The sequence below is a fragment of the Trichosurus vulpecula genome, chromosome 5 (genome assembly GCF_011100635.1).
Source record: "Trichosurus vulpecula isolate mTriVul1 chromosome 5, mTriVul1.pri, whole genome shotgun sequence".
NCBI lineage: Eukaryota > Metazoa > Chordata > Mammalia > Diprotodontia > Phalangeridae > Trichosurus > Trichosurus vulpecula.
Genome location: NC_050577.1, coordinates 183,954,453 through 184,531,168, shown reverse-complemented (window position 1 = coordinate 184,531,168; position 576,716 = coordinate 183,954,453). Strand labels below are relative to the sequence as shown.

Genomic DNA, 576,716 nt, shown 5'->3' with positions numbered 1-576,716 from the left:
ATTTTGCTGAAGATTTCTAAAACAAAAGAGAAAGGATACGTTCAAAAAAAATTCTAATATTAATTTGATATTACATTCAAAATGAAAATAATGTAACAAATCTAACTTTGTAGAATTTGTTAGCTTTAAAGAACCACAGAATTGTGTTATTAGGAGGGGTATAAGTAATCATAGAAGTTTAGGATTACAGATTTAGAGCTACAAGGGTCCTGGTAAGAAAATTGAAGAACATTTCCAAAGCCCAGCACACCTCCCCATGCTACCCCCACTTTCTAGTGCTTGTAGTTCCTCACCCCAAGAGGGCTCTGCTAAAGAACTATGGAAGTAGTTGGTGCAAAATGTTCCCTAGGCTCCCTAAATAAGTGAGAGGAAAAGCAGAAAGATATTTAGTGAAGTCCTTCATGCATGAAATATGTGATGGTTTCTTTATAGTTTTACTCTTTTTAATAAATCATTGTTTGTTGTTGCTTTGTCATTTGTCATTTCTTTTCATGTCCTCATTTAGGATTTTTGGCAAAGATAATGGAGTGGTTTACCATTTTCTTCTCCCACTTATTTCACAGATGAGGAAACTGAGGCAAACAAAGTCAAGTGACTTGCCCAGTGATTTGACAGCTAGTGTCTGAGGCTGGATTCAAACTCAGGTCCTTCTGATTCCAGTTCCAGCATTCTATCCACTGTGTCACCTAGCTGACCCTGATAATCCATTAAGCCACAGAAGTTCATTAGCTGTGAATCATCAATATAATAGGTAAGAAGAGAGCAAGAAATTTCTATAGTCACAGACATTTCTATATTTCAGGAATCCTGAAATTCTCTTTTATGTCCTCAATATCCACTCAGAACACCATTTAAAAGGGCTTCTTTTTTACCCAATTCTTTGAAGTCATATGATTGGCAGGGCTGGGCTGTTCTCTTTGAGGAGTTCTTTTATGCAAGTGATTAGTTTAACAGGGCCAGTAGCTTGGTGTCTGAAGTAATGATCACCTGGTGGACAAGATAATGAACTATACTCCTTTCCTGGTTAATGATAAAGGGACACCTAGCCTTTCTTTAATCTTTTAGAAGACTACATATGAGATGATAGGGACTACTTCGACTACGTCCATGCCTCGATGTTTCTTGGGACATGTACTAACTAAGTCTATTCAGGACATGCACCACTGTCACAATGTATTGATTATGGTATAAAACAATATTGTTCGTAGTCAATGTCATGTGATGCCTCTGTATTTTACATGATACTAAGGCATTTGAAAAACTATTTAAACACCATTAAAATTTGAGGAGGGGTTTACATGTTTTGGTTCACTTAATAAAATATTTGAGAGCTCCTACTCATTAACACCCATGAAGCCGACTAATACCTAGAGTTCTCTGTCTAAAGGTGGCTTAATTTAGTGATAGTGACAAATTAGCATAATTTGCTCTCTTCATACTCACATGCACATATACATGCATATATACTTACTGGACTTAACTGTATTGTAAAAGTACTTCCCAAGATGATGCAAATGGGCAAACATCATTAATAAATATCGCTTAAAAATATACAGCTCTTTGCTTGGGAAAAATGATGCCATGATTCCAAGTGTGAAAAGTGCAAGGTAAGTTATTATAATCCAACTAAGGTATTACGGAACTGGTGAATGTATTTTCCTCAATGAGAAATCAACAGTATTAGTTGTTTGAATGAGAAAATCTAAGCAGTAGAATTTTAAGTATTCTTTATGTGAAATAAAGCATGAAGAGTTTGAAAACTTATTACACTGGAGAATACGTGCATGTGTCTATGTATACACACATTCACATATGGCCTTTACAACAAAAAGAGGTAGATGGAAAGATTCTATGAAAAATGAACTCTTTTGGAATAAGATTTTTATATCTTAATGAATTTCAGGTGATATTAGTTCTTTGTTAAGTATGACTAATGTTGACCAGGATAAACCAATCAATCGGCAAATATTTATTTAGTACCTACTATGTGCTAGGGATTCTGCTAGGCACAGGGGATAAAAATAAAAACAAAATAATTCTGGTCTCAGGAAGCTTACATTCTATCAAGGGAAACCACTATACACATAAATACAAAACATGTTGTATACAACATAGGTACAAGGTAATTTAGGTATGAGGGACGCAATGACAGTTGGGGGTTATAGTGTTAGCAAATGTCTCATGTATGCAGTATCATATAAGTTGGCCTTTGAAAGAGTCAGTAGACTCTAAGAGGCAGAGTTCAGGAGAGGGTGTATATCCAGCATGACAGCCAACCAGAGTGAAGGCATGGAGAGGGAAGATGCAATGTGGTTTGTGAGGAGCATGAAAGATAGTTTGCTAAGACTGGCAAGTACATGAAGGAAAACATTGCATGACACACATGGAAAGGTAGGTTGGAAAATGTTTGTGAAAAACTTGAAATGCCAAATAGAGGAATGTGTAGAGTATAAATACATTCTGGAGCAAATGAATGAAATGGCTGCCTGTGTTTTTGGAATATCACTTTGGCAGCTGTATGGAACATGGATTGGAGAGGGAAAAGATTGAGGCAGGATCATCAATTAGGAGATTATTGTCATAGTCTAGAAATTTCATGCATAGACTTCTTAATTAGACCCTGATTTCATGACTCATGCTACTTTTATTAATGAGTCAAACTCTTCCCAGGGAGTGTTCTTAACTTCAAGACCTGTTATTTGTGCTGCCAGCCAACCCTCTTGAGACTGGCTTATTTAGCATTTGCCGGTACTTACTATGCTAAGTCCTCTGACTACTTCTGACCTAATCAAAGACAAGACATTAGCTAGTCTAACTTTCTTGCTCTCAGACCATCTGCTTCCATTTTCCCATAAGGCAGGACCTGAAAGCAAGACAAAAAAACAGTGAAATTATAAAAAACTTAATGATGAGGTTCTTTCCCATCCAGAGGCAACTTTCTATTTTCACAGAATCTCAGAATTGGAAAGAACCTGAACAACCCATTCCTGAACAATCACCTTGACAATATACCTGACAAGTAGTCATTCAGCCTCATCTAGTAAACCCTTGATGAGTAGGAGCCTCCTGATGCAGCCTACTCTATTTTAGGACAGCTCTAGTGGTTAGGAAGGTTTTTATCCCCTTGATAGCATGCCTGAATATGCTTCTTTGAAACCAAAGTAAGGAAGATCTTAGAGGAATTCTGGGAATATGGCAGAGAGAATGGTATATTAGGGGCAATTTTTCTCACCACACCAAAAAAATGCAAGTTTAGGGGCAGTTAGGTGCCACAGTGAGTAGAGCACTGGCCCTGGAGTCAGGAGGACCTGAGTTCGAATCCTGCCTCAGACACTTGACACATGTACTAGCTGTGTGACCTTGGGCAAGTCACTTAACCCCAATTGCCCTGCCAAAAAAAATGCAAGTTTAGTGTCCACACATGCAAGAAAATTCAGCAATGACAGGAATAGGAAAAGTGAGAGTTGGCCATAAAAGAAGTCTCTTAGAAAACACAACTAATGGCCAACTCACCAATGTGGTTCTCCTGGCAGAAAATTACGGCAAAATTTGGTTGCTTGGAGAAGTTCGTTGATATTGAATATCAACTTCATGATGGTAAGCTTGCCCAAGTTCTGGATAATGGGCAATGCTCTCATGCTTTCCCAGTCACCTGCGGAGTGAAACAAGCTGTGTGCTTGCTCCCATATTTTTAGCATGATGTTTTTAGCAATGTTGTCAGGCTCCTTCAATGAGCATGAAAATGGTAGCAAAGTCAGCTGCAATGCTGACGGCAAATTATTTAACTTGAAAAGACTACAAGCCATGGCTAAAGTGGAGGGAAAGGTAGTGCTTGATTCTTTGTTTGCAGATGATTGGATATTTATCTGAGGCTGAGATGCAATAAAGTGAGGATTGATTCTCTGCTGCTTGAGCTAATTTTGGCCCAACAATGAATACAAAGAAAACACAAGTTCTGTACCAGAGAACACTGCACCAACCACATGGGGAACCATTAGTTATAGCAAATGGTGAAATATTGAATGCTATGGATAAGTTCACCTACCTTGGCAGTATACTTTCCAAAGATGTACACATAGATGATGAGGTTGATGCACACACTTCCAGAGCTAGCTCAGTGTTTGGGAGGCTCCAAAGGAAAGTGTGTGGGATAAGAGGTATTAGACTGCTTATCAAACTGAAGGTCTCCAGAGCCATTGTACTGGCCTCATTGTTGGATGTTGGTGAAACCTGGACAGTATACTGGTGCCATTCTAGGAATCTGAACTGATTCTATTTTAATTATCTTAGGAAGATTCTGAAGATCATCTGGCAAGATAAGGCACCAGACACTGAGGTCCTTTATTGAGCTAAACTGCTAAGCATTGAAATTCTACTGCAGAGAGCACAACGCTAATGGGCTGGCCACATTGTTCAAATGCCAAATGTATGTTTGCCCAGAAGACTATTTTATAGAGGACTCACACATGGCAAGCACTCATATGGAGGTGAGAAGCGATATAAGGGCACTATCAAGGTCTCTCTAAAGAACTTTGGAATTGATTGTGTGACATGAAAAACACTGTACAGCACGATGTGCCCACATCAAAGAATGCTCTGTGCTCTATGAGCAAAGCAGAATTGCAGTAGCTCAAAAGGAATGTGAGATGCACATTTAGGGACATCTCCACTCTAAATGTTTGTGTGTGCTTGACCTCTGGTAGGGCTTTCCAAGCTCATATTGGTCCAATCATCCACATACATTGTACCTTGACTCCAACATAGTGATGTAATTTTGGTCCTCTTCAAGAATGAAGGACAACAAACCACTTATATGTGTGTTTCTGTGGACACACACATGTACACACATACAAAGTAGGCTCCCAAGGCAATCTGCAGGAAGGACTACCATGTATAGAAGGAAGGATCTTCCACACCAAATAAACATGGCTTCAACAGATTCATTGCATTTCCTTATTTACTGTTAATGAATTTGATCTTGTTTTTGTCGGCAGATCTATGATGATATTCACATATGACCTCTTGCTCACTAAAGGTCAAAGGACAGGATTAGGATATTAACAAAACAGAGAACAAATTTTCTAATTCCATTTCCCAATATTGTGAAGTATAAGACTAAATAAGCAACAGATATTTTGTCCTAAAAACTTATTCTGGTAAACAAATCTAGAAATGGAAAAAAATTTCAGACTTTCATCTTTTTAATATATGTAGCATTTCTGACATCTCTAGGTGTTAGAGAGAGAAAATATATTTGTGGTTTCAGAATCATCAGAAGAAGCAAACAAAAGCATCTAGCAGAAGAGACATCAATTTAATGTAGTTATTATATTTTCTTTGTCTAATATTTGATTTTAAAAGTCCCAAAACATTTCACAGCCATTAAATTTTGATTTATTTTACTATTGCCTAAGATTATAGTATACTTAAAAATTACCTTATTAAGATAGATGAAATTTAAAGTTCTAATGGAAGTGCAAAGTGGGAGCCTCAGAATTTTAACTAATTAACTAACTGTATGTGTGTGTACATACATATACACACACACCTGCGTATGTGTGTGTAACAGCAGAAGAAAGCATTTTGGTCATCTATAGAAGTATTCTATTTTACTTGACTTCTCATGAGGTTTTTTTGACTACTTATTTTTAAATGGTTATGATCAAAGCCCTGGAATTGAAGCTGTTATAAAAGTACATTTTCAAACACTTAAGCATAATGGCCCATGTTCTTAGTAACACACACACACACATACACACACACACACACACACACACACACACACACACACACACACACATATATATATACACACATATATGTGTATATATATATATACACACATATATGTGTGTATATATATATATATACACATACATATATATATATATATATATATATATATATATATATATATTTAAACTTTTCACTTGGAAGCATTGCTATAAAGCCAAAAGTGTTTGCTATACATCTCTTCACACAAAGACACTTTACAGTAATCCCATTAAATAAAACAGAAAGTAATTACTGAATAGTCTCCTTTTCTATTTGAACTGTAAAAGATATATACATATATATCTTGCATCTTAAACCTTTTATAAACTTTACCTCTGGAGTGAAAATGGCTTAAAAAGTAAAATAATGTGATTTCATTTTCACTTATTGCATATTTTACATTTGTAAACAAAAGTAGGCAATAGATAATTTCATTTTCTCTGAAGCACCCATATTTGTCTTATTGACTTGAAAATAGGGAATCTCTATGTATAAGAATTAATGCAAACTGTACTGAATGGAACTTGGAATTAGGAGGACCTAGGTTTAAATCTTTAATTGACACTACATGCGTGACTATGGGCAAGTCAGCTAACTTCAGATCCTCACTTACTTCATCTGTAAAGCGGGGTTAGTATCTATGGTAGCTACCACACAGGGTTATCATATGAAATGATTATATATATATATACATATATATGTCCGTATATGTATATATACACACATATACATATGTATATATTATATATAGGTATGCAGGCATAAACACATTCACATATATGTGTGTGTGTATATATGTATATATATAATTTTACATTTGAAGCACTGTATAAATGCCAAATGTTATGTAGTTTACTAGTAAAATAACATTAAACTTAAATGTTTTCCTTTGTTCATTCCTTTTCCCCTTTCTCTCTCCCTCCTTCCCTCCCTCATTTCCTCCTCTTCCCTTCCCATTTCTTTCCCCACTCTCATTTCTAGATATGAGGACATATTCTTAATATGTTGTAGGAGCAGGACTTGCTGAAACTCCCACTAAGACAAAAATGCTTTACATAGATCTATAATGAGGAAGTACCTCAGGGATCCTAGATAACATAAGAATTTAACTCAGTAGGAACAGGACAAAGACTGAAGGGAAGAAAAATCTAGTAAAACAAGATTAAAAGAAAGAAGTATATGTGTGTGTGTGTTTGTGAATATTAAAATAGGATTTTAAAAAGGAAGCATCTGGGAATATGCAACCTCAACTAATATAGACCTTTTCCTGGCAATTGCCTGAACAATCTCTTAGCTAACGAATGCTACACCAAATGTTTGGGGCTAAAACAATTGAAGAGAAAGAGACCCTTCCTTTTCTCAGACAAGGTGAGTTTTCATGCACTCTATATGGGGTAGCATTTTGTGCGTTTCTTTATGTAGAGAAGAAAGACGAGGGGTCATAGCATAGCAGGAACAGAGCCAGAACTAGAAACAGGATTATCAACATGTATTATTGCCCTGTGTTTCACAAATACATCCTTATAAACTATGTAAACCTTTTATACCCCTTCCTTGTCGTCTATACCATTCTAATACCAGGGTCTAGGATGACTGCTAACAACCTTTCTAAGATGGATGCACTAAATAAGACTTTAATGAAATTGACCTTGAGTCATAGAAGATGAGATAATATCACATAATATTGACTATCTAAGTTTATTTTCTAAACATCACTGTTTTTGTTGAGGAAAACACCATCTTTCTAATCATAAAGTTTTATATTCTCATCGTCATCACTGACTCTTCCCTCTCCCTCAATTCCCACATCAAAATTTTCATAAGTTTTCTCTTTTCTATTTTCATAATATCACTTCATATCTACCCCCTTCTCTCCATGATATCTACTACCCTGCTTCAGGCCCCTATCACTACCTGTGTGGATAGATACATGACTTTCAATCATTCTGCATATTTTCATTCTCTCTACTCTTCAATAATTCCTTTATATTATCCCAAAGTCATCATTGTCATAGTCTTCTTCTTCTTCTTCTTCTTCTTCTTCTTCTTCTTCTTCTTCTTCTTCTTCTTCTTCTTCTTCTTCTTCTTCTTCTTTTTTCTTCTTCTTCCCCATGGATGTAGAGCTAGTAAGTGTCTGAGGCTGGATTTGAACTCAGGTCCTCCAGGGCTGGTGCTCCATCCACTGTGATACCAAGCTGTTCTTCCAAAATAATCTTCCTAAGGCAGAAGTAATATCCCTATCTAACAACAATTTAAAAACAACAAAATGTATGCCTGCCAAAAAACTATTTTATGAAGAACTTACATGGGGCAAGCATTCATATGGTAGTCAGAAGAAGAGATATGAGGACACTCTCAAGGTCTCTCTCAAGAACTTTGGAATTGACTGTGTGACATGGGAGATGTTGGCACAGGATCGCTCAGCATGGCATTCCCTCATCAGAGAAGGTGCTGTGCTCTGCGAGCAAAGCAGAATTGAAACAGTTCAAAGGAAATGAAGGATGCAAAATTTGTAGTATCCACCCCAAATGTTCACACGGACTATTTGTGTCTGACCTGTGGTAGAGCATTCCGAGCTTGTATTGGCCTGATCAGCCATGGTTGGACACGGTGAATCTTGACTCAAGCACAGTGATGCCATTTTGGTCCTCTTCAAGAATGAAGGACAACAACCACCACCACTACCATTTAAAAAGAATAACATCAACAAACCTTCATTGGCTCTCTATTATCTCCAAGATAAAATATAAGCTCCATTGTCTGTATCCTGCCTCAAATCACCCTCTACAGAGTGTATCTTGCTTTATAAAAGAGCCACCATGTGCCTGGACAATGCTTCATCCAGGCAATGGCTAGCTGCCCTTTAATTCCATTAAACTCAACTGAAGAACTTCCTCACACATTATAAAGGGGTACACACTTGAAGATACTTCTCTGCATTTAGTTCAGACCTTAACATCCTATTGTCTCTGTTACTTGCCTATTACAAACTTTAAATTCAACTGAGTTGGGAGAAAATCAATTGACCAATAGGTCACCTGACCAATAGCCAATAGTACACATGTATAGACTGGTTTTCCAAGAAGAGGGAAAAGAGACAAAGGAATGACTCTAAACATTCCTTTTTATTAGAAATAATGCAGTATTCATTGCCCAAAAATAGAAATGGGGCTTCAATGAGAAAAATAAAAAAGGATCTAATTTGGAGAAGAGAAAGGTAGATCCTTTTCAGGAGGTTAGAGAGTAAAAGAACATCACAGAGAGGAAGGGAAAGAAAATAAGTTTTATGCTTGAAGTTAAATACAGCAACAACAACAACAAATTTGAAGCTACTTGTAGGGGACCGAGTGGATGTTCTGTGGAGGAGGAAGCTATGTCTCCTTCAAGTAATGATCAATTAGATCCACAGAAATGATTATTAGGAAATAATTCAGTAAGGGTCTATGGAAAAAGAGACACTGGTGGTGGTTTGTGACTTTCAGCCCTGAGGAAGGGGCAAGGCAGCTATTTGATAATAAAGTAACATTAGAAAAGTCTGTCATTTTCCCAAGACATACACCTGAAATATAATAGGGAGCCCCCAAAGATTTGTTTAAAAGGATTGTTTTAGTAGATTCATGTGGGCACAGATGCTAACATAAGAAGGAACCTAGAAAGTATTATCAAAGATTACAAAGTCGTGGTAAGACACTAAAGCTCATGGATCCACGGGTTATATTTTCATCATTTCTGCCAATTGAAGGCAAGGGGTGCAAAAGAGAGAAGATAGTATATGAAAATGGGTTTGATTTTCTGGACCATAGGAAAACAGGTTCCTGTTCTGGAATAGTGTACCCAACAAAGGCAGATAAGGATGTATTTACCTAGTGACTAACAAATATAGTTAAAAGGGTTTTAAAATAAAAGTGATAGTGAAGGGAGAAAACTGTCTATCTAATAAGATAGATACTATATGTAGCAGCTACAATGAAAGAAGAATAGCATTTGAGACACCCAGAAGTCCAAAAGAGACAAAATCCAAGAAAGGAGTCAGCATTAAAACCCATGGGTTCAGATGTCTACATACAAATGCAGAAAGTTTAGGCTGCATGCAAGAGAAGGTAAGGATACAGGTTTGACATCACAGTCCTCACTGAGGCTTGGCAGGATGGTTTCTCCAAATGGAACAGAATTATATAAATGAGGAGTGCAGTACCATTGCATAGTCTTTAAAAGCATACTCATGAGAGGAAATCCAGGAACTAGAGCAGGGAAGCATGTTGGAGACATTGAGATAAAGTTTTATGGAGGGAGAAACAGAACCTCTTTTGTCATTGGAATGTACTACAGACCACCTGGACAGAAAGCAAAAAGAGCAAAGGAGTTTGGGAAATATCCTATGTCTGCCATACAAGGATACTACAAAAGTGATGGGTGATTTTAACTCTATACATCTGCTAGAACTCTCAGCCAAAAGGAGTATCTAATCACATCTTGATTTGCCTTAAAGAAAATTTTATCCTTCAAAAAATGAGGGGAACTAAAAAAGGAAATTATTCTCTGAATCTAAGAATAAAAAACCAAACAAACAGGCAGCTGGGGTAGAAATCATAGTGACCTTAGAAGGATGTTTGCTCTCTCCTCCAATTTGTGTTAAACAAACTGGGTCTGATACACACCCTAAATTTGGGGAAAATTGCTTCTCATGGGAGAAACTTTCCAATAAGGAGAAAATAGAAATAGTCTGAAGTGGATAGGGTACTCTCCAAACTAATTAGATTATAAAAAGACCTATGAAGAAGATGGAAACAGGGATAGATAATAGAATAGAGAACAAATACATGAACATGGCATGATTCAGTGAAGGAAAAGTGTCAGGAAGACTCAAGCTCAGAATGAACTGAATTAAGCTAGTGAGAAAAGCTAAGTACAGCCAAAAATGTTTTTATTTGTTTTCGTTTTAAAACTATACTGAGGGAAAGAGAATGACTAAGGAAAGGATAAGGCCACTATTGGGAGTGAAGGGATGATGATAACTGACAACAAAGAGAAGGTAGAGCTGCATAATTTTTATTGCTTGTTTTCTCTGAAAAACATAGCTATTGGAGAATTAATAACCAAGATAAATAAGCACTCACCTGCCCTTCATTAATCTAAATCATCTAGCCCAGATGAATTCCATTGCTGAGTACTGAAAGAATTGGCAAATGTGATTACTGAATCATTGCTACTGATATTTAAAAGATTAAATATAATGAGATTAGCCTGGAAAAAATATTGTCCCAATTAAAAAAAACTAAAAAGAATAGTCTGAAAGCTATAGAGTAGTGTTTTATTTTGATTCCCAGGAAAGCTCTAGAATGGATCTTTAAAGGGATAGTAAATCTTTAGAAAAGGCAGTTATGATAAAAAATGAGTCCTGACATATTCATCAATAGATCATATCATATTAATCTTTTTTTCATTTTGATTGGGTTCGTCAACTAATAGTTGAGGCTAATAATTATGTAGATATAGTTTATGTAGATTTAATCAAAGCATTTTTCTCATATAATTTACATAGAAAAGATAGAGACATATGTATTGAGTATCCAAGTACAAGAAGCAAGATAGCCCCTTTCCTCAAGAAGCTTATATTCCAACAGTTCTAAAACAACAAATATGGGATTCATACTCAAGGATGTTTTAATCAGTGAAGTCATAAGGACAGTGAGTTGAATCATAGAGTAGTCCAATGGCCAAAAGCAGTAATATTATTTATTTCATTAGGGCAGATAATAATATGACCCAGGTGGAAAGCTAAACATATGGCTGAGATGTGTAGCATGATCTGGACACTGTGTAGATATGGTAGGCTAAGTAATTTCACACTAAACTAATCCACTAACAAGAAGGCTCCCTGCTCTGGCAGAGATCCCAAAAACTGGATTAACTTCCTCAGAGACTGGGACATAGGTTCTGTAGGTTCAGCCCAAAAGTAGCTGATCCAAGTAGGGAGAATCAGGGCAGCTACAGAATGGAAGATGGCAAGATGTCTCAGATGGATGGCTGAATGGCTAAGTAGACTAGATTCAGAAGGTTTGAATTGTTTTAGGCAGAGCATCCAGGAATAAGAGAATGATAATCCTCTTCTCTCTTCATCAGGCTTCATTTAGGGTAACATGGGCAGCTCAGAGCTCTGCTGTTTTCGAAGGACATTGATACTAAGGTGAAGCATCTAGAGGAGGGTGGCCAGGATGCTTAAGGATTTTTAAATCAAAATAATGTGATGATCACTTGAGTGAAATAGAGATATTTAGCCTATACAAATAGAAGACTCAGGGAGGAGAGGATAACTGCATTCAAGCACTGGATTATTATATTATGGAAGAAGAACTAAACACGTTCTATTCAGTTCCAAGGTAGAAACCAGAAGCATTTGGTGGAAGTTGCGAGGAATGCTATTTAGGCTTAATGTCAAGAAAAATTTCCTAATAACTAGAGTCATCCAAAAGTAAAATGAGCCACTTTGGGACTTAATTCCATTCATTCAAGATCTTCAAGCAAAGGCCAGGTGGTGTGTCATGGTGAGAAATGCTTTTCAAGTGTAGGTTTTGTTAAATGATTGCTGAGGTCAATCAGTCAATAAGCATTTATTAAGCAACTACTATGTGCCAGGAACCATGCACTGGGGATACAAAAGAGGCAAAAGGCAGTCCCTGTCCTCAAGGAGACAATGGCAGAGATGATGTTGAGATTTTTGTTGGGATTTAAAGATTAAAGCCAGGAAGTCTAGTTGTTGGAGTGGAGAAGACTGTTTCAAACTTGGCCAGTCAGGAGATGAAGCATGTTTTATATGGAACAGCCTGGAGGCCAGTGTCATTGGATTGAAGAGTACATGTCAAGGAGTAAGGTGTAAAAGGACTGGAAAGGTTGGAGGGGGTTATGTTATGAAGCACCCACTATGTTCCAGACACTATGGTAGCCACTGGGGATATAAGGAAAGATAAAACTTAATTCTTGCTCTCAAGGAGTTCACGGTGAGGTCTCTTTGATTCTCAAATTCTGTAATTCTTTTTTATTGTTGTATCTCCAGTACCTAGTCTAGTTCATTGTTAAAGTTAAATTGTTAAATTAAATTGACTTTGTGCATATTTAACTATAGTATCAATTTATTGTCCTCATATGGCTATGATAGTGTTTGGTAAAGTACAGAATGTGGATGGTACATCAATGAAGTCAAAGGTATATATATTCACAGAAAACAATGATGAACTATCTGCCATTTTTGAAGTGCACCATGGGCTTTGAGATATACTATTTTCACTGATATCATGTAACTGGAATGCTAGATATTTAGTTTTAAATATTATGGAATAAAAAACTCCAGTGTTTACAGCTCTGGAAACTTCTTGGGATAAAATTAGTTTAAGAGAAAAAAACCCCTCCATATTTCTGTAAGAACTATGCATTAACTCCCAGACTAGAGAGAGGATTTTCAAATAGAAGAAAGGGAATATTAAATACATATTACAAACATTAGTTTCCTGTCTTAAGTCTGCTGTCTACAAATCTGGACATAACACGTTTATTTGTGTTCGCTTCCCCTGGCCACTTACTTACCTTAGCATTTGGATGTGTGTGTGTGTGTGTGTGTGTGTGTGTGTGTGTGTGTGTGTGCGTGTGTGTGTGTGTGTGCGTGTGTGTGTGTGTGTGTGTGTGCGTGTATCTGGCATATATGAATAATTATTGGTCTTAAACTATAACACACACACACATGATATAACTATCAATACCACAGACAGGATTTTATGTAGTATTTTCTGATTTCTTTACACAAAACTAAAAAATAAAGGTCGTCTTCATCATGCTTCAGTAAGTGTAATGATTTTCTTGGCTCCCAGCCCCTACATCCCTCCAGCCCTGCAGCTGGGTCTACTTAGCCTTAAACTTAAGAGCCAATCCTTGCAGTAGCTCTGGGTCAGCTTCACGGAATCAAATCAACCTGCAGTCTTGGTTTCATTCTGATGGTGAATTGAAGTTCCTGTAAATAATATAAATAGGCTTCTGCTTTTTTTATCCCTATGACAAGCCCCAGACATATACCTCATTTGAAAATATGTCCCTGTCATTTCAAACTGTGCCCTACTCTTTCCTAGTCTGTCCAGAGCTCTAATTTTTCCATAAACTACTCAGTCTGGCCAATCCCACAATTGATTTGGCTCCAGATATGACAATGAGGTTTAATGAAATGTTTTGCTTAAGTAGGGATGTGCTGGAGCCAGCTCTAATGGCTTTGAGAACCTATTGTTAAATTTTCAGTGTGATTGTTTACACCTCAGATTTTGGCAATCACTACAAATCAGGGCTAGATTTATTGTTCTGTCTAATGTCTAGCCTTAAGAAATTATAATGAAGCTGATTAAACTTTAGAATGTGTATGCATACATTTGTTCTTTCTTTCTGGCAAACATATTGTTAACTATTTACCGGCACACCCCTATTTTGCTCTATAAACATTTCTAGAGCAGTAGAAGGATCAGGGTATGAAATCATCACCAGACTGGGGGCTCGGCAACTGGAGGCTCATCATCATCATCGTCAGCATCGTCACTGGCACTTGCATAGTGTTTTAAGGTTTGGAAAGTGCTTTACATTCATTCATTACTCATTTGAGCCTCACAACACCCCTAACATGTCATTACACCTTTCTTCCTCACTTAACAAACTGTGGATGCTGATATAGAGGTGAAGCAGGTCACAATCTCTTTGCTCAGGAAGCTCCCAATGTAATACAAGAGATATGGCATATACAAACAACTGTAATAAAAATTAGAAAGTGGTCATTGAATAGGAGACATACTAGATGGTCATCTAAGAAGGACAGATCACTTCTAGTTGGGGGTACTAAAATAAGAATAATGTCTCATCATTATATAGTGCTTTCTTTGTAAATTGATTAATACAAGTACTATTATTCCATTTTAAAGATGAGGAAACTGAGGCCTATTATTGTTTGGTGACTGGTATACAATTGCTAAGTTAGTGTTTGATGTAAAACAAGATTTTATGATGCCAAGTCTGGTGTTCTTTACCCAACACCATGCATATGAAGAAGGCAAACAAAAACTATTAGCTCAGCCTAAAAAGAAATGAAGAACTTCAAGAGGTAGAGATTGAGGGATATAGGTGGGTTAGAGAGAGAGAAGGAGAGGTCTTTGAAGAACAAATCACTAAAGATGTGATTAGGAAATACCTTTAAAAGGTGAGAACAAAGAGTAAACACACCTTCAGGGAGAACAGGTGATGCCTGGTTATGTTTACTTTTTTTTTTCTTGATAGATTAGCTAAATAAGTAGAGGAGAACAATGCTCTTTCCCTAAATTTTAGTAATACTTTAAACAAAATATTTCACACTATTCTTTTATGTCCTTTGCAAGCAAGAAGTTTCATTTTTGTATTTGCAACCAATCACAGGGATTCATATTCCAATCATAGCGTCTTTTACATAGTACATACTTAAAAAGTTGTTGATTGATTTCTGAACTTTAAGGTCCAGCCAAACTGTATTTCTTGATGTTCTGGAATCATCTCCTGCTTTTCACAGGTTGTTCCCTACTCCTGTAATATGTTCTGTCCTTACATGCACCTCTTAGAATATCTATTTTCCTTCCAATATCAGCTCAAACACTAATTCTACATGAGGCCTTTCCTGATCCCCTAGCTACTTGTGCCCCCCCAATACCTTATATTTATTTTGACTATACATTTACATGTATACATGTCTCTCCCACAGAATGTAAACTCCTTGAGGAAGGGATTGATATGTTTTTGTCTTTGTATCCCTAGCACATAGCATAGTGCCTGACATATATTAGGCACTTGATAAATGTTTGGTGACTGATCAATGGGAAAGAATCAAAAAGTCAAGGTAGCATGCCTCTAATTTCTAAAAATCCATCTCTCTCTCTCTCTCTCTCTCTCTCTCTCTCTGTCTCTCTCTCTCTGTCTCTTTGTCTCTTTGTCTCTCTCTTTCTCCCTTTCCCTCCTCCCTTCTTTCCTCCCTCCCCTCTCTTCTTCCTCCTTCCTTCCCTCTCTCTCTTCTCTCTTCCCTTTCTCTCCCTTCCTCCCTCTTCCCTCTCTTTCTCTCAACAGGGACATTTGTTCTTCAATCATGCAATACTCAGACTATCTCCAAGATTTTTCAAAATCACTGTCACAGACTCCAAGATTCTTCCAAACATATTTGCTAGTTTTTTCAGGTTTTATAATTAAGCTGGACTTGGTGATTTGAACTTTTCAAGGGCAGCTAAGTGTCTTCTTACTATGTCCTAATCTGTCTTGGGTGTTATCTGCCATTTTTTGGTCTGTCATTTACTGAATTAAGTATTCTCTTTGGCAGAGAAAACAAGCAAAATAAGAGTTTAGCAGCTTTGCTGCTATGGTCCATTACTGTCGACTCATACACCCCAAGAAGCATTCTTATATACTTTGACCCTTCTCTTTTCCCTAATATTTTTAAAATTAATGATCCCTTTGATTTTTACCTCATAATTTCTAAACATTTCTCTCCCTCTCACTTATCTAGCAGAGCCACCATTTATAACAATGATCAGAAAAGGAGAAAAAAGTTAATCCAAACCAACCAACATATCACCCATTCGACAGTATATGTAATATTCCATAGGCATAGTTTCCTAGCCCTGCTAAGAGGAGAGACAAATTTAGTTACTACATTGATACAGTGTTCAGTTTCTGTTTTCATTGACATTATTGTAATCAATGTATATGTTGTTTCTTGCTTCTGCTTAGTTCATTATTCATTGTCTTATGTAGCTTTTCTTATGCTTCTCTGAATTCTTTATATTCAGCATTTCTTATGGCATGGTAATATTTTATTGCATTCTTGTACAATAATCCCTTTAGGCATTGCATAATTGATGGATTTCAAATTTTTTTCTGATATAAAAGATGCTGCTACAAATATTTTTGTGTATATTAAACTTGTCTTATTAACTTTGGTCTTTTTGGAGTTTGTGCTTAAGACAGGGATTTCTGGGTTGAGGAGTATGGATATTTTGGTCACTTCAAGCATAATTTCAAATTGATTTCTGGAATGATTGGACTGATATCCCCCTACCATTGATTGTTTTCATCTTTAATTATCTACCTTTGCCAGCTTTCTGGATGTGAAGTGAAACCTCAGAGGTCTTTTGGTTTGCATTATTATTAGTGATGGATCAGTCATTCCTATGATTGCTAAGGATTTCTAATTCTTTCTTAAAGAAAACTGTTCATAACACCATATACCAGAATAAAGTCAAAATGGGTTCATGATTTAGGAGTAAAAGCTGATACTATAAGTAATTTGGGAGAGCAAGGAATAGTTTACATATCAGATTTATGGAAAAGAAAAGAATTCATCACCCAACAAGAGATAGAGAGCATTACAAAATGCAAAATGGATAATTTTGATTATGTTAAATTGAAATGTTTTTGTACAAAAAAAGCCAATGCAACAAAAATTAGGAGGGAAGCAGAAAATTGGGAGAAAATCTTTGCAACTAGTATCTCTGATAAAGGCCTAATTTCTAAAATATACAGGGAACTGAGCCAAATATATAGGAATACAAGCCATTCCCCAATTGAGAAATGGTCAAAGGATATGAACAGGCAGTTTTCAGAGGAAGAAATTAAAGCTATCCATAGGCATATGAAAAAATGCTCTGGATCACTACTGATTAGAGAAATGCAAATCAAAACAACTCTTAGATACCATATCTCTCTTGTAAGATTGGCTAAAATAACAAAGCAGGAGGATGATAAATGCTGGAGAGGTTGTGGGAAAATTGGAACATTGTTACATTGCTGGTGGAGTTGTGAGATGATCCAGCCATTTTGGAGAGTAATTTGGAACTACGCCCAAAGGGCCATAGGAATGTTCATACCCTTTGACCCAGCAATACCACTTCTAGCGTTGTATCCCAAAGAAATCACACAAGAGGGGAAGGGACCCATATGTACAAAGATATTTATAGCAGCTCTTTTTGTGGTAGCCCAGAATTGGAAATCAAAGGGATGCCCATCAATTGGGGAATGGCTGAACAAGTTGTGGTATATGAAGGTAATGGAATACTATTGTGCCATAAGAAATGGGGATGATAAGGACTTCGTAACAACCTGGAAAAACCTACACGACATAATGCTGAGTGAGCAGAGCAGAGCCAGGATAACATTGTACACAACCACAGATATATGGATTCCGTGAGGACCAACCCTGACAGACTTCGCCCTTCTCAGCAACACAAGGTGCAAGGACAACTCCAAGGGACTCACAATGGAGAATGCTATCTACACCCAGAGAAAGAACTGTGAAGTTTGAATGCAGATTGAGGCACACCACATACCTGCCTTTTTTCTTCTCTTGTTTTTGTTTTTGGGTTTTTTTTTTGGTTCTGTTTCTTCTTTCTCATGATTCATTACATTGGTCATAATTCTTCTCCACAACTTGACTAGTGTATAAATTAATTCAATGTGAAGTTATACATGGTAGTTATATGAGATTCCATGCCATCATGGGGAAGGAGGGGGGATGGAGGGGAGAAAATCTGGAACTCAAAATTATGTAGAACTGTATGTTGTATTCTAAAAATAAAAAAATAAAATAAAAAAATAAAACTAATGGAAGTAAATGTTGAAAAAAAACTGTTCATATTCCTTGATCATTTTTCCATTTCTCCAGTACAATTTCAAAAATTCCTTTGCTTTTCTTGCTAATTAAAACTCATTCTGAGCTTTAGTACTTACTAATCAGCATTTTTATTTTAACTTGTCATATTTTTGTACTCCTCCATTATCTTCTCTTCTGTCTTTTGTACTTGTCATTTTGAAATCTAAGCATTTGGATAATTTCCTCTGCATCCATATTAGTCTTCTCAGATGATTCCCAGCATCCTTACCACTGGAAATATTTCTCAAGGTGGCCTGAGAATTTAATTCTGGAGAACACTCTTTTTTGGGCTGACTTCTTTCATAGAATTTTAGATTATGGGTACAGAATTTTACTTATTCTTCCTCTCAAACACTTTGAAATATGTTCTCCCCAAGCCTAGGATTCATGTCAGATCACTCCTGGATTTCCCCTCTTTCCTTATTCTAAATTTTACAATGCTCCACTCATTTCCCACTAAAGTTACCATCTGATATATCATTTAATCCCTGCTGTTAAAATCAGATCCAGAAGAGAAATTTTCCTTCTTGCCTCCTGCTCATTTTGAAAGATAGTAGAGAAAAAGAGAACACTAACAAATGACAAGATAATTGAATTCCTCCCCCAACTTCTATATCATCCCTCTAAGCCAGGTTTGTAATCTATTTCCTTGATTCTTCAACTATTACTTCCTTCTGTCCAGGTGGTCTATAGTATCATCTGAAGATAATATCACTTCTGTATCTGTCTCCATTGTTCTTCACCCAAATTATTTTCCAACATGCTTTCAGTCAATATTTTCTATACTTACTCACTTAAGTCTCTCCAAAACTACCTAATTTTCTTTTACTTATTCTTTTTCTTTTCAATAAACTATACCCATCCGCAGATGTATTCCAGTCTTAGCTTTCATCCCATTGAATCCAAGTGGTACCTGTGAATTCAAATTTACCACTTTATGTTAGGAATTCTAGTTCATTTTGCTTGTTGCCTGTAATTTGTGTGTGTATGTTTAAACAAACGATTAAGGTCATAGGATTTAATATTGGCTACTTTCTCAAGTATTGTCTCCTGGGAACTTTGGGGTATTGAACTACAGTTCTTGAATCTGTATTAAAGCTAATCTCTGCAGTATCTAGTGTTTATATATATGCATATATAGAAATATATGTATATGTACATACTTAAAATGATACTTTTGAAGTCTATTTTAATTTTTTTAAAAAGGGCAATGTGGTTTTACCATAATACTTAGGTAATATTTGTGTAAAATTTTATTTTAGAAATCTTAGGATATAATTTTATCTGTTAAAATGACTTTGTAGAGTGTGAAAAGTTATTAAGAAAATTTGGGAATCAGAATTATGTAAGAGAACTCAGAGGCAATATAGTTCAACACTTAGCCCCAAAGGTTTCGTCTACTCTGAAAACATCTACTATGATTTGAAACCTCCCATGAGATGAAATTCAATACATATAGAGGCAGACCATTCTACCTTTTAAAAACTTTAATTATTAAGAAAGCTTCCTTAACATCAAGCTTCATTTATCTCTTTGCAATTTGTATTCACTGTCCCTGATTCTGTAATCTAAGGCCAAGCAGAATAAGTACAATTATTATTCTATATGGCAATTCTCCAAATACTTAAATGTAGCTATAATGTCCTTCCTAAGTTTTTCATTCAGCAAGCTTTGTTGTTGGTCAGTCATTTTCTGTCATGTCCAACTCTCCATGACCCCATTTGGAGTTTTCTTGGCAAAGATACTGGAATGGTTTACCATTTCCTTCTCCAGCTCATTTGACAGATGAGGAAACTGAGGTAAACAGGGTTAAGTGACTTGCCCAAGGTCATGCAGCTTATAAGTGTCTGAAGCTGGATTTGGACTGAGGAAGAAGAATTTTCCCAACTCCAGGGCCAGCACTCTATCTACTGTGCCCCTAGCTGCTAAATAGCCTAGTTCTTCAGTTTACTCTCATATGGCATCATTTCAAGGTCCATCATGATCATCATTTTTCTACCATGAACAATCTTTAAATAATAATTATCCTTTCTAAAATCTAAATCCTAGAACCAAATAGAATACTTCAGAAATAGTTTGACCAGGCGATAGTAGAGTAAAACTCTCACCTCCTTAAAGTGAAACTTTTTTAATTCAGCCTAACATCCCATTATCTTGTTTGACTATTACACACACTGTTTGACTATTATATCACAATGCTAATTTACATTGAGCTTGCAGTCCCCTAAATCCTCAGCATGTTATCAGACAAACTACTATGTAGGCACATGTGTCCCATCTTGTACAGTACTTATGGATCTTATTTTTAAACCTGGTTGTAAAACTTCATATTTATCCTTATTAAATTTTATATTATTATATTTAGCCCAATGTTCTAGCCTATAGAGATCTTTTAAAAATCTTGATTCTGTCATTTAGTGTATTTAGTTTTCTCCCCCAGCTTAGTGTCTTATGAATATTTGATAATGATGATAGCTAGGCCTTTTTAAAGTCATTGATAAAAATAATCATTAATATGCAACTAAGAATTAATCCATCAATTATTTTATTTGATGTTGAAGGCTAAATGGTCAGAAACTTTTATCTTATTTCTATAGAATAGAGAATAGCTAGGAGTCTAAAACTGAATGACAGAGCCTTTCACTGTCCTGTTAGACTGTTTTCATTTTCTTATTTTCCAGCTTACTGTTGCACATCTTTAACTGGATGCTATTATGCATCTCAAACTCAACATGCAACTCATTTTTCTTCTTCCCTAAATTTATCCCTCCTCCAAAGTTCTGTTCCAATTGAGGGTACTATCATCATTACATCCATATGAGTTCACAATTTGAAGTCATTTTAAAACTAACTAACTGTCTCTGTCTCTGTCTCATTTAATTAGATTGATTTATAATGAATTGTATTGGTGCCTAATAGCCTCTAGGTCTGTGTGGGATCTGCTTTACACTCTCTCAGCAAAGTTTGGATGGTTATGAGTTGAGAACATTTTTGTTATTGTCACCTGGAGTAATAATCCATGCCTACAAGAAATTTCTTTGTGGAGAACCCTGTGATATTTTCTTTCTGAGCCAAAATGTCTGCATGTTACAGTTAACTACAACAAAAAAGACATTAAAGAGGAAAATGTTTCATCTTGTAAATGGCACATGTAAAAAGACCACAAAATCCCCAAATTTTAGTGACTTTTTCATCTTAATGGAATATCTTTGACAAATGTGATGATTGATTACATAGAGCCAAAGAGAAACCTTCAAGATACAAGATTGAATACATGATTGGAGGTTCTAATATAGACATTTTTGTTTTTTTCTCTCTACTAGAAATTAAATTACCTTAGCAGTTAATACTTTCAAAATAAATCATTAGAGGATATAAAGACATTTTTCTCAGATACAACTGAAAAAATAAAAGTGGAAGAAATACCATTTTAAATCTGCTTCATTAAAAAACCCCACACACTCAAAACTTGTTAAATGGCACTACTCCAAATACTCTTTGAGCAACAAGAGACATCAGGTTGTGGGAGCTGGAGAATCTGGGTTCAAATCCAAGTTTTGCCATTTACTATGTAAATGACCATAAGCAATCTTTGGTCTTAGCAGGACTCAGTTTTTTTCATCTGTCAAATGAAAGAGTTGGATTGGATGATTTCTAAGGTCCCTTATAACTTGAAATTTATAAACTCAGGAGCTTTTTAGAAAAACAAGAGGGAAAAAACCATATTTTGCTTTGTGGTCAAATAACCACAAAATCAAACTCAAAGATTCAGCCTCAAATTGTCTTCATCCCCAATGTTTATTTGCCATTAAACTAAGAACTATAAAAGAAAAACCAACTCCCAAAACCCCAAATGACTAGCAATATGAAATTTCAAATCCCTTTATGAAAATCACTAAAGAATAAAGAATAAGTAAAACTATATCAATCTCTCAAGAAAGTTATTTTAAAAGAAATAATATCTTTATTCCCCAAGAAAATAACATATATGCCAAGATGGTCCTATTTTTACAACTACTACATTTTTCTCTTCCAGTATTGAAACTAGGTAAAGAGGATAATGGGAGTTTCATAGCATAAGAGGGAGAAAGGAGGGATGCTTTTTACAGTTTACTCTCTATATCTTCAGAAATTTCTCCAGGAAACATGTTTCTTGGTGGGTTGGAAAGAACCACGTTTGAGTATGTTAAATTACAAAGTGAATCAGTGAACCAATAAACAAATACTCATTGAACACCTACTACATACAAAGGTATAAATGGTTGTATTAAATGAATGAATGAGTTTTAAAAATCAGATTCAGTTTTTCTAATTTCAATCTATTTTATCATTTTAAATTGATTATTCATTTTATTTTCTTTGTGGACACTTAATGGTTCTCATATAGTTGACTAACACTATGTTTTTCTTTCCATCACTGTTGAGAGGAGACTTGAGTCTAAAGGAAATTATTTTCATCACAATTGTAAAATTTATTGGAAACATTTATCTTTCCTGGAGAAATTTTGATTTGGGACCTAAAATATCTGAAGGTGTTCTTGAAAATACTAACAGTCAAGGCTTCATTCTCAACTGAAACCCACAGGTCTTCTGTTTGTGTAGAATTTCATGAAATCATTAGGATTTTCCAAGTATTTAGAATTAATACTTAATTAGAAATATGAATCTGGCCAAAGTGGTTAAACAGCAGATTATGGATTCTTTTGAAAGTGTTTCACACAAATATCATTACTCTTGGAAAGAAGAGATTTAAAAAAAACCTAGGTTACTCTGAATGAAGCAGAAAGCCTCTAAACTTTTCCTGAGTATTTTGAATAACATGGTCTATGTAAACTAATTTTATTTACTCTAGATTGGGGTTCTCAAATTTTTTGAAGGGGAAGGAATTTGTAATACTATCTCTTTGGCAGTCTCATGAAGCCTATGAACCCATTCTCAGAATAATGTCTTAAAGTCATAAAATAGAATACATAGGATTACAAAGAAAACCAATGTATTGAAATACAGCTATAATTTTTTGAAATTGAGTTTATAGATTCAGATGAATAACTCTTGCTTTTAAAAGCAATGAATAATCTTAGTCTGGCAGGAACTTATGTCAGTTGATAATCAAGAATATAAGATATTTACAGTCAACCAAAATTTTTTGTAACTAATATAGAAAAGAAGCATGATGGGGACACTACTACTAAAAAAACTCCCAAGTTCTCCATGTAAATTCATAAAAATTAGCTTGAACATTTTGTGGATTTTAGGAACTGTGCTGTAGCTTGAGTAATATTTGTTGAAGTATTCAGAGAATGCTACAGGAAAGGCATATTAATATGTAGCACTTACTGTGAGCTCCCCTTTCCCTTTGGAAAAAAATGAACCATTTGCTAGCAGCTTATTACTTAGCCAAGCTAAAGAATTTTCCTCCCCTTACTCCCACCCTCACCCAGTTTTAAATTATGTCTAGCTGGAGGCAGGATCCCTGGAATTCTGGTGAATACATATGGTATAACAACAAGGAGCAAGCAGAGTTCAGATTCTTATTTAATTAAATAACCATATGCATGCAAAATATAGTCTGGATTTAAACTTTTTTGACATCAAACTTTTTTGTATTAATTGGATAAAAGTGATGGAGAAATATGTTTTTTTTCCATACTTAAGAAAACAAACACTTCTATGGAAACTCCAACACTAAGCATGTCAATTAAATGAAATGTCACACATGCACATAAATGAGTTTTCTAGATTACACACACTCTAGTGTACACACACACACACACACACATACACACACACACCACATGCACAGATAGGTGGTTCAGTGGTTAGAGTGTTGGGACTTGAGCCTGGAAGATTCATCTTCTCGAGTTTAGATTTGGCCTCAGACACTTATTAGCTGTGTGACTCTGAGCAAGTTTCTTAACTGTGTTTGCTTTAGTTCCTCATCTGCAAAATGCAAGAAGAAAATGGCAAACCACTCAAGTGTCATTGCCAAGAAAACTCAAATGGGTCACAAAAAGTTGGACATGATTGAGAAATGACTGAACAATAACAACTGTATCTATATATCTATACACACATATATACATATATGTATATACAGAAAGACATACATATATGAGAGATGGGGAGAAAGGGCAGAGAGAGAGGGAGAGGGAGAGAGAAAACCTTTCACATATTTATGAGCTTTCACAACTTTGGTTTTCTCATCTACAAAATAAGGAGGTAGGACTCAATGACCTCTAATATCCAGCTCTAACTCTATAATGCTGTGGTTCTATGATTCTATGGAGGGGAAAGATTTTATAACATTGAAAGTAAACTCAACTTAAAGCTTAAAATCAGGCATGAGAAATAAGAAGAAATGAATTATGGTATAATCTTCAGAATTTTAAATAAAACATTCGTAAGACAATACATTTCAATTTGAAAGGGATCTTAAAGGTCATCTAGTCCAGATGAGGAACTGAGGCCCAGAGATTTTAAGTGACTTGCCCATGATCATAAAGGTAGTAAGGTATGCTAGCCCAGACTCAAACCCCAGTCCCCTGACCCCAAGATCAGTGTTCTTTCTATTGTTTTTAAATACCTCTTCTATCTGATTTTAGCATGTTATTAAAAGGGCATTAATTGGCTTAATTATGTTGGTGTTTTCCCTCCATGCTATGATAGTGGTGGCCCATTAGAGGAATCAAATGAATTTCACCTACTTTTGGCCTTGCCATTAGGTTTAAAATGTATGCCTTTTTTGGCTCAACTAGTCACCTTTTCTCCCAAAGTGGTTGAACAAGTGGATTTTATCTCTTTGGCTTTTAAACAGGACATGTTATTAGTTTTCTGTTGATTTATTCTTGCCTTTGAAGTAGACATAATTTTCTCCTCTTAATTTATTTGCTTTTTTTCTTTTGCTTTATTGTACTAGTATTCTAGAAGAATGATTTGTCCCCAAACCTTCAGATGATAAAACTCATAGGCATATATCCAACACTGTACATTTGGAATTTCCTATGGCTCCTACTTAATTGTAATTATAGGAACAATACCTAAAGTATCTTTCTCATAATTTCTGGCAACATTAAACATTTTTCTTCATGATGAGAAATAATTGGATTTAATAGGGATACAGTAGCAAATGGGACAGAAAAGGAAAGGCTGATGGTGAAAAGATGGTAATATGGAAGTTTGTTGTCATTATTATTATTTATCCTTCCTTTTTGAAGAGGACCAATAGCATCATAGGATGATGTCTTGACTCTCATGTGAACTGACTTTAAGTAAGGCAGAGTTGCACAAAGTTGTCACCCTCATTTCTCTTCCAGAGCCACTAAAGTATAGTAGCAAGAAAAAAATCAAAATGATTGGCAGTGGCCTGGGATGCAGTGGACTGCCCTGGTTTCTTTGATATCTGACCAAGCTCTAAGTGCTCCACAGTGCCCACCTCAGCTGTCCTCATGGTTATTTGAATGAATTGTTCTCATCCACCCATCCTTCTGGGGGAAGTCTTCACATGCTTGGGGTAGACATCCTCCTACCTCGATGAGTTTGGGGCCTTTCAGTTACCTGATTTAGGCTGATTTAGTCTGATTTAGCCCATCTAACAAGATGCTTTACTGTGGTGTGGCTGTTGTGCATGCTACAGTTTCTTGAAGCCACAGGCTAAAGTTGAGGGCCAGGTCACCAAAGATGAATGAACAGCCATGAAAAAGTCTCAGCAAGCCTTCACACCAGAGGTACTCATCCTACAGCCAAGCCTAGTTTTCCTAAGGTATTCTCCAGTAAAGATTTTAGAAGGCTTCAGTTGAAGTAAAACCAAAGGAACATACCAGTAAGACCCTCTATCTACTACAGACCTTCCCAAGAACATGACCCTGAAAGTGTTCTGGTAAGAGAATCCTTCACACAAGCTTGAAATTAGTTTGATCTTTAATAAATAGGGGCTGAAAAATCTGGAATAAGGCTCTTTTTATCAGAACCAGAAGAAACAAAGGTAATTACTGATATACAAGTTTAAATAAAAAATTTTAACAAAGGATTGTGCAAAAGTACATGGATGACTCTGCTCTGGGCAAAGCCTACATGCTTTGGAGTCATACAAGAAGTCTAAAGGAAGCCCAACTGCTGATAAGGGATTCTCCAGTGGAACATGGAGGCATAGTGCCTGGAATCTATCTCTGGGTGATGTCCAGAGTCCTAAAACTATATGATCTCCAATGTTCAGTGGCTGTACCAAATGATCAAGGAAACAGAAGCAGATAGAGATTCTTCTTGAATCCTCTATGAGGACTGAAGTCATCATAATTTCCACTATTTGGTAGGATCAGTTAAGGTCGCAGCAGAAACAATATAAACTATTGGTTGGTGGCTATTACAAGGAAGAGAAAGAAGTAGGGTAGTAACCATGTCCTAAGAGTTTTTAAGTGGGAACTGAAAGAAGAAGCCAGGAATTGAGTCAGAGGGAAAAGGCTGATCACAGGTCCAACCCCAACTCCTTGTCAATGGACAGTGCTATAGAAGAAAGAAGGAAATATAAAACAACAGAAGAAAATTCTAAATCCAATGAAAAGATATATACTATGGGTTAAGATAATCACCAGAGATAAACCCAGAAGAGAGTAGCTCCATAGTAAGTTCAAATGCGTATCAAGGGAGAAAATAATGGCTTGGCTACAAGGACTACATTGGTGGAAGGGGAAATGGAAAAAAATTAAAGATTAAATTAGAGCTGTTGAGGAAAAACTTGAATAAAGATGAAATAGTCTAGAAAACAAAGTAGAACATAGGAATTAATTAAAAGACTTCATGAAAAAGAGAATGGAACTCCTAGAAATAAATGATTCTATAACACAATAACACAGTAAAAAATGGCATTTGAAGAAAGGATTCAAACTTAAATGGAGATTAAATAATTAAATACTGAACAACATATGGGTTAAAGAACAACAAATAGAAGCAATAGATAAGTTCATCCAGAAAATGAGACAGCACACCCAAAACTTTTGGGATATGGCCAAAGAACTCATTAAAGGAAAATTTATTTTCTAAATATTTTAACCAACAAAAGAAAAAAAATAATGAATTAGGCATTAAAAACTAAAAAAAAAAAAACATCCAAAAAAGCAACAAATACATTCACCTGAAATTAAAACAAATTACAAATTTTGAAAATTAAGAAATAAAAAATTGAATTGGTAAATAAAAGCAAGAACTGTTTATTTATCTAACAAAATAGATAAACCAACTAGCTGATTTGATAAAATAAAGGAATGACAAATTAACATACTCAAAAATGAAAAACAATAAATCATAAAAGATGAGGAAATTATTAGAAATAATTTTGTCCAACTATATGCCAACAAAACTGACAGAAATTGATAAAAAGATTTTAAAATATAAAATATCTAAGTTGACAGAACAAGAAACAGAATTTAAAAGCAGTATGATAGAAATGGCAATTGAACAATCTGGAGATGGACCACCCCCCCCACTCCCCCCCACAAAGGGAAAAATCAACTCTTAAGTCAAATGTATTTATAATTGAATTCTCACACACATTCAAGAACAATTCTTTCTAAGAATCCATAAATTATCTGCAAAAATAGAGAAAGATAACATTTTATTAAACTTCTTCTATGAGACAGATAGGGTCCTGATATCTAAACCAGAAAGAGATAAAGCAGGTAAAGAAAACATTGATTTACAAAAAAAAAATGAAACAAAACAAAACCAAAAAAAAAAAAAAACAAATAAAATAACATAACCATAGGGTTCAAGAGTTGGAAGGGACCCCATTGGCCATCTAGTCTACCTCATAAATGAAGAGAATATTCACAATAACTTTCCCCCAAATTGGTTGTACTGTTTTTGCTTACCCACCTCCTCTCCAGGCAGTTCATTCCACTTTTAGACAACATTATATGTTAGAGAGTCTTATTTCCTGGCACTGAACTAAAATTTCCCTCTGTAATTTCTATCCACAGCTTTTAGTTTTTCCTTTCAGGGTCAAATAGAACAAATCTAGTCCTTCTTCCACATGAAAAGCTTTAAACATTTAAAAACTTCTGTTGAACCCCACGAGTCTCTCTTTCTCCAGTCTAACCTTGCCCAATTCCTTCACATGATCCTTATTTGTCCTTCTTAAGCTGTTATGCTCAGACCTGAATATTGTGCTCCAGATGTGATCTGCAGAGGGCAAAGAGACAACAGCAATATATTAAACAGATTATACACTATGACTAGGTTGTATTTATTTTTACCAAGATTACAGAGCTGGCTCAATATTAGGAAGACTATGAATATAACAGACAAAATTAATAACAAAAATAATAGAAATGATGATTTTATCAGTAGATTCATTAAAATCTTTTTGCAAAATGCAACTTTTTAAAAGTTAAAAAGCACAGTAATAAATGGACCTTCCTTTATTTGTGATGAAATAAATTTATTGAAAATTCAGTGGGGAGGCTAGGTGGTGCAGCAGATAGGGCAATTGAACCTGAAGTCAGAAAGACTTGAGTTCAAACCCAGCCACAGTTACTTACTAGCTATGTGGCCCTGGGCAAGTCACTTAACTCCAATTACTTCCAAAAAAAGAAAGAAAAAAGTCACAGGCAGTCATCTGTAGTGGAGAAATGCTACAAGCCTTTCCGTTAAGATCAATGGTAAATCAAATATGTCTATTGTCATCATGTTATTGGATATAGTTCTAGAAAAGCTAGCTATCACAATAAGGAAAGATAATACTGATAGACTAAGCACAGGCAAAGATTAGACAAAATTATTACTTTTTGCAGATGTGATTTTTTTTCCCTTAGAAAATCCAAGATAACTCCCAGGTACAGAAATTCCCTCTATCAAAGTAGGTCAGTACATTCTCTTCAATTTATAGCCTTCAAGAGTTGCATAGAACAATGAGAGATTAAGTTACTTGTCTAGGGAAGATGGCCGCATCTTACAGGAGCTGTCATGCAAATTCTGTCAGATACCTCTAAAAAAAAGTGAATCTGAGCAGATTTGAGAGTTAGAAACCAATAGTAGACTGAGTATGGCAAATTTCCAAGCCAGGAGAGTTCTCAGGGTCAACAGGATGGATCTGTAGGCTGAGAGAGCTCCAAGTGCACTGAGCTGCACCAGATCAAATCAAAGCTGAAGCAGTTGTGGAAATCAGCCAGTGATCCAGGCTGGGAGAATGCTGAGTGAGTGAAACTGGTGGTGATCCCCAGGAGGAAGCAGCACAGTGCCTGAGGAGAGTTCTCAGGGTCAACAGGATGGATCTGTAGGCTGAGAGAGCTCCAAGTGCACTGAGCTGCACCAGATCAAATCAAAGCTGAAGCAGCTATGGAAATCAGCCAGCGATCCAGGCTGGGAGAATGCTGAGTGAGTGAAACTGGTGGTGATCCCCAGGAGGAAGCAGCACAGTGCCTGAGGCCTGGGGAACAACTACTCCAGAGGCTTACAACCAGCAGTCTAACGGTTTGAAATGCACCTTCTTGAACTTCTGGAGCCATAATAGCAAGCTAAAATGGCTCTCATCCCTCCCTCCCTCCCTAACCCAGATAACACATACTCCTTTGGGAGAAAATTTGAAATAGAAGAACCAGAAGTGGGGCATCAGTAGCCTTTTAGCTTGAGAAGGTGGGGAGACGGCCCTTATCATGGTGGTGAAAGGAGACTAGTGCGGGAAGAGAGGTGTCCCAGCAGGACCCACCCTGGGAGTTCCTGAGCCTCAGGAGGGCGGAGCCAGCAATCATCAACACAAGGCCCCCAAGATGTGCCCTTGCACAGCCAGGGGAAGTGGCAAACATCAGACATCAGTGCAGAAAATGTCTGTACCACAGCACTAAGGGAAGAGGACATTTCCAGCAGCCAAACCACCCCTCCCCCACACCTCACAAAACTAGAGGCCATAACACACAAAGCCAATAACTACACCCACAATTCCAAGAACAAGAAGCCTAGGACAGAGCTTCCTGAACCCTAGAAGCAGAAATCCACTTTAAAACCGAGAAAAAGTTAACCAACATGAAGAAGAACTCTAGGAAACCAAGGACTATTGATTCTTTTTATGGAGACAAGGAAGATCAAAATACCAATTCAGAAGAGGACAGCATGGACACTGTACCCACATCTGAAACCTCGAAAGGGAATGTGAACTGGTTTCAAGCCCAAAAAGCATTCCTGGAAGAGCTCAAGGAGGATTCTAAAAATCAGATTAGAGAGGTAAAAAAAGTGAAAAAAAATTCACCGATAAAAACAAAACTTTAAAGAGTAAAAATGATGAAATGGCTAAGGAGATTCATAATCGAGTTAGAAAAAATGGCACCCTGAAAAGTAAAATAAACCAGATGGAAAAGGAGGACCAGAAGGAAAATGAAAACAACAATTCATTAAAAATTAGAATTGAGCAAGTGGAAGCTAATGTCTCCATGAGCCCTCAAGAAGTAGTCAAACAAAATATAAAGAATGAAAAAAATAGAAGAAAACATGAAGTATCTAATTGGAAAAACAACTGGCCTGGAAAATAGATCCAGGAGAGACAATCTAAGAATTATTGGTCTACAGGAATGCCATGATGAAAAAAAAGAGCCTGGACAGTATCTTCTAAGAAATCATTAACGACAATTGCCCTGAAGTCCTGGAACCAGAGGGCAAAATAGTCATCAAATGAATCCATTGTTCACTCCCTGAAAGAGATCCCAAATTGAAAACTCCAAGAATTATTATAGCCAAATTCCATAATTATCAGGTCAAGGAGAAAATACTGCAGGCAGCTAAAAAGAAACCATTCAAATTTCGTGGAACTACAGTCAGGATCATGCAGGATCTTTTAGCTTCTACTTTAAATGACAGGAGAAATTGGAATATGATATTCAGAAAGGCAAAGGAGCTTGGACTACAACCAAGGATCAACTACCCAGCTAAATTGAGCATAATTTTTCAGGCAAGGAGATGGACATTCAATGAAATAAGAGAATTCCAGATATTCCTGATGAAAAGACCAGAGAACAATGCAAAATTTGATCTTCAAATACAAAACTCAAGAGAGACGTAAAAAGGTAAATAGGGGAAAAATCTTGTTAATCAATAAGGGCAAACTGTTTATAGCCATATATAATATTATATTGTTTTATATATGTTATATATAATGTCAATCTTGAGAATAGTACAGTTATTATGACAATTGAAAGGGATATATGTAGACTGTGCATGTCAGTATAAAATAACTGATATAATGATAAAAAACATGATTAAGCTATGTAAAGGGATGGATTGGGGAGAAGAGGTAAGGAGGTAGTAGAAAAGGGTAAATTATATCACATAAGGAGTAGTGAAAAAGATTGTATAGTAGAGGGAAAGAAGGGAGGGTGAAGAGCTTTACTCTCATCAGATATAGTTCAAGAAAGGTATAACATACTGTGAGATGCACAGAAATCAAGCTTGTCCTACAGACAGTAGCAGGGGTATACATCATGAAGGCAGAATTCATGATTTCAAAGAAAATCATATATATGCCTGAATGGTTCAGAACCTCAGGATATAAGGAATTCTCTAAGTAGAAGGCAGAAGAATTCAAGCATTTATTGAAGCTCCAAAGTAGCAGACCCACAAACCAGTGTCCCCAATTTGATATCCTGGCCAAAAGCTTCCAGGCCCAATAAGTCCACCTCACAAGAGTATCCAGGAGGTTACAGAAAAACATGATGACATTAAACCAAATCATATTCATGCTTCCCCGCTCTGTTAAGAAGATTACCCAGTGGCCTCAAGCCCTTGCTCAGAGCTCTCTGGTCTTTATGAGGGTCAGCCCTGCTACCAGCAGCACCTGCTGCTTCAGCTCTTCCTGCTTCAGGTTCGGCTGCTGCTGTTGTTGTTGCTGTTCCTGCTGCTGCTGCTTTTCCTGCCTTCCACACATCTCAATCTCCAAGCTGTGTTCTCTCTTTTTATATAGTTTCAGAAGTTATCAAACATTTTCTGAGAGACAAGAATTTAAGCTCCTATGATTGGCTCTGGTCTTAGCACCTCCCCGTAGGACTCTGGGAGCTTCACACTCACATGGGCTTAGCACCTACTAATTAGGGGTTTGGGGCAAACTTAGGAGCAAAGATCTAATCAGACCTCCCTTAGTTGGCCCCACCTGGGGCCCCAACTTAAGCCTATTAAAATGGGCAGGAAAGACCTTCTCATTTACTGATTGCCTTAACAGGTAAGGGAAAAGAAGGGGGGTGGTCAGAAGGGAGGGAAGAAGTAGCAAGGGGAAAAGGGTAAGATAAGGGAGGGAAATGAATAGAAAGGGTAAACTGAGGAAGGCAGTGGTAAAAAGCAAAACTCTTGTGAGGAGTGGAAGGGAGGGGGAGAAATAAAAGCACAAATGGGGGGGAAATAAGATGGAGAAAAAGACACAAATAGTAATCATAACTGTGAATGTGAATGGGATGAACTCTCCCATAAAATGGGGTGGATAGCTGAATGGATTAAAAACCATAATCCTACAATATGTTATTTACAAGAAACACATTGAAACAGGGGGATACACATAGGTAATAGACTGGAGTAGAATATATTTGCTTCAGCTGAAGTAAAAAAAAATGTAGGGGTTGCAATCCTAATCTCAGACAAAGCAAAAGCAAGGATAGATCTAATTAAAAGAGATAAGGAAGGACACTATATCCTGCTAAAAAGCACCACAGACAATGAAGCAATATCATTACTTAATATATATGCACCAAGTGGTATAGCATGCAAATTTGTGGAGGAGAAGTTAAGGGAATTACAGGAAGAAATAGACAGCAAAACAATACTTGTGGGGGATTTCAACCTCCCCCTCTCTGAACTTGATAAAGCTAACCTCAAAATAAATAAGAAAGAAGTTAAGGAGGAGAATAGAATTTTAGAAAAGGCTGATATGATAGACCTCTGGAGAAAACTAAATGGGGATAAAAAGAATATACTTTTTCCTCAGTGGTACATGGCACATACTCAAAAACTGACCACGTATTAGAGCATAAAAACCTTACAATCCAGTGCAGAAAGGCAGAAATAGTCAATGAATCCTTTTCAGATCATAATGCAAGAAAAATTATTTGTAATAAAGGACCATGGAAAGATAAACTAAAAATTAATTGGAGACTAAATAATCTAATCCCAAAGAATGAGTAGGCCAGAGAACAAATCATAGAAACAATTAATGACTTCATTCAAGAGAATGACAATAATGAGAAAACATACCAAAATTTATGGGATGCAGCAAAAGCTGTTCTTAGGAGAAGTTTTATATCTTTAATTTCTTACACGAATAAAATAGATAAAAAGGAGAGGAATAAAATCGATAAAAAGGAGATAAATGAATTGGGCACACAACTGAAAAAACTGGAAAAAGAACAAATTGAAAATCCCCAATTAAATACCAAATTAGAAATACTGAAAACCAAATTAAAATCAAGAAAACTATTGAACTAATATATAAAACTAAGAGCTGGTTTTATGAAAAAACCAATAAAATTGATAAACTTTTGGTCAATTTGATTAAAAAAAGAAGAAAATCAAATTACCAGTATCAAAAATGAAAAGGGTGAATTAACCTCCAATGAAGAGGAACAATATTAAAGCAATAATTAGGAATTATTTTGCCCAATTGTATATCCATAAATTTGACAACCTTAGAGAAATGGATAAATATTTACAAAAATATAAATTGCCCAGGTTAACAGAAGAGGAAGTTTACTTGTATACCTAAATAGCCCCATCTCAGAAAAAGAAATTGAGCAAGCCATCAATGAACACCCTAGGAAAAAAATCTCCAGGGTTACATGGTTTTACATGTGAATTCTATCAAACATTTAAACAACAATTAATTCCCATACTTTATAGACTATTTGGTAAAATAGGTGAAGGTATCCTATCAAATTCTTTTTATGATGCAAATATGGTACTAATTCTCAAACCAGGAAGAGTCAAAACAGAGAAAGAAAACTATAGATCAATTGCTCTAATTAATATTATTGCAAAAATTTTAAATAAAGTATTAATAAAAAGACTGTAGCAACTTGTCATGAGAATAATACACTATGACCAGTCAGGGTTTATTCCAGGAATGCAAGGCTGGTTGAATATTAGCAAAACTATCAGCATAATTAATCATATCAACAACAAAACCAGCAGAAACCATATGATTATCTCAATAGATGCAGAAAAAGCTTTTGACAAAATACAACACCCATTCCTATTAAAAACATTAGAAAGCATAGGAATAAGCAGTATCTACCTAAAACCATCAGCAAGCATTATATGTAATGGGGATAAGCTAGATTCATTCCCAATAAGATCAGGGGTGAAACAAGCATGCCCATTATCACCCCTATTATTCAATTTGGTACTAGAAATGTTAGCTCTAGTAATAAGAAGAGAAAAAGAAATTGAAGGAATTAGAATAGGCAAAGATGAAACTAAGTTATCACTCTTTGCAGATGATATGATGATTTCCTTAAAGAATCCTAGAGAGTCAAATAAAAAACTACTTGATATAATAAAAAGAACTTTAAGAAAGTTGCAGGATATAATATAAACTCACATAAATCCTCGGCATTCCTATATATTACTAACAAAGTCCAACAGCAAGAAATAGACAGGGAAATTCCATTTAAAATTACTGTAGATACTATGAAATATTTGGGAGTCTACCTGCCAAGACAAACCCAGGGCCTATATGAACACAATTATGAAACACTTTTCACACAAATAAAGTCAGATCTAAACAAATGGAAAAACATCAGTCGCTCGTGTTTAGGCCCAGTTAATATAATAAAAATGACAAATTTACCTAAGCTAATTTACTTATTCAGTGGCATACCAATTGAGTTACCAAAAAAAATTATTTTACGGAGCTGGATAAAATAATAACAAAATTCATCTGGAAGAACAAAAGGTCCAGAATATCAAGGGAATTAATGAAAAGAAATGCTAGGGAAGGTGGCCTAGCCGTACCAGATATTAAACTGTACTATAAAGCAGCAGTCATCAAAACAATTTGGTACTGGCTAAGAAACAGAGTGATGGATCAGTGGAATAGGTACACATGTACCAGTAGTCAACGACTATAGCAATATAATCTTTGATAAACCCAGAGAATCCAGCTTCTGGGCTAAGAACTCAGTATTTCACAAAAACTGCTTGGAAAATTAGAAACTGGTAGGGCAGAAACTGGGCATAGACCAATATCTTACAGTGTATACCAAAATAAAGTCAAAATGGGTTCATGATTTAGGAATAAAGACTGATACTATGAGCAATTTGGGAGAGCAAGGAATAGTTTACCTGTCAGATTTATGGGAAAGGGAAGAATTCATGACCCATTAAGAGACAGAGAGCATTACAAAATGCAAAGTGGATAATTTTGATTATGTTAAATTGAAAAGGTTTTGTATAAACAATGCCAATGCAACAAAAATTAGGAGGGAAGCAGAACATTGGAAGAAAATCTTTATAACCAATGTCTCTGATAAAGGCCTCATATCTAAAATATACAGGGAACTGAGCCAAATTTATAGGAATACAAGGCATCCCCCAATGAACAGGTAGTCTTCAGAGGAAGAAATTAAAGACATCTATAGGCTTATGAAAAAAAAATGCTCTAAGTCACTATTGATCAGAGAAATGCAAATCAAAACAACTCTTAGGTACCACATCTCTCCTGTCAGATTGGGTATCATGACAAAACAGGAAAATGATAAATGCTGGAGAGGATGTGGGAAAATTGGAACATTGTTACATTGCTGGTGGAGTTGTGAACAGATCCAGCCATTCTGGAGAGCAATTTGGAACTATGCCCAAAGGACTATTAAAATGTGCATAGCATTTGAGGCAGCAATACAAATTCTAGGGCTGTATCCTAAACAGATCATGCAAAGGGGAAAACGACCCATATGTACAAAAGTATTTATAGCAGCTCTTTTTGTGACAGGAAAGAATTGGAAACCAACGGGATGCCCGTCAATTGGGGAATGGATAAACAAGTTGTGGTATATGAATGTAATGGAATATTATTGTTCTATAAGAAATGGGGAAGATACAGAATTCATAATAACCTGGAAAGAACTACATGATATGATGCTGAGTGAGAGGAGCAGAACCAGGAGAACATTGTACACAACCACAAACATATTGATTCTGTGATGATTAACTTTGATAGACTTGGCTCTTTTCAGCAACACAAGGTTCAAAGACATATCCAAATGTGTCACAATGGAAAGAGTTATCTACATCCAGATAAAGAACTATGGAGTATGAATGTGGATTGAAGGAAACTATCTGTTCTCTCTCTTTTTTTCTCTCTATTTTTTTGGTTTTATTTCTTTTTTCTCATGATTTACTCCTTTGATCATGGTTCTTCTTTATGACTTGACTATTGTGCAAATATGTTTAATGTGAAGGTATATGTATAACATATATAAGATTCCATGCTGTATTGAGGGGAGGAGATAAGGGGGAGGGAAGAAAGTTTGGAACTCAAAAACCTGTGGAACTTAGCGTTCTAAACTAAAAAAAAAAATTAAATATAAAAAAGTTACTTCTCTAGGGTCACAGAGCTAGTATGGGTCAAAACCATGACTTGCACTCAGACTGTAATGCCGTCTCCCTATACTCTGTACCACTGGTATTCTGGTACTAGAAATACAGAAGGCCAGACTCTTTAATGACCTCTTGGAATGACAATTGGATTGGACACAAATACTCCAAGCACTACTCAATCAATATATAAAATTTTATTAAGTCTTTATTATGTTTCATGTACCATGTTAGCTACTGAGAATACAAATACAAAATGAAATCATCCTTATTCTCCTGGAATTTACACACTATTAAGTGAAACCATATGAATAAACATACATAGACTAAATGAAAGGTAATTGGGGTAGTACAGGAGCAATTAGAGGGATCAGAAAAGCTTTTGTGTGGAAGAGACGTTGAGCTGAGCTTTGAAGGAAATTATGGTTTGGAAAAGGTGGAATTAAGCAAAAAGTTCAGTCCAGGTATGGGGGGCAACCTACTCAAATGTATGGAGGTAGAAGATAGAATCATGTGATGATAACAGGAAGAAGTATAGTTTGGCTAGACTGAAGAACGTCCAAAGAGGAATATTTTACAATAAACCTAGAAATGCAGGTGGAAGTCATGTTGTGAAGGCCAACAAGGGAAGTTTGTATTTTATTTTGAAAATAATAGGGAACCACCGGAATTTACAGAACAAAAGAATGGCATGGTCAGACCTGTGCTATAGGAATATTACTTTGGCATCTGTGTGGAGGAAGCATAGGAGAGGGGAAAGACCTGAGACAGGAAGACAAATTACAAGGTTATTTCAATAGTGTAGGCCAAAGGTGTTTAGTTCCTGCACCAAAATGGTAACCCTGTAAATGGAGAAATGGGAAAAGATGCGAGATGTGGATATAGAATTACAAGATTCTTATAGGATACATACAGGAACACAAAGAATCAAGGATGAATCTGATTCCAAATGTACATGACTGAAAGAATGGTGATGTCTTCTCCAATAAAGTTGGGAAATTAGGAAAAGAATATAAAGAAATATTTGTGTACTATATTGCAACATTTTTAAGGCACTTAGAGATTAAAGAAGTAAGACAGAATTCACAGTTGAATCCCAAACAGTTTTTCCTGAGATTTTTTTTCACTTGTTAATTGTCCCATACCCAGAAGTATTTTGATATCCCTTTTGAAGGGATATGCTTGAGCCAGTTCTATCAGCTTATGAGAACTGATTATTAAATTTTAAGTAAGAGCATTTATGCATTTAAAATAGGCAAAAATATAATTCAGGGGTTAATTTACTGTTTTCCTTATTTTCTAGGCTTATGAAAGTAATGGAGAAAACATTAATAATTAAAATAAAGTTTAAATAATATCCAAATTTCAGTGATCCAGATGTTAAGCATTAGGAGAAAATATTAGTAATTCAAATTAAACTTCAAGTAATGTTGTCCATACATTTTTCAGAGATCCAGTTGTTAAGCATTTATCAGCATACTCCTCCTCCCTTTCTTTATCATTTCTATCTGTCTTTGCTTCAGCTTTCCTAATCTAGCTTTAGACAAACAAGAAAGCAACAAGCTTTTTAAAAGCACTCACTATTTTCCAGGCACTTTGCTAGGTGTTGGACATACAAGAATGCAAAAAATGGTCCTTACGCTCAAGGAGCTCACAGTCTAAGTGGGAAGAAAACATGCAAATAACTGTACACAAACAAAATAGAGTATAAATGGAAGGTAAACTCAGAGGGAAAGAAATAGTATTAAGTCAAAAGATTTTTATTTCCCTTAGTTCATTCAAGACAAAGGTTAGTATTTCAAAAAGAATTTTTTTATCAATTAAGAGAGAAATATAAAAAAGTTAAAAATGTAAAGTATTTTTTCCCAAATTTATAGAGCTGAGATATCTAATAACTAAGAGATTCCACTGATATTTAGCATAGTTTCAAATTATTAACCGGTATAGTACAGTGGAGAGCATACTTGAGTTGGAATCAAAGGCCCTAGAATCTAATCCCATCTTTATCACTTAGTAACTGAGTGGTCTTTTGCAAATCTAAGCTTCAGACTCCTCAGGTATAAAACTGGGATAATAAAACAACATACTTCACCGGGTTGTTTTGGAGCAAGTATGCAGCAAAATTTGAAGTTCTATATAAATGTCAGCTATTTTTCTATATGAATATGAAAAAAATCACAACTTTAGCAATGCCTCAGTACTTTAAAAGCTGAGCAGTAACGGCACTCATGGTAAGTAGATCACCATTTCAGCACAGTTTTCGTTAAAGTAGTTGTAATTGCTTGTCTCCACAGCCTTGCCTTACCTAATTCACAGGGAGTGTTTCGGGTTACCATCTGTTATCCATTCTACCACTTAACTCACCTTTGTAGATTGACTATTACTTCCCAGTGTTCCAATGTCTAATCAATCAAATCAGCAAGTGTTTATTATGGACCTGGGACTGTGCTGGTAATTTATACTTTCTTAGTTCCAGGAGGTAACAAAAGGGGTATAATACACAACACTCAAGAAGCTTATGGTCTGAATGGTGAGTAAAGAATAAACAAAGTAAAAGAATTAAAGAATAATTAAAGGCTAAATTATTAGAATGAACTGTATTCCAATAGGAATTCAGAGAAGGGAGAAATCAGTATATTATATTATTAAAATCAGAGAAATTTTCATGGAGAAAGCAGGACTTGGGCTTGGCTTGGAAGGATTTGTAAGATTTGGAGAGGTGGAGGAAGACAGGCAGGCATTCTTGTAAGGAACAGCATCAAAAAAGAAAGGCTTGAAAGTGGGATTGAATATGTATAGTGTAAAGGACTGTGAGAAGATTGGCCTTAATGGAGGAGTGTTTATTAAGTACTAGTGAGAAATTTAGTTGGGTGGTAAAGTGAGATTATGGAGAATTTTGGAACCTATGAAGAGGAATATAGACAATGCAACTGATTATAATTGATGATAACAATAATTTTATTTTCAAAATAAAGATTTGCAAAATGCAAATTACAAAATACATTATCTCGCTTGATCATCATAACAACCCTGTGAGATAAGTACTGAGGTATTATTATTAATTTTACAGATGAAGGAAATAGTATGACTTATACATGATCACAAAATGAATAAATGTCAGAAATACTAAACGTATCTAGATTGCTCTTGACTATAAGTATTCAAATACATCACACTGTATTCTTGATCAGGGTAGTGATGTGTTTAAAGTAGGGTTTTAGGAACATTAGTTTGGTCATATTATTCAGGATGGACTAGAAGGAGAGAAAGTGGAAGTCAGTTAATGAGGCTTCTGTAGTGATATAGTTAAGCAGTTTGATTATGTACATTAGTGGGAATCAAGAAAAAAGTAAGAATTCAAGAGTCATCTTGAAGAGGGAAATGAAAAGGAATTAACAAAATGGTTAGAGGCAACTAACTGCTTGCCTTGATCCTACATTATTTTCTCCAGTGTCTCTCTGTGCCTTTTGTCTCTTGCTGATTATCTCCTGATAGCCATACCACCTCAATATGCCATTCAATTATTGCAGTTCCTACCCCTCTTTTACTCACTCCTACAAATGATGCTGGAAGCAGACTTGGAGATTTGCAGCATTACATCGTCCCTCCATCCCAGTCTATAGCTGTCCTGAGACTTTACTTGGCTGTAAAGACTAAGCTGTAATGATTTCATTTGGATAAACAAATTTTGCGCGTAGGCTCCCTCCTTTCCCCTTTTCAAACATGAGTGATAATTTATGAAGAACAATAATAACAAAAATTCATTTAACAAGTCATTTGCTGTAAAATGTAGAAATTAAAATTGATGGGATACTCTGATTATTTCTCCTTCATTATGAGCAAAAAAATCTAAATTATAGAAAATTAATACTAATATAGATTAGAATACATTGAGCTCTGGGCCTAGGGTCAAGAAGACCTAAGTTCAAATCCGATTTTAGGCATTACTAGTTATGTGACCTTAGGCAAACCACTTAACCTTCATCTACCTCAGTTTCCTCAACTATAAAATAGGGATTATAATATCACTTACCTCCCAGGGTTGTCATGAGGATTAAATGAGATAACATTTGTAAAGCACTCAGCCCTGTGACTAGCACATAGTACTTCATAAATGTTTTCCTTCCTTCGTTCGTTCGTTCGTTCGTTCCTTCCTTCGTTCCTTCCTTCCTTCCTTTCTTCCTTCCACACTTGCCTTCTTTCCATTTAGATCAAAATGTAGCTTGATATATAATAATAATAGTACTCCGAGACTTACATAAATTTTACAGCATTATTTCCATTGGAAAATTTATTCCAATTTTCATTATTCTGACTAAAAATTTCCCTCTGTGTCAGGATGGTGGAAGGAGGTGGAAGGTTGGGAGATTTTCTAGTACTATTGCTCATGAACCCTGCAGTGGTATGTTTCCCCCTTAACAAATGCCACTTAATATCTCCCCAGTATATTTGAACAAATAAGTGTGTATTTATTGGCTTTTGAAAAGGGACATTTAAACTGAGAAGTTACAGCTTTGACTGAAGTGCAAAACTTCCCCCCTAACTAGGGTGCATTCTTCTGTCTGCATACCTCAGCTCCTGTGGAGAGTGGACTTGAGCTCAAAGAAGCTGCTACAAAATATTCCTACACATCCAAACTAGGAGAGAGAGAGAGAGTTCATTTGTTTAAGTGTTTTGTATGCATATTCACTTTTGGCTTAAGAGCCAACTGAAAGGCTTTTCATCCACATGCAGCAGCTAAAAGGAAAAAGAGGATATTTGTGCTTGCTCTGCAGTGTGTGTGTGGGGAGGGGAGGGGCATGCCCACTCCATAACACATGACCAATAACAGGCTCACCAATCCTCCCCATGTGTTGGTACCATGCAGAGCACATTGAATATTCTCTAAGCACTAGGACAGACACCCTACATCATAAGTATTCAAAACAGCTATCCCATATGAGACTAAACTATTTTCCTCTATCTGATTAACTAGTCTACATTTTACTAACTAGTATACAAGTCAAAAGGGTAACACTGACTTTATAATTACAGATCAACCAGATAAAAAGTGATAAATTCAATCCCAAAATTTTGGGGGAGGCATATAACATAATACACCTGGATACATTAAAACATCTGAATGATTGAATTCTTATATAGATGGTTAGCATCTTTTAGACATGGAGAAGAGGGATGGGGGAAAATGTAGAAAAAGGAAAGACTATAGGGGACAAATAGGGAGAATCTACAAATCACAGTTCTGAGTTCTCCTCTGCCTTATGGTAAGATAAGTTTCATAATTTTATTTTACCCCTTTATTTGTTTCATTTTTTTCCAATTTTAAAACATCTTTATTTAAAATTTTGAGTTCCAAATTATATCCCTCCTTTCTTTTCTCCCTGCCTTTGCCCCTCCCTGAGATGGTAAGCAATCATCCATAGGTTATACATGTGCAACTATGCAAAACATTTCCACATTAGTCATTTTGTACAAGAAGACATGAATAAAAGGGAAAAAAGAAAGAAACAGAAAAATAGCATTCTTCAATCTGTATTCAAGCAATATCAGTTCTTTCTCTGGAGGTAGATAATATGCTTCATCATTAGTCCTTTGGGATTGTCTTGGACCATCGTATTGCTGAGACTTGCCAAGTCATTCACAGTTCTTCATCAAACAATATTGCTGTAATTATTATATACAACATTTTTCTGGTTCTGTTCACTTACTTGTGCATTAGTTCATGTAAATATTTCCAGGTTTTTCTGAAATCATCCTACTTGTCATTTTTGTCCATTTTATTTTATTTAATTTATTTAATATATTTTGTTTTCAGCATTGATTTTCACAAGAGTTTGAATTAGGAATTTTCTCCCCATTTCTACCCTCCCGCCCACTCCAAGATGGCGTATATTCTGGTTGCTCCATTCCCCAGTCAGCCCTCCCTTCTGTCACCCCACTCCCCTCCCAGCCCCCTTTTCCTTTTTCTCTTGTAGGGCAAGATAAATTTCTATGCCCTATTGCCTGTGTATCTTATTTCCTAGTTGCATGAAAAAACTTTTTTTTTGTTTTTGAACATCTGTTTTTAAAACTTTGAGTTTGAAATTCTCCCTCCTCTTCCCTCCCGCCCACCCTCCCTAGGAAGGCAAGCAATTCAACATAGGCCACATGCATATTATTATATAAAACCCTTCCACAATACTCATGTTGTGAAAGATTGACTATGTTTTGCTCCTTCCCAACCTATCCCCCTTTATTGAATTTTCTCCCTTGACCCTGTCCCCTTTCGAAAGTGTTTGTTTTTGATTACCTCCTCCCCCTATCTGCCCTCCCTTCTATCATCCCTCCTTTTTTATCTTCTTCCTCCTTCTTTCCTGTGGGGTAAGATACCAAATTCAGTGTGTATGGTATTCCCTCCTCAGGTCAAATTCAATGAGAGCAAGATTTACTCATTCCTCCTCACCTGCCCCCTCTTCCATTCCTACAGAAACACTTTTTCTTGCCACTTTTATGTGAGATAATTTACCCCATTCTATCTCTCCCTTTCTCCCTCTCTCAATCTATTCCTCTCTTATCCCTTGATTTGATTTTTTTTTTAGATATCATCCCTTCATATTCAACTCACCCTGTGCCCTCTGTCTACATACATTATATATATGTGTGTGTGTATATATATATATGTATATGTATATGTATATGTATATATGTATATGTGTGTGTGTGTGTGTGTGTGTGTGTGTATAAAAGAGCCTATGTATAGGCTCTTTTTTTGATCATGGCTTTCAGGTAGTCCAATAATTTTTAAATTATCTCTCCTGGATCTATTCTCCAGGTCAGTGGTTTTTCCATTGAGATATTTCACATTGTCTTTGATTTTTTCATTCCTTCCATTCTGTTTTATAATGTCTTGATTTCTCATCAAGTCACTAGCTTCCACTTGCTCCAGTCTAATTTTTAAGGTAGCATTTTCTTCAGTGGTCTTTTGGACCTCCTTTTCCATTTGGCTAATTCTGCCTTTCAAGGCATTCTTCTCCTCATTGGCTTTTTGGAGCTCTTTTGCCATTTGAGTTAGTCTATTTTTTAAGGTGTTATTTTCTTCAGTATTTTTTTGGGTCTCCTTTAGCAACTCATTGACTTGTTTTTCATGGTTTTCTCACATCATTCTCATTTCTCTTCCCAATTTTTCCTCTACTTCTTTTACTTGCTTTTCCAAATCCTTTTTGAGCTTTTCCATGGCCTGAGACCAATTCATATTTTTCTCAGAGGCTTTTGATGTAGGCTCTTTGACTTTGTTGACTTCTTCTGGCGTATGTTTTGATGTTCTTTGTCACCAGAAAAGGAATCTAGAGTTTGAGTTTGAGGCTGAGTTCATTTTCATTACCTGTCCATATTCCCAGCCAACTACTTGACCCTTGAGCTTTTTGTCAGTGTGTGACTGCTTGTAGAGTAGAGAATACTTTGTCCTAAGCTTTGGGGGCCAAGTGCTGCTGTTTTCAGAGCTACTTCTACACAGCAAACTCTGCTACACCAGCACTCCTCCTCACTCAAGAACCAGTAACCTGGATCATGACCCAGATCAAAGCAGGCTCTGCACTCCCGCTGGGATCCGCCACTTAATTCCTCCCACCAGGTGGGCCTAGGCCCAGAAGCAACCACAGCTGGTGCTCTGGAAGCAGCCCCAGAGCTGCATCACTTCTGCACCTCTGGTGCTAGGGCTGACAGTGCACTCTTTTCACTACTTTCCAGTAGTCTTTCCACTAACCTGCTCTGTTGTCTTTGGCATTTCTGAGTTGAGAAGTCTGGTAACTGCCACAGCTCACTGACTCAGGGCACTATGCCCTGTTCCGCCCGGCTCCCAGTCTGGTTTGTCCTGGCACAGCCCGCGCTAGACTCTGCTCTGCTCTGCTCCGCTCCCAGCTCCATGCAATTGATCCTTCCCAGCAACCACCCAGGCTTTCCTGGGCTGCAGCCCTGCTTCCTTCTGCTATTTCATGGGTTCTGCAGCTATAGAATTTGTTCAGAGCCATTTTTTACAGGTGTTTGGAGGGATTTGGTGGAGAGCTTATGCCTGTCCCTGCTTTCCAGGTGCCATCTTGGCTCCGCCCCTTTATGGGGTCTGTTTTAAACACTATACATGTAAAGTTCTATCAGGGGAGGGGAACTGTAACAGCAAGCACCCTAGCATACCCAGGATGGCCTGTTAGCACAGGTTCTTAGATCTGCTTTTAAAGGAAAGCAACTTTAAAGGGGTCAACAATCTTACTTTTAATTACATTCACTAGTTCAGGGAAAAGATCAGCACCCTGAACTTCAGAGTAAACTCAAGCAGAGAAAATACAAGCAGAGAAATTTTCATAAATACCAACAGACAGGGCTCTGATGGCCTGAATCAAAACAATATTTCTATGCACTTTATATACACCACTGGATCAAGATAGTCTTTACATCTGAGCAGTTGTGGTCATCTGAACATACGGTTATGCAGAGTCTCAGCCAGGAAATGAAAAAGTCCTTTTCGTAAGAGAGCCTCCAAACCAAAATACCAACTCAGAGTATATATACACTTCTCAGAGCCAGAAGGCATCACAACCCTTGTGACTCGGTACTTAATCAACTTAGCATCCAAAAGTATGAAAGCCTTCCTATAAGCAAGCCTCTCCTCAGCAAGCTTCCCTTATTGGGCTCCACCTGAGGCCTATTAATGGGCGTGGAAGATCTGCAAATCCCATTAATGTTATAGGAGCCTGCATCCTCAAGGTCACATGTGGCCTTCTAGGTCCTTGTGTGCAGTTTTTTGACTAAGTCAAAGTTTCACAGAACAAATCCTATTATTAAGGGGATTTGTTTTGTGAAGTTTGGATTCAGTCAAAGGACCACACTTGAGGACCTAGAGAGCCACATGTGGCCTTGAGGCAGCAGGATCTGCACCCCTGTGTGAGTCTAACTTACTTCTACTCTTTAAATAAAATTTCTATTATACAATCAGGAACCACTAAGTGTGAATAAGTAGCTTTTAATGATAGCTATAGCTTTTTTCTTTACTGTCAATCATGATTATGAGAGCAATGGATAGATTATCCCCTATATTAAAAATGTACCACTTAAAGAAAAGCATTCCAAGTTCATCATACAACTGCTAATTCTTTTGCCTACCTTCACATATGCATTGAGATCATTGACAAGGGTATTAGAAGGGAACATGCAGACTTTCAGAAGTGATATTTCTCAATAGACTGCATCATTACTATCACACAACTGGCTGAAATATATAGAGAACAAAACATATCCCTCTGCTGCTTCGTGACTATAAAGAAACAAAACCCGAAACATTTTATTTGATAAAGCAAATCCACTCTTTCAATAAGATTTCACTTGTAAGAGCATATAGCAGTAAAGCTTTTGAGATGTTGTAAAAATTAAGAATTTATATTTAAGTAATGTCTTTGGTCTGGTATTCTTCATCTCTCTTGACTCTATTGACTCAAAGACCATATCAAGAGAGAGAGTATACTCAATTTTCAAAAAAGTGTGAACTATCCCATGGATCACTAGATAAAATATCTTTTTACTATTAAAATTGAAGGAATATTTGTCCCTTAGTTAACCAAGGATCAGATCAAGAGAAATGTCTTTTTTAATTTCCATAGACCCAACCAGATGTGGAAACTTGTAGTTTTCAGGAACATAGATATTGTCCAATGACATGTAATGACATTAATATTGATCTTTTTTAAAGTAACCTTAAAAACCCTAAATAAAACCATATACTGTACTTAATCATTGCTGTGGGATTTCTTCATCTTTTACCTTTCAATTAGTATATTAATTGGAGCTGCTTGAGGAGAGAGGGCTTTTCTAATTTAGCAGAAGAAATTATGTTGGTCAGAATTCTACTTTGTCAAGTGGACTGCCATGCATTAATAGAAATGTGACAGATTTGGCTATTGGCTTTTTTTCCTTCCACAAACCTGTGCATGTGTCAAAACTATAGGAGATTCCCTGAAAGATATAACAATAGAAACAATCCTATTCAACAAATCTCTCATTAATAACAAGTAACGCGTCACACCATAAATTGTATGCTTACCAAAGGTGTTCACAAAGATCAAAACAGAATTCCAGGACAGATTCCATGTCAAAGAGCTCTATACATCAGATGTTCTTAATCTGGGGTCTGTGAACATGTGTATAAGTACACACATACACACTTATGTATGTATATACACATATATGTGTGGATATATGTGTATGTATATAACTGTTTTTCAAAATAATTGTTTCCTTTGTAATCTTATTTAGTTTTATGCCTTCAAAAACACATTTTTGAAAGGGGAACATAGGCTTCATTAGACTGCCAAAGGGAACCATGACACAAAAAAGGTTGAGAATTCCTGGTATAGATGACAAAACCTTTCGGATATTTGGGGCTGACAATATGTTCTTTGCATAAAGTACCAGAACATTTAACGGCCTCAAAAATAAGATGTGTAATAAACAAAATAATTTGACATAACTGTCTATATAAAAAATTAAATGGATAAAGAATGCCTACTCTCTAGTCTATGATATGTGGTTGGATGGACAAACTATAGGATTCATCCATTCTTATATATGTTTACATATCCATATGCACACATATGTACATGTGTGAATATATTTAAATATAAAACATATAATGTGCATATACATGCATGCATGTATCATTTATAGAAACCACAAATGAACAGTAAGCTAGGCCCAAAGATTAACAGGAGGAGGAAAGTGGGTTGGATTATTTTTTTGGAATCTGTGAAATCATTTTAATGATTTCAAGATTATGTAACAAAGGCCCTTTTTTTTTAATATCAATGTCTTTTCATCAACACTGCATGACTACAGGTCATAAACACTACAATTTCTAAGGAATCAAGTTGAAGATCACCCTAAAGGCAACAGAGAGGTATGTGAAGGGTACCATTCAGCAACACATTGAAAAAAAGAATTATGTAGGTGAATTGATATAAAGGATAACATCAAACAATTGTATAATCAAAAATAGGTTGATCCCAGACACAGCTAACACAAAGAGATATCCAATGGTGCTCCATCGTTATTATCACCATATCAAGGAAGGCCCCTAGTATGTTGGGTGGTAACCCCATGGTGAACTTATGGGAGGGCATGAACGGCAGAAGCATAGAATGGGGAAGGAATGATTGGATTGTGAGTCATATTGCCAGAGAGAGGAACTGAATTAATGAGACTACAGATCCAGTAGAATATTGGTGTTTTTGAAGTTTAGCTTTCAGATTCAGTGTACAACTCTTTATCCTGATCATAAAGCCAAGAACGTGATCATTTTCAGACCTTAAATGTAAATCAGAACACAATATTTTTATTTCTAGTTTCCTAATTTTAAAATCAACCTTTCTTCAAAGAATCTAAGATGTCCTCCATGTGAGTATTCTTTCCATAAGTAGAGACTGCAATGCATCCATGTTTCTTGTTCCATGAAATTTTTGTCCACAGTCTTCTGTAGATCCTTGGTAGAAAATTTACACAATGAGCTGGGTGCAAGAAATGTGTTTTTACATTTCAAAGGTAGTATCAGTGTACCACTATTAACCATCATTCATGTCACACCACTGGCCAATCTCACTGCCATATCATACATTTCCGTAATGATATCCTTGCAATATTTCTTGAACATAGTTATTCATTATACATATAGTCCAGGTCACTTGTGCTCACTATGTGCTTTGGGTTACCTGCAATTTTAATTCTTTGCATATTATAGGGTCCTAAGATCCACCACCATAGACTATTACTTGGAGAACATTTGCATTGCAGATATTTCTCCCTCTAATCCCCACTGGACAGCACTTGGAGAATATAAAAAACACTGCATGGTTTCCCAAATAAAATCTACCTTGCTCTCTTCTATTCAATTCTGTGCCCAAATCACTGTTAGACAATAAACTTGAAAATTCACAATGGAAAAATCACAATTAGAACCATTTCTTTGAATACTCTGCCCATGCAGGACCCACAGTACACTGAATAGTGAAATTATATATGCTGGACTACTCTGTGTCCTCTAGAAGAATTTGCTAAATCTCAGATTAAAGTATAATCAAAATAGAACATTTACTAAAACAAATATTTTTTTCTGATTCTGTTGTTAATGACAAGTTTAGATATCAAGGATGTTAATGTCATTATTAATTTTAAAATTACTAAAATAAATTACAACTTATGTGCTGCTGGTATGTTAACACATGATGAAAAACTCATTGGGCTCTTATGTATAGTCAAGTCTAATGGGAATCTAGAGACTGACCACATTCACTTACAGGTTACTATATTAGGAAGGCAGAATTTATGATTTCAAAGAGAATCTCATATGTGCCTAAAAGGTCCGGAACTGCAAGATATAAGGAATTCTCTAGGCAGAAGGCAGGAGAACTAAAGCATGTATTTACACTCCACAATAACAAGCCCACAAACCAGCATCCCCATTTTGATATTTTGATCAAAAGCTTCCAGGCCCAATAAGTCTGCCTCGCAAGGGTAACCAGGAGGCCACAGAGAAGTGAGATAGTATAAGGCAAAATCGTATACATGCTTCCCCTCTATGGTAAGAAGATTACCCACTAGCCTCCAGTCAGCTCTGCTACCGGCAGCTCAGCTACCGGCATCTCTGGCTCCAACCGGAAAAGGAAGAGAGGATCTTCAAGCTGTCCTCTCCCCTCTTATAGAGTTTTTGACATCATCAAGCGCCACCTGAACGACCAGGGCCGATTGGTTCTTGACTTGGCCCCTCCCCCTAGCGTAGACCAGGTTAACACACCTCCCCTCAGCCAGCCCCATGACTCATCACACAGGAAGTTCTCTGATTACTGGCATGGTCATTGGGCTTCCTGCCCCGGAATAGCAAGCCCCAGTGTCCAGGGAAGCTCAATGAGGTAAGCTGAGTCATTCAAAGAAAACAAAGTCCATTCTGGTTACAGTTACCTAACCTCAGCTTGTCACTTGACTCACGGCTATATATTTAATTTTTTCCTTCTGAGCTCTATAGTGATGTAGGTTTATGCTGTGATAATTTATTTCTCAGTATTAAAATTTCAATCTTTACTTGAAGTTCTTGTTAATTAATAATTAGTTCAAGCTCCTACTCCAGTTCATCAGATATTATTTAATCAGGTATTATTTAGTGAACTACTTTTCCCAATAATAATCATATTTTTAAATAATTAGATAAATGTTAGCATTGGTAATATATATGTACATGCACATATACATATATAATTTTAATATATAGAAATAAAAATAATTATATGTATATTTATAATATTTTAGTTGTGACCAGTGTCACAGCCCAAGTCATCTCACACATTCAATATATCAGTGACAGATTTCAATTCAAAATATTTGGTATTCTAGAAACTCCCTCACAGATCATTTAATTCACCTCAGATAATAATGAAATTCTCTTAATCAACTTCTTAATACTTTTCCTCCAAGTTATATTAGTCCTTTTGCTCTTTTACCCCTCTTCAATGATTGCAAAAAAGCTTTTCAGCTTCTCTCAAGCTTTTCAGAGAATTCTATCTATACATTTTTCTTCATAGGATTTACTCATAAAACAACTGCGGGTAGTTCTCATAAGAGAGCAACCCGTCCTCACCTTCTTTATCTCCATCCTCTGCCTATTTTTTTCATAAACCTTCATGGATCGCAGATAAAACAGACACCCCCCCTAACTTAACAGGGAGAGGCACTTAATGATAAATCATTTACTCAACTGACTTTTCATTTATCTTCAGGAATCACAGACAACGTATATACCTTCTCCCTGACTCCATAGGGAGAGGCTTTTCTCCTCAAACCATTTCATAACTGACTTTTTCCAATTACCAACACAAAGCTAAGATCATCAGTATCCACATACAAATTTAAAAAATCCCAAACATTCTAGTAGTGTGACCTTGTTGAGCCACATTTTTTAAGGACCATATGAAATCAAAGCAAGTGCTTCTGAGGCTCTCCATTAGTCTCATCTCTCTACATTGACTCTGACACCTGTGCATTACTTCTATGCCATTCCATAACTAGGAATCAAAGGGTTCCTCTTTTGGTAGGTGGGCACACTTCCCCAACATCCCAAGAATGATTATAATTTTAGCCATTGATCCCCTTGATTATATTGACAGGTTGACAGCCTGATCTTATGAAATTAACCGTGGAAAGTGTTGTCAATGGGTAATATCTGAGAATAATGTTGACACTTAGCACTGTCGTGTACTCTCCCTCCATAAATCTTCTATATTATTAATGGGTCATCCTGATCAAATCTGAAAATGTTAAACACAATTCACCAACTCATAGTCAGCATCTGTGGACTCTGCAGCCAACGTCCAACTATCTTACTTGACAATTATTGTTTGGGGATCCAGGAATGCTTCACAGTGTACTAAACTTCACACAATACAGCAACTTTATTATCTTCCCACATCCTTTATGCAGAGACACCTATACTCCTTCCCAAAACAGATTTCTAGTGTTACATAAAATCTCCTCAACATATCATCCTAGTCAGTAGGGCAACCCCCCTCCTCACCCTCAACCAGCAATCCAAGATGAGCATCAAGGCCATCCAATGAGCAACAGCTCTCCCAAGAGTTGAGTAACCATGATGGCTTATTCACTTAAAGATGAAAATATATAAGACATACCAATTCAACAATGCCACAATACTTTAATGCCTGCCATGATGCTTCAATGACATATGCAATGTCAATATAACATTCACTGGCTTCTTGAATGGGTTTACTTGGATTGTATGTAATACCTGCCCTGGAGAAAAGAAAAAAAAACCTTGCTGCCAAAATAGAGTTGTTCTTTACAAAAAGAGAAAATAATTCTCAGTGGCTTCCAAAATGCTAGTGCAAATAGCCTTAGCTTAAATAACATGGATAAGAATCATGCCTGATGTTATACAGATGGGTTACAATCTATACTAGTGGAAAGAATATACATATTAATTATTCACACCTTTGAAATACTATTGGTAGTGAAAAGAACAATGGATCTGAGTTCAAATCCTTACTCGATTATTTTCTAGCTTCGTGACCATGGATAAGTCACATAACACTTCTAGGTCTCAGTTTCCTCATTTGAAAAATTAAAGTCAAGGGCACAGCATGGTATAATGGATAGATAATTGGATTTGAGATGGGAAAAACCTTGGTCTGAATTCTTCTTCAGTCACATAATGACTGTGTCTCTGTTCAAGTCATCTCAGTATCTCAAGCAACTCTCTAAGATGTTAGGTTGCAAAGCAGAAGCACAATTGCGTTGGTAGAGGGAGTTTCTTCACCTAGAGTTCCAATGAAATCACAGTCCAGTAAAAAAAATAGTGATCAAAACTATATAATTTTTAAGGAATTTTCCAACTCAAAATCTACAATCTTATGATTATGGATTCATTATTATTTTGGTTCACTAGAAAGATGATTTATTGTTGATTTTTTTCTGCCTGATAAAATCTGCAGAGAAGTGGAAATTACCCTTTGGGTTAATAGGTACCACTAAGATTATTTCTATATGATTCTGCAATATTTAGATGAAAATAAATAGATTTTAATTTCTTAAGCTTTTGTCCAAATGATACACAACACATTTGACCTCTCAAAAATAAAACATTTAATTTGAAATAGTGTTTAGTTTCTTAATTTTAAAGTTAATATCATTAGTCTTTTTTGTTGTTGTTGATCCTGGTCTTTCCTTTTATGTGCCCTACCCCTAACCCCCAACTTCTCTCTCCATTGACGTATAAACTACGGAATCATTTCCAACTATCTGTCTTTTCCCTTCTACATATCTCATACTTCTCCCCCAAATTCCTTTTCCAAAATCACTCCACCTCTTCTGGCATTGAGAAATGCCTTATCCAGAAGAGAAGAGTTTTCCCAACATGCCAGTTTAACTCAAGGGAAGAGAGATAGCCTGGCATCAAGCCCAGTGAATATTTTATCCAAGTCACATGAAACTCTAAGTATACAGAACTATTACAGTGCTGAAAGCTGTTAATCATAGTGTACAGATTGAGAAACATAAAAAAGTTGTAACTGTGAAGAAGTAAAATGATTAATACTAATTTACATTGATTTTTTGGGTAAAAAACAATTCATTTCTGTTAAATGCAGATGGCAATCTGTGGGACATCCAAGGATGGCAAATCTCTTTTTCAGAAATGTTTGCATGATTTCATAAAAGGGCATCAAAGTTTAAGGCTTCTAAGAACTAGGTAAAACTTAAGAGATATCGAACTTGAGAATATAATAGCACAACCAATTCTCAAACTGAGTGGTAAATGAAAAGAGAAGATAAGATCATCAGTTTTCAAGTAAACAATCCCAATTAAGTAATAACAACTTTTATGAAGGCACTTTGACTTATTGTATCAGTAAGGCGATAATAACAATGTAGGTGATAATTGTCAAAATGCCTTTGTAGTTCTGTATTGCAAAGTATACAAGACTCTCCACAAAGAAGGTAGAAAAAGTAAACCACTTATTCAGATACCACAGAACCATATCCCACAAGCCATTTACCCAATCAATCAGAGCAGTAAAACATTCAATACATAATATCACAACATGGAGCCTCACCATCCCAAAACTTCTCTGACCGCCTGCTGGGGTCTTCCCAAAAGCAAATTCACAATACAGCTAAGTCAGTCCATTCAGCTCTAACTATAGCAGCCATTAGCAGCCATAACATATCTTTCTCTTTCAGCATTTCCTGTGACATAACTTCCTTTTCCTGTCAGGAAGCTCCTCCCACCACATGTGACTTAGGCTTCCTGTGATGTAAACAGGTCATATGGCCTATTAATGGGTGGGAAAGATCTTCAAATCTAAATTGCTACTACACTTATTTTTATGTGTATAATAAGGGTTTTCTTCTTAAAACACATGGTACTTGATTCTCTCAGATGTGGCAAGCATAGAAAAGTTTTGACAGATAACACTTTAAATCTGTACCATATTTTCTACTTCCCCTTGTGTGTTCTCATTATTTATATATTTAAGCACAACCCATTGGGCACAATTTTCAATATAGAGTCCAAGGAGGGGAGAACATAGTCTACCTGTTAAAACTTCCTACAAAGGCTAATACCGAAAGAGGATATAACTGGCTCTTTTCAGCCTGGTCATTCTGCAGGGTAGAATATAGCTACTGATGTTAAATTCTATCATGAAATCCACAATATTTTGGACACTAGCTGAAGTCAGAAGAGCACCAGTGGTAGGTTTTTCCTCCTTTTCATACCTTTTATTGATATGTGAAGAGAATAAAGCCAATGTATGGTAAAATTAATTTCAGATGTAGTGCTTAATCTGAGTCTCCATTTTTATCACTCTAAGGAAATGTTTGGTAATCCCAGGTGTAACAGATGAGAGAAGAGATTATGGTGTTTGCTTTTCTTTATATACTCAGTGCCTTGCATCCTTGCACAAAGCAAGTGATTAACTGACTGACTAGAAGATGATCTGTAATCAAGGTGGGTGAAGTTACAGGAGGAAATGAAAATTTCACTGGGATAAACTACTACCTGAAATTCCAGCAGGTCTTTGAAGAGGGAGCTCATGAGCTTCAAAAGACCATAAGATATAATGGCAATATCCCATATCTAGTAATCAAGTACGCCATTTCCACTCTGGAATACCATTTCCTATTCATCACCTTTTGGTACTCAGGTCAGATTCTATGACTCACTTAGGTCATAGCCGTCACTGTTGGATGATCAGTGATGGCTATCACTTTCAGTCATTTAATCCAATAGTCAGGTAAAAAGGGAAAGGACAATGGCTTCAGAGGATTGTGAACATACCTGGTCATCATGAAATTGCAGAGGGAGAGATTTAGGCTTGATAAAAATATTTTTTTTTCCTAGAAACTAGAGCTGTTTAAAATTGGAATGGATTGCCTCAGGATGTAGCAGGTTCCCTATCAAAGGGGATTTGGATGACCCATAGTCAGAGATGATATAGAAGGGATTCCTAATTGGGTATAGGTTTAACTTGGTGGCATCTAAGGGCCCTTCTAAAATTCTATTTCTGTCTTTCTTTGATAAAGCAACAAATCACTGTTTTTTCTTATATACTGTAGTGCTAATCTCCAGTGTGGGCTGGAATCCTTTTCAACTGTTCTCCTCTGGAAATTCTTATAGAGTAATAGTTTCAGACCTCATTAAAAAGTTTTGCCAAAAACTGGTGCTCCAAGGAGAAGTCAATTGACATAGGTTTTATGCCTTGATTTCATTAAATGTGCCCCCAAATTTATAGTACTAGGAAGGGAATCCTGGTCTGGGATTCAGAAGAGGTTCATAGTCAGACATGGCATATACCTGTTCCTGAAATTATTCTGGTAGTAGAGAGAGTAGAGAGTAGTCCAAGGTAGCATCCAGATTTTACAAGGATTATTTCTCCAAGTGTGATTAACAGATCCCTGGATATCCCTGATATCCTTTCAGAGCATTCAAAAAGTCAAAATTATTTTCTTGTTACTCAGATGTTCTAATTTCTAATACGGTGAACATCATTAGAAATAACCCATAAAAACCAAAGCTCTTTGTGATGCTTAATAATTTTTAAAGTACAAAGCAGTCTTGAGATGAAAAAGTTCGAAAATAATTGTTTCAAAATATAAACTAAAATTGGAAAGAAAAGGGACCAGTAGGTATGCAGGTTGAGATTTCAGTACGTCTCTCACCTAGGCCCATATTTTTAGTTTCAAGAATCCTGATAGAAGGGGATGCCTTAGAAGTCTGGAGTTGCAGATACTTCTTCTAAGCAAGAGAAACCCAACAATAAAATTCCCAGAAGCCATTAAGGCTAGAATCTAAAATGTCACTGGTTCAGAAGAAATTCAAGTGTTTAAAATATACATATAAATATATGCATACTAATGGAGGATTGATTAGATTTGATAAGTGTGGGGACAGGATCACATAAAAAATTCTCTGTTTGGTATTTAAATACCTTCTTAAACTGTCCCCTTCCTGTGTTTCAGGTGTTAAGCTTCACTCCCTTCTACGTACTCTACAATTTTGGCCCACTTCCTGTTTCACCCACATGACTTTCCATCTCTTCATCTTACACATTTGTACTGCTTGTCCCCTATGCCTCAGATATTCTCTCTCCTTGCCTCTGTCCCTGGCTTCCGTAACTATCTTAAAGACACAGTTCAACTCCAACCTTTTACAAGAGGCCTTTCCCAACCCACTTCCCAACCGCTAGCATGCCCTATGATGACCTTCCATTTATACTGTATATACTATGTACATAGTTATTTGCATATCGTCTTCCCCACTAGCGAGTGAAGTTCATGAGAACAGAAGCTTTGCTTTTGGCTTTCTTTTTATCCCCAGTGCTTAGAATAGTGCCTGGCACATAGTAAGAGCTTAATAAATGTTTCTTGACTAGCTGACTGACAATTCCTTCAACTAATTTGTCTACGGCAGAGCTTTCAATTTCTTTAGCATCATGGTTTCCATCATCCAGACACATTCCACTTTGTCAACATCCTTCCTAAAATGTGGCATCTAAAAGTGGAGATGATCATCCTTTGCCTGATTAGTGTAAAGTTCACCTCTCTTTCTGTGGACATTACTGCAAACTGTGTTCAAAATAGGAATGGTAGTGTGGTGTAACATGTGAAGAGGCTGCATGGTGTTCAGGAAGACCTAACTTCAAATCTCATATCTGACACAACAAATCCCAGTGTAGCCCATCCTACGTAACTTACCCCTTCACTACTCCAAATAAGTCTCTAAGACTGTAAATTGTTGAACAGTTGCTAATCTGCATAGCTATAGAGCCTTTCCTCATGGGAAGTTCCCAACATAAATTAAATCACAAGCCTAAACAAGAAAAATGCACATTAGCTTCATTTTTTAGTGTTTTGCTCACCATAGCACATTGTTAATTCATTTTGAGCTTGTCCCATTCTTTTTCACATAATTTTTGGGCATCTCATATATTCATCATCATTCAAATGATTCTTCAACCTAAGCAAAGAACTTTTCAATTATCTTTATTAAATTTCATCTTATTTGATCTATCCCACTGTTACAACCTGTTGAGATTTTTGATGCATCATTTCTGTTATCTGGATCAGTTCTGTCTATCTTCCCTAACTTCATGTCATTTTCAAATTTGGTAAGCATGCTATCTTTTCTTTTGTTTTTATCTTTTATTGACTTTTATGTACATTGTCACTTCACAATAACCTCATGTACTGCTTCCACAGGCTCATCTCTTCTAACAAAGAAAATCAATGAAGCAAAACCATCACTGTGACTGCATTGGAGAGGAAATGTAACATTAATCACTGGTGACCTGACCTCTGAGGAAAGGAATGTTTGTTTTGCTCTCTGTTCTGTAGAACTGAGATTTTTTTCATAACAATTTATCAGAATTAAGTTGACTTTCAGTATTCCTTTCCTTTATAAAATTGAAATTATTATGCACATCATTCTCTTGGTTGTGCTTTGTTATTCTCTATAAATTCATAAGTGCTTCTCCATGTTTCTCTAAGTTACTAATTTCTATAATTTCTTATGATGCAATATTATTTCATTACATTCACATATTATAATTTGTTCTGTCATTACCCTAATCAATAGTACCTACTTTATTTCCTTTTCTTTGGTATCACAAGAGTGTTGTTATGGAGATTTTGGTGTATATGAGATCTTTCAGCCATTGGTCAACATGGGATATACACCCAATATTTGAAGCAGTAGATAAAAACTTTTATGACTCTTCTCACATAATTGCAAATTGTTTTCTAGAGCATTTAGACTACTTAAAAACTCTACCAGTGGTGTAGTGGTATGCCTCTATTATCACAATTTCAAGCATTTTTCAATAGTTGAATTAGTAAATAAAGGAATGAAAGAACTCTTATTAAGCATCTACTGTGTGCCAGACATATATTAGGTTTTAAGAATATGAATAAAAAAGTGAAACAATTCCTATCCTCAAGGCGTTTATGTTCTAAAAGGGAGAGACAAAACACATAAAATGGCAACTAGGAGCTTGAGTTTTGCTGTGGAGAGTTGCAGGGATCAAGAATGGAGGCCTGGAGCAACTGATTGTCACACCTTTTCCAGAAGCAATGCTAGCATTGTTTTAGTTTTTCCAGAGCAAGAAGGGGGAGGAGGTTTTGTGTGTGTGTGTGTGTGTGTGTGTGTGTGTGTGTGTGTGTGTGTGTGTGTGTGTCTGTGTGTGTGTGTGCATCATTTTCTCAATAAACAAGAAAAAGCCCCAGATCACAATAAGAATTAACAACCCTGGAGGTAGAAGTTTGTTCTCCATGTAGGGAGAAGGGAACAATAGCAAGTGAGATTGCAGATCACCAACAAGTGTCTAATGGGATGATTGTTTATAGTTGTAATTTCTTATTTTAAAACATCATATGTTTGTATTACTGTCTTTTGGAGAAAAGTTATTGGTGTTACATATTTTTTTTAAAAAAATTCTGTATATCTTTTATATCTAAGACACAATGAAAAGGGTTGTGTGTGTGTGTGTGTGTGTGTAATTGAAATGAAATAATTTGAATTTCTAACTTGAATGGAATAATGCTCTGTGAATTAGTTTTATTCCACAGTATCTTTTTATATTACTATAACTTATCCATGAAAAATGATCTTTTAATCATGTTATATCTATTTCTTTAAAGGATATTTTTAGTGGTACTTATGTGTCCAGAATGTATTTGTTTAGGTTAGAATACTTTGTATTTTGTAGAAATTGTGAGTGCAATCTCTTTTTACCCTCTTCGATTTTATTGGTAGTCTGCATAAAGGCTAGTGATTTCTGTTGAATTATACTTTGTTGAGGCTATTACTTTCTTTCATTTTTAAAAATTGGGTGTATGCTAAGTAAATCATGTTATTATCTAAAAATGGAGAACGTATTATCTCTTCTTTGCCTATGCTTATGCCTTTTCTTGTCATAGCTAGCATTGCTACTACTAAATCAAGCAATAGTAGAAATATCTAAGAAACATCTAAGCTTTACCATTGGTTTTATCAAGACAGTTTCTAACTCTTGGATTTTAGTAGTCATTTTTGCCTGTAGTAAAGAACATCTTCTCTCTAAGAAATTCGGTATTTTTAAACATAAATGATTACAATGTCTTATTGAGGGCATTTTCCAACTGTTGAGATAATCATGCTTTATTCTTTTTCTACAATTAACTAATTAAACTACAAACTTGATAAGTCACTTGACTTCTCAAAGGCCCCCAGGTAACCTTCAAAGGCAGTCAATTGTGAAGCATTTGTTGGTCTGCATTGCTGAGGAGAATTTACTCATTGGGAGTTTTCCACAGCAATAAAATCTGAGGTCTGGTATAAAAATTGTTATTTTTAATAATTTTTTATTTTCTTTTTTTAAAGCATATTTCCACATTAGTCATGTTGCAAAGAAAAATTAGAACCAAAGAGGAAAACCACAAGAAAGCAGAAACTAAAAAAAGGGAGAGAAAATAGTATGCTTCGATCTGCATTTAGACTAGATAGTTGTTTCTCTCGATGTGGATGGCATTCTTCAGCATGAGTCTTTTGGAATTGTTGTAAATCCTTGTATTGCTGAGAAGAGTTAAATCTGTCAAAGTTGGTCACTGCACAGTGTTGTTGTTACTGTGTAAGTGTTCTCCTGGTTCTGCCCACTTCACTCAGCATCAGTTCATTTAAGTCTTTCCAGGTTTTTCTGAAGTCCACCTGCCCATCATTTCTTATGGAACAATAGTATTTCATTACTTTCACATACCACAACTTGTTCAGGCTTTCCCCAATTTATGGGCATCTCCTCAATTTATAATTCTTTCCCACCACAAAAGGAGTTGCTATAAATGTTTTTGTACATGTGGGTCCTTTCCCTATTTTTTATGATCCCTTTGGAATAGAGACCTAGAAGTGGTATTGTTCGGTCAAAAGGTATGCATAGTTTTATAGCTCTTTGGGTATAGTTCCAAATTCCTCTCCAGAATGGCTGGATCAGTTCACAACTCCACTAACAATATATTAGCATTCCAATTTTCCTTATCTTCTCCAACATTTATCATTTTCCTGTTTTGTCATGTTAGCCAATCTGATAGGGGTGATGTGGTACCTCAGTGTTGTTTTGATTTGTATTTGAAATTTGAAATCCATAGCGATTTCAAGCATTTTTTAATATGACTACATATAGCTTTAATTTCTCCATCTGCAAACTGCTTGTTCACATCCTTTGAACATTTATCAGTTGGGGAATGACTTGTCTTCTTATAAATTTGGCTTAGTTCTCTATATATTTTAGAAATGAGGTCTTTATCAGAGACACTGGTTTAAAAATTGTTTCTAAGTTTTCTGCTTGCCTTCTAATCTTGGCTGCATTAGCTTTGTCTGTGTAAAAACTTTAAATTTAATGTAATCATTATCTATTTTGTATTTCATAATGTTATATCTCTTGTTTGATCATAAATTCTTCCATTCTCTATAGATCTGACATGTAAACTATTCCTTGCTCTCCTAATTTGCTTATAGTCTCACCCTTTATGTCTAAATCATGTATCCATTTTGACCTTATCTTGGTATATAGGGTGTGAGATGTTGGTCTATGCCTAGTTTCTGCCATACTGTTTTCCAGTTTTCCAAACAGTTTTTATTAAATAATGAGTTCTTATCCCAGAAGCTGGAATCTTTGGGTTTATCAGACAGTAGATTACTATAGTCATTGACTGCTGTGTCTTGTCTACCTAACTTATTCCACTGATCCACCACTATTTTTCTTAGCCAGTAGTTTTGATGATTGCTGCTTTGTAATTCAGTTTTAGATCTGGTATGGCGAGGTGACTTTCCCTTGTATTTTCCTTTTTTCCCTTGATATTCTGAACCTTTTGTTCTTCCAGATGAATTTTGTTACTTTTTCTAGCTTTATAAAATAGTTTTTGGTAGTTTTATTGGGAGGGGACTAAATAAGTAAATTAGTTTAGGTAGAATCGTCATTTCTATCATATTAGGTCTACCTGCCCATGAGCAGCTGATGTTTTTCCAATTATTTAGAGCTGACTTTATTTGTGTGAAAAGTGTTTTGTAGTTGCTGGGTTTGCCTTGGCAAGTAGACTCTCAAATATTTTATGTTGTCTACAGTTATTTTAAATAGAATTTCTCTTTCAATCTCTTGCTGATGCTTTATGTGGATTTATTTCATGTCTTACAACTTTACTAAAGTTGTTAATTATTTCAACTAGTTTTTTACTTGATTCTTTAGGATTCTCTAAGTATACCATTATATCATCTGCAAAGAGTGATAGCTTTGTTTTTTCATTGCCTATTCTAATTCCTTCAATTTCTTTTTCTTCTCTTATTGCTTTAGTTAACATTTCTAGTACAATTTTGAGTAACAGTGGTGATAATGTACATCCTTGTTTCACCCTTGATCTTATTGGAAATGCTTCTAGCTTATCCCCATTACATATAATGCTTGCTGACGGTTTTAGATAAAGGCTACTTATCATTTTAAGGAAAACTCCATTTATGCCTATGCTGTCTTATGTTGGGTACTGTATTTTGTCAAAAGCCTTTTCTGTATCTATTGAGTTAATCATATGATTTCTGTTAATTTTGTTATTGATATGGTCAATTATGCTGATAGTTTTCCTAATACTGAACAATCAATACATTTCTGATATAAATCCTGCCTGCTTATAGTGTATTATCCTTGTGATAAGTTGCTATAATCCCTTTGTTAATATTTTATTTAAAATTTTTGCATCTCTATTCATTAGGGGAATTGGTCTACAGTTTTCTTTCAGTGTTTTGGCTCTTCCCAGTTTAGGTATCAGCGCCATATTTGTATTATAGAAAGAATTTGGTAGGACTCATTCTTTGCCTATTTTTCCAAATAGTTTATATAGTATTAGAATCAATTGTTCTTTAAATGTTTGGCAATGTTCACTTGTGATTCCATCTGGCCCTGGAGATATTTTCTTAGGGAGTTCATTGATAGTTTGTTCAATTTCTTTTTCTGAAATGGGGTTATTTAAGTATTTTCTGTTAATCTGGGCAATTTATATTTTTATAAGTATTCATCCATTTCACTAAGATTGTCAGATTTATTGGCATACTGTTGGGGAAAATAACACCTAATTATTGTTTGAATTTTCTCCTCATTGGTGGTGAATTCATCCTTTTCATTTTTGATACTGGTAATTTGATTTTCTTTTTATAAAAAATCAAGTTAACCAGAGGTTTATTTATTTTATTGGTTTTTCATAACCAGATTTTAGTTTTATTTATCAGTTCAATAGTTTTCTTAATGGCAAGTTTTGAAATCTCTCCTTTGATTTTCAAAATTTCTAATTTGTTATTTCATTAGGGATTTTTAATTTGCTCATTTTCTAGCTCTTTTAGTTGCATGCCTAATTCATGGTATCTTTTTTCTCTGTTTTATTCATGTGAGCATTTAGAGATATAAAATTTGCCCTAAGAACTGCTTTGGCTGTATCCCATAAGTTTTGCATGTTGTCTCATTATTATCCTTCTCTTGGATGAAATTATTGATTGTTTCTGTGATTTGTTGTTTGACCCACTGTTATTTAGTTTCCAATTGATCTTTAGTCTATCTTGCTATTGCCCTTTATTAAATGTAATTTTTGTTTCATCATGATCTCCAAAGGGTGCATTTAATATTTCTGCCTTTCTGCATTGGATTGTGAGGTTTTTGTGCTCTAGTACATGGCTAATTTTTGTGTAGGTGCCATATATTGCTGAGAAAAAAGGTATATTTCTTTCTCTCCCCATTCAATTTTCTCCAGAGGTCTACCATATCTAATTTTTCTAAAATTCTATTCACCTCCTTAATTTCTTCCTTGTTTATTTCATGGTTAGATTTATGTAGTGCTGAGAAGGGGAACTTGAAGTCTTCCACTAGTGTAATTTTTCTGTCTTTTTCTTCCTGTCTATGTATACCCCTTCTACATATAATATATAGTTCTCAAAAGTTACAAATATCATCTCAGGTAGGGATGTATATAGTTTATACTTATTAAATAACCTTTTTATGCCTCTCTTGATTCTTGTATTTGAAGATCAAATTTTCTGTTGAGCTCTGGTCTTTTTGACTCTCTATTTATTTTTAGGACACCATCTTTTCAGTCACCCAGATTTTCTATTTCAAGGGGACACTTAATCCTTCCTTCTCCTTCACCTTATACTTTCAATCTGTTGCTATAACTTTTTAACCCTACCTTTCAAGTGAATCCCCTTCTCTCTACTCACATGATTACTACCCATCATTTTGTATTCCCTGAAAATGGCCTCCTAAATTGTCTTCCTGCTTCTAGCCTCTGAGATCTTTGATCTACTCTTTACACAGCTGCTGACTTGATATTTCTAAAGCTAGATCAGCCATACTTAGGAAGTTCTAGCATCTCCCTCTTACCTTTAGCTTAAAATAAAAGGTCCTCTATTTGGCATGTAAATCCATCTGACTCTGACCTTTTTCTCCAAACATTTTTTTTAACATTTCTTTCCTTCATACGTGGCAGTGAGGTGGTGCAGCAACTAGAACATTGAACTGAGTTCAAATCTGGGGACAGGCACCTACTAGCTGTTCGATCCTGGGTAGGTCACTTAACTTCTGTTTGCCTCAATTACCTGATCTATGAAATGGGAATAATAATATCACCTACCTCTCAGGGTTGTTGTGAGGACTAAATAAACCATTAATTGTATATTGCTTATCATAGTACCTAGCACATAGTAAGTGCTATATAGATGTTAGCTGTTATTATTATTATTATTTTATATACTCTGTATTCCATTCGATCTTGTCTGCTTCCTGTTCTCCATAAATGACATTCCTTCTCCTATCTTCATGCTTTGTATAGGGTCTTATTTCCTATTCTTAGAATGCACTTTGTCTTTACCTCTGGTTCATAGAATCTCCAGCCTCTTTCAAAGCTTATCGCAGTTATTCCTTTTATGAGACAAATATGATCTGGAAACCCAAAAAAAAGAGGGATAGAGAAGAGAAGAAGACATACAGACCCTTTTCATAAATCAATATGGACACAAAGACTCAAAATAAAATCTAAACAAAGAAACTACATTATATATGTATATGTGTGTGTGTGTGTATATATATATACATTTAACACATAATGTATATTTAATGTTAACTATGACAAATTTAAATTTGTATGAGGATGCAAAGATGATTCAGCATTAATAAAATAATTAACAATCACGTGGACAGCAAAAAGCACATAATTTTATAAGTAGGTGCAGAACAAAACCTTCAAATAAATTCATTTGTATTTTAAAACTTAAAAAAGGCATGAAAAGGCCCTACTTTAATCAATCAAAAATACCTATCTAAAATTAAACGCTGGGATTATTTTGGTAGAGAAGTACTGCTCTATTTATGATATATAGACACAACTTTTTTGTATAGTCTGTAGGTTTGTGGCATCTCTAGTTCCTATTCTTATTCCATATTTTCCAAAATATCTCCTGCTTCCCTTTTTTCTATCTTTTATTTGAAATCATCAATTTTTAAAAGGTATATATCAGCTTAATTTGTCAGATTTCATCACATTTCTACAGAATTTCTCTATCTTCTCATCCTTTGCAATAAATGTTGTATAAGCACCAATTATGTTCATGGTGGTCTTTTTTTGAAAATTCCTATCATAAGCACTACAAGGTCAAATGTCCCATGAAATTATTTTTCTTGTCTTTGGATGTCTGAGAAAAACCAACTATGCCAAGTTCTTTATTTATCTTCCCAAGGAGAATGTGTGAGTCACTCTACTATTTAGCTGTAACTTCCTTTTGTCTTCTGATTTCAGTTATAGTGAGAATGTCAACAAGGACATGATTCAGCTCCTTTACTAGCAAGCCCAATTTGTGGCCAATTGACATAGATCTCACATTTAGAATACAAATACAAGTACATGTTTAGAGATGGTCTAAACTCTGTAATCACACCTTCTTTTCCCCAGTCTGATAACATAACTGAAAAAGTAGAATGGACTACACTGGACCTATGTCCATTTTGTTTAATTACTTCTTTCATTATTTGCTATGGCAAAGGATGTGAAGTGTCCATGTACTTAGCCCAGTTTCTCCTCAGAAAAAGACATGGACTATTGATGAGATTGTATGCTAGGCTTCTCCAGCATGGTAAAACCCAGTGTGTGCTCTTATGGTACAAGCTTTGAAAACAAAGAATTCTTTCTTCCATTTTCACATGACAATGAACTGTCAGTTTAGAAGGTCTAGAATGACTAGAACAATGAAAATAATCAATAAAACTGGGGCAAATAATTATTCAGTCATCTTGCAAATTGCTTTATCATCTGATCAGGTGTAAATATTATACTCCCCCAAATTGTAACAAAAGTTCTAAGGTTATTAAAGCCTGTTTTTAAGTTTGTCTTGGTCAAAAGCATTTGTGTTACTGTTCTATATTTATCATCCTTTTTGTTTTTAGGAATAAATTACATGTCCTATGCTTGATTCATATTATTAATTGACTCTTTTTTTGCCCCACCCCATTTTTTAGAGAAAACATAGATTTGAGCCATAATCTGATTTACTGTAATCAAAATCAACCCATGAGTGCTTGGATAGGGGATTGAATGAGCTGAAGATTACAAGAACAGGAAGCCTAGACCTTCATCAAGGATGACTTTGATGCTGACCATTCCCCAAAAGATTTTACAAATATGGAAAAGAATGCACAGGGGTGGGTAGTTACTAATATTCCTTAAATCATATCTTTTGGTAATAAGAATTTTCTTTTTCAGAGACAGAATTCCATCCTTTAAACATCAATGTTCTCCTGGTGATGTTGTATGGCTAAGGATCATAGAATATGATGGGGTCCACAATAGAATTTAAGTTATGAGTCACCAAAAGAGCAGTAGGGAGGCACATGGTTAGTGTGAGGAGGCTGTGACACATAACTAACAAAGAATTGCACTGGAGAAACAATGACATTAAGGAAACATATTGGTGGGGGTAGGATAGGGCAAAGCCAAGATGGCAGGTTAGAAGCAACAACCCACCCAAACTTTCCCAACATTTTTCTCCAAACAACTTTAAAACAACATTTCAAATCAAATTATGGAGTGGCAGAGCCAACAAAAGGCCAGGGTGAGACCTTTCTTTCAGCCTAAAACAATTTGGAAGGTTGGTAGGAGAAGTCTGTCATATCAGGGTAGGGGCTGGCTCAGAGCTGATGTGAGAGTAGCACTATCAGTGGGCCTTGGAGGGGGCTGCAATAACAGCAGCAGTAGCTTTGGGAGCTTATAGCCCAGAGATGGTAAGAAAGTCTGACAGCTTCTCAGAAAGAGGACCTTTTTCTAGCACTGGGTGCAGCTGGCACTGAACGACAACTCTATTGCTTATACACAACTCTGGGTGACAGTTCCAAAGTAGAGAGGAGTGTTTGTGATCCATCACAAGGAAACAGGGGCCTTAGTCTCAGTTCCAAGGTAGAGAGGAATGCCAGAACTTGTAGCCACAGAAGTGCAAGAAACCTGGTCATAGTTCCAGGGTAAAGATGAGTGCTAATGCTTGTGACTATAGGGGAGCAGGGCTCCTTCCTGGGTAAACATCAGAGCACAGACCAGGAGAACAGTGACCATACCTCTCCCTGGATCACACAACTTTGGAGGCACCAAAAACAAGCACGCTCTCAGAATTTGCTCTGAAAACAAGTACAAAAAACCCTAAAGCTTGGGACAGTGCCTCCTCATCCCCCAGGAGAGCAAAGCCAAACTTTAACATAAAGTTCAAAGTCAAGAAATAAGTGGGAAAAATTAGCAACCAAAAAAAATAATTTGACAATAAAATGCTACTATGGTGTCAGAGAAGACCAAGATATAAACTTGGAAGATGACAATAATGGGAAAACATCTACAAGCAAAGCCTAAAAAAAGGCCAATTGGACCCAAACCCAATAAGAATTCCTGGAAGAGTTAAAAAAGAAATGAATAGTAAAGGGAAATTGGGGAAAGGAAATGAGAGGGATGCAAGAAAATTATGAAAGTAGAATTAACAGCTTGGTAAAAGAAACACAAAAACAACTACTTAAAAAACAGAACTGGCCTAATAATAAAAGAGGCACAGAAATTCATTGAAGAAAAGAAATTTTTTTATGAAGGGGGGCTTAAGGCACTGATGCTTTATTGTCCTCAAGGGCAATTTTTAAAAAATTTAATTTAATTAATTTATTTTTCATTTTTAACATTCATTTTTATAAAATTTTGAGTTCCACATTTTCTCCCCATCTCTCCCCTCCTCCCAGCCCAAGACAACTTATAAATTGATATAGGCTCAACATATACATTCATATGAACCTATTTTCATATTAGTCATAAGAATTAGAACCCATAGAAACCACTAGAAAACAAAAAAAAAGTAGAAAAAAGAGAGCAAATAATATGCTTTGATCTGCATTCAGATTCCATAGTTTTTTTTTTGGGGGGGGGGATGTGAACAGTCATGAGTCTTTTGGAATTGTCTTAGATCACTGCATTGCTAAAAAGAGATGTCTATCAAAGTTGGTCATCATAATGTGGCTGTTGCCGTATGTAATGTTCTCCTGGTTCTGCTCACTTCACTTTGCATCAGTTCCTGTAAGTCTTTCCAGGTTTTCATGAAGTCCACCTGTCCATCATTTCTTATAGCACAATATTATTCCATTACATTCATGTACCACCTGCTCAGCCATTCTCCAATTGATAAGCATCCCCTCAATTTCCAATTCTTTGCCACCACAAAAAGAGCTGCTATAAATATTTTTGTGCGTGTGGGTCCTTTTCTATTTCGTATGATCTCTTTGGGGTATAGCACTAGAAGTGGTATAGCTGGGTCAAAGGTTATGCACATTTTTATAGCCTTTTGGGCATAGTTCCAAATTGCTCTCCAGAATGGCTGGATCAGTTCACAACTCCACCAACAATGCATTACTGTTCCAATTTTCCTACATCTTCTCCAACATTTATCATTTTCCTTTTATGTCATATTATCCATTCTGATAAGTATGAGGTGATACCTCAGAGTTGTTTTAATTTGCCTTTCTGTAATCAATAGTGATTTAGAGCATTTTTTCATATGACTATAGATAGCTTTAATTTCTTCATCTGAAAACTGCTTGTTCATATCCTTTGACCACTTATCAATCGGGGAATGACTTGTAAGAAAAGAACTCCTTAAAATCGGAATTGGCCAAATAGCAAAAGAAGTACAGGAGCTAACTGAAACAATAATTTCTTAAAAGTTAGAATTGGGTAAGTAGAAATAAATGACCCCATGAGACATAAAGAAACAATAAAAGAAAGTTAAAAGAATGAACAAAAAGGAAATATCAAATATCTCATCAGAAAAACAACTGACCTGGAAATGGTTCAAAGAGAGATCATTTAAGAATTACTGAACTGCTTGAAAATTATAATAAAAATAGAGCCCTGACATCGTACTTCAAGAAATTTATTTTTACTTAATAAGACAGTTTTACTTACTGTCTTGATATCTTAGATCCAGAGGGTAAGAAAGAAATTAAAAGAATCTTCAATCACTTCCTGTAAGAGATCCCAAAAATGAAAACTCTTAGGAATATGATAGCCAAATTCCAGAGTTCCCAGGTGAAGGAAAAATATCACAAGCAGCCAGAAAGAAATAATCTAATTATCATGAATCCCCAGCCAGGATCACACAAGATTTAGCAGCTTCCATGTTAAGAGAGCAGAGGGCTTAGAATATGATGTTTTGGAAGGCGAAGGAGCTAGGATTACAACCAAGAACAACTTACCTAGCAAAACTGGTATAATCCTTCAGGAAAAAAGAATATTTAATAAAATGGAGAACTTTCAAGCATTCCTGATGAAAAGATTAGAGCTGAATAAAAATTTTGACTTTCAAACAGAAGACTCAAGAGAATCATAAAAAGGTAAACGTGAAAGAGAAATCATGAGACTCAATAAAGTTAAACTGTTTACTTTCCTATGTGGAAAGATAAAACATGTCATTCCTAACAACTTTATCATTATTAGGGAAGTTAGAAGCAGTCTACAGAAACAGAGAGGATGTTTCTGAGTTGATTATGTTGGAATAATCTAAAAAAAGGTGAGAAGGAAGGATGCACTGGGAGAAGGGGGAGGGGAAAGATGGAATGGGGAAAATTATCTCACATAAAACATGAGCACAAGAAAAATTTTACACTCGAGAGAAAAAAATGGGGGTGGGGCGGGCAATGCTTGAACCTCACTTTGATTGTAATTGGTTCAAAGATGGAAGAATATACATAAACATATACACATGGATATCTGTGTATCTGTGTGTTGTATGCTCAGAGTTGGGTAAAGAAATCTGTTACCCAAAAGGGAAATAGAAGGGGAAGGAGATAAGAGAAAGGGGAAGATTACAAAAAGAAGGACAGATTAAGGGAGGCAGTGGTCAGAAGTAAAACAGAGTTGATTAAAAGGGACAGGATAAAAAGAGAGAAGGATAAACAGAAGAAAATAGGATGGTGGGAAACACACAGTAATTTTAACTATGAATGTGAATAGGAGGAGCTTATCCATAAAATGGAAGTACATAGCAGAATAGGTTAGAAACCAGAATTCAAAAATGTTTATAAGGGACAGCTTGAAATAGAAACACCCCCACAAACATAAGGATTAAAACAAAGATACGGAGCAGAATCTATTATACTTCTGCTAATGTAAAAAAAAGGCAGGGGTAACAATCGCAATATGAGACAAAGCAAAAGCAAAAATAGACCTAATTAAAAGAGATAATCAGGAAAACTATGTTTACATGAAAGGTACCATAGACAAGGAAGAAATACAAAAAAATTTACAGCAAGTTTCTCTTGAAAAAGGTCTCAGTTTTCAAACAGAGAGAACCAAGTAAAATTCATGAAAATAAGATCAATTCCCCAACTGATAAATGGTCAAAGGATATGAACAGGCGGTTTTCAAAAGAAGAAATCAAAACTGTATATAGTAACATGAAAAAATGCTTTAAATCACTTTTATCTTTTTTGTATTTTATTTTTATCTTTCCCCAGTTACATGTAAAAACAAATTTTAACATTCATCTTCAAAACTCTGAGCTCTAAATTCTCTCCCTTCCTCGTTTATTGCCCCATACCCCCATTGAGAAGGCAAGCAACTCAATATAGGTTATACATGTGTAGTCATGCAAAACACGTCCATAATACTCATGCTGTGGAAGAAAAATAGAAAAAAATCTTCAAGATAAATAAAGGAAGCAAAAAACGTATGCTTCAATGTGCATTCAGACACCATCAGTTCTTTCTCTGTGGGTGGATAGCATTTTTCGTCATAAGTCCTTCACAGTCGTCTTGGGTCATTGTATTGCTGAGAATAGTTAAGTCATTCATAGCTGATCATCTTACAATGTTGGTGTTGCTTTGTACATAGTACACTTCACTTTGTACCAGCTCATGCAAGTCTTTCCAGGTTTTTCCGAGAGCATACTGCTTGTCATTTCTTATAGTATTTGCTGTGCTAATGTGATCAAAGATCTTCCCTGTCCATTCAATAGGCCTCAGGTCGAGCTAGTTAAGGGAAGCTTGATTAGGCGAGACTTATTTGTAGGCAGGCCCATAACCTTCTGCTACTAGATACTAAGCTCCAGGGCCCCAAACAAGGTATATATACGCTGTGGTTAGCCATTAAGCTCAGAGTAGAGAAAGCTACAAAGAAGACAAAACTGTGAGAAGAAGAGAGAACTGCAAGAGACAGAGAACTGAAAGAGATGGAGAGACAGAGAGAGAACTGCAAGGGCTCTGAGAACTGCAAGAGCTTTCAGAACTGCAGGAGGAGAGGATGCAGTCAAGCAGACAGTTAGGATTCATGTTTATGGGAAGGCCCTAGCAGAAGGAAAGGTTGCAGGATGGCTTGGCTCTTTGCTGTGACACTGTGTTTTAGTCTCCTTGCTGTTACATTGAGGTGGATTTACTGGTTTTGGGACACAATTACTGCCATATTGAATTGGGGTTATTGCTTTTGGCATCTGATCCTCTGGCGTCTGAATAAATGTTTTGCTTCTTCTGCCCTCTGTACAGAGTGTCTCTTACACTTTGCAATTCCGAACTATACAGGCATAGTCATAGTCACCACTGATATCATAAATCTTGCCTTACTGATACATTTTTTGTAACAACGATGCTACTAGCAGCTGCTGTGCAGGTGTAAGACCAAAAATACCAGCACACAGGAGGGCTGCTAGTACAGGTGCTTTGATATGCTTTTCTAAGGAAAGCAACTTTAAGGGGTTAACAATCTCATTTTAATTAAACATATATGTCTCATTCACTTAGTTCAGGGGAAAAATTCAGCATCCTGAACTTCAGATAAAACACAAACAGAAATTACAAGAAGAAATTATATAAATAGCAAATAACACAAATCAGCAGAGAGGGCTTCTAACTGTCTGTCCATAGCAATACATACATATTTACCAGAGAGAGAAGCACCAACATCTGGGTTTTCAAAATCAGAGGGCTCCCTAATGGCTACCTAGAGTCTCCTCTGGCCAAATCACAAGAACACTCTTCCAATGAGTGAGCCCACAAGCAAAATGCTAACCACTGAGTATATATACAGTTCTTCCGGGTCAGAGGGCATCACAACCATGTGACTCAGATTCATGTGACTTAGGCTTTCTTGTGACTTAAGCAGGTCATCAAACAAAAGACTCTTGATTCAAACAAAGGCAAGATTCAATCAAAGGCACTTGATTGTGTTTGTGTTGAGAAGCACTCCAAAAGAAAAAAAAAACAGCTAAAATCCCATTTTTCTTGCCATTACAGTATTCCATCATAATTACATACCACAATTTGTTTAGTCCTTCCCCAATTGAAGAGCATCCTTCAATCTTCCAATAAGTGAGACCCAAAGCAAAATGTTAACCTCAGAGTGTATATACTGTTTCCAACCAAGGACTCTTGATTCAATCAAAGACTCGATTCAAACAAAGCCAAGACTCAATCAAAGGCACTTGATTGCCTTAGTGCTAGCACTCCAAAAGAAAAAATAGTGAAAAGTCCCACTTTGCTTGCCATTATAGTATGTTATTCCATCTTTGAGCTAAATCTGATGAGAGCAAGGTTCACTCACTCTCCTTCACCTCCCCCCTCTTCTCTTCCACTGTAAAAGCTTTTTCTTCCCTCTTTTATGTGAGATAATTTATCCCATTCTACTTCTCTCTTTCTCTTTCTTCCAGTACATTCCTTTAATTTTATTTTTTAGATATCATCATTTCATATTCAACTCACCCTGTACTCTCTGTCTATATATACTCCTTCTAACTACCCTAATAATGAGAAAGGTCTTATGAGTGGTAAATACCATCTTCCCATGTAGGAATGTAAACAGTTTAATCTTTTTAAGTCACTTATGGTTTCCCTTCCCTGTTTTCCTTTTCATGCTTCTTTTGAGTCCTGTATTTAAAAGTCATATTTTCTATTCAGTTATGACCTTTTCATCAAAAAATGTTTGAAAGTCCTTTATCTCATTGAATATCCACTTTCCCCTAAAGGATTACATTCAGTTTTGCTGGGTAGGTGATTCTTGTTTGTAATTCTAGCCCTCTGCCCTCAAGAATGTCATATTCCAAGCCTTGTGATTCTTTAACGTAGAAGCTGCTAAATCTTGTGTTGTCCTGACTATGGCTGCTTGCAATATTTTCTCTTTGACCTGGAAACTTTGGAATTTGGCTATAATATTCCTGGCAGTTTTCATTTTGGGATCTCTTTCAGGAGGTGATCAATTAATTCTCACAATTTCTATTTTATCTGTGGTTCTAGAATATTGGAGCAGTTTTCCTTGATAATTTCTTGAAAGATGATGTCCAGGCTCTTTTTTTAATTATGACTTTCAGGTAGTCCAATATTTTTTAAATGATCTCTCCTGGATCTATTTTTCAGGTCAATTCTTTTTCCAATGAGATATTTCACATTGTCTTTTTTTTTTTCAATTTTCTGGTTTGGTTTTATATTTTTTTTGATTTCTCATAAAGTCAGTAGCATCCATTTGCACCATCCTAATTTTTAAAGAATTATTTTCTTCAGTGAGCATTTGGACATCCTTTTCTATTTGGCCAATTCTGCTTTTTAAGGCATTCTTCTCATTGCCTTTTGTGCCTCTTTTATCATTTGGTCCAGTCCGTTTTTGAAGGTGTTATTTTCTTCAGTATTTTTTGGGCTTCCTTTACCAAACTTTTGACTCTTTTTCATGATTTTCTTGCACCAATCTCATTTCTCTTCCCAATTTTCCTCTACCTGTCTTAATTGGTCCTCAAATATCTTTTTGAGCTCTTCCATGGCCTGAGACCAATTCATATTTTTCTTGGAGGCTTTGGATGTAGGAGCTTTGACTTTGTTCTCTTCTTCTGGGTGTGAGTTTTGATCTTCCTTGTCACCATAGCAACTTTCTATAGTCTGAGTTTTTCCCCTATCATTTGCTCATTTTCCAAGGCCATTAGTTGACTTTCAACTTTTCATCAAAGTAGGGTTCTGCTTCCAGGGTGGAAGGCATACTGTTCCAAGCTTCAGGGGTTTTGTGCAGCTGTTTTCAGAGATACTTGTAGGGACCTGTAAGTTTTCAGTTCTTCCAAGGTGGTATGTTCACAAGCACTCTTTTTTGACCTGGACCTGTGAGGAGGTTCTCCCCTCCACTGTGGCACAAGCTCTGCTGTGCTGGTGCTCCTTCTCACCCTGGGACTGCAACTTGGATCTGAGCATGGGCAAAGCAACAGAGTCCTGCCTTAATGCTAGGAAAAATACCCCTGTAATCTCCTGCTGACCAGTTCTTCAACCTCCTTATCATCTGTGGGCTGAGAGCTCTGAAAGCAGCCACTCCCACTGCTTCCAGAACTGATGAATTCTGAGCACAAATTCAAATAATGTTTTCTTTTTAATTTTTTTTGTTTTTTGACAGTATGGCTAATATTGTAATATATTTTGCATGATTGCCCATGTACAATTGACATCATATTGCTTGCCATTTCAGTGGGTGGGTGAGGGGTAAGGAGAGTTTGGAACTCAAAATTTAAAATATGTTAAAAAATAAATAAATATTTTTAAAAGGAAACATAACTGGAAAGGAAGATGGGTTGGTCATATAACAAAATTTTATTCCTAGCTGCTCATGGTATTTTTCTCCTTAACTTGGAAGCTCTGAAATTTGGTTTCACATTCTTAGGTGTTTTCCACTTGGCTGGGTCCTCTACTTGCCTACAATTGTCCGCTTTCTCTGTCAATATGATTAGAGAAGTTCAATCTTTCCTCTCAGAAAGAGATAGATGTAAAGATCAGACTGGGTAATTTCTGAGAGTAAACTTGGAAAAGCAAAGACAGAAGTCTTTGATGCTGAAGTTACAAAAGGTAAGCCTGGTAAAATGGTTACCTGGAGAGGGCCCACCCAGAATGTCTTAGGGTAATAGGTTGATAATACAGCCTTCAGTCATTTTTTTCCATTAAGAATTACATTATAGGGAAGTGTTTACTTACTTTTCTTCTTTTTACACTCTTCTCTACCTTATATGGCACATTTTTTTTGTCTTGAGGTAGAAGGGTAAAAGTTAGATTGAGTTGAAGCTTTTTTGTCCAAGTGACCCCTGATTTTATTTTATTTGTTCTTTTTTTGCCTCTTACAGGCTACCTATTATGAAAAATATAAATAAAAATATTCCAGAGAGGTTGGTGAGAGTGAGAAGGGAAAAGAAACCATTACCATGGCTGTGGGGAACCTCAGTTTGATATATTTTTGGCAAACCATTCATGAAACTATTTCAGGTGACTGGATAAAATCCTTAATTTTAACCAACACCACCAAGACTTCATATTATTTAGTCTCAGAATAAAAATACTTACATAGCACCCCCCCACATACACACACAAAACAGTCAGCAGTCAATAAACATTTATTAAGCACATGCTTAATATGTGCCAGTGCTGTGGGTACAAAGGAAATAAAGAAGCAAAAGACAGTTGCTGCCCTCAAGGAGCTCAGAATCTATCAGAGGAGACAAAACCTAAACAAATATGTACAAACAAGCTATATAGAAGATAAAATAGGAAATAATTAAAAGAGAGAAGACAAGAAGTAAGAAGTAAGAAGAGTTGGGAAAAGATGTCCTGTAAACAATGAGATTTTAGTTGGGGCTTAAAAGAAGGAAGAGAAGTCAGTAGGCAGGAGCAAAGAGGGAGAGCATCTAGACATAGGAGAAGCTAGGAAAAATGCCCTGAATAGAGAGATGGAGTGTCTCATTCAAGGAACAGCCAGGAGGCAATGTCACTGGATAGAAGACTATGTGGGGAGGGGGAAGGGGCAAGAAGACCAGAAACGTAGGAAGGTAAAGCTTATGAAGGACTTTGAATGACAGAGGATTTTGTGTTTGATCCTGGAGATAATAACGAGCCACTAGAATTTATTGAGTGAGTGTGTGTATGTGTGTGTGTGTGTGAGACATGATCAGAAATCATTTTGGTGGCTGAATGAAGGATTGATTGGAGAGAGGAGAGAGTCACCAGTCAGCCATCGCAATAGTCTAGGCATGAGGTGATGAGGGCCTGAACCAGAATAGGGGGTAATGTCAGAGGAAGAAAAGGGGACTTATTCAAGAGATGTTGCAAAAGTGAAATCTTCTCCCTCTCTCTCTGTTTCTCTGTCTCTCTGTCTCTCTGTATCTCTCTCCCTCTCTCTCTTTCTCTCTCCTCTCTCTTTCTCTCATACACACACATTTTCTTTACAATTTTTTTTAAAATGACTTCTGTCCTTGCTTGTCCAGAGTCTATGTTGCTGGGTTCCCTTCCATTAGTATGCTAATTATAATTATTTTCCACATACTGAAATATAATTTAAATATAATTATACTTGTAAACTACCTTTGGCCATGTACACAGGGAACAAAGAAACTTGGGGGAAGGGACTGACCTGTTTAGTAGTTGCTGATGAGTTTGAAATGAAAGTGGGTTACTTAGTGGGTTGTTTCTTCTGTCTACTAACTAGGTTTTGTTCAAAGTCCTAATTTCCTGCTGGATCACAGGATAGTTACTGTTCCCCTTTCTGGCCAGGAAGCCAGGAAGGGGGGAGAGACAGAGAGACAGAGAGACAGAGAGAGAGAGAGAGAGAGAGAGAGAGAGAGAGACAGAGAGACAGAGAGACAGAGAGAGAGAGAGGAAGACACAGAGACAGAAAGACACAGAGAGAGGAAGACAGAGAGACAGAGAGAGAGAGAAGTAGTCTATAGAGTTAATATCCCCAAAATATGTGTTAGGAGCTAGATTTCTCCTTTTATTCTTCAATAAGGATTAACTTTCATGCAAAAGAAAACAAAGCAGTCCCTGGGGCCTGATTCGCCTCCATTTCCGTGACACAACCTGCTGTCATCTAAAAGTATAAAAAGTCTGTAACTAGGAAGAGAAACTATGGATGCCACATGTGCATTGTTGTTATTGTACCAACATTATTATTATACCTGGAGCTCTCCATCACACAAGTACTCCTTTTACATGTGTGTGCATATTATAGGTGTAACTCAGCCTAAGCATTTTTACAGATGAAATTCCTCTAACCTATGTGTATAGGTTGCACATCTACCTTACCCATGGGAGTAGTATCAAGAAACCATATTATATACCAACAACTCAATTTGTTCAAATAAAGTCTATCTGAATTATTTAGTCATGTTTCTTTCATCAGTGCAGTGTAGAGTTCCATTGGAGCTAAGAGCTTTATTTCAAGATACATGGTAAAATATATGGTTACATGGAACATGTCTCTTCATTGCATTATTATTCAATTACTCTCAAATATGTATACATTATAATTTATAGTATATATCAAATTTCTGATATTTTCTCATTGTACAAAGTATAAATTCCAAGCAAAGTCCTACTCTGATACTTTATCAAGGTACAAAGGTGATGCTGAGTTCTTGAAGACACTCAGTTAAGCCCTAAACTTGGTAGGTTCAACAAAACTTCAAAAGTTTCATCTGTGAGACTAACAACTAGACAGATAAAGATATGGCATATAAAGTTTAGCTTGAATTTAGAAAGGCTCATCGTCAGAGGGCTGGATGTAAGGTGATGGTCACAACAGCTATTAAAATATGGAAAGGTTTTGATTGGTGGAAGGAATAATCATACAGATTAGATCAGGGATCCTGGAACTCTTGAAGAAGTATACAACCTGAACATGTGTTAAATAGAGAAACAAAATTGTTTATTTTTTTCCTTCTCCTATATAAGATTTTTCTACTTAAACCTAGGTCTGCCTCTCCTGGACACTGTCAAGCAGACTCAGATGAAAAGAATTCGCGTGAGTTTCTTAGGAAGTTGTTGTGACCCTAAAATTCAATTTCTGTCTCAGAAAAATCATCTGTGTGACTGTGAGCAAGTTGCTTAATTTCTCTATGCCTCATTTTCCTCATCTGTTTTATGGCAATAATAATAGCACCTACCTCAAAGATCTGTTGTGAGAATCCTATGAAGAAATATATATAAAGCGCTAAGTATTATTCTTTTTAATTTAGCTATGAGAGAAAGAAATGAAGTAAAGAGGCAAAATTGGAGAAAAAAGACATGAATATATATTTTTTGAGAGTTTTTATTTTTAGTTCACAACACTCAGTTCTACATAATTTTGAGTTCCAGGTTTTCTTCCCCGCCTCCACACCTCCCTCCCCAAAATGGCATGGAATCCGATATATCTTCTATGTATGACACACTGGTCAAGTTGTGAAGAAGAATTATGACCAATGGAATGAATTGTGAGAAAGAGGAAACAGAACAAAAAAAACCCCAAAAACAAAAGAGAAAAAAAAAGGGGAAAAAAGGTGAGCATGAAGTGTGTCTCGATCTGCATTCAGACTCTATGGAGTTCTTTCTCTGGATGTAGACAGCATTCTCCATCATGAGTCCTTTGGAGTTGTGCCTGCACCTTGTGTTGCTGAGAAGAGCAAAGTCTGTCAGGGTTAGTCCTCACAGAATCCATATATCTGTGGTTCTGTATAATGTTCTCTGGCTCTGCTCTGCTCACTCAGCATTATATCGTGTAGGTTTTTCCAGGTTGTTATGAAGTCCGTATCATCCCCATTTCTTATAGCACAATAGTATTCCATTACCTTCATATACCACAACTTGTTCAGCCATTCCCCAATTGATGGGCATCCCCTTGATTTCCAATTCTTTGCTACAACAAAAAGAGCCGCTATGAATATTTTTGTACACGTGTCCTTTTCCCACTTGTGTGATCTCTTTGGGATATAAACCTAGAAGTGGTATTGCTGGGTCAAAGAGTATAAACATTTTTATAGCCCTTTGGGCATAGTTCCAAATTGCTCTCCAGAATGACTGGATCAGTTCACAACTCTACCAGCAATGTAGCAATGTTCCAATTTTCCCACATCCTCTCCAGCATTTATCATTTTCCTGTGTTGTTATTTTAGCCAATCTGACAGGCGAGATGTGGTACCTAAGAGATGTTTTGATTTGCATTTCTCTAATCAGTAGTGATTTTGAGCACTTTTTCGTATGCCTATAGGTATCTTTAATTTCTTCCTCTGAAAACTGCCTGTTCATATCCTTTGACCTTTTCTCAGTTGGGGAATGACTTGTATTCCTATAAATTTGGCTCAGTTCCCTGTATGTTTTAGAGATGAGGCCTTTATCAGAGATACTGGTTGTAAAGATTTTCTCTCAATTTTCTGCTTACCTCTTAATCTCTGTTGCTTTGGCTTTTTTATACAAAAACATTTCAATTTAACAATCAAAATTATCCATTTTGCATTTTGTAATGCTCTCTGTCTCTTTATGTCATGAATTCTTTTCTTTTCCATAAATCTAATAGGTAAACTATTCCTTGCTCTCCCAAATTGCTTATAGTATCAGCCTTTATTCTTAAATCATGAACCCATTTTGACTTTATTTCAGTATATGGTGTAAGATATTGGTCTATACCCAGTTTCTACCCTACCATTTTCCAATTTTCCTAGCAGTTTTTGTGAAATAGTGAATTCTTAGCCCAGAAGCTGGCTTCTTTGGGTTTATCAAAGAGTAGACCGCTATAGTCGTTGACTTCTCCATCTTCTGTACCTGTTTTAATAACCCAGCTAGCAGCTTCTGTGGGGGTATAAGATCCCCCCCACAGCGAGCACCCAGGGGGCTGCTGGCACCCAGGAGGCTGCCGGGACACTGGGAAAGCACAGGTTCTTTTTATCTGCTTAAACAAGGAAAGCACGGTGAAGGGGTTGACCAGCTTTCTTTAATCCAACATTCAGTTAGCATACAGACAACATTCATTTAGTTCAGGGGAAAAAGGCCAGCATTCAGTTAGCATTCAGTTAGTTCAGGGGAGCATACACACAAGCATCAAGAGACAGACCAAATACAATTTCATTCGCTTGCTTCAGGGGAAAAAACCAGCAACCTGAGGTTCAGAACCTTCATTTAGTTCGGGGGAAAAGAACCAGCATTCCAAACCTCAAAACCAAAATACGATCAAATTACAAATATCAACAGACAGACCCAATACAATTCATAGTTACCAACATCTGGGCTCAGTCTGAGAGCAAGGGCTGGCCCAGAGTCATGCTCCCCACTGCTGCCACGCCAACCAGAAAAGGAAAAAGAGCTCTTCAAGCTGTCCTCTCCCCTCTTATAGAGTTTTTGACATCATCAAGCACCTCCTGAATGACCAGGGCTGATTGGTTCTTGAGTTGGCCCCTTCCCCTAGCGTAGACTAGGTTAACACCCAATAGGGCGTGGCTCTGGAGTCAACACCTCCCCTCAGCCAGCCCCATGACTCATCACACAGGAAGTTCTCTGCTTCCAGGCATGGGTTTCTGGGCTTCCTGCCCCAGAAGAGGTCACACAGGAAGTTCTCTGCTCCCAGGCATGGCCCAGCAATGCTCAATGAGATAAACTGAGTCACTCAAAGAAAACAAAGGCCACTCTGGCTATAGTACCTAACCTACTCCACTGATCCATGACTGTTTCTTAGCCAGTGCCAGGTAGTTTTGATGACTGCTGCTTTATAGTACAGTTTAATATCTGGTATGGCTAGGTCACCTTCCCTAGCATTTCTTTTCATTAATACCCTAGATATTCTAGGCCTCTTGTTCTTCCAGATGAATTTTGTTATTACTTTATCCAGCTCTGTAAAATAATTTTTGGTAGTTCAGTTGGTATGGCACTGAATAGATAGATTAATTTAGGTAAAATTATCATTTTTATTATATTAGCTTGGCCTAACCATGAGCAACTGATGTTATTCCATTTAATTAGATCTGACTTTACTCATGTGAAAAGTGTTTTGTAATTATGTTCATATAGGCCCTGGGTTTGTCTTGGCAGATAGACTCCCAAATATTTTATAGTGTCTTCAGTAATTTGAATGGAATTTATCTTTCTATCTCTTGCTGTTGGGCTTTGTTAGTAATGTATAGGAATGCCAAGGATTTATGTGGGTTTATTTTATATCCTGCAACTTTGCTAAAGTTGTTTATTATTTCAAGTAGTTTTTTACTTGATTCTCTAGGATATCATATGCAAAAAGTGATAATTTAGTTTCTTCTTTGCCTATTCTAATTCCTTCAATTTCTTTTTCTTCTCTTATTGCTACAGCTAATGTTTTTAGTACCAAATTGAATAGTAGGGGTGATAATGGACATCCTTGTTTCACCCCATGTCTTATTGGGAATGCATCTAGCTTATCCCCATTACAGATAATGCTTGTTGATGGTTTTAGGTCGATGCTATTCATAATTTTAAGGAAGGCTCCATTTATTCTTATGCTTTCTAGTGTTTTTAATAGGAATGGATGTTGAATTTTGTCAAAGGCTTTTTCTGCATCTATTGAAATGATCATATGATTTCTGCTAGTTTTGTTGTTGACATGATTAATTATACTGATAGTTTTCCTAATATTGAACCAGCCTTGTATTCCTGGAATAAATCCTACCTGGTCATAGTGTTTTGTTCTCATAATAAGTTGCTGCAATCTTTTTGCTAATATTTTATTTAAAATTTTTGCATCAATATTCATTAGGGAAATTGGTCTATAATTTTCTTTCTCTGTTTTGACTCTACCTGGTTTGGGTATTAGTATCATATTTGTGTCATAAAAAGAATTTGGTAGGACTCCTTCCCCTATTTTCCCAAATAGTCTATAAAGTATAGGAATTAATTGCTCTTTAAATGTTTGATAAAATGAAATGTAAAACATGTAAAACCATCTGGCCCTGATGACTTGCTCAATTTCTTTTTCTGAAATGGGGTTATTTAGAAATTTTACTTCCTCTTGTGTTAACCTGGGCAATTTATGTTTTTGTAGATATTCATCCATATCTCCAAGGTTGTCAAATTTATGGGCATACAGTTGGGCAAAATAATTCCTAATTGTTGTTTTGATTTCCTCTTCATTAGAGGTGACCTCACCCTTTTCATTTTTCATACTGGTAATTTGATTTTCTTCTTTTTTTTAATCAAATTTGCCAAAGGTTTATCAATTTTATTGGTTTTTTCATAAAACCAGCTCTTTGTTTTATTTATTAATTCAATAGTTTTCTTGGTTTCAATTTTGTTAATCTCTCCTTTCATTTTCAGTATTTCTTATTTGGTATTTTATTGGGGATTTTCAATTTGTTTTTTTTCTAACTTTTTCAGTTGTATGCCCAATTCATTGATCTCTTTTTTCTGTATTTTTTTCATGTAAGCATTTAGAGATATAAAACTTCCCCTAAGAACTGCTTTTGCTGCATCCCATAAGTTTTGATATGTTGTTTCATTATTGTCATTCTCTTGAATGAAGTTATTAATTGTTTCTCTGATTAGTTCTTTGGCCCTGTCATTCTTTAGAATTAGATTATTTAGTTTCCAATTAATTTTTAGATTATTTTTACATGGTTCTTTATTGCAAATAATTTTTATTTCATCATGATCTGAAAAGTATGCTTTGACTACTTCTGGCTTTCTACTCTAGATTGTGAGGTTTTTATGCCCTAGGACATGGTCAGTTTTTGAGTATGTGCCATGTACTGCTGAGAACAAAGTATATTCCTTTTTATCCCCATTTGGTTTTCTCCAGAGTTCTATCATATCTGCCTTTTCTAAAATTCTGTTCACCTCCTTAACTTCTTTCTTATTTATTTTGAGGTTAGATTTATCAAGTTCAGAGAGGGGGAGGTTGAAGTCTCCCATTATTATGGTTTTGCTGTCTATTTCTTCTTGTAACTCCCTTAACTTCTCTAAGAATTTGCGTGTCATACCACTTGATGCATATATGTTAAACAACAATATTGCTTCATTGTTTATGGTGCCTTTTAGCAGGATATAGTGTCCTTCCTTATCTCTTTTAATTAAATCTATCTTTACTTTTGCTTTATCTGAGATTAGGATGGCCACACCTGCTTTTTTTTACTTTAGCTGAAGCGCAATATATTTTACTCCAGCCTTTTACCTTTACCCTGTGTGTATTCCCTGTTTCAAATGTGTTTCTTGTAGAAAGCATATTGTAGGATTATGGCTTTTAATCCATTCTGCTATCTGCTTCCGTTTTATGGGAGAGTTCATCCCATTCACATTCACAGTTATGATTTCTATCTGTGTCTTTTTCTCCATCCTATTTTCCCCCTGTTTATGCTTTTATTTCTCCCTTTTCCCTTCCACTCCTCAACAGAATTTTGCTTTTGACTGACACCTTCTTCAGTTTACCCTCCCTCTTGATTCCCTCCCTTTATCTTTACCATTTTCCACTTGCTACTTCTTCCCTCCCTTCTGACCATCCCCCTCCCATTTTTCCCCCTTTCCCCTCCTACTGCATGTAGGAGAAGTTAGATTTCTATACTTATCAGGGTATGTTATTTTCTTCTTGAACCAGATCTGATGACAGTAAAGTTCAAATACTGCTCTTCTCCCTCCCTTCTTTCCATCTACTGTAATGTGTTTTTGTGCCTCCTCATTTGATGTAATTTACCCTTTTCTACTACCTCCTTACTTCATCTCCCATAACCCTCCCTTTACATCTCTTAATTATGTTTTTTATCCTTATATTAGTTATTTTAAACAGACACCCACATTCTATGTGTATTCCTTTCAATTGTCATGATAGCTGTACTATTCTCAAGATTGACATATATATGTATATATATGTATATATATATATATATATATATATAACATACACAAGATGATATAATCCTATATAAAGATGTAAATAATTTGCCCTTATTGATTAATAAGATTTGTGCAGTTTTTCCCCCATTAACCTTTTTATGTCTCTCTTGAGTTTTGTGTCTGAAGATCAAATTTTCCATTGAGTTCTAGCCATTTCATCAGGAAGGTATGGAATTCCCTTATTTCATTGAATGTCCATCTCCTTGCCTGAAAAAGTATGCTTAATTTTGCTGGGTAGTTGATCCTTGGTTGTAGTCCCAGCCCCTTTGCCCTTCAGAATATCATATTCCAATTTCCCTTGTCATTTAATGTAGAAGCTGAAAGATCCTGCATGATCCTTACTATAGTTCCACGATATTTGAATTGTTTCTTTCTGGCTGCATGCAGTATTTTCTCCTTGACTTTATAATTCTGAAATTTGGCTATACTATTTCTTGGTGTTTCAATTTGGGATCTCTTTCAGGGGGTGATCAGTAGATTCTTTCAATGGCTATTTTACTCTCTGATTCTAGGACCTCTGGGCAGTTATCTTTGGTAATTTCTTTGAAGATACTGTCAAGGCTCTTTTCTTCATTGTGGATTTCTGGTAGACCAATAATTCTTAAATTGTCTCCCCTGGATCTATTTTTTGGGTTAGTTGTTTTTCCAATCAGATATTTCACATTTTTTTTTCTATTTTTTCATTCTTTACATTTTGTTTTACTACTTCTTGATGCCTCATAGAGTCACTAGCTTCCACTTGCTCAATTCTGATTTTTAATGAGTTGCTGTCTTCATTTTCCTTTTGAGTCTCCTTTTCCAATGGGTTGATTTTACCTTTCAGGGTGTCATTTTCTTTATTTAGATTCTGAATCTCTGTAGCCATTTCACCAATCTTATTCTTTATGGACTTGATTTTGTCAGTGGATTTATTTTCCATTTTTTCCATTTTGGGCTTGAGACCAGTTCTCATTCTCTTTTGAAGTGTCACATGTGGGTGTAGTGTCATTGCTATCCTCTTCCAAATTGGTATTTTGATCATGCCTGTCTCCATAAAAAGAATCAATGGTCCTCAGTTTTTGTGTGTGTGTTTTTCTTCATGTTGGTTAGCTTTTTCCTGGCTTTACAGAGAATTTCTGCTTTGGGGGCTCAGGGCTCTCTGTCCCAGGTTTCTTCTTCTGGGGATTGTGGTCTAGTTACTGGCTTTGTGTATTATAGCCTTCAGTTTCCTGAGGTGTGGGGGAGGGGTCTTGCTTCCTGAAGTCTCCTCTTCCCCTGCTCTCCAGCACTGTTGTTCTTCAGCAATGGTCTCAGCTGTTTGCTGTTTGTGCTGTTGTCTGCCACTTCCCCTGGGGGTGCAAGCGTATGTCTGGGCTCCTGGTGTTGACCTCTGCTGACTCTGCCCCTCTGGGACTCAGGAACTCCCACTACTCGGCCGCTGAAGTCCCACTCCTGTCTCCTCTATTCCAGCATTTTTTCCCGAGGAATTCTCTGGGTGGGCTTTGGGGGGTTGGAGGGATTAGAGCTGTTTACCTGGACATTATGTCTCCTGGAAGTTCAAGAAGACACATTTCATACCTTTGGGCTGCAAGCCTCAGGAGTTGATGTCTCACAGCAGGTGGTGCTGAGCTGCTGCCTCTCATCCCTTCCACAGACTCACATAGGGAGGCCTGGGGATCTCTGCTGGTTTCATGTGCCCAGTTTTCTCCCAGTCTGCCTTGCTGGTTGGTTTCAGCAGCTTCTTCTGATTTGGTGCTGTCTGGAGTGGCTCTGCACACTGAGCACTCTCTCAGCCTACAGATTCATCCTGTTGGCCTTTTGGACTCTCCTGGCTTGGAAATTTGCCCCACCCAGACTGCTTGCAGTTTCTAATGCTCTCAAATCTGCTCAGATTCACTTTTTTATATGTATCTGGCAGAGCTTGTGAGAGAGCTCAGGTAAGATGCTGTTTTCACGTGGCCATCTCGGCTCTGCCCCCATATTTTTTTTAAATGGATAATATTGCTGCTATTTGATGCTTAATATGTCTTTATATATGTTGGCTGCTATTCCATTTGAATAAATAGTTCAAGTAAAGAGAAAACCCTCACTTATTTATTTTCTAGTGCTTAGCTCATTAGATACCATGTTCATGTTCAAAGTGATGGTTACTCCTTGGGAAGTATAAAGCACTGGCTTCATAGGATGCTTAATTTCAGAATAAAAAGAACAAATGCTCCTTAAAATAATTACAATGATATACCCTACTTGATGAAACATTATATCAATGCTTATGACATATGTATACTTTCAAAGAGTTTTAAAGTAAATTATATCTAGATGTCATGATTATTTTAATAAAAATGTAATTATTTCTAAGAAATTATGAATTAGTATGAGATTATATTGCTTTACCTATGTGTGACAGGTATGGGAATAATAAAATGGCCAAACACATTTAAACTTTTAAAAATGATTCTAACAAAGGTCAAGTGGATTTTCACCAACTAAGGAACAGGAAGAATTGCATTTTTCACTACATCAAGACCCATTCCTTTGGTGTATATATAAACAACAGAAACTGAAACCAGTGTCCTGTCGGTTAGATATATGTGTAAAAAATTGTCTCAAGAGGAGGCTGAATCTCAGTGAGGCTGAAACTCATACCACATTTTCCAAAAAGCTTGACATCACTTCTTGTTTGACATGTAGCTTTGGTGATTTGTACCAGATGGCTCACAAACAGGAGTATTGTAGGGCAGGTAAGAGTCAATTCATCACAATTGGAAAATCAAAGTACATGCCCTTGTGATGATTTAGTATCATTTCTGGTTACAAAGAACAAGATAATAAATAAAATTACAGGATTATAGGCATCAAGCACCAGAATTATACCTAAGATGTGTTCATATTTACACATACATATGTACTGTTTAAAAATTTGAATAAACTAATGCATACCATATATATAGATGCAGTATGTATATACTATATATAATACATATATAGCATGTACTGATATTATATTCAGATTGCAAGCTGTACCAGTGGCAGAAAATTTGTTGTTATGTATGTATATACATCATCATGAAAATTTTTAAGAAAAATGGATCACTATTTTATTTTTAATCCATTTTATTGTACTTACAGTGGTCCTAGCATTGGGGTTACATATATACTGAACCCAGTGGTAAACTTAGCAATCTCTGGTCCCCAAGTGAAAATTTCACAAAGAAGCTACTTTTTAAAATTGCAAACAAAATGCTGTCTAAGCTACCTGCCATGCAGAGGCTATTTTGGTGGGATTTATGGATATGGAAAGAAAAAAGGAAAGAACTTCCGGGGGCTTTCTCCAAGTCTGGATTCTTGTTCCTTCACCATTGCTCCTTTCAACTTGCATTTTTAGCAAGAAGAAAACTCTTGATAAATTCAAGTGATTGAGAGGAAGCAAAAGTTTATGGAGCCTTAGAGGTGTATGTGATAACACTCTGTTTCATTAAAGCAATAGATAAGAGCCTACTGTGACTTTTGAGCTCATTTCTTGTGGGTCTTTTAGCCTTTGGGCCCATATGTCATACTAGTGCTTATCTTCTAGCAAAGATTACAAACAAGTAAATGAACTGCTGGTCCTTTACAGCCTGCTAGCTGACGTTAGGAAAAAAATTCAACCAGATCATTGACATGGATTAGTGTGAGAAATATTTCTACATTGCCACATATTTACTTTAAAAATATGGTTTAGCTGTTTGCCTCAGTACACCACACTGACCAACGTTATGTGATCTTGAAATGAAAATCCTTGTCCTGTCTTAGGGCTCTGCCTTCCCCAAAATATTCATGGCCTTCTTAACTTAACCAGTCCTGGAAATCTGAAAAAATTGTCCTTAGAGTAAGCTGGCTTGCATTCAGTGACCTGCCACAGAAAAGCAGCACTCTTAATTCCTTTTTTAGTGAAAGAGTTCAACACGTCTACCCCAATCAATCAGCACACATAGATTTTGAAAATATATGAACATGATTGTCTTCACCTTGTGATCCCTTTATCAAGTATGAACTCTTCTTTAATTTGGTCAAGAAAGGAACAGTGTGATTGGTTAACCAAACAAATTAACCACGCCACAGAGTGCTTTAAATAGTGGAGGAACTTTAGAAGTCAGCAGTCAAGTGATTGACCATGGCAGTGATGGAGGATTTGATTGTGGAAGATTCCAGGTGGGCAAATGAGAAAGAACTACCTTTGGTGTGGATGTAGGAAGGAGTTTCTCTCTCCTCAACTGCTCATGTCATCAGTAAAACTGGATTAGTAGTAGACAAAGCATTCACTTAGGAGAAACATAGACACATGGTAGATACAGAAAGTTAACCACCTAAGGAAGGAAGCAATTTCAAGAAATATGATTCTTGTCACTAGAGAAAAATCCTGGCTATTAGCTTAAGAAATGACTTCCAGTAATCAAGAATTATGAGTTTACCTTTTTGGTCTCCTATGTTCATTACACATGTACGTCATCACCATCATAGTCCAGATTTAAGCCCAGTGTTCTCTTGGAATCTGTGTGCATAAATAGGAGAGTGTGCTTCAGAAATTTTTTGGGGGGGGCGAGGGGGAAGAGGGCCTATTTTGTACTATCATACTAACCATCCTAGTAAAAAGCTTTTTTTTTTAACTACTTGAAGTATGGCTGACTGATGTCAATGGGAATCAACTAATGGAGGGTTCATGAACAAGGAAACTAAAAACCCAGCCCATAAGTAATCAGCCAGCCACCAGGGACTCCAATATATGAGGGCAAATGTTATTTAGGGAAATAGTCTCAGATGGGGTGCTATACTTATCAAAACAAGTTTAGGCAATAAATGCTCAGGTGAATATGTCTATCATGTGGATATACACATATCTGTACATGTCAGTGCAGGAAAAAGTTCCTACTGGAATTTGAAATTGGATAAGATTAAAAAAAAACTCTTTTTCTACTATCACTCCTACCAGGACTTGAACTCTGCTCTTGGGAAGTCAGACTCTGATAAATCCTCCTCTCCCTCTGTTTAGTTCCCTCTTTTATGTGTTGTTTTTCTCCATTTGAATATAAATTACTTGAGAGTAGAGACTATCTTGTTTGCTTATGTTTGAATCCCTAGCACTTAATACAGTGCCTAACACAGCATTTAGCAAATGGTTTTTCATTCTTTCCTTCAACAACATCTGAAGGTACCAGTTGGCTCAAAGTACTATACTTTGGCCTTATACAAATATACATTCTTAGATAGCTTCAAATCATTAGCAGGACAGTTATAGCTACTTTTATTTGGTGACCTACTAGTCTTGATTTGATTTTTCCAGAAATAGATGTTCCAGTTACTTAGCCACCAGAAACTAAATGAGACGATAAATGTAGCCAGCTATATACACATATATGTTAGGACGAAAATAAGTATGTATATACAAGATATATAGAGTGTATATTGAAGGTAATCTTAGAGGGAAGTATTGGGGACAAGAAGGGTATCCTGCTCAAAATGGAAACTTGAGTTGAATCTTGAAGGAAGCTGTGAAGGGGAGAATGGAGAAGGGAGTTGAGAAGGGAGAGCATTTAAAGCACTGGAGACAGCCAATGGAATGCATGGAGTCAGGAGAAGAAATGTCTTGTGTGAAGAATAGTTAGTTATGCTAATGGCATTGGAATGAAGAATTAATGGAGGAAAGTAAAGCATAAGAAGACTGAAAAGTAGGTAAAGGCAGATTGGCTTTAAAAGATGGAGGATTTTATATTTGATCCTGGAGGTAAGAGGGAGCTACTAGGATCTATTGAGTATGGGAGGAGGAATGTTACATCATCACATGTGCTTTAAGAACATCATTTGAGGGTAGGAATTAGAAGGCTATTGCAACAGTCCAGGAGAGAGGTGATGAGATCCCACATAAGGGAGGTTCTTATGTGAGAAAAGAGTAGAGGATGAATATGTGATGTTCTGAAGGTATAAGCACAAAATTTGGCAAGAGATTGGAGTTATGGGGTGAAAGAGATTAAAGAGTCAAGGATGATGTTAGAGTTGTGAGCCTGGGTGACTGGCAGAACAATGGACTGAATTTAATAGAATGATATTTACTTGGGATAAATGTAAAGTTTTACACTTAAATCTATATCACAAGTATAAGAAAGAAGCTAGATCAAAAAAGATCTGGGGGTCATGGTAGATTGCAAACTCATTTTGAGACAAGAGAGTAATAAGTGAGCCAAAGATAACAAGAGCTTAGGCTTCATTAAAAAAGACACAGCAACCAGGAAAAACAATATGATCATCCTTCTCTATTTTGCCCTGTTCAGGTCTTCTCTGGAATATTCTGGCAATTCTAGAAGGAACTTGATAAGCCAGAGAATGTCTCAAGAAGTGCAATCAAGATGGTAAAAAACCTCAAATTCATGTCATATGAAGATTGGTTCAAGAAAGTAGTTGTTTAGTCTGGAGGAGAAAAGATTTTACAGGGGATATGATAACTGTTTTCAAGAACTTAAAGGGCTTCGGAAAGAGAGAAAGATATTATTCTCATTTTTCTTGGCATCAGAGCAAAGAGCAATGGGTGAAAGTTTCAAAAAGGCCAATTTAGAGTAATCCAAAAGTTAATTGGGCTCTCCAAGGAGGTTGCATGTTCCCCTGCACTGTAGGTCTGGTAACAAAATCTATATTGCATATGAGATAATTTTTTTCAGATATTTTCCAGAAATAGATGTTCAAGTTACTTAGCCACCAGAAACTGAAATGAAATGATAAAGGTAGCCAGATGCATGTGTGTACATATATGTATATATATATATATATATATACACACACATACATATATATATACATATATATGTAGATATCTATATCTCTCTCTATATATATGCATGTATGTATGTATGTATGCATATATGGATGGATGGATGAAAATAACTATGTATATACAAGGTTTATACAACGTGAATCGGAGGTAATCTTAGAGAGAAGGGCATAGCAGCATGGGTGATGATAAGGGCAACCTGCTGAAAGTGCAGGACAGCTAGTTGGTATAGTAGTTAGTGCCAGGGCTGGAGTGAGAAAGACCTGAGTCCAAATATGGCCTCAGACACTTACTAGCTGTGTGACCTTGGGAAAGTCATTTAACTTTGTTTGCCTCAGTTTCCTCATCTGTAAAATAGTCTGGAGAAGGAAATGGTAAACCACTCCAGTATATTTGCCAAGAAAACCCTAAATGTGGACATGAAGAGTCACATGTGACTGAAACAAATGAACAACAACAACAGCTGAAAGTCCAGCCTACAAAGATAACCGTCCAGTTTTATGATTATGATTTAACATTCTGTATGTGTATAACTTTGTTCTATTTAGGGTATTTACTGGCTATATTTAAGGAAGACATCTCTGTTTCTAATAATAATGGAAACATCTTAAATTCATTTGACTTTTTATCCCTACACCATGCCATAATTCAATGATTATCTTGATATCTCCACCATCACAACTTTGAATTATACCCCTGAGTCCCTAAGTTCTAATAGATAAGATTTCACTTTAATTTTCAGATTGCTAGGTCTCCATGCCATTTCCAGAATATCTCAACCCCATGCCAACATATGCATGCCATTGCTTTCTAGCTGCCCTTGAAGTTCTGTTCCTCTATTAGAATGTAAACTCCTTGAGGGCAGGAACTGATTTATTTGTTTGTATTTGTATCCTAACAACTTAAAAGAATGACTGAAATATGATATATACTTAAAAGCTTTACCTCTATCTTTAAATAAAAGGATTATAGAGTTATAACTGGAAAGAAAGTTATAGGTCATTTAGCAAATTTTAAAATCTTACTTTGGGTTCTTTTTCTTCTTGCTAGTTAAAGTGAATGATGTAATGTAAGTTGCATGACATTAAGATCTGAGATTTACTCCCATTTCTGCTACTAACAACTTGTATGACTGTTGGCAAATCACTTAGCCTCCCATTGAAAGATAGGTAGTGGAATATATTCTTTTTAGAGTCCTTCAGATCTCTAAAATTCTTTGATGATTGCCTAGTGAACTAGGTTTTATGTCTTTATATACTAAAATATCTGAATTTTTGGTAGGAGAGTAGAGATATGAGAAAACATAGCCCCAGGTAAATAGGCAGGGCCTGCAGCCACTCACACAAGAAGGCTGAGACAGAATCCCTTCTACCCTGGGAGCAGAGATGAAATTTAAAAGAAAGGAAAAAGGCCAAAAAAGAAGAGCAAACAACAACAACAAAAGAATCTGACCATAGAAAGTTATTATGGTGACAGGGCAGACCAAGACACAAATCTAGAAGGGTACAACAATGTCAAAACATCTATGGTCAAAACCCCAAAGAAAAAGGGGAAGTGGTCTCAGGCCCAGAAAGAACTCATGGAAGAGCTCAAAAAAGACCTTAAAAATCATATGAGTGAGGTAGAAGAAAAATTGGGAAAAGAAATGAGAGTGATGCAAGAAAATTACAGAAAAAAGAGTCAACAGCTTGGAAAACTGCTTAAAAAGTACAATTGGCTAAAAGGAAAAGGAGATACAAAAATCCACTGAAGAAAGTAACTCCTTAAAGAGTACAATTGGCCAAATGGAAAAGAAAGTACAAAAGCTAATTGAGGAAAACAACACTTTGAAAGTTAGAATTGGGCAAGTGGAAGCTAATGACTCTATGAGACATTAAGAATCAATCAAACAAATTCAGATGAATGAAAAAAATGTAAATTACTTCTTAGGAAAAACAGCTGACCTGGAAAATAGATCCAGGAGAGACTATATCATATTCATTGGACTACCAGAAAGTCATAATCAAAAGAGGAACCTAGACAGCATCTTTCAAGAAATTATCAAGGAACAGTGCCCTGATGTCATGGAACTAAAGAGCCAAATAGGCACTGAAAGAATCCACCAATCACCTCAAAAAAGAGATCCCAAAATAAAAACTCCAAGGAACACTATAGCCAAATTTCAGAACTGTCAGGTCAAGGAAAAAATACTACGAGAGGCCAGAAAGAAACAATTCAAATATTGGGGAGTCACAATCAAGATTACACAAGACTTAGCAGCTGCAACATTAAAGGACCAGAAGTTATAGGACATGATGCTCCAGAAGGCAAAGGAGCTAGAACTAAAACCAAGAATCACGTACCCAGAAAAATTAAGCATAATACATCAAGAGGTAAAATGGTCATTCAATGAAATAGAGGGATTTGAAACTTTCATAATAAAACCAGAACTAACCCAAAAATTTGACCGCCAATATCAAGACCCAAGGGAAGTATAAACAAATAAATAGGGAAAAGAAAATGTAAGGGATTCCATAGAGCTATACTATTTATGTCTCTACACAGGAAGATGACACTTGTAATTTTTGACAATTATATCACTAATAGTATAGCTAGAAAGAATATACATAGAGGGTATGATTACAAGGTAAGTTTGAGGGAATGACACAAAAAAATTTGAAGGATGAGAAAGAGGAGTAAAATGAATGTAGATGGAAGGGAAAGGTAGAATGGGATAAATTATTTCACATAAAGAGATGCTAAAGACCTATTACAGTGGAGGGGAATATGGGAGAGTGGGTGATGGGCATCACTTGAACCTTACTCTCATCAGTATTGGCTGACAGAGGAAATAATATATAAAATCAGTTGAATACAGAGATCTATGTTAAGCAATGGGGAAGTACCAGGGGAAGAGGGCAAGTAAGGGGGAGTGGGGATTGACCGAAGGGAGGGCAGATCAGGGGAGATGGTAGACAGAAGCCAAACACTGGGGAGGAGGGAAAGAGTGAAAAGAGAAAGAGGATACACAAGAAGAAGAATAAAATGGAGGGATATATGCAGTAATAATAATTGTGAGTGTGAATGAAATGAACTCTCCCATAAAATGGAAGCAGATAGCAGAGTAGATCAAAAACCAGAATCCTACAATATGTTGTTTACAAGAAACAAACTTAAAGCAGAGAAACACAAAGAGTAAAGGTAAGGGGCTGGAACAGAATCTTTTTTGCTTCAGGTAAAGTAAAATAGAACAGGGGTAGCAATCCTGATTTTAGATAAAATAAAAGCAAAAATATACCTAACTAAAAGAGATAAGGAAGAAAACTATCTTGTGCTAAAAGGTACCATAGACAATGGAGCAATATCAATACTAAACATATATGAACCAAGTGGTACAGTATTTAAATTCTTAAAAGAGAAGTTAAATGAGTTAAAGGGAGAAATAGACAGCAAAACTATGCTAACAGGGGACCTTGTGTACCTGTTCAGAACTCAATAAATCCAACCGAAAAATAAATAAGAAAGAAAGTAAGGTGGTAATTAGAAAAGTTAGATATGATAGACCTCAGGAGAAAACTGAATGAGAACAGAAAGGAATATATCTTTTTTTTCCACAGCACATGGCACCTATACAAAAACTGACCATTTAATAGGGCATAAAAACCTCAAAATTAAATGTAAAAAGGCAGAAACAGTGAATGTATTCTTTTTGGATTATAAAACAATAAAAATTACATTTAACAAAGGGCAATGGAAATATAGAATAAAAGTTAATTGGAAACCAAATAATCTAATCCCAAAGAATAAGAACAAATCATAGAAATAATAATTTCATTAAAGAGAAAGGCAACAATGAAACAACATACCAAAATTTATGGGATGCAGCCAAAGCAGTACTTTTTTTTCAAAGCAGTACTTAAGGGAAAATTTATTTCTCTAAATTCTTACACCAACAAAATTGAAGAAAAAAATGGATCAATAAATTTGGCATGCAACTGAAAAAAACTAGAAAAAGAACAAATTAAAAATCCCCAGTTGAGCACCAAATTGGAAATTCTGAAAATCAAAGGTGAGATTAATAAGATGGAATTTTTTTAAAAAAGCTATTGAGCTAATAAATAAGCCTAGGAGCTAACTTTATGAAAAAAAATACAATAGTTAGACAAGCCATTGATTAATTTGATTAGAAAGAAAGAAAACCAAATATAGAGTATCAAAAATAAAAAAGGATAAAATCACCACCAATGAAGAAGATATTAAAGCAATCATTAAGAAATATTTTGAACAATTACATGCTAATAAATATGACAATCTGAGCAAAATGGATGAATATTTACAAAAATATAAATTACTAGATTAACAGATCAGGAAATAGAATGCCTAAATACTACCATCTTAGAAAAAGAAATTGAAAAAGCCATTAATGAACTCCCTACAAAAAAATCCCCAGGGCCAGATGCAATCATGAGTGAATTCTACTGAACATTTAAAGAACATTTAATTCCAATACTACATAAACTATGTGATAAAATAGGTGAAGAAGGAGTCCTACCAAACTCCTTTTATGGCACAAAAATGGTGTTAATACCTAAACCAGGAAGAGCTAAAACAGAGACAGAAAATTGTAGACCAATTTCCCTAATGGATATTAATGAGAAATTTTAAATAAAATATTAAGAGACTACAACAATTTATCATCAGGATAATATACTATGACCAAATGGGATTTGTAGCAGGAATGTAAGGCTGGTTTAATATTAGGAAAACAATCAGCATAATAGACCATATCAATAAAAAAACCAACAGAAATCATAGGATTATCACAATAGATGCTTAAAAAGCCTTTGATAAGATATAACATCCATTCCTAGAGAGAGAAAAAAAACACAAGAGAGTATAGGAAAAAGGGAGGATTCCTTAAAATGATAAGCAATACCTATCTACCATCAGCAAGCATTATCTGTAATGGGGAGAAGCTAGAAGCCTTCCCAATAATATCAGGGGTGAAAGCGAGGATGCCCATTATAATCACTATTATTTGATACAGTACTAGAGATGTTAACTGCAGCAATGATAGAAGAAAAAGAAATTGAAGGAATTAGAATGGGCAATGAGGAAACAAAAGCATCACTCTTTGAAGATGATATTATGGTATACTTGGAGAACCCTAGATCATCAACTAAAAATTACTTGAAATAATTAATAACTTTAGCAAAGTTGAAAGATACAACATAAACCCACATAAATCATCAGCATTTCTTCATGTCACCAATAAAGCCCAGCAACAAGAGATGAAAAGAGAAATTCTTAGTTTACCTGTCAAGACAAACCTAGGAGGGGGGCGGAGCCAAGATGGCCACATGAAGGCAGCGTCTTACCGGAGCTCTCTCACAAGGTCTGTCAGATTCCCATAAAAAAGTGAATTTGAACAGATTTGAGAGAGTCAGAAACCGAGAGCAGTCTGCATGGGGCCAATTTCCGAGCCGGGAGAGTCTGAAAGGCTGAAGACACGAACCTGGAGGCTCGGAGAGTGCTCAGCGGCGGAGCTGCTCCAGACCAAAGCAGAAGCGGCCGGCCGGGAAATCCGTGTGGGAGACAGGCTGGGAGAAAGCTGGGTGCCCGAAACCGGCGGAGATCCCCAGGACTCCCAACACAGGATGGCAGTCTGTGGGAGCGATGAGAGGCAGCTCAACACCACCGGCCGGGAAAATACCAATTCCTGACGCTTGCAGCCCAGGAACTCGGATTCTTGAACTTCCGGAAGACTCAATGGCCAGGTAAACGGCTCTAATCCCTCCCCCCCTCACCCAGAGAATTCCTCGGGAAAAAAAAGAGAACTGAAACAGAGGAGAAAGTAGTGGGGCCTCGCAGGACAAACAGTAGAAGCTCATTAGTCCCAGAGGCGCAGAGTCGACAGAGGTCAACACCAGGAGCCCAGATGTAATCTTGCTCCCCCAGGGGAAGTGCCAGTCATCAGCTCAAACAACAAACAGCTGAGACCATTGCTGAAAAGCAAGTGCTGGAGAGCACCCATAGGGAGTGAGAGGCCAGGGAGCCAGACCCTTCCCCCACACCTCAGGAAACTGAAGGCTATAATTCTAGACTCACAACCCCCAGAATAAGAAAGCTGGGACAGAGAGCCCTGAGGCCCAAAGATAGAAATTCGTTGTGACTCCAGGAAAAGGCAAAACAACAAACATGAAGAAGAATACAAAAAACCCAGGGACAATAGATTCTTTTTATGGAGACAGGCAGGATCAAAATATCAATATGGAAGAGGACGGCAATGACACTATAGATGTGTCTGATACCTCAAAAGCTAATATGAACTGGTCTCCAGTCCAAAAAGCACGGCTGGAAGAGCTAAAGGAGGATTTTAAAAACCAAATTAGGGAGCTAAAAGAAGACGAAATCAAGTCCCTAAAGAATAAGATTGGTGAAATGGCTATGGAGATACAGAATCTAAAGAGAGAAAATGACACCCTGAGAGGTAAAATCAACCAATTGGAAAAGGAGACTCAAAAGCAAAATGAAAACACTAACTCATTAAAAATTAGAGTTGAGCAAGTGGAAGCTAATGAATCTAAAAGGCACCAGGAAGTAGTAAAGCAAAATGTTAAGAATGAAAAAATAGAAAAAAATGTGAAATACCTGATTGGGAAAACAACTGACCTGGAAAATAGATCCAGGAGAGACAATTTAAGAGTTATTGGTCTACCGAAAATCAACGAAGAAAAAAGAAGCCTTGACAGTATCTTTGAAGAAATTATCAAAGACAACTGCCCAGAGGTCCTAGAACCAGAGGGCAAAATAGTCATTGAAAGAATTCACCGATCACCCCCTGAAAGAGATCCCAAACTGAAAACACCAAGAAATATTATAGCCAAATTTCAGAGCTATAAACTCAAGGAGAAAATACTGCAAGCAGCCAAAAAGAAGCAATTCAAATATCGTGGAACTACAGCCAGGATCATGCAGGATCTCTCAGCTTCTACATTAAAAGACAGGAGAAATTGGAATATGATATTCCGAAGGGCAAAGGAGCTGGGACTACAACCAAGGATCAACTACCCAGCAAAACTAAGCATAATTTTTCAGGCAAGGTGATGGACGTTCAATGAAATAAGGGAATTCCAGACCTTCCTGATGAAAAGGCCAGAACTCAATGGAAAATTTGATTTCCAAATACAAAACTCAAGTGAGACATAAAAAGGTAACCTGGGGGAAAAACCCCGCAAACCTTATTAACCAATAAGGGCAGGTTGTTTACATCTTTATGTGGGATTATATCATCTTATGTATGTTTTATATATATATATATATATATATATATATATATATATATATATGTATACACATATATACAGATATGTATATATATATATGTATACACATATATACAGATATGTATATATATACATATATACATATATGTCAGTCTTGAGAATGGTACAGCTATTATGACAATTGAAAGTGATATACATAGGTTGTGAATGCCTGTATAAATTAACTGATGTAAGGATATAAAATATAAGTAAGAGATATAAAGGGAGGGCTATGAGAGGAGCAGTAAGGAGGTAGTAGAAAAGGGTAAATTACACCAAATGAAGTGGCACAAAAACATATTATAGTAGAGGGAAAGAAGGGAGGGAGAAGAGCAGTATTTGTGCTTTACTGTCATCTGATCTAGTTCAAGAAGGGAATAACATACCCTGATAACTTTAGAAATCTAACTTGTCCTACAGGAAGTAGGAGGGGAAGGAGGGAAAAAGGGAGGAGGGTGGTCAGAAGGGAGAGGAGAAGTAGCAAGTGGGAAGTGGTAAGATAAGGGAGGGGAATAAATAGGGAGGGTAAACTGAGGAAGGCAGCAGTCAAAAGCAAAACTTTGTTGAGGAGGAGAAGGGGAAAGGGAGAAATAAAAGCATAAACAGGGGGAAATAGGATGGAGAAAAAGACACAGATAGAAATCATAACTCTGAATGTGCAGGGGATGAACATTCTCATAAAACAGAAGCAGATAGAAGAATGGATTAAAAACCATAATCCTACAATATGCTGTTTACAAGAAACGCATCTGAAACAGGGGGATACACATAGGGTTAAGGTAAAAGGCTGGAGTAAAATATATTGTGCCTCAGCTAAAGTAAAAAAAGCAGGTGTAGCAATCCTAATCTCAGACAAAGCAAAAGTAAAGATAGATCTAATTAAAAGAGATAAGGAAGGACATTATATCCTGCTAAAGTTGATACTCTAAGTAATTTGGGAAAGCAAGGAACAGTTTACTTATCAGATTTGTGGAAAAGTAAAGAATTCATGACCCAACAAGAGATAGAGAGCATTACAAAATGCAAAATGGATAATTTTGATTATGTCAAATTGAAATGTTTTTGTACAAAAAAAGCCAATGCAACAAGAATTAGGAGGGAAGCAGAAAATTGGGAGAAAATCTTTGCAACTAGTATCTCTGATAAAGGCCTCATCTCTAAAATATACAGGGAGCTAAGCCAAATATATAGGAATACAAGCCATTCCCCAATTGAGAAATGGTCAAAGGATATGAACAGGCAATTTTCAGAGGAAGAAATTAAAGCTATCTACAGGCATATGGAAAAATGCTCTGGATCGCTGCTGATTAGAGAAATGCAAATCAAAACAACTCTTAGATACCACATCTCTCCTGTCAGATTGGCTAAAATAACAAATCAGGAGAATGATAAATGCTGGAAAGGATGTGGGGAAATTGGAACATTGTTGCATTGCTGGTGGAGTTGTGAGCTGATCCAGCCATTTTGGAGGGCGGTGTGGAACTATGCCCAAAGGGCTATAGAAATGTTCATACCCTTTGACCCAGTAATACCACTTCTAGGGTTGTATCCCAAAGAAATCACGCAAGCGGGAAAAGGACCCATATGTACAAGAATATTTATAGCAGCTCTCTTTGTGGTAGCCAAGAATTGGAAAGCAAAGGGATGCCCATCAATTGGGGAATGGCTGAACAAGCTGTGGTATATGAAGGTGATGGAATACTATTGTGCCATAAGAAATGGGGATGATGCAGACTACATAACAACCTGGAAAAACCTACACGACATAATGCTGAGTGAGCGGAGCAGAGCCAGGAGAACGTTGTGCACAGCCACAGATATGTGGATTCCGTGAGGACCAACCCTGACATACTGCGCTTTTCTCAGCAGCCTAAAGGGCAAGGACAACTCCAGGGGACTCACGATGGAGAATGCTATCTTCACTCAGAGAAAGAACTGCGAAGTTTGAATACAGACTGAGGCACACTACATGCTCGCCTTTTCTGCTTCTCTTTTGTTTTTGTTTTTGGGTTTTTTTTTTTTTGGTTCTGTTTCTTCTTTCTCATGATTCATTCCATTGGTCAAAATTCTTCTCCACGACCTGACTAGAGCATAAATTAATTCAATGCGAAGTTATACATGACAGTTATATGGGACTTCATGCCGTCTTGGGGAGGGAGGGGGGAGGGAGGGGAGAAAAACTGGAACTCAAAACTATGTAGAACCATGTGTGGTAAACTAAAAATAAATAAAGAAATTTATTTTAAAAAAAAAAAACCATAATCCTACAATATGCTGTTTACAAGAAACGCATTTGAAACGGGGGGGATACGCATAGGGTAAAGGTAAAAGGCTGGAGTAAAATATATTGTGCCTCAGCTAAAGTAAAAAAAGCAGGTGTAGCAATCCTAACCTCAGACAGAGCAAAAGTAAAGATAGATTTAATTAAAAGAGATAAGGAAGGATACTACATCCTGCTAAAAGGCACCATAAACAATGAAGCAATATCATTGCTTAACATATATGCACCAAGAGGTAAAGCATACAAATTCTTAGAGGAGAGGTTAAGGGAGTTACAGGAAGAAATAGACAGCAAAACTATAATATTGGGAGACCTCAACCTCCCCCTTTCTGAACTTGATAAATCTAACCTCAAAATAAATAAGAAAAAAGTTAAGGAGGTGAACAGAATTTTAGAAAAGGCAGATATGATAGAACTCTGGAGAAAACCAAATGGGGATAAAAAGGAATATACTTTCTTCTCAAAAGTACATGGCACATACTCGAAAATTGACCATGTACTAGGGCATAAAAACCTCACAATCCAGTGCAGAAAAGCAGAAGTAGTCGAAGCATCCTTTTCAGATCATGATGCAATCAGAATAATTTTTAATAAAGAACCATGGAAAAATAAGCTAAAAACTAATTGAAAATAAATAATTTAATTCTAAAGAATGAGTGGGCCAAAGAACAAATCAGAGAAACAATTAATAACTTCATTCAAGAGAATGACAATAATGAAACAACATACCAAAACTTATGGGATGCAGCAAAAGCAGTTCTTAGGGGAAGTTTTATATCCCTAAATGCCTACATGAATAAAATAGGGAAAAAGAAGATCAATGATCTGGGCATACAGCTGAAAAAGCTAGAAAAAGAGCAAATTGAAAACCCCCAATTAAATACCAAATTAGAAATACTGAAAATCAAAGGAGAGATTAATAAAATTGAAACCAAGAAAACTATTGAATTAATAAATAAAACAAAGAGCTGGTTTTATGAAAAAACCAATAAAATTGATAAACCTTTGGCAAATTTGATTAAAAAAAAAGAAAGAAGAAAATCAAATTACCAGTATCAAAAATGAAAAGGGTGAGGTCACCTCTAATGAAGAGGAAATCAAAACAACAATTAGGAATTATTTTGCCCAACTGTATGCCCATAAATTTGACAACCTTGGAGATATGGATGAATATCTACAAAAACATAAACTGCCCAGGTTAACAGAAAAGGAAGTAAAATTTCTTAATAACCCCATCTCAGAAAAAGAAATTGAGCATGCCATCAATGAACTCCCTAGGAAAAAATCTCCAGGGCCAGATGGTTTTACATGTGAATTCTATCAAACATTTAAAGAACAACTAATTCCTATACTTTGTAGACTATTTGGGAAAATAGGTGAAGAACGAATCCTACCAAATTCTTTTTATGACACAAATATGGTACTAATACCCAAACCAGGTAGAGTCAAAACAGAGAAAGAAAATTATAGACCAATTTCTCTAATGAATATTGATGCAAAAATTTTAAATAAAATATTAGCAAAAAGATTGCAGCAACTCATCACGAGAATAAGACACTATGGCCAGGTAGGATTTATTCCAGGAATGCAAAGCTGGTTCAATATTAGGAAAACTATTAGCATAATTGACCATATCAACAACAAAACTAGCAGAAACCATATGATCATCTCAATAGATGCAGAAAAAGCCTTTGAGAAAGTACAACACCCATTCCTATTAAAAACACTAGAAAGCATAGGAATAAGTGGAACCTTCCTTAAAATTATAAATAGCATCTACCTAATACCATCGACAAGCATTATCTTTAATGGGGATAAGCTAGATTCATTCCCAATAAGATCAGGGGTGAAACAAGGATGTCCATTATCACCCCTATTATTCAATTTGGTACTAGAAACTTTAGCTGTAGCAATAAGAGGAGAAAAAGAAATTGAAGGAATTAGAATAGGAAAAGAAGAAACTAAATTATCACTTTTTGCAGATGATATGATGATTTATTTAGAGAATCCTAGAGAATCAAGTAAAAAACTACTTGAAATAATAAACAACTTTAGCAAAGTTGCAGGATATAAAATAAACCCACATAAATCCTCAGCATTCCTATACATTACTGACAAAGCCCAACAGCAAGAGATAGAAAGAGAAATTCCATTCAAAGTTACTATAGACACTATAAAATATTTGGGAGTCTATCTGCCAAGACAAACTCAGGGCCTATATAAACATAATTATGATACACTTTTCACGCGAATAAAATCAGATCTAAATAAATGGAAAAATATCAGTTGCTCATGGTTAGGCCGAGCTAATATAATAAAAATGACAATTTTACCTAAATTAATCTATCTATTCAGTGGCATACCAATCGAACTACCAAAAATTATTTTACTGAGCTGGACAAAATAATAACAAAATTCATTTGGAAAAACAAGAGGTCTAGAATATCTAGGGAATTAATGAAAAGAAATGCTAGAGAAGGTGGCCTAGCCATACCAGATATTAAACTGTTCTACAGAGCAGCAGTCATCAAAACTGCCTGGTACTGGTTAAGAAATAGGGGTGTGGATCAGTGGAATAGGATAGGTACACAAGTAGGAGAAATCAACAAGTTTAGCAATCTACTCTTTGATAAATCCAAAGAAGCCAGCTTCTGGGCTAATAATTCACTATTTCACAAAAACTGTTGGGAAAATTGGAAAATGGTAGGGCCGAAACTGGGCATAGACCAATATCTCACACCATATACCAAAATAAAGTCAAAATGGGTTCATGATTTAGGAGTAAAATCTGATATTATAAGTAATTTGGGAAAGGAAGGAATAGTTTACTTATCAGATTTATGGAAAAGTAAAGAATTCATGACCCAACAAGAGATAGAGAGCATTACAAAATGCAAAATGGATAATTTTGATTATGTTAAATTGAAAGGTTTTTATATTAAAAAAGCCAATGCAACAAGAATTAGGAGGGAAGCAGAAAATTGGGAGAAAATCTTTGCAACTAGTTTCTCTGATAAAGGCCTCATTTCTAAAATATACAGGGAACTGAGCCAAATATATAGGAATACAAGCCATTCCCCAATTGAGAAATGGTCAAAGGATATGAACAGGCAGTTTTCAGAGGAAGAAATTAAAGCTATCTATAGGCATACGAAAAAATGCTCTGGATCACTACTGATTAGAGAAATGCAAATCAAAACAACTCTCAGATACCACATCTCTCCTGTCAGATTGGCTAAAATAACAAAACAGGAGGATGACAAATGCTGGAGAGGATGTGGGAAAATTGGAACATTGTTACATTGCTGGTGGAGTTGTGAGCTGATCCAGCCATTTTGGAGAGCAATTTGTAACTATGCCCAAAGGGCTATAAAAATGTTCATACCCTTTGACCTAGCAATACCACTTCTAGGGTTGTATCCCATAGAAATCACACAAGCGGGAAAAGGACCCATATGTACAAGGATATTTATAGTGGCTCTTTTTGTGGTAGCCAGGAAATGGAAATCAAAGGGATGCCCATTAATTGGGGAATGGCTGAACAAGTTGTGGTATATGAAGGTAATGGAATACTATTGTGCCATAAGAAATGGGGAAGATACGGACTTCGTAACAATCTGGAAAAACCTACACGATATAATGCTGAGTGAGCAGAGCAGAGCCAGGAGAACATTGTACACAACCACAGATATGTGGATTCTGTGAGGAACAACCCTGACATACTTCGCTCTTCTCAGCAATGTAAGGTGCAAGGACAACTCCAGGGGACTCACGATGGAGAATACTATCTTTATCCAGAGAAAGAACTGTGAAGTTTGAGTGCAGATTGTGGCGCACTTCATGCTCGCCTTTTTTCTTCTCTTTTGTTTTTGTTTTTGAGTTTTTTTTTGGTTCTGTCTCTTCTTTCTCATGATTCACTCCATTGGTCATAATTCTTCTCCACAACTTGACTAGTGTATAAATTAATTCAATGTGAAGTTAGACATGGTAGTTATATGAGATTCCATGCCATCTTGGGGAGGGAGGGGGAGGGAGAGGAGAAAATCTGGATCTCAAAATTATGTAGAACCGTGTGTTATAAACTAAAAATAAAAAAAAAATTAAAAACAAAACAAAAAAAAAAGACAAACCTAGGAACTATATGAACACAATTACAGAGCACTTTTCATGCAAATAAAGTCAGATGTAAACAAGTGGAAAAAATATTACTTGCTCATGGGTAGGCTGAGCCAATATAATAAAAAATGAAAATTCTGCCTAAACTATTTTACCTATTTAGTGCAATACCAATCAAACTACCAAAAATTATTTTGTGGAGCTAGAAAAAATAATATCAAAATTCATCTAGAAGAACAAAAGGTCAAGAATATCAAGGGAATTAATTTAAAAAAATACAAAGAGAGGTTGACTAGCAATACCAGATCTCAAACTATATTATAAAGCAAAATTCATCAAACCTAACTGAGAATGGCTAAGAAATAGAGTGATGGATAAGTGGAATAGATTAGATACACAAGACACAATAGTCAAGGACCACACTAATGTAGTGTTGATAAACCCAAAGACCCCAATTTTTTGGGATAAGAATTCACTATTTGACAAAGCCTGCTGGGAAAACTGGAAAACAATAGAGCACAAACTAGGTGTAGACCAACATCTCATACCATATACCAAGACAAGGTCAAAATTATTTTTATACATTTTATATTTATTATACATAAAACTGGGAAATAATCTTTACAGCAAGTATCTTGGATAAAGGCCTTATTTTAGAATTATATAGTGAACGGAGTCAAATTTATTAGAATACAAGCCATTCTCCAATGGATAAATGGCCAAAGGGTATGAACGGGCAGTTTTCAGTTGAAAAAATTATAATCATATGAAAAATGCTCTAAATTACTTTTGATCAGAGAAATGCAAATTAAAACAACTCTGAGATAGCACCTCGCATCTATCATATTGGCTAACATGACAAAAAAGGAAATGAAAAATGTTGGAGATAATGTGGGAAAATTGGGACACTGATTCACTGTTAGTAGAGCTCTGAACTGATCCAACTATTCTGGAGAGCAATTTGGAACTATGCCCAAAGGACAATCAAACTGTGTATACCCTTTGATCCAGGAATACCACTACAAGTCTCTATCCTAAAGAGATCATAAAAAAGGGGAAAGGACCTATATGTGCAAAAATATTTATAGCGGCCCTTTCATGAGGGGCAAAATATTGGAAGTTGAGGGGAGGCTCATCAATTGGGGAATGGATGAGCAAGGTGTGGTATACGAATGTAATGGAATACTATTGTGCAGTAAGAAATGATGAATAATCAGATTTCAGAAAATCCTGGAAAGACTTGTGCAAACTGATGCAAAGTGAAATGAACAGAAGCAGGAAAACATTGTACGCAGTATCAGCAACACTGTGTGATGATCAATTTTGAATTACTCAGCTCTTCTCAACAACAAAATGATCCAAGAAAACTACAAAGGACTCTTGAAGGAAAATGCTATTCACATCCAGATAATGAACTGATAGACTTTAACTGTGACTAATATGGAAATATTTTCTACATGATAGCACATGTACAAAATATATGAAACTGTCTACCATTTTCAGAAGAGGGAAAGGGAGGGAGGGAGAAAAAATTGCAATTCAAATCTTGGAAAAATGAATGCTAAAAATTTTCTTACCATGTATTTGGGGAAAAATACTATAAAAAATATAAATATCTATAGATTACCTATAATACAATAGAGTATATCTTCTCTTCAGTTAGATACATAATATTTTTCTATCATCATTGACCATTGTACCTCAAAGAATCCTAGAACTTGAAGAAAAAAAGACATTAAAAAGTCACTTGGGGAGGGGTGGAGCCAAGATGGTGGAGTAAAAGCAGGGACTTGCTTCAGCTCTTGCCCAAATCCCTCCAAACATCTGTAAAAAACAACTCTAAACAAACTCTAGAGCTGCAGAGCACATGAAATGACAGAGTGAAACAAGTCTCCAGCCAAAAGTGGCCTGAATAGTCACTGGAAAGGCTCTCTCACAGTGTTCTGGGAGTAGAGTGCAGCCTAGTGTGGGCTGAGCTGACATAGACCAGGCCAGAGCACACCAGTAGGAGCAGGCCTCAGGGCACTGAATCCCTGAGCTATGGTGGTTTCCAGATTTCTCAGCCCACAAGTGCCAAAGAGAGCAGAGCAGGTAAGTAGGAAAACTCTGTTGAACCTGGGTTAGAAAAGAGTGCAATCTGGCCCCAGCCCTGGGACAGTGAAGGTGGTTATAGTGGTGGTGGCAGCAGCAGTAGCAGCAGCAGCTTTTTCTGGAACTCCAGGCCCATAGACTGTAGGGGGAATCAAGCAGCTGATCAGAGAGGGAGTAGAGGGATCTCCTTGCTGGTGCTGAGGCAGAATTCTCTTGCTTTGCCCTACTTGGATCTGGGCCACAGTTCCGGTTGGCAGTTCTAGGGTGAAGAGGAGTGATGGTGAGGCAAAGCTTCTGGTGCCTGTGGAGAGAGAGTCCTTCTAACAGTTCCAAGGCAGAAAAGAGTGCTTAAGGTCACTCACAGAGCAGAGTACAGGCCAGGAAAGGAGTAAACACCTCTCCTTGGATGATACCACCTCAGAAGAACTAAACATTTACAGGTGCTTACAAGTAGCTCTGAAAATAGCAGCACAAAACCCCTGAAGCTTGGGACACAGCACCCTCCATTCTGGAAGCAGAGTCATACCTTGATAACGACCTCAAAAGTCAAGTACTTGGCTGGGAAAATGAGCAGACAATGAAAAAAAAAAACCTCAGACTATAGATCTTACTTTGGTGATGAAGAAGATCAAAATATACAGCTAGACGAAGACAACAAAGTTAAAAATCCTACATCAAAAGCGTCCAAGAAAAAAATGAAATGGTCACAGGCCATGGAAGAGCTCAAAAAGGATTTTGAAAATCAAATAAGAGATGTAGAGGAAAAATTGGGGGAAAAATGAAATGCAAGAAAATCATGAAAAACGAGTCAACAGCTTGCTCAAGGAGACCCCCCCCCAAGACAGAAGAAAATAGCACCTTAAAATATTGAATAACCCAAATGGCAAAAGAGGTCTAAAATGCCAATGAGGAGAAGAATACCTTATAAAACAGAACTGGCCAAATGAAAAACGAGGTCCAAAAGCTCACTGAAGAAAATCATTCCTTAAAAATTAGAATGGAGCAAATGAAAGCTAATGACTTTATGGGAAATCAAGAAATTATAAAACAGAACCAAAAGAATGAAAAAAAATAGAAGGCAATGTGAAATATCTCATTGGAAAAACCACTGACCTGGAAAATAGATCCAGGAGAGATAATTTAAAAATTATTGGACTACCTGAAAGTCATGATCAAAAAAATAGCCTAGAATCATCTTTCAAGAAATTATCAAGGAAAACCACCCTGATATTCTAGAACCAGAAGGTAAAATAGAAACTGAAAGAATCCACTGATTAGCTCTTGAAAAAGATCCCAAAAGGAAAACTCCTAGGAATATTGTAGCCAAATTCCAGAGTTCCCAGGTCAAGGTGAAAATTTTGCAAGCAATTAAAAAGTCACTTTGTTATCTACTTTATTCAAGCCAAGACTACATCTGGAAGAAGTCCATGACTGATGTGGATAATTCAAATGTTATTGGAAAGAAAAAGAGAGAGAAAGAGAGACTGAGACAGAGAGACAAAGAGAGAAATAGAGAGAGAGACACAGAGATTATTAGTATGTTGGTTAAAATTTACAAGATCTTTTTAATACATGAAAGGATGATGCTTTATATGTGAACCAGAGGACATAATCATGACTAATTACCAGTTAGAATTATATAATTTAAAATTCCATTTTGCTTTCCCCCCAAATGTAGCTAGAAACAAATAGTAAACAATAATTTTCCCTCTAATATGCAGACCAGTATTCTAGCCCAGGATGTGATGCGGAGTTATGAAGGAAAATAGATATCATTCATCAATCAACAGGAATTATTAAGTGTGGAATATATTCCAGGCACTGTGGCACACTCAGGGAGTTTATTGTATATAATAGAATAAGATGGGACAAATTGATAAAAATACAAGAATTAGAATAAAAAGAATAACTGTAATCTAGGGTTATCTCACAGTAAAGTAGAACCCTTTGGGATGGAGTCTTTGTCTTCTAGCTGTCTTACTGAACCATAAGAACAGTACATCCAGACACTGGGCCCTCAGTAATATGTAATCTAACCTCTATATTAGAGTATTACTGTATGCTATATACATATATGTAATACACACACACACACACATACACTCAAATAATACATTACCTTCAGTGAGGTATATAGTTTGCTAGTTTCTCTCTAGGAGGGAGTCAGAGTAGAGGAAGATGGTGGACAGTGATTCAGAGGATCTGGCACTCCAGCTCCCTCTCTGAGGTGCTTCTGATTGATGAGCTTTCACCACATTTAGCCCTTACTCAGACTTACCATGCTGGTCTCTTACACTCCTGAATTGAGCAGAGTATATTTTAGTTGGTCATTTTTCAGTCATGTATGATCCTTCATGAGCCCATTAGGGGTTTTCTTGGCATAGATACTTGAGTGGTTTGTCATTTCCTTCTACAGCTCATAATACAGATGAAGAAACTGAGGAAACAGTGTTAAGGAACTTTCCCAGGGCCACACAGCTAAATGTGTGAGGCCAGATTTGAACTCAGTTTCCTCACTTCAGGCCCAGATTCTATCCACTGTACCAACTAATTGTCCTGGGGTATAATATAGTCCACCTCAATCTCTACCGTCTCTGTCATAGCTCAGCTGTTGACTTTGTGCCATCAATTCTTTCTAGTTGAATTTCTTAAGTCCTGCATGAAACTGGGAACACTGTTGCCCTCACATCTGCTTCTGCTACTCAGCTTAAGGAGAGAGATTAAGTAACTTGCTGGCCAATCTTACAGGTAGTAAGTGGTAGAGCTGGGATTTGAACCCATCTGGCTATAATTCTAATAAAACATGATGCCTTTGGACATGAACTCAAGGCCTTTTAACATCCTGGTCGATCTCCTTGGGGTACTCTCAAGTTTATTAATGCCATTCTTTAAATCATGACCCCACAAATAAACAGAATACTGTAGATTCTGAGTAGATCAGAGTACAGCAGGATTATAATCTTATTTCTGGATGCTTTTTTTTTTGATTAATGAAGCCTAACTTTTCATTATCTTCTGTATCACATATTTGACTCATATTGAGTCAGCCCCAAGATCATTTTTACCTGAACTGCTACTTCACATTTTCTTGATCTTTCGCTGATGAAGCTAATGCTTTGAACCCAAGTGTATAACTTTACATTTACCCTCATTAAATGCCATCCTATTAGATCTGGCCTAATGTCTATACAAGGTGTTGGCCCATGGATCAAATGTAGCCCATGACCTGCTTTTGTACAGACCACAATCTAGAAATAATTTAACATTTTGAAATAATTTTGTGTCTAAAATTATTTTAAATTAAGTATTTATTGTACTGCATTTTTGCTATAGTTTGCTGACCCCTGTTCTAGCCTGATATCTTTTTGATTCTTGACTTTTTTATCTACTATGTCAGCTAAAGCTTCAGGTTTTTTGTCTTCCAAAAATCTGAGAAACACATTATTGGTTTTACCCAAGTCATTGACCCAGTGTGGATCCATGGGGGACTCCATTACACAGCTTTTGTCAAGTTAACAATGAAGAATTCTTTGAATCTGAATATTCAACTAGTTCCAAATACAACTTCTTATACTATCATCTAGCTCACAGCATTCATTATTTCTCCACAAAAATAGCCATATAAATTTTTGTCAAAAGCTTCACTAAAATCTAGGTAGGGTATATCTATATTGTTCCCTTTATCTAATAGCTTAACAACCATATCAAAAAGGAAAAAATATTTTTCTTCAATGACTTGCTTCTGATGAAGCTATAATGGTGCTTTTTAAGCACCACTAAATGTTCACCAGCTATTCCTCTAAAAATATCTTTTGGATATTTCCAGGATTTGAAGTGAATCTTATTAGCCTATTACTTGTAGAATGCTTTCTTTCCTTTTTGGAAAATCTAAACAATATTTGCCTTTCTGCAATATTTCAATTCCAATCTTAGCTCCACAATTTTTCAATATTTCATACATTGGCTTGGTCTTCATCTCTGCCAGTTCATTGATTACCATGGTATGTAACTTATCAAGGGCAGCCACTTGCTGTCTTACTGACTCCTTACTTATCTGAGATATTAAGTCCCTAATAGTCATTTCCCCCTATTTCTTACAATCCAAACATCATTCTTCTTAGGGGACAAGGGCTTGCTCAGCTTCTCTTTCTGAGATTAGGCATTTGTGCCATATTTCCTTCTTTATATTGTTAATTTTAATTGAATATAATTGGTTAGAATAGTTTCTGAAATTTTCTTCATTCTTCAATATTCTTTGTGAATTTGCATAAGTTTTAAATTTGTCAACTTTGCTTTCAAATTTTCTTTTTCAAAAACTAAATTAGTTGATGGTTTTTGATTGTGTTTGTCTTGGGAGAATAGTTCTTTGTTTTCTTCATCAATTCACTAAGCTTTATTTGTCTCCTTTTTTCTTTAAATTTCAGAAATTCTAATTATGTTCTTGATGGAAATAATAATTTGTTACTTTTTGCTTGTTTTAATTCAATATTCCATTCAGCATCTCTTTTTATTAATGTTTTCAGTGATGTAAATTTTCCTCTAAAAACTGATTTACCTGTTTTCAATAATATTCACATTATATCACTCTAATCATTCTTTTTAAATTTTTCCCCATTTTAAAAGTACTTCTGAATCACTCATTATTTAGCACATCACTATTTGGTATCCTCCTAGGTCCATATTCTTTGTTAATGTTTCTTTTATTGAATATTTGTGTTATGATCTATAAAAGATATGCCAGATATTTCTGCACTTCTACATTTGTGAGTTTATTGCATAGAACATTATCAAAATTTGCAAAGGTACCATGAGATGGAGCCTATCTTAAAGTACCCACTTTGATAATTTTTTTTTCCTCTGCAATTCATTTCAACAAAAATTACTGTGATGTCATTCAATTTGAACTCCTAAGCGAAAACCAAAATGCTTCTCAAAGAATATCCTGATTCAGGACCTCTGAAATTTAAAAGCCAGGATGCTGTAGATAAGGAAAGGACCACTGTCCCAACAAGCACAATATACTCATTTTCTGCAATCAAGGTGCAACTGAAATAGGACTGTTTAGAACCCCCTTGTTCCCACTAGTGGGAGGCCACATTGGCCCAACCACATTGGAACAGCTATTACTATTTTCATTCAGAAGCATCAGAGGAAATATATCCTCAAGCTTTCGTCCCTTATGATCTCTGGCAAAAACATGTCCTTTCATTCACTAATTATTAGGGAAGGGTATTTTTGTGAGGATAAGAAGTTATGGGAATTTCTTGAAAATGCATTTCTAAATCCATCATTGGAGTATTATGAGGATTACTGTCTATGTGGCAAAAAAAATCTTTAGACAGACTTGAACTTCCCATTGGAAAGGGTGCTATAGAAATTCAAGTCACAAAAATTTAATAACAATTCTGATTTTGACATGGAATATAAAAATAAAAAGACAAATTTAAAATGTGAAAGGAAATACTATAAAGCTGTGATCCCTTCAGAATTTTTGAATTTAACAGGGGTGGGCCTAGTTAGCTCTTGGATGAAAGGTGCTGCAGGATGTGGTGTTGGTGATTCAGCGGGTGGCACTCTTCCATCCCAAGATGGTAATAAGCCAATTGCCAGCAGTGGATTATGGAAGCTCTGTACAGCAGGAGAGGCCATCTTTTGGATGAAATGTAAAACTGAGGTTCTGACCACTTCTGCTCATTAAAAATTCCAGGGCACTTTTTACAAGGTTAAAGATGTACCCTAGCATTCTAGAAGCTAGCTCCAATTGGTTAACTACATTGGCCTTGTAAGTAAGGACCAGATGAAGTGAGGATATAGAGATACATGGAAAATTTATAATGATGATTATTGTTTGAAATGTTTTAACATTTCTTTACTATAAATACGAAGAAATCAATTTAAATTTTTCTCCACAGCTGTGTTTTGCTCTATTCTAACCCAGTCTCTAAGCAATTTTTGTAGTCAAATAAGGAGTATATACTTGGGATTGAAGTAACTGCTTGCCTTCTTTACACCTCTTTTAAAAATGAATTCAATAAATATTAACTTACAGAGCTTCTCTAGACTCATGTTTTATTCTAATTTGATGAATATGATTTATGCTTTCAAGATATCTGTTTATTTCCTTCATTTTCTTAAATTATATTGGGACTATTCATAGAAATAGAATGAACTACAGCCTCTTGTCTCTTCCCTTTTCTCCTAGTCCATCATCATCACCTAAAATTACCTGGGATCTATTCCCTGTAGTATCAACTTTGTGTATAAGATGTTATGAAAATAATAAAGTTCTTAATATTATACAATTAACTTGTGGTTTCAGCAGAAATAAATACAAATATATTATCTCAGGTAAACAGATCAATGTGCAAGATAAGGTAAAGGAGTGGTGAATGGTGGGCAAAGAAAATTATTTTAATTTTAAACATTTTAACAACTAAAACAATTAAATTATTTTACAATTTTTACAAAATTACAATTTTACAATTTACAAAACAATTAAATTGAATTAAAACAATTAAACAATTAAAGTTAATTTTGAAATTTAAACATTTTAACATTGAAAACATTTTAATTTGCTTCTTCTCTGGACTGAAGAGATGGGGTAAGGAAACACAAAAATGTTGACACAGGCTACCTGCTGCCTTTCTCCGTATAATAATAGCTTTTTGAGAAGGAAGGACAAACAACAACTGTGCTAGGCACTGTGCTAAGTGTTTTACAATTATTATTTCATTTGATCCTCACAATAACTCTGAAAGATAAATGCTTTCATTAGCCCCATTTTGCAGATGAGGAAATTAAGGCAAACAGAGGTTAAGTGACTTGCCTGGATAATACAGCTAGTAAATATCTGAGGCCAGATTTGAACTCAAGTCTTCCTGACTCCAGGCCCAATATTCTATCCACTGAACCACTTAACTGCCCTTACTACTTTTCCTACCAAGTTCAAATTGGCATAATCTAGGGTTTGTGTAGAATGATCATTTACTCTTTTTGTGTTATGTTTAAAAATATAATAGCCCAGGGATTGTATAATGGGTGTACAGTATTCCAGAGCTGACACTATCCCAAAATTATTTAGCATATTTTCTGCCTGGTCCTTATATATGGAGAATTTACTGCATCTATAAATATAAACCTATTTACTGAAATATATACCTGCCTTCTGAACTACCCAGTACTGGTAGAAAAGAAGCAGGTTTGAACTTTTTGCTCTCTATCTTTGAGCCTAGCTCTGTTAATAATGGATTACCAGGGGGGCAAAGACAAGATAGTGGAGAGAAGCCAGGAAGTTGGCTGAGCTTACCCCAGTTTCCCTCAGAAATGATCTTAAATCAAGCCTCTAAAAGAATTCTGGAGTGACACAATTTACAAAAAGATGGAGTGAAACAATTTTCCAGCCCAAGATAACTTAGAAGAACTTCAGGAAAGGTCTGTCTCACTTGAATAAAAGAGGAGCACAGCCCAGCACAGTTGTTGCCCAGGCAAGCCATCAGGAGGCTCTTAGCCACAGAACAGATAATCAACCACGGCCCCACAGTCTTGGCTCAGGAGCCCAATGACAGAGCAGGCCAGATGCAAGGCTTCCAGCCTCAGTGCAGCAGGCAAACTGCCAACCCTGACTCCCAGGGCACAATAGGCAGGACTAGAATGGGCCACCCTAGTGCAGTGGGTAAGACATCAACCCCAGAGGACCTCACACAGAAAGCCAATGACCAGACCATTGGCCTGTAGTGCAAGAAGCTATACCACAGGAGCAGAGCACAACTTTAAAAAATAACAAAAGCCAAAAAAAGAACCCTGACCATAGAAAGCTACTATGCAATAGGGAAGGTCAAAACACAAACTCAGAAGGGGAAAACAATGTCTAACTGCCTACATGTGAAGCCTCAAAGGGGGGTGTAAATTGGTTGTAAGCCAAAATAATCCTTTTAGAAGAGCTCAAAAAGGATTTTAAAAATCAACCAAGAGAGGTAGAAGAAAAATGGGAAAGGAAATGAGAGTTATGTGAGAAAATTTTGAAAAAAATAGTCAACAGCTTGGAAAAAGGAAGCAAAAAAATTGACTGAAGAAAACAACTCCTTAAAAATCAGAATTAGCAAAATGGAAAAAAATCCACTGGAGAAAACAACTCCTTTAAAAGTAGAATTGACTAAATGGAAAAGAAGGTACAAAAGCTAAATGAAGAAAATAATTCCTTAACAATTAGGATTGGGCAAGTGGAAACTAATGACCATATGAGACATAAAGAATCAGTCAAATAAAATAAAAAAATTGAAAAACTAGAAGAAAATGTAAAATACTTCATTGGAAAAACATCTGACCTGGAAAATAGATCTAGGAGATATAGTTTAAGAATTACTGCCCTAGGAGAAAGCCATGATCAAAAAAAGATCCTAAAGAGCATCTTTCAATAAACTATCAGGGAAAACTGCCCTGATAGCCTAGAAACAAAGAGTAAAATAGTCATTGAAAGAATCCACTGACTGCCTCCTGAAAGAGATCTAAAAATGAAAACTCCAAGGAACATTGTAGACAAATTCTAGAACTATCAGGTTAAGGAGAAAATATTGTAAGCATCCAGAAAGAAACAATAAAAATATCAAGGAGCCACAATCAGGATTACATAGGACTTAGCAGCTTTGACATTAAAAGAAAGGATCACTAGGAATATGATGTTCTGGAAGGCAAAGGAGCTTGGATTATAAACAAGAGTCAACTACCTAGAAAACATGAGTACAAGCTTTAAGGGAAAAAGATGGATGTTTAATGAACTAGGGTACTTTCAAAATTTCCTGATGAAAATACCTGAGGTGAACAGAAAATTTGATCTTCAAATGCAAGAATCAAGAGAAACATAAAATGGTAAACAGGAAAGAAAAAAAAAACATGTTATTTAATATGGTTAAACTGTTTACATCCCTACGTGGGAAGATAATACTTGTAACTCTTGAGAACCGTATCTCTATTAGGATAGTTAGAAGGAGTATATTTAGACAGAGGGTACAGGTATAAGTTAACTTTGATGTGATGATAAAAAATTACTTAAGGGATGAAAACATTGTACAGGGAGAAGAGGAAAGGAGGAGGAAGAATGGGGCAAATTATATCACATGGAAAGGCATAAAAGACCTATTACATTAGAGGGAAAGATGGGAGGGGATGAGAATTGTTTGAACCTTACTCTTACTGGATTTGGCTCAAAGAGGGAATAACATACACATTCAGTTGGGCAAAGAAATCTATCGTACCCTGTAGGGAAGTAGGAAGGGAAGGTAAAGAGAAAAGATTGGGGGGAGGGCTGACATAAAAAAGAGCAGATTGAGGGAGGCAGTGGTCAAAAATGAAACACTGGTGAGGAGGGAGGTGGTGAAAGGAGAGAGAGAAAGAGAGAGAGAGAGAGAGAGAGAGAGAGAGAGAGAGAGAGAGAGAGAGAGAGAGAGAGAGAGAGAGAGAGAGAGAGAGAGGGAGGAGAGGAGGGAGGAGAGAGAGAGAGGAGAGAGAGAGAGAGAGAGAGAGAGAGAGAGAAGCATAAACAGGGGAAAATAAGATGGAGGGAAATACATAGTAATCATAACTGTGAATGCAAATGGGAAGAAATGTCCCATAAAATGGAAGTGGATGGCAGAGTGGATTAAAAACCAGAATCTTAAAATGTGTTGTTTACAAGAAACACATTTGAAGAAAAGAGACACACACAGAGTAAAGGTAAGGGGCAGGAGCAGAATACATTATACTTCAACTGAAGTATAAAAAGCAGCTCAGACAAAGCAAAAACAAAAATATAACTAAAAGAGACAAGGAAGGAAACTACATCTTGCTAAAAGGCACCATAGACAGTGCAGTAATATCAACACTATATATATATATGTGTGTGTGTGTGTGTGTGTGTGTGTGTGTGTGTATGCAACAAATGGTATAGCATCCAAATTCATGAAGAAATTAAGTGAGTTATAGGAAGAAATACATAGTAAAACTATACTAGTGGGGGACCTCAAGTTCCCCTCTCAGAACTTGATAAATATAATCACAAAATAAACAAGAAAGAACTAAAGAAGGTGAATAGCATGTTAGAAAAGTTAGATAAAGCAACCTCTGAAGGAAATTGAATGGGAATGGAAAGAAATATCCCTTTATCTCAGTGGTACATGGCACCTACACAAAAATTGGCCATATTTTAGCACATAAAACTTCATAATCAAATGCAGAAAGGCAAAAATATTAAATGATGATGATACAATAAAAATTATATGTAATAAAGGGCCATAGAAAGAGATAAAAAAATTAAATGGAAACTAAATAACTGAATCCTTAAGAATGAGTAGGCCAAACAAATCATAAAAATTAATAACTTCATCAAAGAGAATGAAATTTAAGGGATGTAGCCAAAGGAGTACTCAGGGAAAATTTTATATCTCTAAATGCTTACATGAATAAAATGGGGAAAGAGCAGATCAGGATTGGGTATGCAATTAAAAAAGCTAGAAAAAGAAAAATTAAAAATCCCCAGTTAAAAATCAAACTAGAAATCCTGAAATGCAAAGGAGAGATGAATACACTAGAAAGTAAGAAAACTATTGAACTTATGAATAAAACTAAGAGCTGATTTTATTTTTAAAAAACAATGAAACAGATTAACCTTCAGTTAACTTGATTAAAAAAAGAAGAAAACCAAATTACCAGTATCAAAAATGAAAAGGGTGGATTCACCACCAATGAAAAAGAAATTAAAGTAAAAATTAGAAGCTATTTAGCGCAATTTTTGCCAATGACTCTGACAATCTAAGTAAAATAGATGAGTATTTACAAAAATATAAATTGCCAGAGCAGCTAGGTGGTGAAGTGAGTAGAGCACTGGCCCTGGAGTCAGGCGGACCTGAACTCAAATCTGGCCTCAGACACTTGACCTTGGGCAAGTCACTCAACCCCAATTGCCCTGCCTTCCTCCCTTCAAAAACAAAAACTATATTTATTGCCTAGATTAACAGAAGAGAAAAGAAAATATTTAAATAACCCCATTTTAGAAAAAAGAAATTGAACAAGCCATCAGTGAAGTTCCTATGAAAAAATCTCCAGGGCCAGGTGGATTTACAAGTGAATTCTAACAAACATTTAAAGAACAATTAATTCTAATATTATATAAACTTTTTGGAAAAATAGGCAAAGGAGTCCTGTCATATTCCTTTTATGACACAAATATGATGCTGATACCTAAACCAGGAAGAGCCAAAACAGAGAAAGAAATTTATAGAACAATTTCCCTACAGAATATTGATGCAAAATTAAAAAAAATATTAGCAAAGAGACTGCATCAATTTATTACCAGGATAATATACTATGACCAGGTGAAATTTATGGTAGGAATGCAGGACTGGTTCAATATTAAGAAAACTATCAGCATAATTGGCCATATCAATAAAAAACCAACAGAAATCATATGCTTATCTCAATAGATGCTGAAAAAGCTTTTGATAAAATACAGCAACCATTCCTATTAAAAACACTAGAGCATTGGAATAAATGGAACTTTTCTTAAAATGATAAGAAGTATCTATCTATCACCGTCAGCAAGTATTATCTGTAATGGGGATAGGCTAGAAGCCTTCCCAATAAGATCAGGGTGTAAAAGGATGCCCATTGTCACTACTATTATTCAATACTGTACTAGAAAATTTAGCTTTAGCAATAAGAGGAGAAAAAGAAATTGAAGGAATTAGAATAGACAATGAGGAGACAAAACTATCACACTTTGCAAATGCTATGATGTTATACTTACAGAATGCTAGAGCATCAATTAAAAAACTTCTTGAAATAATTAACAACTTTAGCAAAGTTGTGGGATATAACATAAATCCACATCAATTATCAGCATTTCTTTATATTACCAACAAAGCCCAGCAGCAAGAGATAGAAAGAGAAATTCCAGTTAAAATAATTGTAGATAATATAAAATATTTAGGAATCTACATGCCCAGACAAACCCAGGAACTATATGAACACAATTATAAAACACTTCTCACACAAATAAAGTTAGATCTAAACAATTGGAAAAATATCAATTGCTCATGGATTGGCCAAGCTAATATGATAAAATGACAATATTACCTAAATTAATTTAATTATTCAGTGCAATTCCAATCAAATTACCACAAGTTATTTTATAGAGTTAGAAAAGATAATAACAAAATTCATTTGGAAGAAAAAAAGGTCAAGAATATCAAGGGAATTAGTGAAAAAATGCAAAGGAAGGTGGCCTATTCATAGCAGATATAAAACTATACTATGAAACGGCAATCATCAAAACTATCTGGTACTGGCAAAGAAAGAGAGTGGTGGATCAGTGGAATAGATTAGATATACATGACACAGTTGTCAATGACCATAGTAATCTACTGTTTGATAAATGTAAAGACTCCAACTTCTAAGATAAGATCTCATTAGTTGACAAAAGCTGCTGGGAAAATTGGAAAACAGTATGTTGGAAACTAGGCATAGACCAACATCTCACACCCTATACCAAAATTAGTTTAAAAAGGGTACATGATTGAGACATTACCAAATACCATAAGCAAATTAGGAGAGCAAGGAATAGTTTACCTGTCAGATCTATGGAGAAGGGAAGAATTTATAACCAAATAAGAGATAGACAACATTATGAAATCCAAAATGGATAATTTTGAAAACATTAAATTAAGAAGTTTTTGCATAAACAAAGTCAATGCAACCAAGATTAGAAACGAAACAGAGAGCCGAGAAACAATTTTATGGAAAGTGTTTCTGATAATGGCCTCATTTCTCGAATATATAGAGAACTGAGTCAAATTTGTAAAAATATATGTCATCCCTCCAATTGATAAATGGTCAAAGGATATGAACAGTTTTCAGATGAAGAAATTAAAGCTATCTATAGTCATATAAAAATGCTCTAAATCACTATTGATTAGAAAAAATGCAAATTAAAACAACTCTGACTTATTACCTTATACCTATCAGATTGCCTAATATGACCAAAAAGGAAAATGATAAACATTGGAGAAGATGTGGGAAAATTGGGACACTGATGTGCTGTTGGTGAAGTTGTGAACTGATCCAGACATCCTGGAGATGAATTTGTAACTGTACACAAAGGACAATCAAACTGTGCATACCCTTTGATCCAGCCACATCACTAGTACATCTGTATCCCAAAAAGATCATAAAAAAGGGAAAAGGACTTATGTGCTGTAGTAGCTATTTAGATTTGAAGATGCATAAAAATAGTTATAACAGCTCTTCTTATGGTGTCAAAAATTGGAAATTTAGGGAAGGCTCATCAACTGGGGAATTGCTGAATAAGCTGTGGTATATGAACATGATGGAATACTCCTGTGCTTTCTGAAATAATGAGCAGGCAGATTTCAGAAAAACCTGGAAATACTTGATTGATTGATGCTGAGTAAAGTGAACAGAACTAGAACATTGTATATAGTAACAGTAGGGCTATGTAATAATCGATTGTGATTGACTTAGCTCTTCTCACCAATACAATTATCCAAGACAATTCCAATAGCCTCATGATGGAAAATGCCATCCTCATTCAGAGAAAGAACTGTGGAGTTCAGATGAAAGCATATTATTTTCACTTGTTTTTGTGGCTTTTCCCTTTTGTTCTGTTTCTTCTTTCACAACATGACTAATATGGAAATGTGTTTTCAAGATTTCACATGTATAACCTATATCAGATTGCTTGCTGTCTTGGGGAAGGGGGAAGGAAGGGATGAAGGCAAATTTGGAACTCAAAATCTTATAAAAATTAAGGCTAAAAATTATCTCTACATGTAATTGGGAAAAATAAAATACTATTTAGCAAAAAAAATAACATATTACCAATGGATATTACTGAGGTCCTTCCCCATGTTTTTTAAGGTAATTATTAAAGAACTCCTAGATTTCTTGTTGAAGGGTTGTACAGGGCTTTCACATTTATACTGATGTGCCAATTAGGCATAAAAATCATAAGAAATAGAATAACACTTTTGAGCAACGTAATTGAGCAAGACCATAGGTTTAAGAAGCAGGAATGCCAGCAGAAGTAGATTCTAAAAACTCCAGGGTACATCTAAAAGGAAAGGAAGCATGTGCAACTATTGGATGAGGAAAACATAGGTTTCCATTGATCTTTTTGTACACTCTCCTACATGGATAAAAGGGGGCTAAAGGAAGAAATTCTCATCTCTGGAAGTCCTAGCTACACAAATTTCTATCTATCTATCTGTCTATCTATCTATCTATCTATCTATCTATCTATCTATCTATCTATCTATCTATCTAACTATTATTCCTTAACTTCTACAAAGTAAGGCATAGTTACAGCAAAAGAAAAAAAGTCAACCTTAACTGAAGAGAATTTTCAAAGATTTCTGATGAAAGGACCAGAACTGAGTAGCACAACAACAATGTTGCTTGCAGCTGTGGTGGAGGTGCAACACCAGCACATGGGAGGGCTGCTAGCACAGATTCTCTGATCTGCTTTTCTAAGGAAAGCAACTTTAAGGGGTTTACAATCTCACTTTAATTAAACATACATATATCGTACACTTTGTTCAGAGGAAAAATTCAGCACCCCGAACTTCAGAGAAAACACAAACATAAATTGCAGGCAGAAATTATATAAACAGCAGATAACAGAAATCAGCAGACAGGGCTTCTAACTGTCTGTTCATAGCAATACATACATAGTTACCAGAGAGAGAAGCACCAACATCTGGGTTTTCAAAGTCAGGGGGCTCCTTAGTGGCTACCCAGAGTCTCGACTGGACAAATCACAGGAACACTCTTCCAATGAGTGAGCCTCCAAGCAAAATGCTAAACTCCAAGTATTTATACACTTCTTCAGGGCCAGAGGGCATCACAACCATGTGACTCAAACTCATGTGACTTAGGCTTTCTTGTGACTTAAGCAGGTCATCAAAGACTCTTGATTCAATCAAAGACTCCTGATTCAAACAAAGGCAAAATCCAATCAAAGGCACTTGATTACCTTAGTGCTGAGAAGCACTCCAAAAGAAAAAAAAACATGTCAAAAAGTTCCACTTTGCTGGCCATTACAAGTAGGAAATTTGAAATGCAAACAGGAGTGAAAAGAAACTTAGAAAGTCAAGTTTATTGGAGCAACTGGAAAGTGTTAATGTTACTAGTTACTAGTATTTTAATAGAGAGAGCAGCTTTATTTTACTTAATTATATTTATTTGTTCCAAGGCTTTTTCCCTTTGTTTTATTTGAAAGATTGAGAATGGGGGCAGAGAGCATGGGTTAGCAATAGTGATGCCAAAAAATAAGTACCACTGAAACATTTTAAAGATGCAACAAAAGGGAACATAAAGACTTTCAGAGGAAGCACAGAGAAATGGTACAATTTTAAAAGTGATGTACGAAATTTTATATATATATATATAAATGTGGCATGGAATGGAGATCTATGGTTTTAAATGCAATCTTCTCTCTGTCTCTCTTTGGGGGGTATTCTGCTGTGTATATTGAAATACTTTTTTATTTTGCCTTGAATAAGAGGTATAAAAAAGAATATTAGCTTTAGATAAAGAGATCTCACTGCTGGGTAAATATAATATGAGGAAGTCAAAGACGAGAAGGGGGTCTCATAAATACTTTTTAATAAAAACTGTGTCACTTTAGCATTTTTCTGCCATGCCATACTTTCGCTTATACACCCAGATATTTTTTATATTTCTTGCTGTCTAACGATGTCTCCTCCAACATATACTTGTGAAGCTGATTTTTTTGAAACCAAGTGTAAGACTGCATATTTACTCCTGTTAATGTATCTTGCCAGATCTAGCCCAATGTTCTAGCCTTTTAAGGTCTTTTGGGAACTTGACATACATTGTGTTAGCTGTATCTACTAGATTTTGGTCATCAGCAATTTAATACATATTCCGTATATGCTTGATCTATGGTATTGATAAAAATATTAAATAGCACAGAGCCAAGACTTGATCTTTTGGGCACTCTGCCAGAGACACTAAAATATTGACAACTACACTCAGAATTTGAACAATTAACTGGTGCTAAATCCATCTAATTGCATATATATCCAGTCCACATTTCTCCATCTTTTCTATGTGAATAATTAGAGTTCATCAAATCCTTTCCCAGTATATATGTATATATATGTATATATACATACATACATATATATACATATATACAAACCATATTTACAGTATTTCTCTGACCTAGCAATTTAGTAACCCCATCAAAAAGTGGGGAAAAGTATTTTTGATGAAGCTATGCTGGCTCTTTGTAATCTCCATTTCCTTCTACAGATGTTCACTAACTCTTTTTTTTAATTAGATTTTTTATTTTACAACTCTTAGTTTTACATGTTCTTGATTTTCAAATTTTCTTCCCTTCCCTCCCCTCCCCCTTCTCCTCCAAGATGGAATGCAGTCCAATATAGATTCTACATAAACCTTCGCATTAAATTTATTTACATAATAGTCAAGTTGCAAAGAAGAATTATGACCAATGGAATGAATCATGAGAGAGAAGAAACAAAACCAAAGAAAAAGAGGAAAAAACAAAAAGAAATGAGAACAAATAGTTTGCCTCAATCTGCATTCAGACTCCACAGTTCTTTCTCTGGATGTGGACAGCTTTTTCCATCATGGTTCCTTTGGAGCTGTCTTTGAGCCTTGTATTGCTGAGGAGAGCCAAGTCTGTTTTTCTACATACAGGTCCCTTTCCCACTTGTGTGATCTCTTTGGGATATAGCTCTAGGAGTGGTATTGCTGGGTCAAAGGGTATGCACATTTTGATAACCCTTTGGGCATAGTTCCAAATTGCTCTGCAAAATGGCTGGATCTGTTTACAACTCCACCAACAATGTAGTAATGTTCCAATTTTCCACATCCTTTCCTGCATTATCATTTTCCTGTTTCGTCATGTTAGTCAATCTGACAGGAGAGATGTGGTACCTAAGAGTTGTTTTGATTTGCATTTCTCTAGTCAATAGTGATTTGGAGCAATTTTTCTTATGCCTATAGATATCTTTAATTTCTTCCTCTGAAAACTGCCTGTTCATATCCTTTGGCCATTTCTCAATTGGGGAATGACTTTTATTCCTATAAATTTGGCTCAGTTCCATTTATATTTTAGATATGAGGCCTTTATTAGAGACATTGGTTGTAAAGATTTTCTCCCAAATTTCTGCTTCCCTCCTAATCTTTGTTGTATTGGCTTTGTTTATACAAAAACTTTTCAGTTTAGCATAATCAAAATTATCCATTTTGCATTTTATATTGCTCTCTATCTCTTGTTGGGTCATGAATTCTTCCCTTTCCCATAAATCTGACAGGTAAACTATTCCTTGCTCTCCCAAATTGCTTATGGTATCAGCCTTTATTCCTAAATCATGTACCCACTTTGACTTTATTTTGGTATATGGTGTAAGATATGGGTCTATGTCCAGTTTCTGCCATACTATTTTCCAGTTTTCCCAGAAGTTTTGTGAAATAATGAATTCTTAACCCAGAAGCTGGATTCTTTGGGTTTATCAAAGAGTAGATGGCTATAGTTGGTGACTTCTGCATCTTGTGTACCTATCCTGGTCCACTGATCTACCACTCTGTTTCTTAGCCAGTACCAGGTAGTTTTGAGGACTGCTGCTTCATAGTGCAGTTTAACATCTGATATGGCTAGCATTTCTTTTCATTGATACCCTAGATATTCTAGAAATCTTCTTCTTCCAGATGAATTTTGGTATTATTTTATCCAGCTCTGTAAAATAATTTTTTGGTAGTTCAATTCGTATGGCACTGAATAGATAGATTAATTTAGGTAAAATTGTCATTTTTATTATATTAGCTTGGCCTAACCATGAGCAACTGATGTTATTCCATTTAATTAGATCTGACTTTATTTATGTAACAAGCATTTCAAAATTGTGTTCATATAGGCCCTGGGTTTGTCTTGGCAGATAGACTTTCAAATATTTTATAGTGTTTACAGTTACTTTAAATGGAATTTCTCTTTCTACCTTTTGCTGTTGGGCTTTGTTAGTAATATATAGGAATGCTGAGGATTTATGTGGGTTTATTTTATATTCTGAAACTTTGCTAAAGTTGTTTATTATTTCAAGTAGTTTTTTACTTGATTCTCTAGGATTCTCTAAATAAATCATTATATAATCTGCAAAGAGTGATAATTTAGCTTCTTCTTTCCCTATTCTAATTCCTTCAACTTCTTTTTCTTTCCTTAATGATAAATCTAACACTCCTAGTGCCAAATTGAATAATAGGGATGATGATGGACATCCTTGTTTCACCCCGTGTCTTATTGGGAATGCATCTAGCTTATCCTCATTACATATAATGCTTGCTGATGGTTTTAGGTAAATGCTATTTATAATTTTAAGGAAGACTCAGTTTATTCCTATGCTTTCTAGTGTTTTTAATAGGAATGGATGTTGTATTTTGTCAAAAGCTTTTTCTGCATCTATTGAAATAATCATATGATTTCTGCTAGTTTTGTTATTGATATGATCAATTATGCTGATAGTTTTCCTAATATTGAACAAGCCTTGCATTACTGGAGTAAATTCTACCTCGTAATCCTCCTAATAAGTTCCTGCAATATTTTTGCTAATATTTTTATTTAAATTTTTTGCATCAATATTCATTAGGGTAATTGGTCTATAATTTTCTTTTTCTGCTTTGACTCCTCCTGGTTTGAGTATTAGTACCATATCTGCATCATAAAAAGAATTTGGTAGGACGTCTTCTTCACCTATTTTCCCAAATAGTCTATAAAGTATGGGAATTAATTGTTCTTTAAATATTTGATAGAATTCCCATGTAAAACCATCTGGCCCTGGAGATTTTTTTCCTAGGGAGTTCATTGATGGCTTGCTCAATGTCTTTTTCTTAGATGGGGTTATTTAGGCAATTTACTTCCTCTTCTATTAATCTGGGCAATTTGTATTTTTGTAAATATTTATCCATTTCTCTGAGGTTACCAAATTTATGGGCATACAATTGGATAAAATCATTCCTAATTATTGTTTTAATTTCTCTTCATTGGAGGTGAATTCACCCTTTTTGTTTTTGATACTGGTAATTTTTTTTCTTCTTTCTTTTTTAAATCAAATTGACCAAGGGTTTTTCATTTTATTGGTTTTTTCATAAAACCAGCTGTTAGTTTTATTTATTAATTCAATAATTTTCTTGATTTCAATTTTATTAATTTCTCCTTTGATTTTCAGTATTTCTAATTTGGTATCTAATTGGGGATTTTCAATTTGTTCTTTTTCTAGTTTTTTTTTCAGTTGTATGCCCAATTCATTGATCTTCTTTTTCTGTATTTTATTCAGGTAAGCATTTAGAAATATAAAGCTTCCCCTAAGAACTGCTTTTACTGCATTCCATAAGTTTTGATATGTTGTCTCATTATTGTCATTCTCTTGAATGAAGTTATTCTTCGTTTCTTTGATTTGTTCTTTGGCCCACTCATTCTTAGGATTAGATTATTTGGTTTCCAATTAATATTTAGTTTACCTTTCCATGGTCATTCATTACAAATAATTTTTATTGCATCTTGATCTGAGAAGGATGCCTTTCTGCACTGGATTGTGAAGTTTTTATGCCCTGGTACATGGTCAGTTTTTGAGTATGTGCCATGTACTGCTGACAAAAAATATATTATTTTTATTTCCATTCCGTTTTCTCCAGACATCTGTCATACCTGCCTTTTCTAAAATTCTATTCACCTCCTTAACTTCTTTCTTGCTTATTTTGAGGTTAGATTTATCAAGTTCACAGAGGGGGGAGGTTGAAATCCCCCAATTGTATGGATTTGTTGTCTATTTCTTCCTGTAACTCCCTTAACTTCTCCTCTAAGAATTTGCCTGCTATACCACTTCGTGCATATATGTTAAATAATGATATTGTTTCATTGTCTATGGTGCCTTTTAGCAGGATATAGTGTCCTTCCTTATCTCTTTTAATTAGATCTACCTTTGCTTTTGCTTTGTCAGAGATTAGGATTGTTACTCCTGCTTTTTTTACTTTAGCTGAAGCACAATATATTCTACTCTGTCCTTTTCTTTTACCCTGTTTGTATTCCCCCCTTTTCAAATGTGTTTCTTGTAAACAACATTTTGTAAGATTATGGTTTTTAATCCATTCTGCTATCAGGCTCTATTTTATGGGAGAGTTCACCCCATTCACATTCACAGTTATGATTACAAGCTGTGTCCTTTTCTTCATCCTGTTTCCCTGCCCTATTTATGCTTTTATTTCTCCCTCCCCCCTTCCCCTCCTCAACAAAGTTTTTCTTTTGACCACCGCCTTCCTCAATTTACCGAGCCTCTTGATTTCCCTTCCTTATCTTACCCTTTTACCCTTGCTACCTCTTCCTTCCCTTCTGCTTCCCCTTTTCTTTCCCCTTCTCCTCCTACTGCCTGCAGGACAAGATTGATTTCTATACTTTTCAGAGTATATTATGCTCTTCTCGAACCTAATCCGATGAGAGTAAACCTCATATATTACTTTTCTCCCTCCTGTCTTTCTCTCTAGTATAATGTGTTTTTCTGCCTTTTCATTTGATGTAATTTACCCTTTTCTACTACCTCCTTACCTCTTCTCCCAGAACCCTCCTTTTACATCTCCTAATTATGCTTTTTATCATTATATCAGTTATTTTATACTGACACCACAGTTTATGTGTATCCCTTTCAACTGTCATAACTGTACTATTCTCAAGATTGACACATGTATATGTACATATATGTGTATATATGTATATCTATATCTATATATATATATATATATATATCTATATATATATATATATATATATATAATCTCCTATATAAGGATATAAACAACTTACTCTTATTGATTAACAAGGTTTGTGGGCATTTTTTTCCCTGTTTACCTTCTTATGTCTCTCTTGAGCTTTGTAATTGAAGATCACATTTTCCATTGAGTCCTGGCCTTTTCATCAGGAAGGTCTGGAATTCCCTTATTTTGTTGAATGTCCATCTCCTTGCCTGAAAAATTATGCTCAGTTTAGCTGGGTAGTTGATCCTTGGTTGTGGTCCAAGCTCCTTTGCCCTTCAGAATATCATATTCCAATTTCTTCTGTCATTTAATGTAGAAACTGAGAGATCCTGCATGATCCTGACTGTACTTCCATGATATTTGAATTGTTTCTTTTTGGCTGCTTGCAGTATTTTCTCCTTGATTTTGAAATTCTGAAATTTGGCTATAATATTTCTTGGAGTTTTCAGTTTGGGATCTCTTTCAGAGGGTGATCAGTGGATTCTTTCAATGACTATTTTCCCCTCTGGTTCTAGGACCTCTGGGCAGTTATCTTTGATAATTTCTTCAAAGATATTGTTCAGGCTTTTTTTTCATTGTGGCTTTCTGGTAAACCAGTAATTCTTAAATTGTCTCTCCTGGATCTACTTTCCAGGTCAGTTGTTTTTCCAATCAGATATTTCATGTTTTGTTCTATTTTTTTATCCTTTACATTTTGTTTGATTACTTCTTGATGCCTCATAGAGTTGTTAGCTTCCACTTGCTCAATTCTAATTTTTAATGAGTTGCTGTCTTTATTTTGCTTTTGAGTCTCCTTTTCCAGTTGGTTGATTTTACCTTTCAGGGTGTCATTTTCTCTATTTAGATTCTGAGTCTCCTTAACCATTTTGCCAATTTTACATTTTGAAGATTTGATCTCGTCCATGGTTTTTTTCCCCATTTTTTCTTTTACCTCCCTAATTTGGTTTTTTAAATCTTCGTTTAGCTCTTCCAGGAATGCTTTTTGGGCTTGAGACCAGTTCACGTTCCCTTTTGAGGTATCAAATATGGGTACAATGCCGATGCTGTCCTCTTCCAAATTGGTATTTTGATCTTCTCTATCTCCATAAAAAGAATCAATGTTCCTCAGTATTTTCATATTCTTCTTCGTGTTGGTTAGCTTTTTCCTGGCTTTACAATGAATTTCTGCTTTATGGGCTCAGGGATCTCTGTCTCAGGTTTCTTGTTATGGGAACTGTGAGCCTAGTTACTGGCTTTGTGTATTATGGCCTTCGGTTTCCTGAGGTGTGGGGGAGGGGTCATCTGGCTGCCAGAAGTCTCCTCTTCCTCTGGGGGTGCTCTCCAGCACCAGTGGTCTCACCTGTTGTCTGTGCTTGTGTCTGCCACTTCCCCTGGCTGTGCAAAGGTATGTCTAGGTTCCTGGTGTTGACCCTTGCTGGCTCCGCCCTTCTGGGACTCAGGAACTCCCACTGTTTGGCTACTGAAGCCCCATTTCTGTCTCCTGTATTCCAGCGTTTTTCCTGAGGAATTCTCTGGGTCAGTGAGTGAGGGAGGGATGAGAGCTATTTACCTGGCCATTATGTCTTCCAGAAGTTCAAGACGGCATGTTTCAAACCTTTGTACTGCAAGCCTCAGGAGTGGATGTCTCTCAGCAACAGGCACTGCGCTGCTGCCTCTCATTACTTCAACAGACTCTCGTCCTGTGTTAGGAGGCCTGGGTATCTCTCCTGGTTTTGGGTGCCCAGCTTTCTACAAGCCTGGATCACTGGCTGGTTTCTGCAGCTGCTTCCGCTTTGGTGCTGTCTGGTGCAGCTCCACATGCCAGGCAGTCTCCCAGCCTAAAGATCCTTCCTATCAACCTTTTGGACTCTCCTGGCTTGGAAATTTGCCCCACTCAGTCTACTAGTGTTTTCTAACTCTCTCAAATCTGCTCAGATTCCCTTTTTAGAGGTATCTGGCAGAACTTGTGAGAGAGTTCCAATAACACACTGTTTTCAAGTGGCCATCTTGACTCTGCCCTCACACTAACTCTCTTTTTAATGACCTATTCTAGAATATTTCTATGAATCAAAGCAAAACTCATTGGCCTAGAGTTTTTAGCCTCTATTCATTTCCCTTTTTTGAAAATTAGAACAAGATTTACCTGACTCTGGTCCTATAGTACCTCTCCCATTTCCCATATCTTTCACATATCAGTTACAGAGGTTTGCAATCATATTGACCAGTTCTTTCAATATCCAATGATTAACTTAATTTGGGTCACATGGTTTGAATTCATTAAGGGAAGCTTGGTGCTTTCTAATTAAATATATCCTTATTTATATTGGCATAAATTCCCTTTTAGGCATTTTTGTTCTATCCCTTGTCTTCCAAAGTTCATGCTCCTTGGCATAGAAGAGACAAAAGCAAAGTATGAATTGAGCATCTCTGCCTTCTCTTAGTTAATTATCATTGTCACATCTGCCTTGAGCAACAGATCTTACTTTAACTTTTTTAATCTTCCTCTTTTCCCCAATATGTGGCTAAACAGCATGTTTTCTCTTTAGTTCTCATTGCCAACCTCTGCTGATTCTGAGCTTAGCACTCATGATTCCATTTTTACATGGTCCCAAACTTGAGGGGCTGTGCTGTTGTTTTTAGAGCTATTTCTTCACAGCAAGCTCTGCCATACCAGTGCTCCTCCTCCCCCAAGAACCACCCACCCAGAAGAGACTCAGGTCTAAGCAGGCTCTGCACTCCTGCTGGGATACGCCACTTAATTCCTCACACAGGTGGGCCTGGAACAGGAAGCAACTGCAGCTGTAGTTCTGTTGCTACACCTCCTCCGCTGCCCCTGGGCTGGTGGCTGAACCATGAACTCCTTTCACTCTGTCCCTCGCAGTTTTTCCCATTAACCTTCTCTGTTGTCTTTGGTGTCTATGGTCTGAGAAGTCTGGTAACTGCCACAGTTCACTGATTCAGGGCACTAGGGCCTGTTCCACCTGGTTCCTGGTCTGGTTGGTCTGAGTGCAGCCCACTGGGCTCTGCTTCCCTCCACTCCCCGCTCCCTACAATAGACCCTACCCAGTGACCATCCAGGCTGTCCTGGGCTGCAGCCCTGCTTCCCTCCACTTTTATTGATTGGTTGACTGATTGACTGTGTTTGGAGTGAAATGGAGAAAAACAAAATTCATTCTATAATAAGAATGTAATCTTTATGATTATAGATCATTTGCTCTGAAAGTGGTCTAGGAAGTGGTCTACGACAGAGAGAGAGAGAGAGAGAGAGAGAGAGAGAGAGAGAGAGAGAGAGAGAGTGAGAGAGAGAGAGAGAGAGAATGAGAGAATTGAAGTATGCCAACAATAAACTATTTATCTTGCTTCATTTTTGTCCAGGTGGTACATAACAATGGTTCTCAAAATGTTCAGTATCAAGGCCCATTTACATACTTATTAATGCATTGAGTATGCTCCAAAGAGCTTTTTTTCCTATGGATTATATCTGTCAATATTTACCATATTAGAAATGTCTGGGCAAATATGATTATTAAAAGTTTCATCTCAAAAGGACCTCCCCCCACCCAGAGGTCATACTGGAGGGCCTACAGGAAGATAGCACAATCATTGGAGGTATGAATTGGTTCAGCCTTCTGTTAAACTTCTTGGAATATAACAAATGGAAATGACTACACTGTCCATACCTTCTGACCTGAAATCCTGTTGTGAGACAGATACTCCCTGAAGGTAAAAATCAAAGAGAAAAGTCTTTCTCTCTCTCTCTCTCTCTCTCTCACAAATCTCACAGTAAAACTTTCTGAGGTATCAAAGAACTAGAAATAAATATAGTCCTCATTGACTGAGAAAGGGTTAAACAACTTGTCATATATGAATATAATGGTACATTACCATGTTGTAAGAAATGACAGATATGAGGAATTTAAAAAAAAGACGTGTAATATAAGGCAATGTAGATTAAACATAACAAAGAAAGTAATATATAGACTAGCCAGTAAATAAAATAGGTGATATAATGAATCTCAATTATCATGACCAATTTTGGTCCTAGTGAAGAAATATAGGAAAGGACACTCTCCTTTTACTGAAGAGGTAGAAGACCATGGCTTTGGACTGTAGCCCATGCTTTCAGATTTGGTCAGTATATCAATTGCTTTTGCTTATCATTTATTTTCTTCATAATTATAAGGAAAGGCTTATGGTTAGGTGTAGGGGAGCTGAGGAGATTGGTGAGCTATATTTAAAACATATGTAAAAACAAAAGGGATTAATAAACTTTAAAAAAAATATAACAAAGTAAACAAGAGACCACTAGCAAGATGTTTCTGGAATCAGGTAGGAGAAACTGAGTTTATGGCAAGCAAATCATGTGAAAAATTTGAGGATTTCAGTTTAGTTAAATTCAGTCCTCCCTAAAATGTTACTGTGATGCCTCATCATGCTCTGGAGGTCATCTTTATTAAGTACTATCATTCTGGAAAAGCTTAGCTATAAGCCTGGTGATAGACTATATGCCTATACTCCAAAGACCAGAGCCTGTAGATATTCAGAGAGGTCTGTCACCAGTATAGATGCACAGTGATTAATGTTTTGGACATTGAAATTCATAAAAGACCGTCTGCTAAGTTATAGAGAAGTTGTAATCTGCATCAGTAACATTGGTGATCTATGAATCTTTAAGTTTTGTGGTACAATAAGAACTCAGACCAATTATGACTCTAGAGGTCTTAAAGTAGAACATTGTCCATGCCTCTCTGCAAAGAGATGATGGACTGACTTTACGTACTGAAAGAGTGTTTGCACACAGCCAATGTGTTGACTTGTTTTGTTTGCTTATCCTTATTTCTTACAAGACAGGGTTCTATTAGGTGGGGGAGGGGTTTATTGGGAAATAGCAGTGACATGAAGAAGAAAAGAGTACTGACAAAACATTGTAAAAGAGTAGTCAAGTCTGAGCAAACAGTGTGATATGCCTTAAAAATAATTCAACACCAACTTAGATTACAATGACAGAATAGTGTCCTGATCAAGGAAATTTATTTGAACTTTGTATTGGTTAGAACTTATTTTGAACATTGGGTTCACCTTGAGGACCATATTTTAATACTATCTAAAACAAATTTAGCATTAGAATGGCTAGAAGTCTAGAAACTATGCAATATGAAGACCAGAAAAGAGAAATGGGAAATGGGGATGTTGAACTGAACCATAGTGCCTAGAGGGCACTCCCTCAACTCACAGTGTGAGACCTGAAGACAAGGAATCACAAGTTTGAGCTTCTTTTATGGGTCCTCATCCGTTTAAAGTCATAGCTCATGAGCTTTCATCTATGTGTTTCTCTCTGCAGGTCAGTGAGATGGGACAAATAGTCTGAAGTAAGGAAATCTTATGAAATAGCATGGTACCAAAGGCAAAGACAAATTATATCCCCTTAAACTTGGAATACATTTTCCCAATAATACATACAACATTAATGGGAAGAGTAGACATACATGGAAGATATGTGGTCTGGGCACACATGGAAAGTTAACTTGTACCACATGTCTTTTGGAGTTGTCATCATGCTGTACCCTGTAGAGGAAAAATTCAAAAGCCACATACTGCGAGTTTAGGGGAACCATTTTCTCTTTTCTTTCCAACATTCAAAAGTAACCTCAGAGGTCAAACAAATATAGTCTGAAAGGTTCTGTAAATAAAGACAGACTCTCAGTCTGATTCCACCACACCTCAAGACGCATACAGACATTTTGATGAAAATAACTGGAGACCTCCCTGCCCTACCAAAATGGTCTGATGAGATTAACTACAGGGAAAAATTATTCAAAAACAGACCTGGGTTTGAGCAGACACCAAGTTCACCCCAATGTTAAGACATTTCCCTCCCCCCAAGGCACCTGACATCCTGTTCTTTTTACTCAATCTCTCAAAAAGGTGGCTAAGCAGCTTCACCTGATGGGCTCCTTTTACCTTTTTACAAAGCCTAAAGCTGCTTAATACTATAAATGGGTGTATCTCTCTCTGCTCTGGAATTGCTAGCTACCTGACAACTGTCTATCAACTGATGCTAATTAAACTTTTTATCTTAACTCGATGTATTGATCCATAGTCAAAGGTATATAGATGGGAAGAATTATTCTCCTAGAGGATCTTAGAATTTCTAGGTTGAAAAATTCCACAACAACCTACCACAGGACCTGTTCCTTGTTGGTCTCATATGACAGTCTCCGCTGGATATACATTGTCTGCTAGGCTTTGCTTCCTGCTAATCTCAAGGAGCTTGGCCTTATTTTGTTCATTCTATGCTTGAGTATGGTCATCTTCATGTATCACATAATTCTATCTCTGCTTCCAACTTCTGGCTTCAGTCAGAGTCTTTAATTGGGATGCTATTTCTTCCTCATAGGAATAGTGGACTCTGCCATGATCTTTCAGGTTAAAGTCTAAGTGTTTTTGTTTGTTTGTTTTTCCAATGCAGCTGTTTTATAGAGGCCCTTACTCTATTCAGCCATTGAATAGGAAATATCTGAGGTTAAAAAAAACACAAATAAAAAAATAAAAAACCCCACAAATGTCCTTGGCTTTTTTCCTTAAGAAATGGTCTGCCTGTTCTTTTCAGAGCCTTGGCTAGAATAAAGCTTCCATTTCCAGTAGAATATTATTTGTTTCCCACACCAAGCTCTTTATAACACAGAGCAGAGTCACTCCTGCCTAGCTAGTGTTCTCAGGCTCCCTTCTCTTTTTTGAAATATATTTCCTGTTCACTAGAACTTGTCTCTTACTTAGAGAACTCACTATATGAGAGAAATTGCTCAATTTATTAGGAACTATTTAATTTTTCATACCTAGACCTACTCAACATCTGCTCTAGAATCTACTCTCCTAACAAGGACTAATGCCCTCCCCTTAGCCAACTACTAATGACTCAGAGTCTGAAATTTCTCAGTTTCTCAATCTCAGTGCCCTTCAGTTCTCACAGTGCAGAGGAATGGTTAGGGAAGAGAAAGAATAGAAACAAGAGGCAAGTCCTTAGTTCTCTTTTGATAAAATAATATTTTTAGCCTTTCATATGTATATGCACCAAAAAAGCCTCCTTTTCATCAAATAATTAGCTATAGGAACCAGTTATGGAATATCTGTGCATATTACAAAGCATTTTCATTATAGTTATTACGACTGTCCCAGAAGCAGACTCCTCCGTCTTCAAGTGGAGAGATGTCATTAGAAGTACTTTCTACATGTACTAGTTCCCATTACAATTGATATAGATTTAGGCAAACTCAATTTAATTTTACAAGACTTTATCAACCACCTACCATGTGGCAAGCAATGCTGTGAGTGCTGGAGATACAAAGACAAAAGCAAAGCCGTCCCTGCCTTTAAGAAGCTTACATTTGGTAAGGGGTTAGGGGTGGGGAGGAACAACATATGCATAGAATATTAAGTATAATCATATACACAGTCATTTTTAGGGAAAGGGATAGATTTCCTGGAGAAGGTAGTACATGAGCTGAAATTTAAGGAAGCTGGAGGTATATCAAGTTGAAAACATAAGAGTAAGCAAGGGAGACATCCTATGCTAAGGTAGAAGGTAGGATAGTAAGTATTCTAGTTGGGCTGGGATCTAGAGAGAATTAAGTAGAATGTTGCATAAACCTGGAAAGGCAGGCTAGAGCCAGATTGTGAAGGATTTCCAAAACCAAATGGAAGTGTTTGTATTGTATCTAGAGGCAAGAGGGAGCCATTGGAGTTTCTTGAGCAAGGTAGTGACATGGTCACATCTGTGCTTTAGGAATATCAATTTGCCAGCTGTGGATTGGATGGACTGAATTGATGGATTGGACAGAGGAATCAGGAACTAGTGCAATATTCAGGGTGAGAGCATAGATATACTTGCATATTTCCTGGATGAATAGTCTAATGAAATATGCTATGCTAAGCAGTGGGTGTGGTGCGCTAACTGTAGTGGTCATGGAAATGGAGGAAAGGAAACAGGTGAAATTTATAATGTAGATATGGAATTGCCAAAATTTGATTTGATTAGATGTGAGAGGTGATGGAAAGAGAAGAGTTGAAAATGTCTGAGGTAGAAACCCTGGGTGATTGAAAGGACTCTATGCCTTCTGTAGAGATAGAGAAATTAGGAAGTACTAATAACAGTGTTTGAAAGCTATAGGAAAAGGAAACAAATTTCTACTCAACATGAGGGAAAGCTTTTTAATTCAAGATATATAGTAATGGAAAGGGTTGTCTCAAAAATCAATTTGTTCTTAATTACGGAACATTTAGAGTTGGAAGAAACCTCAGTGATCATCTCATTAACATGCTTATTTTGCAGATAAGTAAATGGGGTCCCAAGAAGTTTGGTGACTTACCCAAAATACCATAGGTTGTAAGTTCAAGCTTGGATTTGAATATAGGTCTTCTAATTACAGATCCAATTCTTTTTGCATGGCTGGATGTATTCAAACAAAAGCTGTATGAATAGTCAGGCAACTCTGTTAGGAATACCCTAGAAAGAAGTATTTAATTGAGGATAGTTTAGAATACATAAATTCTAAAGACTCTTGAAACTTGTAACATTCTATGAAACTATGATCATGCATAAAATTTTTCTTCTCTCAGACTTTGCATAGTATTTGTATATGCTTATGTTATATTTACTTTTATGAAATAGACATTTGTATATATCTCAAATCTCACCTACTGGATTGTAAGCTCTATGAAGGCTAAAAAATGTGGTTTTTTTTATCTTAGGTCCCTGTCAGAGTCTAGAATTAAGACCTTGCTGAATAAATATCTGTGGTACTGAATTTATGGTAATTAGCTAATTTTTCTATGGAAGTAGAGCTAATTCTTGATTATTTAGGGACTGTTTATCCAATGTGTAGAAAATTCAGATTCAATGCTTCTTTTCCTCTTCCTTTCAACTGCCCTATTTATAATCTGTACTACGTACTGAGGACAACAGTAAAGAGAGGAGATAAAGCCTCAATCTAATTAGTTAACTTTTGCTTATAGCAGTGTATTAGCAAGGAAATAAACAGCCTGGATGGTCACTGGATAATGTCTATTGCATGGAGCTGGGAGCAGAGCAGAGCCTAGCATGGGCTGCACCTGCACCAACCAGATCAGGAGCCAGGTGGAACAGGCTCTAGACCCCTGAATCAGTGAGCTGTGGCAGCTACCAGACTCCTCAACCCACAAACACCAAAGACAACAGAGAAGGTTAGTAAGACAAAACTGTGGGGACAGAGTGAAAGGAGTTCACAGTTCAGCCACCACCCTGGGGGGCAGCATAGGAATTGCAGCTACAGAACTACAGCTGCAGTTGCTCCAGGCCCCTGGCCCACCTAGTGGGAGGAATTAAGTAGCAGATCCCAGCGGGAGTGCAGAGCCTGCTTAGATCTGAGTCGTGGTGCAGGTTGGCAGTTCTTGGCGGAGGAGGAGCACTGGGGTGGCAGAGTTTTCTGTGCAGAAATAGCTCTAAAAACAACAGCACAGCCCCTCAAGCTTGGGACAAAGTACTCTGTACTCTACAAGCAGTCATACTCCGATGAAAAACTCAAGGGTCAAGTAGTTGACTGGGAACATGGCCAGGCAGCGAAAATGGTCTTGATTCAGTCTTAGGCTTTGGAATCTTTCTTTGGTGACAAGAAGACCAAAACATACAACCAGAAGAGTCAACAAAGTCAAAGAGCCTACATCAAAAGCCTCCAAGGAAAACATGATCTGGTCTCAGGCCATGGAAGAGCTCATAAAGGATTTGGAAAAGCAAGTTAGAGAAGTAGAGGAAAAATTGGGAAAGAGAAATTGAGAGTGATGTGAGAAAAACCATGAAAACCAAGTCAATGAGTTGCTAAAGGAGACACAAAAATAATACTGAAGAAAATAACACCTTAAAAATAGACTAACTCAAATGGCAAAAGAGCTCCAAAAAGCCAATGAGGAGAAGAATGCCTTGAAAGACAGAATTAGCCAAATGGAAAAGGAGGTCCAAAAGACCACTGAAGAAAATACTACCTTTAAAAATTAGATTGGAGCAAGTGGAAGCTAGTGACTTTATGAGAAATCAAGATATTATAAAACAGAAACCAAAGGAATGAAAAACTGGAAGACAATGTGAAATATCTCATTGGAAAAACCACTGACCTCGAAAATAGAACCAGAGAGATAATTTAAAAAATATTGGACTACCTGAAAGCCAGGATCAAAAAAAGAGTCTAGATATCATCTTTCAAGAAATTGGTCAAGGAGAACGGTATTCTGGAGCCAGAGGGTAAAATAGAAATTGAAAGAATCCACCGATCACCTCCTGAAAAAGATCCCAAAAAGAAAACTTCTAGGAATGTTGTTGCCAAATTCTAGAGTTCCCACATCAAGGAGAAAATACTGCAAGCAGCCAGAAAGAAACAATTTGAGCATTGTGGAAAAATAATCAGGATAATACAAGATCTAGCAGCTTCTACATTAAGGGATCAAAAGGCTTGGAATATGATATTCTGGAGGTCAACGGAGCTAGGATTAAAACCAAGAAATCACCTAACCAGCAAACTGAGTATCATGCTCCAAGGCAAAATATGGATTTTCAATAAAATAGAGGATTTTCAAGCTTTCTCAGTGAAAAGACCAGAGCTGAATAGAAAATTTGACTTTCAAACATGAGAATCAAGAGAAACATGAAAAGGTAAACAAGAAAGAGAAATCATAAGGGACTTACTAAAGTTGAACTGTTTCATTTATATTCTACACGGAAAGATGATGGTATAATTCATGAGACCTCAGTATTAGGGTAGCTGAAGGCAATACACACGCACACGCACACACACACACACACACATACACACACACATAGAGACAGAAGGCACAGGGTGAGTTGAATGTGAAGGGATGATATCTAAAAAAATAAAATCAAGTTAAGGGATGAGAGAAGAATATATTGAGAGAGGGGAGAAAGGGAGAGATGGATGTAACGGGGGTAAATTATCTCGCATAAAAGTGGCAAGAAAAAGCAGTTCCGTAGGAAGGGAAGAGGGGTCAAGTGATGGGGGAACGAGGGAATCTTGCTCTCATCGGATTTGACCTGAAGAGGGAATAACATACACACTCAATTAGGTATCTTACCCCACAGGAAAGAAGGAGGAAGGAGATAAAAAGGGGGCACGATAGAAGGGAGGGCAGTTAGGGGGAGGAGGTAATCAAAAGCAAACACTTTTAAAAAGGGACAAGGTCAAGGGAGAAAATTCAAATAAAGGGGGATAGGATACGAAGGAGCAAAATATACTTAGTCTTTCACAACATGAGTATTGTGGAAGGGTTTTACATAATGATGCACATGTGACGTATGTTGAATTGCTTGCCTTCTTAGGGAGGGTGGGTGGTGAGGGAGAGGGGAGAGAATTTGGAACTCAAAGTTTTGAAAGCAGATGTTCAAAAAAAAGTTTTGCATGCAACTAGGAAATAAGTTTTACAGTCAATGGGGCATAGAAATCTATCTTGCCTACAAGAAAGTAAGTGAAAAGAGGATGAGGGGGAGTGGGGTGACAGAAGGGAGGGTTAACTGGGGAATGGGGCAATCAAAATACATGCCATCTTGGAGTGGAGGGGGTGGTGTAGAAATGGGGAGAAAATTTGTAATTCAAGTCTTGTGAAAATCAATGCTGAAAACTAAAAATATAAATAAAAAAACCCAAAAGCTAAAAAGAGTCCCATTCAAGAGGTCAGTTCTTTAGCAAGCTGGCATCCAGAACTTAGTCAATAACAGGTCCAGGGATGACACATCACACATGTCAGGTCCAGGTGTAACACATCACAGTCATGGACAAGTTCAGGGGTGACATGAGGGATGACATCTGGCTTAAGTGATCAGGCATCTGCAGGTAGATGGTGCTAAGCCTGCAGGAAACAAATCTCACAAACAAATTAAACAGACAAAAACCAAAAGGAAACAACAGAAAAATCATAGACTCATTCACCATAGAATACATGAGTCAAGGATGCAATTTGATAATCAATTCTCCTGGATAAGCAACAGTTACAGTATTATCTTTTCCATGTCCTATAATTTCTGCAGCCTTTGGAACATTGTCCAGCTTCTGTTTTACCCATGCTTAGCTCCCATTTTATTCTATGAGTAGAACCAAACCCTTTATTTCCTGTGATAGTTATTTCAGAAGGAGGGTCAGTTTTCACAAGGGGTATGGTTTCAGAAGGCATAATAATCACTGGAACTATTCTATCATTTTTACAAAATATATATGTTCTTTATGCAAATTTTGAAATGTCACAATAATTTCTCCTTGATAATTAGAATCTATCACTCTAGCCAATACATGTATTCCTTGAGCTGCTAATCCTGACTTAGGTAATATCTGTCCAATTTTCATCATTAGTTTGACTTCTCTGGCTGATACTTCAGCCCCTCCTAGTCCTGTGATGGTAATAGGAGTTCCATGCCTGAACATGTCAGGATTTCCATAAATCAAGGTGGCCTCTGCCCTGGTGTCGATCAATACCCTAGTTATAGTATTTGATTCATTTTTCCAATATATAGTCAGGTTAATTTGAGGTCTGTAATCCTGTCTGTGTGTTTCTTTAATCTGAGCTGGGGCACAGGGTATTTCCTAGTCTCTCTAAAGGTATGACTCACTTGGATACAAGGGTTCACGATCTGTAGGATTTGTAGGTGCAATTCTTACTTCTCTGTTCCGTCTGCCATTAAGCCCCTTATCTCGGTACATTTTGTATAGCTCATTAGTTGGAATACCATTTGTTCTTTCAAAATCTACCCCTGCTCTCAATAGAGCAGTAATGTTTCTTTTCTTGCCACTCTCTTATGATATTGAATCCACTGGGTAGTCACTGTTCTGTATCAAGGAAATTTTATTTTCCTTAGTTTCTTAAGTCACTTAACTGTTAAATCTTATCTAGCACCTCTGAAATAGGGTGCCCTACTTCCTCAATTACCAGAGTCAGAATTAGGTTTTTATAAACAGGGGGAGCTGTCTTAACTATTAAATTTCTATGAGAGACTCCCAAGTGATTATCATAGTATGCACCTGTATTTCCCATCATAATAGCAGTCTTCATTACCTCCTCTTTTAACTTCCTCATAGAGTGCCTAAGTGAATACCAGGGCTTATCTGCACTGGGCCACATAGAGTCAGTGGGATACTCTCTGTTACATCCCATTTCTGCTAAAGCTAACAAACTAATTGTCCTGTTACCTCCTTGCAGATGATAATCCCTAAAAACTTGCTGTACAAAAAGATTCCAATGTTTATGAATTTCATACAGTTCACACTATCCACAGATACTTCTATGGCCCCATCCATCACTGATTCTCACAATCCAAGATTTACCTATTCTCCCTTTCCTTGGGTAAACATATTCAATGTATTGTGATTTCCTGCTGTGTAAATCCTTCAACACTTCTCTGAACATTGTAGTATTTTCTTGGGTTTCTTGCCTCCTTCACTGTATGGGGAACACTTCTGTCTGAGGAGCCTGGTTTGATATTGTATCATTCTCTGGCTCAGGAGCATCATGCCACAAAGAGTCATTTCATGCCTCAGCTCCTAACATTGTATCATTCTCTCCTGACTCTCTTCCCCTGTCACCATGGTAACCAGATTGGCAGCTAGACTTGACCTGGGCTGAACTCAAATGCACTTTTGACCTCCTTGGCTTTCTCTTTCTTCTTGTCAAATTAACAGCAAAATCAGTTGATTCCTGAACAATAATCTGTTCTTCTGCCACCTGAGATTCCCCATCTTGCTTTGGTATAGAAATATTCTCATTTGAGCTAGCCATCTGAGTTTTCTCTCTTAACAATCTGTCCGTGCTTTAATATATAATGCAATACACTGTGAGTAAAATCCAGACTCCTTGAGAGAGTGCTGTCAGCAACTCTCCTCCTGGCTTAACTTTAATTTCTTGCAAACATCTTTCCAAATCTCTAGGTTCTCTCCTCTGTAGCTTCTATTCTCAGTTTTCACACAGCCCTGTTCCTTTAGCCTATTCCCCTTGCTAGAGAGGAATAAGGTATCTCATCCTATCCTGAGATAACCATTTCTTCCTCTAAAGCCCTTCTACCTCCAAATAGAGATCTTATACCTTGCAATTCATCCTCTTAGTCACCAAATATATTACCAAGGCAATAAACATAGTATCGATGATAATTGTGAATATGCCTATGTAGTTCTGTATTGAAAAATATGAGAGACTCTCCATAAAGAAGGTAGAAGAAGTAAAACATTTACTCAGACACAGATGACCAAATTCCACAATCCATAAGTCCAACCCATCCAAGCAGCAACCAGCTCCCAAAAACAGTAAGCCCACTTTACCATAAGAGCAAGGAACTTAAAACACAATATCACATAATGGAGCCTTGCCATCCCATTAGCTTTCCACCCCCCGCTGGGGCCTTCCTACAAACACACTCACAGCACAGCTAGCATGCCTGCATCTGCTGTCACCCTAAGTTCTAACTGCTCTCCCTGCATTTCCTGTGACACATTTTCTTTTTCCTCTCAGCAGGCTCCTCCCACCACATGTACCTTAGGCTTCCTGTGATGTAAATAGGTCACGTGGCCTATTAATGGATGGGAAAGATCTTCATATTTAAATTACTATTAAGTAGCTGTCATAAGAACTTTGTACAAGAGGAAGTAATGATCACTGGTTAAAATAAGCTTTCAATATCCATAAAATAATATGGGTTACATGCATTGAATTTTTCTGTAGTTTCCCACCCAATATGTATTACCAAAGACAATTAAGAGTTGACTGTATTGTAATTTCCAAGGGAAACCTTAAAATCAAGGTGAGTTTGTGTAGAGAAAGAGTGATCATATTTATTTTTCATTTTTTATCTAGGAATACTGAAGTATTTCTAGTACTTCTTACTAAATTCCTCTAATAAAAGGAAGATCTCCTTTTGAAGCACTAAGACTGACTTCACTGGTATCCACAGGAATCTAATCATAGAAATTTTAGGATAGGGCATCTTTCAGATTATCTGGACCAACTTCCTCAATTTATAGATGAGGAAGTCAAATGGCTTTCTCCACATCACACTGTGACCAAGTCTACACAATGCTCCATTAAGTATACAACACTGTGTCTATGAAGTCACTTGAATATATTCAGTTGCCAAGTCACATTGCTCCCATCTCAGTATATAATATCACATGCATAAGCTACTTTCTCTTTGTTCACAGAGCTTCAATCATAATTCAAGACCTCATCACCTTCGTGGTGATGTGGGGGAGGAGGCTGGCCCAGAGTCAATGTGAATAAAATGCCAGTGGTGGGACTAGGTGGTGGAGACAGAAACAGTAGCAGCTTCAGGAACTCCTAAACCAGTGACAATCACACTATGTTGGAAGCACTGAAAACTTCCAGTCCCCTAGAACTATCTCTGAAAAACAGGAGTGCAAAAAGGCCTGAAGCCTGAGACAGAGCTTCCTACTCCCTGTTGAGAACAGAGCCCAACATTAACATAAAGTTCCAAATTAAGACATAGGGTGGAAAGCTGAGCAAACAACAACAAAAGAACCTGTCCATAAAGAGCTATGATGGTGACAAGGAAGATCAAGACCCAAAGTCAGAAGAAGACAGTGAAGTCAAAACAGAAAACAAGCGAAGTCTCGAAGGGGCAAAAAAGTGAATTAGACACTAGCCCAATAAGAGTTCCTGGAAAGAGCTAAAAAATGATTTTCAAAATCATAGTGGTAGAGGAAAAGTTAGGCAAAGAAATGAAAGAAAAGGAAGAAAATTATGAAAAGACAATTAACAGCTTGGTAAAAGACACTGAAATAATATAAAATATTCCACAATATAAAATAGTAATATAATAATATAAAAATAAAAATAATGCAAAATAAAAAAATGAAAAAAATCACACCTTAAAAGCAGAATTGACAAAATGGAAAAAGAGGCACAAAAATTACAACCAAGAGCAACCTATCCAGCAAAACTAAGTATATTCTTCAAGAGAAAAATGGATACTTGGTGAAATAGAGCACTTTCAGGCATTCCTGATAAAAAGGCCAGAGTTGAATGGAAAATTTGACTTTCAAACACAAGACTCAAGGGAAGCATAAAAAGGTAAAGATAAAAGTACAATCAGGGACTCAATAAGGTTAAACTGCCTACCTTTCTAAATAAGAAGAGGATATATGTATTTTCTAAAACCTTTATCATTATTATGGCAGTTAAAAGGATTCTACTTTGAAAAAGGTTGTGGAAGTGAGTCAATTTTGCTTGGGATTATATAAAAAACTTGGATAGGAGAGAAAGAATGACGTCCTGGAAGAACGGAGAAGAGAAAAAAAGAATGGGGAAAAATATTTCACATAAAAGAAGAACTCCAAGAAGAGATAGGGTGGGGGGACAGGCAATGTTGGAACCTCACTCACATCTAAATTGGTTCCAAAAGGGAAAATCAATCTCTGTCTCTCTGGCTCTGGCTCTATCTCTCTGTCTCTCTCTGTCTCTCTCTGTCTCTCTGTCTCTGTCTCTGTCTCTCTCTCTCTCTCTCTCTCTCTCTCTCTCTATCTCTATCTCTCTCTCTCTCTCCCTGTCTCTCTCTCCATCTCTCTCTCTTGCTCTCTCTCTCTCCTCATATGGTAATAGAAATGGAGGGAAGAAGGAAAAGAAGATGATAAGAAAAAGAGGAGGAGATAAAATAGAGGGCAGATAAAAGAAGGCAGTGGTCAAAAGCAAAACAGACTTTAGAGGATAAAAAAGAGGGAGAAAAGGATAAAAAGAAGAAAATGGATAGAGGGAAATGCAGTTAGTAATTATAACTGTGAATGTGAGTGGGATGAACTCACTAAAAGTGGAAGTGGATAGCAGAATGAATTAAAAACCGGAATTCAATAATATGTTGTCTACGAGAAACACACTTGCAACAGAGAGAGACACATAGAGCTAAAATAAGGGGCTGGAACAAAACCACTTATACTTTATCTGAATTAAAAAAAGGCAAGGGTAGCAATCATGATTTCAGACAAAGCAAAAGTAAAAATAGACCTAATTAAAAGGGATAAGCAAGAAAACTACATCTTGCTGAAAGGAACCATAGACAATGAAGTATTATCAATGCTAAACATATATGCATCAAACGGCATAGCATCCACATTCTTAAAGGAGAAGTTAAATGAACCATGGAGGAAATCATAAAACTATACTAGTGGGGGACTTCAACTTTCCTCTCTCCCAACTAAATAAGTCTAACCATAAAATAAATAAAAAATAAGTCAAGGAGATGAATAGAATCTTAGAAAAGTTAGATATATATTCTATACCTCTGGAAGAAACTGAATGGGAATAAAAAGGAATATACATTTCTCTTAGCTGTATATTTAACCTTCACAAAAAATTTACCATGTAATAGGGCATAAAAACTTCAAAACCAAATGAAGAAAAACTAAAATATTAAACGCACCCTTTTCACAACATAAAGCAACAAATACTACATTTAATGAAGAGCCATGGGAGCATAGATTAAAAGCTGATAAGAAATTAAATTATGTAATCCCAAAGAATTAGTGGGTCAAAGTACGAATCCTAGGAACACCCAATTATTTTATTAAAGAGAAATATAACAATAAGACAATATTACAAAATTTGTGGGATGTAGCCAGAGTTGTACTTAGGGGAAAATTGATATCTCTAAATAAAAACATGAAGAGAGAAATAGCAGATCAATGATTGGGCATACTGCTAAAAAAAAAATTAAAAAAGACAACTTAAAAATCTCCAATTAAATACCAAAATGGAAATCCTGGATATCAAAGGAGAACTTAATAAAATTCAAAGTAAAAACAACAACAATAACAACAACAACAACAAAAAATCCATCACCACCAACATTGAACTCATAAATAAAACTAAGACTAGCTTTTTGAAAAGAAAAATCAATAACATAGGCATACCATTGGTTAATTTGATTAAAAAATTAAAAAAAACCAAATCACTAATATCTAAAATTAAAAGGGTGAATGTACCACCAATGAAGATGAAATCAAAGCTATTATTAGACATTATTTTGCCCAAATATTTGACAGTAAAACTGATGATCTAAGTGGAATGGATCAACATTTACAAAAAATAAATTGTCTAGATTAACAGAGGAGAAATAGAATACTTAAATAATCCTATCTTAGAAAAGGAACTTGAACAAACCACAATTCCTAAGAAAAAATCCCCAGGACCAGATGGATTTACCAATTAATTCTAACAAGAATTTGAGGAATAATTAATCTGAATACCATATAAAGTATTTCGGGAAAAAAGGCAAAGAAGAATTTAAATTTGAAAACAAAAGATAAAGAATAATTTAAATTTGAAAAAAAGGTAAAGAAGAATTTAAATTTGAAATAAACAAGGTAAAGAAGAATTTAAGGAATAATTAATCCCAGTACTATATAAACTACTTGGAAAAAAAGGTAAAGAAGAAATCCTACCAAATCCCTTTTATGATACAAGTATGGTTTTGATATCTAAACTAGGGAGAGCAAAAGCAGAGAAAGAAAACTATAAACAATTTCCTTAGTGAATATTGATGCAAAAAATATTAAATGAAATACTAGGAAGGAGATTATGACAAGAATTCACAAACACCACACACTACAACCATATGGGACTTATGCCAAGAATGCAGGGCTGGTTCAATATTGAGAAAACTATCAGCATAATTCACCATATAAGTACCAATAGTAACAAAAATCATATATGATTATATCAGTAATTTCAGAAAAAAGGTTTTGACAAAATACATCTATTCCTATTAAAAACAATAGAAGGCATAGGAATTTATGGAGCTTTACTTAAAATGATAATAGTATCTATCTAAAACCATGAGCAAGAATTATGTGTAATGGGCATAACCTTAAAGTCTTTCCATAGAGATCAAGAGTGAAGCAAGGATGTGCATTATAGCCACTATTATTCAAAATTGTTTTAGAAATGCTAGCTATAGCAATAAAAGAATAAGGAATTGAAGGGAAAAATTGGCAATGAGGAAATACAACTATTACTCTTTGCAGATAACGTGATGGCACAGAGAACCTATAGACTCAATTAAAAAAACCAAATTGAAACAATAAACAACTTTAGCAAAGTTGTGGGATAGAAAATAAACTTACATAAATGATCAGCATTGCTATATATTACCAACCAAAGGAAGAGATAGAAAAATCTCATTTAAAATAATTGCAGATAGTATAAAATACTTGGGAATCTATCTGTCAAGACAAACTCAAGAGCTAGATGAACATAAATTACTAAACACCTTTCACACAGAGACAGATCTAAATAATTGAAGAAATATTAATTGCTCATGGGCATTCAGTGCCATACCAATCAAACTACCAAAGATTGATTTTATAGAGCTAGAAAAAATAGTAATGAAATTCATCTGGAAGAATGAAAGGTCAAAAATGTACAGGGAATCAATGAAAAAGAAGATGAAGGAAGGCAGTCTAGCAGTTCCAGATTTGAAGCTATATTACAAAGTGATAATCATCAAAACAATTCAGCACTGGCTAAGAATTAGAGTGGCTGATCAGTTGAACAGATTAGATTGTTGTTCATCCTTCATTTTTGAAGAGGACCAATGACATCACAGGGTGATGCCTTGATGTGTGCTTGAACTGGATTTAAGTGAGGCAGAGTTGCACAAAGTCTTCACCCTCTTTATTGCAGAGTCACTGAAGTCCAGTGGCAAGACAAAAGACAGGACATCTGGTGTTGGCCAGGGATGCAGTGGTTGACCTTGGAGCTCTAAGTGCTTCACTGTGCCTGCTTCAGTCACTGGAACAAATTGTTTTCATTTACCCATTCCACTCAAGGAGGCCTTCACAAACTTCACAAGCCTCTCAGCCCATCTGCTGAGATGCATGCTACAGCTTCTTGGAGCCATAGGTGAGAATTGGGTCAATCTGACGGACAGCAAAGGTGGATGAGCAACCCTGAAAAGGGCTCAGTAAGCCCTCACACCAAAGCAGTCTTCCCTATACACTCCGTTTGTTCTGATATATCAGGTACACAATACACAGCAATAAATGACCATAGTAATCTAAAGTTTATTAAACCCAAATATTCAACATTTTGAGGCCAAGAACTCACCATTTGACAAAAATTTCTGGGAAAACTGGAAAGCAGTTTGGCAGAAAGTAGGCATAGACCAATACCTCACATCGTATTCCAAGATAAGGTCAAAATGGGTAAATTCTTTAGATATAACTGGTGATGTCATAAGTATATTATGAGAACATGGAAAAATGTACCTGTCAGATCTATGGATAAGGGAAGAGTTTATGACAAAGTAAGAAATAGAGATTACAGAAAGCAAAATGGGTAATTTTGATTACATGAAATTAAAAGAACCCCTTTTTCCCACAAACAAAACTAATGCGGTCAAAATTAGAAAGAAAACAGAAAACTGAGAAAAAAATTTGAAACAAGTTTTTCTGATAAAGGTCTCATTTTTCAAATATATAGGAAACTGAGCAAAATTTATGAAAAAAGTCAATCCTTAGTTGATAAATAGTAAAAGGATATGAAGAGACAGTGGTATGGCATTGTGATGGAATACTAGTGTGCTTCCCAGAAAAACTGGGGAAGATGTATATGAATTTATGAAAAGTGAAGTGAACAGAACAAGGAGAACATTTTCTTTAGTAAACAGCAGTATTGTAAAGATGATCAACTGTGAAAGACTTAGCTACTCTGATCAAGACAATGACCCAAGACAATTCCAAAGGATCCATGATGAAAAATGGTATCCACCTCCATAAAGAGAATTGATGAACTCTGAATGCAGATTGAAGCATTTTAAAACTTTCTTTATTTTTATTATTTTATTTTGTTTGTGTTTTCTTTTGCAATGTGGCTAATAAAGAAATACTTTCCACAACCTCTCATGTATAATTGAAATCAAAGTGCTTACCTTCTCAAGGAAGGGGAAGAGGCAGAAGGGAGGAAGAGAATTTGGAACTTACAATTAAAAAAAACTTAAAAATTTTACATATAATTGGGAAATACTTAATGAAATAAGTAAAAATAATTTTAAAAAAAATTGGAAACTACTAACAACCATATTTTCAAAAAACTTCTAAATCACCATTAATAAAAAAAATGGAAATTAAAACAACTCATGCCCATCAATGACGGGGAGGGAATAAGCATTTACTAGTCACCTACAATGTGCCAGGTATTGTACTAAGTGCTATATAGATATTATGGCAGTTGATTCTTACAACAACCATGAGAGGTGGGTGCCATTATGATCTTCATTTTATAGTTGAAGAAACTGGAGCAAACCAAAGTTAAATGACTTGCCTAGGGTCACACATATAGTAAGTATCTGAGACTGGATTTGAACATAGGTCTTCCTGTAAATTGGCAAATTTAACATTCACCTTCTCAAATGCATTTTTAAAATCACTGTTGGTATTCCCTATAGTGATGCAGATTGTAACGTATCTTTGCCTGTCCTTCTTGTATGACTCTTTTTTATTTTGGAAAACATGATAAATACAGAAATAAGTAATTTTAAGGTTGGGGGTGCCATGAGAAAAGAGTAATGTTAATATATTAATGGTGAAGCTGTCTATTGGTCCAATCATTCCAGGGTGGGAAAACAGCTGAGGCATGGTGGCAAAGTCTGTGAAGTTGGAAGTAGAGTCAGAAAAAGAATGAAGGATCTTGGGCCTGGAAGTTATTCTTAAAATAATGGTTTTTAGGAGGAACTCACCAATGGGAGAAAGAGTAAAGGGATGTTCTTAGGTGAGAAAGATACAAGTACTGAAAGGAGTTCAATGGTGAAAAGGCAGTTGAGTTTGGAGTGGAAAAGTGAGATTCAGAAGCAGAGCTGGGAGAAGAATGAAGGATAGTAGAAAACCTCATCCAAGAACTGAATACTCTGAAAATTAAAATGGCCCAGATATATAACAGTGTCTTGATAAGAGAACAAAAAATATCAATATTAAAACATAATAAAAAGATTTTTAAAAAAGAAAGCATAAGAAAAAGAAGAAAATGTAAGAAGTATTATATTAAAAACAACTGGACTGGCAAACAGGTCAAGGAGAGATCATCTAAGAATTATTGGACTATGTAAAAACCATGATAAAAACTCTGGATATTAGATTTTTGGAAATTATAAATGAAAATGTCTTGAAATTATTAGAACCAGAGAGCAAAGTGAAAATAGAAAGAATGTACCAGTCACCTCCAGAAAGAAACTCGAAAATTCCCAGGAATGCCACAACCAAAATCCAGAGCATCTAGGTCAAATAAAAATATTACAAAGAGCTCAAGAGTTCAAAAACATAAGAAGCACAATAAGGATCACAGAGGACTTAGCTGCTGCTAAATAAATGAGGAGAACTTGAAATACGTGGTTCCAAATGGCAAGAATTAAAGGCTTAAAACCAAATATAATGCATCAATCAAAACTGTCTAAACAGAGGAGTGGAGGAAGGATTAGGAAGGGATATAACTTTAATGGAATAGAGATTTCCAAACATTCCTGATGAAAAGGACAATGATGAGTAGATATTTTGAAATGAAAATTCAGGCATCAAGAGAAATATAGGAAGGTACACATATGTGTTTAATTGAAAGAGAATACATCAGGATGAGTTACTATTATGTTAATGGAGTATAAGAAACAAATGTCTTCTCAGAACCCTAATCTCATGGAAGAAAGTAAAAATGATGGAATGTTTGTGAGTGGTCTTGTTCTTTTTTAATAGTCTTAGACAGAAATGGAAGGACAGATGATTATCCTTTGGAAGAAAAGAGGAAAAAGGGGAAGGAAATCCCTATATCATAACTGAACTACATAAGATAAAGTTTATATAGTCATAGAAAAAGGGGTGGGAGTAACAAGCTTACCATGAACCTCACTTTTATTTGAGCTGGTTAAAGAAGATTTAACAATTACAATTACACTCACAGGTTTTGATGCAAAAATAGACTCAAAATGGAAAAAGAAACAGGAAGGAAGGTACAGAAGAATCTAAAACATGACAGGATAAGTAAAAGTAGTCATAAGTAAAACAAATTTGAATGTTAGAGGGAGGAATGGTAAGGGGAGATTAAGAGGAAAGGAAGAAAGTAAAAATCTGGAAGAGATTTACAACAGAGAGTAAACAGGCTGTTTTACTTATCATATAGGAAAACTCCCTGAAAAAGTATGAGGACAGGATGGAGGGAAATTAACAACCAAAATTGTGAATATGAATAAGATGAACCTACCCACAAAAGGGAAGAGAATAACAGCATGGATTAGAAAACAGAAACTGACAATATGGGAATAAGCACAGTAGAGCAGCATATCAGCCCACACCATCTGTGGCCTTGTAATATCAAAGCCATAAGGTGTTCTATGTATCTGAGTTGGCCAAATATGTCCTCCTATATGTCCTCTCACCTCCCACCTATGTGTGTATATTCTTCCCACTGATGTGTGGGAAGTTTATAGGGAGAATATCCTGTTACTACTTTTTAAAAAGTTAGCCTGTTTCATTAAAAACCTTCACTTTTTTCTACTTGCAAGGAATTTATATTTGAATGGGAAAGATAACATGCAAACAAATAGGTACATACAAGGTACATTCAGAGTACATAGAAGGCAGCCTTAGAGAGAAAAGCTCCAGCAGTGGGGAGGACCAGGCGAGTTGTTCTTGCAGAATTTATGTTTGAGCTGAGTCTTGAAGGAAGCCAGTGATTTTTAGGGGCAGAGAGAAGGAAGGAGAGAATCCCAGGCACTGTGGACAGGAAGTGTGAAAAGAGAAATGGAGGCAGTGTTATGTGCAAGGAAGAGCAAGGAAGCCTGAATAGATGGATCAGAGAATATGTGGAGGGAAGTCAAATATAAGACTAGAAAGGTAGGAAGGGGCCAGGCTGGGAAAAGCTTTACATGTCAAAATATTTCTATTTCATCTTGGAGAAATAAGGAGCTAGTAGGGTTTATTGAATAAAGTCTTGACATGGTCAGCACAGTACTTATTAGGGAGAGACTTGAGGCAGAGAGACCAATTAGGAAAGCTATAATAGTAGTGCAGGTGAGAAGTGATGAGAAAGTGAAATGGGACGGTGGCCTTATGAAAAGGAATATAGGAGAAATATTGTAAAGGTGGAAAAGACAATCCAGCAAAAGGCAGATTTGGCAATGGATTGTATATGTGGGATGAATACTAGTGAAGAGTCAAGGATGACATCGAGTTTGCAAACCTGTGTGACTGGAAGGACGGTAGTGCCATCAACAGTAATACGGAAGTTCAGAAGTAAGGAGGATTTAGGAAAAAATGAATGTTTTGGACATGAGAAGTTGTGGAGCAAGAGTACCTGGGTAATATTTCTGAGGCATACATGCTTCCAGGTGAGAGGAAATGCCTCAGGTGCTACACATTTCCTGTCTTAGATCAGGAAGTTTATTCTCTATCCCTGAAAAATTCAGTTAGGTCACTAATAATGCATTTCCTTTCAAAGTTAGTATGGCAAACCTTAAAGTATAAGTCTTAAAATTTATATTCTATGGTCCATGACTACTTTTTTATGCTTTTGTCACCAACCTCAAAACTTTCCCACAACTAGGAATGCTCTTAAAATTTAAACGTCCCCATTGGGGGGTGGTGCCAAAATGCCTATTATTTGATTTTTTTCCTTACTAAATATCAGGTGGGTAGCATCTGAATCAAGTATATACAATGGAAGCCTACAAGTATGTGTGTTCATGATGGGGGGCTCATTTGTCTTGGCAAGGACATTATCTCTCCTGTTACCTTAATTATTAAACAGATGGTACCTCCCTTCATTGACTAGCTGCCCTGGTTGTTCTCCATATGACATATGAGTTCTGCATTTCTGGCTGAGACCAGTTGCAATGGTACTGATTCTAACATATATGTATGTCGTATCATTTAAAGCTCTAATAGCAAAAAGGAGTATAAAGAGTATAAGGGAACCATTCATTCAATAAATTCATATCTTAAAGATCTAATTTCACTTTTGTTTGTAAAACTATACCTCTATATCAGAGTAAATGTGACATATTGAAGGAATTAGCCAGATCCTGCAGACTAAAAATACATTCACCTGAAATATGAATTTAATTAGGCAAAGGTGGTTTATTAATTATCACCATCATTATTTTTTGTGGGGTTGAGTTCAATCAAAGAATATGAGAGTGTTTTAGATTTGCAAATAAGTGCCCTTGCTTAGTCTATCAATGAAAGCCCCAGCAGCAGAAGACACTACTGAGGGTTTGGCACATACCCGTGAAGCAGTGTATTTGTGTCGTTGTCGTAATTGTTGATCATCATCTTTGATGATGTCAGTACTTGATTATATTTAGAAACTGCCATTAGTTTCTAAAATACCTTGTTATTTTTGTGTCACATCATTGCCACCAATTTAAGTCACAGATGTGAATACATTACTAATTGATTTTTCACAAGTTTTTTTTTTGTCAATATAAAAACATCATTTTACAGTCATAGGAATCTGGCTGACATGCTCCAGTCTACCCTTTGGAGGAACTGACGTTTGTTTACAACTACTCTAGACACCTTAACCTTTTAAAGCTCCGAGAGTCTAACCTCAAAACCTAGTTTTGCTTTCAATAGTCAATAGTCAAGGGATACTCCTGACTTAGAATTCTTTTGTTTTGTTACTAAATTTTTTTTTTTAAAAAAGGAAATAACACAACCAGGAAAACAATCCTTCATCTTGATAGCAATGATGATAAAGTGCTCCTTGTAACTCGTGAAATTGTCCATCATTTACACCAACAAGAACCACAAAAGTTTCCTGTTTAAAAATTATTTTTCCAAGCAGGTTCATTCAGAAGTGCCTCTTGAATTTGGTTTGCTACTTAAACTGATTTGTGAATGAATGTATAGTACTTCTTCAAAAGAGTGAAATTGTGGTTGGTTTCTTAATTTTTAAATGACAGAAGGGAGTGAGTTGGCTACCCAGCGCCCTCCCTCCTTTTAGGGAGCCAAACAGATTCCCTTCCTCCGAACACATCTGAAAAGTTAACGCCAACGGGAAAGCAAGTCATTTGATCCCATGTTTCTGAACTAAAATATTTCTTGGTTGTGAACAGAGTTCAGCGTAGCAGCTTCTCCTGCGTGTTCATTGCGTAGGTCCCAGTCAAGGGATGAGGAGCAATACAGAAGTAGAGCCAGGAGCAGCGCCTCCTCGGGGGTAGTGGCCAACACAGGGAGGAAGTCTGTTTTTCAAAATTGCCTTTGAAAAAAAAAAAAAGAAAAGAAAGAGAAAGAAGGAGGAAAAAAGGCGAATAAGAGACCGCCAATTTCTGGCTTTTTTGTTTTAGGATTACTTTGCTCACGGATTGCCTAGATCAAAGTGTGACTTTCCTCAGGAGCTTGCATCAGCTTAGTTTACAAAACTGTAAATCCCCGGGACCAACACTACACCAAAAAGCAAAAAAGCACATCCCATTTTCCTTCTTACCCTCCCTTCCTTTTTTCATTTTTCCCTTCCTCCTCTCTTGCTGTTTTTTTCTCTCGAAGAGTCTGTCTCTCCTACTGGGTTTAGCAACTTCTTAATTATTTTCGCATCCATTCATCCCCCTTCCCTTTCTTCTTCCTCTCCCCTCCTCTCTCCACTTTTCGATTTCTTTTTTTTTTTTTGAACAGACCTGGACTGGCGCCCCCCGCCCGCATCCCACAGCCCAGCTTTTCTCCTTAGCCCGGGGGAATGGCGATTCTGGTCTAGCGGCGGTGCTGGAAGGGACTGTAGCAGGAGAGGGAAGAGTGATAAAGGGCAGGGAGAAGAAAGAGAGGGGGTGGGGGGGGGGGGAACTCCATCTGCTTCTGGAGCTCAGCTAACGGCTGGGGCCAACACTAGAGTGAACTGCAAGGAGATGGCCTAGAGATTATCTAGCGCTTTTGACTTGTCCGTCTGCTGCTGCTGCTGAGATTGCTGCTGCTTTGACTCCAGCCCTCGCTACCACGCGAAGGATGCATTTCACAGTTGTAAAAGACCTCAAGTAAGAATCCACCCGGGAGGATGTGTATGGGTGAGGGAAGAGACTTTGGGGGGTGGCTGTTTAGAAGCTCAAGAAAAGTCGGGTCGTTTTCACCTATGCCAGCTTTGAAGTTTCAAGAGCCCCTTTGGTAGCATCGTCCTACTCCTCCCCCGTCCTCGTTCTTCCCCTCCCTCTACTTTTAGTAGCAATTAATTATTTATTGTTGAGCTGCAACTTGAGGTGATTTGGGGAGGGGGGTGTAAAACAGAAAGAAATTAAGGCAGTAGGAGCTGGTACCCCATTTGGTGCTTCAGTGAGTAAAGGCTAAACCATGGCCCCGACCGGAGAGGTTGCTGATGTCAGGGATGAACCCAGCAGTGGCAGAGAGGCTGAGTGTCAGATTCCAGGGTCCGACTGCAACGGTTACTCTTGTAGCGCCAAGCATTTGCCCCTGAACCCTGCCAGTCCCATCAGACGGCCCCAGGACCCAGGCTGCCAGGTCCGCTGGGGAGACGTGGTCTTGAACAAGCTTCAGAGCTCCCGGAAACTTTCCTCAGCGCTTTGCGCTGGCTCTCTTTCCTTTCTGCTGGCGGTGGTGGTGAGGCTGGTCCGAGGCGAGATCAGCTGTGACCTGGAGGAGAGTCAGGAGGAGGCGGAGGCTGCGGCGGCGGCGGCGGCGGCCGCAGCGGCGGAGGAGGAAGCAGCAGCAGCAGCAGCAGCAGCTGAAGGGGGCGTCTTAAATCTGCCTCGGGGAGGTCCTCTGAGCGAAGGCTGGCAGCTCAGCGCTGGGCTGCAGCCCGCGGCGCTGCTCTTCGGTTTTCTGTGCGCCTTCTTTTGGATGGGCTTGTACTTACTCCGCTCCGGGGTCCGACTTCCTCTCGCGCTCGTGCTGTTGGCTGCCTGCTGCGGGGGGGAAGCAATTGTGCACATCGGGTTGGGAGTCCGCGAGGATCACTTGCTCTCTCTCCCCGCCACCGGGGTGGTGCTCAGCTGCTTGGCCGCCGCGACATGGCTGGTGCTGAAGCTGAGACAGGGTGTCCTCATGATCTTCTTGATTAGTGCGGTTAGGACCGCGTCCCTGATTTCCTTAGAAAGGGTCAAGGTCGCCTGGAGGCCGTACCTGGCTTACTCAGCCGGGCTGGTGGGGCTGCTTCTAGCCAGGTACCCGGAAAAAATTTTGCCCCAATTGAGAGAAGCGGCCGGGAGAGAAGATTTTGGCACCCAGCTGGTTGCAGGGACTAAAGAAGAGGTCTCGGTGTTTAAGAGGAGGAGGCGGTCCAGCTCCATGATCTCCGCCGAGATGTCCGGCTGCGGCAGCAAGTCTCATCGCAGGACCTCCCTTCCCTGCATACCTAGGGAACAGGTAAGGACTCACTCCTCTCGCGTCAGAAACACAGCGGGGGAGAAGAAACAGGGGCAGGGTGGAGAGAATTGGAGTGCTGTGAGCCACAGTAATAAATGGTCGTTGCGGCAGGAAGGGACAGAGACTAGGAAAAGAGACACATCTGGAGACTTGCAGATGGACATCAGTTTCTCTGACCCTGAGCACCTTGTCACTTAAACAGCCCACCAACATGGGTTCAGGGCAAAAGAGAAGATCTCTAGATGGTTACTGACAGCTGTTGCAACTTTTAAAATTTCCTACACCTGACTTGGTCACCCACTCTCAAACTCTTTAAAATACGTTGACTTTCTTCCCTCTCTTATTTTGAAGTAATGTTTTGAATTAATGAAGTTTAGTTTTATGTGGTGGATGATCTTTTCAAAACGTGGCCTTTGTTGTATTTCTTCCATTTTTCTTATACAGTGGTACATTGGTGGAATAAAGATGAGCAGTTCTACAGCAAGGCTTGTTTGAATTAGTGCTATCAATATAAAATTATGGAACTGTTTGCAGTTTGTTTTATTGTGAAAAGAGAATATCTGAGGTTGTCCAATAGGTTATAAATATGTTGGAAGTTTATTTTCTTGGGACAGGAGTGATTATTGTAATATAAACTGACACTAATAAACACTCATTTTGGTAATCATGCATTTATGAATTGTAGAATTTTGGAAACGGATAAATTGTTAATATGATTTTACAGGACAATTTGATAATGTATCCAAAGATTGAATTTAAAACATTTTTGTACATATATGCAAACTATGTATATATATTAGAGGAAATATTTGTACAGGATTGTAGTTTATAGAATACATAAATTCCTTTTAATTTTAAAAATTGCATAGCCATTAGCTTCCGTAGATCAGTGACCCAGCAATCATCCTTGGAGTTCTTGAAAACTGAACTGCATACCCTTATTTAGAAAAAAAAAACTTTTAAAAATAATTAAGTAGGAAATGATTGTGCATGCTTTTGTGTAAATGTCATTCTGACAACCCCTGAAGTTATGAGTAGTTGAGGACAAAATGAAAATCATTAGATGCTTCTGGGGGTCTTTTCATGGCAGTTCTAAAGAAAGCAGCAAACATTTCCTGTAACTTGAAAAGAAACAAATTTAATTTTAAATAGTAAGTTTAAATTTAAATGGTGATTTAAATAGTAGTAGGGATCATTTCAAATATTCAATATTGTGTTTTAAACAGGTTTGATGTGGTGTCAAAGAGGGAATAAAAGATAAAATTGGGATTTATATTTTTCAACTTTTAAGACTAAATGATAATTAATGTTTGGATGGCTACTGATTGAGAGATAATTCTAAAATGTGGGAAAAATACACTTTTCCCCCAGGTTCCTGTCTGGCTGTGCAAGCAGTTGAGCATTTCTGAGTAGTAGAAAGTCACCATATGGTGTGGGTAGCTAGTGTTCATTTTGGAAATGAGTTGATATGTACATATATTTGTGGTTGTTTATATCGTTATTTGGAAGAGTAGGTAATTATTATATACTTTGTGTTTGTTTTAAATTAAAGCATATTTATTTAACATATTGTCTAGATAAAATAAATAATACTTTGTGTAAATAAATTCCAAAAGTATGGTACATACCCCCAAAATGACTCTATCGTTCTTAATAGGGATGACAGCAATCCAAAGAGAATATTAAGAAAGTTAGGTAACAGGAAGATCAGCATTAATTTCTCTTTTCAGGTACATGGAAATATATCTTCCTACCTCTGGCATAACTGTCTAGTAAAATTGATTACTTATCAGATATTTGGAGGTGAACGGCATATAAACAAGCCATACATTTTTAAAGGAAAGGTTACGTTTCTTTGATTTCATCATACACAATTCCTTTCCAATGCATTTCTTTCAGATATCTAAATTTAAATTCAAGTGCTTTCATGTTTCCTTTCAGAGATCAAGGTTCTATTTTTCTCTGCATTAGATATTGAGTGGATTTAAGACAAGTAAAGTGTCTGAATAAATTGTGGCAGATTTTTCATTACCTTTGTTTTCTTCTTGTTTTTCTTTTTATGTTGATAGGTGAAAAATTTGACTCTCATTTAAAGAAAATGGCTGATCTTTAAGGCTTTAAAAATTTGTTGATATTTGGAAAGAGTATTATGCCATTCTTGTCATATAAATGGAGTAATTAAATTATTACAAGTCATTAACATTATTTGGTTACTATTTTTAACTGTATTATGTGTGAAAAATACTATTCAGTATGCAATTTTATCAATGATGGTTCGTGACAAAACAAGGATTGCATCTCTATGGAATTCAGGTCCTTGAAAAATTTAAGAAACCGTGGGAAAGTGTTCCTTTTTTAGAATAGTTTTTCTTTTCAAAGAAAATATAAGATGCTTAAAGTAGAACTATGTATATGTACAATTAATATAGTACAGTGTTTCATAAGCAGTGATAGCATATTCTATCAGCATAGGATTTGACCTCTACAAATGAAATTTTGGGTCAAAACATTCACCCAACCTCAGAAAATTACCCGAAGATGTAGAGTTGATGAGGAAACACAATAAATGACACACACACAGAAAGAAAACATATGATTTATGTTGCAAAGTGTATTACTATAACTGACCCTTCCAAATATGCCTCTGTTTGTTAACTATTAATGATTCCATTCTTGAAAAAATTTCTACTCTTCAAACTTGAAGAAGATCACAGAACACCGTATGGTAATAAATTGGACTTAGCCAGGAACTTTCAATGATAGTACGTAGGAAAGCAGAGTCCTATGATAAATTTGATAGCTTATTTGGACCTTGACCATCATAAGTTGTAAGAGTTAGAGAGGGTGAGTTACAGCATACTGTTCTCCATATACCTTAAAGTGAACTTTCAGTTCCTTGTAAAATCTCTCTTCACTCCTTCCTTCCTTCCCCCAACTGCTCTAAGCCCTTAAAGGACAGGATGACTAAGGCAAAAGTCATAGCCATCAATTTAAAGGGTTAAGGAATTTCGGGAGGTATGGTGCAATGGAAAGTGTGCTGGATTTGGATTCAGAGGATCTGGTCACAGATCCTATCTCTAATGCTTATTAACTTTCTGGGCCTCAGTTGCCTCAGTTGTTAAATGAGAGGGTTGGACTAACTGATGTCTGAGTGTCCTCCAGCCCTAATTCTGTGATCCTATGATGACATTCTAGGATGACTCCTTGATTTTTACAGATGATGGAATTTGGGGGCCTAGACAAGATTAAGTGGCTTGTCCAAGGTCACAGGGGTAATAAGTATCAGGGCCAGGCCACTAGCCCAGGTTCTTAGATACCAAAACTGGATTACCTTTGACTGTACCATGCTGCTACCTTTGTCTTACAGCAGAAACCATCAGGAGACTATATGGTATGCAGAATAGTGCCTTGGCATGTAGTTTTTAAGACAGTCCATAAAATAGTATGTTTATCTATATGGCATATAGCATAGTTGCATTTAAAAGGAAGTTTCCTTGATTCACTGAAGAACCAAAAACACACAGATTATTAAGTATATATGTGTATGTGTGTATACACACACGTATGTACTTGTACATATATACATATATCTCACAGGTTATAAAGCTATAAAAATGTTTTGCTAAACCAAATATTCAATTTGTCATGCATGACCTATAAACATATAGTATATGTTATACTTCAATTATAAATCTTTTGTCAATGCATCCTTTTAACATTTGGATTTTATGTTTGAACTTTTGTCTTTACACATCAAGGAAATGATTTATTAGTAGAGCACTGATTACGGTGAACACTTCATATTTCATTTAAAAATTCCATACCAATACTACTGATTTTCCTGAAATTGTGATTTTTGACAGAAATATATATTGTAAATTAGAAGCATCTGCCCCTTTCTAGTTTGTGTATGTACATTTTGTTTTAATATATTTGTGGCATTTATAGGCAAAGGAGGCTGAATTTGTTGTTGGGCTTGGATTAAAAATATATGATGGTAGACATCTAGGCTAAAAAAACCCAGCCTTTAAAAGTTCAAATTGTTTGTTCTACATTAACTTGTAACTTTTTATTTTAAAAATCCTTAAGAAAGGGTGAGGGTAACTGAGGTAAATGAAAACCTTATCAAAACTTAGAAACATTTGAAGCATGGATGTACATTATAGAAGCAGAAATAGCTGGAAATTTTTCCAGTGGGGAGAGGAGGCATACATGATTGGCTGAACAGATGAGATTCTTTTGCAATAAATGTTTTTGAAAATAACCTAAGTTGTGGTCCTAACTTTCATTTCTCAAATAAAAGAAAAGTAATAGTAATGTTCCCTGTTTATATTCATATGCATGATTTTATTTCAATCATTATTTAGGAGATATTTTAGTAGAGCTTGGCTGTTTGTAGTGTTATAGACGGTAGTATTGATGAGCTTATTTTACCTTGGTGACAAAATGAAATATAAATGTCAGTATCATTAATACCAACTCTTGAAAACAAAAAGGCAGAAATCCATTTTTTTTTCCTAGTAGGGGTAAAGAAGAAATTTTTTTCTCTCCTATTTTTTGGTCATATATTTTATAATTTCACTTTTTGATGTTTAAAGTGTCATTACTGACAAGTCAGTGAATCTATATGAACTTACAGAGTATGGAAGGAATCAAAACAAGAACTTTGTTCTTTCTGTACTGAAACTAAAGTGTAAAAAAGTGAAAAGCTATGGAACTGAAAGAAATTCTGTGTATGCCGGGCTGTCATGTTTAATTAAATAAACAGGCCAGAACAGTGACTCTGTGTATGAAATACATTTTGAAAAGCCTAGGGGGCTTTGAAAAGCTAGGGAAGCAAGAGGGAGCAATATTAGCATGAAAAAATATTCCTTGTATTTGTAATGAGTGACGTTTGTATGAATTTGTCAATATCAGTGATTAAATTATGTGGAAAGAATCAAGTTGATCACACACTTTATAAAATTAGAATTTCTTTTCTGGTTCTAAAGGTAAAACACTAAACTTAGGTTCATGAAGACCTTTAAATCTTGCCTCAAACACTCACAAACTTTTTCTCCCTGAGAAAGTCTCTTAAACTTTGAGCCTCAGTTTCCTTATCTGTAAAATGGGGATATTAATAGCACTTATTTGAGATTAAGTGAGATAATGTTCAAAAAGTCTTTACCAACTTTAATCTACAATGTGATCCATGATTATCATGTTGATAGAGGAAATATTGTAGAGCAGTACCTTTGTATTAACTTTCTGAGGAGTTTGGACTAAAATTCCTTCTAGTTCTAAATAATTTGATCTTATGTCATTTCAATGTATACCATAACAGGAATAGAAATTATTTCTTTGAATCCCCTCATTTTACAGCTGAGGAAAATGAGGCCCAGAAAGTGTGTCTTATCCAGGTAATACAGGTAGTAACAGGTCTGGGATTTGAACTCAGATCCTATGATGCCTAGTTCAAAGTTTTTTCCATTACATTATATAACATCCTTTTTAGTTCTCACTGAAAACACATATTGCATGTACTTGAAATTTGTTCTGCATTTGTTTATTAAGCAACAATTACTTGCTTGTTGGACTCTGTTAGATTTTGAGAAAATGGAGAGCATGTTAGGGAAACCAAAATGAAAACAATATGGCATTTTATTTTGTGTAAGTTACCCAAATGTTGTTTAATAGAACTAGGTAATAACAGAATTTGAAGGAAAATAATTTTAAAATTGTAATAAAGGGAACTTAGAATCTGCTTGAGAATGGTTAAAAAATAGAAATGGACCTGTCTCTCATTTGTCACACTCAAGTATTTGCAGTTTTCCAGTTGTGCTATCTGGAAAATGTGTGTGTGTGTGTGTGTATGTATGTGTGTGTGTGTGTGTGTTTCACAACCCTTTTCTGCTTTCTGATCAACAATATATTTTTTGAGGATTCATATGAGGTCTTTTTTCATAGTTCTTTTTTAACCCAACTATTTGGAAAAGGAAGTGAAAAAGTCAGTGCTGTAATTGTAGCATGTCACTTTTTATAGAGCAAGAGTATTTTTTCTCTAACATTTGTGTGTAATGATACTCTAAAAAGTGGAATATTCACCAAATGCTTGAAACAGTAGTGTCTGTCTGTGTCTTCTCAAGAAGCAATTTAATTTCTAGGCTAACTTTAAAAATAATCATTTCCCAAGTTTTTGTAGATGCTTTTTAAATTACACCATGATCACTTATAAATGCCATCCCTTTCATCCCTGCCTTCGAACAACAAAAATGAAAAAGTAGTCCAGTAAAACCTATTGACACACCTAAAATGTCCTAACAATATCCAATATTCCACATGGTCTCCCATTTTTCTACTAAGAAAGTGTCAAGAATCATGATTCACTCTCCATTATCAAGATTGATCATTACAACCAATGTGAGTTCACCTGACTTTTCGTGGTTTTTTTAAAATTTAGATTACTGTAGCATATTATTATTTTTGTTCTTTCCCATGTTTTTCTAAATTCCTCATATTTGCTATTGCTTATCATGCAGTAATATTCCATTACACTCATGTACCAAATTTTGTTCAGAGATCCTCCAATTGATAGGTACCGTCTTTGTTTCCATGGTTTACTGCCACAAAAGTGCTGCTATGAATATTTTGGTATATATGGGATGTTTCTTTCTGCTTTTTGATGTCTTTGGGCTGTGTGCCCAGTAGTGGAATTGCAGGGTAAAAGGGTAGGAACAGTTTAGTGACTTTTCTCACATAGTTCCAAATAGTTGTCCAGAACAGTTGGACTGGTTCCCAGTTTCATCAACAGTAGATTAGTGTGACTGTCTTCCCACCCTTCCCCAACATTACCTACTTCTGTCTTTTATCATACTTACCAGTTTGAATATGAGGTGAAATTTCAGAGTTATTTTAATTTCTACTTCCTATATTAATGATTTGGAACACTTTTTCATATGGCTATTGATAGTTTGTATTTCTTCTCTTAAAAACTGTACATATTCTTTAACCATTTATATATTGGGGAATGCTCTTTGGTCTTTCATTTTTATCAATTCTCTCTAGTCTTGGATACCAGACATTTATCAGAGAGATCTAAGATAAAGATTTTATTCTCATTTGAGAGTTTCTTTTCTTAGCCTAACTGTAAAGACTTTTTATAGCAAAAGCATTTTAATATAATGTAAATTAAATTGCCTATTTTATCATTCATGATCAACCCTATCCTGGATTTGGTTAAAAGTTCATTCTCTATGACTAGAATTATTTAAAGTGCCTACTTCTGTCTTTCATCTTGCTCCCTTCAACCTGTCTAATATTAAAAATAGCTACCATGTCCCAGGGCCTGGATGATTATGCCTGGTGCCCCAGGGAAGATATGTATACAGCATAGACTGTGGCTTATATTTAGGGTCTTTGAAAATGTAAAGTGAAAAGGTACTCCATGTTCTATATGTATTATGTGTGGGACAAGTATTTATTTCCTACAGACAAAAGAAATATCAAAAGACACAAAACTTCACAATGCACATTGACAGAGTGACTTAAAACAGGATCCAGTAACATAAATCTGTTGCAATCTCTCAGGAAGTGGATTGTTTTTTAAATAGATTTTTATTGATAGGTTTTGTTTTTATATCAAGTAGATTTTTGCCTGTATCCTTTCTCTTTCCCCTTCCCTGAGAGCCATCCTTTGGAACAAGGAATATCCTTTTTACAAAAATAGGAAGAGAAAACAATTCAACAAAATCAATGAATACAATGAAGAAATATGACATATGCAAAGTTTGACTCGTAGGGTAACCTTCCCTTCTCCCCAACAGCTGCAAAGGAGTGGAGGGAGTTGTCTTCTCGTATCTCTTTGAGACCGAGGTTGTTCATTATAATTTTGCCACATTAATTTTTGATATTTTGTGGATTGTTCTTTCCATTTAAATTATTGTCAATGTACATATTATTTGCTGTCTCTTCCTTATATTGCATCAATTCATGTAATCTTCCCATGCTTCTCTACAATTCATCATATCCAATGTTTCTTACATTGTTCATATTCTGGGACATTCATATACCACAACTTTTTTTAGCCATTACTCATTAATAGCCATCTACTTTATTGATGGGTATATACTTTGTATTTAGTTTTTACTGTCACAAAAATGCTGCTGTTATCATTTTGAGGATATATGAATCTTTTCTATTTGTCGATGACCTCTTAGGGATATAAAGATCCTGATTCTTAAGCCTCATCTGAACATTTAATAATTTGTCATCCTACCAAATAAATCTAAACTCCGCACTGTCCAAACAACTTCTAGTTCACTGAGGGGCAGATGTGGTAGAGGGTAGGGATTGGGTGGAGAAGTGTGTCTCCCATCTGTGCCTCTCCTGACAGGAAACCTAGTAGCAGAGAAGGCTTCTTTTTGTGTGGGAAAGTGGATGGATTAGAGAGCTTGAAGCTATTTCCTTTTTAACAGATGTAGCACCCTCCCTCCCCTCTCTCATCTCCCAGTGCTCCTCTTATAGGATGAAGGGGAGGAAAAAAGGACCACCTAAGGTTTTCAATGCCACATCAAAGTTCCAAGTCCTCCCAGAGTAGAGTATCACATGTACATAACTGGAAGAAACATCATCCCCAAAGTGGCAATCCCCCTTACCGCTGAGTCACATACATGTGATAGGCTGGGGGCAAGGAGGTCAGTCTTATACATTTTCAGTGTAACTCTGTTACATTGGAATCACTTATTTTTTGTAGCTTATTGTGCTTTATGGTATAAGATATTGTACTTAGATAATTTCGCTAAACTGCTTTCCAGTTTTCCATGTAGTTACTGTTGAATAGGGAGTAATCTTGCATTCTCAAGATTATCAAACATTGGGATACCATATTTGTGTGTTTCTGGGTCTTGAATATCTAATATTCTCAACTATTCCACTTTTTAAAACCACTGTCAAATGTTTTGGATAAATATTATTTTAGAATATACTTCAAGATTTGGTACTGTTAGTTTCCCCTTCATTCCTAGTTTTGCTTTAGTTTCTATGCAATTCTAGATTATTTGTTTTCCCAAATGAATTTTGTTGTTTAGGTCTATAAAGTAATCTTTTGGTAGTTTGCCTTGTGCAGTACTAGATATATAAATTTAAGTATTATCATTATTATATTGGCACAGACCAAAATAAAATAAAAGATATTTTTCCAATTCTTTGAGTCTCTATTTTGGTAAAGTGTTTTATAGTTGTATTTATTTAAGTCCTAAAGGTATCTTGGTAAGTTAATGGCTCAAATATTTTATGCAGTTTGAAGGTTGCTTTAAGTGAATTTTTCTAACATTCCCTCTTTTATTTCTTTCTTTTTTCTTTTTTTGTTTTATTTATTTAATATTTTTAGTTTTCAGCATTGATTTTCACAAGACTTTGAATTACAAATTTTCTCCCCATTTCTACCTTCCCCCGCTACTCCAAGATGGCATATATTCTGATTGTCCCGTTCCTGAGTCAGCCCTCCGTTCTGTCACCCCACTCTCTCCATCACCTTACTTTCTTGTAGGACAAGATAGATTTCTATGCCCCATTGCCTGTATATCTTATTTCCTAGTTGCATGCAAAAACTTTTTTTTGAACATCTGCTTTTAAAACTTTGAGTTCCAAATTCTCTCCCCTCTTCCCTCCCCACACTCCCTCCCTAAGAAGGCAAGCAATTCAACATAGGCCACATGTGTATCATTATGTAAAACCCTTCCACAATACTCATGTTGTGAAAGACTAACTATATTTTGCTCCTTCCTATCCTATCCCTCTTTGTTCAGTTTTCTCCCTTGACTCTGTCCCTTTTTGAAAGTGGTTGCTTTTGATTACCTCTTCCCCACATCTGCCCTCCCTTCTGTCATCCCCCCTTTTTTATCTCCTTCCTCCTTCTTTCCTGTGGGGTAAGATACCCAATTGAGTGTGTATGTTATTCCCTCTTCAGGTCAAACCCGACGAGAGCAAGATTCACTCATTCCCCCCTCACCTGGTCCCTCTTCCCTTCCTACAAAACTGCTTTTTCTTGCCATTTATAATGCGAGATAATTTACCCTGTTCTATCTCTCCCTTTCTCCCTCTCTCAATATATTCCTCTCTAATCCCTTAATTTTATCTTTTTAGATATCATTCCTTCATATTCAATTCACCCTGTGCCCTCTGTCTATATACATATATATATACACACACATATATGTATATGTACTTGTGTGTGTGTATATATATATATATATATATATATATATATATATATACATATATATATATATATATATATGTATGTATGTATGTTCCCTTCAGCTACCCTAATCCTGAGGTTTCATGAATTATACACATCATCTTTCCATGTAGGAATGTAAACAAAACAGTTCAACTTTAGTAAGTCCCTTATGATTTCTCTTGCTTGTTTATCTTTTCATGCTTCTCTTGATTCTTGTGCTTGAAAGTCAAATTTTCTATTCAGCTATGGTCTTTTCACTGAGAAAACTTGGAAGTCATCTATTTTATTGAAAATCTGTATTTTGCCTTGGAGCATTATACTCAGTTTTGCTGGGTAGGTGATTCTTGGTTTTAATCCTAGCTCCATTGACCTCCAGAATATCATATTCCAAGCCCTTTGATCCCTTAATGTAGAGAAGCTGCTAGATCTTGTGTTATCCCAATTGAGCTTCCACATTACTCGAACTGTTTCTTTCTGGCTGCTTGCAGTATTTTCTCCTTGATCTGGGAGTTCTAGAATTTGGCAACAATGTTCCTAGGAGTCCTCTTTTTGGGATCTTTTTCAGGAGGCAATGTTTCCATTTCTATTTTACCCTCTGGCTCTAGAATATCAGTGCAGTTCTCCTCAATAATTTCTTGAAAGATGTTATCTAGGATCTTTTTTTGATCATGGCTTTCAGGTAGTCCAATAATTTTTAAATTATCTCTCCTGGATCTATTTTCCAGGTCAGTGGTTTTTGCAATGAGATATTTCACGCTGTCTTCCAGTTTTTTCATTCCTTTGGTTCTGTTTTAGAATATCTTGATTTCTCATAAAGTCAGTAGCTTCCACTTGCTCCAATCTAATTTTTGACATAGTATTTTCTTCAGTGATCTTTTGGACCTCCCTTTCCATTTGGCTAATTCTGCCTTTCAAGGCATTCTTCTCCTCCTTGGCTTTTTGGAGCTCTTTTGCCATTTGAGTTAGTCTATTTTTAAGGTGTTATTTTCTTCAGTATTTTTTGGGTCTCCTTTAGCAAGTCATTGACTTGTTTTTCATGGTTTTCTCACATCACTCTCATTTCTCTTCCCAATTTTTCCTCTACTTCTCTAACTTGCTTTTTCAAATCCTTTCTGAGCTCTTCCATGGCCCGAGACCAGTTTGTGTTTTTCTTGGAGGCTTTTGATGTAGGCTCTTTGACTTTGTTGACTGCTCCTGGCTGTATGTTTTGGTCTTCTTTGTCACCAAAGAAAGATTCCAAAGTGTGAGTCTGAATCTGAGTCCGTTTTTGCTGCCTGGCCATGTTCCCAGCCAACTACTTGACCCTTGAGTTTTTCATTGGGGTGTGACTGCTTGTAGAGTATGGAGTACTTTGTTCCAAGCTTGAGGGGCTGGGCTGTTGTTTTCAGAGCTTTTTCTATGCAGCAAGCTCTGCTACCCCAGTGCTCTTCCTCCCCCAAAGACCACCAAGCTGAACTGTGACTCAGATCTGAGCAGTTTCTGCACTCCCAGCTGGGATCCCTCACTTAATTCCTCCCACCAGGTGGGCCTAGGGCCTGAAGCAACTGCAGCTGTAATTCTGTAGCTGCACCACCTCTGCTGCCCCTGGGGTGGTGGCTGAACCACGAACTCCTTTCCCTCTGTCCCTGCAGTTTTTTTTCCTACTAACCTTCTCTGTTGTCTTTGGTGTTTGTGGGTTGAGAAGTCTGGTAGCTGCCACAGCTCACTGATTCAGGGGTCTAGGGCCTGTTCTGCCCGGCTCCCAGTCTGGTTGGTCCATGTGCACTCCACACTGGGCTTTGCTCTGCTCTGCTCCCAGTTCTGTGCGACAGACCTTACCCAGTGACCATCCAGGCTGTCCTGGGCTGGAGCCCTGCTTCCTCCTGCTATTTTGTCGGTTCTGCAGTTCTAGAATTTGTTCAGAGCCATTTTTTAGGTGTTTGGAGGGTCCTGGGGGACAACTTTAGGTTCTATTTCTTTCTTTTTATATTAAATTTTATTTTTTTTATCAGCAAAATTTTTTTCTTCTCTCTTTCCTGTCTCCTCATGTCTCAATGGAGAAATAAAGAAAAATTAAGCCACTGTTACAGACATACATATTCCAGCATAACAAATTCTCTTATTGGCTATTTACAAAAAACATATGTCTAATTTCTAGCCCAGATCTTTCATCTCTCAATCAGGATGTGGGAAACATTTCTCATCTTGAGTCCTCTGGCATTGTGGTTGGTCATTATGTCGATCAGAGTTTCTAAGTCTTACAAAGTTGTTTGTGTTTATGATATTTTTGTATAAACTATTCTGCTGGTTCTTCTCACTTGACTCTGTGTCACTTCATACAAGTCTCCCCAGGTTCCTCTTTCATACTTTCTTACTTCACCTTTATAACTATAACTTGTCTAGCTGTTTCCTAACTGATGAATATCTCCTCATTTTCCAATTATTTGCAATATTTTTATGCATCCTTAGAGTTTGTTTTGCTTAGGATTAATCCATCCCTTAATTTATCCTCCCTCTTATTCCCTTCCTCTCTTTTCTCCCCCTTTCCTCATGTTTTCTTGTTTAGTACAGTGTATTTTGTTTTTACCCAACTGTATGCATCTGTATTCTTACCTCTTTTGACAAGTTCAGTTGAAAGTGAGATTCAAGTGTCATCCACTCTCCTCATTCTTTCCTCCTTCTTTGTATAAAATTCTACTTAATGCACCCTGATTATGTGAGATAATTTCCCTCATACTTACCCTTCCTCTTCCCGCTGTTATTTTAAGAGCATCAAGATACAATACAACTAGTCATGTCTTTCTGCCTAGTTAGACTCCTTCTATGACTCCTGATGATGATAGGGTTCTGAAGTGACACAGGTATCATCTTCCAGTATTAGAATGTAAATAGTTTATCCTTATTTATTCCCTTGTGATCGCTCACATTTATCTTTTTATGTTTCTCTTGACTCTTGTGCTTGCCCATCAAAGTTTCTATGAACCTCTGGTTATTTCATCAAGAATTCTTGGAAGTCCTCTATTTCATTAAAGATCCATGTTTTTTTTCCCTTCTGCAGGATCATACTTAATTACGCTGAATATGATATTGTCTAGGTAAGTTATTCTTAATTCTAAGCTTCTAATCTGTTACCTTCTGGAACAGGATAGTATAGGCTTTCCCATCCTATTTAGTGGTGTATGCTACATTGTATTTACTTAGTCCTTGAATTCTTTCTGGTTATTTGTAATATTTTTTTTAAAAAAATTTATCTGGACACTGGATTTTGGCAATGATATTCCTGTGATTTTTAATTTAAAATTTTTTTTTCTTCAGGAGGAGACTGGTGGAGTCTTTTTATTTCTATTTTCATTCTAAGAACTCTGAGCAGTTTTCTCTTCAAGATTTCTTGAAACATGATATCTAGGATCTTTTATTCATTGACATGACTTTCAGATAGTCATGCAATTCTTAAATTACCTCTTTGATCTCTTTTCCATGTAAGTTGCCTCTGCTATGAGATATATTACATCTTATATTAATTTTTAGTCTTTTGATTTCCTTTTACTATTTCTCACTGTCTCATGGAATCATTAGTGAGTTTGTTTATGGGGCAGTTTTTTACCTTTTGTTTCAAGTTGCTCATTTTCTCATTCCTTTTTCAATTTTTTCCTCTACCGTTCTTACTTCATTTATATAAAAAATTTTTAACTCTTTGCCAAAAAAAACCCTTGCTTCATCTGTTCCAGAAATTTGAGTAGAACTTTTTCCCAAAATATGTTTTTCTTTGAGGCGTTATCATTATTTTCTATCCAGTCTCCTCTTCTGGGTTTGTGTCTTGAGTGTCCCTGTCATCGTCATAGCCTTAAATTTTTTCCCTTAAGTTTTTATTGATATTTCCTGTTTCTAGGAGAGGATTCTAGGAAGATGGCAGAGTAGATCAGAAAACTTTTGGCTCTCCACATTTCCTCTACAAAAAAAGAGAGAACATTGCTTCAGAGAGAATGTAGAGCAGCAGAAACAAAAAACGTCGTGGTAAAGCAGTTGTCCTCCTAAGACAATTTGAGAAGACACTAGTTTAGATCCAACCTCCAGGGGCAGAGGTTTGGCCTGAGTGAAGTCCAGACACCTCCAGGCAAACTCAGCAGAATTAAGGCCTGGGGGCAACTGGGTTAAGAGACAGCCTCAGTCTTAGAAACTTTCATCTCACAGACAGTGTGGGGGTCTGACGGCTGAGTAGGAGAAGATTGAAGGACCTTCTACTCTCAAGGAACATCAACCATAGCTGTGCTGACCAGACACATTCTTGGCTGTGGCTGCAGGGAGAAGGAGCTAGCATGCACCTGGTGAATGCAGTAGCAGAGGGGTGGGGACTATGCTGGTTGTGGGTACTTGCAGGAGACCAGAGTCACTGGTTTTAGTTCCAGGACAAGGGACAGTTTGTAGCCACCAGAAAGAACACAGGAGGCAAGATCATTTGCAGGGCAGTGTGGCTGGGGGCCCTAGCTGTGCCTTAGGAGTGGAGTGGAGAGCCTAATTTTGGATACTGGGACAGACCTCAGAAAATAACAGTAAGAAGGATCAGAGGCTTGGGGTATCATTTCCCATACCTCAGGAGTAGAACTTGATTACACTAACAGCTGCTAAAAACAAAATAAAGTGATAAAGCAATAAGTAAATAAATAAAATGAGTAAACAAAGGAGAAAGGACCCAACCATAGATAGTTTCTATGGGGATAGAGAAGATCTGGGTTCATATTCAGAGGAAGATAGTGGAGCTAAAAAGGCCACTTCTTTTTCAAGGAGAAAAGTCAAATGGTCCTGAGCACAAAAAAAAAGTTCCTGGAAGAACTTAAAAAGTATTTTAAAAATCAAATAGAGATCAAGGAAAAATTAGAAAAAATAAGAGGAATCCAAGAAAATCAAGAAAATTATGAAAAGAAAGCCAACCAACTTGAAAAAAGAATCAAAAACTTAGGGAAGAAAAAAATTACTTGAAAACTAGAACTGGGCAAGGGGAAGCTATTGACATTATATGATACTAAGAAATAATGACAACAAAATCAAAAGAATGGAAAAACAGAAGATAAAATGAGACCTCATCAGAAAAACAGCTGATCTGGAGAACAGATTGAGGAGAAATAACATAAGAATAGTTGGACTACCTAAAAATTACAATAAAAAAGGATCTTGATACAATATTACAACAAATTGTCAAAGAAAATTGCCCTGAAGTTCTAGAAAAGAAAGCAAAACAGAAATTGAAAAAAATCCACTAGTTACCATCTAAAAGAGATCATAGGTGGAAAACTTATGTGAATATCATAGCCAAGTTTTGGAGCTCCCAGGTTAAGGAGAAAACATTGCAACCAACAACAACAAATCAATTTAAATATCATGGAACTACAATATGGATTACACAAGATCTAGCAGCTGCTACATTGAAGGACGGTAGGTCTTGGGATACTATATTTCATAGAGAAAAAGAACTGGGGTTGTGACTAAGAGTAACTTACCTAGCTAAGTTAAGTATAATCCTGAATGGAAAAAAGGACATTTAAAGAACTAAATGAATTTCAGGTTTTTGTGACAAAAACCTCAACTTAAGGAGATATTTGACATATCATCCAGGAGATATATAAGGTAAACATCAAAGACCAATCATAAGGAACTTGATAAGGTCAAATTGTTTACTTCTTAAATGTGAAAATATTAGCAATATTCTTATGACTGTCATTATTTCGATAATTAGAAAGAAAGGTTTGGAGTGAGCTGAGGGGGTGATTCTAAAAGAACAAAATTGTGTAGGGAGAGATGAAAAAGAGCAATTATCTCACACAAATGAGGCATAAAAGGAAAATTGATAGAGAAAAAGCTAATGGGGGAGATGGTAGATAGTGCTGGAACATTACTCTTAATGAGAATGGGTTAATACACACACACATGCGCGCGCACACACACATATATACATATATACACATATATTTAGAAGGGCATAAAAATCTTCTGAATTCATTAAGAAATAAGAGGGAAAGGGGATAGGGTGGGAGGAGAGGATAAGGGAGAGACTTTTGGAGGGGTGGGTATGTTAAGGAATAGGAGGGCAAGATCATGGGTAGAAGTAAAGCAGAGGAGTGGAGGGATATTGGTAAATAGGGTGAGAAAGAAAAGTGGGGAAAAAGAAGGAGGAAAATATAAAAGTAATTGTAATTTTGAATGTGAATGGAATGAATTCACACACAAAACAGTAACAGATATCAGATTAAAAATTTGAATTCAACAATATGTTGCTTTCAGGAAAGACTATAACAATGAGAGATACACACAAAGATAAAATGAAGGACAAAAGTAGAACTTACTAGGTAAAAAAAAAAGCAGGGTTAGTAATCATCATCTCAGACAAAGTTAAAGTTTAAATAGATTTAATCAAAAGAAAAAAAGAGAAACTACACTATATGTTAGCAATATTATTAAATATTATTTTAGACCATTTCAAAGAACTAGTCAGTATAAAATACCTGAGCATATACTTGCCCAAAGAGACATAGGAACTATATAAACATAAAACATTTTTATACAAATTAAGTCAGATCTAAGTAATTGAAGCAATATTTATGTTCATGGGTAGGTAAAGTCAATATATTTTTTTTAAAAATGACAATTTTACCTAACTTATTTATTCAATGCATCCCAATTAATTTACTAAAAGTTATCTTACTGAGTTAGAAAAAAATAACAACAAAGTTCATTTGGAAGAACAAAAGGTCAGAAATTTCAAAGAAACCAGGGGAAAAAAAAGATGTAAAGGAAGTAGATTCAGCAATATCAGACCTTAAACTATATTATAAGGTGAGAGAACTGTAAGTGTAAAATGGATAATTTCAGTTATTCTAAATTAAAGTTTTCTTGTGTAATAAAACCTATATAGCCAAGAATAGAAGGAATGCAGAAAGTTGAGGAAAAATATTCATAGACAATCTCTCAGACAGGATATGATTGGGTGGGAATATTGTTGTAGTGTAGGAAATGATGAGTTGGTTGGTTTAGAAAAATGTGAAAAGGCTTGGACTTAGAAAGAAAGATGCTATTCTCCTCCAGAGAAACAGATGACAAGTGGAAGCAAGCATAACATGGTCCTACCTATCTGTGTCTGAGTGCATATGTGTATATGTTTATAGATATTCATGTATATGTGTATACACATGCTTAATTGCAGCCTTCTTTGTGGTGGCAGGGAGGGGGAAAAAGCAAACTAAAAAGCACAGAGCAGAGAATGAAAGAAAACCTACAAGGAAGCAAAGAAAAGCTGGCTAGCACTGAAAATAATGTGCAGTATTTATTGTAATGATTTTCTTGAAATAGATATTTATTGTTTTCTATTGAATCCTCTCTTATGTTCCGCAGTGTACATGGCAAAGTTTTTTTTGTTTGTTTTTTCATTTTGTATTTGTTTAAAGTAAATAATTTCCAAAAACACATAAACAAAATATATATTTTCTCTTTGTTACATCACCGTAGTACCCTGCCTCCCAGGGAGCCATTCCATATGACAAATAATATTTTTAAGGGAGGAAAAAAGTCAGCACAAGTAACACATATATTGAAAAAGTCTAAAACATGCAACGTGTAACACCTGTAAACCTCCCACTTGCATAGTTGGGTAGGTTGGGGGTCTTGTTCTCAAATCTTTATTCAAGTCCTCTTTGACCTTTATCATTTTGTTACATTTACTTTTGATTTTTTTTGGCAGTGGTGTTCTTTCCACTTCCATTGCTGTAGTTGCTGTGTATATTGTTTTCTTGATTCTTCTTTCTTTACTATGCACCAGTTCACTTTGATCTTTTCATTCTTCTTTGTTTCCATCATACGCATCACATCTTACTGAATTGTAATATTCTATTACATTCATGTGCCACAATTTGTTTAGCCATCCCCCAATTGATGGACTTCTATATTGTTTCTAGTTCTTAGTTAAATAATAGTCTTTTGAGGTGGGATTTTTTTTTTTAGTTTCTTGACTGTTTACTCCTTTCAGGCCTTTTCCTGACTTAAGAATGTATTCTGTGACCAGGCTTTATGCATTTTTGGAGGAAATGTCTAGGTTGGTCCTGCTGCTGCTTTCTAAGTAATCACCTTTTTCTGCCCACTCCCATTCTCCAGGGTCCATTTTGTCTCCCTGTGACAACCTGGGCTGGAAAACTGATTCATTGTAATTTTTTTAAAAAGTCAATTTCTGGATCAGGATTTAATCTTGTGCAAGTTTTTAGACCTACTTGAGGGAATTGTGATTATATTCTAGTTTTTTTTAAAAGATAATTTTCTACCTGGGTTACTGATTCTTTTCAAATTTTGTTTATATTTTTGCTTTGCTACAACTCTCAGATTTTAGCATATTGTCTTTCTGTTGTCATTTTTTTAAACACATACAGTAGTTTGCTTTTTTGACCCATCTGTTCTTTGTTCATAAAGCACTTAGTTTTCACTTGGTTCCATATCTTTTATATTTTCTATATTGCTATCTTTACTGTTTTGTGATATTTAAAGGGCATAATTTAGTATTTTTGCCTTTAAAATATATCAGTTTTTTGTGTTTAGGTCATTCATGATCTGTTATTTTTATTTTAATATATATCTTGAGATGCTGTAGTCTTGAATTTTCTAACATAGATACTAGCTTTCAAATTCAACCCTTCTAGAAGTCCATTTATTTCTTTATTTTCTCTTTAACATTTTTTCTGTATTGGCTGATTATATTAGTTACCTATAATTATCATTAATATGCTTTGAGGTAATTCATTTACATTTCCCTTTATGAGTTTAGACAGTAACATAGTAGGCAGACTCATATCTGATAGGTTTTCATTACTTATGTTGATTTTGACCTTTGATTTTTGTTGTTGCCATATCTGAAATCATGGTTGTCAATTTTACTTTTTTATCCATTTCCTGCAGCCTAAAAAAATTTGTTTTCAGAATTTTTGTGATGGGTTTATTTCCTTGGGACTAGACTTTTATCCGATGTGTCTCTTTTGGCTTTCTAACCTTTTCTCCTTTCTTTTTGTCTTCCAGATGGTTTTCATATAAGGTCTTATCTCTGCCTTTCACCCCTTATTGTTTGGTGTCTTCTGGTGACTTGCAGTTGTATAGATAGTCACCTGGGCTAAACCTTGAAGCACAGACCTTTTTGGGTCTCAATGGCCTTGGGCATTTAAAAGAATGAATTCTTCATATAGACCACTGCTGTTATTTAATAAGGTTTTAATTACTTTGTGAAGAAGGTTTTCCTCTTTTTGCCCTCTTCCCAAGTGTAATTACTATATTTTGCCCATTTCTTGTGACGTTTTGAAGTGATGGGGGTAGTAGTTATGATGTGAGCTCCTCCTTCTTCTGGCTCACCAGAACTATTGCTCCATAGAGATTGACAACTTTATTTCTTCACCATTTGTTTCAGTTTCTATATTCTCATATTTCTACCATGTAAACTGATATTAATGTTTTCCTTTCTTATTTCTTAGTTTCACACTTTTTGCATTTGGAATAATGAGTTTGTATGATATCCATTATTTTCTTTTGAACTAAACTATGCCAATTGGAATATAAGTTATTTACTTCATTGTTTCATTTAGAGAAAATATGGACCACAACAAAATGATGTAAAAATTGTTTGAGTTGCCAGATAATATATGTCAGTTGTTTAGGCGGTGGTATTCTGTCATATGGACAAGCAATAAATTATGCCTTCAGTATCTTAAACAATACTACAAATAGGTCCATATCTGAACATAAGAGAGTGTGCTGAGGTAGAGCCAAGACAGTGGAGCAAAAGCAGGGACTCACTTGTGCTCTCTCCCAAATCCCTCCAAATACCTGTAAAAAATGACTCTAAACAAATTCAAGAGCAGCAGAATTCACAAAATTACAGAGCAAAACAAATTTCCAGCCCAAGACAACCTAGAAGGTCAACAGGAAGGGTCTGTTGCACCTGTCTTAGAGAGGGGGCAAGTGCAGGCCAGCACAGATTGTATCCCCCCCAGCAAACCTAGAGCAGGCCTCAAGGGACTGAATCACTGGCAGCTGTGTCTGTTTCTAGACTTCACAACCAACAAACACCCAAGAAAACAGAGAAGGTCAGTAGGAAAGGTCCATTGGACCTTAGTGAGAGAGGAGTGTGGTCTGGCCCCAGCCCTGGGCAGCAACTATGGCTGCTTTTGGAGCTCTTGGCCTACAGAAGGTTGGGAGATCCAACAGCTGATCGGAGGTGGATTGCAGGGATCTCTTTAGTGGTTCTGAGGCAGGATTTTCTTGCTTTGCCCATGCTTGGATATGAGTTGCAGTTTTGGGTGGCAGTCGTGGGGTGAGGAGGACTCTGGCATGGCAGAGCTTCTGGCTGCAGTGGAGAGGGAATCTTCACAGTTCCAAGGCAGAACAGAGTGCGTGTGGTCACACACAGATCAGAGCACAGGCCAGAAGAGGAGTTAACACCTCTCCTTTGATCATACAACTTTGGAAGAACTGAAAACTTACAGGTCTCTAGAAGTATCTCTGAAAATAGCTTCACAAAATGACTGAAACTTGAGACAGTGCACCCTCCACACTAGAAGCAGAGCCCTACCTTAACAAAGAGTTAAAAAGTTAAGTAATTAGCTGAGAAAATGAACAAACAGTGCAAAAAAAAACCCCTCAGACTATAGAATTTTACTTTGGTGACAAAGAAGATCAAAACATACAACCTGAAGAAGAAAATAAATTCAAAACTTCTACATCCAAAGCCTCAAAGAAAAATATGAACTGGTCTCAGGCCATGGAAGAGCTCAAAAAGGATTTGGAAAATCAAGTAAGAGAAGTAGAGGAAAAAATGGGAAGAGAAATGAGAGCGATGCAAGAAAATCATGAAAAATGAGTCAACAGCTTGCTAAAGGAGACACAAAAATGCTGAAGAAAATAACACCTTTAAAAATAGATTAACCAAAATGGCAAAAGAGTTCCAAAAAGCCAATAAAGAGAAGAATGCCTTAAAAAGCAGAATTGGCCAAATTGAAAAGGAGGTCCAAAAGCTCACTGAAGAAAATAATTCCTTAAAAACTAGAATGGAGCAAATGGAAGCTGAAGATTGTATAAGAAATCAAGAACTGATAAAACAAACCAAAAGAATGAAAAAATAAAATACAGTGTGAAACATCTCACTGGAAAAACCACTAACCTGGAAAATAGATTCAGGAGAGATAATTTAAAAATTACTTCACTACCTGAAAGTCATGATCCAAAAAAGAGCCTGACATTGTCTTTCAAGAGATTATCAAGGAAAACTGCCCTGATATTTTAGAACCAGAGGGTAAAATGGAAATTGAAAGAGTCTGCCTCTTGAAAAAGATCCCCAAAGGAAACTCCTAGGGATGTTGTAGCCAAATTCCAGAGTTCCCAGGTCAAGAAGAAAATATTGCAAACAACCAGAAAGGAACAATTCAAGTATTGTGGAAACACAATCAGGACAACACAAGATTTGGCAGCTTCTCCATTAAGGGATCACAGGTCTTGGAATATGATATTCTGGAGGTCAAAGGAGCTGGGATTAAAACCAAGAATCATCTACCCAGCAAAACTGAGTATAATCCTTTAGGGGGGAAATGGATATTTAATGAAATAGAGGACTTTCAAGCTTTCTTGATGAAAAGACCAGAGCTGAATAGAAAATTTGACTTTCATATACAAGACTCAAGAGAAGCATGGAAACATAAACAGGAAAGAGAAATCATATTTTTGAAACTTAATGAGTATGGATTAGAGAGGAAAGAAGCTGGATGATATTGTGATAGCACAGAAGAAAAGGACTTAACTAGGGTAATGGTTGTGTTTCTGGAAAGGACAGAAAGGTTATATGCAGAAATAGAATTGACAAGAGTTAAAATTGTTTACATTCTTACATGGAAAGATGGTATTTGTAACTCATGAGACCCTTTTTAGTATAAGGGTATTTGGAAGGAACACATACACACGTGTATATATATATATATATATGTGTGTGTGTGTGTGTGTGTGTGTGTATATACATATATATATATATATGTAGTGTGTGTGTTTGTATATCTAATGCCTGTATGTATATATGTGTATATACACACACAGACATAGAGGGCAGAGGGTGAGTTGAATATGAAAGGATGATATCTAAAAAATATAAGGGGTGAGAGAACAATGTACTGGGACAAGGAGAAAGTGAGTGGTAGAATAGGGTAAATAGGGTAAATTATCTCACATAAAAGAGGCAAGAAAAAGCTTTTACAGTGGAGGGGAAGCGGGGGAGGTGAGAGGGAATGAGTGAACGTTACTCTCTTCAGTTTTGGCTTAAGGAGAGAATAAAATATATACTTAATTGGATATGGAAATCTATCTTACCCTATAGGAAAGTAGAGGGGAAGGGGGTAAGAGAGGGGGGAAATGATAGAAGGGAGGGCAGATTGGAGAAGGGGGGTAATCAGAAGCAAACAGTTTGAGGAGGGACAGGGTAAAAGAAGAGAATATAAGAAATGGAGGGCAGGATGGGATTGAGGTAATAGAGTCACTCTTTCACAACATGACTACTATGGAGGTGTTTTGCATGACTGCATATGTGTAACCTGTATCAAATTGCTTGCCTTCTAGGTGAGGGAGGTGAGGATGAGGGAAAGGAGAGAATTTGAAACTCAAAGTTTTAAAAACAATGTTGGAAATTGTTTTTGCATGCAGCAGGGAAATAAGATATATACTCATTGGGGTATAGTAAATCTATCTTGCCCTATGGGAAAACAAAAGGGGAAGGAGATAAGAGAAGGGGAGGTTGATAGAAGGGAGGGCAGATTGGGGGTAAGGGTAATCAGAATGTGCATCATCTTGGGGTGGGGGGAAGGGAGAAATGAGGAAAAAATTTGGAACTCAAAATCTTGTGGAAGTGAATGTTGAAAACTAAAAATAAATTAATAAAAAAGTGTGCTGAAGTTTCACCTTTGGGAAATTGTGCTGGGCTTTTAATGGCTCTAAGTTTCTCCCTGAAACAAAGTCCCTGATTGATATTTTCTAGACATTTTCTATAGCAGGGCTGTCCAACCTTAGGTTATCTTAGGGCCACATTAAAATAAAATAATTATTTGAGGGCTGCACCCAGAATAAAAAATACAGTACATGCATAGAAAGTGGGGGAACGTGCATCATCAACACAGCAGGTGAGGGTGTGAAGTGCGAAAGCAAAAACAAAACAGCAAAGCAGCAACACAGTATAAAGGTAGGTGCATACTGACTAGTATGCATTGTACACATGGAATGCATCCCACAGATCAATTGAAAATTCTACGCGATGTGTTCTGTCCATAATATTGCTTAAAAACATCAAAGTAAATTAACATCAAAGAGATTATTTATTAGTGATGGAATTAAAAATCTAATATGCATTCCATGCAAATTCTTATTTTTTTTGCTCATGAAAATTAAAACCCACAGGTAGGCCACATAAAATTGCACTGTGGGCCAATGCAGCCTGTGGGCCGTATTTTGGACAGCCCTGCTCTATAGGACCTGATCCAAACCTTCCCTTTTCTCTTCAAGCCACCTACGCTATACATTCTTCCTTTTCAACTTCTCTTTCAACAGAGGACCTCACCTGCTATTTTCCTGAGAAAAGTGAGGCCATCTTTCATGAATTTCCAATTCAGCATCAACTTATTTTTTCCCTGCTTTCTCCAGTCTTTGAGAGCAAAGGTGCCATTCTTACCAGAACTTACTACCTGTATCAGGTTTTTCCCATCTTCCCTGCCTTTATCTACTGGATCCTCTCTTGTTGCTTACATGCCCAAGTTTCTCCCACCTTCTAACCTTCAATTGATCCTACTGTTCCCTCAATGTTTCTCTACTTGTTGCCTTTACTTATTCACTCTCAAATTATCAGTCCTTTGCAATCTGACTTCAGATCCCATCATTTGACAAAATGTGTTCCCTCCAAGGTTACCAAGGGTCTCTTAATTGCAAAATCCAAAGGCCTTTTCTCCTTTTTCATCATTCTTGACTTCTCTGCAGCATGTGACACTGTTGGCTACCCCTCTGAGCTTCACTTCACTAATAAAAAGTTTCATCCTTCATAAAATTTTCTTTCTGTTTGCCATTGTCTTTGTAGCCTGTCAATTTTCTAGGACTTTTTCTTTTTATATGCTCACATTTGGGAATTTCAGCATGAATATTTTTTCACCTGCCTCAGTGCCTTTGTATAGGCTGTCTGTATGCTTGGGAATGCATACTTCTTCACCTTTATTTCTTGTGATCTTTAGCCTCATTCAAGTTTCATTTCAAGTGCCCTCTCTTACGAGCACTTTTCTTAAAAATTTCCCCTTCTTCCCAGTTGTTTGTTCTTCCTCTCTCAAAATTACTTTGTCTTTAATTTATTTGTGGTCTATATTACATTGTAATGTTACCCCTCTAGCTCTCCCTTGGTATATAAACTTGACAGTAGAGGTGTTAATTTTGTTTTTGTATCTCTAGACTCTATAATGTAGAAGATATTTAATAAATGTTTTAATCAAATTACATTTTTAACAGTGGACTTTTCCTAGTAATGCTATATAACTGTAAGTCAAGGACAATCATGGTCTAGGAAGAATTGAGATTTATGGTCATCTGAAGGGTAATGGGGTGTATCAGAGCATGGTGTTTATCAGATAGAAACACATCACCACTAAGCATTGTTTACAAGAAGTGATACAGAGGCCCTGTCGGAGAAATGAGAGTTATTTGATGTCAAGTGACCTAAAGAATCTGAGATCATAGGGTGGACTCTTTGTGTCAGATTCACTGGAGGACATGGATGGACAAAACAATAATAGTATTAGTATCAAGCATTTTTACATAATGCTTTAAGATTTGCAAAATGCTTTAAAAATATGCCATTTTTGATCTAAACAACAACCTTGTGAAGCAGATACTATTATTATCTCCATTTTACAGATGAGGAAAGCGATGCAGAGGTTAAGTGACTTGCCCAGGGTCACACAGCTAGTAAGTTTCTGAGGATTCAAACTTGGGTCTTCCTGACCACAAGTCCAGTGCTCTATTGCACCACTGAAAGTTATCCACTGTACAAAAGGGTATGAGTGGACTGTGATCTATATCCTGAAAGGGACATACCCATATTTAAGATCAGAGCTCTTTTGATACATTTGTTCCTAGTGTAAAGTATTAGGCACATTATACAGCTTAGCATGATTGCTTAAAAAAGCCTAGTGGCTTGTATTTAAACAAAACTAAAAGGATTCTAAGTAACACTAACCTTGGAAAACTGAGAATATACTTTTTATGAGTCAGTCAACACATTAAGGAAAAGAGTTCCGTAATTGTTATTATTACAGAGACAGAAGAATGGAAAGTCATAGTTGAGTGATAGGGAGGTATTCTTTGTATTAGTTGTAAAAGCTTTTCAAAGACTACATATTTTGTATACTCTTCTGAAGAGGATTTTGCAATTCTGACTCCCCATAAGTTCGTTTGGAAGACCATCTCTCCTGATGACTTTCATAGGAAAAACTTGGATGGTTGCTTACCTTTCCACACCCCCACCCCCACCTTGTTGAATCCCTTTACACATGAAACTTTTAAAAATTTCATTTAAAGAAAAGTACCTTAAGTGTGCAGATATTGTTGTATGGACTTGGCAAGACATACTTTCTCTTAAATTTTTTAAAAATGTATTGCACATGTTGACTATAAATACTTGGATTAGATCCCTGCTGTTCAGCAATATAAGGAGAGGGGTTCTATGAGAGAATTTTGATTACAGTATAACAATATTTTCCTATGCTTCCAACATCCTATGTTATAAAACTGGCTCAAAAAAGGCTTATTTTTTCTTCTTTTATTTTAAATTCCTGCAGTTATTTTATGCCCCTGGCACTACTTCCTTTTTTTTTCTCATGGGTTCTGCAGAAGATAGGTAAAGTCTTGCTTAAAATTGGTTTGTGAAGCATAATCTTGAGGCATTGGATTTTGAGCTGTCACTATACCAACAATCAAATTAACAAATATATGACCAATAACTATCATGTACCACAATACTATTGCAGATACAAACAAATGGAAGATATGATTCCTATCACTTCAAGTAGAGATTGGTTCATTTTTTTGTGTTTCAATGCCCAGTGTTTGGCACATAGTAGGCTCTCAATAAATGTTTGTTAATTGACTGATTCCTGCCCTCAAGCAGTAGGGAGATGAGATATAACAATTGCTAATAAAATATATGATTTAGAAAGCAATACATAATTCTTTATAGCTAATAGGTGGACAGATATTTTAGTTATCAAAACTAGAGATAATGGCAAACCCACACTTATCTGATAATGAATATAATGAACCATGAATATACTTTTAATGTTTGGTCTTGCTATGTTCATGTAATATTTTTGAGACAGTTTAAAGCCAGATGTAGAATCCTTTTAAGCATTTAATTAAATCATCTGATTAAAGTGGAAAACTAGTATTCATCCTGACATATTTTTCCTTCCTTGAGGAAAGAAATTGAGGGACAACCAAACTTTTATGGTAGTGTGATAGCTTACATTTATGGATAACACCCAACTAATTTGATCTTCACAGGCTGGTGAAGGTGAACAGCATAAATGCTTTCATCTATTTAAATGCAGACAAAGCAGGAGGCTTATATGGGTTAAATTAGAATCCCAGAGATAGTAAGTGGTAATTTATGATTTTGAACTAGCAGTGACTTTCAATATAATATAATTCAAAGTTTATCATTTTAAGATGAAGAAACTGAACTCCAAAGAAGTTAAATAACTTGCTCAAGGTTTCAGAGATAATAAATAGTAAAACTACACCTTGAACCCACATCTTCTGACACATCTGGCACTAATTCTGTTACAGAATTTGGCCTACTTCCAATTCTCTTCCTGGACTTTGAGATGTTGCTGGAATAAAGTGAGATACGAAGAAATTCAGGCTAGTGTTGATAAGGTGCTAAGTCTGAATCCTCAATTGGGGTAAAGGACAAAAGACCATGCTAATTTGATGGATGCATGTTGTAAGGTTGCCTTAAAAGAACAACCTCCAATAGTATATCTTCCTCTCATCTGATTGCACCTCGGTAGCCTCTGGAATGTAGAATTTTTTGAACTTTAGTTCTTTACATAAAATAAATGTTAATTGCATTCCAAAGTCTAGCTTTGTGCTGATCAGATAAACACTAAGCAGAATATTTAATCCCTGTCTAAAGAATGATAATCATTTCATTTTAGCCTTTTACAACAAATTAAGCTTGTGTCAAGTATCAAAACAATTGAGGGAGAAAAATTTTTCCTCTTCAAAATTACTTTTCAGACACAAGTACGAAAATAGCCGTGGGTGTATTTGTTCATCTAAGTCATTTTGTTGACTATGAATGCATTATTGAATGAATTATGAGCATATGGTACAATATTAATATAGTTTCTAATAAACCTTCCCACTTAGAATTTTGAAAACTTATCTTTGAGAAATTACAAACTAACAATAGTTTTGAGGTGTGTATGCTTTTTCAGGTGCCTATGCTAAAATTGATTATCGATGTGGATGTTTCCTGCAACAGTGCAGATTGTGACAATCTATGCCTGTCCCATCTCTGTGACTTTTGTCCATTATTTTGCCATAAATTCACCCTAAGGCATCCACTAAATGTGCAAGGGACCTTCTACACTTCTTCATGACACTGATGAAAACAGTGGGACCCATGGGATGTCCAAAGTTATCCTTTACTCCTCCTTCATGACTAACCTATCTTTGTTTTCTCAGACATTAATTTGACGCCTTTTTATATGGTTATTCTTTAAAGTTCCTTATTTATTTGATGAGAGTTGTGGCAACACATAATATATGCTTCTCCATTGACCTCTGATTGATGATACCCCTTTTCTATTTTTTGCTTTTTGGCAGGGCAATTGGGGTTAAGTGACTTGCCCAAGGTCACACAGCTAGTACAAGTGTCAAGTGTCTGAGGCTGGATTTGAACTCAGGTCCTCCTGACTCCACTGTGCCACCTAGCTGTCCCGATGATACCCCTTTTTAACTCTACAGTATATTGTCACAGCACTTATTGCCATACTACATCACTAGTGCAATAAAAATGTTTACCTTCATTTTGGGAAAAAAAAAGTTTGAGATCATTTAGGGAGCTCTGTAGTTTCCTGAAGGAAGCCGATCAGTCAGCTCTCCTATTCATATTTAATTCTTGGCTTGATTTGCCCATTTCCATTGTTTATTCAAGGGATATGAACTGGCGAGCATGTTCTATAAGTTTTTCATCTAACTATAAGTCACAGTCTGGAAAATCGACATTCTTTATTTATTTGGTTTTTCCTGCATGAATGGTTGAACCAAACTCTTCATGGTTCTGGATCTCTTCCAGGTGGCTCAGAAGCATTATGTGATTTGATGCAAACACAACAATGTCATCCACAAACAGGAACATCTGGGAGGATCTAATAATCTATAGGGAAGTTTTCTTCAACTTGGACTGTGTTCTGTTTCCTCCACAGGAGTAATGAATAATTTTCACAAGCCTATAGTCTCCCTGTTTTATGCCTTGCCTGACATTAATGATCAGAGAGTTATTGAACAAAATTCTGTCTCTTATCTTTAAAGAAATATAACATGATTTTGAGAGACTTTAGACAGGTATTTGCTTTAATATTTATTATTTTAATAATATTTAATAAACAAAATAAATAACAATTTAATCAATAATGAATAAATTAACAATCACAATAGTGTTTAATAATCCTATAAATTGTAGTCTGTTGTGGAATATCATTGCAGAATCCTATCCATTCTATAATAATACCCTCATCAGAGGTGTCATTGATAAATACACAATATGTTTCCATAAAAATTTTATATAAATGAAAAAATAAGCATCTAAATTAAATAGTAGTAGTCTTGTAGCTTTTCCTTTCATCCCCCCTTTTTTAAAGTAAAAAATTCACCTCTCCCCATGCATTTCAGATCTCACAATTGTGTCACATTCTTACAGTTATGTTGCTTTACCTCAAAGTTCTGCTGTATGTGTATTTGGTCAGCTTCAGTGTTAATTATTTTCCATCTTTGTTCTCCTTAATGTCATTTCTAGCTCTTCATTTACCACATCCAGGACTATGATGGCAGATTAGTTCCATTTCCTTTTAGAGTGAAAAGAGTTGTTTATGAAGATATTTTCAGCTGTTTCCCATTTTTCTTCTCTTCATCTGCCTCCTTCCAGCTTTTTACCTTCAAGTTCCCTCAAAATGGCATTCCTTAAGTTGAATCTCTCATCAAGATTTCTTTAAAATTGGTTTTGCTTTCCACTGCTTCTTTCCCTCCACTGCTTCTCTCTGTCTTATGATGTAATATTTCTCATAGTCTTCTCCCATCAGTCTCTGTCTTCTAGATTTGTACTAATTTTAATCTTTTCTCTAGAAAGTCTGGCTGAACACAGACAGCTGATTAAGAAAGGGCTACTTCAGTAATGAATTGTTTCCTGTCCATTATAATTCATTTCATCTTTGTCATCTCTCCATGCATATGGATTCAGTTTCTTTTCTAAAAAAAAACATTATTTATGATATACAGTCATGAGACTTTGGTGCAGTATATTAATTTTTGGTCACTTTCATTTCTTATTCCTGATCCATATCTTCCAGCATTCCCACCCCATCCTCATGCATTTATTCTGCTCTTTGCTTTGAAGACATGGAATATCACGTTGGTTTAATTTGGACAGACTTTCTATACCTTGTCATTTTCTTCAACAGATGATGGTTAATAAGTCACACTTATTTTTACTTTAGCTTTCTGCAAATATTTATTATTAGTATTATAATATAAAAGTACCACATGTCCCATGAAGTGACATTGCTTTTAGATGCATAATAAAACCAATAGCTCAAGTCCATCATTTGACTTTTTAAAGGGAACCTATGAGCTGTTCTTCCATTTAGCTGTCACTTCTTTTTATCTCCTGATTTTGTACAGTGAGGATGTCAAGATTTCTATGATTCATCTCCTACAATAGTGTGTTCATTTATTTGGTCACCAGAGATGTACATGCCACCTTCCAAGTATTGGTAGCTAAATTAAAATTAATGTTTTTTGTGAAAACTTCTTGATTCTTAAGACCTTATGCCCTCTTTTCTATCACCCTGAGTTGAAGGAAGTTGCATGGAATTAAAGAAACTTATGCACTTTCCTTTCTGTGAACAAAGAAATCAGGCTACATGGCCAACCTGCTGGTGATGAGCCTTTCTATACTTAGCTAGGTTTGTTCTTGGAAAGCAGACCCAAGCTACTGCCAGGAATATACTTGAAGCCTTTCCAGCATGGTAAAACTGGCCAAACCTTTTACATAGTTTTGGAGAGCCCAGAGTCACCTCCATGTTATGGTGAAACTTGACACAAGGAGTTTCTTGAGGTAAACTAACTTTCTATGAATTTTAAAAATTATGGCTTGAAAATATGACAAGTTTTGTGCCTACTACATATATCTCCAGTTTCTATGGAGGCACATATTTTTTCCCTTTTATTGTTTACAGTACCATAAACATACATATTCCTTTCATGTAAAACTGTAATTGGTGTGATAGACTAGGGAATGGTGTCATTATTTCTAAAAAATTTTAATGATGGCTAGGAAATTACTTTTTGTAATTTTGGACAATTACAATAGCACCCATGGGCTACTTCATGATGAAATCAACACTGGAACATTATTTACATAAGAGATTTGAGAGAATATGCAATTCTTTTGAATTTTTCAGTTTTAAGGGAAATTAATTTTAGATCTTTATCAAAAGCTTGCTTGTATAAGGTGCGATGCTGAGAGATATATAAAGTAATCATCTAAAACATATTTTTTACTCTTAAGGACAGACTGATAGAGTTTTTTTTTAACTGTTTAGCACTGAATTTAAGAGTCGAAGTTGATTTTAGTAGATAATATCTATAAATTTCAGAGTTTCCCTCAAATTCTTGTTGGAACCTAGAGAATGTATTTTACCAGGGTCTCTAACCCACAAGCACGCTAGAAGATCAGGTTCTTAGAGTGAAGAAGCCTATATATCCCCTTTAGAATTCTAGGGTACTCCTGAAGGGTTGGGAATGTATATCTCCCTTTGGATCAAACCCCTATTCCCCTGTGCTTTCACCATTGTTAAGTGAGAGTGATTGGCAGTCCAATATCATTTAACCAATAAACATCAATTTCCTTTTTTAAATATATTTTTATTTATTCCACTAAATATTATGCAATTACATGTAAAATTTTTAACATTTATTTTAAAAAACGTTGAGTTCCAAATTCTCTCCCTTCCTCCCATTCCACTCCCCATCCTTGGGAAGGTAAGCAATTTGTTATCCATCATACATATGAAGTCATGCCAAACATATTTCCATATTAGGTATGATGCAAAAGAAAACACAAACAAAAATCCCCAAGAAATATAAAGTTAAAAAAAACTGTGCTTCAGTCTGCATTCAGAGTTCATCAGTTCTTTCTCTTGGGGTTGATAGCATTTTTTTTATCTTGGGTCCTTTGGAATTGTCTTGGATCATTGTCTTGATTAGGGTAGCTAAGTCTTTCACAGTTGATCATCCTTACAATATTGTTTCTATGAACAGTGTTCTCCTGATTCTGCTCGCTTCGTTTTGCATGACTTCATATAAATCTTCTCAGGTTTTTCTGAAACTATCCTGTTCATCATTTCTTAAAGCACAATAATATTCCATCACAATCATATACATCAATTTGCTTTTATAAAGGGCTGCATATGGCAAATATATATAGCAAGAATATAAGTTAAAATAAATACCTGGGCTCACACTCTTTCACTATACTACTTTGGTCCCTAAGGATAGTGAGCTCAAACTTAAAGCAGTTCCTACATATCATTTACCCTATCAAATTCACTTCTAAATTTGGCATTGCCAGTGGATGAGTCCTTGTAAATCCTTCTTAGCTTCAATACATCAATGCAGGGTCAAACAAATTACTAAGGACTTCACTTTTTTTAAATGTATTGGTTATCTGCAGAGTCTGGCATAGACTTTGGTTACTGGATTGCTGGTGACTTGATGTTATGATCTTCCAAAGTTCACAAAATCTTGGTTGTCTCTAATACACATTCTAAGAGCAAGAAAGAATAAACATAAAGGCAAAGAGCAGAATTGCATATTAATGGGATTACATGTTGGTCCCAAGTGGGTAGTGGACCTGAGGTCCCCTCTTATGCAGAGGTTTACAGTGTCTCTCTCTAACTTTGTAAGAAACCAGTCAAGCAGAAAGGAGGAAAGGGCTCACTTTGGGTGGTAAGTGCCTTTTGCATGCACCTTGGTTCCAGGTTAGCAGCCAATCAAAAATCTGTCTCTCTTTTGGTTAACAGAGCAACTAGTAATAAAATGTCTGCCCATGCTCCAAAAATCATGTGGGAAATTGCATCAATCAAGCACACTGCACATGCTAATGAAGACAGAGATACTAGTCCTTCCCCACTCCTATTGCATACTTAATAAAACATTCTCTCAAAATATCATGTGATTCTTTTTTTAAAATCTATTATTTAATTTAATTTAATCTTCATGTAATTTGTGGTAGAATTATTTTGTTTGGTTACTATTTAAAAGTTTCCTTAAAGAAACATGGTGGGGGGTGGGGCAGAGCTAAGATGGCAGAGTAGAAGCAGGGACCTGATTGAGCTCTCTCCTTAAACCCCTCAAAATATCTGTAAAAAATGACTCTAAACAAACTTTATAGCAGCAGAAGCCACAAAATGACAGAGTGAAGCAGGTTTCCAGCCCAAGAAAATCTGGAAGGCTGACAGGAAGAGTCTATCACACTGTGCTTGAAGCAGAGTGCAACCTAGCCTGGGCTACCCCAGATGGGACAGGAGCAGGCTTCAGGGCACTGAATTGCTGGCAGCTGCAGTGGCGGTTTCCAGACTTCTCAACCCCTAAACGCCAAAGACAGCTTCAAAAGTCATTGGGAAAGCTCTCCCACCTGGGTGAGAGAGGAGCATGGTCTGGCCACAGCCCCAGCCCCAGGGCAGCAGTAGCTACTGCCACAGAGATGGCTGCTTCTGGAGCTCTCAGCCTATAGACAATGGGAGAACCAAGTAGCTGATCTGGGTTGCAGTCCTAGGTGACAGTCCTGGGGTGAGGAGAAGCACTGGAATGGTGGAGCTGGGGGAGGCTGTGGAGAGGGAACCCTCTTGGCAGTTCCAGGTCAGAAAAGAGTGTTTGTGGTTGCTCATGGACCAAAGCTCAGGCCAGGAGAGGAGTAAATGCCTCTCTTTTGATCACATAACTATGAAGGAACTGAGAATTTATAGGACCCTAGAGATATTTCTGAAAACATCTGCACAAAACCCCTGCAACCTGGAGCAGTACACCCTCCACTTAACAAAGAGCTCAAAAGTCAAATAATTGGCTGAGAAAATGAGCACACAGGGGAAAAAGAATAAGACTATTGAAGGTTACATTCTTGGTGAAAAGACATTTTCTTACACACTTAATGATGAGGAAGATGAAGACATGCAGCTAGAGGAAGACAACAAGGTCAAGGCTCCTACATCCAAAGCCTCCAAGAAAAATATGAAATGGTCTCAGGCCATGGAAGAGCTCAAAAAGGATTTGGAAAATCAAGTAAGAGAAGTGGAGGGAAAATTGGGAAGAGAAATGAGAATGATGCAAGAAAATCAAGAAAAACAAGTCAACAGCTTGCTAAAGGAGACCCCTCAAAAATGCTGAAGAAAATAACACCTTTAAAAATAGTTAAAAATACATTAACCCAAATGGCAAAAGAGGTCCAAAAAACCAATGAGAAGATTTCTTTGAAAAGCAGAATTGGCCAAATGGAAAAGGAGATCTAAAAACTCACTAAAGAAAATGATTCCTTAAAAATTAGAATGGAACAAATGAAAGCTAATGACTTATGAAAAATCAAGAAATTATAAAACAAAACCAAAAGAATGAAAAAATAGAAGACAATGTGAAATCTCTCATTGGAAAAACAACTAACCTGGAAAATAGATCCAGGAGAGATAATTTAAAAAATTATTGGACTACCTGAAAACCATGCTCAAAAAAAGGTGTAGACATCACCTTTCAAGAAAATATCAAGGAACACTGCCCTGATATAGAAATGGAAAGAATCCACCCACCACCTCCAGAAAGAGATCCCTAAAGGAAAACTCCTAGGAATATTCTAGAGTTCCCAGGTCAATGACAAAATATTACAAGTGGCAAGAAAGAAACAATTAAAGTATTGTGGAAACATAATCAGGATAGCACAAGATTTAGCAGCTCCTACATGAGGGATTGAAGGGCTTGGTATCTGGGCTGATATTCCAGAGGTCAAAGGAGATAGGATTATAACCAAGAATCACCTACCCAGCAAAACTGAGTATAATATTTAAAGGGAAAAAATGGAATTTCAATGAAATAGAGGACTTCCAAACATTCTTGCTGAATAGAAAATTTGACTTTCAAATACAAGAATCAAGAGAAAAATGAAAAGGTAAACAGGGAAGAGAAGGCATCTGTGGTAGGCCACCACCCTGGGGGTGGCAGAGGTGATGCAGCTCTGAGGCTGCTTCCAGAGCTACAACTGCAGTTGCTTCCAGCCCCAGGCCCACCTGGTGGGAAGAATTAAGTGGCTGAATAGAGCAGGAGTGCAAAGCCTTCTTTGCCCTGACTGAATCTGGGCCACAATCCTGGTTGGCAATTCTCAGGGGAAAAGGAACACTGGTATGGCAGAGATTGCTGTGTAGAAGTAGCTCTGAAAATAGCAACACAGGCCCCCAAGCTTGGGATGAAGTACTCTCTACAAGCAGTCATACCCCAACAAAAAGCTCAAGGGTCAAGTAGTCTGGGAACATGAATACATAGCAAAAACGGTCTCAGATTCAGACTCAGACTTTGGAATCTTTTTTTGGTGACAAAGAAGACCAAAACATACAGCCAGAAGAAGTCAACAAAGTCAAAGAGCCTACATCAAAAGCCTCCAAGAAAAATATGAATTGGTCTCAGGCCATGGGGGAGCTCAAAAAGGATGTGGAAAAGCAAGTAAGAGAAGTAGAGTAAAAATTGGGAAAAGAAATGGGAGTGATGCAAGAAAACCATGAAAAACAAGTCAATGACTTGCTAAAGGAGACATAACACCTTAAAAATAGACTAACTTAAATGTCAAAAGAGCTCCAAAAAGCCAATAAAGAGAATGCCTTGAAAAGTCAAATTGAAAAGGAGGTTCATGAGACCTCAGTATTAGGGTAGCTGAAGGGAATATACATACATGTATATATACACATTTATATGAGAGAGAGGGAGAGGGAGAGGGAGAGGGAGAGAGAGAGATGGCACAGGACAAGTTGAATATCAAGGGATGATATCTAAAAAAATTAAATTAGTGTATCTTGCTGTCATCAGATTTGGCCTGAGGAGGGAATAACATACACACTCAATTGGGTATCTTACCCCACAGGAAAGAAGGAGGAAGGAGATAAAAAAGGGGGGATGACAGAAGGGAGGGCAGATGTGGGGAAGAGGTAATCAAAAACAAACACTTTCGAAAGGGGACAGGGTCAAGGGAGAAAATTCAATAAAGGGGGATGGGTTGGGAAGGAGCAAAATATAGTTAGTCTTTCACAACATGAGTATTGAAGAAGGGTTATACATAATGATACACATGTGGCCTATGTTGAATTGCTTGACTTCTTAGGGAGGGTGGGTGGGAAGGGAAGAGGGGAGAGAATTTGGAACTCAAAGTTTTAAAAACAGATGTTCAAAATCAAAAAAAAAATGTTTTTGCATGCAACTAGAAAATAAGATACACAGGCAGTGGGGCGTAGAAAATTTATCTTGCCCTACAAGAAAGAAAGGGAAAAGGGGATGGGAGGGGAGTGGGGTGACAGAAGGGAGGACTGACTGGGGAACAGGGCAACCAGAATATACACAATCTTGGAGTGGGGGGGGAAGGGTAGAAATGGGGAGAATATTTATAATTCAAACTCTTGTGAAAATCAGTGCTGAAAACTAAATATATTAAATAAATTTAAAAAATTAAATTAAGGGATGAGAGAAGAATATATTGAGAGAGGGAGAAAGGGAGAGATGGAATGGGGTAAATTATCTCACATAAAACTGGCAAGAAAAAGCAGTTTTGTTGGAAGGGAAGAGGGGGGCAGGTGAGGGGGGAATGAGTGAATCTTGCTCTCATCAGATTTGACTTGAGGAGGGAATAACATACATACTCAATTGGGCATCTTACCCCACAGGAAAGAAGGAGGTAGGGGCTAAAAAGGGGGGGATGATAGAAGGGAGGGTAGATGGGGGAGGATGTAATCAAAAGCAAACACTTTCTAAAAGGGATAGGATCAAGGGAGAAAATTGAATAAAGGGGGACTGGATAGGAGGGACCAAAATATTGTTAGTCTTTCACAACATGAGTATTGTGGAAGGGTTTTACATAATGATACACGTGTGACCTATGTTGAATTGCTTGCCTTCTTAGGGAGGGAGTGTGGGGAGGGAAGAGGGGAGAGAATTTGGAACTCAAAGTTTTAAAAGCAGATGTTCAAAAAAAAAATCCAACCTCAAGACACTTACTGGCTGTGTGACCCTGGGCTAGTTACTTAACCCTGTTTGTGTCAGTTTCCTCATATGTAAAATGAGCTGGAGAAGGAAATGACAAACCCCTCCTTTATTTTGCCAAGAAAACCCCAAATGGAGTCACAAGGGGTTGGACACCACTGAAATGACACAACAACAACAGCAACAACAGATAGACATTAATAGTACAGCTGTTAATATTGTACTATTGCTTGTTTGTATTTTATTTTGTGCACAAGATAGTTCCATTTTCGAGCCGGGACACCGTGGGGTGTTTTTTCTAATGTAGAATTTGCTAAAGAAGAGTTGAGCAAAAGTTCTTTAAAGTGGAGCTATGTAATTGCAATCTGAAACACCAGCTACTGGTTTCTCCAGAGAAAATCATGTAAAACTAAGCTTTCTTTTTTCCTCCCATTCTTACCTCATTCCTGGGACTCCTTTTTCAAAGTCCATCAGTCTTAAACATATTTCTTGTTTTGTATTTGAATGTTAATGGAAATAGGCTTTGATATTTTAAATTTTGTTTTAGATTCAGCTTTCCCAGAATGACTTTATTTCATATCTGTAAGATATATGTGTGTAAAAGTCTGTGGTGACCTAGTGCCCTCATTTTTGTGTCTTGTAAATCTTATTTTTTCATTATTCAAAATGTTTATCTTTGCATTCCACAGTGAAAACTGTGAGATGCCCAGATTTTTTTTTGTTTCATTTAGGGGAAAAAGTACAAGAGTTAAAGACCTCAGAATTCAAAAAATAAACTAAGATAAAGCCAAACTGAGCCAAAGTTATTGAGTAATGAAACTATCTTAATTAACATTTTGAAGTCTAAATAACTAAAATAATAGGATGCAATTAAAACACACACTAAACTTGGAAAGTATCTCTTTTAATCATTGCTATAAAAATATGAATTTTGTTGACTAGATATAGCCATTTTTCTTGGATATATTTTTTGAAACATTAACGTAGAGAAAGTATTTATCTTGCTCTTACCTTTTTCTTCTTTTACTCTACATTTTAAATATATTCCTTCAGGCACCTCCCCTACTTTACAGCTCCAAATTGAACTCAGCTTTGAATACATTCAAGGAGTTTGTGGCTCTAACTTAATAGAGTTTTCATTCTAAGGAGAACTTCATCCCCCAAAACCTCTATGGAGTGAAGCAAGTGATGCTCTTTGGTTAGGGGATGGACAATAGCAGTAAATCTAATAAGAATTTGGATGGCACTCTCCTGAGAAACGAAAGGTGGGACATTTGAACCTGGAGTTATGCCCTGAGTTCCACCATTCTGAGAGGATTTTGGTGATGATTACTGTTGTAAGAAGCAGCTCTCTAAAGATCTGCTTGGAATTTCAGTTATTTTTGGTTGCTACTGCACCCAGAAACCTGTCTCCCTAGGTTATACCTTTGCTCTGTAGCTGAAACTTCCAAGATTATTGCTGGTGTGTTGATAGGTAGGGAGGTAACTAAGCAGAGAGGCTGTTCCTCACATCGATTTTTTCATGCTGCTCCTGTTGGGTGGTAGTAGAAGTCGTTTGGGGGGTGGGGATGGGATTGGTGAAGTGGTTTTTTTCTTATTTTAATTTTGTTATTTACCTTGAGCTCTATGTTTAAGGACATGTCTATTTTGATTTATAATGATTTCACATAAATTATTCTGTCTGATAGGGTATGATTGTGTGGGAGTAGAGGTTCATAAAAAAATAAAACCCAACATTTAATGATGTGTGAGCAAGCAGTTGAATAGATATTGAACTCAAACATGTCATAAGAGCAAGAATTTGCCTTGGGATGCTGCATAATGGAAAGACCTCTATCTTCTGGAATTGAACTTTTCAGATTGTGACTGAGTAAACATTTCTTCCTGTGCTCGTATAACTGATTTAAGGAAATACATCACATGGTAGTTTGAACTTATGAAAAGAACATATTTAAGGAAATTATTCTTTTAAATTATGGATTCTCATGTCGGTGTGTTTATATACTCTCAAGACTTCTTGAACTAAATAGTGGGAGTTTCAGATACCAAAGTTAATAAGTGTTGTAAACTCCCTTAAGAAGCAGCATTCTTTATGTTACCCTGAAGAGTTACCTAGGAGGTTGTGAAATTTCAGGACCTTTGCCTTCCCAAGGCCCCTTTTTACAATTTTCAACTTAGCATATGTGTCAATTTAATAAGCATTTTTAAAAAGGCGTACTATGTATTTATATACAAGGCCTAGCAAAGAAGAAAAATGTTGTAATTCCTATCCCCAAGGCATATATAAGCATAAGTTTGTGTTCAATGAAAAAAATTGAAATGTAGTTAGTAGAAGTCAGAGAAGGATGAAACATGAAGGAGGGATCCCTTTTAACTAAAAAGAGTTTGAGATCAGGGAGGCAGCAAAGAAGGCTTCATGGAGAAGAAGGTACCGATGGAGCCTGGACATAAAGAAAGAGAAGGATTTCAATATGTGGGGACATGTATGGAGTTTGTTCTGAGTATGGGGCAGTATATGAACATATATAGATTTGGGAGAGAAAAGAATAGGCTGGAGACAGAAGCCCAGGTTAAGACAATCTATGTTTGTTTTGATTTTTAATTTGTAAAATCCTGTAGGGAAGAGAGCCATTGGTTTCTTTGGTTCTATATCCTATTAGGAAAGGTCCCGCTAGTATGCCTGTGTTTCTCCTGGAGGGTTTGAATTGTAGCTTTGTAGTCTATGACAAAATTCACTTACAGATTGAAACTCCTCCATAGAGCAATTGAACTTCGACCTTTCCCTGCTTCAGGTGAGATTATTTCTCTTTAAGCTGGCAGGGTTGATTAAAAAAAAAATCTGTTAACATATTGGAGCCAAAGGGGCCTTAGATGTCATCTAGTCCAACTCAGAAGTGAAATAACTTTCCCAAGGTCACAACAGGACTGAGTTGTATAGTTGGGTTGTGAATCTATGTCTACCAATACAAACTCTATTGTTTATTCTATTAATACTGCCTCTGAGAATTTTATTTCCCTTCTAATCTGGTTGTTGTGTTTGTCCTTTGTTCTCGAAGAGGACTACAACATCAGGGAAGATGATGACATGACTTGCAGTTGACGTTGATTTGAGTGAGGGAGGGCTGTGCAAGGTCACCAACCTCACTTTCTCCTCCAGAGTCATCTGGGTCCAGTGACCAGATACTCATCAGGAAGACTGGAGATGACCCAGGATGTGATGGGAGACCCTGGTATAAATAACAATAAAGATAGGTGACATTTACATAGCACTTTCCATATATTATCTCACTTGATCTTCACAACACTCTGAAATAGGTGCTATCATTTTTCTCTGCTTGCAAAAGAGGAGTAGTTAAGTGACTTATCCATGATGGTACAGCTAAGTAAATGTCTGTCTGAAATAAGATTTGAGCTCAAGATTTTGTGACTCCCAAGTCCAGTGTTCTATTATATCTCCAATGTGATACCCACAGCAGCTGCTATGAAGATGCAGGCAAACTCCAAGGTTTGAATTGCAAGATATAACAGACTCTCTTCAATGAAGACAAAACCAAAACATTTATTCAAACGCCAGAAAGCCAAGTCCCAACACCAGAAAGCCAAATCCATCATAGCAACAAAGAAGTCTATACACAGTATCAATGCAGGGGGCACCAACATCCCTAAGCCCCTTCTCTCCCGTAGGGCCTTCTCACAAACCCACAAAACAAGCTCCCTTAGGCAAAAATGCCCCTCTCTCACCCATGCTGCTGCTCTGCTCTCTCTCTCTCTCTCTCTCTCTCTCTCTCTCTCTCTCTCTCTCTCTCTCTTTGTCTCTCCAAAACTCCAACTCAATCTGTCACTCTCCCAGCTCTGACTCACTTCAACTTCCTGCTCCACCCCTTTGGCAGGCTCCTCCCACCACAGGCTCATGTGACTCAAGCAGGTTAGGTAAGCCTATTAATGGATGGGAAAGATCTTCCCATTTCCATTAACAGTACATCTATCTAGTCATCACACTACATAACTATTTAAATAAGATGAAAAGGAAAGAAAAATAATTTTCTGACATCAGTTAAATATGAAATGGAACTTTTATTTTTAGCCCATCTTTTCCTTATCTGGTGATTTAAAAAATCTGAAAATGTCCTTGAAGTTAAACCTGCAGAATATTCAGTCACTTTCTCAATTAAGATCTGATATTTTAGAGAAAGTAGCATTTGTCTCTCCCTGTTGATTTTATTTACATAGTCCTCCTCAGATGTGTTTGCACTTTGGTCTCTGTTTTCCTCATTCAGAATCACTTCATGCTTCATGTAAGTTTTCCCATAGTTCTCTGAATTTTTCGTATTTTATCATTCCTTAAGGACCAGTAACAGATATATTCACATGCCATAATGGGAGTGGTTATTCCCCCAATCATTGGGAGCATATTTTGTTTCTAGTTTTTTTGTTTGTGTGTTACAAATAATGCTGCTATCAACATTTTTTGTATATTTGCATCTTTTCTAGTTTACTGAGCATATAACTCCAGTAGTGGAATGAATTTTGAATGGGACAAATATAAAGTTTTAATTCATAAATATTAAAATTGTGCTTGGTAGCTTATGATACCATGGTTGTCTTGGTGATTTTCTATAGAGCTTCTATACTTGAAAGTAGCCAGATTTTCTCATCTCAGATTTGTTTGTCTAATTTATTTTCATTTTTAGAAAGGATAGATGTATTGCATTGATCTTGTCCATACCAAATTTCAGTATAGACAGTTTCAATACTCCCTCACTCCCATGAATTAATTTAGGTATGACATAATATTGTGAATCTAGAACTAAAAGAGACCTCAACCATTGGTCCAACTCCTTTCTATAATTGAGGAAATTGAGACCCTGGAAAACTAAGTGACTTGGTTAGGATGACATTAGGGAAGAGGCTTTAGAGGCAGGATCTGAATCCTGGTCCAATGCATACAGAGCTGTTCAATGCTTGCTATTGCTTAGGTGCCTGTTGTGTGTTCCACAAGCTTATTAAAAATGACAATAACAAAATATAAAATTTTAATATAATTGTCTGAAATAACATTTTTGACATTAATTTAACAAGTAGTATAGTACTGTATGTTTTAAACAGATAGCTGAACTTTTGAAAATGCTAGTAGCTTGTCTTTGAGCATTCTGTAGGGCTTTGCTAGTTTTTTAGTCTGCTCTGTTAATAAAAAAGAGGCATGATAGATCCAGTATAAAAGAGACATGCAGAGTGTGGTAAAAATCCTCATTCATTGCAAGTTCTGTTTCTGTTGTGGGTTTCTAATTTTTCCAGTTTGAAACCCATTGGTTCTTATTAACATTTTCCCTTCATTCTAATTCTCATATTGTTAGCAATCTTCATTTTATAACTTGCCAGCACTCTTAAATCCCAACTGTCACTGATCTTGAATGGCCACTCAATTTATATTTCTAATCCTTGTTTTCTTGTTCTGTCTCCTATTTTGCTTCTTTGCACTGATAACTGGAAACTTCTTGCCTCCTCCTCCTCTTCTAAGAAGCATATGTAAGAAATTTCTCCATTTTTTCATGTATTTTAAAAATAAATCAAGTGCCATTCCAAGTAAAAATTTTAAGTTTCTCTCATTTTGGAGTAAAGTGTATATTGGCTTTACTTAATGAGAAATAAGAAAATGGTAAACTTAGAAGTATCTGTGTGTGTTTCTGTGTGTGTGTCTGTGTGCACATGGGGGAGGGGAGGTTATCTTGTGTTTTTATTCCGTTACTTGAATACTTCATTTTCCAGATAAGAACAATTTCATTTCAGTCTACTATTGACGTCAGTTAAATGGGAAAATTCAAATAAAACTTGATTAGATTTTTTTCTGATGTTAATTAACAATGAACTTTTTGCAGATGTCTTTTTCTGAACAGGGCTGCCATATATTAATATTATGGTAATTAAAATTAGACTGGCATTTTAGTTTTTAAGGTGGGTTTTTTCCCTTTGTTTTAAATTAAGAAAATAAACAAATACATCATTCATCTTAGCCTCTTGGGGGGGTTAAGCCAGATGGTTTTTGATGCATAAACTATGGCATGCTTCTGTTTTGTGAGACGTAAAAGTACACCTAGGTACAGATTCCTGGGAAGAGGTCGTAGTACTCCTATAACCTGTCTATATTTCCTTATGGAAAAATGTTGTTGGTCTATAGCCACGTAGGGGTCTTCACAAAATCATAAGGTCGGAAAGCATTTGTGTAATCCTTTTGTCCCTCTGTGGGCCTTCAGAAGGGCTACAAAAACATAAGATACATGTGCTGAAAGATACTCATGTATCTCTTAATTCTGAAACTCAGCCTTCTGAGCTCTTCTCACACAATTACTAACTTAGGTACTGTTGTTTTATCTCAGGTATAAATACAGGGTGTCCTACATTTGTTTTCTCCATAACTAGTGAAGTCCAAACAGTACATTTGTGAGAGTTAGCTTTCTGTTTGCTGAAAGTTAAAATGTTAGACGTGGCTCTCTTCTGCTTTTAAGCTTTTCAAATAGTTAATTAACTATAGATTACCTTTTAGCATTTTAACTAGTCATTTGTCTACTTAGTTGTTTAGAGTTAAAAAACATTTCTGTTAATTAATATTAATTTCTGTGTCTAGCTTAGTAATCCTGACTCTGGATTATGGCACCAGCCTTTATGATCTGTAAATGACCACTCAATTTATGTTTCTAAGCCTTGTTTTCTTGTTCTGTCTCCTATTTTGCTTCTTTGCACTGTTAACTGGAGCCTTCTTGCCCTTTCCCCTTCCTCTAACTAGCAAACATGAAGAATTTTGGAGGTAGTGGATAAAGCACTGAGTTTAGAGTCAGGAAGACCTGAGTTCAAATCTGACCTCAGACACTCAGTAGCTGTGTGACCTTGAGAAAGTCACTTAACCTCTGTTTGCTTTAATTGACTGGAGAAGGAAATGGCAAACCATTCTAGTATCTTTATCAAGAAAACCTCAAACAGGGTCATGAAGAGTTGGACATCACTGAATAACAACTAGCCCTTATCTTATTTTCATAGACAGTACTGTCACAGAAAACGGAACTAGTCAGGAATCCCATCTTCATTCTTCAGCTCTCCATTGCTACTAGTTATCTTAAAATAATTAAAAATAATAAGTTAAGTGACTAACCCCATAATCCCTATAACCTGTAGAGGTGAGCAGGAATGCAAAAAATCAATTATATATGGAGCAGAATAGGAAACCTCAAAATAAAACACTTTTGCTTAAGCAGGTGGTGGGCTGGATTTGGCCCACAGGCATAGTTTGACAACTCCTACTTTAGATCTAAGATGTGATCTGCTATAGAATGTTATGTGTGAAAACCTTAAATTTTAATCAAGGTTATCTCTCATTAGATTGTAGATTTCTTGAGGATAGAGACTGTTTTTTTTAACTTTTTGTATCCCTAGCCCTTAGTACAGTGTCTGGAATATAGTAGGTACTTAATAAATGCTTATTAAATTGAATTGTCTTCAGCACATGTGTAGCATATGATAATAAAGATTTTAAAAACATGAGAAAATAAGCGAATTATTTGGTAGTTATTGGTATTCTCTGCAATGCCTTTTTTTGGATAATAAAAGGTTAAGATTTTCCCCCAGGGCCTTGAAATCCTCCTTTTTTACATTTTGATTCATCTTTAATACACTCTAAGTTGAGTCATCTCTAACATAGACCTCTTCTTTGTACTCTCAGTCTATGCTTTTCCAATCTTTGGGTTTTTTAAGTGTCTACCTACTTACGTTTCTACTTTCAAACTTTCCCTAAGTCTGCTTTTTACTCCATGGATTATTGTTTTATGAGGTGATAGTACTTTCTAGGCTTCCACCACTCCCTCCCTAAAAAGATGTGGCAGGCCATAGTGGATCAAGTGCTGAACTTGGAGTTAGGAATACATGGGTTTATGCTTAGCTATTAGACATCTACTAAATGTGTGACCCTGGGCAACCCACTTTACACTTCTCAGCCTGTTACCCCTTATGTAAAATGGAAATGATAATAGCACCCACCATCATGGGACTCTTGTCATGAGTAAATGAGATAATATCTGCAAGATACTTTGCAAGCATTAACTTACTATGTAAATGTCAGCTAGTTTGCAAAGTTGTGTTTTGATCCTGTGTTGCACTTGCCTGACATATCTTTGTGAATAGAAAGGAGATCATGTGTTTGTTTACTGGAGGAGCTTTTTAGGTTTCTGTGTTGTGGAAATGGATCTGTATTAGTTAAATTTGCTTAGGAAGCAGTGATTGTGTTTGTCTATTCTTTTATTCTTGACCCATTTATCAGTAATAGACATACCTTGTTTAAATAGGTCAATTTGGAGTTTCCTAAATGCTTACCATATGTTCTCATTTTTATTCTTCTAGTGTGGTAGCAATTTTGATCTTTGCTTTAACAAGTCAGTGGTCTAATTATGTACACAGGGAGTTGATTTGGAAATACTCCAAGGCAACATGATACACCAGAAACAGTACTGCATTGGGAGTCAGAGGACCTGAGTTCTTATTCTATTTTTCTTACCACCTGTGGTGACTTTAGCAAGTCACTTAATCTCTGTGGGCTTTAATTTACTAGATAGATGGTTTCTGAGGTCTCTTGCGGTTTTAAATCTATGATTATATGGTTCCCAGATTGATACGAAATAATTCCATTCAATACATACAGTGTGAGTAGCAGACATAGTTCTGTACTTAGAATCAAGGAGACTTTAGTTCAACTACCACTTTTAGATATTTAGTAACTGTGACTTTAGAGAAATTACTTAGGCTTTCTAAACCTAAGCCTCTATTTCCTTGCCTGTAAATGAGGATAATATTAACACCTACCTCATAGCACTGTTATGAGGATCAAATGAAATGAGATAAATACATACATATGTATATATATATATATATATATATATATATATATATATATATACACATACATGCCCACACACCCCTCAGAAATGTGAATTGTTATAATTTCCTCTCAACCTTCCTTGTATTATGTTTTTTTTTCTGATGCTACTTGGTGCTCACTGTACCTCATGATTCTCTTCGTGGAAAAAAAGAATTTATGATATTAGATGTGAGGCTTCTATATCATCTATCAATCTTTCAATCTGTCTTATTTCTTACCTGTGAATCATGTTTTCCAAATCTTCTCTTCCCCGATGTATTCCCTAAGCAAAGGCATTGATGTCACTAAGTATTAAAGCATGTTTTGATTTAATTTGAAGGGTTTATCCAGCTCTTAATTTTTCTACCTCCTTATCCTCTGCAACAGATGTTTGAACATAAACCCTCTTTATTTTCATGGTGGTTTTGCAAATGTTAATCACTGAAAACTACAATAGGATATGACCAAGTGCTCCAGGAAATGATTTCTTGCTGCCTTTTGACACACCATAAAATTGCCTCCAATTCCCTTATTTGCCTCTCCAAGAAGAACCTCTGAGCCAATTTTTTTTCTACTTTGGTTTCATCTTCTTTTTTACACCTTGTCTCATATATAGTGAAAATATCAAGGTTGTTGTGATTTGCTTCCTGTAGTAGCATGAGTACTTGTTTGTCACTGGGAAAAAAGAAGTCATATTTAGAATACTAACAGTGGAACTAGTGTTTATAGATTGTCTAAAAATTGTATGATTCATAGAATTCTTCACTTTCAAAGGTGCCTGTGAGTGGCCACTGTACTTGTGGCATGGGCAAATTAGAGAAGTCAGTCTTTTAAAAAAAAGCAAACACATCAGACAATAGACCCTTCATAGCCTGGTTGGGCCTGCTAGAGTGCATGATCTGCTTGAATAACTTTCAGGAACCCAGGATCACCCTCATGACATAGGAGGGCATTGGAGTAGGATGTTGGGAATATGTTATGTCTAAATTTAAGGCATTTAAATGTATTTTTATTTTTTGGCCTCAGACCTTCTTTGGTGGTAAATGTTTATTTAATTGTTATTCATGGCTCTGTATAAAATAATATCTAAGAATAGAAGACATGGTTCTTGACTTTAGGTATCTTATAGTTTATACATATCTACACATTGGGGATTCACTTCTACTTTTATCTACTAGATTATGAAAAGTACACATACTTAAAACAGTAATGTCTTTTGTTTGAATATTAATCATTTGCAGATATAACATCCCCTATCATCTTCCATCATAACAAAGAAAAAATAGTTAAATAAAGGCAACTTACACGTGATTCAGGATAAAGGATACCATTGGGAGCAAGATAAAATCAGATTACAACCATGATTAGGTGACATTTAATAATGCATTAAAGTACTATAAGAAAGTTTGGGGGCATATATTTTTGTTTTGTCTTATGAGATGTATTTCATAAGAATTTTAATGACAATATTTTACAATTTCTAAGTTCTCATAGCAATTTATTTTTATCTCTAATATTTTACATTCTACCTTATGTCATACTGGCTATGATAACTTTATGGATACAGCATTTTATAGTTATAAAAATGTTTTCTCCCTTGTTTCCTATACATAACCTGTCTTTACACTAAACAATTCCTTTCAGAGGTGGGATGGTGATTTATTCATTGTCAATAAATAGTTGAGTACTGTAAGAATATAATGAATGAACAAACAAAATAATGAAAAGGCAAGATAGGAAAGCTATAAATAAGCTATACGTACATAGATCTTGATTACATTATCTTTAACAAATTCATTCTGGCAACAATTATACCCAATTCTATGCTACTCACCTGTTTTCTTCAAAATGGTTGAATGCATACCCAGATGATCTTCTATAAATCACATAGACATTTTTTGGGCAAGTGTTTCTTCATCTGGAAAATGACTAGCTTTTAACTATTTAGCCCAAATTCTACTCATATAGCTCCATTAAAAATCACATTTAAAAATTTTCAATGAATGAAAAACTATTATCTCTCCCTCCTTCCTTTCCTCTCATTGAAAACAAAAACAAAAAAAACCAAACCCTTGTAACAAATATGCATAGTGAGATAAAACAAATTCTCACAGTCGTGTGTGTGTGTGTGTGTGTGTGTGTGTGTGTGTGTTCAAGAGGTGGGTTGCATGCTTTATCATAAGTCCCCTGATATTGGGTCTCATTATTGTACTGATGACAGTTCTCAAATCTTTCAAAGCTGCTTGTCATTAGTATGTTGTTATTGTATAAATTGTTGTCTTGATTTTACTCACTTTACTACATATCACTTCATAGAATTCTTCCCATGTTTCTGTTAAACAGACTCCATCTTCTTATAGAAAAATAGTATTCCATTACGTTTATATATTGTAATTTGTCAAACCATTGTCTAGTTGATAGGCATCCCCTCAATTTAGAAGCCATCACAAAAAGAACTGCTACTAATAGTTTTGATCTATATTGTATTCTTAGATAAGTCATATGCATATATTTGGGGCAGTTAGGTGGCTTAGTGGATAGTGTGCTGGGCCTGGAGTCAAGAAGACTTTTCTTCCTAAGTTTGAGTCTAGCCTCAGACACTTACTAGCTATGAAACCCTGGGCAAATCCTTTAATCCTATTTGCCTCGGTTTCCTCATCTGTAAAATGAACTGCAGAAGGAAATGGCAATCCACTCCAGTATCTTTGCCAAGAAAATCCCAAATGGGGTCATAAAGAGTTATACATGACTAGAAATGACTCAATCAAATACATATGTTTGGACATGTACATGTGACTATTTAATACTAGCTTATCCTGACGCCAATTCAGATTCTTTTCATTTAAAAGAAGTTTGTACAAAATGATCATGCTACTGTTGATTCTTTTTCATCTCATTCCTTGTTCTCCATCATAGCAATATTCTCTCAAAGAATAAAATCAGTAACATGATAATCTGTAGCTTCTGATGTGTTCTTTCTGAAAGTTTTGTGAAAGCAAAGGTCCAAATTAATTAATATTTAAGTGTATTTGTACATGAGTTTTTTCTTCCTCTTTTCCATTTTGTCTGAGTTGGTAGGTGTACCATATTATTGCAGTGAAAAACATAGTTTTTCTGGAAAGTTGAATTTATTCAGTTAAACGCTTTTCACTTTATAACAGCCTCATTCAAGAGGAATGTGAGCAAGGAATGTGACCCCTGACAGTTTATGATCAATCAATTTTGTATTTTTTCTCCTAGTGTTTTAGAACAATTTATGTTTTAATTATCTTTAGTCTAATCCCCCACAGCCAGCTTGTGATGGAATTTAATTATTCTAAAAAACCCAGAAAATAAAAGATTTCTAAAAATGTGAAGTGACCAAAATTATAGGATTAATCTGAGGATAACAGGAGTAAACATGGAATCTCCTATCAGACAATTCAAACTGGATATCCTATATTTCATGCACAAAACACAACTCCTCTGTCTCCCCCACCCCTACTCTATCCACCTCCCTCTTCCAAATCTACCTGTTACTGTTGAGGGCACCATTGTCCTTCCAGCCACCCAGATTTGCAATTTCAGTATTGTCTTTGATTCCCCACTTTCACTTACCTATAATGAAGATTATTTCATAGAATCATAGGATTTTTAGTTGGGAGGGACCTCAGAAATTATATAATATATTCTAACCTGCAACATTCTTTTCAAATGATCATCATTTTGCTACTTGAAGACTTTAGTGATGGTGGACTCGCTGCTTGCCAAGGAAGTCTATTCCAATATTTGATAGTCTTAGTTCTTAGGAGGTTTATTCTTTTCTAGAATTAAAATCTGCCTCTGCAGACTCCACCCATTGTTCCCCCTTCTGAGGCCAAGTTAAACTCAGGTCTGATTCTTCTTCTATACGGCAACCCTTCATCTATTTAAAGATATAAATTATGGTTTCTCTACATTTTCTTATTTCTAGGCTAAATATTCAATTTAAACCAAATGCCATTTATTGAGTATACCACATTGCTAGGGGATGGGAATACAAAAATGAAAAATGACATTGACATGATCTTGTTTATGAGGGTAGATATGAAGTTGTTTCAGACAGAACAAGGAATAAGAAGTTGTATACTTTAATGAAAGTTAAAATCCTGAAGGATCATGCATTGAAATATAAACTTTAAATTATACTTAAAATAACAGCCAAAGAATATGTAAAGTAAACTTCATGATGTCCTAAAAGAATTATTCTTTCTTGTGAAGTTCCTGAAGGGCAATTTAAACTTGTCCACTTATAAGTAGTGATAAATTATCATTCCATTTGGGATTTTATATGGAGTCAAGCAAGTATTCATCATTGAATAGTAGTGGGAAAGAACTGGAAACAAAGGTATGTGTGATTGTGGAATGGCTCAATAAATTGTGGTATGTGAACTAATATTTTTGACAGTAAGAAATGATGACTATGAAAAATTCATATAAACAAAGGAAGACTTATGTGAACTGATTCAGAGTGAAGAACTGGGAAAACAATATACACAGTGAACAGAATAACAAAATGAAATTGACCCTGTGTAATTATCTTGACCAAGTTTTGACTTTTAGAACAGAAAAGATACCCCTTTCCCTTCTTTTTGGAAGTAAGATTGTATGCTTATAGACTTGGTCGATGTATTGGTTTTACTGAACTTTTTCTTTAACTTTGCAATTATAGAACCTTGCTAGCTAGGGCAGGGAATGGAGGGACATATTCAGGAATGGATGTAAAGAAAAAACAAAATATATTAGTGACTTTTTAAAAAAGCAAATGAGATAATAAAAATTTTAAAGGATTGAAATCCTATTCTAGTAGGAGATTTTTCAACTTGACATAGCTTCACATATTGTAAAAGTAGCAGTTTGGCTTCCTACTCTTGAATAACTTTGCCACTTCTAACTTTACTTCCAAGTTAATTCTTCTGCTTACTTGGCACCTTTCCTATCCTTTCAACTAGCCCACTGGCTACTTTCCAGAAAATTCTAGATATCAGTATTTATACAGTTTTATTATGGTATCCATGAACAGGAAGAAGTAACAGGAAAAGCTTGAGAATGAAATGGCTAATTTGTGCACTGAACTATCCAGCAAACTGACTTGTGTCTGGCAATGATTTACTCCCCCACTTAAGAATAATAATAGCTCACATTTCTATGATGCTTTAAGACTTATTAAGCTCTTCTGCATAGCAATCCTGTAAGGTAGGCACTGCAAATATGTTATCCCTGTTTCATAGGTGAGGAAATAAGATTCTCAAAGGTTAAGGCATGGTCATACAGTTAGTAAGTTTCAACCCACACCACAGGACTGAATCTATAGCATAGCCCCATCTACAGTAGCTTTACTGTACATAGTCTACCACATTCACTCCAAACTGCTTTGCTATACCTCTAAGACCTCTGTGACCTGCCTTTTATCCTGTCTCTCCAATCTCATTTTCCAATATAGAAGACCTTGAATTATTTCATTTTTTTAAGTTTTATTTCTTCTTTTAGAAATATCTTTGTTTTACCCAACACTGTGCAGAACAGACTCACTTGAAGATGAGGAAGAGAGGATTGATTTGTCTTTTCAAAGCTAATAAGCAATGCTGATTCTACACTGTTTCCAAATCTCTGCATTCTTGTCTATCAATGCCCAGCTTGGGTATAAATGTTTCAATGAAGCCTTTTACCATATTTCCCTTAACCAGAAGTATTTTCCCTCTTTGTCTTTTTCTCCCTCCCTCCTTTCTTCCTCTCCTCTCCCCTTTTCCTTTCCTCTATTCTTTTCCTCCCCTCCTTTCCTTTCCTCTTTTCCTTTATTCTTTCCCTCCTTCCCTCCCTCCCTCCCTTCCTTCTTTCTTTCCTCCTTTCCTTCCTTCCTTTCTTCCTTCCTTCCTTCCTTTCTTCCTTCCCTTATGTGATTACTCTTTCAACACTTAGTATAATTATTTGTATTTATGTATATGTCTTTTCTCTATTAACAACAATCTGTTTAAAGATGTGGGCCCTATCTAATTAACATTTTAATATCCTGACCTTAGCCTAATGCCTTTTACTAGTAGACCTTGATAAATGTTTATTGGTTTAAATTGAGTTGGTAGACTTATGAGGTGTGGGAGAGCTGGGAGACCAGATATCCACGGTGGAAAAAAAATAATTCATCTTTCATAAGCTGTCAGAATAATCTTTCTAATGTATAGGTCTGACCATGTCACAGTATTGTTCAAAAACCTTCTAACAAGCATTTATTAAATGCCTTCTATGTTGAAAAAGATAAGCTGCCTTGAAAGAGATTACATTCTACACAGTGGTGGTAATGGTGGCATAGATTCTTTTGGTGGTAGAGATACGATCTGAATCCAAGTAAGTAAATACTGATTTTTGTGTGTGTTATATTTATAAAGGAAAAGGTAGTATTACCACCTGATGTGTGTTGGGGGGTGAAGTATAGGTCACATATGGAAAAGGTTGTATGACCTGAGCCTTGCTGGAAGGTGGAGATTCCATGATGTAGAGGTGGGGAAGGGGGTACAGACAAGACTTTGGGGACAACCTATGCAAAGGCATCGGCACTGGAGACGGAATGTTGTTTATAAAAACAGTGAGACAGCCAGCTTACCTGGAGAGTAGATTGTTAAAATATCTGGAAAGATGCCTTGGAACTAGTTTATGAAGGACTATACATGAGTAACAACAAAGTTAGCATTTTCCCCCTAGAGGCATTGAAGATTCAGTAGGATTCTGTGTCAGGCCTATGCTTTAGCAGTATCTCTGTAGAAGTCATACAAAGGATGGGGCAAAGTTGTACAAAGGACAGGGAAGAGATGATAAGGGCTTGAATTAGGATGGTGTCCAGGTGGGTAAAGAGGAAGAGATAAATGTGAGGGTTGCTAAGGAGACAGAGTCAGCAAGATTTGCCAACCAATTGGTCTCAGTGAAGAAAGAGTTAAGAATGATGTTGAGTTTATAAACCTAGGTGATTGGAAGAATAATGGTTGACTGGAACTTGACTGGAAGTTTGGAGAGAATTAATTACCAGGTTGTTGGGTAGCTTACGTCAAATGATCTCTATTTCAGTCCATTTATCTTTATTGCACAGATAACCTCTGATTTATGAGTAGAAAATGGATCATGGAATTTGCTTAAAAATTACCCATTTTTATATGTTTAAACTTCCTCTAATTTTGACATTGCAGTATCTTCATGCCTTATCTATAACAAATCATTGGTGTAGTAGTTACTTCTGTTCAAGTTCCAAAATAATCATTTGTTGGTAATGGGAAGAATCAGTGGTGGTAAAAATAATGATAGCTCTTGTTCACATACTGCTTTAGAGCATCCAATGGGCTTTCTTCACAATAGCCCTGAGGGAAGTCAATGCTTATTTCTGCTTTTAAGAAACAGAAAGAAGAAATGACTTGTCCACTGGCTTCACATAGTACCAAAGCAGAGACTTGAAATTTGGGTGCATTGTGCTAGCACTTTACCAAATATTGGAGGAATAGGACTGGAGGGAAAGAGAGGCTCATATTCTTTTATCTCTTTAGGAAAACTTAAAGGACATTCTCGAGCCCATTGGAGTAAATTGTGCTTAGATTGTTATGTAAACTGATATAGGTAATACCCATATTAATAAGACTGCCATTGAAGTTTTGAAAAGAGACTATAAATGTAGAGCTAAGAAGGAACTTTAGAGATCAGCCAGTACAACTCCTTTGTTTTATAGAAGAAACTGAGTCCCAAAGAAGTTCAGGGTCTTGTTTAAGGTTTTGTTGCTAGGAAGTAGAACAGCTGGGATTCAAATCTCAGTCTTTTGAGTCTAAGTCTAATGCTTTTCCCACTATACCATTCTGCTTCCTCTAAACCAGGTGTGGGAAACCTATGGCCTTGAGGTCACACATGGCCCTCTAAGTCTTCAAGTGTGTCTCTTTGACTGAACCCAAAATTTACAGAACAAATCCCCTTAATAAAAGGATTTGTTCTGTTAAAATTGAACTCAGTCAAAAGGCCACACCCAAGGACCTAGAAGGCCACATATGGCCTCAAGGCCACAGGTTCCCCACCCCTGCTCTAAACTGTTGTGCATACCTGTTTTCTAGAATCATAGGACTAGAAAGAACTGAAGAGATCATCCAATTTGTCCCATTTTCTCCCTTTCCCCCTCCATTATATAGATGAAAAAAACAAAGTTTATCATACAGTTGAGGAAAATGAAGCAAACAGGTGATTTGCCCTAGATCAAATAGGTTAACAAGCCAGGAGTAAAACTCAGGTTTCCCAACTCCCAATCCATATGTTCTTTTTTTTAAAATTTATTTTTTATTTTTAGCTAACAACACTCTGTTCCACAAGTTTTTGAGTTCCAAATTTTCTCCTCCTCCCTCTCCTCCCCCGCTTCCCCTGAAGACAGAATGTAATCCAATATAGGCTCTACATATACCTTCACATTAAACTTATTTTCACAATAGTCAAGTTGTAATGAAGATTTATAACCAATAGAATGAGCCATGCAAAAGAATAAACAAAACCAAAAAAGAAAAAAAAAAGAGAGAGCAAATAGTTTGCTTCAGTCTGCATCCAGACTCCATAGTTCTTTCTCTGGATGTGGATAGCTTTTTCCATCACAAGACTTTTGGAGCTGTCTTAGAACCTTGCATTGCTGAGAAGAGCCAAGTCTATCCAAGTTAGTCATCACAGATACTGTGTGTCTGTAATCGTGTATAATGTTCTTCTGGTTCTGCTCCCCTCACTCAGCATCAGATCATGTAAGTCTTTCCAGGTTATTATGAAGTCCATCTGCTCCTCATTTCTTTTAGCACAATAGTATTCCATTACATTTATATACTACAATTTATTTAGCCTTTCCAATTGATGGGCATCCCCTTGATTTCCAATTCTTTGTATGTGTTCTTTCTATTGTACCACATTGTTTCTTTTTTGCTCTCTTGTCTATATTGGGTTGTAAATCCTCAAGGAATAAGAATTTGGTCTTTTTATACTATGTATACCTTTAAGCAAATGAAATAAACTGTTAAACCTTCATTATTAATTGGATTAAATTAAAGTATATTTCTTTTCCTTAACTTAAAAATAATTTTTGTAAAATGGCAATTATTTCTCTCTCCTTAATTTTTTTTAAATTAAAAATTAATTTTAAGGAGTAAGTCTCTTCATTTCATGCTCTTCATTTCAAGAGGGGTTCCTTATGGGCCTGATCCCACTACCAGTCAGCAGGGAAACTTTGACCTGCTCTGTTTTCTAATTTAGGTCAGTTCACCCCTCTTTAGGCAAACTGGTGAGCCCTCTTATTTGGGCTCACAATATTGATACCAAACTTAGTGAGGATACTTGATCAGTATAAGCTACCTTAATTTTCAAATTAGAAATCAAATTAGAAATATGCTAGCCTTAGGCTTCCTGGCAACTGGGGTTTGCCTGGGCCATCCTTTTCTCTTTTGAATTTTTTTCAACAATTTCCCTCCCCCCACAGCATATAGGGATATCCTTTCTTTGCCTCTCCCTTCTTCACAAAAGTTTAGAATTAGGAAATATGTGAAACTTTAGGGTGACTTTTTTTTAAAAGAGTATCAGAAGAAGTGAAAATGATGACAAAAATCTTGATGGTACTAGAACTACCTGAACAATAGTCCAATAGGTCTTAAGACCTAAGTGAACTTTTATTCTAAATTTCTGATAAGAATTTGAAGAAATATATACAGAGCTGATATGCTACTGTCCCTGTGATGACCTTTCTTTCTGTTGAAGTAATATCTTTTTATCTAAACCTTAGAATTTACAGATAATTCTGTACTGTTTGCTGCCTTGTAGACATTTCCCTCTGACCCTAACCCACATGCTTTTCTCACACTGTGTGTGTGTGTGTGTGTGTGTGTCTTTCTTTGGCATCATTCCTAAGTGTGACAGAACATAAGAATGATTTGTTATTATTTGTTATTATTGTTATTATTGCTAGGCCATGATTCATCAGAATTCTTCCCCTATGATTCCAAATGCAAGTGTTTGCTGTGAATTAAATGTGCCTTACAATTTAAATAAGTCACCAGACTCCTTTATGTACTTCTTTTTGGTATGTGCCTGGTAGCGTGATGAAAGCACCAGTAGCATATCAAAGATAACAAAACAGTGAAAGAATATTTCTTTTCCCTAAATCACAAAGCACCGATCAGCACTAGGTAGTGCTAGACATCAAATGAGGGTGGGACAGCTTCAAATCTTGCCTCTGATATGTGTTACCAGGGGCCAACCTGAGTGTCAGGCAACTCTATAAGACTACAAGGTGTGGACAAGTTCTGTTTGCCTCACTAAGGGGAATTCCTGTCAATAAAACCACTAGATCATAGATTTAGAGCTGGAAGGAACCTTGGAGGTAATGACAAGTCTAACCTCTTCATTTTACAGTTAAGACAACTGAGGCCCATGTCCTTGATCTATTTATGTAAACCTTGAGGATTCGCCATTTGGCTCAATAGGGCCCATATTCAATAAGGACCGTAAGATGCCCAATGCTAATATTTACAAGAAAGGTCAAGGGAAGAAAATCGAAGGGATGGGTGGAGAAAGAATGATGAGTGGAAGTTAATAAAGGCTAATAAACCACTAACTCTCAATGTATAGTAGATTGCATTGTAAGTGATAAAAGCTCAAACATGGGTTTACTTCACCATATCACAGTAATAGTTGACATTTATATAATGATTTACAGTTTAAAAAATACTTTACTTAACATTATCTAATTCAGTCCTGCCGATTACCCTGTTAGTTAGGTATTATTATTCCTGTTTTCCAAATGAGGCGACGTAGTTCCAATTGGTCAAATGACTTGGAAAGAGTCACAGAAATAAACCACACAGCCAGAACTGAACTCAGGTCTGGTGTTGTTTTCTCTCTGACTTTCTTTTTTTCTCTGTCTTTGCCATTCTCTCTCTCTCTCTCTCTCTCCCTCTCCCTCTTCCACTCCCTCCCTCCCTCCCTCTCCCCATGACTGACATAAATTCAAGCTCTTTCCCACTTGGAGTAAGATGTCTGAGATATGAAAGGAGGATATCAGATATTAACCACCAAGCTTTTGAGAACCTAAAACTCAGCAGGTTTTAGTTTTGTAAATTCCCAACCTCTCTTTCCTGAAAAATTGTTAGACTTCTGGGAAGAGGAGGATCCAGTATATGAATGCTATACTGAAATAATCAATTCTGAATAAGATCAGAATTACATTTCACAATCTTTAGCCATAAACAGATAAAAGCCCAGGATGACAAAAAAGAAAACAAAAGTGCTTTTGACAAAGACTACATACAGAATGATCAATTTTTTTTCTGTCATTCAACTATCAAATAAATATTCATTAAGCATAAAACATTGTGGTAAGCACTAGGAGAAATAAAAATTGTGGACAAAAGAGAGTTCCTTTCCTAATTATGTCTTATCCCCCTCATGTCCTGTCAACTCAAACACATGACCATAAAACAATATCATATCACACAGTAAGTGTACTGCTATTGAAAAGCAAAACATTAAAGTGAGAGGCTGTTAACAATCTAGGGGAGGGAAGAAAAGAGTCAGGGAAAACTATCATCTAACTAATGCCTACACTATTGCCATAGTCTTCTGGTTAGTCTCCCTGCCTCAAGTCTCTCCCCACTCCAATTTGTCCTCTATTCAGCTGCCAAAATGATTTTCCTAAAGTTCTGCTCTTACTATATCACCATCCTGTTCAATGAACTCCAGTGACAGGTAATAAGTTACCTCCAGGATCAAATACATAGAAACTCCTCTGTTTGGCATTTAACACTCTTCATAACCTGACATCTTACATTTATGCTCTGATTAAACTTTACTCCTCTTCATACACTCTTGGATTGTCTGGGTAACACCGGCTTATTTGCAACTCCTTGAACATTTCACCTTAGCTCCCATCTTCCTGCTTTTGCACTGGCTGTGCCTCATACCTGGAATGCTCTGCCCCTGTTCCTTTATCTCTTGATTTCTCTTCCTTCATCCTTTAAGACTCAGCTCAACTCCCACTATCTGCAAGATGCTGTTTCCTATCCATCCCCAGATGCTAGAGGCTTCCTCTCTGAGATGAACTTCCATCTACTCTATATATAGTTTGTACCTAATTATTTACATGTTGTCTCTTCCCATTAGAATATGTTCCTTGAGGGAGGGGACTGTTTTGCCTTTCTTTGCATCCCTAGAACTTAGGATAGTGCTTGACACATGGTAAGCCTTTAGTAAATGATTATTGACTGACTGACTGGTAGGGGTTGATTTGCCAAGAAAAATGATCCTTGGTCTATAAAGACCAGAAGAGAAATAGCTAACATAGAGCTCTTTTCCCCCAAAAGAAGATGCTCTGAGAGCACCTAATTACCCTTAATGAGTTCAAGTAAGTTGGCCGAGATGAATTCAATGCTAAGCTAATGAAAGAGTTGGCAGATGTGAGAAAAGAATTGTAGAAAGGTAAACATTGGCCTAGTTTTCAAAAAGGGTAAGAGAACAGTCTGCAAACTTATTTTTTATTCCTAACAATTCTAGAATGTGATTTTTTTTTAAAAAAAGCCAAAGTCTGCCACACACAATTTATTAATATATAAATATTACTGCCTGAAAAGAGGTCCAAATGGGCAAAATTTCTCCTGCTAACTGGAATTCTGTCACCCAAGCAAGTGATTTAAAAAAACACATTTTTTTGAACCTGACAAATAACAATAAACATGGGCATTTCTATATACAAAGAGCCAAAGAAATGTATGAAACCATGAACCTCTATTACATATAGCTTGTAATTTTAAAAATATATAACAACAACTTTTTTCAAAGATATATTGCTTGTCTCTAACTCCTAAGATTCTGTTATCCTTTGTGCATTAAAAACCCTTCTCTTTCTTTTTTGGCATCTTTATTATTAGCATTGTCTTCCATCTCTTCTGCAAAAAACAGAAACAACAACAACAAAAAAGCCAATAACATAAAGGATCTTTTATAACAAATATAGTCAAGTAAAACAAATCCATTTGTTAGTCATGTCTGAAAATGTAGTTCTCATTCTGTACCACCAGTTCATGGTTATCAGTATGTGGGTAGTATGCTTTATCACTGGTTGTATGGAGCTGTAATTTTTTATTGTTACTGACTAATTATTGTCTTTCAAAGTTGTTTTCTTTACATATTGTAGTCAATGTATAATTGTTTTCTGGTTTTGTTCCCTTTATTCAGTTTTAGTTTTACTCAGCAGCAGTTAGCATATTTTTCCTAAATTTTTCTGAATCTATCCCATTCATCATTGTAAGAAATAATATTCTATTATTTTCATATATGTAATTAGTTCAGCCATTCACCAACCAAATGGGTACTGTTACCTTTAGTTTCTAGTTATTTACCACATTAAAAAAGTGCTTTTATGATTTTTTAACATAGAGGTCCTTTATTTTTCTTTGATGTTTTTGAGGTACATACCTAGTAGTGGTCACACTGGGTCAAAGGGTACTCATGGTTTGGTGATGACCTATAGTTTCAAAATGTTTCTGTAATAGCTGCGCCAATTCACTGCTTCACCAATGCTATATTAATGTGCCTGTCCTCTTGTACCTCTTTCAACAATTGCTATCTTCGCTAACCTGAGTATGAAGGAAGTACTCAGAGTTGTTTTAATTTATATTTTCTAATTATTTATTTGGAGCATTTAAAAATGATGATAGCTCCAATTTCTTCCCTTGAAAACTGCCTCTTCATAACCACTTCTAAGGTACTTAGATGCTAAGAAATGATTATTTTATTTTTAAAATTATTTTTATTTATTTTGATAAATATTTCCTAATTACATTTGAAATTTTTTAAACATTTTATTAAACTTCTGAGTTCCAAATTCTTTCTCCTTTCTATTCCTCACCACTCCTTGAAAAGACAACACTTTGATTTCTCTTTTAGATGTGAGATCATGCAAAACATATTTCTATATTAGCCGTATTATAAGGAAATTATAAGGAAAATGCAAAAAAACAAAGAAAAAACTATGCTTCAATCTTCAGTGCCTTCAGAATCAATCATTTCTCTCTCTGCCTTCCAGTTTTACTAGCAATTTTTGTCATTTTTGTGTTCTAGCCCCCAAAGCTTTCATCTTTGGGTTAATGAAATATTACATTACTGTGGTTATTTACTATTGTGTATTGTGTACCCAAGCTATTCCACTGATCCACCACTCTATTTTTTTTCACCAATACTAGATGGTTTTGAAGATTTCCACTTTGTAATGTAGTTTGAAATCTGGAACTGCTAGGCTACCTTCCTTCACATTTTTTTTTCGTGGATTCCCTTGACAATTATTGACCTTTTGTTCTTCCAGATGAATTTTGTTACTATTTTTTCCAGCTCTGTAAAATCAGTCTTTGGTAGTTTGATTGGTATGGCATTGAATAAGAAAATTAACTTAGGTAGAATTGTCATTTTTATTATATCGCCTTGGTTTACCCATGAGAAATTAGTATTTCTCCAGATGTTTAGATCTGTCTATATTTGTATGAAAAGTGTTTTGTAATTGTGTTCATATAATCCTGGAGTTTATCTTGGCAGATAGACTCCCAAGTATTTTATGTCATCTGCAGTTATTTTAAAGGGAATTTCTCTGTCTCTTCTGGATGAGTTTTTTTGGTAGTATATAGAAATGCTGATCATTGATATGGGTTTATTTTATTTCCTGCAACTTTACTGAAGCTGTTAATTGTTTCAACTAGTTTTTTAAGTTGATTCTTTAGGGTTCTCTAAGTATACCATCATATTATCTGCTAACAGTGATAGTTTTGTTTCCTCATTGCCTATTTTCACTATAGATAGCATTTCTAGTACAGTATTGAATAATAATGGTGATAATGGACATCCTTGCTTCACTCTTGGTCTTACTGAAGAGGCTTCAAATTTATCCCTGTTACAGATCATGATTCTCTTCATTTTAGATAGATCTCCTACTTACTATTTTAAGAAAGTCTTCATTGATCCCTGTGCTTCTAGTATTTTTAGTAGTAATAGGTGTTGTGTTTTATCAAAGGCTTTTTCTGCATCTATTCATTTAATCATATATTTTTGTTATTGTTATTGATATGTTCAATTGTGCTAATAGTTTTTCTAATAGTCCCAATATAAATCCTATGTGGTAAAGTGTAAGATCTTTGTGAAATATTGCATAATCTCCTTGCTAGTATTTTATTTCAATTCTTTGCATTGATATTCATTAAAGAAATTGGTCTATAGCTCTCTTTCTCTGTTTTTGTTCTCCCTAGTTTAGGTATCAAAACTATATTTGTTTCATAAAAAAGAATTTTGTAAGACTCCTTTATTTTTTCAATTTGTTTATATAGTATTGGGATTAATTGTTTCTTGAAAGTTCAGTAAAATTCATTTGTGAATTCATCTGGTCCTGTGGATTTTTTCTTAGGGAGCTCATTTATGACTTGCTCAATTTCTCTTTTCTGTGATAGGGTTATTTAAGCATTGTATTTCCTTTTCTGTTAATCTAGGCAGTTTGAATTTTTGTAAATATTTAGTTATTCCATTTAGGTTGCCAATTTTACTAGCATATAGTTGTACAAAATAACTTAATAATTGCTTCAATTTCATCTTCATTGTTGGTATATTCAACCTTTTCATTTTTGATATTGGTAATTTGGTTTTCTTTTTTAAAATCAATCAATGGTTTGTCAGTTTTATTGTTTTCCCCCCATAAAATCAGTTTCTAGTTTCATTTACTAGTTTAATTATTTTACTTTCTATTTTATTAATCTCTCCTTTGACTTTCAGAATTTCAATTATGGTGTTTAATTGGGGATTGTTAATTTGTTCTTCTGGTTTTTTTATTTGCAAACCCGATTCATTGACCTCTTTTATTGATTTACATATTTAGAGATACAAGTATTCCTCTAATTGCTGCTTTGGCTATATCCCACAAATTTTGGAATGTTGTCTTGTTGTGTCATTCTCTTTAATGAAATAATTGATTGTTTTAATGATTTGTTCTTTGACTCACTCATTCTTTTGGATAAGATTATATAACTTCCAATTATTTCTTAATATTTACTTCCACAGTCCTTCATTAAAAGCAATTTTATTGCATTATGATCTAAAAGGGGTGTATTTAATATTTTTTTTCTTTTCTGCATTTGGTTGTGAAGTTTTAATACCTTAACATAGTCAGTTTTTGTGAAGGGACCATGTACAGGTGACAAAAAGATATACTTTCTATTCCCATTAAGTTTTCTTCAGAAGTCTGTCATATTTAAGTTTTCTAATATTCTATTCATCTCTTGATATCTTTCTTATTTATTTTATGGTTAGATTTATCAAGCTCTGAGAGGAGAAAGTTGAAGTCCCCAACTTACATAGTTTTACTCTCTATTTCCTCCTGTAATTAAAAAATTTAGATGCTATGCTATTTGGTGCATATATATTTAACGTTGATTCATTGTCTCTGGTTCCCTCTAGCAAGATGTAGTTTCCCTACTTGTCCCTTTTAGTTAGGTCTATTTTTGCTTTTGTTTTGTCTGTGATTCATGACTGCTACCCCTGCCCTTTTTACTTCAGCTGAAGCATAATAGATCCTGCTCCAGTTTCTTATTTTAACTCTTCATTTCAAATGAGCTTCTTGTAAACAACATATTGCTGATTTCTGGTTTCTAATGCATCCTCCTATTCACTTCTGTTTCATGAGTATATTCGTCCCATTAGCATTCATAATTATAATTGCTAACTGTGTATTCCCTCTATCTCATTTTCTTCTATTTAACCTTCTCTCTTTTTATCCTGTCCCTCCTCTAGAGTGTGTTTTGCTTCTGACCACTGCCTTCTGTTATCTACCCTCCCTTTTATTACTTCTTCTTTCTCATATCCCCTTTGCCTCCTACTTTCTTTTTGGTTAAGATAGATTTCTCTTACCAATTGTGTGTGTATATATGCGTATTCTCTTTTTGAACCAATTTAGGGATGAGTGAGGTTTACACACTGCCCATCTCTCCCTACCATTTCCCCTTCCACTCTAAAAACTTGTCCATTTGCACTTCTGGAATATCATTTTCCAAGCCCTCTACTCCTTTAACATGGTTGCTGTTAAATCTTGTGTGATGTTGACTGTGCCTCTGTGGTTTGGTATTTGTATGGTTTTTTTTTTTTTTTATTGCTGTTTGAAGTATTTTCTCTTTAACTTGGGAACTCTGGAATTTGGCTATAATATTTCTGGGAGTTTTTCTTTTGGATATCCTTCAGGTGGTAATTGGTAGCTTCTTTTAATTTCTAGTTTACCTTCTGGTTGTGGGATATTGGGGAAGTTTTACTTGATAATTTCTTGAAATATGATATATAGGTTCTTTCTCTACTTGTAGCTTTTAGATAATTCAATAATTCTTAAATTATCTATCTTTGAGCTACTTTCCAGTTAAATTGTTTTTTCTGTTAGGATATTTCACATTTTCTTTAATTTTTCATTCTTTTGACTTTGTTTCTTAATATTTCGTGGAATCATTAGTTTACACTTGCTCAATTTTAATTTTTAACGCTTATTTTCTTCAGTGAGCTTTTGTACCTCTTTTTCCATTTGGCCAATTCTGCTTTATAAGAAGTTATTTTCATTAGTGAAGTTTTTGTAATTCTTTTACCATTTCACCAGTTCTGGTTTTTAAGGTGTCATTTTCTTTGGTATTTGGTTGTGCCTCTTTGACCAAACTATTAATTTTCTTATGTTTTCATAATTTTCTCCTTTTGTTTCCACTTCCTTGCCTAATTTTTCCTCTACTACTCATATTTGATTTTGAAAATAATGTTTAGCTCTTTCAAAAATCCTTTTTGGACTTGTGTTCAATTCGTATTTTTAAAAAATAGTATTTTCTCCCAATTAGACATAAAACAGTTTTTAACATTCTTTTTTAAAATTTGAATTCCAAATTCTCTCCATGTTCCCTGACTCCCTGAGATAATAAACAATCTGATAGAGATTATACATCACAAATTTTTTCTTCAAGGCTTTGCTTGTGCTCTTTGAGATCATTGTCTTCTTCTGAGTTTTTCTTGATCTTCCCTGTCATCAGAGTACCTTTAAGGATCAAATTCTTTTTTTGTTGTTGTTGTTTGCTCATTTTTTCTACCTTATTTCTTGATTTAAAACTTTATGTTAATGTTGGGCTCTGTTTCTAGACTTGATGGTGGATGGACTCTGTCTCAAGCTTGACTTTTTCACAATGCTTTTTTTTCAGAACTAGTTCTAAGGATTTTGATGATTTGTGGCTTCCAAGGTGGTATAAATTGGGATGAGTATGGCCATAGGTCTTTTTGTCTTTATTCTGATCTTTTTTTCATGAAGGACACCTGATTATTTGGAATTGTAACTGATACTGCTCCTCATGACCCCTCTTCCCTTGGGACTGGAAATGTTTCTATTCCACAGTGTTCTTGATCCCTTAAGGCTAAAAATGATGCTGCCCCTCAGGGCTTTCACTCCTTCTTGACCAACTGTGCTCTACTCTGTCCTTGAACTGTGATCCAAAGTGTGTTAGGCAATGGTTTTGCCAAACAATTGTCCCTCAGAGCTCCCACTCCCTCTTGACTGAAAGTGGTCCTCTCTGCACTTGAATTATGATCCAGAAGTGGGTATAGTCAATGGAGTTGCCAAACAGAATTTGTATCTAGCACTTGCATGGTGGTACTTTGTAATCTCTTTCTGATCAGTTGCCAGGTCCCCTTATCATTTCTGACTTGGCAGCTCTTGAAGCTGCTGTTGCTTCTATCTCTACCATCTAGTTCCACAACTGGTGTTTCATCTATGTGAACTCTGGGCCAGCCTCCTCCCCCCATGCCATAGATTTCTCTTTCCAACTTCCTGTGTTGTCTTTGGCTGGAAGAATGTCTCATTCTGACCTTTTTTTTTCGCTCTGCCAGTCCATGCTTTAATTTGCAGTGTTATTTTAAAATTGCTTGGAAGGGAATGTTGGGAGAGTTTGGCTGAGTGCTTCTCTACTGCACCATCTTGGCTCCACCTCCTGAAATCCTTTTCTTTATATTTTTGAACTTATTACCATTATATTTTGGGTATGAGACATTTATCAGAAAAGACTTACTGCCATGATTTTCTTCCATTAACTATTTCCCATCTAATTTTACGCCATTGCTTTTGTTGTGTTGAAGATCTTTATGTAATCAAAATTATCCTTTCATTCTTTTGACCCTTTTCCAACAAGAGCTCTTTCCCCATCCACTTTTTTTCAAAAGGTATTTCTTTCCCCTCTTCAATTTGCTTGTGATATATGATCTTTTCTATGTAAGTCTTGTATTCATTTGGCATTGATCATATTAGATGATGTGAGAAAATTGTTCTAACTTTAATTTCTGCTAGATTGGTTTCCAGTTTTCCTTGCAGTTTCTGTCAAAATCTTTGCTCAGAAGTTGCTGTCTTTTGTGTCTTCTCTACCTAATTTGTTTCAATGATCAACTATTCTGGTTTTTAACCAGTACCAAAGAGTTTCTGTGTTGGAGTATAGTTTGAATTCTAATCATGCTGGGTCTTCTTGCTTCCCACTTTTGCTCTTGAGATTCTTGATCTTTCATTCCTTTGGGTAAATTTCATTTTTTCTGTAGTTTAACATAGTAGTTCTTTAATAAATTAATCTATATGTCAATGAGTAAGTAAACTAATTTATGAAATATGATTATTTTCATTATATTGACACTTCCTATGAGCCATATGAACTCCTTTCCATTTATGTTAATCTATTTTATGTAATAAAGATTATTTTTTAGAAAAATGAAGGAGAATATGATTTCACGGATTTGAAATTCATTACATGACTGGACTGTAAGAGTAGCCATTAATGTTTCAATCAGTTTGGAATGAGGAAACTTTGAATGGGACAAATGGATAATAATATGTTATGTTAGAAACAAGGGTATACTGAGGATAGTCCTGCAGGAGACTTGTGTGTTTTGGGGTTGAAGTTTTGCCTGCTACATGCTTTCTTAAAATGTGATGTTTTTACAACAATACTGTGCTTTTAGTATGGTTCTGGTACATAATACTGTACCTCTAAATGTATAATCTCTCTCCAGTGAGGTGATAGGTAGTAGAAGGTAATGCCTGGTGATTCAGAAAGAACTATGCAATTAATTTACACTTAGGTATTAATGTGTACTATTTTCACATCTATGTTTGTAGTTACTTGTGAGGAAAATAAACATATCAATTTCTCTCAGCGGATGGGTATGTCCTAAAATAGATCTTCCTGGTCTTTTTGTTAGGTTTTGATTAAGAATAGAAATACTATATATAGACCTAAAGGGCAAAGAAAAACAGAGGTTTTGAGGAGTAATTAGATTTACTCTATATATAGAGCTTTCATGAGGGCCTAGGTTGAATCCTGGCTCTACTGCTTTATATGATTAAGGATCTAGAACTGGGAAGGGAGCTCAGAGGTCATCTAGTCCAGTTCTCTCTTTTCATAGATGAGTCATGTGAGGCCTAAGAAGGTTAAATAACTCAACCAAGGTCACTTGGATGATGTTAGGAGCAGGGTTTGAATCTTTTGATTCCAAAGCCAGTGCTCTTTCAATTATATCATACTCCTCTCCTGTCCCCAATATATACATTCAACAGCTTTGTAATCTTGGGTAAATAATTTTCCTTTTCTCTGGTTCAGTTTCTTTATATAAGGGAGCTGAAAATATCTATGTTCCTTTTCAGATCTAACTCTTACCATTGGATAAAGTGAAAGTTTTAGCAATGAGTGAGATGAATGAAAGTCTCCCATTTAGGGAAAAGAGGATACTTAATAATTTAGGTTCCATAATGCCTGAACTATATCTTTAAGTTTAAGAATTAAACTCCCCCTTTTCCCTCCCACTTAAACTTGCACATACACCACATATATCCACATCCTGCATACTCATAGGGTGAATACCACCTGTAGCTGCTGTCTGTTAGTTTGAGGTTAAGGTGTTAGATTAAGAATCTTTCTTTGTTTCAAGAATGTGAATGGATGGGGATGGAGGTCCAGAGTGGTGGGCTTTGGGGCTTCTTAGAATTGTTATGTAAGGGGGCTTTGGGGGGGGACCTTTAAGAGGTATATAAACTGACTGCCTATCCTCTGAAACTTGCCTCCCCACCCCAGGTTTCTCTGGAGTGGGCGATGCCCAATTCTAGTGTGAGACTTGCAAATAAAGCCTCTGTCTTTACCTTGAGAAATCTTTGATTGTTATTTCATTTGGGGGGGTTATTATCTCACACAACAATATAAAATTAAGGGAATACATATTATGTTCATCTTTTAAGCAAAATGTAAAAATACAGAAAATATGAAGCTATGTCTCATGTTGCTGCGGATAATCAGACCTTCAAGTTAGTGCATAGACTATAGTGACAAGTTAGATTTTTAAATTGCAATAAAAGAAACAATTTTTGCAAGGATAGGTTATCAAAAATGCCTATCAGTGGAATCTCTGGGTCAAAGAAAGATGACTCAAAAAAGAATGTTATTGCCACCCAAATCTTTAGCAATGTCAAATTGTTTAATATCAGAAACTCATATCATTTTATTAGTGGAAATGATGTTAAAGAATATGTATTAACATTACCCTACTATTGTGCACTGAAGATGATGGTACTTTTCCATCTGACTTGTACCTTCTGTATACACTCTCTCCCCTGTTAGAATGTGAACTCCTTGAGGGCAGGAATTTTCTTACTTTTGTATCCCTACCACTTGGCCTAGTTCTTTGCACATGTTAAGTTCTTAAATTCTTCACTCTGTGGGTACAGAGATCTTTTTCAATTTTTTATCATATTTCCAACTTAACTTTCAGAATAGTTGTACCAATTCATAGTTCCACCAACAATACATTAGTGTGTTGATTTTTCCACAAAACCTCCAACTCTGGCTACTCTGAGAGAACAAAACTGAGAAAAATACTAAACAATTATGAAAATAAATAATGACTATTATTATGAGTACAAAGGGTAGTCATGATGATATTTACAACTGCCAATATATTTATGTCTTTTCTTTTTATAAAACTATGAGAATAATTTACCACAAATATACAGTATCCTAAAAACTTTAGTATAGTTTTTAACATTAATAGCTTGATAACTTTAATAATTTGAGACAATTCTAAGACTTTTGGGAATTGGGTGTTGAAGATATCCTTCATAAAAATATAAGAAGGGTAGAGACTGGCTTTTTGGATATGGAACTCTAAAGAAAATCACATCTGTATAGTCAGGCAATTCATTGAAAAAATACAAAGAACACAAGATCCTGCTGAGCTTGTTTGTTACCCATACAAAAGCATTTGACTTGTTAGAATAAAATGTAACTGAAAGGCCACCTTTCAACAATGTCTCCTATCATTCTATTAAAGTCATATAAGGAAAAAAAGAGTCAAAAAAATCCCAGCACTTCAAAAATGGAAGCTATCTTAAAGAGAATTTTGTTCAGACTGTTGCTGAACAAGACGCTCTTCTAAATTATACTTCTCATGTATCTGGATTTTGCTTTAAAGCCTCCACTCAGAGGAATTCATTATTTGGCAAGGCTCATTCCACGTTAGAAAGTTTGTTCCCTCTTTCTTTAAGCCTCTATTTGCTTCTTTTGGGTTTCTCATTAAGGAGGACTGTGGCAAGAATCTTGACAGCAATGACTAAGAGATGGACCCCCCCGCTCCGTGATTGTCACAGGACAGTCTATTTCCTTTACCTTTACAGAAATGTACCATGGAGGCATCTTTAAACTCCTAGGGGATAACCTCCTCTTGCCATATGACCTGGAAAATTTCAGTCAGCTTTTGTATGAGCAATGGACCCCTACCTTGTAAATCTCGGCTGGAATAGAATCAGTACCAGGTGCTTTGCCACAGGAAAGGAGCCTACAGCAAATGGAGAAGTTTTAAATGCTGTGGATAAGTTCACTTACTTTGGCAGTGTGCTTTCCAAGATGTACACATTGATAATAAGGTTGACACATACATTTCCAGAGCTAGCTCAGTGTTTGGGATGCTCTGAAGGAAAGTGTAGAAGAGAAGAGGTATTTGACTGACTACCAAATTGAAGATCTATAGGCCATTGTACTGACCTCCTTGTATGCCTGTGACACCTGGACAGTCTACAAGTGCCATGGCATGAAGCTGAATCTCTTCCATTTGCATTGTCTTAGGAAGATTCTGAATATGGTGGTCAGAAAAAGTGATACAAGGACACTCTCAAGGCCTCTCTTAAGAACTTTGGAATTAATTGTGTGATGTGGGAGACTGGCACAGGGCCACTCAGCATGTTGTGCCCACATAAGAGAAGGTGCTGTACTCTATGAGCAAAGCAGAACTGAAGTAGCTCAAAAGGGATGGGAGATGCACAAATTTAGAAAATCTGCCTCAAATGTTCACATGGATTATTTGTGCCTGACCTGCTGTAGAGCATTCTGAGCTCATATTGGTTTGATCAGCTATAGTTGGACACAATGTAACTTGACTAGCATAGTGATATCATTTTGGTCCTCCTGGAGAACAAAGGACAACAACCAACCAAGGCTTCTCACACCAATTGTTCTTAGCTCTGTCCTCTGGGGCCAACCAGAAATTACTGAATCATTCCAGGTGCCAACCCTTCAGGTACTTGAAGATAAATAACACATCCACTTTAAATTTTCTCTTTTTTCCATGTTAAACACTTTTATTTACTTCAATGTTCTCCAGATCATCAATGTAAATTATTAATAATGAGAACTAGGAGTGAAGTAAATAACCAAGATATAATCTTACTAGGGCAGAATATAGCAGGACTGTCACCTCTGTTGACCTGGATACTGTGACTTTCTAGTGAAGCTTAAGACATATAACTTTGTGTTTTTTAAATTTGGTTATTTACTTTTAAATTTCATTGTTTAAGTTGAGTCGAAAATTCTTTCTCCTCAAGCCCCTCTCCCACTCATTAAGAAGGCAAATATACATGTGAAATCATATAAAACATATTTCCATGGTAGTCATGTTGCAAAAACAAGAAAGCAAGTAAAAAAAATTAGATTTCAGTTTGCACTCAGAATTCATCAGTTCTTTCCCTGAAGGTGGATAGCAGTATATTTTTTAAATGTCAGTTCTTTGGAATTATCTTGGATCATTGTACTGAGCACAGCAGCTTTCACAGTTGTTCATTATTATAATGTTGCCGTTACTTTGTACAATATTATTCTGATTCTGCTCACTTCACTTTGCATCAGTTCACATAAGTATTCCCAAACTTTTTTCCCCTAACCATCCTTTTTCCCGTTTCTTATAGCACAAAAATATTCTATCACAATCACATACAAGAACTTGTTCAGCCATTCCTCAGTTGATGAGCATTCATTCCCATGATTTCCAATTCTTTGCTACCACAAAAGAGCTGCTATAAATATTTTTTAACATACAGTTTCTCTTCTTTTTTCTTTGATCTCTTTGGAATATGGACCTAGGAGTGGTATTACTGGGTCAAAGGGTATGCACAGTTTTATAGTCCTTTGGGTGTAGTTCCAAATTGCTTTTCAGAATGGTAGTACCAGTTCACAACTCTAACAGGGCTTGTGAACCTATTTTTTTTTCCATAACCCCTCTAACATTTGTCATTTTTCTTTTTTATCATGCTAGCCAATCTGATAGGTATGAGATGTTACCTCAGAGGTGTTTCAATTTATATTTCTCTAATCAATAGTGATCTAGAGCATTTTTTTCCTATAATTACAGATAGCTTTAGTTTTTTTCTGAAAACTGCTTGTTTATTTCCTTTTAGTATTTATCATTGAGTAATGGCCTTTATTTTTATAAATTTGACTCAGTACCCTATATATTTTGAGAAATGAGGCCTTTATCAGTCTTGATGTAAATTTCCTTCCCATTTTCCTACTTTCCTTCTAATTTTGGCTACATTGGTTTTGTTTGTGCAAAACCTTTCATGTAATTAAATCCATTTTACTTCATGTCATCCTCTCAGTCTTATGTGTGGACATAAACTCTTCCCTTATCCGTAGGTCTTAGAAGTAAAATTTTCCATGCCACCCTAATTTGCTTATGTTACCCTTTTTGTCATGTAACCATTTTGACTTTATCTCAATATACTGTATGAGATGCTGGTCTATACCTAGTTTCTGCCAAACTACTTTTTAACACATAATGTTGTTGACTCAGTTGAACTTGTTGTTAAACAATACTCTCAGGCTTTTTTCCTTCATATGAACTGTTTAGTTACTTTCACCTACCCTTATTCCATTGCACTTGCAAATGACTGTCACATAGTTATTTATATCAGAGTTGGGACTTGAACTGAGATGTTCTTCAATCTGAGGCCAGTCTTCTTTATCATGCTATCTCTTATATATTTCTGTCTATGAATTTATCTAAGCATTGGTTAAAATTGTGAAATACTACAGAAGCAAGCATCAGGCCAATATACAATTATTAATCAGTCAACAGACACTATTGCATATGTATTGGGACTCAAATACAAAGAATAGAAGCCTTAAGTCAAATCAACAAGCATTTGCCTTCTGTTTGCCAGACATTTTACCAGACATGATTAATACAAAGAAAAGCAGTCCTTCCACTCAAGAAAATTACATTCTAATTATTTAGTCTAGCCACTAATCCCATTTTGGATTTACTAGCTGTACTAGTCTTAATAAATTGCTGTATCTTCCCCCCAAAAAATGTTATTACTTTTTGTATAGTCTTTTAGTTAACAACCCTTCTCCAAGACAGTACTATAATGACACATCTATAAATCTATTGTCAGCCATGTACTTGAAACCTGCATAGCTTAGCATGATTGCTATAGAACTTGCTTTAAAGTTACTGAGAAACTAGATTTTCTCTGTCAAGAGAGATAAGAGTAGTAATGAAAGTCAAGGTCTTCAGAGTGCTACTCTATGAAATTCAATTCCCTTTGGGAATAGTGGTGGTGACCATATTAGGTGCAAAGCTATTGAAGAGGAAAAGAATATGGAAATAATATAATTAGGCAATGGAAGTGACTGGTTCTTCCTTTTTGTCAGATGATTTTGTAATATTAGCAGCTGGCAGTGGCTTTGGATCTTACTCCTGGATTCAGTTTTATTCTTTGTTTTATCTTCCTACCTCTAGTTTTCATCCAGGTGCTGGTTGAGTTTGCCCAAGTTTGACCATGTTTACCCCTTTCTACCCATATCTTCCCTTTGGTGAACATTTTAAATGCTCTTTAAATTGGCTTATGTATTTTTTAAAATTTCAGAATTTTAAGTGCATTTAAAATGTCATGTTATTTATTTTTGCAATCACAATTTTCTGTTTAAGTAGAATCTTAGGAAATGTTTTGACCAATCACATTTTTCTCTTTTATTTTCTGTGTATGTTTAAGTGTGTGTGTATGTGTGTGTGTGTGTGTGTGTGTTTGTGTGTGTGTGTGTGTGTGTGATCCTCTTAGCGCTGTCTTGATCATCAAGAGAGTCAATTGTCTTTTCTTTTGTGAATATCATTCCTGAACTAAAATCTATGTTCATACCATGTAATACAAGGAAGAGGTATAAGTGCTGAATGTAGTATGAAGTTTATTGTTTTAATTGCAACTGGGATGATTTGTAGTATTTAACAATTCTAGTGCCATTTATCTTGCAAGTTTATAACTCTGGGGTTGTATAAGCAAATAGGTTATAACTCTATACCTGAATGTAATCCTCCACAGTTTTATTGGTAATAAAAAGGTGTGCTGACTCTTTTGAGAACTGATTCTGTTTTTACCTTCACTATTGCTGTGGGAGAGATGAAAAGAGGCTTGTTTTCATGCCTCTGTAGCTCCTACTCAGTGATCCTTTGGGTGGCATATTCAGTTTTCTTTTCTTTCTAGACTCTTGCTTCTTTGAATGGCTACCTCTCGAGAATCAAATAATCTAAAAGTTGGCAGCAATTCAATGAGTGTGTGCAGTTGACAAATGGAGATAACTCCGTGGGAAATATTCAAGTCACTACTTTCGCCATGTCACCTGAGATGAGCCTAGAAGGAAGCTAGGGATTCTAAGAGGTGAGGTTGAAGAGAGAGAGAGAGAGTGATTTTCTAGCATGGGGAAACAGCTTGTGTCAGACTAAAGAGTTTGCCTGTAAATCAAGAGCCAAGCAAGACCTTTGAGCATAGGAGTGATGTGTCTAATGAACAGGCATTTATTTACCACTTTCTATTTGCCTGGTACTGGGTATATACAAAGACAAAAATGAAATCATTTCTGCCCTAAATGAGCTTATTTTCTTTCAGGGTGGTGAAAATTTACACCTGTAAGTATATGCAAAATATCTCTTTTAGGAGAGAGAGACAGAGAGCATTAGAAACAAGGAAAATCTGGAAAAGCCTCACATAGGTGGCATTTGAGCTGAACCCTAAGGGAAACCAGGGATTCCAGGAGATTGAAATGAAAGCAAAATGCTTTCTAGTTATGGGAGAATAGTTTATCAAAGGAAGGCTCTGTGTGTGAAGCATTACCAAGGCTAATAATTAAAGAGTTCAGGGAGGGAAGTAATGCATATTAAGGTTGGAAAGGTAGGTTGGAGCTAAAGGGATCTAAATGCCAAATAGTGGAGTTCATGTTTACTCTTAAAGGTGATAGGGAGCCACTGCAATTTTATTGAACAGGGTAGTGACGTGTTATACTTGTCCTTTAGGAATATCACTTTGCTATTTGTGTGGGAAGTTATTTCAATAGTACAAACAAAATGTGTTGAGACAGAAAGTTGATACATGTCAGAGAAGCAGTACAGCTGGGGATGATTACAAGGTTGTAAACCTACGTGACTGGAAGGATTAAAGTCTGCTCAGGAGAAACATGGAAGTTTGATGGAAAGGTCAATTTGGGAGGAACTAAATTTTGGACACATTGGGTTTTAGATGCCGCCTATGAGAAATCCAAATGGAGTTGTCTAGTCGTAAGCGTTTGGCTGAGCTGGCCTGTGCTGGAGTGCAGTGCTGGAAATAGAGAACTGGTAGTGATTTGGAAAGAGGGGATAATTGAAGCTAGAGGAACTGCTGAAGTTACCCAGAAAGAATAAATAGGAGAAAAGAGTATCCTAGACGTGGCTTTGGGGATACTGGATGCTAGGGAATGGGGAAATCAATGAAGATTCAGTAAAAGACATTAAGACATGGTAATCAGGTACTCAGGAAAGGCAAGAAAGGTCAGGATCACAGAAGCCATGAGAAGGACAGCTAGTGGTGCAGTGAATTGAGCACTGGGTCTAGAGTTAGGAAGACCTGAGTTCAAATCTGCCCTCAGACACTTACCAGCTGTGTGACTCTGGGCAAATTCCTTATCCTCTGTTTGCCTTAGTTTCTTCACATGTAAAATGTGTCTGGCACAAAGTAGATGCTGTAGAAATAGTAGATGATAATTATTATTATGTGAGATAGTAATTGTAAAGTACAGCCCATAGTAAGTGCTATATAAATGTTAGCTTATTGTTCTTATTGTTATTATTAGGAGAGGATGTCTAGGAGGAGGGGTAATTAGGCCCCTTAGACACCATAGAGTGCCAGACACTATAGAGAGGTCAAGTTGAGTGAGCACTGAGAAAGGTCATGGAAGTTAGCATTGAACGGTCATTGATGACCTTGTAGAAAGCAGTTTCAGTGGAGTGGGGTTGGCAGCCAGATTGCAAGCGTACCTTGTTCCATTCCAGAGAGCCATTTCTTACTGCTTTAAGTGAGATGTTCCTTACCTTTCAAAAAGTCAATTAACATAACTAACAAGATACTCTATGTCCTGATTGGGGGAAAAGCTCTGAATTATAGAATCAATTAATTAAAGGTATTAACTACAAACACATTGAATGAAAGCAGATGACCACCACATAGAAATGTCTTATGTTTAGTTGAAGGGAATCAGTCACTCCCTATGGAACCTGGCTAAAGCTTTAAGCCAGCTTGATACTTGTACTCCAATAGCAGGCCAACTACTGAGAAGGAATTGCTTGGAGGCAAAGGTGGAGTGGTGGCAATGGGGAGGAAGGCATGACTGGATCTTATTCTCCTCCTAAATACCCAGAGGATGACCTTTTGGTGATTTGGGCTTCCCATTGGTGTTGTAGTACTAGTTTACAGAACTGTTTGCATTGGGAAGTGAGGACAAACTAATCACACCAATCTTGATCATTATAATTGCATAACAGTTGCTCTTCATTTGTTCTTTCCATTTACATTGCTGTAGTCTTTGTGTATATTGTTTTCCTGGCCCTGCTTACTTTATATATCTATATATCTATATCTATATCTATCTATCTATCTATCTATCTATCTATCTATCTATATATCTTTGATGGTTTTTAAAGTTAAATTAGGAATAGTGCAAGGAAAAAAAAGCACACTTCAGAAAACTTCTGATACCTTATTAGGTCCATATCTCTGACATTTCCTTAGTTGATCTTTTGAACTAAAAGTAATACCTTTTCCCTAAACACCTTTTATAAGCCATAAAGGTTACTAAAAATGACATTAGTTAAAGATCTCTGGATTTTCTAGCTTCGATGATATTTAAATACTTTAACAAAGTAATAACTTTTTCTCTCATTCTTTTTATCTAGAAAAGATTGATACAACATGAATAAAGTGACATAAAATTTCAATAAATATTTAATCCTTAGGATTGTATAGTTCATTTACTGTACTCAGAAAAGCAGGGAAATATTTCCAGATGGCATCTAGAAGGAATGATGTTGACTGAAACATAGTGGAATATTAAGTTAATAGGAGAACATAGAAGAGTGTTTTATTTCATTGCAAATGTGACTATTCTGTGTTAAAATTGTTAAAATGATACTGGTAAAATTATTAAGAATACTAGAAGTACAGTACAATAATTTTAAAATTTTCTGCCTTAAAAACCACATTTTTATAGTTGTGATTAGCAGAACATAAAAACAAAGAATCCTAGCATTGAAAGTGACTTGAGAGGTAATGAAGACCAGTATTTCCACAAGTATTTTTAAAGTGTGATTTCTATGGAAACTTCCAGTTGTATAACTAATTATTTGTTATAGCCATAACATTTATAGTTCTCCAATTCTTAAGGAGTGATATTTGATTTGAAATTTAAGTAGTCATTGAACTCTCCCAACCTAAAATATAGATGAAATCTGTGTTGATGATCTGAGTTTATATAGCATGAAAGTCTCTTATTAATATCTCTGTATGGATTTATTAAATGCACAGAGGCTTAAAATAGAGATTTGTCAATTTCAGTTTGGGTCTCTATGGATATCAAAGGAAATTTATAGTATTAAAACTGTAAATTTTAGTAACACTAACCTGTATATTTCAGTAAAACTGTATATTTCTACTCAATAACTAATAGATTTTCATCAGACGATTTTGAGATATGTTTTTGGTAGACTTCTTGCACAAAATGTTAACCTACAGTACATTTCAAAATTATTTCAAATGAAGTTTGATCATGGAGAGTTGTATTTTTTTAAATCCATATTCAGTTAGTGCTTTGGAAGCTGTTTTTCCTGAAACAGAAGCAAATGGCCTTGGGTAAACCAAGGGTGTTTGTTGAAAAACATTCTTTTAGAAACAATGTTGACTGAGAATTCAGTTGGCCCTTTCACATGAAGTCTTATACAAGCTTACCTGTATCTAATTTTTTCCATTTCTGTGCTGATGAGGCAGTACACCACTGTGAACAGCCTTCTTTGACACTACAGTTACTGTGTGACCCGTGTCATGCCAATTAAACTCTGAATGCCTCAAACAATTCTTTGGAATTTATTCACTAAATCATATATGGTGATCACTTAATAGAGTGAGTTACTCATCCTGTGGAAATCAATATCTTTCCAGGTTTCTTGAGTTTAAACTACACTGCCCTTTACAGTAAGCTAGTAAGCATTTATAAAGTGCCTACAGTGTGCCAGACAGGGCAAAAGATGGCTCTGACTCTCAAAGAGCTCATAGTTTCATGGGAGAGACAACATGAAAATAACTATATAAAACAAGCTAGGTACAGGATAAATTGGAGATAATCAAGAAAGGAAAGACACCAGAACTAAAGGAGATCAGGAATGGCTTCCCCTAAAAGGTTGGATTTTAACTGGTACCTAAAGGAAGCCAGGAGGGCATGGGAGAAAGCCAGTGAAAATGCTCAGAGTTGGGAGATGGAGTTCCTTGAATTGAAGAGTATGCTTGGGGAGAGTGGAGTGGAGCTGGGTGGGGTGTGGGGGTGGGGTTAAATGTAAGAAGACTGGAGAGGTAGGAGGGAGATAGGTTGTGAGAGACTTTGAATGCCAGATAAAGGATTTTTATTTGATCCTTGAAATGATAGGAAGGTACTGGAGTTTATTGAGTTGGGGGGAAGAGAAAGGAGTGGTATGAGGTTGGATCTGAGCTTTAGGAAGAATAATTTGACAGCCAAATGAAGGATGGACCGGAGTGGGGGGGCGGAGATGAAGTAGGTTCTCATTGAGACTGTTCCTAGAGAAAATGGATCACAGTCTCTCAGACAGCAATTGTATAATATAAATATGACATCAATTTCATATTTAGTAAGAGGAAAAAATATGAATTCTTGAAATTGGCTTCAGAAAGCCAAGTGATAAGGACAAAGTGGAAGAAGGTTATATTCAGACCACACTTAGAGTAGTAAGACCAGTTCTGGGCACCGTGTTTTAGAAAAGTCATTGACAAATTAGAATGTATCCAGTGGGAGGATGACAAAGATGGTGAATGTACCAAAGACCCTGTGAATATTTTTTAAAATTTCTGAACTTAAATACCAAATAAAATAAACATTTCCATATATGAAGCAGAACAGATAAAGAGTATGGTACTGGAAACTGGAGATTTTATGTAACATGTTTTCCCTTTCATGTATACATGTATACTGAATCCATTTTCCATTCAAATGGCCAGTACCCTGGCTTTGGCCCTCATCACCTCTTCCTAACTGGTATTCTTCCCTTAAGCATATCCTCCCTCCAGTCAGGCTATAAACATTTATGAATGACTATGTGTCAGGCACTGTGGATACAAAAAGAGGAAAAAAGTCCTTGCCCTCCCAGTTCCATTCTGAGCAGTTTCCAAGGTGATATCCCTATAGCACAGGACAGATCATCACTCCCTTGCTCTATGAGCACCAGTGGCTTACCATTATCATTGTGAGATCTAGAGTTGAAAGAAATCTTAAAATTCACCTGTCCCAACTTCCTTATTTTATAGCTGTGCAAACTATTGTAAATTCCTCTGTTGCCTTCTAAACCCCTTCGCAGCTTGGCTCCAGCTGCTGCTTCTCTTTCCAAACTTTATGGTTCAGTCAAACTGGCCTTTTTGCTGTTCCTCATGGGACATTCCATGTACTGTCTCTGTCCCTTTTAATAGCTTATCCCTTTGCCTGAAATGCACTCCTTTCTAAACTTCATCTCTTAAAATCCTTAAATTCATTCAAAACTCAGCTCAGATATTATCTATTAATGAGTCCTTTCCTATCTCCCCTGCTCCTCTTGTCCTGTCATGTCAAATTACCCTGCATTTATTTTATATATACTTTTATGAGTATGTGTTACATTCCCCAATAGAATGTGGTGCTCCTCCAAAGCAGAGACCTTTTTTATCTCCCTATCCCTAGTGCTTAGCAAACACATACAGCCTTGCATGTTGCAGGTACTTAATAAATATTTGTTGATTGAATAGTATAAATTAAAATGTCCTAGATTCAGGGTTTTTCAGTGATGGGGTATAAATTTTAACATTTGGATAACTATATTTCAATATAATTGATTTCTTTACAATTCTATGTATTTTATTTAATCTTATGTATTTAGGGGCACTCTTCTAAGAGAGGTCCCTGACACAGAAAAAATTAAGACTGCTTGGCTTAGGAACATAGGCCTTTGAGGACATACTCTGGAAATGTGTGTATGTGCTATTGAAGCGGTATCCACTATCTAAAAATTGTACTACATTTTGATAGAACATTTTAAATTACTGGGAGCACCTGTTTTGTTTGTCATTACCACTGTTATCACATAGGATCATGGGGTCAGAGGTGGAAGGGACCTCAGAAGACATCAAACCCCAAATCTTTCATTTGGTAGAGCAGGAAATCCAGGCCCAGAGAAATTAGGTGATTTGATAGGGGCAGGATTGAAAAAGCCATGTCTTCTATTTCCAAATCCAGTGTTTTTTCCACTGTAGTATTGTTGTTTTGTTTTCCTTTTTTAAAAAAAGTGTTCTGGGTGGGTGGGAAGGGAAGAGGGAAGAGAATTTGGAACTCAAAGTTTTAAAATCAGATGTTCAAAACCAAAAAACGTTTTTGTATGCAACTAAAAAATAAGATACACAGGCAATGGGGCGTAGAAATTTATCTTGCCCTACAAGAAAGGAAGTGAAAAGGGGATGAGAGGGGAGGGGGGTGATAGAAGGGAGGGCTGACTGGGGAACAGGGCAACCAGAATATAAGCCATCTTGGAGTGGGGGGGGAGGGTAGAAATGGGGAGAAAATTTGTAATTCAAAATGTTGTGAAAATCAATGCTGAAAACCAAATATGTTAAATAAATAAATTGCATTTAAAAAAAAAGTGTTCTAGGGTGGACTGTATTTATACATTTGATTATAGATGATAATCAGTATTGCACTATTAATATTTTTTCATATAAAATTTAATAGCCTAATAAATCCATATACTTATGACAGAATGGAGGAATATAAAAATCTTGTTGTTCAGTTGTGTCTGACTCTTGTAACCCCATTTGGGGTTTTCTTGGCAGAACTACTGGAGCGGTTTGCCATTTCCTTTCTAGCTTATTTACAGATGAGGAAACTGAGGCAAACAGGGTTAAGTGACTTGCCTGGGTCACACAGCTAGTAAGTGTCTGAGGCCAGATTTGAACTCAGGAAGATGAGTCTTCTCAACTCCAGGCCCACCACTCTATCCACTGTGCCAAATAGCTGATAAAGTATGAAGATGAGTGATCAAAATTCACAGTAATTGAAAGCATATGTCCAGTTCATGTTATCTGGCTGTGGTGTGCTCTATGAAGAAATCCTAATGTAGCTAAAGCTTTTGCACCACCAAACTATTCAAGCATATGATTTTTTTTCTCTTTCCTGGAATAGAGAAATGGATGTATTCTCAGGGGTCCTTCTTTCAGTCCCATTTACATTGTATTTCTTGGCTAGGATGCACCTGCTGTGATTCTAAAGTCTGAATTCTTGGAGTTTGATTCAGCACCATGTCCTCTGGATTTTTGCTTCCTCTTTCTATGTTATAGTAAGAATCAGTAAAGAAATGTCACAGAATTAATCTTCAGTATGTATTGATGGTACATTATTTGGTGTTTCCCAGGTCAGTCATATAATAAAGTAATGAAATTTAAAGTGTCAGAGTAAGCAGAGAAGTGAGATAGAATTTCTCTATATTTTTATGTATAGCAACATACAGATTTATTTTTCAGTTCACTCAGTAATACTAATAGAACAACAATACTGGGTGTGTGTAACCTCAGTGAAATTAAACTGGAAGCCAGAACTGAATCATATTTAATGGCTCTGATTATGACTTTTTTGGGAACTTCCATTAATAGTATTCTTTGAGTGTTCCTCAGTATATAAGGTAGGTTGGTCTTGGACTCAAAAAAAAAGCAGTTTAATTACTCACTCATCAAAAAGATGCTTCTCTTGAATTAGTCTTTCCAATAAGGCTGAAAGAATCCAGAGATCATATGGGAACACAGGAAACTTGTAAATTGTGACTATAAAGAAATAAAGGTCATATTTTTCTTTTAAAGCATGGCTTTCGGGAGTAGTCTTTTTCCTGCATAGTCACGTTTCATTTGAATTTCTGAGAGGTGATACCATTTATCTTCTCAAATAATGGCATATGAATATTGTAGTACATATTTCTGTTTCCCAAGCTTCTGACATATTATGGACCTAGATTAGCAATGACAACAACAAAAGTTTCTATGGACTGGAGGAAGACACCAGTCTGCTGAATTTCTTCCCAACTTTTCTTATTATTTGATCTTTAGCTTTATAATATTTAAATTTGGTACATTCCTTTATATCAATATGTGTCAGTTTTTCGAGGAGGTTAATATTTTGGCATAAGGCTTGATGCTTCAGCCTCCTCATGTGGGTAATATTTTGAAAGTGCAACACTGCTGTTTGGCGGATGTTTGCACTTATCATTTTAAAAAATACATTGGAGAGCAGATGTGATTGGGGGAGGGACACTTGAGGGCATTATTACCAGCCAAAAGCAATTCTAATTCAGCTGAGTGAACAGTCATAAGGAATTTTGTCTGTTCAGTCTGGAGACAAATTTCAATTAACAATTTTTTTGAAGATTGTTATGTGTAAGACACTGCAGAATACAATGGGATAGCATATAGAGTATAGACATTTGGAAAATTAGTAGAGAGAGTAGCCTGTGTGAAGGGCTTGATTTCCTTTTCATTTTTCCTTCTATTCCAATACAGAAATCTGAACTGGATGTTGTATACATGCTAGGCTGCCTCTTTTATGTCCTTCTGGCAGTCATCCAGCACCCAAGCACCAACATCTGCTGTATTCAGCCTCCTAGTTGTAAAGGGCTTGCACTCTGAAATGCCCCCAAATGTTTCTAAAATTTATTTGTGTAGATTTTCAAAATAACCTCGCTTTGAGTTTTCAGTTTTATGTGAACTGTAGTTAAACTCCTTTTTTTTCCATGACTTGCAGCATATGGTATTTAACTATTTGTTAGTATCATTTTTCTGAATAAACACACTTGTACAAAGGCATTTCAAGCTATTAACAGGAACTTTACCAAGGTGCTTTTGTTTAAACCCCAAGTTTCACATATTGCTTGCATTTTTAACTAAAATTTTATATACTTTGGGTTTTTCCTTCTTTTTGGGCTCATTATTGGATTTGCATTGGAGAAAGTCTGGCATATTTTAAGTTTCAAAGCAAAATAATACTTACACCATGCATCCTATAAACTCTACCAATGACAAAGGAAGAATCCAAGTTAAAAGTGACCCCAGAGACCATTTGGTCCAACCTATACACTAAGAATAATTCCTTTCTGATACATATGTGACAGGTGGTGAGGCAGCCCATTACACTTATGGATATATCTAATATCTAATTGATGTAGAGTATTTCCTTAAATCAAGCTGAAATGTGCCTCTTTGTAACATCTACCTATTGCTCTTAGTTTTGCCCATCTGGGGCCAAGTGGAAAAAAAAAACAGAATTCCTTTTCTGAAAGATAGCCCTTCAAATGTTTGAAAGCATCTATTATGTCCCCACTGAGTCCAGGCTAAATTATGTACAGCTCCTTGAACTGATCCTCATCTAGAATATACTTGAGGCTTTTCACCATTCTAATTGCCTTACTCAGGACTCCAAGTAAAATGACTAAACATTTTGGGTCTCTGAGACAGAATTTTGTAACTCTTTAAGCTAAACTTGGGCGGCTAGTGGTGTATTGGATAGAGTGCTAGTTCTGAAGTTAGGAAGGCCTGTGTTCAAATCCAGCCTCAGACATTTACTAGCTGTGTGGTCCTGGGCAAGTCACTTAACCCTGTTTGACTCAGTTTCTTCTTCTGTAAAATGAGCTGGAGAAGGAAATGGTAAACCACTTTAGTATCTTTGCCAAGAAGACCCCAAATGGGATCACCAAGGGTCGGACATGACTGAAAAATGACTCAATCACAACAATAAAGCTAAGCTTATGGTTGTGTTGGATGTTTACAAGAAACTAAGATAATGGAATGTGAGAAGAGGGCTTCCAGAATAAGTGCTGTACTCTGTTCCCACCACTAATTACTGAGTGACTAACTTGCTCACCTGTTTGGATCCCTGGCACCTTAAGTATAAAATGAGGTTAGGTTGGAGGATCTTTAAAATCCTTTTCTTAAAGTTCTAAGCCTGTCTTTAGCAAGGTTTAGAAGTGGTTTGAAATGATATCGTTTATATCACATTCAATAAAGTCAGGAATAATGAAAATTTTTCATCACATCTGTCAGAAACTGGTTGTATTGAAGGGAGCTCTTAGGTGCAGTGAAGGTTAACTTTTCTGATTTCATGATATGGAAAGGAAAAAATATACAATTGTCAAGAAATACAGAAGTCAGAAGGTTACCGAGTTTGTCATAAAAGACTGAGGCTGTATGCTATAATGGAGTGTAGGACTTAAAGGTGTAAGACCATTAAACCAAAGCTGGAAAAGACCTCAGAAGCCAGCCTGTGCACTACCCTCATTTTCAGGAGTGAACTAGGTTCTCATTCTGCCCCAGATATTCACTAGTTGTGTCTACAAAATGGGGATATCTCTAACATTAAATAAAGCTTTTGTGAACATCCAGTGAGATAATGAGTGTAAATTGCTTTACAAACCTTAAACTATTATAGAAAGTCAACTGCTATTATTGTTGTTAGGTATTATGCCCAGAGGGAAAGTCCAATGATAAATCATATAGTTTATTCAACTGGTTGGTTGTTGTCTTTCATTTCCTATGTTGGGGTCAAGGTACAATGTGTCCATCTGCAGCTGATCAGACCAATACAAGCTTGGAAAGGGTCTACCATAGGTTGCGCACAAATGATCCACAGGAACATTTGGAGTGGAGATGTCTCTAAATTTGCACACAATTATTCATCTAGTGAAGCAGCAAACTACCTCCTAATTGTATATCATTTGTACCTTCCAAAGGATGTCCCAAGAGTATTGGGCAGTTTTAAGCTTTAATCTCTTAAATACCGTGCCTAAGTAGGCCTCTTCCACTTGTCTCCTATTAGGAGTTGTGAATCATACTGGTTATTTTACGAGATGAAATAATAACTACTTTTGGACAGAAATAGTAATGGGGACAATTAATTGGTTAACTGCAGAGTCACTTGACTGCCATTCACCTCCCCCAGCCCCTACTAATTAGAATAATGAATTTTGGGGAAGAAAAGGATTTGGAGGAGGGAAACATTTTCCTAGTACACAGACCCTCTCATCAGTGGTCAGTGAATAGCTGAAGCAGGGCAGCAAATTGTTGGTCTTCATATTGACCTTCCCACTTGCTCTCTAGCCCCTATACTTCCTAAACCCTCTTCTCCCTTGCTCAGTCTCTAAATTCACTCTTTCTGGGCTTTTGTTTTCCTTGATACTGATAATCAGTAGGAATGGTTAGAATTTGGCCTCTCTTTGTGATACTATGTTGAGAATGGAGTTTGAGTGTATGGAGGGAGGAAGAGTTTAGGGTTTGCTTTGAATTTGAACAGAACAATTAACTGACCTGACTGTGTGGTAGATGTGAGAGTATCAGTGGGGCCGTGAGCCATTGTTTTGGCTGCGTGCATGGAAATCTGGATAATTTTCAGGTGCGTTTCAGCCTCCCAGGCAGCTTCTCAGTGCAGTTGGGGAATGTGAAGAAAGGGCAGCATGATGGCGATGGGGAAAACTGGGTTTCTCTGCTGGTACATTTTAGGATCTCATAGATAGAGAGACCTTAGGAGTTATTTAATCTAGTCTTGAGAGTGAATGCACATGGGAGTTTAGGGATGGGCATGGGTGGGAAGAGAACAAGTATATATTAATTGCCTACTATGTGCTGGGTACTGTGCTAAGTACATTACAAATGTTATCTCATTTTATCCTCAAACAACCCTACAAGGTAGGTGCTGTTATTTCCCCTGTTTTACAGTTAGGGAAACTGAAGCAGAAAGTAGCTAAGTGACTTTCCTAAGGTCACAAAGCTAATAAAAATCTTAGGCTGGATTTGAACTAAGTTCTTCCTGATTCAAGACTCAGCATTGTATTGTACTGTACCAGCAAGCTTCCTAGAGTCTTGCTAGCAGTAAGAGACAAATGATGAAATGAGTCCATGTGTCAAAGAGGTGATTTTCTCCCATTCAGGCGAGTAGGGGTACTTCAAGGGACTCCACTTGAGCTTGGTGAATCTGTCCATCTGCCCTTGGCCGACATATGTAAATCTCTGGGCACAATTTTGAACCTTCGTCAGTTGCCCTTGGGAAAACAGTCCTCAGGGTTGTACAAATGGATGGGGAAAAGGCATTTGTGTGAGTGAGGTAGCCGGAGCTTCCTAACTAGGAATTCCTTCTACAATTCATTCCTACCTCCCAAAAAAACGGGACAGAGGAGGTATCACACAAGCTCATTGGGACAGCTTGTACTTCAGGGTACCCCTAGTATAGTGCCCCGTGTCACATTATTATTAATTAGGACCAGATTCTTCTGATATTATAAAATCAGTATTATAAAATTGATAATAATTAATACAGAGAATAACTAATTCCTTTTCTATGTAACCATTTTGCATTTTTCAAGTATTTTCATGTATATGTATATATAATTGAGTCTGGATCATAATATAATGAATGTGATTAATTATGATACTATTAATATCATAATTTCATTGCAGTCTAATCCACATTTTTTCCTTATGGTTTCATATGGTTTGCCCCAAATCTGTTTGTTTCTCTACCTAACTCTGCAGAAATGTAAACTGAGTAGTAGCAGCAACAACAACAGCAACCACCACCCACTATTTCCACCACCTACTACCACCAGCAGCAAGGTAAGGGTGGAGTCAACCTCCCCCCAGCCCCGTTATAGCTGTGGTACCTTAACTGGGTGAGTGAGAACGTGTCTTAATCAATCACTCGTTGGTGGTGGAATAAGTGCTAAAAGTCCTTTGGAATGTTCAGGTAGGCTGAGAAAACTTGGCTGAGCTCCAGGGAATTATTGATAAATTCTCAATGCAGTTGAGATTCCAGAAACTGAAACATGTAGCTTATCAGCTCACAACTTAGGAAGAAACACATTAAGGGGTGGGGAGGAGAAGTGTTGACTTCAGCCTTCATTTTGGCTGGAGGACTTTCACTTCCCATCTTTCCATTGAAGTCCTAGTGATATCCATGGATCAGATGAAGGCAGTGTATGCGTTGGAAATGAGGACTGACAGACACAGATTCACTATACTTAAGTGAAAGTTCTTGAACCTTCCATAAATGGGAAAAAATGAGTTCTAGCTCTGAGTTACCCCTTTGACACATGCACTCCTTAAGCTCGAGTTTACTTTTCCCTGGACATATGTTCTTGTGGGAGAGTATATTATAGAATTTTAGGGAATATTTTATACCCAGTGTATTATGCCATTTTATTTAATATCCCTTTCTAAAAGTTACCCAAGGCTGGCCTGACAAATAGATTCTCACCTGATAAACTTGAGGGGAAACACACAAATGGAGTTTCGAGCCAATGGCATTAGAGCAAGCTACTTCAATACCTCCCAGTAGTACCTCTTGAACCCCAATGAGAAGGCCATCTAGCATTGGAAACTCAAAGCATTATTTTGAGTGGATACTGAGAGAAGGATCCTTGGAGTTTTCATGGGATATATTAGCTGAGATTTATATAGCACTTAAAAGTTTATAAAGTCAGTCCACAAATGTTAAGCACTTACTGCATGTCAGGCATTGTGCTAATTTCTGGAGACAAAAATAAAGACAAATTCTTGGTCTAGGACCTCCTATAACTCACATTCCAATGGTAGAGACAACATGGAAACAAATATGTGGCTGTAAAATATATAACCTATAAATTGGCAGTAGGGCAGCTAGGTGGCATAATGGATACAGTGACAGGCCTAGAGTCGAGAAGACTTATCTTCAAGAGTTCAGATCTGGTCTTAGAAATTTACTAGATGTGTGACCTGGTAAAGTCACTTAACCCTGTTTGCCTCAGTTTCCTTATCTGTGAAATGATCTTGAGAAGGAAATGGCAGACTACTCCAGTATCTTTGCCAAGAAAATCCCAAAGACAGTCACAAAGAGTTGGACAGGACTGAAAACAAATGAAAAGCAACAAAATGGACAGTAATCTCAGACAGGACACACTAGCAATGAAGCAGATGGTACAAGTCTCTTGCAAAAATAGGATTTGGAAAAGAATGAAATAAGCCAGGGAATCCAGGAAGCAAATGTGAGGAGGAAGAGTATTCTAGGCATGGGGAAATGACATGAGTTGGAAGACAGAATGTCCTGTTTGAATAACAGCAAGGTCAGTGTTGCTGGATCTTAGATTATGCAGAGTGAAGTAAAGTGTAAGAAGACTGGAAAGGTAGTGAAGAGTCAGGTTGTGAAGGATTTAAAAGCTAAATGGAGGATTTTATTTTGATTTTGAAGGTAATAGTGAGTCACTGATTTTTATAGGGGGAAGAGTAGAACAGTGCGTGTGCCTGTGTGTGTGTATGTGTGTGTGTGTGTGAGAGAGAGAGAGAGAGAGAGAGAGAGAGAGAGAGAGAGAGAGGGAGAGAGAGACAGACAGACAGACAGATACATGGTCACACTTGTGCCTTAGGAAGATCACTTTGGTAGCTGAGTGAAAGATAGACTGGAGTGAAGAGAGAATTGAGGCAGGGGGGGCCAAACCAAAACTATTACAATAGTTCAGATGGAAGGTGGTAAAGGCCTTCCTCAGCATGGTGGCTATGCAAGCCTCTATTCTTGGCTCCATTGGTTTTATTTATACAAGAAAATTTTAATTTAAAATAATGGAAACTATCCATTTTATACTTCAACAATGAAAGAGAGAAGAGAACCTTAAAGACAGATGTTATGAAGGTAGAAGTAACAATGCTTGGCAGCATATTGGATGAGTGGAGCGAATGCAAGTGAAGAGTCAAGGATGCCACCAGCTTGTGAGCCTGGGTGACTAGGGGGATGGTGGCACCCTTAACAGTAAGAGGGAATTTCAGAAGAAGGGAGGGTTTGGGAGAAAGATAATAACTTCTTTTTTGGACATGTTGATTTTGAGATGTCTATGGGATATGCAGTTTGAAATGTGATGCAAGCTTGGAGGTCAGAAAAGAGGTTAGGACAAGATAAATATATCTGAGAATCATCTGCATTTAGATGACAGTAGAACCCATGGGAGCTGATGAGATCACCAAGTGAGATGGTACAGAAGGAGGGCCAAGGGCTGACCCAAAGTTCTTTCATACATTATAGTTCGTCATTTGATCCTCATAATGACCCTGTGAGGTAGTTATTTTTTATTATTTCCATTTTGCAGATGAGGAAACTGAGTTTGAGTCAGTTTTAAGTAACTTGATCAGTGTCATAAACTGGTAAATGTCCAAGGTAGGATTTGAATTCAGATGTTCCTGGCTCTAAGCCCAATCGTTACACAAGTGTCTCCAGCTTCCCTTTCCAGGCTTTTTATATAATATCCTCCTATGTGTATTTCAGCAGTCTGGCCAAAGTAGCTTCATGGTGTTTCTCAGAAATAGTATTGCATCCTTTGTCTCTCTACCTCTGTAGAGGCTAACTTCAAGTACTACTTTCTTTCACTTCTGTTGTCCTTCAAATGGCAGTTCATTGCCTCAGTGGATAGAGCGCCAGCCCTGGGGTAAGGAAGATCTGATTTTAAATCCCACCTCAGACACTTATTAGCTGTGTGACCCTGGGCAAGTCAATTAACTCTGTTTGCCTTAGTTCCTCATCTATAGAATAAGCTGGAGAAGGAAATGGCAATCCACCCCAGTATCTCTGCCAAGAAAACCCTGAATGGCATCATGAAGAGTCAGTCAGGACTGAACCAACTCAACACCAACAATTTTCCTTCAAAGCTTCCCGGTCCTCGTTACTAGTATCTCTCACCCTTCCAAAAAATTACTTTGTATTTATTTTACATATATGTATACATATATCATATCATACCACACCACATATCAATCACATATCACATATCCTATCTATCCTATGTCTATCTGATGAGGTTTGGGTTGTGGGAGCCCCCTTGAACTCCCCTTGAATCTTCCCACTGGATGAGGCATTTGCCTGAGGCCATAAGCCTTTCATTATTGCTAGACCCTAATCTCTAGGCTAGGTTACTCTGGCTAGTTTCCACCCTTGATCTTGTCAAAGTGTCTATGCCCAAATCTGTTACCCTTAAATTAGCCTAGCCCTACATTGTCTGTTATCTCCAGGTAGCCTTCAGCTACTTTCCACCCTTAACCCATTCTCTTGGTTCCTAGAGTCTGACCTCATTCCAGTCATTAAGCTCTTCCTTAGACTCTTCCACAAGACCCTCCCTAAACTCCTCCTCCCATCACCCCAGGATGACCCTACATCCCTCCCATAATCTTTGTGTATATAAGTTTCATCTTGCCTTCATGAAGGTGCTCAGATTACATCTACCTCAGATGGAATCTGTCCCGCTTGTGAAAATGAGCATCAGAAGGGGTGAGATTTTTTTAAGACAACCCGTTATGGTGAATCTGTAATAAACTTTGACTCTCTTTGGCTGTGAGAAGACTTGAGTCCAATTCTTTTGAGCAGGACCTGGCATGCTAGTATTTTGGGGTCTTGACCACCCCTAAAAACATATGGTTCCCTGACCTCTTCATATGGGAAGTTCAAGAGGCTCCCACAATCCTAAACCTCACCATATACTCTGTCTATCCTATGTCATCTATCCTGTCAATCCTATCCTGTCTATTCTATCCTATCCATCTTATTAATTATATTATATTAACACTTTATGTATATTAAATTATATATTGTATTATGTATGACACGTTGTGTTATACATGTATATATTGTGCCTGGAATATAGTAAGCTCTTAATAAATGATTATTGATTGATTTCCTATATTTACTTAAATTGTAAAATTGGCCCCCAATTATGCAAATTATACAGCCATAAAACATGTCTCAGATGGAGATGCCCTTTATATTTCAACATTGCCTTTTGGTTGTAAAATAAGGCATACATGTTTTTCTTAAGGAAACATTCAAAATATTTGGGGGCAAAAACTATGTGAAGGACCCATTTGACTTCCAGACAATACTAGTCATACTCTTCAGAGATAATTTGCAGTTATGGAATGTACCAGCACCATCATGGGAAGGTGAGTGGCTTTTTGCTGTAGTGGACCAACAATGTGTCAGGTTTATTTTCCACTGAAAATCCCTTGAGGCCACCAATATCCAAAAACATGTTACCCTAAGATTTATGTGGTGCTGAAGTCAGATTCTCTAACTTTATCACAACAACAAGAGACCAAAATAAGAACTACTATTATCTGGTATTATAGGTCACTGGGGATTGGGGTGGAGGAGGGAGGGAGGATTTAGTCAGAAGACCTAAGAATTTATCAAGGCATTCATTATTTCATAATGAGTTGCCAGTTGGACTTTTTGAAGAGTTCAAGATGCTTTGATAAAAATATTTTAATCCTATTCTGATCTAAAGGATAAATGGATAGGGGAAATTGAGACAGAGGAGTTTAAAGACTTAAAGCTAACACAGTTATTGAGTCTTATAATTTGAAAATGGGATTTTCAATCCTTAATCAGGTTGAAGGAATTAAACCTTAGACTGTGTATAACAGTAAACAGACCCCAGAGAAAAAATACTATTGGAACTGGAACTAATTAACCTCCTTTTCCAGTTTTACTAGATAGGCTGAGGACTCACAGAACCAGGAAAATTGTACAAACAAAAGGAAACAGGATTCTTTTGAATAATGAATCATTATGATGAGTCTATACTACAACTCTGGATTTTATGTTTATTATAGTGACAAACTTTAAGTTTTCAGTCTTGTATACCCTTTGCTTAGATGCTAAACTAAGGGTTTGGTATATCAATTTTAGCTATATTAGACTAAACTCCTGGAGACTGGATAGTGACAGGGTAATAGTGTACCTGACAGAATCTTCGTATGTTGTGACAGGTGTGTTTTCCCCTTCATGAGACTATGGCAAGAGTTGTTACTGGTGTTTTGGCTTCTGCTTTCTGATCCATACCTGTCTGATCATAGAAAAAGATAAAAAAAAGGCCAGTAGACAGAGCTGCCACTTTTTATTTCAAGACTTCAAGATAAATGTTTGTTGAGATATCATCAAAATATTATGGGAGGGGGCAGCTAGGTGGCACAGTGAATAGAGCGCTGACCCTGAAGTCAGGAGGACCTGAGTTAAAATCTGGCCTCAGACACTTGACACATTCACTAGCTGTGTGACCTTGGGCAAGTCACTTAACCCCAATTGCCCTGCCTTCCCCCCTCCAAAAATTAAAAAAAAAAAAGAAGACAAAAATATTATAGGAGACTCTGTGGCCTTGCAGCTCAAAAACCTGAAATATACTGAATTCAATTCAATACACCCTTATTAATTACCAAGTGGTATGGCAGTAGAGGGCCAGGACTCGAGTCAGGAAGACTCTGACTCAAGTCAGAGTTTAAAATCAGACCTCAGACCCTAAATGTGTGACCCTGGGCAAATCACTTAACTTTTCTTGCCTCAGTTTCCTCTTCTGTAAAATGAGCTGGAGAATGAAATGAGAAACCACTCCATTATCTTTGCCAAGAAAAGCCCAAAAGGGGTCATGAAGAATTGGACACAACTGAAAAATGACTAAAAAATGACAGGTACTAGATTCTGGAAATACAGATGAAAAACAATATGCTTTTTGCTACTTACGGATTTTTGGTTAATCATTCAGTAGATCATAATTCAGCGTTAGTTAGTAATACGCTTCTCATGTTATGGCTTCCCCCCCCAACTAATTCAATATATTCTAATTAAATTAATATTTTAATGAGCTGAACAAACAAAATTACTTCTTTATAAACATAGCTTATTCCCTGCCCCCAACCTGGGACTTTGCAAAGCATTAACCAGCTTTTAAAAAAGAAAAACTTTTAGTTTTAGAGAACGTAGAGGTCTCCTTGTCTTTCTCTGGTTAGTCTGGTTCCTCTTGAGAGGAAAGCCTTTATATTTAGGAAAAGAATAGAGTGAAACATGTCTTTTTTTTTTTTTAAACAGCATCATGGTTAATGTTGAGTTGCAAAGATACTTAGGACAGCCATATGAAATGTCAAGATAGTGCTACAGATTAACCTGAAAGTAAAGCAAAGGCCCCACTTTCTTCCATTAATCTCATACATAGATATTATTATCTATCCTACTGAATCCTAGTAAAATAAATAACTCAATTGTATTTGGCTTCTTTAACATCCCTTTGAGCTTAACAGTATAAGAATTGTCATTGCCACTTTACAGGTAAAGGGAGGCTGATCAGGAGAGTTCATCAAATGACTAGATGAGCTTTCAGGACATTCAGCCTTTGTCCAGGACTTTTTTAAAAGCACATTCTCTACTGAGTGTCTACATGTCCATGGGGACAGAAGTGACTGGGGCTGTCCCAAAATTAATTTGTTGTTTTGGTCTTACCCTTTGTTGTATCCTAGAGGATGGATTTCAGGAATGGAGGTTGCCCCTGGGTGAATTGGCTATTTCAGAATCTTGGAATGGCATACGATTTTGGGAGAAGCCACCTCTTTTTGTTGATATATAAAAACAAACTGACTGACTTTATATGCTCCTCTTCCCTACCTTTTTTTTGGGCCTCAACCCATTTTCCCATTTTACCTTGTCAGAGAATTCCAGGAAATTATGAAGTTAGAACAGACCTGGGTTCTACTGGGAGGTGGGAGGAAGGGGGGAGCTTGTGCTTTTTCACAGTCTTCACTTCCCCCTACCCTTTATTGTTATTGACTTCCTTGGGACAGAAGCATGTGGAAGATGTCTGTGCTCATCTACGAAGTCCTAGAGGACGACTTTCAAGAGTACACTTCCCCAGTGAAGAGATGGTAGCAGCCAAGGCAGAGGATCCTGGAGAAGCAAAGTGCTTGCCTCTGTGGCCGAGTTAAAATCACAATGCTCTTGAATCCCTGGTATGGTAGAGATGAGGGAGGAATTTTGAATTTCATAGGTGAAATGATTCCAGAATCTAACCTAAGCAGGAAAGGGAGATTTCTTGAATACTACTAGCTTTGAGGGTTGTTCGGAGAATAATCATGTGTTCAAGAATTCAGAGATGTGATCCTTCAGAGAAAGAATGGGAGCTCCTGAGTAATACATCTCTTAGAGAAAAAAACCTTATGTTCCCTGTGGTCTTTGTAGCTAGGAGGGCACTAAGGGACTAAAGCTGTCTGAGAGTGGTAATCTTGCACTGTTCCTTGCCTTCTTCCTTCCCCTCCCCACAATTAATGTGAGCTACTTAGTCATGCTGGTCTGATAAGAAGTCTTTGGCGAAATTAGCATTTAACATGTTTGAAATATGGAGAAATGTTTTTTTTTATTATTACCCATGAAATATTTGTTATACTTTATGGAATAAAATTATACTTTATATATACATATAGATAGGCATATACATACATATATACGTATATGTATATACATATATACACACACATATTTTATATATATATATGTGTGTGTGTGTGTGTACACACACACACACACACACACACACACATATCCTTCAGTCCCAAAGTAAGCACCTAGGTTTGAATTGCAGCTCTTTTCCTTGTTACATGTGTGAACTTGGGAAAGTCCCTTAACTTCCTTATTTATAAAATGAAGATCTTTTAGAGGATCTCTAATGGCCCTTCCTGTTCTAGATATTATGAACATTAGCGAAATGTGTTTCCTTAATTTAAATCTATTTAACCAAAAAACAAAGAGAGCAAATGGTACCACAGATAGGCTACATGCTTTTATGTGCAAACATCTACACTACTTTTGAGAAATTTAAAGCACTAGTCATTGGATTGTTGTAATAAACTTTCTTTCATACTACTGAGCTCTTTAAGGACAGAGATGTGTCATTAATCTTTATATCCCACACAATGTATCTTATGGATTGTAGTTATTTAAACATTTTAAAAATGTTAAATGAATGATTTACAACATAGGAAATTGAGGTAAGGTCCAACCCAGCAAAATTATGGTCATTGTCAACTGAGTGTTTCTGTAATGACTGAATCTGCATTAAAGTCTATATATTGCTTGACCCTTTAGATGTTAGTATGCTGTCTCAAAGTGTAAGAAATTATGGAAATATGTCATGGTGGAAAATAGAATTCTGCTGTAATAAAATGCTACAAAGCAATGATGAACCCTAATCCATGAAATCATAACCCTTGTGCCTCTCTGAGATGGAGAGATTGGAAGCTGGATAATGAAGTTCTGCAGGTCAGAATGGAATTCTACTTGTTCCAGAGGGCAGAAATCTCATGAACTGCAAGAACTGTGCACAGCAGCACGGGCAGTTCAGTTTTCATTTTAGGTTTATGAGGAACTGGAGAGATGTGGGGGTAGTGCTGGGGTGGGAAGCATTTGCTATTGCTTTCACAATTAGGGAGCTAATTCATGCAGATGACATCTAGGCCCAAAGAGAAGAGAGACTGTGATTGCTTGAGTCTGCTGAGGGCTATGGTGATGTTTTCCTCTATCCCTGTCTCTCTGCATACCCTCCCAGGGAAAGAATGAGTTTGTGTTCCAAAGACTGATTTCCTGCCCTTGAAAGTTCCTTTACGCTTTCTGTTTTAATTAGCACGGGTGTTGGCTTATACTAGATAAAGATTTGACCAAGAATAACTGTTCTTGTTTGCATGCTTCATTGTTTTTGAATGAGGAATTTCAAAAAAGGTAGGATCAGTGACTGACATCTTTTGCATATCTAGAGAGTGGATTTTCTGTGAATTACTTGAGTGGAAGGATTTTCCTGCCTCTTTCCTCTCTTCCTCTTATCTCAACATTCCACTGGCTGAGCTGTATGTGAGAATCCTATGTGTATGTAGAGTATGTGTGTGTAAACATGCACACACACACACACACACACACATATATATACACATATAGTCACACACATTTCTATAAATACTGAAGCGGTTTAAGAGCTGAATCTGGGGTTTCCTCAAATGCAAATTTCAAACTGAAAGCAGATTGGCTGCCTTGAGGGGTGGGGAGAGGCTGGGCTGGCGACTCTTGGTGCCTTTCTCATCTCTTGCCCATCACAAATGATCAGAGGATCCCCTATTTAGGGGTGGAGCCCTGGTGAGCAACAAATAGGTCTTGATAGCTTGAGAGGAAGGGGAGTGGTTAAAAAAGACTGCTGATTCCCACATTTTAAAGGATGGTGGTCAGAGGAATAGGAGGGAATACCTCTCCTTAACTGTAGTAGGGGAGCAAGTGAATTATTTCTGCCTTTAACCCCAGACCCAACGATTTTGAATTCAAACTTGAGGGATTTAGGAAAACTTGTTTTGAAGGTTTAGGATTAGCAGAAGTATCAAAAGAAACATGTTGACAAGTTAAAGAATCAGACCTTAAGCTCTTTTAGGAAATCAAGTTTCTTTGCCATTATTACCTTTATAGATGTTAATAGTTGCCTAAGCCCCAAATTCCTTATTTTCTTTGTAAATAAAATTGTGGAAATTAGCATTTGACGTGTTTGAAATATGGATAAAAGGTTTTTTTCATTATGACCCATGAAATGCACTTTATGGAAGAAAATTATACTTTATGAAAGAAAACCAAGTGTTTTTTCTTCTAAACAAGTATAGTATAATTTAAATTTTTTTTCTTTTTGGTTTATAATTTATGGTATTTGAAAAAAATGACTGGACCACTGTTTTGAATCTTTACTGACTACTTATCTTTGAAAAGCAGACTATTTAGATTTTACAGTACTGTAAATGCCGTGGGAAGAGGTGACTTTTCTCTATTTTTTACTACCAAATGTGTATTTCTGTCTTCATCATGTAACTTTGAGATACATACTTCAAAACTATTTTCAGAGTGCAGGAAGTTTATTATATTTTTATAACTATCTGTTTCAAATTATATGTTTAAGAAGAAAATGGGACAAACTCTCCCCTTTACCCTAGAGACAAATTTTCCATGACAGAATACATTTGAACATCAGGATATTGCATAAGTCAGTCTGGGAAAAATAGGAACAGACATCTAGAGCTACCTAATACAATTTTGCCTTGGAGATTTTTTTTATTTAGAATCATACATGAAGTAGATATAATTTTCCTGTATGTTTAGAAAGAAAATTGTTAAATGATTGTTTTTGTTTTGATTTTAAAGCTTTTCACTCGTTCTAAAAATGTAGGTAGTTGGATAGAACTAAGATAGATAATGCTAATTAGACACAATTAGAGAAAGCCTTAGGGAGACTAAAATAAAACCTAGGTTTTTTGAGAAAATTCTTGGAGTAGTGGATAAAGAACTGATTGTCTTTAAAGTTGAAAAGACCTAGGTTCAAGGCCTGCCCCAGGCATATGCTAGCTTAATTTTTTCAGTGCTCTAAGCCAGTGTCAAACTCAAACAGAAACGGGGGCCTTTACACCTTACATAAAGATGTCTGCAGGTCACATATTGACTTAGAATTAAAATGTAATATATCATATTTTATTTATATTATAAAATATAAATATTTCTTAATTGCATTTTAATCTGATTTAGACTGTACTCATCACTGTTGTGGGTGACATGAAGCCAGGTGGCCGAGTGTTGGCATCTCTCTCTAGGCAACTCTCTAAGAGTACAAGTTATAGAGAAAGTACCAGACTGCATTGATAAGAGGGAGTTCCCTCTATCAATTAAATTGCACTCATCAATTGGCTGTCCTGAATCCCTAAAGAAAGCATTGAATGGGCTAAGATGAAACCTGTTAATGACTAGATTGGGAGCTCTTAAAATGTGAGATATTAAAGGTTGAATTTTTTTTTTTTTTTTTTTTTTTACCAAATACACTAGTTGGCATTTGTCAGGTGGGATGGTAGGGTGGGCCAGGTATTTAGAGGGAGTGTTCTGGGAAGGGGTAGGGTGGAAAGTTTGTGTAGGAAAGATAAAGATCAGGACCTGGCCTCCTGAAACAGCTGAATTGGGAGTGTAATGGTAAGGAGGCAATACTCTGGCTATAACTTCTTTCTATCATATTTATTTTCCTTGTCTTAGCAGAAAAGGCCTGAACAGAAGAGGTACACAACCCATATTTGTGTGTGTGTGTGTGTGTGTGTGTGTGTGTGTGTGTGTGTGTGTCTCACAGTTTTACAGAGATTATACTGTAGAGCTAAGTTGATTTTGAAGTACAGATCTGCTTCTTAGTAAACCAATTCCCTTAGACAACTCATACTGTAACTGCTTATTTACTGAGCTGCAGACAATGGCCATCAGGAAACACTTGGTTTACCAGGGGGTCAGAGTTGGGGAGAAAACAGGGTTTTTCTGCAGACAGTTGTTTATTTGGAGTTTTATCTGCCTTGTGACGTCTTTATAGTGGTTGTAGTGAAGAATGTTATCTGACAAATTGTGGGAGATTAGATTTCTTCCTTTTTTCCCCCTGGTCAGGAATGAGAGTAAATGTGAGCCTTGTGTTAGGGATTGTTAAACTTGGCTTCAGGCTGTGTCACTGATTTATTGTGCTATTATGGACAAATCACTAGGCTTATCTGAATCTGTTATTTCTTATCTGTAAAACCTGGGAAGAGAACCCCTAATTTACTATACCCAGCAGTTGTGAAGAGTGGGGGTGGGACTAAAATCCTGTCTCCTAGTGCTGGATTTCTTTTACATTTTAAGGTATTTTGGGGTGATTTTAACTGAGCATAAAAGAAATAAAAAACTTTCTGAACTTAAACATTGCTTTAACATGTAATTAGGAGAAATATTTTGTTAAAAATTTTAAAAAGAATTTAGTTTCATCATGTCTAAAAAATATAGGTAATAGGCTTTTGTCTAGGAAGTATGTGTGTGTGTGTGTGTGTGTGTGTCTCTGTGTGTGTATAGTGTTGTGTTCCAGCTATTAAGTAATACTTTCTAGTTATCAACTCTATTCTAATGAGGTTATCTTGGAGAACATTTCTTTGTAGAGCAGTTGATATAACTACATAGTCTGTTCAGTGGGGGTTCTTGTGTTAATGATAAATTCACAGTCTTTGCAGTTGCTTTAGTTGACAGATTTAAATACTATTCTTTTGGGAACAGAAGTCAATATTTGGCAATAGTACCTAGCATTCTCTTTTTCTTTTCTTTTCTGTTCTTTTTTTAGTGTAAATTTTGGCTCCAGATATTCTGTTGCATTTTTCTTTAAAATTCTTTTTTATTTAAAGGCTTAGTGTGAAACCTATTCTTCCCTCTTTTCTGTTTGGTTTATACTTAGAAAATGGAATTTTACTGATATAAGATATATCATACAATTTTAAACTTCATTTTTGTTTGAAAGAATAGAAATTCATTCATTTGAAATGTGATAGGTAAAGAAATAAATTGTAGGCTGAAGAATCTCATTTAAGCAAACTAATACATTATTATTAATGTTATATTTTTATTTACAACTATTGTTACATTAATGCAATTTATTATTTTTATTAATGCATAAACTATGGGTAGGTCAACAATTTTGGGAAATAAAAGAAAAGCTATTTTTGACTTTTAGTGATATTTGAACAAGCATACCCATTTACGACATAACTAGAACTCTAGTAAGTCCCAAAGGAATACTATTTCTGTTCTCTTTTCTAGAGATTTGTATTATTGAAATGAACAAGGCTATGGCGTTTTGAATTTTTATTTTCAGAGTCCCATTTTTAACACATGATCACTGTGAGTGAACTGGTGTTTTATATTTTCCTTTTCAAATGAATGTATTAGAAAAATGCACAGGATGGTGCCATGTATTTTGGTTTGTAAGATAAAGAAGACAAAACATGAACTCCACAATACAGCTTTTAGGGTTTCATATTCTTGCATTCTTTAAAAAAAATGGGGTGGAAAAATTTTTTTGAAGTTGGTTGTAAAATTTCTATGCAGCTAGAGTTTAAAAGCTGGGTTAAGATATGAGATGAGTTTTGCAGCATTCATTTGTCTTACCCTTGTGAGGGGGTTGAACCAGATCCTTTGGAAAGGTGCTCTTCCTGATTCCAGCTTACCATTGCATGTTTAGCAATTGGGCCCATTGAGAAAGAAAAGAGCCTGCTGCTTCTTAACATGAGTAAATTAGGACTTGGGCTTTGAGATGACAAAACATCTTTTTTTTTTTGGCCACTGATTAGAAAAGCTGATGTCCCTGTGGAGCTTTAGAAAGGCAGTGAGTGAATCTGCCCCATGAGGTAGTAGTACACTTTGACTAGACTTCTCATGAGAGGGTAAGAGAGTTCATTTTCCCCAGCCAGGGCTATGTGTTGACTACTTCCAAAAGACAACTAGAGGAAGTGGATTCAACAAGGAAAGCTTGAGCTTGCTTTCCTTGTTGCCTGTTATGCTTGGTGTTTCTTTTCTTGAGTAGGTTTAACATCAGTCCTGAGTCAGACAGATGTAGGTGTGGATGTAACCCTGTGAACTTCTTGGGTCCATTGGATGGAATTGACTGATAGCTGGAGAAGTTTTTGCATCAGAAAAGATTTCCCCTGACAACAGGAAGAGCCCAAGTCTTGACCTGGCTGTCTAGTAGGCATGAACTTTGAGAGAAAAGCACATAGTCAAGGAGAAATATAACAATACCTATTCAAGAGGCCAGAAAAATTGTTTTATGATCTGAGGAGGTTTAAGTATCAACCTTTAGGACTGTATAACTCTAGTTATAAGTTAATCCTTTAAAAAAAAACTTTCTGTTAATGAGTGCTCAAGAATCTTTTGTGTTACGCATTTCTTTATTTTTCTGAGAAATAAATACCTGTCCCATATCTCATTCATATTAAACAATGAATACCTTTCTGCACTCTCCTTTAGGTAGACTCTAGACACAAACCAAAATCTAAGATGTAAGTGATTTTCCCCTGGGGCAATGAAGTGGGAAATGCAACAAGCCAAAGCATGTGAGAAAAGGGAGTCTAAACTTTTATAGGAGGCTAGGTCTCCCCTGGACTGAATTCAGCCTGGACTGCATGACTGGGACCCAGAGAAGAGTTTCAGTAGAGGAGATGGAGAGGGTGTACTGCTCCAGCCTTTTGGGTCTAGCAGTAGTTATAATTGTTAGACCACATACTTGAATATATTCAAACCAAACCTGCCTACACAGAAGAAAGCAACTTGCTTCCCAGGTCTATGTCTGAGTTAAGAAATTTAGCAAATTAGGAAAATAGGATGACCTCCATTATAAAATATCCTATGTACAAGCCAGTCTGGCCCACTGCAAATATAATACAATCTTTCTTAATTGAAGAGTTCAGGTTAAGGTTAGAATTATACCTAATTAATTTACCTGACATTTTGAAAGACATTTTAAGGCTTTCTACCTCGGTGTTCATTCACCTATTTAACTTTTGCAAAACTTAATTACATCCATATTCAATCTATATTCATACTCAAAGCTAGTAAAAGAAAGTCAATTTCAACTTTTTTATCTATGTGCTAGTGTTTATGGTTTTATTTATTTACTTATTTATTTGTTTGCTTGCTTGCGTATTTATCTATATATATACATGTATATATATGTATATATATATGTATGTATATATGTACATGTGTGTGTGTGTGAGTCATGTTACCTGAACTACTCTTCCCCCTTGACTCCTTCCTTGTAAAAAGAAGAATATTTAAGCAAAACCAATTAACACACCTACTGGGTTTGCCAATGTATACATGATTAAGATAAATGTGTTTCTTGATTTAGTTCTTCAGGATTGTTCATTATTAGTTCATTAGATTTTGGCTGCTTATTAATTCTGCTTATAATATTGTCAATGTTTATATTCTCTTGGTTCTGCTTTGTTTAATCACTTCATACTCATTTTCTTGTTTCTGAATTCTTTTTTCCCAAGGATTATGAATATTTCCTTTTATTTACATGTAACAATTTACTCACTCATTCTATAATGACAGATTATTAATTTATAAAATACTGTGAGATTTGGCAATGCTGTGATGCTCTCTTGATTTTCAGGAACCATCTTATTTTTTATTTTAAGTTTCTTCTGCTTAGCTAAATTTATCACAGATCACTAATTCAAGGTTTCTTTCACAGAAAGATGCATCAGCAGATGGGTGTATGCCTGAGAGGGTTTTAAGATTCAGGTCTCTTTCTTGTGCAGGAAAATTCTTACCTGGAGCAGTTTCACTACAAATATGGGTTAACACCTATTTATTCAGACTACATCAGATTAAATGAGAAAGCCTTGTATTATGGAACTATTCACTACTTATAGTTGACATAAGATCATATTTATTAAGAGTCATTTTTTTTACCACCTACTCTGCCATCTTATGATACTTTGGTAATTTGGTAGTGAAACATGATTTAAAAAAAAACCTTCACAAAAAAAGGGGTTTATAGACATTATGGATGCCATTAAAATGGGAGAATTTGCTACTAAGTTATTTACAATCTCCTTCCTTTCTAAAAATATTGATTATCTAGCAGTGCAATGAAGTAAACAGAAATAATTTAATATGGGCAATTTCTAAATTAAAAAATATTTATGTGACAATTGAGACCAGCATATAATGTTAGATGTATATACTTGGGGTAGTACAGAAGTATAATTATCCTCAAGTAGCTCATATACTACTTTCCTTAAGCTCTAATAGAAAGGCAATGTGTCACATGAGTCTCTACTCCTCACATTCATGGGACAAGGGCATCTAACATACTGTGACCACATAGTTTATTGAATATTACAAAAATGAGCTTTGGTTGGAGCCTTTGCTTCCAACCATCTTTTGAAACAATCCCCTGTGTCCACGGGTCACACAGAAAAAAAAGTAAGGGAACTTATCTAGAACCCCTGCAAATGGTTCTGGATGATAGTAAAAGAAACATGGTAGGGGAGAGTTGTCTGACTTTCCATCTGACTAGTTGATGGGATTTTCAATGGAACACAGTCCTAACAGCCCCTGTCACTCCAGTTTCTCCTTTATTCCAATAATCTCTTAGGTATGGATGTCCTGATACAGGTTATAGTCTTGCTTCCTCTTCACCTGATCACAACAGCCAGCAGAAATAGCCTTGATTTGTGGCAGTTTCTGGTGGTTACCACAATTTGGTAGTCTCCTATCCCAAGGTGAAATATGACTTATTTTAGTTCCCTCCATGCCTAATAGAATCTATGAATCTCAGGGGCTTTGTGTGCCTGATTGTGATAACTTTCTGCTTCCTTTGCCATGCAGGGCATCCAGAAAATTTCTCTCAAAGCCAATAAAAAGAAAAGGGGAATTCTCCCACCTCTATACCTTTATGTGGGTCTCTTACAATTTTATTTCCTCCTGGGAAGGACTTTTAGGGCTGCTTATCTCTCTATTAAGTCAAACTACAGAAACATTCACTGAAATAGCAATCAATTGGGAAGCTGTTTATGTTTAATTAATTGGCTTAAAATATGGCACTCCCCATCTCCAATGATGGCTGATGCCCTAAAATGAGATTTTTTGAAAGGAACATTAATTATAGTTTTCCTTTGTTGTTATTGTTCAGTTGTTTCACTTGTGTCTGGCTTTTTGTAGTCCCATTTGGAGTTTTCTTGGCAAAGACACTTGAAGTGATACTCCAGCTCATTTTACAGATGAGGAACTGAGGCACCCAAGGTTAAGTGACTTGCCAGGGTCACAAAGTTAGTAAGTATCTGAGGCTGGATTAGAATTTACAAAGATGAGTCTTCCTGACTCCAGGTCTGGCACTGTATCTATATTGTACCACCTAGTTGCCCATTTTTAGGAACTAAGGTTTGGGGAGAAAATGGTATGCCTATATTCACAAAAATACATTACTGGAAGGTAAAAATAAAACAGCATCCTTCATTTCTTAGACATGGATTAAACAGGTTTTGAGCAGGCTCCTAAGCAGTCCTTTGTGGTTATTTGTAAGAGATGAAACAGGATGAGCTGAAAAGTAAATGCATAAAATATATTACTACTTTTCCAGTAAAGTAGTAATAGATAATTTTTCTATTGTATAATTTTTCATTTAAGTGCTTGTAGCAACTATCCGGCTAGCAGCTACGGTAGGATTGTAAAACCAACAACAACCAGCTCACAGAATGCTGCAAGCCCAAGTTCTTTTGATCTGCTTTGCTAAGGAAAGCAACATTGAGGGGTTAACAATCTCAATTTAATCCAGCATGCAAATGTCATTCACTTAATTCAAGGGAGAAAGCCCTGAACTTCAAAGCAAATACCAACAAATTACAAACATCAACAGACCAAATACAATTCATAGTTACCAATAAAAACAAGTCTGAACATCTGGGCAAGCTGGAGGGCTCTTAACTACAGCTGCCCGGAGTCTTCACATGGAGAAGTATAAAAAGCAGCATGAAATCAGACGAGTTGGCCTCTTCCACTCATCAACATTGCAGTTTTTGTTTTTTTATTTCATAGAGTTTTTGTGTGATCATCAAACACAATTATAGAATCAGAGCTAGGACTTACCTTCTACAACATCAAGTCTAGTTCCTCATTTCACAGATGAAGATTGAAATGTAGAGAGGTTGTGTCTTACCCAAAATCACCTGTGTAATAAGATCAGAGCCAGAATTTGGACCCAACTCCTCTCATTACAAATCCAGTATTTTTCCATCATAAAGGTCTTTGTAATCTCTAAAGCAATTCTATAAGAAAAAACTTTCTTTGACAAAGTCAGGTAAAGAAAAAAAATAAGGGAAAAACCCAATAATACTAATTCTGGACAGAGAAGTGGAAGGGCCCAATTTGCTTTTGCAATTTTTAAAATAAATTTTCATTAATATATTTTTACGTCACCTACATTTCTCCCTATGTCTCTTCCCTTCTGCCTCCCAGAGAGATATCCCATATATAAAGGTTTTTTAAAAGAAAGATAGGAAGAAGAGAAAAGACAACAAAACAGATTAATACTGACAAGATTTGCAGTACCTGTAGGCTTCGCTCGTCTCCTGCTTTTCACAGGAGTTGGGGGAAGTGTCTTCTTATATCTCTTCCTTGAGACTTCTCTGTTTTCATCATAGTGCTCATTTTTTTCTTTATTTTTTGGAATGGGAAAGCAAAGCAGTTGGGGTTAAATGACTTGCCCAATGTCACGTAGCTAGTATGTGTCAAGTGTCTGAGGTCAGATTTGAACTCAGGTCCTCCTGACTCCAGGGCTGGTGCTCTATTCACTGAGCCACCTAGCTGCCCCATAGTGCTCATTTCTTGCAGCACAATATCCCGTTATATTTGTTTAGCCAAACTATGTTGATGGGCATAGACTTGCTCTCCAATTCTTTGTTGTTACAAAAAGTGCCACTATACATATTTTGGTTTACATGAGGCCTTTGTTTTTATCACTGACTTGCTTGTGGTACATACCTAGAACTGGAATATCAGGGTCAAAGGGTATGGACATATTGGTCACTTTACATAATTCCAAATTGTTTTCCACCAACAGTGAACTAGTATTATTAAGTGAACAAGCACTTATTAAGCATCTACTATGTTCTAGGCACCGTGATAAGTACTGAGGATAGAGAGAAAGGGAAAAAAAAATCTTTGCTTTCAAGGATCTGACAGTCTAATGGGGGAGAAAACATACCAACAAGTATTTACAAACAAGACATATGTAGGATAAATGAGAGACAATTAAGGGAGGAAAGTTACTAGCATTAAGGGAGATAAGAAAAGGCTTCCTGTAGAAGATACAATTTTAGTTGGGAATTGAAGGAATTCAGGGAAGCCAGGAGGCAGAGATGAGGAGGGAAAGTATTCTAAGGATGGGGGGTGATCAGTGAAAATACCTGGTCTATAAATAGTGTCTTGTTACAAGGACCAGAAAGAGTATCACTGGATTGTAGAGTATGTGAGATGGAGTAAAGTGTAAGAAGAATGAAAAGGTAAGAGGTCAGGTTGTGAAGAGCTTTGAATGCCAAATAGAAGATTTTAAATTTGATCTTGGAGGTGATAGGGAAGCCCTGGAATTTATTGAAAAAGAGGGTGACATGTTAAGATTTGACCTTTGGGAAAATTTATTTGACAAATGAGTAGAGGATTGACTAGAGTGTAGAGAGATTTGTGGCAAGGAGACCAACCAGATGGCTGTTGGAAATCCAGACATAGCCATTTTATATAATTCCACATTGCTTTGGAGGATGAGGGCCTTCACCAGGGTAGTAGCATTGTCAGAGCTGATAAAGGGAGGTATATGAGAGATGTTATGAAAGTTAAATTGGACATGGGAGGTGAGAGAGTGAGGAGCCTGCAATTAATGCTTAGGTTGTGAGCCTGAGGCATTTGGAGGATGGTGGTACCCTTGGCAATAATAGGGAAGTTTGGAAGCAGGGAGGCTTTTGGGGGAAGGACAATGACTTCAGTTTTGGACATGCTGAGTTTATATGTACAATGGGCAGTTGGATATGTGAAAGTGCAGTTCAGGAGAGAGGTTAGGGCTGGACAAATAAATCTGAGAATCATCAGTGTGAAGGTGATAGTTGAAACCACGGGAGCTGATGAGACTATGAAGTGAAATAATACAGATGGAGAAGAGGTCCCAGAATAGAGCCTTGGAGATATTCACAATTAACGAGTGCTGCCAGGATGAAAATCCAGCAAAGAGACTGAGAAAGAATGGTCAAACAGGTAGGAGGGGAAACAGGAGAGAGCAATGGGACAACAACATACAGAGAAGGGAGCATCAAAGAGAAGAGTGTGATTGATAGAATTAAAGTCCGAAGAGAGATCATGAAGGATGGGGATTGAGAACAGGCCATTAGATTTGGCAATTAAATATGGGAAGCCAGACATTAGAGAGTTAAAAAGAGAGTGAGAGGAAAGGAAGTGGAAGCAGTGATGATAGACGGCTTTTAAGGACATTAGCCACAAAAGAGAGAAGAGATATGGTACAATAGCTAGTGGGGATCAATATATATAAGGTTTTTTTTTGTTTTGTTTTGTCTTTTGAGGAGGGAGGAGATGTGAACATGTAGGTAACAGAGAAGCAGCCAGCAGACAAAGAGAAACTGAAGATAAGTAAGAGGGGGTAGGATGATGAAAAAGACAATTTGCTGGAGAATATGGCATGGAATGAGATAATTTTTACATGTAGAAGAGTCTGCCTTGGTTAAAGAGAAGTGCCACCTTTTCATGTGATTTGGGTGTAAAGGAGGAGATAGTGGCAGAAAGCGTCTAGGTGATGCAGAATGAGAAGGAAGGGAGAAAGAGGAGCTGTTGGTAAATAGTATCAATCTTTTTTCTTTTTTTTTCCTTTTTATTAGTAAGATATAAGCAAATTTTTCAGCAGAGAAGGTTGGGAGAGCCAGAGTTATGGGAGGTTTGAGGAAGGATGAAAAGGTCTGGAAGAGGTCCTCTGTTGAATGGGATTGAAAATTACGATTATTACTGTATTTGTTGTTGCTCAGTAGTTTCATTCATGTCTGACTCTTCATGGCCCCATTTATATTTTCTTGGCAAGGATGTTGGAGTGGTTTACCATTTGCTTCTCCAGCTCATTTTACAGCTGAGGAACTGAGTTAAAAAAGGTTGAGGGTCTTGCCCAGGGTCACACAGCTAGTATGTGTCTGAAGTCAGATTTGAACTCAGGTCTTCCTGAATCCAGGCCCAGCACTCTATCTACTGTCTCACCTAGCTGCCCTGGTAAATTATCTAGGGAGGTATAAAAGGATTGCCTTGTTATAGTGAGGGCCCATTTGAGGTTATGTGACAAAATTGTTGTCCATAGGGGTTTGACCAAAAGCACAGTCCTCTCAGGGCCGTAGGCAGTTCAGGTAAGGGGACAGGTGCTGGGAGCTGAAGGAGTGATGGTATTCCCTTTCCTGAAAGGTTGGAGATCAGAATGGAGACTTGAAGGAATGACTTTTTTTCCTTTTCCCAGGAAGGGAGGAATCTGGTAATTGATGAAATGGCAGCAGGAAGTAGATTTACTGAATATCCTTTTCTTCCTTTATCCACTATCTCACCAATATAACTCTTCCTAACCTAAGTGCTATGTCTTTCACAGAGCCTCTTCTGTTCCACATAAAACACCATTTATGTTGCTCCTAAGCAATTATTTATTATTATGGTCATGCTTAACCCTAGCGGAGTTCTCTTTACATACTACCTCCTGCCTAGAACTGAGCTTGTTAAAATGTTTCTCAAAAGTGCAATTTTGAGGTCAAATAGCTACAGATCAAAGCCAAATGTGAGTATGCTATATAAATCTAGAGAGAAAATGTGGATGACAGTGCCTTTGACTTCAAACCAAAATGTTTTATATCAAAGATATGAATAAATAAATGTAAAATTCTTTAAAAGTTACATTTCTGGAAATGATCAAGAAAAATCTGATCTGATCTCTTTGATTTGCCCTCTTCTATTTTTAAGCCTATAAATTATTTCTTTCCTTTATTGTTTGTTGTTTCAACGTGATATTTGAATATGCAGTCCATGGAGAATATATTCCCCCCACCCCATGTAGATAGAAATAGAGTGATGACGCCTTATGTTCCCTGCAGTCATGCATCATTCATACCTTACTCCTTTCTAGGTCATACAGCTTTTCACAAAATCAGCAGCATAGCATCATGTGAAAAGATGAATGTGACCTCCTTGCTTTCACCTCAAATCAGGGCCTTTGATCACAGGCAGTGATGGATAAAAATACCAAATTTGCATGGTTTATAAGTATTGTTAGAAAATGGCTGTTCTACACAAATAACTTTAATGACAGTTGAAGGCTATTTCCTTTACCATCTCTTTTCTGCATGTCTGATGCAGGACAGAAGTATAGCTAGAAATATCTGTGTCCATCCTACACACTTCTCTGATTAGTAGACTCAAATCATTGGGGACAGATGCTCTTTATCTCTACTTCTTACCTTTCCACAAAAAAAATTTTTAAGAAGAACCAAATTTCTAATCAGTTAACTTTGAACATCCATTCCTCCTCGCTCCCTCCGTCCCTTCTTTCCTCATGAGATTAATTACTATCAAAGTATGAGGGCACAATCGCAGCATAAAAGTATCCCGAACGAGTATAGTATACAAAATAGAGTATAAAGAAATATTCATTTTCTCACCCACAGTACCTTGAAGCTCTTTGCATGAGGATGTTTTTGGCTTGACTACAAGGGACAGCAAACTCTCCTTTTTATGAAGTAGATACTATGGTGTTATTGGATATTGAAGCAAAAGTATACAACCATGTGAGGCAAAAAATACTTCTTAAAGTACTGTTTAGCATTGAAATAGTTATAAGACATTTGTTTTTTCCTGAATAAATGTAGCTTTAGGCTAAATATCAGTTCTTATTTTCTAAAAACATTGAATAACACTCTTAGTTGTAAGCTACTCAGATTCACAAAGGTGTGTTTTAATTATTTACAGAAATAATATAAGTCATGAAATTAAATAGATGCAACTAAGTTCCCAGTCTTTATCTTCCAAATATTCTGTTTATCTCTGTGTGGCTTTTTCACATTTGCCTCTTACTTTTCAGATTTTGAAATAAACCATCGTAATATATCATCTTCCAACTTTAGGTTATTCCATTAGTACAAAAATAAAACATGACATTTGAAAGTTATTCATGGGGTCAAGTATGTGTGGAAGAAAAAAGTTTTTGAATTAAATAAAGCAGAGTAGCTAAGTCAATCTAACATTTTGTTGGTTATGGAATAATGAGAACATCTAGCTTTTGATTAATTGCTATGTATGCCAGGTTGACTAATTATGCTGGCATTCTGGGAAGGTTCCAGTTCATCATTTTCTGGCACATGTCATTTATTATACAGAAGTTTAAATTCTATGCCAAATCCAAGGCCCCAGAGTAAATAATTTAGCTCTTAGGAGCTCAGTAATGCCTCAGTGTTTTAAAAATGTATCTAGATTATATAAGCACTAAATCAGTACTACTGAAATACACATCTCACAATTTCTGATAGAGATAACTTGTTTCAAACAAACTGAAAGGAAGAAATACTTATTAAAAAGTTTTCAACTATCTTGAATTTTTATGGAAGAAAATCTAACTTATTTTTTGGCATCATTCTGCTTCAAGTTTGCAATAAAGATCCTTTCATTTAGGAAACTGGATTTTATAATACCAGGATCCTTCATTGTATATTCACACACTACATTTAGGTTTCCTTCTAACTGGCAAACCAGCCTAGAAGAAGCAGCAAGGTACCCTGAGGGAGAGACAGCAGGCAGCATTTTCCAGGCAAGTCAAATCACTGCTGCCACCTTGATCACCATCACACCTCTAACTCTGCTGGAGACAGGCCAGGACCCTGAACCCAAGGGCCTTTGGAATACCAACTCCTTCAATCCAGTCATCCTGGGAGGCAACCCCTGTGGAGATGTAGTTTTCCTATTATGTATTCTGATTATCTATTTCCTAGCCTGGCAACTGCTTCTACAGATGTTACAGCCACATCTATTGAAGACCCAGAAAAGAAAGTTCTCGACTCCTTGGCACTGCAAAATGATTCTGTACCATAAAATGATATGATTTTGTCAGCAGATATTTCTTTGAAGAGGCATCACCATCTTTTTTGCCTCTTTTCCCTGAGGACCATTAAACCTTTCCATTTGACTTGCAACTGAAATCTTCCATATGAGTTGTCTCACCCACTAAAATGTGAGTTGTTTGAGAAGAGGGACTGTCTTACTTTTCTGTTTCCCTTTCCAGTGCTTTGCATGTAGCAAGCACTTAATGAATACTTGGTTCATTCTCGAATGTTATGATTCTTTAAGTTTGCATTTTACCCTAAAGGAATCACCCTAAAGGAACTACTTGACAAGCTGTGTTTCTCCTTGATGTGCCAAGTCAATGTAGTGATGCAGGATTCATTGGTTATATAAATTTTTTTTTGAGTAGGGAGTGATCAGGAATATCAATCTGGCGCTCGTGCATATTGTTACTTTCAAGGCACCTTATTTTAAGAACAACATTCAAAAACTATAGTACTTAGAAATGGATAACCAGAACCTCATCACTATCCTCTGATAGAACTAGGCATGTTGACTCTGGAAAAAAGAAGAATTAGAGGAAAGATTATGTTCCATTGTGACCTGAGGTTGTGATGAATGTTATTTTTAGCCACCAGGGATGCTGCTGGTCATTAGCCTGAGTCAATTCAACATTAATAAATTAGACACTGAACACTTCCACAGCTGTCCCATGTAGTTACGTACTCTGCCCAATTCTCCAGACAATGTTTGGAAATCCCTAGCTTCCTGTGGTTTCTGTCTCCTAGCTCTGTTCCTTTTTTGGGTAGCAGTGTTTATCTTATTAGTGTAGGGGTGCAAATGATATGGATCTATCCAATTACATTTTAGTTCATGCCTCTACCCACCTGGTGATATTCTACCTTCCTGTATTCCCTATTTTGTTTACATTCAATATAGATCCCTATCAGCTAATAATTGTATGATGGAGATAACCATGACTTGACTTCATATGGTTTCATTACTCACGACCAAAGAAGTAGAAGAAAACGAATAAGATCAAATAAATATTAGAATAACTAGTCTTCATGCTCATCCAGGACCCAGGCAGCCCTTAACTAGTCTGTAAATGGATGCAAAAAAGGTATTTCAGCTGTACCCAGCCAGTGCCTTCCAGTAGTGAAGCTAGTGTGCATTCTGTGTCCCCTTTACCTCCAGCTCTGCATCCTTTTCTCTTAGCATCTCCCCTTCACCAGGCGCCCTGATGCTACTTTGAGGCTGTCATAAATTGCCTTCTTCCATGTCCCATTTAGATCTGTTCTCCCCCAAATGTGCCCTATTCCAAAGTTACTTACACCTTTCTCCTTTCCTTTGGGTTTAAGATGAAAGCAGTCCATATTTGTTGTTTGCAAAAGGGTGGACCTGGTCTTTTTCATCTCGGTCTTACCTCATTATGTATGGCCCTGGACTTGAATTCAGTTAGAAATAATAATTGTTCCTGATTACCTCAGAAGAATTTAATGAGCGTGGATAATGAGTGAAAGTGCTTTGTATATGAGATATTATTTACACCCAAGACATCATGTTCCATGGAAGATTTATAATATCATTATGGCTACTCCTGCTATCACAACCCACCCAAATCTCATCCTTCATAACTCTTGTGTGTATCCTCCCATAAATCTACCACAGAGTGGATCCACTCTGTGCTCTGGGTGTGAGCTGGACATCACGTGGATAGTTATGCCATATGTTTACTACTTGACAAGCTATACTTCTCCTTGATGTGCCAAGTCAATGTAATGAGGCAGGATTCATATTTATTGGCTATATAAATTTGGTCTTAAAATAGCGTGGGTTGGTTTTATTAGCCAAATATATTTTGATTGTTCTTAGTATGCATATCATCTGGTGATATGACAGATACCCTAGAGTATTGCTTCCTGAATTGATATCAAAGGATATCATATCTCCAGTTAGTGATGTACAATTACTGTGTGTAGAACTACTCCTACCCCCAGCCTATATGAAAGATGATTTTATATTGATGCTTATTCTCCACATTTGTTTTCACTTCTTTGCCAGAATCACATAGCTGTCTTTTTTTCCTTACATAAATTTTTATTGATGCACAACCACACAACTATTTTAGTATAGCAGTGTGTCTGAACAGTACATGTTCTGGAGAATCAAAAGTGAATATATTATGCCAAAGAGAAGTATATGGTAGGTACGAAAAAACTGCTGCACGTTATAAACAAAGAATTAAGAAGGAGAAGCAGGATAAAAGATTCTATTAAAAAGTGTATATAAGGGTGCAGAAAAGAGACTGATCACATAGTGAGTGTGAGGGATAGTATGAATAGACTATATGCTCCAGTATTATTTTCATAATGTCAAGAGAAAATAATACCTCTAGTCTATTGGGTAGATCCCCTATAATGAATTTATATAGCTTTTGAGATCCTTTCTAGGTCTTTGATCATAGGATTATATTAAATGGTATATGCATAGTTTGAAATCATTTACATGCACCAAAAATTCATTATGTATTCAGAGAACTGCTTATTTATTAACTGACCGAGCATGTGACAGGTGAAGTAATAAATGTGTGATACTTTCATTTCTTGGCATCAAGTGTATTTACTTGTAGCAACTGGAATACCCCTAACTCTTCTAACTCTCATGGGTGTCCCCCGCAGTTGCACAAGCTCAAGGAACTTTGTATATATGTAACTTCAAAACCATAGTTTTTGAGCCTCTACCTACAAATTTATTTTTATAAAATCAATCAAAGGGCATGGTTATTTAAAAAGAAAAACATTTGATGAAATAGCTGGATAATGAAAGTAGCAATAGGATATTTTTCCTGTAAACTTGAGGTGCAAAGAGGGGAACATGGAGGGAAGGATGCTCACATGGCTGGTGATGTCTTCTTGTTACTCCTGTTGGTCTTGCATGGTGTGAGGTTTCTGTTAGCCATGTACTCAGTCAGCTGATGCTGGTCTTTCAGAATCACTGTTCTGTTAGTTCCATGGTCTCAACTAATCATTGCTAGGTGTGGCTTCAACACTTTTTCACTTCCATAAATAGTATTTTAACAGTTCTCAGAACCATGATTGTGATAAGCACTTCCTTTTGAAAAGAATACTTGTCCATCCAGGAGCTTTTCGGAACATATAATAGATGGGTAAGTAGCATCTGCAGGTTTCAAGTCTCCTCTTAACCTCCTCTTCAGAAAAGACTGTGTCTCTGGGTTAATGATAGAAAGTCGTTGTAAACTCCCTACGTAATGTCCATTTGTCAAACCATACCTATACAACAGCATTTTAAGGCCATGCTCCCAGTCAACTACCAAAAGACTCTGGGTCCAGCCCTCTAATTTCCCTAACTCTAGGATTCTTTTTGGTCTCCCTTGAAAATGAATTGAGTGGAAGGGGAAAAGGCAAAGCAAAAGTCAGATGAGTCTCTAGGTAGAGCTTCTTCTCCTTCTCTTTAATACTTTGTTTCAAATTCTTACCTTTATCATGTATACACATGGCCAGTCTCAAATTTTGCCATATTTCAAATAAATCACACCTCATACTATTTTTTTCTGGTTACTTGGAGCAGATATACACTGATTTTTATCAAGCACCTTAACAATAAAATATGTGCATGTAAGTTTTTATTGTCACCATTATAATTTCCCATTCTTGTCAAGGTTATAGTGATAAGAGTTAGTGGTGATCTGAAGAAGATGATCAATTTACAAAGGTGATTTTAAATAGCTATAACATTAAATTACTTGCTGACTGGAAGCAGGATTACTTTTAGAACCTACCTAATTTCTTTATTTCCAAATTTATGTTATTTTCCATAAGTAGGTATGTGTGTGTAAGGCCAATCAGTAAGTGAAAGATCTTTCTCCACCCATTGAATAGGCCTCAGGTGGAGCCAACAATGAAAGGCCTGATTAGAGTCAGGCCCACACCCTTTCACTAACTAGGTATGAAGCCTCAGGCCCACACCCTTTTCCTAGTTAAGTCAATGAGGGCATGAAGCCCTCAGGGCCCTAAGGGGAGTTGCTAAGGCCAGAGCCAATGGTATGTGTACTGAGTTCTAGTCAATCAGATGGCAGCTAGGACTGTATTAAAAAAAAAAAAAGCCCAGAACTGAGAGCAGCAGAATTCAAGAAGACATTGAGGCAGTGGACATTGAAGGAGAGCCAGAGTCTGGAGAGATTAGAGAATGGAGAGTGCAGAACAAGAGAATTGCAGAGATCAAAGAGCAGAATCTGCAGAGAGCTACAGGAGTTGTAACTCAGCCCAAGGAGAAGGAGCAGAAACTTGGAATCTACAGAGCCGCAGAAGAGAATGCTGATTGGAGGATTCCTGAGTGATTGTTTACAGGAAGGCCCTAACAGGGGGGAAGGTTACAGGATGACTTGACTCCTTGCTATATTGTTGTTATAGTTTCCTTGTTGCTACATTGAGGTGGGCTTACTGGCTTTGGAATATTATTGCTACTATATGGAATTGGAATTACTGGTCCTGGGATTGGATTCTCTCCTGTCTAAATAAATGTTATGCTTCCTCTGCCTTCTACCTAGAGAATTTCTTATACTTCACCATTCTGAACCATTCAGGCATGTTCATGGTCATCCTCAAGGTCATGAATCTTGCCTTACTGCTGTAGTGTGGGATGAAAGTTTTCTTTTCACTTTAAAACCCAGAAGTACAAACAAATATTCTGGCAAAGAATTACCTGGTACATATGGGCATAGACATTTAACTTTGTAAAGTATGATTAGGTCTGACCTAGTTGACTTTTCATGGATTATAAGCACCTTTGGGGGAGAGATGGTTTCACTCTTATTTCTTAATCCTTACTGCTTAGCACAATTCTTAGAACATAGTAGGGCTTAATAAATACTATTATCAACCGGTTGATTTTTAAAGCAGTATGTTCTGCTATGCTAAAGGAAGATTTTTCAGGCAAATATTTCTTGTCTCTATTCTATCAGCTATACCCAACTGTTTCCACCCTGTCAGGCTTTATGTTGATTGGCTAGTCAACAAGTATTTATTAAGTGCTTACTATGTGCCATACAAAGAAATGAAAAAAAAACCCTCCCCTAAAGGAGTTTACATTATGATGGGGGAGGGGGGATATATGTGTATGTATGTATACATACATACACATATAAATGCACACAATCCCATATGTTATATATCATACATTATATGTGTGCATGCATTCATGTGCACATGTACACATATATACATATGCATACACATATACACACATATATACATGTGTACACATATATGAAAATGTGCCTAGTTACCCAGTTACTTAATGTTTTCTCCCCTATTATAATGTAAGTTCCTTTAGGATAGAGGCTGGTTTTTTTCTTTAATTTCTTTGTATGACACATAATAAGCACTTTAGAAGTGATTATTGACTGAACACAATAAAAATATGTACATATATCTATATCTGTATATATACACATGCATGCATACAGTAGGTTGAAGGTAATGAGTTAGAGGGGAAGGCATTAGTGACTGCATCTTGAAGGAATCCAGGGAAACTAACAGGTAGAGGTAGAGAATGAAAGTATTCTAGATTTGGCAGATAGGTTATGCCAAGACAGAGACTAAAGGTGGAGTGTAATTTGTGAATAACCACAATAAGGCCAGTGTAGTTGAATCATAGAGTGTGTAGAAAGTAACAAAAGGTAAGAAAATTGAAATGATGAGAATAGGATAGGTTGTGAAGAATTTGAAATCAAAACAGGCAGATGACTTTATGTATGGTTTTGGAGGTAATAGGAAGCCCCTAGAGTTTATTAGCATGGGGGGATGACATACTTAGACTTATGCATTAAGAAAATGACTTTGGCAGCTGAGTAGGTGGATAGACTTGAAGACAGGAGATTAGTTCTAAAGCTATTTCAGTAGTCTGGGTGAGAGATCATAAGGCCTTGAACTAGGTGGTGGTGATATGAGTAGAGAGAAGGGGTCTTATTTGGGAGATGGGAAGGTAGATATTATGATGCCAAATCATAATATTTGGCAACAGATTAAATATATATATGGAGAGAGTGAGGAGTTGAAGATGACACAGTTTCTTACAACTGAGTAGGAGAATTGTGGTACACTCAACAGTAGTAGAGAAACTTAGAGGGGAAAGTTTTTTTTGAAAAGACAATGACATTTGTCTAGAAAGGGGAAACAAAACAGCTTAGGAAGAACATTAAAAAGGTAGCTCCATATAACGAAAAGATCCAAAGAGGCAACCTGTGATAAGAAAAGCATCCTGGTATAGTTGACTATATTAAATGCAGGTTTTTTCACATATTCATATATTTATCATTTAACATTGCTAAGGACCTCAGTGGTAGCTAGGTAACACGACCGATAGAGCACTGGTCCTGAAGTCAGGAAGACTTGTCTTCTGAGTTCAAATCTGACCTCAGACACTTACTAGCTCTATCACCCTGGGCAGGTCACTTAACTGTGTTTGCCTCAGTTTTCTCATCTGTAAAATGAGCTGGAGAAGGAAATGGTAAACCACTCTAGTATCTTTGCTAAGAAAGCCTCAAATGGGGTCATGAAGAGTTGGATGCAACTGAAAAATGACCCAACAACAAAAAGGGTCCTCTGTTTTCCCTAGGTTAAAGGGAGAAATAATACCTTTCCTACTTACCAAAATCATAGGTTTATTGAGAGGATCAAATGAGTTAATGTGTATAAAATGATTTATAAATTTAAAATGTCATAGATATGAAATTTACTATGTTCCTTCAGGACATCCTGGAGAGTAGTGCAGAAGATCTTGAAAGAGAACTGCATAAAATTAAAACCTGCAGTATATGAGCTGGTCACATCATAGTTGAAGTTTGTTTTTTTTTTTTAAAGTAATACATGAAGGCACAAACAACAACAAAATAATTCTGAGAAAGAAATTATAACCTTACCCTTGCTAAAGGGTCCTCCTTATTGCTACCTGGCTTACCTTCTTAGTGACATCTCAGACTGTCAATTAAAATATAAAATTGAATTTATGTTATATAAATCCATAATTTTTGAAAGTTGTTACTAGAAATGCATATGTGTTTGTGGTATCAGAATTATAAAAAGTTTCTTGGCTTCACTTCAGTATGCCAATATATAATTTTTAAATATATTTTATGTCCAAAGAAAAACAATCTCTTTTTAGCCAGGTGTGTTTCAGGTCATTCATCTCTGAGTGCAAAACTCCTGAAGTTTTTCCTCTTGACAATTTTTCACTCTCTAGCAAAATAATTATCTAAATAAGCTATGGTATTTTTACCATGTTAACAATTAAAAATGACTTGCAAAATATTTGTCAAAGTTCCAGAGCATCTTCTGTACTATATGAATGATTGCAATTGAAATGCCAAAAATGTTGGAAATCTGTAATTCCCCCTCCCTGTAAAAATGCTATTTTTCCTCCCAGCAGAGAAGAGATGGTTTCTGGTCTTTTGTACTTGACACATTAAATATTAAGGGATAGTTCAGTTGAAGAAAGCATTACAATACTAGAGATTACTTCATCCCCAAAACGTTATTCAACAGTTCAAGCCCTTTTGGCTTTGTGAATCAGCATGAGACTATGTTTGAAGCAGAAGTGGCAGTATCTGTTGCTTAAGGTGGTTAGACCAATTAAAGCAAAATAGCATATCAAAACCTAACGTTGCATCATATTTAGTTTCCTAAAACGAAATGTTTTAGTCTCCTTTTCTTCAAATCCTTTTCCAAAGCATGTATTCTAGAAATTTACACAAATAGGCCCTGGAGGTTCTGAGTACCACTCTTTTGTCTACTGTTGTGCAATCGGGAAATTGCTCACAGTCCATTTCCCTGACTGCTCTTTTACTACATGTTAAAATTTCACAGGAAAATGAAGGAAAACCTCTGTCAACTTACGATGTGATTTTTGGACAAGTCATTCAGCCTCTCTGGGACTTAGTTTCCTTAACTCTAAAACGAGGGGTTTGGACTAGATAACTTCCGAGGTCCCTTTCACTTCTAGATGTACAATCTTGTAACCCCTTTCATCCACAAAGCACAAATTATATTAACAGTTGTTTTCTGAAATAGAAGAAATATTTCAGGGCTTTGAAAATTATAAGTGAGTTTTATATCGATGTAAGCTTTGGTAAAAAAAAAAAGCTGGTAAGTGTAAATGTAATTCTATAATATCGAATGAGTCTCTCTTACTAATTAGTAGCATGAAATGTGAATTTCTTAATGAAAAATGCATGTGTGTGCAGGGAGTTAGAATTGCTGACACTTTGTTGATCATACAGAGGATGATGGGATATTAGAATTGGCAGAATATATATTCTACCAGGAGGACAAGCTTCAGTGGTCCTTGGTAGATAATCAGGAGGACAGCCATATCATTTGAGTAATTATCGCAGCAACTAGAGATGTTTAGAGGACAAGATTAAAGGAAGATACATGAGACTAAGACACAGAAGAGGCAGTGGACTTGCTCTGTAGTATTGCTCCAGCGGGTTAGGGGTTACTAGGTAGAAATTACAGGGTAAGGGATGAGGAAAGACTTTCTAGCAATGAGAGTTGCCACCAAATAGCTATTTGTTTTTGCCTTCACAAAACAGTTAGCTTTCACTGTATTTGTTTAAGAAGAAGCTGTGTAACCATCTGTCAGGGATGGATGCTTTTACTACAGTGGAAAAGCATTGACTTGAGTCAGAGGAACTGGATTCCTCCATATCCTGCCTCATACTCAACTGCTTGTGTCTTCCATATATCATTTAACCTCCATGGATCTTAGTTTCCTCATCAGTAAAATGAGGGAGATTGAAATAATTGACTTCTAAGGTCACTTTTGGCACTAGATTTGTGATTCTTTGGCTGGGAGTATATACTAAATAATCTCTATAGGTTTTTGTTATTATATCACTTTTATTCAATCAAGAAACATATTTATTAAGTGCCTTTTAGGCACTGGGTACTGTATGAGGAAATGGGGATTCAAGTACTAAGAATGAAATAATCAGTGCTCACAGGAAGCTTACAATATAATGGGGAAGATAGGTAATATATGTATGTGTATATATATACATATATATATATACATACATACATCTATATACACATACATACATACGTATATACACATACATACATATATACATATATAAAGCATAAATATAAAGTGAAAGAAATCTAAGTAATGCAAGATAGTCTTGGGGGAGGAATTGTCAATGGCTTCATGTGTACGATGGTGTTTGAACTGTATCTTAGAAAACGAGATGAATTATGGAAGGTAAAGGTAAGGCAGGAACATATTCTAGGCATGGGAACAAAGAGGGCAAAAGCATGAGGAGATGGGAGATGGAATATTGAGTATGCAAAAAGTGAGAAAGACAGTAGGGCTGGTTCACAGAGTACCAGAGTGGGAATGGCATTTGATGAGGCTGGAAAAATAGTTGGACAAGGTTATCAGTGGCGTTAAAAGCTCAAAACAGAGCTGTTGATATTTTATTCTTTAGTGGAGGTTCTTAACCTGGTGTCTCTTGGTTCCCAAATGTTTCACGGATAGGTTTCATGAGATCCATCAATTTGGATGAGGAAAACATCATATAAAAATCCTATTAACTGCAATTTCATTTTCTTCATTTATGAACATAGGCAACAAAACATTATTTTTGAGGAGAATTTTGAAAAGGGTCCATAAGTTTCATTAGATTGCCAAAGGAATATGATAGGAAGATTATGAACCCTTCTAGAGGCATGAGGAAGCTCCTGGAGTTGATTGGGGAGGAGAATAATAGGGTCAGATCTGTCATTAAGGAAAATTATTTTGGTAGCTGTGTGAAAAATGGTTTGGTATAGTTAGAGACTTGAGGCAGAGAGATTATTACAATAATATTAATAGGAGATGATGACGTCTGAAGTAAGGTGATAGCTGTGTGACTATGGAGAATTTCAGATTAGAGAGATATTATAAGGGTAGAAAAGGCAAGATTTGGCAAATGACTGGATAAGTGGGATGAGGGGTTGTGAGGAGTCCAGGATAACACCCACGTTACCAACTTGGAAAACTGGGAGGATGGTGGTGTCTTTGGCAGAAGTAGGGAAGTTTGGAAGAGAAAGAGGGTTTGAGGGAAAGATAAGTAGTTAAATTCATTGTTTCATTTTTGATCCTGTTAATTTCGAACATGTGTGTGTGTGTGTGTGTGTGTGTGTGTGTGTGTGTGTGTGAGAGAGAGAGAGAGAGAGAGAGAGAGAGAGAGCGGGGGGGGGGGGGGAGAATCTGCCTACAAATAATTGAACCAATAGGAGTTGATATGTTGCAAAGAGAGAGTGTAGTCAGAAGAGAAGAGGGGCTAAGAAAGAAATATGGGGAACACCCATAGTTAAGGTACCTGAAATCAATGATGAGCTAGCAAAAGAGAATTAAAAAGAGTGGTCAGACAGATAGGAGAATCAAGAGAGAGGTTTTTTTTGTTTTTTTTTTTTAAAAAGCAGTTCCTATTCTCAAAGAACTCAGTCTAATGGGAGAGACAACATGCTAACAATTATGTACAAACAGTATAGACAGGATGAATTGTAGACAGTTTCAGAGAGAAGGCACTAAGATTAAGGAGGGTCAAAAAAAGGTTTCTTGCAGAAAATTAGTCTTTAGCTGAGACTTGAAGGAAGCCAGGAGGGAGAATCAAGGAGGGAGAGTGTTCCAGGCATGGAAGATAGCCAATGAAAATGCCTGGAGTTGGGAAATGGGAGTGTCACATGCAAGAAACAGCAAAAAGGCCAGTGACACTGGTTCAGGGTACATGGAAGGGAGTGAGATGATGCCAAAAAAAAAATAATGGATGTATTAGCCATGTGTGAAAAGATATGCTTCATTCCATAGCTATAATCCATCATCTCTTTTCCCCCCCTGTTATTGTGGTCGTGGTATAAATTTGTCTCTTGTTTTTGCTTACCTCATTCAGCACCAGTTCATGTAATTTTTTTTTCTATTTTCCCCAAATGCCTTATATTGATAATTTCTTTCGGCACATTCATATTTCATTACATTCATAAGTTAGATTTTTTAAGCCATCCCTCAATCTATGAGCATCCACTTGGCTTACAGTTCTTTGTTGCTATTAAGTAGACTGATCTAAACAGTCTTTCTATGTTTTCCATTCTCCTCTAGCTTCAAATTGTGTACCTCAGGTTAGGAAGTAGGGGATACTTAGCAGAGCTAGAGGGAGTATATCGGTAATGCAGTTTTTTATTTGCTGTTTTCCCTCCAGTAAGAAATATCTTTGGCAGAATTTTTTTCTTCTCTTCTTGTTATAACTTTTATCATTTGATGCATGGCTTGTTTTTTTGAGGCTCTGAGGGTGGGAGCTCAGCTGACACATAGTCTTTTGCTCTGCCATGTCTCTGGAAGTCTGTTTTGTTTTCAAAGCAGCAAGATTTTTCAGATAGGATCGAGCTGTGCTAATTAAGTTTACTGCCTGGCTTGAAATGTTCAGTTACTTGATTCATTATGGTATTTCTTTTGTTTTTTATTTGCAATCTATTTGCATGTCTATTTTGAAAATTACACTTGCTTTTTATGAATTTTGCATTTATTATTTCACTTTAAACTGTTGCAATCACTTATTTTCTACATTTTCCCTTTATTATTGTTACTCCTTTTTGACAATGCCACCAAGTAGCGTCTGTTGAGGAGAGTATAAAGATTCTATGGGAATATAAATTTTGCTGATGAGGAAGGCATGTCAGTGTTTAAGTCACTCTGATCACGTCTGCTTGCTCAGATTTCTCTCTCACTGTTTGGCAGTTTCAGGCATACTAGACTTAGGAGAATTACTTCATGGTTGTTTTTATGACTTTTGACCTAACTACTGGTGAGAAGAATTAAAAAGGAGCACTTAGGAAGTGGTTGTATTTTTCATGTTAGTAGTGGGTTGGCAAGAGTCATAATCTGATTTTCAGAAACTTGTTTTTGTTGTCAAGATCAACTCATGCAGACAAGGAATCGACTGGATAGTCTTTCAGGAAGTTATAAAAGTAGAAGTGGTCACTTCAGGCAAGATCATTGTTTCATTGGGGTTTTTTTTCTTTTTTTTTTCCACAGTAGAGTTTGAATCATACAGTTTTGCTGAATTAGGCCATGGCTAGTGTCTTTTGCTCATTGAGTTTATGAAGTCCAAAAGCAGCATGTAATAATTTTGTACCCCCATCATTTTGATAGGGTGCTCGGGCTCTAGCCTTAAGATCACATCTCTGGAAGTCTCCTAGTTTCTCACAGGACAGGGGCCTACTGAGAAATTGAGAGGCTTCCAGAGACATGATTTTAGGACTGGGGCCCAAGCACCCCATCATTTTGAACTATCGCATTAACCTTGTTGAAAAACAAAACAAAACAAAAAACTCCAAAAGCATGTTCATAAGTCCCTTCTACACTCACCAGAAGCACCAGGCTGTCATATGTCCTGGAAGTGAGCATTCCAAAATGACAACAATAATAATAGTTGTAGGAAAGTAAAGTAAAGAATAGAACACGTATCAGTCACTACTCTTCTGTTTTCGCCCAGCTTTGGTGACTACTTATTTTTGTGACTTGCCTCCCAGACACTCAGAATCTTAAAGTTGTCAACGACCTTGAAAGTCACCCATCCCAACCCCAATCCTATGCAGGAATTCCTTCTATGAAATCTCCGACAGTCGGGGTTCGGGTGAGAATAAGCAGGGCAGGCCAGAAACAAATTATAAGATCCTCTGATTTTGTATTTCTACATTCTCTCTTGCTAAGTGGAAAACATTTGTAAGGCATTTAGCACAGTGCCTGGCATATAGTAGGTGCTGAATAAATACTTCTTCCTTTTTCTTCCCACCTTCCCTTCTGTTCTCTTTTCCTTGTTTGTAGCATCCCTTCTGCCTAACCTCTTCCCATATTGAAGTTAAAGATTTGGCACCAGTTAAGCTTAAATTCAGTCATACAAAACATGCAGTTTTGTGTTTTTTCAGGATTTTATATTTTATTGTGGAATTAGCCTAGTGTACAAAAAGAGGGAGATGATAATCCCACTGTACTTTCTCCTGGTCAGACCAAACCCTGAGTATTGTGTTCAGTTCTGGGCACCACATTTTATGAGCAATGCTGATTGAAAAGCTGAAAAATGTTTGAGAGGGTGGACAGGATAGTGACTAGAAGAAAAACCATTCCATATAAGGATTGGTTAAAATAGTTTGGGAATGTTTAATTTGGATAAGAAAATAGAGGAAGGAATATGATAGTTATCTTCAAGTACTTGAAGGACTGTTACATAGGAGAGATACTAAAATTGTTTTGCTTGGACCCAGAGAGCAGAACTGGGAATGGTGGGTGGAAATAGTTATTGATGGTCCTATATCATCTTGGAGGAAGGTCTCTAGTGGAATGTCCAAGGGATGGATTTTAGGCCTGGTGCTTTTAAAATGTTCAGGGCAATTAGGTGGTACAGGGACAAAATGCCAGACCTGGAGTCAGAGTCATCTTCTCTTGAGTTCGAATTTGGTCACAGACACTTTCTAGCTGTGTGACCCTGGGCAAGTCACTTAACCCTGTTTGCCTCAGTTTCCTCATTTGTAAAATGAGCTGGAGAAGGAAATGGCAAACCACTCCAGTATCATTGCCAAGAAAACCCCATGTGGGGTCACTAAGAGTCTAAAATGACTGAACAACAACAAAACTCTTAATGTTTTTGTGAATGATTTGGGTGAAACTACAGATAGCATGCTTGTCAATTTCCAGATGACACTAAGCTACAATGGATGTGGACCTAGTACATACATAGGCACTTAATAAATACTTTGGGCTGATTGGTTTCATGTAAAAATGAATCACTGGTTAGCTATGGAAACCATGAGAGCCAATTTTATAATACACTTTTTTGAGAGGAAAGTTATTCAGGACTAGGGAGGGTGAAGTCCTTCCATACTCTGGCCTGGTCAGTCTATAGCTGGAGTGTTATTTTCAGGTCTGGACACTATATTTTAGAATTGACATTGATAAGCTACAAATACACTAGCATAATGTAGTAGTTTTTTCTTTAAGTTGATTGACCACATTTCAACAGAATAATGAATTCAGAATCTGAAATGCATATATATGTACATACACACACACACACACACACACACACACACACACATCTTCCCATTTTTTCCCATGGCAGTAGATGATTTTCATAATGTATACATAATCTTAATCCTTATCATCATCATTGTAAATGGATTTGATAAATAGCAAATATCTTTTAGCTAATCTTGTTCCCTTTAAATTCTTTCAGTGTTTATTTTAAAATAAACTACCACCAGATATGGTAGTTTTATTGATGTCAATTTTATGGAAATGTAGCTTTTACAGATTGTTGCTTTGCCTATTCCCTTTACTTCTACAAACTCTCCAACATCTAATCTTTAAGAAACTTTTGGGAACAAGATATAGAATGAAAAATTATAAAATTCTTCCAAAAATAAAACCACTTCGTTGGTTTTAAAATCCTGTGCATTTGAGTTATTACACTTCACTCTGGTTCTGCCTAACACAGATTCTCGATCTAATTTACACTGACCATCTTTCCATGATGATAGCAACACATTTTATACTGTTTCTTCAGAAATATGAATAACATGACTAGTAAATAAGTTTTGAAAAGTAGTTTTATTTTAAGACTTCTATCTCACTATGATTTTTGCTTCTATTGTAGTGAAGGGGACAGTTGAAATGCATGTTTTGTAGTGATATTTAGGGAATTCTAAATTTCTGCTATGGTTAAAGGGTAATACTGTGAACAACAAAATATTTATAAGATACCTCTCAAGTATGGCCTTTCAGAAACACCTTTTAAAAAAATTTAAAAAAGGAGTTCCATTATGTTATCTAATGTAAGGTATTATAGGGAGAACATGTATGAAATTGATGCCAAACTGAATCCATAGCACTTTTTAGAACTGGATGATAACTATTTGAGTAACATCTGATGAGTAGATTATATATGTAGAAAAGAAGAGCCCATTGCCAAATATAGACTTCATCAAATAGATTTAACTGATCAGTGATGATATTTTTACCTTTGTGACAGAAGTATATGAAAGATATAATGAAGCAAGACACAAGTGCTTGCTATCAACTGTTTATTTTTTTTCTTTTCAAAAATATTTAGTTGCTTTGGAAAACTCTTCATATCTTTTCATTCCCCAGCAGTACATTCATTTGATTAATGAAGAACATTCTATGTAATAAACATTAACCTTATCTAGTATATCAAAGGGAAAAAGGAAAATCCTTTGAATTTACTTTGAAATATATCAGAATGTTACTTAGATGAAAATATATATACATGCATACATTCATACACATCTATATCATCCATATCGTAGTATATCATATCGTATCATATATTGGGGAGAGTCTTCTCAGGAGATGGAGGCACTGGAAAGCAGAAATTCTTACTGGAAGGTAGAAAATCAGTGGGGACTGAAGGGAGCTGATATCAGGCAAGTATGAAGGTGGGAATTTGTGGTAAAAGGAATCAGCCTGAAAGGCATAGGCTGAAGAAAATTATTTCAATATTTAAAATCTTTCTTTTTGTTCATTCTAGGGATCATTGATTTTATAAATCATAGATTTTGTTATCTAAATATGCCATAGACATTTTTATGAAGCAGTTGTAGCCTTTTTTGGCTAGTCTCTTAATCTTCTGGCTCTTCTGGTATTTTTTTTGTTATTGATTTGATTGACTGAGAGAAAACATATAAAGTTACACTGTTGCTATTGATTATTTTTAAAGTTTATTTTTAAATTACAGAATAAAATAAGTATTTCCATGACATAACACAATAAAAAAGATGACTACACACGAAACTGCAAATCTGCTATGTACAACTTGTTATTCTTTTCAAATATGAAACAAAGTTATCATACTTTCCCCCTTTTTCTTCTTACCCTCCTCCCAACCCTAGAGATGGCTACAAGTAAACACAAGTAGTTATACATATATAAAGTTACTCTATACATCTATTTATTTCTTCACATGTCTTTCATAGCTAATTGTTCCTATAGATTATTATGAAAGGGCTGCAAAAACAAAGCAACCCATCATCTAATTCTATTATTACTTATTTTAAAATCTGAATATTGGAAAATTCATGTGAGTTTAAAAAAATTGTACGGTAATTAAGAGACATGTATATAATTATTGTAAAATAAATTTGATGGCTGTCATTACCTTAATAAATTGAATTTGATGGCTGGCATACTTTGAACATTTAATATAAGTTTTTAAAAAATGGTCCTAAGTAATGAATGTGAAAGCAGATGGTTAGAAAATTCAAGAATCTTGCTATAGGTATTTGAATTTCATGTAGATGTTGACAATCATAATGTTAGAGGTAAATGAAACATTATGTAATCTAATTTAACTTTCTTATTTACAGATGAAGAAACTGAGACCTAGAAAGATTGGGATTTGACCAAGTTTTAATATACCTAGTTAGTAGAAGAACTTTCTCATTCTTGGGCCTTCTGACTCCTGGTTGTTGCTCATTCTATGCATTATGTGGGTCTCTGAGCATTCATTAGTTATATCATTGTTTTATTCTTTGCCCTTGTTATAGGAGGATGCAATTGGTACTGAGAGAGTAGTTGTTAAATATGATCATCTGAACCCTTTAGGTTTGGCTGTGGAGCTATAAGCATATATGTTCACATCCACAGGGATTCCAACCAAAGCCTTGAGGTTTGGCTGATGAGTCCTTTCTCCTATAAGCAAAAAGATATGTCAACAAAATTATATCCCTTGTTAAATTACATCAAATTCTTTCAAATCTGAGAGCTGAACATGTCAGTAGTCTTTAAGCTAGACATTGAAAATAATTAAAACATATTATTTGTGAAGGTCCCTTATTCATAGCTGTCATTAGTGATGAATTGGTAGCTGAGCTTTCATTGTTGGAAGAAAGTGCAAATAATAAACAAGAAGGGAAATCGTTTTCATTTCCCTGAAAAGCCATAACCTTAGGGATTTGGAACAGAATCCTACTGATTATTTCTCTGCTAAATGATGTTTTTGGGGTTCCAGGTATGTTGGGAAGTGTTTGTAGGAGGCTAAATTGGAGATTTTTCAGTGCACCCTGGAGGTGCATGCATTGGGATCATGATTTGGTTTTCTTAACCCAAATATTCCCTTCCACAAATCTTAAAATTGTTCTATCAAATAAGATGATGAATGAGAGTAAGTGAATTCCCCCTTCCTTATTTCTGGTTAGGGCTGATATAAATATACAATTGTTAAGCATAATACATTTTTCCCACCTCTTCTCCAAAGGTCTCTGTTGTTTTCTTCTGCATCTTCCATTAGGTGCCAAAGAGATGGGAAGTATGGGATGGAGTAGCCTGAGGGAATTATGGTAAATGGAATGAGAGGTCATGTTAGATGCTATATCATATAGAGTCTCTTTAAAAGCACTTTGAATTTCTGTCTACCTATTAGGACATTCTTCTTTTTCAGAGTGCTATCTATCACTGTTCTGGGGATTTGAGTTTGGGGAACTTTGGTTTATTGGGTGGTTGCTTCTTTTGTACTAGTGGCTGTGACTGAGAAGATGAAGTGAAGGAAGCTATCTAGCATATAATAGAATTGAGCAGCAGACTCCCTTCCAAAGATTCTGATGGAGGGAAGGAGAGAGATGGGCAGGATAACAGAAGCTATTACACTTCATAAGGAGACTCAGGGAAGGATGATGCTCATGAGCTGGGGTCTCCTATAGGAGAGAAACTTTTTTGATGGCTAGGAGTTCTGGTAGCATTTTATAATGGGCAGGCCTGACTGTTAGTTTAGGTTCAATGTTGGAATGAAATGAGACACTCAAGTCATTCAAAAGTTAAAAAGCAGAATTTTATTTTGACATGGAAAGCATACTTAATGAGGACACATTAGCACTTAGCAGGGCAAGATAAATGACATAGAGGGCTCCAGCCCCATAAGGGTAAGCAACCAGGAGGGTACATTAGTTTGGCTAGAGGCCACCAGGAAGGGATGCAAGGCCTAAGTCTTGGCTGGGTCAGTCAAATCTCAGTGACAGCTTTGTTACATTTAAGAAAGAAAAATAAAACAAAACAAAAAAATAACCCAAACTAAAACTTACCTAACCAACATTTCAGGGGAACCCTGGTAGATTGTGAGCCTATGACATTGATATTACAGTAACAGTCAGTCATCGAGAGGGAAATGGGGTGGGCAGAGGGATATTGTCCCCTATCAATCTAGTCTTTATGCCCATAGAATAGTAGAAGCAAAAGATGGGGGAGTAGGGGAAAGTTGTCTTTTCCTCCAGAATTTTAACCATTTACTTCACTTTTTCTATTTCCATATAATAAAATCCATATTGAATGAGTAATCCTTTTAGGGTCATTGAAGGCTAGGAAAATGATTAAAACTAGGAAGGGGTATTAGTGGCATATTCAGAAATTGTGGTTTATTATTAGGAATATTCATACCTTTAGAGCAAAATTCAGGGAGACCCTAGAAGGTAGGCCTAAGCAGGTCTAGTTCATTCATGGTTAGTCAGTGGTGATTAGAACATTGGAGCTGTCCATGCATGTGTGGTTATGAGTCAGCAGTTCATGAATTGAAATACCATCTGGTGGCTTGCCCAGACAGTTATGATGGTAGGTTCCATTGGCACATGCACAGTGGAAATGAAGTAGAGCTTATTGAGCTTAGAGCACCACCTGGTGGCTTGCTCAGATATTACACTCTCAATAGCTTTTCCACCCATACATCCTTCCTACCAGTGTATAGTGGTACCCTAGTGTGTGCATTATGTCTTTACTTAAGCAAACACCCTTCTATTGTTATAACCTCAGAGATATCATTGACAATTTGTTTTCTTCCTTATTCCCCATGTTGACTTATTTTCCAAGTCTTGTCATTTCTATCTCTGTAAGATCTCTCACTCTCCTTGCTCATTTCATCCCCTACCCATTCTATTCATTTAGCTTGCCTTGTTGATTCTGCTTCTACACCGTTGTGCATCCTTATCCATCCTTCTACTCATACTGTCCTAGTTCAACCTGTTATCACCTCTCCCCTGGATAATTGTGACAGCCTTCTAATTAGACTCCCATCTTCCAGATTCTCTTGCCTACAAGGCATTCTTCACAGAGCTGTCCAGAATACCTATTTAAAAGCATGTCTAGCCATGTCATTCTTTGTTTGAAAAGCTTTAATTATCCCCACAGACTTTAGGGTAAAATATAAATTCCTCTATTGGACATATAAAGCCCTTTGCAATCAGGTTGCAGTCTATTTTTCCATGCTGATGAGAGATTCCTTCCTCTTCCATGCACTCTTTAAAAAATAGATTTGTATTTATTGATACCTTTTACTTTATTTCACCTATATTTCTCCACTATATTCCCCCATAGTTTTGAGGCATTCCATTTTTCTATTTACTTGTTATAATCATTATGTGTACTGTTTTGCGGTTCTGTTTACCTCCCTTCATATCAGTTCATAAAAAAGCCTTTCCATGCTTCTGCATATTCATAATATACACTTTCTTACAATTTGCTTAGCCATTCTTAACCCAGTGGACATTTGCTTTATTTCTAGGTCTTTGCTCTCATGAAAAAGTGCTGTTATGAATATTTTGTTGTATATGGAGCTTTCATTTTTTGTCTTCATCCTTCTTGGGGCTACAAAACTACCAGTAGACTCTATGGATAAAAGAGCATGGATGTTTTAGTCACTGTCTTTGCATAATTGTAGACTGTGGTCTGGAATGGTTGTACCATTTTGCAAGGCGTTCAAGTAGTGGAGACCCAGCTCACATGCAGAAGGGAGCAGAAGGGAGTTTAACAGATGATAGTAATGACCAATTGTACAGCCAAGAAAAGTTTAAAAGAAACAAAAAGGGTGGGAACTTCATGACACATCATGAATGGAAAGTCTAAAAAGGAATGAACATGGAAAAGAAAAACAGTATCCTAACACAATGAAGAAATATTATGGATTGAACCTTCTTATCACATCATAAAAGTAATTTTGGAAAAATAAACAAGTAGAAGCCTGGAAAAGAGAATCATTAAGCCTCAAAGTCTTGAGGATTAAACAGAGGAAAGAGGAGGTAAAGGTAGGACTCATGATTTCGCTGGTGTAGGGAACACCTGCTAGGAACTTTCTCCCCCAATATAGTGCAGGACCTTCTCTATCTTACTTTCTTAGAGCACTGAGAGGTTTTGTAATTTGCTTGGGGTTACACAGCCATTATTGTAAGTGGAAAAACACCTAGAACTTGAGGAAGGGCTTAGCTAGAGAATATATGGTCCAGAATTAAGGCTGGAAAAATTTAGACAAAGTAGTAAATACTATAACAAATAAAATGGAGGAAGCAGAAAGTATACATACATGCCAAAAAACCCTTGGTGATTAAAAAAGAAATATTACAGCAAAATCGAAAATCACCACCCTCCCCCCCAAAATGAAAGATACATGAGATTTTGTTGTTGTGTTCTGTTGTTTTTCAGTCATGTCTGACTCTTTGTGATCTCATTTGGGGTTTTCTTGGCAAAGATACTGCAATGGTTTGACATTTCCTTCTCCAGCTCATTTCACTGATGAGGAAACTGAGGCAAACAGGGTTAAATGACTTGTCCAGGGTCACCCAACTAGTAAGCACATGAGGTCAGGCCATCTATGAGATAGCTACTATGAAAAATAACCTAGAAAATAAAATGCAAAGAGACAAGGGGTCACTAGGCTGAAAACTTATTAAATGCCTACCCAGTATGTCTAAGTTATCCTGATGATAAGAGATACCAAATTTGAATAAGACTCAGTCCCTGCATTGATGCAGTTTACCATCCACTTGGAAAAAGAAAGCAGACATTATATTCCAGAAGAAAGAAGATCAGAGGCCTAATTTGGGATGTGGCATAAAAAATAGAAGTATGTACAGACCAATACAAGTGCTATTAAAGATTTAAGATCAACAGATGCTGGTAGCTGTTTATTTTCTGTATTCTTCTTTCCTCTCAAACTCCTAACCTTCAACTAGGAGAATATCTCAAACTTTTCGTTGTTCCGCCTCTCCCCACCTTCTCCCTTGAGAATCTTGCTTCACATTTTACGGAAAAAATGAGGCTCTTTGCTGTGAGCTCCCTCTTTTCTCCTTTTCTTCATCTTATCACTCAGATGCCACTTCCTTTGCTGGATCCTCATCCAGGTCATGCCTTCTAACTGTAGGTGTCCTGTAGGATTCTGTCCTTAGTTTTCTTCTTTCTATGTCCTTCTTCCCTTGGTGATCTCATCAGGTCCCATAGATATAGTGATCATTTCTATGCTGATAATTCTTAAATATATATTCCTTAGATATTGTTGTTGTTTGGTCATTTCAATCATGTCTAACTCTTCATGACCCTATTTGGGGTTTTTTTGGGCAAAGATACTGGAATAGTTTTCCATCTCTTTCTCCAGTTCATTTTACAATTTCCTCAGGGTTGAGTGACTTGCCCAGAGTCACACAGCTAGGAATTGTCTGAGGCCAGATTTGACCTCAGGGAGATGAGTTTTCCTGACTTCAGGCCTGGCACTGTATTCCATATGCCACCTAGCTGCTCAATATATATTCTTCCCCTGACCTCTCGTATCACTTCTCCAATTGCTTTTCAGTTATCTGGAATTGGATATCCAGTAGACATCTTAAACTCAAAACTAAAATCTAAACATCTCTAAAACTAAACTCATTAGCTTTCCCTCTCCCCTCCCCCTCCTAACTTTCCTTTTACTGTCCAAGGCAACGTTATCCTTCCAGTCCCCCAGGCTCCCAATCTATGTGTCCTCTCAGACTCCTTTCTAGCTCTCACCCCCATATCCAGTCTGTTGCCAAAGTCTGTCACTTTTATCTCTGTGATATCTCTCAAATATACTCCCTTCTCTCCTCTGATACTGCCACCATCCTGTTGCCTCCTGGTAGGTCTACCTGCCTCAAGCCACCTCACACTCCAATCCATCTTCCATTCAGACCCCAAAGTGAATTTCCTAAAGGACTGCTCTGACCATGCCACTCCCCCTTCCCCTGACTCAATAAACTCCATTGCCTCTAGGATCAAATCCAAAATCTTTTGTCATTCAATGTTCTTCATAATAATCCTCCCATACCCTCTGGCTTTTACTTTTCCAGTTTTCTCACACCTTATTCCCCATCACAAATGTCTGCAAATAACTTAGCCTCTCTGACTCTCAATTTCCTCATTTGTAAAATAATAATAATTGTGGTAATAAATAATAAATGTGGTACCTATCCAATAGAGCTATTGTAAGGCTTAAGTGAGATAAAGTGTTGAAAACACATTATACACTTTTAAATCACTGTGGAAAGGTAAGGTTTTATTCTTGGAAATAAAAAGAAAAAACAGCCACCTTCCAGAGTTTTTTTTTTGACAGATTGTATATTCTGATATTCACACCTCAATTAGAATGGTCCTAATGATTCTATATTATTGTTTCTAATTCTTCGTAGATTCTATATTATGTTTGATTGATTGGTTATGAAGAATAAATAGTGTTTGAAAACCCACAGAGTAAGCATGTGTAGAATGGCATACTATTTATAGAAAAAAAATAATAATGAATTTACCTGGGTAAACAATTTGATTTTGTATTAGTGGAGATTAGTTCTTTATTTGGAGCAACTATGGTTATATTTATGAAAGGGTAGGTATATCTATGGATTGTAAGCTTATACTCATACATTTCTGTTTTGAATTATTCTGAGTTAAAATGATTTTGTAGAGTTTCATGGAAATCTGAAGGCATAAAGCTGCACACCCTTTAACTCAGCAATATAACTACATTTCCACACCCCTAAAGAGATGAGAAATAAGGAGAAAAGGATGCACATGTTCAAATATATTTATAGTGGCTCTTTCTGTAATGGCAAAGAACTGGAAACTAAGGGAATGACCATCAATCGAGGAATGGTTGAATAAATTATGATGCACGAATGTAATGAAATGTTATGTTAACAAAAGAAATGAAGAAAGGGATGCTTTCAGAGAAACCTCGGAAGAATTGTATGAAGTGATGCAGAGTGAAGTGAGAAGAACCAGGATAACAATTTATATAACGACAACATTGTAAGCAAAAAAACAACTTTGAAAGGCTTAACTTCAATCAGTGCACTTATCAATTATTATACCAGAGAACCAATGATGAAAAATGCAGGAAGACTTGAGTCCAGATATGGATTCAGACACTTACTAGCTGTGTGACTCTGGGCAAATCATTTAACCTCAGTTTCCTCATTTGTAAAATGGGGATAATAATAGCACTTACCTCCACGGCTGTTGTGATGATCAAATGAGATGATAGTTGTAAAATGCTTAGCACAGGGCCTGGCAAATATTAAGCACTATATAGATGTTAGATGATGATGATTATTAATCTATTATTCTACCCACTTCCTGACTAGAGAGATGATAAGTGCAGCATGAGACATGCATTTTTTTTTTGGACATGGACAAAATGGGAATATTTTTGCTGACTACCCATATTTTTACAAGGGTTTTTCCCCCTCTCCAATAAGGGAAAGCAGGTAGGAAGGAGAAAAAAATTGCTTGGTGATTAGAAAAAAATAAAATTAAATGAGTTATAGTTTAAAAGAAAGAAAGTAAAAGGCAGCTAATGTTAGGCAACAATTTTAAAACACCTGGAATCTGGTATAAGTGAGTTGCTACGTTAGCTATCATAGGAGCCAAATGTGAGTAGTGAAAAAATACTAAAATTCCACCTTCTATAGAATGAATTATAAACATTGAATCTTACTTGTGCCTAAGGCCATTTTTATATCTAAATCTCTTAAATCTTGTTGTTCCCTGTTGTACTGTGAGCCTAACTCATTTCTTTATACTTGAGGGGTTTTTTGGGGGGAAGGGTAGAGAAACTGTATCCTGGTTTGCCCTACACCCGTTTTAAGTATTGTAGCTATCAGGATGTATGGGGAGAAAGTATAAGTGGAGAAAAATAAATTTTGTTGCTCATCATAATGTTTAAATAGTTTCTAGATCTTTGGAGCTTGTGTCCAAATGTGAGCACATTTTGTAAAATGTGTATTTTTTGGCTAGCATGGCACATTTTGTGGTTGGAAGAGGATTCAAATTACAGTGAGATAGCTTGGACAAGAGGCTATAGCAGCTGGAATTACTTAGTAGATTCTCACCACTGCTGTTTCCTTTTGAAAATTTCTGCATACTAATAGTTGAACATCAGATAACAAAATATTAAACCAATTTTACAAAAGTTACAAAGGTTGAAACTAAAGCAGTTCAAGACTGAAAAAAGAGAGAGAATCCAATAAGCTTAAAACCCTAAAAACCTCAAGCAATTGAATGATGAAAATCCTGTGATAGGCAAGATTTAATTATTAACAAATGAATGAAAAAGTATTTATTAGGTCCTTACTAAGTGCAAAGCATTGTGGAAATAACTGGGCATACAAATAGTCCTTGAGTTCAGATTTTAATCAGTAAGATGACATATGTAGGAAGTTTCAGCTGCAAGTCAGATGGAAAGGCCTGGTTGTCCTTAGGGTACATTGGCAAAGTAAATAGTAAAGCATCTTTCTTTAATGTCATTTCCATTGATAAAACTATATCTACTGTTGGATAATTTGAAATTGCCAAGGATTTTTGTGGGGAGAACTTTCTTTTCTTCTTCTTTAGTAGCTTTCCCTGCAACTTCCTAAAAACTGCTCTCCCAGTCCCCACCCCCACTCTCCCTTCATCCATTGATTGAATACACCAGATATTAGGATTGGCATTGATAAATTCGAGGGATGTCGGAGGTGAACTGGTTGGTAAAAGGTCTTGAGATCATGCTTTTGAAAGAACTGGGAAGATATATAATTGTTGAAGTATTTGAAGAGCTGTCATTTAGAAATTTGTTTGTCATGTATTCACTTTGTTCCTGGTCCCAGAGGACAGAACTCGGAACAAGGCGGGTGGGGTGGTTAAACGAAAGCCAATTCTGGCTTGATGTAAGGAAAAAACTTCCCAGTAACTCTAATAAGCTCTCTCAGGATGTAATGGATTCCTCCTCCATAGAAATTGTCATGCAAAAATTGTCTTGGTAGTAGATGTTTTAGAGGGGAATCTTCTTTAGGTATGGGCTGGACTACATGGCTTCTGAAGTCCTTTCCAAGGTGGAAATTTTGTGATTTTTGTGAGTTGACTTGCCAAAGGAGCTTTTACTCTTGCTTCCGGGATCGAATAGACAGCAGTTGTGCCAGATCCCTCACTAGCTTTCCAAGGAACATGTTGGTTCTTTCTAAAGGTTGGGAGAGGTGAGTAGAATCAGTGGACAGTTTATAAAACAGATGAGGTAATTTGTGATATGGTTATAAAATGACACATGCAACACTATAAAAATGTTGAACTCCAGCCCTAAATTTCCAGCTTTGGGCTTGTTATCTCTAATAGATATCTCACTAGCACCTGAAATTCCACATGTCCAGAGTCGAAGTCTTACCATCATCTTCTTTGCCTCAAAGCAAAAAAGGAAAACAGCAAAACACCTGCCCATCCCCTTCGCTTTATGTGTATTGATGGTGCCAGCCAGTTACCCAGGCTAAAAATCTTATAGTCATCTTCACCTTTTCCCTCTTTCTCACCTCTGCCCTCCAACAGGGAAAAAGGGTAGCATATGTGTATGGTATGAAGATGGTTGGAAAGTAGCAGCATGGTGAGTCTCAATTGGGCTACTTATGGTAAATGCCTATCAGAAGTCCAGGCTCACAGTGCACTGGAGAGCCAGGTAAGAGGTGGATGCTGGAGCATGGCATGACGTTGACAATAAAAAATGAAGATGGAAGGACAAATATATATATCTATATATATATATATATTTGTATATATATGTGTGTATATATATATGTATATATATACATATATACACACACACACTCACAGATTCATGGTTTATAGCCCTCCTCTTTTATGTTATTTCTGGTTCACTGATTCATGTGTCAGTACTACTACAAAATGTTACAACAAACTTTTACTGAGAACCTACTGTTTACAGAGAAAGGTGCTAGGCACTGAAGGAATATACACAATTTAGAAAAGACAATTGAGATTTCAAAATCAGTGTACTTACAGAGCCATAATTAGCATAAGGAGATCAGGATTATGACTCAGGCTGCTGACATTGAGAGGAGGGATGCTGAGAAATGGAGACATATTTTTTCTCAGAGAGTGCATGTTTCTTGCCCATGGCAACTGTCTTACTATGAGGTCTTCTGCTAGCTTGTGACACATTTGCCCCCAGGTTCCCATAACTTGTCTCCCTGTCTAGTCACCATTATATCTCTCTCTGAGTCTTCCTTCACCCCCCTCTTCCTCCCCCCACTTCCCAGCATAGACTGGACTCCCTGGGAAAAGGCCATCTTTTCTCCCAGAATGACTGTATCTGAAGCTGAATTTGAAATGCCTTCTACACTTCCACCATCTCTTTTCTTTGAACTCAATTTGCCCCAGGCAAAAGAATTCCTACTTACAGAGTTCTCTACTTTCAAAGGTAAAGACAGGTGTCATTTCTTTCATGGTACTATTAGATTCTCTAGATAGAAAGATATAATAGGTCCTGGTTGCAGGGAAGTTACAGAATATGAGTATTAGAGAGATCTGGGCAATGAACTATGGAAATTTTTTTAATTAGACATTACTTTCATGACTCTCTAGTCGGGAGAGCATCATGGAGGAGGTGGCACATGATTTGACCTTGTTGACCTTGAAGAAATGGAAAAGGCATGAACAAATGGATACAATATGTGATGGTGGGTATAGCCAGGAGGAGCATATCCCAAACACTGGGGGCAGCGTAAGCAAAGGCACAAAGACCGAATCACAGAATTTGAAAGTTGGGAAGGACCTCAGCAGACGTGAAGCCTAATTCACTCACAAAAAACATATATTCTATTATATATTTCAAGTCCTGCCCCTGTTTGAAGATTTCCAAGAAGGGGGAGTCCACTGCCTCATGAGACAAAGTGATTCCATTTTTAGATCTCACCACTTCCTGGCATCAAGCCAAAATTTCCTTCTTTGCAACTTCTTTCAGCTTGTTGTTCTCCTTTGGCCCTGCGACAAAGAGAATGAGTGCATTTCTTCTTCCGTGGTAGCCTTTCAAATACTTGAAGATAGCTATTATGCCCCACCTGAGTCTTCCTTTCCCTAGGCTAAACATGCCTGCTTGAACAAATCCTCATGTGCTTAGCACAGTGCTAGGCACAGAATAACTGTTTGATAAATGCCATTTTATTCACTCATATGCCCAACACACTCAAGGCCCTTTCGCATCCTGGTTACCCTCCCAATACTCTGATGTATCAGTACTTTTCTTAAACCATGACGAAGCAGGAGGAAACTGAGGATAGAGAGCAGTCCCCTTTGATCAGAATTTAAGACACAAAGAGGAATAGTTTGAATTGAAACTTGAAAGGTAGGTAGGGACAGTTATAGCAGATCCTGAATGGCAGGGTAGGAAATTCACAACTAATTTGGTATGCGACAGGAGCAGTCAGTGAAGATTTTGAGTAGGGAAGTAACATAATCGTAACTGTACAGGAAGATTACTTGGACAGCAGCATGAAGAATAAATTGGTGAGAGAACAGACTGAAGGCAGGAAGAATAGTTAGGAATTATGTTGTAAACTTTGTAGGAATCTATTTAACATTGTTGGTAAGAAGACATGAACAGCTTACCTGAGGCAGGGCGCTGTTTGTGTACAAGAATATAGATAGACAGGAGAGTAATTGCAGAGAGCATCAATGGGGCATCATGACCACTGGTATGTGAGCAGGAGATGAAGTTAAAAGAAAGTTAAACAATGACTATGAGGTTTCAAGCCTCTGGGATTAGATTAGGGTTGCAATCAAAAGAAATAGGGAAGTTGATAGGTGTGGCAGGTTTTAAACAGGACCTTGTAGGACCTTGACCTTTCTGATATGTAGACTCTCTGGCACGTTTTTACAAGTGTATCTTATGATTTTTGCTAAAGATAATAACCTCAAGTTGCAATCTAGGTATTAATTTCGTTGGGGGGAGGGTGAAAAAGTGTTCACATTGATGTAACTCACTATTCTGGCTATGTTTTTGCTATGTCTAACTTTTTGCTCAAGAAGAGATCATTATTCAACTGTTTATCATGCACATTTTTTAAAAAAGGGCCATTACATTTTTGTACCTTACATTACATTTCCCCTTTACTTTTTGTACCTACCCTGGCATAGTACCTACTGCATATATTGTTTTGGCCCTAGCTTGCAGGAGAGGAAGATTATGCTTGAAGAGAATTCAATCAAGTTAATTTATTTTTCTCATTTTAAGGTTAGGTAAAACATTACCAGATAGATATTTTACAACTTAGGTGATTCATTTGAAGGTATCATTTAAAAATCAAGGTCCTCTTGTGGGGAAGGAGGTCAAGGAGGATTTAATATACAACATACTGTGAAATACCTTTATCATATTATCAGAGTAATCTGTTGTTTTTGGTCCTTGAACTATTATCTTCAGTTCTCCTGTTATTTTAAGAGGGACACTGACAATCTTAAGCCCTTCCAGGAAAGAGTGAACAGAATTTGTAATGAGAAGTAAAAATGATGGCACATAACGAGTTAAAGGAATTTAGGGGAATGGGCTAGAGAAGGTATGACTTACTGGAGGCACAACGGTCTTCAAATTAAAAAACAAAGTATATAGAGTTAACATGAGAAGAGCATTATATTATATTCACCATAAATTCAAGTTATGATGAAACATAGCAATTCAGTTTAAAAAGGGACTGGGGGATGGAAATAAACCAAAATGTCTTCCCCAAACTGAAATTCTGCAGAAATTTGTGAAGTTCAAAGAAGATAGATATTCTTCTCTTAGTTATATTAGAAACATCAACACAGAAATTGAGTTTCAACATTTAACCTGCTAATGGGGACTGCTAAAATCAGCAGCTTGCCCAGGCAGTTTATGCACTATACTTTCCAATGGGGGTAGGAGATGGAATAGTCATGGGACACAGAGGGAAAAAGCATTTATATAGTTTTTACCATGTGCCAGGCACTGTACTAAGCATTTTTTTATCTTTATCTTCATTTATATATCTATCTATTATCTATAACCTATCTGTCTATCTATCTATCTATCTTGCTATCTATCTAACAAATATCTAATTTGATCAAGGGATGCTGGGGAAAAATGCTAAACTACTTATGGTCCTCTGAGAGCTACTTTGCATCTCTTAGGTCTGGCAGTACTTGCATCTTTACTTCAGGGGTGTGCACTTTGGATATTTATCCACCATCATCCTCCTCCCCCCATGCTATATTTCAGTGAGCATTGTATAATGGAGTATTTCATAAAAGCATGGTTTAACTCTATAGGGTCTTGACTGGTACCCATAGGATCAAAAGTAATAAAGTCAAAATATGTTAAAACAACCACAGAGCGTTCATGCCTGCAGCTCCTCTCAGAGTAAAGTGGTCTGTAGGCCTGTCTGGAATCCTGGATCCCCTGACACAATTCATTCCATTGGCTATTCCCATGCCATCTAGTATACATTCCTTTTTTAGTCATTTGTAAGTGTTCATGGTGTGGGAATTAGGAGATCTTGCCTTCTCTAGATCATAGAGTAGAAGAAAAATGTTTGCAGTTGTTGGTGCTCTATACCTTCTAGCCTGTTTAAACCGAACATCAATTTTTAGTGATATTTTATGGCTGAAAATCATTGCATGCCAAAACTTCTAAGGTCATCCAAAGTTGTAGGTCATCCAGAGGTTGGTGGAAAGATGTACAGTGGGCATAAATAGGGTACAGCACATTACTGATAATGAATTGGGCTCCAAGAGTAGTTAGAAAGACATCACCATAGAGCTCTACTTCTGGAAAAGATAGGTCAGTTGCGTGATGAAAATGTCAAAGACTCTATAACAACCTCTGCACAATGCCAATAGAACAAGAGGAAATCCTTTGCACATTAGGTTTATTCATTATGGAGGATGTATGGGAACAAATAAACAAAAGTTTCTAAGGTTAGGAGCAGTCTGCTTCTTTGCAAGAAATAGTCACATTAATGAGATCACAGATTCATTTATAGCGGTGGTATTTGGCAAAATTTAAGTATGTAAGGGGCATATACCAAGATACCAAGAGATATCAAAGTATGAAAAATAACTTGTTTGGGAGAGACTTAAAAGGCTATCTTGTCCAACTTCATTTTACAGATGAAGAAAGGGAAGTCCAGGGAGGTTAAATAACTGAGCCATGCTCACATAAGTAGTTCAGTGTCAGAAGCAGGATTTGGGGCCAGGTCCTCTCACTCCGGAAGCATTGTTTCACTGTACCAGGATACCTCTTCTATCTATTAATATAACCACAAAAATCCTTAATCTATTTAAAAGTATTATAGGATTTGGGCCATTGTATAAAAGGAAAATGAAGGCTCATGGGAAATTGGTTGAGATCAGGTTACACTTCTTGAGTCATCTATAAAAATCAGTAAGCCAGTTGAGAGTTGGGTAGTCAAGCAGTAAACCATTTTAATGGTAGAGGTGTTCTAGTTCAAGGGATTCCAGTTTAAGTAGAAGCCAAGTCCCTAAGAAGCAATTGCCTTTAGTGGCAGGAAGAGGAGAGGTTCTCTCTCTGTTATCTCTTTGTTTCTATCCCTGTGTGTGTGTGTGTGTGTGTGTGTGTGTGTGTATGTATCTATCTGTCTCTGCTCCCCTTTTCTTTCTTTCCTCCCCTATGCCCTGTCACTATGTATCAGAAAGATGGGACCAAGAGCAGAAAATTCATTGATCCTGGAGTGATAACCAATGATGGAAAGCAGCTTCAAAGAGCGTGACCACTTGTGGCCACACAAATGGGAGGGGAGGAGGCAGATGTTAGCTATGGACTCTAGAAAATGCATTTATGTGCAGAGAGCATCAGCTAAGCAGAATTTCATTACTTTCATCAGATGGGACATTGGGCCACTCTCCTCATGGCTCTTGTATGTACTTGTTTGATACTGTGCCCCAGAAGATTTTGGGGAGGGAGTGTTTTTGTTACTACTATGCTTGTGACCCTACTTTAGTAAATAACCTTGCTGAAAGCTAGTTATGTCTGGCTAATTGTTAATGGAGGACATAACTTGCTGGGGCTTGCCAGTACAGATCAGATGTGGGGAAGTAACCTCAGAGGAAGTACTACAGTTAGAAATAATTTTCATAGCTTTTGTAGTTGATATCTTAAATCTTCCTGTTTTTTGTTTATATTTATTTTTGTTTGTTTTTTTGAAATTATTTTATTTTATTAGGGTTGGGGAACCACGTGAAAGACTTTAGGATCCCATAGATGTTTTACAATGAGCAGCTGATTGGTGCCTTGTTCTTTAGTTGTTTGTCAGTCATGACTGACTCTTTGTGACCCCTTTTTGGGGTTCCTTGGCAAAGATCCTGGAGTTGTTTGCCATTGCCTTCTCCAGCTCATTTTGCAGCTGAGGAAACTGAGGTAAACAGAGTTAAGTGACTTGTCCAGGGTAACACAGTTAGTAAGTGTCTGAGGCCAGATTTGAACTCAAGAAGATGAATATTCCTACTCCAAGCTGAGCACTCTATCCACTGTGCTACCTAGCTGCCCAAATTGATATCTTATTCTGGGATTAATGAAGGAGAAAAAAAGAGAACCTGAAAGTAAGGAGAAAGTAAAAGGTGACTAGGAGATGGAAAAAGAAGAACCCATTTCTGACACACATAGCAGAATGTAAAACATTTTTTCCAAAATAAAGTAGTATTGCCATTTTTTGTTTGTATATCACTTACATATTCCTGACTTCTTTCCCTCTCAGTCAGCCATCCTTTAAGATAAAGACTAAAAAGAGAAGAAAAATCCACCACATCAAAAAGTCAGACATTGTATTCAGTGTTCCACACCGAGAACTTTTGCTATAATCTCAGTTCTATCCATTCAATAGTAGCATCATTAAGGAATGGATAGAGAGCCTGTCAATCCTGCCCCTAACTTGTACTGGCAGTGTGACCATAGTCAGGTCCCCAAACTTCTTGTCCTAGGCAATTTTACTGTTATAAATTGCAGAACAGCTGCTGATCTGCATCAGTAGAGGAAGCTTGCTCACTGTGTGATCTCTCCACTGATGAAATCACCAGACTGGGGGAACTGACTCTCTTGGTTTCTCAGGCTGGCTCTGGCTCTCTGACTCTGATATTCAAGCTAGCTTAGGTATGATTCAGATAAAATATGATACAAATTGAATCTCATTGGACAAAACTAGCACAAAATTTGTGACGATCACATAAAATATTTCTCCATTGCTGCTGTAAAAAGAGAAGTGAGTGTTTATATGATAGAATGTGTGCAAGACCCATATGGCGCTAATATCCATTTAATCAAATGTCACTATGTTTTTGAATGTTTTGTTGTTTGATGCAAAGAATGTACTTTTAGTTCTTCAGCAGCTGCTCTTTTAAATGCCTGCAGCTGTATTACAGATTTAATTGGCAGCAAGAGCCTGATTTTTAGGGTGTTGTTTCCAGTCCTTTCACGTGCTTAAGAAGGGAAAGACTTTTTTTCCTAGAAAGTGAAAAAGATACCGTGAAGTAGAAGTTAAGCAAATGAAAGCCTAGGCTTGATTCTATAATCAACAAATGGTATCCTTACCTTCCTAGGTCATTTCTTTCATTTTTTTTCATTTCTTTCTCTCTCTCTGTCTCTCTCCTTCTCCCCCTTTCTCCCTCCTTCCTTACTTTCTCCTTCTCTCTCTTTCATTTGAATAAATAGCATTGGCTATTTTATATCTCACTATGCTTATATTAAAATATAAACCACATGTAATCTTTTCCTTATCTCTAAATTATTCTGTGTTCCATTTCTAAATCTACTCAGCTGTTATGGAAAGCTCATTTGCCTCCCAAATGTCTTTGATTCAGCTCCTTTTTCTAAAACAATAAACAACAAAAAATTAATACTTAAGAGACACATGCCACCATAAATTGGATCCATTAGATATATCTCTGTTCTTCCCATTCCCTATCCTCCCATCCCTAAAGCAAAACTGCAAGTACAATTGCACTGGAATTAAAATAAAATAAAATAGAAGAAACCTTGGAAAGACCTCAACTCTTTCTTTATTTGAGACTTTGAAACATCTCAAGGGAGCTCTGAATTTTTAGGCATGCTAATTGAAATCTCCCAGGTCTTATCTGTTCTTTTGCTCTTTCCATTCCCATACTTGACTCATAGTTTAGTTATGAGTACTGCCTTTAGTTCTGCCTTCCTTTTCTGTGCCTCTGTTCTTTTCCCACACATTTCCTAACATATACCAGAGCCTTGCTAACTCCATGATGCTTCCTGTCATTTCCCCATAGCATTAACAGACAGATCAAATTCTGTAAGTACATTTAAAAGGCAGCCACTCTTTTTCCCATCTACCCCTACTCACATTTTTTCTGGTTGTTGCACCTCACTTCGAGTTTGGGTTGCATGATTTTAATGAAGTTAAGTGCTGGAGTGTAATAGAGTTCTTGGGGATATCATAGAATTTAAATTTCAGATGTATCTTTCTGCTTGCATTTCTAAAGATATATAATAGTTATAGATTATAGTAGGGCATATTATACACACGCAGAGACACACACACATAGAGCTCATTACTTCTGATGGAGATAACAGTCTGGGCCTACCAGTAATTCTATTCTCATTTACTTTTAAATAAATGTTTTGTTGAAGTAATTTAATCTTTTAAAAATAACACATTCACTTTCCCACTGCAACATCCTCTGTTATACAAAATAACAGCCAAGAAAATGAGCTAAGCATAACTGACCAATATCAGGACTGACAGTATATATCATTCCACATCTGTACCATATCTGCTTTCCAAAGAAGAAGCAAGTGTGTTCTCACGGTAATCCTTTGGTCATCGCATGAAACATTTTGTTGTCTTTCAGTGTTGCCTTCACTTATACTGTTGAAGTTTGTATCAATTGTCCTCCTGAATGTGCTTTTCTCCTTTGATAACATAAAAATTCATAACATCTTATTTTTTCCTGAATTCTTCATAGTTATCATTTGTTTTGGCATGAAGTTCCATAATATTAATAACCACAGTTTGTTTAATCCCCCCGTTCCCAACCATGTCACAGTGAACTCATGGGGTGTGGCCGGATGTTTTAAATTTTCGAAGGAAACCTATTCAAATCCCATAGGATGCTGTAATTTCAACATTAGATTGTACAACATTCCTTTTAACACTGTTCTTTAATGTTTGAGATACGTTTTTATTTAATTGTACTTTTGGCTACAACATTAATTTCTCACACTTTTTTATTTACAACATATCTTCACAAAGCTTTTTTTTTTTTGGTGGTGGTGGTGGTTGCTGTGTAAAAATCAATGTGGAACAAGAAATGAGTGGTGATTTCTGATTTGATTCCAAGGCTTGAGAAGTTGTACAAAGCCAACAGGTGCACACATTCTATTAGTAAGTAATTATGTTTATTTAAGAATGAAATAAAATGGTTTTCTTTCAATTTTGTGTATTGTTTTTAAATTGTTACTGACTTGTTAGAATATAATTACATAATAAGTTGTTTGGACTTAAATTGTTAGGTATTTATTTTTGTCTAAGGGCACCATGAAAAAGTTACTGAGACCCTAAAGGTTCTGTGAATTAAGAAAGTTTGGGTACCTTTGTTTAATCATTTCTATTATTTAGAATATTTAATTTCTAGCACACAAAGTGCTGATGTGAATATTTTGTTATACATACTACCTTTTGTTCTGTCCTTTATCTCTTTAAGGCATATATCAAATATTGAAATTGCTGAGTGAAAAAATATGCGCCATTTAACTTTGTATAGTTCTCAATTGTATCACCTTTATAATGTTATTCATTGATGTCGTGTCTTGGGCTTTCTCACTCTCTTCTAATATACAGAGATGAGGCTTCTATTTAACATTTAGAAGTTTAGCCTTTAAAATTTTTATCTTGAACTATATTTTCAACATTAAAAACATTTTTACCATATATTGTCTTTATAAATGACAAAAATAAACATAAATATATAAACATCAATGCTTTTGTTTGAGGAAGAAACTTGGCAACTTTACAAACACTATGAATTTTCAAAAGCAATCCATCTTGCTACTCTTGTTCAAATTTGGGCTGAATTCATTGTCCATGTGTACTGTCTTTCTAAGATCCATCTACTTGTGACCCGGCTCTATGATTTGTTGATAACCGTATATAATAGTTTACACAATAGGCATTCAAATATTAGAAATTTGTGAAATTCTAAGGTTAGATATCACAGCTTTCCTGGGCTATTGCAATTGTCCCTGCCCTTTAGGAACTTAGATTCTTTTGGAGAAAATAATATGTACATAGAAAATTAAATACTAAATATATTCGACAAATTTGAGGGGAGGGACAAGGTCATATATGAAGGACATATGGGGGAAGTGGGTTTCAGAGATCACAATGGAAGAGTAGAGGAGAACATGATATGGGAATAATGGGGCTAACATAGAAAAGTAAGAGTAGAGGAGAACATGATATGGGAATAATGGGGCTAACATAGAAAAGTATGAGGGTATAAAGAGTGATGTCCAGGTGGGAAGGAAGCATTGGCTTAGACAGCCAGTGGCTTGCAATCACAGGGATTCTGATTGGAGCTATAAGGCTGTAGACAAAAGCAGTGTTAATATTGATTTATGTAGACTTGGGAGATGGAGTGCCTTGTGTGAGGAGCAGCATGGAGGCCATTATCAATGGATGGCAGAGTCCATGGAGAGCAGTTAGGTGTCACAGTGGATAGATTGCTGGACCTAGAGTCAGAAAGACTCATCTTCCTGAATTCAAATCTGACCTTGGACTTAGTAGCTGTGTAGCCCTGGGCAAGTCACTTAACCCTGTTTGCCTCAGTTTCCTCCTCTGTAAAATGAGCTGGAGAAGGAAATGGGAAACTACTCCAATATCTTTGCCAAGAAAACCCCAAATGGGATCAAGAAAAGTAGAACACTACTGAAAAATGACTGAGCAGCAACAAAAATAAGACACTAGACAGTAGCAGTGGTAATATTAGTTACTAATCCCTGGGAAGGAGGTGGGAATTGATGGAATAAAGGTATGACTGCAGTGACAATAAAGATGAGGAGTTCATAGTGCTGCCTAATAATTAAAGCAGGAATAGTAAGTAGATGGATTTCTGGGGCCTTGACGGCTAGAGAGAGGTGAGGCATATTTGACAAACCTCTGCACTGTCAGTTCTATCCCAAAGGCTTACCCAAGTGCTGAGTAAAATATGTTCTGTAGGATAGGTGGCTCAGGAAACTGGTGGTAGGGGTTGAGGGGGAGGAACAAGTCAACTGAAGTCATCAGGAGTTTCCTAAATATCTGTAATGTGCTAGGCACTTTGATAAGTGCTGGAAATGCAAAGAAAAATGAAAAACTGACCTTATTCTCAAAGATCTCACAAGTCTATATGGAAGAGAGTAAGAGGGAGTGGACAAAATGCAAACTACATATGAATCAGATGTACACAGGATTAATCATAGACAATATCAGAGGGAAGTCACTGAGATAAAGGAGGACTTCCCTTTAATTGAAACTTGAAGGAATACAGAGAAACTGGGAGGGAGAGAGGAGGGAAAGAGTTCCAGGAAGGGACAATAGTCAGTGAAAACATGCAATGCTGGGAGATGGAGTGCCTTGTGTGAGGTATATCGAAGAGGTCATTATCATTGGAAGGCAGAATTTGTGGAGGGCAGATAACTCAAATACGCCTCTAATTTCCTTCACAGAACAGCTCAAGTGGTACTTCAAGTGCAGTATTTTTTTTCTTACTCCTCTGCTCCCTACCCCTTCAGTTGTTCATGCTCTCTCTCTTAAAATTATTTTGTATTTACTAATATTTATGCATATTATTTCATCTCAGTAGAATATAAGCTCCTACAGGACAGGAATACTGATGTTTTTTTTTAAAGTTCCAGTACTTATTAGCATGTTATATACTTAATAGGCACTTGAAATACTTGGTGAATTGAATTTTGCTTTTGAATTAACGGAAAGGAAACAACTTGTTACCATGTGTACAATATGACTATTGACTTGTTCATTATAAAGATCAAAATCAATACCAGATAAGAACAAAAGTGGAAAACTATGCTATGAAATTGGAGCAACCTGGCCTATTTAAATGAACTATTCATGCCAAAGAATTGAAAATGAGTTTAAAAAACCAACCCATCTATCATAATTTCCTTTTACTTTTTTAAAAATTGTGCTGATATATTTTGCTTTTAAAATACGAACACAGATTATTCCCCCTTTGGAAGAGTTCTCTTGTAAGGAAGAAAAACAGTTAAGTAGAACTAATAATACAGTGATTTTATCTGAAAAGGCATACAACATGTCACATGTGTATCACCTCTCACCTGGTTATTAAAATAATAACAGAAATCTACTTTCTTTCTTTCCTATCCCTTGCCCCATTGGGAAAAAATAAAAAATCTTTAACAAATATGCATGGTCAAGCAAAGCCAATTCATTCAGTGGCTGTACACATAAGTGTGTATGTGTGTATGTGTATACACACACTTTTTTATCATTTTATTTAATATTTTAGTTTTCAACATTGATTTCCGCAAGATTTTGAGTTACAAATTTTCTCCCCATTTCTACCCTCCCCCCCGTTCCAAGATGGCCTATATTCTGATTGCCTTGTTCCCCAGTCAGCCCTCCTTTCTACCACCCCACTCCCACCTCCATCCTCTTTCCCCTTACTTTCTTGCAGGGCAGGAGAGATTTCTATGGCCCATTCCCTATATATCTTGTTTCCCAGCTGCGCGCAAAAAACAACTTTTTTTTAAAAGCATCTGCTTTTAAAACTTTGAGTTCCAAATTCTCTCCCTTCTTCCCTTCCTGCCCACCTTCCCAAGGAAGGCAAGCAATTCAACATAGATCACACATGTATCATTCTATGAAACATTTCTACAATGCTCATGTTATGAAAAGCTAACTCTATTTCCTTCCATCCTATCTTGTCCCCTTTTATTCACTTTTCTCCCTTGACCCTGTCCCTTTTCAAAAGTGTTTACTTTTGATTACCTCCACCCCCTATCTGCCCACCCTTTTATCATGCCCCTTTTTTATCCCCTTCCTCTTACTTTCCTGTGGAGTAAGATACCCAATTGAGTGCGTATGGTTATTCCCTCCTCAAGTTGAATCTAATGAGAGTAAGATTCATTCATTCCCCCTCACCTGCCCCATCTTCCCTTCCAACAGAACTGCTTTTTCTTGCCACTTTTATGTGAGATAATTTACCCCATTCTATCTCTCCCTTTCTCCCTCTCTCAATATACTCCTCTCTCACGCCTTAAATTTATTTCATTTTTTTAGATATCATCCATTTATATTCAACTCATCCTGTGCCCTCTGTCTATATTCCCTTCAACTCCCCCAATACTGAGAAAGATCTCATGAATTATACACATCATCTTTCCATGTAGGAATGTAAACAAAACAGTTCAACTTTAGTAAGTCCCTTATGACTTCTCTTTCTTGTTTACCTTTTCATGCTTCTCTTGATTCTTGTATTTGAAAGTAAAATTTTCTATTCAGCTCTGGTTTTTTCTTTGAGAAAACTTGAAAGTCCTCTTTTATTGGAAGTCTATATTTTGCCTTGGAGCATGATACTCAGTTTTGCAGGGTAGGTGATTCTTGGTTTTACTCCATTGATCTCTGGAATATCATATTCCAAGCCCTTTGATCCCTTAAATGTAGAAGCTGCTAGATCGTGTGTTATTCTGATTGGGTTTCCACAATATTAAAATTGTTTCTTCCTGGCTGCTTGCAGTATTTTCTCCTTGACCTGGGAACTCTGGAATTTGGCAACAATATTCCTAGGAGTTTTCTTTTTGGGATATTTTTCAAGAGAAGATCAGTGGATTCTTTCAATTTCTATTTTGCCCTGTGGCTCTAGAATATCAGGGCAGTTTTCCTTGATAATTTCTTGAAAGATGACATCTAGGCTCTTTTTTTGATCATGGCTTTCAGGTAGTCCAATAATTTTTAAATTATCCCTCCTGGGAATAATTAGATTAAGAGGAGCCAAGATGGCGGCTGGTAAGCAGGGACTAGAGTCGGCTCCATACCGAGTCCCTCCAAAAACCTATAAAAAATGGCTCTGAACCAATTCTAGAATGGCAGAACCCACAGAACAGCAGAGGGAAGCAGGGCTCCAGCCCAGGACAGCCTGGATGGTCTCTGGGTGAGGTCTATTCCACACGGAGCTGGGAGCTGGGAGCTGGGAACGGAGTGGAGCAGAGCCCAGCCTGAGCAGCGTGGACCATCCAGACCAGAAGCCGGGTGGAGGGGGCCCTAGCGCCCTGAATATGTGAGCTGCAGCAGTTACCAGACCCCTCGACCCACAAACACCAAAGACTGCGGAGAAGGTTAGTGGGAAAAGCTGCGGGAGTGGAAGGAGTTCGCGGTTTGGCTTCCAGCCCTGGGGGCAGCGGAGGTGGGGCAGCTACAGCTGTTGTTACTTCTGGCTCCAGGCCCACATGGTGGGAGGAATTAAGTGGCGGATCAGAGCAGGGTTGCACAGCCTGCCGAAGATCTAAGCCCAGTTCGGGTTGGGGGTTCTTGGGGAAGGAGCAGTGCGGGTCTGACAGAGCTGGCACCTCCCCCCCCAAACGTGGAACATAGAACTCGTTAGTCTACAAGCAGTCATACCCCGCTGAAAAACTCAAGGGTCAAGTTAGTTGGTTGGGAATATGGCCAGGCAGCGAAAGCGCGCCCAGATTCAGTCTCAGACTTTGGATTCTTTCTTTGGTGACAAAGAAGACCAAAACATACAGCCTAAAGAAGACAACAAAGTCATAGAGCCTACAACAAAAGCCTCCAAGAAAAACATGAACTGGCCCCAGGCCATAGAAGAACTCAAAAAGGATTTGGAAAAGCAAGTTAGAGAAGTAGAGGAAAAATTGGGAAGAGAAATGAGAAGGATGCGAGAAAACCATGAAAAACAAGTCAATGACTTGCTAAAGGAGACCCAAAAAAATACTGAAAAATACACTGAAGAAAACAACACCTTAAAAAACAGACTAACTCAAATGGCAAAAGAGTTCCAAAAAGCCAATGAGGAGAAGAATGCCTTGAAAGGCAGAATTAGCCAAATGGAAAAGGAGGTCCAAAAGACCACTGAAGAAAATACTACTTTAAAAATTAGATTGGAGCAAGTGGAAGCTAGTGACTTTATGAGAAATCAGGATATTATGAAACAGAACCAAAGGAATGAAAAAATGGAAGACAATGTGAAATATCTCCTTGGAAAAACCACTGACCTGGAAAATAGATGCAGGAGAGATAATTTAAAAATTATTGGACTACCTGAAAGCCATGATCAAAAAAAGAGCCTAGATACCATCTTTCAAGAAATTATCAAGGAGAACTGCCCTGATATTCTAGAGCCACAGGGCAAAATAGAAATTGAAAGAATCCATCGATCGCCTCCTCAAATAGATCCCAAAAAGAAATCTCCTAGGAATATTGTTGCCAAATTCCAGAGCTCCCAGATCAAGGAGAAAATACTGCAAACAGCCAGAAAGAAACAATTTGAGTATTGTGGAAACCCAATCAGAATAACCCAAGATCTGGCAGCTTCTACATTAAGAGATCGAAGGGCTTGGAATGCGATATTCTGAAGGTCAATGGATCTAGGATTAAAACCTAGAATCACCTACCCAGCAAAACTGAGTATCATGTTCCAAGACAAAATATGGATTTTCAATAAAATAGAGGACTTTCAAGCTTTCTCAGTGAAAAGACCAGAACTGAATAGAAAATTTGATTTTCAAACACAAGAATCAAGAGAAGCATGAAAAGGTAATCAAGAAACGGAAATTGCAAGGGACTTACTAAAGTTGAACTGTTTTGTTTACATTCCTACATGGAAAGATGATGTGTATGATTCATGAGACCTCAGTATTAGGGTAGTTGAAGGGAATATGCATATATATATATGTATATGTCTATGTATACATATATAAGTGAATGTGTATGTATGTATATATCTATGTGTATATGTATGTATGTGTATATATATATGTGTGTGTGTTTTATACATATATGTATGTGTGTATATATATATATATACATATATATATGTAAAAGAGAGAGAGAAGACACAGGGTGAGTTGAAGATGAAGGGAAGATATCTAAAAGAAATAGAATGAAATTAAGGGATGAGAGAGCAACATACTGAGAGAGGGAGATAGGGAGAGATAGAATGGGGTGGATTATCTCGCATAAAGGTGGCAAGAGGAAGCAGTTCTGTGGGAGGAGGGGAGAGGGCAGGTGAGGGGGGAATGAGTGAACCTTGCTCTCATCAGATTTGGCCTGAGGGGGAATACCATACATACTCAGTTGGGTATCTTACCCCACAGGAAAGAAGAGGGAGGAAGATAAAAAAAAAACAATAAAAGGGGGGGATGATGGAGGGGAGGGCTGATGGGGGTGGAGGTAATCAAAACAAACACTTTGGAAAGGGGACAGGGTCAAGGGAGATAATTCAATAAAGCGGGATGGGTTGAAAAGGAGCAAAATGTAGTTAGCCTTTCACAACATGAGTATTGTGGAAAGGTTAAACATAATGATACATGTGTGGCCTAGGTTGAATTGCTCGACTTCTTAGGGAGGGTGGGTGGGAAGGGAAGAGGGGAGAGAATTTGGAACTCAAAGTTTTAAAATCAGATGTTCAAAAAAAAAAGTTATTGCATGCAACTAAAAAATAAGATACACAGGCAATGGGGTGTAGATATTTATCTTGCCCTACAAGAAAGGAAGGGAAAAGGTGATGAGAGGGGAGGGGGGTGATAGAGGGGAGGGCTGACTGGGGAACAGGGCAACCAGAATATAAGCCATCTTGGAGTGGGTGGGAGGGTAGAAATGGGGAGAAAATTTGTAATTCAAACTGTTGTGAAAATCAATGCTGAAAACCAAATATGTTAAATAAATAAATTTAAATTAAAAAAATTATCCCTCCTGGATCTATTCTCCGGGTCAGTGGTTTTTCCAATGAGATATTTCACATTGTCTTCCATTTTTTCATTCCTTTGGTTCAGTTTTATAATATCTTGATTTCTCATCAAGTCACTAGCTTCCACTTGCTGCAATCAAATTTTTAAGGTGGTATTTTCTTCAGTGGATTTTTGGACCTCCTTTTCCATTTGGCTAATTCTGCCTTTCAAAGTATTCTTCTCCTCACTGGCTTTTTGGAGCTCTTTTGACATTTGGGCTAGTCTATTCTTTAAGGTGTTACTTTCTTCAGTATTTTTTTGGGTCTCCTTTAGCCAGTCATTGACTTGTTTTTCATGGTTTTCTCGCATCACTCTCATCTCTCTTCACAATTTTTCCTCTACTTCTCTTACTTGCTTTTCCAAATCCTTTTTGAACTCTTCCATGGCCTGAGCCCAATTCATATTTTTCTTGGAGGCTTTTGATGTATGCTCTTTGACTTTGTTGACTTCTTTTGGCTGTATGTTTTGATCTTCTTTGTCACCAAAAAAGGAATCTAGAGTTTGAGGTTGAGTCTGAGTCTGAGTCCATTCTTGCTGCTTGGCCACACTCCCATCCAACTGCTTGACCCTTGAGCTTTTTGTCAGGATATGACTGCTTGTAGAGTAGAAAGTACTTTGTCCCAAGCTTTAGAGTCCAAGCGCTGCTGTTTTCAGAGCTACTTCTACTCCACCATCACCCCAGGCTCTGTCACAGCAGTGCTCCTCCTCCCCTAAAAACCGCCAGCCAGGACCTCAATACAGATCCAAGCAGGGCACAGCAAGAGAATCTGTCTTTGTGCCCACAAAGTGCTCCTTGCATTCCTGCTCTGATCTGCTGCTAGGTTCCTCCCACCATGTGAGTTGCCACCACCACCACTCCACCACTCCACCATCTCTGCCACCCCCAAGGCTGGTTTCCAGACTGGTCTCAAATCGATCCCGCAGTTTCCCACTAGCTGGCTCTTTGGTGTTTGTGGTTTGAGAAGTCTGGTAACTGCTACATTTCAATGATTCATGGCCCCAAGGCCTGTTCTGGCTGGCTGACTCTGGGTTTGGTCTGTGCCAGCACAGTCCACACTGGACTGTGCTCTGCTCCCATCTCCAAGCAATAGACCCTTCCCAGAGACCATCCAGGCTGTCCTGGGATGAAGACCTGTTTCCCTCTGCCATTTCGTGGGTTCCACAGCTCTAGAATTTGTTCAAAGCCATTTTTTACACGTGTTTAGAGGGATTTGGGGGAGAGCTTAATTAAGTCTCTGCTTTCCAGCTGCCATCTTTGCTCTGCCCCCCTATACACACTTTTTTGTATACAGTTGTATGTATGTATGAATGTGTTTATTTCAAATAAGGTAATATTTGTACAGGACTTAGCACAGTACCTGGTGCATAGAATGTTCTTAGTGCTATTCCTTCCTTCTTCCCCCATCCCACCCCCACTCACTTCATTATGCACTCTGTAATGGATAACGTTTCATCACTGGGCTTCTGTAATCATGAGTGATCTGTAATCATGTATGAGTATAGTTCTTGCAACTTGCAAAGTTGTTTGTTTGTTTTGTTGTTATGGTATTTTTATTATTGTTGTTGTGGTTGTATAATTATTGTATAACTTGTTCACCTGGTTCTGCTCATTTAATTTTTCATCAAATCACAATTATTTTTCAAAATTGTTCATCTTTGTAATATTTATGTGATAGTATAAACTGTACTGGTTTTGTCTTTCAACATCTTTTGAAATCATCTCTTTTCTGATTTTTTTATGCTACAATGGTATTTCGTTATATTCATAGGCCACAACTTATTAAGTCATTCCTCAGTCTTTATTTCTAGGTTTTGTTTTGTCTTGTTGCCACTGTAGAAAGAGCAGCAAATGATTAAATGATTTGTATTGAGTCTGGAGAGTAATTTGGAATTATACTCAAAAAGTTACCAAATGTTGCTTTCTAAAACCAATTTGCAGGAGTGAAGACAAAGGTCCTAGAAACTCTATCAGCCAGAAAACCCTGTATCTCCTTACTAAGCTGATCACCACAAAAACCAAGAGCAACATTGTTACAAGTCATTTGTAAAACCTTACAAACAGTTCTGCCGTAGATGAATATTTTTAAGTAATAAAATAGAATGAAGCAGAGGTAGGATAAGCAACAATAATTTTATAGTAAACTTGGGAAGAGGTTAAATTGAATCATCCACGTAAAATTTAAAGATACAACTAGAAGGACAGCTAATGGATAAAAAATTGGAAAAGGATCTTCTAAAGTCTCCATAGCAATCTCTTTTTGTTTCACCGTCAGTGATAACAAAGCCATCTCATTTCGACCCTAGCACCACAATATCCAGTGTTCTAGTTGAAGAAGGAGACATGTCACTAAAAAACAAAACAAAGAAGCACGGAGCACCTGGATCAGATCAATTATACACAGATGAGGTCCATGTGGGAGGTGATGAAAAGTTGAGGGCATTGAGGGATTGATTTTCAAGACATCTCAAAGAAGGGAAGACACCAAACATTTTATTTTTGAAAAAAACATCCTGAAACCTTATTTACTCCAGAAGTAAATGATTGAGGACACATCAATAATTGTGGCTCTAGATGACTACTTTTCTATCTATAAAAATAATTAACATACACATTGAGGTCATTTTGGAGAGGAAACAGGAAGATTTACACAAGCCATATTCTACAATAGATTACATTTTTTACTATCCAATTGACTGAAATGTGTAGAAACTACAGGATCCCACTCATTTTTTTATTGATGATAAACAAACATTGATTTGATATCTCAAAATGTCTCTTTAAAAGTTCCTTTCCAGCATCCTGTTTCCCATAGGACATAGGGAGTATTTTCATACATACAGCTTCCTTGAAAGAATTAATAACACATACTCTCTCACCCAGAGATATCACTAATAAGAAGATACCTTTAAGAGGTCAAAGAATGAAGAAACACGATTTATATCTGCAACATAAGCAGCGCTTTCTTGTTGTAGCAAGAACTGGAAACTGAGTGGGGGCTCAACAGTTGGAGAATGGCTGAACAAATTGTGGCATGTGAATGCAGTGTAACATTGTATTGCACAGAGAGGAATAGTGAATGTGATTTAGAGGAAATGATAGACCTGAATGAACTGATATAGGATGAAATGAGCAGAACTAGGGGAAGAAGCTACATGATGATTCCAATAATTTAAAGTTAAATAATTTTGCCACCATCAAAAGGATGACTAGCATAGAATATAAATTGAAGAGTACAAATAGAGTACAAATCACACCTATAGATGGTGAGATCCTATAGATGCTACTATTTACTTATGACATTTGTGCTTATCGTATCAATCTTTGGAATTTTCCAGAGCCACCACAATGGAATCCATAATTGCCCAAGAGAGCTTCTTCTAACATTGCTGAGACAAAAAAGGGACTGAAAAAAATGCCTTATGTTTAGACTATTACATGCAGTTGTATAGGTAATCTATCAGGATGCTGATTTTTAATAGATCCTTCAAAAACCCAGTATTCAACAGGAAGACATGAGCAAGTTTGATTGACTTTGGGAAATTATGTAGTGCTTTCAATGGCCCCAAATTGTTCCTTAAACAGAATTCCACCTTTTACTGACAATATTCTTCTAATGATGCTGTATTACAGCAAGTCGGAATATCAAAATCCTTAAGAATTATTCATGGATCATCCAAATACCAGTGGAAAGGTTTATTATGGTGACCTCTTCTGTACCTTTTCACTGTTTGTCCCCCTATGATTGTGATGTTCTTCCTTACCTCTGCCTCTTGACATTCCTGACCTTGGTCGAGACTAAGCTCAAATTCTACCTTTTGAAGGAGGCTGTTTCTGATCTCTTCCCCTTCCCTTTCCCTATGACAGGACCCTCTGTTTATACTGCATATATCTTGTATGTGTGGTTATTTGCTTATTGTGGGCAGCTGGGTGGCAGTGTGGATAGCACCCTGGGCAAATGTGGTCTTAGATACTTAATAGCTGTGTGACCTTCAACAAGTCACTTCAACTTTTTATGCCTCAGTTTCTTCAACTATAGAATGGGAATAATAATAGCATCTACCTCATAGATTATAGTGAGAATCAAATTAGATATTTGTATATGTGCTTAAATACTTATTTCCTTCCTCTTCCCTTGTTGTCTCCCTGATTAAAATGTCAGCTCCTTTTGAACAGAGCTGTGTTTCTGCCCTTCTTTATATCTCTAGCACTTAGCACAATATCTGGCATATGGCAAAGGCTTAACTGGAGAAGGAAATCACAAACCACTCCAATATTTTTGCCAAGAAAACCTCAAATGTGGTCATGAAGAGTAGTACGTGACTAAAATGACTGAAAAACAAAAGGGCTTGAGAATACTTGCTGACTGATTTGTGGGCATGAGCAGACTGCAGCATATTACCAATGAAAATTTGTTTCAGGGAAGTGGCATAAAAATGTCATCAAAGAAATATGTGATTGGAAAAGGAGGTGGGTTGGTCTTATAACAGTAGTGAGGGATATCAAATGGAGAGCCCATGGCTCCATTCATATCCATTAAATGTTGAGAGATCTAGAGGAAGAATCTTAGCAAGTTGGCTGGATCACTTGCGGATGACTTATGGAAAGAAATGAACTATTACAAAGGACAAGAAGGTTTATATGAGTGGCAAGCAACATTACTGGAGAGCACCTGTGTTGATGAAATCCCAGATACAGTAAAGTGTAGGATTTTTGTCTGTAGCAAAATGAATTGAAATTCTACGTTCCTGAGAGAGTAAGCAATTTAATCTAGGTTATACATGTGTAATCATACAAAACATATTTCCATATTAGTCATATGCAAAAGAAAACACAGAGAAAAACTATAATAAAACAAAATTTTAAAAAAGTATACTTTGATCTGCATTCAGACTTTTTCAGTTCTTTCTCTGGAGATGGGTAGCATTTTTCATCATAAGTCCTTTGGAATTGTGTTAGATCACTGTATTGCTGAGAATAGCTTAGTCATGCAAAGTTGATCATCATACAGCATTGCCTTTACTGTGTGCAACTTTCTTCTGGTTCTGCTCACTTCACTTTGTATCAGTTTATGTAAGTCTTTTCATCTTTTCTTGAAACAATCCTGCTCATCATTTTCTTATAGCACAATAGTATTCCATCACAATCATATACTTGTTCAGTCATTCTCCAATTAATGGGTATCTCCTCAATTTTAAACTCTTTACCACCACAAAAAGAAATGCTATAAATATTTTTGTACATACTGCCTGCCCCCCCGTCCCTTTTGCTCTCTTTGGGATACAGATCTAGTAGTAGTATTGCTAGTTCAAAGGGTATGCAAAGTTTTATAGCCCTTATAGCAGTTTGAAACTGCTCCCCAGAATATCTGGATCAGTTTGCAGCTGCTGGTTCAAAGGGTGTGCCCAGTTTTATAGCCCTTTGGGAACAGTTCTGCGCTGCTCCCTAGAATAGTTGGATCAGTTTGCAGCTCCAACAATAGTGTATTACTGTCCCAATTTTCCCACATCCCTTCCAATATTTGAAATTTTCCTTTTCTGTCATATTAGTTGACCTGATAGGTGTGAGGTGTTAACTCAGAGTTGTTTTAATTTGTATTTCTCTAACAAATAGTGATTTAAAGCATTTTTATATGACTGTAGTTTTGATTTCTTCTAAAAATGTCCTGTCCACATCTTTTCACCATTTATCAATTGAGAAATGACTTGTATTCATATAAATTTGACTCTGTTCTCTATATATTTAAGAAATGAGGCCATTATCAGAGAAAAAATGTAAATCCTACCTTCTAATCTTGGATGCATTGATTTTCTTTGTTCAGATACTTTTTTAAATTTAGAGTAATCAAAATTATATATTTTATATCCTATAATATTCACTATCTCTTGTTTGGTAATACATTCTCCCCTGATCTAACAGTAAGCTATACCATGCTACCTTAATTTGCTTATGGTATCATCCTTTATGTCTGTCATATAATCCACTTTGCTATCTGCTTTCATTTTATGGGTGAGTTCATCCCGTTCACAGTTATGATTACTAAATGTGTATTTTCCTCCATCTATCCTTCTCTCCCCATTTATCCTTCTCTCTTTCTTTCCTTTTACCCTGTCTCTCTTCAAAAGTGTTTTGTTTCTGATCGGTGCGTTCCCCAATCCTCCCTTCTTTCTATCACTTCTATCCCTTCTCTCATCCCCCTTCTATCATAATTTTCTGTAGGGTAAGATAGATTTCTATACCCAACTGAGTGTGCATGTTATTCCCTCCTTGGGCCAATTATGTGAGAGTAAGGTTTTAAGCAATGCCTGCCATCACCCCAACTTCCTCTCCACTATAAAAGCTCTTTCATGTCTTATATATGAAATAATTTACCCACATTCTACCTCTCCCTTTCCCCTTCTCCCAGGGCATTCCTCTTTCTCGCTCCTTTTTTTTTTTTTGATATATCCCATCATAATCAACTCTCCCTGTGCCCTCTGTTGATGTATTCTCCTTCTAATTCTATAATGATAAAGTTCTTAGGAGTTACAAGGATGATCTTCCCATGTGGGAATGTAAATAATTTAACCTTTTTGAATCCCTTATGATTTCTCTTTCCTGTTTACCTTTTGATATTTATCTTGAGTCTTGTATTTGAAAGTCAACATTTTTATTCAGCTCTGGTCTTTTCTTCAGGAATTCTTGAAAGTCTTTTATTTCCTTAAATATCCATTTCCTCCCCCTCCCCCCACCAAAAAAGATTATACTCAGTTTTGCTGTATAGATGACTTTTGATTGGAATCCTAGCTCCTTTGCCTTCTAGAATATCATATCCCAAGCCCTCCAATCCTTTAATGTGGAAGCTGTTAATCTTGTATTATCCTGACTCTGGCTCCATGATATTTGAATTATGTCCTTCTGGGTGCTTGCGATATTTTCTCCTTGACCTGAGAATTCTGGAATTTGGCTTTAATATTTCTGGGAATTTACATTTTACCCTCTGGTTCTGGACTCTCAGGGCAGTTTTCCTTGATCATTTCTTGAAAGATGATGTGTAGGCTCTTTTTTGTTTTATCGTGTCTTTGAGGTAGTGCAATAATTTCAAATTATCTCTCCTGGATCTATTTTCCATGTCAGTTGTTTTTCCAATGAGATACTTCATAGTTTTTCTATATTTTTTCTTTCTTTTGATTTTGTTTTATTTCTTGATATCTCATGGAATCATTAGGTTCCACTTGCCCAACTGTAATTTTTAAACAATAATTTTCTTCAGTGAATTTTTGTGCCTCTTTTACCATTTGGCCTATTCTGTTTTTTAAGGTGTTATTTTCCTCAGTATTTTTTGTGCCTCCTTTACCAAGTTGTTGACTCTATTTTTAAAAATGATTTCCTTGCATCACTGTCATTTCTTTTTTCAATTTTTAGTCTACTTCTCTTATTTGAGTCTTAAAATCTTTTTTGAGCTCTTCTGGGAATTCTTTATTTTCCCCTTTTTGCCTTAGACTAATTCACATTTTTTAAGGTTTTGAATGTAGCTCTTTTGACACTGTTGTATTCTTCTGAGTTTGTCTTTTGACCTTCCTTGTCACCATGTTAATTTTCCATGGCAAGGTTTTTTTTTAAGTTGTTTGATCTTTTTTCTAGTTTCTTTCTTGACTTTTAATTTCATGTTATTTCATATTTATTGAATTTTATTGAATTTGAAATTATTAAAATTATTGAAAAGTATTTATCAATATTATATTTAATTTATGAATATTTCATATTTAAATTTAAGTTCATGTTATTTTATAATTTCATAGGCTTTGCTCCTGATTTCAAGCTTCAGGTTTCTCATGCTGCTGTTCTCAAAGCCACTTCTGAGAGTCTATAAATTTTCAGTGCTTCTAAGGTGATACAATCTACAGAGAAGTGTGGTCACTGCTCTCCTGGCCTGTGCTGTGGTCTATGAGCAACCACAAGCACTAGTTTCTGCCCTTCAATTGTGTCTTATTGTGTTCTTGCTTCAACACATGTTCCTTCTCACCTAGGGTCTGTGGCCCAGAACTAAGTATGGGCAGTGCAATACAGGTTCTTCTTTCAGTGCTAGCAAAGGGTCCCCTGTAACCTCCTTTTGACCAGTTTTCCAACCTCCTTACCATCAGGGGCTGAGAGCTCTGGAAGTTGCCACCACCTATTCAGGCATTGTGTTGGTAAACAAAGTGGGCTCTTAGCACTCAGTTCAACCAAGTGCCCTTGAAGAGTTTGGCCTTTGTTTCCTTGATTAGATTTGGGAGTCCTTTTGGTGACCTCCTTGCCTCAGGGGAGGGCCTAGTTTACACATGAGTTTGAGTGACATATTTGGGACATCAGAGGCTTTTAGATCACATGGGTTTAAGTCGCCTCTTTGTGATGATTCTAGGTCACGTGGGTGAGTCGCATTGTGACTCACCCTTGACCCTGAAAAAAGATATAAAACCAGGGGCTGACTTTCTCTTTTTTGGAGCTCTTGCCCACAGCCATGGTAGCTTGCGTGACTCTGGGCCAGCCCTTGTTATGAGCTCCCGGGCTGAACCTAGATGTTGGTAACTATGAATTGTATTGGGTCTGTCTGTCGATGTTTGTAATTTGTTTGTATTTGCTCCGAAGTTCAGGGTGCTGGCTTTTCCCCCTGAACTAAGTGAATGGTATTTGTATACTGAATTAAAGTAAGCTTGTCAACCCCTTGATGTTGCTTTCCTTACCAAAGCAGATGAAAAGAACCTGGGCTTTGGCAGCATTCTTGTTGTTGGGCTTGTGTTGGTCTTTCACCCCCACAACAGCTGCTAGCCAGATTGTTGATACTGGCATCCCCAAGGGCTGCTGCTGGCTTGCTGGGGCACAGCTTGTGCTGGTCAGGCCTTCACTGGACTGTGCTCCACTCTCAATCCAGTGAGGCCCTTTCTGACAAATTTCCAATTTTTCTTGGGCCGGAAAATTTTTTCACCCCACGTTTTTGTTAGTTTTGCAGCTAAACAATTGATTTTGAGGCATCATTTTAAAGTTGTTTGGAGGAGAATTTGGGAGAGCTCAGGTGAGTCCGTGTCTTTATTCTGCCATCTTGGCTCTGCGTTTTCTTTTATTATTTTCTTGATGTTAATCAGTTAAACTTACGCCTAAATCTTGACTTAGTGGAATATAAATAGTAGACTATCCAGGCATAACCAATTGCCTATGCCTAGTGCTTTTTCCCCCCTGACTCTTTATTCTAGTAAGACATGAGACAGAAGCATAAAAGTCATCAGGAGTCACAATTCACACTGAATCCTGGTTTCATGATCCATGTCACCATAGGTCTTACTTCCAGAGTTCCTGAGTCTTCACTTATTAACTTGGCATAGCAGATACATGAGTCAAACACCAAGTTGTGAAGAGTATTGTCCATACTTTTTTGCCTTTTAGAAGGAGAAACATCTGAGGAAGAAAAATACATTAAACTGTGCATTTCCTAGAATTCCTTGGTTCATAACAGCTTATGCACTGTCTGGAAAATTCCTTTTTCTGAGAGACTCTGTGAAGATGTAGTACATCAGATACTGCAGGCCACTTTGAGCTTATTCCAACCACTTTTGGTCCTTTCTGAACACCTTCTGAACTACACCCTTTTCTTCTGACTTGGATCCCTATTGAATACTGTGCAATCTTACATCCTGCATGATGTCTTTGTTATGACATGTCCTAGGGGACTTTGTGGTTAGTCCTTGGATACTTACCTTATGAGGATTTTCTACCCCCTGGCTGGATAGATAAGAGGGGAATAGAGGTTATATATTGCTGACTTTATGCAAAGAATAAAGTACTGTGTTGTTTTACAGAAGAGGAGACTGAGGCACACAGGGTTGAGTGACTTGCTCAGGGTCACACAATTAGTAAGTGTTTGAGGTCTGATTTGAACTCAGGTCTTCCTGACTCCAGGCCAGGTGCTCTCTGTACTATACCACCTAGCTGCCCACTATCTCTTTTTATGAGAAGGCAATTCTATTATGTCAAGGTGATGTGACTAGGGCTCAATAAAATATAGTAAATTGTGATTATAATCTTAAGTATGATTAGATGTTTAAGGAAAAAATGTTATTAGCCTCCACAAAGATTGCAGGTTTTGTCGAAAAAAAATATAAACTATTTTAACCAGACGTTGCCTTAAAACAAAATATTTGTCTCTTCTTTCATGGAAGACTAGTAATAGAATATTGTACATATTCATCCTTTCATTTTAACCTAGTAAATTTTTTGTGGGGAGAGAGGGAGAGTATATATAATATTCTTCCCACTTAGGAAATAGAGTGTTAGAGTAGCATAAGAGTAGCATAGAGTATCATAGGAGCTCATTCTGATTAAGTGAATCTGAACTAATTCTTAGCACTTAAATAAATGAATTTGTGCTTCCACTATCTAAAGGAAGGTGAACTAGGAAATAGAATGTCTTTGAGATTGAAATACTTTGAGAAGGATAAAAAGTTTAGCATTCCTCAAGTACTTTTGTTCATTGGATTGGGGGACAATATATCCTAAGGTGATCATGGGACTTGCTCAGCAGTGATTCTTCTTACTTGGGATGTGCTTAATAGCTATCAGCATCACAATAGTGAAATAGGAATGTCTTGGTATAGAAAATCCAGATTGTAAGTAATCAACATTTTGTGCAATTTAAGTACCAATTTATGCAATTTATTATTTTAGTTCAAACTATATTTGTTTCACTCATTTTCAAATAGAGAGAAAAGCATTAATTTTCAGTGCAACAATAACATAATAATTTTGCAGTTGAGTTGAAACATGATAGTTTAATCATTATATTTTAAATGTTAAATAAAATAAAATAAAATATAGGAATTTCCTTTTTATGGCAGTGTCCTTTTCTTAGAATCTCTTTCCCCCTCCTTTCTCTCTCTCTCCTTATTTTATAATCACTATGTAAATGAAACATATATAATAACATATAATTATATATAATTAATAAACATATATAATCACTATATAAATGAAACAATGCCTAGAAAAGATTCCCCAAATTTGGAATGTACAATTAGTAGTAGAAATCGATGGGAGAAACTATAGAAAGGTTTTCAGTAGGCCCAATTAAACCAGATCATCCTGAGCGTATTTAAAGATAAAAATGGATGACAACAAACAGATGAAAAATTTTACTTCTAATGAAATGCAACTTGAAATGAAAAAATGTAACTTGTAATATAACTCACAAGGAAATAATTCCCTTGGATAAAATGAGTGTCAGAGTGGGGTGCACAAAATTACGAGTGATAAATAATGGTTATCTTGATAGGGACAGTGTTCTCTTTTTATAATAATAATTTATAACTTGCTACTAATAGGATCCACAATTTAAAACTATAAGCATCTTCTCTTCCGCTTTTAAGACCATATATGACTTTGATCCTTCCTACCTTTTTATTCTTATAACTTATGCCCCTCCTTGTACATTTGATCTGGTGACACTATTCTTGCTGACACTCTGTTTCCTGACTCCAGGTATTTTCACTTGCTGTTCTTCATGCCTAGAGCTCTCTCTCCTTCCTTTTCTCCACCTCCTGGCTTCTTTGACGTCTCAGCCAAAGAGCCACTTTCTGCAAGAAGCCCTTCCACGTCCTCCTTAATCTTGGTGCCTTCCCTCTAAGACCATCTCTAAATCATCCTGTGTATATCTTGCTTTTATAAAGTTGTTAGCATGCTGTATCTGTCATCAGACTGTGAGCTCCTTGAGAGGGACCGTTGTGTTGCTGTTTTCTTCTTTACTCCCTTTCTTTGTATCCCCAGCACAAAGCCTGCCTCATAGTAGACCCTTACTTGTTGCTTCTTGCTGTTGCTTGCAATTGCTCATTGACATGACTCTTATGGGAAGTAAGACAAGGTATACCCTAATATTACATGGATTTGCATGGTTGGGGGGTGAGGCAGAGAGGAGGAGAGTATGGTTAGGTGGGGAGTAGGGGGAAGGAAGTGGTTGAGCAGAAATAACATTAAGTATTTGAGAAAGGACCATTACTTTTTTTTAATGAATTACATTCTCAGTTTTGTATTACCAGTACAGCATAAAAGACAGAAATATTTCATTTTTAAAAAAGATGAAAGGGAAAGGAAACATCTGGTCATAATAGTCTGATATTGATTAGAAAAAAAAATCCTGTAATCTTAGTTGAGGTTAGTAAAGTTTACCTCAGAATGTCTAATTATACCAAAGATTACAATCAATATTGCCTACTTGTTTGGATGTCTCTATGGTATACTAAAGACAAAGTCTTAGCTGAAAAGTAACATCTTTTAAAATGAAACTATATTGTTTTAGGACATAAACATTTAAAAGAGAAAAAAGGTTCCCTATGCAAGTTCTTCTTTATTGTTTTTTCTGGATTAGTATTTAATATTGATTTCCCAATTCCAGTTCTACTTCTCTCTTTTAATTTTTCTTTTCTTTGCTTCAGATAATGAGCCACTAACAGCATTTTGGCAACCTAATTGAGTGTCATTGAGAGGCATACGTGCTTCCTAAGGTTTCACATGTAAGCCTCTTTAATTGGAAAGCATTATGAAATTAACTAGAAAGTGTTTTTGAAGTTGAAGATCTTTATTTTCATTGTGCTGTGACAGAAGCAAAGGTGGTTAAATTACATCGCTTTGTAAAGAAGATAAGTAGGGTGCATTATGTTCATAGTGGGGCTCATACATTTTTTTTAATTTGCTTTTTTTTTTTTGGCAGGGCAATTGGGGTTAAGTGACTTGCCCAAAGTCACACAGCTAGTACATGTGTCAGGTGTCTGAGGCCGAATTTGAACTCAGGTCCTCCTGACTCCAGAGCCAGTGCTCTACTCACTGTGCCACCTAGCTGCCCCTAGAGGCTCATACATTTTATTCTGTTATTGACCCTCTAGTCTTCCTCTTCACTGTTTCCCTATATTGTTTATGACTTCCTAATAGAAATATCCAGGGTTAATGTGATATGTGCTGTATTAATAATTTCGTATAGATGTTTTATCTTGTAACTTCTCCAGGAACCATCTCAAAGCTCTATATAAAATTTATCTGACTGCTAATTAAATTTAACCTTGATTTTTAGATTCCCCCCCCCATACCTTCATCAGATATAGTATAGTTTATTTTCTTTTGCTTTTCGTCTCAATTTTTTTTTATTACTGCAGAGAAAGGGTAAAAGGAGGGAAAATTTTCATCCCTTTTTTCATGATTAATATAGAAAAGTCTCACTGAAAGATTTAGCCTTACTGTGATCCTTTGAGTCAGAGCAACATAACTAGCAATGTTGGCAGTCAACCTCATAGCAATATGAGCTTCCCCTGAGGGGGCCTGAAGAATGATTCTCTTTGCTTGTGCCAGAACCTTACTACCAAGCTGAGAATGAAGCTGCTCTTTGGTTTAATGAGAATTAAACTATTGAAGCCTTGAATGTGTGTATTCCTAGTAAATGGTTATATGGCGAATATACATTTATCTTGTGACCAGTTGCTACTTTTAAAAAAGAAAAAAAGTCCACAACTAAAATTCTATCAAAATTTATTCATGTAAAGCTGAACTGTTTTTTCCTATGATATGTCCAGAAAGATAAGAACATCTTTAAATGAGGGTTTATATTTCTTATTCTTGCTTCCTCACTCACTAACTAAACAGCACAAAAACACTCATTATAAGCCAAGAAAAAAGACTGAAAATAATGCACATAGATTCAGATGGTACTGGCATATGGATCTTATTCCAGGCTAACATCTATGGCATGGAGGCATTGGTGGTTAGTATTTATATTCCAGTAATGTCTGACCTGGATTTTTTCCCTACATGTTTTGGAAATACAGGACTATGGAGGCATTGATATTATTGAGAGTGGAGACTTTGATTTAGGTTATATACTTTTGCTGGCCATCCTTTATTAGTAAATTAGTTTCCTGTGCTCTGTAGCCATTTCTATCCCTTCAGTAAGAGAGAAATCAATAATTACAGTGACATCTAGAGGTTATCTGTTCTACAGGGTCAAAAGTGTATGTATTTGTGTGTTTATGTTTGTGCGTGTGTGTGTGTGTGTGTGTCTAGACTTTTGGCCTTGTTTTTAGAAAATAACATTTATTATTGGCAAATTTAACACTTCCAGGTGAGAAAATGTAGATAAATATGATATAATTCATAGAGAAGAAAGCAATAAAGTAAATTACCCTGTCAGCCTAAAACTTCTCCATAACAGTGAAAGAAAAGTTAAGTAGCTAGAATCTATGCATTTAAATTGTGGCATCTTTTTTTACCGATTTTTACTAGTTAAAAGTTAGTGTATTTATGTAGCCTCTCAGAGGTCAAGGATACATTACTACATTTCTTACAATGTTTTACATGTGCTATGTTTTTAATTGAATTTCAGGCTTTAAGGATTTCTTAAACTATGTTTCCTTAAAAGAGAGATCCCATTTCTAAATTACCTATCCCAAACTAAAAGGAGAGATTTCCTTTACTTATAGAGGGAAAGTATTTTGAATAGAGAGGAGATTTCTGCCCTCCTCATCCCCCCAACCCCCATCAGTTGATGTAGTCACAAAAAGCTGGGAATGTAATCACAAGATATTAATAAGGTTTTAACCTACGGTCTATGCTCTAATCCCCTGAAAAGCTACAAATACCCTTCTGATTGAGTCAAGAAGAGAACAATGGTTGGTTAAACAAACAAATTAGCCATACCCTTGGAGACTTTAAATAGTTAAAAGCTGGTTGAATTTCAGCTAGGAGAAAATGGGAGAGAACACAGACTGGTAGCTGACTGTGCAGCTGGAATTGGGGTTGGGGTAGGAAAAGAGGGAATATGTCTTTGAATGGGAACTATGGAAAATAGGAGACACTGCATCCAATGGGGAGCAGAGACACATACCCAGACATAGATGTATAGAGAGAGTCTCTAAAGGACAAAAGCAACTTAAAGGCAAGTGACTCCTGGCAGCAGAAAAGGGAGTTAGCCAATAGAGAGTAGACCCTGGGAACTGAGCTGAGTAACCTGGCCAGCAGAGACTGAACCCAAGGGTTACTGTATGGGAACTCTATGAAGAGAGATAGGACTTCCAAGTCCAGCACTTTCAGGACCTGGGTTGCTTCAGTTACTGCTGTATTTCTCCATTTATGCCTCATCACCACAGTACTGTAAGTTGGCTGTGGGTATTGATAGGAAATAGCATTTTAGTCTTATGGGAATAATGCAGATACTGGCTAACTGTTAATGGGACTTGTGGTTCACTATAGTGTTAGGAATAGTCACCCACAGAGGTACCCCTAAAATCTGAGATAGTAGTTTTCCTCTGGAGCACCCTAGTACAAGTTCAAGGATTAGCCCAACAAAAGATGCTACACTCTTTATAAGTTTCATGTTCAGTAGATAAAATTAAGACATTTTGGTAGACTTAGTTCTAAAACAAAATTCTGAATTATACTACATTTTCCTGTTATGCTTCTTATAAAATAAGGAAGGAATAATATGAAGGAAGGTGCATGGAGTGAGCACTATTTGGAAAAGAGACAAAAGTACAGAGACTTCTCATTGTGATTGAGTCATGGAGTGAATTAAAGGAGCAGTAACTTCTTGCTTTCTATCTGAAGAAGTATTGTTTAACAAAATCACTTCTGTGATTGCATCAGTCATGGAATCTTTGGGATCATGAGAAACACTTTTTTTTTAAATGGAGGGTCCCCAGGGCAGTGCTTTACTTCATGAACCTAAACTTATTTATTTATTTGTTTGTTTGTTTGTTTATTTATTTATTGTGTGTGTGTGTGTGTGTGTGTGTGTGTGTGTCCCCGTCCACAAGTGCTCCCATGTGGGTTGTGCAATTAACTGCACTCTTCTTGCTTCTTTACTTTGCTCATGATGTTCTCTCTTCTTGGTAACTATTTGGCCTCCCTCCTCTAATGCCATGTCCTCCCCCCTTTACCTTTTGAATGAATGAAAAATCATTTATTAAATACTGACTATGTACAAAGTAATGTACTTGGTTCTGGGCATACAAAGAGGAAAGTAAAACACTCCCCGCTTCTCAAAGAGCTGAATTCTGATAATGGGAGACAAAAATAACTTTAATTCTAATGAAATGAGACAAAAGAGGTTTCAGTTACAAGTCAAATGGAAAGGCCTAGTGGTCCTTAGGGTACAGTGTCAAAGCAGATTGAAATAATTGGTCTTAGCATCATTTCCATTAATGACACCATAAAAGATTCTGATGTTGAATCATTTGGTTCCAAGGTCTTTGGCGATAATAACATTTTCTTTTCTGGGACTGTTGTGGCTATTGAAAAGGCAAGGGCTGGAGTACCTGCAGAAGTTGTTGGCATAATATATACCCATTACAGCCTAAGACACCACCTCGTCCATGAAGCTTATTCTCCTACTAAGTTATGATTTTCCCTCTTTATCTTCAGTTGTTTTGAAGGTGTCAGATGTACCTATGTAAGATAATTATCTGTTTTTGTGATAGCCTAATATTAGACTTGCATGAGGACAGGAACTTTGTTGAATTTTATATTTCTCTGATCACCCAATGCTGTTCTCTGGACAAAGAAAAGCTGAATAAATATTGATTGTTTGGATGTAGGAAGAAAAAATTGAGTTATTCATGTCTTTCACAAGATTGGAAGAGGGGACTTGTGTACAGATAGGCAAGGAGTCTCTGGACTACTTCCCAGAAGGTAAAGAGTATGCTCGTTTGGAAAGGATCCCAAATGGAACTTTTTAGGGGACTTTACAGGAGGCATGTGCCATGAGAACATTTTTTTAAAGAATTGAATGGCCTAGAGGAAGGGAAAAGGTCTAGAGCAGGTGCCTGCCCCGCCCCCTCCTTGGTCTAGATAGAATGTGATGGGTGTTGAGGGGAGTGGTTTCTCAAAGATCTTTCCTATGGACCCAAGTTTTTGCAGATAAACTCTTTAACTTGCTGAAAGTCAGACCTATTGTTCTTGTTAGAAGTAGTAGAAACAGGCAGACAATCTGGGAGCAAGCAAAATTATTCACTAAGGCATGGAGTATGTCAGTCAAGTTTCCCATGGCTATTTAAAGACCCAAGGAACTGCAGCATGGTTTTTTTTTGTGATCTTTGGTGAGTGATTGAACTACTTCTTTTCCCACAGAATTGGGAGAGCTCGAGATTAAGGACAAGGCAACAAATCCGCTTGCTTTCATCCCTTATTTCATGAATGCAAAATGGGGAATGTGGAGGAGATGAAATTCCACCTGGGATTGAAGAAGACACTTTGGTGTTAATATGAAGCAATGTTTTGGTTTTTTAAGTTTCCTCTAGTTTGCTTCTTGATGCTTTATATTTCAAGGAAACGTTGTTCTTTTTTGTGTGAGAGAAGAGATCATGTGATCTAGCAACAATGTCAGAAAAAGAGATATTCTGTGGGTAGAGATTCTGGACCATTATTGTGAATAGTTTTGAGTCTAAAGTTAGGTAGCTTCTGAAGATATCAGGTTAGGGTACTATAATATTAATAGATTGCATAAATACAAGGCACACTTGTGCCTTCTAGTACAAAGATTGATACAAATCTTAGTTACTAATAGAACTATAGAATATTGATGCTAGAAAGGACCTTAGAGATGGATAGTTTGGCATGTTCAAGAAATGGTTGGGTTTGGAGTCAGGAGAGGCCTGAGTTTAAAATCTGCTTCTAATACTGTGAGACCAAGATGAATCATTTAACCTCTATAAAATGGGGATAATAATACCTGTAGAATTTACTTCACAGCCTTGTTGTAAGGGTGAAATCAGATAATGTAGATACAGTATTTTGCAATGCGCTACATAAATTTCAGTAATTTATTTTCTCCTTTGTCAACCACTTGCCTTTATTTCCTTATTATTATTATAATTTAATCCATCTATTCTGGCTACTTCCCTTTTTATTATACAGTGGAGGAAACTGAGGCCTAGATGGGTTGTGACTTGCCCAAGGTAAGTAGGATTGTATCCCTTAACTTCCATTTCCCCAGGGACACTTCATATTACCGCAGCAGATCAAAGAATAGATGTGTTTCTCCTTCCTATTTCAGCACTCCAGAATGTCAGAAACAAATCTTGCTCCAAAGATAAGCCTAGATGAGTTTATCAGTGTAGTATATAATATATCTAGCCTTCAGGGGCTAAAAGAGTCAAGATAACATCAGAAGGAAATCTGTTCTGAATCCTTCGGTTTTTTTTGTTTTTTGTTTTTTTTTGCATAAAATCTCCTAATTCCTAGATGCATTCTTATTTACAATCCACCACATATGGAATAGCCTTTTGTTCAAGGCTGTCCTTGATGAAAATTTTCCATTCCAGATTGTTTATGTTCTGGGGTTTATCAAACATTAGACTACTGTTTTCAGCTGCTTCTGTTTCTTATCTAGTCTGTTCCACTGATCTATTTTTCTCCTTTTTTAAACCAGTACTAAATAGTTTTGACGATTACTACATTATAGTCTAGTTTGAGATTTGGCAATGCTATGTCTCTTTCTTATGTATGTTTCCATCATAATTTCCTTTGAGAGTTTAAATCTTTTCTCCTAAGAATATTTTGCTATTATTTTGTCTAGCTTTATTATATCACTGTGACAATTTTACTGGTATACCACTCAAGATGTAAATTAAGTAGGATTGTCATTTCTTATTTTATTAGCATAGCCCAACCATGAACAGTGAATTTCTCCCTTGATTTTAATATATAGCATTTTCTAGTTATATTTGTAGAAAATTTGTATGTGTCCAAGTTGGCTAATTCTCATATATCATACATTTTATGGCTATATTAAATTGAATTTCACTCATATTATTCTGCTTTTGTTAGTACCATATAGAAATATTGGTTTTTTAAAATTTATTTTGAAGTTATTAATTATTTAATTTACTTTCTTTACTGATTCTATGCAGGTTATTTGATGGTTTACTTAGAAGTGCCAAATACAGATGGTTTCATCTTTTTCTTTCCTGAGGTTTATGACTTTTTTTCTCTTCTCTTACTAGTATTGTTAGCATTTCTAGTAGAATGTTAAATAATAGTGGGGAGAGGGAACATCTTTGTTTTACTTTTGTATTTGTTGGAAGAAATTGCTAGTATTCTTCCATCATAAGTAATAGGTTTGAGGCCTAGGTATATATTTTAATCATATTGAAAAAACTGTCTTACTTCTTATGATTTAAAGGAACTTTTAAGTGAGGAGCATAAATACATGGGGTATTTTATCAGATTTTTCCCCTGCAACTATTGATATAATTACATAGTTTTAGTTGCTTTGGTTTTTAAAAATTTTGCCCCAATATTCCTTAGTGAGTGAGAGGTAACATTGAATAATACATAGCTATTCTTGGAGCCAGAGAGACCTAGGTTTAAGTCTTGCCTCTAACATACTGTCTGTGTGAATTTGGGCAAATTACTTAACCACTCAGTGCTCTAGTCAACTCTCTAATGCTATAATTTTCAGGGAACGTATTGACCTGTGTTGATAGAGTGAGTCTCTCGAAAGTCCTATATACCAATAAGATCATAGGTCCGGTCATTATTCCTATCCTAGTCATTAGTAATATTGTTTTATTTGAAGGTGCTTTTTTTTTTTTTTTGCTGTTTCCCTCTCAACCAGTCATTAGAATTTCCCTGTACCTCATTAGTTGCCAGTATCAGGTAGCAAAATTCGCTGTCATCTGATCAGGTTAATTGAGGAACTTCTTCAATTTCATGAGCAATAATAATGGTCCAAACTCTATTATGTATTGGAGTGTCTTGGAAACTCCTTCACACTCTGTTATGAAATTGATTAGGAAAATTCCAAATTTGCTCATTGGTCCACCTCCTTTGATTAATAACTCCATCTTATGATTCGTAGTAGAGGAAAGGAAAATTGGGAATAGTTCTAGCACTGAGGAGAGCAGATTCCAGAAAGGTAGAAAAGAACGATAAAATCTGACATACTAAGAAAGGTGAGGAGGTAGACAAAATTCTCAAGATCAAATTTCTGAAGACATAAAGGTAAGCAATGTTCTTGGACTTCCTGGAGCCCAGATGGTGGAGTGAGCAGTAAATTGCTGTAACTCTCCCATATTCACCTCAATACAACCATAAAACAACACCCCAAAACAAATCCTGTAACAGCAGAACAAGCAAAAAGACAGAGTAAAACAGTCTTTGAGCCCAAGAAACTTGAAAGATTGTGAAGAAAGGTCTATCTCACTCCAGTAAAAGGGGAGATCAGTCCAGGACAGGAAGCATCCCAGCAAGCCAGCAACAAGCCCCACCTCAGCAAACCAGTGGGAGATCCTGAGCCTCAGTGTGGTGGAACAGGCAAACTCCAACACCAGGACCCCCCACATACCTCAACATAGCCAGGGGAATGGGCAGACTCCAACTCTGAGAATGACTGTGTGCTTCAGCATAGCCCTGGACAATCAGGCAGCAGCCAGACCACCAGATGCTTCAGTGTATCCCACTGACCTCAGCACACACCAGACACTAGCACCAAGACCCTAGGTCAGCACCAGGTAAGCTGCCAGATCCCTACAGCCTCCGGCAGTACCAGACATCCCCACCCAACCCCCTCAGTGCAGCACCACATATGAGGGTTTCCCATGGGCCTCAAGGCAACATCAGTGCAGCACCAGATAAACGTCCAGGGCCTGTAGCCACTAGCACAAGAAGCTGGAGACAGGGTCCCTTCTACCCCAGGAGCAGAATTCAAATTTCAAAGAAAGGAAAAAAGCCAAAAAAGATAAGGAAAAGAAAACAAACAAACAAAAAAATCTGACCATAGAATGTTATTATGGTGACAGGAAAGATCAAGACATAAATTCAAAACAGGACAACAATGTCAAAACACCTATGGGCAAAACCCCAAAGAAAAATGGGAAATGGTCTCAAGACCAGAAAGAACTCATGGAGGAGCTCAAAAATGAGCTTAAAAATCATAGAAGAGAAGTAGAAGAAAAACTAGGAAAAGAAATGAGAGTTATTAAAGAGAATTATGAAAAAAAGGTCAACAGCTTGGAAAAAGAAAACGATGGCTTAAAAAGCAGAATTGGCCAAATGGAAAAAGGGATACAGAAATCCACTGAAAAAACAATTCCTTAAAAAGTAAAATCTAAGGAAAATTCATGTTTTCTTAAACTATATGCTGGCAAGAGGATAAAAGAAAGACGAGAACTGTTGCTTACAGTGGATTAAACATGATAATAGAACCACTCAATTCTTAGTTTCGCTTCTTTTTTCCCCCTTTTTTGCAAAGAAGAATGATTTCTGCACTTAAAAGGGCATAATTAAAATAGTTGAGGGAGTTTTAATGCTCAAAATACGTAACATGATAGGGAGTGAGCATCTCCTCTTGAGTATAATGACTTCAGGTCACCTGGCCCAGATTAATGAATAAACATTTATTAAGCACCTATTATATGCCAGGCACTATACTAAGTGCTGGATGCCCAGCTAAACACCTCAGATGAACCTATACTGGGTGAAAATTAATTAAGTAAACTGGCATGTGTGTTTTTTAAGATTTCGCCAATGGTATTTGAAAAAGAGAGAGTCTACAGGATCGATGAAGGGCATGTGTTGCACCAAGATTCAGAAAAGTGAGGAGGATAGAGACTAGACTAGACACTACAAGACCAGTGACTACAATTTGTGATGTCCCTTTCACCCATGATAGAATTGTAGGAGGCCATGGGAAAGCTATCTAGGGTGGATAGAGACAGGTTGCTTTCATTCTCCATTGTAAAAGTAATCATCCACACGGATGAGCTTACAAAACCATTGGAATAAGGAAAAATGTGCTCTTAATTACAGCTATCTAAAGTGGAATGGGCTACTTAATGAGGTACGGTTTCTCACTGACTGAAGGTCCTATTGCAGGAGGGAGTTCTTTTATCATATATGTTGGCCCTTGAGGGTCCCCTGCAACTCTGAAGTTCTGTTATACTCAGAATACTACAGAGCATCACTTTTAGCCTCTTTTAAGACTAAGGCTTATACAAAATCTTTTTCTGGTCTGTCCTGGTGAAACCTCATGTGTATTGTTACATTCATTTCTGGGCACCACATATGAGGAAGGGATATGACTCTTGTTGGATCTATTTGTGAGCTTATTGGAGCCAGCTTGAACCAGTGGTCAAGAGCCAATTGTTAAATTTTCATTTTGAGTACTAACACCTCAGAAATTGTCAAATGCTCCAAATCAGCATTCGTTTTAGTTTATTGAATAGTCTAAAGAAAGTGATGGATAAGATGTTAGCAATGCAGATTAAACTTGAGTGTGGTGTGCATGCATTGTGTTGTTGTTGTTTTCCCTGGAGAGCCAGTTGTTAAATATTTACTAGTACACCACTAACCACTAGATATATTGTAGTGGGGATTGTTTTTTGGGTATAGGTTGTGCCAAATGTTTGTGGGGGTTGCTTTCAGCACTGAAATTCTGTGATTAGTAATCTAACTGTATATTACATTAAAGTACTTTTTCCCAGCATACAAGGTATATTTTGGGGGGTTTTCCAGGTGGCTTTTAACATAAATGACACCAATCTTCACACCTTTTAAGTGTTCCATTGAGTAAACTTGAATTCATTGGCTTAGTAATCCTAGGTACTTTTTAGTTAGGGAATTCTCTAGGATCATCTATTATGCGGCATGTATTTATAAAAGATTGTTTATTCAACAAGGATATATTGGGTGCTTATTCTGTGAAAGGCTGAAAGGTATATCATGACACTGTCCCTGAAGAAAATGCTCCTGACTGTAAATCCTGAGGTAACACTAGGGCAGGGAAGAAGCAGTAGTGATAGAATGGATACAGGCAAGTTCAGCCACCCTTTCCTTATTTGTAAAATGAGGGCATTGGACTCAGTGATTTCTAAGGTTTCTTCTGGCCCTAAATCTATGACTCTGTGCTGTCATGTTTTGTTTCCGAGCCTACCATTAGCTTACCATTCCATAAATGCTACTTACTGAGGTCACAAGATTTAGAGCTGGAAAGAGAGATTACTTAAGCCTTTCCTTGGTATCAGTTGTTATACTGACCCAGTCGCTAAATGTTGTATCCTCTGAATTGTTTGAATGTGTCTGCAACCTCTTTTGACTGGTTGAAGTGACTCTGAGATGCACTTCTCCTACTCACACTGTAAGATGGCTTGACCCCATAGGTTAGCCCCTCAGTCTTTCATAGTGTATGGTTGAGTAAAAAAAAAAATGAGTACAAATACACTTTGGGAGAGATGATTTCGGTTATGCATGACATATAAAATGTAACAGAATACTTTCTTTTTCAATAATGTTAGAGGATAGTAGCAATATGCTTGCTACTATGTAAATTTTTATTTTACATAGTTATGCTCCAGAGGAGATATTTGGGACAAATCTAAATCTACATAGCAGTATACTGTTATAATAGGATGTGACAGTACTTTAAACGGTTTTATTAACTAATTCCTTTAAGGAAATGAATCAAGTGGTATAAGAAAGAAACTAACTAGCTAATTATGTCTTGAACTATGTAAAAATGCTATGGCTAAGGACCTATTCTATTATAGCCCTGCCTGTGGCAAAATATGAGGCCTGTTAATCCTCACAGTATGCTGAAAATTTGCTTCATGTGGAGTGAAATTCTTACTGTGAAATTCCCAAATTCTCTACCTAAGAGAAAAATCTATTTTGAAAACTATATGTTGAACCCAAGCTGAGCTAGTAGATTCCTCCTCCATTCCCATTTGTTCTTCCAAGAAGACACTTTTGTCCGCTCAGTATTGCTTGGGGGTGAGGGGAATTATGTTGTTTTCAGAGGGAAGGGGGAGATGATCTGAGCATAGTCACTGCCATGAAGGGATCCCTATAGCTGTACCATGAGTCACAAACACAGCAGTGTGCATATGCTCACTGGTTGCAGCGAACTTTTGTAGTCACAGAATCTTTCCCACATCCACAAAGAGACAGATAGGTGAGTGGAATTGACTATACATTTGATTTTTTGAATGCTCTTAAGAGGATTCTTTGTTAGTTATAAATTTAACTGGCCTGTTCATTTCCTTCTAGCCCTGAGATTCTATAATGTTATTTTTTTTTGAAGGAAAGAAAGAAAAATAGAGTTTTTTAAAAAAAAGTGTGCTTTGATCTGCGTTCAGACTCCATCGGTTCTTTCTCTGGAGGTGGATAGCATTTTTCATCATGAGTCTTTCAGAATTGTTTTAGACCACTGTGCTGCTGAGAATAGTTAAGTCATTCACAGTTGATCATTGTACAGCATTGCTGTTGTGTATGATCTTTTGGTTCTGCTCATTTCACTTTTTTTCTCTCTCTTTTTTTAAAAATCATTATATATTTATTTAATATTTTTAGTTTTCAGCATTAATTTTCACAAGAGTTTAAATTACAAATTTTCTCCTCATTTCTACCCTCCCCCCCCACTCCAAGATGGCATATATTCTGATTGCCCCTTTCCCCAGTCAACCATTCCTTCTGTCACCCCACTCCCCCCCATCCCTTTTCCCCTTACTTTCTTGTAGGGCAAGATAGATTTCTATGTCCCATTGCCTGTATGTCTTATTTCCTAGTTGCATGCAAAAACTTTTTTTTTGAACATCTGCTTTTAAAACGTTGATTTCCAAATTCTCTCCCCTCTTCCCTCCCCACCGACCCTCCCTAAGAAGTCAAGTAATTCGACATAGTTACATATGTATCATTATGCAAAACCCTTCCACAATACTCATGTTGTGAAAGACTAACTATATTTTGCTCCTTCCTATCCTATCCCCCTTTATCCAATTTTCTCCCTTGACCCTGTCCCTTTTCAAAAGTGTTTGCTTTTGATTACCTCCTCCCCCTAACTGCCCTCCCTTCTATTGTTCCCACTTTTTTATCTCCTCCCTCCTTCTTTCCTGTGGGGTAAGATCCCCAATTGAGTGTGTATGTTATTCCCTCCTCAGGTCAAATACGATGAGAGCAAGATTCACTCATTCACCCTCACCTGGCCCTTCTTCCCTTCCTACAGAATTGCTTTTTCTTGCCACTTTTATGTGAGATAATTTACCCCAATGTATCTCTCCCTTTCTCCCTCTCTCAATATATTCCTCTTTCATCCCTTAATTTGATTTTTTTTTAGATGTCATCCCTTCATATTCAACTTACCCCATGCCCTCTGTCTATATATATTCCCTTCAGCTACCCTAATACTGAGGTCTCATGAATTATACATTATTCCATGTTGGAGTATAAACAAAACAATTCAACTTTAGTAAGTCCCTTATGATTTCTCTTTCTTGATTACCTTTTCATGCTTCTCTTGATTCTTACATTTAAAAGTAAAATTTTCTATTAAGCTCTGGTCTTTTCACTGAGAAAGCTTGAAAGTCCTCTATTTTATTGAAAATTCATATTTTGCCTTGGGGCATGATACTCAGTTTTGCTGGGTAGGTGATTCTTGGTTTTAATCCTAGCTCCGTTGACCTCCAGAATATCATATTCCAAGCCCTTTGATCCCTTAATGTAGAAGCTGCTAGATCTTGTGTTATTCTGATTATGTTTCCACAATACTCAAATTGTTTCTTTCTGGCTGCTTGCAGTATTTTCTCCTTGATCTGGGAGTGCTGGAATTTGGTGACAATATTCCTAGGAGTTTTATTTTGGGAATCTTTTTCAGGAGGCACTTGGTGGATTCTTTCAATTTCCATTTTACTTTCTGGCTCCAGAATATCAGGGCAGTTCTCCTTGATAATTTCTTGAAAGATGATATCTAGGCTCCTTTTTTTGATCATGGCTTTCAGGTAGTCCAATAATTTTTAAATTATCTCTCATGCATCTATTTTCCAGGTCAGTGGTTTTCCCAATGAGATACTTCACATTGTCTTCCATTTTTTCCTTCCTTTGGTTCTGTTTTATAATATCTTGATTTCTCATAAAGTCACTAGCTCCCACTTGCTCCAATCTAATTTTTAAGCTAGTATTTTCTTCAGTGGTCTTTTGGACCTCCTTTTCCATTTGGCTAATTCTGCCTTTCAAGGCATTCTTCTCCTCATTGGCTTTTTGGAGCTCTTTTGCCATTTGAGTTAGTCTATTTTTTAAGGTGTTATTTTCTTCAGTATTTTTTTGGGTCTCCTTTAGCAACTCATTGACTTGGTTTTCATGGTTTTCTCACATCATTCTCATTTCTCTTCCCAATTTTTCCTCTACTTCTCTAACTTGCTTTTGAAAATCCTTTTTGAGCTCTTCCATGGCCTGAAACTAGCTCATGTTTTTCTTGAAGGCTTTTGATGTAGGCTCTTTGACTTTGTTGATTTCTTCTGGCTGTATGTTTTGGTCTTCTTTGTCACCAAAGGAACATTCCAAAGTCTGAGTCTGAATCTGAGTCTGTTTTTGCTGCCTGTTCATGTTCCCAGCCAACTACTTGACCCTTGAGTTTTTCGTGGGGGTATGACTGCTTGTAGAGTAAAGAGTACTTTGTTCCAAGCTTGAGGGGTTGCCCTGTTGTTTTCAGAGCTATTTCTATACAGCTAGCTCTGCCACACCAGCACTCCTCCTCCCCAAGAACTGCCAACCTGAGCAGTGACTCAGATCTTAAGGAGGCTCTGCACTCCTGCTCTGATCCACCACTTAATTCCTCCCACCAGGTGGGCCTGGGTTCTGTAGCTGCATCACCTCCGCTGCCCCCAGGGTGGTGGCCCAGCCAGGAACTCCTTTCACTCTCTAACCCGCAGCTTTTCCCACTAACCTGCTCTGTTTTCTTTGGTGTTTGTGGGTTGAGAAGTCTGGTAACTGCCACAGCTCTCTGATTCAGGGTGCTTCCAGTCTGGTTGGTCGGGATGCAGCCCACTGCTCTGCTCTGCTCTGTTCTGCTCCCAGTTCCGTGGGATAGAACTTACCCAGCCACCATCCAGGCTGTCCTGGGCTGGAGCCCTGCTTCCCTCTGTTATTCCATGGGTTCTGCAGCTCTAGAATTTGTTCAGAGCCATTTTTTATAGGTTTTTGGAGGGACCTGGGTGGGGGAGAGCTCAGTCAAGTCCCTGCTTTCCAGCCGCCATCTCGGCTCCACCCATGCTCATTTCCAATGTTATTTTTTTTTAAGCTAGAAAATTTTACTTGTTATTAGGTCTCACCGAGCATTTCAAAGTGTTCAACAGAAATATTTGGAAACATTTTGAACCTGACTTTTTTCTATACTGATGCTCTAGAATTTCTGGTAAATTTTTAGTTTACACCACCTTGCTGTCAGTATTCTGGGCAATTCTCTAAGACTAAAAGTTGCAGAGAAATGGCCAAACTGCATTACTGTAGGGAGTTTTACTCACCCAGGAGCTACTCATATGAGGGAAATCATAGGTCCAGTCCCTATTCTCTATCCTATTAGTTCTCCCTGGTAATTATGTAGCATTTAGTAAAGTACTATTCAACTTAACATTGATCTTAGAGTCAGAAAATCTGAATTTAGATTTCCATTCTGCCACTTACTGGTAGTAGTGTGCTTGAACTTCTTTCTCTAATGTAAAATAGGAGATGAAATGAGATAGTGGATATGGAAGCAATTTGTGAATGATGAAGCACTATATAAATGTAAGATGATATTTTTATTGTTGCTTCAATATCTCAAGAGAAAATAAAGATGAAGTAGTAGTAGTAGTGGTAGGAGGAGTAGGAGTAGTAGTAAGAGGAGGAGGAGTGGTAGGAGGAGGAGGTGGGGGGAGCATCAACAGCTAACACTTACATTGTACTTTCTCTGTGCCAGACACATTTCTCATTTGATCCTCACAACAATCCTAGAAAGTAGGTGCTATTATTATCCTCATTTTACAGATGAGGAAACTGAGGCAAAAAGAGATTACTTACCCAGGGTCACACAGCTAGTAAATGTCTGAGGCCTAATTATACCCAACTATATGGGAACTGATCATTGAGAGAATCTGGTTCCATATGTATTAATATCTTAACATTTTAAAATAGTCATAGTTTATACACATAAAGAATATGTGTACATACACATATATGTGTAAATGTGTGCATATATGTATCTAGCTATATATTTATCTATCATTGTTTGTAAGTTTGTGCAGAATTACTGTTTAATGAACTGAACCAACGATACCCTGTTGATTTTACCAAATTAATGCACCTTTACATTCCATATAGAGAGTCACTTTACATAGAGACTATTGGATACAAACACTAGAACAATGTGAATACTATGCCGCTTCATGAGCTTTACAATGCTTAAAGGTGTGCCTTATACTTAAATCTATTGACTCCGGGAGTTGCTAAGAAATTCTAAAGGAGTGAAGAATTTCATCTCTGCTCCTCAGTGCAGTGTTTTTATGAAGCCATGGACACACTTCTGAATGTTGAATTAATAAAATGTATATCTAAGTATTGGAGTTTGGAAAGCATTACCAGATATAAAGAAAAATCACTTAGAGTGGTACTTATATCCTGAGTTCAGTATTGCTTCAAAACAAAATTTCCATCGTCTACCATGTATAGCTCTCCCTCTGACCCACTTCTTTAAACTGTACTTGAAATAGCCGATTGAGTTCTCAGAAGGGTGATTACAACTTTTCCTCAGGATTATAGGGTTAATGCTAAGGGCTTTACTGTTCATCTCTGAGGACAGCTAGGTGGCACAATGGATAGAGCCTGGCCCTGAAGTCAGGAGGACCTCAGTTCAAATCTAACCTCAGATACTTAACACTTACTACCTGTGTGACCCTGGGCAAGTCATTTAACCCCAATTGCCTCTCAAAAATTTACTTCTTAAAGAGGCCTATTCACTGAATGGGCGTTACCTCACTCAAAATGAGAACCTGAAAAGACCTTAGACTGAAAGGGCCAGGGTCTTCTAATGCATTCTGGGCCATCTCCAGTCTTGATGGTAAATATCAGGCCACTGGACCCAGATGGCTCTGGAGGAGAAAGTGAGGCTGGTGACCTTGCACAGCCCTCCCTCACTCAAATCAAAGTCAACTGCAAGTCATGTCATCACTTCCCTGATGTCATGGTCCTCTTTGAGAACAAAGGACCAACACATTTATTATTTATCCTATAACTCCTGAGCCTCCACTGGTGTTCTCATCAGCAATCACCTTGATTCCAGTAGTTTTAAGAAAAGAGATTTGTGGCTATCGCTGCCTGCATGTTTCTTTTCCTTTATTTCCTGTCCCCAGTGATTTCCTAGAATACCACCTATAAGCCTGAAGCAGACACAGCCCATGGGTTCATGGGCAAGAGGTTACAGCAGAAATTAATGACCCTAATAATATCTGGAGATGAAGGAATTTTTGCCTTCCCAGAGTCTGACCATCTGTTCAAATGGATTGGGGCCATCTCTTGGGCAACTGAGACAGTGTATGAGGAAATGAGGAAACATGCCCTCCCTGGCATTCCCCAGCATCTACCCACATAATGCTCTCATTGTGAAATTTGTCACCCCTTGTTCACTTGTTACTAACCCATTGTGGATACCCAAGGCAGTATCTGCTTGGACAAACTCAAGGAGAAGTAGTCAACTGTGTTTGATGTCACAACCATCCTACTACCTATGCAGAGCCTGCAGGTAGAACTTAACATTGGAAGCTCAGCTCATCAAACATACCCACTGCTGAGCTCTAGAAAAAACCTGAAGACTTTAAAAAATACCTGTTAGAAACCTAAAGAAAGTAGATGACTAGCCAAGAATCCTCACCTGGCTTCCCAGCTCCCTTCCTTCGACTGTGTGTGTGTGTGTGTGTGTGTGTGTGTGTGTGTGTGTGTGTGTGTATCTTCCTCATGACCTGTCTTATTTATCTTCTCTCTTCTGTACAGGACTCTGTATCAAAGAACGTTTTCCTTTACTCCTGATATTTTTCTTTTTTTTCTTCAACTAAGTCTCTAGTCCAGTTCTCATTGTTAATGTAAGGTGAATTTTTTTTTTTAAAGAAAAGAGATTTACTCAAAAAGTGTAGTGAGAACAGTATTTACATAAACCAAGGAGTGCACTCTCCCCCAAACACATATATACACAGTAACTCTGAGAAGAGTGGGCTTAAAATTAAGGTACAGTGGTAATGAGAAACATATGTAGAGAGCATATGAGGCAAAGAGTATCTCCCACTCTTAGTCCTGGAAGACTTTGACTTTTTTTTTTTTTTCCTGGAAGACCCTTTTCCTAAGGAGGGACTAAATCTATCTGGGCTAATTGTTATATCGTTGTCAAGTATGCTTTCTTTGCTATGACTTAAATCTTATATTAACTGTTGAATGACCTGTAAGTTTTATTTCACTCTGATATTGGACTTTACAGGGGAATAGCCTATTAGACTGCTTGAATTAAAACTAGGCAGGGAACATCTACATACACTACAAGGAATGGCCCCAGTGGGCCAGTCCATCCCTATTACACATGGAATATTCTTAGATTATTTCCTTTCCCCCTAAAGCATAATATTGATTCTGGTAACCACAAAGTATTTAAAAGTTCCCCTGCCCTCTTTCATAAGGTATGGCATCTCTAGAACTTATATAAAGTACATTGAAAATGAGGAGCGTTGAAAAGCTTTGAACAAGTGGCATGGTCTTATTTCAGGAAACTAAAGGGTGTTTTTTGTTTGTTTGTTTTAATGGTTTTTACCCACCATCCTTTAATTGGCAGTGTTTTTTTATTCTAAAAATGCATCTATTCTGTTTTTAGCAATGAACATATAAAGACTTGTAGTATCAGAGCAAAGGCCTCAACATTTTCTTTTCCTCTAGAGATTTTTATTTTTTGGCTTTCTGAGTAGTTGTAACTTCCGTTTATTTTATATATAGATTTATTATTTTTATCAATATACAATTGTTAATTTACTGTTGAATGTGGGATCTGTATGCACATCCACTTAATATATCTAGCATTACTTTAGATATGAAAATGTACCTTATATTGATTTTTTATCTGTGTCAATATATTCAAAAGATAGTGTTAAGTTGCATGTTTGTTTTAAATTCCCTTATGGCCTCTGCAGATTAGGGTTAATGACTCAGATGCATGTTCCTCTGAGATTTTTTTTTATTAGAATATCCAAACATGTTGTATCAACCTGAAACCATTCATCAGTCATAGAAGAATTTCAACAGTGTGTGAATGAAGTGATATGAAGGGAAATCCTTCATTATATTACTGTCAGTACAAATTTCACCATTTTATATTTTGAAAAGTCTTGTCTCCTAGCAAGTGAAAATTGCTGTCAGTTCTTTTTTTTTCAGAATTGCTTTTTTTTCTCTCCTTTGGGGTTTATCTTGAAGACATATGGTCGAAATGAGAGGTTCTGTATCATTGAAATGAAGATTTAGAGTAACTTGGTCTAAAAGTAACATCAGTACATTTCTATTTGTATCCTCACTGCCCAGTATGGTATCTGGCACATAGTAGGTGCTTAACTGATTAAGTAGCAATGTTTTATTATGCATCCTAGTGGATAACTTTTTAGATCATCACCATAATTATCTAATTTTCACTCAAGGCCAAAAGAAAAAAGAAAAACTACCCCCTTCTCCCATCCTGAGAGCATGATAAGCTTGAACTAATTAACCCATATTTTCCATGTTTTTACATGCTTATCCCCTTGGTATTCCTAAGGCTTCATTTAACCTCACTTGCTTCTATTGATTCCAAATCCAGTCCTCTCTCTACTATGACATCCTTAGAGGATGCAGTATTGAGTCCCAGTTCTGTTATTAGATCACTGTATAATCTTTAACAAATTAAGTTTTGGAGGACTCAATTTCTCCATTTGTAAAAAAAAGAAATATAAAGGGATTGGCTAGATCTCTAAATTCCCTTCTAATTATAACCTGTCTAATCTTGGAATGGCTGCTAAGGAGTTATAGATTCTCTCCAAAGGAGTCTGAGAAATAAACACTAATTTCATGAAATTTCCCAACTTCTGTGGCCCATAACATAATAAAATAGTAATATGTGGAGCACAAGCAAAATGACCTAAATTGAGACTTAATAGTGATATTCTGAAAAATAATTTGACCAAAGAAGAAATCATGCAAACAATTAATTACTAGTAAGAGGATGAACATACCAAATAGAACTAAATCTCTGGGATACTGCTAAAGCAGTCTTCAAAGAGAAAATTATATCCCTGAGATCATACATCAAACTGAATAGAAAAAGAGAGGATTAATGAACTGAACATATAATTTAAAAAATTAGGAACATAACAAAAAACCCAAAATAGGCACAAAAGAGGAAAATTTGAAAATGAGAGAATTGGCTAAATTAAAAATGAAAAGGTCTATAGAACTGATAAAACTAAAAAAAACCCAACTTTCTTAATGAATAGTATAAAATAAAAACAGATGAAATATTTCATAGACTTACTATATATGGTTCCATGCCAGCAAAACTGAGAATTTAAAAATAGAGGGTCATCTTCAAAAAAAATAAACTGAATTAACATGATGTCAAAGGAAAATCTTAATCTAGTTTCAGAAAAGAAAATTAAATTAGCTGGAAAGGAACTATGAAAGGGATTTGGAGGAGACAAAACAAAATAACAATGACCTTGGCCCAGATGGATTTACAGCAGAATTCTTTCAAAGTTTTAAAGAACAATTAATACTTATGCCTTACGTATTATTCTCAAAAATTAAGAAAGAAAATACCAAACTACTTTTTGTACCAACCCCTCCTCCTTCCCCTCTTCTTCCTCCTTCCTTCCATTTTTCTTCCTTCTTCCCTTCCTCATCTTCCTTCCTCTCTTTTCCTTTCTCCTCTTCCCTTCTTCTTTCTTCTTCTGCCTTCTTCTTTGTCTTATTGGTCACCAATCTCTTTTTTTTAAATTTTTTTTTTTTTTTTGCCTATCTCTTTTTCATTTCCAGAGTTTGTAACCTTGCCATTCCTCTGGATACCTCATTCTCCCTCACCTACAAGTCCAATCATTTGTCAAAGCTTGCCATTGCTATCATTTTAAACATCTTTGCATCTAACCCTTTCCTTCCACTCAAACAACTAACACCCTGATTCAATTCTTCATCATTTCTCACTAAGTTCTCACTATTCTCTACTCACTACTCTCTCATTTCTCACTGTTTCTCACACCCCACTAATTGGTCTCCCAGCATCAAACCTCTCCAATTAATCCTACACAATGCTTCAGAAGTGCCTTTCCTTTTGTGTGGATTTGACCATGTCACTCTCCAACTGAAAAAAAAAAATAACTCTTGTGGCTTTCTCTGTTGCCTCTAGCATAAAATATAGACTTCTCTCTACAGCTTTGAAAGCCACAACATGGCCCAAACTATCCAGACTTTATGGCCAATATTCCCTTGTCTTTGTTAATCATGCGTATCACTTCATCTCTTTCATTGTTCATGTCATGTATTTGGAATGCACTCCCTCCTTATCTTTGGCTAACAAAATTCCTGTCTTCCTTTAAGACACAGCTCAAGCACCATCTTCTGCACAAAACTTTTCCTTGTCCTTTCAACTTATAGTATCCTTCCTCCCTCTCTACTCTGTGTTTAACTACTTAGAATGTATTTGTATATTCACTTAACATTTATGCTGTATATATTTTTAATATGTACTTGTTGCCCCCCCCCATTAGATAATACTGATCCTTTTGAAAGCATCCTTCCATCTACTCACAACTGGCTAAAAGCACACTCTCATTTCCCTGTTTCTACTTTAAACAAAAAACTATCTCTCTTCACAGAACACCTCAGTAACTTGGGTGACTGTGTTTCTGCTTCCCCTCCCTGTTTTGATGTGTACACTTCTTTCCTTGCAGGCTCAGGAGATATTTCCTTGCCTAACCCTTGGCTAGTCCAAAGCACTTTTTCCCTCTCTGTGGGTTGGGCAAGGATCCAAGTGCTGAATATGAGCATCAGGTGAGCGGGCGGGTCTCTGGGAGTCTGGGTAGGAAGAGAACAGGCAGACATGGTTCAAACTTTGCACACATTATACAGAGTTATGAGCAGCTGCAAAACCTAGTTCAGGTGCAACAGCTGCTTGTGGGAGGCTTTAGAAACAGCAGCATTAAAAATAGAGGAGTGTCAATATTTCCCATGAAATAGACTGAGGAACTTAGAAAGTATTCATAGAAGGTCAGGGGTGGATGCTGGTTTAGGTCATCCTTGAACTTGATTAGCTAAATGGCTTTTAATCAATCATTGACTTGTATGTTAATGGTTATTGACCCTGCTTAACTGGAAGGTTTGTAGAATTTTGATTCATTCAATAAACATTTATTAAGCATGAGCTTAGTAAGGCAGATGTTGCAGTGGATAGAACACTGGGCCTAGAGTCAGGAAGACCTTAGCTCAAATCCAGTCTCAGATTATTGCTAGATGTGTGACTCTGGGCATGTCATTGTCATTTAGTATCATTTCAAAATAAGTGATATATTGAATCTGCAAAGCATTAGGTGTTATGTATGAAAGGTAATGAGTTTTAGTAGAAAGGATGCTAGGCTTAGAGTCAAAAGAGACTTGGATTTGAATTTTACTTCTGAGTATTACTAGTTGTATGGTTGTGGGCTCTAAAAGTATTTAAATTCAGCATTTTGGCACCTCACTTGGCTGACCTATAAAAATACTACTATTAATACTTAGATTATGGTGTTAAAAAAAATCATAGTCTTAAGAGTTGTAATGGAACCCTTTGGCTATCTAGTCCAATCTTCATCTGTGTGAGAAACCCCTCTACAAGACACACAACAAATGATCATCCAGCCTTGGCATAAAGACCTTTATTCAGTCAAAGTTGCTGTAGGGGATGGGATCCATTATTTCTTTCTATACCATTTTTATTGTTGTTCAGTTGTGTCTGACTCATCACTACCCCAATTTGGGGTTTTCATGGCAAAGACACTGGAGCAATTAACCATTTCCTTCTCTAGCTTATTTTACAGAGGAGGAAACAGAGGCAAACAGGGTTAAGTGATTTGCCTCAGGATCTCACAGATAGTGTCTGAGACTGGATTTGAACTCAGGTCCACAGTGCCACCTAACTACCTATTTTTAGATAACTTTAACATATTCCATTTTTAGATAACTAAAATTAAGTTAATTGATTTAGAGCTAAAAAGAGACTTAGCCCTTATTTTATAAAAAAAGGAAATTGAAACCTAAAGAAGTTAATTTGCCCAAGTCACCAAGGTAGTAAGTGGCAGAGCTGGAATCTGAACCAATAATATCTTGACTTCAAATCTATTGCTTATTTCACCATACTATACTACTTAAAGGAAGTTTTTCCTAAAGCCTGGGTTTGTCTTTATTTTAACTTCTACCCTTTGTGTCTAGTTCTACTGCCTAAAACCAAATCCAGCAAATCTTATCCTTCTTTCACTCTTATCTCGCAAGTACTTGAATACAGCTATTGTGGCCCCAGTGTGCCCCACCCTCACCCCCTCCAGCCTTTTCCTCTCCAGTCTAAACATCCTCATTTCCTTCAAGCAGTTCTACACCTAGACTTTTTACCATCCTTTTTGCTTCTCACTTAACACTCTCCACCTTACCAGGCCCTTCCTTAAATGTCCTGGTAATAAGAGAGTTTTTGGTTCAGTTTTATTACCACCATGTCCTTAAGACTAGCAGATCATGTAGCTCACTAGAGTCTACAAAATCAAGCTGAGATGTCAACCTGTTAACACTTAGTTTGCAAATTCTACCTACATCCTCAGTATTTACTGACTAGTTTACTGTTTCACCTGACATAAATCTTTCCTGTGTAATTCGTTACTTTCCCTTTCTGTCTTCTGTAAAATTCCATTGTAAAATTCTTGCCTATGTAACTAAATTTTTTATAAAGTTGTTGAAACTGCTGTTCAGGACTCACTGCTTTTTGTAAACAGTGACTCCATGCTCTGAGCATATAATAAACCATTTTTCCATATTTCTGTGTGTTGATGGTTATGATTGGCAGCAGTACCTATCCACAGATTGTTGGACAATTTCTTTCATGTACCTATAACTGGACACAGTGCTCCAGGTATAGTAGGAATAGAACAGTGCATAGCAGGATGGTCACCTCCTTATTCTTTGAAGCTATTCCCCTCAAAATGGCATAAAATTACATTTTTTTTTTGGCTGCCAGGTCATCCTGTTGACTAATGTACAGGTCACTAAAAACTTCATTCTTTTTCAGAAAAAAGCACAAACAAATAAACAAAAAAACAACCCTGCTCTCTAACCAGTGCTCCCCCAAACTTCTGAAATAGTTAATTTTATTCTCAAGAGTAAGAATTCATAGTAGCCCCTAAGAACAGGTTCAGACCTGCAATGTCAAAGGGAGTTCCCTGTCCCAGCAAAATCACAAGTCCCATCTCTAAACCTAAATTTCTCCAAATTTGGTATTGCCCTGTGTTCTTACCTATAAAGATCTTTTGGGATCCTGACTATATATCATCTGGTAGGTTAGTTTTCCCTCTCAGTTTTGTGTCGACTGCAGATTTGATGATGATTTTATCTATGTCTTTTCTGAAGATCTTATATTTTAAATAGCATAGGGCCAAGCACAGATCATTCTGTCATGATTATTTTGCAGTTTTCAATTTTCTGTTTTTTTAACTAATTCTAGTTCACATTTTGGGGCGTACCTCGTTCACATTCTCTCTCCATGTATAATAATAATAATTACTAACATTTAATACTGATATATCTATATGTGTGTATGTATATATACGTAGTATTATATATATATATATGCATATTCATATACATATAAAATCCTCTATGTGTCTTGGATATCATACTCTTCTTGGAGAGGTTTAATGTAAAAATAACCTCTTCTTCCTCAGGAGGTAGTAGTTCTCCCTTTGCTGGAGCTCTTCAAACAAAGAATATGTGACCATTGAGTATGTTGTAGGACAGTTCCTGGTTCAACTTCTCAGTGGAGTAGATGATTGCTGACAGACTTTCTAACTAACAAAACAAAACTGTACAATTCAACAAACTTATTTGAAGACATGAAATGCAAACTATTCTAAACCATATAAAATGTTCCTAATCACCATTATTAAGAGATGACAAATTAAAACAACTCTATAAATTTCACCTTTCTGCTATAATATTATCCAGACCACCACAGATACGCATTCGGTAAGTTCTCCCAATTAATTGAATGACAGGCAAACTTAGAGTGAAAGAAATGCTTAGTCCTAGAGTCATACTTCTTCAACTAGTTCCATAGGATCAATGTAATAAATGGGTGCCTGGTCCCACAGTGACACAGTTACATGCGACTATTGCTTATTACTAGGGCTATTACTTATTAATCATGTTCGCATGACTCTTAGTCATGATGCATTTTGTTCACTATTCACATAACAGTTCATACTCGATGGAATTTCTGGTCTGGTTGGGGGGATAAGACACAAATACAGATAATCAAAACATGCTTTGCATTTTCTCGAAAAATTATGTTAGCCACAGCAATGTTGCTGTGGGTATGCCTATATTTATTTTTGAAATTTATGAAACTCTGCTACTCTTGTAAATGAACAACTTCCACAGATTGCATTCAAATCTATAGTCCTATCAATATCCTGCATGTGGTACATTAAGGTTTTCAAAGCACTTTAAATATGGGCTCATGAAAATGAGGTGGTTTGTCCAAAGATATAAAAGCAAATAGAGGTAAAATTCAAACTCAGGTTTCTTATGTCTTCAAGTTCAGCATGCTTCCTGTAACAACCTGAAACTTTTTTTTCTTTTTCATTACTTAAAAACAACTGGCAGAACCATTGATGTGTGTGTGTGTGTGTGTGTGTGTGTGTGTGTGTGTGTGTGTTTGAGTACAGTTTATAGCTGAACTCAGTGATGCCTGGAAATTGGTTTGAGTTTACTACTCTTGGCTTCTTTTAAAATGATACCATTTTAGGAAATCAGTGCTTTTAAAGAAGAGCAAAATGGTAATTTATCATGGCATGGAAAAATAAGAAATAAATAGCTATAGAATTTTACATATTGAATCTACAAAATTTACTTTTTATATCTTTATTTTCAAAGATGTCTATGAAGACTATTCCTACACTCCTGTTTCTACAACACCCTCCTTTTTGGAACCAAACTTCTTGAAAAGATCTATGCTCCTAGCCTCTGCTTTCTCACCTCCCACTCTCTTCTGAATTCCTTCTAACCCAGCTTCTGACCCCACCCCTTGCAGACATTGCTCTTTGCAGGGTTGATTTCTTAATTGCTAAAGATGATGACGTATTCTCAATTCTCCTTTTTTTTTATCTTTTTAACTTGTCATTAGCTTTTGACATCATATTCCTTCCTTTCTTGGATTTTTGTGGCATGACCTTCTGCTGATTTTTCTTCTTGCTTAACTACTCAGTCTTCTCCGCAGTATCCATACTTTGACCTCTAACTACTAGGAATGTTTCTAAAACCCACACCTGGAATTTATTTCCTTCCCACTCCTGCTTTGAGGCCAGGACCTATTATCTTGTCTTAGAGAATTTAACAGTTTCAATTTTGTAAGTCTTTCCCTAGGGACCTGATGTCCAAACCGGGAAGTGCTTAATAATAACAGCTAACATTTTCAATAATACTCACTATGTGCCAGACACTGTGCTAAGCACTTCACAGTTATAATCTTATTTGATCCTCACAACAACCCTGGGATGTAGGTGCTGTTATTATCCCGATTTTACAGGTAAGGAAAAAGAGGTCAAGTCACTTCCTCAGGGTTACAATGTAAGTGTCTGAGGCCAAATTTTTACTGGGCCTTCCTGACTCCAGGCCAGTGTTCTGTCCATTGTGCCACCTAGCTGACCCCGACTCATGGTTCTGAGGGCTATCTCAATCCAGGACAACTCCATACATGCTTTACTTTATTCCTCTGCTATCTTGCTGCTACATGCTTACTCTCTGTACCTTCATCCCTTGTAGTTTTAGAACATAATTTAACAAATACTGCCTTTTCTATTGAAAAGCACACCTCAATGTACTCCTCTATGGTTCCATTCACTATTCTTGTAACTGTCCAAGGCAAAATCCTCCTCCTGCCAGGTACTACTCACCTTAATGTGTTGTTTTCCCCTATTATAAGCTCCAAGAGAGCAGGAATTATCTTTATTTTTATATATGTTTACCCAGAACTTACCATAGTATTTGATACAAGGTTAATGCTTAATAAATACTTTTTCATTCATTCATAGAATCCTTCACTTCCTTTAACATGTACCTTAAAATATGTTGAAATCACACATTTACATGTTATTCTAAATGGTCAGAAAGAGTTTGTGCATCCACTTGGCTATCTGTTTTTCTAAGGAATGAGAGAAGAATGAGAGAATTATTTTGCTCACTGTTGAAAAACTGTTAAAATCCATATACATCTTTATGGTCATCATCCACTGAATGATTTCATATGTACACATACGTGTACTCACAAAAACATATATTCACATATATAAATGTTTATATATGTGTATGTGTTTCTGTGCATATATGTGCACACTGCATGAGTTGCAAAGCATATGTTTGCAATGTGTGTGTATGTCCATACACGTGTGTATGTGTATATAAGTTCACTATTTGTATAATATAGCATCTTTGCAAAAATTAAATATTCATATTGTGCATGCACACATATAATCATGTACACATATGTATATAAGCATGTATATGTGCATCACACTATACACACACATATATACATATGTATATGCACACATACACACACATATACCCATATAATGCATATTACAAATAGACTAAACTAGGGGTAGTTGACTTTTTAAATTTCACCCCTAGTAAAACTTTGCTTCTGATATTGTGTGAAGGATCAACACAACAGCTTTGAGTTTAATACACTCTTTCCTTTTCTTTCATCTGCACTCTATCCCCTACCCAACCTACATTTCTTGGCTTCCTTTAGCTGTTCGTTTATTGGAACTCCGACGTAAATGACTCACAGTGAGTGACCCCCATGGCAAACCTGTAAAATATTATACAGTATGAATAAGAAGTTTCTTATTAGATCCACAGCTGGTTGGATGCAGACATATGGCAGTGGGGATGTTTTGGAAGAAAGGCATTGCTTGACAAAGAACCCAGTCTCTTGAATAAAGGTTTACACTGGCACCTCTCTGTGTTTATAATACCCAATGCCAGGGGCAAGATTTTTTTTATTATATTGTTATTTTACTATTTAAATGCAATCATTTCACATGTTGAAATGTAGAAACAGAAGTTGTGTGTATGTCTGTGCTCACATATGTGTGCATGTGTTTGTAACTTAAAGAAAAATACCACAGATCTTTCTCAGGCTCTGTCTATGCAGCTGGAAGTACTTGGAGGCCCAGACTCAAATTTAAAATGAATGAGTGTGTCAGAATGGACCAAATACTGGAAGGGTAGGATTAAAAATGATGATAAGGTCATGTTGTTTCTTTGATATTCTAACTTCTTCAATGCTATTTTTTGTTGTTGCTCTTTGTACCAGGGGTCAGTAACTTTCTTTAAGGACTAAAATTTTAGTGGGAAAATGAAATTTTCATATTGATATACATTTGGTTTCACTATTTCTTTCCTTCATCTCCCCCCCCCATTTTTCATTTTTATTTGATATTTATAATCACATGTGGAACATTGTAATATTTGGTAGCTGTGTGTTTCTCTGCACAGATTTAGAACTGGTTTTCCACATCATGTTCCATGGTGACTTAACCACAGCGCAGTGGTGACTCCATGACGAAAAATATGCTTTTGAAATTCTTAGACCAACAAAGCATCAGAGGTGTTAAATCTATTCTAAAGGCTAATGAGTCTCAACTAAAATCTCATCTTTTACTGGGAACCTTCCTCAACCCCTCTCAATTTTAGTACCTTCCGCTTGTTAATTATGTTCTACTTATCCTGCATAAAACTTGCTATACATACATATACACATACATATATATCACATATATATGTATATATATATACATATATACATATATATCACATATATATGTATATATATACACACACACATATATATATATATCACATATATGTGTGTGTATATATGTATATATTTGCATGTTGACTCCTCCATTAAACTGTAAACTCCTTGAGGGCAGGGACTGCTTGTTTCTTCTTTTCATATCCTCCATATTTACCTAGGTTCTGGGCACAAATAATTGTTTAATAAATGTTGATTAATTGACTAATCTAGAGGTATTTTGTTCTTTGTATTTTCAGCACCTAGCACAGTGGCTGCACACAATAGGCATTCAATAAATGCTTGCTAATTGACTGACTGATTGAAGTATAAATTATTTGGAATGATTCTAAATACCATGTATTTTGTCAATATCTTTGTGTCCTTTAGAATGACTGCATATAATAGGTGCTCAATAAATATTTGCTTGGCTAATAGGTAAGATTCAAGTTACCGAACTTATGTCCTAAAGCTAGTAAAATGGTACACTATCCAGAACATAATAGACTTACAGAATAAAAGGATGTATGGATAATAGACTTATATTTTGATATGGTAAAGGAGAAATTTGTGAAAGTGATTTTGAAAATGTATTTGAAAGAGCTGTATTCCATACTGTTTAAAAATTATGTGAAATGTTCTTTATATTGATTAAATTTAATGCATTTTAAATTTTTTGCCTAATCACTATGTGTACAGCTCCAGTAAAAATTTATAGAATCATAGGATTTTGAAGCTAGAAGGAACTTCAGAGCTCACCATCTAGAGCAGTTGTGTCAAACTCAAATAGAAGACAGCGGATACTAGTATCTCTGCTGGCTGCATATTGACTTAGTTTTAAAATGTAATGTTATTCATGTTTTACTGTATTTTTATCTCTTTAATTAAATATTTCCCAATTACACTTTAATCTGGTTCTGGCTGTACTTGGGAATGTTTCAGGTGTGCAGAAGCTGGTTGTTTGATGATTCTGCTCTAAAGTCCTCAGTCTGTAAATCAAGATATACCAGTAGATCCCCTTCCTCTTGTTTTCTCCCTCTATCCCTGGCTGCTTTTACAAAATAAATTTCCTTTGAATAAGGGGATTCAGGAAGAGAAGTACGCACATCTCCTCACTCCCCTACAGACACCCTGCCCACACCCCCCAAGCAGCAGGAACACATTCTTCCTTATACGACTTTGGTCTCTAGGGAGAGTTGGCAAACATTACTCATTCTACATGTCATTGGTTGGTTCCACCACCTTCCCATCCAAATGTGCTATCTGTGGGGATGAGTCCTCTTCTCAACTACAGCTAGGCTTGATCTAGTAGATAGTTTCCTAGCTCCTCAGGGCATTGATGCTAGGCTAATAATTTAATAGCTAATGTTTACAATAGCTAACATTTATAAAGCACTTACTATGTGCCATGCACTGTGCTAAGAGCTTTACAAATATTACCTCATTTGATTCTCACAACAACCCTGGAAAGTAGGAGCTGTTATTATCCCCATTTTATGGTTGATGAAACAGAGACAAAGAGGGTTCAGTAACTTGCCCAGGGTTGCACAGCAAGTAAATGTCTGAGACCTGCTTTGAATTCTGATCTTCCTGACTTCAGGTCAGACACTCCATCCATTGGGCCAGCAAGCTGTTGTTTTGCTAGAGGCAAAACATGATGTGGACCAGACTCTTGGACTCCTGGATTTCAGGTGGTTAGCTCTCTTAAACCTTTGAAACTCACAAGGCTATACGCTACCATCCCTTCATCTAAAATGAAGGAAGCTGAAGCAGGCAGATTACATATCACCCTATGAAATAGGGGGAATGGGGAAATTCTTGTTTTACAGAAATAGCTCTCACCAGAAGGTGTCACCTAGGAAGAAGTTACATGAAGAAAAGGGATCAAACCAAGCCCCACTAGACAATAAAGCCTCACCTGATATGTCTACTTTTGTTATTACCACTCCCTCTTCCTGGAGATTTTTAAGAATTTCTGTATAGAGGGGATTCAAGCAAGTGATACTACCCTGATTCAGACTTGGCAACTTTTCTTTCAATATCTATCTTTCTTCCCTTCAGTATCTTAAGACTTAGTGGAAATTAAATAGTTGATACATTTTAGGATTCAGGAAGCCAGGGGCCAGAGGGGTGTTAGCTAGATAGGTAGTGACAGAGCTCTGATTAGAATTAGGTTTCTTGATAACCAGTTTGACATCCTTTTCTCTATCTCTTGTTGCTTTATTAAAAACTTTATAATGCTTTTTCTTTTAGATACATTTTGTTAAATCACGAAAAATGACTCATATTTTAAACATGTTCCATCATTTCCTGTTTTCATCTACATTTTTGCTTAGGATGAATTCCAGGAAACTTTATGTTGCTTGTTGCCAAAGTTGTTTAAGTGAAAGAAGGGTTAATGGAGGGGGTAGGGGCAATGTTTCTAATCAACTTGATGAAGTTCCTAATCACTAAACTAATGGCTAAAGTGCTGAGCCTGGAGTCAGGAAAACCTAAGTTGAAATAGTATACTCTGGACAAGTCACTAATCTCTGTTTGTCTGTCCTCATCTGTAAATGAGGGATAGCGCCTTTCTCCATGTTGTGAGGATTAAATAAAATAATAATTGTTAAGTACTTAGCACAGTGCCTGGCACACAGAAATCTCTATATAAATGTTAGCTATTATTGTTGTTGGCCTTGTTAAAGGAATGACTCTTTCTTTGTTGGTATATAAGGGCCACCTTCCCACAAAAAGGGTGCACTTTACTACCGGTGCCTGGATGAGAGAAGGCACAGGGAATTCGTAATGATTGGATGACTGGAACTTAGAGAGATGGACAGATGCTGGAAGAATCACCCTTATTCCTCTCTGTGGCCTATAAAAGTGAGCTGATAGATCGATCACCTTACTCTTTTGTACTTCCTTTTCACTTTCCCCTTTTCAGAATGTAGACCAGCACAATGTAGAATAGACCTGGTACTGATGGCAACGAAGTTCCAAGAAATTTTATCCTTTTTCTCTCCCCACTTCCTCCAAATAAACAGATTTCTATGCATTAGACATGTCTGCCCTTGTTTCTTTGAAGGGGCTAACCAACCTAAAAATAATTAGGAAAGGAAAAAAAAATAAAGCATGACAATGAATAATATTAATCTATAAAATGATAAAAGAAAAATGGGTAGGGAGGTACAAGAGAAACTTCTCACCTTAGAGAGGAAAGATTATTATCAAATGCATGTGGTGTTCTACCAACAGAGATTTGTGAACTGGGGGGTAGATTGAAAGTTAATTCTTCACCCTCAGGATAAAAGAAAAAAAAACTTTTTCAAAAAAGGAGAAATCACTTATGTTTCTAGTACGTTCAGATAGCTCAAAAAAAAAAAAAAGGAAGGAGCTTGGTACTGTGGAAAGAAAGCATCAGCTTTACAGTCAAATGGGGAGTCAATTAAATCCCACTTCCATTGCTTTATGACCTTGGGCAAGTCACTTAACTACTTCCTATGGCTTGTTTTCCTCATTTGTAAAATAAGCACATTGTACTAGGTGGACTCTGAAGTCTCTTTATATCTCTAGATCTATGAATGCCAAAATAAACGTGGATGAGCCCCAAAGATGGAAGAGGGGTTACAAAACAGAATTGTGCACTTGAGACTGTTTGGAAATCAAATCCTTACATAGTAGAGAAGCAGCCCCCAAGATATATGCTTGCCTGAATACCACCCCATTGCCTAAGGACTGTGGGCTCACACAGAGACACAGACTGGATCTGATCTTGTGGGCTGACCCTTAAATATAATTTTCTTATTTTGGCTCATTGCCCCCTTCTGAATGTACTCCAAGAAAATCTCTTAATATGGCTTACATTTGGCTTGAATTTAGTTTTCCCCAAATATGGTTAACTGGATTCCAGTTCACATAACTGCACTAAGGGACATAGTGTATATGAATAATTCAACCTTTATTTCACTCTACAGAAAAGGCAAAAAATAAAAAATACTCAAAAGAGCCTTTCTAAACAGGTGTAGAAAGGCATATGGCTCTCAAATAGCCTATCAGCTCCCTTTGAAATGGAACTGAACTTGGGGTTACTAAGAGGAGGGCATTTTTTTTTACTTATCTAGTGTATCTGTAGCTCTCTCACAGTGTCCTGCACAATCCATTGCAGGAGAGTGGTTTTAAACCAATATATAGATTCCTTCCAGAAGGAATACAAAATCATTTTGGGGATAGCTGTGTTGTTTGAATGACTCACAATTTTGTTCTCCAAGTTGAATTGATCCTATGTGGATGCTATTAGGATGATTGTCCTTCTCCAACGTGCTTGCTGTATTTAAACGGAGAAATTCATCATCAATGTGGAAATCTCCACATTTGGGATATACTTCTTGGGCCAAATGGGTACCCATATGTCTGTTTTTTGACAGAAGGGGAAAGGTAGAGGGAGAGACAGGAGGGAAAGGAGAACGGGGAGAAGATGAGAAATTTGCTTTCATTAACTCCTAAGAAGAGTCCATCCTCCTAGGTATTAGCAATCAGTCATTAGTTGTTTGTGTGCCTGCCCATATTCTCTATTGGGAGGTAATCAGAAGTATCCTAACAAAGGAACATTCCTTGTAACATTATTAAGTTGATTGGGAAATGAATGAATGGAAATAATTATTTAACACTTAATATGTACTAAATACTGGGGATGCAAACAGAAAATCAAGAAAGTCCCTGCCAACACAAATAAGAGAATTCAGTGTCGAAGTGAATAGAAAGTCCTGATGGGCCATAAGGTGCCAAAGCATTGTAGAAGGCAAGTTTCAGGGCCCATTCAGGCAGGTGGCAATGCCCATAGGTCTAGAGGGCATAGTGATAGAGCAGACGGTAAGACCTGGTAGGGAAATCTCCTGATCAATCTCTGTCTCCTTTATATATGTAAAAACAATTTTGATTAGGTAAGAAGAGTTACTTACGTTTCTTCGAAGAGCATTTTTTTTGAAGACTCATGTTTCAGCAGTAAAACCTAGAGAACAAGTATAATTATCCCTGCTTAGCATAAACTTTTAACATATTTATTACAAAGGGCAGCATTAAATTTTTTATGAGTAGTCTTCAAGAGTTTATCAGAGATTCAGGACTAACTTGAAGACAGCAAATGTGGTATGTATCTGTGTATGGGGCAGCTAGGTGGCACAGTGGCTAGAGCACTGAGCCTGGAAGGTCTGAGTTCAAATCCAGCCTAATATATTTACTTCCTGTGTGACCCTTGGCAAAGTCACTTAACCTCTCTCTCCTTCAATTTCCTCAACTATAAAATGAGAATGAGAATAGCATCTACCTCCTAGTTTCATTGTGAGGATTAAATCAGATAGTAATTGTAAAGTATATTTAGCACAGTACCTGGCACATAGTGGGCAATTAATAAATTGCTCCTCCCCCACTTCCAACTTACTCCTCTCATTGGGCAATTAAAAAAACAGATTAAAAGGGAGTCATTTGATTTGATTTTGATTTTTGATTTTTTAAAATTTTGTTTATTTTTTGGTTATGAAATAAAACATGCATTTCTATAACATAGTATAATAAAAAGGTGATTGCACATGAAACTGCAAATCTATTATGTATAACTTGCTATTCTTTTTAAACATATAATAAAGTTGTCACATGAATTTCTTTCTTCCGCTTGTTTTCTTTCCTCCCTCCACTCTCCCCATAGAGCTGGCTACCATTAGACAGAAATATATGCACATATACGTGTATATATATATGTGTGTGTGTGTGTGTGTGTGTGTGTATGTAAAATTATTCTGTACATACTTCTATTTTTCAGTTCTTTTCTGGATGCAGATAGTGTCTTTCTTCATATATCCTTCATAGTTAATTTGGGTATTTATAATCATCAAAACGACTTCACTCATTCATTCTTAAAACAATAGTGCTGTTACTGTATGCAATGTTCTCTTGGTTCTGTTCATTTCACTCTTCATTTTTTCACATAAGTCTTTCCATGTTTTTCTAAGATCATTGAGCTCATCCTTTCTTATAGCACAGTAGTATCCCATCACAACCGTATACCACAAGGTGGCAAAGAATTGGAAATTGCAGAGATGCCCATTTGAAGTGACTTTGAGGTATGAGTTATTAGGTTTTTTTTTCAGATTTTTCCTAGGGAAAACACACATAAATATGAAATTAAACTTTTGAATGACCCCAAGTTTTTTGTTAGGGATTATATTTTATTTTAATTTTTTGTGACAAATGCAAAACAAAGAACATTAATAAAATATATTAAAATACAGAAAGAAAACAAATATAGAAGATATCAGATTCATATGAAATTTGACTTTCATATATTTTCTTCATATTTTGAGTTAAAATTCACAATTCTGCTCAAAGAAACTATGCATATGAATCACAAATATTTTATATTTCATGCAATCCACCAAGTACTTCCTCTGCCCCCAACCTTTCTTTGTTTATACACATTTAATATATCCCTCTTCTATGCTTTTTGTTGTTGTTATGGTATCTGAGGCCATATATGAACTCAAATCTTTCTGATTCTAAGTCCATTGGTCAATACACGTACCACCTAGCTGCCCTTTTGAGTATCTGAGTTCATCTAAAACATTTATGTCTTTTGGTTAGGCTTTATTTTAGATAGAAAACATCACTTGTCTCTAAGACCCTACTCTAAAGTTTTCCAGCATGGTAGAATCTTCCAGAGTTTCACTGTATTGGCATAGTCTTTGAGAACCAGGGTGATTACAATCACTGTGCCTTAATGAGGTATTGGAGTAAGACTTTGGTAGAGTGAAATATTCTTTTAAACATATAATAAGTGAGTTTGTGATTGCAAGTGTCTTTTTGTCCAACCTGTGACTAGAGTCCTTATAAATGGCAAAGTGTCTGAGGAGTAAGAAAATTTATGAACATTCTTTCAGAAGTTCAGTGTCATATTGGAAATGATGACTTTTACAATTGAAAGAGACGGTAAAAGGAATGTAGTTTAATTGCCTCATTTTACACATGAGGCTGCTTTGGCTCTGAGGATTAGCTTTTGCCATTTCCCAGTCTTGTAATTATGACTGCCAGGCTTTCATAGTAATTTGGACAGTTTAGGATGTGGACACTTTATATAGTTTCATCTGTCACTATCAGAGGCAAGGCTCTAATGCCAGCACCCTCATTTCAAGTTTGATGTTGGCACAAAATGAGGTAATCCCAGGCCACTGAATAATTACAACAAGTAGGCCTACTTTCCTCCAACATAACAATGGTATGCAACAAGGATTCAATGTCTCTTAGCTTCTCTGGACAGATACCCTTATTTCCATATGGAAATCTATCTGGTCAGCAGGGCTAAGGATGGTTATTTATATGGGCTTTAGAAATCCACCAAGTCAGAAGGACCTATACTCTATGTGGCTGGGACTTTTTAATGCCTTTAGATGACCAGGAAGTTGAGTCAATAAAATTCCAGAGACAGATGTGTCATAGGCCTTACTCTTGTTGGTTGGCGGGGGGGAGGTAGAGAAGGAAACTATGTCAAGAAAGTTGGGCCGATGACATAATAAACCAATGAGGTCCTGGGGCAGCATTGTCTTCTTTTAGGTAAAGCCTCCTCATGTTGTAGGTGGGAACAAAGGAGCAGTATCAGGGAAACACTGGCCCCTATCATAACCACCTTACCCAAGGATAAGGGGCAGTAAAAACCCTCAATTCAACTTAAGCGTGTTCTTTTAGGGACCTATACAATGTTAAATTCCCAACCATGTGGAGGTGTCCCTATACATTTTCCTTTTCCTATAATTGAGCTCTCAGTAGGTTAATGACCTTTTCCCCCTCTATTACAGCTATATACATTTTTAGCAAACCTCTTTGGACATGGAAAACTTCCCTATGCTGTGAGGTTTTAGAATTCTTTTACCTCTTTACAGCACCTTTGCAATAGTCTCAGCTCCTCTTGTTGGACTTTTGGTGCTCTGCGTAGTACCAGTTCAGACTCAGCTTACCTGTAGGGTTGATTTCTTTTTAAAAGTGGAGTTTTTAGCCAAACAAAGAACACTACTTTTAAAATCTTCAAGACTGATGTTCTGTCAACCAGAATGTATGATTTGCTTATCTTTTAGGAGAAAGTTCCTTTTGAAAGCCTTGATGCGCTATTATGAGGCTAGAATATATTGCTGTTATTAAATTCAGTGAGCTGGATTAAAAACTGAGCAGGAGGAAGGTCATGTTGGAATTCTTTTGGAAAATTATGCAGTTCCTGGAAGGGATTCCAAACCACTACTTGCAGCAGAAGCCTCATCGCTTTAACACCAGTATGAATTTGGTGATATTATATGGCCCGGTGCCTTATCCTACTTTAAATAAGACTTTGGTCTTTAAAGGGAATATTGAAGAGCACAACAGGGGACAATTGCTGTCTACCATTGTCATTTAAATTTTCAAAAACATTATGTCCAATGATGACATATTGATACTATTTTTGGTTTTAATTTCACTTCTCATTACTGTTCTTACTCAAATTTAAAAGCTTCTTTACTCTTAGCTATGAAGAAATTCTTCCTTAAAACCCCAAATCTTAATTTCTTTTAGATACAACAAACTACAAAGATTTGATGATGATGGTGATGATGATAGCTGACACATATACATATATAGCCAGACAGCTAGGTGGCTCAGTGGATAGAATATGGGGCCTAGAGTCAGAAAGATGAGTTCAAATTGGACCTCATGTACTTACTTGCTGTGTGACCCTGGACAAGTCACTTAATTCTGTTTGCCTAAGTTACTTCATCTGTAAAATTATCTGGAGAAGGAAATGGTAAACCACTCCAGTATTTTTGCCAAGAAAACACTAAATGGGGTCACAAAGAGTTGGACATGATGGAAATGACTGAACACCAAAGGTTTACATCGTACTTCACAGAAAGTTATGACACTTGATCTTGACAACATCCTGTGAAGTAGGTACTATCATAATCCCTATTTTACAGATGAGGAAACAGCTCACTTGACTTCTTCCAGGTCACACAGCGTCTGAGGCAGGTTTTTAACTCAGGTCTTCTTGAGGTCAAGTCCGGTCCTCTATCCATCAGGCCACCAAAACCAAACAAACAAACAACAAAAACGGAAAAAAAAAACCTACTAGAATGAATATTTTTGAAAATCATGGTGGGAAAATATTTCTACCTATAGAAATATACTTTTAATTATTTTCATTTCTCATAGTATTATTAAAATATTTATACTTGGATAAAGCCTTTTTTGTTTCCATTACAAAATTTTTGTTTATCCCATGAACTTTTTTTTAATCCTATGTTTGGCAACAACTTTGTTTTCTTTGGAAGTGAGTCCAGTATAACATGCTACGAGCCAAAGGCTATGGTGTAGAATTTTATTAAGAAAAGGAACTTATTCCATAAGGATGGCTAGGCCTCGGATAGTGGCAAGAAAGTTGCAAATTTCAAAGTGGTCACATTTTAAATTAACTGAAATCAAATATTACTTGTGTTTTTGGGGATGCATATCTCTTCTCCAAGAAGGAAGATTACTGTATATCAAGTATTCTTTCACCTGGACTTGGAAAGGGAAAAGGGATTTCCTGTATAAGAAAATTATTTCAAACCCCTGGAAGCATTTCCCCCCATTTGTGGAAAATGGTTTATATCCCGAGTCTCTTCTGCAATATATTTTAAAAATATCTTTATAGCAAGCAGTTATTAATAGCTAAGCACTCAAGTGAATATATTTGCTGTCCTGAAGGGAGTGGTGATGGAATGGCCTATGGGATAAGTGTATTTCACTTTGAATCAAGGCTTGTGATGCTGTAAAATGTGAATGGTAATTCATAAAAACTTTGGTTATTAAGAGGAGGCTAAGTTACACCAGTGTTAAAAAAAGCATCCATAAAACTTTTGAAAATATTCTTTTATGAAGTAAATACTATTATTTTATAAATGAGAACTCATCAAGTGCCTACTATGTGCCAGGTTCACGCTAATGGCTTTATACGTCATCTCATATGATCTTCACACAATAACCCTGGGAAGCAGTTGCTGCTATTTCCTCCATTTTTATAGATGAGAAAACCTGAAATCATGTTTATTAGAAAATGTGGTTATGCAATTTTACTTAGATCTCTATAAGAGGCAGCAGGGCATAGCGAGTGGAGAGTTGGCCCTAGAGCCAAGAACACCTGAGTTCAAATCTTGCCTCTGATACATATGGTTTGTGCTTTGGCAAATCATTTAACCCCTCAGTGCTCTAGCGTATGGGCAGTTCTCTAAGGGTACACATTTTTGAGTGGTGGTCAGGCTTCATTGGTAGAGGGAGTTTCCTCACCTGGGAGTTCCCTGAACCAATGAAATCACAGGTCTAGTTCTGATCCTTTTACTTTAAAAACATTTCATTTAGCCATTTTTGAGATTATGAGCCTCCTAATATAGACAGATCAATATTAGTAAACTTTCTTATTTAGAACTATCTGATGTGCTGTTGCACATCCATTTTGTTGAATAAATATAAGTCAAACTAAGGGATTCTGAACTGTATAGTTGAGGTTAGGAAATCATATGTTTTTAGGTGTGCTCGAGACCCCAAAATACCAACATGCCGGGTCCTGCTCCAATGAATTCGACTCAAGCCTTCTCACAGCCAAAGAAAGACAAAGTTTATTACAGATTCGCCATATTGGGTTGTTTTAAGGAATCCCACCATTTGTGGTGGAGTGGGCCAGATTCCATCTGAGGTAGATGGAATCTGAGCACCTTCATGAAGGCAAGATAAAACTATACACAAAGATTGTAGAAGAGTGATCTAGGGTGGTCCTGGGGTGATGGGAGGAGGGATTTATGGAGGGTCTTGAGGGGGAGTCTAAAGAGGAGCTTGATAGGACTGGGATGAGATCAGACTCCAGGAACCAAGAGAATGGGATTAAGGGTAGGAAGTAGCTGAAGGCTACCTGGAGATAACAGACAACATAGGGCTAGGCTAGTTAAAGGTAACAGATTTAGACATAGACACTTTGATAGGATCAAGGGTGGAAACTAGCCAGACAATGGAGGGCTAGGCTAGGTTACAAGTAACCTAGCCTGGAGATTTGGGCCTCACTATAATGAAAAGCTTATGGCCTCAGGCAAATGCCTCATCTAGTGGGAAGATTCAAGGGGAGCTCAAGGGGGCTCCCACCATCTAAACCCCATCAGTATTATCCATACATAGCTTAGTACAATAATTTAGAAGTCTTCTGGTTTTCTTAATATTTTGGTGTTACCAGCGTTACCCTTGGTCTGTTAATCTATTGTTTCTCATTCTTCTATGTCCAGCCCATTCCCTTTTCCAGGCTTGTGTGTCATTGATAATGTCTCTTACTCTATTTCTCATGACCAAGTAATTATTGTTAATGTACTACAACCTACTTGTGCCTCCCATAGATCATTATTGGCTTTTAGTTTATTTCTAATTGTAATTTTTTCTTAGATTATGGTATTCTAAGACTCAGCCATTCATCGTTGCCATGATACCTCTGGCATTAAAGTTACAGACTTCTGTAGCTGTATACAGTTTAGGATTATTTAAATCACAGCATTATTTGCCACAGTTTTAATTTTCCTTATGTTTCTCCCCCAAAGACTCTGCCCTTTTCCAGACTTCCCTATTTCTGTCTAAGTCCCGCCACTATTCAAGGCTCTCAGGTTCATAACCTCAGTATTATCCTTGACTTCTCATTCTCCCTCACCCAGATAATTTGCCAAATCTTGCTGTTTCTACCTCCACAATATCTGTTGCATCAACCTTTCTCTCCACTGATACGACTAATATGTTAGTTTAGGTCCTCACTATTTTCCCCCTAGATTATTGTATCAGACTCCCAGCTGGTCTCCTCGCTTTAAGGGTGTTACCATCTTAGTCCATTCTACACATTATTAAGAAAGTACTTTTCCTGAAGTCTACATCTGATAATGTGACTCCTCTACTAGACCAACTCTTCCTGTTGTCTCTAGAATAAAATATAAATTCTGTTTAACTTTTTAAACCGATCACAACCTATTCCTACCTTATCTTTCCAGGCTCACTGTGTATAACTCCTCCTTCTGTACTCTTCAATCTAGCCAAACTTGGCTTCTTTCTATTCCTCATAATACAATCACCCATCTCCCATTTCCATGCTTTTGTCTTGGATGTCTGCCATGCTTGTAGGGTACTACTCCCTTCTTATACACAACTCAAAAGAGTTTCTCTATTCTTTTAAGATGTACCTCAAGTGTCGTCTTCTGGATGAAGCCTTTATTGTTTCCTCTATACTCCCCTCCTCCCCCCAAAATACCTCATTTTCAATTAACTTACATTTATTCTGTGCCAGTGTCTCCCATGTGTCACAACTGAGTCTAAAGTTCCTCAGAGAGACCTTGAGAATGCCCTTATAACACTTCTTCTGATCTCTATGTGAGAGCTCGCCTTGTGAGAGTTCTTTGTAAATAGTCTTTTAGGCAAACAGACATTTGGCATTTGAACAATGTGGCTAGCCATCACAGTTGTATTCTCTGCAGTAGGGTTTGAATGCTTGGCAGTTCAGGTCAAGAAAGGACCAAAGGATCCAGTACTTTATCTTGCCAGGCGATCTTCAGAATCTTCCTAAGACACTTCAAATGGAAGCAATTCAGTTTCCTGGCATGTTGCTGTTATACTTGTCCAGGCTTCATAGGCATACAACAATCAGGTCAGCACAACCTCTGTAGACCTTCAGTTTGGAAGGCAGTCCAATACCTCTTCTCTCCCATACTTTCCTTCTGAGCCTCCCAAACACTGAACTTGTTCTGGCAATGCATACACCACCCTCATCATTTATGTGTACATCCCTGGGAAAGTATACTGTCAAGGTAAGTGAACTTATCCACAGCATTCAAAATTTCTCCATTTGCTATAACTGTTGATTCCATGTATGGATGGTGTGGTGCTGGCTGGTAGAGAACCTCTCTTCTTGGTTTTAATCATCAGGCAAAAATTAGCACAAGTGGCAGATAATTGATCTGTACTCTTGCATCTCAGCCTTAGAGGTTGCATTGACTGCATAATTTATCTGCAAACAAAAAGTTGCACACCAACTCTCCCTCTACTTTAGTCTTTGGAAGTCTCTACTTTTCAGGCACTGTCAAGTACTATTTGTTGTTACACAATTAATTATAGTTATAATATTTTGTACTGTTTTATTTCCAGAGCAGTTTCCACTTTAATAAAGATTAGTAAAGTTTATGACTTTAGTTACTTTTTAATTATTGATACTAAGTGAAATTATTTTGCATTTCTTGAATGGCCAGGATACAGCAAGGCAATTGTGATGTCACTGCCAAATAACAATTCAGGGAGCAGGAGGTAAGGAGATGCTTATCTATAGATGAAGTTCAAAATAATTTTATCCATCTGGTTCTGCTTTAACATCTATACATATACATAATTTATACATGCATGTACACAACCAAATGCTTTATTTTAAGGTAAATATCCTGGCACATTAAATTTTTTCAATTAATTGTATAATAGACATATATTAATTCTTAATGGCATGTCATAGCAAAAACATATTGCCATTTGGTCCTTGGTATTTTTCAACCTGAAAATGAAATTTTTATAGTTTATGCTTCAATATTTCAATAGAACTGTGATCTCATTGATGTGGGTATTTCAAGCCATAGCTTCTCATCTTTTGAGTCTTGTGTATGTTTTCCCATAGGAACTACAAAACATGGAAAAGGACTTCCTCTAGGTCTTCTTCCCTCTTTCTCTTCCCTTCCTTCTTTTCTTCTTTCCTTCCCTTCCTTCCTCTTTTCCTTCTTTTCCTCCCTTCCTCTCTTCTTTTTCTTCCTCTCCTTCTTCCATTCTTTCTTCATTTCACAATAGGAAAAAAAAAATTAACACTTGGTAATTGAAAAAATAATAATAATTTAGAACTTTTTTAAAGAAAAAGATGTGTCTTTTTGCTGGGGTGCAATACAATTACAATTTCTCAAATGTAATTAAACAACATATTTTCTTTCTCCTCTCAATTATGGGTCTAGTAGAAGGCATGACCAAGAAATCTAGTCAAGGTTAACTAAGTTAAAAAATGTGGTCTTTCTTCTGGCAATGAAGGAATTTCTCTATACAAGGTATGAACATCCCCACTGAAACTTTTTTTCTGCAATTATTGATGTCTCCTTGACAGGATATAAATTCTCCCTCTCAACACCATAAAGCAGGAGTTTGTAGTGTGTGTGTGTGTGAGAGAGTGAGTTAGATAGAGAGAGAGAGAGAGAGAGAGAGAGAGAGAGAGAGAGAGAGAGAGAGAGAGAGAGAGAGAGAGAGAGAGAGAGTGTGTGTATTTCAGATCAACACCTTTGGCAATCTGGTGAAGCCTATGGATCCCTTCTGAGAATAATGTCTTTAAATACATAACATAATGCAATGGTCCATACATATTAGTTTCCTTCCACTCACCCTACCCTCCCTGCCTCTCTGCAAAGAAAGTAGAGGTACGGTCTCTTCTTTGTGATCAAACTGCATCATTATAATTATGGAAGATTGTTTCAATTCTTGTTGTTATTATTATTTTCATTTACAATGTTATAATAATTGTGTATTTATGTATTTTTCTGGTTCTGCCTACTTCACTTTGCGTCAGTTTACATAAGCCTTTTCTTACTTCTCTAGTAGTCTTTATATTCATTATTACTCCCTGAACCATTACATTTAATTATATATTCCTTTCCACAATTTGTTTAGATAGCTTCCCAACCCTGCCACTCCCAAAGTACCACTGTAAATATTCTGGTATATTTGGGACCTTTCTTTTTAGTTTTGACCTCTTTAGGAAATATGCTTGGTAGTGGGATCTCTGAGTAAAAAGAGTATGGAAATTTTGGTTATTTTCTTACCTTACTTTGAAATTGCCTTCAAAATGATTAGACATAGGCCTACCAAGAGTTTATTAGTGTCTTTGTCTTTCCATACTCTAACGTTAAGAATTTCCATTTTACCAGTTTTGAGGGTGTGAAGTGATTTTGAATTATATTTCTCCTGTTAGTGACTTGGCACATTCTTTCATATAAGTGTTACTAGTTTTCTTTTTTTTTTCTTTTGAGAGCTTTTTGTCTTTATCCTTCGACTGCCTGTCTAATGGGAATGCTTTTGGTCTGATATATTTGTATTAATTACATGTATGTCTTTGATATCAAACAGTTATCAGATAATTGATAGCAATATTTTTCTCAATAAATGGCTTCCTTTTTTATTGTTATTCCACTGATTTTGTATGTACAAAATATTTTCAATACTGTGTAACTGAAATTTTCTACTTTATCTTTTCCAGTCCTCTCTGTCCCTTGTTTGGTTAAGAATCTTGAAGATGAGATGCATAATTAATTTAGAAAAAGTTAATATATCTTAGAAATATTATACAATATTTAATTTACACTAGTCCTTTTATCCTTTCAGCTCATGGGACACTCAGAATGGGACCACAAAAGAGGTTACAGAGGGTCACAGGTCAGTAATTGATTTTTCTTTCTTTCCTTATATTTTGCTATCAATGTAGGTCTAGGTGATGAGTTTTTTTAATATTCAGAGACTAACTTCATTTTTTAACTATAGTTGAAAGGAAATAGGAAATATTACAATACCCAGTGGTAGATTGAAATATATTATTAGTAAGATTATTGTGGTGCTCATATGGATATGATCACATTTCACACTCATCCAGGTGTAAGTCAACCTCAATTGAAGTGACTATACTTAGGTTGATAATCTCTAATCTTTCTCCCTTTTAAAAAAAAAGTACATTGTATTAGTGCCTGTTTAAATGTGTAACACAATCATTTTAAGGCCTGTAATCTTCTATATTGAATCCTTCCTTGCGACAATTAAGCAAATACATTTGAAACAGTGCACATTTGAAAATGTATGTCATATTTTGTTCTAGTAGTCCCTTGCTTCCCTGTCATGAACAAGGAATTCCATGAGCTTTTCAATCACTCTTTCACTTCTTTTAGGTGATTTTCTCATTTATATTTTTTTGCTGTCATGTATATTGTCTTGGTTCTGCTTTTTTTTTCTTTTGCTCTGCCTCAGTTCATACAAATTTCCACATCTGTTTTCTGAATTCTTTATTCCATTGTATTTATATGCTATAGCTTTTTAGTTTCCCTCAGATGAATAAGTGACTACTTCTTTGCAGTTTTTTTGCTATGCCCAAAGCATGGTCTACTATGAAGATTCTGGTATATATGTATTGTTTCTTTGTTTTTCTCTTTGCCTTCTTAGACCTATATGATCAGTAATAGAAACCCACTTTCTCTATTAATCTTTGCAGTTGTTGGAAGTTTATCAAATTCTATTTGTTATCTTTGTTGTTTTAGGCTAAATATATTAAAAGCCAAATGCATAACCCCTTGAAATAGTCTGTCCTAAAGCCAAAGTTAGGTATTAATGGAACAGAGAGATGAAAAGGGCCCTATTATTATCATAAAAAGAAACCTTTCTACCTTATGAGGTTATTTTCATTGTTTTGTTTTATATCCTAACTAGGAGGAAAAAAACAAATAAAAGAAAAACAAAAACAAAATTTATGACATATTTTTGCTTTTTAATGACCAGATTTAAAAATTTTTATGAAAGTTTCATTTTACTTTTATGAGTATTTGACATAAAATAATTAGGGTTCTGTTTTAAGTTAAGAAAAGGGACATTTCCTCTTTTCAAAAATTTTGTGGTGATATTTATTTCCACAATGATAGACTAACTAAAATTATGCCAGGAAAGGCAGCCCAGAAGGGATAGGAAACTCTCAAAAATCAGAAGAATGAAATACACGCACACACACGCACACACACACACACACACACACACAGAGAGAGAGAGAGAGAGAGAGAGAGAGAGAGAGAGAGAGAGAGAGAACTAAGAATAACAAAAATACCCTTTTGCTTTTGCTATTTAGCTATATCCAGTGTTGTGCTGAATTGTTAAATTTTTCAGTATGAGCATTTGCATCTTGGAAATTGGCAAATGCTACAAATCAGGGCTTGATTTACTGATTTGTTGATCATGTCACATACATTTTTCCCCAGGGGGTCTGTTATTAGAACACTTACCAGCCCACTTGTAGCTATATTGGAGATAAATGAAAACTACAGGAAGGGAAAAGAAAGCTATTCTGGCTTAGGATAAAGAGAACTCATGATAGAAGACATAAATGCCGAGTTCTTATTCTTTTTTTCCTCTGTCAAGGAAAATTACCTTTGGATAGCAATGGAAGAACCAAAAAAATGACTAATAGGGGGACTTGTTACCCAAGATAGACATGAAAGCATTAGCTACTCCACATGCATTTGAGTCACCTGGCCCAGATGAACTACATTCTCTGTCTTTGAAAGAACTAGATGCTAAGAATTCTGAATTATTGTCAGTAAAATTGAAAAAGGTCTCAAATGTAAAAGAAAGGACAATGTGGCCCTGATTTTGGGGAAAAAGGGAAGAGAATAACATATGTAAGCTAAAGTCTAATGAATTTGACTTTGATTCTTAGAAAAAAAAATAGATAATGTACTATTACCAAGATAGTTAATGAATATCTAGAAAAGTAAATGGTGATCATAGTGTGGTAGCATGTGTAGTCAGTTCAACTGCCACACTTATTTAAAAACACAAATTTATTCCAATGCCATTTATATATTAGAGAACAATTTGAGTATAACTTGAATTTTGTGTTTGCTTTTGTGTGAGTGTATCTTTAAGAATCTTTGAGAATGCAGAAAATTGAACCATTTCATAATAAATTGTAAGAGCAAACCATTGCAAAGCCCACTTCCACAAGGAACTTCAGGTCTTTTTCAAAGTTAAGTGCCATATTTATTGGCATGGTAGGAGCTATAGGCAGAAGAATGAAGGACTTGACCATGCAGTCCACCCCAGCTTACACCTTCCACCATGGCTGTTCCTCCTACATGCTCTACCAAGGCTGCCTTCATTGACTTTGCTAATCTGGTCCATGGAAAGGAAACATCGTACAGGCTAAACAGAAGTCCAAAGTTGTAGTGCCAGCACTGTTTATTGGAGTAGTTATGTATTTCTTAACAATTTAACATGTATAAAGCCATGCTACCATTTTTATTAGGTGTATGTGGTTTTTTTGTGTAATTGTTTAATGTCTTTTTTTTGTGAATGTCATTGGCTAAGTTTGTCAGTGTTGTTCTCCTAACCTCATTTTCCCCATAAGCCCTGCAGTTTTTGTTGTGCCATTTTGCCCAGCAGAAGTGACTGTATTTAGATCATGCCAGACTAACCTCCTAACCTCATTTTCTTTTTTGGCAAGGTTACTAAACTGGTATATGAGGTAAATGCTATAGATTGGGTTTAGCTAAATTCTATCAAAGAACTTGAAAAAGTCTCTCACTCTATTCTTTTGAAACATGTAGAGCTATGTGGAATACACAGTAATAAAATTGGGTGGATTCAAAGTTGCTTAGATGGTCAGACCCAAAGAGTAGTCATTAATAATTTCATGTTAAATTGGAAAGTTGTCCCTAGTGGGCTGCCCAAGGGATTTGTGCTCCATAGTGTGCTCTTTAACAAGCTTGTCATTTATTTGAATAATGGCAAGGATTTGTCAAATATTCAAATGATAATCAGAATTCAAAAATATCTTGACCAGATAGATAGAACAATGGGCCAAATAAAATTAGGTACAATTTGATAGAGCTGAGTGCATCTTTGGTTAATTTAGGCTCAGAAGATTTACTTCATAAGTACCTTGACCCTCATGCCAATTGTACATCGGGCATGGTACCACAGATAGGTCATAACGAACACATCCAAAACAGGAACTTCTTATCTGTCCTCCAAGTCTGTTGTTTTTCCTAACTTCAGTATTTCTGTTGAAGAAATCATCCTTTCAGATAATCACCCAGTTGCTAGCCTTGATCCTTCACATCCAGGCATTTTCCCTAGCTGTCCCCCATGTCTAGGATGTTCTCCTACCTCATCTCTGCTTATTAGCTCCCCTGGGCACTTTAAAGTCCCAGCTCAAATCTCATCTTCTGCAGGAAAACTTCTTCAATCCCCTTAATGCTAATGGCTTCCCTCCATTGATTGTTTACAATTTATCCCAAGTATAGCTCATTTGAACATTGTTTTGTCTTCCCCAATACACCATAAGCTCCCAGAGAGGAGAGAACATCTTTCACCTTTTACTGTATCTCCAGCAAATAGCACAATGCTTGGCACAATTCGAGTGCCTTATTTGGGAACTGACTGACATCTAAATCCAATCAGTTTGCTAGTCTTATTGAATCTATGGCCACAATATCCTTTGTATCCCTTCCCTTCTCTCCATTCACATGGGCAGCAATCTAGTTCAGACTGTCTTCATCTCTTACTTGAACTATTTCAATAGTCTTCTTATTCTTCTCTTTGCCTTTGCTTTTTCCTCTCTGCAATCCACCCTCCTTTATGGACCTGCTAAAATAAACTTCCTAAAACACAAATCTGACCATGTCATTTCTCTGTGACAGTGGTTACCTCTTACTCTAGGATAAAATAAAAACTCTTTTGTTTGCTGTTTAAAGTCTCTTGGAATCTGGCTACAGCCTACTTTTACAAATATGACACATTACTCCATTTCAGATCTTCTCAATTCTAGACAGTCTGGCCCTTTTCCTCTTCCCCAATTTTAGGATCTAATTTCCTAACTCACAGGTTTAGGATACACTTTAATTATTAAGTCAGCAAACATTTGTTTAAAACCTACCATGCACACAAAACCCTGCTTTGCACACAATAGATGTTTAATAAAAGTTTGTTGAACTTAATTCTTTGAATCAACTGAACTCAAAGATAAACCTAGGTCAAATATCTTTCTCCTTTGGGTCAAAATAAGGAAGGGAGACTGTTGTTGTTTGTCCTTAGTTCTCAAAGAAGACCATGACATAAGTGAGGGAGGGCTATGCAAAGACACCAGCCTGACTTTCTCTTCCTGAGCCATCTGGGTCATGTGGCTGATAAATATCAGGATGCCTAGAGATGACACAGGATACAGTGGAAGACCTTGACCTTTAAAAGCTCAGGTCTTAAGCAGGTCTCAGTTTGAGTGATGAGGCAAAGAATGGCCTCTTTAACCTAGTCTAGAAAAAGAAATCAAACTAGGAGGGGAAGACCCTCAGGGTTTCTGGGCAAAACAGAAACAATTCATATTTACATTCACTTTGAGTCAATAGGAGACCAAACAATGACCAAGTGGGGTTTGGCCCGAGACCTACTCTTGGCCAATCAGTGAGTGAATTTGTAGCATCTAACACTCCTAATGAAGCAAAAGGCACAAGTAGACTGATTATTTCACTGATGACACCAAAGGGAAAATGCCCCCTTACAAGTCACCAACAAAGGATTGGACCCTTTTTCTTAACTATTCAGAGTACTGGCCCTGGAGTCAGGGAGGTCCAAGTTCATATCTGACCTCATACACTGACTCAATCTGTGATTTTGGGCAAGTTGCTTTGTCAGCCTTAGTTTCCTTGACTGTAAATTGGGCATGACAATACTGTCACATCTTATGATTCCAATCTTGGATATTTGTAAATAACTTTACAAATCATAAAGCACTACATAAATGTTAGCCATTGTTTTTCTTTTTGTTTCTAGTATGTAGTTACAAGTCTGTGACAATTTTTCAATGATCAAATACCAATAGCTTTATTTTTAGAAAACCCTAAGTTTATATTTAAAAGATAAATAAAAGAGAACTGAATTCATATTGCAAAAAAATTGCCTTGATAAATTTATATACCAATAATGAGTTCCATTACTGCAATGACGAAGGGAGACTAAGTTTCATTATCCTGTAGATCCTATTGGCATGTACCTGGGGATCTTCCAAACTGAACCTAGAAGATAACAGTGCAATCTCTTACAATAAGATCAGATCTTCCACTGATTTATCATTCTTGTCAGCCTCTGCCTTTTGCTGTAGAGTTTCAGTACAGGAATGGTCAGGTTTTAGTGTTTAGGTTAGTGTTTAGGGTTTAGTTTAGGTTAGTGTTTCTTTGCTGCCATATAACCCATTGTTGAGTTCTCTCTTAGTGCCTGAGTCTTCATTCTTCTTTCCATGTTGGCTGTCCATTCATATGCGCTTGTGATAATGAAGCATGGGAAAGTAGCCAATTGGTTTCATACATCTACCTTTCCAACTTGCTTTTCTAGGATATCTTCCATAATTTTGCAAACACAGAAAATACAGACTTACTGTGAATGGTGTACTACGTGGAATAAACATTTCATCTCTGTTACCTGTCTGTTACAGACACTTACGTTCCTTGTAACATGAGTGTACACGAAATCTCTACAGATAAAGAGAATAACACAGAGAAACAACTGGGGAATTCCTGCACTAAGGTGAGGAGAAAAGGAATAAAAATCAAGTTAGAAGACAGGGAAGCTGGAAGATAGGTAGAGGACTCAGATAATGTAGATGACATCAGTAGTTGTGGGCCAGGTTAGCACCATCACAGCAAAAGGGAGGTGGGAAATACTGAAGATAAACATTGCCTACTTTATATTTTTGTTTAGTACTCAAGGGTAGGAGGATCAAGAGGCAAAGTCTGATTGTGAGGTCATTTTACCTTGGCAGGTGTATTGCCAAGGCAATATTCACAGTGCTGATGGCTACTATGAATGTGCTGGAGTAGTTCTGAATCACAAAATATAACAGTTCTCCATACAGAAGGCAGAACCAAAACGTTCCTTCAGACACCAGAAAGCCAAATCCCAACACCAGTAAACTGAATCCGTCATAGCAACAAAGAAGTTAACACAGGTTATCACAGCAGGGAGCAACTCTATCCCAAAGCCTCCTCCTACCACATGTGACTTCGGCTTCCATTTGGTTTAAGCAGGCCACATGGAGCTATTAATGGATGGGAAGGTCTTCAAATTAAGCAAAAATACATTAACAATGCAGCAGGAAACCTAGCTAAGGTAGCAAGGTATGAGAAAAGGAGCTAAGGACAATTAGCTTCTCAGGAACACCTGAGTCTGAATTTACCTTTTATGCTTATTAGCTGTGTGACCCTGGACAAATCACTTCTCTGACCCTTCGATTCCTCATCTATAAAATGGAGATGATAATAGCACCTACCTCACAGAATTGTCATGAGTATCAAACAAGATCAAACAAGTAAAGCTCTGTGCAAATATTAAAGTTTATTATTAATATTATTATTATTATTATTAATGATATATCTCAAAAAAAGAATAGGCCTCAATCTTTTGGTTGATCAAATGGATGAAGTGACTCCATTTATTCTTATACTTTTTGCAGCTTTGACATCTCTGGAGAGTAGGTTCAATGGAAGAGAGCTCTTCTCAACTTCTTCCTTATTGTCCTTATACTACTACTACCACTACTACTACTACTGCTGCTGCTGCTGCTACTACTACTACCACTGCCACCAGCTAGGATATGTATGTGTATATATACATATATGTGTATATAAATATACACACACATATATTTATTATAGCATTATTATTAATATTATTAATATTATAATTATTATATGTTACATATATAACAGTGGCAGCTAGGTGGTATAGTGTATACAATGCCAGACTTAAAGTCAGGAACACTTGAATTCGAATTTACCTTTTATGCTTTTTAGCTGTGTGACTCTGGGCAAATCGCTTCCCTGACCCTTAGATCCTTCATCTGTAAAATGGAGATGATAATAGCACCTACAAACAGGATAACATGTAAAGCTCTGTGCAAATATTAAAGTTTATTATTAAAATTATAATCATTATTATTAATAGTAATATTAATATATGTGTAATATTAATATAAATATATACATATATTATATATATATATATATATATATATATACATATATCTAGTTAGCTAGCTAGCTATATATCACTGTAAAGTTTACAAAGCACTGGTATGTGTTATTTCATTTAATTCTTGTAAGTTAGGTGCTACTTTTTTATCTCCATTTTATAGATGAGGAAAGTGAGGCTGAGGAAGGTGAAGTTACTTGCCAAGGGTCACATCAGAGGTGACTTAGGTCTTTCTAACTCCAAGTCCAACACATGATCCAGTGCAACACCATACTACAAATGACTGCTTACAGCACTTTGTTCAGTAAAGCACTTTCCCTTTGTCAATAGCTCTGTGAATGACGTACTACAAATACACCCATGTGAGAAAACCAAGGCTTAGAGAGATTATGACTTCCCCATGGTCATATAGATATTAAGCACCATGGTTGTAATTTGAACTCTGATCTTTCTTGATTCCAAGTCTAAAACTCTTTCCAGGATACTTTGGTTCCTCCAAAATAATGCCATATAAGAAGCTAAGAAATGCATTGAGAGAAATAGCATTGAGCTGTTTTCTTGCTATTATGTGGAAAAGCACACACTGTGCTTTTTTTGCTTTTCAGTAAAACTACTTAATGTCTACTTACATGTAGACATTAATTGTACATTCTTGGCAGCAGCGCTGTCTGCATATTTGCCTGTCATATTTGCCAGTTCATTTTCAACTTCCTGACTGTTTGATTTGTTTTCTTACTTAGGGAAAAAAAATTCCATGATATATTCCCAGCAGTAATTGACTATCCAAATATTGGACAAATCCTAAGGAAACAATCCTCCAGAAACACATAGAACTGTTCTACATATAGCAGTTGTCCTAAAGATACAGAATAAAATAGTAAGGGAAAAAGAAGAAATCTAAGAAGTAGATTCTAATTCTTAAAAATTAAGTAGACATAGCTCCAGAGGACGTTCAAGTAGGTATTGGTGCTTAATTCTCTTTTTTTATATTTTTTTTTCAGGGGGGAAGGTAGGGCAATTGGGGTTAAGTGACTTGCCCAAGGTCACACAGCTAGTAAGTGTGTTGAGTGTCTGAGGCCAGATTTGAACTCAGGTCTTCCTGACTCCAGGGCTGGTGCTCTACTCACTGAGCCACCTAGCTGCCCCGGTGCTTAATTCTTAAAAGTAAACAATAGTAGTTATAATTTAGAGGAATCTCTAATTCCCTTCATGCTCTATTGTTAGGTCCTTGCACACATTAGCCATCTTTGTAAATAAATAGTTAATAGCTATTCAGTCAGGGGCATAAAACTTTGTCTAGAACAGTGGCAGCTAGGTGGTATAGTGTATACAATGCCAGATTTAAAGTCAGGAACACTTGAATTCGAATTTACCTTTTATGCTTTTTAGCTGTGTGACCCTGGGCAAATCGCTTCCCTGACCCTTAGATTCCTCATCTGTAAAATGGAGATGGTAATAGCACCTACAAACAAGATAACATGTAAAGCTCTGTGCAAATATTAAAGTTTATTATTAAAATTATCATCATAATTATTAATACTATATCTCAAAAAAGAATAGTCCTCCATCTTTTGGTTGATCAGATGGATGAAGTGACTCTGTTGTTAATTAGGACCCTCTGGATTCTAAATCTACAACTTCATTGGAAAAGGGGTTTGGAGAGTGGGGTTGGAAAGCATCCAACCTTCAGATGTAACAGAGCTTGAACAGCAAAAAATTGGATACTTCCTCCAGGTCTCAAAAGGGGCAGAACTGAGCAGACCTAGATGTGATCTCATTTGACTAAAAGCAGTTGGTAGGGCTTTAACATACTGATCCTATAATCTGTTGTTTGCATATTCTGCTCCTTTCTCTCCCTCTGTCTCTCTCTTTGTGTCTGTCTCTCTGTCTCTCTCAGTCTTCCTCCCCGCGGCCAACCCCCACCCCCCCCCCCCCCTGAACAAAGGAGCATTGCTTGGTTCTTTCCTGTTTCTTTTAAAGGTCCATGGCAAGCACTACTAGGCCTAGGGCAAGTATTAATTTGCAATGCATTGTCATCTTCCTTTCTGAAACAATCATTTATCTAACATTTCACATTACTGTTAAGAATTCTACTTTTATTATACAGAAATTTTAAAAACACGCAGAATTTTTATGTTTGAACTGAACTAGAAATTTCCTACTGAGAGCCTTTTTTGCTTGTTAGCTACCTCTACCAAACAAAATTATTTATTTAATAAAAAGTGAATTACTATTCAGCCTACTGGGTGGTCTGTTAACCATGGGACAAAGGTCCCTAGGTCAAAAGAATAGTAGGCCTTAATAACGTTGTTAACTTTTTTTGGCAGAAGGGTATAAATAGGCAAGAAACTGGTCAAGAAAATCAAGGAGTCTGAATAGCTGATTGTACAAGTAGGAGAGAAGATCCCAAATTTACAAACTTATGCATTTCTATCCTTTTATTTGTTGATTGGGCCATATTTTGATATGCAGTTGGGTAGACAGCACCTGGACCTGATATATCAGGCGTTACAAATGGACCTAGAGCTGATCAGTGGGAGGAGAACAAACTAGATTGATTACCTTTGGGAAATTGCACAGTGCTTTGAAAAACCCCAATTTTTTCTCTGAAACAAAGGCTCATTATTTTAATACCAGTATTTTTCTGGGAATTCTATATTTGTTTGAGTCAGTGAATGCCAGTATTAAAAAATTAAAGTTGAAGATCACACAAAGGATAATGGAAAGGTGCATTATATATATTAAACACTTTAATAGGAAAGAATTGGATAGTGTCTTAGTTGATATGGTCAGAGATCTATAACTGAGGGAAAAAGATAAGCCTCTTATGTATTGAGAGCAAAGGATAACTGATGGATAGCCTATGTGTTCCATTGGCATCCATTCAATGTCAAAAACTCTAAAAGAGACCCCCTGCGGACATGGGATAATGATGCTGTGGAGGTTTTCCAGGACTACGTAGTCAAGAGTCAGTCATGAAATGTTGCCATCTTCCTCATAGGAGGAAGTCCTCACATTGCTGAGATCATAAATTCCTTGAAGTAGCATTTTTTGTGCATTAGGAACTAGTTATTAATGACCAATATTTAGAGATTGTTGAGATCTCTGAGATTGTAAATATGTTTGTTCTTTATTTGTTATTTTGAGATCAGTTGTATCTAGGTCCTGTTCATATCAGACATTCCTTATTTTATCTGAAATAAATTTTCTATTTATATTGTAGATGCTTAATTCATGTTTGTTGTATTGTGTTTGCTTACTAGAGAGTAATAGAATTTTAAAGGTAGAAAGACATCAGATAATCTGACCCAATTCCCTTATTATACAGATGAGGAAATGCTGAGAGATATTGAAAAATGTCCAGGACAGAGACTCATATCTGAATCTGTGCAAACTATTGCACTTAACCTGTTATATTTGCTGGCTAGATCTAGACAACAGATGATACTCAAGCATTGTATCTCACACAAGCCATCTCATCATTTTCCTACCCTGTTCCTTCACACCAGACCTGAAACCTGGACCTTCATTCAAAGGCTTCCTGAATACATATCCCAGTCTTTGGGGAAATCAATCCACTTATATTTGGGGATCCTGCCTCAGGGTCTGACCTAGTTGCTCTGGTCTATGACTGAGTGTATATAAACCAACCCAATTAGTCCACTATAGTTACTGGCTAGCCCAGATCTTAGACTGTGCTTTAGCTTTACATCCCTTCCAGACATCCAGCTATCTATCCTTACTACTCTCCTAAAACTCACACTTCCCAGAATAAAACTTCCTTTTCTGGTCCCCTCTTCCCTAATATTTGTCTTCTTCCTCATTAGAAAATAAATCCTGGAGGATAGTCCTTGGGTCTTTCTGTCTCTGTCTTTGTCTCTGTCTCTCTGTCTGTTTCATATCTTTGTATCACCAGTGTTTGGCACATAGTAAGCACCTAATAAATACTTTTCATTCATCCTCAGAACTCGTAAGTGATAGAGCCTATGTTCCAAGAAATGATATCCCAAAATATTTAGATATTCATGAAAATTGGACTCATTTATATTCCTTAGGCATCCAGTTTACTTGATCATGAGCTGTGACCTGTCCACTTGTATATGTCTCATATTTTTGCACATAACTGGAATTCTAAAATTGCAAAAATTCTAAAATAAGCATCTGGGTAGCCCAGTTAACTTTTAGATCATTATTTTAAGCCTGAAAGAGGATTGTTGATGGGAAGCCTTTTTTCTTGACTGTCTTGTCTACTTAGGAATCTGTTCAAGGAAAAGTGTTCATTAATAACAGTTACTGAAGATTATTTCTCTAAACACATGCTTAGCAATATTCTCAGCTGGTGACAGGTTAAAGCTTTCTGAGTTGAATAATTCTTATTTGATTATATATTGTGAAGACTTATTTAAATTCTTCTGAATTTTCCTTCTTCCAGGCTTACCTAGAAGGGTGCCTTAAAAATTTATTGAAGTGTCATCTTTTAATATATTAAAAAAAGAGAGAGGAAAAAACATCCAGATTTTCCCAGGGCTCTGTTTTATAGGATTATTTTGGGAACTTGGAGGGTTCAAATCTATCAAGTCCCTGACTTACTCCCAAGGATTAATTTGTCCCTGAGAGAGGCTGGCTTTCTGCCTCAATTTTTTTCCAAGAGTAATGTCTTTTCCTTTCCTTTTAAAAAATATTTTCAAATATCATCATATCATATAAAACTATTAGCATTTTTCCTAGAAATTTTCTCCAAAGGTTATTTTATTTTTGGTGTCTGGTTAAAGATATTTTTTCCTTTGAGAAAGGGTTAGGCATTTATTTCAGTCTTCTACCTACAAAGACATTTTGCCCCATAGAGGAATATGAAATGTAATTACTAATGATGTGGCACCTGTGATTATTGCTAGTAAGATTTTTGAAGCAGGTTTCTTAACTAATGCTTCAAAGCAGGGTCAGAATTATAATTAACAATTATTGTACCTCAGACAAATTTATTTTATTTGGGGGAGTGAGAGTCAAGACTAAGGAAGAGTGTAGGACAGTATGGCCATGGATGCCATTGAATTGAGAGGAGTGACCTGTCTCAAAGGGAGTCTAGCCCTCAATCCAAGGATAATTTGAGGGGGAAGAAGAGGATAGATAGTCTCAGGTTGGTTATGGGACCCTTGTGATGGCAGCCTGGGAATAATTACACTGCCTAGCTTCCAATTCTATGAGATGAAGATTAGATAGGTGTTTGCCACAGGGAGGAATCACCTCTCCCTCACCAAATACTTTACTGGCAATAGTAATAATAATAATTCTATGTTACTACTACTACTAAATTTATTTATTGTCAGGCTGCTGGCTATCATGTACTAGACATCGTGCTAAGCACTTTATAAAAACTACCTCATTAGATCCTCACAACAACCCTGTGAGGTGCTATTATTACTATTCTAACAATTTCAACATTTTGATATCTTAACAATTAAGGAAACTGAGGCAGACAGATGTTAGGTGATGTGCTCAGGGTCACACCACTAGTGGATATCAGAGGAAAGATTTGGACTCAGGTCTCCCGAACTCCAGACCTAGTGCTCTATCCGGTGTGCCACTTTTCATCTCACAGTAGTTCTTAGTATCAAGAAGAGTTCTCTTATTTTACCTTACAGTATGATATTTATAGTTTTTGTTGCTGTGTTATTTAGCTGCCATTGTTAATAAGAAGTCATTACTACATTAAAGTAAATGTATATATTATCTATACACATATGTATGTAATGTAAATGGTTTAAAGCAACAACAGTTATCCAAACATAATTTCACCATAATTTAATTTTGCCACCTTAAATTCATCATCATTTCATAATAATTTCACCTTAGAGATTCACTTAGCAATGCAAAAAAGAAATACAGCAATTCATATTGGTGTTCATCATCTTAAGGTTCCGATAAGGTTATATTAATCTAGCTAACATTTATATAAATGCTCGTTTGGATTTATGGTACAGAAGCAGCAAAGATAGGGTGGACACATGAGCTTTAATTTCCAGTGACATGAATTTACTTAAACTGGAAAAAGTGATAGGCTTACAGATAAGGGCTGGACATGTGATTTGGCATGAGGACTTCTTAATGAAACAATTTCCTATGCCAATGCAAGCCAGCATTGTCAGCAACTTCAAGTCTTAGGGAGTTGATTGGAACACATTTTTAAGTTGACTTACCCAAGGTCACATAGCCAATATAGGCCAGTGGAGGAACTTCACTTGGACCCTCTATCCACTGCACTCCACTCCAGTGTCTCTAAACTAGAAAACAAACAAAAAACTTGGCACCCATAAAATATCTGATTCTCATGCAGGAAACCTTTACATTTTTTAATGAAAAATCCAAATGGTCTCATTAAAGCAAGAACAGCAGCAGTTAACTTGATAATCAGCTAGAGGTAATAGGCCTCTTGGTCTTCTTTGAACATTTTGGTGTTTCTCAATGTAAATAACTAGTGAAAATAAATTTTTTTGTTGTTCTCAGAGTAAAGATAACTGTAATAAAGTAAACAAAATTAATAGCTTGTTAGAGAGCAACTTTAAAACAACATGTTTGTCCATGTATTTATAAATATATTCAGTTGTAATGATAATAAGCACTTTCATGGAACAAAGGCAAAATTCTCACAAGATTCACATCAGGGATTCTTATCCAACTAGCATCACTTCTGTCTTTAAGCAAATAATCAATAAGCAATTATTAGGTGCCAGGCATGCCGCTGTGATACAAAGAAAAAAATGAAGCCATCCTTGCTTTCAAGAACCCTATGTTCTAAGAGAAAACAGCACACACAAAGACATTAGCATAAATGTCTTATGGGGTTCAAACACTTTCCATAACTGCATTCCATGTAGGCCATGCTACAGATAAGGGCTGGACATGTGATTTGGCATGGGGCGTTAGCACCAAATGCTAAAGCATTGGATAAACTTGTCAGATTATTCAGTCTTTGTTCACAGATATAAATTTCACATATACTTCAATTCAGCAAAATCTTTATTGAGCTTGGAACCTATGGGTTTAGGGTTTACATCCAGAATCAATAGTTTGGTCAATGTATGCAACATTATAGCATCTGTCTTGTGCTCAAGTTTTGGAAAATTTCTTAGATGATATCACACAATTTTCATATATATACAGTTTGAGGTTCTCCCACTATATCATATTTCGCATGAAACCATATTTCATATTTATGATGGCTCAAGACAAACCCAGGCCAGTGGGAATGTATCTATAGCTTTCCTAAAAATGAAAGGAGTAATTTCAAAGACCTTTGGTGTTTATATTTAACATGTAAACAGGGAACTCTGATTAACAAAGTGAATAGAATGCAGAAAATCCACTCTCCTCAGTGTCTGCAAATTAATTTGCATGTAAGAATCCTAGCACACACATCAATTTTTACATGAAATGTTATTCTTACAGATTCAAAGTTGCAAAGTACAGATTCTGCTCTAAAGAGGGTCAATTTGCAAAGAATGCTGTTAAATATTCTGCCCTTTCCTTTCCCCTTTTCCTTTCCTTTTTCTCATTTTCCTTTTGCTCCTTTTCCTTTTCCTCTTCCTCCTCCACTGCCTCCCCTCTTCTTATCCGGAATGTGGCAATTAGGGATTGCTGTAACTTTCGGCCAACTTGCTTCTTTTTCAAAGAGCTAGCAACTAGATTTCAAGCAACTAGTTTGGAAGAGAGAGCCTTTAGTTGTATTTCCTGGGTTCCTGGGTCTACATCTCTGACTTCATCTGGGGGGGTGTAGATTTATCTTTCTATTCATCAGACTGCTTGGCTTCTTTTCTCCTTACCTGCTCCCCGGCAGCTCATGTTCATATCACTGGCCATGTGCCTTATTGATTTACCTCTCCCAAGGTCATAATGTACAAAGAATTTAACCAGATTAGATAAAAGGCTATGCAAGTTCAAGTATTACCTTTATGTAATTTAGCTATAGAATATATATCCCTTGGACCCAGACCCTCTGAAAGGGGAAAAACTTTTCCAGGTTGGAGTCGATTCCCTAACCCTAGTTGCTACTCCCTAGTCTAATCCCTAGGTCATGGGGCAATAGGACTTGATATGTATTCTTACTCCCCCAGGCCCCAATAAAACTGAAGCTGCAATGTGCGGTTAATATCTCTGGGATAAAGGGTTGTAGAAACTGCGGTTGTCTTTCTTCATTACAGCTGCATTGAAAGATGGGAGATTGCAAGAGACCCTAACTAACTCTCACTTCACTTTGTTCTCACTTTATTTCCTTTAGTCCTGTAATAGAGTTTGATGGGTTTCTCCATGGAAAAGTAGCTCTTGTCTGCTACCAAAGCCCTTTCAAACGCAAGTGACCTAAGGAAGGAGTGAGTGAACTGCGACATGCGTAACTGACATTGTTTTTCTCTCAATCTCCTCTAAAAGTCTGCACCCCAGGGATGTCGTATGCATCTGTACTCTCTGTGATGTGCATAAACCCAGATGAGTCACAGCACATCTGTTACATCCCGCATTCAGAGTACCAATGACAAGATGTTTGCAGATAATACAGTATTTGCAACAATGCCTATAAATGGCCATAAGTGCAAAATAAAAATAACAAAATCTGTGAAATATTGATAATGAGTAATATTGCCTTCTATGACACACTCTCACAAGACCCATTTATACAGTTTTTGAAATAATTGTATGTTCAAGATTATAATGATCGGACAGTTCATCTTGCTGGAAACTGTTTTATGAATGTTTGATATGGCCTTTTCAAAGAGAAGATGCTCTTGTCCCAAGAGAACAATGAAAAAGCCTCTTAGGAAGGAGCAGATGTTTCTATCCTAGGAGTCCATGCCCAAGATGTTCAAAGCAGCAGAACAGCCTGTATATAGTATGTGATCAAGAGATTTCCCAGGATCATCTTCAAGAGCTAGAAGCTTACAAACATGACCTGATCTCATGCTAAATATAGCTATCATCACTTTTTTCTGAGAGAAAAAAAAAGCACATGAAGTATCCTTCAATATCTTTTCAATAGACTACACAAATTTTACTGGTACTGATGCCTCCAAATTTTGTGTGTGTGTGTGTGTGTGTGGAAATCACAAGTATACTGTCAAAAAATGTAAGTAGAGCTTGTAGTTACTTCCTTGCAAACTCTGCTGTGGTGGAAGTTTTTTTTTTTTTTTTTTGTAAAACCTAACCCTACCCAAGCTTATCAATAGTTTTTTTTTTTTTTCTGCAGTGATAGTATCTGATGCCTAAATACTCATCATTTGTCAAAGGGCATTTAAAGTTCAGTGTGTGAGGTAAGCCTGTTAAAATTCAAGTTAGAATTTATCAAAGGATCATCAATTTAGAGGTAAAAAAGACTTTAAATAGATAATCCAACACTTCATTTTGCAAAAGGTCTAGAAAGGTTGTGACTTGCCCACTGCAGCACAGAAACAAAAGAACTGATATTCAGATTCAGAACATTGGACCTCCATTCTAGTTTCTTTTCCTCATACAGCTGTCCCCCAGTATCTTTATATTTCCATTAGACTGCAAGATTCTCCCAGGCAGAGCCTGTCTCTCACTCATTGCTGGTCCCTATGCTCTCACATTCCTTAATCAGTTATTTCATATGTTTGCTAAGTGATTGTTTTAGCTTATCTTTTCTATAAATTTTTAAATAAATTTTATAAATTTATATATCTATATAAAATAACAATTTTATAATTTTTAAAAAAATTCTATAAAATTTTTACAATTTATTTTAAGTTTCACAACTATTTCAACAAGTTACAAGTCAAGGAAAGCCTAATTAAGTAACATATTCAGAATTTTCATTTTTTAAAAGAAAATAAACTTGGACAAAATAATAATTTGTTTTTTTATGTGCTGTATGGCTACTTACAAAGTTTTGTTGCCTTATCCAATCATTCTTTTCCATTCTTGAACTTGGAATTTAAGAGTACTTCATGGAGAATCTGGTTTCTAGGCAAGTTTCTGTACAGTATTAGATTTCAGTGATCTTTCTAGTCATTAAATGATCTTGTAGAAAGTCCAGGAAGTCATTTTTTATTTAGATGTATTAGGTCTCCAAGTGAAAAAAGAGAAATCAAACTTTAAATTTCTCTTGATGTGCTTAGACAGCCACACTACTGTTGCTTATATTCACCCCATCTGAGATCTAAAATTTAGGATCCGTCTGGTATAAAAACAAAGAAAGATTCTGAAGAGTTCAAGTAGCTATGCATTTTGTCACATTTTTTCTTCACAAAAGATAACCATTTCTGAGCACTTGAATGCCAAATGGAAAAGAGATATGCTCATGAAACCATTGCCACAGGAGGGCTTATTTTTTCATACCACAGTGAAAACACTTGAGTACATCTTTATATAGAAAATACAGTTCTGTCTGTCAATAAATGATAAGCCATCAGATAAAATTATCATAAATTAAAAGTGACAAAATATAATTTCTTGTGTTGTATTCTCCACATCAGAGGCTTATTTCATAATGCATAGCTCAATTACTAATTCCTGTGTAACTTGTAGTGTTACAAGAATAATGTCAGATACTGTAGAAAATCCGAAGATTATCAAATCAATGTCAGGATTGTTTAATGTCCAGATCCCATGTCGGTGTCATCATATGTTCATTGTTGACAGTTTCTAAAACTAGGGAAAAAATTAGTTCTATACTAACTCTTCTAAGCAGTGTCCTTTTCAAGTCAGTTTAATAGTGAGAACCTAGAAAATTCCTTCCTTAGTATAAGTGATAGTGAAACAAATTTAAAAGAACAATAAAGATAATAAGTTTGAAGAATAGCCTTGAACCTTCCTGGTAGAAGACAGATGAGGAAAATGGAAATTTCATAGGCAAATGTAGAAACCACCAATTCTTTGAGTCTCTCTGCTAGACTGATTAAAGGGAAATTATGGTAGCACTCATATAGTACTTTAAGATTTACAAAGTACTTTACAAATAATGTTTCATCTTATCCTCCCAACTATCCTGAAAGGTAGATGCTATAATTACCCCTATCTTATGGATGCTGAATTGAGGCTGACAGTGAGTAAGTGACTTGCTAAGGGTTACACAGCTAGTAAATGTCTGAGGTCAGATTTGACCTTGGACCTGACTGAAGGTCCAAAACTCTATCTACAATGCTACTTGAATGAAGTATTGTGGACAAACAATATTGCAGAGTATGGAAAGGGATAACTGCAAATTCTGGGAGTGGTCATCGTATGAAGTAAAGATGAGAGTATAGTCATTCATATCCCATGACACCTGTATGATATGAAGACAGACTAGTTCTAGTCTTTTACGCGTTATGGATTATGACTTTGGCTTGACAATTAAGGACCACTTTATTATACATTGATACCATATTGTGTTGATGAGAATTTTCCCCCTTTCTGACTTATATGGTACACTTTAAGTTGATTGAACTAATGTTCAATAATCACCAACCATGTTAAAGTTACCAGGGATACAAAGGCAAAACTGAAACAGCTGTTGACTTGACAGAGCTTGCGTTATATTATCCTGGGGAAAAGAGGCAGATGATACAACATGGACATAAATAAGTAAAATAAAATGGGCTTTTAGAATATTTAAACACCTATAGAAATATGTGACAGTTTTCATATTTCTACAAGGTAAATTGAGGAGGGAGAAATCACTGGCAACTGGAGGAACAAGAAAAATCTCACAAGATTTTTTATTAGTAATTATAGATATAATTACAGATATATAAATTTATATATTTATGTTATATATTATACATATAATATATAATATATTTATATATTAAATATACTTATATTTATTTATAAGCTATTTTATTTTTAAAGAAAAATCTTATCAAAGAAAGACATTAAAATGAGTTTTGAAAATAAGCATTCTGAAAAGCACTCGAGGTCCAACACATTTATAACCTGTGCAAAGAAATAGAGACAGGATATGAAAAGGTAAGCTTAGGGAAAAACCAGTGGTCTAATTTTGTTGAAACCAAGACTGTGTGAAAGGGAGTAAAATATATATATACACACACACGCACAGATATACATATACATACTTATGTATATATTATATACATATACATGTGTATATGTGTATATATATATGTGTGTATATGTATATATATGTATATACACACACATACATACACACACACACACACACACACACATATATATTTAAGGGGGTGGGTAAAGGAAGAGACAGAGTCAAGGTGGACTCTAAGTTTCCAAACTCAGGTAACTAGTTTCCCTCAGTAGAAATAGGGATGATTGAATTTGGTTGGGGTTTAGGGGAGAAGAAAATTAATTCTTTTTTGAAGTTGTTGATGATAAGAAATTATTAAAGAGATTAGAGGAATTGGTAGTTACCTATGCAAAAATGAAACCATATAGAGAGAAGAGAAGAAGACAGGACCTATGATAGTTTTTTACAGAGGCCAAAGGTAATTGATTATCTGGCGTGGAAAGGGGAGAGAAGGGAACAAGCATTTATTAAGTACCTACTGTGTGTCAGGCACTGTGCTAAACACTTTACTAATATTATCTCATTTGATCCTTACATCTCTGGGTCCTTGCTATTATTATCTTCATTTCACAGTTGAAGAAACAATAAGTAACTTGTCCAGGGTCATACAGCTAGCAACTGTCTGAGACCAGATTTGAATTCAGGTCTTCCTGACTCCAGGCTTAGTGTTCACATTGTATCACTTAGGTGACAAAGGGAAAGTCAAACAAATAGGAAGGGAACTAAAAGAGAAGTGTCATCTGAAGCCAAGAAAGAAGAGCATAGTGGCTGAGAATACAAAGGTCTTTTGATTTAGCAATTGAGATGATTTTGTTAACCTGTTTAATCATGATTAATCTACTTGATCTAGTTATGGCAAAAAAAAAAAGAAATTAAATCTGGGGCAATTTGAGATACTTTGATAGTTATATGCATCTTTACTCCTGAAATTAGAGGTAAAGGAGACAAGATGCATATATTTAAGTGTATATATATATTCATATATGTATATTTATGTATGTATATATGTTGTACATATACATACGTGAGTACTGTTATTATTGTTCAGTCACGTCTGACTCTTTGTGACCCTGTCGATTGTACTGTTCTTAGGGTTTTCTTGGCAAAGATACTGGAGTGGTTTGCCATTTCCTTCTCCAGTCGATGAAGGCAGTTTCCTCCTCTATAAAATGAGCGGGAGAAGGAGATAGCAAACCACTCTGGTATTTTTGCCAGGAAAACCCCTAATGAGGTCATGGATAGTCAGGTGTGACTGAAATGAATGAATAACAACAAAAAGGGCAAGCAGAGGCTAAGTGACTTGCCCAGGGTCACACAGCAAGTAAGTGTTTGCAGCCAGATTGGAACTCAGGTCTTTGTGACTCCAGGCCCAAGGGTCTATCCACTGAGCCACATAGTTGACAGATATAAATTATTTATGTGTATATATACATGTATGTATACACACATACTTACACACACACACACACACATATATTTAAATATATACATACTTATACCCACACACAGTGGCCAACTAAATACTATAATGATTTTGTTTGATTTAGACCTGTGATTTCACTGATGCTCCTTGGTAAGGATCCCTTTACCTACCGATTATAGAGCAGCAGCTTCTCTGTAATTTAGTTTTTGAAAGCCTCCTGGAACAAGGAGAGTCATGTCAGTATGTGTGAGAGATGGGCCGAGAACACGTGTCCTCTGTCTTCTAGACTGGTTCTGTCCATTAGCACACACTGGCTCTCACTATTTAGTGTATTAAGTATAATGGTGAATTTTAAGGATTTAACAGATTTAATACATTTTTATAAAGTTACATAGATACACTTTCTATTTCTGTCATGAAATGTTTGGAAATGTTAATTTTCTAAAATATAAAATAAAAAATTGTGAGTAACAAGTCGTTTTGTCTATCCTGTTTTCAGACATGACCATTTTAAAATCATCTCAGTTCAATGAAACTCTACACTTAAAAATATAAAAGCCACGAAGCTGTTCTCAGTAACTCGTTGCTTCATAACCTTTGTTGTTGTTCATTCAATCAATCATGTCCTATTCTTCATGACCCCCATGGACCATAGCATTCCTGACTCGTCTATCCTCCACTGTCTCCTGAAGTCTGTCTGAGCTCATGTTCGTTGCTACCATGACACTGTCTATTAATCTCATCCTCTGTCATGCCTTGTTCCTTTTGCTTTCAATCTTTCCCAACATCAGAGGCTTTTCCAATGAGTCCTGTCTTCTCATTATGTGGGCAAAGTATTTAAGCTTCAACTCCAGTATTTGTTCCTTCCGATGAATAGTCAGAGTTAAAGAATTAAGTATTGATTGATTTGATTTCCAAGGAACTCTCAAAAGTCTTCTCTAACACCACAATTTGAAAGCATTGATTCTGCAGTGCTCAGCTTTCCTTATAGTCCAACTTGCACAGGCATACATTGCTACCGGAAAAACCATAGCTTTGACTATGTGGACCTGTGTTGGCAAGGTGATCTCTCCACTTTTTAGTATACCTTCCAGATTTGCCACAGCTTTCCTTCCGAGGAGCAAGTGTCTTTTAATTTCATGTCTGCAGTCACAAGCTGAGGCCAAGAATCTAAAATCCGACACTGTTTCCATTTCTTCTCTCTCTGTTTGCCAGGAAGTGATGGGACTAGTTGCCAAGATCTTTGGTTTTTTTTTTTTATAGTAAGCTTCAAGCCAGCTTTTACATTCTCCTCTTTCACCCTCATCAAGAGGATTCTTAATTCTTTTTCACTTTATGCCATCAGAATGGTACTGTCTACATATCTGCTATTGTTGGTATTTCTCTTGGCAATCTTAGTTCCAGCTTTTGATTCATTTAGCCTGACATTTCACATGATGTGCTATGCATAATAGTTAAATAAAGAAGGTGAAAAATATACAGCCTTGTAGTACTCCATTTTTTATTATATATAAATTACTTTTAGTTCCAATATTCACTTCCACATGATCTTGAGTTCCAAATTTTCCCCCCATCTCTCCCTTCCCCCCACCCTAAGACAGCAGGCATTCTGATTAACCCTTCTCCCAATCTGCCCTCCCTGCTGTCACCCACCATTCTCTTATCCCCTTCCATTCTATTTTCCTGTAGTGATAGATTTCTATACACCATTGCCTGTATATCTTATTTTCCAGTTGCAAGTAAAAACAAATTTTAACATTTGTTTTTAAAACTTTGAGTTCCACATTCTCTCCCTTCCTTCCTCCCCACCTATCCTCACCAAGAAGGCAAACAAGTTGATACAGGTTGCACATGTGTAGTCATGCAAAATACCTCCATAATAGTCATGTTGTGAAAGGCTAACTATATTTCCCTCCATCCTATCCTGTCCTCCATTTATTCTGTTCTCTCCTTTCACCCTGTCCCTCCTCAAATTTTCTATTCAGCTCTGGTCTTTTCATCAAGAATGCTTGAAAGTCCTCCATTTCATTGAATATCTATTTTTCCCCCTGAAGAATTATACTCAGTTTTGCTGGGTAGGTGATTCTTGGTTTTAATCCTAGCTCCTTTGACCTCCAGAATATCATATTCTAAGCTCTTCGATCCCTTAATGTAGTAGCTGCTAAATCTTGTGTTATCCTGATGGCGTTTCCACCATTCTTGAATTGTTTCTTTTTGACTTCCTGCAATATTTTCTCCTTGACCTGGGAACTCTGGAATTTGGCTACAGTGTTCCTAGGAGTTTTCTTTTTGGGATCTCTTTCAGGAAATGATTTGTTGATTCTTTCAATTTCTATTTCCCCCTCTTCATTCTAGAATATCAGTACAGTTTTCTTTGATAATTTCTTGAAAGATGATGTCTAGGCTCTTTTTTTGATCATGGCTTTAAGGTAGTCCAAGAATTTTTAAATTGTCTCTCCTGGATCTGTTTTCTAGGTCAGTTGTTTTTCTATGAAATATTTCACATTGCCTTCTATTTTTCATCCTTTTGCTTTTGTTTTATAATTTCTTGATTTCTCATAAAGTCATTAGCTTCCATTTGCTCTATTCTAATTTTTAAGGAATTATTTTCCTCAGTGAGCTTTTGGACCTCCTTTTCCATTTGACCAATCCTGCTTTTTAAGGCATTCTTCTCTTCATTGGCTCTTTGGATCTCTTTTGCCATTTGGGTTAGTCTGTTTTTTAAGGTGCTATTTTCTTCAGCATTTTTTGTATCTCCTTTAGCAAGCTGTTGACTCATTTTTCACGATTTTCTTGTATTACTCTCATTTCTCTTCCCAATTTTTCCTCTACTTCTCTTACTTTATTTTCAAAATCCTTTTTGAGCTCTTCCATGACATGCAACCAATTCATATTTTTCTTGGAGGCTTTGGATGTAGGAGCTTTGACTTTGTTGTCTTCCTCTGGTTGTATGTTTTGATTTTCCTTGTCACCAAAGTAAGATTCTATAGTCTGATTTTTTTTAATGCTGTTTGCTTATTTTCCCAGCCAATTACTTGACATTTTAGCCCTTTGTTTAGGTCTCTGCTTCCAGTGTGGAGGGTATACTGTCCCAAGCTTCAGGGATTTTGTGCATCTGTTTTCAGAGGTATTTCTAGGGAACTGTAAATTTTCAGTTCTTCCAAGGTTATATGATACAAGGAGAGGTGTTTATTCCTCCCCTGGTCTGTAGTCTCATCTATGAGTGACCACAAGCACTCTTTGCTGCCTTGGAATTGTGAGGAAGATTCCTTCTCCACTGCCACCACAAGCTCTGCCTTGCCAGTGCTCCTCCTCACCCCGGGACTGCTACCCAGGACTGTGGCCCAGATCCAAGCACAGGTAAAGCAAGAGAATCCTGCCTCAGTGTTTGCAAAGAAGTCCCTGCAATCCACCTTTGATTAGCTACTGGATCCCCCCACCATCTGTGGGCAGAGAGCTCTGGAAGCAGCCACTGCCACTGCTGCTACCACCACTGTACTGGGGCTGGGGCCAGGCCAGACCTTGCTCCTCTCTCACTCTAGACTGACAGACCTTTTCTACATACCTTCTAAATTGTCTTTGGCATTTGTGGATTGAGAAGTCTGGAAGCCACCACACTTGCCAGTGATTCAGAATCCTGAGGCCTGCTCTAGCCTTGTCTGTGCTGGCGTGGCCCATGCTGGACTTTACTCTTCTCTCAGACTGGTACAACAGACCTTTCCTGTCGACCTTTCACGTTCTCTTGGGCTAGAAATTTGTTTCACTCTGTCATTTCGTGGGTTCTGCTGCTCTAGAATTTGGTATTTTTGGAGGGGTTTGGGGGAGAGCTCAAGCAAGTCCCTGCTTTTACCGCACTACCTTGGTTCTGTTCCCCCCAACCCCGCCGCCTCCATTTCTAATTCTAAACCAATCAGTTGTTTTAACTGTTGCTTCTTGGCCTACATGCGGGTTCCTCAGGAGACAAATAAGATGATCTGGTACTCCTATCTCTTTAAGGACTTGCCACATTTTGTTGTGAACCAAACAAGACTTTAGTGCAGTAAATGAAGCAGTAATAGATCTTTTTTCTGAAAGTCCCTTGCTCTCTCCATAATCCAGTGGATGTTGATAACTTGGTGTCTCGTTCCTCTGTCTCTTTGCCTGATCTTTTGGCAATTCTTGATTCACATGTTGCTGAAGCCTAGCTTGAAGAATCTTAAACATAATCTTATTAGTGTGTGAAATGAGGGCAGTTATTCAGTGATTTGAACATTCTTTGGCATTGCCCTTCTTTAGGGCCGGGACGCAAACTGATCTTTTCCAATCCAGTGGCCTCTGTTGAGTTTTTCCAGATTTGCTGACACATTGAGTTTAACACTTTAACAGAATCATTTTTTAGGATTTTAAATAGCTGAGGTGGAATTGTCACCTCTACTAGTCTCACCATTAGTAATGCTTCCTAAGACCCACTTGACTTCATTCTCCTAGATATTTGGCTCTAGACTGCACCATCATAGTTTTCAGTGTTGTTAAGATCTTTTTTATATAGTTCTTCTTGCTACCTCTTTTTAATCTTTTCTGCTTCTCTTAAGTCTCTACCATTTTTGTCTTTTATTATGCCATTTTTGGATGAAACATTCTTTTGATATCTAGTTTTTTTTGAACAGATTCCTTGTCTTTTGCATTCTATTTATTTCTTCTATATTTTTGCATTGTTCATTTAAGAAAATCTCTCATTGCTATTCTCTGAAAATTTGCCTTCAGTTGGATATATCTTTCCCTTTCTCCTTTTCTGTTTTGCTTTCCTACTTTCCTCAGCTGGTTGTAAAGCCTCATGAGACAGCTATTTTGCTTTCTTGTTCTTCTTTTGTTTTGGATTTTTTTTTTTTGCTGCTTCACATGCAATAACCTCTACCCACAGTTCTTTAGGCATTCTATCTACCAGATCTTATTTCTTAAACCTATTTGTTACTTCTAATTCATATTCATAAGGGATGCTATTTAGGTCATACCTATGGTCTGATGGTTTTCCCTACTTTCTTCAAGTTAAATCTGAATTTTGCAATGAGAAGCTCGTGATCTGAGTTACTATCAGCTCCAGATCTTGTTTTAACTGAGGGTACAGAGCTCTCCACAATCGGCAAGAAAGTATATAATCAATTGGGTGGCTAGGTGGCACATTGTATAGAGAGCCAGGCTTGGAGTCAAAAAGACCAGAATTCAAATGTTGACTTCTTAGCTGTATGACCCTGGGCAAGTAACTTAACCCTGATTGCCTCAGTTTCTCCATCTATAAAATGAACTGGAGAAGGAAATAGCAAACTACTCATGTATCTTTGCTAATAAAACCCCAAATGGGGTCAGGAAGAGTTAAATATAATCAAAAAGACTGAACAACAACATACAATCAACCTGATTTCCATATTGACCATCTGGTGATTTCAATATGTAGAGTTACCTTTTGGGTTATTGAAAAAAAAGTGTTTGCTATGACCAGTGAGTTATCCTGACAAAACTGTATTAGTCTCTGCTCTGCTTCAACTCCAAGGCCAAACTTGACTTATTCCAATTATCTTTTTGTTTTCCTATTTTAGCATTTCAATATCCTATAACGAATATGACATCTTGTGTTATTTATAATATCATAGGTTTTCATAGAATTGACCAATTTTGGACTCTACATCATCAGTGGTTGGAGGATAGATTTGTATTACTGTGGTGTTGAACAGTTTGCCTTAGATTCAAATAGCTATCATTCTGTCATTTTGGGGATTATAGCCTACTACTACCTTTCTAAACCTTTATCGACTATGAAGGCCACTCTACTTATTCCAAGAGATTCTTGCATGCCTTAGTATATATAATGATTGCTGAATTAAATTCACCCATCCCTGTTCATTTGGCGTTGCTGACACCCAAGGTATTGAAGTTTAATCTTTGCCTCTCCTGTGTGACCACATAGATATTACATTCCACTTTCCTATGCAATATTGATCTTCACAGCATTGGATTTTCCTTTCATCACCAGACACATCCACAGGTTTTGGACAGCCACTTCATTAGTACTAGAGCTACTTGTAATTGTCCTCTGCTCTTCCCCAGTAGAGTGTTGGACACCTTCTGAACTGAAAGGATCGTCTTCTGGTGTCATACCTTTTATCACTTTAATAGTGTCCATAGGATTTTCTTGGCAAAGATACTGGAGTGATTTGCCATTTCCTTCTGCAGTGGATCACCATTTTTCAGAACTCTCAGCTATCACCTGTCCACCTTGGGTAACCCTGCATACCATGGTTCGTAGTGTCATTGAGCTATGCAAACCCCTCTGCCATGACATGCAATGACCCAGGAAGGCTCCTTTACTGCAAGGAACATCCTCATTTTTTAGTGTCAACAATATTTTTGTTAAAGAAATTAGTAGTCATTTAATACATTTGTTGAATTTAATTATATTGAAAAATTAGGGTGTGTCTTTGTATGTTTAATTAGGTTGCAGGAGACTCAGGAGATAGCCTTTTTTCTTCTGTTGGCATCCCTCACTCACCATCAGTAAACAGTTACATTTTAAACTCAAGAAAAATTTTGTCTCATGGAACTGACAGCTGAACTTTATATTAGTATTTTAATAGAAACTTACGACACATGATGTGAATGAGATTTTCATTATATTTTTGCTATTTATTTGGCTTCAAACCAGTGGAACAAACTGAACTTGGCTTTACTATTTCTGTTAAAAAAACATGAAAAATGTATCATCTCAATTTTTTATACAGCTTGGCATTGTAATTCTGTTTATGGAAAAACAGGAGAGAAAAATATAAAATTATAAATATAAATATGCAGTATGATATATGTCATAATATACTGTTTTATACTATAATGTATGGCATAGCATAACATAACATAGCATAATGGTGGCTGGAGAGTTAATCTTGAAATTAGGAGGACCTGGGTTTAAATGCTGCCTCTAACACATTCTATATGTTCTGTGACCTGAAAAAGTCAATTCGCCTCTCAGTGTTCCTAGGCAACTTTCTGAGACTTTATGTAACTTGGAGGAGAGGTGTTCATCTTCATTTATACAAAGTTAATTTTCTCAACAGTAAGTTCTCTATACAGTTACAACCATAGATCCATATTGGATAACACGCACATATGTATGCATGTATTTAGGTGTGTGTGTGTGTGTGTGTGTGTGTGTGTGTGTGTGTATGTGTAATGAAGAATACAGATAAAAATTCATTTATGTCTGTCAAACTTAAGTGACTCCTTTCCATAAGTTCACCACAGGAGATCTCATTCAACATGTTGAGAGCTTCTATCACTTTATCTGGACATCGTAAGAGTACTAATGGAACACTCACTCTCACCGCATAACCAGTATATCTTTTTTTTTGATTATTCATTTCTCTGATCACATAGTTTACTCTAGTTCTCCTCCTCCTCCTCCTCCTTCTTCTTCTTCTTCTTCTTCTTCTTCTTCTTCTTCTTCTCTCTCTCTCTTTCTTAAAAGCTTCCCTCCCTCCCTCAAATGCTATAGCCTGCTTACATGCACCATGTACTTCTTTGCTGCCCACTAAATGATATTCTTTTTTCTTAATTTTTCAGAAACTGTTACATAAATTCCCAAATATATATCATCAATTGAATATTAGTATTTGAAAGATGGACTTTTGTTGCTGATAGAAATTGTGGATTATGAAAGAGTTTTGGAATTTTCCAGAGGCAATCCATTTCACCCTCTTTCTATTCCTTTGACATTCTGGGCCTAATTCATTGTCAATTTTTGGCATCTATCTAATATAGTTTGTTGGATGACTTCTATAGATTATCCATCTAATTGCATATTATAAACTGGGCAAGAGACATTCTTCCTCCCCTTGGTTTTTCCTGTTACCTATTTCTTTTTGTTGCCAGGCTGGTTGGTGGGTCCAGAATTTATCCAGGAGGTTTTGTAGTGTTCTAGAATTTACTACAACCAACATGATCATCCATAAGTAGGAGTGTCTGGAAAACCTTGTCATCTTTAGGGAATCTTTCTTCAACTTGAACTTTGCACTGGAACTGCTCAATGACAGTGATGAACTACTTTGAGCATATGTCTCTTGGTTTTATGCCATCCTTGATATTGACCACCACAGACCTGTTGAACATAGAACATCTCTGTTATTACATTTTAAAGACAATACTGAATAATGCTGGTATATGAAAGGGAAACACCTCTTTGGAAAAGAGCTTTTAAGGCAGAATTTTGCTTTACTAAATAAAATGTTTTCTTTTTTTGAAATTGAACTAATACTATGAACAGTGTGATCTTGTATTTTCTAAATCTTTCAGTCAATTGTGTAATACTAAAGATGTGGACTACTCTGGAATATCACTTACAAAAGCCTTTCCTGTTTTCTGCTTGTGCTCTCATCAGGGATGTCTTTGATTTGGACATAGGTGATTCGCATCAGTTTTCCTACATGTGGAAAATTAAGCTTATAGATTAGCTGTAGTTGTTGATGTTTTCTTAGTCAACTTTCTCCCTCACCTCCCTTCATTGGAATTAATAATAGTTTGGATCCTTTCCAAGCCTTTGAGATCTTTCCCTTCTTGAAGTAACTTGTGAATCAGTCCCTCAATGCTCTTACAATTGTGGTGATTCCTTCTTGGATCTCCTCTATGTACACTTTGGCTAATCCAGATGCTTTTGCCATTTCCTCTTCACCTTCTTCCGCTGTTAGGAAATCCAACACTGTGGTATGAGGCTCCAAGTATGCTAGTACCACTCTCCTTGATAGTAAAAGGGTATGTTATAAAAATCTTTGTAGATTTTTTTCACTCTTTCCTTATGTTGTCCTCTTTTCATTTATGTCCTCAAATGCCCTTTTGGATGACTGCTCAGTTGAGTCTCTCAAATGTGTTCTTTAAACTGTTTTTCCTTTCTTTACTTTTTGTTTTATGATACTATAATGCTCATAACATTCTACCATTTTTTCTCTGTGCATTATGTCTATAAACTAAGGTTATTTTTAAGCTCTATCGATAACCGTTCTGGTAATTAATGTATATCAGTTAAACTTCTGCATGATATTTTAGTTGATACCAGTTCTTTTCTTATTTCCACATACCATTTTCATCATAAGTATGTTTAATTAGGAGTTATTTTAATTAATGATATTTTTATCATTTTATTTTTCTAGCTTTAAACTGAATTTGATCTTTTCTCTGAACAAGTCAGTGGTCTGACTATACACAATCAGATGACTTAAGACTGACTCTCACATTAGTAATGTGTCATTTCTTGACATTTAAAATACCATGAATATTATTTTTATTAATATTATTTTTGTGATATTATTTGGTCCTTACCATGTCTAGCATCTTCTGATTTTTTTTGAAAGAAGTATACATAATCTAGAGGTATGAAGCTTCTCTGCATCAAAGTAAAATATCATAGTGGATTTTTATTTCATTTGGATGGTCTTATTGAGTTCTTTGTAATGTTTCTCTAACTTTTCTTCCTCTGTAACAGATATTTGTGCTCAAGTGCCAGTTATTTTCATGGTGGTCTTTTCATAAATCCAAATCATGAGCACCGTAATGAAAAATGACTCAATATCCTATGAAATGATGTTTCATGTTGCACATGCTAAAACCAACACGGTCAATTTCTTTATCTGCTTCTTTGATAAGAATCTATAAGCCATCTCGACCTTTAGTTCCTATTTTCTGGTTTTGTTCATAGTGAAAATATCAAGATTGCTTTTTTTCAGTTCCTCCAGTAGTGTTCTCACTTTGAGAATTACTAAAGCAAAGTTCTCAAACTCTAATTCTTAAAACAGAGGGTATTCTTCTCCTCTTTAATGTCTTTCTGCCTGAAGAAACAGAAAACTTTTAAAAAATCAAGTCAATTTTATATTTTGAAATATTTTAAATTTTTTCATAGCTTTCTATGACTATGAAATTTATCACTAAACACTGTAAGGAAAGGCCAGTTGAACTAATACAAAGCTTCATCAACTTGCTTGTCTAATTCTTTCAATAATGAGTTTTTCCATATTTGATAGCTTTATGAGTAAAATGTAGTAATGTCAAAAGTTTTCTTTAATTTAAATTTCTTCAATAATTAGTTATTCTGGCCATTTTCACATGACTATTGAAGAGTTCCCCACACTGACAAAATTACAGATTTTCAAATATTTGTGTTATTTTTACAATCTTCCTAATGTTGAACCACTTGCTTTGTTCCTAAAGTAATCATTCTAAACTATTTTCAATATGGTAGCCTCACAGTTCTACAAGTATATGAAAAGCTACCTCATGTGGCAAATGGTTTAGACTTGTTCTGCTTGGCCCCAGAAGTTTTCATGGGGTGCTTGGGTGGTTGTGCTTGGACCCCAGTTCTAAAACCACATTCAGTTCTAAAATCACATCTCTCTCTAGCCTCAAAATCCTGTCTCTCTAGTTCAAGGGCAGCATGCCCCAGCAACACACTTATCTGTACTCCTTTCACAGTAGGCAGCTGTGCCTATCTATAGACTGACTCCCTGTGTACTGATAATTGGCTGTGCACTGAGTCATGACAATATTTACTACTTACTGACCTTATTGATATGTATCCTAGATATAGTCAAATGTATATTCTCTTACATTTATTTTGTCTAACAAGACATCTGAGGAGAACCACCTACATATTCCCAGTCAGCCCTGACTATTAGTTAACTTAGTGACATTTCACAGTCAAAACCACTCCTCCTACTAACACCCCCTTGGGCTATTTCCCAGTGAACTCTGGGTAATACGCCTGTGCAGTAGATACAAAAAGTGCATGTTCCTTTAAGAACTGATCGCCCATTAACCACTCCCTAATCCCACCCCCAAAACACCTAATTGACATATTTCACCCCTAAATCTCTTATAAAAACTTCTGCTGAGTCCCTGTAAGGCTGTAGGTTCCCTAAGAACTCTTGCCTGCTGTAAAGCGTAACAATATACTTTTGCCAACTTGACTTAAAGATTGCTTGGGTCCGTGAATTCATTCCAGGTGACCTTGCATTGGGAACTTTAGTTTTGGGATTCCTGAATCCCTGGGTTTTTTTCTCCCTCAACAATTTCAATCTCAGATTTTGGATTGAGGTAAGGGAAAAGCTTTCTAACAATTAGAATGGTCAAATTAAACAGTTCAGGACAAATGAAATGCAGTGGAATGAGCCTAAAAGAAAGTTAATGCCGCCATATTTTCATTTGCTGCATTACCCTTTTTGTTTACTAGTCATGGCATCTTTATGAGCAAAATTTAATCTTTTGGGAGGTTGCCTATGTTCTCTTAAAAGAAATGCAGAGTACCAAGACTAATTTACATGGAAAATATGGTGTATTTTTGTGAGAACTAGGCCATAATTCAGACTTGTCAGGCTGATTTGAATGTTTTTAGTACTCACAACTTCTGTGCCATCCTTGCTAACTCTTTAATGTTTTAAATATTTAGAAATTCTCAGCTAAAAACAGGGCTTCAGGCAAGAGGAAAATACTGGGACTAAAATGTAGTACCTGACCTCTCTCCAACAACCCTCCTTATGTACATGTGGTGTGTATATACACATGGAGAATATTACTTTAGAAAAAAAGTGTTCTAGCAAAATAATTCTGAAGTCATTTGTAACTATTCAGAAATGGAAAGGAGTTACACTAAAAGCCTCCTTAAATGCTTGAGTGAAGGACCTAATGCTCAGTTACCTCTGCCTCAAATCTTGCTGCCGTTTAGGGGAGTGGGAGGACAAAAGCAATTGGATTCAGCTAATAATTATTGTGTATCTACTATGTGCTCAGTACAGTGCCAGGTACTATAAGCAATGCACAGAATTGCTGTGTCAGGAACACAAGGTGAGTAATCAGGAGAACTGGATTCCAATATGAGCCATATTAATAAAGAGCTTGGTATCTTGCCCTCAATTGTTCTATCTGTAAAATGAGCAGTTTGGAGTAAATCATTCCATTTGCACTTTTAAAAGTATGTGATTCTTTAGGTTGTGGTCTCTGCTTTTAAACACATTACAATCCCTATTGGAAGACAAAGCTAACATATATGAAACTATTCATAGAGTATCCAATGAAGATATCAAGTAACCTAGCAGCCATAGAACAGATTCTATTTGGGCATGTGAATAGCTGATTTGATCACATGGGCCAAGATTTGATCTCATGGGCCAAGACAAAATTCTATTGTTATATTTGCTCAATTAGTTAACATTAATGCTATGTGAATACTAAATAGCATTGTAATATTTAGTTGTAGACATTTTTAAGGTTACTATTCCAGTTTTAGAATTTAACTTCATTTTAATCAAAGGTTCTGGTAGGTGGTACATGCCTATAACATCTGCTATTGGGGAGGTTGAAGCTGGTGCATATTGTGAACTCTGGAGTTCTGTGGTGCATTAAGGCTAAAAGGTGATTGGGTATCCATATTAAGTCTGGCACCAATATGGTGAGCCCCCAGAAGCAAGATGGACTTGACCTGCCTCAGGTTAGAAATGGGGCTCATCCAATTTCTGGATCAGAATTGGCCCTGTGACAAGTCCTGGCACTTCCAGACTGATTCAAGATAGGGAGTCCCAGTTTCATCCAAACAAAAGTTAGACAAAGTTGTTAATTTTACAATTTGGTATTTCCATATTTTTAATTTTAAAAGATTATAAATATTAAAAGGAATTAGACGTAGACATTATATCCAAGATTAAACTAATGTCAGTTATTCACAAAATCCATCCCCAAACTCCAGCAAAATAAAGCAGCAATGTCCATGGATACATGATTTTTGGAGCTAACTTGTAAATTTCAGATCATTACAGTTATAAATTTTTGTTTTATCAGTAGAGCATCTGTTGTTGCTGTTGTTGTTCAGTCATTCAGTTACTTCATCTCTTCATAACCCAATGTACCAGGGCATGTTAGGCCTTTCTGGCTTCCATTGTCTCCTAAAGTCTCCAAGTTCATGTTTGTTGCTTCCATGATGCTATCTCTTATTCTCTGCCATCCCCTTCTCCTTTTGCCTTCCATCTTTACCAGTATCAGTCTTTTCCAATGGGTCCTTTCTTCTCATTATGTGGCCAAGGTACTTAATCTGCAGCTTCAGTACTTGTCCTTCCACTGAATAGTCACAGTTAATTAATTTGAGCATTGACTGATTTGACCTTCTTGCTGTCCAAGGGACTCTCAAAAGTCTTCTCCAGCATGACAATTCAAATTCAATATTTAGTTTTATTTTAAATTATATTTTATTTTTTTCCAGTTACATGCTATGACAATTCTTAGCATTCATTTTTACAGGAGTTTGAATTCCAAATTTTTCTACCTCTCTCCCCTCCCTTCTTCTGAAAATGATAGGCAATTTAATATAGGTTATATATGTGCTATCATGTAAACATTTCCATATTAGTCACAGTTGTGAAAGAAGAATCAGATCAAAAGAAAAAAAAACAAAAAAGAATAAAGTAAGAAAAGCATACTTTGATCTGTATTCAGAATCCATCAGTTTTTTATCTGGATATGGATAGCACTTTCCTTCACGAGTCTTTACTTGTTTTGGATCATTGTGTTTCTGAGAAGAGCCGAGTCATTCATAGTTGATCATCACATATTGCTGATAGTGCGTACAATGTTTTCCTGGTTCTGCTCATTTCACTTTGCATTAGTTTACACAAGCCTTTCCAGGTTTTTCTGAAATCTGCCTGTTCATTATTTATTATTGCACAATTGTATTCCATTACATTTGTATACCACAGATTGTTCAGCTATAACCCAATTGATGGGCATCCCCTCAATTTCCAAAGTTTTGCCACCACAAAAAGGGCTGGCATAAATATTTTTGCACATATAGGCCCTTTTCCTCTTTTTATGATTTCTTTGGGATTCAGACCTAGTAATGTTATTGCTATATTATTATGTTATTGTTATATCAAAGGGTTGTAACAACAATGTGGCTAGCAGCTACTGTGGCTGTATGAGACCAGCAACAACCAGCACACAGAAGGGCTGCTAACACAGGTCCTTTGATCTGATTTTCTCAGGAAAGCAACTTTAAGGGGTTAACAATCTCAGTTTAATCAAACATACATATGTCATTCACTTAGTTCAGGGGGAAAAGATCAGCCCCCTGAACTTCAGAGCAAATACAAACAAATTGCAAACATCAACAGACAGACCTTGTCTGATTCAAATCATAATTCAAAGTTACCAGAGAAGCACCAACATCTATCGGTCTGGGTAACAAAACCAGGGGATGGGTTCAATGGCTCGCCCAGAGTCTTTTCACCCACATTCTTTCAATGAGTGTGCCCCAAAAAAACAAAATGCCAATCTCAGATCTTATATACTTGTTTCAGAACCCTGAGGGCTTGAGGCCCGCCATTTAGAGTGTGAGAAATCTCTAACCCCAAGAGTGTGGGAAAGCTCCAACCACCAGCATGACATCATATATAATTCAATGATTCTCTCATTGTCTTAGTGCTGAGAAACACTCCAAGACAAAAAGATCCCACTTTACCTGCCCCATTCAAACAAAGAACAGTGAAAAGTCTCATTTTGCTTGCTATTACAAGGGTATACACAATCTGGTTGTCCTTTGGGCATAGTTGCAAATTGCTCTCCAGAATGATTGGATCAGTTCACAGCTCTACCAGTATTGCATTAGTGTCCCAATTTTCCCACATCCTCTCCAACATTTACCATTTTCCTTTTTTGTCATATTAGCCAATATGATAGGTAAGAGGTGGTACCTCAGTGTTGTTTTAGTTTTCATTTCTCTAATCAAAAGTAATTTAGAGCACTTCTTCATATGCTATAGATAGCTTTGATTTCTTCATCTGAAAATTGCCTATTCATATCCTTTGGCCATTTAAACAATTGGCAAATGGCTTGTATTCTTATACATTTGACTCATCTCTATATATTTGAGAAATGAGACTCTTTTCAGAGATATTTTCTTTAAAGATTGTTTCTCAGCATTCTGTTTACCTTCTAATCTTCGTTGCATTGGTTTTGTTTGTGCAAAAGCTTTTAAAGTTAATATAATCAAAATTATCTATTTTACATTTCATAATGCTTTTGTTTGGTCATGAACCTATAACTCACTTAACTTCTCCTTTAAGGATTTGGATGCTATACCACGTGGTGCCTATATGTTTAGTATTGATAATACTTCCTTGTCTGTGGTACCTTTTAGTAAGGTACAGTTTCCTTCCTTATCTCTTTTAATTAAGTCTTCTTTACTTTTGTTTTGCCTGAGATCATGATTGCTACCCCTTCTTTTATTTTTTTACTTCAGCTGAAGCATAATAGATTCTTCCCTAGAACCTTACTTTTACTTTACCTGTGTCTGTCTGCTTCAAGTGTGTTTCTTCTAAACAACATATTGTAGGATTCTGGTTTTTGATCCTCTCTGCTATCTGCTTCCATTTTATGGGAGAGTTCATCCCATTCCCATTCACAGTTATGATTACTATGTATTTCTATCTATCTTATTTTTCCTCCTCTCTCTCCTTTCACTCTTTCCCTCCTCACCAGTGTTTTGCTTCTGTCTACAATCTCCCCTGATCTGCCCTCCTTTCTATCAGCACCCTCCCCACTTTACTTAATCTCCTCCCTCCTACTTCCCTGCTGGGTAAGATTGATTTCTATATTCAACTGGTTGTGTATATTATTCCCTCTTTGAGCCAATATTGATGAGAGCAAGGTTCAAGCCATGCCCATCACCCACTCTCTGATCTTTCCCTCCATGATAACAGGTTTTTCTTGCCTCTTCATGTGAAATAATTTACCCCATTCCATCTCTCCCTTCCTTCTGCCTCCAGTGTACTTCTCTTTCTCATCATTTAATTTTTTTTATGTCATTCCCTCAAATTCACCTTATACCATACCCTCTGTCTATGTATATTCCCTCTAGCTCTACTATTAGCGGTACAATTTTTAAGAATTACAAGTATCATCTTCCCATGTAGGGATGTAAATAGTTCAGCTCCATTGAATCCATTATGTTTTCTTTTCCCTTTCCCCCTTTTTAGGCTTCTTTTGGGTCTTGATACTGGAGATATTTTTTGTTGTTGTTGTTCAATTCTGGTCTTATGAAAGCTTGAAATCCTCCTATTTCATTGAATGACCATTATATCCATTGAAGTATTATGCTTAATTTCAGTGGGTAGATAACTCTTGGTTGTTGTCTTAGCTCCTTGGACTTCCATGACATCACATCTTTTAATACTGCAGCTGCGAAGTCCTGTGTAAAGCTGATTGTGGCTCCCTGATATTTGAATTGTATCTTTCTGGTCACTTGCAGTGTTTTTTCCTTGACCTGAAAGTTCTGAAATTTGGCTATAATATTCCTGGGAGTTTTTATTTTGGGATCTCTTCTGAGATGTATTCTTTCCGTGCCTATTTTGCCCTCTGGTTCCAGAACATCAGGGCAGTTTTCCTTGATAATTTCTTGAAAGAGTCTGTCCAGGTCTTCCTTTTGATTGTGACTTTTCCTTTTGATTGTGACTTTTAGGTAGTCCAGTGATTCTGATATGTCTCTCCTGGATCTATTTTCCAGGTCAGTTGTTTTTTCCAATAAGGTATTTTACATTTTCTTCCATTTTTTCATCTTTTTGGATTTGTTTGATTGATTCATGATGTCTCATAGCGTCATTAGATTCCACTTGCCCAATTCTAAATTTTATGGTATTGTTTTCCTCAATTAGCTTTTGTACTTTCTTTTCCACTTGACCAATTGTACTCTTTAAGGAGTTGTTGTCTTCAGTGGATTTTTGCATCTTCTTTTTCATTTGGCCAATTCTACTTTTTAGCAGTTTTCCAAGCTGTTGAATCTTTTTTTCATAATTCTCTTGCTCACTCCATTTCTTTTCTCAAATTTTCTTCTACCTCTCTTATATAATTTTAAGTGCCTTTTTAAGCTCTTCTACAAGATCTTTCTGGGCTTGAGACCACTTCCCTTTTGGGGGGGGGGACTTGAACATAGATGTTTTGATGTTATTGTCATCTTCTGAGTTTGTGTCTTGGTCTTCTCTATTGCCATAATAACTTTCTATGGTCAATTCTTTTTCTGTTGGTTTTTGTTCATCTTTTTTGGCCTTTTTCCTTTCTTTTAAATTTGAGCTATGCTCCCAGGGTGGTGGGGGTACTCTCTCAGTCTTCTTGTGCTAGGGGCTACAGGCCCTGGCTATGTATCTGGTGCTGCACTGATGTTTCTCTAAGGCCCCCATGGGACCCTCATGTCTGGTGCTGCACAGAGGGGGTGGTTTGGAGGAGTAGCTGGTCCTGTTGGAGACTCTAAGGGTCTGGCAGCATACCTGGTGCTGAGCCAGGGTCCTATTGGTAGCATCCGGTATGTCAGAGGCTGGTGGGGTGTTTTTGTGTTTCCCTTGGGCCACCCTGGAGCACTTGGTGATCTGGCTGCTGGAAACTGCCTATTTGCCTGAGGCTATGTTGAAGCAGATGGTGGTTCTCAGAGTTAGATTCTGCCCATTCTCTTGGCTATGCTGAGGCATATGAAGAGTCTTGGTGTTGGCTTTTGCCTGTTCCACTGCACTAGGATTAGGATCTCCCACTGGTTTGCTGAGGTGAGGCTTGCTTCTGGCTTGCTGGGCTGATTTCTATCCTGGACTGTGGTCCCCTTTTACCCAAGTGAGCTAGACTTTTCTTGCCAGTCTTCAAAGTTTCTTGGGCTAAAAAAATTGTTTTACCCTGTCTTTTTGTTGATTCTGCTGTTCCAGGATTTCTTTGGGAGTATTATTTTATGGTTTTTTGGAGGTGAATATGGGAGGGTTATGGCAATTTACTGCTCACTCAACCACTTTGGCTCCTAGAATTCAATATTTAAAAAAAAAGTCAAAAATTGTTTTTATGTGTAACTGGGAAAAATAAAATATCAAAAAAGGATTGAGAAAGGAGTAGGGCAAGGCTATATATTGTCATCATATTTATTTAACTCATATGCAGAGTACATCATGCAAAATGCCATGCTGGATGAATCAAAAGCAGGAATCAAGGCTGCCAGGAGAAATGTCAACCATCTCTGATGTGCCGAGCATCTTTTATTCTATTGCAATTGTTCTTTTCGGTGAAATTTCTTTTATATGATATTCCTATTCTGATGCAGTGAGATTTATTAATGGTTTTAGCAAAAACAAAAAGAGAAAGTCAAGATAAAAATTGATTGTTTCATTATCATCAAATATAATACTGACTTCCATAATTACTCTTTCTTTTTAGAGATACTCTACTGATAGAGCTATGATTCAATATGAGTGATGAGGAAAATGAAGCTTACACCAATTAGTGGTTTGCATTGGTGAAAGGAGTGCACACACAACTATGACATCATGAATTCCTTAATTTAGCAAAAAAAATTCCACTCCATACATTTAAAATGTAAACATTTTGCATAGTTTGGAGATTTTCCTCATAAAGCACTTTGGTCAGCCTGGGAATAATTTCCTTTTTGGTAAGCAAAGGTAACAGAAGTCACAGGCTAATCAGAATTTTAAAAATCATCTACAAGGTTAGAGGTAAAAGGATTTATTTATTCTTTACTAGTTGTACTTCTGATACATATTGATTGTTGTAACTTTTTCTATCTCATACTTTTTGCCTTTTATCTTGTTTCTTGTATTTTTTTAGCAGTTTGTCTCTGGCATTCTTACTATTTGGCTACTCCCCTTTATACCATTATAGTGATATAAATCTTTATTTGCTCAGCCCCTCAATGTGCTAAATCTAGTTGGAGGCTTCAGGGATGATTGACTACAATTAAGTTTCTAGTCCCCCTTCCTTTGGTGACAGATCCCTTTACCTCTCCTAGTCTTCTCCACCTCACTATGACATTTCCTTCCCGACTCCCAAAAGTTGTACTCTTCTCCTCTTAGTGCCAGGAAGGATTAGCATTTTCTGACTCTTGCAGGTTGTGGAGAGTTCAGTCTATGTCATGACCACAAATAGACAAAAGCTGTAATTAAAACACAAGCCTGTGATATTGCTTTTCACAGGCTGTGTACAGGAGTTCTGGCTATACCTGTAATAATTTAGAGTTTTAAATGCTTCAGCTATCCAATGATATTTCAATAGACATTTAACTTGTGTAGAATTCTTCTATACTCCTCCTTTTGATGCCACTTTAATTACTACATGTGTGTATATAATGTTTTTTCTTCATTGATTTTGTTGAGTTGTAGCAATTATGCTGAAAACATCTCTGCCATCTTGTTGATTAACTAACCCCAACTCATGGTTTCAACACTTTCTTCCTTGGTAGAATTCTAAATCCTTCCCTTCTCATTTCTACCTGCATTCCTCTACTCTCAAGAAAGAGAGAGAAAATAGGAGCAGAAAACAATCTTCCAAATAATTTTCCATGTTCTGTGAAGCTCTCAAAAATCCTACATTGGGATTTCAACCATAAGTTTAATACAATTTCCATTGGTAATCCATCAAGATAAAGATGGAGGAAAGGAATGGCAAAGTGAAACTGTGGATAAGCCTTGACTTTTCTTTCAATGAAAATGCATATTTTTTATTTCCTACTAAAATAGGATCAGATGGAATAATAGGTGAATATTTAGTCTTTTGATTAAAATAGTTATTATGTATATACATGATATATATAAAATACTAATTAAAATTAAATTATAAGTCTGAAACAATGCATATTTCTATAGGAACTTATCTCATGAAAGGGACATCAATTATCTATACAGATATGAAGAACATGTTAATATATACAATTCAATAGTTCATATAATTTGATACTCAACAAATGATTAGACTTTGTATGGACTTTATGATGCCATTCATTCATGATTTTGTATGATAAAACTTACATGCTGCTTTCTGAAATAGGAAAGATCAGAGGTAAGGAGTAAAAGACCTTGAGTATCCTTGGGTCTCATTATGAAGTTATGAGAGAAATACTTAGACATCTGCATTTAAAAGAAGAAACAAAGTACAGGGATAAGTAGCACATTACTTGTTATTTGAAGGGAGGGTGAAGAGTCCTCCAAAGGTCAGTGTTGAGATTAGAATTCTTTAACATTTTCATAAATGATCTAGAAGAATGTGAATTTTCCACATTTGCTGATGCCTTTAATCAGCTCTTCTCAGTAGTGACATGCCAAGTTGAAGCTATATAACTGAGAGTCTCATAAACTGATATCATCAGATAGCACAATGTAAGGGAAAGCATCTAGAGAAAAAATAAAAATACAGGAAAATGAATATTGAATTCTTGTAGACACTCTTTGAAGACATAGCTTCCAGGGTTACCTGAACAGTAGCTTATCATAATGTGCCAATAACTATACAACTGGTTTCAAGTTTTGTTTGTTTTTCTCTTGATGAATTCAAAGTAAAAATAGTGGAAGTAGGAAAGGTCTACAAATGCGTAAAAGGAAGATACTGGGCTGTTTGACTTCTCAGTCTAGAATAGAAGATAAAGGCTGAGAAGATTTTTTTTTTAAATCATGAGTAGTTTTGTTGTTATTTATTCCCTATCTAGTCCCATTTCATTAGAACTTAGAACATTATAAAATTTCAAGGAAGTTGTCTTAATAAAAATAAAATGAACTACAGTAAACCTTAATGAGAACAGTCAGAAAGTTAAGTGTTCTTGTTCTTCAAATTTTCTGGTTGAACAGGGTTTAAGTAGCATAACCCATCTACTGGTTTCACTCTCCCAACTTGTGCTGACAAGTTGAATTCTTAAAAAGAGACTGCTGCCTAAGGTTCTAGGGCTCACCATTTTGATGATTGCTCCCAATACTGTAATTCAGTATTTCTCAATAGAGCACTTATTAACAATCAGACAGCCGATTCAATTACCTCTTAACTATTTGAAAAAATACTTTTTCTTACCAAGAACAGTTCTTACATAGCAATTCTCCACAAAACGTGGAGCATGCTCTCCCAAAAAAGCACATAGAGTCAGCATCAGAATAGGCAAAAAATGTGAAATGGTAGTGAGGCACACATAGAAGGAAAATATGAGGCCAAAACAGCTCATAACTTTGGAAGGATAGGGCATCGATATATTTTCTCTGAAAAATCCTCAGAAAGTTCACTACAAAGTAGGGCATCAGTGTCAGTAATGGAAAAGCTGGTCCCCTACTTAGCTGAGTTTGCTTCTCACAGGGCATATAGCTTTTTACGTGGAGGTCAATTTCCTGGAATCCATGGGCTATTTATTCAATGGACAGTTGCGGTCTCCAATACCTTTAGCCTTAGGCTTGGCTGTACACTAATGTGCTCCTTCAGAAAGGGCAGAGACCTTTAGCCTTGGATTGGCAGAAGCCCCTCTAGATCTGCTTCCTCAGGGTCTTGGCTAGTCAAGGATTGGAGAATCATAGCCCCCTCCTCTTCCATAACCCTTCTGGGCATAAAGTTGGGATTCCTCAATGAGGAACCAATCCTAATATATGATGCTGACTCAGGAAATTTCTGTTGCTTTATGAAAATGGTCTATGGCTCTGCAGGTCTTTTCATATATAATTGAGCAATTCAACCCACTACACATTATAGCATGCTTTATTTACACCAGAGAAGGCCTCACCATTTCTTCTGGGGAGGGGGTGAGGGAGGACAAACTCTTAGACTAGATTTTCTCCCAACACTATAGAAAATATTTCTAAAATATAGTTGCTCAATCACCTGCTATAAAAGTACAATTTAAGGCTCTTTGCAAACCCGAAAGTGCTATATAAATGCTAAATGTTGTTGTTTTTAAGAAACATGATTGATCTTGCCCTATTTCAAGATTTCAGAACCTCAAAGCCTAAAAAAAGACCCTTAGGAATCTTTTAGCTGGTACTTGAATGAACTAAGAAAAAATGCTAGCAATAAATGGTCAAAGGACTCCGACGAACTTACTACTTTCTAAAATACACCCTATTCTATTTTTTAAAAGCTTGAATGGTTAGGAAAACTTTCTTTACCTTAAATCTAAATATACATCTCTAAAACCTCTGCCCATTGCTTTCACGCCTGCTCTTTGGGACTCAGTAGGACACTTTTTTTTTCTATAGAACAAATAGAGGGAATATTCTCTTGGACATTGCCGAAGAACTTGAACACCGTTCTCATAGCTCCCTTAAGTCTTATCTCTCCAGGTTAACCAACCTTTATTATTTTAAATAATATGACATGGTCTCCTGTCCTTTTCCCATTCTGGATACATATTAGAATTCCAGTGTCCATCCTAAAATGCAATGCCCAAGAATGTGATACAGTACTTCAGGTGTGTTCCAACTAGGGTTGAATACTGTGGGGCTTGCACCTCCTTTGTTGGACACTATGCTTCCTTTAACATTGCCCAAGATCTCATTAGCTTTTTTGGTTTCTTTTTCACACTCTCAACTTACACCTGATTTGAAATGTATTAAAACCTCCAAATCTTTTTCTCTTATCTAACTACACCTCCACCATACAATATATATACATTTTTAAGCCTAAATATGAATTACTATCAAATTAATGTTACTACGACTATCAAATTAAGTCTTTGGATTCAGTTTAGCATTCCAACCTAACAAGATCTTTCCATATGTACACTTTGTTATCTGACATGCTGGCTTTTTCTCCAAAAAATTAGCTATTCCCCCATTTTTAATTTTATTTATCTTCTAGAGACGTAGATATAAAAAAATGAAGTCTGGATCAAAGGTTAATTGTATAACATAAATGATTTGGGGCCATAGTCTATCTGACCTTGTAAAATAGTTATTTGTATATTTTATTTACTTTGCTAGACTGAAAATTCTTTAAGGACTGTATCTGGTTTTTTTTTTGGAGGGAGGAAGGCAGGGCAATTGGGGTTAAGTGACTTGCCCAAGGTCACACAGCTAGTAAGTGTGTCAAGTATCTGAGGCCGGACTTGAACTCACATTCTCCTGACTTCAGGACCAGTGCTGTACTCACTGTGCCACCTAGCTGCCCCAAAGGACTGTATCTTACTTGCATATCCTTATTAGTACCTTAGAAAAGGGCCTTCTACATAATAGGTGCTCAACAAATATCGGTTGAGTTAAAGTGCTTGTGTTTCCTAAAAGTGGAGGCAAAAACAATATAGATTTACCATATATATTATCCCCAAATTAGAAATATTTGAATAGATTCAAAATGGTTTTATTTAATAAGAAGTAGTTTAATGAATTAAACTCAGCATTTCTTCAGCAGCTCCTATATGCATGACTGTCTTAGTTTCTAGGATTACAAAGATTAAAAATGGCATAGTCCCTGAGATGTCCAAAGTGGTCTAGAAAATTTTTAGAAAGGAGAGACTACTTTTAGCTGGCGAAAATCAATAAAAGCTTTATAAAGGCGGTGATACCTGAGGTGAATAATGAGAAGAGAGGAGGATTCTGAAAAGCAGAGGTAAGGAAGTTGTAAATTATAGGCATTGAGGACAGCTTATGTGAAAGCACAAGGGTGGGATATCATATATTGAGTTTGAAACCAGTAGTTTGTCTAGAATACTGAGGATGTGAAGGTTGAGTAATGTGAAGTCCTGGAAAGAGGGTAACACACAGATTGTGGAGGATATGGAAGACCAGGTTAAGAGAATTGGGTATTATTCTACCTACCCTATTCTATTACTCTATTGACAATAAGAAGCCATTGATTTTTTTAAGCATTCAAGTTACATGATTAGACTTGTATCTTAATTATTTCTCCAGCTCTAGAAATGATGGATTAGAGAAAGGAAAGACTGACAGCAAGAAGACCTAGTATGAAGTTAATAAAATATTGTAGGCAAAAAGATCTGAGGGTCTGAATTGTATAGTAGGTGTGTTACTATAAAGAGTGGGGTAGGTATGGGAAATGTAAAAGCAGAATTAAAAGAATTTGGCAATTGATATGATATGAATTGGGGAGAGAGGAGTCAAAGATGAAAGATTTTAGCCTCCGCAAAGAGAATGGTGGTGACTTCAACAGACAGGGGTAATTGAAACTGGTTATTTAACTCAATTCAATAAACATTTATTAATACCTACTGTATACCAGGAACTGTGGTAAGCCCCGAGGATACCAATAAGAAAAAGACAGTCCCTGCCCTCAAGGAGGTTACATGGGGGATGACAGGATTGGGAGACACCAGGGGAAACTAAACAGAATTGCAGTCGGAGAGTGAGTGAGCTGGAAACCTGATTTCTGCCCTCTATAAAAGAAGGCCTTGGGAATTTATTCCTCCATCTTCCAGCCCTCTAATGAGAGAGGAGAGGAGGATGAAGGAGGTGGGAAGGTGTCTTGAGTATCCTAGCTCAGTTAGCAGAATGATGAGATTAGAAGGGATTGGTTTATTTTAGTTGTGAGTCTTGTCCCCTAGTGTTGAAACCAACCAGAGCTGCAGATTGAGAGTGAAAGAGAAGTAAGTTGAAGTGGGTTGTAACAAGTTTTGTTTTGGTCCTGTTGAGTTTGAGGATGTGAAGAGATGATATGTCTTCTAAAGAGAATGAGGTTTCAGTGAGTATCAGAAGCCTGAAGAAATATGGAAGGAAGGGATATAAGATAAAAGGGAGTTTAGCAATGGAGTCAGAAGAGACCAGCAGGGGAGTCATGTGGTTTCGGGGCAGCAGGTTCCCCATTCCTGCCCTAGGGACTGGGGCAGAGTAGGGCTTTCCTCATACAAACTCTATGTGCTCAGAAGCTCAGGTATTAAATCTTCATTTTCAAAATAAAAAAAAGAGGCATGTAGAGGTTAGGTTACTTGCCCAAATCCACAGAGCTATTAAATGTTAGAGTCAAGATTGAAGCTTATCTTCTCACTTTGAATACAATCCTTTCCCCACATTTCAGGCCTGCACAACAAACTGCATTTGGGCAGCTTGTGACCCTCTAAAGGATTTCAGGTGGCCTGAAAAAAATGGAGAATTGGCACTGTTAATTCTCTCCTGTTTGTCACGTGACCTGTGGCAACCAATCATCTTCAGTCTCTCTAGTCTAACCTATCTGTGACCTGAAGAAGTTTAGTCTATTTTAATTTTGTCCCCTACCTACTGCCAAGTTGTGCAGGTCTGTGCTGTTCTATAATGCCTTTCAGTATTATGAGAATGAAATTAGAATTGTCTTGCTTTTTATATTGTCTCTCATTCCTCATAAAATTCCTCACACTTTAATTTTCCAAATATTAACTCTGTTTGAAACACTGAAACTTTTACTAGAAGACTTAGAATGCTGGCATTATTGTTTCTAAAGGTACTTTCTTGTTTTCTTCTTCCCAGACTCTCCTAACCACAATGGATTACCCAAATATCCCTTGTAGGGGAGAAAATAGATAGCATACATCAGAATGTGGGTGTATGTGGGGGTAGGAGATGGTTTACCATTAATTGCAATAGTTTAATAAAATCTTCTTATGATAGTGACACTATCTAATAATAATATTTGGCAGTCATACAACTATGTCTATCTGAATATTATCTCATTAATTACCATCAAACTCTTATGAAGGAATCAATTAACATTTGTTGATGAGAAAAATAGCAGCTCAGAGAGAATATATGCCTTGTTGGATGTCCTGCAAAGATTTAGAAGCCAAAATTTGACCTGTCCCTCTCAACATCCTCTCTAGCCTATACTCCTGACTCTCCAAAATTTTCATACCCCCACTAGGGTTCCCTGCCCCTCACTCCCATTTTTAAGGCAGGTATTGGGTTTCTACATATATTTGTATTTCCAGGGCTTAGCATAGGGTTTGGAACATAGTAAGCTCTTAATAAATGCTTGTTGACTTGACCTACCTTAGACTCAGGCTTTGCTCTGTAAAATGAAGAGGTTTAAAAAGTTCTCTCTCATAATTTGTCAGTTTTAACATTCTTTAAGGATGGGGGTCAACCAAATATTTGTTGATCATATGCTATATGGTGTATTAGGTACTTATGAAGAATACAAAAAACAATTATTGAATGCAAGTTGAGAAGACTAACCCAGCACACCGGGACCTCTAAAAGCAATTTGAGGCAGCTAGGTGCTATGGTGGGTAGAGCGTTGGACCTAGATTCGGGAAAAATCTGAGTTCAAATCTGGCCTCAGACACTAGCTCTTTACACACACACACACACACACACACACACACACACACACACTCTCTCTCTCTCTCTCTCTCTCTCTCTTAACTTCTTTACTCTCTTCAGCATGTAAGTCTAGACCCAGATACCAGCTGTGCAATCCTAGGCAAGTCACTTAACTTCAAGTCTGCCTCAGTTTCCTTATCTGTAAAATGGAGATAATTGTAGCACCTACCTCTCAGGGTTGTTGAGAGGATTAAATGAGGTAATATTTGTAAAGTACCTTGAATAGTGTCTGGCACATAGCAGATGCTTAACAAATGCTAATTTCTCAATTTCTATTTCTCAATCTATATGCCCTGGGAAGCACAGGGTAATGGAAAAAGAGAGATGATATGGAGTCAGAGAAAGAACCTAGGTTCCAATCATGACTCCAATATTTCCTGCATGACCTTGACTGAGTCACTTAACTTCTGTTGGCCTCAGTTTACCCATTAGTAAAATTAAGATGTTAAACAGATGATCTTTAAGTTCATTCAAACTTGAAATCATATTATGCTAATCCAAGGTGTGTACCATTGACCTTTAAGAATGCAAGCTGATCGAGTAAGAAGGTACAAAAATCTAGGCCTTCTGTATTCCTTTCCATATAAAACTACATTGGATGATCTGTATCTAAACTTTTAAAATATCTTTCTTTTGTATTAGATTTTTCTCTGTGTTTAGGGGTGAAGAAGGTTTGCATTCATAGTTATATTACTCTTTGGCCACTCCACTGTTTCCTCCTGAGAATATATCCATGGGTTGTTTCTGCTGTCTATTCCAATGCATAGTTTCCCTTCCATGATAGAAATACTCCATTTTTGTTTCTGTTTTTATACTGAGGATTAGGTAACGAAACATGCTAAAGGGCACTCTAGGGAGAATAGTTTTATAATATACTTGGTTATTAAAAGGGATCATTTTAAAAACAGTCTTTTTTTGTATTTTTATTTCCCTACTTGCCCTCTTTTAAGAGAAGGCAGAGAGGGAATTCCAAGTTTTTAATGGGATAAAGTGTTTTTAATGGCGTATGTGATTACTTTTTTCAAGGTATACTCATTGATAACATAGAGAAGTATGTGCAACAAAACAGTAAACATTCTTTAAGCTTATAAATATCCCTCCCAAGTTTTGCGGATTTAACTTTTAAGTTTGAGTCTTTATGGAAAATTCAGTAAAAGGAACAATATAAACTTTATCAAGATAAGCATATTGAAATGAATAAATTTTTTATATTGCTTCAGTCTGAATGAGTTTTATTTCTTACAGAAAATAATGAAAATATACCAAAGCTGAAAAAATGCACCTCCCTTGGATTTTACTCAACTGAGTACAATAAAGATACTTTTCCCAAGATAAGAAAGTCTTTTTTTTTTTTGGAGGCAGGAATACTGAAGCAATTTATGATTCCTTCAATGTAGGAATTGCCTGGTCTGGGAACTTTCCCCAATTACACGAATTTCAACTGATCCAAGAGTTAATAGATACATCCTAGGACATTCCTCAAAGCCCATAAAAATAAAGTGACTTTTCCCTGGGTGCACACACAGAGAAGGAATTTGAACCCACATCATCCTGACTTGAAGCCCAGTACTCTGTCCACTATGCTGTGCTGTTTAGTCAATTCAGTCCTGTCCCGTTCTTCATGACCCTATTTGGGGTTTTCTTGGCAGAGATACTGGATCAATTTGACATTTCCTCTTCGAGCTCATTTTACAGATGAGGAAACTGAGGCAAACAGGGTTAAATGACTTGCTCAGAGTCACACAGCTAACAAGTATCTGAGGCCGGATTTGAACTCAGAGAGATGAGTCTTCCTGACTCTAGGCTGAGCACTCTAACCACTCCACCATGTAGCTGCACAGTATGCATACTACCTCTTTTATTTGTAATTAGTGGTAACAATGTATACTAAAACCACAGGATCATAGAATCAGAATTTCAGAAGTAGAGGGGACCTCAATAGATGTCTAGTCTGACACAAACCCAAAAAAGAATCCCCACTGCAATTTACCAACGAGGGGTAGCCTGCTATTGCCCAAGGTGGCTCATCTCATTTTTAAATTACTCTAATCTTTAGGAAGTTTTTCCTTTCTTCAGGCCTAGGGTTTACCTCTACAGTTTTCATCCCTTGTTCCTGCTTCTCCTCTCCGAGCCTAAGCAAAGCAAGTTCTAATGCCTTTTTCATATGACAGGCTTTAAAACACTTGAAGACAGCTTTTATGTCTCCCTTGAGTCTTCTTTTCTCCAGGCTAAATACTTCCAGTCCCTTCAAGTCATCCTCATATGGCATTGACTCAGTGCCCTTCACTGTCCTAGTTCCTCTCCTCCAGATGTTCCCCAGCTTCCTAAGCCACGCCATCCAGAGCTGAACACAATAGTTTGGATGACCAGGGAAAGATCCAGAAGGATTATCACTCTCTTATTCCTGGAGGGAATGCCTCTTAATGAAGCCCAACATTATACTAGTTTTTTTTGGCTTCCATGTCACACTGTTGACCCTTATTGATCTTTGAAGTCCACTAAAAAAAAAAAACAGACTTTATAAAAAATGTAATTTTCTTATTTGTACTCTCCTGTCTTGCATATTTTAATTTAATTTTTTTTGAAGTCAGATCTTTTTGGATCCTGGCACTGCCATCCAGTGCATTAGTTATTCCTCCCAGCTTTATATCATATACATATATATATATATGTGTGTGTATATATATATATATATATATATATGCCATCTATATATTTATTTAAGGCATTGGTTAAAAAAAGAAAGTTAAACAGCACAGAGCCAAACATAGATCCCTGTGAGACCAATTAAGTGAAAATGAAGTCAATACAACAAAAAGCATTTATTAAGTGTCTGTTTTATCCTAGGCACTGTACTAGGCACTGGGAAAACCAATACAAAGAATGGAAAAATCTCTACTGTCAAAAACCTTAAATTCTATTGGGGGAGATAGGTATAAATATATATACATATATATTTAAGTATATGCAACATTAATAGGGAAAGGCAGGGGAAAGAGAATAAGCATTTATATAGCACCTACTATATGCCAGACACTGTGATAAGCATTTTATGAATAGTACCAAATAAATACAGAGTTAGTTAAGGAGGGGAAACACTAGTAGTAATAGGGTCCAGGGAAGACCTAATGTAGTAAATGGTGTTTGTGTTGTGTCTTGATGGCAGAAGTGAGAAAGGAGAACTTCCTAGGAATGCTGGGGGGTGGCTAGTCAAAGGCATAGGTAAAGGATGTGGAATGTCTTGTGATATGGAGATTGGATTGTGAAATGCAAGATGTGTGTGTGGGGTGGGGTGGGGAGTGTGTATTATATAATGAGACTGGAAAGATAAATTGGAAGGGCTTTAAATGCCAAACAGAGGTGTTTATCCTTTATCTTATAGGCAATAGTTTATTGAATAGGAAAGTAACATGCTCAAATCTATGCTTAAGGAAAATAACTTTTGGCTTTAACAGAATTGTTAATTTTCATTCTTTGAACCTATCCTTTCAACAAGTTCTAAATCTACCTAGTTTTATTATCACCTAGCTCAGATGATTCCTTTTAATTTTTATATCACAAACATTTCTGGAAATTCTCATTCTCCACACATCTTCCAGACTGAATGCTCCCTTGTAGCAAGAAAAAAAAATAAGAAAAAGATCCCAATAAAAACTATCTGAAAAAAGCACACATTATTCCCTAGGACTCTTCTTCCTCTCTGCCTTGAGTTCTTTGTCTTTCTATCTGTTCTTTCTAATTACTTTTTTCTAGTCACTGTGTTCTGTTTCCTTTTAGCTATCTTTTCATTCACATTATTGTGCTCACTATATATCTACTGGGATTGGCTCCTGGTTTTATATATTCATGTCACTTCCTTATATAGCTTGGAACTCTGACTCTTGTCAGTGATTTTTGGTGCTAATTTTTTCCCTAATAAAATTTTTTTCTTATCTTAACTACAATTATTTTGTATATATACATATGTATATATATATACATATGTATATATATACACATATATATATATATAAAACTTTTTAAAAAGCTTATATAATCAGATTATCTATTGCATCTTTTATAATTTATCACTTGTTTTGTAAGTATTTTTCCACCAGCCAAGATTGTGAAAGTTACCTGATTTTGTTATTTTCTATTGTTTTTAAAGGCAGGACTCTTTACATTCAGGTTGCTCATCCATTTTGAGTTTCCTGTGGCATGTTATATTTGTGCCAAGCTGTTTTCCATTTTTTCCAATAGTGGGAGAAAATTCTCACCACATAGTGCTTTTCTTAGGACACATATTCTTGGGTATAGAAAACACTGGGTCAGCATTATAGAACATTTTTGATTCTTATTTATCTAGCTTGTTCCACAGATCTCCAGTGCTGCTTTTGTTATTTTTGACTAACACCAAATAATTCTAATGATGTCTGCTTTATAGTGTATTTTCAGGCCTAATAATCTTTTGTCCTTTTCATCCCTATTTTTATTATTACTTCAATTGAAATTCTTTCTGTTCTTTCAAACGAATTTGCAATTTCTTTGTCTATTCTAAAAAGCATTTCTTTGATAATGTGATTGGTATAGTACTAAATTATTACATCCATTGAAAAACCATTTAAAATTTTTTTAATTAACATGCCCCAGCCATTATCAGCTCTACAAGCACTTGTCTTCCTTTATTTTCATAAAGAGTTTTACAGTTGTTTTTATATAAATATTATGTGTGTATTATTATACTAACTTGCAAGTGTTTTATGCATTTTGAAGTTATCTGGAATGGAATTGGTTTCATTGACATCCTGGGGTTTTCTAGGTACCCAATAAAATCTTCTATATATAAGAATAATTTTGCTCTCTCTTGGCAGATATTTATACCTTTTATTTTGTTCTCTTTGCTTATAACTACTGTTAGTATCTCTAGAACTATGTCAAATGATAATGTGGACAAGGCGTGTCCTTGCTTTTACTTCTGTTATTCGGTTATTTACTTCTGTTATGAGAAAAGCTTTCAGCATTTCTTTATTACAGGTAATTTTAGCTCTGTGCTTTGGGTCATATTAAGGAAACCTCCTTTTTATAATAGTGAAAAATAGCTGATGCAGATTTTTAAAATATAAATTACTAGTTTGTCAAAAGTGTTTTTCTATTTCTGTATGATCAATTATGCTTAATTTTTAACCATCCTCCTATCCCTACTATGAATGCAGCTAGGACATTTGAATTATTTTCTAGAAGTATTACATTCTCCCTTAAAGGAATTTATTTAAAATTGTATATTAATTTTTCATAGTGCCATTGGTTTGTATATCTCTTTCTTTTTGGTCTCTCCCTGTTTTGGGTATCACAATCAAATTTATCACATTAGATTTTAGTAAAGTGCCTTTTTTCTCGCTCTCCCTTTTTTTATTAATACATTTCCTTTGAATGTTCAGTTTTGCTGGATATAATCATATATGCTTGTTTATATTCATTGTTTATTAGGATTAACCTTTTCATTTCTCATTTTGTTTTCTCTTGATAATATTAACTACTTTAAAACTTGTGCATTTTAAAAAAAAAAAACCTCTTACTTTTGCCTAGCACTTCTAAAGTCTGTTCAAATTTTTCTACTTTTCTGTAATTTCAAAGATTTATTTTGTATATTTAAGGGTCATTAATTTAACTTTCTGATTTTTTAAAAATGGATGATCAAGTCACTAATCCTCTTTTTTCCATCTTACTAACATAAGTTTTCAGATACTTTTTCCTCTGAGGATTGTTTTTGCTATGTCTTATGTACCATGCTTCCTTTTAAGTCATTATCCTTGTTTGTTTCACGTAAGCGTAAGCACAAGGTAAATACTCATGTAAAATGGATGAACATAACCCAGTTGAAGGAAAGCATGTTCATTCAGTCATGATTCAGTAGAAAAGAAGAATACTGCCATCTGTTGTTAATCGAAATTGTTTTCATTCCAACTAAATTCAAGAGCACTTCTAAAATGTAACCATACCAGTGACTAAACAAGTGCATAACTATTCTCAGCTAATAATTCATTTCAGAGTTTTTTATGTAAAAGACACATCAATAAAGGAGCGAGAAATAGACAGGGACAGAGAGCAAGGGAGGGAGGGGAAGAGAGAGTGGGAGAGAGAAAAGGGGGAGGGGGGAAGGGAAAGAGGAGGGAGAGAGAGAGAGAGACTGGTGGAGATGGACTTTAATGTGAAAACAAAAGAACATCAGATGAGACTGAGGGGAGTCATGAACATTGCTGACAGATTGAAGGGTGGAACTTTGTCACACTGGAAATGAAAGAAAAAACACTAAGCACTCGAAGCAAAGACTCATAGATGAGGCTTTTCCCAAAGAGTAAGAAGCTGTACACTCTGAAGAGGAAGTAGCTGTTTATACTCCACTAATGATGATAATTCATATTTATATAGTGCTTTTAAGGTTTGCAAATGCTTGCTTATACATTCTCTCTTAATGTGCATCCGTATGTGCTTTGAGGTGAAAGATTGTTCAATAAGGAATCATGCTTGAAAAGAAGAAGATAAGAGTAATGGTGATTATTGACTCATTGCTGAGAGAATTAAGGCAGTGTAGTTTTCCCAGAACAAGTATCCAAGATGACAGAGCTTCCTAAGAATTGTCAAACTGGATGACTACTACCCAATTTTAATGATTCATTTGGGTACACATTATACTGCCAGAAGGAAAATATTGCTAAAGATTATGCAGCATTGGCCAAGAGACAGATCTTAAGATCATCAGTGGTGTTTTCCCATCACTATTTCCCATTGAAGGCAAGGTAATCAGAAGGGAAAAGCAGATTTGGGAAGTAAACAGTTTTGTCAAGAAGAGTTGGTGTTTGAAAGTGGGATTAGGATTTCTAGAATATGATTTAACTTGCAAGAATGGAATCCTGAGTAGTCAAAGCAGACCTGGTAAGAAAGTATTTTTCTTGAGTCTAAGAAATCTAATTTAAAAATGACTTTACATTGAAAAGGGATGTGGGATAGAGTAACAGTCTTTCCTTCTCATATGCACCAAGGTAGTCACCAGAGGAAATATCTAAAATATGGGAACAATAGAGGCACCTATAAGTTCAAGCCTTTCAAAATATGAGAAAGGAAATGCATAGCTTAATACATCTATTTATCAGTGTCAAAGGATATATAACAAGCAAGAACTATTAGAATGTAAAATGCAGGAAGATTAATTTGACCTCCTAGACATCACTGATAATTGATATGATGAGATTTGTGTATTTTATAATGGTGTATTTTTCTGAAAAGGGGAAATATTTAATAACAACAAAAAAGATAATCAAGGAGGGGTATGTGGTATAGAGGGAGTGGTAGTATAGAGAATAACATTATGTATTAAAAGAATATACTTGTGTGACTTCTTATATACCAACATTTGTTGTTGAGTCATTTCATTTATATCCAATTCTCTGTGACCCCATTTGGAGTTTTCTTGGCACCACTTAATTGCCTCACTTATACAGATACATATGTGTATATATCCATACATATATACACATATGTACACATATATACTCACATAAACTTGCACAAACACACACATGTCAGTTCCTGACATTTCAGGAAGAGGAGGAGTTAACGTTTGGGTGAACCAAGGCAGAAATAGCATGAATATTTTTGTAAGAGTATACTGCCGACCGTTGGGAGAAGAAAGGAAAAAGAATGCCTAGCACAGAGTTATGATAGAATACTGACAGACTTCAATTATCTAGTCATCTGTTGGAGTTCTGTCTGCCAAAAGTAAAGCAGCTAAATGTTTCTTGAGTTGCTTTCATGATGATATTATTCTTCAAATGGTGGACAAACCAAAAAGAACAGATTCTATGATGGATCTAATTCTCACTAATAGAGTTGGTGGAACAGAAATGTTGGAAACTTTTTTGTAAGGTGTATAATCTCACTTAGAAAGAAAGTCAAGAATCTATAGCATATTAGATTTTAAAAGTCTAGATTTCAAAGGGTTCAAAGAAGGGATAGGTATAATCATGTGGACTAAAGTTATATAGGAAAAATCTGTCAAGAAGAAATGGAAAGTTTAAAAGAATAAAATTCCAAAGACAAAAAAAAAGTTCCAGTAGAAAAGAAAATTGAGATTTGCTTAATGGGATGGATATAGATGCATAGGAAACTCATGAATCAGCTTTAATTTTTACAATTTATATAAATAAATGACACAAGGGTAGGAAATGAGGATAAATCCAAAGGTGTGTCTTTGGTCCCTCAACAGCACTGAGCCTCAAAGGGAAATCTAAGGATAACAACAACAAAATTAAAGCTCTCTTAAGGAATACAGAAGGATCAAAGAAAGGATAGAACCACCATGTAGAGTAGATGGGACAATAATTGTCAATAGAGAAGGTAAAGTGGCTCAACTCTTACTTTGATTTTCTTTATTCTGCTAAAAAAGAATGATCTTTGGACTGGAAAAGATGGATAAAACTGATTAGGGAGTTGGTATCCAGTGTAAATAGGGAGATACTTAGCTGTGGTACTTAGATAAGGATTCAAGTCGCTTGAGTGAGACCTAAGTGATTTAATCTAGAAGGCACTATACACCATAGTAGAAAGGATTCCAGCTCTGGAGTCAGGGGGGTCTAGGTTCAAATCACATCTTTGTTACCTATTGCCTTTATGGACCTGAAAAATTCATTTAATCACCCTGGGCCTCTGTTTTCTAATCTCCACAATGAGGAGATTGAATAATAACTCTAATATCCTTCCCAGCTCTAACTCTGTGGTCCTCTGAATTAGCCCTTAGGATTTAAAAAGAGTTGGTGGATGTGTTTGCTTGGATACTGTCAGGAGTTTTATGAAAGATCATGGAGCACAAGAAGGAGGGGTTAGAAAAGAGAAAAAATCAAATGGCATATCAAAAGGAGGAAGGAAAGGAGAATATAATTTGCAAATTTTAGGCCTATCAGTTTGACTCTGATTACTGGAGAATTTTAGAACATACTATTAAAGGAAAGAATTGTCACACAGCTAGTAAATGGCTGAGGTGATCATTGAACCCAGATCTTCCTAACTCCAAGTCCATTGTTGTTGAGTCATTTCAGATATGTCTGATTCTTTGTGACCCCATTTGGGGTTATCTTGGTAAAGATACTGGAGGGACTTATCATTTCCTTCTACCCTTCATTTTACAGATGAGGAAACTGAGAGTTAAATGACTTGCCCAGGGTCACACAGCTAGTAAGTGTCTGAGGACAGATTTGAACTCACAAAGAGGAGTCTTTCTGGCTTCATGCCTGGCACTCTATCCATTGTTCCACCTAACTACGTGCCCAGATTCCCTATAGATAGAAATCATTCTGATCAAAACAAAATCTAGGGATTTTAGTGGACTACAAGTTGAATATGAGTCAGGAATATGATGTGGCAAATGAAAAAGCTGCTCTGAGAGTATTATAGCTACCAGAAAGGTGATTATCATACTGAACTCAGCCCTCATTGACCCTGATGTGGGTATCGTATTTCGTTCTGCACATGAAGTTTTAAGAATTACATTGATAAGCTAGAGACTGTCCAGAGGTGATCAACCAGGATGGTGAAGAGTCATGCCATTTTAAGTTCATGTGATGCATTAGTTAGTTGAAAGAACTAGCTGTGTTTTGGATGTAGAAGAGAAAACTTGGGATGGAATCTGAGGGGCTGTCATGTGGAAGAAGGCTTAGATTTGTTATTTTTTATTTTAGAGGGCTCAGTTTTGCTCAGCTGTAAAATGAGAATAATACAACTTATTTTACTTCCACTATTATGGAGCTGTGGTAGAGATCAAATGAGATATTAAAGTGTATTCTAAACTGTTGAAACATCAAACAAATGTGACGTGTCATTGTTAAAAAGAAGCTCTATGTCATGGTAGAGAGAGGGCTGAACTTGGAGTCTTGGAAGACTTGGATTCATATTCCACTTTTGACACTACCTAGCTTTATGACTACGGGCAAGTCATTTAACCTGTCTGACCTTCAATTTTCTCATCTATAAAACACGGGTACTAATAACTGCAGTTCCTATACCATGGGGATGTTGTGATGTTCAGATGAGATAACGTCTCACAATGATACACAATGTCTCATAAATTTTGAAATATCACATAAATTTCAGTTACTTCTGTTGAGGGCATTCAGTTTTACTTCAATAAGAGCAACCATTTTCTTGGGTTCTTTTTGACTTCAATATCTGCCTTGTTTCAATTGAGGAAACTGAGGCTCAGAGGCGAAGTGATTCATTTAAGGTCACACAAGTAGTAAGTAGCAGAACCAGGATACCAGATGAGGTCTTCTGACTCCAGCATTCTTTTCACTACATCATAATGCTCCTCACCTATTTCTTATTTGGCATAAAACTTCATTTTCCTACATACTGATTCAGATTTGAATTCCAGATTTTCTATTTTAAGGTGGCAATCTGTATTTGGTTGTCTCCTTAAATAGTATCTAGGAAATCGTATTTACATTCTCTTAAAAGTAAAACATAAATGTTTCTATTATTTGAAGAGCCTGTAATGTTTATAGTGCATGGTCATATTACCTTTTTATAGAGAGTGTTTGATCCTGTAAACCATAAAAAGACAATTCTGGTATTTTGTTTAGTATATCTCTACTTCTTACAAAATGTACTTTAATAGACTTCAAGTGTAGGTCCATTATTTAGAAGTTAGCTTCAATTTTCAAATTTTACCTTCCTGTAGCCCTGACTTATTGAATACTTCAAGCTACCATCTAAATTTTCATTAATTAAATGAAAAATTTATCTGACATATGTGATATAACTAAAATTTCAATTATGTGTTTATTTTTTCTGAATCTATGATTTCATCAAAGAAGGGAGTACCTAGTGAGAACTCACTCTAGTAATACAAATAGGCATCAGTCAGTTCTGCACTCTTCAGTCTTTCAGAGCTGCTTATTAAATGACTTGCCAAGAGCAAGCCAACTAGCATGTGGCAGAATCAGGGCTTGGTATCAGCATGTCCTGAACTTAAGGATACCCTCTACCCACTACACCAGCAGTTCTCAAACTGTTTTTTCTCACACGCCCCAGTCTCTTGGTCCGTGAGATCATAGCACACTGAACATTTAAGTTGGCCATACTGCAGGACTGTTAGGAACCCTCCCAGGCATTGTTTTACCTCAATAAGTACCACCATTTTCTTGGATTCTTTGCAACTTCAAGATCTACCCTGTTTGAAGCTGGTTTATGTAATTGCAAGTTTTGTTTATTTTGTGAACATAAAATTCACTTACTATATACTAATTAAGTAAATTTATGCTAAACAGCATAATTATAAATTTTCTTTTATCTGTAATACCATAATATACAAAATTGCATGTCAAAATGTCTCAATTGGAGTCATGACACACATTTCAAGGACTATAGCCTTAAATCATAACATCTCCTGTGAATTTTAAGGGGACAAGGAAATAAAATTTATTTTATTTTACATAAATCAACTTTGTATATACATGAATATATTCATACAAATAGCACATATGAATATATGCATATACATGAAATGCATATATGTATGTGTATACTCCCCATATATATATATATATATATATATATATTTCACATATACTTATATAAGCCTGTTCTGTTCTTTTGTTGAAAATAACAAAATCTAATGGTTTAAGAAAAAAAAATACTCTTAAGTCCAGTAATTGGTTCTTCTCTGGTTTACTTGATTGGATTTTTTTTTTGTCACATATTACCATTTGGTTTTTTTTTTTTTTTGTTCTATTCCTCTGAGTCTCACTGCCACCTTGAATGTTGATTATAGACAGTAGCTAAAACAATCTTCCAGCCCTCAGGCATTTAAATTATGATAAATCCTATTCTTGGCAAAAAGCCTAGAGTTGTTAGGCCTCCAATTTCATACCTCATTGACATTTTTGGCTTTGTTTGGATCTGAAAGTTGTGATGAAGCTCTTCCCTAATGTGATGCAACTTTTGATTTAATAAAATTGTATAGTTAAATATTATAAAATGGGGGGGAAAATAGTCCTGACTGCAAAAAGGCATTAAGGAATAGTGAATAGCATGGTTTTTTTTTTGTTTTGTTTTAACTTTTTTTTTCTCTCACTGAAAACACAGCAGCTTTGGTCTTTTCAGTAATTCCTAACTTGGGTAACACACTTTTTTGGATTTAACTCTTGCTTTTGTCTTTACCGGAAGACTACAGTTTCAAAAAATCAACAGACAGAAACCCTTTGGAGATATGCAGACTATAATTTCTGAAATACTATACACTGCTCACAGTGGCCCATGAATTGTATTTTCTGTTGGTATTTATATTTAAGATTTATTTTGTAGACTTCAAGATCTGAACTGAAGAGTATTTTCGCCCTAGATTTAGGATCATAGTATTTAGAGTTGAAAGGAAACTTTGAGATAATCAATTTTGACATTTTATATTTAAGTGACTTTTCCAAGGTCACACATGGGATAAGTTGCAGAGCCAGGATCTATACAAAGACCTCCAAACTCCAATCCAGTCATCTCTCTATTTCATTAGCACTGGTTAACTTTCTGGGAAAATTTTGGGGATAAATACCCTCATCCACATTATGTGAGTGTATGTGCGTGCGTGTGTGTGTTTGTGGGTGCTATACATACATATGCACGTAGATATCTAACATAGTTATATGTGTACCTTTATATATTGTAGCAATGAAAAAAGTATCAGAATAGAATTATTTAACTAAATTGAAATTTTGAGGTATTTATATCAACTAAAATATGTTTAGCTTAAATTTTCAAAATTTCATACAATTTGTCTTCAGTTTTGCTGATTCTTTGTTTTTCCAATTTGGGGAGGAAAACAAGTATCTAGGGATGAATAAAATTACTGCTTCAAATTAACAGAATGAGCACTGAAAGAAAACAGGGCCTTCTTGGCCAGTTTCCTAGAAGTGTATATAATCGTTATGGAAGCACATAATAGTAACTATTTCTAAAAGGAGTAATGTTAAATCTGGTTACACATATTTAAAGCTTTTTGAAATCCAGAGTAATCAAAGTGAAATACAAAATGCAATTGTGTGTACAGTAATAGTAGTTGTATGGCCAGAAAAAATAAAGAACTTCATTTTGGTTCAAAATTTAAATCATAAGTTAACCATGGAAGTTTAAATATTAGTACATCTAAAAACACATACCAGCTCCTTTTTTTTAACTGCATGAAAGGGCACACATTTTGGTCTATCTCTAGTAAAAAAAAAGACATGCACAATTCTTACAAAACTTAGTATAGAGTCAGAACTGTCTTTAAAATTAACCGCCAAAAGTCACTTAGCACTTTGTTTAATAATAATAGATATAACTACTTGATATAGCTTTTACCTTTATAGAATAATTTATGTGTACTAGGGTCCATCTGTACCCTAAATGTCTGAATAGATTTTTAAAATTCAGTCATGCATTATTTGGATGATTGTTATATGAATTATCAATATTTTTTTCCTTTGGAATTCACTTTATGTTTACTGTTTTCAAGTTTCCTCTCCATTTAAGGGCTAAAAAGTTCCCTTTCCTCAAATCTTTTTGATACTCATTCTTTGCTGACAATAAGGAATGGGAAATTTTGGGGTGCCATTTTTATGTTTCCTAGCTGTTAATGGCACATGAGCAAATGAATCTGAGGTTGAAAGGCAATTTGGCAGATTATCAAAAATTTGTCATACCCTGAAGAATGTGTAATTTTATTTTTTTTCTTTTCTTTTTAAATAGTAGATAACCTGCATATGTACTTTTGCTTCTGTATAGTCACAGCTTGGATAACTTTTAGGTGAAAATATTAAATTCAATAAAGTGTGATTGTGATGCTAAGCATAGTCTTACCAAAATGTGTTTTTGTTTGTTGTGTTTTGTTTATTTTTCAGTCCTCAGGTACAAGTATTACTGTTGATATTGCTGTGATGGGAGAAGCACATGGCCTTATTACGGACCTCCTGGCAGATCCTTCTTTGCCACCAAATGTGTGTACCTCCTTGAGGGCTGTGAGTAATTTGCTTAGCACGCAGCTGACTTTCCAATCAATTCACAAGCCAAGAGTGAGCCCTCTGGTTTCCTTCAGTGAAAATTATACCTGTTCTGACTCAGAAGAAAGCTCTGAAAAAGAGAAACTGGCTATTCCCAAGGTATGTACTTATTATAAGCTCCTTAGAGTATTTTCTTATATGTCCCTACTTCTCTCTATGACCTCGATGGCTCAAGAAATACTTGTAGATTTATGGTTACAACTTTATGAACACTTAAATCCATCCATCAACAAGCATAAATTAATGCCTGTTACATTCCAGGTATTATGTGAGGACCTAAGGTGATGATGATTGCTGAGTGATAGTGGTACCTATATACCCATAGGGCATAGGGTGAAACATTATTGCTGAGTGATGGCAGCAAAGGGAAGAACTGGAAGTGAAAGTGTGAGGAAGGAATATCCCCACTCCCTTTCCTGAACCTTTGTATCAAGGAGTGTGAGAGAATGCTTAGCCAGTGCTAGAGAATATGGCCAGGGTTGCGATGTCTTCGTGGGGAGCCAGGTCTCCATGACAGTAGAAGGACAGGAGAGGTCCAGAATAAAGGAAAGATTTTTCTTTATAAATAAGGATTCCGGATGGGACAGTGCAAGCAGTAAGCACACTTGGATTTGGACATGAGTAGGGTAGACTTGAAAAGAGTTGAGATAGCTACCATTATACACAAATATGCATGTATGTATTTATGTATGTATGTACATAAATACATACATACACACACATACATATATATGTAAAATCATTCTATACCTACTTTTATTTATCAGTTATTTTTTCCAGAGGCAGATAACATCTTCCTTCATATGTCCTTTGAAGTTATTTTGGATATGTATAATACTCAAAATTATTCACTCAAAGCCATTCTAGGGTGACATGGTGGGGGGAGGAAGAAAGAGAAATACGCATGATAAATTTATTATATATTTAAAAGGAATAGCAAGTTATACATAACAGATTTGCAGTTTCATGTGCAATCATCTTTTTTATTATACGATATTGGGGAAATGCTTGTTTTATTCCATAAATTAAAAATAAATAAAAATTCAAAAAATACAGAAAAGAGTGGATATAATCAAATGATAAAGGAAATTGAAGAGTATTTAATCCTTGGCAGTAGCCAGTGGTAGATGAATCATAATCTCCAGATGCATCACAGTGTCCACAGGGTAGTGTTTGGGGGCAAAAGCCAGGGGTCACCGAGTCTTGGTCATTGGCTATCCCTCCAGTCTGGGTGAGCAGGGCAGATAGTATTGGAGAGGCAGGAATGAGAACATGATCTAGTAGAGGGGTACTGGGCCTTGATTACCCCATTAGTTTCATTTGGCTTGAGTGGAGGTCTGGTAGGTATGTTTCAGGAAGCAGGAAGAGGGCTCCTGGATCCTGGTTCTGATGGCATGAGCCTAACCTGTTCCTCTGTAATTATATTAGGCCATACAATATAGCATAAAGTCTTCTTTAATTTTTGTTGAGACATTTTTTAAGTCATACAATTCAAGTTGATGTACCTTCATGTTTATTTATACTTAAATTCCATTGGGCCTTACTGACTGTATGATGGTAAACAATACCATGGTGTCTCCATGTTTCCAAACCTAACTAGCATCAGAAATCAGATTGAAAATAATGTGCACTAAAGAATGACAGCCATAAGAATTTCATTGGAAATTATCAAGTGTCCACAGTGCTGCACAAAGCAATGTCAGATATAAACTGGACCAGTGGCAAGGTCTATTGCTGGGACAAAGAGTCCTTCACAAAAAAAAAAAAAAATTAGTCAGTCAATGCTGAAAGCAATAAGCTCTTCTATTTGGTGAATTTAGGCAAAGGCCTAAAACAGAAGGCTGCATGACCTAGCTAGAGATACCTAAGGGAGTAGGAGGCAGAGAGAACAAGGGTACTAGGGCATTCCACTATTCTTCACAGTAGAGTTCCAACTCTAGGGTGGGGGGGGGAGGAAAAAAGAGAAATGTTAACTTTATTATATATTTAAAAGGAATAGCAAGTTGTACATAATCGATTTGCAGTTTTATGTGCAATCATCTTTTTTTTGTTATGCTATGTTAGGGAAATGCTTGTTTTATTCCATAAATTAAAAATAAAGTAAATAAAAATTCCAAATAAATTTTAAAAATTCAAAAAAATACAGAAAAGAGTGGATATAAGCAAATGGGAAAGGGAATTGGAGAATGTTTAATCTTTGGCAGTATCGAGTGGTAGACAAATGATAGTCTCCTCCAAAGCAGAATGGGGAAAGATATAACCAGGCGTATCTCTAGGGGGCCTCAGGCTTAACACTCAGGTAGTGGCAGAAAGGATTTTGTGATGGTCTTAGGAGTGGCTGCTCTCAGGACGTGGCATGGTGTTGCATCAAATTTTGCTGGGACTCCTGAGTATACTGATTCAAGCAGCAATAAGGTCAGGGTAACTTTAGGATTAGGACTAGTTAGATATTTCACAGGGAAAAAAGGGTTAAGGCTGCTTAGGTAGGCCTGATTGGTTTCCTAGCCCTAAGGTCACAGACAGGGGGATAACAATGAATAATCATGATAATCATAGCTAACATTTATATAATTCTTATTATGTAACAGGGACTACGCTAAGTTTTTTACAATAATTATCTCATTTGATCCTCACGACTCTGGGACAGAGGTGCTATGATTATCTCCGTTTTACAGATGAGGAAACTGAGACAGAGGTTAAGTGACTTGCCCAGGTTCACACATCTAGTAAGTATCTGAGGTCAAATTTGAAATGAGGTCTTCTTGACTCCAGGCCTAGTACTTTTCCACTGTGCCACTTCATCAGCTTGGAAACTATAGAATTCCAGCCTCACATAGCAGGTTCCAGATATAGGAGAATCCAGAGAAGGAGCAGAGTGAAAGGAAAGGCAGAAAAGAAGGAGGACCATAACTAGGAAATGGCTAGCTAGAACAGAGAAAGACTAGACCAGAACAATCGGAGTTTTTCATTTAGAGTATGACCACAAATAATTGCCATGAGTTGGTTAGCAATAACTTTTAACATTACACTTTTAAGGTGTGGAACTAAATTCCTAACCAATCTTTAGCAGTTTGACATCTTGATAGCATCCTTCCAATATCATCTGCTTCTATTTCCAGGTAGGTATGGATAGATATAAAGATCAAGTGTCACATTGAGGGTCCCATAAAACATATGAACTCCATCAAAATGTATTCAGCATCTATTATGTGTTAGCGCTATTCTAGGTGCAGAAGGTACAAATATATGGAATGAAACAATCCTTATTCTCAAGAAGTTTACATTCAAATGAGGGAGAGAAGTACATAGATAAGTATCTACTGAATAAAAGTAAATACAACTAAATAAAACAGTTAACAACAGTGTAGTTTATAGGAGAGGGCACTAGCAGATGGAGGGATAAGGAAAGTCTTGAGCATCATGCTGAAGGAAAAGAATTCTATGAGCCAGACATGGGGAGGAAGTACATTCCGGGTATCAGGGGCTACCAGTGGAAAGGGATAGAATTGAGAGATGGACTATGTAGTGTGGAAAACAGAGAAAAGGCTATTTTGTCTGGGGTCATAGATGGTTTGATAGGGAACAGTGTACATTGAGGCTGGGGTCAGATTGTATATAATGGAAGGGAGGGAGGAAGAGAAGAAGGGATGAAGGAAGGAAGGAGGGAAGAAGGGAGGAAGGAGGGAGGGAGGGAGAAAGGGAGGAAGGCAGAAAGGAAGGAATGAAGGAAGGGAGGAAGGGAATGAAGGAAAATAGGGAGGGAGAGAGGGAAAAATGAGGAAAGGAGGGAAAGAAGTAGGAAGGGGAGAGAGGAAAGAAGGAAAAGAGAGAGAAGGGAAAGAGAAAGGAAAGAAGGGAATGAGGAAGGAAAGGAGAAAAGAGAGAGGAAAGGAGGAAGGAAAGAAGGGAAGGAGGAAGAGAGGGTAGAATGTAAGGAGGGAGAGAAGTGGGAAGGGGAAGGAAGAAGGAAAAAAGAGGGAGAAAGGAAAGAAGGAAGGAAGGAAAATAGAGAAGAAGAGAGGGAGGGAGAAGAAAGGAAAGAAGGATGAACAAATTTATTAAGTGCTTGCTATATGCCAGGCCCTGTGCTAAGCTCTCTACATTATCTCATTTGAGCCTCACAACAACCCTAGGAGGTAAATGTTATTGTTATCCACATATTACAATTGAGGAAACTGATTCAGTGAGAGGTTAAATGACTTGTTCAGGTACACACATCTAGTAAGTATCTGAGGCTGGATTTAAGCCCAGGATTTCCTGACTTCAGGCCAGCACTCTATCTGTTGCATTACTGGACCAGCAATATTTATTCCTAAAGGAAATAGTGATCCACTGGAATTTAGCATGAATGTGGTTAGACCATTTTTTAAAATTTCTAAGTGACAGATGCACTACTATAACACAAGTTTCAGTTGTTAGATTCTTTCTCATCCTACTGATTTTTAAATGAATATTCAAAACTTTTAAAGGGTTATATGGAAGTGTTTAAAAGCCATTGCTATTCTTAGATTCACAGCTGTGATCTTTTTCTCACCTTTAGGTGAACTAATCACTTATCAGCAGTTCATTCATTTGTAAACTGCTGTTTATGTGACTGAACTGTCAGTCTGTCTGGAAGAGTCATCAAGGAACACAGATACAACTAAGGCCTGGCCACTATGGCTGCCGTCATTAGCACATCATGATAGCAGAGCACTTTAATTTCAAGCCCCAGCTAAAATCCCATCTTCCACAAGAAGCCTTTCCCACTCTCTTAATTCCAGGGCTTGCCCTCTATTCATTATGTCCTACTTATCTTGTATATAGCTTGTTTGCACATACAAAGCTGTTTGCATGTCATTTCCCCATTAGTCTGTGAGCTCCTCAAAGGCAGGAACAGTCTTTGGCTTTTCTTTTATCCTTGGTGCGCATCACAGGGCCTGGCATACAGTAGGTACTTAATGTACTTATTAACTGACTGACTTATTGCCCAGTAGCAACTCCTTCTGTGTGGGAAGGATACCAATGCAATAGATATCAACAGCTTCTTTAGCATTACTGTTGTCGCTTAGTCATAGGGAATTTGGAATGGAAAGAAGGGCTTAAGGGGAGTCAGGAAGAGGTAGAACATACTACTAACTGCCTTCTACTGCTTCAGAGGAAGGAGGGCTGTTGACCAATGAGATCTTTTGGCTTACTTCACTCTCCCACCTCAATTCCTGTAGTAGTGATGATGGTAATAGTTGACATTTATATATAGCACTTTAAGGTGATTAAGTGTTATACACATTGCTTCTTCCCAGCTTCCCTACAACCATGTGAGCTAGGCACTAAAGTATTATTATTAGTCCTGTTTTGCAGATGAGGAAACTGAGGCTCAGAGTGATTGTGTCTTCATTATGATCACATAGCCAACAGATATCAGATCTAGGATTTGAACCCTGGACACTATATCCAAAACATTGTGCTGCCTCTCTTCTACCCATAACTAAGTTGCATTGGAAGCAGAAGAGCAATAACCTCATAGAATAAGTCATGCCAAGAATATTTTATATGCCCTCTACCCTGCTGGCCTTTATGTCCAAATAAAGGAATTCAGAGCAAATCAAGTATTTATTGAATACCTACCATCTATGACTCCTTACTAGGTATTGTGAGTTTCCTAAACTATTCCTTTAACTTTGTGTTCCTTTGGGTAAACTTTTGCTTAAGTGTGCTAGTATGGCCCATACGCAGTCTTAAATAATATTCATAGACTCATCTGGCTTTGCAATATAATCTCAGAAATTATGGAGGCTACTCTGTGAGTCCATATGTGTTTGGACTTTGCTGAGCCCCTAACTTCACTTATATCTTATGTTTTCACTTACATGTTTCCTCATGCATTTTTACCAGAAAGTTGTTTTTCATTCCCATTGGAGTGCCTTTATTTTTTTAGACTCGTGAGTTTCCAACCAATGCCTCCAACCATTTGTACTTTTAATAAAAACCCTATGTCTTGTCCCTATTATAAGGTACACTTTTGATGTAAAAGAATGCTCAGGAACAATTGTGATCCTTCTTTTAGCGTCTGAGAAGGAGTTTGCCGCCAGGATTACTGAGACGGGTTTCATCCACTTGGACGACCACCACCTCCGCCACAGGCTTGCCAACACTGGAGCCTGCACCAGTGAGGAGAGACCGGGCTGGCAGCAGCAAATCTCAGGAAGCACCTTCATCCAGGTTAGAAAACTTGACTTTGTCTTATCCGTTGGGACAATTTTGAACTTCTGAATCCTCCCAGAAATGATGATTTAAGGAGAATGGATGCTTTCAAGAGTGAGTTGGTAGGATGCTTAGACAGGGAAGAATTAAGAGCTAAAGTTTTGTGGGTTTTTTTTTCCAACCCAAAGAAATCTTGAGGAATGAAGCTAGATGATTGAGATTCCTTTCCATTGATGGGTAGAAGGTTTAGTAGCCTCAAAAGAACAATCTGGCACACAGAGATTTGATTTCCTTGAGAGCATGGATGGTTGGTTGGTTGATTTTTTGCTTTTGTGCATAATATAGTGCATAATACAGTGCCTCATACCTTGTGAGCACTTACTAAATGCATATGGACTGACTAACTGACTAACCTGGAGTCAGGAGGACCTGGGTTCAAATTCTTGTGTCAGATACCTGCTAGCCATGGCACCCTGGATGTTACTTAACATCTCTTAGCCTCAGTTTCCTTATCTATCAAATGGGGGTACTTACCTCCCAGGATTATTTTAAGAATCAAATGAGATATATGAAATGTTTTGCAAACCATAAACCACTATATTAGTGCTTATTATTATTAATACCTTAGCCAGTGTACCCTAAATTGAGAAGACCAAAGGCCTAGAACAAAAACAGCCTCAATTACAACTAGACAATGGCCAAAGACGCTAAAAAGCCCATAGTCCCAACTGCTTAGACATTGTCATTGTGGGATGGTAGAAACAACCCTTTTATCTCCACAGTAGTAGGCACCGTGAAAGGGAGGAAGAGAAGGATTAAGCATTTGTATAGTGCCTACTGTGTGCCAGGTACCATATTAAAGGCTTAACAAATATCTCTTTTGATCCCACAACAACCTTGGGAGATTGGTGCTGTTTTTATCTCCATTTTATAATTGAGGCAACTGAAGCAGACAGAGGTTAAGTGACTGGCCCAGGGTGACGTGGCTAGTAAATGTCCGAGGTTGGATTTGAACTCCGGTCTTCTGGACTTCAGTAAGTGAGACCTTGTTTTGGTTTTTCCTTTTCTATTTGATTTTTTTCCCCTTTACTTTGAAGACAGAGAAATGCCTTAAGGCGGTGCTGTGTAAAGGATAGAGGACCAGCCTTGGAGGCAGAGAGACCTGGATTTGAGTCCTGCCTTGGGCCCATTGTGTCTGTTTGACTGCAGGCAAGGCTCTTCACTTCACATGCCAGGCCACTTTCCAATACTGCCTTACTAATGGGCCACTAATCTGTCTCAGTCAGTCCAGCAAGCATTTTTCAAGCAACTCCAGTGTATCCAACACTCTGCTAAGTTTTAGAGATACAGAGACCAAATGAAACAATTTTCCCTCAATAAGATTATAGGCTAACGTGAAAGACAATACTTAAATGTGTAAGTATATAAAGGGTATGTGCAAAGTGACTAAAAAGTAGTTTGGGAGGGAGGGTACTAGCAGCTGAGATATGGGAGGCAGTCAGGAAAGGCTTTTTGTAGAAGGAAGTAGCTAGGGGGCAGCTAGGCAGGGCAGTGGAAAGAGCACCAGCCATCGAGTCGGGAGGATCTGAGTTTAAATTTAGACAAGTACTAGCTGTGTGACCCTAGGCAAGTCTCTTAACCCTGAATGCTCTAAAAGAAGAAGAGGAGGAGGAAGAGGAGGAGGAAGAAGAGGAGGAGAAGGAAGAGGAGGTAGTTTTTAAATTCGCTTCAAATTTTTTTAAGAACTTTTAAAAAATTTTTAAACTTATACAAATGAGAAGAGAAAAAACAACTACCGTGAACACAGCAGACCATAGGAGGGGATTCAATATAAAACAATAAATTTCCCTTTTAAGAAAACATATAGTAGATACTAGAGCTTTTCTTTGCTTCCTTGTTGGTTTTCTTAAGCATGGAGACACACACACTCACACACTACACATATACACTCACACACATATATGTATGAACCTACTATGCTTATTTCCACCCATCCTCTAAGGGTAAATAGCATCTTCCTTCATAGGCTCAAGTCTTTCCATGTTTCTTCTAAATCAACCAGTTCATTTCCTACACCACAGTGGCATTCCAACTCAATCACATCCTATTTGACAGATTGTTTATGAAATGTTTTTCCCCAATGTTCTACATTCCTTCTATTCTTGGTTACATAGGTTTTATTTATAGCAGAAAATTTTAATTTAAAATAATCAAAATTAAAAAAAAATAAAAAAAATAATCAAAATTGTCCCTTTTACACTTCAACAATGCTCACCATTATAGTATAATTTAAGGTTTGATACTACTGAGTCTACCTTCCTTTACATCTTTTTTCTGGTTTCTTCGAAGTTCCTGAGCTGTTGCTCTTCCAAATGAACTATGCTATTATTTTTTCTAACTCAGTAAAATAATTTTTAGCAATTTAATTGGGATAACATTGAATAAATAGGTTAGCTATGTAAAATTGTCATTTTAAAAATTATATTGGTTTTATCAACCCATGAATAATGAATATTACTTTATTTAGATCTTAGTTTATTTATATAAAAAGTGTTTTATGTTTATGTTCATACAGTTCCTGTATCTGTTTTGGCAGATGTATGCTCAGATATTTTATGCTGCCTAGGTATTTTAAATGATCTAAAGCTATATTGAATAATATTGCTGACACATGGTGTAGTTTCTCTATTTTTCATTTTTGATTAAATTTATTTTAACTTTAACTTTCTCTGAGATCATGATAACTATCCTTGCTTTTTTTTTGCATAATAAATTCTCCTCCTGGCCTTTATTTTATCTTTCTGTGTATCTCTCATTTTCATAATGTTTCCTGAAAACAGCATATTGTTGAATTCAAATTTTTAATCTGCTCTCCATTTTTGTTTTATGGGTAAATTCAGCCCATTCATATTCCAAGCTATAATTACTTGTGTATTTTCCTCCTTCCTGTTTTTCTTCACTATCCTTCTCACCCTATTTACCCTACCTCTCCTCACTCCTCTGCTTCTACCTACTATCTTGCCCTCCTATTCCCTAACCTACTCACCCCTCCAAAAATCCCTCCCTTATCCTCTCCCCCCAACCCTGTCCCTTTGCCCTCTCATTTCTTTCTGAATTTAGGGGACTTTTATATACACACACACACACACACACACACACACACATTCCTGATGAGAGTAAGGTTACAGTACTACTCATCCTCCTGCTACTAGCCTCTTCTGTAACAATTTTTCCTTTTATGCCTCATTTTTATGAGAAAATTACTCCTTTTTATCTCTCCCTACAGTTTTGGTTTTTTGAAATCATCCCACCATACTTAGCTCAGCCCATGCCTTTCTTTTAAATTACCCAAATATAAATGACAGTCATAAAAGAAATGATAATATTTTTACATATAAGAAGCAATTTGACCTTATTGAGTCCCTTATAATTGAGCTTTGATGTTTATTTTATGTTTCTCCTGGATATTTTGTCAAATTTTCCCTTAAGTTCTGGGTTTTTTTTTTCATAGTGAGTAAATCCATTTATCCAAGCAAATAGTACACAGGAATTGAGAAGTTATACAGATTATACAGGAAATAGAGAGACACGTTGAAGCATTGGCCTATGTTCTAGGGGTTTTGTCACAAAAACCTGAAAGTCAGTTCGTTAAATGTCCATTTTTTTTCCCAGTTCAGGATTATACTTAATTTTTCTGGGTAAGTTATCCTTGGTCATAACCCCAGCTCTTTTGCTCTACAGAATACAGTATTCCAAGACTTATGGTCCTTCAACATAGTAGCTACTAGGTCTTGTGTAATCCTTATTGTAGCTCCATGATATTTAAATTGTGTTTTTTTTTCTTTTTGCTTCCAATATTTTCTCCTTAACCTGGGAGCTTTGAAATTTGGCTACAATATTCCCCTAAGTTTTCCTCCTGGGATCTCTTTCATATGGCAGTTGGTTGTTTTTTTTTGTTTTCTATTTCTGCTTTGCTTTCTTGTTCTAGAACTTCAGGGCAATTTTTCTTGATAATTTCTTGTAATATTGTATCAAGATCCTTTTTCTTAACCATATTTTTCAGGTAGTCCAACTATTCTTATGTTATTTCTCCTCTATCTGTTCTCCAGATCAGCTTTTTTTTTTCCAAATATAAACTCAGATCTTCTCTATCCCCATAGTTACTATCTATGGTCAGGTTCTTTCTCCTTTGCTTACTCATTTTTATTTATTTTTATTTTATTTTGTTTTTAGCAGCTATTAGTGTAATCAAGTTGTAGTCCCAAGGCATGGGAAATTATGCCCCAAGTCTCAGGTCCTTCCTACTGTTATTTTCTGAGATCTGTCTCAGAACCAAACCTTGGGCTTGCCTCTCTGTTCCTAAGCCACAGCTAGGGCCCCCAGCCATACTCTCCCACAAATGATCTTGCTCTCTGTGGTCCCTCTGATGGCTGCAAACTATGGTTATCCTTTCTGCCCAGGAACTGAAACCAGGGACTCTGCTCTCCCACAAGTGCCCACAGCCAACAGCGTCCCTGCCTCTGTGCTACTGCACTCACCAGGTGTGTGCTAGCTCCTTCTCCCCACAGCCACAGTCCATGATGCTTCTGATCAGCACAGCTGTACCCTCAACAATGAAAGGTCCTTCAGTCTTCTACTCAGCTGTCAGACCCCCATACTATCTGTGAAATGAAAGTTTCTAAGGCTGAGGCTATCTCTCAACCAAGCTGCCCACATGGCTTGTTGTTTGTTGATTCTGGAGAGTCCTCTTGGGGGTATTTGCACTTCACTCAGGGCCGACCTTTGCCCCTGGAGTCCTCTCAAATTGTCATAGGAGGATAACTGCTTTACCCCATTTTTATTTCTGCTGCTCTGAGGTGGTTTTCTGTCTTTTTTTGTGGAGGAAATTTGGAAAGCTGAAAGTTTTCTGACCTACTCTTCCATCTTCCCAGAATCCTCTCCTCAGCTTTGAATTCTAAGGGGCAGAGCATTCAAGTAGGCCAATAGGGTAATAAGCCTTGAAAAGAAAGACAGGATCAGGTTGTGAAGAACTTTAATTTCCAGAAAGAAGCATTTATATTTGATCCTAGAGGTAATAGGGAGTCACAGGAGTTTATTGGGTAGTTGAGTGACATGGTCAGACATACACTTAAGAAAAATCATTTTGGTGAATGTGTGGAGGATGAATTAGAGAGGGGAGAGACTAAGTCAGCTATGTGGTACAATGTATAGGACACCAGCCCTGGAATCAGGAGCACCTGAGTTCAAATTCAGCCTCAAACACTTACTAGTTTACTGTGTGATGCTGGACAAATCACTTAACCCTGATTGCCTCCTTTCACTCCCAAAATGGAGATTTTTGGAGTAGTTCAGACAAGTGGTAATAAGGGCCTGATCTAGGGTGGTGGCTGTGGGAAACAAGGGGACTTGGAAGAGATGTGGAGATAGAAATAAACATGATTTGGCAACCAATTGACTATGTGGGGTGAGCAGAGCTGAGGAGTAGAGGACTGCCCTGAAGTTGTGAACCTTGGTGAAGAAAAGGATGGTGACTTCAACTACGACAAGGAAATTTGAAAGAAGGGTAGGTTTAGGCAGTGGAGAGAGTGGGGAGCTAGAAAGACAATGGACTCTATTTTGAAGTGCCTTTCAGAAATCTAGATTGAAATGTCTGGTAGGAAGTTCATGATGTGAGACGCTGGGCAAATTTTCAAAATTTCATACAAATCATCTTCTACTTTGCTGATTGTTTTGGATCAAAATATTGAGGCACTGAGCAGAGATGGCTTTTTCAAGGAGTTGGTCTGAGAAAGCCACAAAAGATTCTTCCTACCCCCCCCCCAACCACCCATAAAGGATAACTAGATGGAATGATAGTATCTAATGACTTAAAGAACAAAATCGAGGATGGGAGGAGACTTGGGTATGTTTGTAGGCAGTATGGAAGCAACCAGTAGATAGTGAGAGGTGGAAGATTAAAGGGAAAGTGGTGAAAATTATGGGGAGAAGCCTGCTGAAGAAGACAGAAGAGAACAGATTGTAGGGAGGTCCATCTTTGGAGAGTAGAGTTTGCACATTAGTAGATCTCCATTATGATAAAACCACAGATCTGGAACTAAACTAAATTAAAATCCTTTCTAATTGATTTAGTGTTCATTGTATTGAAAGCAGTGTTCTTTCCAATAGGGAACTGGCCTCAAAACCAGGAAGATCTGGGTTCAAGTTCTGCTGCTGACACCAATTGGCTGCATAACCTTGGAAAGGCCACCTAACCATTCAGTGTCTAGGCAACTCTTTAAGGCTATAAGTTGCAGATAAAGTATCAACCTGCCTTGGTAATGGGAGGTTCTTCACCTAGGACTTCCCTCCTCCAATGAGGTCACAAGTCCTACTTTACTTTGAAACCACTTAGCACAGTCAGTGCATGGTACACACTAGGCACTCAATAAATGCTTATTGACTAAAGCACTTTTCCAGGTGTTATCATCTCTTCAAGATATTACCCACATTGAGAACAGTGATAAAACAGACATACACACATCTTTGAAGTCGTGCATCTCATAATAGCATGTCTAGGAGAAACTTTCTCCTGGCCTAGCATTGGCAAATCTGTAGAGACAATAATTTTGGTGACTGTGGCCTTATAATATGAATTGTTCAATTGTGTTTTACTAATAATGCCTAACCACTAGAGGTTTAATGGAATCATAGAAAGATATAGAAACTTGCAACATGCCTACCATTTCAGAAAACAATTTATATTTGCCCCTACTAATGTATTTTAATTTTATGAATCAACCAGTGGATACAATTAAGTCAAACAAAGGCTTTTTATTGAATTAGCGTATAGTAAGAAATCTAGGGAGTACATCTGAAAGGCTACATACATAAGAAACGTGTGGCTAGGAGAAAGTCATGGAGGGGAAATACAGAAAATGTGTAGCCAGGGCATATATATATATGGATAGGGTAACGCACATCATTGGCTATACAACTCTCATGTCTTCTCTAATGTCTTCACACTTCTGCTAGACCTTCCCTCCTCATGGGCCTCCCATGAATAGCTTCTGCAAAACATTGCTCTGCTGGTCATCTTGAAGAACTTTTCACCCTCTACATCTAGCTAAGGGGGCTATCATTATCTCCTTAGGATTAGAAATTTCCTGGATCCTTTTGATTTGGCTTGAAAACAAATTTGAGCCAGAAGAAAAGCTAATTGATAAGGTCGAAGCAACTATCCTTCAACCTCTGGCTCACATTCATGCCTATATTATTTGTAAATGGCTAACAGCGAGATAATAATTGCAAAGTATTTAGCACATAGTAAGCACTATATAAATGTTTACCTGACGCCCACCTTCAACTTCAGTCTGTTAGGTTATAGTCACGAAAAGACCTCTCTCTCCCTGACAACAATAATCTAGCTGCATTTTAGTCATAGGCTATTTATCTTTACATCCAGCTAAGGGGGCTACCATTATCCCCTTAAGATTAGAAATTTCCTGGATCCTTTTGATTTGGCTTGAAAACAAATTTGAGCCAGAAGAAAAGCTAATTGATAAGGTCGAAGCAACTATCCTTCAACCTCTGGCTCACATTCATGCCTTTATTATTTGTAAATGGCCAACAGCGAGTATCCTTGGTTTTCAGGTACCTCATAAAAAGAAAAGCAAGTTTAGATTTAAGGTGTCAGTGTGGGAAAGAAAGAGGATTTCAAGGTACTACATAACTTTATTGCAAGGACCCTATTTAGAAATATTCATATGCAAATGTTCTAAAAGAGATAAGAAATGGAATGTGATTCACTACTTCTACTTTTCTTCTAAAAATATTAAATGTTCATAGAAGAGCCAGAAAAATCTGACAGGGTTTTTTTTTTAATGGTGGGAACATTGTAGGTGGTACTTATTCAGATATGTAACATATTACTTGTTCATTTGGCTATGTCATTTTGCCATCATGTGGAAGGGCCAGCATGGTATAATGGATAGCAAATTCTGTTTCTGACAGTTATCGAATCTATGAGCCTGGGCAACTGACCTAACCTCTAAATGCTTAGGAAACTCTAAGACTATAAGTAGCAGAAAGGGGGCTGACTTGCGTCAATAGAGAGGATTTCTTCAACTGAGAAATCTTTTAACCAATAAAATTACAGGTCCAGTTCTTACCTCTATATTATAGAGGATTGTAGATTTAGAGTTGGAAAAGACACCATAGAAAATCTAGTGCAAATCCTTTCATTTTCAAGATGAGGGAACTTAAGAAGTTTCTAGTGACTTGTCCCACGTCCCAGAATAAGCAGCCCAACAGTGATTTGCTTAGTGCACTCAAGTCTAATGACTCAGAATTCAGGGTCTTTTCCGTATGCTACACTGCCCCCTTCTGTCCCTTTGATAAATCTCTATTATAGTAAGGAAGCAAAGACTAAGCATTCTTTGGAGAAAAAAATTAAGTGCTTTTCAGATAAACTGTACATGGTAATATTGTTACCATCAATTCAAATAATTTATAGTTACCTTTGAAATGTTTTTGTTATTAGGGAAAATAGCCTCTAGATCTGATTTTTATTCGGTCTCTTTAATCTCCTCCCCTACTAAATTTGATTTCTTTCTTCACCTTTCTTTTCTCATATCTACCCCCTTTTGAGGCTTTGATCAAATACTTATTAATTGACTATTATGTACTAGGCACTGTGTTATGCCCTGGAGATAAAGAGATAAGTAAGAGATAGTCTCTGCCCTCAAGGGCCTTAAATTCAGTTGGGAACATGTATTCTATTCTCCTGAGAGATGAGTTTGTCAAAAGAAGGAGAATGTAAGGGCATAGATAATTTATAACATAGAAAAATAGTCCTTGGGGAATTGAGAGACTACACTAAATGTCTAAGCTTCAATGTTTCCTAAAAGCATTAGTCTACCAAATATTATAAGAGCAGCCAAAATAACAATAAAAAATAATTGCAATCAATAGCTGATGTCTATGCAGTACTTTGAGGTTTGCAAAGCACTTTATATAGATTATCATGTCTGATCTTCACAACAACCCTATTAACTATGTATTCATTATCATCTCTATTTTACAGATGAGGCTGCTATGGTTCAGAAAGGTTAAGTGGTTTGCCATTAGTCACACACCAAGTGTCAGGGTTGGGATTTGATTTCAAGTCCATCACTTTATCTGCTATCCTATCATTTCTGATAAGATATTTGATAAAGGTGCTTTTTTGTTGCTCTTACTTGAAAGTTAAAATTTTTAAAATAAACCCATATTATAAACACATTGACCTATGTAAGTTTGAAGAGGGAGAAGTCATATTGTCTTTTAGAATTAACTTTTATCATTTGTGTTTCTGAAGTGTAAAAGAATTCTGTTAACAAAACTGTTGTCCTCTCTGTGGCGAAAGCTGTGGTCAAAACTAACATCTAAGGTTACATCTAACTAACATCTAGGCATACCTAGATACATGAAGAGAACAAGATCTTCTGCTCAAATATAAATTGGATGAACTTTCTTTGCAATGAATTTTGAGCTAAGTGATAGAAAAAATGAAATGACAAAAGAGAATGTCATACAGGCATGTTTGGAATCGTTATCTCCATTTCAAAAGAGACTCTGATTCTTTGGTCCCCAAACTCCAAGCGTAAGCCAAAAGCCTAATAATACTAAACTTATAGAAGACAAATTAAATAGCACCAACTCTAGATATTTCTCTAATAGTATGACACAGTGGAAAGGATGCTGAATTTGGTGTCAGAGGACCTGGGTTCAAATTCTGGCTCTACCATTTGCTCCCTGTATGACCTTTGGGAAGTCACAACCTCAGTTTTCTCACTTGTAAGATGAGAGAATTGGACTAGTTGCTCTCTAAAATATCTTCCAGCTCAACATTTATACTATTATCTCATTCTATGACTGTTGATGGTACTCTTTCAATAAGTGTTATGTATGTTTCTGCTTTGTGCTGTTGATTCTTTTTAATTTTATTGAAACTGTACCTCTATTATTAGAAATAATGTTATGTTTTCCAGGAAGAAAATGAAAGAGCTACGTAGCTTAAAATTGAATAATGTCCCCCCAAATTAAAAAGAGCCAAGAGGTTATCTTATGCAATTCATAAATTATTGAATCATTATATGTATAATTTTGAATAAGCTAATGAGCCTAATATTTAAATAAAGCATTGAATATTTTAAAATGTTTTTTTAAAAAGTCCCAAAGTTAACAAGGATGACAAAAAGGTATTTGGGAATTGACAACCTATATGAGTTGGTCAGTGACAAATTGTTCTGTGACAAGACAGTGTTATCCTTCTTTTAAAATGTGTTTCTTTCAGGTCTTCTTTGAAGGACATAATTATTGAGATGATGGAAAGAGAGATTTTAAAATTTTCTAATCTTCAGAGAAAATGTCTATCCACAAAATAACTTTCCTGCTTAATCAATTCACAATCTGTGTGTGTGTGTGTGTGTGTGTGTGTGTGTGTGTGTGTGTGTTTTATTACTGCACTATGACAAGTTGAACTTGCAAACATTTGTATATGAAGATGTTGGTACAAAATGTTTCTATCAGCAGCTTGTATACAGACTGACTTATAAGCCAATCCACTGGGTAAATCATAGTCTAATTCTAAAAGGAAGTTTGCATCAAAAACTATTTAATCATGTCTCTTTTTATATCCCTTTAAAAAAAACAGTGCTCTTAGTCCTGATTCTTGGAATATGATGACCATGACCAAAAGCAGGTCCTTCTCTACTTCCTATGCTGTCTCTGCAGCTAACCATGTGAATTCTAAAAAGCAAAGTCGACCAGGTAAGCAAATCATTGATCAGTATGGTCTCAGTTGAATAAGTTTTCATACATCTATCATTTAAAAGTCATTTGTAGCAAATTATGAGAAAAGATCATTGTACCACAAAGTACTGGCACATTTTCAGTTGGTCAAAACATCCTGACATAGTATTCTAGTTCTGGTTTGGCTGTTAGGATAAAAAAATCCATACCATACCATCCCCATATATTATCACTAGTCATTTAAAATTCCTCACTTAGCGATGCTGTGTTTTGTATATTTGGAACGAGCTTTACAAGATCTCATGTTCTAATAGCCATAAGGCAAATGACAGTCAATGTTCAAGCTAAAGATTACCTTGAATGAATAGCACAATCTTCTAATACAAAGTACATGATGTATAGATGATCTACTGAGGTCAGTTTGTATTTTTTTGAAAAATACTCTTTAGATCAGGCCTGTACAACATATGGCCTTTGGGCCACTTGTGCCCCCCCCAGTGGATTGCCTCTGTGTATTCTCTCCTATTTGTCACATGACCCATGGCAACCAACCATCGTCAGTCTGTCTCTGGTTACTTTTACTTTGAAAGTGAGGTGCTAAAACCCTATCTGTTTAGCCTATTTTAATTTTGGCCCCTACCTCCTTCCAAGTTGTACAGGTCTGCTTTAGATGAATGATACTAACAGCTAGTAATATACATATATATTCAGGGTAATACCTACATATCCAAACCACTTCTAAACATAATGTATCTTTAAGGGAGAAATATTTTCCTTTCTTCTTATAACTTGCTTACATGACAGAGAAAGCAAGAAACCTGTTCTTGTTCATTTCAATAATGTCTCTGCGATTTTGGCAATAGTAGTACACCAGAAAACCCTGTTTCAGATTCTGCCTCTGAAGTAATTTGATCCCTTTGGTCCTCAGTTTGTTCAACTACATAAATGAGGGGGTGGGACTGGATCTTCTCTGATATCCCTTCCATCTCTTGATGGAGCCCGTAGCAGGATGGGTGTAAGGGAGTTTCCTTAATCTCAGGACCTTTAGATGGACAACATGTTCATGGAAAATAGAACCTGGGAATTATTTCTCACCTCTGGGATCTTTTCTTTGTTCATTTCAAGAAAATACTTTTAAGGGGAGAGCAAATACTTATAATGTATTATTAATAAACATTATAATTCTTCCCCAAGTCTGGCAGTTAGTATGTCAAGGTTCATAAAACACCATATTTGCATACAGTGTGCGTTTCAGCGAAACTTGTAGCACATAGCACTTGATTATTAATTACTTCTCTCATATGAAGTTATACTTATAAGGCTTAGGGCTCCATGGGAGAAGTCCAATATGCATCAAACTAGAATCAGAGTAAGAGAAATAGGCCACACTAATTGGCTTTTTTGCCTCTTTTTGAGAAAATACTTTCCAAGTAACCTTGCACATCATAATCACTGGAGATCTATTCATTTGCAATTAACACTACAAAAAAAGGACTTATTTTTTCTTTGGTGGAATGGGAAAAAAATGTGATAATTGAAAATTAAACTATCAAAATTTTTAATTTGCAGTCAACAAATAGCATTTCTGAAGTTTTACTTGGCGGCTAGAAAATTTCTGCCTGTAACACAAAAGTCAGGTTGGGTCCTCAATCCCTTTAGACAGTAAGCTCCTTAAGGGCAGGTACTATCTTTTGCCTCTTTTTGTACCCCCAGCACTTAGCACAGTAGGTCTTAATAAATGTTTATTGATTAATAATTTTTATTGAATTGACCATTTATTAAGCTTCTATTTTGTTCCAGGTACTCTGAACATGAATGCATCAGTTCCTCTCTTCCCCCACTTCCCATCCTTCCCACCTTATGCTCTCCCTTTTTGGTAGCCAACCACTTCGTATTAAACTATGCATTTAAGTATGTATTCCTAATTCCACTCCTTAGCCTCATCCTACATATTACCTTTTAGGGACATTACTCCTAGGATGGGACACAGCTTTATTGTAGGCATATACTTTCTAATTTAGAGGGATAATACAACAGAACTCACCTGCTGATGACAGCCAGTGTCCTTTCCTCTGAGGCTATCTGCTTATTCCTCTGAAGAATAAGTCCTGTTCTTCTCAAGAAAAAAGGGCTAAAAAAGCTAACCAACAAAAAAGGGTAAAAACAAAACCAAAAACAACCTTTTCAAGTGAGAGGTGACTGTATTATAGTATAAAGAATAGTAGATTTGTAATCAGAGGATCTGGGTTTGAATCTCTGCTCTGCTCCTTGATATTTATGTAATCCTGAACAAGTGACTTTTCTTTTCTGAGCCTTAAACACCTTGTCTTTAAAATGAAGGAATTGGATTTGGTGATGTCTAAGGTCCTTTATAACTTTAGATTTTATAATCCTATGAAACAAATTTCAAAGGCATTCAATTCCTAGTGGTTAAATAACACACATAAAAAATTTTTCCTTGTGAAAAAAATGCCTTTTCCAAGCTCTGTCAAAGAATGACAAATATTCCACCTTCTTTATTTTGTATATTTCCGTCCTAAGCCAAGGTGTCATAACGAGAGCATAATAGTCTAATTTAAGAGATCAGGTAAAAGAATATGTATTGGCATAGCATAAGCTTGACTATTAAGACATAGATTGGCACCCAGAAGAATCTCCCTACTGGGAAATAGTAATAATCACTAAACTTTTTAAATGTATCTTTATTGTTTTTTTTTTCTGCGTAGCCAATTTTTCTTTCAGTATCCTTCCCCACCTTGTCCTCCAGAGAGCCATCCCATATAATATGTAACAAAAAAGTAAAAGAAAAATGTCAGCAAAACTAATCAGTATATCACAAAAATCTGAAAACTATGTGCAATATTCCATATGCATAGCCACTCCATCTCTGCAGAAGAATTGAGGGAGGATTGTGTTCTCATTTCTCTTCTTCAGGGTCAATGCTTATTCTCTGAAATTTTGGAACATTCACTTCTGATTGTTTTACGGTGGTTGTTTTTCTTCAATTTCTATTGTTATAGTTATTGTGTATATTTTTTTCTTGGCTCTACCTCTCTGCATCATTTCATCAGTTTACATAGTCTTTCCATGCTTCACTATTCATCATATTTTGACAGGAATATTCCATTACAGTTACGTAACACTATTCGTTTGTCTATTCCTCAGGCAGTGAACATCTAGTTTTTACTACTGTAAAAGTTTTGCTATAAATGTTTTGGTATATATGGGGATTTTCTTCTTATCAGTGACTAGTCTTGTAATGGAATCTCTGGATCAAAGAGGTACAGACATTTTCATCATTGTTTCTGACATAATTCCAAATCATTTTCCAAAATAGTTGAATTGATTCATAGCTATACCGACAATATATTAATGTGCCTATCCCCTCAATAAGTACTATTCTCATCTTTTATCATCGTTGCTAATTTTGGGGGTATAAGGTAAAGCTTAAGGGTGGTTTTGATGTTTATTTCTTTCATTACTGATTTGGAACATTCTTTCAATATAGTTTTTAATAGTTTGGAATTCTTAATCCTTAAGTTTTTAAATTTTATTTTTGTTATCATTTGGACTATAACAGGAGGTAATAAAACTAGAATACTAAATAATTTAGCTGGAGAACCCTCACTCAGTAACTCTAATAATTATATAGACTACTAATAAACTTTTTATTTTATTGTCTGCTTTCTTTTGCATTGCCATCTTCAAAATGCTATAAGAACCTTATCCCACAAGATGCATTATTGTTTTAGGCATCTTACTAGATCTTTAAATTTAGCATTTTACCTAGCAGTTTCAATCTGTCCTTGATATTATAGAGAGAATTACTTTTTGCTATAGTTTTAAGCAAATAGTTTCCGAGGTTCCTTCCAATTCTAAAAGTCTATGATTCTGTGACTTAAAAATTAAAAAAAAATACAACAGTTCATCTTTCTGCATATTCACAAACTCTAGAATCTCCTTCCAAGTTCCAGTTTCAGGGAAACCAATACCAGTCAGACTTTTTCATCTATCTCTAAAGTCTCATGAAGAGGACATTTTGTCCTTAGCCCTCTTCTCTTAACTCACCCCTCTCCCCTCTGGAATTCTTCCTGGGAAAAACTGTGGTCCAACTTTTTCTTTTTAAAAATGAACAGAATTTCTAGGATGAAATAAATTTATAAGTTGGAACAAGTTAGGACTTTATTACTATGCTATGGCCCTAATATTATTTTGTTTACCTGTTTATAGCCACACAATCCTTAACCTTTCCTCAAGTAATACAATGTCATTTACTTCCTCCCTACCCCCCAAAAAAATTACTTTATAGAGAATTAGCAAGGAAACATGCCAGTCTGAATGCATAGCAACATGTTTCAAATGGAACACAACCCTAGACTAATGAGTTATCTCAGTTAAAATGTTCCTTCTCCTACAAATTGTATGAAAACCTTTGGGAGAGAACAACTTTATGAAAGATTTTTTCCCCATTGTTTTATGTAGATATTTCATTTAATTAAATCTCTGTTCTTTGAATTAATGTTTGTTTTTCCTGGCTTGGTGTAATAAAAAGGAGAAAAACAAGCAGTAGGAGCTTATGAGCTGAAGTTTTGAAGAAAGGCCAACCAAAAACTTACCTGTATTCTTGGTTTAACTTTCATAGTCCCAAGTTTGCGGGGATCTGGATATATCTAAATAAAAACAGAGTAAAAGGGAAGAAAGCTATGTATGGTATTGGAATGAGTATAGAAGCGAGTGGAGCTGAAAAAGAGATAGGCTAAAGACTAAAATAAGGAAAAACTAACAAGAGATAGAAAATGGGCCTAAAGTCAAGAATAAAAAGAAGGGGAGATGCTGAATCTATAATTTCTACAAAGCAATTAAATGATTTGGCTGCTGGCTCAACCAATCTGTATTAAGTGTTTTGACTACCTCACCCTTCAAGGAATTGCAATACAGCCACTTGTTAGCTAGCCACAAATGTAAGCAGAATGAACCAGGAACTACAAGAACCTTTTGATTAAAGCATAGAAAATATTCTTTTGAACATATATTTTCATTTCAATTTTGCTCTTGCATGCAAATCACTGCATACATTGGTCTACCATTAAGTCATAGAACTTCTTAAACTTGTCTAATTCATATTTATCTCATATGCAGTAGTCATTTCCTGAACTCTTATAAATTGGTTCCACCTATTGGCAGAGCTTACAGCTATCTCCACTCCTGAAAGTTAAACTTATTTTTCCTTATTAAAATGCTGAATTGCGAGACAATTTTTATAAACCTTAAGAAAAAATATTTTGACTTGTCATTTTATTTTATTTTTTTCTTTTAAATATATTTTTATTTTTTAGAAGCTCCTGAGGGCTAACCAAGCCATTTTCCTGTGAAAATATAACAGAAACTTTTATTTATCAGAACTTCTGGTTTCTTTCTTGTTCAATTAAACTTGGACTGAGAAAGTTTTTACAGCAAAAAAACAGATGGAGTCACTTAAATAATTTCCCTCCAGAATTGTTTATCTTTTTTTGATTGCTTAAAGTTACTTGTGTCATGACACACATTTTCTCATGCTCTCATAAATAAGGAATTAGGGCTGCATTACTCAATGGAGTTGGAATTTACTCTTCCTCTACTTGCATTCTTTAAAATATTTTCATTTTATATATTTTCCTGCAGGATGTTTTGAATCATACAAAGATTATATTTTGTTGGCTGTACTTTTTCCCCAAAGCTTATTTTAAATTGGCATAAATATTGAATAAAGATAGAGACTGAGCTTGTGATCTTATGAAGAAACTCCCCCTTACAAAGCAGGTTGGAACCTTCCCTAGAAATTTGAGTCTTTGAGAGCTGCTTGGATATTGAAAAGTTAAGTGTTTGTCCCAGAGTTACACTGTCAGTATTTGTCCAAAGCAGGACTTGAACCCTGATCTTCCTAGCTTTGAGGCCAGCACTCTATCCAGAATGCCACATTGCCAATGTAAATCTGTATCTCTACATTTATATGTAGCATACATTTGGATCTTAAGACTAAAAGGGAACTTAGGAGGTCACATAGCCTACCCTTCCAAATTCAAGCAGAACATACTTTTAGGGATATGAATGGGCAACTAGACCTATGATTTCACTGATATGGGGTGGGGGGATCCTAGTAAGAAACTTTTTCTACTAATGTAGATTGGCACTTTCTCAGCAATTCATAATCTGACTATCATCTAGAACACTTGGAAGTTAAATGACTTATCTGTGGTCATATTTTCAATATTTATCAGAGGAAGAGCTTAAAGAGAAGTCTTCCTGGCTTTGAGATTTCTACTAACTACCCCAATATGTCTGTCCATACTTAAGCCATCTCACAAAGATAGGAATATATCTTATTTGTCAAGATTTGGGGGGGGGGGTTACAGTTTTCCTTTTTAATCCAGTTTATTGTGACTGATGTTCTAGATTTGTTAGCTCATTCTATACTTTTAGTCCTCATCTGTCATTATCATAATGAGAAATGATATAGTTTTTTTCAGGTTTACAATGTGCTTTACAAATATTGTCTCATTTTATCCTCACAACAGCTCTGAGAGGTAGGTGCTATTATCATTCTCATTTTACATGTGAGAAAACAGAAGTAGACCGATGTTAAGTGACTTGCTCAGAGTCTAAAAGCCATTAAATATCTGGATTTGACTCCCATGTCTGGTGCTCTCACTGGGAACCACCCAGTGATTCCACTGGGCCACATTGCTCTCTTAGTTATCAACACTTGAAAGAATCCTTCCTATCCTTGAAGAACAGTATATATAATACATATTCATTTTAGAACTAATAGGTATAAATATAGAATTCCTCATGCTTTCTAATTTAAATACTTATAATGAAATAGTGAAACAAAGTCAGAGCACTTTTCATAATAAAAATAGCAAAACACCTTTATATAGTGCGTGTGTGTGTGTGTGTGTGTGTGTATTTACTTTGGACAAGTGAATTCATTCATCTGTATCTTTGTCTGATTTTCTACAAAATCAAAATACTGTTTCTTTTCATGGTGTTGTCAGGATCAAAGTTTGTTAAAATGTTTGAAATATTCAGACAAATAGCACAACCAACAGACAGAGGAGCAAAGCTATTCCATCTGGCACAATATTTGTTTTAATTTTAGTCCTAGGAGGCAACTTGCTGGAGACTTGAAGTCTGCTTATTTGTTTAAGTTTAGTTAATACACCAGCTCCAAGTACTGTAATAGACTTTTTAAAAATGTTAGAAGAACTAGTAACATTTCTCTAAGGACATGAGCTGGCAACTACTAAAAATTAGCAGTGATAAGATGACTGCAATTACTAATTGACTTGAGAAAATACGCCATATCAGAATAGCACTAGAGAACATTCTTTCAGGCTGTGAACTTCAGTTTTGTCAAAGGTGGCAGGAAATTACTTTCTACAACAACAAATTAACAACCAAGTATGTAGAGAATTAGTTGAAGCTATGCATATCTGAGATGCTTAAAGAATTGAAAGGGAGCAGCAGCATTTGAGGTGACATTGTCCTAGTTACCCTTTGCTTAGTAATCTCTGGACCAAATTTTTTCAAACTGTAATAGTAAGATAAATGTTTCCCTGGCAATCTGGAGTCTCTGTCTGGATAAATATGACCTAGAGTTTGTACTCCCTGACTGAGATTCTAGACTGTTACAGAGTGCCTAAAGAGAAGGCAGACTGAAAATTGTCCTTTTAAAAAAACCCTTAAGTTGAAATCAAATAAAATTAAAATATAAATTATCTTATGCTATATGTGAATCCTGAAGAGCAATATAAATGTATAATAGCATAAAACAAAAATAAACAGGTACTGTACCAGGAACCAGTAGACTTGGACTATAGTCTCTTCCATTTATTTGTTTTATGATTTGGGGCAGTCTGAGTCTCAGTTGCCTCATTGAAATGGAAATAATATTTTACTATTACTATGCACTAGAAGAAGATTGGACTGGATGATCTCTTGAAGTCCCTTCTCATTCTCTGATTCAGTGATGTGGATGGCTACAGAATGATTCAAGGAGGTTGCTATCATTCCTAATTGTTTAATAAGTAAGATAAGAGAACATAATCCTTTAGAATCTCAGGCTTCACTCAATTCACGCAGAAGGAGCTGGAAGGGGCATGTATTCTTTTTTAGTCTTTTAAGACCAAAGGAAACAAAGCAAGCCAAAGTCCATTTTTCTTTCCAGTGGACCAGAAAAATTTTGATAAAAGTGAAATATGTGAACAAATTGGCATATCTTTGAGCACAATTGTGTTTTAATCCATCTGTTAGCTAATCACACAATATACTGCATTGGGCACACCATTTGGGCCCCAGTAGTTCTACTGAAAAATGAGAATCAAACCACATCACTTTTAGTTTTTATTTGTATCACATATTTTCTTTAGCTTCATGTTTTACCATATAATAAAAAAAATTTAGATAAATATTCATAAGGAATTCTTTTCTATGGTTTTTTCTTTTTATTTTTAAGGAGATCTATATGTAAGCTTCAAATTCTTAAAGGTCATTTTAGGATGTAAGTTTGAAAGAACGTTTTCTAATGCTGGGCTTCTTAAATTTGGGTCTGTAGATTTTTGAATTTTTTGATATTTAATATTTCTTTTTCTTTGAAATTTCATGGTTTTTTGTTATTTCACTGCAATTGTTTTCCTTTTGTGGCAGGAGCAATATTCTAATCTTTGCCCCACGCAACTAAGACTAGTTTTTACTTAAAAGGTATTAAGACCATTTCCAAGAATCAATTACTTCAGGGGACTAAAGGTTCAGGCAATTGACCTAACTTTCTGGTCAGCTGAATTCAAAGTAGCCACAAAGAATTCTAGGTATTCTTTGATGCTCGGCTATTAGAAAACTATGGACAGCTTAGGCAAGGGAGCTTTGCTGAGATGAATCAACTTGAGGTGGCCTCTAGGTCTAACCTTATTGAATATCATTCTCCTACAATAATTGCTCAGTAAATCTTTTGTTTACTGTTGAATGATATATGAATACTTCATTTTTCCTGATATGTAACCAAAACCTCTGAGGGACTGACCTGGATCAGGCCTGGAACTGAATAGTCAGAGAGCAGGATGGCAAAATGTATCTTGGAAAATGTGGCATAGGTTTGAGAAATGAGATGTCTCATATGTCTATATCATTACTTTCTTTCAAGAGCAAAGTGGAAGTTTCTGAATATGATGCATATAGAATATCACAAAAATATAGTTAATTATATCTTTAAAAGACAAGAACAACTAGTTTCTTATGTGTTATGAATGAATGGAAAACAAAACTTTTATTAAGCATTTACCTCACATTCTAATATGTAGGAAGCTCCTACTAGAAAGCAGATGGAAAGGCTAGGTTATACTTAGGCTGCTGTGACAAACTTGGCAAGACTCAGATGTCTTTAGGATGTTTCATCAGGTCAGCTGGATATGGTGTGTATAGCAGCAAGGCAAATCATAAGATTTGGTGTGATAAAGGTTGTTGTGGCAACAGAGATGGCAGAGGCCTGGTTGTAGTTTGTGACTCCCTACACATTTAAATAGTTCCAGCAGTGATGTGCTCCATTAGTGGATAGTAGTGCACTTCGAGCGACTTAACTCATGACCATGGGGGGAGGTGGGGAGGAAATGGACCCAAGGTTTATAGTGAAGAGAGTGCTCTGGGTATCTTTTCACGGTGCCAGTTGATGATGGGGAGTTGGAACCAGTGTATATCTGGAAGGGGGAAAGAACAAATTGGCAGGAAGGTTGGGGAATGGAGGCCTTCTTGCAAAAAGTCCCTAGCCAAAAGTCACTTCAGAAATAGCTAATAGCATCATTGACTAGTGAAAAAAGAGGCAAAAGTCTACATCAAATTATTACGAAGTCTAAAAGTGAGAACATAATGTAAACCATTGCCACAGTTTCAGCCTGATCTATTTAAATAACTGTCTATGTCAAAAAGAAAATTGGAAAAAGAATAGATGTTGACATTGATAACCTCAATTGCCTACATAAGCTCAACCAGTAAAAAGTAGTCAATCAATAAGTGCAAAGGCATTCAAAAACCACTTTTTGCCAACAAACACTTGATCTTATTGCCAAATGGAAGGATGCAGAATCCAAGGGCAACAAAAGATTAAAATATACACCAATTTGTAACACATTATATTGAAGGCTGGCAGAAGATTACAAGCAATATCACCTCATAAAAGAATGAAAAGCAGTAGAAGCCAAAATAAATCTATCTAAAGCTTGGCACGAGAAACAACTGTCCCACATTTTGATGTATTCATAGACAAAACTGGCAGGAAAATAACAAATAAGCATCACAGAGAACAAATTTTTTATAGTCTTTATATAAGTCTTTTTCATTATTAGTGACAGAGGAAAACACCAGGTTTGGACCTTTTAGTCTCTGTTATGAAGAAGAAATGTCACTTAAAAAGATGAAATTGGGAAAATCAACTGGAACAGACCAAGTTCATGTAAACAAGTCTATTTTATACTAAAGGCAACATGATCTTGAAAGCATTCGGGAATCAGTAAACTTGCCTTTATTAAGTACTGAGGACACAAAGAAAGGCATATATATATGTGTATATATACATATACATATATACACACACATGTATATAAGCATATATGTGTGTAGGTGTATGTATATATGTATATGTGCATATATGTATGTGTGTATACATGCATATATACATATATATTCGCTATTGTGGAGAAAATATACAAATGAATATGTGCAAGATATATGTATGTATATATATACACACACACATATATATATATATATATATATTATACACACACAGAGAGAGAAAATGGGGTCATCTCAAATAAAAGGTACTGATTAAGGAGGGCTACAAAAGTTTTCTTGCAGAAAATGGAACCGTTTTACATGATGCATTAGGGTGATGAATATGTGGAAAAAAATGGGAAAAAGTTCACAGACATAATTCTCTAAAAGGCAGATCAAGAGAACATCAGTAACTGCTTGCCCATGTACCTAACTTCTCAAGTTTATAAAGTCTTTATGAAAATGATCTATGGGTGTTTTTAGGATATATTAATGAAAATAGGAGATGGCAATGGGCAGGCTTTTGTAAATGATCCCTACAATTGACTGAAAATGTGGAAAATTCAAAATACTATTGAATTTATGGATTATGAACCTACAAAAATTTATTTAAGGATGGATGTGAGTGATATAACTGTAAAGTTTATAACTTTATAATTTTAAATTTAAATAACTTCCAATAAGAAGTTTCTTGTGCTTATTTTAAGATCATATGAATTTATTTGATAAATTTAGAAACAGGGAAAATTCTGTTGCATAACCCTCCGATCATTAACATCAAAGGTGTCAAACACAGACAAGTATTCTCAAGGGGTTTACCACAGTCAAGAAGGCTATAATGCACAAGGTCCAGAGGGACTGCTTACAGAAGATAAAGTACATCAAATGATCCTATTTCAATGGCATTGTGCTAATGACACCAAGCCTCAGAATATCGGGACTTTATCTATAATTACTCAAGAAAAACATAGTCTAACAATCATATTGGAAAAGAAATAAGAGGATGAAAAATGCCCATTGTTTAGAGTATGACATGGAGTGAAATAGCTAGTCCATTGAGTTAGTACATTAATACAAAAATCTTAGAAGCACCAAAGACAGAAAAGTTGAGACTAAAATAGGAAAGCAATAGAATAGGTTTGATTTCATCTGTGTAATTTGTTAAATATTTTTAATGTTACCAAACTTCTCTCTAGCACAAAGATTCTATTTTCAATTTAAAAAATATTTATTTTAAACATTCTTTTTTTTTTAAATTTTGAGTTCCGGATTCTCTCTCACCTTCTCACCCCTTCCCCACCCGTTGAGAAGCCAAACAATAGGATATGAGTTTACATGTTAAATTATGAAAAACATATTTCCATATTTGTCACATTACAAAAATGAAATAAAAAAGATAAAGATAAAAATTCAAGATAATTATACTTAAATTCACACTCAGTGTTCATCAGTTCTTCTGGGAGTGAATAGCATTTTTCATCATGAGTCCTTTGAATTGTCTTGAGCCATTGTATTGATCACAGTAGACAAGTCTTTCACAGTCAGTTATCATTATGATATTGTTGTTATTAGGCACAGTGATTGCATCAGTTCATATGGATCTTGCTGTGTTTTCCTGAAATCAACTTCCTTGTCATTTCTTATGGCACAGTGGTACTCTATCACAATCATATGCCACAACTTGTTCAGCCATTCCCCAATTGATGGGCATCCCCTCAATATCCAATTCTTTGCCACTCCAAAAAGAGCTGTTTTAATATTTTTGTACATATAGGTAATTTCCTTTTTCTTTGATCTCCTTCTTATACAAACCTATAGTGGTATTGCTGGAGCAAATGGCATCTACAGTTTTATAGCCCTTTGGAAATAGTTCTATATTGTTCTCTGGAGTAGCTGGACCATTCACAACTCCACCAACAGTTCATTAATGTACGTATTTGCCCTTGTGCCCTCCAGAATTTGTCATTTCTGACAGGTTTGAAGTGGTACCTCAGAAATGTTTGAATTTGTCTTTCTCTAGTCATTAGTGATTTAGAACATTTTTATTTGACTATGCATACTTTTGATTTCTTCTTCTGAAAACTGACAGTTCATATTCTTTGATCATTTATCAATTAGGGATTAGCTTTTATTTTTATGAACTTGACTCAGTTCCCTACATATTTAATTTAATTTAAATTTATTTATTTAACATATTTGGTTTTCAGCATTGATTTTCACAACAGTTTGAATTACAAATTTTCTCCCCATTTCTACCCTCCCCCCCACTCCAAGATGGCATATATTCTGGTTGCCCTGTTACCCAGTCAGCCCTCCCCTCTATCACCCCCCTCCCCTCTCATCCCTTTTTCCCTTCCTTTCTTGTAGGGCAAGATAAATTTCTACGCCCCATTGCCTGTGTATCTTATTTTTTAGTTGCATGCAAAAACTTATTTTTTGTTGTTTTTGAACATCTGTTTTTAAAACTTTGAGTTCCAAATTCTCTTCCCTCTTCCCTTCCCACCCACCCTCCCTAAGAGGTCAAGCAATTCAACCTAGGCCACACGTGTATCATTATGTATAACCCTTCCACAATACTCATGTTGTGAAAGACTAACTACATTTTGCTCCTTCCCAACCCATCCCGCTTTATTGAATTTTCTCCCTTGACCCTGTCCCCTTTCCAAAGTGTTTTTTTGATTACCTCCACCCCCATCTGCCCTGCCCTCCATCATCCCCCCTCTTTTATTTTTTTTATCTTCCTCCCTCTTCTTTCCTGTGGGGTAAGATACCCAACTGGGTATGTATGGTATTCCCTCCTCAGGCCAAATCTGATGAGAGCAAGGTTCACTCATTCCCCCCTCACCTGCCCTCTCCCCTCCTCCCACAGAACTTCTACCTCTTGCCACCTTTATGCGAGATAATCCACCCCATTCTATCTCTCCCTATCTCGCTCCCTCAGTATGTTGCTCTCTCATCCCTTAATTTCATTTTATTTATTTTAGATATCTTCCCTTCATCTTCAACTCACCCTGTGTCTGCTCTCTCTCTTTTACATATATATGTATATATATATATATATATATATATACATACATATATATATACACACACACATACACATTCACTTCTATATATACATAAACATATATATGTGTGTATGTATATATATGTGTGTGTGTGTATATATATATATATATATATATATATATGTATATGCATATTCCCTTCATCTACCCTAATACTGAGGTCTCATGAATCATACACATCATCTTTCCATGTAGGAATGTAAACAAAACAGTTCAACTTTAGTAAGTCCCTTGCAATTTCCGTTTCTTGATTACCTTTTCATGCTTCTCTTGATTCTTGTGTTTGAAAGTCAAATTTTCTATTCAGTTCTGGTCTTTTCACTGAGAAAGCTTGAAAATCCTCTGTTTTATTGAAAGTCCATATTTTGCCTTGGAACATGATACTCAGTTTTGCTGGGTAGGTGATTCTAGGTTTTAATCCTAGCTCCATTGACCTCCGGAATATCGCATTCCAAGCCCTTCGATCTCTTAATGTAGAAGCTGCCAGATCTTGGATTATTCTGATGGGGTTTCCACAATACTCAAATTGTTTCTTTCTGGCTGCTTGCAGTATTTTCTCCTTGATCTGGGAGCTCTGGAATTTGGCGACAATATTCCTAGGAGATTTCTTTTGGGGATCTATTTGAGGAGGCAATCGATGGATTCTTTCAATTTCTATTTTGCCCTGTGGCTCTAGCATATCAGGGCAGTTCTCCTTGATAATTTCTTGAAAGATGGTATCTAGACTCTTTTTTTGATCATGACTTTCAGGTAGTCCAACAATTTTTAAATTATCTCTTCTGGATCTATTTTCCCGGTCAGTGGTTTTTCCAATGAGATATTTCACATTGTCTTCCATTTTTTATTCCTTTGATTCTGTTTTATAATATCCTGATTTCTCATAAAATCACTAGCTTCCACTTGCTCCAATCAAATTTTTAAAGTAGTATTTTCTTCAGTGGTCTTTTGGACCTCCTTTTCCATTTGGCTAATTCTGCCTTTCAAGGCATTCTTCTCCTCATTGGCTTTTTGGAGCTCTTTTGCCATTTGAGTTAATCTATTTTTTAAGGTGCTGTTTTCTTCCGTGTATTTTTCAGTATTTTTTTTGGGTCTCCTTTAGCAAGTCATTGACTTGTTTTTCATGGTTTTCTCGCATCCTTCTCATTTCTCTTCCCAATTTTTCCTCTACTTCTCTAACTTGCTTTTCCAAATCCTTTTTGAGCTCTTCCATGGCCTGGGACCAGTTCATGTTTTTCTTGGAGGCTTTGGTTGTAGGCTCTATGACTTTGTTGTCTTCTTTAGGCTGTATGTTTTGGTCTTCTTTGTCACCAAAGAAAGAATCCAAAGTCTGAGACTGAATCTGGGTGTGCTTTTGCTGCCTGGCCATATTCCCAACCAACTAACTTGACCCTTGAGTTTTTCAGTGAGGTATGACTGCTTGTAGACTAACGAGTTCTATGTACCACGTTTTGGGGGGAGGTGCCAGCTCTGTCACCCCAGCACTCCTCCCTCCCCAAGAACACCCAGCCCGAACTGGGCTTAGATCTTCAGCAGGCTCTTCACTCCTGCTCTGATCCACCACTTAATTCCTTCCACCAGGTGGGCCTGGGGCCAGAAGCAGCAGCAACTGTAGCTGCCCCACCTCCGCTGCCCCCGGGGCTGGAAGCCGAACCGCGAACTCCTTCCACTCCCGCAGCTTTTCCCACTAACCTTCTCCGCAGTCTTTGGTGTTTGTGGGTTAAGAAGTCTCGTAACTGCTGCAGCTCACTGATTCAGGGTGCTAGGGCATGCTCTGCCTGGTTGCTGGTCTTGATGTTCCAAGCCGCTCAGGCTGGGTTCTGCTCCACTCCGTTCCCAGCTCCCAACTCCCAGCTCCGTGTGGAATAGACCTCACCCAGAGACCATCCAGGCTGTCCTGGGCTGGAGCCCTGCTTCCCTCTGCTGTTCTGTGGGTTCTGCCATTCTAGAATTGGTTCAGAGCCATTTTTTATAGGTTTTTGGAGGGATGCGTTAGGGAGCTCATTCTAGTCCCTGCTTACCAGCCGCCATCTTGGCTGCGCCCCTAGTTCCCTATATATTTGAGAATTGAGGCTTTTATCAGAGAAATGTGCTAAAAACATTTTTTATAATACTTCATTGTCTATTGTACCTTCGAGTAAAAAGTAGTTTCACTGTTTATCTCTTCAAATTAGGCCTTTTTGCTTTTGCTTTGTCTGAGATCATGATGCTACGCCTGCCATTTTTTTTAACTTTAGCTGATGTGTAATAGATTCTGTTCCAGTGCATCATTTTAATCCTGTGTCTGTCTTTCTGTTTCAAGTGTGTCTGTTGTACACAACACATTGTTTGATTCTGGTTTCTAATCTTTTCTGCAATCTGCTTCTGTTTTATGGGTGAGCTCATCACATTCACATTCACTGTTACGATTACTTATAGTTCATTTCCCTCCATCTTATTTTCTCCTGTTTATTCTCTCTCTCTTTTTATCCTGTCCCTCCTCAAAAGTCTGCTTTGTTTCTGACCATGGCCTACTTTAATCCTTCCTCCCTTTTATCCTTTCCCCTTATCTTTTATGCTCTTCTGCTCCTATTTCTTTAGTGGGTAAGGTAGATTTCTATATCCAACTGAGTGTGTATATATATTGTTCCTTCTTTGAACCAGTTCTTATGAGAGTGAGGTTCAAGCATCACCTACCCCAAATACCTCATTTTCCTCTCCTTTATTCAAGCTTGTCCTTGCATGACTCTTTTATGTGAGAAAATTTTCCCCATTCTACATTTCCCTTCCTCCTTTTTCCATTGCATGCCTCTTTTTCATCCCTACATTTTTTAGATTATTCTAACAAAATTCACTCACACCTATGTTCTCTGTCTATGTAAACTCCTTCTAGCTCCCCTAATAATGATGAAGTTTTTAGGAGATAGATGTATCATCTTCCCATATAGGAATATAAATAATTTAAATTTATTGAATTCTTATGATTACTTTCATATTTAACTTTTTATGATTCTGTTGAGTCTTCTCTTTGAATGTTGAATTTTCTAATTAGTTCTGGTGTTTTCATCAGGAATGGTTGTAAGGCCTCTATTTTGTTAAATATTCATTTTTCCCCTGAAGGATTATGCTTATTTTTGATAGGTAGGTTATTCTTGTTTGTCATCCTAGCTCCTTTGCCTTACAGAACATCATATAAAGAGCCCTCTGCTCCTTTAACAAGGTCTGCACTCCAGTCTTTACCAAGGAAGACCCTTGCTGCCCTGTAGTCACAAGTAATTTCATTAAAGAGAATGACAAAAATGATATAACAAAATTTGTGGGATGTAGCCAAAGCAGTACTTAGGAGAAAATCTATATTATTTTATACATACATACATGTATATAGGGGAGAGAGAGAGAGACAGACAGATAGACAGACATACACACACACACACACACACACACACACACAGAAAGAGAGAGAGAGAGAGAGTGCAGATCAGTGAATAGGGCATGCAACTAAAAAAAACAGAAAATTATAAGTTCCCAGTTAAAAACCAAATTGGAAAACCTGTAAATCAAAGGAGAGATTAATAAAATTGAAAGTAAGAAAATCATCCAACTAATAAATAAAACTAGGAGGTGGTTTTATTGAGGGGAACAATAAAATACATAAACATTTGGTTAATTTTATTTAAAAAAAAGAAAACCAAATTACCTGTATAAAAAATGAAAAGGGTTGGAGGGCAAAGCCAAGATGGCAGCAAAAAGGAAGGGACTTTTTTTCCAGCCCAAGACAACTTAAAAGGCTGGGAGGAAAGGTCTGTCACACTGAGGTGAGAGTGGAATATAGTGCAGTGCAGGTTGTGCCAGCCCAGAGCAGGCCCCAGCAAACCAGGAGCAGGCTTTGGGAGTGACTGAATCATCACCATCAGGGGCTGATCCTGGAGCTCTCATCCCACAGACAGTAAGCAGGTCAGAAAACTGGTCAGAAGAAGATGACAGGCATCCCTTTGCTGATATTGGGGACAGGACTCTGTTTCATTTCCCATACTCAGATCCATGTCTCTGTCCTGGATGGTAGTCTCAAGGCAAGGAGGAGCACTAACATGCTAGGGCTTGTGGCTGCTGGGGAACTGGGATCCTGATCACAGTTCCAGGACAGAAAATAGTGCTTGTGGTCACTCACAAACTGCATCACTGGCCAGAAGAGTAGTAAACATACTTTCCCTTAAATCATACCACCTTGGAAGTCCTGAAAGCTTATAGATCCTCAGCTATAGCTTTGAATATAGCTGTACAAAAACCCCGACATGCAGGAAAGTTCCCCCTTCCCCCTGGAAGGAGAAACCCACTTTTGCATAGAGTTAAAATAAAGAGATAGGCTGGAAAAATGAACAAATAACAGAAAAAATTCTGACCATAGTAAGTTGCTATGGTGAAAAAAAAGATGAAAATGCGCACTCAGAAGAAGACAACAAATTCAACATTGCTACATCAAAAGCCTCAAAGAAAAAAGGTGATTTGGTCTCATGTCATGGAAGACTTCAGAAAGGATTTTAAAAATCAAGTAAGAGAAGTAGAGGAAAAATTAGGGAGAGAAATGAGTGATTCAAGAAAATGATGAAAAAAGATCCAGTAGCTTGGTAAAGAAGTCCCAAAAATTACTGAAGAAAATAACACCTTAAAAAACAAAATAGGCTACATGGTAAAAGAGGTACAAAAATCCAAAGTGGGGAAGAATACCTTGGAAAGCAGAATTGGCCAAATGGAAAAGGAGGTACAAAAGCTCATGGAAGAAAATAATTCTTAAAAAATTAGTATTGGCCAGGTGGAAGCTAATGACTCCATGATACATGAAGAAACAATAAAATCAGAAGAACAAAAAAGTGGAAGAAAATGTGAAATGTCCCTTTGGAAAAAAAAAAACTGATGTGAAAAAATAGATCCAGGAGTGATAGTTTAAAAATTATTGAACTACCTGACAGCCATGATAAAAAAAGAACCTAGACATCCTCTTTCAAGAAATTATTAAAGAAAACTGCCCTAATATGCCAGAGGGTAAAATACAAATTCAAAGAATCCATAGAGTATCTCCTAAAAGAGATCCCAAAGTGTATACTCCCAGCAATATTATAGCCAAATTCCAGAGCTTGCAGGTAAAGGAGAAAGTATTGCAAGCAGTGAGAAAGGAACAATTCAAGTATCATGGAACCACAGTCAAAATAACACAAGATTTTGCACCTTCTATGTTAAAGTAGCAGAGGGCTTGGAATATAATATTCTAGAGGACAAAGGAGCTAGGATTACCACCAAGAATCACCTACCCAGAAAAACAGTATAATCCTTCAGGGCAAAAAATAATCATTCAATGAGATAGGTGAATTTCAAGTATTCCTGATGAAAAGATGAGAGATAAATTTTGACTTTCAATTACAAAACTCAAGAGAAGCATAAAAAGGTAAAAAGGAAAGAGAAATCATAAAGGTTTCAATAAGGTTAGACTATTTACAATCTTACATCTCAAAATGATACCTGTAACTCCAAAAAGTATTCTCATTACTAGGGTAGTTAGGAAGAGTATACAGAGAGGGCACACATAATTCTATGTTTACCTAGAAAAAATTAAAGGGTGAGAAAGAGGAGTGCACTGGAAGAAGGGGAAAGGGAATGCTGGAATGGTATAAATTACATAAAAGTGGCACACAAGTTTTTACAATGGAGAGGAAGATGAGGGAGATGACAAGGAATGAGGGAATCTTACTCCCAAGGAATTGTCTCAATGAGGGAATAATATATATACTCAGTTGGGTATAGAAATCTCTGTTACCCCACAGGAAATAAGGAGAAGAAGGGTATAAGAGAACGTGTGCTGGTGATAAAAGGGAAGACAGTTTGGGGAGGTAAAAAAAAAGCAAAACACTTTTGAGGATGGACAGGATGAAAGGAGAGAGTAGGATAAATAAGGGGAAAATAGGATAGAGGGAAATAAACTGTATGAACACAATTACAAAACACCTTTCAAACAAATAAAGTCAGATTTAAACAAGTAGAAAATATTGATTGCTTATGGATAGGTGAAACAGTAAGGCAATAATAAAAACATAGATGATAATTGTCGAAATGCCTATGTAGTTTTGTATCATGACGTATACGAGACTCTCCATGTAGAAGGTAGAAGAAGTAAACCATTTATTCAGAACCAGAGAACCATATCCCATAACTAAATGCTCAGCTCCAACAGCCTGTCAGTCCACTTCATCATAACAGCAAGGAACACAAAACATTCAATACAGAATATCACAACATGGAATCTTAACATCCCAAAACCTCTCTGACCCCCTGCTGGTGTCTTCCCTAAACAAACTCACAGTACAGCTAAGTCAGCCTATTCAGTTCTAACAATCATGAGGGCAGTCATTAGCAGCCACCAGCAACCATAACATCTCTCTCTCTCTCTCTCTCTCCCTCTCCCTCTCCCTCTCCCTCCCCCTCCCCCTCCCTCCTTCCCTCCCTCAGCATTTTCTGTGTCATAACTTCCTTTTCCTGTCAGGAAGTTCCTCCCACCATGTAACTTAGGCTTACTGTGATGTAAGCAGGTCACATGGCCTATTAATGGGTGGGAAAGATCCTCAAAATTGCCAATACAGTAGGCCAAGCCAATATAATTAAAAGGATGATCCTACTTAAATTAATTTACTTGTCCAGTACCATACCAATCAACCTACCGAAAATATTTTAGAGAGCTAGAAAAAAAAACAGAAAAATTCACCTGAAAGAGCTTTATAGGATAATAAATGCACAATTTTGATTACTTCCAATTAAAAAGGTTTGGCATAAACAAGAGGAAATGCATACTAGATTAGGAGGAAAGCAGGAGATTGGGGGGGGGGGATTTTGCAATAAGTTTCTCTGATAAAGTTCTCATTTTTCAAATATATGGAGAACAGAGTCAAATTTAAAAAAAAATAAGAGCCATTCCCCATGGTCGAAGGATATGAAAAGGCAATTTTCAAAAGAAGAAATCAAAATTTTAAATATATACATCAAAAATATTCTAAATCACTACTTATTAGAGAAATACAAATACAAATTAAAACAGCTCTGAGATATCATCTCACACCTAGCAGATTTCCTAACATGCCATAAAACAAAAATCACTAATGCTGGAGGGGATGTGGAAAAATTATGATACTAATTCACTGTTGGAGTTGTTAAGCAATCCAACCATTCTGGAGAACAATTTGGAACTAAGCCTTAAGGGCTATAAAACTGCATACCCTTTGACCCATAAATACCGCTACTAGATCTGTACCCCAAAGAGATCAAAGAAAAAGTGAAAGGATTTATATGTACAAAGATATTTATAGCAGCTCTTTTTGTGGTGGCAAAGAATTAGAATTTGAGGAGATGCTTATCCATTGAAGAATGACAAGCATATTTGATAGAAGTATTTTTTTTACTACGTTTTTTACTCTTTTTTTCTTTTTCTTATTCTGCATTTTCTTTTTCAAAATGGCTAATATGGACATGTTTTGCATGGTTGCACATGCATAATCTGTATCAAATTGCTTACTTTCTCAAGGAGGGGGGAGGGAAGAAAAAGAGAGAATATGAAACTAAACTTTTTTAAAAAGAACATTAAAAATTTTTGTTTACATGTAATCATGAAAAAATAAAATTAAAATTAAATGTAAGAAAAAAAAAAGTCATTGGGCTTAGTCCTAGCCTGTGTTCCATTTTGGCTCTGCCACCAAGGATCTTTTTTTAAATCTTTTTGAATTAACAAAATATTTTTTCCTCTCCTCACTTTATCTTTTATTGAAAAAAAATTAAGACAAACAAAAAAAATCCTTTAACAAATATGCATGGTCAAGCAAAATAAATTCCCTTATTGGGCATATTCAATAAATATGCTTCATTCTGTACCCATCACCTCTCTATCTGGAAGCAGGTAGCATGTTTTATCTTCATCAGTCTTCTGGAATACTGGTTGGTTATTGTGAGGGTCAGAATTCTTCAGTCTTCCAAAATTATTTGTGTTCACAATTATTTTTCAACTTTCCTCTTTTTTTTTTTTACCACTTCACACCATTAGTTCATTACTAGCCTTGCCAAGTTTCCCTGAAAACTGTCCCCTTCATCATTCCTTATAGCACAATGGTGCTCCATTACATTCATATACTATAATTTCTTTTGCCATTCCCCAGTTGATGGACATCCTCTTAAGTTTCCAATTATTTGCCACCAAAGCAGAGTTGCTCTACATATTTTTGTATATATGGTTCCTTTTCTCTCTTCATTTGATGCCTTTGTGATAGCGACCCAGTAGTGGTATCACTGAGTCAGAGGTTATTAATAGGTTAGTAATATTTTGGAAATCATTCCCAATTGCTTTCCAGAATGAATGGATCAATTCACAGCTCCATCAAAAAGTACATTGATGTTTCTTTTTTTGCGTAGCCACTCTAACATTGTCATTTTCCTATTTTTTTAGTATTTTATTTTTATTTTTCCCAGTTACATGTAAAAATAATTTTTAACATTCATTCTTAAAACATTGAGCTCCAAATTCTCTCTCTTTATCCCACCCCATCCTCCCTCATTGAGAAAGCAAGCAGTTGGATATAGGCTATGCATGTGTAGTCATGCAAAACGTATCAATAATAGTCGTGTTGTGAAAGAAAACAGACCAAAAACTGAAGAAAAATTTAAAAAAGGTAAAAATAAGTATGCTTCAATCTGTATTAGACATCATCAGTCCTTCCTCTGGGGATAGATAGCATTTTTCATCATAAGTCCTTCAGAGGTGTCTTGGATCATTGTAGTGCTGAGAAGAGCTAAGATATTCACAACTGATTATCTTACAATATTGCTGTTACTTTGTGCACAGTACATTTCACTTGGCATCAGCACATGCAGGTTTTTCTTAGAGCATCCTGGCAATCATTTCTTACAGTTCAATAGTATTCCATCACATTCACACATCACAACTTGTTCAGCCATTCCTCAATTGATGGAGATCCCCTCACTTTCTAATTATTTGCCCCCAGAAATGAGATGCTATAAATATTTTTGTACATATAGGTCCCTTTCCTTTTTGTTTTTTATATCTTTTGGGATACAGACCTAGTAGTGATATTGCTAGGTCAAAGATTATGTATGGTTTTATAGCTCTTTGGCTGTAGTTCCAAATTGCTCTACAGAATCAGTTCATAACTCCACCAACAGTGCAATAGTGTCTCATTTTTCCCACATCTCCTCCAACATTGGTCATTTACTTTTTCTGTCCTATTAGCCAATCTAATAAAGTATGAGCTAGTACCTCAGAATTGTTTTAATTTGCATTTCTCCAATCAATAGTGAGTTAGAGTATTTTTATGTGGCTACTTCATCTGAAAGCTGATCTTATCTTTTGATCATTTATCAATTGGGGAATGGCTTTTATTTTTATAAATTTGATTCAGATCTCTATATGTTTGAGAAATGAGCCTTTTATCAGAAAAAAACTTGCATCAGAATTTTTTTCAGTTATGGTTGTGAACTGTATTTCCCTCCATCCTACCCACCCTGTTTATGCTATTCTCTCTCTCCTTTCACCCTGTCCCTCCTCAAAAGTGTTTTGCTTTTGACAACTCCCTCCTCCAATCTGCCCTCGCTTCTATCACACCTCACTCCTCATATGTCCCTCCCTTCCTACTTTCCTGTAGGGTAAGATAGATTTCTATACCAAATTGAATGTGTGTGCTATTCCCTCTTTAAACCAATTCTGATGAGAGTAAGGTTCACTCATTTCCCCTCAACTCCCCCCTCTTCCCCTCCACTATAAAAGCTTTTTCTTACCTCTTTTATATGGGTTAATTTACATCATTCTTTCTCTTTCTCTCAGAATATTTCTCTCTTGGCCCTTAATTTTATTTTTTAGATATCATCCCTTCATATTCAACTCACACTTGTACCCTCTGTGTATATATATTCCTTTTAAATACCAAATAATGAAAGATTTTATGAGTTACAAGTATCATCTTCCCATGTAGGAATGTAAAGAATTTAACCTTATTAAGCCCCTTATAATTTCCCTTTCCTGTTTACCCTTTTATGCTTCTCTTAAGTCTTGTTTTTGAAAGTCAGATTCTCTATTCAGCTTTGGTCTTTTCATCAAGAATACTTGAAAGTCCTCTATCTCATTGAATATCCATTTTCTCCCAAAGTATTATACTCAATTTTGCTAGGTAGATGATTCTTGGTTATACTCCCAGCTCCTTTGCCACCTGGAATATTATGTTTCAAGCCTCTTGATCCTTTAATGTAGAAACTGCTAAATCTTGTGTTATCCTGACTGTGGCTCCACTGTACTTCAATTGTTTCTTTTTGGCTGCTTGCAATATTTTCTCCTTGACCTGGGAGTTCTGGAATTTGGCCAAACTATTCCTGGGAGTTTTCATTTTGGGATCCCATTCAGGAGGTGATCAGTAGATTCTTTCAATTTCTGTTTTACTCTCTGGTTCTAGAATATTAGGACAATTTTCCTTGATAATTTCTTGAAATATGATATCTAGGGGGCAGCTAGGTGGTGCAGTGAGTAGAGCACTGGCCCTGGAGTCAGGAGGACCTGAGTTCCAATTTGGCCACAGACACTTGACACAGTTAGCTGTGTGACCTTGGGAAACTCACTTAATCCCAATTGCCCTGCCTTCCCACCTACAAAAAACAAAGCAAAAAACAAAGCAAAACAAAAAAAGAAATATGATGTCTAGGCTCTTTTTTTTTGATCAGGCTTTCAGATAGTCCAATAATTTTTAAATTATCTTCCCTGGAGAAATATAGTTAGTCTTTCACAACATGACTGTTATGGAAGTGTTTTGCATGACTATACATATATAACCTATATTGAATTGCTTGCCTTCTCAATGAGGATAGGTGAGGAGTGAGAAAAGGAGACAATGTGGAACTTGAAGTTTTAAAAATGAATGTTAAAAATTGTTTTTACATACACCTGGAAATAAGATATACACACAATGGAGTATAGAAATCTATCTTGCCCTACAGGAAAAAAGAAGGGAATGGGATAAGAAAAGCGGGGGTGGGGTGGGGGGGTGGGGGGGGGTCATGATAGAAGGGAGGACAGATTGGGGGAAGGAGTAATCAGAATGCATGCCATCCTGGAGTAGGGGGAGGAGAGAAATGGGGGAAATTTTGGAAATTGAAATCTTGTAGAAGTGAATGTAGAAAACTAAAAATAAATTAGTTACTGAAAAAAAAGAATTGAGCACTGAGAGGGTATCCATCAGTTGGATGAATGGCCAAACAAGTTGTAGTATAGATTTGATTGTGTTCTATTACTATTGTGCTCTAAGAAATGATAATCAAGATGGTTTCAGAAAATCCTGAGAAGACCTATATAAGTTGATGCAAAGTGAACTGAGCAGAACTAGAAGAACATTGTACACAGTAACAGCAATATTTAACAACAATCAACTGTGTAAGACTTACCTACTCTGATTAGTACAATGATCCATGACAATTCCGTAAGTCTCATGATGAAAATGCTATCTACCTCCTGGGAAAGAACTAATGAATTCTGGCTAATGTAGAAATGTGTTTTTCATGACTTCACATGTATTATGGCTATCATTTTATTTACCTTCTTAATGGGTGAGGGAGAGGAAGGAGGGAAAGTGAGAATTTGGAATCAAAATAATATTTAATAAATAGATAATAAAAGATACTATTTGTATACAAATGTTTGACAGATTTGGTAAAAAAAAATGCTCATGGTGGCTTAAATAAATACTTTCTCAATTAAAAAAAGGTGTCATTCAAAAAAAATTATCTCTGCTGGATCCGTTTCATAGGTCAATTGTTTCCAGTGAGATTTCACATTGTCTTCTATTTTTTCATTCTTTTGGTTTTGTTTTATTGTTTCTTAATTTTTCATAAAGTCATTAGTTTCCGTTTGCTCCATTCTAATTTTTAAGGAATTATTTTCTTCAGTGAGCTCTTGGATCTTCTTTTCCATTTGGCCAATTCTGCTTTTAAAGACATTCTTCTCTTCATTGGCTTTTTGGACCTCTTTTACCCATCTTTCTATTTTATTAACTTTGTCAATCTCACGAATCAGTCAGATCTGATTTACTTTGCCTTTTTCTAATTATTAGTGATTTGGAGAATTTTTTTCATGTGTCTATTGTTAGCTAGAATTTCTTTCTTTGAGTTCTGCTTGTTCATATCCTTTAACCAACTATCAATTGGAGAATTCTTATCAATTTTTATCAGCTTCCAAATAGAACTTGGAAATGAGACCTTTATTAGAGAATTTCACTACAAAGATTTTCCTCTCCCCATCACCTACTTCCATTTTAATTTTACCTACATTGATTGTGTTTGTGCAAAATCTTTTAAATTTTACACAATTAAAATTGCCTGTTTTTCTTTTCCTTCTATTATTCTCTCTATCTCTTATTTGGTCACGAACTATTTTGTTATCTATAGATCCAAAAGGTATTTTTTTTTGCTCATCCAATTTGTTTATGATTTTACCTTTCATGTCTAAGTAATGAACCTATCTTTGCATGTGGTTTGAGTTAGACTATACTTAGTTTCCATAAGAATGCTTTCTATTTTTCACTGAGGTTTTTGTTGACTAGTGAGGTCTCACCAAGTATCAGGGTTTATTCGGTATTTGCTTTATCAAACATTTGCTTACTGTGTTTATTTGCTCCTGTGTGATATATACCTAATATTTTCCACTGATCGATAGAAAATTATGACTTCTCATGGGACTCTTGACCTTTTGTTCCTCCAGATGAATTTTTAATTACTTTTTCTTTTCCTATGAAGTAATTCTTTGGTAGTTTGGTTTGACATTGAGTGTATAAATTAATTGGCATAACATTGTCACTTTTATTCCTGCTGAGGAGCAATTAATATTTCTCCAGCTGTTTAGGTCTATATTTACTTCAATAAAAAAGTATTATAGTTGTATTCACATATTTTCTGTATGCATCTTGACAGGTAAAAATATATGGTTTATACATTCTACAGCTATTTTAAATGATCTTTGTCCTTCTATGTCTTCCTTCTGGTTTTGTTGGAAAGATACAGAAATCTGAAGGCTGCCATAGTGCAGTGGTGGGGAACCTGCAGCCTTGAGGTCACATGATGGGCCTCTTGGTCCTCAAGTATGGCCCTTTGAGTGAATCCAACTTTCACAGAATAGATCCTTTTATTAAGGGAATTTGTTCTTTGAAGTTTGGATTGAGTCACTTGAAGACCTAGAGGGCCACATGTGGCCAACAGGCTCCAGGTTCCCCACCCCTGCCCTGGTCACATGTTCTTCGTGAAGCATGGAACAATGAGAAAAATCAGTGGCTCTGTCTTTTACTGCCTAAATGATCATGGGCAAGTAATTTAAACTCCCCTGACTACTGTTTCCTCACTTTTAAACTGAGGCATTTGTACTAGATGACCCTTAAAGTCCTTTTAACTCTAAAATCTATGACTCTAATTAAGGTCTCATTCATTTTTCATGATATTATATTCCTTGGGTCCCAAAATATAGAAGTCATTTTTTATCCACACATCCTGGTTTCAGGCAGGACATGTTTTATGTTGTTATGTTGTTGTCAGGATGATTATCTTAGAGTAGATTCTAATTTGTTACCTAACAAAGAGCCTCAATTGCTTTATTTATTAGTGAGCTAGCAGGATTGCTTGTATTCTGGTTATTGTTATCAAAGCTGAGGAATTGCTATTTTGAACATCATTAAGTTCACTTAGTGAAGTAACTCTTATTTTATTTTCAGGTGTTCTAGCTAAAATTTCACCTCTTTCATCCCCAAGTCCTTCACCTATTCAAGGGAGCCCAGCCAATAGCCCAATCAGAAAAATTTCTGCAATACAGTTTCCAGAATCTGCAGAACTAACTCCCAAACAAGGCCTAAGCTCCCACAGAATCTTAACATATACTCAGAGTGCACCAGATCTTTCTCCACAGATCTTCACCCCACCTGTTATATGTACCAGGTAAGAGGATTAGTATGTCCCAGAATAGTATGTTACCTTTTTACTGAATGGATGAATGAATACCAGGACCAAATTATGGTGAATTCTGAAAGTCTGAATAAATGAGATTTTACTTTAGTTGTGCTATTATTTGGAATCCTTTTCATGTAAAATAGAGGCAGTATGGTGAAGTCGATAGAGAGCTGGCATTAAAGTCAGAAAGATGAAAACCACTGACCTGGAAAATAGATCCAGGAGAGATAATTTAAAAATTATTGGACTACCTGAAAGCCATGATCAAAAAAAGAGCCTAGATATCATCTTTCAAGAAATTATCAAGGAGAACTGCCCTGATATTCTAGAGCCACAGGGCAAAATAGAAATTGAAAGAATCCATTGATAGCCTCCTCAAATAGATCCCAAAAAGAAATCTCCTAGGAATATTGTCACCAAATTCCAGAGCTCCCAGATCAAGGAGAAAATACTGCAAGCAGCCAGAAAGAAACAATTTGAGTATTGTGGAAACATAATCAGAATAATCCATGATCTAGCAGCTTCTACATTAAGAGATCGAGGGGCTTGGAATAGGATATTCTGGAGGTCAGTGGAGCTAGGATTAAAACCAAGAATCACCTACCCAGCAAAACTGAGTATCATGTTCCAAGACAAAATATGGATTTTCAATAAAATAGGGGACTTTCAAGCTTTCTCAGTGAAAAGACCAGAGCTGAATGGAAAATTTGACTTTCAAACACAAGAATCAAGAGAAGCATGAAAAGGTAATCAAGAAAAAGAACAAGAAAAAGAAATCACAAGGGACTTACTAAAGTTGAACTGTTTTGTTTACATTCCTACATGGAAAGATGATGTGTATGATTCATTAGATTTCAGTATTAGGGTAGCTGAAGGAAATATGCATATATGTGTGTGTGTGTGTGTGTGTGTGTGTGTGTATGTATATATATATATGTGTGTGTGTGTGTGTATGTATATATATATATATATATATATATATATATACAGAGAGAGAGAGAGAGAGAGACAGAGAGAGAGAGAGAGAGACAGAGAGAGAGACAGAGAGAGAGAGAGAGTGGGCACAGGGTGAGTTGAAGATGAAGAGAAGATATCTAAAAGAAATAAAATAAAATTAAGGAATGAGAGAGGAATATATTGAGAGAGGCAGATAGGGAGAGATAGAATGGGGTAAATTATCTTGCATAAAAGTGGCAAGAAAAAGCAGTTCTGTAGGAAGAGAAGAGAAGGCAGGTGAGGGGGAATGAGTGAATCTTGCTCTCATCAGATTTGACCTGAGGAGGGAATACCATACATACTCAATTGGGTATCTTGCCCCACAGGAAAAAAGGAAGAAAAAGATAAAAAAGGGGGGATGATAGAAGGGAGGGCAGATGGGGGTGGAGGTAATCAAAAACAAACACTTTCAAAAGGGGACAGGCTCAAGGGAGAAAATTCAATAAAGGGGGATAGGTTAAGAAGGAGCCAAATATAGTGAGTCTTTCACAACATGAGTATTGTGGAAGGGTTATACATAATGATACACATGTGGCCTATGTTGAATTGCTTGACTTCTTAGGGAGGGTGGGTGGGAAGGGAAGAGGGGAGAGAATTTGGAACTCAAAGTTTTAGAAACAGATGTTCAAAAACAAAAAAAATAGTTTTTGCATGCAACTAGAAAATAAGATACACAGGCAATGGGGCGCAGAAATTTATCTTGCCCTACGAGAAAGGAAGGGAAACAGGGACAGGAGGGGAGTGGGGTGACAGAAGTGAGGGCTGACTGGGTAACAGGGCAACCAGAACATATGCCATCTTGGAGTGGGGGGGAGGGTAGAAATGGGGAGAAAATTTGTAATTCAAACTGTTGTGAAAATCAATGCTGAATACTAAATATATTAAATTAAAAAAAGGAAAAAAAAAGTCAGAAAGATGTGCATTTGAGTCCTGGCTTTGCAACCCTGAGAAAATTGCATAATCTATCTTCAGTCTAGGCAACTCTCTATGATGATAAATTTCAGAGAGTGTCAACTCGAATTGATAGATGGAGTTTCCTTGTCCATGAGTTAGCTATAACAGTGAAATCACAGATTGAGTCCTTTTCCCCATGTAAAAAAATATCATGTAAAAATCATGTCATTGATATATATACATATATACACACACACACATATATATGTGTGTGTGTGTATATGTATATGTGTATACACACATACACATACACGTATATGTACATATATATATATACATATACATATACTATATATAGTTTCAAAGGGAATACCAATAATAGCTGATTTTATATGATCCTTTAAAGTTTTCAAAGTACTTTGCATTCCTTATTTACTTTTTAGTATCCAACCACCATTTAAAGAGTGCAGCAAACCATGAAGTCATCATTGATCATTTCAGAGAGTTAAATTATTGTATGTATGTTCTCATAGCAATTGCTGCCCTTGTATCCTGACCTCAGATTTCCATACTGATACTAAGCCTCACAATGAAGTGTTTTCAGACTTGTTAGTATAGTTTAGTTTCTTCTTTTTTTCCCAGAAGCTCTGCAACACAAAGTAATATTTTATCTATTTTTAAAATCTCTATTTGAAAAATACAAAAGCATTATCATCTTTAGTTAGAGAAGTTAGAGAGGAAAAATGCAAGTTATTCTACCATTCACTCTTCTATCTTCAATGTATAAATCACAAAGCAAGCATGACTTTTTCTGGAAGTGTCAGACTGCCTAAAACCCACTTAATTTGTGAGGACAAGTGGCCTCAAATATGGCACAGAGGGGGCTTCAGCAAAACAAGTGTAAAGTGATACCTTTTTTTAGTTATACTAAAGGATAAAATAATATCATGTTTTAAAAAATACTGATAAAAACAAGTTATTTCACTATCAACCTATTCCCAAATGTTTTTGAGCTTAGTAGTATATATTTTAGTTGTTCACACTTCAATTGATTCCAATTCTTCTTTCAGAAACAATCATTTATGGCGACAGTTGGAGCCAAACACACAAATTACTGTCATTTTACCTGCTGACTCGACAGGGTTTGTTTGAGAATCCTAATTGTTCAGGTGGGGCAGTTGGGGAAATTATATGTGTGTGTGTGTGTACATATATGTATATAAATATACATGCACATATATACATACGCACACATGTGTATATATACATATATATCTATAGAGAGATTGATATATATGAATCTCTGCAATAAATTGCTTTCTGGCAATTTAAAGCATAAATAGTTTTAAAATATACTTATTTGTAAATTTAAGTGCAAAAGTCAAAACTACTACCAAGTGCTCTCAGAGTCAGTTATAATTGGTGTGAAGCTAAAGCATCTAATAATTTTATCTCCATCAACGACTCTACTTTGATGCCTCAACATTACATATACATTGACATTTAAGAGCCTAATTCTTGCTTTAAATAATATTTTTCCATTTGCTTCTGGAATTTGAAAAAAAAATTACTTAGTATTAGTCCCCCCGCCCCTCCCCCCTCTGCACTGGATACTCCTCCATCGAAAAATTCAGTTCCTTTGGAGAGGAGACATGATATGTAGAAATAACCGATGGATCATAAGTCTCCCAGAAGAGTACAACAACACAAAAAACCTGAACACCAAATTGCAAAAAATAATGGAAGAGAACTGTTCAGAATTTCAGAACATAAAAATTGAAATACCAATTGAAAGAATTCATAGATCATCTCTAGAAAAAAAGGCAAAGACTGCAAACTCCAAGATACATCATAATTAAATTCATCATCAATTCAGAAATAATGAATTCTTCAAACAATCAGAAGAAAGACCTTGAAATACAAATGAATGGAAATTCTAATAAGGCAAGACATTCTATACCAATCAAAAACATAGAAAAGGATAAGGAAGAATGTGTTCCAAAGACCAGTGGAGTTCAGAATGTACCTCAGGGTGACCTAACCAGAAAATCTGAGCTTAATATTAAACAAAAAGAAAAAGAATGTTTACCAACAAAAAGATGTTTGAAACATTTTTAGGAAGAAAACTAGAAATGACAAAGTCATTTGCTTCTCAAACACCTCAAACAGCACTCAAGCACCTCAAACAGCAGAAATGAAGGAAGAATAAAAATGAAGGAAGAATAAATAAAGGTAGCAGCCAAGGTCAGAAACAGCAACAGAGTAACAGCAGAGAGAATTCCTTCTAAATGCACACAAGGAGAGAGGAGAAGAAGCAGAAGTCCAGCAGAAGTAACTGTGAAGAGGCAGGCCTGTGATGTTATGTGCATAATCTGTTGAAACCCAGCCTACATATGAATTAATTATTGTTGTTTGATTTAAATTACAACATGGAATGGCACATGAAAGTGGGGGAGGGAAACTAGGGGGACAGAGCAGAATGTGATGTTCAGGAATCAAATCACAGGCTATCAATGAAGGAAAGGTGACTCCTGTAGTCTCAGAAGAAAAGCCTTCAGAGGAGTGGGTGAGGAGGAAAGAGAAATGATTGAAAGTGTGTGGGGATTAAAGAGGCCTTGCTTTGATAATAGGAAGTGGTTCTATTGATGAATGTATCTATGGATGAAGAGAGATGGTGTGTGAAAAGAGATGTGGACATGCTTTGGGTATGATTTGGAGGATTTGGTGCTTGAAAAGTCTACTGATCCTACCTAGGAGCAGAAGGAAATTGGAACTCCTGGGGGCAACTGACACATGGGGAAGTGGGAGAGCATGAACCAAGGGAGGAGATTTTGAGGTGAATGGGGAGGAAGGGTAATCAGGGGCAGTACTGATAAGTTATGGGCTACATAATCAGAGTTGTTGTGGGGCGGGAAAGGGGGAATACATGGGACAGCTGCAGAAATTACCTTCCCCAGAGAGAAGAGCTTAGAATGGATACATTGGAAGTTTTGAATACATGAGAGAAACAGAGTAAAGATTACATAATTATAGGGGGGCCATGAATCAGAGAAAGAGGGTCTAGAGTAGATAGAAAGGAATGTTAAATAATGAAGGGAGTTAGAAAAATCATTTTTGCAAAGGGGAGGAAAAATGAGATTAAAAAAACAACACTAATGAACAGGACTAGTAGAAGGCCAGGGAAGGGGGAAATTGAGAAGGAAAAGAAGGAGTGAAGGGGAAAGACTACATATATATTATATATGTATATATATAATATATATGTATATATATTACATCTATGTATTATGAGTGGGTCAAAGAACAAATCACAGAAAAAATTACAATGTAAAAGAAAATGATAATGCTAAATCAACATACCAGAATTTCTGGGATAAAATTAAAGGAGTCTTTAGGGGGGAAATTATATTTCTTATAATCATATACTAACAAAATAGAAAAAAGAATATTGATTATTCATTTTTTTAAATTAGAAAGCCAACAAATAGAAAAACTTAAATAAGCATAAGAGAGGAAATGTTAAAAATTCAAGGGGACATAGGCATGTTGGAAAACAAAAAAGCATGGAAAACTATAAATAAAACTAAAAGTACTTTTTTTAAAAAAAATTAATAATTAAATTCATAAGCCCTTAGCTAACCTATTAAAAAAGAGGAGAGCAGAAAATCAAATCAATAAAATAACAAATGAGTAAGGTGAAATTACAAAAAAATGAGAATAAACAAAAAGAATAATCAGAATATATCATGAACAATTACGTGCTAACAAAACAGAATTGAAAAGTATTCAAAACCACATAAAGGAATGTTTCAAAACCATCACGGTTTTAAGAGAATTGCAAATCAAAATACCCTGAATTTTCTCCTCATACTGGGCAAATTGGAAAAAAATGACAAAAAATGGCAACAATTAATGCTGAATGGGTTATGGAATGACAGGTATAATAATTCATTGTTGGTGGAGCTGAGGATAGATAATACCATTTTGGAGAGTACTTTTGCAATAATGGAAGTAAAATAAATAAAATGTCCATATTCTTTGAACCAAAGACTTTGTAGAAACTATTAAGAAGAAAGACCACATGTACACAAAATATTTGCAGCAATGCTTTTTGTCATATGAAAGAGTTGGAAACAATTTAAATGACCATCAATTAGGGAATTATTAAACAAATTGTGACATTGTGTAATGGAATATTATTGTGATGTAAGAAATAATGTGATAAATACAGAGAAGCATGCATATGACTTGATACAGAGTGAAATAAGCAGAACTAAGAAATTTACTGTAAAAATATAAATGGAAAGAACAACTACACACCAAAAAAGACAAAAAAAGTGAATGTGACAAATTAAAAATTAAGCAGGACTGAAAGAGACCTATTCCTTCATGGAGGTAGGATATCCATAGGGGCTACACATAGTACATGGTTGCAAACCTTTTCAATGTATTTATTGTGCTAAGTTTTTCCCATCTCCTAAAAATTTTTTTTTTATATGAGATGTTGTCTCTGGGGAAGGATATTTGGGTTATTTTGATGTAAGAAGCAGAAATCATTAATGAAAATATTTCAAAAACTAAAGTCATCAGTAAAATTGCTTTTAAAAAACTGTAGTGTCCTAAAAAAAACAAAAAGATTACTTAGTCATTTCTAGAGTTTGTTTATGGTTCTCTTGTATAACTCCACTAGCAGTTCTCAAATCTAGATAAGATTTTAAGTGGAAAAAAATCCTTAATCTGTCTAATTTCTCTGTTCACACTGCTTTTCTGCCTCCCAGGGCTCCAATGCCTCATGTTCCCAGCTGCCTTTCCTAGTCAGCATACAAATACTATAGATCTTCTCTAAATTTCCATCAAAATTTACCACCTATCTGTTCTTTTTCATTAGGTAACTTTCCTGGCTAATCTGGTAAATTAAATTATGCCATGTTACTAGTTGGCATTATATTAATGTGTTACTGCTCCAAGGTAACACCTTTCATTGTTTAAATGGAATCTTCTGGAGATGTATTGACTTAATCCAAAGAAGTAATGTTAATTATGGGAATTTTAGGGACCTCATCAGAAAATTATGCAATGTATTTTGGGGCAGACTGGTGGCCCACTCTCTAATTATAGCCTGTAAGCACCAATCTTCTCTTCTTAACACCCTGATATCGAACAATGATCTTTTGCTAGTAGCTTTGTATTAACTGGATTTAAGGCTTAAGATAAATTTTAACAGGAGTTACTGAAAGACCTCATTCACCAAGAAACCCAAGTTGATTTTTCTTTCTCAAATAAAAAATTGGATGAAATTTAATATGTATGATATTGTTTGTATATACAAATATATAGTTGTTTGTATATAGTTTGCATGCTGTCTCTTCCGCTAGATTATGGGCTTCTAGCAAGAACTGTTAAGTTTGCCTTTCTTTGTTTTCCCTAGTGCCTGAAATACAGTAAGTACTTACTAAATCCTTCTTGACTTCACTTGATTAGATAACACACAAAAGACATACATAATTTTTACCTATCTTCTTTGGAGCAGACATTTGAGAAGACAAAGTATAATGATTCTCAAAAACTTGTGATCTATTTGGGAAGCCCATAGTACTACTCCCTGTTTGGAAAGACTTTTTTTTTTTAAAAAAAAAAAGGCATTTTGTGGACAGAAACAAAAAAGTTAACTATTTGTATGCTGCAGGGCTTCACATTCTGATGTTTAAAGTACCTAAAATGAAACTTGCAGTAGCATTTAGGCTGATTTACTACTGAGGAGAAAAATCCCATCATTAGTAAAATTCATAAATTTCACTAATTAGTAAAAATAAATACTAAAATCTTAAGTTTTGGGGTTGTGTTGCTATTTTAGCAACTAAAACTTGGCACTTTATCAAAAAACTGCAAAAGATATTTTAATGAAATTTGTATGTGGTCAGTGTCTTAAAATTTTTAAATAAATAAGAATTTTCAATGCGTGGATAAAGAGAATATGGAAGTATTCTTTGAAATATGTTAAAAATGCATACTTATAACCTGCTTCATTCAATGTTTCTCAGCTGTGGCAGACCATATAATCAAGGGAACTCTGCTGCTGGGACACTGGGAAGTGGCAATGCAGCTGCACATTCACCAAACAGAACAGGTAATTCTTTTGCATCTTTTTTAAAAAAAGAATACTGTGGGACTACAATTTTATCTCAAAAACAAGCATTTTGAGAGCTACGTATCTTAACCTTACTGCTTCCTGAAAATTTTCAACGTAAGCAACCATCCAAGAAGGACCCTTCATAACTCTTACCACCAATCAATAGACATTGATTGATTTCCTATTATGTACCAGGAACAGAGCTCAGTTTACATTTCTAGACAAGCACTGAGCTAGCTTAGATAGCTAGGCAAGGCTGCAAAGGACCTTTGTGATATGACCTAGGTAATTTTACATATTGGTGTTATAAATGCCCGGGAACAAATACTCTGCTTCCATCAAGGAGATCTTAAGGGTATTAAGGTTTTTATGAGGATGCTATTTGGTCATTACAGTGGCAATTAAGGATGCTTTGCACGTTATATTTTATTGATAGGTTCATTTATTGCCTCTAGTATCTGAACTTTTTTTTTAAGCTCTAGCAGCCAGGATGAAAAGGGAAGAAAACATTGGTGGGGGTGGGGAGGGAGAGAAATATATGCTGTGCCCAGCATTTGTCAATTGGTGGCAACATTTCTGTAGGGTCAGAATGTTTGCCTTCCTAAATCTCCGTTTGTTCAGTGCGGTAGTAAGAAAGTCAAATAGAAACGAGGTCACTGACCGGTACATCTACGGGCTGCATATTGACTGCAAAAGGCACATATTGACATTATCTATGTTTTATTGCATTTTTATTTGCTTTGTTAAATATTTCCAAATTACATTTTAATCTGATTCTGGTGGAATTTAGGAGTGTTGTGGGCTGGGTGTTTGATACCTTTAGCATACATACTGAAACCAGAAAAGAAAGAACTCTTTTTCAAAAGCATTATTCCTGACCACATTAGCAATTTACTTGTAACTACCATTTCACTTTCAAGATTGATGGAAGTCTTTTCAGGCCTTGTTAGTGCATTCCCTCCAAATAGTTAGGCTACTAATTTTACATTTTTTTCATGCCATCCATCTTTTTCTATCTTGTCTATCAGATATATGAATAATTAAGAAAGAACTTTTCTGTTTATTTTATTCACATCTTATTATTAACATAATTAACATAAGAATAATTATCAACATAAGAAAATTTAGAATAATGTTTGTTATAAATTAGTAATTGACAAGTGCTATGTTATTTCATTTTTTCAGTTCCTTAGTATGTTGTAAAACCTCTAGTTTATGTTTTCTTAGCTTTTCACCTTATATTGAATAGCAGGCAGTTTCTTAGGGTGCAAGAAATCCAAGATGAAGTTGTGATTTTGTAGGGTTTTAATGATCCCAAAAGATGTTAGTGGAAATTAAATAGATTTTTTTCACTTTTTCTTTTGTAGAAACTATGGACAAATTTTTTAGATGACATAGCTATTTTCAAAATGAGAAAAAGTTGCTGCTTCATTTCAATATTTATCTTTTAACAATTATAACTCTTTCCAAAAAGTTGCTTTTATTGATAAATATTTTTCTCTGAAGAACATTTTCTAGTCATTTGGTAAGAGCAAAATTGGCCTTTTAAATATCATAGTTTGATATTTTAGTTTGGATAGGCTACTTAAACAAGCCAATTTTAAATTAAAGAATAAACTCTGTGTGTGTGTGTGTGTGTGTGTGTGTGTGTGTTGTAAATAGGTTATGAAGACTGATCTTCATTCTCTTAGAAAGATATCTTGGTTATTCCTATTTCACTCCTGTTGCTACGTAGATCATTTTAATCCCTCTACCTGTGGCCACGATGTTTCCTTGTTCTATACTTGTCTAGTTTTTGTTTGTTTGTTTGAATAAGCATTTATTAAATATCTATTATGTGCTGAACACAGTGGTAGGTGTTGGCGTTACCAAGACAAATATAGAATAGTCTCTGCCCCTAATTAACCTGTATTCTCTCAGGTGAGGAAGCATGTCCAAATTGGAGTATATATAGAGTAAATATAAAATAAATACAAGATAGTTCTGGAAAAGAGGACCCTAGCAGTAGGTGATAGGTAAGAGCTTCATACGTAAGGTAGAACCTATGCCCAATCTTGAACAAAATCAAGCATTCTAAAAGATAGAGGAAAGAAGAGAGTACATTCCATGTATTGAGGACAGCTACAAAAGATAAAAAAACAATACAAAAGTAGCACAAAAGCATGGGTTAATTAGAAAAAGCTTTGTTTTTTCTCTTTTCCCCTTTTTTTGCCAAATACAAGGAAAGTGTACTCTCTATGCAGGTAGTAATTTTATGAACCTCTGTCCTTCCTTACCAGGTCATAGGATAAAACACAAAATCTTCTGTTTAGCGTATAAAGCCCTTCTAAATTGTACTTTTTTTTCTCCAGGTGTTACTCTCTTTCATGAATGTACTCTACATTTTTGCCTAACTAGTCTATTTCTGGTCCTTCAACTTGTGTGAAAAATAATTATTTATCTCTGATATTAATAACTAATTATTCAATTAGAACCAAGATTTTCCCCCTTTTCTACTTCCTCATCCAGAAATCAACTAACGTGGGAAATTTTTCTGAAAGATTTATGCAGGCCAAGATCTAATCATACAGTAAAAGAAATTGGAAGTTTTGGCTAATCGGTCCATTCCTGCTCATTGTGTTTGTTCAAATAGGTTTGGGAAATGTCAATGCTTCCTTTTATCTGACAGATGATATGGAAATTGATAAGTCTCTTTCACCAAGATTTGGGTGATCCAAGTCACATACCCCAAATCCTCATTATAATATAGCCCATCCTCTTGTTGTAATATTGATTCTCTAATTAATTGTTAAACAATCAAAGGGTTGGGTTTTTTTGGCTACCCTTAGGAGCACCTATTCTTCTAAGGGTATATAAACTCTGAGCCTACTGCCATTAGGGCTCTTTGTTCTGAGAGAGATAGCCAAATGACCATCTTTTTACTAATGAACATGCTGGCCTTACTAATAAAATGATTAAATTACTCAGAAATTGTCTTTTGGAACTTTTTTTAAACATCACACTTAGCATTCCATCTTTTCTCTGTCTTTACACAGTCATGACCCCAGAATCTGGAATGCACTCTCTCCTCATATTTCCCTCTTAGAACCCCTAGCTTCCTGCAAGGCTAAGCTCAAGGGTGACCTTTTAAAAGAAGCTTATCTGATTCTATTCCTTTCTTTCTCAGCTCCATTGTTAGTTCACCTCCCTCCACATTACTTTGCACATATTTGTCATTTACTATTCTGTACACTTTTGTATGCTTGCAGTTGAACACAAGCTCCTTGAGGGCAGAAATAGTATGTTTTTGTCTTTGTATCTCCTGTACCTGTCACATAAGAGGTATTCAATGCTTTTTGAATGAATGAATGAATGGACTATGAAAAGGGCCTGGAAAAATCCACTGTGGTTAGAATGAATCAATAAGAAGTCAGTAAGAACAATAAAAGAAATTTAAAATTATAAGAATTTAAAACTATGAAATTATAAAGAGGTCATTTTAGAAATTGGAAACTGACATAGGCAAATCACCTACTCTTTATAGAGTCTGAATATTGAGGATTCAGATAATAGGGAAGTTTTTGACTGTCTTCTTTTCTAAGATCCTTATCCCTGGCTTTTTCTTATAAGGTTTATGCATGAACACAGTAAGATAACATTATCATGGCATTTAGAGTTGCTATTTGACCTTGAGGGAAAAGATACACCAAGTGAGACCCACTATTTCATTATTATTAAAATAAACAGTTTTCTCCCTGTTGCAGATGACACAGCTCAAGTGACTTCTGACTATGAAACCAATAATAACAGTGACAGCAGTGATATTGTCCAGAATGAAGATGAACAAGAGTGCTCTAAAGATTTATTGAGGAAAGAATCTCAACACAGCACATACACCCCTGAAACCATCGTATTTATGGTAGCTTCATATCACATCATTTGTTCATTTGTAATTTTTCATTTTGCTTTGTAATTGTAATTTAGAATTTAGGAAACAGTATATAATTTAGGGTAGACTTGAAAATAATTTTTAACAATTCATTCTTCTTATAAAATTACATTGGACTTTGTTTAATAATTTTGTCTGAGATTTTCCTGTCAGTTGGTTAAGAGCAGAAACATCTATCTCTAGTGAATGCTCTGAGTAATCTCTCCCTCCATCTTTTTAAAAGTACAAGTACCTCTAGGAAAAGCTAGTCAATAAACATATTTTAATTTCTTTTAATGTTTTATTGATTCTTTTAAAAAATCTTGCTGTTGGGACATCTAGGTGACATAGTGGATAGCACACTGGCTCTGGAGTCAGGAAAATCTGAATTCAAATCCAGCCTCAGACACTTACTAGCTGTGTGACCCTGGGCGAGTCACTTAATCCCAATTTCCTCACCCAAAAAAATCTTTCTGTCACTTCCCAGTGACCTCTACCCCCTGCCCCAAATCTTCTCTTGAAACAAAGAATTACAACTAAGCAAAACAAATCAATACATATTCCATGTTTGATAATGTATGCCTGCTTCCATACCTGGCCTTGGAGTAAGTATGCTTCACCAACAATTCACTGAAGTCATGATTAGTCATTTCACTGATCTGAGTTCTGGTGTTGTTTTCTTTTACCTTACTATAGTCATTATGTAAATTATCCTCTTTGTTCTGCCCATTGCACTCTGAATCACTTCATACAAATCCTTCATAGTTTCCTGCATCTTTTCAATTTTATGATTTCTTAGAGCACAATAATATTCTATTAGATTCTTATGGGGCAGTTCAGATATTTCTCAATTGATGGACAGACGCTTTGCTTCTAGTTCTTTGTTTAAAATAAAAAGTGCTGAAAATAACATTTTTATATATGTAGCACTTTGTCTTTTACCCTTTTGGAGGTAGCAATAATATCTCTGGGCATTTATGATTTAGTGACTTTTGTGGTTATGAAACCAAATTGTTTTCTGGAATGGTTGAAATGATTCCTAGCTCAGCCAGCAATTGATTAACATCTCTCAATAATTTTAAATGAAACAAAAAGAATGGAGGGGGGAGAGGTAAAATGTCAAATTTCTTTATGTCTTCTCTTCTCCCTTTTTACATTAGAATAGTCTTGATTTTTACTCAATATCAGACATTTGGACAATGTTTGCTTTCATGGCAACAAGTCATGTTTATATCTTTATTCTCTGTTAAGTGACACATCATTCTATTCTCTATTTCTCTAAATGTCTTTAAATCTAATGTTAATTTTTTATTATTGGGGTTATAGTTAAATAAAATAAAGACTATAATACTTGAGGAAGTGTGGTATAGCAGAGAGAGTAGATTAATTGACTAGGAATTAGGAAACAATTGTTCTAGTCCCAGCTCAGCCAATACCTAGCTGCCTGACCTAGGTTCTTTAATTTTTCTTTGTTTCCATTCAATATTTTAATGAGGTGAAGGGAAGGTAGAGTGGAAGACTAAGTGATCTTCAAGGTCTCCTCCCACTCTGCCATTCTGTAATATTTGTTGTCGAATAACTGATTTTTTTCCTGTCATCTCTTTATAATCACATTTAAATGTCAAATCAAAAAGACATTTACTTTACTTGGCAAGTCAAATCTGTTTTTCTATGTTTACAATTAATATATTTATACATACATATGTATATAATATATATTATGTATATTACATATATTTGCTTTTATCCTTTTTTGACCCTACTTTAAATATAGGAATGATAGCCCTGGCCAGGGACTGAATGTGCCTATCCAAGCTGGTAAGAATTCATATGCCTACTGTCTTAAAAATTTAACAAAAGAAGCTTTTTAAACTGAAAAGGATGATGGAGAAAATTGCCAAAATATCTATCAATGTATATACCATAGGAAGAAGCTATAATGTATCAACAATTTCTTTTGAGACATTCAGAAGCTCACAGGAGAGATCCAAGAAAAGAGCTAATAGTGAAACCCAAAGTTAAAAAAAATACATGTATATAAATACCCAAAATGTAGGCAGTGAGCAAATGAAACTACAGACAGTAATGCAAATCAGCTCTTATACAATAGACAGCATTGAGATTTGGTAGGTGGATTTTATTAAAAACAAGTGAGACAGGTGAAAGGGGCTATGGTGTTATTGTATATTGAGAAAGTATATTTGTGAGAAAATCCAATAATCAAAATTGTTGAAATGCGTTTGAGAATATTAGGATGAAGATTAGTGAAGAGATAAGTGAAAAAGATTTTATCATCAGAACATATCAGAGCTATACTGTAAGAGGAAATAGTTGAGGAGATTATTTGTAGACTCAAAACTTTTTCACTTCTTTTGAAAATTTAGTTCTTCTTTGATCCTGTAATACCTATTCCATTCTCTCTGGTCATTCAAAGAGTACCAATATTGGCTTAGCAGCCCCATTTGCCAATGCTTTCAAGATTCTTGAATATAGTGCATTTGGGCCTTGAAACAAAACTCACCAGGACAATGAGGATTTATTTCACTATCTCCCTGCTTATTTTGAATTTTGACTCCCTAATGACCATTTTTCCTATAGTTTCTAGTCCAAAGATTGTTTCTCTTTGGAAGAGAAAATAGAAACAAAATAAAAGTTAGTGGAAAAAAGGCAAAACTATTTATTGGTTGTCATTGGTAAATCTGCAGAGAACAGTAGTCATGTGCCATTGATCCTCCTCTTTTTCCCAGTATAACTTGAAAAAAATGCCCCATATTGTCTTTATCCTTCACTGTCTTCCATTAATTAAAAACTTTAGTGTCCCTGACAATAACTTTAAAGGATACCATGTTATTCAAATACTATTTGATTTCATTCATCATTACCTGATCTGCATCTTCTATATGTTTTAAAATGTTATGCTAGATACCACTACTAGGTCTGTATCCCAAAGTGTTATTTCTTAAAGGAAACAGGACCTATTTGTACAAAAATATTTATAGCAGATCTTTTTGTGGTGGCAAAGAATAGGAAATCAAGAGGATGCACATCAATTGGCCAATGGGCTAGAGAAATTGTGGTATGTAACTGTAATGGAATATAATTGTGCTATATGAAATGATGAGCAGGATGATTCTGGAAAAAACCTAGAAAGACTTACATGAACTGATACAGAGTGAAGTGAGCAGAACCAGGAGAACATTGTACAAAGTAACAGCAACATTGTATCATGACCAATTGTGAATAACTTAGCTATTCTCAACAATACGGTGATCCAAGACAATTTCAAAGGACTCGTGATGGAAAATGCTGTCTACATCCAGAGAAAAAACTGATGAAGTCTGAATGAAGATCAAAGCATGCTATTTTTTACTTTAATGTTTTGTGGGTTTTTGTCTATGTTTTATTTCACAATATGACTAATATGGAAATATGTTTTGCATGATTTCACATGGATAACCTATATTAAATTGCTTACTGTCTCAGGGAAGGGGAAGTGGAGAAAAGGAGGGATAGAATTTGGAATTCAATTTTTTAAAAAGAATGTTAAAATTGTTTTTACATGCAATTGGGAAAAATAAAATATCATTTAAAAAATAAAATTTTGTCATTCAATGAAATCCCCATGTATCCATGAAAGTTTCTTTACATAACTCCCCATTACTCCAATGTCAGAATTGTTTTTCCTTTGTGTTCCTATCCTTTAAGCTTTGTTCCTTTGAGCTTCCTATCTCTTGATTGGATTTTCCTGTTGAATATTAGATATTTGGATCCTATTGATCTTTTATTCAAATGTTTGAAATCTGTCTTCCAGAAATCTAAGATGAAGTGATCACTTACCCACAAACTTCATTACCGTGTCAGAATAGTGTGAAAAATAAGATTTCCCTTCATTGTTTTCACTACCTTTTGAAGAATGGAATTATATTTAAGGCAAGCTAAGAAATTTTAGCCTCTCTACTTTTGGGAGGTAGAGAAACCAATATCATACTTTGATGGTGGGCTGTTTCTGGAATTCCTTATCTATATTTCCTTTCTTCTCAGGTGGTCTGTAGAATATTCAGATGCATTTGTTTCTGTCTACATTGATACTAAGCCTGGTTCTCTCCATTCAGAATATTTTCTTTTCTGGTATCCATCTGGTTTCTGAATATTTTCACAGGGGTGCATCTTTTTAATATCTAATGCTATTCTGCTCTCTCTTTTGCTTGTCCTATTTAGCATTTATTAAGCACCTACTTTGTGTTATGTACCACACTGGGTAATTGGATATAAAAAGACTGAAATAAAACAGTCCCTGACTTCAGGAAGTTTATATTCCATCAGAGAGTAAATCTACCCTTCCAGAGACATATTTCACCTCAAAGTTCCATACCAGAAAGTCTCAAAATTACCTACAAAATAAATTTATCAGTCTGTATCAGGAACTTTAGTTTACTGTGCTTGTTACCTCAGCTTTATAAACTTGAATCTCTAAACCAATGGGTTTTAATCCTCATTCCTTTCTTGGTTTTTGTATCCAGTAAAGTTTTAGATCTCTCTACTACTTTTCTTACTTCTACTTTTTAATTATGATCTATGTTTCTCTGTCACCTAGAATGGTAGAAGTACATTGGCAGTTTTTTACCTTTCCATTTCATTTAAAATCATTTTTGAAAAACACCAGTAAAATACTTTTTAAAAAACCAGTCTTTTCTATTCTAGGCAGAAACATCTATCATTCCTTTAATTTGTGATCCAGAAATCCCATTCTTAATCAGTTGTATATAACTAACATCCAAGGAATAGCTGGTGTCTATCAATATCATTTTACAGATAAAAAAGCATTTACAAATAGAGAAGCACGTGTGTAAATTTGAACATTCAAATTAAAATGCAGAGACATCATCTTACAAAGGGAATGTTTATTTATTATATGTCTATATATGCCTGGCTTGGCACTAGATGTTATGTAAAACAAGTTTAAAGGTATCTGCCTATATAGGGTTCATCTGATTATAACACTTCTCATTCAGATTCTTATTTCAAAGTTTTAGTTTTCTTAGGTTTTTAAATGAAGAGTTGAAGACCTTGCAATTTTAAATCATATCACCTTAATAAATGTACCTTTATTTTCTAAATACTGACATAATGCATGAGATATTTTTTTAAATAGAACTACATGCCAATAAAATATTTTCTTCTCTAATCTTTATAGCCAGATAAGCCTATTCTTGCTCCAGAGCCTCTTGTCATGGATAACTTGGACTCGATAATGGAAAAGCTAAATACTTGGAATTTCCCAATCTTTGATTTGGTGGAAAAGATAGGGAAAAAATGTGGCCGAATTCTGAGTCAGGTAAGAATATAATAGCATTTATATAGTGCTTTAAGGTTTGCAAAGCCCTTATATGTTATCTTATGTGATCCACACAACTACTCTGTGAGGTAGGTGCTTTTATTGTTTCCATTTTACAAATGAAGAAACTGAGGCAGATAACAATTAAGTCACTTGCCCAGGGTCACACAGCTAGTATCTGTGACAGAATTCTATTTCAGATCTTCCTGACCCCAAGTCCTCCAGCCTAGCTGCCTCATTTGTAGATATGGGTTTATGCTCATCCCTCAAAATATGCAGTAACCTAAAGTCACGAAAGCTTATAAAATAACTGCTTGTTGAAAGAATAGATATCTTTTTTTTTTGGAGAAAACCCAAGTCTTCTCACTTGGCTCTAAGAGATTATAGCAGATTCTTTCAATGTTCCAGGACCTACAAATAATGAAAATAACCCCACATCTAAGAAGTGTTTACATGGTGACACCCAAATTGATTTGTGGCAATTTCTCTCATACAACTGAAACCTAAGTTTTTAGGAATCTTGGTTTTGTATGGCAGAACATATAATGACCTTCTAGCATTCCTACTGTTTCACAACATACCATATAGAATGACCTATGACCACCTGGTCCAATTCAGGTAAACAAGCATTTTATGTCAGGCCTATATACTATGAACAATGCACTATGTTATTACAATATAATAATTTGTTATTGTTGTGGACCTGGAATTTCAGTTGTGTACAGAAAATCTAGTGTGGAAAGTGTTGACACAGACCTACCTGGGACACTGAGAGATTAAATTACTTGTCTTTAGTCATAGCTATTATGTATATATTAGAATGTGTATATGTGTGAATGTACATCTAGTATGTATGTACCTCCATGTAATAGCCAGTATATCATTAAATTCTGCAATTTCCATTAAGGTGGAATTAACAAAGGAAATTAAAAGGCTTAAGTGAGTGTTTTGGCTCTCTTCTTGCAATTGCAGTGTTTAGTAGTTTTCTAAGCCATTTTGTTTTCTTTTTATACTTTCTATGACTAGCACAAATTAACAATACAATTAACAATAGAATTTTTAAAATGTAACAGAGAAGCTGGCATGTGTCTGAAAAACAAGCAGAAATTGCTTAGAAAATTTATTGACAATATATTTATGAATGTTTTCAAGATGTCTATTCCTTACTCTTTTAACATTAAACTGAATCACCATCTGATATAAAAAAATAATTTTTAGACTTGAAAGTTTTCTTTGAAAATACCATAAGAAACACTCAAAGGCATTTTAATCTGTCAAATCAAATTTTTATATTGATATTAATTATAATAGGGTATTATAGTTTTTTGTATCTTTCAATTAATTGTGTAATGGTAAAGATAAGGCCTCCTGTGGAATATCATATTATGAATGCCTTCCTATTCCCTACTAATAATTTCATAAAGCATACCTTTGATGTATGTGTAGATTATTCTTAGAAAAATTTAACGTAGATCAGAAACTAAATATGCAGGTCTGTAGCATTGAAATTTTTCCCAGTTATCTTTTCTGGTAATTAAAAAAGTCTGAGACTTTTTCCATGCCTTTGTCATCTTTACGTTCCTTTCAGATTGCTTGTGAATCAGTTTCTAAATATCCTCACAGTTATTGCCTCAGTAAATCTTCTCTATGTATACAATCTCTAATCCAACTGCTTTTTATAATTTGTTCTCAATAATGTCATTTTTCCCCTTCTCTATAAGGTTATCTGAGTCTAGGAAATTAAAATCAAAATGTGGTGGTTCCTCTGTCCTTGAAACTTACAACCTTTCATCTTTCAAAAACTTATAACCTTTCCATCTTTCTCTCGATTGATGTCCTACTTCAGGTTTACACCTAAATGTCCTCAGGATAATTTTGCTTAGTTGAGTCTTTTGCCAGGCTTTCTTTAATATGGTTTTATCCTCTACTACTTCTTTCTCTTTTATGAGGTAATATTGTTCATAATATTCTACCATCTTTCTCTATAAGCTGTTTTTTAATATAAACTTTAATTATACAAAACTTAAAATTTAAGCCATTGTTTCCCTTTGTTGCCATAGCTCTCTTCTTGGCAAGAGTCACAGTAATTGCTGAATAAAGCAGTTTGTAGGCTTTTTTGACCTCTATGTTGTGGCACTTAATTTATGTTATAATTGGTTTCTTTGTCCTTTCTTCCATCAATATCACATTTTGTATCAATAATTTACCTAAATAACTGAAATTGGAGTTGTTTTACCTGCATAGTACATCTTTCCAACTTTTATTCTTCTAGCTCTGTATCAAACCTCATCTTTGCTCTGATAAGTCAGTGATTTAACTGTATCCAGACAGTTTATTCAGGAATGCTTCCTTCATCAGTAGTAAATCATTTCCTATCTACTAAAATACAATTAATTCTTTTTTTCTGTTGCTATTTAATTTTTTCTCAGCCCCTCCCAGTTTTTTTAAAGATATTCATGATATATAAGCATGAAGTTTCTGCAGAGTCTACAAATCTCTAGCCTTTCCTTCCTTACTCCTGATATACTTTTCTGTATTATTTTTTGCCATTTTCATATGTTCTCATCTTTGCATTGAAATAACTCAATTTTAAAATATATATGTATTTAGTTTGGCAAAGGTTACAAAAGAAAAAAAATAATAATCCTGTGGGGTCTTTGGAAATATAGATACAAATTTGTTTTTTGGTTGAGCTATGAATTGGTCCAAATGTTTTCAAAAACATTTTGGAATTATTCTAAAAAGTTACTAAATTCTGCGTGCCCTCTGGACCAGTAATATTATGACTAGTCATATACACTAACAAGGTCAAAGATAGAGGAGAATATTTGTAGCAGCATTTTGTGTAGATCAAAGATGGATACCCATAGATGGGGGAATGACTGAATAAATTGTGGCATATGGATTAACAGAATACTATTACTCCCTGAAAATAATGCCTATGAAGAAATCAGTGCAACTTGAAAAGATTTGTGAGAAATACACAGAGTAGTAGAACCAAGAGGACGTTTTACATAATGACCAAAATAATGTAAAGGAAAAAACTGCATTAAAAGACATCAAAACTCTAATAAATGTGGTGAATTCAGATGTCTCAATGGTGAAGCATGCCTTCCTCTCTTTGGAGGAGAAAAAGGACTACAGTTGTGGAATGAGATATTTGTTGTCAGATGTGGCCAATATATTTCACTGTTTTACCTAATTTTATCTAATGTAGAGAGGGAGCACAGTAGAGTGAATCTCTGGGAGGTGACAAGCTTCTTTTTTTTTTAAGAGTACCAATCAAACTTTGAAAAAAGTTTGTGAGAACCAACTAAACAAAGTCATTCTAAGGGAACTTAAGGAAGAAGTATGAAAACAACAACAAATAGATGGAAAATGGAAAAGATTTATGAAGATTTTTATAACAAACTCTTTTTGCCATCACTGACAGAGGAGTCACCAAATTTGGAATCTAACATCACAATCACCAATGTGCTGCATGAGAAAGTGGAAATAGTATTGAAGAATGCAAAGATGGGAGAAGCAGCTGAACTAGACCATGTATACACAGAAGAAGTCCATGCTGGAGAAATCACAATTTTGAGGGCATTGAGGGATCAACTTTCAAGGTAACCAAAATATGGGAGGATACCCAAAGCTTGGAAAAAACCTAGAATCACGTTATTTACCAAAAAAAGAAGAATGAGAGAATGAGAGAATATCAATAATTTTTGACCTATATGTCTTCTTTCTCATTTCTCCAAAAAATTTATAAGAATAATACATACACATCAAGGGCATCTTTGATGAACATTTAAGATGATAGGTTTCCACAAATGATATTCTCTATCAGACCACATCTTTGCTGTCACACACTTGAGTTGAGAGCTGCAGAAGACACAGAATTGTGAGTATTCTTTCTTGACTATAAAGAAGCATTTGATATGTTAGAGCAAAATGCTGAGTTACAACTTGCCCTGTAGAAAGGCATCTCCCATGTACATATCAAAATCATTAAGGTTTGTTCAAAGATAAAATATATGAAAATTGTGTTCAACTTTATTATTAATTATCAAGAAAGATGTAAATTTGATGTCCAGTATAGAGTACAAATTGGACAGGTTTCTTATAAATGGTGAAGTCATCCAGAAGCTCCTGTTTATGAATGATATTATACTGACTACATCAAGCTCTGGAACATTGCAGAGGCTCCTAACTGAGATCCACAATCACTCAAAGAGTTCAACCTAACTATCCACGAAGGAAAAACTGAAAGAATGAAGAATGTCTGTTATCTACATTATGGTATGAAGTCTGATGAATAACTCATAGAGCTATTTCATTTGTGAATACATATGCATGGATACATATACATACTGCCTCAGCCAGAAGCCGTGAATGGGCACTAAGTAGGACAAGAAAAATTTATTGCTTTTGAGAAGTCGTGCCATGCTTTTAATGATACCAAACTTTTCCCTGAAAGGGAGGTCTCTCTTGTTAATAATAAAAATATTTGTATGATACTGCAAATTACAGAATACTAGAATCTCTTAAGAATTAAAAGGCAAGATCACCGAAATGTCAGCGAAGAGACATGGTAAAAGTGAAAAGTTTGCAATATATCACTAAGGAAAGATTTTTACAGAAGTGGTATAAAAGTTGTCATCAGAGAGATATGTGACCAGAAAATAAGGTGGACAGTTATATGATAAGATAAGGGAAAAAGTACATGGCTGCTTCTCATGCTTTATTGACATCTCTACATGTCAAGAGATTTTGAAGACCACCTTCCCCTCAACACTGGATGAGCCCTTTTTGGAGAATTTATAGGACGACATTGGTAAGAGTTGCCCAAGATGAGAAAGCATGAAGGGATTGCAATCCTCACTGTTAGGGTATCATCATCATGAAGAACATAATCCATCAAAATATCAAAGTCATCATAGGAAATAAAAAGTTGTGAAAAAATTAATTATTTAGTAAATATTGTTGGGGAAATTGGTTAGCAAGTCAGTGGAAAATGTATTCAGACCCAAACACAATTCAGCACAATTCAGGTAGATGATAAACTTTAAAACCTCTTCCCCGTGCATGACGTCTATTCTACACTATTTGAATGAATGCCTACATCAATGAGATAATAAAAACATTTTTATGTGAGTACAATAAATTGTACTTCAGTTTGTCCTCAGAGTTTATCAGTTCTTTCTCTGGAAGCGATTTGCATTTTTTCAACATGAATCCTTTGGAATTGTCTTAGATCATTGTATTGATCAGATTAGCCAACTCTTTCATAGTTGATCATCATTATAACATTGCTGTTACTGTGCACAATGATCTCCCAATTCTTTTCATTTCACTTTGCATCAGTTTATATAGGTCTTGACATGTTTGTTTTTTCCTGAAACCACACCCATCATCATTACATGAAGCACAGTAGTACTCCATCACAATCATATACCACAACTTGTTCAGGCACCCCCCAATCAATGAGTATCTCCTCAATTTCTAATTCTTTGCCACTACAAAAAAGCTGTTATACGTTTTTGTGTACCTATAAGCCCTTTTCCTTTTGCTTTGATCTCTTTGGGATACAGACCTAGTAGTGGCATTGCTGTGTCAAAGGGCATGCACAGTTTGATAGCTCTTGGGCATAGTTCCAAATTGTTCTTCAGAATGGTCGAACCAGTTCACAACTCCCCCAACAGTTCCCCCTCCAGCATTTATCATTTCTGCTAGGTCTAAGGTGGTACCTCTGTGATGTTTTAATGTACATTCTCTAATTATTAGTGATTTAGAGCATTTTTTCATAAGACTATAGATAATTTTGTTTTCTTTCCCTGAAAATTGCCAGTTTATATCCTTTGACCACTTATCAATTGGAGAATTGGTTCTTATTTTTTTTTATAAACTTCACTTAATTCTATATTCAGTATATATATCTATGGTACCTTTTAACACAGTTTAGTGTCCCCACTTCATTTTGCTTTTGATTTGTCTGAGATCATGATTGCTACCCTTGCCTTTTTTACTTTAGCTTAAGCAGGATAGATTCTGCTTCAGCCCCTTATATTAATTCTATATATGTCTTTCTGTTTCAAGTGTGCCTTTTGTAAACAACATGTTTGATTCTGGTTTCTGATCCATCCTGCTGTCCATTTCTATTGCTATTAATATTCACAGTTATGATTGCTGTGTATTTCCTTCCATCCTATTTTCTTCTTTCTTGCTATTTTTTAATCTGGTCCCTCTTCAAAAATTTGTTTTGCTTCTGACCACTGACTCCTTTAATTTGCTCTCCCTTTTATCATCCCCTCACACATTTATTATCCCTTTCCCCTCCTATTTCTCTTTCAAGCAAGACAGATTTCTATACCCAAATGAGTTTATGTGTTCTCTCTTTGAATCAATTCTGATAAGATTGAAATTTAAGTATTGTGCACCCCTCCATTGTGAAAGCTCTTCCTTGAATTCTTCTTTTATGTGAGACTATTTCTACCTCTCTCTTCCCCCTTCTCTCAGTGCATCCCCCTTCTCACCCCTTCATTTTTTGGAGATCATTCTAATATAATCAACTCTGCCTTCTCTCTATGTAAACTCCTTGTCACTGTCATAATAATGATAATCCAGGGAAGGGTTTCTTTGGAGTTAAATGTATCATCTTCCCATATAGGAATGTAAACAATTTACCTTTATTGAGCTTTTTATGATTATTCTTTTATTTTTACTTTTTTATGGTTCTATTGAGTCTTGTGTTTGAACCTTTCTGTTCAGCTCAATTTTCATGAGGGATGCTTGAAAGTTCTCTATTTCACTAAATATACATTTTTCCTCTGAAGGATCATACCCAGTTTTGATGGGTAGTTTATTCTCAGTTGTAATTGTAGTTCCTTTGCTTTCTGTAATATTATAACCTAAGCCTTCCACTCCTTGAATGTGGCAACCACTAAATCTTGTGTTATCCTGACCATGGCTCCACAGTGTTTGACTTGTTTTCTGGCTGCTTGAAGTATTTTCTTTTTGACCTGAGAGCTCTGAAATTTGGCTTTAATATACCTGGGAATGTTCATTTTGGAATATCTTTTAAGAGGTGAGCAATGAATTCTTTTAATTTCCATTTTACCCTGCGGATCTAAAGTATCAGAGTAGTTTTCCTTGACAATTTCTTGAAATATGAATGTGTAGGCTCTTTTTTAAAAAACATCATGGCTTTCAGGTAGTCTAGTAATTCTTAAATTATTTCTCCTTGATCTATTTTCTAAGTCAGTTGTTTTTCCAGTGAAATATTTCACTTTTTTCTATTTTTCCCCATTTTGACTTTATCTTATTGTTTCTTGATGTCTCATGGAATCATTAGCTTCCACTTACCCAGTTTTAATTTTTAGAGACTTATTATCTTCAGTGAGATTTTGTACCTCTTTTCCATTTGACCAAATCTGCTATTTAAGTAGTTCTTTTCTTCAGCGAGTTTTTGTGCCTCTTACCGTTAGATCAGTTCTGTTTTTAAGGTGTATTTTCCTTAGAATTTTTCTGTGTCCCTCATTTAGCAAGGCTTTTTTATAGCTCTTTTCACATTGTTGTCTTCTTCTGAGTTTGTCTTGGTCTTCTCTGCTACCATAGGACCATTTTATGGTTAAATTATTTTTTGGTGTTTTTGTTTACTCATTTTTTTCTATTTCTTGACTTTGAACTTTAGGTTAAAATTGAGCTCTGTTGGTCTGGGGATGGGGAGGCTTTGTCTCAGCTTTAGGTTTTGCATGAAGCTGTTTTAGAACTAGTTCTTGGGGAGGAGGAGGTCTGCAAATTTTTAATGCTTCCAAGGTAGTGTGATCCTTGGAGAGGTATGGTCACTGCTTTCTTGGTCTGTGCTCTGTCTTTACAGCCACAAGCCCTGCAGCCACAAGCACTAGTGCTCTACTTTGCCTTGGAGTTGTGTCCAGAGTTCCCTGCTGCCTTGTAACCAACCAATAGCTCTCCTCTCTACCTTTGAACTATGACACAGAATTAAGTATGGGCAATAGAGTTGCCAATCAGCACCAGCTGTGCCCAGTGCCAGCAAAGTGTGCCCTGTATTCTCTTTCTGACCAGTTATCCAACTCCCTTACCACCTCTAGGATGAGAGCTCCTGAAACAGCTGCTGCTGCTGCTGCTGCTATGGCTGCTGTTACCTTCTCTGCATGTGTGGGCTCAGGACAGGCCTCCGCAATGATGTCATAGAATTTTTCTGCCAACCTCATAAGTTTTCTTAAGCTGGAAAAATGTTTTAACCTGAACTTTCCTTGGCTCTGCCATTCCAAAATTTGATTTGAGGTGTTATTTTAAAATTTTTGCAGAAGAATGTTGGGAGAGTTCAGCTGGGTGGCTGCCCCTATTCTACCATATTGGTCCCCTACCTCTTTCCATAAATATGAAGCATTTTTTAAAAGCACAAAAGAGAACAGAAAGAAGAGTGGAAGAAAACATTGACAAGCATATTGGAAAACTTTTAAAATTAATTGTTAAATATATTAAAATGAAAAATAAGCTATTTGTTATAGAGATTTGCAGTTGCATGTACAATCTTTTTTTCTACTTTGTATATGGAAATGACTGTTCTTTTGGTGTTTGTTAAGTTCTGAAATATTAAAAATGTATTTATGTGAGTTGATTTCTGCATTCAAGATGATAGTTACACAAATAAGTATGCTACAAAGTAAAATATGATAGGAGTAAAGGAGAAATCCAGACACACTGCCTTAGGAAAATAAGGTAAAAGAAAATACTGGGGATGTCAGGGAAGGGTTTCTAGAGGATTTAACACTTAAACTGAATCTTATAGGAAGAGAAGGATTTCAACTAGTTACACTGAGATGTACATTGACGGCATGGATGATGGCTTGTATGATTCATAAAAGCAAGAGGGTGCATGATGAGATCAGGGAAAAGTCAGATATGTATGGCTAGAGACATAGACTAGAGCCAGATGGTGGAAACCATTAAATCTAAGGCTAAAGAGTTTGTATTTTATCCTATAAGCAATAGAAAGCCATTAGTTTTTTTTTTTTAATAGTGAAGTGGCATATTCAAGACCTGTGTTGAAGAAGGGTATCTTGACAGTTGTGTGTGGGAAGGACCAGAATTTCAGGTGGGGGATGAGGGTAAAGACTAGATCACTGAAGAAGTTGTTACAAATAGAATGTTAGAATGGTCAAGTACTCGAATTAAGGTGAATATAGAGGAAACCATAGAAGAAGAACAGTATGGAGTTGAGGAGATAGTATCAACAGAACCTGGATTCTAATTGGATGTTGAGGGTGAAAAACAGGGGAGCATCAAAGACTGTTCCAAGATATCAATGCTGGGTAACTAGAAGGATGAGGCTTCTGATTTTTAAAAAATGGGGACATTTCATAGAAAGGATGAGGTTTTTTTAGGGGCATGGAGGAAGACAATGATGTCCATTTGAGACATTTTAAGTTTGAGGTGTTAGAATGTAAAGATGGAACTTCACAAAATCAGTTTTTGATCCACAAGTGAATATACATATGTATGTGTGTTCAGTTGCTTTTTAGTCATGTCTGACTCTTCATTACCATGTTTGGGGTTTTCTTGGCAAAGATACTAAATATACAAATGTATATTCACATATAAACACACAAAAATACCATTATTCTGTAGAATAGACTTGGTCCTGGGAAAGTAGTTGATGAGGTGGGAATCCTTACTTGCCTCCAGGAAATAGAAGTGACTTCCTCAGGGCAGAGGCACATGAGAGTTCCATGTGTCTGTACCTGGCTTGAGAGGGGAGAACTGGAGAGCAGATTTTTTTTTCTAGCTACAGAAATAGTATCAGAGATACTGAAAGAGCTTCTTCAGAGGTTCCCAAAACAAGCAGACATGTATGTCATCACTGGACTTAGGAAAGGCACCTCAGCTTTCAAGGCTGTCTCATGAATAAATATGAATTCAGTAATTCCCAAGTTCAAAAGTTAGAGAGTTTGGGGAATCAGGACTCAGAGAAAGGAGATTTCCTGATTCAACAATATTTCTTGGGAAAAGAACACTGCCAGTATATTGCCTGAATAATGTCCTAGTTTGATGGCAAAGTCACTCGATTTATCCAGATAGTAAGAGGGTCTTCTGGAATGGAGATTGCCTATTTAGCTTTCTCAAAGCATGCTTACTGTCTGAGGTGAGCCAAAAGGTAACATGAGCCAAAGAGAAAATTCAATCTTCCTTAAGGTCCACCCTAGAATACTAGGTCCATGAGGACCCAGGTTTTTGTGGAAGGGCCCTAAGCCATAGGTTAAATAAGGGGGGGAAATTCTCAACAGTCAGAGCTCTCCAAATGTTGAATGGCTTACTTCTGCAGGTAAAGAGTTCCCACCACGAGAAGACTTTGAGCACAGACTGGATTGCTGCTCTTGCTGGCATGCTAGAGAGGCAATCCTTAGTCAGGTACACATTAGATCCCTCCCTAATTTGAGATGCTATGATTCTGTGAGAGAGCAACAAACAACCCAATCCTCTAAATTCACAATATAGTAGTTTACTATGTCAGCAAATGCTGCTATATTAGTCACTAATGGTGGCATTTCTATTCTCCCTGAATAGACTCTGGAAGGTTCTTTATATTTAAAGACTGTATTAGACTTGTTTTGAAACCCACAGGGCCTCAGACAATCCTAGCTAGATAATAGGTACCCACACAAAACCCAATTGTTCCCATTAATGAGTCCTGTGGTGGCAATGAATTAAAGCATTCAATGAGTGAGATATGCCTATTTTCATTTCTAATTTTAGGCCTGTGCTATGAGATTATTTTCATGGTATTTTGAATTTCCTTTCTTTAGGTATCATACAGACTTTTTGAAGACATGGGACTTTTTGAAACTTTTAAAATTCCTGTAAAAGAATTTATGAATTATTTTCATGCCCTGGAGAATGGATATCGGGATATTCCTTGTAAGTACATCTAGTTACAGTAGAGAAAAATAAGATTTTTTATTTCCAACTATTAAGTTTGAAACTATGAATAATTAATGATGATAAAACATGCCATCTTGTTCCTTAGTAATAACAATACAAGAATATGTAAAGGCTCTGTGATTTCATCTGTAAGGAATTCTAAATCTGAGTAATTCCTCCAAGAATGCCACTTACAAACTCTATGATTTGGTAGATTAGGTCTAGGATGTTTTCTTAGAAATATGTACATTAGGGGCAGCTGAGTGGCACAGTGAGTAGAGCACTAGCCCTAGAGCCCTAAATTCAATTCTGGCCTCAGGCACTTGATACACACTAGCTGTGTGACCTTAGGCAAGTCACTCAGCCCCAATTGCCCTGCCTCCTCACCTTCAAATTTTTCTTTTTAAATTAGAAATATGTAGGTTAGCACCTGTATCAATCAGACCTTTAGTCTTTCAAAATTGTTTTTTTTTTCAGCCGAAGAACAACAAAGTTTATTAAAGATTCACCATATTGGGTACACACTTAAGGAGTCTAAGCTTTGGCTAGACTCTTAAGGAATCTGCACCTTTGTGATGCTGGTATTGACAAGTGAACCAGAATAATCTGAGCCAGATAGAATCTGAGCTACATTGAATATGAGCCCAAAATTGTTTTCCTTAGAACATTGTTATATATAAATTAGAACCATTTATTTTATAATTAAGCTTTTCTTTTGTAAAATAATTTTTAAAGTTTTATGTTTTGGATCATATCTGGGATAATTATATAAAAACATAAAAATACATAAGAGGGAGAGACAAAAATAATGGAAGTTGGCCAAGCTAATTAGTATATTGCTAATATATGAGTGAGGTTGAACAAAGAACTGTTGTAGGCATTATGAAAAATATAACGAGTAATATACTGTACTCTTCAATTATTCAAAATCAATTTGTGCAAACAGCATTGCTACATAAAATAACTGAGAATCTGATTTAAAGTAATATTAAAATGCATTTATACAACAGAAAACAAGTGCAAAAGTACTTTTGAAGAATTGTGGTGAATCAGGAATATGGATTATCAGAGAAGGCAGATGAAGCATTGGAAGGAGTGGTATGGCACATATAATACTGATGTAGAAATTAGCAAATCAACTTTGATCGAGATGGCAGAGTGAGTTATTGCTTTTCTCTGCCTCCACATGGTATGCCCCCTCAGAAGAGCAAGAAATAAACCAACTAACGTAATTAAAATTATAAAAAGAAAATAGTAAAGACTGAGATTTTGTTTTTAAAAGACAAGGTTGTTTTTCAAATATAAAAAGAGAGATTTTACCTTAGTCTCATGCCTAAGAGAAAACATATAGGGACAAAGGGATCCAACAATTTTAAAAGAGACTGGAGGAGGGATGGAGAAATTGTTGACTTTATATTTCATGGGATATAACCTATATTCCTTTATATGCAAAACATAAATGAGGATGTGTAACAGAGTAAATTTGCTTGGTCAATGAATAAAGAAAGAGCCAAGAATCATGGGAACCTGGAGATGAATGCCCTCCCAGACTCCCACCTTTCAGATGAGAGGGCAAATATTTTCTTATATCTGTTGCCCTATCTGGATTTTGGGGAAAGGATTAAGAGCAATTTGGGAGGGGAAAGGTAGCAGGAGTAGGATTTTGGCTTAGGAAGAGTGAAACTGAGGTATGTTATTTTTTTCAATAATATTTTATTTTTTCCCAATTATATGTGAAAACAATTTTATCATTCTTTTCAAATTTTCATTTCCAAATTCCCTCCCTCTATCCTCTCCCCCACACTGAGGAGACAAGCAATTTGGCATAGGTTGTATATGTATACATGTGTTGTCACATATAACACATTTCTGTGTAAGTCATTCTGTGAAAAAAACACACACAAAAAACCCCAAGAAAAAATAAAGTAAAGCAAAAGTATCTTCAATCCGCATTTAAGCTTCACCTGTTCTTTTTCTGGAGACAGCACCTTTCATCACAAGTCCTTCAAAATTGTCTTGTATCATTGTATTGCTGAGAATAGCTAAGTTATTCACAGTAGATCATCATATAATATTGCTGGTTCTGCTCATTTCACTTTGCATAAGTTCAAGTAAGTCTTCCAAGGTTTTTCTGAGAGCATCCTACTTGTCATTTCTTATAGCACAATAGCATGCCATCACAAATGAGCAACAACTTGTTCAGCCATTCCACAATTGATGGACATCCTCTGAATCTCCAATTCTTTGCCACCACTAAAAGATCTCCTATAAATATTTTTGTACATATAGGTCCTTTTCCTCTTTTTATCTCTTTGGGATACAGACCTAATAGTGGTATTGCTTGGTCAAAGGGTGTGCATGATTTTATAGCCCATTGGGCATAGTTCCAAATTCCTGAGCTATGTTCTTCAGTAAATTGGGGTAGGAACAGCAGGCAGAGGCAAAAGGTTTCATTCAATAGGAGTGGACAACATCTTCTCCAAGTTAGGTCTGTGCTTTTAATGTAGTAGTAGTAGTAGTTGTTGTTCTTGTTGTTGGTTATTCATTCTCAAAGAGGACCAATGACATCAGAAAGGTGAGGTCTTGACTTACAAGTGAATTGGATTTAAGCAAGGCAGGACTGTGCAAAGACATCTGCCTCACTCTCACCTCCAGAGTCATCTGAGTCCAGTTGCAAAACATAAGCCAGGATGATTGGAGATGGCTCTGGATGCAATGGGAGACCTTGGCCTTTTTTAAGCTAAAGTCTTTCCCAGGTCTCAGTTTGTCGGAGGCACCACCCATTCAGTGATTTCAGGCTAGGTAAGAATTAAGGCAATAGATGGCTTAGTTTGCCTATTCAAAAGAGTCAATTTCAGAAGGGAAGACCCCAAGAGAGGAAGAGGTGAGGAGGGACTCCATCCCAGGTTTAGGGATAGCCTATTGCATAAAAAGAGTTAGGAAAATTTTTTAATAACTGCATCTTCTCCTAGGAGAAAAGGTTAAAGTATGTCTAAGCTCTATGAGTTGTCCAGTGTGAAAGGTGGGTGGAAGATATTAAGATATAAGTCCAGAGTTATGACATTCATGACTCAAGATGGGCCTATGGTGAAATCAGAAGATTGAACTAGAACCAGTTCCTGTGATATAATGCAGAGTGACTTCCACTCACCCCACTACCAATAATCAATTGGGAAAATCACATAGAAAAACACCTCAATTTAAAGTCAAGTCCTCACCTTGCCATTTACTAATAATTGACCTGAATAGGTAGCCTACAGTAGTTTCTTGGCCTTAGTTTTTATTTCTATAAATGGGGATCATAATTTACTACCTACTTCACTGGGTTGTTGTGAGCATCACATGAGGTCATAGATACAAAATATTGTGTTAACCTTAAAACTTGGAATGGCAAATGTTTTTAGTAGCATTTATTGATAACACACTGATTATCAAGGATTAACAGCTAAGCATGGATTAGTTTTCCCAGTATGATAGGTAGTTACAGAGTTCTCTGGGATGGGATGTAACATAAGTAGATTTTGATAGGGAAAGTGACTGAAAAAAATGAATTTGAGCATGGAAAAGTGACTAAATAGTACAGATTCATGTGGAGTATATCATAGTAAGAAATCCTGGATAGATTCAGAGGGTCCTTAATTTTTTTTTATTAAAATAAGTGAACAAGATAAAACCCTTTAAATAAGCAAATAATAATCTTAATTATATATGTTAATCCTCCATCCCATTGTACTTCCTTTGGAGGACTCTTCTAGAGGAGCCTTCCATATCCCTGAAGTCATACATTGACTTTTTGTTCTGAGCACTTCTAAAAAGTGACCAGGAAAGGGCTTATGAAGGTGAGAAAGTCATGTCTTCTTTCAGAGCTTCATTTTTCTCACCGGTTAAAATAAAATGAAGTAAAGCAAGCTATTGGGCTAGATAATTTCAAAGGTCCCACCTGGCCCTAAATCCTATGATTTTACGACATAATGTAGTATTTAATATATTTTTATGTTTTTCCTAATCTGTGTTCACTATAGGGATACGTAAACAAAAAAGGATGAAAATTCTGTTCATAGGCATAGTTTCAGATATGATCCTATATGCATAGATTACTTATGTACTTTGACTCTTACCTATCAATAGACATTTTTATATCTACCCTTACAATAAGTATTGTGGGCACTGGTCATTTTTTGTTGCTGTGGATGACATAAAATAATATTCCATTAATCAATGCATTTGTCCATTTTGTTTTGGCTGATTTTTAATTAGACTTGAATTATTTATCCAGTAGATGTCACTCTTGGTCCTTGGACAAAAACAGCATTAGGTCAACATATAATCATATGTTCTGGTTGCAGATCTAACACAATAAATGTTTATAACTTCTTTTTTTCTTTTACAGATCACAACAGAGTCCATGCCACTGATGTTTTACATGCTGTTTGGTACCTTACTACTCAACCTATTCCAGGCCTCTCCACTGTGATTAATGACCATGGATCAGCAAGTGATTCAGGTATTTGTTCTCTCTTACAAGCAATTTGCATCTTAGTTGAAAGACTAAGTAAAATTCAAATTTTGCTATTACTTGTGTATTTAAGAACTTTAGGTTTAAGTGTTAAGAGCTGGATTAGATTGTGGGTTCAAAATTAGAGTAAAGAAAAATGCTATCTTTTTTGTGCACTGAATGATGACATTTAAATGATGCCTTTTTAAATATCTCTTCTCAGATTCTGACAGTGGAATCACACACGGACACATGGGATATGTATTTTCAAAAATGTATTCTCCAGCAGATGATAAATATGGATGTCTGGCTGGCAATATCCCTGCCCTGGAGTTGATGGCTCTCTATGTGGCTGCAGCCATGCATGATTATGATCACCCAGGAAGGACAAATGCTTTTCTGGTTGCAACTAGTGCACCTCAGGTAAATGTCTGCCTCAAAAGTAGAATGATTACATCATGTAAGAGATTTATTTGAATATTTGTTCATTTAGTATTGCCTATTTGTCTTGGATACCAGGTTAATATTTGCCATAACATTTTCATTGTCTGTAGTAATAATCTCATATGCTATGGTTATAGAGAAAGACCATATTATCCCATATAGATGAAAGAAATGTTAGCAGTTATTAAATCTCACTGATTTCTTTTACAGTAGTTAAAATTTGTTTTTCATGTGAATGTACTTAGTTTCAAATGGAGGTTTCATAGATGAGCACATGCAGCTGTCAGTATTTTGTCCCTTTTCAGTTATTCAATTCCTTTCTAATGAAGAATAGAAAGTTCAAATACATCTTACAACCACATGGGATTCTTTTTTAGGTCAATAATTCTCAAAAGTACTTTTCAAAGAAGATTAGAGTGATAAAATAATACAAGAAATAGTTAAAGAAAATTTTCCTGAGGCATTAGAACAAGAGGGGAAAGTAGAAATAGAAAAAAATCCACTCACCACCACCTGAAAGAGATCATATGAGAAAACCCAGAAGAATATTATGGTCAAATTCTGAAACCTCAGCTCAAGGATAAAGTATTACAAGCAACAAGAAAAAAAACATTTAATATGTTGGTGCCATAATTAGAATCACACAAGACCTAGTAGCCGTGACACTAAAAGACCACAAGTCTTGGAACTTTATATATTGAACAGAAAAAGAACTGGGAAATTTAGCAAAGCTAAGCATAATCCTGAATGAAAAAAAAAAAACCTGGACATTTAATGAACTGTCAGACTTTCAGGACTTTGTTTAAAAAAATAAGTAAAACAGAACTTAATAGGAGCCAAGAGAAATTTAAGGTGCATACCAAAGATTAATTAAAAGGGCCTCAATAAGGACAAACTGTGTACCATTTATGTATGCAAAATGTAAAACTTGTATGTCTAAGATTGTAATTAGTAACTGGGAAGTTCATAAGAAAGATGGGGTGGATGTGAGTATGATATGACTTTAAAAAGTAAAACTATTTAGGAAGAGCTAAAAAGAGTAATTATGTTATACAAACGAGGCACAAGAGGAAGAACCAACACAGATTATTGGAGAAGGAGGGCTGTTAGTTCTGGAAACCCACTTTCATCGGAGTGGGTTCACAAGGAAACAATGCATATATACCTAAAAGAGTATAAAAGTCTTCTAAATTCAGAAAGAAATAAAATACTAAGGAGATAGGGAGGAGGGAGGATAAGGGAGAGATCTTTATAGGTGAGGGCAAGGGAATTGGTCAAAGAGGGGTATGGAAGGGTGTTTAGATTTATGGGAATGGGGGTGAGGATAAGGGAGGAATCCTGGGCAGGGGAGAGGGGAGAGGGGAGAGGTTAAGAAGATGGAAAGGTAGCAGGTAGAAGTGGAAGAGTTAGGAAGGATAGGAAAGAAGAGATACACACAAAAATAAAAACAAAGATCGGGAGTACAATTTGTTAGGGAAAGTACATGTCTTTATGTATTTATGTATGTATATATGTCTGTATGTATATGCATGTATGTATATATACATATATATGTGTATGTATACACATACACACACATACACACACACACACACATATATATATGTATATATGAATATATCTGTGCTTAATTGTAGCTTTTGAGGAGGGTAAGGAACAGGGAAAAAACAAAGTAAAAAGTACACAGCAGAGAACAAAAGAAAACTTACAAGAAAGCAAAGATGGATAGCTCTTAACACAATGTGTAATATTTTTTAATTTAATATTTTTTAGTTTTCAACATTGATTTCCACAAGATTTTGAATTACAATTTTTCTCCCCATTTCTACCCCCTCCCCACCCCAAGATGATATATATTCTGATTCTCCCTTTCCTTAGTCTGCCCTCCCTTCTGTCACCCCACTCTTCCCCCATCCGCTTTCCCCTTACTTTCTTGTAGGGCAAGATAGATTTCTATGCCCCATTGCCTGTTTTTTCTTATTTCCCAGTTGCATGCAAAAACAACCTTTTTTTGAGCATCTGCTTTTAAAACTTTGAGTTCCACATTCTCTCCCCTCTTCCCTTCCCACCCCCCCTCCCTAAGAAGGCAAGCAGTTCAACATAGGCCATACATGTATCATTATGCAAAACACTTCCATAACAGTCATGTTGTGAAAGCCTAACTATATTTTGCTCCTTCCTATCCTATCCCCCTTTATTCAATTTTCTCCCTTGACCGTGTTCCTTTTCAAAAGTGTTTGCCTTTGATTACCTCCTCCCCCATCTGCCCTCCCTTCTATCATGCCCCCTTTTTATACCCTTCCCCCTACTTTCCTGTGGGGTAAGATACCCAATTGAGTGTGTATGTTATTCCTTCCTCAAATCCAATCCTATGAAAGTGAGATTCACTCATTTCTCCTCACCTGCCCCCTCTTCCCTTCCAACAGAACTGCTTTTTCATGCCACTTTTATGTGAGATAATTTACACCATTCTATTTCTCCCTTTCTCCCTCTCTCAATATAGTCCTCTCTCACCCCTTAATTTTGTTTTATTTTATTTTTTTAGATATCATCCCTTCATATTCAACTCACCCTGTGCCCTCTGGGTGTGCTCTGTGTGTGTGTGTATATGTATGTGTGTGTGTGTGTGTGTGTGTGTGTGTGTATTCCCTTCAATTACCCTAATATTGAGAAGGGTCTCATGAATTACACACATCATCTTTCCATGTAGGAATGTAAACAAAACAGTTCAACTTTAGTAAGTCTCTTGTGATTTCTCTTTCTTGTTTACCTTTTCATGCTTCTCTTGATCCTTGTATGTGAAAGTCATATTTTCTATTCAGCTCTGGTCTTTTCATTGAAAAAGCTTGAAAGTCCTCTATTTTATTAAAATTCCATATTTTGCCTTGGAGCATTATACTCAGTTTTGCTGGGTAGGTGATTCTTGGTTTTAATCCTAGGTCCTTTGACCTAAAGAATATCATATTCCAAGCCCTTCGATCCCTTAATGTAGAAGCTGTTAGATCTTGTGTTATCCTGTATGTGTTTCCACAATACTCAAATTGTTTCTTTCTGGCTGCTTGCAGTATTTTCTCCTTGATCTGGGAACTCTGCAAATTGGTGACAATATTCCTAGGAGTTTTCTTTTGGGGATCTTTTTCAAGTGGTGATTGGTGGATTCTTTCAATTTCTATTTTACCCTCTGGCTCTAGAATATCAGAGCAGTTTTCCTTGATAATTTCTTGAAAGATGATATCTAGGCTCTTTTTTTGACCATAGCTTTCAGGTAGTCCAATAATTTTAAAATTATCTCTCCTGGATCTATTTTCCAGGTCAGCTTCTTTCCAATGACATATTTCACAGTCTTCCATTTTTTCATTCCTTTCATTCTGTTTTATATGATATCTTGATTTCTCATAAAGTCACTAGCTTCCACTTGCTCCAATCTAATTTTTAAGGTAGTATTTTCTTCAGTGGTCCATTCTTCTCCTCATTGGCTTTTTGGAGTTCTTTTGCCGTTTGAGTTAGTCTATTTTTAAGGTGTTATTTTCCTCAGTATTTTTTTGGGTCTCCTTTAGCAAGTCATTGAATTGTTTTTCATGATTTTTTTGCATCTCTCTCATTTCTCTTCCCAATTTTCCTCTACTTTTCTTAATTGCTTTTCCAAATTCTTTTTGAGCTCTTCCATGGCTTGAGACCAATTCATATTTTTCTTGGAGGCTTTTGATGTGGGCTCTTTGACTTTGTTGACTTCTTCTGGCTGTATGTTTTGATCTTCTTTGTCACCAAAAAATGATTCTAGAGTCTGAGTCTGCTTCTTTTTTCTCTGCCTGACCATGTTCCCAGCCAAGTACTTGACCTTTGAGCTTTTTGTAAGGGTATGACAGCTTGTAGAGGAGAGAGTACTTTGTCCCAAGCTTGAGGGGCTGTGGTGCTGTTTTCAGAGCTACTTCTACACAGCAAGCTCTGCCACACCAGCACTCCTCCTCCCCCAAGACCCACCAACCAGGACTGAGGCCCAGATCCAAGCAGGGCAAAGCAGGCTTTGCATTCCTGCTCTGATCCACCACTTAATTCCTCCCGCTGGGTGGGCCTGGGGCCAGAAGCAACCTCAGCTGGAGCTCTGGAAGCAGCCACAGCATGGCACCACCTCTGCTGCACCTGAGGCTGGGGCCAACCATGCACTCATTTCACTATATTCCAGCAGTTTTTCCACTAACCTGCTCTGTTGTCTTTGGCATTTGTGAGTTGAGAAGTCTGGTAACTGGCACAGCTTAATGATTCAGGGACCTATGGCCTGTTCTGCCTGGCTCCCAGTCTGGTTGGTCCTGGTGCCCCATGCTGGGCTGTGCTCCACTCCCACACTGTGGGATAGACCCTTCCCAGTGACCATCCAGGCTGTCCTGAGCTGGATCCCTGCTTCCCTCTTCTATTTCATGGGTTCTGCAGCTCTAGAATTAGTTGAAAGCCATTTTTTACAGGTGTTTGGAGGGACCTGGGGGAGAGTTTAAGTGAGTCTCTGCTTTCCAGCATGTAGTATTTTTTATTTACTCAATTACTTTTCCTTCTACATTATATATGTACGTACATACATAACACACACACATACATGTGCACACACACACACATTTCTCTTTTGAAATTGGAATTCCTTGTGCACCCTCATTGACCTCTTAAGTAATTTTTCCTTTCTTCCTCATTGGAATCATTTCTGATGTTGTTGTTAAATCTGACTCTCAAGTTATTTCATCACTCATGAGATGCCCAATCATGTAAAATCTTATGCTCCGGAATCATGCCTGTCTTTTTCCTGAATTTTGAAATCGACTTTTCTAAAATTTAGGGTATATGTTAGAGTATGCTTAATGATTCCTTTTTATGTACAATTAACTCTAACTTAGTATAGTCATTTAATTGCAAGGTTCTCTGACTTTATTCTTTCTACCATCAATCCTCCTTTATTGGACAAGATCAGTTCCAATAGCATACACACACACACACATACACACACACATATACATACATATTCACACATGTATTTACATATATACACATACATATTCACACATGCATTTACATATATACACATACATATTCACACATGTATTTACATATATACACATACATATTCACACATGCATTTACATATATATGTGTGTGTGTGTGTGTGTGTGTGTATATATATATATATACGTATATATATATATATATATATACACACACACACACATATATAGCGCTCTTTGAGGTTTGCAAGGTCCTCTACTATGTTATCTTATTTGGTACTCACAACAAACCTCATAGGATAGATATGTTATTATCCTCATTTTGTAGATGAGGAAACAGAAGCTGAAAGAGGTTGGGTGATTTGCTTAGGGTCATACAGCTAGTAAGTGTCTTATTTCTAATTTGAACTCAAGTCTTCTGATTTCACACCCAGCATTCTATCCACCTAGCTGCAAAATTTCCTTTTTAATCAGAATGCATTCTGAAATATTTTTACTTACCTCTTTATCATTGGAAGCATGAAATTATTAGCAAGGAAAGTTGAGAACTTCTTTGTTGCTCTGCTTATGCAAGAGACAAATCTCCATCTGATGTCTGGATAGTTGAAATTTCACACTGCATTCTAAAATGCTTTCTAGCTATATTCTGCCATTCTATAAATGGTAATAGGTTGTTGTTTGTCCTTCATTGTCAAAGATGATCATGATATCAGGGAGGTGAAGTCATGACAAGCAAGTAAATTGTATTTAAGTGAAGGAGGGCTTTGCAGAGTACCAGCCTCACTTTCTCCTCCTGAGGCATCTGGGTCCAGTGGCAACATATAGATTAGGGTGACTGGAGATGGCCCTGGATGCAGTGGGAGACCTTAGCCTTTTTAAGCTAATGTCTTTCCCAATGTCTCAGTTTGACTGAGGCAATGCCTCATTCAGTGATTAAGGCTATTAAAAAAAATAAGGTAGATAATGGCCTCTTTTATTTAGTCAAATAAGAAATCAATCTGGGAGGGGTAGACCCCCAGGGTTTCTGGCCATATATGATAATGTAAAAAACAATCAGTTCTATATGGATACCTGATTGGGTCATGGACGTGACTAGATACTTCTAATATAAGAGCTAAGTGCCTAAGAAAATCAGAAGACAAAAGGAAGTTGCAGCTAAGTGAAAGAATGGCCCTCTCACAGGCTTTTCACTGAGAGGCAAACAGAGGAATTAGTGACATCTCTTTTATCGTACATTCAAAGGCAATGAAAATATTGTAAAGGATAAAGAGTTAAGAACCACTATGAAGACCTTAAGAAGAGCCTCCAAACCAAGACTACAGATATGCTGATAGTCAGTGGTGTGAATGCAAATGTAGATACAGGACAGTAGCAAAGAAACATGTTGGGAATCATGACTCAGATTTAAGAAACCAAAGAATGTAAAGATTTGGACTCCTCAGAAGCCTGCTAGTGTTGAAAGTCAAAAGATATGACAACGTAAACACTCACAAAAAGAAAAGAAATTCACTTGATCCAAACAAACAAGAAACAATTAGCTTTTAATGTGGAAATCATATTAAATTTAGCTAGCTCTGTGTACAATCACCTAGATTATCAACTAATTAGAACAGAGGTCACACTAAATATGAAATTAGAAGAAAGCCTGAAGTTGAGAAGACTGAAAATTACATCAGTTTCAACCTGACCTAGTCAAACAAGGATCTGATGCCTGAAAAATGGGAAATGGAAAGTGACATAGAGTTTGACTTTGATTATCATCATTTCCTTGTGAAATTGAACTGATTTAAAACAGTTGCCACAACAAGGAAACCATAAGATCTCAGAAATTGTGCTGGCCAGAAAGCACTTAACTTCCTTGCCAAGCAGAGAAAGAAAGAGCAGCCAAGAACAACTCTTGCTTAGAATATAAACTAATTTGTAAAATGTTGTGGTAGAGGATGGCAGAACATAATAAGCATATGACCTTCTAAGATAATGAATAGTACTGCATGTGAAAACAAGTATTCAGAGCAGAAATGAGCCATAACATCCCAAGAACTTTCATGGGTAAAACTTGAAGGAAAACAAATAGACATAACATAAAACAAATTTGTCAACATTTCTACAAAATTCTATTTTCATTATAGGCAATGGAAGAATCACTTCATTTGCACCCTAAACCTTCAGGTCCTGAAGTACTACCTAGGGAAGTACAAATGAGGTGAATTTAAGGAGAATTATTGGACCAGACCAAGTACATATTAAGGAATTTCTTGCTTAAGCAATATAATCTTGTAAACTTTGTAAGGTCTCAGGGAGGAGAAGAAAGTCAAATTGTAGCTGTAATTTCAAAAGGCAAGCAAGAATATTAATAATTGTCAAAAGTTGTTATAAATAGAGCATTGGACTTGACCTCAGGAAACCTGGGTTCTGATTGCATCTTAGACCCTTCTTAGCTGGTTGACCCTGGGAAAGTCATTTGACCTCTCTTTCAGTTTGATTTTCTTCATATATTAAGTGAATAGGTGGGTCTTCATGACTTCTAAAGTTCTTTCCAGTTTAAAATCTATAATTTTATGTTACTCCTTTCTCATATTTATAAAAGTTTAATGAAAATCATCTAAAGCATATGAAGAGTTGAGTGTAATCCTCAAGTGGACCTGTGATATCATTATTTTAGAGTCCCTTCTAATGACTCGGATTGAGATTTAACCTGTGTCACTCTTGTCCATGTCCTCTTTTAAATGCACTACAGAGGTTCCGCCCACCCTGCTGCTGGCCTTCCTCATGTTCTTCCAACATTATTGGAGTAACAATGAAGTAACTTTCCTGCCATCATGTCATCTCTTATGTTCACCATATAACCAGTCTTTCCTTTATTTTTAATAATTCCTTGATGACATCTTTTATTCCTGTTCTTTGGATTCCCTCATTTGTCATATGTTGCATTCTACCCTTACCAATTCTACCACCTCTCCATTACCTTCTATATGGTATTAATTTTTAATTCATTGGCACTTGTTATAGTTCATGTCTCAATGCTATACATTAACACCAGAAGAATGTTGTTATTAAGAAGGGACTTTATTTTCATGGGGAGGTAGAGTTCATTAAAGGAACTTTAGAATGCCCCAGGGCATTCTAGTCCACCTTGTCTGATTCTGGGCCCAATTCATCCATATCTCTACTATCTGTCTTGTATGTATACATACTGATAGACAAGTCTATAAGGTGCCCATTTAAGTATATATTGTGATCTGGACAGTAAAAAGTCTTTATGTACTTTGACTTTTCTATGTGGATTATCAAGCTAAACACATATGAATGATTACAGATCTCTTATTGGAGACTCTGTATTGTTCCAGGGATTGATGCAATCAGCACATCATCCACAAAGATAAGTATTGTGAGGACCTCACCATACATGGATAATCTCTCTTCCTCATGGACTTTATACTGGATCTCCTTGGTTATGGTGGCAATAACCTTTGGTGGGCACAAAAATCTCTATGACTTGTGCCATGTTTAAAATCATATGGTTACTAAATAAGATTATTTCTATTGTTATATTGTAAGGAATAATTTTGATATGTGAATGGGAGACACTTTATTTGAGAATATGAAGAGCAGTGTATTGTTGTAGCATATCAAATTGCTTTTTTCATAATAAACAAAAAATTTTTATTATTCGTTGATTATGGGACTTTATATTCTCTAAATCTTTCAATTACTTTTGAAGTGGTAAAGATATAGTCTATTGTTGAATATCATGAGTGAAAGGTTGCTTATTCCCTACTAATCTCCTTATAGATACTACCTTTGATTTGTACATGGAGGACTGTCATACTAATTTTGTATAGATAGGTACAAGTAGGTAGTTATTGATGCCTTCCTCTATATACCAAAAAAAGGGATGCAGAAGGAATAGTGGATAGACCATTGTCCTTAAAGCCAGAAAGACCTAGTTTTTAAGTCCTGCCCCTAACAGATCAGGGCTATATGACTGTGGAAAATTCACTTAACTGGGAAATGTTCTAATAATCATCTAATGCTTTATATATCATAGAAGGTATCAATTAACCTATGCTGGTAATGAGAGTATCCTCATCCGGTAATTCCTATATTAATGAAATTATAGGTCTAGTCCCTATCCCTATATGCTACTGGTAATAGCTTAAAACTGGAAACCAGTTGGGGAGCCATTGATTATAAAATAGCTGAACAAATTGTGTGAATGTAATGTTATTGTGCTACAAAGGTGATGAAAACAAGAATTCAAAGAAACAGCAAAACTTTTATGAAATGACTTAGAAGGAGGTAAGCAAAGTTGGGAAAAACACATACAATATAATAAATGAAAAGAATCCTAAAGCAATACTGAATACTCAGTACTTGGAATGACTAGTCTTGGCCCATTAAAAGAGAAAAATAAAGGAAACTCCTTTCTATTTAGTAGAGATGGGGGCAGAGAAAGTTGTGCAGAATATTATACATAGAAAAACTGCTGGGTAATTTTTCATACTTTTTTTTTATTTTAAGCCTAGCCAAAACTAATCAAAATATTTCAGTTCTTCTACATGTCAATACTTTTCTTACCCAGTAGGTCCTTCTTGCAACCTGAGATGTCATAAGATTCTTGAAAATATGTTTGGAAAGCCAAGTGCTGTGAGATGTTATAGAGAGAGTCCACAAAGAGACTCTAATACCATTTGTCTCCATATTTTACTAGAAATAAAAATTTTGCATGGGGAATAAGGATGAAGGAAGGCAGTAGATCAAGATCAAAAATTAAGAATATGATAAGTATTCCATAATAGTATTTACTAAATACTGTCAATTATAAACATTTATAAGAAAACAAACCATTTCTGAAATCACTGTAAATTACATAATTTTAATAACATTCAATTGCAGCTTAATATTATTGAACTGAGAACTACACAGTGTAACTCTTTTTTTTCCCTTCTAGGCGGTGCTATATAATGATCGTTCAGTTTTAGAAAATCATCATGCAGCTGCTGCATGGAATCTCTTCATGTCCCAGCCAGAGTATAACTTCTTAGTCAACCTTGACCATGTGGAATTTAAGCATTTCCGTTTCCTTGTCATTGAAGCAATTTTGGCCACTGACCTGAAGAAACATTTTGATTTTGTAGCCAAATTCAATGCCAAGGTAACTAGAATTGTACCAGTCTTCATTTTGTGGTCAGACTGAAAGCTATTAGAAAAAAAAATATATTTAATTACCAATATCTGTGAGTTTTTTCTGAAAGTAGAGTAATACAGAGACATTCCAATAGAGGAGCTAAGAATAATTGAGATGCTATAATAATGACCATGTAAATATTATATTTGACTCCTTACATGAATTGCATTGTGTTCTCTAATTTCATAAGAAATATTTCCATGTGGTTTCCTTTGGCTTGCCTGTTTTATTTTGACATTTTAACCTATTTTAAATATTTATTAAAATATTTGTTACTCAAGTATGCTCAAAGACCAAAGATAAACTTTGCTAAACCCAACATAAAGGTCCCAAATATTAACTTAAAAATTTACATAAATTATCTACTTTCCCTTCTAAAAATTCTGAATAAATAATGTTTTCAGAATTTCAACATAATTCATTAAGGAACCATATTTGATCAATTGTTCATTATTTTGTTCCTTTTAAAATGTTTCTACTATATTCATAATTGAGGAAATAGCTAAAAGTATTTTTCTAATTTTATTTTTTGCTTTTTGGAGGGGGAAAGGCAGGGTAATTGGGGTTAACTGACATGCCCCAGGTCACACAGCTAGTAAGTGTCAAGTGTCTGAGGTCACATTTGAACTCAGGTCCTCCCGACTCCAGGGCTTGTGCTCTACTCACTGTGCCACCTAGCTGCCCCTAAAAGTATTTTAAATAATCTACTTCCACTAATGTCTTGCTTCACTACTTTAACATGTTTTGAAAGTGACCATAGATTCTCACATACAAACTCTACAAGGCAAAGGCTTACAAATGTGACCAAACTGGAAAGTCTTTAAGCATAAGCTTGGAGAGGTACTGTCTATCTGCAGATACATAGTAGATGCTCAGTAACTGTTGCTCTGATATAGAATCTTATTTAATATTGTTTTGCTGAGACAAACAAATTTTCTGTTTGTCTCTTATACAGGTGAATGATGATGTTGGCATAGATTGGACTAATGAAAATGATCGTTTATTGGTTTGTCAAATGTGCATAAAGTTGGCTGACATCAACGGTCCAGCTAAATGTAAAGAACTTCATTTACAGTGGACAGATGGCATTGTCAATGAGTTTTATGAACAGGTAAATAACCATAATAAATATTCCCATTAGTTTCTCTGATATTGAATTTTTACAATACTTAACAATATGCAATACTTTTGTTGACTGTGCTGTCTTCCCCCTTTCACAGTTTCATCTCTTCTGTATCAGTAGCATTGATAATTGACAACTGATTATGATGGACATGTTTTAAGTATTTATAACACATTTTTTTCACTGAATACTTCAATACTTCTAGTTCAAAACCAGAAATTTCTAAGGTTCTTTATGTTCTCATAATTACAGATTAATGTGAGGACTGATACAGATGCAATTTAATTGAGTCTGACTTCTCTCTTACTTCTTTCTACTTTCTAGCCCATTTTTGTAAGGAGACAGAAATTGTTATTGGAAAGTCATGGGGCGTAGAGAGATACAGTGTTTTTCCTTGTTCTGAGAGTAGAGCAACTCTACTGACTCACCACTTTCTCAGAAAAAATAATTTTTGAAAAATGTATATCCCTGACCTCATGTTCTAAGTGATAAGGAGTATTTGAATCAAAAGAAAGAATATCAGAATTATTTTACACATATCTTTTAAAATAAGCAAGGTGTCCTATCTCTCAATCGTTTATTCAACAGGAATTTATTCAATGAAATGCCCACTATGTTTAAGGCACTGGGCTACATGCTTGGTATACAAAGACAATTTTAAAAAATCCTCTGTTCTCAAGGATCTATAGTGCAGTGGGTCAATGAGTTCATTGAGGAGACGCAGAGTCTCAGGAGAAAGATCGAGTTAGAGTAAGAAGACCTAGGTTAAAGTCCTTCCTTAGCCAGTTATGACCTTTGTGGACTTGGACAAGTTCTCTCTGGGCATCACTTTCTTTATCTGTAAAATGTGTGGGGTATGCTAGATGGCCTCTGAGCTGCCTTCAAGCTATAAACCTGTAATCCTGTGATTCTGTATGAATGTCCTGTAGTTCTCATCCACAGTGAATTACTCCATATCTTCCCATAAATCCTCCTATGGGGAGTCAACCCAAAGTACTAGGGACCTAGTTCTTGCTCTCTCCTATAGTTGCTAATAAAGCATGTGAACTATCCATGAGTACTATCTCACTTCCTTTTTTACTGAACCACTTTCTCTTTTAGGCCTACTTTTGTGATGGCCTACTTTATGCCATTCTTCTTGATTGGTAGTGTGTTATAGTTTATTCATGTCCACTGTTGCACTTTCATATTATCCTTTAGGTGACCCTTGTCTTTAATTTTACAAATAGTGTAATATTCCATGACAGACAGCCACACAGCAGCAGAAGAAATATGTTAATGTTGAAAGTTTGGCCTTTGGATTTAAAAAAAAAAGCAAGGTGTAGTTTCCCAAAAGCAGCACATTCTACTTTTCTTTTCCTAGTCACTTATTGGCCCAGTACAGTATACATCCTAAACATGTATTCTGGTATACCAGTTTTAGGACTTGTCCATCACAGTCCAGACAACAAGCACCCTTCATCCATTTGAATTTCTCCTGTGAGTAATTAAGAATTTAATTCAGGAAGCTCTGATAACGTTTCAGTGTTTAATGTAGTCAGTGTAATACCATCTAAAAACTGGTACAGTTTTAAAAACTGGCAGGTCTCATGATCTATGGCAAATCTCCCTTAAATTTGCTTCCTGTTCTGGATGTCTTATATGACAGTGGCAAGCACTTTTGACAAGCATATGCCTCCCTGTTGTGTACCTTGCTTGATAATAATATTGAGTTGGTTAACAAAATTATTCCTGTTTCTATATATTTTACAGAATCATGTTTGATTTTGACATATGCTTTAAGGGAACTTTGCTGAAAGAAATTCTTTTTTCTTGGAGGGGGGAAGGAAGGGCAATTGGGGTTAAGTGACTTGCCCAAGGTCACACAGTTAGTGTGTCAAGTGTCTGAGGCTGGATTTGAACTCAGGTCCTCCTGACTTGAGGGCTGGTGTTCTACTCACTGCACCACCTAGCTGCCCCACTGAAAGAAATTCTTAAAGTTGGCATTTTTATTTTGCTGCAGCAAATGTTTTGTTTTTCTACACACAAACAATATGCATAATGCGGGTTTGTACTTTTCACTTTTCAGTCATATTTGTTGTGATAAGTATGTAGAAGGTTATTTTTGAAAATCTGCCTGTTTCCATTCATATACACTCTATTTTCAAATCATTCCTTTCTTTTGTTTTCATGCAAAATCACATTTCCAAATTAGCCATATCACCAAAAAGCAAGAAAAACAGAGAAAACAAGGTGATTTTACTTCAATTTTCATTGAATTCATCAGTTCTCTCTGTGGAGGTGCACGACATCTTTTCATCATGACACTTTGGAACTGTCTTGGACCATTGATGATAGTAGCCAACTGTTTCACAGTTGATCCTCATTACAAAATTACTGTTATTATACAGAACGATCTCCCAGTTCTCACTTCACTTTATATCAGTTCATATAAGTGTTATCATTTTTTTTCTGAAACCATATCCTCTTAATTTCTGATAGCGCAGTAGTACTCCATCACAATTATATAGCACAATTTGTTCCGCCATTCCCCAGTTAATGAACACCTCCTCAATTTTTAAATTTTTGCCTTTACAAAAAGACCCACTACAATTATTTTTGTACATCTAGGTTCTTTTCTTTTTTTTTTTTTTTTGATCTCTTTGAGGTACAGACCTAGTGGTGATATTGCTGAGGTCAGAGTATGTACAATTTTATAACTTTGGGGGCATAGTTCCAAATTGTTCTGCTGAATGAATAGACTAGTTCATAACTCCATCAACAATTCATTAATGTACCTATTTTCCCTCAACCCCTCTAGCATTTGCCATTTCTGATAGGTGTGAAGTGACACTTCAGATTTGTTTTAATTTGCCTTTTTCTAGTCAGTAGTGATTTAGATCATTTGTCATGTGACTATAGATAACTTTGCTTTCTTCTTCTGAAAATGTCCTGTTCATATCTTTTGATCATTTATCAAATGGGGAGTAGCACTTATTTTCATTAATTTGACAAAGTTCACTAGATATTTGAGAGATAAAGCTTTTAATAGAGATATTTACTCCTAAAATTTTTGGTATTACTTCATTGTCTATGGTTATCTAGTTATATAGTTTTCCTGCTTACCTCTTTTTATTATGTCAACTTTTGCTTTTGCGTTGTCTCAGATCATGATTTCTACCCCTGCCTTTTTTACTTAGCTAAATCATAACAGATTCAGCTCCAGACCTTTATTTTAACTCTGTGTGTGTGTGTGTGTGTGTGTTTCTGTTTCAAGTGTGTCTTTTGTGAACAGCATATTGTTGGATTCTAGTTTCTAACCCATTCTGATATTTCCTTCCATTTTGTGTGTGGGACCATACCATTAACATTTAGTTATAATTATTGTGCATTTCCCTTCATCCTATTTTCTTCAATTTATTCTTCTTTTTTTCTTTTTATCCAATCCCTCCTCAAAATTCTGTTGCGCTTCTGACCACTTCCTCTCTTAATCTGCTCTCCCTTTTATTATCACCTTCCCCACCATATATTTTATCCCCTTCCCCTCTTATTTCCCTATTTGGTAAAAATAGATTTCTATACCCAACTAAGTGTGTGTATATGTGTCTTCTTCCCTCCTTGAACCAATTCTAATGAGAGTGAGGTTCAGGCATTACCCACTCACCCCCATTTTCCCCTCCACTATAAAAATTCTTCCTTGTATGCCTGTTATGTGAGAAAGTGAGTTTTTTTGCCTCTTTTTCCATTTGGCCAATTCAACTTTTTGAGGAGTTCTTTTCCTTTCCTCAGTGAATATTTGTACCTCCTTTTCCATTTGCTCTATTCTGCCAGTTTTTCCCCTATTACTTTTGGAAAATTCTGATTTTTTTGTTTGTTTTGGAAGGGAGAAGGCAGGGCAATTGGGGTCAAGTGATTTGCCCAAGGTCACACAGTTAGTAAGTGAGTCAAGTGTCTGAGGTCAGATTTGAACTCAGGTCCTCCTGACTCCAGGGCTGGTGCTCTTAGCTGCCCTTATTTCTGATTTTTTTTAAGGTGCTATTTTCTTCAATATTTTGTGTGCCTTTTTTTTAGCAAGGCTTTTAAATTTTTTTGGCATCACTCTCATTTTACCCCAACCTTTCTCCTGCCACTCTTATTTATTTATTTTTCTTTAACTCTTGTGGGAATTCTTGTTGGGCTTGGATCCAATTAACATTTTACTTTTAGGCTTTGGTTGTAGCTGTTTTCACATTCCATTCTTCTTCTGACTTCATGTCTTAGTCTTCCTTGCCACTACAGTAGCTTTCTATGACCAGGTTCTTTTGTTGTTGTTTGCTCATTTTTCTAGCCTATTTCTTGACTTTGAATGTCATGTTGAAGTTGGGCTCTGGGGTAGGGAGGCACTATCCCAAGCTTTTTCATGCTGCTGTTTTAGGAAATGATTCTGGGGATCTGCAAGTTTTTGATGCTTCCAAGGTGGAGTGATATGGGGAGAGGTGTGGTCACAGCTCTCCTGGTCTGTGCTTTGGTCCCCTGTACCTATAAGTATCAGTACTCCTCTTAGCCCTGGAGCTGTGACCAGCTTCCCTGCTCTCTAACAGCAACAAGTGCTAGTGTTCCTCTCTGCCTTGAAACTGGGACTAGAGTCCTTGATCCCTTGGAAATGTTCACTGGCACTCCTCTTTGCAACTGTGACCCAGAACTGAGTATAGGCAATAGAACTGCTAATCATTGCCAGCTAAACCTAGTGCCAGCAAAGGGCCCTCACTATCTGTTTCTGACCAATTGTCCCATCCCCTTGCCCTCTCTCGGCTGAGAGGTACCAAAGCTGCTGCTATTGCAGCTACCTACAAGATCTACAGATGGTGTTGTTGCCACCCTCTGGGCTAAGTCTCACTCTGATGTTAGACTTCTCCTGTTGACCTCCTAGGTTGTTTTAGGCCAAAAAAAAGGGTCTCACTCTGACCTTTTGTTGGCTCTCCCTCTCTAAAATTTGATTTTAAAGTTGTTTGGAGGGTTCCTCTGGGTGGCTGCCTTTAATTCACCATCTGTGTTCTACTCCCTCTTCATACACTTTCAATAAGGATGTACTCCATGTGTTTGTGGATTATTTTCATTAAAAAAAAAACCTTCTATTGACATGAGAAATACATCCTATGCATTAAAAAAATAACTATAATATTCTCTTTTTCACCTTTTATTTTCTAACAATTAGATCTGAGATTTTTCCACACCTTTGGCATCCTTACCTCTTTTAGGTACCTTGAAATATTTTGACCCTCCTCAAGATTATATCCCAGTCAAAATGGACCTCCTTTGTATCTAGAAAGATATTCCATTTGATCTTCCCATCATAATTTTATTCAATACCTTATTTAGTTCCTAATATAGAATTTTGGAGACCATGGGGTTAGAATCCAGATGCCATTTCTCTGATGTCGATGACATCAGAAATAGATTGTTGAAATAGAAAATGTTGAAATGTTAAAAAGAAAAAAATCTTTGCATGTTTTCTCCATTCTTTTTTTCTGATTTCCTTTCCATTTTATCATTAAATTGTTTCACAATAATTTTGCTCATTAGAATTCCCTGCCAAGCTTTCTTGATAAATTTGTTTTTTTTTCCTCTGTGACCTGTAACATTTTTGAGACAATACTGCTCATAATCTTCCAAAAGAATTTTTGCACTAAACTGGTGTTGGTTTTGAAAGTCACATCTTTCTGCTTAGCAGTGTTATTAAGGTGACTGATTTTCATCAGTTAAACTTTTTTAGGAAATAGTAATAGTCAGTTTTGCTCTCTGTTCTTTTATCATTTACCCATTTTCCACCATCAACAATCCATTTAAAAGGTTAGGTTAGTCTCCTATAAACTGAACTCCATAGTTCCTTCTCATTTTTTTCATTTCCTCCCATTTTATATTGATTTTGTTCTTTGATGTAGCAAGTCATTGGACTGATTATACATAGACCACACATTTGGAAATGACTCACTGATAACCGGTTTGCAGTCGTTTAAAATACAGTCTGTTTCAATTTTTAGGATGTTATTTATGTTGCCTTTTTGAGTGTCTCCATTTCTCTTTGCAAAGAAAGGATTTGTCACATACACACATACATAAAGCCCTTAGTATATATGTGTGTATATATGCATTATATAAATATATGTATATATATGCATATATATACACATATGTGTGTATATAACTTCTGGATAATTTACACGCTTTTGATTTTTCTAATTTCTTACTGCTGATCCATTTTCCAACTTAGTTTTGGCCATCTTCCCCTATGTTCCCCTTTCCACTGAAGTCATCCACCCATTTAATTGGAAAGATTACATCAAGTTCTTACTACAATTTCTTTACTTCCTCATCTTCTCCACAAATGTTAATATATGAACTGAAATTACTTTCACAGCAGTCTTCTTGCCAATTATTATTGAGTCCTGAAATATCAAAAGACCATGTTTTCCCTGAAATTGTTTCTTGTTGCTCCTAGACTATAAATGAAACCAGAAACCAAAAGGAGGTTGCAGCTAAATAATATAGCTCACCAGTTTTCCTTGGAGTTGCAAAAGAGTTGGTGGAATTGATTTTATCCTATGACTAAAAACAGTCCTCAAATGAAATTATATGTCTGGAATTAATAGTACTCATCATTCTTTACCTCTCTGTAGCATTTGAAACTATTGACAGTATTCTCTACCCACACACACATGCTCCACTTGTTTATTTGCATAATACTGTTCTTTCCTAATTCTCCTCCCTCTTGAATGGCAATTCCTTCCTAATCACATTTGCTGAATCATCATTCATATATCTCCCCTCACCCCAACCACCCTTATATGTGAGAATACCAAGACTCTGTCTTGAGACTTCTATTCTCTCTCTGTACATTATCTCAGTGATGTCATCAGATGCCAAGGGTTCATCGATCACCTCTAAGTAAAAATTTATAAATCTATATATTCAGCCCCAGCCTCTTCTGAACTTCAGGCCCACATGAACACTTGGCTATTGCATATTAACTTCTGAGTGCCCTGTAATCATCTCAAATTTAAAATGTGCAAAATGGAAATTGTTGTCTTTTCTTCAAAAGCCTCCCTTCCTCCTAATTTTCCTATTTCTGTAGAGAACATCATTCATTCACTCAGGTTTTCAGCTTCAACAAATTATCTCTTTTCCTTATTCCCATATCAATTGCCAATCCCTATTAATTCTGCCTTCACGATATAGCTTGCTTGCATCTGCCTCCCCTGCACTCATGCATTCCATAGTCTAATTCATAAATCCATCACTTAATCCCTGAACTATTACAATAACCTTTAAATTTGTCCCCTGCTTTCCATCTCTTCCTTCCCTAATCTAGTTTCAACACAATTATAAAATTCTGAACTTCATTGTTTCAATTCTACTTCATACCTGTATTTAATAAAGAAAATTTATGCTTTATTCCATTGTGATAAAAAAATCATTAGTATTGACAATGATCAAAGATTAATAATTGAAATTAAGTACTCTAACATAATGCTTTTGAAAATAGACCAGGTTAAAAGAAATCTCAGCTGACTTAAATAAATAGCTTTAGAGTATAACTGAAATATTTCTTTCTTATCGACTTGACTTCATTTTAATTGCCCCTTTTGACATAACTGTTTCCTTATAGAAGATTAATGAGGTATTCTAATTTCTAGGGTGATGAAGAGGCCAGCCTTGGGCTTCCCATAAGCCCTTTTATGGACCGTTCTGCTCCTCAGTTGGCAAATCTTCAGGAATCTTTCATCTCTCATATCGTGGGGCCATTGTGTAACAGCTATGACTCTGCAGGACTGATGCCTGGGAAATGGGTGGAAGACAGTGATGAATCAGGAGGAGACACAGATGACCGGGAAGAAGTAGAACAACTAGCAACTGAAGAGGAAACTTGTGAAAATGCTGACTCTGAAGGTAAGTTAGGCAGCTATTCCCATTTGTATTTTCCCAAAGGCAATTCACAAACTGGAACTAAAGCAACCGTTTCTCAATTATTAAACATTCTGGCTTAAACATAAGCATCTCTTTTGGGTTTGCTTCCAGATATCCCTACCTAAACAATGATGGCAGATGATATTTACTGGAAATTGCAGAGCATATGTAATATGTTATAATAATAATAGGGAGAATTCTTTATAACATGACCAATGTGAAAATAGGTTCAATACTAATGTATATGTAAGGCCTATATCAAGTTGCATGTCATCTTGGGGTAGGGGGAGGGGAGAGATGGGGAGAAAATTTGAAATGGTGAAAACTAAAATTAAAAATATAAGTAAAAAAATAATAATTATAAGGAAAGGGAAGGAAATAAACATTTATATATTATCTCATTTGATCCTCACAACAACCCTGGAGATAGATGATATTATTATGCCCATTTTTATATTTGGGGAAACTGAGGCAAAACGAAGTTATGTGGTTTGCCCAGGGTCACACAGCTAATAAGTGTCTGAGATCAGATTTAAACTCAGACCTTCCTGACTCCTGTCCCATTGTTTATCCACTGCCCCACCTAGCTGTCTAATAATCAGTCAGTCAATAAGCATTTCTTAAGACCTCACCATTTATCAGGCACTGCACTAAGTTCTGGGGATACAAAGAGAGGCAAAAGATAATCTCTTCCCTATAGAGCTCACTATCTAATGGGGGAAAACACAAAGAAATAAATATGTACAGTCAAGCTATGTACCAGATAAATAGAAACTAATTAACAGATGGAAGGCACCAAAATTAAGAGGAATTGGAAAAGGCTTTCTGACTTATTATAATGTCTGTATACTATAGATCACAAACATAAGTGTATATTTACAGCAGATAAGTTAGATACATGGGTACCTGACACAAAACAATACATGTGAAATACCTTCAACATTCCTCTTTCACTCAAATAATCCTGTTCTCCAATTCAGAAAGAAATGCTTTCTTAATACTTTTTATCACTTTGGTTCTGCATCTTTGTACAAAGGTTGTCATCTATATATAATAGCTAGGCTTTATCTCTCAGTATTTCATCTTTCTTAAACATGAAGTTCTCCCTTTTCTGCCTCTAGAAGTTAAAGTTTAAAACTTTGGTGAATGAAGAAATAACACTGGGGCCAAAGAAACTTCCATATTCATGTCAACATTTATCAACTGCCTACTTATATTCTATGTTCCCCTGTGATATCTCCTTTCTCTTATTTTTATTCTTCTTCACCAGGAGACAATAAGACTCCCCCAGAATTAAACAAGCATTTCCTTGTTTAGTGGAAACTGGCAGATTTTCTACCTTTCTAGGAGTCATAAAAAAAAAGTATCAGTGAGTGGTTTCCTCTTCTGAGAAAATAATATCAGGAGACTATTTCATCTACTCTACCTAAACTCCAAAAGCCAGATTTTCCTATTCTTCTCACACTTAACCCAGTAAATCATTAGAGCTTACTGTCTGCACTGACCTTTTACATGTCCTGTTCCTGTGATGATAGTTCCCTTGTGACCTCTTCAGAAATGAATGCTTTACTTCAATAGATTTAAAGAAAATCTCTATGACCATAAGTTACAGTTGAGCTGCTAATGGGGAGATGAGCTCCCCAAACCAATGAAATCATTGGTGAGACTGAGAACACAGGCCTTTGAATCAAAACACTTGGTTTCTAAATTGCAAGTCATGTGTTGCCTATCCACAAGTTTCTTTCCTTCTCCAAGCCTCTGTTTTCACCTTTTTAAAAAAAGGGAATTTGGAACTCAAAGTTTTAAAATCAGATGTTCAAAAACAAAAAAAGTTTTTGTATGCAACTAAAAAATAAGATACACAGGCAATGGGGCGTAGAAATTTATCTTGCCCTACAAGTAAGGAAGGGAAAAGGGGATGAGAGGGGAGGGGGGTGATAGAGGGGAGGGCTGACTGGGGAACAGGGCAACCAGAATATAAGCCATCTTGGAGTGGGGGGGAGGGTAGAAATGGGGAGAAAATTTGTAATTCAAACTGTTGTGAAAATCAATGCTGAAAACCAAATATGTTAAATAAATAAATTGCATTTAAAAAAAAAAAGAATGCATGGGATTAAAGAGAAGTAATGAAAAGGAAAAAAAAAAGGATAATAATTCTCATAGTATTTGCCTCTTGGAGATATTCAAGCACTATATAAATGTGAAATTCTCTAGCTCCTAGCATAATACATCACAAATAGTAGGTGCTTAATAAGTGTTTGTTGAAAGGAATTAACAAATTAGTGAAATGTAATCTTTCCACTCTCATTCTGCTTCAGAATTTAGTCATAATTCATTCCAAAAATATGTGTCCTGGCTCATTTTGATAATCTGGATTTTTTAATAGATACCATAACTATTCCTATTTCTATTAGTGGAGAATACATTTTTGTAGCTTTTCATTATATCCAAGAAAGCTATTAAAATATTTAATACAATCAAGCCACTTGGAATTCTGAGGGTGGTGTGGATCTTTGAAGGTCATGTAAGATAAAACAACTGAGACCTTGGGAAGGGAAATTGACTTTGCTAAGGATTCTAAAGTGGCTATTGCCTTTTATTTAATTATTTCATTCTTTCTCTCATTTCAGAATTGGTACTGACTTTAATAATAATTTTATCCAGTCTGTTATTTGAATTCAAGTACAGCTGCAAACCTCAAATATGTTCTGGTATCTACTGAGGTTTAAAAAAATTGGGTGTTTCCCAGGAAACACAGGATTAATATGCTATTCTGAGGAAAGAGACGCTTTTAAAAATTCTCATAATTAAATCTGAAAGATTCCTGCAGGGGCCTAAGAACTTTCTAATGAAGCACTAAGCAGGGTTTAGGCTTGCAACATTGAAAAGCTCTTTGTTCACAGTTCAGAAGCTTCCAGTACTGAATAATTTGGTCCTTTAGACCACCTGCAGACTTAAATCTATGCACATTTTGGGGGTACAAACATTCTTGTATATCATCTTATTAAATAAAATTTACAGAGAAATTTATTGCTAAAGTTTTACATCAATAACAAGGAAACCATTCCTTTCTACATATGCTTCTTGGAGAAGAAAAAGAACATTTGAGCTTTGTGTTAATAAATTAATCATCAGAAATCTATTTCCTAAATATTAATAGATTAAATTGATATATTTAGCAGCAGAATATTTCCTAAAGTTATAACCGTATATATGTAGGTGGAGCAAATAATTTACTTTCATTCTCTCTTTAACCAGAGAATGATATGAATTCAGCTATAGTATATTGCTCCAGATATTAGCCACCTCTAAGTATAGACCACAGGCTGAACAAGAAATCACTTTGAAAAGAAAACACACACAGATATACGGAAAAATAGCAATAATTACATGCCGTAACTCCGATGTTATTCAAGCCAAATTATGGATGAGAGGAGGTAAACACGATTCAGGCCAATATATAAGAATTGGGTACTTCATAATATGATAAAATTCACTGAAGAAAATCATAGAAGCACAGGATTCTGATCTATAAAGGTCTTAAAAGATCTAGCCCAACACCTTCATTTTACAAATGAGGAAACAGGAGTATCCAGAAAAGGGAAATGACTCAGAAGCTATCTCTCCTATACAATTCTCTTTTTTTTTTTTCTGTGACCTTCACATATCAATGGTTTCTTAGAAAGATTTAACCATAGTGCCTTCCCTAATTGATTCTGAGTCTTTCCTCCTAGAAAAATTTGCATTGTAAATGATATAACAATCAAGACCTTTGCTCTGGATTGTTTAGTTGATCACTGTCAATCAGTTAGCAATTATTAAACACTATGTACTAGACCAGGGGTGGGGAACCTGTGTCCTCGAGGCCCTCAAGTGTGGCCCTTTGTGATGAGTTTTGAGCTAGAGTGGTTGTAATGTCAGAGGAAAGAAGGAAGCATATCTAAGAGATGTTATGAAGATAGAAACAATAGGACTGGACAACTGATTGGATGTGGGGGGAGGGGTGAGGGTGAGGAGTCAAGGATGACCCTTAGGTTGTAAGGCAAGGAGATTGAGAGGATGGCAAAATTAGGAAGGTTGGAAGTTTTGGAAGAATGGAGTAGGGAAGGAAGGTAATGAATTCAGTTCCAGACATGTTTAGCTTAAAATATCTGAAAGACATTCTCTTTACTGACACTTAACCCAGATTTCTATTCCTGCCATTCTAGTAACTTTCACTTGTATTATTTGTTATAGTTTCTTCATTAAATAAGGATTTCTTGTCATATTTTTTGTGATGTATAAGCCATATGAAGTTTTCATATTTAGAATATGGAACTGGGGAACAGAGTCTAAAAGAGAAGGTTATCTCATATTCAGTAGAGTTTGGATGTGAGAGTCATAAACTAAAATGTACCAAGGAAGCTGAAGTAAGCATTTGGCTATCAATTTCTATTATTTAAAATATTCTGGTCAATTGGAAAAGAATGGTCATTGCATAGTTGGAAACCTAAAAAGGCACTTGTTATATAGGTTTTACAATGATCTGTTCAAATTCAATTGGAGTAAAAGATGTAACTGCCTCATTCAGCTATATTTTAAAGATAACCAGGTTTATTAAACTGAACTTAATTAATTTCCTAATGGGTGTATAGAAAATGTCCTCTCTAATATTTCTACACAGAAACTTACAAACCAATGTGCATGAAATATGCAAAATTTCAAACATTCACAAAGTGGAATTTCATAACTAGATCATGGTCCCCCCAAATGGAATGTTCTCTTCTATCCCTGAACCATGTAAATCTGAGTTAAGCATTAAAACACACATATAACCAGACAATACTAAAATCTTGTCAGCAAGCTAAATAGAAGATAGAGTGATAATGCATATTATGTTTAATATTCTCCAAACCCAAAATTGGTCTTAATATTTTACAGGACAGCCGAAGTTCAAAAGGAGGAAAATCTACTGCCAAATAACTCAGCACCTCCTTCAAAACCATAAAATGTGGAAGAAAGTCATTGAAGATGAGCAACGATTAGGCAGTGGGATGGAAAAGCTAAGTCTAGAAAAATCCACCCTGCATCAATCCTCAGAGCAAATACAGGCAATCCAGGAAGAGGAAGAAGAAAAAAGGAAACCCAAAGAAGAGAACACAACTACAGATCTGACCCAATGACAATTCACCAAGCATTACTTTAAGCCAGATTGACTTGTGCACAGACTCCTTGCAAGCCAGCACAACATTTAGACACAACACTGTAGAAATGTGGGATAACACACCTATGGCTGTTTCACTTGGAATGTTTTTGTCAGAATTTTGTGTTTTGTTTGTGTTTGTGTTTTTTGGTTTCATTTTTTTTTTCAGTGAGGTACATTGCTTAAACTCATATGCTCAGAGAAGCTTTCTCACTGCAACACTGGCTTCCACAATATATTTTTTTTTTATTTAAGGAAGAAATATATGCATCTGTGCGTATGAACACACACATGCAAAACCCAAACACAGACACACATATAATCACACAGAGCCAGAGTTATTGTCTGTACACTTCTGCAACATTCATATAAAATATATAATGGTCACTATTATAGTGCAAGTCATAAAAGGGAATTGTGCTACATGACACATTTGTGTGTGCAGGTACACATATGCGTGCATGGATTAGGAATTTGGAAGGGGTGTGCTTGAGTGTGTGTGTAGGGGTGAGAGAGTGATTACTGAGGATTTAGTAGATTAGCTGTAGCACATGATTCAGCACATGTGAACAAAGATAAGGCGCCAGTATTAAGAAAGTTACATCTGTAGTGATGGAAAGCAAAATCTGTTAAAGGTGTTATCTTTTGAGAGGCAATAAAATCTCCCCTTTCAGTAGAAGGTGCATTCACTGCTGTCTTCTTGCCAGGACCATGTGACTGGCAATATTGTTCTCGTGCCTTTTAGAGGCATGCTATGACCAACCTCAAACCTATGGGAGCACAGGTGCTTTACATACAGTTAGCCAAATGAACATAGGGAAAATAGGGGTGCATGCATACACTCCATTTACCAAGGGATAAGTTGACAGAAGAAAGCAACATAGCATTCTTTATTATTTAAGGAAAGACCTGTGATCAAATCATCTAATCAGGTAATGATTCTAGCCAGATGCAAAAGAAGGGTGGGATAGACAGTAGGCTAGAGAATAAATTGCATACATCCTTGCAATTATTCTCCTATGACTTCCATATTTCTTGTAAAGGATATAAAATTTTTAAGCATACATTAAGACACAGCTATAGAAGAATGAAATGTTTCTAACTGGTTACATGGTATTCTTGAATTACAATGGAAGTTTTATATCTTAGTAACTAATAAGGATTGGCTCATTAGAGGGGCCAGTGATAACTGCGACTACCCAGCATCAAAGAGTAGCATTACACCTGCTGTGTGATATGGATTACCTAGCTTCAATGCCAAGGCTTTGGGTACACCATTGTGTTATTTTTAACAAAGAAGGAAATTGTGTAGAGATTGAGTCTGGTATCAAGAGTTGTTTTTTTTTTGTTGTTGTTGTTGTTTCCACACTTGTTTATGCTGTGAGCCAAACCCCTTTTTAAAATTAATACTCACTTTCAATATATTTTATTTCATAAAATATTATATTTGTCAATAATTAGTTATTATGGTGTAAATATAAAGAATTTTTTTGGTCCTGTAGATAGTATACTCTTAAAAAACAAAAGGGGGAAAAGGGACACATTTTTATAAAGTTATTTTTTTATCACCAGTTTTATACATTGTAGCCATCTCCAACCCCAGCGATAAAGTTGTGCATAGTTAGCATAGAGCCCTATGGCCACATGCTGATCTTTGTATTCTGGTTTCAGATCAAAGATGTGGGAAGTTTATGCCAGCTATACTGATATTCACTGAAAATTTGCCAGTAATTTTTGCCCACTAAAAAAAAAATTATTATTTTTCTGTATTTTCTAAGGTAGAAGACAATTAGGTCAACTCATCTAAAGGGTAATTCTACTAAGTCCCTGTCTTCTATCATTTTTTGTTTATCACATAATGCTTTCTGTGGACCTGCTGACAATGCAAAAAGAAAATAGAATCTGTTTTCTTATAAATACATTTATTTGTCTCTTCTTTTCCCATTATTCATAGAAGCAAATATTTGCATAAAATACCTTCTTTTCTCCTAAACAGATCTTTTTTCTTCAATCAATGATTTTGCAATAATCTATGGTGTTTTTGTAAATAGGCAATGAAATAAATAGCAGAAAATACTGTTTCTATACTATTTACAAATTATGAGGGGGGAATGGAAGAAAACAGATGTGAAGCAAATGTTTATCTAAAGCACTAGAATAGATTTCAAGTATCTTTCAGTATTTTCTTTTGTTTAATTATGAACATGTCTTTACTATTAAAGTTTACTGTTTTGATTCTTCTTGACATGATGGCCAAATGGCTTTATTTTTTCACAAATTATTCTGATTCCAATAGTCTTCTTACAGGGACTTGAATCATTTAACTGTGCAGATAGAGTTTTTTTTTTTTTAATGTGGTTTCATAGCCATTGCTTCTGATACTCTACTAAAATTGTCTTTTTTAGTCTGTTTCCTAAGCTGAAAATAAAGCCAACAGGTATAGTCTAGGAAAGTAGTACATTGGGTAAATAGGCAGGTAGATGCTCTTACCAAAAGTACATAGTTGCTTCTAAATACAAGTTAAAAATGTCAGAAATCCAGATGGCCAAGCAATGGCTTTCATCTTCCAGTGCCTATGTACTTAAGAAGTTCATTAATAACGGAAAGGTATCTTGATAAATAGGGATCAAAAAATGGTCCTTCTCCAAATTTGATTCTTCACATCTAAGCAGAGTAATTATATTTAGAAGTTATTTTGAAAGAAAAACAGTTTTTTAACAAAGGAAGAAGTTGGTCGGGAAATACAGTATACAACAATATGTCCGTGATGGTTTTCAGACTAATGAAATGAATTCCAAATTTGGTCCTAGGGATATTGTCTAATATTTTCTTTTGGTGACAAAGCAATACTGATGTGTGTTTCCATTTCCTTCAGCTATTTCCTATGGCGCCAGTATATCTGTTGCAATTGATTCTGTTTTTATAGGGATCTATTTGTAGGTATGGTTAGACAAACTCAGGTCTTATTAATGAAGGGATTTCTGATCAGCTTAACTAAAAAGCTCATTCTATATATCAACTCTAAAAAGAGAAACAGATTAAGTTGATAATAATTCCTTTAAACTGAGTAAAAAAAATCACTTCCAGGGTGCTATTAGGACCTCTTTTCAATTACTATCTACTGTAACTGATCTAGATGAATGAGGACTTTTAGGACCTTTAAAAAGTGGTTTCTACCATGAAACAATTATAAAAATTTCCCATGACTAGAGTTTCAGCTGTAAAAAATCTTTTTGTTTATTTTTATAATTAATGTGTAAACACAGTTTTGATATGAGTAAAAGAGGAAGACATTAGCTTTGTTCAGAAGTTTATATATGTCAGTCTTTGTCAGATAAGAGCAAACACCCAATGCCAGGCTGCAAAAATTGTATACACTTTTGTGAATGAAGATTGTTTGATTCTTCTTGTTATCTTTAACTTGTTATCCTAGACTTATCCCCTCACCCACCCAAGACCCCAGCCAATGAAGTCATGTTCAAAAAAAAAAAGAGTTGTATTTCATCTACAGTGTTCATATTGAAACCCATAAATATAAAAAGTTGGTTTGAAATTACTATATGTAACATATGCCTTATAATGAATTTTTACTATATTCCTATATATCCCCATTGTCTTAGCCTTAAATGTCCATTTCAGTGTAAAAGTTGTGCTGGGGGGGATGAGGCCTAATACTTGTTTAAATAATAATTTAAAAAAAGAAATTTAAAATATTTTCTAAGTAATAAATTTATACAAATTTTCATTCTAAATAAAGGTTAAGGTTTAAAATGATTAACAAATAGAGACTTTGATTGTTATGTAGTCAACTCTCAATTATCCACATTACTGGAGAGAAGTAAATGGTAAAAATCCAAAAAAAAAATTACATTTGGTTTTGGAAAGTGTTTTATGTTTAATTTTAGGTATGTATATCCAGTGTTTGCAAAATTCACATTATTTCAAGCGATTTTGAAAACAAGCTATAAAATTCTGATTGTCTTGGTTCTGCATCCTGCCCCTTCTTCAATTCATTTGCTGATTTCCACTCCATTATGAGAAAGGATATCATTGATGTAACTGGCTCAAGGAAATAGCTTAAAACATATATCTGTGAATATGTTAATTTGCTTCTAGATTAGAGTAAGGCACACTTTTTATTACAACAAAGCATTTTATCATACAGCATAAATAAAAATATCCATGAGTTTGAAGATAGGTGGTCACACCTTCAGATAGTTGAGGATTGACTGCATTCTGAAATGAAATTGTGTTTCTTTTATCTATCTTTTCTTAATGAATCTATTATCAACTGGATTCTTTTTCAAGTAAGTTCAAGTCATCAGAACTGGACAAACTATTTCCCAGAGTAATGAAGAAGAAAAAAAAAAATGGATGGAGTATCACTGAGCCACAGCCAATAATTGAACAATTGTGGGAAATGGGAGAAGTGCCATATATTGGAGGACAAATGTTATTCTGCCTTTCAAAAAGAGGGAAAAGAGTGGAGTCTACAAACTATAAGCTCAACTTTGAATTCTGGCAAAATTCTAGACGTCTCTTTAAAGAAATGATTAGTGAACATCTAGAAAAGGAAGATGATCACAAAGAACCAGCCAACATGGCTCCATCAGAAAGAACTCATGCCAGATTAATCTCATTTCTTTTTTTTTTAAGTATTTACTAGTCTTGTAGATGATGGAAATAGTAGAGAGATAGTTATTTTTAATATTATCAAAACCATTGGCCAAGGGTCCCTTGCGTGTCTTGTGAACAAGATGAACATACTTGGGGTAGACTGGGCTGATGAGATGAAAACTGGGTTACCGAGTAGTCATTAATAGTGCAATATCATGTTAGAAGCAAGTTTCCAGTGTTCACCAGGGATTCATAATTTTACTTTTTTTTAATAGATGAAACCCTTGTCAAATTTATGGACAACTAAAATCCTAACATGCCAGACGATAGGACCTCTGATGGTCGCAATAGTTTAAATTGTTGGATAAAATTTAAAAAGATGAGATTTAATTAGTTTAATGTTTTAGGCAACCTCAAAAAATGAATTTCACAAATATAAGTTGTGGAAGGCATGGCAAGAAAGGAGTGCATCTGAAAAATTCTGGGTCTTTTAGTTGGCTGGAACCTTAATAGCAATCAAAAGTGTAATATGGCAACAAAAATAACACTGTCATTGAGAAAAAAAGTGCCCAGGGCTAGGGATATTATGCTATATTCTTGCACATTGCCTGGGTCAAATTGCATCTAGATTATTATATTTAATTCAAAGTTCTATGTCTCAAAAAGGACAATGAAAAGTATCCCAAAGAGGACAAACAAAGACAACGAAAGGCTGAAAGATCATATTGTTTAAAGGAAATAGGAACAAAAGAGAAGGCTTGGGGATGGACTGGATAGGTGATGTTGATGTCATGATGAAGGGCTCTAATAGGGAAGAGGAATTGGATTTTTTTTTCACTTGGCCCCAGAGAACAGAACTAGGATCAAGGAGTAGAAGTTGCAAAGCAGCAAGTTTAGACTTCATGTAAGGAAAACTTGCTGAAAATTATAGCTATCCAAAGGTAGAAAGCAATGTGTTAGACAACACTGGACTCTCCCCTTGCTAAGAGATCATAAAGGAAAAGACAACCATTTGATGGCTGTGTCATAAATTGGATTCTTATTTAAGAATTCTTATTTAATAATGGGTTAGGTGAGATGAAGCCCAGCATCCCTTCCAACCCTAATGTACTGATATCTTTTGATATCTTTTTATTCTATGAACCACTATTTATTTTTGTTCTGCTGAAGAGAAGTAACCACCTATTTTTTGTCTTGTGGGGGGCTTTTAAGCATTTTTTTCTCATGATAATTTTGATCATTATCTTTTTAAGTGCAGTTTGTTGGTAATTGTAGCAATTTGTTGTCAGTCTTGGGTCACTTGAATATCACATTCTTTTCCACTTTGCAGCTATGAAAGCACTATTTGTTTTGCGTAATTCCTTTGCTAGCCTAGTAGAGAAATAATCATAACTTTTGGAGTTCAAGACAACAGCAGTTATCTCTTTGGCATCAAGTGTCCACAAATGATATCATAGGACTTTAAGAAGAAATTATTCCAATTTTAGTTGCTAGAAAATCATGCTACATTAGCTACATTTTCTCAGTTGAAATAAAAAACACAACAATGACCGCTATTCAAATTATTTGGTAAACTTAGGTCCTGTATCAAAAAAAAGAAAAAGAAAACTAGGTTGACAGTGAAAATAAGGTGTTGAGCATCTTTTAGCATTGTCATATCTACTTCAGAACAAAAATGGAGAATAGACCTATCGAATATTTGAGATAGATAAGGAAATTGTTTTAGTCCCAAGATATGAACTTGAAAAAAGCAGAGAGTATTAAATAGTATGCTTGTCTTCTGTTAGATGACCCAAAGAAAAAGTATATTCTGAAGAAAATTCATCTTTATAATACCAATATTTCATTATAAAATGTTATGCCCATTTAATTATGATAAATATCTTTGGATCCTCACAGCTACATTCATTGATTTAAGAATCATTAATATTAAGCCTTATTTTAAAAGATGATCAAACAACTTTTGAATATGGGTAGTATGCAGTTTTTCATCAGCCTAATATCCTCTTCCTTCATATGCAAAATGCATTATCAAATGGTAATATTATAGATTAAAACTTGGCAGCACATTTAAAAGATAACATCAACATCATTACTGTATTCTACTGTATTTCCTTTGTAGTCAATGAAATACCGTAGAGCTGAATTTGATTAATTTTCTTGAAACACCCAAAATCTTTTTAAAAGGAAGAGGTCTTGTTTGGAACATGTTCTTTGATTTCAGATGCAAAGTTACAATTGGGCAAAAAAATGAAAAACAAAAAATTACTTATTGCAAAACTACAATAAGTAAATATCATTTTTCTGTCCATATTTAGCTTTGCTGCTTGGTTTGTTTGAAGGAACAGGCCTTGCAAATGAGAAGTAAGAAAATATTTTCAGAGGTGTGGAAGAAAGAGGAGCTATGTGAGAGGAATAAAGCTATGAATTGGGAATGAAATCTAGAAAGAATTTGGAGGAAACTCTCAGGACAAATGGTTCTACTGTTTTGCCATCAAACTTAGATTTTATGTTACTCTAAACCAAATGGGGTTAAATGTTCAATATGTCATCAGTGTCCTCCCTTACGAAAATGAACCGTTATAAAATATTCAATGCGAATTAGCCATAACATCTTGGAAGAATTGATTCTTGGAAGTACTTATAGAAACAGGGCTTCTTTACCATTCTAGTAGTGTTGTTTCTCATCTGTTAACATCTCACCTATCTCTTTAATGCAAAATATAAGAGTGTTTAATGGTATATACATATATGTATATGTATATATACACACATATATATACATATATATAATATGTTTGATGATAGAATGCTCACTTTTTTCTTACTAAAATTCAAAGTTTGTCCTTTTGTATGATGTCAGGTCACATTTTATTATAGGAATTTTATTTTAAGAATTTAATAAAGTATTCCAATACTAAAATGTTATATTTAAAGGGGAAAAATAGCATTTATAACATATTTATATCACATGTATATATAATATGTACATGGTTTATACATACATATATATATTAGGTATACTCAGTAGTTTGACTTCAGTGTATATTTGGTCAATATCAAAACTTAAAGCTGTTTTATAATCAGTCTAAGATATTTGCATGGGTAGTTTTTTTTTTCCTTTTGTGATCCTTTTTCTCACTGATGGTTGGCAGCATTTTTAGATTTTTCACAAAGAAATGAATAATATATTTGAATTTCACAAAAATTGTATTTTGCCAAACATTAAAAATAAAAATCATTTGGCTGCTTATGTAGATATTTCCTACTTTGTAGATGTGATCAGAAGCACATTAGTCTTTGACAGCATGCTAGAGTTGATAGGGAACTGAATTTGGAGTCAGAGAATCTGCATTTAAATCCCAGCTCTGCAATTACCTGTGCAAATGAGGTCAAATTATTTAACTTCTCTGAACATCAGTTTCTTATCTTTAAATTCAGATAATGTGTTAGATGATCTCTAGGGTCCCTTCCACTTCTAAATTTATAATCCTATGATTTTCTTTTCTGGATTCTTATAGCAATAACATCAAAAGAAGCGAGAAACAGCAGAAATCTGCACTTGGCATTATTTATTGTGGGATTTTTTTCTATTTTGTTATTAAAGATGTTTTCCTGTTTTCAGGTATTTCTAGCTAATTTACTACCTTTCATGGTAGCAAGCTGTCAGTAGAAATTATCAGTCTGTCACTGAAAGTTGCCAATGAATTCATTTTAAGAATTTAGCTTGGAGAGCTGTTATATAAGCCAGAGAGTTCTGTTCGAAAGGATGTGATGCGGCTTCATTTGGAGTTCCCAAGAGGTGACGTCATCATAAACCTGTTTGTACATCAGTAGTCATCCATAGGGCACAAATTTTTAAGACAACCTTGTTAATTTATATTCTTGTAGCCAAATTTCTCTACCTTTAGATTTAGAAATACTCCTACGACAAATTGTGCATATTTTAGTGATTTTTATAAGTGAAATTGATATTTTCCTTTCACTTGTATCTAGCACTTAATACATGTAATCATATTTAATATATTCCATTCATAAATACTAGTTAAGTGATTTAGTTGTTTTGTATAAAATAGAATAGCTGTACAGAAAAAAATTCTTTTAGATAAACATTATTTATTTTTGTGGTTTTATAACCTAAACACTATACAGAAGGTACTCTTTTGCCACAATTATTGGAAGTGCCTCTTGGTAATATGTATAATATAATAAATATATATTCAAGTTTATTAAAATTATTTGTCACAAATTAAAACTTTGGGTGTTGCAACATGAAGACAGAGGTACAACATAAATACAATTCTATGATGTCATGATTGCTGGAGTTATTCTTTTGACTGTTCTTTTTCATTGAAGTGATGGCTAGATTTTCCATGATTCATCAAAGTTTAGAATTACATGGTTAATAGATATTTTTTATAAATATGCTCTACATAAAATTGCTGGTGAATATCATTACAAAATAAATTTATCGTACCATTCGACTGAACTCTATCTTAAAATTGGGAAACTCTGCTGTAATATTATTTGTCCAATTACTTAAGAGACAAATGAGATGGTCACTTTCCAAAAGTAGTCTTTTCTTATGTCTTCCCCTTCCTTTTCTTTCTTCTCTTTTCTCTCTATTCTCTCTCCAACTCTTTCTTCTTTCCTCTCCAAAACCAGCAACTTCTTCTAGGCATTCTTAAGGAATGAACTTAACTTATTTAACACCAAAATAGATTTTCAATAAAAATATTTTCAATTATTCCCAAGGAATCCAGAGATAAGCAAGCTATTTGACAAGCAAACACACCAAATAAGAAAAAGCAAAACAAAGAGGCATTTAATTGTGGTTTACAAGAAAAGACAAAATAATTCTTTTTTGCATCTAGAGCATTTTTGAAATGGACAGAGACCAAAGGAAAATCATCTACACCAATGATTCTCAGACATTTTTGATCATGCAAACATGTAATTTTTCCCCTGCTGTATATGTTGGTTGAAGAGTTGCTTACAGCCTTAAGGGGCTGACTCCTGGCTCAGAAGGGGGGAAGTTCAGAATTTTGTAAAAAAAAAATATGAAAGGAATAGGAGAGTGTTGGACATTAGTTAAAGCTGTGTTGAGCACTGGGAAGAGAGTGAGATGTAGCATGTCTTCCCACCATTTAATTGATCACATGCCCCTTGGAGTCATATTGGGGCCATTAGTCTCCTCTTTGGAGATAATCCACAGATCTAGGGGTATCAAAGCTCAAAGAGTTGAGTATTTGAGAGGGATAAAAGAGCCAGAAGAAGGGAAGGAAAAATAATTGAATTAATATTCTGTGGATTAAGCCTTCCCTCAAGAGTAGGCAGAAACAGAAGAGCTCAGCTCTCTTAAAACTACTTCAGCAAGAATGTTTTTTTAAAAGAGTACTATACAGAGCAACAATCAAGAAATCCAAAGGAAAAACTGCAGTAAGTGCATTTTCTCAGCCCAAGTCCATGCAAAGAAACAGCTATTCATACATATTGTAGGGCACTAGACAAGAAGTCCAAACAGAAAAGGCTGTTTTGGGAGCATATTTCTCACAAGCCTTCCTTTGGAGATCAGAAACAAACTGGGGAAACTTGGAGTTTACAGAGGGTATGGGTTTAGGGAGACGGGAGTCAGACTAGGGTTTAGCCAAGGGAGTCTAGAACCTGAAACTATGTCATTCTAATGCCAAACTAAGGCTTAGGAAAATGTGGGGTTTTGATTTAGAGGATAATAATCACAGAACACTGTATAGACAGCCCTGGTGCAGAGCTCTGCTTTCTAATCTCCTTTTGTCCTTGAAAAACAGCACTCATTACCTAGATCTCTCTCTATACAGATTAGGACTAATGAAAGACCAACATTTCCTTCTAGAAGTATGTAGACCCTTTTCCTGAGAGAAAGTTTTAATTCAAGAGAAAAAAAGAATAAAAAATGAGTAAAAATAATAAAATATTGATAATATAAAAATATTAAAGAGCCATGGTATTAGGGGTGCTCGAGACCCCAACATACTGACATGTCAGGTCCTGCTGATAAATTTGACTCAAGCCTTCTCAGCCAAAGGAAAACAAAGTTTATTGAAGATTCACCATATTGGGTAGACACTTAGGGAGCCTGAGCATTTGTGATGCTAGTGCCAGAGGACCAGATTAATCTGAGCTGAACTAGATTGGATTTGATTGCCTTCATGGAGGCAAGATGGAGCTTATATACAGAAAGACTGTGGAGTCTGGGGTGATGGGAGGAGGGTTTTAGGGCAGACTGGAGTGAGTGTGGTGAGCTCAGACTCCAGGGTAGGAAATCGCTGAAGACTATCTGGAGGTGACAGGGAGAGGGCTAGGGTAACAGACTTGGGTATAGATATTTTGATATGATCAAGGGTGGGAAACAGTCTGAAGGCAATCCAGAGGTAACCAGACAATGGAAGGCTAGGCTAGGCTATTTGGGCATGAATAGCCAGATCAAGACAGAAAATTCAGGGTGAGGTTCAAGGGGGTTCCTATGGTCTAAACCTCATCATCCCCCCCTCAAACAAATGGGACCCAAATTCCTTTGCGGTAAGGGACAAAGGTCTCAGCTTCTGAAATTGCTTCCTGCTGTCAAGGGGTATAGAGCTATCTCTGCCTCAATGGGTCCAGTTCAAAGGGTCAAACTTCGAAACCTGGCTGATGCCAGGGTCAGTGGGCTGGAGACTTTGGATTCAGTTGGAGGTTGGCATATAGCCTGAGCCATTATCTGAAAGTTGATACCTCAGACACTGTTTTTATCCATCTGTTCTCTGGAGGGGGGCCAGAGTCCTTCTAAACAGTAGTTTGAGGTCCTCCAAGGGCTAACAGGTATATTACAGAGTCTCTGGAGGGGGAGCAAGAGGTGACACTGGTTTAATCCTAGAATTATGAGTCCAGCTGGGGAGTCCCTCAAGTTTTACTGCTGTTGGAGTGGTGAGTATGACTCAGTAGGGTCCCTTCCAGTTGATATCTGTTTTTCATTTTGGGTTTTCAATAACTTTAAATAGACCCAATCTTGAGGTTGTACTACAGTAGGACATGCCTTTTCATTGCCAAGAGGTTTTGGAAGATACTTTTTGGCATATTTGGTTAGCACATTCCTGAGTTGGGAATTGGGTGATCAAATGCTCTTCAGGGTCTACAAGGATGTCAGAGGTAAGGAAGGGCCCCCCATAGAGAAGTTTAAAGGGACTAAGCTTGATATTTCCTGAGGTGTGATTTTAACTCCGAGCAGCCCAATTGGGAGGTTCTTAATCTAACCTTCTTGGGTTTCTATGCACAGCCTAGTAAGGACCCACTTAAGGGTATGATTCATTTTCTCTACTTTACCAGAAGATTTTGGATTCAAGGCTGAGTGGAAGTGGTAAGTGACTTTAGTGTCTTTGCCACAGCATGGGTTATCTGTGAAATAAAAGCTGGGTCACTGTCACTCTGTAAGGAGCCAAACAAACCCAAATGAGGTATAATTTCCTTTAATAGGAACTTTGATACCTCTTGAGCCTTTCCAGTCCTGCAAGGAAAAGCTTCTACCCAATTGTTAAGGGTGTCAACAAAGACCAAAAGAAATTTGAAACCCCTACAAGGGGCCATATGTGCAAAGTCTATCTGCCAGTCTTCACCTGAGTAGGTGCCCCTCCTTTTAAAAGGGGGGAAGTTTGACTTCCCCTTCAGGATTTACCTGGGCACAAGTTGGGCAAGCCTGAACAGACTCATTGGATTTTTCCTCCTAGTTTACTGCCAATAAAAATGGGCTTTATCAGAGACTGCAGAGCATTCTTCCCAATGTGTATGGCCTGGTGTAAGCCAAAAAGAAGCTTCCACTGGTTTTCTTCTGAGATAAGAAGTTGTCCTGAGGGTGTCTGAAACCACCCAGAGGGAGAGAGAGAGTATCCCCTTTCTTTAGCAAGGGCCTGTTCTTGGGGGTTGTAGGAAGGTGTGAAGGAATCAGGAAGCTATGGGAGTAAAGGAGGCCATGTAGTCAACTGGGGGGCAGCATTCTTAGTTGCGGTGTCTACCAGGTGATTTGCCACAGACTGATCCATCTCTCCTTTCTGGTGGCCTTTGCAAAAGATAACAGTTATCTCCGATGGCTTCTCAACACCTTGGAGGAGACATGTAATCTCCTGGGCATGTTTGATAGCGGAATTTTTTTGCTGTCAAATATCCCCTTTCTTTTCAAATTGCTCCATAGGCATGTAGAACACAGAAAGCGTATTTTAAATCAGTAAAAACACTTACTCTTTTATTTTCTCCTAGCTCTAGGGCCCTGGTGAGTGCTATCAATTCTGTCTTCTGGGCAGAGGTCCCAGCGGGCAGGGGTTTGGCCTCTGTATAGAGTTTGGTGGAGGCTGACTACTGCACACCCACCTTTCCTGACCCCTTGTTCAATAAAACTAGACCTATCTGTGTATCACACTGCTTCAGGGTTCAGGAGTGTGTAGCATACCCACATTAGGTCAGGGGTATCTAAGAGCAAGGCTTGATATTTGGTGAGCCTGTGGTTAGCCAGCCACTCACGGCTCTCTGCTTCTAGGATGCTCTGAACTCCATAGGGAGTCAGAACTTCTAAGGGCTGGCCAACTAGAGGTTTAGAAGCTTCCTGAATTAGAGCATCTGTAGCAGCCAGGGAGTCTAATTGTTTTGAAAAATAGACAACTGGCCTGGGATCAGGTTCTAAGGACTGGGTTAGGACTCCCAAAGCCTGTCCTTTCCTTTCATTAATACACTAAGTGAAAGGTTTTTCTAGATTAGGTAAAGCTAATGCTGCAGTGGTGGTCAATTTAGTTTTCAGTCTCAAAAGCTTTAGCCTGGTCAGGGCCCCACTCTAGAGGCAGTGAGTTGGGGCCTTGAGAAGCAATTAATGGTTGAAGTCCCTCCCAGGCCTTGGGTTTCATTGGATATTGATTGCAATGGGATAACACTTTAGGATCTGGCAAGTGAACTATGGCTGGGGTGGCAGTAGGTCGCCCAGGAATTCTCTGATCCCAAACAATTGGCTCAACTGTCTCCCACACCTCTGGGGGAACATGGGGAAGTCTGGTAAACAGAGGGAAAACAGAGATGTGAAGTTTAACTAGAGAAAATTGGCTCCCCAATTTCAACATCAGGTCCCTTCCCAACAAGGGGGCAGGGCCAGAGGAGAGCATAAGGAAGGAGTGTTCAAACAACAGTTCTTCAAGTTGGCTGGGGAGGGGTAATATCTGGAGATATCTCTTAATTTCCCCTTTGATGCCCACGACCCAGTGGGTTGAGGAGCAGGTAGGACCAGGGTAATTAGTTAAAACAAGAGAATGTAACTATGATAAAGTAGGTAACCTTACCTGCAGCCTTGATTTTGCCCAGGCCTCAGCAAGAGAGGTGGAGGAAGTCGGAACACTGCCATCCCCAGGCTCCCCTGTCCTTCTGAATCTTGAGAAGACTGGAGGACAGGGTACTGGTGGGCAGCTCCACCACTTTTTCAATCTCAGGGACAGTATTTTGTCCAATGTCCCTCATTGTCATATGGACATGGTCCTGAACGCATAGGTCTTCAGAGATTCCTCTGGGGGAGTGCCCTAGAGGGGCATTCTTTGGACCAGTGACCCTCCTTGTGGCATCAAAAGCAAGTTTCCCCACTGCCCAAGTAGACAGGCTTCCTCCAAGGGGGTGCCCTGGAGGGGAGCTCCTTGAATCTTTTCCTGGCCATGGCAACAGCCAACAATTGAGCATGTTCTCTGTCTCTAGCTCTTTCCCTGCGTTTTCTTTCCTCTGCTGCAACCATGTCTCTGTTGTTAAAGATTCCAAAATCTGTCTCCAGTAATTGGGCCTGAGGTGTTTAGGGTCCCATTGCCAATTTCTGCAGTTTCCTCCTAATATCTGGGGCAGACTGATTAATGAAATACATGCTAAGGACTGCCGTCCCTTCTATAGATTCAGGATCCAGGTTTGTATACTTCTTAATAGCTTCCACTAGCCAGTTTTGGAAAAGGGCAGGGTTTTTCTTTTCTCCCTGAATAATTTCCCTAATTTTTTTTAAAATTTATTTGCTTTTGAAATGCTGTTCTTAGGCCTTCTAACAGACAAATTGTCATATGGTCTCTCTTTCCCCTATCTTCACTCTTTCGATAATCCCATTCTGGGTCACTGTAAAGGCAATCAGTAAATGAGAAGATCTTTCCCACCCATTTGACTAGGCTTCTGGGGGAGCTCTCATGGTCCTAGGGGGAGCGGCTAAGACCAGAGCCAATGGTAGGTGCCTGAGTTCTGGTCCCTCAGATGACGTTCTAGTTGATGGGATGAAGTCTGACGACTATGTAAAAGGAGAGAGCACAGCTTGGAGATTGAGACATAGTGGAGGCAGGAGAAGGAGAAGCAGCAGTGGTGGCAGCAGTGGAAGTGGCAGCAGCAGCAGCAGCCACAGCAGGCGCTACTGAAACAGGACTGACCTTCATGCAGACTGGAGAGTGCTGAGGAAGTGCTTGGGGCCAGTGGGTAATCTTCTTACTGGAGAGCCCTAGCATTGGGGGGAAGCACCAGTATGGCTTTGTTTGCTGCCATAATATTTTTCTGTAACCTCCTGGTCACTATTGTGACATGGGCATATTGGTTTTGGAAGGTTCTTGCCAGGATATCAAATTGGGGACACTGGTCCATGGGTCTGCTACTGTGGAGCTTGAATAAATGCTTTAACTCCTCTGCCTTCTACTTAGAGAATTCCTTATATCCTGAAATTGTGGACCATTCAGGCATATTCATGATTTTCTTTGAAATCATGAATTCTGCCTTAATGATATATCCACTAGTGGGAACAGCAACTGTTACTGGGGAATATTTTGTTGGGGTCATCACTGATGAGGGTACAGTTTTTGGGAACCCCCTTGAACCTGGAGTACAGTCTCTGGGAACCCCCTTGAACTCTCCTTGAATCGTCCATTTGATCCAGCCTTGGCCTGAGTCTATAGCCTTACATTATCATTAGGCCAAGATCTCTACCTTGCCCTTTATTGTCCAGCTACTTCCCACCCTTGATACTATCAATATCCATGCCTTCAGCTACTTCCCACCCCTAATCCCATTCTCTTGTTTCCTGGAGTCTGACCTCATCCCAGTCCCATCAAGCTCCTCCTTAGACTCCTCCTCAAGACCCTCCCTAAACCCCTCCTCCCATCACCCCAGGACCACCCTGGATCCCTCCTACAATTTTTGTGTATATAATTTTCATCTTGCCTCCGTGAAGGTGCTCAGATTGAATCTAGCTCAGATTGAATCTGGCCCGCTTGTCAAAACAAGCATCACAAATGGTAAGATTTCTTAGCACAACCCATTATGGTGAATCCTTAATAAACTTTGTCTTTTTCCCTGGCTGAGAAGCCTTGAGTCAAATTCTTTTAGCAGGACCTGGCATGTAGGTATTTTGGGGTCTTGAGCACCCCTAGACCCTACCATCATCACTTTTCTTTAACCTCACCAATCACTAGCCAAATGATCCCCAAATTTTGGGGCTCGTTCCCAGATTCGTCTCTTCTCCTCAGTGGTACAGCAGGTAGAGAAGAGGATATGCAAATCACTTCGAGAAAGTTTGAATTGTAGGGACAGATCCCTAAAGCCCTCAGTAAACTTAGTAGGGTCTTCTGAGTGTTTCCCTAGTTTCTCTTTAACCTGAATAAGATCCTAAATGGAGAATGGAATATGAACTCTGATTGTCCAATTCAGCGAGGCAGACACTTCCCTCAGAGGAAAAAGCCCTGAAGGTGCTGTGGGAATAGGGCATTAGGGAGGGAGATAGGACGTCCCACTTCTTATGAGGGAGGAGGTGGGGCACGCTGACTGATCTGTGTTGGACTGCAAGACCCAGAGATCTGGCTGGCAAGGGAAAAGGTCAACTGGCACCTGAGGAGGGGAAGGGGTCAGAGAGGGAGATACCAGAGAGACTGCCATGGGGGCAGGGCCCAAAGCCAGAACCTGAGTAGGGACCTCCTCCAGGAGAGGGTCTGACACCCTGGGGGCCATAAGAACAGGGTCATCCAAAATGTCCTTTTGACCCACATTGTTCCTTTGTGGGGCAGCTCTAGCTACAAGCATCTTATGATATTTTCTGAGGACAGGGTTCAGAGAGAGCTCGACAAAGGCCAGCGTGTAGGCAACTTCTATTCATTTTCCTTCCCAGTAACAGTATAACTGTAGCTGCATTATATTTTAAAGTCCCCAAAATGGGCCATGGTTCATGGCCCTCTGGGTGATACTGAAGCCAAGCAGTGTTGCAAAAGAACACCAGCTGTTTCTTTTTAAGTTCTTTAGAGAAACTAAATTTTTTCCTGAATGGGATGGATAATTGTGAAGACTCACAGGGTATGTCTAATGGAATAGGAGAGGTTTTGGGATTTGGCTTTGTGATTTTGGAAGGTCAGAGCCTGGAACTGTGGGCACCTCTTCCCCCTCTCTCTCAGATGTTAGAAGATAATGAACTTCCTGTGAGCTATCTGTTCTCTGCTCCAGGAAGGTCTCCCCTTCCCCCACCCCATTTCTTCTCCTAGACTTTCAGATGCCACCCAGGCAGTTGAGTTCTGATAGGGAAAAACCTGAATGGACCAGATCAACCTTGGTCCTCTGTGTAGTTTTCATGCCTAGACTGTAAGCCCACCTCCCAGCCAATGGTGAGAAGGGATAGAGGTGGGCGGGAATATTTTTCATTAAGAGTATAAATTAAGGCAGGTTCCCTTTTACCTCGCCTCCTCCATTATGGAAGTGTGTCCAAATCTTGAAAGGTTTGTAGAATAAATTTACTTTGTTTCTCCTAAGGATGTCTCTCCTATTATTTAAAAATCATATCCCATAAATTCCCAATTTTGTAAAAGGCAACCCAAAGGTGAAGTTGTGGGAATTGAAAAGGATTGACCCATTGCAGGCATGGGGGCTGGAAGTCCCTCAATCTGTAAAAGAAGATTTGGGAGTTAGCATTGAAAAACAAAGAACAAAACAAGACAAAAAAACACAAAAAGTTACCTGAAGTTTTCCCAATTCCCTAGCACCAAGAGAATTGAAAGAATCTGGCATACACTTCTGGATGGGGCATCTGTCCTTCCCCTCCCTGCTTCAGAAACTGTGCCTAGGTCCATGGCCTTCAACATAATCACTGGACCAAGAACCACCAGAGAACATCAGGCTGAGTATGAGACAGCCTCCTAGCAGTCTGACCTACTGGGACTGAAAAGCACCTCCAAAGTACTTGGAGAGTGAGAAGGGGATAGGGAGAGGCGGAAGCTTACATACCCTCCAGTTTTGGCTGGAGAATTTGAGATTAGCAGTATTCCAGGTCAGGGAAGCATATGTTGAGGTTTGGCCTTGAGGGGTACTTGAGACCCCAAAATACTGATGTGCCAGGTCCTGCCAAATGAATTCGACTCAAGCTTTCTCAGCCAAAGACAAACAAAGTTTATTGAAGATTCACTATACTGAGTAGACTCAGGGAGCCTGAGCATTTGTGATGCTAATGCCAGAGGACCAGAATAATCTGAGCTCAGCCAGATTGAATCTGAGTGCCTTCATGGAAGCAAGATAGAGCTTATATACAGAAAGACTGTGGAGTCTGGGGTGATGGGAGGAGGATTTTAGGGCACACTGGGGTGAATGTGGTGAGGTCAGACTCCAGGGTGGGAAATAAATGAAGACTACCTGGAGATGACAGAGGGCTAGGGTAACAAACGTGGGTAAAGATATTTTGATAAGATCAAGGGTGGGAAACAGTCTGAAGGTAATCTGGAGGTAACCAGACAATGGAAGGCTAGGCTAGGCTATTTGGGCATGAATAGCCAGATCTAGAGAGAAGATTCAGGTTGGGGCTCAAGGGGGTTACCACAGTCTAAACTCCATCAATGGGACTCAAAAATGAAAAACCAGAAGAAAATAATTCTAAATCATTTACAAAGACTCAAAGAACATCAAGTTTTCCACAAATTCTATTTGAATTTCTGAAAGAAGCCAAAATTGATGAATCTGAAAAAGTTGTTTAAAATTAGGTTAGTAAAAATCAAGTTAATTAAAAAAATATTGTAAATTCCCAGGAATGAAAATAAGAAATAAATTAGCATGAAAAAAGGAAAATTATTAGAAACTATTTTGCCAAATTATATGCCAAAAAACTATTTAAATGAAATGTACTTCTATCTCCAAAAGTTTAAAATACACAAACAGAATAAGAAATAGACTTTAAATGATCCAATCATAGAAAAAGAAGCTAAACCAGATGTAAATGAACTCTCAAAGAAAAAAAAATTAGGATTAATTGATTTACTAATGAATTGTATCATGCATTTAAGGAAAATTAATCAAATAGCACATAAACCATTTAAAAAATAAGAAAATAAGAGATTATAAAAATTCATTCTAAAACATAAATATGGTCTAGACATCTAAATCAAGGAGAGAGAAAATAGAGAATGAACCATATCCCAATATCTATTATGAATATCATTGCAAAAAATCTAAATAAAAAAATTATCAGAGGCTACACCAACACATAAAACATTAATCTGTGACCAAGTAGGATTTCTACTAGGAATTCAAAGCTATCAGAAAAATTGCAAACTTTATAGACAATATTAATAATGTAAACAGTCCTGATCACATTATTATATCAACACATGTAGAAGTAGCTCTTGACAAAATATCACTTCTATTAATGTTTAAAAAGTTGTAGGAATAAATAAAATGTCTTCAATATGTTAAATGATATTTCTCTACAACCAAGAGCCAGAATTATATGTAATGGAGACAAACTAGAGATCTTTCCAATAAGAGCAAGAATAAGGCAAGGGTGTCCATTATCACCATTATTTATTTGATATAGTGGTAGAAATCGTGGTTAAAATAATGAGACAAGAAAAAAAAAATTAAGGTAGAGGAACAATTATCAAATTTTGCAGACAATATTGTAATCAACATATGGAACTCTATACAGTCAGTTAAAACAACAACATTAAAACAAAAATTTCAAAACATAAACCCATGCAGCTTATCAACCTAGCAGGAAGAAGTAGAAACAATTCACTTCTAAATAATTTCCAGATGTATGAGACATTTACAGGTCCACCTACAAAGACACACAAGATCTAGATGAATAAAGTTACAAAACACTTATTAGAGAAATGAATAGAGATCTAAACAAGTGGAGAGATGTTAATTATCCATGGTAGGGCCACATCAATGTAATAAAAATGAATATAGTACCTAAAGTAACTTACTTATGCAGTGCCACACCGGTTAATCTACTAAAAGATTACTTTAGATAACTAGACACGACAATGTAATTCATTTGGAACTTCAAGATTCAAATGTGAGTTAACAAAAATATTTAAGAAGATGTAAGGCCTTGTAAGTCCAGATTTCAGACTATTCTATAAATCAGTAATTCTTTAAAAATAATTTCATATTTTTTTAAATAGGAAACTTGATCAGTGGACTATTTCAGGTGCTTAATATATAGGAGAAAGCAAACAAAATAACCTAGTGTTATAGCCAACAACTCCAACTAAAGAGGTAGGAAATCATTGACAAAAACTGCGAAGAAACTCAGAAGACAGCCTTTGTAGAAATTATGTTTAAAAAATTATTTCTATTTTTTTTCTCCCTCCAATTTACCTCATTGGATAAATACAAAGCCTTTGTCAGAAATAATTATGGTTAAGCATAACACATCTGCACATTGGCCACATCCAAAAAAAATTAAAATGTGGGTCTCATCCTGCATGTAATTCTATCATTACTCTTTCACGAAGTGAATGAAATTTTTCAACACCTGTCCTTTAGAATCATGTATGTACTGATGAGATATCTTGTTTGTGTGAACTGCTGATTATTTTTAGCTTTTGAGATTTTCTATTTTTAGTTTACAACACTCTATTCTACATAATTTTGAGTTCCAGATTTTCTTTGCCCCCTCCGCAACTCACTCCTCAAGATGGCATGCAATCTGATATATCTTCTACTTATAACTTTGCATTGAACTTATTTACACACTGGTCAAGTTGTGAAGAAGAATTAAGACCAATGGAATGAATCATGAGAAAGAGGAAACAGAACCAAAAAAACACCCAAAAACAAAAACAAAAGAGAAAAAAAAGGGAAAAAAGGCAAGCATAAAGTGTGCCTCAATCTCCATTCAAACTCCATAGTTCTTTCTCTGGATGTAGATAGCATTCTCCTTCATGAGTCCTTTGGAGTTGTCTTTGCACCTTGTGTTGCTGAGAAGAGAGTCCTCACAGAATCCATACATCTGTGGTTATGTACAGTGTTCTCCTGGGTCTGCTCTGCTCACTTAGCATTATATCCTGTAGGTTTTTACAGGTTGTTATGAAGTCCATATCATCCCCATTTCTTATAGCACAATAGTATTCCATTACCTTCATATACCACAACTTGTTTGGCCATTCCCCAATTGACAGGCATCCCCTTGATTTCCAATTCTTTGCTACTACAAAAAGAGCTGCTATAGATATTTTTGTACGTATGCGTCCTTTTCCCACTTGTGTGATCTCTTTGGGATACAACCATAGAAGTGGTATTGCTGGGTCAAAGGGTATGAACACTTTTATAGCCCTTTGGGCATAGTTCCAAATTGCTTTCCAGAATGGTTGGTTCAGTTCACAACTCCACCAACAATGTAACAATATTCCAACTTTCCCCACATCCTCTCCAGCATTTATAATTTTCCTGTTTTGTCATTTTGGCCAATCTGACAGGAGAAAGGTGGTAGCTCAGAGTTGTTTTGATTTGCATTTCTCTAATCAGTAGTGATTTCAAACATCTTTTCATATGCCTATAGATATCTTTAATTTCTTCCTCTGAAAACTGCCTGTTCATATCCTTTGACCATTTCTCAATTGGGGAATGACCTGTATTCCTACAAATGTGGTTCAGTTCCCTGTATATTTTAGAGATGAGGCCTTTATCAGAGACACTGGTTGTAAAGATTTTCTCCCAATTTTCTGCTTCCCTCCTAATCTTTCTTGCATTGACATTTTTTATACAAAAACAGTTCAATTTAATATAATCAAAATTATCCATTTTGCATTTTGTAATGCTCTCTCTCTCTTGTTGGGTCATAAATTCTTTTCTTTTCCATAAATCTGATAGGTAAACTGTTCCTTGCTCTCCCAAATTGCTTATAGTATCAGCCTTTATTCCTAAATCATGAACCCATTTTGACTTTATTTTGGTATATGGTATAAAATATGAATCTATGCCCAGTTTCTGCCCTACCATTTTCCAATTTTCCCAGCAGTTTTTGTGACATAGTGAATTCTTATACCAGAAGCTGGATTCTTTGGGTTTATCAAAGAGCAGATTGCTATAGTCATTGACTTCTGTGTGTTGTGTACCTATCTTATTCCACTGATGAATGACTCTGTTTCTTAGCCAGTACCAGGTAGTTTTGAGGACTGCTGCTTTACAGTACAGTTTAATATCTGGCATGGATAGGTCACCTTCCCTAGCATTTCTTTTTATTAATACCCCAGATATTCTAGACTTCTTGTTCTTCCAGATGAATTTTGTTATTATTTTATCCAGATCTGTAAAATAATTTTTTTGGTAGCTTGATTGGTATGGCACTGAATAGATGGACTAATTTAGGTAAAATTGTCATTTTTATTATATTACCTTGGCCTAACCATGAGCAACTGATATTTTTCCATTTATTTAGATCTGACTCTATTTGCGTGAAAAGTGTTTCGTAATTATGTTCATATGGGCCCTGGGTTTGTCTTGACAGATAGACACCCAAATATTTTATACTGTCTACAGTAACTTTGAATGGAATTTCTATTTCTATCTCTTGCTGTTGGGCTTTATTAGTAATGCATAGGAATGCTGAGGATTTATGTGGGTTTATTTTATATCCTGCAACTTTGCTAAAGTTGTTTATTATTTCAAGTAGTTTTTTACTTGATTCTCTAGGATTCTCTAAGTAAATTATCATATCATCTGCATGTGATAATTTAGTTTCTTCTTTTCCTATTCTAATTCCTTCAATTTCTTTTTCTTCTCCTATTGCTACAGCTAACATTTCTAGTTCCAAATTGAATAGTAGGGATGATAATGGACATCCTTGTTTCACCCCTGATCTTATTGGGAATGCATCTAGCTTATTCCCATTACAAACAATGCTTGTCGATGGTTTTAGGTAGATGCTGTTTATAATATTAAGAAAGGTTCCATTTATTCCTATACTTTCTAGTGTTTTTAATAGGAATGGGTGTTGTATTTTGTGGAAGGCTTTTTCTGCATCTATTGAGATGACCATATGGTTTCTGCTAGTTTTGTTGTTGATATGATCAATTATGCCGATAGTTTTCCTAATATTGAACCAGCCTTTCATTCCTGGAATAAATCCTACCTGGTCATAGTGTATTATTCTAGTGATAAGTTGCTGCAATTTTTTTGCTAATATGTTATTTAAAACTTTTGCATCAATATTCATTAGGGAAATTGGTCTATAATTTTCTTTCTCTGTTTTGACTCTACCTGGTTTGGGTATTAGTACCATATTTGTGTCATAAAATGAATTTGGTAGGACTCCTTCTTCACCTATTTTCCCAAATAGTCTGCAAAGTATAGGAATTAGTTGTTCTTTAAATGTTTGATAGAATTCACATGTAAAACCATCTGGCCCTGGAGATTTTTTCCTAGGGAGTTCATTGATGGCTTGCTCAATTTCTTTTTCTGAGATGAGGTTGTTTAGAAATTTTACTTCCTTTTCTGTTAACCTGGGCAATTTATGTTTTTGTAGATATTCATCCATATCTCTAAGGTTGTCAAATTTATGGGCATACAATTGGGCAAAATAATTCCTAATTATTGTTTTGATTTCCTTTTCATTAGAGGTGAACTCACCCTTTTCGTTTTTGATACAGGTAATTTGATTTTCTTCTTTCTTTTTTTTAATCAAGTAGACCAAAGGTTTATTTTTTTATTTTACTGGTTTTTTCATAAAACCAGCTCTTTGTTTTATTTATTAATTCAATAGTTTTCTTGATTTCAATTTTATTAATCTCTCCTTTGATTTTCATTATTTCTAATTTGGTATTTAATTGGGGATTTTCAATTTGTTTTTTTTCTAACTTTTTCAGTTGCATGCCCAATTCATTGATCTCCTTTTTCTCTATTTTATTCATGTGAGCATTTAGAGATATCAAACTTCCCCTAAGAACTACTTTTGCTGCATCTCATAAGTTTTGGTATGTTGTCTCACTATTGTCATTCTCTTGAATGAAGTTATTAATTGTTTCTCTGATTTGTTCTTTGGCCTACTCATTCTTTAGAATTAAATTATTTAGTTTCCAATTAATTTTAGCTTATTTTTCCATGGTTCTTTATGACAAATAATTTTTATTGCATCATGATCTGAAAAGTATGCTTTGACTACTTCTGCCTTTCTGCACTGGATTGTTAGGTTTTTATGCCCTAGTACATGGTCAATTTTTGAGTATGTGCCATATACTGCTGAGAAGAAAGTATGTTCTTTTTTATCCCCATTTAGTTTTCTCCAGAGGTCTGTCATATCTGCCTTAACTTCTTTCTTATTTATTTTGAGGTTAGATTTTTCAAGTTCAGAAAGGGGGAGATTGAGGTCTCCCACTATTATGGTTTTGCTCTGTATTTCTTCCTGTAACTCCCTTGACCTTGCCTCTAAGAACTTGCATGCCATACCACTTGGTGCATATATGTTAAGCAATGATATTGCTTCATTGTTTATGGTGCCTTTTAGCAGGATATAGTGTCCTTCCTTATCTCTTTTAATTAAATCTATCTTTACTTTTGCTTTATCTGAGATTAGGATTGCCACACCTGCTTTTTTTTACTTTAGCTGAAGCGCAATATATTTTACTCCAGCCTTTTACCTTTACCCTGTGTGTATTCCCTGTTTCAAATGTGTTTCTTGTAAACAGCATACTGTAGGATTATGGCTTTTAATCCATTCTGCTGTCTGCTTCCATTTTATGGGAGAGTTCATCCCATTCACATTCACAGTTATGATTTCTATCTGTGTCTTTTTCTATATCCTATTTCCCCCTGTTTATGCTTTTATTTCTCCCTTTTCCTTTCCACTCCTCAACAGAATTTTGCTTTTGACTGCCACCTTCTTCATTTTACCCTCCCTCTTGATTCCCCCCCTTTATCTTTACCATTTTCCACTTGCTACTTCTTCCCTCCCTTCTGACCACCCCCCTCCCTTTTTTCCCCCTTTCCCTTCCTACTGCATGTAGGACAAGTTAAATTTCTATACTTATCCGGGTATGTTATTCTCTTCTTGAACCAGATTTGATGACAGTAAAGCTCAAATACTGCTCTTCTCCCTCCCTTCTTTCCATCTACTATAATGTGTTTTTGTGCCTCCTCATTTGATGTAATTTACCCTTTTCTACTACCTCCTTACCTCATCTCCCATAACCCTCCCTTTACATCTCTTAATTATGTTTTTTATTCTTATATAAGTTATTTTAAATGGACATCCACATTCTATGTGTATTCCTTTCAATTGTCATGATAGCTTTACTGTTCTCAAGATTGACATATATTATATATATATATATATATATATATATATATATATATATATATATATATATATATATATACACACACGCATAACATACATAAGATGATATAATCCTATATAAAGATGTAAATGATTTGCCCTTATTGATTAATAAGCTTTGTGGGGGTTTTTATCCCTGTTTACTTTTTTATGTCTTTCTTGAGTTTTGTATTTGAAGATCAAATTTTCCCATTGAGTTCTGGCCTTTTCATCAGGAAGGTCTGGAATTCCCTTATTTCATTGAATGTCCATCTCCTTACCTGAAAATTATGATTAGTTTTTCTAGGTAGTTGATTCTTGGTTGTAATCCCAACTCCTTTGCCCTTCAGAATATCATATTCCAATTTCTCCTGTCATTTAATGTAGAAGCTGAAAGATCCTGCATGATCCTTACTATAGTTCCAAGACATTTGAATTGTTTCTTTTTGGCTGCTTGCAGTATTTTCTCCTTGATTTTGTAATTCTGAAATTTGGTACAATAAGTCTTGGGGTTTTCAATTTGGGATCTCTTTCAGGGGGTGATTGGTACGTTCTTTCAATGACTATTTTCCCCTCTGGTTCTAAGACCTCTGGGCAGTTATCTTTGATAATTTCTTCAAAGATACTATCAAGGCTCTTTTTTTTTTCATCGTGGATTTCTAGTAGACCAATAATTCTTAAATTGTCTCTCCTGGATCTATTTTTCAGGTCTGTTGTTTTTCCAATCAGATATTTCACATTTTTTTCTATTTTATCATTCTTTACATTTTGTTTTACTACTTCTTGATGCCTCATAGTGTCATTACTTCCTCTTGCTCAATTCTAATTTTTAATGAGTTGCTGTCTTCGTTTTCCTTTTGAGTCTCCTTTTCCAATTGGCTGATTTTACTTCTCAGGGTGTCATTTTCTCTATGTAGATTCTGAATCTCCATAGCCATTTTGCCAATCTTATTCTTTAAGGACATGATTTCACCAGTGGATTTTTTTTTCCATTTTTTCTTTTACCTCCTTAATTTGGTTTTTAAAATCCTCCTTTAGCTCTTCCAGTAATGCTTTTTGGGCTTCAGACCAGTTCACATTCCCTTTTGAGGTATCAGATCTGGGTATGGTGTCATTGCTATCCTCTTCCAAATTGGTATTTTGATCATGCCTATTTCCATAAAAAGAATCAATGGTCCTTGGTATTTTTGTGTTTTTCTTCACATTGATTAGCTTTTTCCTGGCTTTACAGTGAATTTCTGCTTTTGGGGCTCAGGGATCTCTTTCCCAGGTTTCTTATTCTGGGGACTGTGAGTCTAGTTACTGGTTTTGTGTATTATAGCCTTCAGTTTCCTGAGGTGTGGGGGAGGGGTGTGACTGCCTGAAGTCTCCTCTTCCCCTGCTCTCCAGCACCGTTGCTCTTCAGCAATGGTCTCAGCTGTTTGTTGTTTATGCTGTTGTCTGCCACTTCCCCTGGGGCTGCAAGGGTACATCTGGGTTCCTGGTGTTGACCCCTGCTGGCTTTGCCCCTCTGGGACTCAGGAACTCCCACTGATTGGCCACTGAAGCTCCACTTCTGTCTCCTCTATTCCAGCATTTTTTCCTGAGGAATTCTCTGGGTCAGGGGAGGAGGGATTAGAGCTGTTTGCCTGGCCATTATGTCTCCCAGAAGTTCAAGAAGATGCATTTCATGCCTTTGGGCTGCAAGCCTCAGGAGTTGATGTCTCACAGCCAGTGGCACTGCACTGCTGCCTCTTGTCCCTTCCACAGACTCCTGTTTGGGTGGCCTGGGGACCTCCACCAGTTTTGGGTGCCCAGCTTTCTCCCAGCCTGTCTCTCTGGTTGGTTTCAACATCTTCTTCCACTTTGGTGCTGTCTGGAGCAGCTCCACACACTGAGGGTTCTCCCAGCCTACAGATTCATCCCATCGGCCTTTCAGACTCTCCTGGCTTAGAAATTTGCCCCACTCAAACTGCTTGCAGTTTCTAATGCTCCCAAATCTGCTCAGATTCACTTTTTTATATGTATCTGACAGAGTTTGTGAGAGAGCTCAGGTAAGATGCTGTTTTCACACAGCCATCTTGGCTCTGCCCCCCAATAGATGTTTTAAAGGTAGAATTGACAAACTTCACAAATTATTGGATATGGGAGTAAGAGAACGATAAGTACAAAATGAGAACCTGAGAATATAACCTAGGTTGTCAGCCCAGGAGACAAGGGATATGTTGGAAAATGGTGGTGTCCAAAATAGTAATATGGAAGTTTCTAAGAGGTGTGGGCTTTAGAAAAAAGATAATGAGTTTAGGTCTGGACATGAGTTGAAGATGTCTAAGGGACATCTGATTAGAAATATTCCATAGGCAATGGGAGATGTTAAAACTAGAGATCAGGAGAAAGGTTAGGACTGGACAAATAAATCTGAGAATCATCTGCATAAAGTTGATAGCTGAAACCACCATAGCTGATAAATACACTGCATGAAATATTATACAGGGAAAAGAGAAGAAGGCCCAAACAGAGCCTTGGGCCATACCCATGATTAATGGGTGTGATCTGGATAATGATCCAGCAAAAGAGATTGAGAAGGAACAGTCAGACAAGCAGGAAGAGAATCAGGAGAGAATGGTGTGATGAAAGCCTAAAGAGAAAGGACCTTCAAGGGGGAAAGGGTGATTGAAAGTGTTTAAGACCTCAGAGAGTTGAAGAATGAGGACTGAGAAAAGGTCTTGGCAATTAAGAGATAATGGTAACTTTAGAGAGAGCAATTTTAGTTAAATGATAAGGTTGGAAGTTAGATTGTAAAACGTTAAGAAGAGGAAGAGGAAATTAAGTGGAGGCACCTATCAGATTGGCAAACATGACAAAAAATGAAAAGGACAATTTTTGGAAGGGCTGTGGGTAGACAGATCTAGTCATTCTGCAAAAGAATTTAGAGCTATGTCCCTGAAGTCACTAAACTGTACTTAATGACATGGTGATATCACTACCAGTCCTATACCCAGAAGAAAATTAAAAAGAAGAAATGGACCCACATATACAAAATATTTTAATGAATTATTGTTTTGTTCTTAATTTGGGGAGAAGGGGTTTGAGGGGGAGGGAGCTAGTGATAGTGTTGCCCCTCCCCAATATAAAGGAAAAGAAAGAAATGAGTATCATTTAAGCAGTCAAAAACTGCACAGAAGGGAACAGAAGAAAGCTTAGAAAGAAACATAGACAGACAGGACAGATTAAATCAGGAAGAATCATAAACAATGGATCTCAATAGTCTAGTGTATGATAAACCTCATAAATTATTTAGGAAAGAATTCCCTATCTGATAAAAAGCTGCTGGGAAAATAATCTGGTAGAAAATTAGACTTAGATCAACATCCTACGCTATATTCCACAATACATTCTAAATCAATATGAGAAAGAATACTATTAAAGGTCATACCATAAAAAAATTAGAAGAGAAGCAGATAACATAATTACAGAAGAAAAACTAGATAAAGGATTACATAAAACTGAAAAGCTTCTGTATAATGTTTATTTTTCTAAGAAAAGAAGAGAAAGGTATCATGAAGGAAGAAATATTTGTTTCAAGTTTCTCAGATTAGGGTTTTAATATCTAAGATGTAGAGTTAATTAACATATAAAGTTTAGCACCATTTTAAGTTTGAATAGCTTGAAACTGTACTAAGACTTCTGGGGACCCGTTATATATATGTGTGTATGTATATGCATGTATTAGTTTATGTGACCAAAAGCCATTCCTCAATAGATAAGTGTCAAAGGGTAGAAAGAAAAGTTCTTAAAGGAATTGTAAACTATTAATGAGACATTTGAAATAATGTTCCACATTATTAATAATAAGAAAAATGCAAACCAAAATAACCCTTACACATCACAGCCAGAAAATTTGCAAAATTTACAAAATATGGAAATACCTAACATGGGAGGATTGTAGCAAGGTAGGCACATTATTGGTGAAGCTGTGAATGAGTACCAGCATTTTGGAAGCAATTTGAAATCATGCAACTAAGAGATTAAAATGTCTATACACTTTGACCCAGATATAACTAGGATTATGCTAAAATGTTCATTGATGAGTTTTTATATATAACATTGAAAGTCCCCATACATACCAAAATATTTTTAGCAGCACATGTTGTCACACCCATGAAGTGGAAACAGAGCAGATGTCCATAAATTGAGGAATATCAAAGCAAATGGTAGTAGATGAATGTAATAGAATATTAATGTGCTAAAAGAAATGATGGATATGATACATAATAAAAAACATAGAAATACTTACATGATATGTTGCAGAGAGAAGTATGAAGAACCAACAAATAATAAATAAAAGGAAAGGAAAGAACACCTACAAAAACAATCAAAAGTCAATGTTGCAAAATTACAAATAAAAAAAATGGCTCTGAAGAAGAGAGATAAGAAAACACAAACAGCCTACCCCTTGACAAAGGTGGGGAGTCCATGAGTGTGGTATGTTGCATAAATTTTCAGATTTTTTAGAAGTACTAATCAATTTTGCTGATTTTTCCTCTTTTTCTCTTTAAAAATATCATTTCTTATTTAGGCCTGATCTCTGGTTAAGAGCTAGGGAAAAAGGATACTGAGAGAAATTTAATGATAAACAAAAAGATATCAAAAATTTATTTTTTAAAATATAATGAACTTTCATTTCTATAGAGGATTATACAGATACTTCTCAATTTGGGAGAAAATTCCATGAGAATATCATCTGTCTTACTCATTTTAGATCCACCTTTGTCTCAGGAGTTTCTGGTAGAATTGGCAGCTTAGTTCCTTGCGCTCAAAAGTAGCCACAGGAAATCAAACTCAAAAATAAGCCGTACTTGACTTAAATCTTTCAAAGGTCAGGGTAATTCAAGGAGTGGACAAACATTGAAGTTCATCTTAAACTGGATCGAGAGGTCTGGTGCAGTTCATAATTCCTCAGGAGTGGACTTGAAATCCCAGTTCTACCTTGGAACTGCCTTTGGATTCCATCTGCTTTACAACCCAGGACTGGATCAGATTTTCCAGAATAAATTTATTTCAAAGGCAGGACTTGAACACAGGCCTTCTTGACTCCAAGGCCAGTACTCCAATGAATTCTGCTCCTTTTATGGGAGTTATGGGAGTAACTATCTTTATTAAACAGGCAAGGAAGACTGATGTAGTGGAAAAAGCACTGGATTCTCAGTCTAAAGTTTGAGTTCAAATCTGATCTTTGTCACATACTGGCTGGGTGATGATAGAAAAACATTTCCAGACCCTGGGCCCTAGTTCCTTCCTTCCTTCCTTCCTTCCTTCCTTCCTTCCTTCCTTCCTTCCTTCCTTCCTTCCTTCCTTCCTTCCTTCCTTCCTTCTTTCCTTCCTTCCTTCCTTCCTTCTTTCCTTCCTTCCTCCCTTCCTCCCTCTCTCTCTCTCTCTCTCTGTCTTTTTTATTTTTGTAATAGCTAAGAGAGCTGAAGTGGACATTCTCTCATTTCAATTGCAGTTTATTAACCTGAGTCTTTCAAAGGCAAAGCTGAGCATTTAATTCTAAGTAGAATAAAAAAAGAAACTCACACTTTTAATATACCATAGTTAGGAAGTTCTAAGGAGAAAATTTGCATCTGACATCACAAATGAACTGAACATGCTTTTTAAAAAAATCACTTGTTGATAATTTAAATACCTGGAAAATCAACTCTTACTCTTCATGACCCTGACAATGTGATTCACATTTTCAGGGTACATAAAACTCGTGACTTGAACAACAAAGCCCTCCAACCTGCAGTTGTACTCAATCAGTCCTGGACATTATTCAAAACCCACTAAACTCCTTTTCTCAGAAAAGGGATTTTCCTAGAACTGTAGTTATTCATTTCTCTGTGGAAGCAGCTTTCTTGGACCAGGTTTGAGGTTCTGTGCCAGAGTTTCAAAACTTCTGTTCTGAGTGTGAGTGAGTCAGCACGTCTCAGAGAACAATTTTTCTGACTGTGTAGAGAGAGTATAACCAGAATGCATTTGAAATAGTATGTTGTCACTACAGGTGCTGGAATGTCCTTTAGCATAGTATCATGTGGGGATTTAACCCAATTGCCCTGTTTAAAATCAAAAGATTTCAGTAATGTTTCTCAAAGAGATTCTGATCAAAACTAAAAATCCTTGGGAAGTAAAGGGATTACTGAACTTTCTCCCCTCCTCCTGTTCCCTTCTCTCTCTCTCTCTCTCTCTCTCTCTCTCTCTCTCTCTCTCTCTCTCTCTCTCTCTCCCCCCATACACTCACACACACACACACACACACACACACACACACACACACACACTCAGACACACACAACCACACACAAAGAAAGCTTTATCACGTGTAGCCTTAGGCTTACAGCAAGTTGCAAAGAAATGGCTCAAAGGCTTGAACTGTTTCTGTTCTCAGGAAGCTGAGATGCCGTCAGCGCCTTTGCCAATGTGGCTAGGGTACTGCAAGCTTCAAGTGGAGAGGGACCGTGAGAAGAGAGAAAGGAGAGCAGACTGCCCAAGGGTGGTGGAAACCACATCCTTCATCCTTCTTTCCCCCATATCTGCTCTGAGCCTATCTCATCTCTCCACCTAGGATAGTTCTGTGTAAATCTCTTTTCTAACTGTATTCTGAGGACTGCGACTCCAGTACTGCTTATTGAGAGGCATCAGCTGGCTTTAATTTCCATTTCCAGGTAAGATTTGATTCTTCTGCCTCATTTTGTGAATGTTCCTAACCCAGAAGTGTCAGAAATTCAGTCTTAATTTTTCAATTCTTTAGTGGCCTACCATACAACCAAAGTGGGGCTTTGAAAGCAGATGTGCCCCTGGTGGAGATGGCTGAACATAAGAAGAAAAGTATGAGAAGGAAAGGAGACAGGATGGGAACAACTTTTATGTCTTCTTGTGTGTGTGTGTGCATGAGCATATATTTCTGTTTCTAGCAAATATACATATATATTAAGATTATTTCACATTCATCCTTGGACTCAGTTATCCTGGATGCTACATATTTTTTGATCCAGTTCAGTGATCTCATGTGGTGAGATTGAAAAAAAATCCTTTGGAGTGACCTGAAGAATAACATTGACAAATTATAAGTGATGCAACATGAAATGTGGTAACCGGAGATGGAGTAAGGTATATGCATGTGTGTATGCATATCTCTGTATATAAATGTACATGACATATCATATATACTAATTATGGCACATACACATATAAACCCATACAATTCTGCATATATTCATGCTGCCCTCATCATTTCTGGATACGCTATTCCAAGTCATACCACTTGGCATATGCCAATGTTATCTTTCAGGCTGTCCCCAAAGGATTCTGTTATCTTGGTATATGGGAGGCCTTAGCTGGAGAAAAAAAAATGAAGCACTCAATAACTTAGTTCAGAGATAAATGTGAAATTTCCATGTTTATTTTTACCCTTGTCTCTATGTGGGAAGAGTATGAAGTACCATATGGATTCCAAGTGTGTATATCAAAGGAAATCTTAATTGTGTTATAGCAAAGGTTAAAATCTATAAATTTTGTTTGTCATCATGATAGACCAACTGATGAAAAAAGTATTTAGTCTCAAAGAATGTTATGAAGTGAAAGATGATTTATTTTACTTTTTGTATTTTTAGCATCTCCTGTTTTTGCTTCATCTTTTCCCTTCAACTCTTCTCCATTTTAACTCCTCATTATAACACTACAATAACAACAGCAATATTTAAGTCAACTACCATATCATCCACACCTGACCATGTATACCACATGTCAGATTTGTGGTTCCAACTAAAAATTGGCTAGAAACTCTTTTGTATTTTGTACTTGAATCATGGATGATGCAAATATTATCAAATATCTTATAAATCTGAAAAAAATTCTGTTTAAGTGGTAGAATCATGATTAAGTTTAGCCAAATGCAAAAATCTTTTAAATAAATGTGCACCTCAGTTATGAACTCAAAATCAAGATGAAGAAAGTAGACATATAAGGCCTTAGGACTCTCTAGTCTTAATATCAACTTAATGTCAGTTGGCATTCTAGCATACTTCATATGTAAGACCATGGTGAGGCCTCTTAAACCGAAGCTTTGGTGCAAGATTCCTTAGGTAATTTATAAATCTGTGCATGCCCTTTGACCCAGTAATACCATCACTAGGTCTATATCTCAAAGAAATAAAAGAAAAAGGATCCATATATACAAAAATATTTATAGCAACTGTTTTTGAGGTAGCAAAAAATTGGAAACTGAGGCAATACCTATCAACCGGGAATGGCTAAACAAGGTATATGGTTGTGATGGAATACTATTGTGTTATAAGAAATGATGAATGGGAAGATTTCAGAAAATCTGAGAAGACTGATATGAACTGATACAAAATGATATTTAAACCACTGAGAAGTAAAACTAGAACATTGTACACAGTACCAGCAATAGTTTAATGATAAGCAACTGTGAAAGACTGAGCAACTATATGTATGTGTATATACATATGCACATATGGTGTCCCAAAATTTTTAGTGCATTTCAAGCTTATTAAAGAATAAAAGCCTCTGTGTGTGTGTGTGTGTGTGTGTGTATTCCCCAATAGATAAGCAGTTAAATGATATGAACAAAGAATTTTCAAAAAAAATCCAAACTACTAACAACAATATAGAAGTCAATAAGCATTTATAAAGTACCTACAATGTGTTGGGTACTATTGAAGTTCCTTCTCTCGGTGTTTTCAAGGAGCTCACATGAAAGAGACATTATACAAAAAATGACAACAAAAAACTATGTATAAACAACAAATATTTATAAGATAAATAGAAGACAAAGTTAGAGAGTAGGCATTAAGGAAGACTAGAAAAGGTGTAAGGTGGGATTTTATATGAAACTTGAAGGAAGCCAAGTAAGGCAGAAGGCAGAGATGAAGAGGAAAAGAGTTCCAGGCAATTTGGGGGTAAAAAAATTCCCAGAATCTGAAGATAAAGCGCATTGTGGGAAGAACACCCAGTATATCTGTGTTACTTGATCACAGAGTACATTGAATGGAAAAATCTATAAGAGGATTGGAAAGGTAGGAAGGGGACAGATTGTGAAGTACTCTAAAATGGAGGATTTTATTTGACTTTGGAGTAATAGCGCACCGCTGGAGTTTATTGAGTAGGAAGTGACATAGTCAGACTTGAACTTTAGAAAAAAAAATTAATAGCTGAGTGAACTACTGTAGTGGGAAGAGATTTGAGGTGGGATAAATATGTTGTGCATAGAAATGATAATTGAATCCGTGGGAACTGATGAAATCTCAAAGTAAAATAGTATAGAGGGAGAAGGGAATGGAGAAGGGCACAAAAGTGAGCCTTAAGGGATGCCCACAGTTAGTGGGCATGAAGTGAATGAAGAGTCAGCAAATGAAATGAAAGTGAAAAAAATTATTCATATTACAAATAATAAGGGAAGTGAAATTCAAAATAACTCTGAGGTTTCATCTTATACCCAACATATTTACAAAGATGACAAAAGATGGGAATAATGTTGGAGGGATCCTTAAAATAAGGGCTGTGGAGCTATGAATTAGTACAACCCTTTTAGAAAGCCTTTTGCAATTATGCAAATAAAGTGACTAAATGTCCATAACCTTTAAACTAGAAATTCAATTATGAGGTAATACCTCAGGAAGATCATTGATAAGAAGAAAGCCTCATTTATGCCAAAATATTTTAGTAGAACATTTTTTGTGGCAGCAAAGAATTGGAAACGCAGTATATGTCCATCAATTGGGTAAACAAATTGTGGTACATAAATGTAATGGGATATTATGTACTGTAAGAAACCACAAATATATGTTTCAACAATCTGGCTAGCAGCTTCTGTGGGGGTGTAAGATCCACCCACAGCCAGCACCCAGAAAGCTGCCAACAGCACAGGTTCTTTTGATCTGCTTAACTGAAGAAAGCAAGGTGAAGGGGTTGACAAGCTCACTTTAATTCAGCATACAAATATCATTCACTTAGTTCAGGGGAAGAGACCAGCACACTGAACTTCAGAGCAAATTACAAACAAATTACAAACATCAACAGACAGACCAAATACAGATTCATAGTTCAACATCTAGGTTCAGCCCGGGAACTCAGAACAAGGGCTGGCCCAGAGTCACACGCACCACCACTGCAGCGGCAAAGAGCTCCAAGGAAGAGAAGACCAACCCTTGGTTTTATATCTTTCTCAGCATCAGAGGTGAGTCACACATGTGACTCACCCACATGATCTAGAAGCATCACAAAGAGGCAATGTAAACCCATGTGGTCTAAGAGCCTCTGCTCTCCCAGACATGTAAACTAGGCCTTCCCTGGAGTTAGCCCCAACTTGGGCCCCAACTTGGGCTTGATCAGTTCACAACTCCACCAACAATAAGGGGATTTTTAATATAAGTTTTTAAAACTGTATTCCAACAAAATTGATTTTCATTGTAATCCTATGTATTTTCTCTTATGTGTGAGTGTGGGTAAGCTACTTAGGTTCTACCTCAGTTTGCTCATTTATAAGATGTAGATAATAATAGTATGCAATTACTCCTCTCCATGGACTCTGCAATCCAGTGATACTCAACTCTTTCTTGTTCCTTAATCAAACTCTCCTGATTCTAGTCATTTTTGTTTGTCCCCTATTCCTGGACCTGTCAAACCCCTCATCCTCCACCTCCTAACTTCCAAGCCTTCCTTCTAGTCTCAGGTAAAATCCTACCTTCCACAAGAAACCTTTCCCAGGCCTCCTTAATCTTAGCATCTTTCCCCTGAAACTGTTCCCTGTAGTCTTTATGTTATATTCCCTGTCTTTATCTTACTTGCTTTTAAAACTTTGAGTTCCAAATTCTCTCCCCTCTTCCCTCCCCACCCACCCTCCCTAAGAAGTCAAGCAATTCAACATAGGCCACACATGTATCATTATGCGAAACCCTTCCACAATACTCATGTTGTGAAAGAATATATTTTGTTCCCACCTATCCTGTCCCCCTTTATTCAATTTTCTCCGTTGACCCTGTCCCTTTTTGAAAGTGTTTGCTTTTGATTACCTCCTCTCCCTATCTGCCCTCTCTTCTATCATCCCCCCTTTTTCATCTCCTTCCTCCTTCTATCTTGTGGGGTAAGATACCCAATTGAGTGTGTGTGTTATTCCCTCCTCAAGTCAAATCCAATGAGAACAAGATTCACTCATTCCCCCTCACCTGCCCCCTCTTCCCTTCCAAAAAACTGCTTTTTCTTGCCATTTTTATGTGAGATAATTTACCCCATTCTGTCTCTCCCTTTCTCCCTCTCTCAATATATTCCTCTCTCATCCCTTACTTTGATTTTATTTTTTTAGATATCATCCCTTCATATTCAACTCACCCTGTGGCCTCTATGTATACACACACACACACACACACACACACACACACACACACACAGAGCTTCCCTAATACTGAGGTCTCATGAATTATACACGTCATCTTTCCATGTAGAAATGTAAACAAAACAGTTCAACTTTAGTAAGTCCCTTATGATTTCTCTTTCTTGTTTACCTTTTCATGCTTCTCTTGATTCTTTTATTTGAAAGTCAAATTTTCTCTTCAGCTCTGGTTTTTTCTTTTTTCTTTTTTTTATTTCTTTATTTTTCGGATTATTTTTTATTTATTTAATATTTTTGGTTTTCAGCCTTGATCTTCACAAGAGTTTGAATTACAAATTTTCTCCCCATTTCTACCCCCCCCCACTCCAAGATGGCATATATTCTGGTTAACCCATTCCCCAGTCATCCTTCCCTTCTGTCACCCCACTCCTCTCATCCACTTTTCCCTTACTTTCTTGTAGGGTAATATAGATTTCTATGTCCCATTGCCTGCATATGTTATTTCCTAGTTGCATGCAAAAACTTTTTTTTTGAACATCTGTTTTTTAAAAGTTTGAGTTCCAAATTCTCCCCCCTCTTCCCTCCCCACCCACCCTACCTAAAAAGGCAAGCAATTCAACATAGGCCACATGCGTATCATTATGTAAAACCCTTCCACAATACTCATGTTATGAAACACTAACTATATTTTGCTCCTTCCTATCCTATCCCCTTTTATTCAATTTTCTCTCTGGACCCTGTCCCTTTTTTATAGTGTTTGCTTTTGATTACCTTCTCACCCTATCTGCTCTCCCTTCTATCAACCCCACCCCCCTTTTTTATCTCCTTCCTCTTTCTTTCCTGTGGGGTAAGATACCCAACTGAGTGTGTATGTTATTCCCTCCTCAGGTCAAATCCAATGAGAACAAGATTCACTCATTCCTCCTCACCTGGCCTCTCTTCCCTTCAAAAAAACTGCTTTTTCTTGCCACTTTTATGCAAGATAATTCACCCCATTCTATCTCTCCCTTTCTCCCTCTCTCAATATATTTCTCTCTCATTCCTTAATTTGATTTTATATTTTTAGATATCATCTCTTCATATATGTATATTCCCTTCAGCTACCCTAATACTGAGGGCTCATGAATCATACACGTCATCTTTCCATGTAGGAATGTAAACAAAACAGTTCAACTTTATTAAGTCCCTTGTGTTGTCTCTTTGTTGTTTACCTTTTCATGCTTCTCTTCATTCTTGTGTTTGAAAGTCAAATTTTCTATTCACCTCTGGTCTTTTCATTGAGAAAGCTTGAAAGTTCTTTATTTTATTGAAAATCCATATTTTGCTTTGGAGCATGATACTCAGTTTTGCTGGGTAGGTGATTCTTGGTTTTAATCCTAGCTCCCTTGACCTCTGCAATATCATATTCCAAGCCCTTTGATCCCTTAATGTAGAAGCTGCTAGATCTTGTATTATCCTGATTGTGTTTCCACAGTACTCAAATTGTTTCTTTGTGGCTGCTTGTAGTATTTTCTCCTTGATCTGGGAGCTCTGAAATTTAGTGACAATATTCCTAGGAGCTTTCTTTTTGGGATCTTTTTCAGGAGGTGATTGGTGGATTCTTTCAATTTCTATTTTACTCTCTGGCTCTAGAATATCAGGGCAGCATTCCTTGATTATTTCTTGAAAGATGATATCTAGCCTCTTTTTTTGATCATGGCTCTCAGGTAGTCCAATAATTTTAAAATTATCTCTCCTGTATCTATTCTCTATCAATTGTTTTTCCAATGAGATATTTCACATTGTCTTCCATTTTTTCATTCCTTTGGTTCTGTTTTATATAATTTCTTGATTTCTCATAAAGTCACTAACTTCCACTTGCTCTATTCTAATTTTTAAGGTAGTATTTTCTTCAGTGGTCTTTTGGAACTCCTTTTCCATTTGGCTCATTTTGCCTTTTAAGACATCTTTCTCCTCATTGGCTTTTTGGACCTCTTTTGCCATTTGGATAAGTCTATTTTTTAAGGTGTTATTTTCTTCAGTATTTTTTGGATCTCCTTTAGCAAGTCATCGATTTGTTCTTCATGATTTTCTTACATCACTCTCATTTCTCTTCCGAATGTTTCCTCTACTTCTCTTACTTGATTTTCCAAATCCTTTTTTAGCTCTTCCATGGTCTGAGACCAATTCATAATTTTCTTGGAGGCTTCTGATGTATGCTCTTTGACTTTGTTTCTTCTTCTGGCTGAATGCTTTGATCTTCTTTGTCTTCAAAAAAGATTCTATAGTCTGAGTCTGAGTCTAATTCTGAGTCCTTTTATGCTGCCTGCTGCTCATGTTCCCAATGAAGTACTTGATCCTTGAGCTTTTGGTCAGGTTATGACTGCCTTCTGAGTGGAGAATGCTTTGTCCCAAGCTTCAGGGGTCTTGCACTGATGTTTTCACAGCTACTTCTAAGCCATAACAAGATCTGCCACACCAGGGCTCCTCCTCCCCCAAGAACCGGCAACCAGGACCATGACCCAGATCCAAGCAGGGAAAGCAAGAGAACCCTGCCTCTGTGCCAGCAAAGCATTCCCTGCAGTCCCGCTCTGATCTGCCACTTGATTCCTCCCACTGGGTGGGTCAGGACTCTGGAAGCAACCATAGTTGGCACTCTGGAAGCAGCAATCTGAGCTTCTTGCTGCTGCTGCCACCACACCACCTCTGCCACCCCCAGGGCTGGGGCTGGACAGTGCACTTATCTCACTCTGATCCAACAGTTTTCCCACTGACCTGCTCCATGGTCTTTGGTGTTTGTGGGTTGAGAAATCTGGTAACTGCTACAACTCAGTGATTCCTGTCCCTAAGGCCTGCTTACCCCTCCTCCACCACCCTGGTCTGTCCTGGCTCAGCCCATGTTGGGATGTGGTCCACTACCAGCAGAGTGTGAAAGACCCTTCCCAGTGACCATCCAGGCCATCCTGGGCTGAATACCTACTTCCCTCTGTTATTTTGTGGGTTCTGTAGCTCTAGAATTTGTTCAGAGCCATTTTTACAGCTGTTTGGAGATATTTGGGAGAGAGCTTAAGTGAGTCCCTGTTTTCCAGCTGCCATCTTGGCTCCACTCCTCTGGTGGATTCTTTCAATGTTTCTTTCGCACTCTGGTTCCAGGACATCAGGGCCATTTTATCTGATAATTTCTTGAAATATACTGTCCAGGTACTACTTTTGATTATAGCTTTCAGGTAGTCCAACTATTCTGATACTGTCTCTGCTGGAGCTGCTTTCCAGGTCAGTTGTCTTTCCCCTGTGGTATTTTACATCTCCTTCCATATTTTCATTCGTTTGAATTTGTATGATTGATTCATGATGCCTCGTAGAATCATTAGCTTCCACATGCCCAATTCTAACTTTTAAGGTATTTTTTCCCTCACTTATCTTTTATACTTTCCTTTCCACTTGGCCAATTGTTGTTTTCATCAGTGGCTTTTTGATCTCCTTTTCCATTTGGGAAATTCTACTTTTTAAGCAGTTTTCCAAACTGTTGATTCTTTTGTTTTACATATTTTTTTTTGCTTTTCTACCATGGTTATATTTTAAATCAATAAATCTATTTTTAGCTTTCAGAACTAACTTCCATAAGATTTTGAGTTTTAAATTTTCTCTACCTCCCCTTTTCTTCCCCTCCGCCCTCCCTAAGCTGATGTGCAATCTGATATAGGCTCTACATATATATTCATATTAAACCTATCTTCTCATTAGTCATGTTGTAAAGAAGAATTAGAACCATGTTTCAGTAAGGCAAGAATCACAATATCAGTGGTGACCACGAATGTGCCTGTATAGTTCAGAATTGCAAAATGTAAGAGACTCTCTATATAGAAGGCAGAAGAAGTAAAAGTTTATTCAGACACCAGAGGATCAAATCCCAAAACCAATAATTCCAGTTCAACATACCAAAAATTGTATCCAAACCAGTAAGTCCACTTCAATGTAACAGCAAGGAAATTAAAACATAATATCCAAGCAAGGAACCAAGCCATCCTGTAAACTTCACCTCTGCTAGGACCTTCCTACAAACACTCACTCAGGAATCCTAACTGTATGCTTGTCTGCATCTTCTCCTCCCCCAGTTCTGAGAGCTTGAAGTTCTGAAAGCCCTTGCAGTTCTCTCTCTCTCTGTCTTTGTCTCTGTGTCTCTGCATCTCTCTGTCTTTCCATTTCTCTCTCTTTCTCAGCCCTTCCAGTACTCTCTCTGAGCTATGCTCAGGGTATATATACCCTTCTTAGGGCCAAAGGGCTTCACATCTAATCAGCAAAAGTGTGTGGACCTGGGGCTTAACCTCTACCTAGCAAAAGGGTTGGGCCTGCCCACAAACAAGGCTCCCCTAATCAAGCTTCCCTTATCTAGCTGCACCTGAGGCTTATTAAATGGGTGGGGAAGATCTTTAATCACATTAAGACCACATAACTTCTCCATTACAAAGGCAACTTGTGTCTGAATAGGTATTAATATTTCTTAAGTATAACAAAATCCCCATAATACATCATGAGCTTCACATTTACAAAATACATAATATCTCATTACCAGAGCAGCCACATGGCTCACTCTTCAGCCCCTAGATCTTTCATATCCGTTACATAGGTAAATGGGAATTCTGGCATAATTAGTGTCAATAGCACCATAACAGTATGACAGGGATAACACAAAATAGGTATACAGAACAATGTCACCCCTCGAATGAATGGGGCTCAAAATCTTGGGGTAAGGGGTGAAGGTCTTGTCCTCCATAGATTCTTCCTGCTGAAATTGGATGTAAAACTGTCCCTGCCCCAACAGGTCAGGAGTCCTATTCAAGAGATCAATTCTTTAGCAAGAACTCAATCGATGTCAGGTCCAAGGATGACACATCATAGTCGTGGACAGGGGGTGACGTCCAGCTTAAGCAGTCAGTCATCTGCAAGTGGAGGGTGCTTAAACCCATAGGAGACAAATCTAGCAAAATGTTACACAAACAAAAGCCAAAAAATATAGGGACATATGGGCTATTATCCTTCAAATAAGATCATCTCAATTTTGACTGAGACTCCAACTATGCAGTGTCAATTCAACCTTATAGCCAAACTCAGGTGGGAAATGTTTCTTTTCAAAAGGTACACAATGAGGAAACTAAGCCAGGAGGATCTCATCTTAGACTGAGACTAAGAATGTCCTCACAGCGTTTTCTCAGATGTACAAGGGAACACAATGGGGAAACTAATTCAGGAAGATCCCATCCTAGATAGAGAATAAGATTGTCTTCACAGCTTTTTCCCCAGATACAAATTTTCATTTGTTAATAGTACAAGATCACATTCCCTCTTAGTGTCTTTTGGCATTAGTCATGCTTCTGGAGTTCATGAACCTACTATCATAGCCTTGTTCATTGTAAAATGCGAGATCTTATGTTTTTGCAGATTTGGAGTTATCTTTCTGGCTAGAGTTGTACTTTCTTTAATCTGAGTCTCCCTGAAAGTGTGACAAACTTGGATACAAGGGCTCAGGATCTGTAAGGTAAGTTCTTACTTCTCTATTCTGTCTACTATCAAGCCCCTTATCTTGGTACATTCTGCATAGTTCATTAGTTGGAATACCATCTATCATTCCAAAATCTATCCCTGCTCTCAATAGAGCAATAAACATTTCTTTTATTGTCACTCTATTCTGACATTGAATCCACTGGCTATTCACTCTTCTCTCTTGAGGAACTTTATGTTTTCTCCAGTATTCTAAGTCACATAACTGTGAAATCTTATCTAGCACCCCTGAAAGAGGGTGCCCTACTTCCCAAATTAGTAGAGTCAGAATTAGATGTTTATAAGCGGGAGGGGTTATCTGAACTATTAAATTCCTATTAGAGACTCCCAAAGGAGGATCATAGTATGCATCTGCATTTCCCATCATAATAGCAGTCTTCATTACATTCTCCTTTAACTTGTTTGTACAGTCTCTAAGTGAATATCAGGGTCTATCGCCACTGGGCCACATAGAATCAGCAGGATATTTTCTATTACATCCTTTTTCTGCTAAAGCTAACAGATTTATCATATTGTTGCCACCTCTTTGCAAATGATAATCCCTAAAATCTTGCTGCACAAAAGGATTCTGACTAATGCTTATGAATTTCACACAATCCACATCATCAACCAATACTTCTGCGGCCCCTTCATCACTGATTCTCACCGTCCAAGATATTAACAATTCTCCCATTCTCTGGGTGAACCTATTAAATATATCTGTGATTTCTTGCTGTGAAAAATCTTCCAGAATTTCCCTAACATCTGAATTATCATTTTGGGTTTCCTTTCTCCTTCACAGTATGGTGCGCACTTTGTCTGAGAATCTAATGATATTGCATTCTCTGTGTGAGGAGCATCATACAACATAGCAACATTTTGTGTCACAGCTTCTAACATTGTTTCATTCTCTCCTGACTTTCTTCCCGTGTCACTATATCAACAAGACTGCCAGTTAGACTCGAGCTGGGGTGAACCGAAATGCACTTTTGACCTCCTTGGCTTCCCTCTTCTCCTAGCTACATTAACAGCAAAATCCTCATTCAAGTCAGTAGATTCCTGAGCAATAACCTGTACCTCTGCCACCTGAGATTCCTCATCTTGCTGTGGCATAGAAATGTTTCCATTTCTTTCTCTTAATATTCTTTCATGTATCAGACAGTAAGCTGATAACAATATCCAGCCTCACCTGGAGAGTGCTATTGGCAATTCTCTCTTGGGCTTAATTTTAATCTCTTGGAAACATCTTTCCAAATCTGTAGGGTCTCCCCTCTGTAGCTTCTGTTCCCAGTTTTCACAGAGTCCAGCACATTTAAGCCATTCCCTTGCTAGGGAGGAATAAGATAAATCCTCCCATCCTGAGATATTCATCTCTTCCTCCAAAGCCCTTCTACCTCTAAATAGAGATTTTATATCCTTTGATCCCATCCTCTTGGTCAAATGTATCAGTAAGGCAAGATTCACAATATCAGTGGTGACTACGAATATGCCTGTATAGTTCAGAATTGCAAAATATAAGAGACTCTCTATATGAAAGGCAGAAGAAGTAAAACATTTATTCAGATAACATTATTCAGATCTCTCTCTCTCTTAGCCCTTCTAGTTCTCTCTCCATCTCTTCCAGTTCTCCATCCTTGTGTCTCTGCAGTCCTCTCTCTCAGCCCTTCCAGCTCTCTCTAAGGGCTACCCTCAGTGTATATATACCATTCTTAGGTCCAAAGGGCTTCACACTTAAGCAGCAAAAGGGTGTGTGCCTGAGGTCTCACACCTAGTTATCAAAATGGTGTGGGCCCAGGGCTTAACATCTACCTAGCAAAAGGTTTGGGCCTGCCTACAAACAACCCTCCCCTAATCAAGCTTCCCTTAACTAGCTCCACCTGAGGTTAATTAAATGGGTGGGGAAGATCTTTAATCCCATTAACACTACAAACCAGCAGGAGGAACCACAAGAAAGAAGAAACTAAACAAGACAACAACAGAAAAAGGGCAGCAAATGGTATGCTTTGATCTGCATTCAGACTCCATATTTCTTTCTCTAGATGTGGATAGCATTTTCCATCATGAGTCTTTTGGAGTTGTCTTAGATCCTTGCATTGCTGAGAAGAACTAAGTTTATAAAGTCAGTCATAGCACAATGTGGCTCTTACTGTGTACAGTGTTCTCCTGGTTCTGCTCATTTCACTTAGCATCAGTTCATATAAGTCTTTCCAGGTTTTTCTGAAGTTTGCCTGTTCATCACTTCTTACAGCACAATAGTATTCCATTACATTCATATTCCACAACTTTTTCAGTCATTCTTCAATTAATGGGTATTCCCACAAATTCCAATTCTTGGTCACCACAGAAAGAGCTGCTATAAATATTTTTGTACATGTGGGTACTTCTTCTGTTTTTATGATATCTTTGGAATACAGCCCTAGAAGTGGTATTGCTAGGTCAATGGGTCTGCATAGTTTTATAGCCCTTTGGGCATAGTTCCAAATTGCTCTCCAGAATGGTTGGATCAGTTCACAACTCCAGCAACAATACATTAGTATTTCAATTTTCTCACATCCTCTCCAACGTTTATAGTTTTCCTGTTTTGTCATGTTAGTCAATCTGATGGGTATGATGTTGTTCTTCAGAGTTTTGATTTGTACTTCTCTAATCAATAGTGATTTAGAGCATTTTATATGACTATAGATAACTTTAATTTCTTCATCTGAAAACTGCTTGTTCATATCCTTTGACCATTTATCAATTGGGAAATGGCTTGTATTCCTATAAATTTGACTCAGTTTTCTATATATTTTAGAGATAAGGCATTTATCAGAGACACTGGTTGTAAAAATTCTTTCCCAGTTTTTTGCTTTGTATTGGTAATTAAGGTGGGACTTTTTTTTTTTACTGTTTTCTCTTTCAGACCACTTAGGTAATCAAGGGCCTTTGATTTTCTTGGCCTTTTTTTCTTTGATTAAATCAGGAGTCTTTGAAGACTTGCTTAAGTCAAAGGAAAGCCTAGTTCACACAGGTTTTGAGTTGCATTGCTGTGACACCTTTTGACCCTGAATAGGGCATATAAACTCAGAGGTTAGCACTTTGTTTGGGGCTCTCACTCACTGGTAGAGTGTTGGTGTGGAGACTCAAGGTGGTCTTGTTAAAAGCCCTCCAGCTTTGAAGAAAACTCAAATGTTGGTACTATGTATGTGATGTCTTGATCAGACAAAGCCTGTCTGTTGAATTGTGTTATTTGATCTGTTGATATTTTCTGTTGTAATTTCTATTTGTATTTGCTCTGAAGTTCAAGGTGCTGGATTTTCCTCCTAAACTAAGTGAATGATATGTATGTTTGATCAAAGTGAGATTGTCAACTCCTTAAAGTTGCTTTCCTTAGAAAATCAGATCAAAAAACCTGTGCTAGCAGCTCTTGTTGCTAGTCTTGTTGGATCTTACACCTCTACAGCAGCTGCTAGGAAGATTGTTTTTACTGTTGTGCCCTGCACCCCCCCCCCCATTTTACCCTCCATCTTGCCCCAGCTCACCCCACTGTTTGTGTTCCCTTCTCCATGGAAATAATCCTGCCCCAGCTTGTCCCATTGTTTGTGTTCCCATCTCCACATAAATCAGTTTGTGTTCTTTCCCCTTAAGTACCCTGACCCTACTCCTGCTCGGGGCTGTTTGATTTGAGTCTTTACTCCAAACAGTCGTGCACTTGAATAAATCCACATCAAAATTTATATCCAGGTCTTGCTCGCTTTTTTTTGGCACAACATTACAAAATGGCATAGTCTGGACACTCCATATTTACTAAAGAAGACTGTAACTTGCTGTGACCTAGTTTGTATGGTAAACAAGTATTTTGGGGAATGATATTGAATGATATGTTTTGTTATGTTGTTGTGAATGTTATGCTTTAATTTCCTGATGGGATCACAAGTACAACGCCTCTATATGTTCTAGGATCCATGGCAATTTAGATTAAATTAGATTTAGGTCTATTGCCAAGGACCCTGGAAGGGGTGGAGTGTAATGTTAAGCAGGTTGGGACTTTTTATTTGCTGAGAAAAGAGAAAACTCTTTTAGAATGGTAAAGTAATCAAATGCCTTTGATTAAGTCTTACTAGGTACAAAGCCCCAGGCCCACACCCTTTTGCTGATTTGGTTTGAAGGCTTCAGGCCCCAAAAAGGGTATATAAACTCAGAGTTTGGCATTTTGTTTGGGGCTCTCACTCACTGGAAGAGTGTTGATGTGGAGACTTTGGGTAGCCACTGGAGCCTCTGGCTTTGAAGAAAACCCAGATGTTAGTGCTTCTCTTTTTGGCAACCGTATAGTATGATTTTGTCAGAAAGAAGTCTATCTGTTCATTCATGTTTATTTGCTCTGTTTATGTAATGTTTGTTTGTAATTTCTGTCTGTATTTGCTCTGAAGTTTAGGGTGCTGGCTTTTCCTCTTGAACTAAGCCCTTTGGGCATAGTTCCAAATTGCTCTCCAGAATGGCTGGATCAGTTCACAACTCCACCGACAATGTAATAGTGTTCCAATTTTCCCACATCCTCTCCAGCATTTTTCATTTTCCTGTTTTGTCATGTTTGCCAATCTGACAGGAGAGATGTGGTACTTAAGAGTTGTTTTGATTTGCATTTCTCTAATCAATAGTGATTTAGACCATTTTTTCATATGCCTATAGATATCTTTAATTTCTGCCTCTGAAAACTGCCTGTTCATATCCTTTGACCATGTCTCAATTGGGGAATGATTTGTATTCCTATAATTCAGTTCTCTGTATATTTTAGAGATGAGGCCTTTATCAGAGACACTGGTTGTAAAGATTTTCTCCCAATTTTCTGCTTCACTCCTAATATTTCTTGCATTGACTTTTTTATACAAAAACTTTTCAATTTAACATAATCAAAATTATCCACTTTGCATTTTTAATGCTCTCTGTCTCTTGTTGTGTCATGAATTCTTTCCTTTCCCATAAATCTGATAGGTAAACTATTCCTTGCTCTCCTAAATTGCTTATGGTATCAGCCTTTATATTTAAATCATAAACCCATTTTGACTTTATTTTGGTATATAGTGTAACATATTGGTCTATGCCTAGTTTCTGCCCTACCAGTTTCCAATTTTCCCAGCATGTTTTGTGAAATAGTGAATTCTTAGCCCAGAAGCTAGATGCTTTAGGTTTATCAAAGAGTAGATTACTGTAATCATTGACTACTGTGTCTTACATACCTAACCTATTCAACTGATCCTCCACTCTGTTTCTTAGGCAATACCAAGTAGTTTTGCTGACTGCTGCTTTATATATTTATTAAATATATTTATATTTATATATATTTATATAAATATATATATTTATATATATTTAATATCTGGTATGGCTAGGGCACTTTCCCTAGCATTTCCTTTCATTAATTCCCTAGATTTTCTGGATCTCTTGTTCTTCCAGATGAATTTTATTATTATTTTATCTAGTCCTCTAAGTAGTATAGTTTTGTTGTCTATTTCTTCCTATAAGTCCCTTAACTTCTCCTCTAAGAATTTGTATGTTATACCAGTTGGTGCATATATGTTAAATAATGATATTGCCTCATTGGCTATGGTGCCTTTTAGTAGGATATAGTGTCCTTCCTTATTTCTTTTAATTAGATCTATCTTTGCTTTTGCTTTACCTGAGGTTAGGATTGCTACCATTGCTTTTTTTTTTACTTTAGCTGAAGCACAATATATTCTACTCCAGCCTTTTACCTTTACCCTGTGTGTATCCCCCTGTTTCAAATGTGTTTCTTGTGAACAGCAGATTGTAGGATTATGGTTTTTAATCCATTCTGCTATCTGCTTCCATTTTATGGGAGAGTTCATCCCATTCACATTCACAGTTATTATTACCTATCTGGGTCTTTTTCTCCATCCTATTTCTCCCCTGTTTATGCTTTTATTTCTCCCTTCTCCCTTTCACTCCTCAAAAGAATTTTGCTTTTGACTGCCGCCTTCCTCAGTTTACCCACCCTCTTGATTTCCCTCCCTTATCTTACCTTTTTCCCCTTACTACTTCTTCCCTCCCTTCTAACCACCCCCTCCCTTTTCTTTCCCCTTTCCCCTCCTACTGTCTGTAGGACAAGTTTGATTTGTATACTTATCACAGTATGTTATTCCTTTCTTGAACCAAATCCGATGAAAGTAAAGCTCAAATAATGCTCTTGAAGTTTTTTTTTAACCTCTTTTTCCATTTGGCCAATTCTGTTTTTTAGGTGTTACTTGCTTCAGTACTTTTGGTGCTTCTTTTACCAAGCTGTTAATTGTCTTTTCTTCATTTTCTTCACTTACTTTAATTTCTTTACCCAATATTTCCTTGACTACTGTTATTTGATTTTTAAATTTTTTTTAACACTTCCAGGACTTTTTGTTGGGCTTTTATCCAATTCCTTTTTTTTATTTGTGACTTTTCTGTAGCTGACAGTGACACCATCATTGTCTTCTTCTGAGTATTGTTGATCTTCCATGTCACCATAGAATATTTTTGTGGTCAGATTTTTTTGTTGTTGCTTGCTCATTTTTCCAGCCTTTTCCTTTATTCTGGACTTTAAAAAAATTGTTTCTGTTTTTGGTGTGTACATGGAGGTGGAGAATGGCACTATCCCAAGCTTCAGGCTTTTTTTGTTCACTGCTATTTTCCAAGCTAATTCTGGGACTTTGGAAGATTTTGGTACTTCCAATGTAGTGTGATCCAGGGTGTGGTGTGGTCACTGCTCTCTTGGTCTGTGCTCTGGTCCTTACACATGAATGGCCCCTCATCCTTTGGCATTGCAGTTGATACTGCTCCTCAAGAACCGTGTTCCCTTGGGATTGGAAATGATACTACTCATCAGGGCCACTAGACCCTATTTATGAACTGTCACCTGGAAGTGTTTATAGACAAGAGTTACCAAACATCATCTAGTTCTGCTCTCAGTGCTAGCAGAAGGAGCTCCTGTACTCTTCTTCTGACTAGTTGCTATATTCACTTACTGTCTCTTGCTTGAGAGATTCTGAAGCTCTGCTGCTGCTGTTGATACTACCAAGTCTACCATTGGAATTGAGTCTTCCTAGGCTTTTGCTCAGCCCCAACCTCATGTCACAGATTGCTCATTCTGTCTTCCTAAGTTGTCTTGGGCTAGAAGAGTATTTCACCCTGACCATCCTTTTTTCTCTTATTTTCTTTCCTCCTTTTTCTTTTCTTTCCTTTTCTTTCGTTTGCTTCTTGACCCATCTGATGCAGAATCTGATTTGAGGCATCATTCTAAGGTTGTTTGAAGGGGAGTTTTAGGAGAGCTCTGCTGTAGTGCTATCCTCTAGTCTGCCATCTTGGCTCTGTCTCCAGAAGTGAGTCATGGAGTTTCTATAGGAAAGCAATCCAACCACCTCACCTCCATTCTCCCTCAAAGAAAGCTTACCTTGTATTTGGCAAATGTATAATATTCTATTTTTAACACATGTAGTTATATAAATGTGTGGAAGATATATACAAAATAATTATGCTGCAGTTTGGAGGGTGCATTGGGGACTAAGAAAAGCTTCATGTAGAAGGTAGTACTCAAACTGAATCTTGAAGGAAATGAAGGATTCTAAGAGGCAGAGTGAGAAAGAAATAAATTCCAAACATCAAGTTCAGAGATGGCATATTGTGTGTAATGAATAGAGAATAGTCCAATTATGTGCCAGGAGAAGAACACAGTGTAAGACCAGAAAGGTGAGATAAGATCAGATTTTAAAGAGATTTAAATGTCTAAAACATGAGTATATATTTTGTAATAAGAGAAATAGGGACACCCTTGAATTTATTGAGTAGAGGCATACAGTGATGATCAGAACGGAGATTTGAACAATGTGATGACTGTGTGGAGTCTTAAGGCAGGGAGTCCAACTGGGAGGCTATTGGAATTGTTAGCTGAGAGATGATAGTGTCTGAACACAATGTGGGTCGTTTGATTTTTTAAAAATTTCTTTTATTTATAATTTATGGAATAAAAACATTTCAATAACAGTATATATTTTAAAAAGATGATTATATATGAAACTGCAAATTTATTATGTACAGCTTGCTATTCCTTTAAAATATGTAATGAAGTTATGAGTAAATTTTTTTCTCCCCTACCCTAGAGGTAGCTAGCATTAGACCCAAATCTGTGTACACACACAAACACACACACATATTATCCTATACATATTTCTATTTATCAGTTCTCTATCTGGATGGGCTGTGTTGAGTAAAAAAGAAGAAACAGATATAAAGATATTATGGAACTAGAAACATTTTGCAATAGAATGAATATATGGGGTCAGGGATGTCATTGAGGTTTCAAGCCTGGGTGACTGGGAGGATTTGGGGGCTGAAGATAATCAGAAAGGTTTAAAAATGAAAGGTTTGGGAGGGTGACAATGAGTTCTATTATGGACATGTGGCATTTATTCAAGTTGAAGCAGTGACCAGTTTATGATGGCAAGAATGGATTTCATGAGAAACAAGGGCTAGACACATAAAGCTAAGACTTATTTGTACAAAGACAGTAATTGAAAATATGAGATCTGATGATGTTACCAAGAAAAGTTTAAAAGAAAAGAGGTCCCAGGGCATGGCTTTGGTATATTCCCAGTTAGTAGGCATTAAATAGATGAAGATCCAGTAACAGAGACTGAGAATGAGAAGAGATTGTCAGAAGGTTAGGATAATAACCAGGAGAGGTCAGTGTCATGAAAACCAAGGGTATCCTAGAGAAGAGAGTACTCAACAGGGTCAAATGCTACAGAGAGATTAATAAAGAATGTAAGAGCTGAGAGGAGGCCTTTATATTTGTAGATCAGATCATCTATAACTTTGAAGAGAAAGTTTTACTTACATAATGACCTCAAAAGCCAGATAGCAGAGAGCTAAGTAGGGAATTAGAGAAGAAAGTGGATAAGTGTAGACAGCTTTTTCAAGTAGTTTGAGAAATGAGGAAGTGATATAGATCATAATTAGTAAAGATAATAGAGCTTAGTGATGATTTTTTAAGAATTTGAGAGATAGGCATTTTTGTACTCCTCTAGAAGGGATCCAGAAGATAGGGAGAGATTAAAGATTACTAATAGAGAGGAAGTCATAATAGTGGCAATAAGACTCATGGGAATGAGATCA

At 36.4% G+C, this 576,716-nt stretch overlaps 1 protein-coding gene across 1 annotated transcript; it reads left to right on the top strand.

Moving 5' to 3' along the window:
* The first annotated feature begins 153,499 nt into the window (after positions 1–153,499).
* Positions 153,500–529,298, top strand: PDE3A (phosphodiesterase 3A). The gene is made up of 16 exons (XM_036759517.1): positions 153,500–155,019; positions 362,408–362,458; positions 423,233–423,490; positions 429,438–429,592; positions 440,247–440,362; positions 467,754–467,973; positions 475,917–476,002; positions 479,749–479,903; positions 485,107–485,247; positions 496,062–496,173; positions 500,567–500,680; positions 500,895–501,094; positions 511,052–511,255; positions 512,244–512,399; positions 520,064–520,316; positions 525,255–529,298. Exons 1-16 carry the CDS (start codon positions 153,988–153,990, stop codon positions 525,494–525,496), a joined length of 3,495 nt encoding a protein of 1,164 aa, XP_036615412.1. The 5' UTR covers positions 153,500–153,987; the 3' UTR covers positions 525,497–529,298.
* Positions 529,299–576,716: the final 47,418 nt, after the last annotated feature.

Excerpts from the sequence above, each read along its gene's own strand:
- PDE3A (XM_036759517.1), top strand. The coding sequence starts at position 153,988 with ATGGCCCCGACCGGAGAGGTTGCTGATGTCAGGGATGAACCCAGCAGT. Across the intron at positions 155,020-362,407 it reads CCTGCATACCTAGGGAACAG|CTCATGGGACACTCAGAATG; the intron begins GTAAGGACTCAC and ends TTATCCTTTCAG. Across the intron at positions 511,256-512,243 it reads TAGCCAAATTCAATGCCAAG|GTGAATGATGATGTTGGCAT; the intron begins GTAACTAGAATT and ends TCTCTTATACAG.